This window comes from Filicampus tigris, chromosome 6, assembly GCF_054856515.1.
Source record: "Filicampus tigris isolate MCC_2025a chromosome 6, RoL_Ftig_1.0, whole genome shotgun sequence".
In the NCBI taxonomy this organism is placed as follows: Eukaryota; Metazoa; Chordata; class Actinopteri; order Syngnathiformes; family Syngnathidae; genus Filicampus; species Filicampus tigris.
The window spans coordinates 11628984-12203994 of record NC_141222.1 but is presented as its reverse complement, the minus strand read 5'-3'; the positions used below and the strand labels follow the sequence as shown (position 1 = coordinate 12203994).

Genomic DNA, 575011 nt, shown 5'->3' with positions numbered 1-575011 from the left:
TGGTTAGACGGTCTTCAGTTGCCTGTTTGAAAATATCCTGAGTGGAAGACAAAAAGCACAAGTAATTTAGTATGTGTTCTGTTAAAATCTACGTAAACAAAAACAAAAAAAAATGCAAATGGTGACGCAGTGGGAAACTTGCCATCAAACTTTAGATGTTCTTAAGGTATAGGAACCACACCCTGCCGCAAATAGTGGGAAAACTAAGTTAAAGTAATTGGGACCCCCCATAATTATTTAGAATTGTCAATAATAGCTTAAACTATAACTTTGACCCCAAAACAGTTAAATATTCTTTCAAACTCATCTTACAACACCACCCTTAAACATAAATGGCTTACAGATTTGAGTTTGGAACAAATGCACCCTAAGTGTTCATATACATGCACATGTGACAAGGAGCCTCCTTAAGTCACACTAACAACACAAACTAAGCTTTGCCCCTCCTCAACATACAAAAATTGACAGCGGGTTAATTTAACATCCTTCCTTGTTCCAATTGCATTACTGCTTTGGCAACCTCTTGAGGACCCAGAGTCCACCAGTTTCCCTCTCGATAAAACACAGGTGCTAATGCATGCTTTTATCTCCAGTGGCACTGATTACTGTTAACGCTCTGCTTTCTAGCATTCCCATACAAACTGTTAGTAACTTACTGCAAACTTCAGCAGCCTGTCTGCTAACGAGGACCAAAAAGACAGAGCATATTACACCATTTTGAGAGGCCCTGCATTGGCTTCTTGCGTGTTTAAGGACTCATTATAAGGTTCTTTTTTTTAATCTAGAAAAGCTTTCATAATCTTGGTTAGTCTTATCTTTTGCCATATCAACCTTTGCAGACCCTTTGGTCCTCTGGTAGTGGCCTTTTAATAATACCCAGGGTGAACTCTAAGACCCACGGCGAGGCGTCGTTCCAGGTCTACAGCCCTCGTCGGTGGAATAGCTTGCCGGACAGCGTCAGGGCCGCAGAGTGAGTGCATTGATATTTTTAAAAGGAGGCTCAAGACCCAGCTTTTTCGTCTCGCGTTTAACTGATTATGACTCCTTTGCTTCATGACAAATATTTATCTGTTTTCTTCTTCAATTACCATTTAACACATACAACATTTAATTTATTTTTAGGTAGTCTGATTTTAACTTAATACTATATATACTGTTTATAGGTTGTTGACTCTTATTTATTTTACTGTTTTATGTTGTTATTTAGTGTTCCAGTCATTATGCTTACCTTGTAGTCGTGCAAGATTCTTTCTCCGAAAGCCTTGTCCAGCATCTTCCGATACCAGTCCTGAAGCCTCTTAGGTTTGGGGATCTTCTGCTCGGGTGGATGACAGTGGAAGATGTAGTCATCCCCCTCACTTGGTGGACACGCCCAAATGTGGCCTTGAGCATAGCTTTACACAAGCACAGACCAAAAAGGTTAGACTTGAGAATTGCCGGTAAAGTGAACAAAAACATGTAGTGTGACAATTACCCGAGTTTCTTGGCATATTCTAGATAGCCAATCAGGATCTCATGGTACACTGCTGTTCTTAAGACCCGAGGTTTGAAGAAGTGAATACTGTCAAGATACGATATGTAGACTCGCCTGTGAAGATAATGAATCAGAGATTTAAATCACTTAATCCACCAAAGCAGCCCCCCTGCCACTGTAGATGTGCTGTACTACATATGCTGAAAAATTACATGTACCGACCTAGTGTTGGGGAACGGGCATTCAGAGCCGTACTCCTGAACATGCATGCCAAAGAAGCACACATCCACGCCATCAATCTCTTCAAAGGCGAAAAGTGCTTTGGTTCTGTAGGGAAAGGTCTCTGGCATCTCACCTGTATCCACAAACCTAAAGTCGTCAAGGGAAAACAATTGTTTGAATAAGTGAGATGAAAGTTGTTGTTTTTTTTATTAGAAAATAATTTTTGTCAAAACAATTGATATTGGATGATCTCTCATGGCATACTGGTTGAGAAACACTGTCATAAACAATTGTTGCTGTGGTTAGGTTGAGCACTACTTTTTGGCAGTGTACACATAAATAAGATACTCGAGGCAGGAAAAATGCCTTTAGCATTTATTATATTTTTTTTTTACATCAAGGTACCTGAATTACTCAAGGACTCGTTTCAGCCCTAATTTATGCTCAATGTAACTGTTACACACAGACTTGTACATAAGTCCGTGCCATTACACTAAAGTTTGGTTATTCTTAAGCAGTGTCATTAAGAGAAGTATCAATTAAATCTTATCGACGCCCCTCCCTTGTGTGCACACGGCAGACGGGTTTTAGATTCATGCTGAGTAGGTATAACAGATTGAAAAGAGGGCCTTAACGTTACTTTCTTCATCAGTGCTCGAGACTGTAAACAAAATGGGCTTGTCTGAGTAAGAATTTCATCTGGTCACGTTCGTGCGAGGGGGTACATTTTGAAGCTCCACCCAACGCAGGCACTGTGGCTAAAAGTCCCCCTCTTTTTCTTCTAGTTACCACATTGTGCGTGCGTCGGCAGCTGTGCACTTGCACACGGACCGCAGATGTGCAACTTGTTCAATTCATAAAACATTTCAGGACGTTATGCGTTCCACTCATGCTCATTGGTCCACGCATCCTTGTCAATAAACACGGCGCACATATTTATTATACAAATGGCGACCACGCGATAACAAAAAACGAAATCCCTGTATTTGTTGTAATGTTACAGTCAGATCTTTTCATATGAGCTCTCTAAGTGTCCATTGTTGTTGGCTGAAAACATTTTTGTCCTCCTATAAAAGGAATTGCCGGTTTTGTCAGCCATTGCTTGTTGCAAACAAATTTCTTATTCACAATACAACATTTTATGAATATCGTTACTCCAGTCACTGTCGATTAATTTTTACTTCATACGAAACTACGATAGGCCATTTAAGACAGCTATTCATCAGTTAGCATAGTTTTGCTGTTTTGTTGGCAAAAAGGGGGTGTGTTCACATCAGGGGTGCTAATAATTGTGCCACGTGATTTGATGTAAAGTGATTATTTCTTAATGTGTGATTTTTTCCCCCCCACTGAATAAATGCGCTTGAAATAAAAGATGTTCCTCTTCTTTAAACAATGTTGGCCTATATTATTTAGAAAAAAAAGGGAATTTATTAGAAGCTGAAGAACACGTCTTACCCAGGGATGCCAATTACATATGGAGGGCAGTGTAAATGAAAGAAATGTGGTGCTCTCACCTTGTTTTCATGCCTTGTTTAACCTCCACCGTTTTGTCAGAGCTTGCAACCACCCGCACAAACACTTCTCCGGCTTCCGGGTGGTTCTGTCTCTTCAAGAATTTATTCACACGATCCTCTATATACATTCCCAGTCGTGTTGACTGTAGCCCTACAGTACAAACACACAAGGAAAATACTTCTGAGAATTTGAAAGGGAAATGGTGCCGCTCGGGTGCTGACGAGAACCAGAGGGCGGGAGCACATTACGCCAGTTTTGAAATTGCTGCATTGGCTCCCTGTGTGTTTCAGGATCGATTTTAAAGTACTTTTATTAGTTTATAAATGTGTTAATGGTCTTGGGCCATCTTATTTATCTGATTTGCTTTTATCATACCAGCCCTCGCGGATCCTGAGGTCCTCTGGCGCCGGCCTTTTATTTATTCCAAGGGTGAGGACCAAAATGCATGGCGAGGCTGCATTCAGCCATTTTGGTCCTCACCTTTGGAACAGCCTGCCAGAGGATGTCAGGTCTGCAGAGACTGTTGATATTTTTAAGAGGAAGCTCAAGACACACCTTTTTAGTTTGGCTTTCAACAACTTTTAAATAATTTATCTTTTCTTTTGATTGAAGATAATTCTATGTTTTGCTTTGAATGTTTTAAAGCACTTTGAGTTGCATTTTTATGTATGAAAAGTGCTATATAAATAAAATGTGATTGATTGATTGATTGATTATTTTCAACAATTTGTAGAAAGTACTCTGCACACAACTCACTCACACGAACAAATATATGACACAAAAAGTGGTTCCCATCATGCCTTGATAAAAACCATAACGCAACAAGACGGGTGATTATGAGAAAACGGGACCAACTTTTTGCTGAGAACTTGTTGTCCTTCCGTGTTTTTCCACTCTTCTTCAAGCAGTTGTCACAGATGAATCTGTGGATGGTGAGGGTTCGATACAATACTCATTCATTGTGAAGAAGAGACATTCACAACCATGTTAACTTTGGACAGGACTGATTTCTCACCCAGATGGCCAAATAACCTCGTAGTGCAAGACACAGATCTGGTGCATCTTCCGTCCACAATCTTTACATTCAACAAACCTAAAGAGAAGCAAACATACGACAGATTTACAATGACAACATCATCTGTGAACGCTGAAAACTGCGACGGTAGCTATTGTAACAAACACCACTTGTTACATAGGTGAACTTGTAAGAAGAAAAATCTAAGTTTGGAAGGTTTTTAAGACCTTTGAAACAATAAGACTCTTTGTTTCACTGGACAGGAGGATGTTTTTTTTTTTTTATTACAAAAACGGGGTTTTGAGAGTTCCATCATAGGGTGCTCAATGCTGCTCCAATGTCACTTGGCGAGCCATGGGCAAGGGAGTGATACGCTTACAAAAAAGGCAATGCTACAGAGTTGAGGCTAATAAGTTAAAGGAAACTGAAAGTAAAATAGCAATATCACCATAAAAAAGGTTCCCTCACTCAAAGTGTGAGAGTTTGTGTCTACTTACGGCTCAGGTTCCAGTACATCGTTCTTTTTCTTTTCAAACTGGTCTTTTGATATCATCCTGATGGGGAATGTACAGGAAACAGGAGAGAAGAAAAGAGGCGAGAAAATAATGAATAGACATGAATTCTATGCTATGCTCTTCATCCACCATGCATGCCTTGCAGAGGCAGACTGCCTGAAAACATTAACCGAGTACGATAAAAGTACAAGTTAGCACCATAATTAATTACAGGCATGAATGCCTGAGAAGAACTCAATTCTATGACCGTGACAATATCAAGGACAAAAATTCAGACATTGTAAGCAATACATTGCTCTGTGAGCTACACGTACTTTCATAATGTACATAACTGGGAAATGACCTTTATGTTTGTTATTAGTCTGTTTACTTACGTCTGTGGCTGTGCAGGATCATCTCCCAACGTCACACTCTCTCCCTGAATCTCATTGAAGCACTTCTCACAAAAATGGTACCTGGGTGAAGGAACATTTCGCATTGAGCGCACTGTTTCATATATTGCTGAAATTTAAACAGCACAAGTTCCTAAACGAACAACACCATTTAAGATTACGTCCAGTTGTGGGCATGTAAAACTGCAATGTGAGAAAAGGTTTTCTGGAATGCAGCATATTATCCTGTGATCAACGCGCAGATGACTGTCATTGCAGGGTTGATACTGCAGGGGGTGCAATGGAACATAGCGCAAACAACCATACAGTGCATGAGCTGGATAAGATAAAAGGCAATGGAAGTTATTTTGGTGTTTTTGCTATTATTTGCCACTGATGTTGCAGCGTTCTGTGAGTTGTTCCCAGTTGTACAATGTGTTTAGAAATGTGACGAGCCTTTTGGGATGCTCTGATCACTGTGGTTGTCTGATTTGAAACCGTATGGTGTCACAGAATGCAGAGGTGTGATTCAAATGATTGTATTTTTAGTTTGTCACAACACAGAAATGATCTGATGAGTACCTGTTCTGGTAACTGTAGTACGTGCCTCCAGTTGGGATGGTACAGAGCTGTTTACCGTAACAACAGAGGGTTTGGGGGGAAAACTCAAACTGCACAAAACATGACAAAAAAAAAAAAAAAAAAGTCAAAACTTCTCAAAAGGAAAAAAAAAGTTTGCGATTTAATGTAACTGACATACAATAATGCTAATCTTTGACAAGTAAATGCGTCTCATTCATAGTATGTGTCAGAATAATATCATACATTATTTCTTGGACATCATACCTTCCTCCCACAGCAGTAGCCCAGGCTTTGCATGACTGGGTCGATCTCTGCCTCGAAAACCTCAGCCAGCTTGGAGCAACATTTGTACACACGGGATGTCTTGCGGTTGTACAGCCACGCGTTGTTGAACATCAGCCAGACATCATCAACGTATTGCCATGGGTCCTGGTACTGGCCTGTGTCCAGTTTGCGCTTTATTGTGGACAGATCTATTGGGTTCTTAACTATGTCAAAGTAGTCCTACAGAGAGAAAAGGACAAGTCTTGGGTTACACAGCAGAGCAGTGATACAAGCTAACGTGCAAGAAAAGTAAGATTATACCTGCTTCTGACATAACATTTTCTGATTTTAAAATCCGCTAAGTGCCAGCAGCCATTACAAGCGGCGGCGCCGCCGACTCATCAAAAAAATGAGGAACAACGTTTCATCTGTCTTCAGTTTCATTCATGCAAACAGATGACGCAACATCTGGCCACATACAGACCTACAGAGTTATCTTCTTAATATGTGACCGCTGACAACTTTTCACCGCGTTTCCCTTTTCAAATCATTTGAAAAGAGGATTCCGGTTTGATTTGTCACCGCTCTAGTCGCACGCACACGTCATGTATCAGAGCGCTGCAGTCTCTGCCTGCTCTGAACCTCGCCCCTTCGCTCTAGACGACCAATCAAATCGCAGCCAATAAGCAAACCACATTTTATTAAATCATAACTATTATATTGTAAATGGTTAATTGTTCAGCCCCGGTTCAAGGTTTACTCTACTGCAGGCGTGCCCAAATCCGGCCCTCAAGAGCCCCTATCTAGCCTGTTTTAGATGTCTCCCGCTTCAAACACACCTGACGGGGAATGACAGTCACTGATACCATCAGGAACATAATGTCTAATATGTACATAAAGATGCAAAAAGTATAGTCTGTATATGTATGCTTAAAGACTTATATTTACGCTTAGAATGCATTATTAGTGTGTTACTACAAAAATTTCGTCAAACAAATGCAAAAAATGCTTACTCAATTTGTGCATGGCTGACAGGAACTTTTTTTTTTATTCATTTTTGTTAATTTTTTTCAAACGTTGGGGTAAAAGAGGGTCTAAAAATGTCTGGCAGTGAATGAGTTAAGTATACAGTACAAGTATACAGTATGTATGTTTATAAGGTTCATATTAATGCTTAGTGAATTATTAGTGTGTTGCTATCAACATTATACATTCATATTCGCTAACTTAATTTGAGTCGTATGCGGCCTTTCACTTATTTCACACATTTACCTGCTTTCATTGATGCACAAAAATAGAATTTTGTTATTTAGTGCTGGATGGTCTGTTTTCCCTGCAGTATAGCCAACAACACTTTTACTTACTTGTGTGTAATATTCAGAGTGCTACACTCACCTGTTTATACTTGTATACACCTATATATTTTGTTTTATGAATGTAGCATGATAAATTCCACATGACGGACAACATTGTTTGATTAAAAAATGATTAATTCCCCTTATTATGCCCATCCCTAAAACATTTCATGACAGTGAGCACACATTTTCAAAGGTGTATGTTCATTGTGTGATGCATGTTTTCATGTGCTACCTACTGGAATACACAGAAGCATCGGGTCGACTGGCTGTCTGAAGGGCAGTGACTCTGAATCCTGTCGGTAGAGGGATTCCAAAGTCGGCATCAGGGCCTGCCGCAACTCCTCGGGCTTAAAGACTGAAAGATGAGAAGTTGAAACGAAAAATTATTGTTGAGTTACTTGCAAGAGAAAAGCATAACATCTGTTCAGAAAAACAAATACCGTGGGACAATATATTGAAGTACAAGCGGCTGGTATGTTTACAGCCACTGGATTTACACAAAATGGCTCAATGTTGCGGTTAATTTGCAGTTCTGTTTTGCTCCGAAGCGACAGTCTTGGTCCTATTCATGGCTTGGTTTCACCGACTGACCTTTTTTCCGAGAGGGCGAAGAGGAGGATGTTCTGTTTGTTCCTTCCACTTCCTCTTCTTTGGGTTCTGTCTTCAGTTCCATCTTTTTCTCCTCTACCTCCATTGGCTCCTGCTTTTCCTCTGGCTCCTCCTTCTTCACCAATGAGGAACTCGAGTCTTCATCAGTCTACACGGAAGAAGTTATTATGCGCTCCTTTTAATCCAAAATACTCAGAGATAAAAGAAGCATCTCTAACAGCCTGATACTTGGGGGCGGGGAAATATAGCTTCAACCCACCTCCATTTTAGGTTCAGTTTTGCCGCCAGCGGCCTCAAACTCAAGTTTGACATGGTGTGCCTCTGTTTTGACCTCCTTGACAGGCAGGTCGGCTGCAACGTGCTGTGAGTGCAGGTCAGCGCTAGCAGCTGAGGCTGGCGTGGGCACCCGGTTATCCAGACTAGGCCCTGGCTGAGACAGCTGTAAGGCAAAGAAAGAAAACTAAAGCTGTGATGCACACACAGGAGATCAACTGAGTAGTTGCATGCGTAGCTGAATGTAGAGCACAGATAAACGCCTCCCATATGAATTTCACGGTTCCCCTAAAAATGCAGCAATCCAGGTGTCATGGGTGCTACAGAGACTGGTGAAATGCAATTATCAGACAGCGAGGTGAAGATGATGGGACGGGTTGGCACATGACAGCGAGTTTGCAGGGCTCAGAGTGGAGGGCATGCGGAGGAGCTCGGGCTCACCGGTGTGGTAGGGGGCTGAGGCAAGGGCTGAGGCAGGGGTTGCGTCTGTGCTGATGAGGGGATCTCCACTTGTGTTTGGGGCTGACTTGGGCAGGGTGGGGTGGCACCTTGGACAGACGCAAGGCCAGACAAGGTGGGAGTGGCACTACGGCTGGAGGACTGGGGGAGGGGCAGGTTAGTGCCCGCCCCGGCCGTGGAGGCGGAGGAGGCCGCAGGCGGAGGAGTTGAGTGCAAAGGGGTTTGGGAAGAGGCTAGCTGAGGGCCCAGCGAGGGACCAAGTGCATTCAGGGGGAGGTTAGCACTCTGCTGCTGTTGCTGCTGGAGAAGACACACACACAAACGGAAGGCGGACAGGCACACACGAGAAGCACACAAACCAAGTTAGCAGATCAGACAAACAATCACCACACCGCACACCAGCACCAGCTTTTGGCAACCTTGGAATGGGAACAAATCAAATATAATTAATGAATTAGTGAGAAGTATGATTGGTTAAAGAGAAAATACTGAAGCCCAACTATAAAATAAATGCAGTGATGTGAAAACCAACTGTAACTTTCAGCTTCAACACAACAATACATACAACATTGGACACGAACGGGTTCAGCTTTATAAATGCTCGATGCTGTGACAGTAAAATAATTATAAAATCAGGATCTCAAAAGCAAAATTCCACACTTCATAATGTGACGTGCATGAAGACTCTCAGGAGAGGAATGCAGGCAAGACAATTACTGCCACAATCTCTTCCAATGAATAGTGCAGAAATACATGGACAATGACACTTGGAAACAGGGCTGAACGATTTGGAAAATAATCTGCTATTTTTCTCTGACTATACATCTATACATTTTTTTTTTAAGTTTGGCTGGTCCTCTGACTTAAGACTCAGGTGTGACTTGTATATCATCTCTGTCCTGTGAAAAACACAAGTCCAATTTTTGAAAAAAAATAAATGTTCACGTTAATGCGATGTCTGTAACGCGGAAACACCATTCACATAAAAATAAAAAAGATGAAAAAAAAATGGACATAAGTATTTTTCACATGACAGCGACTATATGCTAAATGTAGAGAGAGAGATGAAAGGAGAGGTGGTGACATTTATCTTATAGCATGGTCACGTCTGTGTTTTGTTGTCCCCCCCGCCCCCACCCCCAAATCGAAGGATTTGCAATTTGCATTCCACTACATCGCAATGCCGGTTTCCTTTGGATTAATCGTTCAGCCCTACTTGAACAAGGTAAAATGTAAACAATATAAAACATGAAAAAAAAAAAAGTGATCGGGGGCTCTATCTAAATGTTTAGTGTCAATGCCTTCTCAATTGCGTCAACTATGTTGGGGAAATCGTGTGAATAATAATGAACATTGTATTCAATGTCAAACAGCTAAAACACATTCCAACTCTCTCATGAGAGACTGTTGGAATTTGAACTGGAATTTGCAATGCTTAGGCACAACACTCATTTAGGCCTCACCTGAGTAACAGCAGCCTGTGCTGGTGGCTGACCCATCCCAGCTGCCAATGTGACATTCATTGCCCCTGTTGCAGAGACAGCAGTAGATCCTGGCGGGAACTGAGTCTGAGCCATAAACTGTCCCTGGCTGGCTGTCTGGCCCACCATGTTGCCACTGCTGTGACTGGCTATCATGCCCTGGGCTTGAGGCATCCGGGAGGGTGACATTCCCACCTAGAAAGCAAAAGCAAGCAAACGACACGATTAAGACACTAAGAAGATTTTTTTTTTTCCGGGTAAAGATCATTTGCATTACAAACATAGTAGTTGAATAACAATAAACCAAGGATAATGGTGAAATGCAAAACACTATGCAAGGATGTGTGCGTAATACTGTATCCTAGTCCCTTCAGGAATTCTACTTCTACTTTTGTGATTGTTGTTAAGAATAATGCTGCAGCTTTTCCAAAACCTCATTGGTAGAACGTTACAAGGGGCAATTTTTTAAAAACGAAAATAAGTAAAAATGTTAATATATTAAAATATTCATATACTATCATACACAATCAATGAGGCCTTAAACAGGAAGTCAACCAGAACTTTATTTTCAAGAATATGTTCTAAACAAGCTCACTAGTCCAAACACGGCATTCTTATTCAATTTTGCATTTGTGGAATATGATTTAAATAGCAAAATCCACCTGTTTTTAGCCATTTTCAGTTGACAGAAGTGGCAAAATGGCCGGCCCCTGAGAAGGCTAAAAGCGAATGGATTTTGCTGTGTAACTCATATTCCACAAATGCCACATTAATCAGAATGCCATGTTTCAACTAATGGGCCTGCATAGAACATACAGTGGGTACGGAAAGTATTCAGACTAGAGATAGACCGAATATCGGCCGGGCCGATTATCGGGGCCGATATTTGGCATTTTGGCGATTATCGGCATCTGCCTTTTTTTTTCCATTTCAAAAGCCGATAAATTAAAAGCTGGTTTATTGCAGCTTGCTGCGGCATGTTTCTCTCTCTTTCTCGCTCTGTGCTGCGCAACTGGTTCTGCCTCCAAAGCAGATTGGCCCGCCCACAGCACCAACTGATTGGTTCCTTGTGCAGTGGGTAACAGTCAATCAGCATAAAGCTGCCTGTGTCTCTCGCTACTAGAGCAGCACGGCACAGGAGAAATTCAAGCTATTAAACAGACTTTGAGGAAATGTTGATAAATGTCAGTCTACTTTAACTGATAACCACTTGCAACATTACTATGAGCCCTTCTATGTCTTATAAACTCAAGGGGCAGTTCTGCTTGCCACGGTAAGATGTCTAATTGCCTTGAAGCTAACCGCGCCATTGTTGTCACAATGCAGAGTTGAATGCTTTGCGAACGACATGGCTCCGGAGAGCAGTGAAGTTGCTGGTAGGGAAATGTTGATAAAAGTAAGAAGTGAGTGAGTGAGTGCGTGTCTGTGTGTAACCCACGTTATTGAAAAGCTAAAAACGACTCAAATTTAAAGAGCACTTTAAAACAACCACCGCTCCGCTCCATACAAAGTAGTGCTGTACATGGTGCAAAAATTGATGGCAGAGTACTGGATGTAAAAGTCCGGTCACATGCATTTAGAGCATAAAGTGTCACTTTTTCTGCTTCCACAGAAAGTCAGAACACCCACAAAAGGCAATGGAGAGAAGACACAGCCGTGTTGATGAGATTATTTTTCTGGCTAGTAGCTGTGTTGAGGATGCACTTTTCTGTTTTTGAACTTTAAAACAAAGATGTGTGAAAGATAAACATTTCAGTTATAGTGGATTTTTAGAAAACTATTTACTGTGGTAAACTTTAAGGAGATGTTTATTTTCATTGAAGTATCAGACATCTGAGCCTGGGAGCTCACGACACTTTGTTAGACAAAGTTGTCTATTTTCTAAGATCTAAAAAAAGCTTTAAAATGTTGTAATGTAATGTTATAATGTAAAAAGTTGTAAAGTTTTTTAATATACAGGGGCTTCAAGGCCTTTAAACTAAGTCAAGTGCTGGAGTTTTTATTTTTCAAAATTTTGACACCATTTCAACTCTTTTTTCTACAAATGAATATCGGCTTTAAATATCGGTTATCGAAATTTTTCACTGTCATTGCAGCCATTTGCCAAAATCAAAAACGTTCATTTTATATCTCATTAATGTACACTTGGCACCCCATCTTGACAGAAAAAAAAAACCCAGAAATGTAGAAATCTGCAAATTTATGAAAAAATAAAAACAGAAATATCATATGGTCCTAAGTATTCAGACCCTTTGCAGCGACCTTCATATTTAACTCACATGCTGGCCATTTCTTCTCATCCTCCTTGAGAAGGTCCTGCTCCTTTATTGGTGTCCAGATGTATTTAATTAAACTGATTGAAAAGGTCTATATAATACCTTATAGTTCACAGTGCATGTCAGAGAAAATGAGAATCATGAGGTCGAAGGAACTGCCCAAGGTGATAGGAGTCAGATATTGTGGCAAGGCACAGATCTGGCCAAGGCTACAAAAGATTTTCTGCAGCACTCAAGGTTACTAAGAGCACAGTGCCCTCCATAATCCTCAAATGGAAGAAGTTTGGGAAAAACTTGGAAAAAATGAGTTTGCTTTTTTGAATCTTTTTTTTTTTTTGTGGTTGTTGGTTTGTAGATTGACAGTGCAAAGAAGAATGTTGTTTTACAGCTCCTCTGGTTTAAATAATCATCAACTAACTTGATTTGAAAATGTTGCATCGATTCAAACACACATGAACAAAATCACTATGAACCACTAAGGTTCACTAGCGACGGATGTGTCTTCAAACTCAAAGGTGTCCGTCCCGCTTTTGTCGGCCCTCCTTACCGCTGGAACAGAGCTCATGTTCATTTGTTGTGGGTGGTTCATTGGAGAGACAGCACGAGCCCCCATCGTCGTCTGCGACATCTGAGCGTTGGGCATAGCCATGTGATTAAATTGATTGATTCCTGGAGGATGCAGAACAAACAATACTCAGCAATCGACACCCTGAAGCAGTGTAAAAACAAGCACATTGACTTTAGCAACCAGTTTATTGTTTGAAATAGTTTAATTGACTTCGGAATTAAATGCAATTACATCAGGTCTAAATTGCGAGACGTACCTTGTGAAACCTGCATGCGGTTCATGATTTGATTTGGCATGTTGGGCAGAGGATTAGGTCCATCTAAACACCAAAAAACACACAATCCACATATCTGAAATCGCTAACTATGCAAGTGACACATCATATTACAAGACACAGAATAGTGCAACGCAGTGCTCATCAAACTTTTACGCCAATAGCAACCTAAAAAATACAGTACTTTCCTATCCAAGCACCAACATAACAGAGGCTCGAGACTAAGGCCCGTGTCACGCGCTTGTACCGCCGTCAGGGATGCGGAACACAAAGAAACAACATGCTTTCTATGCAGATTAGAGCGTCACATTTTACATATTGATTCACTACCTAATGCCGCATTGCATATTGACATATTTTCTACTGAGGTGGTGCTACAAGACGAGTTCAGGCAATTTTCGTTGGTCAGTCTTCTCGATTACGCAGTGCTCGCTCCCAATAAAAGTACTCGAGAGCCGACATATAACCATCAGATTTCTGTAAATTACTACTTGTCGTCCTTTCGTGTCAACGATACTTGTCAGAAGTATTGCGTATTCTCCGGTGGAGGTGAGACTGTTAGAGGAGAGAATGCTGTTTTGCCACTACGCTGGTCGAGGCCTAACCTTATGTCAGCCAATCACAAGCCACTGTATTTGCACACTCACTTGCAAACCCCAATTTAATCTACCGAGCATGTCATATCGTAAATACAAGAACATTTTCAACCTCCACGGAACAGCAGATGGGAACTGCTCGTAACAAAATACGGCCAAATAGGAACACTTGGCATCCCTGCATTAATACCGTAACATTTTATACTCACTCTGTGGCCTGGGCTGTGGGAGACCAGGTTGCTGGGCACCCTGAGCAGCCATGGGTGCCTGATTGATGATCTGTTTCTGTAGTCGTGAGCGCCTCTTCTCTTCCAGTTCTTTTTGGATCTTATAGATTTTTTCCGCAAGGAAGTGATAGTATTCATCCTATGCAAAAGTTGACATTAATATCATATCAGTAGGGAATTCAACGATTAATCGAAAATGGATTAAAAATGGATTCAACCGATTAATCAATTCGAATCGAGACAAATCAAACTCTGACATCTCAGCACTCACAAGCCCTAGACAGCAACACCTAACAAAAGACAACCTACCTAGGTCATTAGAAAATACTAATTTAGAGTGCAAAAAAAATACGTCTTTAAATTTTTTTTCACTCTAGATGCATACCACACTTGTGTTGATCAAATTATGCGCTTGCGCCAAATATCATTGCGTAATGCATTTGAGGATAGCTAGATGGCTCGAATTGAATATCGGGAACTGAAAATCGAATCGGGGCTTCAGTGAATCGTTACATCCCTACATAGACTAACTTTGGTGATTTTGAGGCAGAATAAATCAGTAATAATTGTTTTTGGATTGATAAGTGGTCAATTTAGGCACCTACCCGACTATTCGCTGACTCGTACATGTCCCCCTCCACCTTTCTGGCATAAGCAACCAGGTTCTCCATCCGTCTGTCCTTCAACGCTGCTGGGTCTGGGGTGGGAAATATGGCTTGCACTCTGCAGTGGAACATTGGAATTGAGAGTAATGAATCTAAAATGCATCCAAGAAATAGTCAAGAAATGTATGGTTACAGTTTACCACTGGGGTTGGGCGGCATTACGATTATTTGGTATCCCACGGTGTCTAAAAAATAGCAATGGTGTCACATTGAACAGAGTCCTCCCAAAAAAACATGCAGCGCATAAGGACCTAATACAATATTAAATACATTTTTTGATAGCACCTAAATCTGTAGTTGTGTACTCAATTTAATATTACAATAACTATTCAAAACTAATAGTAAGTTGTAATGTTTGTTGTAACAGCGTTTTATTAGTCACATGACAGCCCATGGCGCGGCTCGCACATCAAGTGCACTGGTTGACCCAAAAATGCAACTGCTACAATTTGGCCTCTTTTTTTCGGTTCAAATGCCTACAGCGCAACAAGTTGCCAATCTGTGCAAGACATTTTGAAATGCTACAGAGGCTGACAATCGTTACGAAAAAGGAAACAAAATATACATCTCGGGCACTTCATTTACTCATTACTATTGTGATTAAATTGGATGTGTAATTTTTTGGGACTCTGATATGTTTTCGGCAAAAGTACAAGTAGTAGCCAATTCAAACTTGCTTAAAAGGTCAACGAACATCGATCGCGGACCATCTAACCAATGGACATAACACGATGTACAGGTAGCACAATTATTCTGTAAATTCAAATGAATTCAAATATGACTTAATGACTGCTGGACATCTACAAAGGCCTTATGCAGAGATTCAACAGCCTATAAAAGAGTCGATCCATATCAGTAAATAACAGTGTCATGTCGTCAGCATAGAAATGCACATTTGCATTGGACAAATTTAGACCCAAGCCATTGAGAGAAATGACAAATAGGAGGGGGCACAAAACAGAACCCTGCGGCACTCCCTTATGGACAGTAATTGCCACCCACGGGTAAGGTTATACACTTACAATTTGTGTACGAGGTGATTACGCAAGTCCTGGGTGACATGCTCATGCCAGGCTTTCCTGGTGCCTGTGGCGGATATGGGTGCTGCTGTGGGTAGGTTGCCCAATGAGCCTACAGCTGACCCATCTGACAACAGCTGACTAAAGATGGAAGAAACCAGGTGAGAAATTGCATGGAATATTGTGATTTTTTTTTTTTTAACAAGCGTTCAAAATCATGATTATGTCAAGCAGCTGCAGACAACACGCAAATCTACTGACTTGTTAGTGTTGAGTGTGTTGGGAAGAGAGTCCGGATGCAGACTGGTCTGTTCTGAAGTGGTCACACCCATTGCAGCACCTGTAAGGGCCATCTGATTACCTGTAATGACAATGTTTTGAGTACACGCCGGTGCCTTGATTTCGTAATCCAAGTTTAACTTCACCATGTACACATTTCAGTACTAAATTATCAAGTTAGCACAACTGGGAAAGACTGCCACTATCAAATCAGGACAAGACAACACTCTGACTTTACCAAGTGCATTGATGGATCTCATCTGTTGGGGAAGCTGTTGCTGGGCCTGAACATTCGGTGCACCTGGAGGCTGCCCGGGACCTGAGGCCTGCTGGGACTGGGCCTGCCCAGTGGCTTGGCTACCATAAGGCAGCCCAAGTGCTGCGTATGCTCTCTGCATGGAGCTGGGGTCGATGGGGGTTGAGGTATTGATGGTAGGGGCACTAGACTGGCCCACACCACCTGTCGACATGGGATTCTGGAGACTGGTATTGGGGGAACTCAGCATGGCTAGAGAGAAGGATCAAAGCAGCATTTAGTGAAGAATAGAGTATAAGTACGTAGTGAGCATTTTGCATGCTGCTATTTAGAAAAACAGTGATAAAAAGTCTACACACCCATTAAATACCAGGTTTTGTGATATACATAAAAAATTACAAAGTAAAAAATGGTTACACAAGTGTACCCACCATCTTACGACTAGAGATGTGGGTTCAGAATTAACCAATAGCATTCAAACTCATTAAGTGGGAGTCAGCGCACAACTGCAACCATTTAAAATACTTTCAACTGTTCTAGTAGGCTTTTCCTGGCAGTTTATTGCTTTCCAGTAAAAACTTGCATGTTTTGTGCCAACACTTGACTGGTATTTTGAACTTGAAGAACAACAGCTAAAAAGCATGCTGTATACTGATGAGCAGTGTTCTTGGCGCCAAACATAGCCTTTGGAATTATGGCCAAAAAGTTTCCAGTATGAAGTTTCCAACATGCGTTGTGTGGATTTCAAGTGTGTTTTTGCTAAATGAAGCCAGGTTATGTTTTTCTTTGTAAGATAAGGTTTTGCCACCCTGACCCTGCCCCTGCGCCAAAACCCATACAGTAAGAAGATGTTGTCACATGTACTAATAGCCAATACTTGCCACAAATTCCTGCAGTTACTTCAATGTTGCTGTCAGCCTTTCAGCAGACTCCCTGACCAGTTTTCTTGTCATCTTTTTATCAATTTCAAAGGAACACAGTTATTGGTAATGTCGCCGGCGGTGCGTCAGTTTCTGCGCTTGCTGATGACTGTCTTCCATGATAAATTTTATGCCTTTGAATTATTTTTTACTCTTCTCCTAACTGAGACCTTTGAACAATAAGATCCCTCTGATGCTGTGGAAGCCATTGTCAAGCCGAGCAAGACAATGGCTTGTGCCAAGATGTGACTGCAAAAATGTCTGGAAACGCCTTCTAGAATAGATGAACTTTAGGGGTTAATAAAAGGCGCTTAAAATCGGTCGCAATTGATGGCAAATGTTTGCCGACTCATTTAAAGCAAGTTTGAATGTAATTTATTAATTCTGAACACCGACACATATCCAGTCATAAAATAGTGTGCATACTTTTGCAACATTACATTACACCTAAATTGCTGTACAGGTTACAGCAACTCGGCCGAATCTGGCCAGCAACATCCTTTTAGGTGGCCCGCGAAGGCAAACCACGTCTCGACTTCATGTTTCTTTCAAATTGTCTTAACTTTTAACAACACTGAGATATAAGATAATGTAAGATTTTTTTGTTACCAATCGCCCGTTTAATTAAAATAAGTAAAAAAACTGTTGAGCAAAAAATTTACTGGCTTCTGATTTCAAAACAGGTATCTATGAATTTGCTGTATATATGTGATTATAAGGCGGTTATATTTATATGGGTTCGCAGTCATAACGGCCCTCCGAGAGCAACGATAATTACGATGTGGCCCGTGACAAAAATGAGTTTGACGCCCCAGGGTTATGGATAACATCAATGATGGAAGAAAGGTTTGAAATGATTGATCTTGGTCTAATTCTTTGATATGGTAAGAAAGAACACCCGGGCATTGTAATAGGGTTTGGTTGACATTGTACATCTCTTGTAAAAACTGTTGTAAATAAAAAAACAAAATGCCGATATTTGAATAGATTAATATATATATATATATATATATATATATATATATATATAAATATAAATGAACATGTTCAAAATTTCTCAGCAAAAAGAAAACCCAATAGATTTAACAATCTGAAAAATCTCAATGACCACGGAGCCTATTACTTGTACTTACGCTGCTGTGTGCGCTTGTCACTGGCGTTTTTCAGCGGCAGACAGACCGGACAGTCATGCCGTGTGCAATTTTTCCAGTGGGAGATTATCTGTCTGGACGATGCACAGTGAGCCACTGTAGAGAAACGATACAAGGAACAGGGTTCACACTCAAATAATGATTTACATATTTAAATGTTCAGATATTAAGATTTTTTCTCTCAAATATATTGTTATAATCATTTGTTTCAGTTGTACTGTGATTATTTTCTGTATAAAAATTAATTTGGTGTTCAAAAAAAACCTTTTTCAAACTTGAGTCTTGAAAGTCTTGAGTGACACCAAAGCTACACAATTATTTGAACAAAGTATTTTAATTGTGTTTGTTCGTTATTGATCCCACAGTGGGGAAATTTTCATTGTTAAAGTTTGCTGGATTACATTGGGTTGTCTAATATGGATCGATGAGATGCTTCGTTGCAAAAAGACCCCCAGAAAGCCAGTGATGAGCTGCAAAACTGCTTTGAAACTATGGACTGGAACGTGTTGTGTGATCCATATGGGAACAACACTAATGACCTCACAGAATGTGCAGTATAGCTGAATACATAATTCTCTCTGAGGACTCCATCAGTCCAACCAGCAAAGTGTGCTTCTTCCCCAACAACAAACTCTGGATCACCGGTGACCTGAAGGTTCTCCTCAATCAACAAAAAAGGGCTTCAGATCTGGGACGGGAGCGTTCAAGAGGATCCAGCATAAACTCAAGAGGAGCCTGAGGGAGGCCAAGTATTCTTACATTCGGAAACCGGAGCTCAAACTACAGCAGAATGACATCAAAGTGTGGTGTGAAAATATCCCTTGTACGAACTCTAAACGACATCAACAGAAAGGCACCCCGGAGAGTGCTAATCAGCAGAACTGCTTTTTCAACAGACTCAGCTCTGGACCCCTGTCGTGTCTGTGCACTGCAGCATCAAAGTGATAACACCCCCACACCCCCACACCCCTCCCTACCAACAGGTGAGAAGACAGGTGGAGAAAATACAACAAGGCTGCAGGACCTGATCGCACCCAGTAGTGGACTTTAACTCATTCACTGCCATTGACGCATCTATTTGTCTTTTCACAGTCCAGCCATTCAATCCCAGGATTTGTATTTATTTTTTTCAAACGTTAGGGTAAAAGAGGGTCTGAAAATGTCAGGCAGTGAATGATTTAATAGGATCAGGACCACCACTAAACCTCTCATCATCATAGGGGAGGAGATATGTGATGCAATACTGCAAATACTTGGGAGTATTTGAACAACGGGATGGATTCAACACCAGCATGGGTGGTGTTTACAAGAAGGGAATGACAAGAATATGTCCTGAGGAAGCTCAGATCCTTCAATGTGTGCAGCAGGATGTTCGAGATGTTTTACAAGTCCGCGGTAACAAATTCCATTTATTTTGCTGTTTTCTACTGGGTGAGCAGCATCAGTGCCAGCGATGGGGAAAAAAAAGGATCGATAAACTCATCAAGAAGGCTGGTCACACCAAAGGACTAAAGTTAGAGATGGATTTTTTTTTGAGTCAGTGAGGGACTAGAGATCAGTGAACAAACTTTACTCCATCTTGGATGGCAAGTAACTCACGTTAGCAATGATCTTATTTCCTGTACAGTGGAGGGAATAGAGGAATTTACCCTGGTAATGATTTGGAGTCCTAAGAATGGCTACTAGTGGTTTGTGCAAATATACAGAAACCAAATTATGGACACTGTAAACATATTTTGTGTGTGTGTGTGTGTGTGGGGGGGGGGGGGGGGGGGGGGGGGGTTGAAAATGTTGATTAAATAGTGATTTAATGTTATTATGTCGAGATACTTCATTTTGATGTAACTGACTACAATTTTTTTCACCAGTTTTTATTTTAATTGTAATTTTCTTATTACAACAAGCTATACAAGGTCTACTACACATGCGACAATATAATTTATCGCTAAAAAAATAAATTCTAAGGATGGGACGAGAAAAAAATCCCACAAGACGAGATCTCACGAGATTGAGTCCGCGAGAACGAGACAAGACTTTTGCTAAATTTCGAATATAAAAAAAATACCTAATGTAATTTTTTCAGTTTTCAAAATGTTTTTTATCGAACAGACTGCAAGAAAATTCATCATATAGCTCTAAAGTGCAAATGCAAACAGGAGTCACTTTCGTTACATGCTCTCAAATATTGCTGCAATAACAGCTAAAGCTGAGATCTTTCCTCTTACTGAATACTTCAATACTACAAAATCCAACTGTGCTCGTGGGGCAGTAACTCAATTGTATATAGTGTTTTATGTTAATTTATTGGCTTTATTTATTTATATTTTATATATTTGTTAATATTTATTGATATATTTATTAATAGATGTATCGCTGCCTCTTATTGTTTTTTTTATGTATTGTATTGTTTTTAAAGTGCTTTGTTATAGCTCTAGCTGTTATGAAATGCGCTAAAATTTTATTGTATTGTAGGGTTCAACTTGTTTCTCAGTCGATCTTCAACAAGAGGAATGTCACTGCGTCTGTGTCAAGATTTCTGCAACTCGTCGTAGTTCTGGGCTCCTCAGAACTGCAGATACGGCACCCCGCTGCTCTAGATCGCGAGCCATCATGTCCAAAGAGTTGTTCTAGCGCGTGATTACGTCCATAATTAGTTTGTGCACGGGCAGCTCGAGCTGTCTTTACTTGGACGTCAAAAGTGCTGCTGCTGTTGCGCATCAGTGAAAAAAAAAATATACGCTTGACAGGTCCAAACATGATACGCTGCCAACTTTGGACCAGCTGCATTAGCGTTGCGTTCATTGCCTGCGCGATAAGCACTTAATTAGTGGCTCAAAGCCAGCCTCACGTATCGCCACATCCATGTTGCAAGCGTTGTCGGTCACAACAGCGACTCCGTGATTTGGCCTCGGAAGTTCCCATTCGGTGACAGCTCCTTTTAGGACATCTGCTATATTCTGATAAGTAACGGCAGTGATATATAGGCGACGCGCACGGCCAGTGGAACCAGTCGAACGTGATATGATATGGTTTGTAGACAATGACGATATTGACATCTTTGTAATAGAATAGAGTATGGTAATTAACACTCTTTTTTTTTTTTTTATTAAAATGGTGCTTCTCTTGCACTAACATTATTTTTACATCATCGATTGAAACAGTAAATAATAATAAATTCGTCTTGTGTGGGCCACATGTCTATGCACTTTAATTCTTTTGGAATTATGTTTCTGTCTGCTATATTAATCAGTTTATAAATGAAAAGTGAAAAGAAAAAAAGAAGAAACATGTCCATACAAACAAAGCAAGAGACAATAGACAAAAAAGTATGAAAGGGGGATGCGTTTGGTTGATCTCGCCAAAGACTATGACCGTAATGTATCGACAGTCGCCACGTTATTAAATCAGTTCTTTCCAAAACACCAGGCAAAAACCACTTCTGAGAGAGAACATGAACCAAAGAGGGCAAAACGCGATGAGGACAGCAATTAAAAGGTAAACGGCCATCATTTTTATTCCTTACTCTATTCTTTGTTTTTTTACATTATGTACAACTCTCATTTATTGTGCAATAATCTAATTGTAACATGTATTTGTCACATGTTTTCATGCTTTATAATACATTTATGACTGAATATTGAGGGGCTTGGAACGGATTAGGCCATTTATATGGAAAACACGTCTCTACTTACAAAATTTTCTACTTAAATTGCTTCCAGAACCAATTAATTTCGTAAGTAGAGGTACCACTGTATTGCATTGTATGTGCACTGCTTATGTGCACCCCTGATTACCATATGTAATTTAATGAAAACTGCTTAATAATATACATCGCCAATCCTAAATACTCCAAACGTACCCTGGCATGACTTCCCAGCTTGGCAGTGGGTCATGTGATTGAGGACGTTCTTCATGGTGCGACAGTGAGGTAGGGCACAGGCCCGCACCTCCCCATTGGCCTGCTCCCTTCGCTGGCACTTGTGTGCATGCAGTAGCAGGACCAGCTGCTGCTGGATCAACTTGCGCTTCTCTGGGTCGGCTGTCGGGCCTGCTGAAGGCACTGCCACACCTCCACCGCCGGCCAGTGGCAACATGGCTGCCTGTTGCTGTGGCTGCTGCATCGGTGAAAACGACAAGGTACACATAACAGAGATGTGAATGATTGAAATTAAGTCTTTAATATATTGATGTAGTTTCAAAAAAAAAGTGCAGACACCAAGTCCAAACTTGAGATAAATGCAGTTATATATTGTAGTTCAGCTGCTTTGGGGTTTGCGTGACAACATAATGCTGTTGATGGACTTAGACACAGTGTTGCAAAAGCCACATTGGAAAAGTAACTGCTGTTTACTGATTACTGGATTTTAAAAGTAACTTTACTGCATGAATTAAGAGTTAATTCGAATAATCCATTTGAATATAATTATATTGAAGATGAATTTTCATCCTATTTTTGGCACACCCAAAAGTCAACAGTGCCCTTAGTATCTGTTCGTCCCCAGCACACATAGGGACTAAGCATTAGTATAAATTTGTGAAAAAAAATCATCACATTTGCCAAATTGTGACCAGCGATATGCTTAATAATTTGGAACACAATGTAAAATACTTTTCAATATATAAACTACAGCACAGTCAATTTCATAAGATTAAATTAAATGTATTAATTGATTTCAAATAGTTTATTCCTACATCGCAATGCAGCTAACAATCAATTATTTCTCCCACTCCTTGTTTATAGAAAAGTTATGGCGCAATATGTGACAGGCACAAACCATGTTTGGCACACTGTTGACAGCTGCACCCTTGAGTTCATTCGGGAAAGGTGGTAGATTGTTGGCAAGGGCGGACTTGTTCTGGAGCTGCTGCTGAGGGTTGAGCTGCTGGCCAGGGCCTGCAGCACTTTGTCCATAGGTCTGAGTCACAAACGGACCCCCGTTGCTACACAGGCCCATCTGAAAAGACATGCAAGATGAGACATTCATATGACTAATTTTGCAGCAATAGCTTCACAAACACCAAGAATGTGGTTAACCCTTCAAAATCTTAAAACTACGATGGATGCATTGGCAGCACAATAGCTCAGCATTATTGGCGGGCAGGACTTGCACTCATGCTGAATTTTCCAAAAGCATCCCGGTGCAAGAAAAAAATAAAACAAATTGAAAAAATAAATAAATAAAAATCAGCATATTTGCATCGCAATTTGCAAGTCAAAGTTCCTATTTTGCACCTCATAGAAAGACATTGAAATTAAAACTGCGAATAACTGTTTATATAGTACAAAGTGATTACATCACCTGCACGCAGGAAGTAGGAGGGGGAAACGAAGCCATTTGGTTGAAATGGGAGGCTTAAATATTCTGCCCCTGGCTGCTGGCTACATTTGAGTATAATGTGGTTTAAAGAAAAAGAAAAACTGGAAGTCAAGTGAAAAATGTTCTTTTCAAAATAGTCTAGTTGTGGTATTCTGATTAATATTCCCTTCGTGGGATAAAAATTAATCAGATTAATCCAGACATTCTCATCAATGAAGCGCACAGCTATTTCAACATTGTACTGCCACCTGCTGCCAACAAAAATTGACATCAAAGAGTCTTCAGTCCGCATTGCCAAAGTCAGGGCTTGCGAACAGCAGGTGGCAGTAGAATGACAAAATGGCGGTTCGCTTTGATGGATGAAAGCGGGTGGATTAATCTAACTAATTCTTATTCCACCAAGACAATTTTAATGACAATCGTGTTTAGACTAGTGAGGGCACATAGAACATATTATTGAAAAGACATTTTTGACTTGACTTTCTCTTTAATTCTTTCATTCGCAACCTTGTGTTAATTTTTTTTTTTTTTCTAATAATCCAACCGTTTAGTGCCATCTATGGGTTACTCAAATATTCCGTTTTTTTAATGCAGTGGACGCAGTACAACCTCATTCAATTCCCCACCAAGAATCAAGCTTGGAAAGGATTGTAATGAGGTATCCTTGCCAGCAGATGTCAACAGTGCCTTGGATCAGAGCATAAACAGTACAGTTTATAGAGTAGAATAAGACCACGCGGCCTAGCAAAGACTAAGTTAAGAGGAAGTAGGCTATGCAGAGCGATCAAAAAATGCAGAAATATAGTCAGCTGACACTCAAAGACACTCTCTTCAGAGTTAAAAACTACAAAGTCGTCATCAGTTGATCAAAATAACAATGACACTGAGAGCATGCGTGTACCCTACAGTAACCACCTCCTGAGCCTCCCTTTGTCATCGGATAATAGGCCAAGCGGCATCTAGGGGAACGAAGCGGCAAGTGTCCGAATACCTCATCGTGATTTTCAACCACGGCTGCAAAAGATAGGGACTTGGATTGGTTTTGCGACAATGATCCTGACTCTAAATGAGGAATTTCCCCTCTGGACAGGCTGAAAGCAGCGGAAAAACTTGTCTCCTGAGCGCCCAGAAAAAGACAAGAGGTAAGAGCGAACTTGCTCCGATACAAACTTTTTGTAGCTTCATGATTACTACTTTCACCCTCCATCAGCACATGTCCCATGCATATACTATGCTGTCTATACTATAACAACGATGTGTGTACTGTACAAATGAACGATGTAAATGTGGAGTTATAGATAGCAGTGCACACCACTGAAGATAAGTGTGCCAGTATACACACACGTTCTTGCTTTTTAAATACTCATTAGTCAATATTTTGAGTTTGATCAACCTATATTGATCAATCATCATTGATTGTCTTACTGTGCGGGAACCTTTTTTTTTTGCTCGCCAAAAATATGCACACACAAAAAAAAAAAAAGTAACTACACCGAAATAATATTTTCTTAAAGGCTTCCTTATACTCCCGCGGGTGACGAACGTCACCGCCGCACACAGTTTGCCTTTGTAGTCGCGCTCAACCCACACGCAATGTTTTGAAAATGTGTTGCAGTTTCACTCCAAGTCAGAGGATGTCGCTACGGCTGATATTAGCTGGGAAACCACAGGGTGGAATTTCCTCTGACTTTTATAGCCGATTCTGGCCGGCGTTTTTATTGCCAAGCAACGTACAAAGTGACAGCGACAACAATGGATATCGTGCCTGACAACAAAGGGACCAAGATGACTAGACGATGCATTTAATTGTATTGCGAAATCAATCAGGAAGGTGCTGGCTAAGGTGGTACGTGCATGTGCACGCGGGAGTATGAAGAGGCCTTACTACAGTACAAAAACGCCGAATATTAAATCATTGAAACTTGTCGTATTATATCATGAATATACAGGGCCAGTGGCAGTTCTGGCAGGGTCACCACAACATGGCTCATGGTGGCCTGACACAGCCACCACCCAAAAAGGATTCATGTAAGACCCGGAATGTTCCGCTGTTCCCTGTCTCATGCCAATCGCGAGTGACGTCAAAGTTTTCTCCCGTTATGATCCTCTCCATTTAAACCACAAAGGTTGAGTGTATTACAACTGATTATAGAAAAATTCAATTACAAGCATCTGCCTGTTACATGGCACGGGTTTTCCAGGCGTTATGCACCCACTTTCGCTTGACAAACAATAAATACCTTTCCAGGGTTTGAGCTTGTAATCTCTTGATAATTCAACACCCAACCGGCCATATACTGTAAATACTAGAGGTGTAACGGTACACGTGGGTGCATTAATACGTTTCGGTACGGCATGTTCGGTTCGGTCCACTTATTAGAGCGAGCTTACGCATGGACGCTATTGACTGCTGCTCGTGGGAGAGGAGGGTGGTGGCGCAAAAGAGAGAGCCAAAAAAGAGCCAGAGCTCGAAGGTCCCCGCATACATTGTGGTCTCCTGTTTGGGAACATTATTCTGGCTTTCCTGTTCCCCATCGCCGGTGGGGAAAGGTGCGTGGATAAGTCCGTAAGTTGTGTGCCGACATTGCTACATGAAATCGGCCACTATGTTGCAGCTAGGACATCTAACGTGCACGGCATCATCCGACTGTGAATGTTTCTTAGACGAGGAATCAAGCAGTCTTTTTATCCCAAATAGCAAGATTTATCATATTGTAGCGTCTTCCAGAAACACGCCGTCAGACGTAGTTTAATTATCACGTTTTTATGAATCCAAGTACAACAGCTCGCGCTCTTCTTTCGCCGCTGCGCCACTCGCTTGCCGTACAATGCATTCATGAACCTCGGAAACATCACAACTCGGCAACACACAAATTCGACCACAACACAGATAACCCAATTCGTTGCAATATGCTGTTGAACATTCAAAGATTTCAATGAATAAAAAGTGTATATAATTTCATAAAGACTTTTTAAAGTTATTGTATTTTTTTCATTATAAAAACGAGTTTTAATATAGTTAGCAATAATTGTAACTGTTATTGTATGTATTTTTTTTTAATCACAAAAAGTGTATACATGTACTGTAATGACAACTTGTCTTAGGTGTGTCATAGGCTTTTGCTGCTGAGTGTTTAAAGATTTCAGTGTCTTAATAATTTACTAAATTAAGAGATCTTTATTGTTAGTGTATTTTTTTATTCTGGTGTAATTTCTTGAAATATCACCCGATTGGTTCGCTTTTATTTATTTTTTCAAAAAAATGTACCATCTACTTTTCATCTTCTCAAAATAATTTTTTTTTTTTTTTTTTAAATCTGTTTTTTTTTCTGACCGAAATTATACCGAACCGAAGAAACCGAACCGAACTATGATTTACATTTTGAAGGCCGGCAAGTGTGAAGGACGGGAAGTGTGGAAAATAAGTAACTTGTTGAATGCTTGCAGACTTGTCATCTGTTGGACCCAAATAATTATACAATATGACAAAACCAACCCCAGGGCTCGCAATGGAAGTAAGTACAGTACATGCAGCTGGGTAAGTACGTGAGTAAGGCTATAAAAATATAAAATAAAAAAATTGTGTAAGCGTTTATAATACAGTATTTGGGGGAAATTGTGAGGCGAGGCTTTAATATCTCATTTCATGGAGACATCACTAACGATGACGTCACGTCTTAACCGTGCGTAAAAAATGAATCTATCTGAGCCGTGGCTGAATTACTACGATCGCCATGAATGTCCACTTTATGCTTAATTTTTCAAGTGGGATTAAATTAAACTAAAATATAAAGTGAATAGTGTTACTCAAAACAACTTTGTAGATTTGATCCCCTGCTGGCAGCAGTTTCCCTCTGCTTGCGCAGAGCACATTTTGGGCTCCGGATGACGTCAATATCGGATATCTGCGACCTGGCCGTTCAGACCACGAACGCGTTGGAAAAGATCGGATACGTATCCGATCTAGGGCCACATATGAAAGCGACCCAGGACGCATTTGAAAAAACTCGGAATTGAGGCGTTCAGACTCTCAAAAATAAATCTGATACAGGTCACATATGGGCAAAAAAAATCTGATCTGTGTTGCATTTGCCTGCGGTGTGAAGTCTAGGGATGGGAATTTTGACTAATTTGCCCGCCGACTGGTCTCAAATTTTATTCGCGACTAGTCGACTAGTCTATAAGCAGGAAAACTTGAAATTAATACATATGGAATTTAAAGTTTAAAATGCAAATGTTTTTGTTTTTTAATTAATTATATTGATGTAACAACAACTGACTGAATTAAAGTGAACAATTGAAAGAAAAATATATTTCTGATACATTTGCCAATGCAATGCATGGCATTTATTATGAATAATGTAATGAGTAATGGTACCGACTCCCAGTCCAGCAGGGTCTCATTCGCCATATGTTAGGTGCATTATCATGCACACAAACGACAGCTTTATTTTCTAGTGTCACGTACCCATCACACTCCGCAGGAGAGCAGCCAGGTTTTGGCGGGGGTCGGAACATGGCGGCGGCCGACAATGTTTATGATATGGCCGGGGGGGTCGCGGCCAGAAGGGTACCCAGGTCAAGGGTCGCGGCCGGACGGGCAAAAAAGGGTCATGTGCTCTGGTGATTTAGCGTACCGTTACACCCCTAGTAAATACTGTGTCTTAGAACAGTACCAAACAGTATTCATTACTACATATATAACAAAGGATGAAATGGAAAAGCACGCAGTCTCTGTTGCCAAAATGCACTAAGTGGGTTGCGCCATGCTATTGTGGATGAAGGCAATCGAGGAAACCGGCTCAAAATGTGAACACAGTCCTTCATAAAAGAGTAACTGTGCTTGTTAAGTTAGCCGTGAACGTGGCAAAGTAGACATCCAGACATTTATTTATTATTTATGTATACTGGAACGATTTAACCTGATGCGTGTCACAGACTGACTTCGCCTTCTGTGCGATGGTTGAAGGTGCTGCGCGCCAGCCCCCAGACGCAGAGATGGAGCACTTTCACTGCATTTCCCCCCTCCACTCCCAAGTACTGGTATTTGGAAATAATGGTGTCATGTTATTTTTGCCCTCTACAATTCACAATACGGTACTGGTAGTGCTACTTGGTGCAATACTAGCTGCAGCCCTACATTAAACTTCCCCGTTATATTGCCATGATTTTTTCGTTTAGTAAAACCCTTGTTTCAGGTCCCTGGCATTAACCTGCAAAAACCCAAAAACAAAAGCGAGTCAAAAAGAGAAAGTCACTCCTCAGATGAAATGATTGATTACAAAAACTGCTCCTCAAAGAAAAAATGTTATTTCTTGCCTTGCGAAACGAGTTACATGACCACAACACACTACGTTGTCGAGCGTTAAAGCTTTTGTGTGTGTGAAATAAAAGCTAGGTCAATGTCAACACTGGATGATTTCTATAGAAAATGTATTAACACTCCCAGAAAGCCATTCAAATGCTTATGAAGTAGGTAGGAGCACAACTTCAACTTACCTTGTTAATGTTGCCTGCTTGCTGTGCTGCACTGAGCGTAGCATGTGCACCCATCTGCTGTCCTCCCTGGTTGAGAGTGTCTGCCAAAGCACTGCTTGCTCCCGATGCAGCTCCTTGCATCGATTGCCCCTGGTACTGCATGCCAACCACCGCTGCTCCTCGCCCTCTTCCAGCACCAGGCCCGAGTCCCCCGTTCATGACCTGCCCAGGCTGGGGCTGCCCACTCTGCGCCAACAGCCCAGAATGACCCTGGCTATTATTCATCAAGGCCTGATTGAAGCCTGTGTTGTTCAGACTCATTGTTGAAGCATTGTTGTTGTTCTGCCCTGCTACTCCTGTTGGTGTTCCTGCTTTCTGGGCTTGAGGTGATGGGTGATTGTTGGGTGAGCCTTGGCCTAGGGGGCTCTTACCCAAAGGTGTGCCAAGCTGAGGGCCCATGCTTCCAGGTTGAGGGCTGCCGGAGCTCAGCCCTACACCGGTCATCGTGGAGGTGCTAGTAGCTCGTAGAAGCTCCGAGAGCTGCTTGTGTTTCGCGGCGGCATCTGGGACCACAGTACCGCCAGGCCCACCAGAACCAGGTGCTGTCCCTCCATTTGTAGGCATTCCACCCATTAGGCCACCATTGGGAATTAACTCATCTGGAAGGTCGTTCTCTAAATCGTCCCACGACAGTGATCCAAGATCTTGAATAAAAATAGACAAAAACTTTATTAGAATTATCTGTTATTTAGTTGTACAGTTCAATAAGAAAAATACATTCTTAAATTCCAACCTATCAATGTAAAATTCTTCAAAATCTGTGTATTTTGCAACTGTTTCAATCTAGGATTGGAAAACAATTGCACGAGTGGAGAACGGGTAATTTATTCAAAGTACAATACATTATAAATGTAAATCTCCTACTCGATACTAATAATCACCACACCTAAAGTAGACGATAAAAATGTGGAGTATTTATAGGCAAGGCAAGACAAGGCAGTTTTATTTATGTAGCTCATTTCATACACAAGGCAACTCAATGTGCTTCACACAAGCAAAAAAAACTTATGGGTTGAAATATGTGCCACTAGAAACTGAATCTGTATCATTTATATTTGAATTACTCAACTTGAATAGGTGCATTGAAAAACTGAATCTGAATTACATAAATTGAATTTGCGTAGTTTAATTTGAATCTTTACTTCGAAAAACTGAATCTGAATTGTAGAATTTGAATTCCTCACTGAAAATTCAAATCTGTATATTTTTCACATTCAATTTTACAAATATAACTCTTTTCCACACAGATTCAGTTCGCTTGACTTTTCACATTTTCATTTTGACAGGTAAAAACTCAAACTTTCAATGCATAAATTCAGTTCGTGTGACAAACATCCTCTTTGTCCAATCAGCATCTCCATTTTGAGCATGTCACACAAGCTCTCCGGAAAAAAATGAAAACTTAGTGGTACGAGCCATCGGGTCAGGGAGTGATGAAAAGGTGCTTCCTTTCCAATCAATCAATCAATCAAAACACTATTTGTCCCCGAGGGGCAATTTAAAAGGTGTAACGAGCAGCATTGTAGGACAACACAACACAACAAATTTAGGAAAGGGCAGTGTATATTTAGCAACCGATCAAAACGAAGCCCCTTAGTCAGTACGTCTCGATTTCCGTTTCTTTTTTTACCAAACAATAACGTCATGGCCGCATTGAACTCCAAGCCTTAGCCATTACGGTCACCTAGGGGTAGAAACAGCACAGCACGTATCACGCTCATCCCAGGTCTCTCAATTCAACACAGGACTTCAAAATGAATAGCCAATCCTCTAATGCTTATATCGTGATACACTTTTTAACCATATCACCCAGCCCTACGTTGCAATCTATGGGCACCGAGAGGTAGGGTTGTTCCGATCACGTTTTTTCAGGTTCGAGTCCGAATCCTTTGATTTTGAGATCTGTGATCTGCCGATACCCCGATCCGATACCGATTCGAGTCCCGATCTGATACGTCAATGCATTAAGAAAAAAAAGTGTGCATCCGATTTTTCTGAATATAGAAATATACATACATCAATGTGTATGTTAAGTGTTGTTATATTTATATTTTATGCACCATTCCACAATTTTTGTAATACTCAAAATAAACTCAAAGTTTGATTTTTTTTTAAGTACAAAATTTTGTGATACACATATTGAACAACTCAATGTGCATCGCTTCATCTCAAAACTTGTTTTATCATGTCAGTTTTTTGTGCTGAAACTCAGTGGGTTTTAGCCATGACATTTACACTAATTGAATGCTAACTTTAAACATAATACATATCGATGTGCTGGACGCTTTGTAAGAATGTATTTTCATGTTATTGCCTGGACATGCAAATGGCACCAATTTGGTTGAATTGACCTTATAAGCATTACCATAGAATGACGGATTTCTCAGTTTGACACATTTGATTAAATGGTAAACAATACATTTATATCGTTATTTAAAGGCTAGTGCAGGCTAAAATGAGTGGCCCATGCAACTGCGTACATGCGTGACTTCCACGCTATTGATTTATAACCTAGTTAAATGCAACCAATGGAGAACAGGCTTGATTGTCAGTAAATAATTTACAGTCGTTAAACATCTATTTGAAGTTACGTCATTTGGGCGTGTCACAATTGCTAACTTAACTTACGCTTCTCAGCTTTCTCAACTCGATGCCGTTTAGCTGGCTTAATTCTTTATATCAGGCAAGGTGGACTTATTTAAGGAGTATCCTTTTGGTTTGCCTCTCACTTCAAACAAGCTATGAAGACAAACTCAATGCTCCATCACTGCTATCCGCAGCGAAGGAAAAGTGACATGCGCTGTCTGCAGAGGAGGAGAGTGACATGTCTGTGTGTGTGTGGCATATTGGCAATATATTTGCGCATTTGGATTATTTAGTAGCTTTGTGACCTTTTAAATGTTCAGAAAATAATAAAAAACTATCTTTCTCACCCGATACCGGATCAGCTGAAAATCACGTGATCGGCCCTGATTTCAGATCACGTGATCGGATCGGAAGAGCCCTACCCAAATAATCAAAAAGCAGCAGGCTTGGAAGATTGCGAGCGGGGAAGTTGTCCTATCTCAAGCGCAAGCGCACGTGAGACATGCGGGGCGATGTGATGTTTCATGTTTGGTCTGAACCTAGCATTGCACTGTAAAGGCCCTTTTACACCAAACCGATGTCGGAGGTCGTTAAGCGTCGTGGCGACTTTAAGCGCCGTCTGATTGGTGTAGTGGCCACCGTCGTAGTGTCGTAACCTGTCTGTAAGCGACTAGGTGGCTTTTACGTTTGTTGAATCGGCGTCGCCAGTCATGACATTTGGTCACTCTGATTGGCTGTTAGCTAGCAAATCTGTGCTTGGAGCACCAACAGGATGTGACAAATGCTGATAAACGGTGAGCACGCTTCCGCTGCCTTAATCTTCTTACAAGTACAAGAGCGAGGGTTGACAATGTAAGTATTTCACAATACCGTGTCAAGAACGTGATGGTTTACTTCGCGTGGGAGTTGATCGTGAGCGAAGAATAGAGCCGAATGCATTGTTTACGTTGTTATAATCACCCCTCGGCCAACATCTTTCAGGTTGGAGTTTTCTAGCCATGAGAAATGGTGACTACCGCCACAGATGGTATGGAAGGGTATTACAACTCACGCATGCGCAGAAGGTACTTTAATGGTCGTCACTGTCGGTCGTTGCGGTGTATTTTTCCAGCGTAACGTACCGGCCCGACGCCACAGGGAGTAAGCGTCTGTCACAGTTGGCCAAAGTCGGATTGGTCTATCTAGGCCTTAACAGTATAAAACCGCGAACAGAACATTTCTTAATGACCCTCCTATCTGGCACTACTAGCTGTGTTTATCGATAGTCTAAGAAGAGTCCAAAATTTCATGAGGACACTTACCCTAACAACTTCTCGAAATAAACAGTCTTCCTGATTTCAGGCTTCTGGGACTATCAGTCTTTTTGCTCACTCATTCATCTCAGCCCCTCCTTCCAAACCAGCAGACACATGGATGCCTGGCACAGCATTCATTTCTGAACAGAGATACACACTCTCTGAAAGCTTGCCTGCAGGCTGTTTGGCTGTGAACCAAAAATGCAAAGCAATGTTTTGGTTGGGTAGCACCACACGCAGCTCGAGGAGAAGGGGTACAGCAGTCTCACTAGGAGCCACTATTGCTATTTTTGTTCGATTTCACTTATTTCCAATGCAAATTTGCACATTTGTCATTATTACACTTGCCATGTTACAAATATGATGATTGAAATTTCAGTTTTGAATTTCACAATTGATATACAGTAGCTAACACGCAGTGGTACAGGCATTTATAATAAAAAAGAAACTGAAGATTTTTTACCCATCATAATTTAGTGCTCTGTGACAGTTTAATTTACAAATTAATTGCAAAAATGTTATAATTTAATTATCTATGAGTGGGTTATATGTTCTCTTAAGCCAAATTAAATTGATAAAAAAAAAATTTTTAAATCACACAATAGGGCTGGGTGATAATTAAATATCAATATGTATCGCATTAGAAAAGTGAACGTTATCAAAAGAAAATAACTTCAATAAAATGTTCGATAGAAAAAATTAGGAAGCAAACCCCAACCCTGGTATTGTGCGTGTTGTAGACAGCGCCCAGCCGACTCCTAACACAAAGAAGTAGCTAAACCAATGATGAGGAGGCAGCTAAACCAACAAAGAAGTGCGCATACTCACGTGGAATGAGAGTGCGGTAACTTCATTCAAATAAATAACCAGACGACTGAGTACAACTCTTGCAATAAGATTATATAGTGCATACTAACCCGATTAAACACCTACGGATAGATACGTGGTATAGGATTAGTATAGGATTTTCTTGTCTTTGACCTGCTATAGCCCCAGTGTTGCCATTTCTCCACCCTCAGCATCGCAATCAAGTCACTATCAGGCAAGTATAATATGATTGAACATATATGACAATAATGAGCCCACTAAAAAGGTAAAGTAGTCCGAAGATGTTGGTCACTGGTAATGCATTCACTGAAAATCAGTGTTAGTTCACTACACTTACATTGTTTGAACATTGAAGATTAACATATCATCGCTGTCATGTGAAAAACACTTATCTCCATTTTTTTTCATTTTCTTATTTTTACATGAAACATGTTTCCGCGTTACAGACATCGCATTAAAGTGAAGATTAAAAAAGTTTCCAAAATTGGAGGTAGGGTTTTTCACAGGACAACGACGATATCTAACTATCACAGGGATTTTCCTGCGTTCAAAATTGCGAGGCAACTGTCCTCCAGCTAATTTTGTGCCTGCTCCAGCCAGAACGATTGATATTGCTCTGCGGCGTTTTGGAGAAACCAGGTGAAATAAATTGGCAGAACTATTCGCCAGAAATCTGTTTAAACACCTTTTCTCATTCTGATAGCTGGAGTAGTTGGCAGTAAAGCTGGACGATTAATCGAAATTTAATCATGATTTCCATTTTAGCCTCTCTCGACCTTAAAAGTGTTATAGTCGAAGAAAAATGATTAACGTGCAGAATGGTGGAACGCAATTACAAGTTCTTGACATTGTGAAAGTACCCTGAATGCAGCATGTTGCTTGCATAGCAAGCGTGTAGCGGATTCTGCCGTCCCTAGGTGTTCTTTAAGCTGTTTAATGACATCCCAGTTGGATTTTACTGTAAAACTAAACACAACAAAAAAAAGTTTTAAAAATATTGGTAGCCACTAACACTTAAATCAATGTAATGTCCCATTGAAATGCTAATGGTAATTAGCATAGAGTGATATTCCTTCAAATTACGAATATTCGCACACAAACGCTGTAGAAACACATACAGACAGGTAAGCTAACACTACTAAAATGCACAAACTCTTCCCAATCTGTGAAAAATGTAGAGCTGTCCCGACTAGTCGGCATAGTCGATGTGGCCGATGACGTAAATACGTCGGGACGCATAACATACCGTCGGCATCAAGTATCGATGACATAAAATACGTCGGCACGTGATTACGCTCGAGGGTCGATGACATAAATACGTCAACACGTGCAGTGCGTCAGTTGTAAACAAGGGCGCACAGTAGGAATGGCGGAGGCGCCGGATACCAGCGTCCCCGCAAAAAAAGCGGACAAAAACGTCCAAAGTATGGACATACTTCAAAGAAAGGTAGAGTGAGTTGGTCGTCTGCAACCTCTGTAAAGCTGATTTGGCGTACCACACATCATGGCACATCAGCCATGAACGAACACTTTAAGCGACGTCACTCGGGAGTAGTACTGGAAGACGAGAGAAAGCAGAAAGCTGGAGTATCGTAAATCCATCTATCTAATGAACTAATATCCCCCGGTTTTACTGAAATTGCTGTTACGTCCGACGTATTAACGTGCATCGTCAAGTTTCATTTCTCGAAGCAGCGGGTTGCAGTCAAAGTTACGCCGTGTTGTGTTTCAACTTTGTGCATTATGTAGCTAACGTTCGCGGAGCTATTTCACTCCAGTCAAAGTGCTTGGTGCTTGTAGGTAATGTTACGTTGGTTCCGCTGCTTTACTATAAACAATAACACAGAAATAAACATCAGTTTATACATCTGCTCCAGAAAGATCTCTGTGGGCACAGCACAGCATGCAGATCGTATTTAGGATGATGTCCTGCTCCCGCTGCTTTAAAAAAAAACCTAGAGGAAACACTGGCCTGCTAACCATAGTCCGTGACTGTATTAATATATAATGTGTGCTTTTTCATTGTTATAATATTTAAGTATGCACTGCTTTATCTGTTTAGGGTTTAAGCAAACTGGTGTTATTTTTTTTGTTAATTCTTTTACTTGGCCTGCTGCACATGCACGCACACATTGTTTCACCGTTGTGTATTGATAAATATCTCATTCATGTTCACACGTCATGACGCCTTCCTAAAAGAGATGTGACTGTTCATTCAATTTCAAAAGTTTTTTTTACTTTAATAAACAAGTGTTTTTTGGAATTAATAATCGTCAAGTCAAAAATAATCGCTAGATTAGTCGAAAAACTTAATTGTTGGACTAATCGTAAAAATAGTTGATAGATTAATCGGGAGAAAAATAATCGTTCGGGACAGCCCTAGAAAAATGAGTTATATTAAGAGTTCACTCACAACTTTACCAGAACAAAGAGATCGGATCATATTACTCTCGTCCTAAATCCTTAGTCCTAGTCCTTGTTTTCAATTGTTGCTGCATGTACGTTCTAGTAATTTTTGCAAGCTATTTTTGTTTTCTCTGCTTTGCTTTTGAATGTTGTTAACTGTTGTGCTTATAAATGCTTGTAGCTGTCGTGTCTTTGCTTGTGTGAAGAACACTTAGTTGCCTTGTGTATGAAATGTGCTATATAAATAAAGCTGCCTTGCCTTGGTTGAGCATGGTGGGTGGATTGCTGGTGATGTCCCCGGATCCCCGCAGTGGGTGCGGGGCGGAAAGGCGGGACGCCGCCGGGAATCCCGGCGGCGTCGCTCACCTCCGCCCAGCGACTACACCGAGAGGTCCTTCTTCTGTACCCCACTGAATCGAATCATTCTGGAAGGTGCGCAGCTTTACCGTCGATACAATATACAGCATACAGATTGTGTTTTAGAACATCACTTTTACAATAATACACGTACAAGTATTGACCTGTTACATGGCACAAGCAATCCAACAGATTTACATGCACCATAAATCTGTCTCAGTGTTTTTGGCCAGCGTTCACTTTATAGTTGGACACTCAACCGGCCGTATGTATTGTTTTATAACAACAGTAATAATAATTTTAAATTGGATAGGCCTGCATTCCGTCGCCAAAATGCACAGGGTGGGTACGTATAGCGCTTATAGTGAATGGAGGCGATCAGAGAAGCTGCCTCAAATGTGCACACAGAATCCTTTTTAAAAAGCCAAATAGTCAGACTCAAATATTTATTTACACGAGAAAGATTAACTGGCTGATGTGAATCACAGACGGGTTTCCACCTTCCGTGCAACGGTGGACATGCTACGCGCCACACTGTCAAACACAAAGTTGGAGCGCTTTTGCAGATTTATTTATCTTTTTGTCCCTGAAGTACCAGTAATTGGGAATTATGGTAGCGTGTCATTTTTTCCCCGACTAAAATTCATGGTACAATGCAGGTACTTGGTGCAACACTATTCTCTATGCGCTTATTAATTTGCCTTTGCTGTACTGACAAGTGATGCGCATAACACCGACCGTATTTTCTGGGCTATAAGCCGCACCGCTGTATAAGCCGCACCCACTCTATTTTTAGGAAATGTTGCGAAACAAATTATACAAGCCACACCTATCTATGTTGAAAACTTTTAAATTTACTGCATTTACAGAACGATTATGAACTGCAAATGTACAACCTGAGCAGATTCTTTCCTAACAGTGCCTTTTAACACTGCAAGAACGATGCTGATTAAAACAGAACCAAGAGAAAATAAACAGTACTTATGGTCATTTCACTGCCGGCTGCCGCTCCACTTTGTCAGCTAATATCCACCAGACTCCACCATCTACTGTTCTTCTACATTCTACATATGCACCTGTCTTGTTTTATGTTAATAAAGTCAGCCAATCTAACACACGACGTGCTGCCAACTGTACTAAATCAACAATAGCATTTCACATCGAAATAACAAAAGTAACATGAGCCAATCGCATTCATGTGCACTTCAGGGACCTCTCGGAAAACATAATAATGCACCTAATGCAATAACCTAGTGCATCGCGCCCTCGCCTGTTGAACTCCTCCACCTGCAGTCACATCCAGCAAATGTATTGTATTGAATTGTACTGTAATTCCTGTTAGAGCGCCCCGAGAGGTGGAAGAAAAATCCACAGAATAGCCGCACCGGACTATAAACCGCATGGCTCAAAACCTAGGAAAAAAGTTGCGGCTTATAGTCCGGAAAATACGGTACTTGCTCAATCCTCTCCAGAACTTGTTTAAACGTATTAGTTACAACAGAACACATGGCATTGCCCGTAACAAAATACAGACAAATCTGAACACTTGGCATCTCTCTATACAGTGACAGTATAGGGATTCGATTTATACCGTGACAGGAATTTTAGGCCATATCATCCAGCCCCATCACTTGATTGACGTAGACACTATGGCTTTCAAAATTAGTCCTGGCCTCCAAACGGCTCTAAATTGCCATACTGTTCCTCTCTACCCTTTCTCTCCTTTGAATGTAAATCATCTTTCTCCTCATGTTTTTTTTTTGTTTTTTTTAAATATAGCCATCAATTGGCATCACCACCTTGATTTGCCACTATTCCAAATTGCAAATGATGACCATAAAATGACAGAGCATCTGGTAAACCTCTGGATCAGGCCAATGGACATTTTGGGAAATAAGGCATAAGCACAAACTTGCTTCCTTTTTTTAAAAATGATCGGGCATGCCCATCGTGCTGCCATGAAAGGCAGGTTTGCATTGTATTGAGTATATTTGGTGAAATGCGCCGTAACTTTCGGGACTCTGTTGCCAACACGAATTAGCCCTTACAGTGTAAGGCTTACACTACTTTACCCACAGTGCTTCTGTTCACATCACCCGGATTACAACCACTGCGCAAGTGCGTTGCAGATAGGAAACCAGCCAGCGGGAGAAGGGCGAGACGTGGCAGTCTCGAGAGAAAAATAATGTGCCAAATAAATAAATATATAAATAAACGATGTGTCGCCGATTAAAATTAATTGTCGACGATTTTGGTCGTCGACGTCGTCGTGATTAGTGGACTAATCAGGGTAGCCCTATTTGGCACACTTTTTCCTCTCGCTTCTTACACTTCACTTAATATTCTCTCACTCGCCCCTATCCTCTCTCATCCACACCAGCGCACACGCACCTTCACTTTCTTATGCCCTCTTCCACATGCATGCGCACACTGTGGTGTCGGGATGCCAATTACAAGGCCAGGGTGTTGCCAAATTATTTATATTTACTCAAAAGGCTATCGACAGTACAACAGTAGCTTGTTAGCAAACCCTTCACGCAAGTTTCACTTCAGTCGCCATTATAGAACTCCGTTTCTTCGCTTCTCTCATCTCAATGATATCTTCATATCAACAGTGCCATCTTGTGTTACAACCAGAGATCACAACACACACCGCACAAGCCGTCACAATACCCGAAACTACTTGGATAGATGAAGTGCTTTGTTACAGCTGTAGCTGTTATGAAATGCACTATATAAATAAAGTTGTATTGTATTGTATTGTATTGTTGTGGAGAATGAGTGCTTTCGGGATATGATACACATTTTCTAGTCTATGATTAATCTCTCTGCAGGAAATGCTGCATTTACAGTACTGACAAGCTAATGCATCCCGTCGCCATCCGGTGAAAAACACTTATGTCCAATTTTTGAATTTTTTCAACATTTTCACAATGCGAGGTCCGTAATGTGGAAACACCATTCACTTAAAAATAAGAAAATGGAAAAAAAAAAATGGAGATAAGTGGTTTTCACATGACAGTGACACATGACAGTGTCTACATTCAACAAGAATCTCATTGCATCATACCTGTGCAATATGGAATCGATTTGTAATGCCACTGAATTAGAGCTGCAACTAACGATGAATAATGGATTCATCGTATCAAAACGTGTTTATTTCCAATGCTTTCAAATTGTCAGTGCAGATAATACACAAAAGAATATTATTCGGTTCCTGGTTAGGTCTGTAACATGAAAAAAATGCAAAAATATTTCAACCGCTTATCGTCACTAGTGGGCGTGCAGTACACCCTCAATTGGTCACCAGCCAATCGCACTTGATCACGCTTTCCAAAGTAAAAGCAAATGTTTGCAAATGTGTAAATTGCAAGAATTTGGATCATTTTAAATTAAGGTTGGTAATTTTTCTTGCTCTTTCTGAGTTTGGTGGAAGAGTTGCTAGAGCACTTGGCAGAGGCATTCAGTTGTTTATCATCTCCGACAGGTCCGCCTTTCGCCGCACTCAACTCTGGGTGGTAGTGTGTCATGTGTTTTAGGTTCCCAAAATATTTTGATCCTCATCTCACACTTCATAAAGAAACTAAATGTCTCCAAACCAATTCTTTAACGAGGATTGCGCCACTCGTGAGGTTTTGTTTGTTCCGCCATCTTGTCACGTAAGCCTTGACACAGACATCTGACGTACAAATGCACATAATCATTTGCACATCTTTTTAGTTTTTTAAATTTATACGTATACACACACATATGTATACACATACATATATACATACATACATATATATATATATATATATATTAGGGATGTTAAGATTCACTCAAGCCCTGATTCGATCCGATTTTCGGCTTCCGATTTTTGATGCAATTTTTCATTTATTTATATCTTTTTTTTAATTGCTACCATGCTTGTCTCTGTACACTAGTGTTTTTCTTGTTTCTAGGTTTTGTGTGAGAGAAGTGATCTACATGTTCTGGTGTTATTGTGCTTTGCGACGGGAATTTTATATCGTGGACATAGTGTCACTGTCTGCATCATGCCGCGAAAGCCCCTTCGTTCCACAACTGATTAAGGACGCAAATCTGATGCAATGTACTCTGCAATGGATTTGGTCATTTTTCTTGCTCTTTTGGAGTTTGGTGGAAGAGTTAGTTGCTAGAGCAGCTGGCAGAGCCGGTCGGTTCTTTGTCATCTTCGACGGGTCCGGCTTTTGCCACACTCAACTCTGAGTGGTAGCGTGTCATGTTTGTTGGGTTCCCGAAATATTTTTATCCTTGTCTCAGACTTCATAAAGAAACTAAATGTCTCCAAACCGATGCTTTAAACGAGGATTGCGCCGCTCGTGTGAGGTTTTGCTTGTTCCGCCATCTTGTCACGTAAGCCTTGACACAGACGTTTGACGTACAAACGCACGTAATCGCTTGCCATCTTTTTAGTTTTTAATCTATACTTTAAACATTGATTATTAATAACTTTGAATAGATGCATGATCTTTTTAATAAAACGAACGATGCATCAAAAAACGATTATCGTTCACACCCCTAATATACATACATATGGTTGGGCTTCATGATATTGGATGGAAAAACATGCAATATGTGATATGGATGTTGACAATAGCGATAGATGATACTGCGATATTTAATATGTACCTAAAGAATTTAACATTTTTATTATCTAATGAAAGATGTCATTTTTTTTCATCCGGCAAAATAAGCAAGCGCAGTGTATTCTCGCTTCCTAATTAATTGTAATTCCCCTAGATAATGTCCAACTTTTGGGTGGCGATGTGCATTTAAGTTTGCATCTGACCGGTCAAATTCAGATAAAAGCATACAATTCCGTAAGAAAATTATTGCATGTCTTTGTGATATGTATATAGCATGAACCATTATTGCAATATCTATATTTTTTCGATATTTTGTGCAGCTCTAACATACAGACACATACACACACACATGCACGCACACACTCGCACACTAATTAAAGTCCATGCCACATTCTCTGTTGTCATCATTTTTCAGCAATTCAGAATTCTTCTAAATTACATTGGAAATTACTAAACACACACACACCTTTTGTTTGGCCTCCATTTTTCATGATCTTAACTCAAAGACTCAAGACTTTTGTACACACAGAAATGCGAGAGGCCTATTTCTCTCAAATAAACAAAAACCTACAACATTTTAGAGTGACTTTCTATAATGGGCATTTTAAATATATATATAAATATATATATAAATATATATATCTTATAAATGTGTGTGTGTGTGTAAACTGTGCAGTTTACACAGTTTAGCTGTGAGCATTTCTCCTCTGGGAAAAAAAATATATATATATATATTTATATATATATATACATACACACACATACATACATATATACATATATATATATATATATATACATACATACATATATACATATACATACATACATACATATACGGTTTTTTTTCTAGAGGAGAAATGCTCACAGCTACGAGACATTAAACTGTGTCAACTGCATGTGGTTATGCACGAACAGCACTCATACTAAACATCTTCAATTAAACTGTCGACAGGTATTCATTCGTTAATGCTGTAAACGCCAGGCGTGCGCGTTACTACCATGCATTCCAGTACACATTCACGGCCTGTCAACATTTAACCCAAGCCGCAAGCGTGCCGACAGTGTGATCAAAAGGCAGTCGTTCCAAACACTTAATAACGGTCATGGTATTTCAACAGGAACGTTTGCGAGGCCTTTACCTGGTCCATCAGACGCTGACAGTGCAGGTGAATTCAGTTTCGGCCGCTTCGAGCTCGGAGGTCCGACGTCCAGCAGGTTTTCAGCCATGGTTATCTTCTCCCAATGGACAGTTTCGACGAGAAGCACAATTTTTGTGTGACGGACAAGTTGGTCGCTCAAGCCCAAAGCTTTCCGGCTAGCACATTAGCGAGTTGACAGCCTGCTAACGTTAGCTAACCGACTAACAGCTAGCGTGGACGCCAGCTATCAGCTAAGTTAACAGCTAGCGTTAGTTAGCTCCTCTGTGCTATGCGAGTCAGTGTCTTCAAAAGAGATGCAATAGCGCCCCGCTCCGCCACCGCCATTCACCCCATGATAATCCAACACCCAACACCCACATTATTAGCATTAAATAACCCCAATTAAAAAATTCCCCATGAAAAGATCGAACTTAAAGACGTCGATCCAATAAAATCAGGTGAACCGCTGCATTCCGATGAAAAGGTCGTAAATTCTAAATGTTCAAAGTACCCATTTTGCGTGACGTCAAATTTCTTCATGCAAAAAAAGACAGAAGCTCCACAAAAATGCACGGCTGCACAAAAATGGGGGGGATTTTGCAATTCACTTCGAAAGCCTCGGTCCGATCCAAGCTTGCGAACGATAAACAATGCTGCTCCCGAACGGCGACAGGCTCAATCGCCGCACTCTGAAGGGGAAATCGGATATACCGAGCGTTTCTGTCCGACGACCACCGATCCAATTTCCCCTTTTTTTCCGCACAAAATGTCTCCGAGTCGATGTTAAGATTTCATTTTCGGGGGGAGGATGCTGTCATACCGCGGCAAGCATGCCCGATTTCAACGTTAAACCCAGTGTTGGAACGAAATCCCTATTCCGACCCACAACAAGATGGCGGCTGTTGATTCCTTCGATACAAAAAAGTTTTTTTTCTTTTCCAGATCGGCTGTGAAGGGGGAGGGGCCGCGCAATCACGCCCTACGTGAAAACACTACACGGCTTGTCCGCGGGCGGCGCTACAGTACCGTCCAAAAGTAAATAAAAATTAAAAAAAAAAAAAAAAAAAGTATGTACAAGTCACCTGGGATCCTTAATTGGTCGAAAACATTTTAAAACACTGGTGCCCAACTCTTGCCGCTCGTCTGTGTCTCGCATTTAATATTTTGGCTAAGCTTAAGTTATTGTTAAGTGTATTGTCAAAAATGATCCTTTGAAAACATTAATATTACTCACAAAAAGTTTGGCTATTCAGCTTTCAGGTGAAATTGCAGGATGAAACTGCACAATCCACTATAAAATTTAGAGGAGGACTTGATTTGACCTCGTTTTGCACTACCAAATTCAGAACAGGCACTTGATCCAGTACAAGGACCAATCAACGTTTATGGTTTAATTATCAGTGGTATTTAAACAATTCTTGTCATAATGCTGTTTACATTTTTACATCACCGGACCAAGACGACACCTAACAACTGATCAACGAATTGGATTTGTAATGGCGAGGTATTGTTGACAATAACACCTCGCCATTGAGAGGCTTAAAACAGGATGTTCTCAGCAGTTCAGGATGTCATCAGCAGTTTGCAACAGAGAGAGAATGGGAGAGTCACAGAAAGGCAGTAAAGTAAAGTGCACATCCTTAGAAAGTTTCATAGATTAAACACCTGCGTGAATTTTGCCATTCAACTTAAGAGATGCAAAAGATACCGCAACATTCAGCAGTTGCACATGTCAAAAGTGTTGGGATCAAATTATGTTCACCTCTAAAGATTATCCAGCATTTTAGGTCCATCTTGAAATTTCACCTGAAAGCATAATATTCGTAACGTTTTGTGAGTCATGCATTTGATGTTTTTAAACATAATTACACAATCAAAGTTCCTTTCAGAGTACCTTACTGATGATGAACATGACAACCACATGCAAAAAAACAAAAGAAACTAGTAAAATGAGGTCTTTACTGTTGCAGAAAATATGGCTACTATTTACAGTATGCTGCATCTTGGCACAGATCTCTTTTCTAATATGTTCCTCATGAGAACCCTGTATAGTACAGATGCATACTGATTTTGGACACATTTACTGAAATAATGTTTCAGGCGCATGAAAATGTTACTTTCCAAATAAAAGCCTGTCTGACTGGAATGCAGATCCTCAGTTTACAACAGAGTTCTACTCCTGCGGCAAGGACATTACACACATTTACTTAATGACGTTCATGTTGTCTTTTGTGTAAACAATGATTTGTTGTTGTTTTTTCTCCTTTTTTAAGACATCATGTTTACCTTTACTAGCTTGTATGCAAGTTGGAACATGCCACAGTTTATCAATAACCTACACTAACACAGTAGTAAAGTCATAATGATAAAAAAAATAAAAACACTTCTAGGCCATGAACATAATCAAACGAAAACCAGTAAGTATGGTGTTAACCGTGTGTCTTATTGGACCGCGTGACCGTGTCATTCATAACCTCAAAACGTCCGGTTCAAGAGGAAGTCAATCCAAACATATTTTTTTTCCGAATATGTTCTATGCAGACCCACTAGTCTAAACACGGCATTCTGATTAATAATATTGCATTTGTGGAATATGAGAAATCCACCCATTTTTAGATAGCTCAGGGGGCGGCCATTTTGTCACTTCTGTTGACTGAAGATGACATCGAAGTGGCTCAGGGCTCAGATAACGACCAATCATGGCTCAGCTTCAGAAAACAGCCGTGATTGGTCGTTATCTTAGCCCTGTGCAACTTCGATGTCATCATCAGTCGACAGAAGTGACAAAATGGCCATCCCCCACCTGAGATGAATAAAAAGGGGTGGATTTTGCTGCTGAACTCATATTCCACAAACGCAATATTAATCACAATAAGATCTTTAAACGAATGGGAGCGCATGGAACACATTAATGTAAAGAGTTTTTACGGAGAAATTTAGAGGTTGACCTCCCCTTAAATGATCATATAACACTTATAAACAAAGCTGCAATGCTCATAATTGATGAAAAAAACATCTTTATACAGTGTTCACAACAATTTAGTCTGCTTGCAGGTTTATTTCGATCATACTGAAAAATGAGGAGTAATGAAAATCATGACATTCACACTCAAATAGGCACACATTACATCAGGTGTGAGAATAGGTGTCTCTTTTTCATAATTTTATGGCAAAATCGAACACATGCTCATGTATAAAAACAATTACGTGACAAACTGATTGCATATGTACAAACATTGAGTGCTTTGTGCAAAATGTGTACAGATAATGATCATGTGTTGATATAGAATGGATAATGTGCACAAAACATACATAATACATCTCATGAGCATTAAACCAACGCATAAAGGAAAAAGCATCGTTGTCAAACAGCTCTCATTTTTACCCCAGTGTACTAAAAAAAAAAAAAAAAAACAATACACAGAATTTAAGGGTTAATTATTCACATCCATTTGACAGATTGAGATTGTGTTTTTTGCATTGGTTTTAACAAGTGCTGGCAAAATGCTGATTTTGCTTGTTCCTTATTTTGCTGGCCTAAGAAAATGTGATGCCTTATTTATATGTTCAATGCAACAAGCGTTTTTTTGTTTATTTGTTTTTTGGGAGGGAGGAGGAGGATTGAACAAAGGCTACTTTACTTGTTCTGCAAAACAGCTCTTGCACTACACACTATCAATCAATAGTGTCCTTTAAATGAACAAAACTGAGGGACTTGAAGAATCCTCTGTGTTGCAATGTTTGCAGAGTTATCTAATAACTTACATTCTCTCATTCAAAACAACTGTCAAACAAATGACGCTTGAAATGAACGGTGAGGTGCAAAAATCCAATTAAACATACTGTGTATCAAACAAGGTGTCAAGATACTGCCATGTCTCCATAACACCCACCAGACATGTTCAAAATTTAGCTCTGTTATTATCCAGGCACATATTAGCTCGTTACCTAATCGTAACACCTTTACAGCCATAAAATAACAAAACAGAAAAATTAGGGGAAAAAAGACAGGAGCTGCTTTTGAGGGTTCATTCCAAGTCGGGCTCTGTGAAACATGTTTGTCTTCTATCCCGAAAGATTTGGTGACGTATATTATACTTTAATTCATATAACAAATTTAGCAAATATATGAAAATATTTGAAAATCAATTTTTGACACACAGCTGTGCAATTTCCTCATTCAAGAGACTTGACACAACACTCACTGCAGCTTTAATTAAATTGAGGCAGAATGATCCTGTAACCTGATATTCTCATTCTGCTTGATCGTAATTGTATTGAGAGGCTAAAAGTTGATGAAAAGTGACAGTGAGAAAATAAGCAAAGTAGACAAGGCTTCCAAACCATAAAGCACTTTGTGTGATTGCATCTCCAAAGTTTTTATACCGCAAAGAAATTTACTTGCATTGTAATGATGTGATGTGTAACCGCGGGCTACACACTGATGTAGCCTATACAGTATTTTGTTCAGAAGGCACTAGTAGTAGTTTGGAGTGCACAAGGGAAAATGTACTAATTTCGAACAGTTTGCTTAATTCTGCATTTTTAATTACTGTATATTGACGACCAGCAGTGACTTAAATGAATATTTTCAGATTAACTGGTTCCACTCAATTGTATTATGTAAATTAAATACACAAAATGGATTTCAAAATGTATTTTTTAAAGATACAAATGTATGGAATTAAAAGGCAACCTTTTTTTGGAGTGTGTATTTGTGTTAAAGTGACTGTCAGACACCATGGATGCAGTGACCCTCTTATCAATGCATGTTACTAGTTATATCAGTTCAGCAGTGGCCCTGTGGCAGAATGATTTCCATTTGTGCCTCATTGCTGCGATTATATCTGCATTATTGACTTCAAAGAAAAGTCTCTCACGCATCAAAGAAAGCAAGTGCTTCATTTGATGCAGGCGCCGCCCCGATAACCGAGGCGGGCAGTTGATGCAGGGTGGAAAAATTGTAAAACCCTCATTTATCAAAAGCAACGTAGATAAATTTGCACAAAAGCAGGTTTCCCCTCTGAACATATAACCACCTATTCTCAGCATTCTAGCATACATTCAGAAGAGCAAACTCCTCACAAATACACTCATACCTTTAGGCACAACAAAACAATCAACTAATTTAGGCTATGACGCACCTAAAGATCACACAATTAAAGTGGCACAATATGAAGTCTAATGATACAGTAGAAGCCCCCCTCAATTAAGAGGCTGTGTCCCACACGTTTAACAACAATCACACAGAATAATGGAGAAAACACTGAAATATTGAATAAATATAACAGGCGAACTGACCAAAGTGTCATTTCCCCCTTCTGACTAAGGCAATAAATGACTGTTCTGTGCTTTGATTCTCCAATGTGAACAATCGTTGTCTACGCAGTGATTGTCCCTCACTTAATGTACTGACTACTCCACTCCACTCAAAATCTTTTCAATCCCATGCACTTGCGTAGGCACGAGCAGATGACGGTTTAGAGTTTTTCCCCGCATACGCTGGTGTAATTTGTTCGAATTCTGACTTTTTGCTGATTTAGCCAGACTGCAAATAAGTGGATTTTTTTGTGTGTGTTACCTTTGAACTTCAATGAGTTCAAGTTTAAATCAACCATTTTACAGGCCAAAACGAGTGAGTATTTCATGCCCATATGAAAGATCTTGGGTCACAGTATCAAGTCTAGTTAAAGTGCCTTCTTGCCATTTGCCCTTTTTGCCCTAATTGAAATGTTTTTGCCCTAATTGAAAAAAAAAATTGTGCTTCTGATTTTACTTTGTGAGAGAAAATACATTTTGTTTGAACTATTTCACTCCTAAAAACAAGTGGTCGAGGAAAAAAAATTGTGCAAGACCTGTGCTTAAATGTGCATTTCCAACAAAATCAAATCTATGCAGCTTGCTTTGTAGCATATTCTCTTAAAACGTGACCGCAAGTGAATACTGTATTATAGCCCTCATGTCAAAGTAGAATACATCTAAAAAGTTAACACTGCTTCATGTAATTCCCTCATTCTTCCCATAGTTCCCTGCTTAACCTGTAATGCTGCATTGGCACCTATTATTAGGAATCTAAAATTAATTTCCCTTAAAGCAGAAGTCAAAACAAACCTATTTTTTTCAAGAATATTTTCTATGCAAGCCCACTAGTTGAAACAAGGCATTCTGATAAATATTGCGTTGGTGGAATAAGAGTTAATCCACCCGTTTTTAGCCATCTCGGGGGGGGCGGCCATTTTGTCACTTTTGTCGACTGAAGATGACATCGAAGTTCCTCAGGGCTCAGATAACGACTAATCACGGCGGACCTGTTTTCTGAAGCTGAGCCGTGATTGGTTGTTACCTGAGCCCCAAGTAGTTGTGATGTCATTTTCAGTCGACAGAAGTGACAAAATGGCCGCCCACTGAGATGGCTAAAAACAGGTGGATTTTACTGCTTAAAGTAGAAGTCAACCCAAACATATTTTTTTTCAAGAATATGTTCCCAGCAGGCCCAAGAGTTGAAACACGGCGTTCTGATTAATATTGCGTTTGTGGAATATGAGTTAAGCAGCAAAATCTACCCCTTTTGAACCATTTCAGGGGGCGGCCATTTTGGCACTTCTGTCGACTGAAAATGACATCACAACTGCTCAGGGCTCAGATAACAACCAATCACGGCTCAGCTTCAGAATACAGGTCAGCAGTGATTGGTCCTTACCTGAGCCCTGAGCAGTTGTGATGTCATTTTCAGTCGGCAGAAGTGACAAAATGGCCGCCCACAGAGATGGCTAAATAGAGGTGGATTTTGCTGCTCAACTCATATTCCACAAACGCAATACTAATCAGAATGCCGTGTTTCAACTGGTGGGCATGCTGGGAACATATTGTTTGGGTTGATTTCCACTTTAAGAAAGATCAAGTTCAAGTTAGGATGATATGGCACAACTATCGTTAATTTTTTGCACTGAAAATAAAAGTGTCGTGTAAGAAACCACAGAGTGTTCGGCAGTCTACATGTTATGGGCTAAACACGCGCACACACACGCGCACACACTCACACTCACAAAGATTGTTAAAACTTTGTTCGGTATTCATATTTGTTCTGTTCTAGTCCTGAAGGCACTTAATAACAATGTGACAAAAAAAAACAAAAAAAAAACAATAACAACCATCTATGGTTTTGCCCCTTTTGCCCGTCATCCTTCTTCTCTACTGTGCTCAACACAGGTTCAGTCTACTGCAACATTAAATTTCATTCAACATGTAACTAGCAATTTTTCCTCTTTTACCTCAACCATTTTCCTCTTCTTCATGACTTGTCAAGAGGGAGGGACATATTGTCTGGACCAGCAACCAGCCCTGGAGTGATAGCAGCTCGGGGCAGCAGCGGGACAAAAAAAAAAAAAAAACCTAAACAAAATGGGATGGGGGATTAGGAGGATCAGAGGCGGGCATAAAACTCCTCATTGAGTCTTGTTAGCTCATCTGCCCCCTCGCCAATATGCTCTCCATTCGACTGCACTTGAGGGGGCACTTGTGCACTTTCTGAGGCTACAGGGTCAGAGGTGCTGCAAAGGAAGTGATGGTCTTTGGTGGATGATTCCGCAGCTTGGCGTGAAGGGTCCCTGTAGCCTTCCTTCCCCGCTTCTGCGGACGAAGCCGAGATGGTCTTGGGCCTCACTGCACATGGTAAGTGTGGTGAAAGTGTGGACGGAGAGGAGCGAGGCTGGGGGGCCGCTGCCCGGGCAACAGCTGACATAGTCAATGATGTCGCTGGCGAGGGTCCTACCCTGACACTGAGCTCCTGCTGATCTGGGCACATACACTCCCCATTTTTCGGGAACAGAAAGGTCCTCATTTGGCCTTTTCCCTTCACATTCACAGTACCTCTGTAATCAAACTCCAAGCCCATGGCGCTGAGCACTGCGTGGCTTTCTTCGCTCACCTGCACCCGACACGCCACGCCAGTGGAGTCCATGCGGCTGGCAATGTTGACCGTGTCCCCCCAGATGTCGTACAGCAGCTTAGTGGTGCCGATCACTCCCGCCGTCAGCGGCCCGTGGTTGAATCCGATGCGGAGCTTGAAACCGAAGCCCAGCATGTTCTCGTTGAAGTCGTCCAGTACGCCCATCATCTCCAGGGCAAAGTTGAAGAGCGCTCTCAGGTGAGCGTGCGGAGAGACCTCTTCATTCTCCGCCAGTTGCTGGACATTCAGTCCAGATGCCGCCATGTATGTGGCGCCGATTGTCTTGATTTTTTCCACGCTCTTGAATTCGGGTTTTCGAAGGAGCTCATCAAAATCTCCAATGAGCTCATTGAGGACACGGTAGCACTCTTTCCCACCCTCGTAGCTTTCCTCATAGAACTCACTGAAGTTTACAATACTGGCAAAGATCACGCCCACACTGTCATGGTTTTTGGAGTAGCTCTGTGTTACCTAGGGACAATTAAACAAAGTATCAGAAGTTTGTCCTTAGAAGTGTTACTGCACGAACATTTCATTTCTTAAAATATAACTAATAACCACTGATGAAAAGTGATATTATGGTTAAAAAGTCTTGGACTTTAAAGAGGACGTCAACCCAAACATATTTTTTTTCAAGAATATGTTCTATGCAAGCCCACTAGTTGAAACAAGGGATTCTGATAAATAGTGCGTTTGTGGAATAAGAGTTAACCCTAACCCTAACTCTGTCGATTGAAAATGTCATCACAACTGCTCAGGCTCAGATAACGACCAATCACGCCTGACCTGTTTTCTGAAGCTGAGCCATGATTGGTTGTTACCTGCGCCCTAAGTAGTTGTAATGTCATTTTCAGTCGACAGAAATGACAAAATGGTCGCCCCCTGAGATGGCTAAAAACGTGTGGATTTTGCTGGTTAACTCATATTCCACAAACGCAGTATTGATCCGAATGCCGTGTTTCAACTAGTGGGCCTGCTGGGAACATATTCTTGAAAAAAATATGTTTGGGTTAATTTCCGCTTTAAGGAAGAACTATAAAACAATAAGATGATGTCTGAACATATTTGTGTGACATTTTTGACAAAAACCTTGAGCTGGTCAGCAACATGGATGGGGATTATGTTGCCAAGTAACCACTCTGCCTGGTCCCGCATCGTCTGAATCTTAGAGCGGTGCTTGTCAGCCTCCACGTTGCCATGGTAATGCAAACGGTAGCTGACCTCAAACTCCCGGTTTAGGAACCACACAAGGAGAAGAAGCAGGAAGAAGGCAAGAACCGCTTCTGGCACCAGAAGATCATGAGGTCTTAGAGAAGGGTCACGGTCTGATTGTGAACTTGACCCAACATTTCGTAATATGGAGATGTTCGATCTGAGTGACAAAATACATGGAAATCATAAACAAGTCATAAATGACTACTTCAAACTCAACAATTACAACATGGATAAAGCTTGTCGAGAAGACTTGAGAGGACTAAAGGAAGAATTCAATATCACGCCGCAAAGTATAATTTTGAGAAGGCTATAAAAATACAATCCAATTTAATATCAAGCCTCGCAGATGTAGCTTGAATCCATCTTCTCACACATCTTTCTCTTTGCTCTCACTGAACACCTCAAAAAAACTCATTCACCAACATTGTTAACTTAATCACTTTATGGTTTTCCACTGTCAGAAAGGTACCAACATGGGTAACAACATAACTGCGTACCATTTTTGGGCATCTTTTTTGGGGGTACCTAGCCTGGAAAGAGACAGATTAATATGTGAATCACTCAAACGAGTTCTCCACAGTATCAATCTGGGACTAATCCAATGTGATCTGCTCGGGAAAGGCGGGACATCCATACAATACTTTGTGTTGTTTGGGCGATGCGGCAACTTGGGCATGCCTACTAAACTTTTGTTTTGAACAATCCCGGCAACGGATGAAAATGTCGTGACCGGCATGCGCCTTGTTTTGACCAGCTGAGTCCTGTTATCTCGGTGATGGGCGCAGATGGCATCATGCCGTTGGGTGATAGTTGTCGTTTTTGCAATGTAAATATGCGAATAACTGGTGTCTTAAATCACACAAGGTTGATTTTTTTAATCAAGCCAATTGTCAACCGATAAAAGTTTTCAGGTTCCTGGGGTTGTGTGAACTCTTGCAGGCAAAGTTAGGGAGTACCAACAGTGGACCTAAACCCAAATTGATCAATCAACAGAGAATCCACACTTCTGAGCAACTTCAGCTCTGGATTAATTTGTTTGAACATTGACAAAGCTATCACAATGGTGTTCACACAACCTGCTATGAAAATTCAAGCCAGGTTTGAGGTTACTGTTTCAAATCGTACCCTAGCAAACTGAATTCATTTTATGGACATATATTTTTATGTGCATGTTTAACAACAAGCTTCCTCTGAGTCCCTGAGAAACCCATAAGTGGTCGGTGAGTAACTAAGTAATGAGTCAGTACAGTTCAGTGAGTTGTGACACTACTTCAAACTTGTAAATGCTAAACGGTACTGTTTTAGGGAGTGTTTTATCATAGTTAATTGTCACCAAATTGTGAAAAGTTATTTTTGTAATACATTCAATACAAAGACCTATTAACATTGAGGTGGTTTTTTTGTCATATCATCTTCATGACTATTTTATAAATTATCATCACGTACACCATACTCTTGAATAGTCACTGATAGTGTAGCGGTACACGCGCCCGAGTTGTGTGCGGGCAACGTGGGATCGATTCCCGCTCAGTGATGGTGTCTGTGTGTGTGCCATGCTAATAGGGTTGCGTCAGGAAGGGCATCGGGCGTAAAATGCTTTGCCAAATCGATGATGCGAATCGAGCGTGCACTTGATTCGCTGTGGCGACCCCTGAGGGGAAAAGCCGAAAGGATAACAACAACAATACCATACTCTTGAAAAGATAAAGACAAACACAAAAATCTGTGAAAATGGCCAGGAACCTCAGCTGTCTCAAGTGTACCACACTATACCAATAGGGATGTGTTGGATAGATCAACAGCGCAGTCGTTACCAACACAAGTGACATTTAGCAGCCATTACTGTTGGTGCACAGGGAGAGTGATAAGGGCAGAGGGCTTGGGCGGAATAATAAGACTGAGTAAAAGCCAGCTGAAAGCCGCAGTTATGAAAACTGTAAAAAGCAAGCATTGCGCCTGTTGACCCTGGAAATGTCACTCGTCCATCATATAACTCTGTTACCATGGAGACACTCACCCATGAACTGGTAAGTTGTTATTACTGGAGCTGAAAGAGACAAAGTGTTGTCAATCAGAACTGCAGTCACGTAACTCTCTCTCACACACACACACACACACCCACGCACCCCGCCCCACACACATTTGTTTGTCCAAACAAACTAGGACACTAATACAATATGGAATTATACATGTTACAAACAACAAAGATTTTGACTTTGAGATAAACTGATAAGACTTCCAAAAAGAAACATTCCATGCTTTTAAATCAAAACTTTACACAATTTAGCTGAGCAGAAGTGGTAGCTTGACTGAAACATTTAGCTGGACTACTTTCATAATTACAGCCTACATGCACAAGGGAAAAGTTGATTTCTTTCATCCATGTCCTCCTCTACGACCACGACAGCGCAATCCCCTCTTTAAACTTCTTAGTCTTTGGCTTTTACACGCAATGCCCTCTTTAAACTTCTTAGTCTTTGGCTTTTACAGTAGGCATGATACAACTGTCACAAGCATACAGTATGCACCTGTACCTGTGCAAGGGGCTATAAAGCAACAGCAACATGGCGATCCCAGAAGCAGTGGCCAGGACCGAACGCATCCAAAAACTGAGTTGACAGAAGTTGCAGTACTGAATGATGGCGATGATCGTGGCACAGCACAGGAACATTGTCAGCTAGAGGGGGACAATAAAGGAATTCAACTTCAACAACTGGTAACCTCTTAAAGACCCTGTAAAGTGAATTCAGAGATGTGTTACTAAGTACATTATACATGTTTGAAGATATTTTGCTAGTCCTGACTGAGTACCCCCACTCCCTCACTATACTGTATAAGAAACTGAGCGTCTTCGTTTGTATAAATGGCTATCCAGCAACTATGTTGCTTAGTTATATTACTCTGTCTATTTATTACCACTACAGCATGCAGATAGCTAACCAGCTATGTCTACACCCCAGAAAATGCCTCTTCCCATTATAGAATTCATGTCATTATTTAAATTATGCTGTGTTACGTATTTTGTGTTATTCAGGCTACCATAAAATGTTGGAACGGAAAGCCTTGGGGGTATATTTACCAAGAAGTAAGAAGAAATATCTGACATGCAGTGTGAGCCAAAGGCTGAATGATGCATGCCTTTAGTGCCTGTGTTCAGTGGACCTACACACCAACACAACACCCAAGCGAGGAGGTGACACCGCGGATGAGCCTGTTAGCTCGTGAGCTAGCTGTTGTCTAGCGCCTCTCGCCGGGGCGTGGAAAGTCTTGCGGTGACTCCGTGGCATACATTCCAGCAACCTTACCTGAGGCCCTAAGCCACAGGCCCAAGGGCCAGATAATTTTATGTGGCCGGCGAAAGCAAATTATGTGCATCGGCTTTATCTTTCTTGCTAAAATACCAAAATTGAAAACTGTCTTTACTTTTAAAAACATTGAGATATTACAAGCATTTGTTGGATACTAATCCTCCTTTTAAAATAAATGTAATAACATTTGACCAAACACATTTTACTGGCCTCCAATTTCAAACCTAGTTATCCATCAATTTGTTGTTTATGTAATATGGCGATCATCAGAGGTGGACATTCTGTCGCTGGGACATCCGTTGGTCTGCCCCGGACGGGGGGTGGGTGTGGGGGGCGGAATGTACGAACGGAACCGCTTTAAAAGGACGAGCATGGACGGAGTCGGAGGACGATTTCATGAATAAGGACAGAGGGACGAGGACGGAAGGGTACCCAGGTCGCGGACGGAGAGCGGACAGGCAAAAAAGGGCCTCTGGCGATCATACATTTATTTGGGTTCACAGTCATAACAGCCCTCCAAAGGAAACTATGATGTTGCACATGACAAAAATGAGTTTGACACCCCTTCTCTACATGGATATATTTCCACGGCCCAAACATGTACTGTATGTGACAGCATAGGAAAGATGCTAGAAGTACAGTAGTGGTATTTGATTGACAGATAAGCGGGTCATGGTTTCAGCGCATACAGAGGACATGCTCACACTGAGCACTTTGAGTTGCATTTTCGTGTATGAAAAGTGCTATATAAATACACGTGATTGATTGAGAGCAGAAAGAACAGATTCTGAGCCCTCATATATACTTGCCAATATTATAATCATTTAAATTTGACAGGATTGTTCACAACTCTTTCATCTGAGACATTTACTTTCACTTTACAAGCCTTTAATGGGTTAGGGTTAGTTACCATCCTTTGAAAAAATACATTTATACTACAAACTATAGGTAGGCATTTGCAATATGATTGTATTTTGATAAACCGCGATGTTTCTGTCTCACAAGATAGGATAGGATAAAAGGATAATAAAAACCTCCCCGTGTGAAAAAAATAAACCCTGACTATATACAGTACATGTGTTGTGTATTTTGTGATGCTTTGGCTGCTGTCGTATGTTGGAGCGGGTATGTGGAAGTGTCTGTCTGTAAGCTGTGAGATGTGTACAGCCCGTGTACAAGAAAAGGGTTGACCTCGATTTACATGCCTCTGATGTTTGAGCACACACACGGAGACGATAGTTTGCGGCGTTTGACCCATGACTAACACGCATCCATGCAAAGTTATCAAGTGTTCAAATATTAAGAGGATAAATTCAGCCGTATGATTTATGCATGGACCCAAAGACCAATGAAAAGATGTTTCTCCACATTTAATCAATGAGACGCCAAAGAGTTGTAATGCCTGTGATCGCTTATCCATTGTTGAAATAGAAACATGTTTCGTCATAAGGAGGCATTACCTTACTTTTCCTACCCTCTTAGCGTGTGTGATGTCACTAACTGGAGATTGGTAAGCTTTCATTTTTATACATGTATCTTTTACATGTATTTATTTAGATGTCTATATGATAAGTTGAGAAGCAATAAGAAGTGCATTCCACATTTACATGTCATATTTCATGAAACAAAGTGATTTGTTGGAAGGGGAAAAGCTACTGATTTGTTTGTATTATTGTTGTAATTTGCACTTTAGTTTGTGCTTAGTATGGCAGCATTATGTAAAGTTTGTCACAACATCTACAAATGCAAGTTACTAAGTTCTACCATACAAAGCAAAAGCCATATATCAACAACACCCATACATGCCGCCGGCTTCTCTGGGCCCGAGCTCATCTGAGATGGACTGACGCAAAGTGGAAAAGTGTGTTGTGGTCTGACGAGTCCACATTTAAACTGTTTTTAGAAATCATGCGCGTTGTGCTCTGCGGGTTAAAGAGGAAAAAGACAGTCTGGTTTCTTATTAGCGCAATTCAAAAGTGTACAATCTGTGATTGTATGTGGGTGTGTTAGTGCCCATGGCATTGGGTCATTTGAAGATTTGTGAAGGCACTATTAATGCTTAACGGTACATACAAGTTTTGGAGCAACATATCGTCGCTGTTCTGTGAAAAAACTGAATGTCCAATTTCGTCATTTTTTAAAAATGCTCACGTTAATGGGATGTCTGTAACACATACACTCCATTAACGTAAATAATAGGGCAGAAAAAAATATATAAATAAACATAAGTGTTTTACACAGGACAGTGATGATATGCTGAAATCTACGCAATGTCATTTTTAGAAATATCACTGCTTATTTCAGCTCAACAACGCCAAGCCACAATTAGCATGTGTTACAACAGCGTGGCTTTGTACTAATTTAGTACTACTAAAAGAGCGTGAATACTAATGTATGTGATGTAACACAGTGGTAAACATGCCCTTGTTCCAGTTTTTATGAAACGTATTGCAGGTATCAAATATAAAATAAGTAAATATTTGTAAAAAAAAAAAAAAAAATGTAATGTATCAGTTTCAACACTAAATATCTTGTCTTTGTATTGTACTCAAGTGAATAGAGGTTGAAAAGGATTTGAAAATTATTGTATTCTGTTTATTTACATTTTAAACATTGTTCAGACTTCATTGGAATTGGGTTTGTACAATATTAATAAAGTTGAATATGTTGAGAAATGTGAATTGTAGAGAAAGTGATAATCTATCTATACACCTACCTAACCACCAAAAAATAAAATCTCCCAAAGATGAAGGTACCATTCATAAAAGCATATATATTGCATATCTCTGTAACTTCACTCTCTAGTCCCACATGTTCAAGTCTAGTTCTGAGTAGTCATTTGGCACGCATATTGTCGTTTAGATCACCATGGTTTACCTGAAGAGGTAGCTGAACACCGCAGGTCAGGTGGGACAAGACCGAAACAGCTGGTAGGGAGACCAACACGGCCCCAATCATGTGACGAGCAGCCCAGCCAGATACCACCAGCAGCAGGGAGCGGGTACAGTTCATCACTTCCTCCAAATAGAAGGCCATGCTACAGGGGAGGAAATGTCATTCACAGAAAAGGTATGTTTGTTATAAAAACATTTTAAAAATTACATTTCGTTTTGTTTTTGGTCACTTTTTGGATAAGACTGGTTTAAGCCAAGGTTTTTTTTTAACATTTTGCAGGGTTGTCATGTGGAGGGGAAAAATCTTTTTGCTCTTTGTTTTGTGTGATGTCAAAGACACAATTTTTCTACATTAACCAATTTTTATTTTGCTGTGATCATTCACACTTCAGAACATATACTGTACCGGTAATTCCCCTTTTCCACAATCCATTTAAATTATTATTGCACCTTCTTATCCTGAGATTACATTCTAGATTTCTGACTAACCTAAACATTGTTTTCACTGCGTTTAATATTATTGCTTTGAGTCAAGACTTATAATCAAGCCTACACCGTGAATACACCTAAAAGAACATTTAGTAATTTTTGCCATCCACTGAAACGCAGGCAGAATCGTGGTTGGGCACTTGTCATCCACTTCATAGCTTTGAAGTTGGGGGTTTGAAAGCAGGCCCCGAGCCTTCCTGTGTGGAGTTTGGTGTTCTCTGAGTACTCCAGTTTCCTACCACATTCCAAAACATGCATGTTAGGTTCTTTGCAGGTTAAACTGTGTGAGTATGTATGGTTGTTCGTCTATATGTGCCCTGAAATTGACTGGTTAGCAGCAGCAGATGGTACAGTATTCTCAAATGGGATGAACTTTCCTCACGGACATGACCTTTTATTAACTGTATTTGTGTTGCTTACACTAAGAAAGGTTCCTAAAATTCATAAAAATACTGTAGCACTGCAATACAGAAGATGTCTAGCACATATGATGATGATCTAGCATGCAAGTGTGTATAACAGTGATTCACCTCGTTACTCACAAATGCTGTACGTTGATGGTGGAGGCTGGTGTTAAGCAAATAACTGTCTTACTAAAATATCAAACTGGACCTGAGGAAGTGCCTTAATTGTCAACCCAAGATATCACAACAATCAAACAGAAAGTGAAAGAACATACCAACATGCATGGGCCACCAATCTTTTTAGCAGTGAGAGCTACTTCTTGGGTACTGATTAACGCAAAGGGCTACCAGTTTGATATACACTTCTGAAATAACACATTTGCTCAAATGACCTTTAATAATATTATCCATCCATCCATTATCTATACCGCTTATCCTCACAAGGGTCGCGGGGCGTGCTGGAGCCTATCCCAGCTGTCTTTGGGCAGTAGGCGGGGGACACCCTGAATTGGTTGCCAGCCAATCGCAGGGCACACAGAGACAAACATTCGCACTCACAATCACACCTAGGGGCAATTTAGAGCATCCAATCAACTTGCCATGCATGTTTTTGGAATGTGGGAGGAAACCGGAGCACCCGGAGAAAACCCACGCAGGCACGGGGAGAACATGCAAACTCCATAAAGGGAGGCCGGGGCCGGGATCGAACCCACGACCTCTGAACTGTCAGGTGGACGTGCTAACCAGTCGACCAACGTGCCGCCCTAATAATATTATCATTTTGTTAATATTCATATTTAAATATATTCATTTATGTGAAGACACCAATCATGTTAATGATTTCTCACAATAATTAGGAAACAGATAAATGGCAATATGCAACAACTGATAACCATATCTGTAAATCTCTGGCAGTCTTTATATTTTGTACAACATTCTACAACATTCTATAAAAAGCACAATATCCCGTCACAAGTAACTTATTTTTAGAATAGGCTACTCATATGTTCCTTGGGGGCAACCTGGTGCCTGCGGGCAACATGTTGGTGACCCCTGAACTACTGTATTTAAGGGGGCTCACCGTATTGAGAGCACCAAGGAGGCCAGCTCCAACAGGCCAGCCAAGGGGGCCACAGCAAGTGATGCAGAAGATGGGGGGCCGACAGTGTCTGAGCTCACCAGTGGGGGAAGGAAACATGCCAGGGTGAGGGCCAAGAAGACAAAACAGCTCAGTAGGACGTCAAGGAAAGAGCTGAACGTGCAGCTTGCAAAGGTCTGTTCTTGGACCTGGTTTTTCACCTAATGGAGAAGAGTGAGAGAAGTGAGTAGTTTGACTCTCTCTGAAAGCTTCACCGCGTCAAACATCAAACTTTCTTCCTCGCTGTATATCAATGACCTTTATGAATACCGAAATATATAAAACATATCTAACAGTATTCAAGTATGTTGACTGAAAAACGCATGCAGGTATATCATACTGTATGTACACTACTCGTAATTCAAAACACTCGGATGTCAAATCATCTTTTCCCATTGACATGAATGCAAATGTCATTAACTCATTCTATCCCAATGACATATTTGTGTCATTTCACAATTGGGTCTGAAAAGGTATTGTACTGAATGAGTTCATCTGTACCAGCCCCCTCAAAAACAAAAAACGTGTTTGTGCTTTTAGAAAGCAAAAAATGTTCTATAATACTATAATTTATTAAAATACAGTGTACCAATATAATTAAATATAATTTAAACCATTAAACAGTTTGTGCATAATGATTTAATGCTGCAATCCAATAGAATGTACTGTGCCTGCCTTGGCCTCCGGGAGGCTGTACAGTATAAAACACTAAATACAGTGTTTATGTGGCCATAAACAAAGGAGAACATTCTCCTACCACTACTGTGAGTGACCCAGTAGAATACTGTAATATTTGTTTATTATTTTCACAGAGTACAAAGAATATATGCCTATAATATAATATCACATATCCATTGCTCAAAGGTTTCTAAAACAACAACAGTCGATGCTAACTGCTAGCAATTAATTAAATTGAGTTTTCCATATATGTTAGCATTAAGCTAAACTTACTGTCATGTGGCTGATCTAATGCTAATAATAAATGAATGATGAACTATTTTTTGTTGAGTATGACAGTAAACTTCAACTGGGAGGAGTGACATTAAGCTGCTTGAAGCGTCTTTTTGATGAATTTGCTAAACTGCCACTTATTGTGAAGTGAGTAAAATTGGGCTGTCTGCCACCATACAGTGCATGTCTCTCAAGTTTGAGCTCCCAAGTCGAAGCAGAAAAATCTTCCAACTGATGACTCCTATCTCGAAAAACCCGTAATTCAGGTCACTTGTATAACAAGACACCACTGTACATTTTAAAAATAAAAATTAGGAACTTAAAAATAGGCCATTCAACCGCTGTGTTCAGTGATACTTTCAAGGTTGCTTGGAAATAGGACACCTAAAGAGGTCAAACCTCCAAATGTTTAAAACCAAAAAAAAAAAAAAACATGGCATCTGTGATACGCTTGCATTCGCTTTGTTAAGAGACAAAAGAGATAATCTGACTGAAATAAACAATGATCTGTCTAATAAACAATGCTAAACAAGATACATGTTAAGTGCAGATATCTAGTACAGTATAACCATTACAGATATATATACATACATTTATATTGTCTTTCAGTTCACACCACCAGTTTGTCAGATGTCAGACTAGGGGTGGCCATAAGGACAGCTTAATCAATTAATGAATCTTTTACAAGCGAGCAGCAGCAGTCTTTCTTCATTCTCACTTGATGTGGTCTGAAGACGAACAACATCAACTCAGCTATGGGAAGCTGAGCTGCATTAATGCATTAACTTCCGCTTTGGCAGCTCTCTCTGGCAGCATAATCGTCTCAATACAAGACTATCATGAAACAGTTTGTAACATCCTAATAATTATATTTTTTTGGAAAACAACAATTGATCATTTTCTCCGTGTTGTATTAGGGATCTTTCTGTCAAAAGGCATTATTTTGCCCTCATGTCCTGAATTCTAAATATGAAACTCTCACAGAACATTGGACTTTTTCTAAATAGAGGTGTAAGAAAGACTGCACATATTATTTAGTAACACTGGCGAAACAGCACACTTGATGTCTTGCAAGCTACTTGGAGGATCATGGCCTCTTTCTACTGGGCCTTCTACTTGGAAATACATGAAAACAACCACAAAACTCTCTTGCATGAGGAGATGATCTGTAATACTGACACATTTTCATAGCTTTTCTCCATGTCTTGGAAAATGATGTGTGTATAGCGATGTGTGATGTGATGGCTTTGCACCTCGTCCTTGTAGCTGCTGCGATAGGCTGTCTCCAGGGGTCGGTCTAGAAAGTTAAGGCTGATCTTGTTGATGGGTGGTTTGAAAAAATAATCCTTCATCAAACTGGAAACAGGAGAGAAATACCAACTACAGTACATATACAACCAAGAGAAAATAGAACACCATGAATAATATTTAAAACACGAAACTTAACATGAAGATCCATGATTTTGGTAATTATCACTATGTAGTTTACAGTATGTAGAAAGTAGTTAGCACAGTGTATAATGTTAAAATCAGTGGTAATATGTTTGCGGCCTGCAATTGGACATTTCTTTCACGGAAAGTGTGCCTACTACTGGGTAGCACGACCTATAATGGTTAGCAGTTCCGCCTCACAGTTGAGATCTTGAATCATTTGTTCGCATGTTGTTCTGATGATTGCATGGGTTTTCTACGGTTACTCCAACTTTCTCCCACACTCCAAAAACATGTTAGGGTCATCTAAGATACTAAATTGTCTATAAGCGTAGTTGTTTGTGTATATGTGCCCTGTGATTACTGGTGACCAGTCCAGCCACCTGTGACCCCTAAAGAGGACAAGGGCCATAGAAAATGGATGGATGGGGTACACTCCAACGCTAGAAAAATAAGATCACTCCTACTAAGACTGACCTTATTTTCTGAAGTGAAAATATTAAAAGCGGAGAATAATGACATTGATTTAGAATATTTCACCATTGCTATGCAAATTAAGTCATGCCTCACTGGCATCGGTAGTTGAGAAATTCCACTTGCTCACCTGTCCTCTCTGATAACATCGACAAAGTGGGCGTCGCTCTTTTCTCGAAAGTTCTTGGCACGCAGCTGAATAAGAGCAGAGTGCTCCATGCCTGTACCCGGTGGTCCAGCGCCAACTGCCATGGCAACACTGGCGCCGGTCATCGTGCTTGTGCTCGTCTTCTTCTCTTTCTCCTGGAGCATGTCGCACAAAGAGCTCTGACTTGCCCTCACTGCATCATCCAGTGGGGGGCTTAGGAGGCCGTTGGCCGTCCTGAGGCTGTTACCAGGAAGGAACTGTAGACAGACGACAAAGAGAATACGGATGCAAAGACATGGGCATGATGGATGTAGTCTTGAAGGAATGACAGATACATTCACCGTTGCAGATATAGCGCGTTTGTGCGCGTGCGGCACCTTAGCACTGCTAATCTTGCGCTCATCCTGGCAGCCGTTTAGCACAGTCACTTCATCACGCTGTTCTGCCACTGAAGACATGACGTCAAGGCGGGAAGCACACGGCTGCTGGAGAACAGAACAAGTTAACTTCACATGTAAATAATTTGGTTTCAGGACTTTATTTACTTTTGGTCAGTGTGGGTCATAAAACATGTTGTGTTGTATTGAGATGAAGCTTCAGGTTATAATTTTCAACAACAACTGTGTGTGATGTAGACGAATATGGTAACTGAACTATGTTTGGGAACATTTTAGGTTTAGGAAATAGGCTAAGTAACATTAGGTCTATTGACCACACTAGTATATAAGAATTAAATACAGTAAATGTTTTTCACACATAAGGCCCCATACAACACAGACAAATACCACAGGAAAAAAATACAAGCTACTGTAATTATAGGAAATAAACGAGGTGAAACAATACAAAGTAAAACATCAAATGTATTAAATGCAACAACAAAATTATGTACAAAAAAAACAGTCCAAAATGATTACATGAATTCAACATCCTCCTGCTCACTTTTTAAATTTTCAGGTATATTGCCTTCAATTTGAAGGTTGCAACATAGGCATTATGACACGTTTCTGGCATGATAAGGGTGTGTGCTTGAGGAGAACAGATCTCAACACCGAAAAAAAATGGTTCAATGTGGGCTGATTCTATTTCAAAATGTGAACATTTAACCTTTCAGAATGGGAACGATACTTGTCAGAAGTGTAGCTTATTTGCCGCGACGGAGCCAATGATTGCTGACAATTTAGCCGCCGCTAGTCAGTTAAAGCTCGTTGCTAGCGAGCTGGTGTGAGGTAAGTAGCACCGAGCTTGCCTCAACCTCCTGACAACCCGCGGTAGGTGACGTTAGCGCGAGTGTGTCCAGATCAGCGAAGCTTTTTGGGACCGTCTACCATCGGAGCGGAAAAACTTTAAAATTTGCTAATGAGGCATAAAGTGTTAATTTGGACTCACAAGCTATGATGCGAAATTGAAAAGTGCGTAAACGGTAACTGTTCCTGGTACATAGGAGTGCAATAAACAAAACTCCCTTCACAAAGCTCAACTTTAAAGACCTAAAATGTTTCAAAAGTATGTTATAGAACGTGCAAAACATAACTTAACGTAAGGTATCAAAAGTATCGTGATACCTCATCAACATATCGCAACTTGGTATCACGTTATCACGAAACATCACGATACAATATGTTTTCCCAGCCCTACGGTTTGCCGATCATTTGTTGTTTCTTTGATTTTAATTGATTTGGATAGTTTGGGCTTTGCAGAACTTTTACATGTTGTTGCACACAAAAGCTACAGCCGTACCATATTGAATCAAAACGTAACCCACTCAATCGAACATAACATAATGTATCGAAAGTATCGATACTTCATCAGCGTATAGATACTTAGTATCAGCATAAAAAGTACCACGATACGATATTTTTTCCCAGCCCTAATGAGAATGGTATTGATGATAGAACTACAATGGGAACATATGGCCAAATTTGTACTCGTTTTTTATTGGGACCTACCCCAGTCTTGTCAGGCGGTTGGTTGGGCAGCAAGGGTTCAGCATCTTGGACTCCCCCATGGATGATTTCAGGAGCATGGCACTGTGTACAGGTGGGCAGGCTCATCCCAACAAAGTCATTTCCCAGCTGAGAATAGCCGCACTGCACATCTTGTCCTAACTTCCTTCCTGAGATCAGGTAAGTTTTCAACCCTGAGAAGCAGCAAGAAAAAAAATATTTTATCACCACTTTAATTTTACTCAATTTGACAAGAAAGAAAAATCAAAACAAGCCACAAAGATGTGACTACATGAGAGTGTATTGGAGTCCTTTGATGTAACATTTGTGGTACTACTGTATACTTAAACACTCAAACCAGCCGTGGCAAGCAGGTGGTAATGCAACACTGCTTGTTTCCCTAAGTCTGTTTACACATCATCCCAGAGCTCACATTCACACCACTGTAGGACCAACAAGGAAATACGCAAACAGTGGATTAGTGCGGTATCAGCCTGTCCAAATACACACTACTAACCCAAAATAGACGGCCTTTGTGCTCATACACCAAAATTGCTGCATGTTGGCATACGTGGATTCATATGATTTCCAGCTGATCTGTATCAGCTGAAAAATTTTGGGTTTGCTTAATTTCTGAAATTTTTAAAGGTAACAAAGTGACAAATTAATCCTGAAGTGCAAAGATCTTGACAAATTGATCAGCTAGAGCTTAGTTTTATATTACACAATGTAACCTTTCTGGGTTTTTAGTGCCAGTATTGTAAGAGTAACAGTAACAGAGCCACACACATTTTGTCCCCAAAACAAGAAATTAGATTTTGTGCGCATTAAGAAAAAACACACCATGGACTGAGATGTGTAAACATGTTGGCAGAGCTGGGCATACCGCCTATGTGACGGAGTGCTCCGCCTATCCGCCTATGACGGACACCCATTTTGTTGGTGATAAACGATGGATCGGAAATAGTCGGACTAAGCATAGTAGAACATCTATTTTTTTCCGTGTATGTAATCGCTTATTTTCGCGGTGAGGGTAGATAGTCGGACCGGCCGAGAGGCGATTACTTATTTGGTCCGGCCGACCAAAATGGCGGACAAACAGAAGGGTACCCCAGCTGTAGGTGTAAGCCGATAAATGGACCGCAATTTTTCGGTAAAATGCCCAGCTCTGCATGTTGGTTAAATGGCCAATAGCATAGGTGGGAGACTTGAGTCATATGACTTGGAGTTGCCGATTTTGACTTGCGACTTGCTTGGCAAACATTTCTAAAAGACTCGACTTCACTTTGACTTGAAGTCATGTGTACATTTGTACATTTTTTTTAATATAGCGTGCGTTTTGACATTTGAAAAATATTTAGTGTACTCACTTGCTTCATTTTTACTTTTTAACCCTAACAAAAAAGATAAAGCCATTTCCCAATTGTAAATCTAATAAATGTAGTCAAATGAAACATATTTGATGAAGGGTCGGCCTGTTTTAGATGTGACAAACATTCTGTGGATCCACATGTGGTAGCATGTGCGTCAGTCAGATGCTGAGTGGGTGTGCTCATGAAATGGTTTGTGTACTCGAGTATATTTGCTACATTTTTACTAAAACAAACAAAGTGAAACGAAATGTGTTTGCACATGTGTGTTTGTGTGTGTGGTTAGCCGCTACCTATTACATTCTCTGGAGAGCATCACTACCATTTAGAAAATCATTAAAGTCATTTGTCTTGCTAATTTCCAAATCAAGTTAACACACTCATCTACCCAATTCAACCACACACATCTTAACACATCTCATTGATTTTGTGGTAATTGGTACTATTTTGCAAAAACACACACACGACAGCATAAATTGTTGATTGTGGAACCAATGAGCATGACTGAGTGTTCCCACACATTGTCCCGCTTGTTTGTCCTCCTAAATAAAATAAGTCCTGATGCGTGACTAAAGTCAATTTTATCTTAGTCAGAAAGCAGTCGACTGGGCAGAAATTCTCATCTTTTGTACCAGCAGCAGGTCATACTTTGGCTTTAAGGACTTTTCTCACAATTGAAACCTCTCCTTTCATAAGACAGACATACACTTAAAACTCATAAAAGTGTTGTGATCACTGTCAGATGTTCAGAGGTACGTAATAACGCACTACATTTAATCCGCTGCATTTACTCAAGTAACTTTTGGGATGAATTGTATTTGCCAGAGTAGTTTTGATGCAACATTCTTTTTACTTTTACTTGAGTATATCTGTTGAGAAGAAACCGTTTTTACCCCTTGTGTCTGCCAGACTTCCTGTTCCGGTGCTCTTCACCCTTCAAATTTTGTCACTATTGATGTTTGACTCCATTTCACCCATCAAACAGAGCCTGACAGTCACATGTGGGGGTGAGTGAAAGTTTAGTCGGACTTGGCAACAGACGCCCGTTTAAAAATAGAGGCGGACCGGCCTATAGACGGGTACTATTTTTACCCCCCGGAAAAAAAGGCGTATAGCGGACGGCGAAAGGATACTCATGTTGCAGACGGATGACGAATAACGGACGCTCAATTTATTGTAAAATGCCCAGCTCTGGTAGATTCGTGCAGGACAGCCAACTGACCTCCAAGTACTGTTGTTATAGTTACGGTTGAAGTTTTGGGTTTGCCAGCCAAACTCAATATGCAGCTTTGTTAGAGGTTGCAGATGTGCACGGGTGTTGTATTATTCATCATATCAAGGTTCTGTAGTACCAGTACAAAAAAAAGGTCAATAATTCTTAACTATACATTGGACTGAATGTGGCCTGCTGGCTGGATGGAGGAGACAGGACTACTACTACAACTACACCTACAGTACACAGACAGACGCAATGTAACCACAGTTGAACTTGTTATCGGGGTCAATCAAAAGCACCTTTGTTTAAACTGGGTAGGTAGGAGGGGTAAAACTATATAAAATATGTGATTAAATGGTCTCTCTTACTCAATATTGTGGATTTTTATGTACTGCAGGTGGGGATAAAAATGATCACAAATGGGGGTTCATTATTTTCCATAATTTTTAAGGGTTTTTGTCATATGATATTGTTTTGACAATGTTTGTATGCAAACTTTTCAAAGAGTCAAAATTGCTGTCATTCTAACATTCCGTGCCCTTAGAAATGACTCATTTAAATGCGCATATCAAAATACCACAACCTCAGGACAGCAATTGGCTCGTGATCACACGCAAGGAGTCCATCTGGTGAAACGAGGTGCTCATTCTAAAAATAAAATAAAAATACAAATATTCTAAACAACCAACCGTGCATTTTCCAAATCGCTATCCTCATTACTGCAAAAATCCTCTATAGTAAGCATAATGCAAAAATGTTTGTAAAAAGCATTACTTAAACTGCTTTGTTGTGTACTGATATGTAAAGTGGGACAGCTCACATGCACCAAGATGACATGACTGTTGGCAAAAGACACCCATCTACAGGAAATATGCATCATCTGCTTGTCTCACTGAATGAATGCCATGTTCTGACCCACACGTGCATGCACATACACACGGACAGACCGACAGACAAAACTGACGTTTCCTTTTATGACTCACTTAAAGTAATGCAATGTTGCACCATTATATTTGCCCCACATATCTTATTCGAAAACAAGCCAACAATGTTCTTTCATCCACACACAAGTTAAGTCACACTGACGTTCATAAAATGCTATCACTTGAATGAATGAAGAAAAGAATGAATGAAAAAAAAGAATGAATGGAGAGGAAGCATAACTGTGCCGTGAAATTCCACATGCACACCACAAGATCATAAACACCATGGACACGCACCTCAGAAAAACACTATTCTATCGCACACTCTCTAACTTCTGACTACCACGCATGCACATATCGCACTTGCACTGAAACAAATTACAAATGAGAAATGTTTTGTTGTCTGAGTTCATAATAAATAAATAAATAATTTTCCAAATGATTACCGTATTTTCTGTTGCCAAGGCACATTTTAAACTGAGGTCTAGAGGCGTGAATAGAGATGGTTTTAATGATTTCTCCTGAGAGACTTTCATAAAAATATAGAAAGGAATAACTTTTAAAGAGGAAATCTACCCAAAGATATATTTTTTTCAAAAATATGTTCCCAGCATGAGTTAAAGCAGCAAAATCCACCTTTTTTTTAGCCATCTGTGGGGGCGGCCATTTTGTCACTTCTGTTGACTGAAAATGACATCACAACTGCTCAGGGCTCAGATAACGACCAATTACGGCTGACCTGTTTTCTGAAGTTGAGCTGTGAGCCCTGAGCAGTTGTGATGCCATTTTCACTCGACAGAAGTGACGAAATGGCCGTCCCCTGAGATGGCTAAAAACGGGTGGATTAACTCTTATTCCACACATGCAATATTTAACAGAATGCCATGTTTCAACTTGTGGACTTGCATGGAACATATTCTTGGAAAAAAAAATGTTTGTGTTGACTTCTCCTTTAAACAGAAAACAAGTCAAATATTTTCACTCATCTGTTGTACACCAAGCCATCATGTTGACATTACTGTTACCTATTTTTGTGATCAGTATTGGGATAATTATGATAACTGTGATTATATTGGTCACTAAATTCCTGAAATCTCTTGTGCTGGCTGCATAGGTGGTATACAGGATGTTACTAAGCCGAATGTCACAAGAGAACGACGACTCACGATTGACAGGACGCGAGTGACAGGTGAAACAATGATCTTATTACTGGGAACTCAGTCAGTACATTTACATTCACAAAGGAAACAGAAAAGTGGTCTCATCCGAAGACGACAGTTGGTGATATTGGATCTAGAACAGACATGTCTAGCTCCGGTCCTCAGAGGACGATTTCCTGCCTGTTTTCCATCTGTCCCTGCTGCAACACACCTGATTCAAATGATCTGCTCATCAGCAAGCTCTGAAAAGGCTCGATAACAACCATGAGCTTTTGAATCAGGTGTGTTGCAACGGGAATAGATGGATAACAGTCGAAACACCGGCCGTTGAGGACCGAGTTCTGGACACATCTGATCTAGAAGGAAAACACGTTACACCAGCTTCAAGAAATCACAGATGGAAAGACATTTCTATTCTAAATTTTAGCTCTTCGAATAATTTGTATTTTGCAACAGGTCATATGCAGCATTTAATAATTACGAGGACTTTCGTGGTAGAGTCAAAAGCAAATACACTCCACCAGCATTTGGCATTTTTTCTCTGCTTTTGTGTGCCATCATCACCACAACAATATGGACGTAGGATACCAGCTTTTTTTCAGACCAATGCCAGTATGAGTACTCAACTCCTGAGTACTCGCCAAGTAACCGATACCACTAGCACTTTTGATCAAAGTAAGACCTTTGTCTTATTTCTGACAGAAGGCAGAACAGTCACTCACCAATATAGATTTAACATCCAAAATAAAACACAAACAACTCTCTCTGTATTTAGAATTAATTTGTAACAAATTAGCCAAGTGCAAAATAAAACTAAAAACTCCCTGAGTTTGACAATATGTCAAATGAAACTTAAGTGCAAAATAAATAAGTGTAAATTAACTGTTAAGCACGACACTATGATGTTGGAAAATACGGTTGGTTGATATGGCTGGAAAATGTAACACTATGGAAGTATTGCATAACAGTTAATAGCGATAAATATTTCATTTTTAACCTATTCTGAATTTAAAAAAACTATAGATTAAAGATGAAATACAATAAAATACAGCTATCCAGTGGCAGTTGCAGGTACTTGATACATTGAAGTAAGGCCAGCATCAGCCCGATACAATACCTGGTATTGATACTCGCACATTGCTACACAAGAGTTAAAGCAGATTTCCTTTGTGCAAAAATTCAAACGTTCCTGCATTAACACGAGTTGTACAGAGCGATAAAGTTACTCCTTTTACCGATAGGCTCGCATGCGCTAGCAATTAGCAACAAGCTAAAAGGAGCGTCATTACTTGATGGTCTGAGGCTGACAAATTGGTCAAAGTTCAAATTGCATTCCATTGAGTATGGAAAAGTGGAGAGAACTCCTTCAGCAACCTAATTGAGTTGTAAATATCCTGCATAGGTAGTCAGTGACTCGTCACTTGAATAAGACCGTTTTGGGGCCACCGTGTTCCTCGTTTGAGTCGGCCGGTGTGTAAAAGTAGAAAATGACTGTAAAAATGTGTGATCTTTTTGATCTTTGATCTTTTATTGAGATCAATAAAATCTCAATGTAACTTGCAGTCTGTGGACTAGTACTTCAACTGTTTGTCCCACATTGTATGTTTCATACCATTTACATATAATATCTCTTTATCCATCCACATACAACAAAAGAAAAACAACTTTCTGTCCATTAAAATGACTTTGACCTGTAATACTGACTAAGGATGAAAAAACGAACTTAATTCAGATCGTTCTTCCTTGAGGAAGATGAATGCTTATCCCCTGATTTAAAAATGTAATTGGGAAAGATTCCAGCAACAAAGTGTACTAAAAAGCAACTGTTGTTGCAAGTTAAACAGCACAAAATGTATGGTTTAACTCTCTTACTGTATTCACCAAACTTTTTTGTCATTTTTCACTTTCCGCTTGCTGCCTGGAACCGAGAGTAAACTGCACCAAGACTAAAAATAGATTTCAACTTGCTGTCTTTCTTCACAGACTCGGCGGCCTTACAATCGTCCAACTTTACTTATCTACTGTAAATCGCTCTAACCTTCATCCCCAGAAACCTCTCTGTTGTCTTGCCAAGCCTACATCCATCACCTCCTCACATTGCCAATCTTTATATTTGTGCCTGAGCTGGACTCTCATTTTTCATGTCTTCCTTTAAACTTAACCCTTCTCCCTTAGGTCTTGTTTTTTCGACTCCCCTCCCTTTCCTACCCTCCGGTTTTCTGCCCAGTCGGTGGCAGGTCTTGAGAACAGGCGCTTGTGCAATACCAGATCCATATTTGGACACGCCGATGGAACCGTGGGATGAGACTCTCACATGATACTCCTTCAAATACCCTTCCATTCCTCTTCCCTTTCCTCTTTTTGAATTTCTTCTAGTGCAGATGGTTCAATGAGATCTCCCTTTCCTTCGGATGGCGGATGATACGAGTTTAAGGATGTAACGATTGAAATTTAAAAAAGATGCTTTAGAATGTAATGAATCAGTTTGACTTGGTTCGATTGAGTGGGTTACGTTTTGATTCAATACGGTACGGCTGTAGCTTTTGTGTGCAACAACATGCAAAAGTTCTGCAGAGCCCAAACTATCCAAATTAATTAAAATCAAAGAAATAACAAATGATCGGCAATGCCAAACCAAAGGGCTGGTAAAAAATATCGTATCGCGATGTCTTTTATGCCAATACCAAGTAGCAATATGTTGATGAGGCATCGCGATACTTTTGATACCTTACGTTAAGTTATGTTTTGCGCGTTCTACAACATACTTTTGGAACATTTGAGGTCCTTAAAGTTGAGCTTTGTGAATGGAGTTTTATTTATGGCACTCCTGTGTATCAGGAACAGTTACTGGAACAGTTTCTGCACTTTTCAATCGTGACACTTGAATAAATGGTAAATGGCACTTAAGTTAAAACACGCTTCGGTTTTTTTAAAATATATATTTTTATAATATTTAAAGCGGAAGTCAACCCAAACATATTTTTTTCAAGAATATGTTCCCAGCAGGCCCACTAGTTGAAACACGGCATTCTGATAAATATTGCGTTTGTGGAATAAGTGTTAATCCACTTGTTTTTAGCCATCTCTGAGGGCGGCCATTTTGTCTTCTGTCGACTGAAAATGACATCACAACTGCTCAAAACGACCAATCACGGCTCAGATTCAGAAAACAGATCAGCCTTGATTGGTCGTTGTGAGCAGTTGTGATGTCATTTTCAGTCGACAGAAGACAAAATGGCCACCCCCAGAGATGGCTAAAAACAAGTGCATTTTGCTGCTTAATTTATATTCCACAAAGGCGAAATGAATCAGAATGCCGTGTTTCAAGTAGTGGGCCTGCTGGGAACATATTCTTTAAAAAAATATGTTTGGGTTGACTTCCGCTTTAAGTATCACAATACGTATCGGATCACAACCCAAGTATCGGGATCCGTATCAGATCAGTCGAAATGGCCCCAGGAATGGTCCTGGGCCAATCCGTTACCCTGGTAAATTTTTTGGGTGGAAACAAAATGCGGAACCACTTTACCAGGGTAAAGTGAAAGGTTCCTCCAGAGGTTCCTGCAGTGGACAAGGGGCTAAAGGTGTATTGTCCCAGCCCGACCAAACCGTTTTACATCTGGTGTACATCATAATAAGACAATTCGATCCCTTGTGCTTCATGGGGGATATTTGTCATACCACTGCCACACACAGTCAGTTTTTTTTTTCCCGTTTTCCCCCTCGATATTTTTAAAGATTTTTTTTTATGTCAAGGTTCCTTCAGTAGCTTATACAGATTATCTATTGAAAAACAATTCCCGGAATCAGATTTCAAAATAGTCTTTGGTTGGACGTGCAATCGAACACAACAAACTCTCACTTGTTGATGTTTATATCCACAGCCGTACAGCGATCCATAACATCAAAATATCCAAAGAATAGCAAGAGTCGGACGTAGTGTGGTGTCTTGAGGGATGTGATGACACACGCCATCTATGTCATGCTCATAAACACACACATACACACAGCTGTTCAATGCACGTAAGCGATGCACTTCCCCCTAAGTACCGCTCATGTCCTGTAGTAGAAAGACAGTGCTTGAGTAAGAAATGACCGACCTTGCCTCTACTGCAAAGGAACCCATGTCTCCTGAGGTACTTCTGCGCTTTACAGGAAAGGTCTAGTAATCCTGCAAACGCGTATGAGAACTCTCTGAAATTATGGCAACTCCTAGTGAACTTTTAATGCACTGTCTCAGATGAGACATAAAGCGTCCTCTTAAGACACAAGGATAAAAAAACTCCCCGAGCAACCCTAACATAGACTGTGGGAACTCCATGGGAAAAGGTCATGACCAGAAGATATGCGACTTGTTCTCCCTTCTTCCTCCCTCTTCGTCTTTCTAATGACTCAGTAGTCTGTCTTTCCAAAGAACACAGTAGTTTACTAGCACCCCTCTTTGACTAATGCTCTTCAGAATCCCTTCCCTGACATTTTTTGATCTGCCGGTAGTGAATTTAAAGACCAGGTGATCTTGAATCAACTTTTTACAGAAACACCCAAAAACGATTTAAGATGTTATTACAAGGATACTGAAAAACGCTTGTATAAATTTGATTTGTTTAAAGTTGAAGTCAATCCAAACATATTCTTTTCAACAGTATGTTCCATGCAAGCCCAATAGTTGAAACAAGGCATTCTGATAAATATTGCGTTTGTGGAAGAGTTAATCCACCTTATTTTAGCCATCTATGGGGGCGGCCATTTTGTCACTTCTGTCGACTGATAATGACATCACAACTGCTGAGGGCTCAGGTAACGACCAATCACAGCTGACCTGTTTTCTGAAGCTGAGCCATGATTGGTCGTTAACTGAGCTCTGAGCAGTTGTGATGTCATTTTCAGTCAACAGGAGTAACAAAATGGCCGCACCCTGAGATGGCTAAAAACGGGTGGATTTTGCTGCTTTGCTGGAACTCATATTCCACAAACACAATATAAATCAGAATGCCGTGTTTCAACTAGTAGGCCTGCTGGGAACATATTCTTGAAAAAAATGTGTTGGGTTGATTTCCCTTTGAAGTACTTGAAGCACAATTCACTTTTGTGTACGTTTCAAGGCAGTTGCAGTGATCGAAACCCATTTAGACAAACCCTACAGACTGTGGTTCCTCATAAAATTCACTCAGAGCATTAAAAAGCCTGTTGTTATGGCATGAGTATAAAGGTGAATTGTGACACTCCACTCATTATCAAAAAACTGAGCATATGTCTGTCTTTATTATCATATGCACGTCCTGTGAAAATGTTGACATTTTACAACCTTTGAAATGGACCATAGCTCACAAATGTGAACTGATCTCACGGAGACTGTTTACAACTGTGATTACATCAATGAGATGCAACATCTTGCCTTGATTCAGTCAAAAATCAAATGAAAATTTAAGCAAAAAAAATCTCTAGTCTAGTGCAACTTAATTGTTTCATTCTATTGTGCCTATAGCTAATTCCAGAGCACAACCTCATCGTTTACCAGTTTGTGTGGTATTGAAAGCAGAATAAGGGCAATTTTAAACACAACCACATGGATTTTTCCCAATACAAATGATAGAACCATTATAATATTATTTTATTTGTCTTACAAGGACTGAAAAGGAAACTCATCAAATAATAATCAATCTAGTGGTGACTCTCAATATGTATTATTCAGAATGAACATTTAACACGGCGTCACTCAAGTATAATGCAGTTTGTGCATTCAGTGTACAGGATATACCAGCCATTCCCAATTAGTGGCACGTGGGTCAAATCCGGCTCCCGATAGCAAAGCGTCCGACTCATGCCAACTCAGTGACACTATGTCATAAGCGGGCTTAGAGTCAATCATTTTGATCTAATTATTTTGGATGACTTTATTGTGATTTTTGTAATGTCTTAACATTTTGTTTCTCTTTCTGTCATGCTTTTAATGTTTTATGGAAACTTTGAATTGTCTTGTATATGAAATGTGCGATACAAATAAACTTGCCTTGGATTTGACGGTCCCTATAAGATAATAAGACTATACGTGATGCATAATTATGTTGAACAGCCAAAGCAGAAGTTTTTTAAAATTTTTTATACAAATTGCTGCCATTTATTTTGGTACAACATTTTTTTTGTCAGTTATGGGCTATACTGATTACTTTATTGCACAAATTTTGTAACTTTCCAGTTTGCACACATTCTCATTAATTTTATAAAATATAATGGAAATGAATTCAACGCTTGTTTCTTACTACAAATTCACAGTTTTTAAAAATTGCAAGTGATGAATGCTTGCTGAGACAAGTTTCAGAACTGAATGAATGGAAAAAGGAAAAAGGTGTTTTCACTATGTTGTGTAACTAATAATATCAACAAAAGCTCCATTCTATGTATGAACAAGCCAGAGTGCTTACTACCAACAGTGCCAAGACTATGAAACCTGAAGCGGCTTAATTATTTTTTTTTACTAATGCGAAACGGTATTTACAAGCATGCTCCTAAAAATGAATGGTTAATAAAATACAATAATATAAAGTATTAAGGAAAACCTGCCCAGAAAACCCTCCAAAGAAACTGGTTGTTGAGGATTGAAAGTATTGTGTCATAAATGTGCTGCAAGTTCAAGACAAAGCACACAGTCATGGAAAAAATTATTAGACGACCTTGTTTTCTTCAATTTCTTATTCATTTTAATGCTTTGTAACCACTGAATTTGCCTCAAGTGACTAACGGGCAAAAAGAAAACATGGCATGGCTAAAAGCACAGTTTTGGCAGTACAGCTCCATCGCTATTGAATAAGAAGAAAAGTGATTTAGGTTACTGTCAAGAAAACCATGGAAAACGGCTAGATACTGAGCTGCGGCACTTAAAGCGGAAGTCAACCCAAACACATTTTTTTCAAGAATATGTTCCCAGCAGGCCCACAAGTTGAAACACGGCATTCTGATTAATTTTGCCTTTGTGGAAAACAAATTAAGCAGAAAAATGCACTCGTTTTTAGCCATCTCTGGGGGCGACCATTTTGTCATCTGTCGACTGAAAATGACATCACAACTGCTCACAACGACCAATCAAGGCTGACTTGTTTTCTGAATCTGAGCCGTGATTGGTCGTTGTGAGCAGTTGTGATGTCATTTTCAGTCGACAGAAGACAAAATGGTCACCCCCCGAGCTAAAAACGAGTGGATTAACACTTATTCCACAAATGCAATATTTATCAGAATGCCCTGTTTCAAGTAGTGGGCTTGCATAGGACATATATTTGAAAACAATTTTTGCGTTGACATCCGCTTTAAATCAAACTCTCATGAGCCATTTTTGTTGTCATGTCATTATTCACCATTTGTATAGCGAATGTAACATTTTTTTCCATGACAGTTGTCCACTTTTGAGCTAAAATTGAAAAGAAATGAATTGGAAGGTAAGCAATTTTAGAAGTGAAAGAGTTAACGGGAAGGAAATATCAAAGCAGAGGGGGACTGGCCTGGTTACAGTTAAGGCTCTATCCATCCATCTACTGTATCTTTTCACTTGCTATTGCATGTTTAGGTGACACGTTTGAGTTAGCACAGACTAACCGGCTGGAGGGCATGGACTTCCCACTGCAACGCACTGTACAGAAAAATGGGCCTGTGTAGGCACTAAAGCATATGCGAGCATGCACCTGTTTACACAAGCAAATAAATGCAAAACGCTTTCTGTGTGTGTGTTGATAGCTCAAGATTCAGGCCTTGAATATGGAAAAACTACAATACAATGCATTTACTGTATCAATAGTCTAGCATTGTGCACACACAAATTTAGCTGAAACAGCAGCATTCAACCAAATAAGCCTAAAAAGCTCAAATTAAAATAAAAAAATAAAAAAACTTCAACAAGGATGAAAAAAAAAACCACTTAAAAAATAGTCTCTCAGCACATCACATAAAGGTTTCGTCCTATTTTTATTGTTGTTCCGGTTACTTCCATAGTCACATTTGTTATCATACGCATACGGTACTTCCTTTAAGTCTGCTAATACTATTGATTAAAATGAACTGGCTGATATAGATTAGAGGAATAAGAAACAAGATTAAGAATATATAGTTAACAATGTATAGCACCACTTTATGTGCTTAACTGTGCATCCATTGAAGCATGGTCATCCTGGAAGGGGGATTTCCCCCCCATCTGTGGTCCCTTCTCAAGGGTTCTTCTTTTTTTTCCTTGCCCTCTTGGGAGGTTTAGATGATGGGATGTCGTTAATATTTGTCAACTGTGGGTCTGTGAAGCCCTTGGACTCTTTTATGATTTAGGGCTGTATAAGTAAATTTGACTTGACTTGACCATACTATTACCCATCTCATCTAAAAACAGATATATTTTGAAGTATTTACATGTAAATATTTCATTTTCATTACTGGCGAATCTGGGGAGGCGCGGAGCGTCCTAGTGCCCTCAATTGATGAGTCGGCACTGAAGATGATTTTGGAAAAGTGGCAAGTTACACCCTGGACTGATCACCAGCCAATCACAGGACACAGACAAGTTGCCACATAGCTGTAGAATAGTCCAATCATAATCAGCTCTTCATACTACAGTTTTTCAGTGAATTTTTCCTTATCTGGAGGGTAAGCAGTGGAGAAAAAAAACCTTTGAAATCTGCATGCCAATTTTACTTTAAATCGGCATAAAAATCTAACTCAACAGATTTTTTTTCAAATTGTCCCCCAGTGTAATCGGTATTGATATCGGCCCTGAAAAAAATACATATCGGTCTATCTCTAGACATTAGCTTAGCATCGCCTTGCATTCAGCTCAAAAGCTGCATTTGGTATCTACTTATTCAGAACTACGGCTGCTGTTTAATGGAGCACACTCTCATATCTATTCATGTAATACAGGGTGCGTGAATATGTCTCTCGAACAGTTTTTTTTTTTTTTTATCAAACCCTTATCTATGGCATTGAATCGCAACAGAGGTGAAACAAGGAAGCACACCAACATCGCATCTTATGAACGCAATCAGCCGCATCCCATTACAACCCTCCAATGACCAGCGAGGTAAGTTTGAATAAACTAAAAAACTTTTCCAACATATTCAGGCTTATTTATATTTATTTCCAATAATTGTGTACTCTACTGAGGGTTTTTAGACCACAAAAACAATACAAAACAATTTTGTACTGTATTAGGTTGTTGGGACTTCAATTTAACGGACAATCTGCGTTTAAAGATGACGCCTCCTCTCAATACATTAAATCAAGGTTCTCACTGTTGCTGCAATTGTGTGTGAGCTCCGTGTAAAGCAGTCTACTTAAAGAGATACAAGAGACAGAAACAGCAATTACACATTCCACCGTTAGTTATTGTATCCCACCAGGAGAGCACAGGGAATGGACTCCAATTTTCCATTTGTCACAGCACAGAATCAAACATGGGCCAAAAATTATAGCTTCTCATTCAATTTAGAAATTATTAATTTTTTTTCATTTGATTTTGATGTATTCCCTCTCGTTACCAGAGATAAATACATGTATCGCGATACCATAGATGATATCATGAGATAGTTTGACCTCTCACAAATGGAAAGAGGTTGGACACTTTCCTTACGCACACAGTATACTTCTGTCTCTCAGGGAAATTAGATGGCATTCACAACAAAAGCTCCATGTCATCAGTTTGCTGTTGTTATTCACTCCGTAAATACAGAGTGATCCCACAGTTTAGAGTCAAGTGTGAATACTGTCTGACACAAGGTCTTTGTTCACAAAGCACCCAAGATCACACAGCTCACAGCTCTGAACTTCTCCGTTCTGGCTCCCGACTACTGTTTTCCATAGATTATGGAAAGTTTTCAATATAATATAAGATATATAAAACTCAAAGCTACAAAACAGTCGCTAAGAACAGTGTAAAGCTATCAAAGTCAACATTAGTGAGGACAATCAATGTAATTACTAATTTAATTACTAAGAATGTTGACAAATAAGACCTACAGTATGTCTCAAGGTACAACAAGCTTCTTATAACATATTTTTGTCAAAAATAACTGGGGTCTTCCATGTGCCAATAAGCCGACAAACTTTAGGAAGCTCAGCAAGGAATTGTAAAGCGCTGACAAGCACACAACAAACCAAAGCCTATGGAACTTTCTTTCCATACTTTCTCATTAATCTGTTGACTAACTTCTGTGGCTTACCACTCTTTCAAGGTAACGTGTGATTGCAAAAGAAATAAAAGTCACATAGAAATTCAACTTTCCGTAGATCTTGATTTCATTACAACAATCAAAGACAATAAAGATAAAGTTCATCCATCCATCCATTATCGATACCGCTTATCCTCACAATGGTCGCGGGGCGTGCTGGAGCCTATCCCAGCTGGCAGTAGGCTGGGGACACCCTGAATTGGTTACCAGCCAATCGCAGGGCACACAGAGACAAACATCCGCACTCACTATCACACCTAGGGGCAATTTAAAGAGTCCAATCAACTTACCATGCATGTTTTTGGAAAGTGGGAGGAAACCGGAGTACCCGGAGAAAACCCACGCAGGCACGGGGAGAACATGCAAACTCCACACAGGGAGGCCGGAGCCGGGATCGAAGCCACGACCTCTGAACTGTGAGGCGGACGTGCTAACCAGTCGACCGCCGTGCCGCCAGATAAAGTTCATACAGTTAAAAATGTAACTTTTGAAAAGCGTTTTTTTTCAAATATGCCGTGTTGCCCTGTGTATGCAGCTTATCTGCATTGCCAAATATATCATGTACTGTGGCTAAAATATACATCACCAGACTTTTTATTTACAAATCAATGTTTATTGGGTGCCTGATTCTATTCTCAATGGGAATGCATTTGCCATAAAAATTGGGTCCCGTCCCAGCTGTACATAAAGCTTTTCTTGACTGTTTTAGCCACTCAACACTTTCCACCAACGTAATGCAACGTAAGTGCCTGTTACAGCTACTCCAATCTCTTGATCTCATCATCGTGATGGCTTGCTGATCTGGTGGACTGTTTCAACAAGGCAAACTAGTCAGATAACATACTTGAGTGCTGTAAAGGCAAGTAGTGATACGACTCAACCCTTGGTCACCAAGGGCCAAGGTTCACATCAGACAATTGGTTGTTAAACCCTCACCCTTTGAAAGTGCATTCCAAATACATGAGAGGTAAACATTTACTCACCCTTCAGTTTCTCCACCACGCTCTCTCCGGCTCGCTCCACCACTCGGCCGTCCTCCCTCTGGTAACGGTCATCCAGGAACTCAGCGGTGGCTTCAGACAGATGGACCTTGCCTGCCACACCAAGCTGCTCCATCAAGTTGGCCAGATTGACATCATTTGACCATACGTCAAACTTGAAGCGCTTCATTCCAAGAATCCCGCAGAGAACAGTGCCGGTATGGACGCCAACACGCATGCTGACAGTCTCACATGTCTCCTGGCAAAATTGTTCGATGGCCTGGATCATACCTAGACCCATCTCCACACAGCAGTAGGCATGATCAGGTCTAGGGTCAGGGCAACCTGCGACGCAGTAATAACAATCACCCAGTGTGCTGATCTTCTCACAACAGGTTAGTTCACAGAGACTGTCAAAGCGTCCGAAGAGATCGTTGAGAAGACCGACCAAGGCTGGTGCAGACTTATTGGCAGACATTTTCGTGAAGCCCACAATATCTGCAAAAAGGATGCTCACGGGTTCCATACGTTTCATGTTGAAAGGTCGAAAGATTATCTGCCCCCGCGGGATGGAGGTCTTCTTGCGTTTGTGGTTGTTATGTGGGTAGTTCTTGGGACTCGTGGAATTTTGGGACGGCGAAGCGCCGCCAACACCTCCTCCGGTGCCCACCGAGACAGCTGAGGCAGAGCAAGTGCCGGAGGAATAACGCTTGCTACAGTTCTCACTCCCGCCGCCCTCGTCGTCACCCTGCTTCATTAGCTCGTCCGCGACGCGTCGAGGCATGACCGAGTGGATCATACGCTCCTTCAAGGCCTTCTCCACCCCGAGGTCCTTGCCGTGCATGATGGCCTGGCCCACTTTGAGAAAGGTGCTGCGAGAGCGCACCTCTGACATGATGAACAAGTGGATACCGATGACGTGGACGCACAAGTGAAGCAGAGCTTTGGCTGGACCTAGCCATTGGAGAGTGTCTGTTTCCCAATTGGAGCTGGAACTCCCCAACCGTGTCCCACTTTCAGTAGAATCATAGTTTCTGTGGAGCAATGGTAGCCACCCTAAAGCCTCAAATAATATCGAGTATAAGAACCCCAGCAATACTGAGGCATACAGACGCACGTGGAGAACACTGTATAACAACAAGAGGACCTCTATACACAAAGAAAAGGTAGCCACTGGGGAGATACAAGGGGAGAGATGCAAGTCTGGAAAACGGTATGAAGCATTTGCACGGTGAACCCACTCCAGCTCAGTGTAGCCGGCTGTTTGTATCTGCGGGGCCAAAGTGATGGCGAAGGTGACTGCAATCAGGAGCAACGACGTTTGGTTGTACAGTTGAGTGTAGTAATGGGTTAAGGTGAACAAAAAGAGGAGTGCGAGCAGGACCAAAAAGGAGGCGGTGGGGGCCAGGAAGGTCATGGGGTGGCAGCGGTCACTATTGACGCTAAAGTAAACGGCCCAGAGCACAGCTGCCACCGCCAGGTAGAACAGGACATATCGAAAACGCCGCTGAGTCTGAGGAAAGCACCTCTCTTGGCACGCCTCCTCCAGGATGGGGGAGTCAAACTTGGGGTCCCAGCATTGGGCAGCGGAGCGCTCAAACAGCGGCGGTGCCTTCCTGTGCACCCTAGTGGAGGTCGTAGCCACTCTGGAGTCTGCCGAGCTGCAGCTGGAGGAGATGCTGTATTTGTGGAGGTTAGGGTTCATTTTACTTCTATCCTCGCGGCCTCGGACTCCTCCGACACTGGCGGCAGGCCTAACCGGCTCATGCTGTTGCACGTGTGGCCTCAGCGTACTGTTAGTAATCCGTACGGTCACATCGCCGTCTCTGTTGGAATTGCAGCTCACTTCTGTGGCGTGCATGAGGAGCTGTCGGTGTTGTTGCAGCGTGGCCATATTGAGGCGGGAGTTGAGTTAAATATTAATAGCTTGGGATGGTGCTCAGGCAATTAGATGTGTTGCGTGGGCGCTGCGTGTTCACATGTGGCACTGTGGGGAGGGAAGGATGCGGGGCGGGCGGGGGGGTATTGGGGGTAGCGGCGCAAAGGTGTTTTCACTGGAATAATCACACTTACAGTGCTAAGCATGAGGCGCGGACGTCTTTGCTCCACACACCGAACCTGAAACACTCACTCGCACCGTTCCAGTTGATTGAGCTGCTCATGATGAGACCCTGGATTTGCGTCACCACTCACGTTACAAGCATCACTCTGCAAAGAGCATCTGTTTCGCACCGAGTTTCCCCACAGCAAAACAACAGTCACTAATCAGTCCGTTTCCAGCATTGATCATCCATGGCTGCGTTGCAAAAGCACATCCAGATGTAGGCTGTCAACAGTTGGTGATGTGTACAAAACTTAAAAACGGCGCAGAGTAACTCTGCAACAAATGGCACCTTCACTCTGTCCAGTAGCCTCTAAAAAAATCCACCTCTGCTGCAACGAAAAGTTAGAAAACGGTGACTGTAAAGATTCCAAAGTAAATGTAAGAATAATTAGTCCAACCTTCAAAAGATTAAAAAAAAAAAAAATGGGCTTGGTTTCTGAATCAGGCAACTTTACCTTCTGCATTCCTTCTCAAGCAGCGTGTTGAACAATTGGATTTCCGTGCATTCATTCCGTCCATCTTTAGTCTTATAAATCTTCCTGACAGCAAGATTTCGGAGCCCGATCCATGACCAGAATCCAGCTCGTATATGAGGCCTGGCAGACAGGCAGGCCTATTCCCACAGATCCAGCCCCGTCCTTTCCTGAACTCCCGCTCCGGATCTCCTCCGTGTATCCCCCCCTCTACCTTCCAAAGAGGGTTGGGAGAGGTATGTGCTATTCCGAGAGCGTAATCCGAAAAGAGAAGCACAGAAAATACCAACCACTGGCCCGAATTAGCGTCGCTTTGCCTCAGCTGGGAGTGACTGCAACTTGTTGCGCGCAGTTGGCAAAACATACAAGATACGAGGAACAGCCTGGGTCGAGGCTGCTCTATAAATAGTGATGATCAAAGCTCTTTGCAATAGTAACAACACAACGCGGGATTTAATAACATTTGAACACTTTTCTCCGTATGCGGAGTTGAATTCCAGAGAGGTGTGGTTAGGGGAAAAATTTACTACTTTAAATTCAAGTCGTGCAAAACGTCAGCCACTGAGCCCATGTGAAAAAAAAAGTTTTTCCCCAGGCCGTATTTCCTGCGTTTGGAGAGGGGACCCAGTGAGAACTGCGGTTATTTGGAGCTCGATTTCCTCCCTTCACATCCCCCTGGGCGAAGAAGAAGTGAAAAATCCCCAGAGCAAACAAGAGGAACCCCTCGGGCGTATCCTTGTGAAAAGGGTCCAAAAGCAGCCAACAACAGAGAGCAGACTTCTTATCGGAACCAACTCCTCGGGGTCTGGATGGCACTAGTTGTGTGTATGTGTGTGTCCAACGCACACGCACGCACACACGAGTGCTCGCTCAGGCGTTTGTGCGTGTATGTGTCCTCTTCAGTGAGCTGCTTGTCGCCTCCCTTTTTACAACCCTCTCGCTGGGGCTAAAACGAAAACGCGGGTTTTATCTAGACGCTCTCGTGGCTGCTTTGCGTGTTATCCGGGCGCACAGAACATCCACACGCCTGGAGCTGCCACCATCTTCGCTGTGACGGGCTCGGAAATCCTCCCCCAGCTGTTGTGGCGGTGTGGGATGGTGGGACCAGCCTGTCAAGCTAGACGCCATAACTAAACAATACCACTTCCGGTAACAACAACGCGCCTAAAATGCAGCCACCCAAAATGTTCTGTCACTCTTTTTGATATACCACTTTTTTTTCCAGGACGAATACGAGTACAAGTACTCACATATGACTACTTGCTGGTACAAAGAAATACTCCTCCATGACACCCTGTAGTTGCGATGAGAATGTTTGTCATTTTAATCAAATATTGTTCAAAAACACAAACCTTTCTAAAACGTGGCTTACGTTTCACACAAAACACTACTTTGAGTAACAACTTATCGTTACTGACATTTTAACACCCAAATGCAAGTTTTTCTAAAGGTCCTAAATTCCTAAGCAAAAACAATAATCTGAGGAGACTCTGTGTTTTGCTTTGGATCTTTCCTTTTCCTTACCAGCTGAGAGAGATGACTCAGAAGTAATTGCAGCAAAGGTCGTTTGAATTGTAAAAATGTTTTGGAAAGGTACCTATGCAACCTTTAACCCACCTCTAGCATAGGTTACTTTTACGAACAAACGGATCTTACTCACATTCCTTTACGACAGGGGTGTGCCACATATGTACAGTTTCGCTCGGAGGGTCATTATAACTCTGAAACTATTTCAAAGTTTAATCACCTCCTTATATTATTGCATATACAGTACATGACAAAATGATGGATAACTAGTTTTGAAATCAGAATAATAGTTCAACGCTTGTTCAAGAATATTCTAATAACGCACCAATAAAATGCTTGCAACATCTCAACCTTGTTATTTATTACATATGACAATTTGACATTTTTATTCAGATTTTAGAAAGTTTCATGTAAGTTGACATGCTTGATTTGCTTTCACGGGCTACATAAAATGATGTGGCGGGCCAGATATGACCCTCAGGCATTGAGTTTGACACCTGCGCTTTACAATCTTAATAATTGGGCAATATAATAATAGTTATTTTCCAAACTCTGAATTTCTGCATTGAGAAAATAAAAAAAAAATCACATTTAATAAAGATTACTGATTACTTGTTTGTTTGTTTTTAACATGTTGACTTTTTGTGTCATTCCAAAAAGTAAACTTTGTATAATTCAGTATCTCACAATTGGCATACAGTAGCTACACTGAAAAAAAAATGGTGTGTTGAACGTACTCAATTTTATTTCATCAAGTGGTTACACTAAATAGTGTCTGGATATTTTTGTGTAGTAGTCTACTTATAAAAATGTAACCGGGTCCAGATGATACTTGACAAAATAAGCTCTGACATTATTTCACACAAGTTTATATAAAGACATGTATGGCTAGAAGTGTTCACGCCAATACTGGAAAGGAAATCGTTCCTTTTGTTTTGAAAATCAAGCTTTGACTTTCCGTTTTGTCCTTATTGGCCTCCATGTGTCTTGACACAGCTGGAGCTGGGTGGGTTTCCACAATGGGTGTCCGTTCAGGTCACATGTCACTGACTGCCTTAACTTACTTGAAGGAGGAGCAACCACCACTCAACTTTTTCTCTTTTACTTTGTTTTTCACAATTAGCAGAGGTGTTCAGACAGCATGTTCATGTACAGTTTACGCTATATTTACATTCACTCATTACATATGTATTACTTTTTACAATTTCTGAAACAGAACATTTACATTTTTTTAGTTAATGCAGATATTTTCTCTCCATTGTTTGCATGAACCTCATAACATATAGAAACACTTCCAGGTTCGAAATTTCTATGTGCTGCATAATTAGAGCATAAGAGTGTTGTGACACCTTTACGATAATCAACAGAAACATTCCAAATCAAGGCGTTTATTACCAGAAGACGGTAAAGTGATGAAATTGTGAACAGAAGGCTTGCGCAGCTTGACAATAAACACCCTAACCCACTGATTCATTACGGATGTGTTCGTGTGTGTGAGCTTGTTCTTTACTGGCCATAACAATGAAATATGATTCCAATAAACCATAACCCCTGTGTGCATTGTTGAAGTGTGTTTACCAGTGGCATGTGGGCGGCGTGTGCACGCGTGTGTGTACTTGTGTTTGAGAGCTTCCACAAGAGGCCTTTTCATAGAGCTGATAACGCTGTGCTGATAAAGTCTGCATTAGCACTTTGGCCAAAAGGCTTGATAAACACATTTTACACACACATACACATGCACATGAGGTCACGTATGTACATATGGAACTTTAATTGCAAGCATGCAAGTGCTTGTGAGTTTTTTTTGTGTGTTGGGTCATCCTGGAGTTTTCAGACTGACCTCTGCGGGGTGCTGGATGACTCCTCAGCTCTAACGTAGTACATCACCATGTCCCCTTGTGGGTCAAATAAAAAAATGTTTCCTCTTCCTCTAAAGAGTGTTTTATAGATCTTATGTGTTTATAATAATAGCAGGTAACTTCTTTTTTATATTTGTGTGGGAGTTAAGGACTTTGGGCAAGAGGAATAGACTTGTCGTCAGCCACTCGCAAGGCACATGAAGATAAACAACCATGTACACTCACAGTCACACCTATGGACACTTTCAAGTCGTCAGTTAACCCAACATGCATGTTTTTGGAATGTGGGAGGCAGCCGGACACGCGGAGAAAAGAAAACATCCAAACCCACCTCATAACCGTGAGGCAAACGTACTGCTAATCATTATTCCACTGGGCTTTTTGGTAATTATTGTATAACAGCGATGGGTGAACAGAAAAGTACTACATTTTGAAACTCTGTGGATGTTAGACCATTAGTAAAGGTTTGCTTGAAATATGAATATAAGATGTACGCTGGCAATCATTGAAGTTTTCCTGATGAGTCTTAAGTGAACTTTACACTCGGCATGACTCACAAATTAAAGTTTAACAAAATGATTGAAGGCGTCTTCTGGTGGATGCTCTGCGGGTCTATTTATATTTTTATCAGCATATTGTGTTCTGATATTCACCTACTTGTATTCACTTAACATCAATCTTAAAACAAGCTCCAGAAAAAAAGTACGGGTGAATTTCCCAAGTGAATAAAATACCTAACCAATATTCACTGTGGATGCAAAGATATAATATGAACTATTTTTTTAAAAGGAAAGTATGAGCACTTGTCTTGTTATCAGAAGTCCTTCAATAATTTTAAGGACATGACAACGGTGGATAAAAACACCACAAGAGATTTGACTTAGTCTTCAGTCTTTGCAGCGGCAGTTTTAAGCATATCGACAGTATGTCTCTGAGGATGAGAACAAATAAGGTGCAAAAAGAAAATAAGAACAACAAACTCCTTTAGTTTTATTCACTTCATATTTAATAAGTGACTGTTTAGAAATGTATCTATTTTTGTTTCATCTGAAGACAAAGTAGCGGAGGTCTTCACCAATAGTGGTTATCAGGTAACCTTTTTTGGTTAGACTTTATCATCATGATGTAACATGCTAAGACTATCTAATTATGGGGGAATTATGATTGGGAAATTCCCTTTCACTTGTTATTTCGTTAAGAATAAATAAGGTCTAAGATATATTTTTAGGGGTTACATGATCCAGGTTGACATTGGTGATCCTTACAAATGTTCCTTTTCATTCTGTTTTGCTCCCCAGGTTCAGTTTTGAGTATCACAGCAGTGAGGATTCCTGCAGAATAGCCTTAAGGCTACCGCCAATGTGATTCATCCGTCCGCACCATTCCCATCCGTCTCACTGCTTCCTCCAACGATTTTTGGGTTTCTCCTCACACTCAGGGCCCTCGCAGGTGTCGGAACGTAGTGCGGCAGATGCAGGGGCAGGTTTTTCCAGAGCGGACGTCTTCTTGCTGACACTCATGAGCAGAGCGGGGAGCTCATACGAAACGGCCTTCTCTATACGGTCCAGCATGCAACCACCCGTCCAGCTGCAGTGGTAGGAGAGCTGCTGGAAGTTGGACACTGGATTCACTCCAAAGAAATCCTGATAGGCCTCCTTACTGGGAAGGTCAAACTTGCTGACGTTTGTCTTGGCCAGAATGGACTTGAAGATGTAGTACTTGTCTGGGTCAGTGACAATGTCGTGAAACACCTCATAGGGATCACTAAACCAGCCCAGCTTTTCATGGTAGGTCTGGAGGTAACGGTCAACAAGGAGGGCGTGAATGCGCACGCGGATGCCATGCTGCCGGATGAAGGCAATCTTATTTTCAATCTGGTTCTCGATCACCTGCAGGAAGAGAAACATGGGAAGAATGAGTGAGAGTAAGAATAACAATCCAACATTTTAAACTTGAATGACACAAATACAGGGCTTCGCCAGGGTTGAACTGCTGCGAAAAGTGTTTTGTTTTTCGTTAGCTGGACAGTTGTTCATGAACTTGAAGTGGAAGTCAAACCAAAATGTTTTTTTCAAGAATATGTTCTATGCAGGACCACTAGTTGAAACGAGGCATTCTAATAAATGTTGCGTTTGTGGAATAAGAGTTAATCCAGCCGTTTTTAGCAATCTATGTGGGCGGCCATTTTGTCACTTGACCTGTTTTCTGAAGCTCAGCCGTGATTGGTCGTTACCTGAGCCTTGAGCAGTTGTGATGTCATTTTGAGTCGACAGAAGTGACAAAATGGCCACCCCCTGAGATGGCTAAAATGAGGGTGCATTTTGCTGCTTAACTCATATTCCACAAACACAACCAGTGGGCCTTCTGGAAACACGTTCTTGAACAAAATGTGTTTGGGTTGATTTCCCCCTTTAAGACACTGGAACCATACTATTTCGACAATCTGAGTCAGAGATAACAGTTCCGTTGTGATTCCAATGTCAAAAACTGAAAAATTACATATGCTCAACTATCATAATGGCAGTCTGCGTGGCTGTAATATACGCCTATTCCCTAGACCGTTTATCCTGTTCAGAGTGACAGGAAATGGATTCCAGATGATTACAGGGTGAAAGGTTCCCTGAATTGATCAATCCTGTCAAACAGAGGGTTGACACACAGACAAGGATTCACACGGTCACACCTATGGACAATTTAGAGCAGGGTTTTTCCATCCCTCCTTGCTGCAACAACACCTGAATCAAATGATCAGGATCATTATCCAGCTTCTGCAGACCTTGCTGATTATCTGATCATTTGAATCAGGTGTGTTGCAGCAAGGAGGGATGGAAAACATTCAGGAAACCGGACCTGGAGGAATAGGATTGAAGACCGCTGGTTTAGAGTCTACAGTAACTTAACGTACAGTATATGACTGCCACAATGAGGCTTCTAAAATGTAATGCTTATATTGTCGGACTTTCTCATAGGTTTCCTAACAAAACTTGTTAAACCACATGACACCATGCAAAGAAAAGACATACCTGGTTCAGGTCTTCCAACAGAGAGGTCTCCTCCTTCATAAAGAGCTCCCGGCTGGTGTCTTCTGCGTATTCCTGAGTCCAGAAAGAGCTCACGTACACCCGAGGAGGTTCTGTGGCATTGATGAGAGGTGCCATGCTCCAGAAGAGGGCTCCGTAGACCCTCATCAGGTCCTGGGTGCTGAGACTGTCGGCCTTGTTGAGGATGATGCGGATTTGGGACTCACGGCCCTTCATCTGCCTGAAGAGCATTTCCAGCTCCCCTCCCACGTCAAGTTTGGTGGGGTCAAAAACCAGGAAGATGAGATCAGCTCGGTCAATGAACCACTGGCACACCTCGTTGTAAGGGTACCCTGATGGGGGCGAAGACACACTGTAAGTTTTCAGATGCATTATGAACATAACTAGTCTGCATGTATAAAAATGAATACAGTAAAATTATAGTAAAGTGGAAGTCAACCCCCAAAAATTCTTAGTAATAATATGTTCTATGCGCCTTTATTAGTCTAAACATGCCATTCTCATTAATATTGCGTTTGTGGAATATGAGTTAAGCAGCAAAATTCACCCGTTTTTAGCCATCTGATGGGGCGGCCACTTTGTCACTTCTGTCGACTGAAAACGACATCACAGTTGCTCAGCGGTCAGGTAACAACCAATCATTACGTGTTTTCTGAAGCTGAGCCATCATTGGTTGTTACCTGAATCCTGAGCAACTGTGATGTCTCGATAGCAAGAGGCAAAATGGCCGCCCCTGAGATGGACAAAAATGGGTGGATTTTACTGCTTCGTTCATATTCCACAAACGCAATATTAATCAGCCAGGTTTCGACTAGTAGGCCTGCATAGAGCATATTCATGTCAAGAAAAAATCTTCCCTTTAAAATGTCACTGATACCTCAACACTGCTCTTTTCTTTGTAGGACAGTGCAATGTATACAATTTATTTTCTTTTTTAGGAAATGAACAATACAGACGATGGCAGCAGTGAAAGTTTTGTCAGTCTGAATTGTATATGCCCCGCGACCCTTGTGAGGATAAGCGGTAGGGATAATGAATGAATGAATGAATGAATGAATTGTATATGCTATAAAACAGTACAGTAGCCTAATGCTTTTTGTTATTGCTTGGGCTCAATCAGTTGAGCCCAAACCCCCCTTTCAAATGAGTTTGATGTATCACCAAAATCATATCACGAGCCATGACATCCACTAGCCGGAGGCTGAACTGCACTGTATTTGTTGGTGGCCAAAGTGTGAGGCAGTCACACTTCCTGTCGCTTAACCATTGTATGTTCCGGGTGGGAAGTGATATGTCCAAGTGTGAATACATTTGCCGTTACACCCACAGTAATAACATTTGTGATGCTTGTCAAAATAGTGTTGTTGTTGTTGTTCTCTGGCAAATCTGTCCTGTTTGTTTACACTCTTAAAACCGCTGGGTCTAAAATAACCCAATTTCATTTCACTCATTAGAATCATTAAAATTTGAATAATTAAAATAGGTTACCTCTCTCCTGCTGCTTGCGGTTCTCAATGATGCCGGGGGTATCAACAATTGTGACCCTCTCCAGCAGCTTGTGAGGCATCTCAAAGCCCACCAGCCTTTCCAGGAAACCCTGGCCGAACTTCTCCAAGGGCGAGAACGAACGCGAGCTGTCCGCTGCCATAACAATGCCCTCTATGGTGCGATACTTCTCGCCGTGCATTATTACGGTATACTCGGAGGTTGTGGGTTCAGCACCTGGTGGATGGGGAAGTAGAGCATGTACAGTATCCGTCAGCTTTGACATATTAGTTCTAGTGCTTCGTTTTATTTATAAAATGAAAGTATACAAGTAGTAGTGTTCCAAGTAACGCAATTAATTCCATGTAATGCTGTGGGAAAGCAAGCAAGGCATTTAACCCTCACCTCCTCATTGTTGCATGTGTGAATTGCAAAAGCTTACATGCATAAAGAAAGAAAAAAAGGATAAACTAAGACTAATTTAGTAAAAGAGTGCAATAATAGGGTTACACAATACAGTATTCTATGAATGCATTAATTACACCGGTCAACAAATGTTTTAAAAAGTATCATGAAGACAACTATTTTTTTTTTAAATCAGGGATGCAAATGCAAGCAAACTTTTCTCTACAATTTTTTCGCAAATCTGCCCTTGATTTTCTCTATCATATCAGATTTCCATAATGATAATAATAATAATGATAATGATAATGATAATGATAATGATAATGATAATGATAATGATAATAATAATAATATAATAACAATAATAATAATAACAATAATATGTACTATAGTAATATATTCACTAATATTTGTGATTCAAAGGGAAAATCAATCCAAACATTTTTTTTCTTCAAGAAAATGTTCCCAGCATGCCCACTAGGTGAAAAAGCATGGCATTCTGATGAATATTGCGTTTGTGGAATATGAGTTAAGCAGCAAAATCCACCCTTTTTTAGCCATCAGGGAGCGGCCATTTTATCACTTCTGTCGACTGAAAATGACATCACAACTGCTCAGGGTTCAGGTAACGACCAATCACGGCTCAGCTTCAGAAAACAGGTCAGCCGTGATTGGTCGTTACCTGAGCGCTGAGCAATTGTGTCGTCATTTTCAGTCGACAGTAGTGACAAAATGGCCGCCCCCAGAGATGGCTAAAAACAGGTGGATTAACTGTCATCCCACAATTGCAGTATTTATCAGAATGCCTTGTTTTAACATATTCTTGAAAAAAATATGTTTGGGTTGACTTCCCCGTCAAAAACAAAAAAAATCTAAATATCTCATTTAGTTACACATAAAGCCATCTCTGATTCGAATTTGCTGTTGACCAGTGTTAATTTCTAAAATTTGTTATGCATTGTGAATCTTTAACATTTTCCCTCTTAGCTAATGCTTGCATCATCCGTGTTCACTACAATACAGTCAATCAACGTAATCAAGATACATCCACGACTATTTCTACTTTTTGGAAAATATATTGAATCAAATTCACTTACCTGTGTATAGTTCTTGAGAGGTGTCCTGAAGACCCAGCAGGTAGTTGATCATGGAGGACTTGCCCACACTCCAGGGTCCAAGGAACAAAACCATGGGTTTAGAAGTGATTTCCCCATCTAAAATGTCAAAGGAAGGAGAACAAGACCAGATATTGATTAACTGACAGGTAGCACATGGCTCATGAATAAAATTTCCATATTCCCTTTCTAAAAAGAAAAATCATGAAGCTCCCGAGTTTTCAGGACTTCCCTGACCCGATTTCTTGTGCCATCTTGTGGCCGTAATCTATGATCAGTGAAAATAAAAGGTGTAGTGCTACCTAGCTTGGCTCAGATATTAATTACTTCCTCTTTGAGATACGAAGCAATAATACGACACAATCAAAGTGATTTCACCTGTGACTTCATGCTGTCTGAGTTCATTGTACTTGAAGGCTTGCTCCACTGGTTTGATGGCTGTGTGGTAGATGTTCAGTAGCTTCTTCATTGAAGCTGGACACAAACACAGTTGAGATTGACAACATGTCAGGTCAAAAATGGTCCGGAGACATTTTGGCTAATGTGCTGCAGTGCGTACTGGGTGTATGTTACTCTCTTTTTACTGCGTTTTCGGTTGAAAGTTTGATTCAGTTTCTTACCTGACAACTGGGCTGAGGGTTCAGCAGCAGCCAGTCGTAGTGTGTCCTCAATATGGGAGCGGTCCCTCAATGCTGGACCCTCATTAGTTTTTCCTGATTGGCAGAGTAGACTATCAGTCGGAAGTTTGGACACTATCAAACCTACACGTGTATGTGCACAGCTGATATAAATGTGTTCATTATGGCATTATAGTGAATTGTGGGTATCCATGTTTTAAACCTTTTTTCTTCAACAAAACATTCATAACCCATGTCAAATGCTCCCAAGTGAGTGCACACCTGTGCTCAAAACAGGATTGACTATTATATCATCCATCGGTCTATTCGCTTGCTTTGCTATTTTGGTCTGTTTATTTCTGTACCAGAGGTTGTCGCTAATTCCTCTTTAGCCACACACAGTATCATATTCAGTGGGATTCAAGTGTCTGGGAAAGAAAGACTGGAAGCTGAGAATGATCTTGTAAGTGCCATGACCCTTTACACTTAAATGTTCGTTGCATTGATTGCAGTTGCAAAGAAGCGTTTTAAAATGTCTGATGTGGTCTGCGCATACACACGGAATATCTGCCAATTTTCTACAACCCTCATTAGCTTTGCTGGAGCCCATTTCAGATGATTTTGGGGAAGAGGCAGGACATCCATCTGTGCTGCCAGACAAATATTGTGCTTGAATATGAATATATCTAAATTCAGTTGCTAATTTCTAAGTCTGTAACTATACAGTACAAATGATTGTGTATGACTGGAACTATAGATGTGCATTGATTGGATTTCATTGTGTATGTCCATTTATTTTTGGTTTCTACTATTCATGTTGTAGTGCAGTTGAAGTCTGAGTCTATTCACATTTGCACTTGTTGCATGGTGTTAAGATATGCTTGATGTTCAGTATACACTATATTGTTTGCTGTACAAGTTGTATATGCCATCCATTATTTTTCTTGGGGTACCTTTGGCCTGTGCAGACTCCTCGACCTCCACAGGAGTGTCCTCCACCTCATGAGCCTCTTCAGATGTTTCTTCTCCAAGATCTCCCACTGGTGTTCCGTCAACAGACTCTGCTGTGACTTCTTCATCGACCTGTACTTTAGGAATAACTTCTTGCTCCGCTTCAGGCTTTGAAATTGCTTCTGGCTCAGAATTAAGTGTAACTTCTGGTGCATCTACATTGATGTCGTTTTTTGTCATTTGAGGTGTTTCTTCTTCAGGTTCTGACAACACTTCTGGTTCAGATTCATATACTGCTTCATGTTCTGATATCACTTTGGGTTCAACTTTATATTCTGCTTCAGGTTCTGATATCATTTCTGCTTCAGCTTCATATTCAGTTTCAGGTGCTAATATCACTTCCAGTTCAACTTCTAATTGTGATTCAGGTTCTGATACAATTTCTTCTTCAGCTTCAGATTCTTCTTCAGGTGCTAATATCACTTCTGTTTCAGCTTCAAATTGTGATTCAGGTTCTGATATCATTGCTCCTTCAGCTTCAGATTCTGCTTCAGGAGCTAATAACACTTCTGGTTCAGCTTCAAATTGTGATTCAGGTTCTGATATCATTTCTTCTTCAGCTTCAGATTCTGATTCATGTTCCGATATGACTTCAGGTTTGACTTCATATTCTGCTTCATGTTTTAATGTCTCTTCTGGATCAGCTTCATGTTCCGTTTCAGGCTCTGATATCATTTCTGGGTCAAGTTCATATTCTACTCCAGGTTCTGGTATCACCTCTGTTTCAGTATCATATATTGCTTCAGGTTCTGATGTCACTTCTTGGTCGGCATCATGTTCTTCTTCATTTTCTGACAAGACTTCTACTTCACCGTCATAATCAGTTACCTGTGCTTCATGTTCAGATGTCGCTTTTGGCTCTGCAGGCTCGGCACTCATTTCAAGAATGTCCTCTGGCTCTGATTCAGCACCTTCAAAGGCTTCCTCCTCCACAACATCTTCTAGCACAATTTCCTCCTCTGCTACTTCTCCCTCTTGTGTCTCCTCCTCTGTTCCCTGAAACAGTTCCTCCTCTTCTGAATCAGCACCGTGAGGGATAACTACTTCATCTTTTGGCAATTCATCTTCTGTGTCTTCCCTTTTGTCTTCCTCATCCATAAACTCTCCTGCAGAAGATACACCCTCGCCAAGTGCTTCATTCTCATTTATTTCCTCCACTATGGATGCCTCATGTTCATCAGATGCCACCTCCTCTTGGTTCTCCACGTTTCGGAGAGCAGCTTCTTCTTGTTGTTTTACGTTGCTAGATTCCTCAATGGTGGAATCCTCAGTTTGCGCCATCTTAGTTGGTTCGTCCTCATGCCGTGAGAGTGAGGCTGACTCTTCCTTAGACGCAGCTGGTGTTGGAGTACAAGATTGACACAGGGGCCTCTCTGGGGCTGGAGTGTCGTTGGACGAACTCTGGCTGGGATGCTCCTTTGCTGTGCCACATCCACAGGAGAAGAGATTTCTCTCGGGCTCCTGGAGCCGTACAGGCAACAGTGACTCTTCATCAGGGATGGATGACCCTGGCACCAAGCCACAGAAAAAAAGAAGAAATGAGAGAATGTTATCTGTATATGCTTACATCGTGTTGAGGTGAAATTTTTCACAACCCTTTCCTGACCCTAACACATAACACATGCTATTTTACATCCTCATTTATAAGAGATTGTCATACAGTAAATTATTCATGAGCTGGTATTTTACATTGTGTAGGAGATATTATTCATTTGAAAAAAAATAAATAACTATGCTTTTTATGAACCATGAGTTTGGAATTAACTGCTGAATAAAAGTGAATAATGCAAACAATAGTAGTCGTTATACAATTGAGCAATCTCATCATTTAGCTGAATGCAACACTTATTTTCATATTGGAAAATAACGTGCTAGTCCGTATGAACGGGTGTAAAAAGGTCCAGTTTAGTGCATTAGGAATAAATACATTTTGGCTATTCATATACAGTATTTGCATCATGTCTTATTCACGATGCTTGAGGAAACTTGGGTTGGACTGACGCATACACTCAATATTTGGTACTCCTGCACCTAATATAAGATCCAATATAAGAGCTGCATTGAAACTTCCTCCATTATTAAGTTTTGATTGATACTTCCAGAGAACTTCATTTACTTCATTTCATTGAAATGAACTCAAAGTAAACAACATTTTTTTTTTAAAGTTAGACTGACTTCCAAAGAATCCGAACAGCAGGGAATCACTCTCCCCACTCACAGTGTACAAACACCACAAGGTTACAACCTCTATTTAATTTTAACTGCCTGCTCGTGTGAACACACGCTAGAGATCCTTCTGATGCAAGGTAGCGAATATAGTATGTGAACAGTTCACATTACAAGGTGGGGTCAGTGAAAAATGACAACGGGCATAAGCGCTGGCACAGCTTTTTAAATTTTTTTATAACGCATTTGTCAGTCTTTGAGTTTCTCTTTCAAAGTTAAAGAAGTATCGGCCTTAGTAAATATACAATGCATTTGTGAGCGAGCTGCTATGTATTTCTGTCTGACTGTTTTGTAACAGAGGGGCTAATTGACAAAGGTAACACCCACACTGAGTGTCCTTGCTAGTGAAATGGTCAGTTAGACTGGGTGAAGATCCAGAGACACTTTCAAGTGATGGCCGGAGTCCCTTGCACATTTGGTGATGTAAATATGTGTCCCTATGTAGTGTAGGAACTGCTGCGTCTGCAAGTTAAAATGCTTTTTTTGTCTTTGCAAGTGCTCACTTTTTTCCCCAAAAAGAGTGAAGCAATCATCTGACTGCAGTGCACTCACACCGGTGACGAGAGCCAGCACGTAGAGTGACGTGCAAGAGGAGACAAACAAAAACAGCTGCCTGAACGCGCACACAAATGCACTCGCCGGTGAGCCCCAGCCTGCTGTTGTGTGAGATGACAAGAGGCAGCCTGCAAAGCCTCTTTAGATACATGAGAAAGGAAATGAACTGATTTCAGCAAGACAAGGAAAAGGGTGTGCATTAATTTTTGATCCCTGGTGTATTTTGACAATAGCATATCACAAACATTTTGAAAGAAAAATCCTAATGTGTCTCCTTAAAGAAGAAGTCAACCCAAAGAAGTTCTTTAAAATAATATGTGCTATGCAGCCCCACTGGTCTAAACATGGCATTCTGATTAATATTGTGTTTGTGGAGATAAGCAGTGAAATCCACACGTTGTTGTCCATCTCAGGGGGCGGCCATTTTGCCATCACAGTTGCTCAGGGCTCAGGCAACGACCAATCATGGCTCAGCTTCAGAAAACAGGTGAGCTGTGATTGGTCATTACCTGAGCCCTGAGCAACTGTGATGTAATTTTCAGTTGACTGAAGTGACAAAATGGCCACCCCCAGAGATGGCTAAAAATTGGTGTATTTTATTGTTTGATGACTAAGAAATTCTCATTGAACAAAATTTCCTTGCATTTCCCGGTTATTAGGGGGGAAAAAACAAAAACATGTTTTGTGCATAGGTACACCAAGCATAGGAGAAGGTTTAATGTGTTGAAGATCATTTCCAAGTAAATATAACATTTAAAACATTCTAAAGTTAGTGTGCCAACAAACAATGGCCATTAAAAAGTTAACTCATCTTCCACAAAGACAATGTTAATCAGAATGCTGTTTTGACTTGGAGAGGCTCATAGAACAAAATTTTGTAAAGATTTTTTGGGGGTTGACTTCCTCTTTAAAGATTGTTACATCACACAAAAGTAGCTTGACTGGAAAATATTGTGAAACAGATATGAGGTCTGTCTGCTGGAGATTGCTTAAACTTTTAATTAATTATGAAATATTTGTTTGTTACAGTCTCACTTTTGTTCATGTTGGATCAGCTAGCTCATTTGCCTTGCTTTGAAGGTATTAAAATCTTGATTTAAAAAGAAAACACATGTACTTACATTCTAGTTTGGGGACTGTACATGGGTTTGGTTTATGAGATTGGGTTTATCTGTACTATGATGCAAGGCAGTAGCCTCACTCTTGCAATAAGCCCCTATTCTCTTCCTCTATTTCAAGGTACTGAATCTCATATTAAGCTATTTATTGCAGATGATGTGCTTTGTTAGCTTATCGCTCTCTGTTGAGGTTGTCATCATTCAAGTTAATACGTCAAATGTCACATGTTCTTGTGCCACCATATTGCCACCGTGTTGCCACAAATGTTAGCAAATAAGTTTCTGTTTACGGGCTCCTTGGTCATCTCCTTCACCACGTTGATGCTGCTTGGAAGTCTGGGAAGAGTGTGCAGTGTAGTGAGATGTGGCTTGGTGCTGAATGTCACCTTTCTGATGCAGAAATAGGCCCACAATGAGTCATCGGGTGAAAAGAAGGAATGATATTTGTGCTTCTATTTTTTTCGGGGTGTGTGTGTGTGTGTGTGTGTGAGACTGTTCACGGTTTGCAACAGCTTCAGTGGGTATGCAAGAATGTTTCTTGCAAAACCTCCAGCATCATATATATCAGTAGGTGTGGTAGTTTGTCAAAGTTGGTAGTCGGAAACGCTAACGGAAGCCTGTTTAAAATGATAGGCGGACTGGCCTATAGACGATAACTATTTGCTCCAGCCGGACAATATGGCAGATAAACGGACGGCAGGAGGGTACCGCGGCTGTAGGCGGAAGGCAATAAATGGACCGCAAATTTTTCGTAAAATGCAGCATTACATTTTGCTGATTTCCAGTTTATTTGATTGAAAAGTGCATAAACTGTTCCAGTAACTGTTCCTGATACACAGGTGTGCAATAAATAAAACTCCACTCACAAAGCTCAACTTTAAGGACCTCAAATGTTCCAAAAGTATGTTATAGAACATATAAAACATAACATAAGTTATAGAAAATATCAATACTTCATCAACATATTGATACTTGGTATCGGCATAAAAAGTATCATGATACATCGTGATACGATATTTTTTCCCAGCCCTAATTCATATAGTACGGTTAATACCTAAATCCACAGAAATTTGCAACAACTTCAGACCTCACCACACAACTATTACATTTTGGCCAGTTCCATTTATTTTATTTAGTTATTTATTTTTAAATTTATGCACTCAATAGACACAACATTAGGTACATCTACACACTCAAATGAGAGCCAACAATAGAGCTGTATTAACAATACACAAATCGTTTTCAGTTTTGAATGACGCTGACATTGACGCTGACAAGTATTTAACTAGTGACATGCTTATTGTTGTGATTGTAGTTTTCAGTTGTCTAAAGTGATGGTTTTGCCTTTATCTATCTTAATCAGGTGACAAAAATATTTTAAAATCCTCTCAGTGTGATAGTATGCAATTCTACCATACAGCAACTACAATAAAACATACAATGAATAAATCTCTGACAGTGTCACACAAAACTGAGATTTACTCTATTCAATTGTGATATAGTACAGTATTATATAAAGTATACTTGAACCAACCTATTTATGTTTGTTAACTAAGTATGTTGTGTGGGGTTCATGTTTGTATATTTCATGATTCTATTAACTGTAACACATGGTAACACATTGACACAACATTTCCAGAATCTCTCTTATCACATTTAATTACTCTTTAATGATACACCCATGTATATTCTTGCTTTGGATTTGACACACATATTACTGTAAGCAAATCCAAACATCCATCCATCCATTATCCAATCCGTTTATCATTCTCAGTATATTCTTGTCCTGTAAGTGCTTTAGCATGTCTCTTTTAGCCACTGTGGTGCCGGAATGACGAATGAACAACCTCACATCAGAGACAATGATCTTGATCTAAAACTTCACAATAAGGAAATGCTGATCGTCGAATAATCTCAAGTTAATGTATCTGCGTGTGCATATTTGTTTAAAAAAAGACATCTATGGATTCTGGAAAGTCACAAAGAGATCAGTGAGCCGAGTATCTGGTGACGATTCAGCTTGACAAATGCCTGACGTGTGACTACAGCTGTTTGCTGGGTCGAAAATGAAGCTATTCAAGGACACACAAGGGTATACTTATGAAGTTTATAATACCAACTAATTGTACATAAACCTCTTTACAGATAGTTCAGATGAATAGTACTTAATGGAATTACTGTCATTATCATATTGTAAGAGCTGAAAAGATTAAATTAAAACAAAAGAAAACAGATTCAGTGGCAAAATAACTTATTTCACAGTGATTAATTGGTGTTTTAAGTGAGCGTATTTGGGTGTGCGTATGTAGTGAGCCCAAGTCAACCTGTCAGCGCTGTCTTTCCGGGGCAATGAGAATGAGCAGCAGGCAGAACATTTTCCATCAGCTGGTGTCCAACCTCAGACTGACATTTCCATTTTATGCCCTCAAAGCTCCAAAGTGCAAGTCATCAGTATTCTCCAAAGTTTTTCTGCAGGACCCATATTGTTCATTAATTGGATCCCTATATAATTTTTTTCAATTTAGTGTCCACACTAAAAGCACACACCTATCATGTAGTCATTCCGCTCATTCCGAAAGCTGCACTTCACAAACATAAAGCACAGCTGCACTCACATGTTGCAGCACAAACACTAAAACTTCTTAGCCATACCTGCAGCAGACAAAGCCAGCAGAGCCAGAACGCAGCACACATGGACCAGAGACTTCATTTTGGCTGCCAGGGGCCTCCCCCTCCTCTTCCCAGGATATATATACCCCTCAGACAGAGTTGGGGGGGCACAGCAACTGTTTCCTTACCCTGATTGGTTATTTCAGCAGCCTTCATTCCTACTTTGGATTTCAGCACTAAAAAGCTAATAGAATTGTGAATATAGTATAGTACAGTATACTCGACTGTACTATAGCATTTTAGTATACTGTGAAATACTGATGACTTCAAAGTAGTAACATTTTATTTTAAACTTACAAAGGAGCATCTTTCGAGTCCATATACTTTTGTGAATGTATTATTTCGCAGAAATCAAATGAATTATGAATGTTTCAGCAGCATAGTAAGCTACAGTTTCCCAACCAGGGTGTTGTGGCACAGTCATGTGCCATGAGGGATTCCTTGTGAAATGACCCAGTTTCACTAAATTTGTCAGAGAAGTATTACCTATTTACAACTGTAGAATGTATCTGGTCATCTTTCTATGCCAGGTACCTGTGTCTCCACCTGTTGCCATTCATACAACAGAAGGCTTCCTGTTAGTATGTCAGGTTTGTGTTCAAACATATTGGCCCACATTACACACTGAGTAGGTACATTTGAGTAAATTGAAACATGGTACTTATTTCAGTATTTATACTTATTGTGACATTTTTCAAATTTCAAGTGGAAGGATCGGCTCTTTTAAAATGGGGACAATCTGATCTAGTAGATAGATCACCTCACTTGAGATCACAGGAAATAGGAAACAAAAATCAGCCCACATGCGGCTGAGTGAATAGTTTAGCTAAATAGCCCTAAATCGAAACCCGTTAAATTTCAATGGCACTGCTAAACCTCTAGCGATGCGATATGGTAACTCTGGTGGTGGTGGTGGGGGTAATTACTAGTTTAGTTTAGAGTCTGTAACCACACTGACAGGCACAGGCATAATGGGAGTTTGTTGAGTCCCGACGAAGAAAATTTGTCGTAAAAAGTATTTTCTCAATGCAGTATTTCAACATTTTTTTATACATCTAATCAGTTCGTTCCTGTTCCTAGTCGGAACATGAGACTGGAGAAATTCCCTCAACTCAGATATCCGGTTTATAAACCGGAAGCGATTTTAGGAAGCTGTTGATTGGCTAAGCGCTGTTGCTATGACTTCTGTTCAAGACGCTTCGGCGTCTGCAAATTCTCACATACGTCTTCCACAAACCTATTCTTTTATCATGTGTCTGCCTTGTACCGCGATTAACTTGTTTTCAAATTTAGATTGAAAATAATTTCTAACAAGGCGAAGCATTGTAGCATCAAAGCGCTGCACGCATCGGACAGAATAGATCGAATGAATCTCAATTCTCATCAAGATGAAGGTTGGTATTACATACAATAAATGTAAGTTTTATTTGTTGTTAGCTGAACATCATTGAGTTAAATGGAATTAATATGTCTTCACTTAGCTAAAAACTTGCTAAAGGCCGTGCTAATTAGCTTACGAAACTTAAAAAAAACATTTTGACAAGTTTATAGCAGAACTGCTTTTACATCTCATCTTCTTATTAAATGAATTAAGTGTATATTACATTACACTGCTACTGGATTATTCCAATTCTCGTTATTAATAGAGTTTGCTTGTGATCACCAATAAGTATTTACTATTGGACACTTGTTGCACATGATGAAGAGTAAAAACTAGATAAGGTTGTTATCTGCCTACCTTTCCTGAGTGTAATTATGTGTGATGTGTTGTGTCAGTTGAAATCTATTTATTTTTGACTAAATTTGTTCGAAAATGGTCTTATCTTTTTGTGTCCACAGAGCATTTTTACTCTCATAGACAATGCTTGGATGGGCTCAAAGTTATTGTACAAGTGGCAAAAATCCCTTGGAAATTATATAGCTGTTGCAGGGTAAGTGAAAATGGCTGCTATTTTAAATATAAAATTTGACCTGACTAAACGCATGCACAATGTGATGTGTTGTATCCAACCCAACAGACAAGACAGCTCAGTGAAAATATTTGATCGCCATGGACATAAGTGGACTGAAATCAGCCTTCCGGGGTATGTGTCGGGGAAAAGCTAAACAATTGATGCCAAAGATGTTTTTGTTGTTGAAATAATCATGTTCCCTTTCTTTTTACTGCTACCCAAGACGCTGTGTGGGGATGGACTGGGATAAGGATGGGGACATTTTGGCAGTGATAGCAGCAAAATCCAGCTCCATATACCTATGGGATGCCAGTGTCAATAAAACATCCAAGATAGACAGTGGAATGAGGTATACTTGCATTCAGTGCCATAATGCAAAAGTATTGTGTAATTTAGATTCGCTGTTTTAGCAATGTTATAATGACAGTAGTGTACTTAAGTACAGTAACTAGAATGTTATTCGGTAGTGAAACTAATTTCTATTTTCTGGAAATTTATCCGGATTATCACCAAAAGTAACGGTTCTTCCTTGGTACACACTCCAACCATTTACAAAGCTTTGTGGACATCGATTTTGTATTGGTGCAATCCTTCTTTTTTCCCCCCCACTGTTCACGGGTTATTGTCAATTTGACTGCTATAAAAATGGCAAATAGATCAACAAAACTAGTGGCGGAGATTGAGATTTTTTACCGTATATTTAACACTAATTAAACATTTTTTAGTCGTATTTTCCATGTTGCCCAGACAAACTGACCAATTTCGGAAGTGGAATGATTAAACTTTTTTTTTCCCCTGACAGAGATCACATTTCTCTCATTGTGTGGTCAAAAACGGGTCCCCTGCTGGCAGCTGGGACTGCCAAAGGAAACCTTTTAATCTACAATCAGCAGACCTCACACAAGATCCCAATATTAGGTAAATGACATAACAAGCATGATCTTTTTCAGCATTTGAACTCATTTTTTGTCCTTTTCCTCTCAACTCTGTTGCCGTGGTATGGCAGGCAAACATACCAAGAAAATCACCTGTGGCTGCTGGAACGCTCAGAATCTGCTGGCCCTTGGCTGCGACGACAACAATCTGAGCATCAGCAATCAAGAGGGGGACACGATCCGAGAGGTAGTCACACGGAATACAGAAAACACATTGTCAGCATGCAGCTGCACACCGTTCCTGATTTGAGGGGCACTCATATTTACGTAACAGGAGTATGGGAAATATAAGTAACTGTAAACAAGTATCATGAGATCCTAACCACATGCACATACAATGTACTGAGCAGACATGTTTTTATTTTGTTGCAGATAAAACTGCGTGGTGCACCTGCCGACATTTACTTTTCCATGATGAAGACTAGCGAAAGGACTTCACAAGGAGAGAACACTGTGAGTTTCTGTGCGTCGTTTTTCAGCGACACTTTCAACACCGGGTTTACTCTGGTCATTCTGGCTTCCTGCCACATTCCAAAAGCTTCTTAGGTAGACTGACAATTTTAAATTGTCTTAAGGTGTGAATGTGAGTGCGAATGTCCAGGATGTATCTTGCCTCTCTCGCTCAAAGTCAGCTGGGATTGGCTTCAACTCACCCCCGGCACACGAGAGGTTTAACAGTACAGAAAATGTATGGATGGACAACTCATTAGTTCTACATCCCAACAAACTACGACCACAACAACAAACATACAGTTTAACGAATAACTCTCTGATTTCAATAAAATGCATTTAATATTATCTTAGTTTAGAAAGACTTGCTGACATCACTTGCATTGTGTTTCATCAAAGTGTGCTGTGTTTTTATAGAATTGCATTGCATATACTTACATGGCATTTTACTGTCTAGGTGAGTGTCTGCGTGGAAAAGAAAATTTTAGTCCTTTTCAGCGTCACCAACACAGACGACTGGTATGAGCTGGCGTTTGAAGCCAGTTACGGGCGCATCGTCTCTTATCGCTGGTACACCACAGACGCACACACGCACAACATAACATAGTGTCTTTATGTATTGAAAAAAGCACTATGATGTTGTTTTATGATTATTATTTTTATTATTATGGCAAAATACACATGATTAATATTCTCAGGGATTTTTTTCCCCTACTTTTAACAGGTTTGGTGATGGTTATATACTCATTGGCTTCTCCCATGGTTACTTTGTGGTCATTTCCACTCACGTGAAAGAAATTGGACATGAGCTCTGCCAGGCTCGGAACCATAAAGACAGTCTTAACAGCGTAGCCATCTCATCTGCATTAAACAAGGCTGCTTCTTGTGGTGACAACAGGTATGTCCAACCTCTGAATGGAGGTAACACTAATGTGATGTACGATGAAACCAACTAAATCCCTGTGTACATTGCAGCATAAAGATCCACGATCTCTCGGATCTGAAATACATTAGCAACGTGATTCACCTGGAGGATGAGACTAAAGGTGAGGAAGTTTCCCGCTATGCAATAGTTTTAAAATGTACCAACCATGTCTCTCTCTGACTTGACTCCCACTCTGTCTGCTCAGGTCTGGACCAGCTGAGTTGGACAGACGATGGCCAGCTGCTGGCAGTATCCACACAGAAAGGCACTCTTCATGTCTTCCTCACAAAGCTTCCTATTCTGGGCGACAGCTATGGAACCAGACTGGCTTACCTCACGTCTTTGCTGGAGGTCACAGTGTCAAACTACGGGGTGAGCACTCGCATTGTTGGAATCCGAAAGACAGCTCACTACAGTCAATTGTGCGCCTTAGTAACTGGGTTGTTTTGCAGATCCCTCCTGTGGCCATACAAGTGGAAGTAGAACCAACTTTCATTGCTGTGGGACCCTACCATGTTGCTGTTGGAATGAACAACAAAGCCTGGTTCTATGCACCACTTGAACAAGAATCTGGTGTGTGTCATGTTAAACAATCATGCAAGTCATATCACTTCATGCAATTTGTTTAACTGGACTATTTCTGTTCAGCTTTTACCAAACTGAAGGAGATTGAGTACTTTGGAACGGTCGCCAACATGTGTCTTAATGCAAAATATGCTGCAGCATTGTTTGATGGTAAAGTGCAACTGCACATGGTAAGTCAGATTTATTTAGATGTTAGTGAGTTACAAACAACGTATCCATGCTTGTTACCTTGTTTGTCTTCTAGATCGATGGCAGCGAGCAGGAGGAGAGGAAGCAGATGAAGTTGTTCCCAGACGATGACCGAAAAGGTCGTATCCTTTGCCACGCTCTCACCGCTGACTTCCTCTACTACGGCACCGATGTAAGGCTCGGCAAATGACAAAACACTCGCTCCTTCATCCAAGTTTTAATTATCTCTATTTCCAAATGAACACATGTATAATTCCTATATCACCGTTTGTTCACTGTATTCCTTCTGTTGCTCTTCCAGTTAGGTAACGTTGTGTGTGTCCTGGTGGAGGATTGGGAAACTGTGAGCACTTATAGCCACACCGTGGCAGTGAGTAAAGTTTTCCCAGATGTAAATGGCACCCGGTTGGTCTTTATTGATGACAAGAAGAGCGGCTTCCTGCTCACCCTTTCAAGTGTGAGTACATACAACGTGCACTTGAGCAGCTCAAAACACAGCCAGTTGTAGACCAAATCGTTTTCGAGTGTATCTGTGGCAGCTAAATAAAGAGTCTGGCATCATTGCAGAACACCACAATCAAACAAACAAATATATTACATTAAAAATAGTAAGACGACTAAGGATATTCTTCCTTGACATGTGGCCGTTGATAACAAGGGGAAGACAAACTATGTTTTAGAAATGATGTTCCTCCCATTCAGGGCTCCACTGCACCGAAATGGTCGCATTTTGCCCCTAAAATTCGAGATAGTGCGAGTACTTTTTTCATCTATTCGTGCTTTTGCGACTTGTAAAATTTGCCCTGTTTAAAATTAGTGTTATTAAATATTTCTTTTGCTGACGAGCTGTCTTGACCACCGTTAACACTCCCGCTAAGAAACAGACCACACAGGCAGAATTATTTCACATATGACCAGCAACCCAACAATAAAGAGGTCGATGACCCTAAACATTGTCAAAGATGGCCGTTGATACATTGCAAACGCAGTTATATAGCCACTTGCTGTCGCTGAGCTACTTGGATGGTGTGTGCGGCTATAAACTCATCCATACGAATAACACATTCACTGGGTGTTCTGTTTAATGTTTTATTAGTACTCGGCAGTACACTCCGTATGTTTTATTCGTCAAGTGACGGTGTATCACTTATTATATGACTACTTCCGGTGATGTAAGTGTGATGGCAAAATAGGCATGAAATTCTGTTTAGGGATGAGTTGCTGCGTATGATCAGAAATACAATGAATAAGTAAGAGGAAACGTGAATATTTACTTTGCAAGACGATTTACAATGCATGAGTGCCCTTAAATGTTCTGCTTGTGCCCCTAAAATTTCAAGTGAGGGGCAACTGTGCTCCTAGTAAAAAAAATTGGTAGTCTGGAGTTAGTTTTGTTGTTGCAAGTGAAAATTCGATGTCGGCCAATGTTTTAGGTCCCGTCCCACTTCGTTGGTATATCAAGTCATGGGTGCCGAAAGTGGTTCAATAATACACCATTTTAATAAAAACTATGACAGTTAGGGCTAATATGTACCATTTTGATTTAGAGGTTGGTTTTTTTTTTCAGACTCATTCAATCCCAAAGGCATATTTATATGTCCTTTCTTAGTCCAGCCTTTCAATCTCAAGAATTCATTTACCGGTGTATTTTATTCAATTTTGATCAAACGTTAGTGTAAAAGAGGGTCTGAAAATGTCTGGTACTGAATGAGTTAAAAATCATTCAGTAGCTATAGTTTGGTCAGCATGGTGGGTGTAGTAGGTAGGACTTCTGCCCCACAGTTCTGAGGTTTGGGGTTCGTTGAAAATCCTGCCGAACAAAGATTGGATGTTGGAATGGAAGCAAGGTAGTTGACATGAGGCACAAGTGTGCCTGCTTTTCAAAGTAAAATGTCTTTGACTCAGCTCTCTCAGAAGGAGATCTCTGCTCAAATGCTCATGTTCTGTCATTCCAGGCAGCAGACTTGTGCCTTGAGCTTCCAGACTTCTCCCCCACCATCACTGGAGTGCTGTGGGACAACTGGCACGCTGACAGGGCAGTGTTTGTCGCTTTCGACGATGACAAAGTCTACACCTACGCTGTGCATAAAACCACCATATATGGTAGGGAATGCCAAAGGTGTCATTTTCAATGTTATTTTCTTGTAAATGTTAGCATCGGTAGTGTAGTGCCATTCACCGTCATCCTGTTATTGAGCGGCGACCAGAGCAACAGGACTGTTCTTTTCATCTGTATTTCCACATCACCTGGTCACCTAGGCCCGCGAGTGGTGTTAGTGGGGAGCACTCCACTTCTCTCCTCCCAGAAGCCTTTGCTGCTCTACAACGGGGTGCTGACGTGCCAGACGGCGAGCGGCAAGATCAGTGAAGTGGCTCTGAGCACACACTCGTTCCTCGAACACTCAACAAACACACCGTCTGGGTCACAGCCAGAACTTGGCAACCAGCTCACGCAGGCCCTCCAGCTTAAGAGGTCAGCTCCACTGCTTTTCATTGGAGAGCCTTGATTTATTGGCACTGCTAATTAGCATTCATTAATTTAGAAAATAATTGGAGGCTTAAAATCTTGTCTCCAGCAGTCGCCAATTGACCAGTCACAAGTTTCCATAATTTTCTTTCACACTCTCTCTGGCAACTCAGCTAACCAGTTTTATATTTTCCATATTTTGCAGTTGGTGGTACTGTTAAATCATAAAATATTTTTTTTGTTTTTAACCCTTTGGTACTGTAAACGGTTAGAATTTAGAATTTTAATCAGTGCACAGGGTCCAAAACATTGCAGTCTGTTGCTATTCTACTCCTTCAATGAGCATTTACTGTGAGTATGACATGGTCCCTAATTTTTCCTTGTGAATTAAAAAAAACAAAAACATCCTGCACGGGGACATGATTAACTTTTCTATGGTTAACTTGTATGTATTTGTCAAGTCTTTTTAGCCTCTTCTTCTTACAAGGACAGTGGTGAATAGTGTTCCATTTATGAAGGGGAGAGAATTCTGACCTGAGTGCACGTGTGTCACAAGGTTTTATGACGCCTGGGATCTGTGCTTGAACGAGGGCAGCGAGGCCGACAAGGCGGAGATCGGCAAAGCCTGTCTGGTCCACATGGAGGTCGAGCTGGCCATCCACTTCTACCGCATGAGTGGCAACGTGGGCATGGTGATGTCACTGCAGGCCATCCAGGTATAACTATCTAACAAATGGAACATGAAGTTGGTGAATTCACGAAGGTACACTAAACATTTTTTTCATTCATAGGGCATCGAGGATAATAACTTACTTGCAGGCCATCTGGCCATGTTCCTGGAGGACTTCTGTCTTGCTCAGGATCTCTATCTGGCCTCAAGCTGCCCCATAGCTGCCTTGGAGGTCAGATACATAGATGTACATACATAGTCGATGCGTCGTTTTTTGCTGCAGCATTCCAAACTGGCCGGGGGTTGTAAGTTTAATTGTCTTTATTGTTTAGATGAGGAGAGACCTTCTGCATTGGGACAGCGCTCTGAAGTTAGCTAAGGGGTTAGCAGAAGACCAGATTCCGTTTCTCTCCAAAGAATATGCCGTTCATCTGGAATTTATGTACATATACACACTCAGACCAATGCTAATCCTGCTATGATCTGAAATGTTAGATCTGATGCATTATCTCTCGCTCTCTCTTTCCTCTTTCCCCTCTCTCTCTCTCTTTCCTTAGTGGAGACTACATGAATGCTCTGGCACACTATGAGAAAGGGATGACTCATAATAATAAAGTAAGTGCAATAGATAATACATTGTCACAAAATATGGAAATAAGTACAACTTACTTCAGTTTTTGTAAAAAAAACAAAACAAATAAATGTTTTCCCTGTATGTACATACACACACATACATACATACTGAGGTTGTGGGTTCAAATCTGGCTCCGGTTTCCTCCCACCTTTCACAAACATGCATGGTAGGTTAAGTGAAGACTCTTAAATTGTCCGTAGGTGTGAATGTGAATATGAACGGTTGTTTGTACTGTCTGTGTCTATGTGACTGACTGGCGGCGACCAGTTCAGGGTGTAGTCTACCTTTTATCCCGAGTCAACTTGGATAGGCTCCAGCACATTGTCCAATTTGAATTAAGGTGATACAGCTGTAATGTTGTTTTTTTTTTTTTTTTTTAAATGAATGTTGTCTATTTTTTTTGTTTTTACTCTACTGTTTTCTTACTATGTTTCTCTTGGGATGCAGTTCCAGGAGCATGATGAGGTGTGCCAGGCAGGCGTAGCCAGGATGTCCATTCGGATGGGTGACATAAGGAGAGGAGTGGCACAGGCTATTCAGCACCCAAGTAGAGTCCTTAAGAAAGAATGCGCAGCCATATTGGAAAGCATGAAAGTAAGAGTTGGCTTTTAGCGCCTGTTATGTATCGAAACAACTATTATTTTTGTGCGTCTGTTCGATTGTTTTTCGTTTGTTTCACAGCAATTCTCCGAAGCTGCTCAGCTCTATGAAAAAGGACAGTGCTATGACAAGGCAGCATCGGTTTACATTCGCTGCAAAAACTGGTGAGAAAAGGGCCGAATACTGCAACACTCACATCCTGAATGTGGTCCCAAGTTCTCGACAATGAAACAACTCCTTTTTCAGGGCAAAGGTGGGCGAATTACTGCCTAATGTCACCTCCTCCAAGATCCACCTGCAGTATGCTAAAGCCAAAGAGGCGGATGGAAAGTAGGTTCCACTTGGCGTCTCCACTGAGATAAAAAAAAAAAGAAAAAAAAATGATTGGGAATGATTCTGTGTTAATCAGTTATAAGGAGGCAGCACAAGCCTATGGGAGCGCTAAAGACTGGGACAATGTGACTCGCGTGCTGCTGGATCACCTGAAAAACCCAGAAGGTGCTGTTCGCATTGTACGAGAGACGCAGAGCATTGAAGGAGCAAAGATGGTGGCCAGGTGAGACTAAAGAGTGTGTAGGTTTATACACAAACATTATGCAAAAATGAATGTGGCTGTAGTTGGTGTACAACTGCATTGTAAAATACGGAGAGATATTCAGCCAATTATTAGATAAATGATTGGTTTTCTGAAATATTAGAAACACTCACAGACCCTCAAACTGACAGTTCTTGTGTCTGAGCTCATTTGATTGGGACATGCAAACGACCACACACAACCACATTTGTTATGTTACAAAAATACTTCCAAGATATGCTTTTCATACATTCACTTTGCTGTTTTGTGTCACGGGAACAGCTCTTATGATGGGTTTGTGTCTTTGCAGATTCTTCTTGTCGTTGAATGACTACGGTTCGGCCATCCACTTCCTGGTGCTGTCTCAGTGCAACGATGAAGCCTTCCAGCTAGCTCAGCAGCACAGACAGATGGAAGTCTACGCAGACATCATCGGTCTGTGACAGTCAACCCTTGCAAGTTCAAATACTGCGTCATTGGCGTCATTGCTTTGCACCATTTGTTGTCTTTAATGCAAAGTGAAACATGCACTCGACCTCTTTTGTGTGATCACCAGGCTCTGATGCAACACTGGAGGATTATCAGAGCATCGCTCTCTACTTTGAGGCGGAGAAGAACCACCTGCAAGCTGGCAAATTCTTTCAAAAATGTGGACAATACAGCAGAGTAAGAGCTTTCTTTCATCAATATCACTGTCGCTATCTTTTCACTTAAACGCTGAGGTAACCATACATTTTAAAAGCCTGGAATAATTTGCTCACAATTACACTGACCTATTGTGAAATCTGGGCCCGCTTAGTTGAAGACAAATCTGATGATATATTTGCAGATGCCGTGATGTATTATTCTGTTGAATGAATGGCGACAGGTGGTTGCCGAGTAAATTGTATCTCCTGCCCTCTAGTGGTAGAGTGTTGAGTGTCACTGCCTGGCATAGATAGATGAACAAACATACATTGTTTGTCGTAAATAAATGATAGGGATAGACCAATTATTGGCCAGGCCAATTTTCGGTGCAGATATTTGGCATTTTGACAAATATGTTGGCATGGGCCTTTTTTACAAATCTGAGTGAGGTACTGCTTAAAGATTTTAAAACAGGGTTAACTTCAGGGTAGTTTTTAATTTTCACCTTAACTTTATAAGATATGCTACTGATTCTGGGAACTCCATTCACTTTTTACTTTTGTTAGAAATTAAAACTAAAATAAGTGTGAAAGTTGAACATTTTCAGTTCTTTTGAAATTTTGGAAAACTATTTACTGTAACTGTAGAAAACTTTGCAGAGTTATTAGGTTTGTTTTTCATTTCACTTAAGACATGCTGTTGAAAGCTCCCTGAACCTTTTGTTGGAATTAAAAGGCATCTATTCTCTATATGTTTAAAACAAAAAAAAAACAAAACCTTCAACATGTTGAAAATTGAAATGTTGTTTTAACAAACATGTTTAATGGCATTTCAACAAGGTTACGTTTTTTAAATTTTCACCCTAATATTTTCACTTTTACACCACACGAATATCGGCTACGAATATCAGTTGTCGGCACAATTGGCTACAAATAATCGGCATCGGCCCTGAAAAAGACATATCGATCTATCACTAATATATAGTGATTGAAAATGATTTCTGACCAATGAAATAAATTTGGATACTTTCCCCACGGTAATCACTGGAACACAGCATCAACCTTTCTTTTTCTCTCCCTCAGGCATTGAAGCACTTTCTGAAGTGTCCTAATACGGAAGACAGCCTGGCTCTGGACATGGCCATTGAGACAGTGAGAGATCAACGTGTCCAGTGCAAAATCACTCTTATCAACATTTAAAATTCATGTATTTTATATGTTTACTAACAGGTGGGCCAAGCCAAAGACACCTCCCTGACTAATCTACTAATAGAATACCTTATGGGGGAAAGCGATGGCATCCCGAAGGTGATGATGACACAGTGTTATATGAAGCCCTTTTTATATTTTATTGTGACAGTTCCAGCCTAAACTCGTTACATATAACCGTCTCCGTCAAGTGAGATACAACACAACAATGCCTTTGCAAAGATAATAATGCTCATCTTTAAATTACTGCAATTATACAGCAATGATCCTGCAGTTAAGAATAACTACTGGTATAATTGTTTGCTGTTTCACATCGAAACAACTATTAGAAAATCATCTCTACCTCAGCAATGTATGAATGTGGGATTGTAATGAAAGTTTTAAGCACGTTTTAAGTTTTTCTGCTTAGGATGCCAAGTACCTGTTCCGACTCTACATGGCACTGCAGCATTACAGGGAGGCTGCTCGCACTGCCATCATCATCGCTCGGGAAGAGCAGAATGCAGGTATGATTCCCTCCATCCCAAAAGCCGTTTACCTTCCATTGCATCATATAATACATGTGATACAACAGCTATGCTACTAATTGATTTTCTGCTGTGTTTCTTGTGTGTCTCTACCAGGTAACTACCGTAGCTCCCACAACGTGCTGTTCAGCATGTACACACAACTGCAGGCCCACAAGATAAAGATTCCTGCAGAAATGGCCACTAACCTGATGATCCTGCACTCTTACCTGCTGGGAAAAGTGAGTGCTGATACAACAAATGCCTTTGGTAGTCATGCATTTGTAAAGTTGACAGTCAGAAAAAAACAAAGCAAAACTTTTGTAGGGTAGGTTTATTGTAAACTTAACTGACTCAGAGTTCTTCTTGCCACTTTTTGCCTTTGCCTTTGATGTAAAAATCCTGTTTCTGGAATGAGGAAAAAAAAGTCATTCTGAATATTAAAAGTATGGATTTTTTTTAAGCCAATGCCTAAGCCAATTTTTTGCAGGGTAACCGACTAATCGGCTGATTAACTAAAAAATTATTATACGTGTGAATTATATGAGGATTTTCACTATTTGCAGGCCGCCCTGGTCCCTATTCACAGCGAATAGCGGTATTCAAGCGTAAATGTATGGTTCAAAAAATAACTTTCCTTGCACAACTTCCTTGCATTGCTCACCTCAGCATTGCATGCACAAATTAAGATTTGCTTTGTTTTGAATGACAGGTCCATAAAATGACCTGTGACCTAACCCTTACAAAAGGTTAGGGTTAGGGACATTTGGCTTTTGGGTGAAATTTCAGGACAAGCCCAAAATGCATTCAAACCTTTACAGGTGAACTTAATGTGACCTTATCTTAGCTTTTGAATGAACATGTCCAACTGTTAAATGTTTCAGTACTTTTTGCACAAGTAACGACCAATCACGGCTGAACTGCTTTCTGAAGCTGAGCCGTCATTGGTCAATACCTAAGCCCTGAGCAGTTGTGATGTCTTTTTCAGTTGACAGAAGTGACAAAATGGCCGCCCCCATAGATGGCTAAAAAGGGGTGGATTATGCTGCTTAACGCGTATTCCACAAATGCAATATTAATCAGAAATCCATTTTTCACCTGGTGGCCCTGCTGGGAATATATTCTTGAAAAAAATGTGTTCGGGTTGATTTCCCATTTAAGATAGCTTTGAGAGTAATGAATACATTATAGAGAGTACTTGTATCACACAGTTGACACAGTGGATGTGATTTCAATACACTATAGCAAATTAAATACTGTTAAATAGAGACATCCCAGCCTCGATAAAGATGAGTCAAATTCTGTTTCACACTGTGCAATGACAATAAAGATTGTAGTAAAAAAAAAATGTGTTTCCATCCAGATCCATATCAAGAGAAAAGACCACCTTAAAGGGGCCCGTATGCTCATTCGTGTCAGCAAAAATATCAGCAAGTTTCCTGCACGTAAGTCATAACACACAATGCATTCAATGTCAGCCTGTATAGTGTTGTGGGTGAGCTGGAGCCTATTCCAGCTACTTTGGGCTGGACTGGTCGCCAGCATACAAACAACCAAACAACCATTCACACTCACTGTAACTCCTATAGACAATTTAGAATCTTCAATGAGACTAATAAGCATTTTTTTGGAATTTGGAAGGAATCCGGAATGTTCCGAGAAAATTCAGCATTCAAGCCCAGAACTACTGACATGCTAACCACATGTTCTACCGTACCGCCACATAGCTTTCCCATTTGTCCCAGAGAAATGCTTTCAACAAGGTTTCACTCGTGTGCTGTGTTGCTGCAGATGTTGTGCCCATTCTGACATCGGCGGTCATTGAATGTCACCGAGCCGGGTTGAAGAACTCTGCCTTTGGCTTTGCTGCCATGCTCATGCGCCCCGAGTACCGAAACGAGATACACCAGAACTACAGGAAGAAGATCGAGGCTATGGTTCGGTGAGCGACCAGCATGAGCAACTCTCCGGACGTCAACTAACTTCACATACCACACACAAACACACGCTTACGTGCTTATTCGTGTGCTCAAAACAAAGGTTACTGTTTTATTTGCAACACGTTTACAAGGATGACAAAATGTTGATCTCTTTTTGAAAAATGATTTACCTTTTATCAAAGGGATGATCAAATTTACTGTCGTTACTGCTGTAATGTACTAACTTTACCACTAGATGGAGCAGACACGCGGTAAACTCAGGTGTCACCAAGTTGGTGCATGAGTAGCGCCAAGGACCACTTGAGGAGTCAGTGAGCCTGTTCTAAAAATAGCTCATCAGTGACATGCGTTGAATTGTGAAGAAAAAAAAATCTTCACGTTTTTCGTTGCTATTATTTTTAAATCATACTTGCATTGGTGTAATTTGGGGAATGACAATGACTATTAAAAAAGTAGTATAGGTCAAAGGTCACTACTGTAACTCATGACCAAATCATAGCGTTCTTGGGGAAAATCCGGGGGTCGCAACTATGTTGAGATGATTTATCCCCTGAAAATTTGAGTAAATTTGTGTGAAGTGTGTAAAACTGCAGACCTTTGCCTTTAATCAATAGCCAAGAAGTAGCACAAAAAGGTTGGTGACCCCTGCTGTATCTCAAGGGTGGGCACATACAGTTCACTACAATCCGACCCACATCAAAATCTTCTCAAATGCTGTAATATTGTTGCATTAATTTAACCTCTTTCTAAAATTGGTGGATTCAATTGATTTATTGTGTATAATGACATTTTTAATATTAGTAATACAAACAGTTTCATTTAATACATTTAAAATGTTAAATGAACATAATTAAATATATTATGAATAATAACCTTAAAAATGACTGAGTCATTTCATTATCCAAATGAACTATTTCATATATATTTTACGTAAGCAAGTTAACTATTTTTACCTCATCTATGTCATCTGGCCCATCTGGCTGTTTTTGGAATCAAATGCATCCCTTGAGCACAAACGTTCATTTTTACTCTCGCCCCCTGACAATCCTCAAGAAAATCAAAATGTTCAGTGGCATGCATCATGTGGTCATCTATCATTGACCTATCTATTCATTTCATACACGACTTTAATTTTGTTAGGCGTCCAGATACGTCCGAGTTGGAAGAGGAAACTACTCCGTGTCCTTACTGTGGCTTCCAGCTTCCGCAGAACGAACTGCTTTGCATCTCGTGCAAGAACAACCTGCCCTATTGCATCGCCACAGTGAGTGTGCTCTACCACTCATTAGGCTGATTAAACACTTGACAATTTCCTCCCAGAAAATCACATCTTGTTTCTTTTCATCTTGCTTATCATCATGATAGGGTCGTCATATGCTGAAAGAAGACTGGTCTGTGTGCCCTCATTGTGAATTTCCTGCACTCTACTCGCAGTTCATCCTGTAAGTAAGAAAAAAATGCACATGCTGTTATTTGGAGCTATCGTTGTTGCTATAAATAATTTGACACAGCCAAACTTTAGTGAGACAAAATGAATCCATCATTTATTATTACTCCTGGTTTTACAAAATTGATTGAAAGATGGAGCTTTGAATGAGTGTATTTCAAAAAGGTGACTCTTCTGTCCTTGATGAATTTCAGGTTGCTGGAGACTGAGACAGTGTGTCCTATGTGCTCCGAGACTCTGAGCGCTCAGCAGGTGAAGAAGATAACGGATTGTTCCAAACATTTGCAGACTGATCAAGTGGATCAGTGAAGGTGACAGTGAAAGTTGAACATGGAAATTTGCTCTCCTCTCGTCGGAATGTTAATAGATTTCAAATCAACTTTTGCAAAAGTGAAAGCCCTTCCGAAGCCAGTCTTTTCCCTCAGATGTAGAGTACACTGTTTACATTCTTATAACTTTAATACGAATGGGCAACATTGAGATGAATTTGAAACTTTGTAAAATAAACAAACCCCGGATATCAACAAAGATGCTTTGAAGCCCACTAATGGACATGTACAGTATGCCATGTACAACATATTGTAGGTAATTGTGGTTCACCGTGTAGCACACAATTTGATTCCTTTTCAATGCGAAGTTTGTAGCAACTAGACTCTCACCCCTAAAAGACTCCTTACCCTTTTGCTGTTGAACAAATCAAACGTTTCATGGACAATTAATGATCAGAAACATTGTCATAGAAAAGTACAAATTTTATTTTTTATTCTTTATACAAAGGACTGTTTACCCAGGTTTTTTTTTTTTAAACAAAAATATAACAGCTTCTCATTGACATGGACTGAAAAAAATGAGACAAAAATATAAAATACCAACAAATGTAAAATAAAATTGGAAAGGCAGAAAAGCAGATCACATTGAACAAAAATTGTCATAATAAAGAGCGTACTTTAAAAAAATAATCATAATGGAACTTCCTCATCATTGTTTCAGGCAGTAGAGGACAGCAAGTGCTTTAACCAAATAGCTCAAAATTCACTGAAAGGCATCAATGCTGAAACAATGTGTACTGTACAGACCGTATTGTTGAAGAGTGTTTTTTCTTAGTTCCACTCACCCAAAGTCCACTTTTGACTTTTAGGCTGCGGCCTCATATTTGACAGAATTCCACCCATCCCTCTTTGACACTATGAACAACCCCTTTTTAACTTCCCACATTGCATGGAACAAACTAGTCTAACCAGATGGAACACTGATGTCAGATTGTGAGCAGCAGCGTCCACATACATATGCAACCCTTTTCACGTTCAACATGTTTGTCAAAACAGAAAGAAAATGCCTGTTACACAATACACAACACATCAGTAACATGCATTCATTCGGCAACAGAACTAGCGAGATGAAAAGACAAGTCCAAACATATGGAATGATTACAGCATCAAGCTGTGTTTGGAAATCGAAACACAGCGTTCCAGTTTAAAAAGAAAACGTCCAGACAACAAGGTGAACATCACAACATGAAGCGATTCAGACAACTGGCCAGCGCTCATTTTGGACTATTGTGGAATTTCAATTTGACAGTGACCGATCTTGATGTCTTTTACAACACTAACCACTTTTGAATTATTTCCGGCACAACCACACAAAACGAATTCCATCATGTGTAAACGACTTTTGCCACATTTTCAAATGTTCAGCTCAGCACTAGTCAGCAGAGCACCGTGTCGGCAAACAGCACCTCGTGAGAACGATAATGATATTCTTTGATACAAGCGCGTCAGAATTATACTGTTGGTGTGACATACGCACACCTATTAGCGGTGCATAGTAATCTTCACCTCGTGTATAAATTGACTCAAGATGCAATTGCATAAATAGCAAACGCTCAAGTGCATAGTCACCGAAAACAACAAACCGAGATCAGAAGTTGCGACTGGAAGTCTTTGGTGGAAACCATGAAATCGTCACGCAGGCTAATGTTGCCTGTGTTTTAAGACTACATCACATTTTCGTCTTTTACTGACAAAATACGACCGTTTCAATCAGTCAAGTTGAGATTGATTGCGAAAGCCCACCAGTCGTTACCAGAACACTGGTGAGCCGACATTAAGTTCATGCTTTAAGTCAGCAGGTGCACTTTGGGCGGCTCAAATTTGAGATCTCAAGGCAACCTGCTACTTGTCAAACCAAATAAACATCTCATCTTTAAGTTAATTTCATAAGAGAATGCAGTTCAGTAACCCTGTCAGGGTGCATTTCCAAAAACACAGACTGTCAATCGTTCAATAGCTTATATGTTTTTTTAAGGGCTTAAGCTGATAATTATATTTATTCAAGTAAAATTTCCTTTTCCTTTAGTATCAATCCTGTAATTAAGTCTGTGTGACCTGCCTTTTTGAGCAAAGCACAAGACGGGGGGAAAAAAATCATTGCAACTTTTAAGTCCCCCGTTCTTAATCAAAAAGTCACAAGCTGCTGCTTACCGCATTACATTCATTTCTTCGTTATAGTAAAAATGTCAATTTGCAGCACAAATAATATCATCAGCGCCTGGCAATGGAAAACAACTGGGAGGACGGACCGATGAGTAGCAGCCTCAAGAAGCCCCACTTGGCCTCCTCTGCACGCTCAACACGCCTAGGTTTCAGTCGGACAATTTACACTACGAGAGCAACAAAGAAAAGCGCTTCACTACAGGAAGTCGGAGCTTGGAGAGATTTTTTTTTTTTTTTTTTTTTTAAGTAGTCAAGCTTCTGGATGGAATCTTACAGTGAGATGGTGTTAAGTGTTTGTGAGCTCATGGCACGATCAGTTCATTGAGCAATCTTCTCCCTCTGTGTCCGTGTCTGTGTCTGAGCAGGCGGTGTCCATGGCGACGTGGGCGGGGCTTACTATGACAGCTCGTCTCTGCTCCTCCTCTGCGCTCGCTCTCCTCTCCTGAGTGCGCTCGATGTGATGGATAGCCTGCAAGGAGCAAACGGCGGATGCAGCAAATATTCCATTAGCCCCAATGTTAAGTACACCTCCACTATCTAATGGGATCCGATACTTTTTTTTTTTAAATGGGATCCGATATGAGTGCTGTGATCGAAAGTGTTTACAACAGGTTTATTGTTGTGATTGTAGTTCATTATACTCTTTTTAAAATTTTAGTAGCAGTATGATACTGTACACTAGGAGTATCAACACCGTATGTCATGGACCGCAATGTAGTTATTCTTTCCCTCCGAGGGCTGTGATGACTGTCAAAATATAAATAATTAGGGGCCGACCAATAGCGATTTTTTTTTTACACTTATGCTTATAGATATATGGCTGATTCAATCATTTAAAAAAATGTATATAATGAATAAAATACATTATTTTTGGTCCCTTAAGGCTTATAACAATAAAAATATTTATTGGCAGAAAATTTGTTTTACAATGCGTTGTACTTTAGTATTTGTTTCAGTTTGCACCAGAGAGAAAATTTATTCTAAAGGGGGTTTGGTAAAAAAAAAAAAAAAATTGCGAGTAGAAGTTTTCGTTGACGATTTGCTTTAGTGGGCCACATGAAATGATGAGTCTGGCCGGATCGGGTAACTGGGCCTTGAGTTGAGTTATCGGTCTGTGTACTGTAGGTATGATGCAGTACAGTTATACACCGCTGCAAACTACAACCATTATGACATGGTAAAGGAATAGGTCTTTGACAGGAAACTGAACAATTATTGTTTTCATCAAGGCAGAATATTTCGATAGAACTCGTGTATTGGATGCCATTCGATTGTGCACGTGTTGTGTATAATTTGAAATATGCAACAAAGGAAATACCTGCACAATGGTGTCCAGGTTTTGTCTCGACGTGGACACTGTGCTGTTGTGGAGAGACGAACTCATGGTGACCACGGTGACGTGGTGAGGGTGTTGCTGGGTTAGTGTCGGCGCTGGCACGATGACTGTTGGGTGGTGAGTTGAAGCGATGGGAGTGGGAGGGGCCACCACCTGAGGTCACATACAAATCAACTTTGTTCCATTGTAGGCGAAAAACCGGTCACTTCAACAGTGTAAATACACAACAATAAATGGATTCAGTTGTGCCTGATTACTTTAGAGCAAGAATTTTAATCATTTGTGGTACGAAATAAAACCATTTGCATTTTTCATCACTCGAGTCTTTTGGAATGCAGGTGGACTTTTAATGTATGAATGTGTGTGTGACCAACCTTTGGACTGTGAGGTGGTCTGTCTGCCGCTTGGATTTGCTGTAGCCGCAACAGCGTCTGGCTCTGGAGCTGTGCGTGTTCCTCCTCCACCTGCTGGGTGATCACCTTGAGACGATCCGGGTGCCCTTGGGTGTCCAGAGAGCGCACCTGCATCCAAACATACGGAAGCAACCCGTATTCCACCAACTGTGCCAACTCAACTTCACATGTAAAAGACGTCAGTTACTTATACATAGAAATGTAAGTGCGACAAAAATTGATAGAAAGAAATCTAAATGGCATGATTTAGAATTATATTCCCTATCCACTATTTGTGAGTTGGCGATTGTGTAGTGTTGTTGGAATGTGTAGTGAGTATAGGTTAGGTTGGCCCTTTTCGTTCCTCGCCGTTTCTAACGGGACCTGAAATATGCGGGGAATACAAACGACTTAGTTCAACGGTGTGTTCACCTGCTCCTCCAGCTGCAGGCGAGCGGAGCGTTCTCGGTCCAGCTGTTGGCGCAACTCCAACATTTCCCTCCTCAGCTCCTCCACCTTCTCCTCATCTAGAGTGTCCGGAGACCCAATGCCTTCATCTTTCTCCTCCGCTCGTCGCCTCTTGGGTGAGGAACCACTGAACTCCTGCAGTCACATTGGGGGAACAGAGTGAGACAATAGTCACACACCTTGCATGACTTAACCCATTAAGGACTAAAGCGCCTGTCTCAACAGCTCCCCAAAACCTAAGGTTGCCTTTGGAATTACCCTTGAAAACCTGAACATTTCCCAGAAATTCAACACTTACAAAATTATTAATATATCAGCCCCTGTAGCAGACAAACATGATTCCAAAAGAATTAAAGAGCTAAGACGTGTGGCTTTCACACAGGCAGAATTTATTATTGCAGTGGTACATCTACTTACGAACGTCTCTTCATACAAAATTTTCAAGCTACGAAACGCTCAACAGGAAAATATTGCCTCTTGTTACGAAAGAAATTTCAGGATACGAAAGGTAAAAGTATGGGCTGCTACTCGCAGTTTTTTACCTATGCTATTACTTAGCATCTTCCTGGCGCCCCATTGGCTAAGAGGGACCTCTTCCGTATGTGTCTATGTGTGTAGATAGACAGCGTAGATATGTCTGCAGCGTCCTCGTCATTTGCCCCTTGGGCCATGAGGTGTTCGGATAGTTTTATGTGAATTATAAATGAGGAAAAGAAAAAAAAAGGAGAAAAACATTTTTTTTGTCCATACAAACAAAGCAAGAGATAATAAAAAAGTATGAAAGGGGGATGCGTTTGGTTGATCTCGCCAAAGAATAGGACCGTAATGTATCGACAATCGCCACGTTATTAAATCAGTTCTTTACAAAACGTCAGGCAAAAACCACTTTGGAGAGAGAACATGAAGCAAAGAGGACAAAAAGCGATGAGGACAGCAATTAAAAGGTAAACGACCATCATTTTTATGCTTTATAAAACATTTATGTCTGAATATTGAGGGGCTTGGAACGGATTAGGCCATTCACATGGAAACCACGTCTCTACTTACAAAATTTTCTACTTAAGAAATTCCTTCCAGAACCAATTAATTTCGTAAGCAGAGGTACCACTGTATTTACTGTTTCAATCGATGATGTAAAAACGCGTCAGTGCAAGAGAAGCACCATTTTAATTTTTTTTAATTGAGTGGTAATTACCATCCTCTATTCTGTTACAAACACGTCTATATCATCATTGTCTACAAACCATATAGTATCACGTTCGACTGGTTCCGCTGGTCATGCGTGTCGTCTATATATCACTGCCGTTACTTATCAGAGCTCCGGGCGATCGACGGCGTCCGCCATTAGGCTACCTACGGCTCTAAAAAATTCCACGACATCCTCCGCGGTCTCGCGCCACCCTCACATGTATATGTTGATGCATTAAATTGGCTAAGAGATCGAGAATTGGATTGAAAAATGAAAAAGACGTATCCGCTCTCCCGGCTTTAAGTTTGAAATGACGCAACAGCGCTCCCGGCTCTAGTGGTAGAAACGCGGTTATGCGCTCCCGTTCTTATTCTTCGAACAAGAACACAAAGGTTACTTGCATGAGAGATGCAGGATTTTATCCGGGGCAGGATAAAAGCACTTGGGCGTACCTGTATGAAGCGTTTGAGCTGGTTGTTCTGTGACAGGAGCTGCGTCTTTTCCTGCTCCAGGGTGAAGATGTAGTCTGCTGTCTGTTGCAAGATGGCCGCCTGCAGAGAGACCCAAAAGTTCACACCAAATACAACAGATTAGATCAGCATGCTTCGTATTTTTGTTGCATTTTCAACGATTGTCAAGTGTTTCTGGCAACTGAGCCATTACATAACACTTAGAAAAGGGTCAACAACATGTCTTCAAAAGTTACATGAAAACTTCAACAATTGTTCCCTATAGTTTTCGACAGTAAATAAAGTTCTCCAAAATTTCAAAATGACAGAAATGGTAAAATTTCACTTATCTTTGTTTTGATATCAAACTAAACCAAAAGGTGCAGAGTGTTACCAGGGACAGTTAGAATCTCTAATAAAGTTAACTGAAAATTTAAACAAATAGTTCCTTGAAGTTAACACAGTTTTAAGTTCATTTATTATCGGCCATCAGATTTTTAAAAAAGGCCGATACCGATATTCAACAAAATGACGAATATTGGCGCCGATAATCGGCCCACCCGGCCGATAATCGGTCTATCCCTAGTCTTTATATAGTGGATTTTCACCCAACATGTGTAGGGCGTTCAATTCTATGACCATGTACCTTGCTGAGTTTCTCCCCATCTGTGTGAGGCAGGAGTGTTTTCAGGGACTGGAAGCCCGCATTGATGCTCTGCATGCGTCGCCGCTCGTTGCTGTTGGCGATTTCGCGTCGGATTCGCCTCTCTTGGTCCTGTGCCGTCTCTGGACTGAACGGGATGTTGGCCAGACTAAAGAACAGTCACAGGACATAAGTGATCTTTTATATGAGACTGGTAGAAGCTGCCTGTAGCAACATCACAGGAAATGTAACTGCTCGAAAGTGGGACAGAAGCGATACTTCATCTGACAAGATGTGCTATTGACTCAACACACAAAGCATCCATATGCTGGACAAATTTACAGCCACACTAAAATATAATACAGGCTCAGACAGACGCTAAAAATAGGAGACTTGGCCTAACTTTACGAGGACTTAATCTTGACCTCTTCACATTCCTTGGCCTGAACTGCCAATGGGTCCCAGAGTTGAAATTAACTCTGAGTTGTAACCCACCTCAACCTCAAGGTTGTCGCTGAACATGTTAACCATTAAAACGAGATTAAGGCGCAGAGAGAACGACTAACCCGAGGAAACAAACCAGCAGAACTTGATTTGAGATGTTCATGAAACACTCAAGGTCAGATAGGATCATTGTGGGTGGGAAAAAACAACAGATAGTGAAAGGGAATTTTCTACTGACTAGCCAGTAACACTGGCAGGAAAAACAAAACAAAGTCTAAAATGATTGTTAAATGCATTTGTTTCACAGGATTTCCAATCCATAATACAAAAAAAACAAGCTCTTCAAAGAAACTTGGGTTTCAACAGCGCTGTCAGAGAGGCCCTAATTTAACATGTTTATGTGTATTGTGTTTGTTATGGTATTATACAATACAATTTTATTTATAGAGCACATTTCACAACAGCTACAGCTGTAACAAAGCACTTTACAGAACAACAAAATAGCCATACTGCAACAAGTGAAATCAACAATTTAACACAAAACACTATACAGTGTACAATGGACACCGGAAGCACAGCCGAAAATTTGTCAGTCTCAGGTCAGACCAAAAGCCAACGAATCGAAATATGTCTTCAAACGGGTTTTAAAAATGGGCAGAGAGGAGGTTAACTTAGCTGTAAATATGCTCATGCATCCAGGCCATTGAATCAATCACATCTGGACAATTCAGGTTGTCGTTTCACCCTCCTCCGAGTAGGCTTCATGCTCCAAGGCAAGATGGGGACCTTTAAAGAGTTCATGATCAAAGGCAAGATGGGGACTTTTAAAGGGCCCTTGAGCATGAGCTGGTGAAATCTGCTCGGATCAGAGGAGAAACGTCTTCAAAGACAACCTGAACAATCCAGTTATGGATTTAATGCCCCCATAAGTGTAAACGCAAGAATATTAAACTTTACGGTTCGGGTTTTAGGTTTCTCGCCTGGGTTAGGGGTTTGTAGTTAGGGCTTCAAGCGAGTGTTAGGGTTTAAAGGGTTTTAAATTAGGGTTTCAAGGCTAGTTGTTAGAAATTCAAGTGGGGTTGTGTGTTGACCTAGTGAAGACCCCAAAAGCGTCCCCTCAATAGTTTTTTTTTTACCTCTTTTTCATTTGGTTAATTGAAATTGTGTATTAAATGTAATTTTGGAAATATAATCTTTGTGTTATAGATGTCAAGATCATAGTATCTGTGTATGTAGTATATGTAACACGCTTGAAATACGTCTTTAAAATTTTCTCGTTTGTAATTTTTTTCTGGACAGTATGCCGAAAATAGCCCTCTGCTAGCCTGTCCAGGTGTGCCTAATGAAGTGTCTGGGCTCGTTCCTGAGCTATCATCAGTTGTTTCAAATTATATGTTGACTAGTGCACGCTTACTACAATGTAGTTATTCCTAAACTGCCCATTATTATTGTTTATTTTTTTGGGGGGGGGGCGGCGCTGTGGGGCTTCGGCGTGGCAAAGTTAGAAACGAGCTCGGCTGTTGTTTGCTTCTGCTTTGGCCGCTATGAACTGCGCAACCTCCAACATGGCCGCCGGAGGGCGCGTTGGCCAGCTGGTAGCAACGCACCGAATGTGACTCCGCTCCTCTCTTCCAGTCCACCACACTCACTGAGCACAGCAGCAGTAGACAGGCACGCAGGCAGCACAAGGCCCCCGGGCACCGAGGAGAACAATGCTTTCGAACGTTAGCGCCGTGCTAGCTGCCAACGTTCACTTCCGCCACGCCACAAAAAAATAATACCCATTAACGGCCGCGCGGATGGCCCGACGGGTGTGTCAGTTGAACCGACAAAGCTCAGCCGAGGCTTTGAGCGAGCAGTGAGCGTGGTTGGAAAAAATCGTCACGCTGTTAGCTTGGAGAGTTAGCAGCACAAGCGCTGCTACTGCTTTGCCTCCTAAACGCAAAATCCACAACGCGAGCATTAATGTTCCGAACGTGTCTACATTGGTCCAACGCGAAATGTTAGCAATATTGAGTGGGTCACAAATACGTGTTTGATGAACCGAATTTGGTTCCAAATCGCGAGACTGTGGCGAACACGTTAACCACCACGTGCTCGACTGCAAATGCCATGTATCGATTTCATGTGGTTGATTTACATATTTTGGGAGCGAATGCTCCCTTACATGTCTCGCGGGGCAAAGCTTGACCCTCCCGCTGACGAATGTCATGATAAAGGACGACTCCATTGAGCGTCCGCTCGCACGGAAGGGCTGCAGCTCAGGTAGTAATCCGCCACTTTGTACAACCTTGCAGCCAAACTATCGCATGCTAGCAGCTAACGGCTAGCGAGCTACGCGAAGTCGAGCCCGCAACGCACCGCCACATCCACACAACGTGCTTCTTCTGAACGTACCTGCACAGTCCCCCAATAACATCCTTCTCCGTCTTCTTGAACTGCTGGAGGTTCGGAATCTTCTCTGTCGGCATCATGAAATATTCCATGCTTTCAAAGCCACCCCCTGAAACGCGTGTTTTGCCCTCTCTCCCTCCCACTTCTCTCCTTCGGGAAAAAAAGACTGTAGCTCGAAACGCACAGTCGCTGTAGTATATTCTAGCAGTCGCTCACACGCCAGACGCGCGGTGATGTGAAGAAAGGGGTTCAGAAAAACAAAAGTTGTAGCTGTCCACAGCTGATGGGGTTCCCTCCAATGTGTGCGCGCGCGTGTGTGTGTGGCATCTTGCCTCCGCCTACTACGTGTTTGTGTGTATGTCTGTTGCCTCCGCCTACCGTGCGTGTGTGTGCGTGCGCGCAGCTGATCTCCGTGAGGCGGGAAACAGCTGGTTGGAATCAGCCTCCTTCCGGCAGGACAAACAAGCCAGCAAAGGCGAGGCGAGCAGCGAGTGCCTGTGCAAGACAAGAGCCGCTCCTGGATTTCATGGAGCGCTCAAGGGGCGCGGCAAACTTTCAAACCTTGATGAGGTGGAGAAAAAAAAAGCGAATGCGTATGTAAAATTGTTTATTTCTAAAAATAATTCATTTTCATGCATTCCTTTTAAACATCTATTTGTAATTCCGTTACAATGCTAATTAACCAAGTAGCAATAAGCAAAACCAGTTTATTTCACTTACTTAAGATTTTTGAAATCGTGTCATTCACAGTAAAGAAATGTACCAACTATTAAATGGGATAAATAGATACAACAACAAAAATGTAAAACCTATATACCTCGAGGTAGGAGTTTAATTTGTTCCCTGATCAAGGTTCTAACTTAAAAACACTACGTATTTAGTTGTATATCAAATCAGTTTTTGAGGAAAACTGATTAGATAATCCGTTTTCGAGGAAAACTGATTAGATGGAGAAAACAAATTCTCCATCTAAATCAGCTGTGTATTTTTGTCGCGGGTGACATGGTATAATCAGGGGCGCATCCATACAAATTTAATAGAGGTGGCCATGGTGGGACAGAATGTTGGGATGGCACACCAAAACTAAAAGCCATAATTTCAGGAGATCGTTATACTGTTGTAGTAAACCGGCCAGTAAAAGACTATCAGAGAGCCTTAAATAGGAAGTCAACCCAAACATATTTTTTTCCACAATATCTTCTGTGCAGGCCCACTGGTTGAGACAAGTCATTCTGATTAATATTGCGGTTGTGGAATATTAGTTAAGCAGCAAACTCCACCCACTTTTATCCATTTCAGACATGACATCACAGTGTCAAAGGGCTCAGATAACGACTAATCATGGGCCAGCTAAAGAAAACAGGTGAGCTGTGATTGGTCCTTACCTGAGCCATGAGACACTGTGATATCATTTTCAGTTGACAGTAGTGACAAAATGGCCACCCCCAGAGATGGCTTAAAAACGTGTGGTTTAACTCTTGCATTGTTTGCAAGGCATTGTTTGAACTAGTGGGCTTGCATAGAACATCCATCCATCGATTATCGATACCGCTTATCCTCACAAGGGTCGCGGGGCGTGCTGGAGCCTATCCCAGCTGTCTTCGGGCAGTAGGCGGGGGACACCCTGAATTGGTTGCCAGCCAATCGCAGGGCACACAGAGACAAACAAACATCCGCACTCACAATCACACCTAGGGGCAATTTAGAGTGTCCAATCAACCTACCATATATCAATCCATCGATTATCGATACCGCTTATCCTCACAAGGGTCGCGAGTACGTGCTGGAGCCTATCCCAGCTGTCTTCGGGCAGTATAGGCGGGGGACACCCTGAATTGGTTGCCAGCCAATCGCAGGGCACACAAAGACAAACATCCGCACTCACATTCACACCTAGGGGCAATTTAGAGAGTCCAATCAACTTACCATGCATGTTTTTGGAATGTGGGAGGAAACCCACGCAGGCACGGGGAGAACATGCAAACTCCACACGGGAGGCCGGAGGTGGGATCGAACCCACGACCTCTGAACTGTGAGGCGGACGTGCTAATCAGTCGACCACCGTGCCGCCCCCTACCGTATGTGTTTTTGGAATGTGGGAGGAAACCGGAGTACCCGGAGAAAACCCATGCAGGCACGGGGAGAACAATACAATACAATTTTATTCATAAACATTTCACAAGTACTTTTGTATTGAATTTGTCTTGCTTTTATATAATATTATCGTATGTGAGATTAAAATGATATTTTTTACTTAAGCTATCAATGTCACAATTTACACCAGTGATTTCTGACTAATGGCACAATTTACCGCGCACTCGGGGCGAGTTGTGCCACAAAACCACATTTTTTTCTCAAGCTATTTCTCAAACAGTTTATTTAAGATGCAAAGTGATTTCTCCCTGGGATGAATACATCCTAAACTATATGTGCATATTTTAGTTGGAGGCATTCGTGATCCCCTTGCGTAAAAGGCACTTTAAGTAAAAATTGGCACTACTTACCTCACTCTACCCTACTGATACAAGCTACTTTGGTTTATTGTGTTATTTTTAGTTACCAATAATCTAATGTGCACAGATTAATAACGGCACAGTAGTTAGTAGTTAATCATAGTTAACATTTGGAGTTCCACAACAATTTTGTTTTATTGTCTAACGAATATATAAGGCGTAAGGTGTACATTTATTGTAAACAAAGAAACTACCGGGGAAAAGCCCTTGATAGGTTTGAGGGAAGATTTTATAGTGGTGGCTGCTTGGGTTGCTTTGCTCATGACTGGGAGGTATCGATGATAAACCAGATGCAAAATCAGATATTCTGACATTAAAATGATAGTAATAGTGGTAATAATACTAATAATATCCAGCCCCTCTCCATAGCAATTCTCAATTATAGCTGAGATAACAGCCTGCAGGCATTTCTATTCAGACAAATGAAAGTCGACTACCAATAAACATGAATCATAAAGCTTTTAATGACTGTCATTATTTGTAATTTAATGGGAGAATGCTAAATACAACATATATTTCTCCAGATGACCTTACTATCTAGGCTAGCAATCTGTTTCATTATTAAGGCCACACAGTCATTTTAATTTCACCTGTTGGTCCAGGAACAGGTCAAACAGCTGCTTTTGTTGCGTCTTGCCTGGCTTCTGGCTCTGTTGTTGATGCTGGATGTGTGTCTTCCTCTGCCTGCATCCTCCTCCTTCTCGTCTTCCTCACTAAAGTCTCTGTTGCTCCCGTCATCTCTTTCTCTCCGGTTCTTATATTCTTGTTAAAATAAGAGATATCTGTGGATTTTCTCTTCATTGTCCGAAAAGGACTGACATCATATACAATCAGCAGCTAACGTTAGTTACGTAACTAACTTATACATAAAAAGCTGCTGTAAATGACTCACTATTTAGCACTTAAAAAACACACATTATGACAAATCCTCCCCCTCTTCCTTTGACTTCTAAGAATATTTTGACTTTACTTACTGGTAGTCTCACAGTCTTTTAACCCTCTCAGGCTCAAATTAAGTTTCAGTAATCGTTTATTAGTACTTGTGAGTAAAAAAAGGCTCCTATAATATGAATGTGTATTAATTAGGCGGCACGGTGGTCGACTGGTTAGCACGTCCGCCTCACAGTTCAGAGGTCGTGGGTTCGATCCCGGCCCCGGCCTCCCTGTGTGGAGTTTGCATGTTCTCCCCGTGCCTGCGTGGGTTTTCTCCGGGCACTCCGGTTTCCTCCCACATTCCAAAAACATGCATGGTAAGTTGATTGGATACTCTAAATTGCCCCTAGGTGTGATTGTGAGTGCGGATGTTTGTCTCTGTGTGCCCTGCGATTGGCTGGCAACCAGTTCAGGGTGTCCCCCGCCTACTGCCCAAAGACAGCTGGGATAGGCTCCAGCACGCCCCGCGACCCTTGTGAGGAGAAGCGGTACAGATAATGGATGGATGGATGTATTAATTAGGGGATTAGCAATTAGTTGTTGCGAATCTGCAACACCTGCCTGGAGAGGGTTAGCTCCTTTTGAGTATAAACGGGCGGTCACGCGCACACATTGACTGGAGCGTGCAACAGTGGCTGGGGGGAGGTGTGGGCTGCTCTGAGTGAGGGAAGAGCAAGAGCGGCCTGCTTGGCTGGCTTTGTATTCGGGATGAAATGCATAACTGACGCTACTACAATCCATACTGGCCATTGGGATGGTATGATAAACAATGAATCCAAATTGCCCACGTGTGTGAATGTGAGTATGAGTTGTATGTGTCCTGCAACTGACTGGCGGCCGTTTCAGCCTGTACCCCACGTCTCGCCCCAAAGTCACACCAGTGACCTTAGAGGAAAAGCTGTCGAGAAGATGGATTGGGTCAAGGCAGCAACTTAAGCCCAGTGGTTACAACATCTGCATCAAAGTTCTGAGATTCAAACCCTTTTTTAAATTTTAAATTTGGGAGAAGGCCAGAATACATGGAGGAAACCCACATGGTCATACAAACGCCACACTCCATGCATATAAAGTCAATGAAATTAACACCTAAAACGTCTTCATTATTTATTAGTATTTCCTCAAACATTATGCAGTTACTTTTGAGGGCATAAAAAAAAAGAACATTTACACATTGTACATTACAATAACAACCTGTAAATACCTGTATCCCATGCCACCATAAGGTATATACTGTATATAATAATTTTATATATATATATAATAATTTTATATATATATATATATAAAATTATTATTATTATTTATTTTTTTACACACATGACTAGCCCAGTAACAGGTCTTTCCTCTGCTAATCTCAAAATAAGAAAATCAACATGTGGCCTGTGTGTGTGTGTGCGTGTGTGTATGTGTGTGTGTTTTTTTTTTTTTTTTTTTGCTGTAATCTGATATCTGAATTAACACATTACCACTCTAGACCAGGGGTGGGCAATTCAGATCCTCGAGGATCGGTATCCTGGATTTTTTTCACGTCTCCCTGCTCCAACACACCTGATTCAAATGATGAGCTCATCAGCAAGCTTTGCAGAAGATGGACAACCATCCTGAGCATTTCAATCAGGTGTGTTGGAGGAGGGAGACATAAAACATCCAGTATACCGCCCCTCGAGGACCCGATTTGCCCACCACTGCTCTCGACTGTAAGGTAGCCAAGAGCACACAGCATTTGCACATCCTTGAGCCTTGCACTGTAAATGAAGCATGTAAAAGCAATCATGATGGACTATCACTGTAGATGATTGATCCCAAACAACAAATCTGCTAAATATTCATATATTCACTACATTGTTCACCCTGTTATTCCCGCAAAGAATATATTGCTTCAAATGGAAGAGTTAACTGGAATGTTGGTATGATTAAGAACATTTTAAAGAGATGGTTAATGCGTGACTTTTAAATAACACCTTCCCTTCAAATGTTTCATGTTCTAAAGCTGCACAAAGATGTGACATTCCTTCATTTGTACCATGTTGACATTCTAAGGGAGGAGGTCGGATGTTGTTGCTATGGAAAAGAACCAAGATCACTGAGCTGATGAGGACGTTGAAACTAGTGGTCTGGTCCTCTTGGCAGCCAACTCCTCCACTGCAAATGTGTAGTTATACTGAAAAATGAATACAAAGTCATGACATTTACACTATGTGTGGAAGGGTAATGTACTCGGTAATAAAAAAAAAGTGGTGCAGTCAAGTGGTCTTACCTCATTTTCTATGTCTTGCAGGGATTTTATACGAATGTTGTTGAGCTGAGGAGTCTGAGAGAGAGACAGAGGGATAACTTAACATGTTTCTGCAAGACCTTTGTAGTGTGAGATATTGGGACATAAAAATATTTGGCTGGGAGTGGATTTGATCAATTAAAAAAATTAATAAAATTGTTAAATACCGTAGCATTTGGTTGGATATTAAACTTTGGGTGAAGGCTGAAGGGCACTCCATCTAGCGCTGCAGATAATTGAAACCGAGAACATATTGTATTGAACCAAAAAACAACTATACTTGGCAGCAATAGTGTGGTTACCTGTGATTCCCTGGATGCTGCTGTCAGCTGGTTTGTCCACGGACTCCTTGACATGGAGGGAGTGGCGCCTCTGGCTTAGTTTACCTTGAGGCACTTGAGGAGGGTTGCTGCAGAAACAGAATTCCCCGCCAAAAACTTGAAATCTCCCAAACGCATGTAAGAAAACTTGTTGGGGTCCGATGAAACTTAAGTTGAACTTGGTATGAGCGTACAGAGAGAAACATCCAAATTACGTGATGACCAATGTGAGTGGAGCATACTTTAATGTTAATGGACACATTTGTACACTGTATATATAAGTTGCATGCATTCATTTAAACCTTTGACCGTTGAGTCACCGAGTCAATTTTACCTAGACTGAGCCGCATACGTTCTACCTTACATCACAGTTTGATCATAGAACTAACCCATTACCTAAACCACAGTTGTACTTACAGTTTAGTGACCCAAAATTGACGTCTACAAGCATTTGTCTGCTACACTAAGGAACTCATGAATTCTTCTCTTCATGCACGAAGGCCTTAAAGCGGAAGTCAACCCAAACATATTTTTTTCAAGAATATGTTCGATGCAAGCCCACTAGTTGAAACAAGGCATTCTGATAAATACTGCGTTTGTGGAATAAGAGTTAATCCACCCCTTTTGTCCATCTCTAGGGGCGGCCATTTTGTCACTTCTGTCGACTGAAAATGACATCACAACTGCTCAGGGCTCAGGTAACGACCAATCACGGCTCAGCTCCAGAAAACAGGTCAGCAGTGACAAAATGGCCGCCCCCTGAGATGACTAAAAATTGGTGGAATTTGCTTATATTCCACAAACGAAATATGAATCAGAATGCCGTGTTTCAACTAGTGGGCCTGCTGGGAACATATTCTTGAAAAAAAATTGTTTGGTTTGATTTTCACTTTAAAGACAAAAACAAAAGTAAATAAATAAATAAATAAATAAGTGTACCTGGGTCTCAAAGGCTGGGGAGTAGATGGGAGCTCCAATGAGAGTCTGCAGAGGTCCAGACTGACATTGCGAGGCTTGGCTTGGGGTTTGCTGCTGGTAAAATGACCCTTTCTACACCACAATACATAGCCATTTATGTCTCTGTGAACAACACGTAGAACAACACACAGTATTTACTGTAAAAGTGCATTGCGATGAAGAGCTGGATGAAGTAACGGAGCAGTTGAATGTAGCGGATAGTATGGCGCATACCCAACATATGTGTAGTGCTGTAGCATCATTTTGCTTCTGGCTGTCAGTTTGATCTCCAAGACAGCTGTGTCCACACTACCGACCGGGACGACACGCACACATATGCGTTTCTTCTTCCAAATGGTGGCCTCTGGAGACAGAAACTCACTACATATTAGCAAAAGGAATCAACTGGAAAAAAAGATTGACTTTGAAGGATGTGGACACCAAGCCTAGTTGCAAAATCCAAAATCCAACTTTGAGTTTTCAGTGTTGTTTATCATACACATTCAGCTGGCAGAACATTAAGTACACTTGCACAATATAATGAGATCCAGTACAAGAGCGGCAATAAAAATTCCATCCATGTCAAGATAATGATGAATAACTTGATGTGTTTATTATTGAACCTAATGGTTGAAAGTCTTAGTGAACTGCATTGTAATAAATGTTTTTTTTGAAGTTATGCAAATACTGCACAGTATTTGACTTACAGGCCAGGCTAAGCATGAGTGCTTTTTCCATTGCTGTTTTTTTTTGTTTGTTTTTTTTTTTACCACTAGTCGAAGTGGGTTTCTACTGTGCTGCACTCAAATCTGCTGTTCATGCTTAGAGCAGTCAAATTTTTAACCCACTCACCGCTGGTCTGATCTGTGTGACTTTTGACCCGCTGTGCGTTCTCTAAAGCTTCACTTCTGTAAACACAGAGGAGCTCTGCTCCTTGCTTGTCTCCTCCTACCGAACCATAATGGACTTTGTAGCTCCATTAAAAACTGTACAGCCCAAAACTAAACCTGAGCCCTGGTTCAACGAGACAACTCGCACAGCTGCAGGAATCCTACCAAAATTTGAAAATTATGAAATAGAGAAAAGACTATTGGGGCTGCCACTGTTCTATTGGCCCCAAAACTCCACTTGTTGAACATCATTCAGTCCGATTGTCACAACCCAAATGTGTTATTTAAAAGCACTGACTTTGTCATTAACTCCCTCAGCCTGCTTGCACAGAGTGATCCCCTGAAATGTGCAAGAGCTTCCTCTACTTTTTCATTGATCATTTTACTATTGCGAAGGCTTTCATTTCTACCACAATATCTGACCCCTCTGAACCTGTTCCTTGTTGGGCTGTGTTCAATTCATTTTAGTTTTTAGTAGATGTAGCTGGCCAAATTTTGCCATCCGATTGTCTTTATGACTCTGCCCCTCCTCACTTTAAAAAGAGGTCTTCCTGAGTGCAAGAGCTGTTGGTTCTGGCCAATATTAACAGCAAGTCTGTCCTCTGGTGTTATGCCCCAAAGTTTGTGGTGCTGTGGTGAAGCCACCACTGAATAAAACAGGCCTCAATTGTAGTGTGCTATCCAATTTAAACCCATCTCCAAGCCACTTCAAAAATGTTGGATAAACTTGTACACACTCACTTAAAGTCATTTTTGGGTGAGCTTGATGTCCTGATGATCTTTCAATCTGGTTTAAAAATGCTGCATAGCACAAAGTCAGCCTTCTGAAGAGTTGTTAATGGCATCTTCCTGGCAAGCGGCTCTGTGGACTGTGTGTGTCTTTTCCTGCTGGACCTAACAGCAGCATTGATATGGTGGACCACAATATACTAGTGACTCGGTTACAGCACCTTGTGGGCATTAGTGGTAGCACTCTGGGGTGGTTTAGATCCTATCTGGCAAACGGAACTCAGCCATTGCAGTTCTGAGTCCTGTTCAGTGCTGCTTATGGGATTCCACAGGATTCAATTTGAGAGCCACTGCTTTTCTCTTGATATATGCTGTCCCTGGGTTCCATCGTGAGAAAGCATGGGTTGCTTATAACAGTCACATTTATTTCCAGATAAAGAATAAAGTAGCTTTCTCATTAAAACCTTTATTTTGCCTTGAAGACAGTAAAGCCTGGATGGCATTGAACAAAACTAACAGTTTTGAACTCAGGGTTTAAAATGGACAGGGATTTTTAATTGGATTGGCAAATTGGTGCAGTAGTGAAGTCCAGTTTTTTTTTAAATCTTTGGCAGCTGGCAAAGATGAAGCCCTTTATTGCATAAGAAGACTTAAAAATAGTAATCCATGCCTCTTTCACATCTTGGGTGGATCCACACTATATATATTTTTTTAATTGTTTTAACTGTATTATGTTAAATTGTCTCACATTTTCTGTTTGATGTTTGAGCTGTGCTGTTTTAAAAGTGTTTATAAATTAAGTTGAGTTGAACTGAGGTAGCAGGAATCCTCTTGAGCACAAGCGTGAAGGAAGATGCCATTCACTTAGTGAAAATGTGGATAAAATTGATGTACTTGATTAATGTTTTTTTTTTCTTTTTTCAGCTTTGGAATCACAATGGAAACTATTCCCACTTTCCTGGAATGCAATGCTCCCCCACCCCGGAATAGAAAATACAGTAGTATGGTCCTTACAGCGTCTTGTGTAAATCAAGAAGTGGATAAACAGACAGATGCACGCACACAAAAATGGTGCCCCACAATTTGTAATCGGGCAGAGGCCTGCTCTCCACAGAGCGACATTCTACTTACTAAAAATAAACTTCTAGTTTCAACTATATCTTAAGGCATTTTTGATACAGCTCTTGTATCGGATCTTCTTTGATTGTACACATATAACTAATGCATTTAAGGCAGTGCAACTACATTTTTCACCTACTCCCGCATGTGACCAAAACATTTGTTTAATTATTCATTTTTTCAAAAACGTTTGTGAATTTTTTTTTTGTTACTCGACACACTTCTGCTCCACACTTCCGCCGATGCAAGTCAGTTAGTGCCCCTAAACGTTCTACTTGTGCCCCTAAAATCTCAGGTTAGGGTCCACTGTGCTCCTAGTAAAAAAGAAAAAAGTTAGTCTGGATCAATTTATATGCTTTTTAGGCTTATTGGAATACTCTCTGAATAGTTTGGTGAATGTGTTTTTTAAATCATACTATTTTACATCATCATCAATAAAACAAGGATATAAGTTGTTGTATAGTTTGTGAGGGGGTATTTTACACTAGGATATTTTACCATGAGTTTTAAATCAACAACTGACTAAAGATTTTAGAAAAGCCTAACAGAAAACCTTGAAAATCGTTTTGCTTTCCACACCAAATTGCATGAATAAATGGGTGTACTCACTTGGTTCCAAGTGCTCCGCAATGAAGCAGTAGCCATGAGGAATGGCGTCCTTCTCAGTAATGAGCTGAATGTCCGACACAACCATACCACCTGAAGTGGCCTACAGAGAAACATGTTTGATGTATTGTGGTGATGTACAGATGTAAAAAGAGGATTACTGAAATAGTGGACGTGTCTCTCCGTTACCTTACTGTAACAAAGGTAATAAACAGATCTTGCAAAGCCGCGTGTGAAGTTTGCGTTTGCTCCATCTTCAGTGATGTTGATCTGCAGACAGAAAGAGGGAATGGTAATTTTAGATCGACAACCATTCCCATTCGACACATTCAGGTCAGATCTTCAATGAACGTAAGGCGAGAATTCAAAGAGGCACATGAAGAGCAGGATCAAAACAGAGAAGCATGACATGATTGCATGACTGTGCTGCCTCATTACCACAGCCACATACCAAAGTCATTCTGAGCAAATAAGACAAAGTTATCTTGACGCTCATTTTAATAAGAGCCTAACCGGTATAAGCGATCAAACCGCTAGATGCCAAAGTCAGGTGTCATGGCGAAGTGTCTTTAATACAACGTGTGGTGATGCTTGTACTTTACCAATCTGTTGCATCAGCGCACCATGTTTTTTGAGGTATGCTAATCCTTTAAAAAAACATTAATAGAGGGTTTTCTTTTTTAATGAGACAATCTCTTGTGATCTGGAGCCAATCCCAGCTGACTTTAGGTGAGCGGAGACCAACGGAACCGGTAGTCGCCAATTGCAAGAAATGTGTTTTTAATATCCTGACCTATAATTACATGTTTGGTTTTCTCCCCAAAACCATCCATATTTTTATCTGTAAAGTATTGTATGAGCATGACTGATAAGAGTATCACAGAAAAAGTTAATCAAATCAATGCTATTGGTATACTAGTATTTCATATTTAATCAGAAAACGTATAGTACAACTTCATTTCTTCTTTGTTTTTGCCCTTGGAACAGTTCATTCAATCAGGGTAGATTTTCCATTAGATTATTATTTCAAGTGTATATCTTTTTTTGTACTATGGTGAAGTACTATTTTTCAACAATAACTTCTTTGTTGTTAATCTGATGAGCTATTTGCTTTTAAGGGTCTATGAATGAATAAAAACACAACCACGTGCAGTAAAAAAGAAAGTATAATCTCTATCTCTGCCGGAGTACCAAGGTGAAGTCTTTGGGGCAGGTAGAAGTGTTGGATGTCCACGCCACTGCTGTCAGTGGCTGGACTGGCCCATGATCCATGGTGGCCATCTGAGGAGAAGAGAAAAAAAGACAGAGAAGTATATGAAGATGCCACTTTACCCTTTTGAAATACAGGTACACTCCCATTCAATAGTTTGAGGTCACCACTTAGAAATGGCTTTGTTTTTTAAAGAATAGCACTTCTTTTTTTAAACCACAATAACATTGTGTAAACTAAACATTTTTTGTTGATGATTGAGTTGTACATGGAAAGCAAAATATTAAAAACAGCTCTCAGTATGATGGTCTACACTGAAAACTACGGATAAAATGACGATAATGCAGTTTTATTTTTTAATTTAATGTCATTAGTTGGTGGAGGTGTTGGCGCCAGTGAGTGTAGAAGACTTCACATTTGTTATTTTGTATGTATCTTTTTTTAATTCACATGGAATTCCATCCATCCTAGTGCGTCCAGTCAAGGTATTTTGGTGGATTAAAACAACATATTGTTGTTGACCATGTGTCAAATCAGCAGTAAAATAGGCTCTGTTTAAAAGGCGGTGAAAGGATGTTATTCACGAGCCACAGAATGTTGTTCAAGACACAGTGCTCCTATTCACCCTGAATAGGTGTGTTATGACTCTATGAAGCCAGACAAGGAACTGCTGAGTCCATTCACGACGAGTCAATAATGAAGTCACGATTCAAACCCCACAGCAGTGCATGGCACTGCTATGATTGTGGTTTAGGATTCATTAAAGAGCTCACAATATGTATATAGTACAATACACAAGATATAAACAAGACATATGTGAATATTAAACTTAGGCCTTTTCATTGTGGCAGTAAAAACAGGAAATTTGTGTTAAATGTATCCTTAATTGGGTCATCTTTACTTGGATTATTAGAGAGAGACCTAATAATCCAACTAAAACCAACTTCATTACAAGTCCAAGTAAAACTAAACTAATTATAGGTTGATATAAAAACGCTGCCAGTGTTTACTATCAAAGAGAAAAGGGCATGTGTTCGACATTGACGCGCATACCTTGTATGAAATACAGACAGTACTGTACTGTATACACATTTGGTGCTTTTTCAGATAGTTCAATTAAGACCAACAATAACATCTTTATCAACATTTACTTAAAATCGTTTTCGATAACAACTTGTCTGGTTTGTGTTAAGGCAGAGTTATTCCCAAACAAACAAGTAAGTAGGCAAGCTGTAAAAGGTGTTTGGTGTCGTTTTCAATACAAACACGACCAGCCGGTCTCAACTCACAGCAGCTGCGATTATTCGTCAAAACTTATTTGCTCAAAATAAGTTAAACAAACTGATCATCTCGCCAAAACTGGCTTACCTGTAGAAGTCTTCACTTCTCCTAAATTTGAAGGTTAGTTGTTAAACGCAGGAAACAACACTGGAGTGAAACGTCCCTGCGTGTTAGGTGATTTTCCTGGAAAAAGCAGGAAGTCCTGATACCAGTTGAACTACAACTCCCAGAAAACATCACGCCCAAAAGTCAGTGTTTAGTTGCTGCCTCTTGACGCTAGATGACAGTATATCCAAAACACATGACAGTACAGTAAATTCATTCTTTGACAATCGTTTCCCCAAGAATTGTCTCAAAGATGACCATTAATCATCACGGTTCACAACAATGACATGACTAGCTATAGAACTTTTCCCCAAGAAGACAGATTTATTTTCTTTCTTTCTTTTAAATCAATAATTAAACAACAGCACCGCAAGTAGAGTCACGTTGAAATTCTAGTTCATCGGTGGCAACTCATGGTTATGTCAGTCAGTTAATTAGTAGTAATTCTTGTCATCGTTCTTAGAATAAAATCGACAACATAACACACTTTTGAATGCCACTACCTCACAAAGCTTTTCACAAGGATAACACGAATGCATACAGCAGATAAAACATGTACAATGCTTAACAAGCATAATGTAAGGTTTATGATAGATTCAGCATAAAAAAATATTCTCCAATGAACTCGGTCGCTGAATGATGATGTAGTGGTTAACTTGCCTGACTTTTGCGCAGGCAGCAGGGTTATGTTTCCACTGGAGACCAGTCCAGGGTGTAGTCTGCTATTAATACAGTCAGCCAACTCATCCTAACCTTTGAACAGGATAACTGACATAGATAATGGATAGATGTATGGATACTGGTTAACACACCAGTAAGCTCACGAGAAAAAAAAAAAAAAAGACGATACTAATACAATTTTAAAATATTGAAACACTTGATGATGCTGGATGGTCTCTAGCTTTTATAATTAGGTTGTGGTGTTCCAGTAAATTTGTTAAGCACAGCATGTTGAAATCCATCCATCCATTATAATTTTGCATAATCCTTCTTTTGTTGAGGAGCGCTTTGATCTTTTTTGTTAATGATTGTGCAAGAAAGTCAATATCGTTGGAAAAGCAGAACTGCATCAGTGTGCATGTATGACATGTCCACCCCCACCCCTGTCATACACTTGAATGAAGGTGATCTGAACTCTGCCTGAACTCTGACTTGTGCCTTGCTACGCGTACTATAAGTTATCTCATTAACACCCAGTTGAAGTCCTGGGCTGTGCATTTGGTACCCGGGGTTTCAGTAGGTGCTTACTGCTTACTTGACTTTATCACCTATAAATTGCAACTATACAAAAACGCAATACATAATCACAAAAATGAATACATAATCACAAAATTTGGTATGTTTTGGACAGCGACTATTCCTCTTCCCATTGTCTCTTAACAATAAACAATATTGAAATGATCAGATCTTCAGAAAGGTCTGCAGAAGCTGGATAGTGATCCTGATCATTTGAAATTCAGTGTAAAATTAAATTTGGATCATTTATTGTCCTGCTGCAGAACTCAAGTACACTTCAGCTTGAGGTCACAACCTGATGGCCAAACATTCTTCAGGATTTTTCGGTAAAGAGCACGATTCATGGTTCCGTCAATCGTAGCAAGTCGTCCTGGTCCTGAAGTATATAAGCTGCCCCAGACTATCACACGACCACCACGTTTGACTGTTGATCCGATGTTCTTTTTCTGAAATGCTGTGTTACATTTACACCAGATGTAACTGGACACACACCTTCCAAAAAGTTCAACTTTCATCTTATCTGTCCATATTCTCCCAAAGGTCTCGGGAATCATTTGGATGTTTTTGGCAAGGGAGGACAGCAGCTCTTTAGAAGTTGTCATGGGTTCCTTTTTTGACCTCCCGAATGAGTCGTCACCGTGATCTCAGGGTGAATTCTGTAGGGTAAGGGTTACGCCTGTTAAGGTTCACCACTGTTCAGTGTTTAACAACATTTGTGGATAGTGGCTATCACCGTAGTTCACTGGAGTCCTAAAGCTTTAGGGAGACCGTTGTAACCCTTTCCAGATTGATAGATGCAAATTATTTTATTTCTCATCTGTTTTTGAGTTTCTTTGAATCAAGCCTTTTTTTGCAGCCTTTTAAAATATTTTGGCTGGCTTAATTTTGTCGGAAAGGCTCTATTTAAATGGTTTCTTGACTGAACATGTCAGGTGGTATTCAAGATTGGGTGTGGTCAGTGAAAATGAATTCAGCTTTTTAAAAAATGTGATTACCCCCCATCAATTCATGATTTAATAAGAGGGGCAAATGCTTTTCACACAAGGCCATGTCGCCTTGAATAGTTGTTTCCCTCTTAATAAATAAAATCACCATTTGAAAACTGTATTTTGCTGGCGTCAAGCTGGAACCTTGTACCTCCCCAAAACGGCATGTTTGCTCAACCATTAACATTGTGTCATCAAAGACAGCAAGCCATTTTCAGCACTTAATAATCCCCCAAACGTGAATATTGACCAGAAGTACACAATTTTGAAAAAATTACCAAATTGTGACTTATGAGGTTTTGGCCTGATGCCAGCAATTTTGTTTATGTTTTTTTATGTTTACGTATGTTTTGTTTTCGTTTCGTATTTACATTTTTTGATGCTTTAAAATTTTTCACATGAGGAAACTGCCAAAAAATAAGAATTTGAGAAGAGGGCAAATACTTCACGGCACAGTACCTAACCAATATTCATAACGGTGTAAAGGTTATTGACTTTATGAGTTGAACAAACTCAAAGAAAACCCCTAAAAACAAATTAGTAGTAATGATGTGCAAAGACATTTCTTATTTTTTTCATAAAATCAGCACTTTTAAAGACCTCTCCTCTCAATAGGTGTAGGGAGGAGGTGAGTGCCAAGTGTGGGGTGAAAGGTCGGCAGTGATTGGAACAGAAAAAGACTGTCTGACAGCACAGAAAGTGATTGAACTCTCTCTGTGCTCATCATGGACTCATTCCCCTGTGCTCTGCTCCTCTTCTCTCTGCTATGTTCAGGTATTTGGGATCATTTCTATTCATCGTCTTTAACACAAGAGAAACTGTTTCTCTTGGGTTTACCTTGAGTTGTGTGTTTTAATAGAAAGTGGTAGATATACTGTAGATTTAAGAAATGTAAAAAAAAAAAAAAAAAAAAAACTGAGCAGGATATTTTGTTTGATTTTTGAAACACAGACCTCAGCCACAACTTTCATAATTGGTACAACTTATTCCTTTTGGGGGGGAAAAAAAAAGGTACCTGTTAGTGGCCCACACGGGGATTACTGAGGCGTAAGTTAATTATTTCTCTTAATAATGTGAGCACCTTAAAGCAACAATAAAAATATGATTTTAGTTAACTGTGCCTAATTAGGAAACACATCAAAATGTTTTTCTTGTTTTTGCTGAGTCATTATAGTCACTTCTGTTTAGTCTGTGTATTTACTCAGACTGTTTGCTTTTGGCTGCCGTTAGTTTACACTGTATTTTACTTCAGCCTGTTTGAAGGTTCACAGAGTTGCATATGGCACATACCTGTGTTCTGTGTTTGTGTGTGTGTGTGTGTGTGTGTGTGTGTGTGCGTGCGTGAATGCATGCTCTTCCTCCCTGTGCAGCCACTGGTCAAGGTCCTGTGGTCTCAGTGGAGCCCGAGACGACTACTGTGCGTGAAGGGGAGTCGGTCAGCCTCAGGTGCCAAGTGGCAAGCGGTGCTCTTCCTACCCAGCTGCAGTGGAGGAGAGCAAATAATCAAGCCTTAGCAGGTGTGGAGTGTCAGCTTGTATTCTTATGTTTCGCTCAATCTATGGCACAGAATGATATGCTTCTCTCCCCTAGACAATGTCAAGATTGGCCCCAATGGTGCGGTGCTGACGGTTGCTAATGCTCGACCCAGTAACCACGGCGAGTACCAATGTGCGGCGTCCAGCTCTGCAGGTTCCAGCGTTGCTTCAGCACAGATCAACATCAAATGTGAGCTAATATATTGCTTACATGCACCAACAATTTAATTTGAAAAAGTAATAAAGGGACACTCCTACCATAAATACCAGGTTTTTGTGATAAGAGACCAAGACCAATGATTTCAAAACATTTCCTAATTACTGGTTACAGGTCACATTAATGTTGCAAATAGTTTTGAATATTATTTAGCTTGGTCTCATTTTTTATGTCATGAACACCTGGCATTTGAAAAGGGGCGTGCTGACTTTTTATAGTCACTATTTGTCTCATGATGCATAAGGAACATGGTGATAAGTGTTGTTTTATATGAAATTCTTAATAAAGGTCAATCTATTGTTTCATCAGCCATATTGTACCGAGCAACCTGGACAGACGTTTTTGTCAAACAACTGTTTGCATTCTGCTGCCTTTCTTAACGACAAGTTAGACATAACTGGTGCATATATGTGAGGGTCCATCTTTGTGTAAAATGCTGCCCACTCTTCTGTGTGTACGTCCTCTTCATCTGCTATTGTTGAAAATAGCACACACAGAAAAAGCAACAACAAAAAAAAGTTCAATACACTTGTGAAGTTAAAACCTAAATGGTCTCATGATATGCAGAAGCCTCATGTGGCTTCTTTTTTTTTTATTGCACTTTTCATCTTATCCCATCAGTGGTTGCCATAGAGAGTCAGTTGCATAATTTATTTGGCACATTTTTTAATGCCGGTTGCCCTTAGTGATGCAACCCAGACATTTATTTCTTGGGTTGGGACCAGCCTTGGCTAGAGTTTTAGATGCATATTTTTCTTGAAAATGTGCAGTTCCAAGTCCACTCTACGACATTTTGCTTTCATGATGACCTCATATGTGTGTCCTTCCCTCAGATCCTCCCAAAGTGCGGCTGTCACAAACTGGGCCACTGAGGGTCAAAACTGGTGACCGGGTATCAATGCAGTGTCGTGCTACAGGCAGGCCACGGCCCAAGCTGAGCTGGAGACGCCAAGGCTCCTCTCTGCAGCTGCTTTCTGAGGAGATCGATGGTGTCAGCACCATACAAGTAATACCTGAACCAAAACAATGCTTTTATTTAAGTTTCCATATTTTGAAATAACAGCACCTTTTCTTTTCTAGTGGATTATAGTGCGTCCAGAGGATGCAGGTGTGTATATTTGCCAAGGTGAGAACAACGTGGGTGTGACAGAGGTCAAAGTGGAGGTCATCTTTGGAGGGGGACCCGGTGCTCCCATGGCATCAGTGAGTCATAAGGAAATGACAGTTGTGGAGGGTCATACTGTCACTATCAGATGTCAAGCTACTGGTAAGATGTTTACATATTTATGATACAGTTCAACCCTATTAGGTTTGTCATTTTGCCAATGTTAGAATGACCAAAAATATGGTAACTAAAATGTCGGTCACCGGAGTGCAGACGTCCTACGATGCCAAATTGTAACTGAAAGCAAACTGATTACAAAAACAAACAAAAAAACATGCGGAGAATCATTTTTGTTTGTTTGTTGGCTACTTCCTGGTTCATGAAGCATGACAGAGAGCCTTATGATTCTACCATGAATACAGATTGGCAACTTTTTGCACCAGATTCTCACCAAAATGTAATGGGTTTTTCCTTGGACCTCGGAGGGTGCATGTAGATCAAAGGTAATGATGATGAAAGTCTTTCTGACAAAGAGGAAAAGAAATATTGAGCAGACAATTTCATACGATTAATTTGAGAAATTTGAGGACTTGGTAAGGTAAGGTAGGTAAGGTAAGGTCATTTCAAATTACTTTGCCTTGTCAAGGTAATTTTAAATGACTTTACCTTATAGAGCAATGAAATACTCCTGAAATGCCGGAATTCAGTTTAAACAAATTTGTTGCAAAACAACTCTACTATATTTGCTAACAATTTTTAAAACACAGAAAATACATACTGTAACATCAGAACATAACATTTTGTACGATAGTATTGTGTCATTTTTTTGTCCACTTCTTTCAGGGTCTCCCACTCCTGTTATCACATGGTCGAAGCTGAGAGCCCCGTTGCCATGGAAACACACCCTAGCTGGTGGTGTCCTGACACTGACCAGTGTGGGGCGCCAGGACTCGGGCCAATACATCTGTAATGCTACCAACATAAACGGCTTCAGCGAGGCATACACGCAAATGGAGGTGGAGAGTGAGTGGACCAAGCATGGCAACACATATATGATACTTTTAACGATTATTTGTCAGGAACCATCTATACACCAAAGATTCCACTCGAGAGTAGAGATGAATGTACCAGCAGAGCTGGGCATTTTACTAAAAATTGAGCGTCTGTTATTTGTCATCTATCTGCAGCGTGGGTACCATTCCGTCGTCCGTCATTGGCCTTTTTTTATGAGAGGAAAAAAAATAGTATATACTATAGGCCGGTCTGCCTCTAATTTTAAATGGGCGTCCGCCGAAGATTCCGACTAAACTTTAACTAGCACCCGCCCCCCCCGAAATAGTGACTCAGCCCTTTGGAAGCCTCTATACAGCCTGGTACCTCACTAAAGTGTGTCCCCCAAGCAACAACAACTCACTATTTTCCTTCCCACGCTCACCGTGGCCACTGAAGCCTCGCCGTGAAAAATGGACTAACGACATTCGCCTTTCGGCTCAGCTCATTCTTTACCATGACAGACCGATAGAGAGTTCGCATCACAGCAGACGCTGCACCGATCCGCCTGTTGATCTCACGCCCCATCCTGCCCTCAGTGGTGAACAAAAGTCCAAGATACTTGAACGCTTTCACTTGGGGCAGGATCTCATACCCGACCTGGAGAGGGCATTCCACCCTTTTCAATAAATAGGTTGTTTGTTTTTCATGTCAGTGGAGAGAGTTCGTCCTATTCTTTTATGCACTTATACAGTATGAGAAGGCTTATTGTCTGCAGTTTTATGTACTGGCATACTACACCACAATCTTGCAGCCATGTTTGTTGTTCTGTTCATCTGTTCAGAGGTCAGGTGCACAAAGGGCTTAAAGAAGGAAGTCAACCCAACATATTTTTTTCAAGAATATGTTCGATGCAAGCCCACTAGTTGAAACAAGGCATTCTGATAAATATTGTGCTTGCGCAATAAGAATTAATCCACCCGTTTTTAGCCATAGCTGGGAGCGGCCATTTTGTCACTTCTGTCGACTGAAAATGACATCACAACTGCTCTGGGCTCAGGTAATGACCAATCATAGCTGACTTGTTTTCTGAAGCTGAGGCGTGATTGGTCGTTACCTGAGCCCTGAGCAGTTGTGATGTCATTTTCAGTCGATAGAAGTGACAAAATGGCCGCCCCGTGAGACGTTCGGTCCCAGTGGCTCGTCTCCATCCCACCCTGTTGACCTGGGCCCCCTGTCTTCAGATCTAAAGCCAACAGTCTCAAACCTGGGTTTTATAATGGACAGTGATCTTAAATTGGACCAGCAAATTAGCGCTGTTGTAAAGTCGAGCTTCTTTCACCTTAGGCAGCTGGCTAAGGTAAAGCCCCTCCTTTCCCATTAGCACTTAGAAACAGTCATCCATGCCATGTCTCCAGTTGGTCCAAAATGCTGCTGCCCGCCTACTAACTGGAGCTCGCAAGATCGAGCACATAACCAATTCTGGCCTCCCTTCACTGGCTCCCACGGCATTTCAGGGTTCAATTTAAGGTTCTCCTATTTGTCTTTAAATCATTAAATGGCCTGGCCCCGGCGTACCTCTCCGAGCTCCTCCACTCCTACGCACCTTCCTGCAGCCTCAGGTTTGCGGACCAGGCCTTGCTTGAGGTCGCCGAGGACTAAGTGGAGCCTCGGAGGGGATCGAGCCTTTTCTGTCGCTGGTCCTTCCCTCTGGAATGACCTCCCATTGGTTGTTAAGCAACCCCCTCTGTGTCCATTTTCGAAACCCGGTTGAAGACACATTTCTTTTGTCAGGCTTTTGATGAGACCTGAAATTTTCGGCTCTTTTCCGGTGTCAATTGTATATAGTGTTTTATGTTAATTTATTGGGTTTGTTTATTTATATTTTTATTGATATTTTATATTATTTATAGCTATATTTATTAATACGTGTATCACAGCCTTTTATTTTTTTATTGTATTGTTTGTAAAGTGCTTTGTTACAGCACTAGCTGTTATGAAATGCGCTATAGGAATAAAATGGTATGATATTGTATTAAGTAAATGACAATGGGGATTCTGCTGTATCATCTTGTCCAACATTTTCAGAGCGCGTTTGCATCTTGATTGATGCTGATTCTCGTCTCTTATCTCTTCTCGTCTCTTCTTTTTCTTTATGCCCAAGGCCCTCCTTATGCCACCTCCTTGCCTGAGCAGGTGAAGCTCCAACCCGGTGACGCTCTTACTCTGCGCTGTCTGGCCCATGGCTCCCATCCCATTCAATTTCATTGGAGCCGGGTTGGCAGAGGCAACATGCCCGCTGGAAGTCAGACCACCAACGACGGAGAGCTTGTCATAAATCACGTTAAAGCGAGTGACGGCGGAACATACAAGTGTGTGGCCACCAACCACATTGGCTCCAGTGAGGCACTCGCCAAAGTCGTTGTTAAAGGTGAGGCATGACATCAGTATGGGGCAGCAGTAGCTCATCACTGGAGGTTAACGATTTGAGTCCTACTGAGGGCCCAAAAAATGGCAACTAGATGACTATCGTCAAGATGCCCTTGCGCAAGGCATTGACACCCCCAACCCCTGCTCCTGAAGTGCAGCACTATTTATGCGCCACTTCACATTGACATCCCTCCTTGCGTACATGTGTGTGATCGGATTCTCCGTGTGGTGTACAACACATTTCATTTAAATTGAATTTAGTGATGAATGATTTATAACATCAATAATTGAACACTCAGAATTGTCACAAAGAGTGAATGTGACCGTGAATGGTTGTTTGTAAGTACAGCATGTGCCCTGCGAGTGGCTGGTAACTAGTCGAGGGTGTAAGCCGCCCTTTGCCCAAAGTCAGCTGGGATAGGCTCCAAGTCATTCGAAAACCTAACGGGGATAAATCTGTATAGAAAATGGATGGATGGATTAAAAGAAATGAAATCTGATGTGAAGTCCACCTCGTCACTTCTTCTCTTTGTGTGTTCTCCAACCTAGGCCACTGAAATGTCTGCAGTGTTCCCACAAGCCTGAATTGTGACATCAAATGGAAAGTATCAAGTTGTTACTGCGCACATGGAGCAAAATTCAAACCTTTCAATTAGTGGATTATTAAAGGATTAGGGGATCTATGGAAAAGTATGTATCACTTTTCTTGCTGAGGAGATGACAAACTTCTATCTTAATGTTTTTCCTATCCCTGATTTGAATAGTGATTCCAAAACACAAATGGAAAAAGTTGTGTAATTTGGTACTCCATCAGCTACAAGTAATTTTCCAACTATTAACACTGGAAGACTCTTTTTACAATTCGGGAATGAGCCATAATCCATAATGGTTAGTTTTTGTTCATCGTGGTAAGCATTTATTATGCAAGGAACCACATTTGGTCAGTTTAAAAGGTATTTAAAGTGTGTCCCTCATAAGATGAGGCCATACTGTAAGATATTGAATTAAAATATCTTGTTTAAAAAAAGTAGATAATTAAATCTATTCTTACAAAAATGACAATGCCATTTTTTTTACAGTCTTAAAAGTGCCTGTATGCATCATAATTGGTTTTTAATGAGGGTTTAAGTTATTCCAACCAACAAACAAACAAGCTCTCAAGAACTAATGTGGTAAAGAAAGATGAATGTGCCCTACATATGTTGCAACACACTCTGATTTCCTTGAATGTTGTCATTTGGGGCTGATAGATTTGTGTAAAACATGCACATTTATTTGACAATGATTAATAAAGTCCCCTAATAGATTAAATGGTGTATTACTTTGGTGTGCCACAACTTTAAATCTAAACTATTTGGCTCATCGTCTACACGTTTTATGTTAGCTTTTCAACCACAGAGGGGCGACATGCACATTTGCTGTGAGGCGTTCACAGGCTCAACCACAACGAGGACAAATAGGTTGAGATTTTCTGTATGTGATTATCGTCCACTCTGCAATGCAGGAAGTCAGAAATGCTTAGAAAACCATTTCACTAGGGGTGTTAATATGACCAATTAAACACATTTCAGCTACCAACGTTCTGATTGAGCACATTGTTGCGAAACTTAGACCCCAGAGAGCTGCGCTGTTACATAAGATTCAAATCATTTCGTTCTTAATGAAGTGTTAGCTTGCCATGTAAGATGGCGGTTGTGGCAGTAAAATGGAAAGAAAGCTGACATTTCCAGTACTCCAGCCAGAGTCCTGCCTGTAGCGGGCCTCCCTCGTAAAATCCCTCCCGTCTGTTCGAACAGGGAGCCTTTACCATTCTCCTCTTCCTCCCTCCATCTTTACAAGCATCTTCAAAGCTCAAGGGAGAAACGTTTGCAACCTGCCCACCCCCTCACTTCACAGACACCCACCAAAAAGGCCAGTGGGAAAGACTAAATATTTGAAATTAAATCAGGAAGAGTGGAAATTCTGCATTTCTATGTTGTGAATATGTGCAGACAATATTCCTAATGGAGTTTGAAGAAACAAAAAAGGTTGCAGCAGTCCAAACAATCTTACAATATCAGCTACAGTACATTCCTTCAAGTGAATTACAATTACAAAAAGTCTGCATTCGATATTCATTCAGGACAGCTCTGTTTACATTGTTAGCCTTGATGGGTGAGCAGAGAAAAAAAGGCAGTCAGGCTTTTTGCTGTATAGCAATGTGTATTTCAGATAATAATCAAACAATTCATGTGAAACAGTCACTGTGCAATCATATTGTGGGAAAAACATAATTCAGGAAGGAACAAATGATGTGAGCGCTTCCTTCAACAGGAAGTGATAGGTGGCGTGGGGTGGGGGGGACTGGGGGGCAGGTTGTGTTTCTTTTTCTCGCTAATTTAATTTTACATCCACAATGGTGGTGCACGAGTTGGTGCACTATGAAGAGGCAGACAGGAAGAAAACGTACATACTGAGCCATGGGAACTAGCTTTTGAAGAGGTTATTTCAGAAAATGACCTACATTATTTTCGTGTGAAATACAGACTCTCACGTGGCCCTGCAAATCTACCCTAACTGGTCTGAAACATTGTATTGACGTCAAAAGATCCCAATAAATCCTGCAATAGGTCATAAATGAGGTCGCATAAATAATTGACATGCCACTAAATTCTGTGAAGTGTTTTTTTTTTTTTTTTTTAAGGGAAGTCAACCCAATATATTTTTTTCAAGAATACGGTATGTTAATAAGAATATGTTAATATGTTAGAGTTAATCCACTCGTTTTTAGCCACCTCTGGGGGTGGCCATTTTGTCACAACTGCTCAGGTAACGACCAATCACGGCTGACCTGTTTTTTGAAGCTGAGCTTCATGGATTAGACCATTTGGACTTTACCATTTACTTTCTGGAGTCAAGGAGATGTAAAATAAATTCTTCAAGCTGCATTTTTTTTCCCAGATTTAGGGAACATACAGGAAAATTTTCTTTTTGATTGTTTGTATAGAAATAGGGAAGCATGGTGGGGAGTGGTTAGCACAGCACGCCTCACAGATCTGAGTTTCAGGGTTTGAATAGTGGTGCTAGCATTTCTGTGTGGACTAGGTTAACTGAAGACTGAATTGCCCGAATGTGAGTGTAAATGGTTGTTAGTCTCCAATAACGCCACAAAAAGTGGCTTGATTTTTTTTGGTCACCGCTTAAGTATAGCGGCAAAGTTGCTCGGTTGGCAACCGTGACTATCCCTGGCTTTGTTGCATGCCATGGCTCCACCCCTGGTCGTCATGGTTACAAAAGCAGTTCTCACCATTTGCAATAGACAGAACCTCTCCCCTGAAAACCAGAGTGTGACAAGTGGACATTAAGTGCACTGCAATACCACCCATTGCTGTTCTTCACGAAGAATCAGAGCATTTTAACACACACATACTGCATTAGTCATTAAGAAATTACCTTACTGACAAAAAGTAACCATACTCAGGTGGAATGTATCAGTGAATGATTGAATGTACAATTTTGCACTGACATAAATTAGGATTGCTGGGTCTGCACCGTACCCGACTTAGTGCAGTTCTGTCTTTGTTTTTGTTGTCAGATGGCGAAATGAAAAGAATAGATTCTATAGTTTTTGTAAAAACAGCGGAAAGTTAATTTTTCCTTTCTTTGCTTGTATCTGATGTTTTTCTGTCCGCGGAACTGACAGGATATAAACAGCAACTGCAGCTGTATGATTATCAGCCATTGACTGTGTTTCCATATGGCTAGATCCTGTGTGTGCGTGCGTGCATGTGTGTGCACAAGTGTACACGTGTTTGAGCTTGTGGTCATGCAGGAGCCAGTGAAAATCAGTCCCACATGCACATCTAACCAGTGTGACCATCACTCATATAAAAAGGGAAAACTGCAGGAAGCGAGTGGGAGACCACCTAATTTTTTTCATCTCAATGTTGATTGACAAAGTTGAACACATCCATTCACGTTTGTGTGTCAGAAATTAAAACACACATCGAACAGTTAAAAAGGCGGACTATGTGCAACACTATAATAAAACAATTAGAAAATGTTGTAATACAAGTTGAAATATTGCGAGAATAAGGTTATAATGTCACAAAAAATGATACCAATTGTTACTATCCTAGTATTGCTTTATTGTCAAAAAATGTTTTTATTCGGAACATGGAGGTGTTTGCAGAGCAATGCAGTCCATGTCGTTTTGGAGGTATTGCTGGAATGAATGTATGTTGAGAAGTGTAAAGTAATCGACTCCTACTGGGAATAGGACTAAAACGTGTTTATAGCCTATATTAGTAATTTTAACTGTAAATTTATCACAAAGTATGATGCCAAAACACTCTAATATATATATATTTTTACAATTCATTTTACAATATTAATGTTAATGGTTTGATTTTTAAAGAAACACACAAACACATAGAGAACTGCGAACAGCCGTATTTTTCAGCAAATAACGGAGAATAAGTTGACTATCGTTGGCTAGTGAACCATAACCTCACAAATGCTAACAAGGGTTAAATCGGCAGCTGCCACATGGACTGAAAACCAGATCACTCTCCCCCGCTACGTACTAATTGAATGAACTTTGGACACTGTTAAAATAAAGCTGTGGTCTTTTTAAACGGGTGTTCGCCAATTTTACCCCAGTTCTTATGATGCACATGAGATGGAATGATCAAAGCGAAACTTTGCTTGCATTAAAATGTTTATTCACTGAAGTGAAAAAGCTGTTAGCCTGTGTAAGGGTCACGGGAATGTTTGAGTAAGTCTCCAATGCATCATTTGTATGTGAAAATTAATCATCTGCTGTCAGCTGCAGGCTTACTGCTATAATGTTTCGATGTTGAAAAAAAAAAAAGGTTTCTCAGACTTCAGTCTGCAACAAAAGTGCATTTTCATATCAGCGCAAATGAAAAGAAAGTTGAAACCCAACCACAATTTTGCGCACATCTGGCGTCCTCTTATCCTCTTCCTGCAGACATGAAGAGAGTTATTTGTCTCATTCATTCATCCCCCAGTCGCCGCATGTCTGGCCTTCAATCAACAGAAATATGATTATGATGATTATGCTACAGGCACAGAGATGGACAGATGAAAGAGGGCTAGCTTATTTTTCTCTCACTGGATGGAGAGAAAGGCTGAGAGTATTTAAGTCACTTGATAAGAAAACTTGTTACTTGGTTCTGTGTAACAAGGACAGATAAGATACCAGCGATTCACATCATTTAGAGGTCAAATTGTTTCTGCATGCTGACACTCTTACTGTTCCAGAATTCAGAATTCAGAATTCAACTCCTTCTTTTCCCCCCACTTTTTGTTTTTTACTTTTGGTTTTCAGTTCTCTCCCTCACAGGTGCTGCACATCTTTGTGTTTATGCACTTTGTCTTGCATCATGTGGAGAAACTGCATATACTTGAAAAACACCCTTTTTTTTTTTATTGAGCAAGAGCGCTTAAGTGTAGTCCCAAGACTTAGCAAAACAGTCAAGATAAAAACTCATGGACTGATTGTTGTTCATTAGAATTAAGCAGACAAGACTCAGGTGGGAGCCTATTGGTTAGAATTGTGAACAGCCGAGGGCAGCTTGATTACACATGCTGGATTTACACTACAGGTTCAAATGCCCAATTCTGATAAAATAGAAATAAACATACATTATTAATATGAGTATTACATCTTACATTAATATAGTTGACTTGGATTTATTCTTTTGACCGTTGGTTTAAGGTTTACTTGGCTTGGTTTACTTCCTCCACTGGCCACTGTATGCAATATTTTTCCTTATTTAAAGGGGAAGTCAACCCAAACATATTTTTTTCAAGAATGTGTTCTATGCAGGCTCACTAGTTGAAACAAGGCATTCTGATAAATATTGCGTTTGTGGAATAAGAGTTAATCCACACGTTTTTAGCCATCTCTGGGGGGGCGACCATTTTGTCACTACTGGTAACGACCAATCACGGCTGACCTGTTTTCTGAAGCTGAGCCGTGATTGGCAGTTACCTGGTTATTGGTCATTTACCTGATATCCCCATTTTGAGGATGGTTGGCAGATGCATACCTTGGAAAGTTTTGCAGTAGTTTAGATTGGGTGTTTTTTTCTTCTTCGTGTTTATTTGTTTTTCTTGGCAGAAGTGCGTTAAGTCACTGATTAGCTCATATTTCTCTTCATTTACACCACCGTTGCATTTGCAGATACCTGGTATGTATGTATCAGATGTTTTATTCACATTTAGAAGAGGTCTGGGAAAAAAACAAGCAAATAAAACAAATCTGTATTGTGTCACTTGAACCATGTTAAGGAAATCCAGCCTCAGTGTTAAGTTTGTGGGAGAATGGGCTTATAGACAAGTCGACACTCAATGCATTCGTACCAAAGTAGATGGAACATTTCTCTCTGTTTGAATGTTTTGGATAAGTACTTTGACCCAGGAATGACAATATTCCTCAAGTTAATGAAAGCAAAAGTACATAGAGTCAAGACGGAACCCACTGACAAACAAAATCAGCACCAGCATGAGATGACAACAGCCAATACCACACAGGAAGTATAACACATACAAACACATTTGTTTTTAAAACAACAAAAATGCTGGTTCAGTGAAGGACTGTGGCAGAATACAAATATGTATACTATTTAACCCCCATTAATTCCTTCACATTATGGAGGAAATGAAAATACACAATGACTGTATATGTATGCACTAAAAAAAAAAAAAAAAAGGAATGGAAATATTGCATAATGTGATGTTGTTGCTGTGAAGGCCTTACTGGCTTCGGTATGCTATCCAACCAAATATTCAGCCCAAGAATAAACTGAACAAAATTAAAGTACCCATGATGCATTTCAAGTTTCATTTCCATTTCATGTGAAGGAAAACACAGCACTCTGTAGTTCTCCATTGCTATTATTGAACAAGACTAATACTGAGTCACATATTAGCCTGAGGCTTGGCATTTGACCATTATATTGAAGCCTCGTGGCAACTGACTATAGGTTTACTCACTATCTTGACTGGTTCAAGTCCTGCCTGTCCGAGCACACTCACATCATTCAATTTAAATCATGCAAATCCCATCCACCATTTTCACTTGTATGCCCCAAGGCTCTATCTTAGTCCAATTCGCTTTGTTATTGCCACCCTCCCTCCAAGTAAAACTTTCCTTGAAAATCATATCTTCAGTAAAACTCTGATTACACCCGGACTACTGTGTGGTACGCCATGGACTAGGTCACCAGTCAGTTGAGGCATGAAATCAGAAAATAGTTGTCCGATTTTCTCAATTTCAATTGAACTCATCCAAAATCCTGTTCATTGGATCTGTGTCCACCTTAGCTAAAATGGATAATTTTGTGGTGATTTTTGACCAGTTAGAACTAAAGGCAGACTAAAAACGTTACGTGAATACCAGTCTAATAAAAAGTGCTACTTATGAGTTTGAGAATGAGTATGTACACAATTCTGAATACAAGGAAAGAAACAGGAAAGTGGAGCACGAAGGGAAAGCAAAAAGAGAAGGCTAGAAAAAAAGACTATGTGACTTCAAGCAAGTGAAGAGGAGGTCAAGGGAAGGGAAGGGAGGCAGATGCCAAAACAAAGAGAAATCAACAAAGAAATGACACAAGTGACAAGTAATGCACATGGAACCTTTTAAAACAGGAGTGAGGCAGAATGCAATACGATGAATTCATGGGGGAAAAGGTTTCAGACCCAGCACAACAGTTGACAATCCACGATACAGAGAAACAATAGTGGAAAAAAAATATTACCTCACCCACAAGCTTGAAACATTTTAAAAACAGCACATTTAACCCATTATGGCCGGGAGCGCATTTCCGCGTTTCTACCACTAAAGTAAGGAGTGCTGTTGCGTGTTTCTACCTTTAAAGCCAGGACACCGTATACATCATTTTCTATTTTAAATCCAATTCTCGGACTGCTAGCCAATAAAATGCATCGGAATTAGAGGATGACACGGGAGTGAATTTTCACTCCTGTCCCATCCCACTCCCACAGCAAAGGCATAATGCCACAACACAACAACATTCAAACACAACACAATGAAAGTAACCTACAACAAAAGTGACCTGTACAATTTGAAGTTGAAAAAAAGTATGTGAAAATGAAAAAAAAAATTATTTACTTTTTTTCCAACTTCGTTCATTAAGACTTCCTGTCTCAGTCAAACAAACTCGCAAATGCACTCTTAAAGTGGAAATTAACCCAAACATATGTTTTTCAAGAATACGTTCCCAGCAGGCCCACGGGTTGAAACACGGCATTCTGATTAATACTATGTTTGTGGAATATGGGTTAAGCAGCAAAATCCACCCCTTTTTAGGCATCTCAGGGGGCGGCCGTTTTGTCATTCCTGTCGACTGAAAATGACATCAGAACTGCTCAGGGCTCAAGTAACGACCAATCACGGCTCAGCTTCAGAAAACAGGTCAGCCGTGAATGGTCGTTACCTGAGCCCTGAGCAGTTGTGATGTCATTTTCAGTCCACAGAAGTGACAAAATGGCCACCCCCGGAGATGGCTAAAAATGGGTGGATTAACTCTTATTCCACAAACGCAATATTCATCAGAAAGCCTTGTTTCAACTAGTGGGCTTGCATTGACTAGTTTGGGCTGACTTCCGCTTTAAGGTTTTGCAAGGGAGGTTCACTAACTTACTATTGTATCTGTTATATCTTTTTCACACTAATCAATCACACAGAGAAAGACATTACTGACATTTTAATCACATTTGCAACATTTTGTAATTACCGAGGAAACACACACACACACGCGCAACCCCCCCCACCCCCCGCACGTACAAACACACGCATACACACACACACAGAAACACTTGTCTGTATTAAGTAACAGCATGATAACAAGCTAGCAACCAGTGTTCGCAACCCACCATCAAAATTGCAGGTATACGGTGGGATTAATTAGCAACACCAGTAGACAGCGAGTGATCAATGATGATCTCGACGCAGCCGTAAATTGACATGCCAACACAGAATGTGGAAGTGGTGTGTCTGCCGCAGTTGTGATGTCCTCTGCTGGAATGTAGCGCCCCACCATGGTCCTACCTATTCCATTAAAGGATCCAACTTTTACAGAGAGTCACTGGGTAATGATTTGTGTGCGCCAGAGTGTAGGTGCATCACTAAATCAGACAACCGAGATGAACAAAACAATGTTACCCATCCAAAAGTATACACTATGAACCCTGCTTATTTAAAAACAGCGATACATTTCAAAACATTTCAATATTTGGATCTTATTTTTGACTTATAGGAAAGTAATGTGATGATCACCATGCGTGGTGGGGCGACGCCCTACTACCCTCTATAGACCGGCGGCCACTGTGTCATACATACTTAAAGTGACCTCCCAGAAGAACGGCCACTCTTTTTTAAGCGAAACCACCACTTTTTGGTGACCTTTTCAAGTGGTCCGACTTTAGCCGAGGCCATTCTGTCTGCGTTTTTGAATTTCTGCTTCTTGTGTGTGGGGTCCGGGAAAACATGCCGGATCTTCATAGGCACTGGGTGAAAACACAAATGTTTAGGGGCAAGGAGGCGGAGATGGAGGATGGGGGGGTTTGGGAAGGGACGTAAGATTGTTTACTGGGAAGTCAAGAAGCAGCTGTTTAGCATGAGCGTGAGTCATCATCCGCTTCAGACTCAGCTAGCCGCCTCCTCTGTCCTATGAGAGCGAGGCCAGTAGGATCCTGAAATAGAGCACACAGAGTTGTGTGTAGGCAGGGGGGGACACAGAAGCGGTCTATGCAGGCAACGTGATACGATGCCAGTGTGAGAATTGCTCTCGTGTGGATAAGGTGGAGAGAAAGGGAAAAAGTGACAAGGGAAAGACTGCGTGTGTGCGAAAGGAGACAGAAGGAGGGAGAAAAGGAGGGTTGGGGGAGGCCCAGAGGAGGCGTGCTCAGATTGAGAGGGAAAAAGCTGGTGGTGTTTCTCATGCGCACACAGACACACTCGCACCCACGCACACTCACGCGCACTCACACTAGTCTCCGGAGTTTCTCTTTGTGCCGCCTCTTTTGTGGAGTCTAAACACTCTAAATTCCAGTGAACCTCTGCGAGGACTTCAGTTCATTCTTATCAAACAGTTTGCAGCTTTATTGTTTGGACATGGGCCGAGGAAAAGAGCTTCTGCTTTTTCTTGGTAAGTCATTCATAATTCTTCTGTGTGTGACTGTTTGACAGTGTGAAGACATGAAAAGGAATAAAAAAAAAAAAAAAAGCACAACGGGCTTATTAAATGTTCTCCCTTTAACAGCATTTACTTCATGAACAATTAATTCGATTTAATTGAGTCAGTGTTTCATTTCCAGCCAGACAATCCCGTGTTAATGCGCTCACTGCTATGACAAAGTGTCACACTGGTCACACCTTGTAAGACTGAGCCGCTAGAAGCTACGGCAATGGAGTCAGACCTAAATACATGTTGACTGTGTGTTGTTGTACTGTATGTACGTATTTATATATTTATAAATAATCCTGAAAAAGATCACCATTGCATTAATATTGTGATACTACATCATACTGAAGTGTGTCAACCAATATGTAACTCCAAAATTAGAAACTTCTCTCAGTATGATGCTGCAGAGTTTCGTACCACCGCAAACCCAAAACCACACTGTTAAATTAATGCCTCTCTGACAGTCTCGATAAAAACTAATCTTAGTGAAGGAATAGGCAAAGCAAGGCCACTTTACTTCTATAGCATTTCTATTTCATACACAGGTCAACTCAATGTGCCTCACACAACCAAAAGCGCAACATCGAAAAGCATTACAAACAGAACGAACGAAGACATCATCAGCGCAGAAAGTACAAAAGTGGCTTAATGAAATGACTAAGACAATATATATTGACAACATTTAAACGCATTTGCAACCAAAAGATTTAAAGTGGAAATCAACCCATACATATTTTTTTCAAGAATATGTTCCCAGCAGGCCCACGAGTTGAAACACGGCATTCTGATTAATATTGCGTTTGTGGAATAAGAGTTTTTAATCAGTTTTTAGCCGTCTCAGGGGCGGCCATTTTGTCACTTCTGTCGACTGAAAATTACATTACAACTGCTCAGGGCTCAGATAACGACCAATCGCGGCTCAGCTTCGGAAAACAGGTCAGCCGTATTAGCCGTTACCTGAGCCCTGAGCAGTTGTGATGTCATTTTTCAGTATTTCAGTATTTCAGTATCCAATATTTATCAGAATGCCTTGTTTCAAATAGTGCATAGAACATATTGTTGAAAAAAATATGTTTGGGTTGACTTCCCCTTGAAAGACATGTAAAAGCAAAGGAAAGAAACGAAAAGTAGCTTTCTGAAATGACCAAAAGACCGTTGAGTGAAATTGATTTTAAAAACTCTTAAAAGACCTTAATCAAAGGAATGGAAAAAAAAAGAAGCTATGTTTATAATCTGGATTTAAAAGCATTTATACTTGATGCTGACTTCACTTCCACTGGCAATTTATACAATTTGTGTGCAGCAATAAGAGCTAAATGCCATGTTTGCTTTGAAACCTGGGCTCCACTTATTGACCTGTGTCTGCAGAGCTCAGAGCCCTACTGGGTTTATATTCAATTGGCATTTCCTTCCTGTATTCAGGACGCAAACCATTCAGTGATTTATAGACCGGTAGCTGAATTTGAAAATCTGTTCTTATAGAATAGCTTTTCTACTGCGTGGTTGTAAAGACAAAATATGTCATTTGGATTAATATACACGATTATATTTTGTCCTGCAATTCTCATGAGTATGAAATGTTGAACAAAGTCAAGCACTATCCTGCATTATGTTGGGTCGCAACAAGCTTCACGCGGACAAACAAACCAGTCCTGCAACCATACATTCGCAGTCATGTGCTATATGCTGATTGTCCATCCGTCCATCCGTCCAGCCAAAGCACTTATCCCTCACAAAGGTTGCGGGGTACACCCCGAACTGGTTGCCAGCCAATTGCAGGGCACATAGAGACCAACAAACAACAAACAGCCATTCACACTCACAATCAATCACACCTATAGGTACAATTTAGAGAGCACATTTAAGATACCGTGCATGTTTTTGGAATGTGGGAGGAAACCGGAGTACCGGGAGAAAACCCACACAGGCACGGGGAGAACATGCAAACTCCACACAGGGAGGCCGGGGCCCGCCCGGATTCGAACCCTAGACCTCTGTACTGTAAGGCACATGTACTAACCCATCATCCGCCGTGCCGCCTATATGCTGATCGTGCAAGATATATTTTTTGCCACGAGACCACGACCATACCCATAATTTCCAAGTGGTTTGGAATAGAGGGTTTGGGCACTTTTTGGTTTTTATAACATTAAAAAGAGCCACTTATTGCATGTCCATGTGATGTGCACGCGTATATACAGTTAAGGCCAAAATTATTTATATCCAAGAGAAGTAAAACAGTATATTCATTATTTCAATTTGTTTTTAACTTTAGAAAATTATTAATTCGGCTGACAATTTCGAGGAGGTGCAACTATTTGCGTTCAAAAGGATCCTGCCAACTTATAACATTGTATAATCGTAGGCAAAACATTTAGGCCAATTGGTGCCTGCATGGAGAAAGTGCATTGATTATTTTTGATATGGAACATTTTGACAAATGGTTACTTTGAACGTTTTTTTAAAAAATTAATACCAGTGTTTTGCCATTTTCATGAATGATACAGGAGCGTAAATAGGATTTCCCTTCTTGCAAAAAAATAAATGGTTTGCTTCTTTTATGAAATAATCTGGTAATAAATAATTTTTAAAAAACCCAGTATTTTACTGTTTGTATAATAGTTGTCATGACAACTCATGGCACAGCTATTTATTTGTAAAATATGATGACAATAGAAATGTAACATGAGGTCACCAATGCAATTCCTTTTGGTTTCCCGTCCTTCACACTGTCTCTCATTTTAAGAAGCCGCCATTAAAAAGTGGAAGTGTGTCTGTCTGCGATGTCTTGTATAAACACAAATACGTTCACATGGATCAGACAATGCCTAAAAATTCTGTGTACGCGGGAGCTTGTTCATGTTTTATAGTGATTGTTATTGTAATTGTGATTGTAAAAAAAATAATTGTAATTGTGTAAAATTCAAGTTATGGACAAAAAAAGAAGCACTTGTGTGTGGGAGGAACATCGGTGTGGCTTGGTCAGCATGTGACTGACGGGGACTATTTATCATATGACTTTTTCTCAAAGTGAAAGTTTTAGTCTTGGGATTAGGACTATGAGTCACACAATCATACACGCGATTAATAGGTGAACTTTTGGCACTACGTGCGGTTGCAAGAGTAACAGAACTGAAATCCAATACAATCAAGTGTGAAGAAATGAGAAATGCGGGGACTACCTAGTTCATCTTAATCCATACATTGTTCTGATTGGTGAATGAACGTCAACTGCAGACACGACACAAAGTCACGCAGTTTGCTCTCGGGCCTGGATTTGGAGGCGGGCACGCCGTTTGGCACACTTACTTTCAAATTCGTTCTGGTTTTATCTTCACTGGGGCACTGGGAGCTTCAGCCCTGCCGCAAACAGGGGGCTCATTGTGGATGAGGGGTGGGGGGGGGAGCTGTGTGTGCAACAAACATATTCTGTGTTATATGCCCGTCGTGTGGCTAATCTAGTGTATGAGGGCTGGGGGAGGTTGTCATGGTTGCAAGCATTCTAAGTAACACAAAACATGCACCATAATTACAATTCTCAACTTAACCATGACATCAGTAGGCCCCTCCTCATAAAATAGGCTTTGTTTGTGAACGTATTGCACGTCGTTGTGAAAGCGAGGGTGAAACTAACTTTAACAACAACTGCGCTAGCGTCTGAGAGGAACAGGACATTACACATTGTATGCAAGTAGTTTCACAAGAAAGACTCCCGCGTTGATGCCACATGATAACTGTCGTTCACGTCCATGACAATGACGGCTAACATGTCTCCACTTCCACTTATTGGAAAGGAAAACCCCAGAACCTCAAAATCACACATTTTCAAAATCTCTCGTGACAGCGCTGGTGTAATTAGCTGCGAGCAATTGTTGCAATCTTTTGTTTTCAACATTGTTTTGTTTACATCGACTTGTAAGTACACACAGTATCTGTTCAAACTGAAGTTTCAATAGAGTCCAGCTTTCTAGTCCTGCATTGATTGATTATTGCATGCCATACAACTTTAGCGCGTACATAATGAAGCTGAACAAAACTAAATTGCAGCATTATGAGGTCCTACATTATGTGGGGTGTTATCTGCTCTTCTCTCACGCACGGAAGCAGTGATCACCATAACAACCAGTAAATAAGTCAAATGACACAACACAGGGTCAATTTGACACAGCTGAAAGGACTTAAGACGAGGAAGGAGGAAGGAAGATCAATAAAACTGCTTTGCTATCCAGAAACTAAATCCCACCTTGAAGTGAACACGAATTATTTCCCCAGTTTTGTTTTCCATTGGGGAGCGGGTTGCACATCTGCCTCACAGTCGAAAGTTCTGTGTTTGAATCTTAACTCATGCTCTCCTGTGTGGAGTTTTCCATGTTCTCCCCTTAATTGTATTTTTTTTTTTTCTGGGTACATACTTCTCGCCCAATGTCAGATGGGATTGTCACTAGCTCACTTGTCACCCAAACGGGACGGAGGAGATGCGATAGAAAATTGTTTTGTTTTTACAAACTAACAGTTCTCATGCTTTCCCTGCAGGTTTAATGTGCACACTCAAGAGATGCATGCCTCTGTGTGACAGTGGCAAGAACAAGGAAGGAAGCACATGTGTTGGTAATGAATATGACTCTGATTAATTCGTATACATTTGCCTAAGGTTGCTAATATCTTATGAAACTCCAGAGTGGTGTGGAAAAGCTCAATGGCGTTGTTTTAGGATAAGCGATGCATCAACATAAATTACAAACATAGTCATTGTCATCGTAAATTATTTATTAACTTTAGGAGACATTTTTGAAGTGACTTTTTTATCTTTCACTTTAACTCATACAAGTGTAAATACTGTAGAGGTTAACTGTGGTAAATGTAAAAATGCGACACTTTCTGGATCATAACTGAATTTGAGATTACACTGGTCACCAAATATTTAATTTTCTTTTTAAATCAGACATGCAAGTGAACAAAAAAAGATTTTCTTTCACTCTGATTCTGAATCTGCCATTCTATTTCCCTATCACAGGGGTGGCCAAGTCCAGTCCTCAAGAGCCACAATCCAGCCAGTTTTAGGTTTATACCTACGGCAAAACACCTGATTCAAATCATCAGGCTCATTATCAGGCTTTTGCAAATCTTGCTGATGAGCTGATCATTTGAAACAGGTGTGTTTCCGTAGGGATAAACCTAAAACAGGCTGGATTGTGGCTCTTGAGGACCGGACTTGGCCACCCCTGCTCTATCACATCAGGTTTTCATAATGATAATGATATAATAACAATAGAATCATATTTAATATACTAATATATTTAGTAGGGATGTAACGATGAATCAAAAATCGATTAAAATCGATTTGAACCGATTAATCGAATAATCGTTTTGAATCGAGACCACTCGAACTTGAACATCTCAGCACTCACAAACCATATACAGCAACACCTAACAAAAGACAACATACCTAGATCATTAGACTATGTTAATTTAGAGTGCTAAAAAAATATCTGTAATTTTTTTTTCCATTCCAGATGCATAGCACATTTTAAATATGTAGATCAAATTATGCGCTTGCACCAAACATCATTGTGTATTGCGTTTGTGGATGGCTGCAGCACCGCACTAGCGCACAGAGACAATCATGGTAGTGATTTTTTGAAAATCGAATCGAATCGAAAATCGGGAACTGAAAATAAAAATCGAATCGAATCTGGGCTTCAGTGAATCGTTACATCCCCAATATTTAGTAATATTTATGAATTAAGAGTTAGGTTCAGCAACAAATTGATTTTTTTCCCCTGAAAGTCAAAAAGGTCAAATCCATACTGCGCAAGCTTTCATATATCAAACTAAAACACAAAAAATGAAAGTGTGTCCAAACCCTGATCTGCTAGTAAAAAAGTCAAGACATTTTTAAATTGCCATCAAAAATACATTTAGCGAGACATAAAGCCATCTCTGATTACAATTTTCTATTGACCAGCAAATTATTAAAGGTCTTCAAAACATGAATGCCAGAAGCGGCTTTTTGCAGTACAACTCTGCCAACACCACATGGTACATTTATAATTAACCCCAATCCAACTTTCCTCCAAATGTCCAGATGTGAATGAGTGTCAGGATACTCCAGGACTATGTGGTAAGCACACACAGTGCTTCAACACAAATGGCAGCTACTACTGTCAGTGCCTTCCTGGCTTCAGGAACATTAACGGAAACATTAACTTCACCGGGGTTGATGGACAGTGTCAAGGTGAGCGAACCCGACAGGGCCGACTAGTGATGTGTTTCTCTGTCTCACCCCGCTCACGTCTTATTTGTGTTCCTCCATTAGACAAAAACGAGTGTGGCTCTGACATCCAGGTCTGTGGTCGCATGGCTGATTGTATCAACCTGATTGGAAGCTTTCGGTGTATCTGTCAATTTGGTTACACCAAAACCAGCACAAAAAGAGACTGCATAGGTAATCGCCGTGTCATTTTAAGGGTTCACCTCTTATGTCAGAGCAAAGCTTTCATGACCACACAGGATTGATGCTGGGATTGGTGGATGGAAGTTGGAGAATTGACTCAATTACACAAGATGATTTAGAATAGCAAGCGCAAGTCTTTAATCCTAGATGGAGGAAGCTCAGGCTTACTAGCTGATATTTGCTGACCAACTGCTTTTTTTAACCTCGTTTAGTAGAAAAACAACCAGAAGAACATGAGCAGGATGGTCGGCAGACTGGGTGGTGTTCAATTGCACACGTTGATGTACGATTGAGAGTCCCGATCAAAACATTACAATCTGTAAGAAGGAAGACTGTTTGATACATTTGATATTCTCATATTCAATCTTATTTGATTGTGCACACGAAAAAGTAAATTTTATGTTTATACATAATACCTGTTTTGAAAAAAAAAAAAAGAAGAGAGATAAAACATAGTTTCTCTGTTTTAGTTTTATAGTGCTCGTACTGAAAAGGAAAAAAAGAACATTGGACGCAGCTTTTCTCCAAGCTAAATTCTGACAGTCCTGAAGAGCAACGTCACATGTAGCATCTCTGTGTTGTTTTTATAAAGAGATGAAGTAACCCTCACCTCACCTAACCTAACCTAACCTAACCAGGTTGTGCAGTGATTGTGGGATTGGTAACTGTATGTCTCTTTCTGTTCCCCTCAGACATCGATGAATGTAAGGAAGCTGAGAATCGACAAGAAGACATCTGCGGAAGTAAAGGGAGTTGTAAAAATGTAAATGGGAGTTACTGGTGCAAGTGTGCGAAAGGATACACTAATTATGGCAATGAAAGGACTCCATGCTCGAGTGAGTGTTTGCATCTGTATTTTTTGGCCGGGCCGGGAGATCTGCACGCTTGAATTGAAAGATGTCACCTTTTTCCTCTAGAACTGGATTGCGAAAACTTTGATGTCAGAAGTGTACCTGCGCAGGTAAAGCACTGGCTCATTTTCATTACAGTTCAGTGACATTTTGCTATGTACTGTTACTGTGCCATTTCTGTTGAAAAGAATGGAAAACAAGTCCTCTGCTGTTGTTCGCTTACTATGTTATATTGCCTTTTTATGTTGATGGGTGTGTTGGCATGAGGTCACAGTAGGTACATGAAAACAGAAACAGGTATAAAAATCAGGTTATACATTTTAAACCATACCACCGCGGAAACGTGCGTCCATTCACTTTCTATACAGCTTGCGTCCTCCCGCCATGTTCGGGTGAAGTGAAGTCAATCCCAGCTGACCGAGGGACAGAAACACCCTGGACTGGTCACCAGTCAATCAGAGGGCACATTCTGACGACCAATCGTTGGCACAAATGTACAATTCAAAGCGAAAATCAGACCCGGACGGACGGCGGCCACTGCAGCGCCACCAAGCTGCACCTTCTTCCTGTACGATTGCAATTTGTCGTTCAATAACAAATAATACAAGATGGTGGATTGTATATACAAGACGGAGCCTCACAACTCAAAACAGGGTCGCAGTTTTTCCTTTGCATTGCGCCGGTAGATGTGCAGTCGGTGTGAAAAGTCAGCAACTCTATTTTTCCGGTCTCATTCAGCCGCACTGCTTGGTGTGTGCCCGGTCCTATTTTTCGGCTAACCTAACCTTTATGTTTTTGGAATGTGGGAGAAAGCCAGAGTACCCCCCCCCCCCCCCCAAAAAAAAAAAACAAGCACAGGGAAAACATGTGAACTCCACACAGGAAGACTGCAGCTGAGATTGGAACTCCAGACCTGTGAGGCACCGTGGTGGTCTTGTCCAGGGACATTGATGGCGGGGGATAAAAAAGGAAGGCTTTCTGGGGGGCCCCCCCGAGTATGTTGGGGGTCACTGTGAGCACAGTAGTTATACACTTTTTTGTCCGCAACAAATGAGCAATAACGGTAATGTTGTTCCATATATAATTTGTTTGTGAGAATATGTGTCATCAGGAAAATATTGAAAAAAACCTGCCCTTGTCTACAAACATAAACCCAATCTTTCTATTGTTTCTCTTATCATGTTAACAGCGCAGATCAGTGTAGTGTAACATTTAAGAGGGAAGGGGGACTTTCTTTATTTACACATTGGACCCCTGGTGTTATTTTAGGTATAAATCCAAGTGCATATTTTGAAAGCTGAAAAGAGTTATTATTGTGTCCTTTCTCAGCATTACAGTGGCTTGGCAGATCTGCTGTCCATAATGAGAAACAGCTGCATGGCTCTGTCGAACCCAAATACGAGCAATGGAGGCAAGGCTGATGGAGATGCGCTACTGGAGGTCAGAAAGCAAACACAAAGCACATGTAGACACATGCCGGTCTCCAAAAACACACTCTCAGTCCCTCATCCTTGGTGGTACAACACGCGCAGAGACTTTTGACAGCATCGGAGACCGTCTTGTCATCAGTCCATGTGGACGCAAATGAAGACATGTATGGCTTGCTAAGCACAATGGAAAACTCCATCAGGCTTATTGGCCCGCAGCTCAGCGGCAACCGCACCTCAATGGGCTCCAACGAGACAGGTAACACTCAGTTTGCCGGTGCGATACAACGGCAGGACCGTCCAATTGAACAGAACTGTTTTTTTGAGTAGCTGTGGAGATTGCAGTACAGAGGGGAAGGTCTCCGCCCACTGGTCCGATTCATCTGGGGACTGAAAACTCAGCGCTTGACACCGACTGGACAACGGCAGCCGGAACAGGAACATATCCCGGTAAGCTTTTTTTTTCCTTACCATTTGCCGTAAATACAAATAATCACCACAACATATCTCTGCCAAGGGCAAATTGTTTGCAAGTAAAAAAACAACATTTGTGGCACACATTTCTTATTTCCATTGATGGCATATTGTCGAAAAAAAAATATCGAGACTATCACTAAAATGCAAAGGTGTTTTCTTTGGTTCATGTGCCATCTCTTTAACATCGTTTCTTGGAACTCATGAAAAAATGAAAATGATGTCCTTCACTAACTTTGCTACTTTGATGCACAAGTTTATTTCTTGTACATAAGTCCCCATTTGTTATTTCTTGTTTTGGAACGTGCCCGAGATTGATCGGTGACCAGTCCAAGGGGGGGGGGGGGGGTCCCGCCACTCATCTAAAGTCGGCTTGGATAGGCTTCAGATCCTGGGTGGTCCTCATGAGGACACGTGCTACAGACAATTATTGTTAATGTTCCCTTAATGCTATGCTTCAACATCCATCTGCATCTACTTTGTAAATGCAACAATACTGAAGCCATATAAATCACAAACATGAAAACTGAAGTAGAAAATGAAGATATATATATACATATGTGTATATGTAAATATAAGTAACGAACATATCTAATTTGATTGCATCTTCTTCTAGGATTCGCTATGGCTGCCTTGTTGAGTTACCATAACCTGGAGAGATCTGTTAACCACTCATTTGACAAGCTCCAAGGCTTTGAAAAAGATGGCATTGAACCGACTTTCAAAATCTTCTCCCGGGTTGTGTCTGTCGTGGTGTCTAACCCATCCACTCACAACCTGAGCCAGCCGGTCATCGTCACACTCAAACATCTCCAGGTTTGTCTTCTTAACACCGGTGCTTCAAGTGAGTTTCAAGCAGAGAACCTTCTGAGCGTGGCAGAAATTGGCACATGTTAGGTCTCGCTCGCCCCGCTTTAGTCAATGCAATCACGAGCTGTGCCGATGTGGTAAAGTGAGAGATCTTATGGTTTTGCTTGTGTGGTTTAGAACAAATTGGAAGCGAGCTACATCTGTGCTTACTGGAACGACGGAGGTGCCTGGGCCACAGATGGTTGCCGTCAACAGAAATCCAATGCCACGCACACAGTGTGTCGATGTGAACATCTCAGCAGTTTCGCCGTGCTGATGGCTCACTATCCCGTCGATGTAAGAAACAACACACCCTATATGAGCCATTCTACCCAATTGGTTGAAATTGCTGTCCCGCAATGAAAATCAAATTTTAAAAAACAATGAAGTGTTAATTGGGCATTAAGCATTAATTGAGATACTATTAAATTGAATGTATAAAAAGTCATCTTTTCTATGTCACTTCCTATTGGGAGGTGGTTCCCAATCTCTAACTAAATTTCAACTCATGAAAAAAAAATGTAGAAGATTTTTGCCAATTTACAAAATACTTTACTTTAATAGAACATTTTGGTTGCTTTTAAATGTATGGTGAAAGATTTAAATTGATTTTGTAGATTTTTTCAAATGAGAAGTTTTTATGAAAAAAAAACCTGTCCCAACTTTTCATGTCACTACCAAAACGCAAAGAGTATTTGTCTGTAGGCAGGGCTTGGTTTTAGCCACACCCCCCAGAAATTTCACCAGTAAGAGACATTACCTTCATGTTCATCACTGGCCACATGGCGAGTAATTAGTTGACAGCATTATTAAGTTCTGTGCCCTCCAAAGTCTGAAAATCAGCATGTGGTTTTTAGGACCGTCACTACCGAACACCTCATTTCGGCAATAAAATGAGCACTTTTGATTTTAATGCTAAATGTACTGTTTTCTATCGCTGTACACATGCTCAAAGCTGTCTGTGGTAGCCACATTGTGCCTAGCATTGTTGAGCATTGTCAACAACTATCATAAAACGTCGCTACCGAATGGCATAATGGTTTCGGTAGTGACAATATGATGTTTCTTTTTGAATAAAGTAAGTTTTAAATAATATAATACATAGATACACATGTCATACATAGATCTCTCTGATTTTAACAATATTCTGTTTCATATTTTATCTTAATTTGAAGGGAAAAACACCAAAATGCCAAAAAGCCTAGCAGAGACAGAGTACAGGCGAAGGGTTACAATGACCCAGTGAAATCCAAAGAATATTTAATCAAGGGAAGAGAAAGAAATGAGAGATGGAAGGAAGAAGGAAAGCAGGAAACATATTCTTGAAACAAAAATGTTTGCGTTGACTTCCCCTTTAAGGAAATGAGGCCATCATACCCGTGATTGGTGTGAACGCTATGTGCTATACTACAGTATACAAAATAGATCACCAGTACGAATTTACATTTCCCACGGTGGCAAAAAATATTAAACAACACGCAGATGTATAATGATGTGAAATGGTTTTGAAATTTTGGATTTCCCCCTCGCCCCCAGCAATCCTTTGCGATCAGGCTGATAACAAAGATCGGATTGATCCTCTCCCTGCTGTGTCTGAGTGTTTGCATCCTGACATTCAAGTTCTGCCGCTCCATACACGGGACACGCACAACCATCCACTTGCATCTTTGTATCTGCCTCTTCATCGCTGACCTCATCTTCCTGGCCGGCATTTTCCAAACAAAACCTGAGGTATGTTTGCCCAAGTGGACAGTGACAATGTTTCCATGGACGGCAATGACCTGATTGAGGTCTTAGCTTGATGAATTTGTGGAGCGGCTGCTCTCATCGTTTACTTACTGCATAGCAGAACTCAGCTACGTGTTAACATTACCGACACTTGTGTCGTCACGGTGCAAAATTAGAGGAGCTCATGGCGTTCAAAGGGGCTCTCCACTGACTTGAAGCATAAAATTGTTGGCTCAATATGATGTTCTCAACAGTGGCATTCAAACAGGAAGACTGACGAAAGATATGTAAGATGCGGACTGGAAATGTAAGCTTGAAGATTGAGTGTTGGATAACTGTAGTGTTCTTTTTTTTTTCCTCCGTATCAAAATTGACAGACAAAATGATACTACAACTCACTGATTTTCAAATGGCCAATGACATGGACACATACAAATGACCCTAACCCTAAAAACTAAAGAAATCAAAAAATGTGTGGACATGAACATGAAAGCTTAATGTCTACAAATAAACAAACAATGGGTTCATTTTGCATTCAATGCAAGAAGTCACAGAACAATGCCAGCAATTTACTAGAGGTCCAGTCAGATTGCGACGATCTCGTTTCCTATACTTCTAAGTATCTGGCAATTGCTTTGTTGCAGTGGTTCCTGGAATTTACCACCTAAGTAGCACCTAACAAAGTACTCTGCTCCCCAAGTATCTCCATAATGACCAACAATAAAATACAGTAACACTACAGAATGTGTATGATGGACATGTTCATAAAAAGCAAGGCAGACGGTTCATTCCTTCCATTAAGTAGACCTGTATTGGATATTGCAAGTTATTGTAATATTGTGCCTGGTGTGTGTATATATATATATATATATATATATATATATATATATATATATATATATATATATATATATATATATATATAGCTATGGCAGTCGTTAACACTGTGGTGTCATTTTCAGTCGACAGCAAGTGACAAAATGGCGGCCCCCTGAGATGGATAAAAACGGCTCGATTTCTTTGCTTAATTCATATTACACTGCCGCAATGCTAATCAAAATGCTGTGTTGAGAATAGTGGAGGCACATAGAAAATAATATTGTAAAGAAAAAATTTGACTTCCACTTTAATTCACTCTTGTATACTACTAGTGATATTTGTACTACACTGCTATCAATGTATTATACACTGTTATGGTGTATTAAACAGCAAAATACTCCTTAATTTCTTTATCTGTAGCTACAACATAGTTGAACACTACAACAAACAAATAATAACGGGTCTCAATTGCAAGTTTTTGATCAGGGTGCTGCGTCATTTTTTTGTTTGTTTGTGTCATTACAGTTGAAGTTTATGTGCATGCATATGTCACAAGCAAAATAGGTAGTCAAAGTTGTTGGGAAATGTTTTGGGGATACCGCCCGGGATATTTTTTCATATTGACACTGGCCTGGCTATTACAGTATTTTTAGTTGCTTTTGCAGGCCCATGTGAATGGGGATTGTTTATGAAAATCTGTAAGTGAAACCTTTAAAGGACACAAAGAACCCAGAATACGTTACCGCTTTCATCCTCAACGCTCTCATTCTTGTGCTGAAGTAGTTTTGTGGTTATCTTTTTGCAAAATTTCAAACAAGATTCGTCCATCCATCCATTTTCAAAGTCTACTTCAAACGAGTGTCTTTATAAGGTTAGCGCTGCTCGTATAAACACAGCAGGAGTCATTTCATTCCTCTGCTCTCCATGCAACTTCCGCTCTTAATTTGTTTATATTGCATTACAGGGTGGCTGCAGGTTTATTGCTGCCATGCTCCATCTTTTCTTCCTGGGAGTGTTTGCATGGATGCTGCTTGAGGGGGTGCAGCTGTATCGTATGGTGGTCCGGGTTTTCAATGCCACCATTCGGCCCCTCTACTTATTCCTCTTCGGCTACGGCGCGCCCTTGGTTGTTGTCATTATATCAGCCATCATCAGACCCAAAGGATATGGAACTGAGGAGCAGTAAGTGTGTTTGGAAAAGGATCAAAAGTTAAGTACGCAGCAGAGATCTGCTTTTACTTAAGACTGTGATTCTCCTATCTGCACTGCAGCTGTTGGCTGTCCCTCAAAGACGGACTCATCTGGAGCTTCTACGGCCCTGTGTGCGTCATCATCTTTCTCAACGTCTTCTTCTTCATCGTCACCGTCTGGAAGCTGGCCCAGAAGTTCAGCAGCCTCAACCCGGACCTGTCCAAGCTCAACAAATTAAAGTCAGTGAGCGCAACTTCTTTGTTTTTGCGCTTGCCTTTGTGTTTGCATTCCACATATACTGTGTATACAGTGTGGTGAAAGTATTTGCCCCCTTCCTGAGTTCTAATTTTTTTGCACATTTTTCACACGTAAATGTTTTGAATCATCAAGCCAATTTTGAGATCTCAAAATGACAACCCAAGTAAATGCAGAATTTAGTATCTAAATGAAAGTAGTATTTACTCAAATGAGCGAACAAAGTCATGTCAAATCATGAGTTCATTATTATTAATATGGTTTCTGGACAGCTAAGTTCAGTTCTAAAACACAAGCACTCTTGGGATAGCAAGTCACCTCTGAATAGCACAACAACAACAACAACAACGGCCGAAGGTATTTGATTGGCCATGTCCAACTTTGGACTCATAGTGATTGTTTGCATTTTTTAAAAATTTCTTGGCAAAACCACCACGCCCAAGGAAGAACAATATAGACAGAGGGCGTGAGCGACATTGATCGTGGGTATACTCACAGTCGGTCACCCGCACACCCCTGCTGCCTTGCTCTGATCTGTGACCTGGGGTTTCAGGAATGTTGCTAAGACTATTTTGGAATATCCACCTCTGGAATAAAAATGTCCATCCCTTGTTTGCTAACAACTGGGCATAAGATTAGCAATCAGAAGTAGAGCGAAGGGACCACAGGCAAGATGTGAGGATTCAGAAGCGATGAGAAATTAGCAACATTTCTGCTTGACAGGTGTGTTTATCACCTCTTTTCATTGTTAACTGATTGTACATTCCAAAAAAGGTCAACTTCAAACTGATTACATTTAGTATTATATAGTAACAGTCTGTAACAAAACCAAACCATGCTAGCAACGAAGTAGCCGTGGCGAATGTTGGCATGATTACAGTGCTGATGCGAGCGCTGCTATTTAGTGGCGTATTGTATTTTATCAGAACTATGAACTTGCGTGCCGTTATGAACGGCCACATCTGAGAATCTTGCTTGCGCACATCAGTGAAGCGTGTGGCTTTGGTCAGACTCGAGGTAGGGAGAGATTAGTGAAGGGAGGCTACATTCAAATATTGATAGCGGTTTTAAAACTGAAAACACCCGCTTTAAATCCCATTGAGATGCTCTGGTATGACCATAACTGTAGTTCATACTCTTAAATCTTTCAATATGACTGCGTTAAAACAATTATGCAAAGAAGAGTGGGCCGAAATTCCTCCACAACGATGCAAACTACTCATTACTGGTTATCACAAACGCTTGAGTTATTGCTGTTCAGGGGGTAATTACATTTTTAACCGGGGGTCTGCTAGTTTTGGATTTCCCACCCTTACTGAATAAAATCATCATTTAGAAAGTGTTTTTAATATTTACTTGGATTATCTTTAGGAGATATTAAAATTGGTGTGATAATATGAAACATTTTAAAGGGGGCAATATTAGCAAGACTTGAATAACATTCATAATGGCATGCAATTATGAAAGTGAGTAGTCTTTACAAGCTGACATTAGCATTGCTACTAAATTGGGAGCATTAATTATTTATAATTGAGTTTTTCTATAACACTATATGCTATCGGTTTGAAGTTTTATTTTTATTTTTCAATGTACAATCGATTGAAAAATTAACAAAGGAGTGTAAATGTATGAGAAAGCGAGTTAAGATGTCCCTTCACTGTTCCTCTGATTGCTGGTCTTAGATGCAGTTGTCAGCAAATTTCAAACACGCCCCTTTTAAGTGTGATAAATACTTTTTCACATCACGACACATGATCTATGCATGTGTTGAGGTCAAGCTTTGAAAACAGAAATGAATAATGTTAAAACTTGGCAAGAGTTTCTTTTATTTTCAAACAAGGCCCTGCTGAATGGTTAATTAGAAGAAGAAGAAGTCATTTCTGTAACTTGTATTTGCCGGTCAAGATTTACTACAGTGCTGTAATGTAGGGTTTTATGTTCTTTGATATTTACATCTGGTCTTGTTTTGATGTAAGCAAATTACTAACTAGTCGGACTACTGCAATGATCCCAATCTATTTTTCAGTATCATTCATTTGAATATTTCAAAGCCAGCTGTAAACAAGTGTGAAACTTTCTCCACCAATCTATTCAATAATGCTCTCTTATCCGACATTAACGAGCAAATGATCAGCTACTGTTGCAGTTGCATTCATGTCAACCTCCATGCCAACTCTGATTTCCTTTGCAGAGCTTTCACAGTGACAGCCATTGCTCAGATGTGCATTCTGGGACTTATGTGGGTGTTTGGAGCGTTCCTGTTTGGCAAGGGCAACATAGTGGTCGAGTACATATTCACCATCTTAAACAGCTTGCAGGGAGCATTGGTCTTTATCATGCACTGCCTCTTATCTAAACAGGTAGGATTCATATCGTGTTGTATATGTATATGTGTATATATATATATATATATATATATATATATATATATATATATATATATATATATATATATATATGTGTGTATGTGTATGTGTACGTATGTATGTATGTATACAGTATATGTATAATATTTATCCCCATTGATTTCTGCTGCCCTCTGCAGGTTAGAGAGGAATACTACAACTTTTTCTCCTGCATCTGCGCGCCAAAGAAAAGATACTCTGACTTCAGTAGTACAAATCCATCCAATAGCCAGTCACAAGTAAGAGTCGTGTGACCTCTACACGCAAGCACGCAAGCACACACACATTAACCCATCATCATTTGCTTGTAAAAATATTTTGTTTCTATTCTTTCAGGGTTCTCGGAGTGGGCAGAACACTGGAGAATCCCACATTTGAATCACTCTCTGTTTGTAGTCGTCCTTACAAAATACATGTAGCTAATATTAGATTTCAAATCCTCAAAATGAACCTTTACTTCAGTTAAAACCAATGAGCCAAGCCATCTTGATGATGCTTTCAGGTGCTTAGGACAAAGCATGTGTTCTATGAGAATAGAAAAGATGAAACGTAATTCCTATTACAGAGAGATATGGTTGTCATGTCATACATTTTGTACTGATAGTGATTATGCTTTTAAATATTGTATTATGGCCTCAACAGCCATGAAGTCGCCTGTGGTTAATAGCGGATATGGAGAAATCCTCTGAAAGTTGTTTCTTCTTGCTTGATTTTGAACATATCTTTATCATTATATAAGCTGTATTCCCTTTGGATTGTTTGGGTTTATTTATGATGAGAAAAGACATTATGGAATTTTGGATGCATTTTAGAAGAATTTTCCAAGTAAAATGTTTAAAGACAATGGGCCATTCAGAGAGAACCATGCACTGTATTTCACCGTCTGGGGTTTGTTTTATGGGAGAAAAAACAATGACTAATATTGAACATAACTCATGTAGTGCCTCGAGGCATGTTCATGCAAACCTCATGTGGACTGTCAGTGTGATGAAATACAGAACCAAACAAGTGTGTTAAGATACAATTGTTAAACAAAATAAGTATTTGAATTGCTTATGGCTATTTAGAACACTCTATTTAGGTTTGCATTTGCCTTTAGACACTGGTTGATGGGACATTTTTCCAAAATGATTTCTTAAGCGGTACCGAACTTCGATCCACTCATTTGATGACTGTGCAGCTTCCTGTTATTGAAATTGTTTGTGGGATTATATTCCACATTGTCATGTCATTGTCGCTGCTCCCTGCTTTGCTTCATGGTTACTGTACAGATTCAAGCTAGGGAGTCGTACGCCTTCAAACATTTCAGCGCACTTTTTTCTTCATTGAACATGCTTTATGACTTGAAAACCTTCCCTTCTTCTAGAACTGTTGACTTGATGTGAAGTTATTATAATTTATAGAAATGTATCCTATCATGTCAGTTAAAAGAAGAGTTGGACACGGTTGTTGTGTAAATGGTGTTGGCCTGTACCTTTGTTTACATTCAAATGTTGTCGTGTGAACACCTTTCATGGTTTATTTGACAACTTATCTGCTCTTTAGTTCAATGTTTGGCTGTATTTTTTGTGACCACTTTTTATTCATGTACTGCTTTGCGTTTTCTGCCACCTGTTGAATGTAAGATTTTGGCGGTTGACTATGATGTATATAAACCTATTTTTCTACATTGTTGTTTTGGTACTGTTACATTCAAAAGAATACACGCCGGATATTTTATTAAAATTTCTACTTCATCAAGAGTGTACATCATTGCAACTGAACTCTACTCTTCTGCTTCAGATGATCTGCAGGATATAATGCACTGTTTCGGGAACTGTTTTGGAATTTCTGAGCAAAAGAAAATAACTTATTTATTAACAGCAGGGTGTACACACCACAGTGCAGTATATATTTCTTGCACACTCCACAGAGATCACACAAATGCAAGCGTGCATGAGATATGGCAGAATGATCGGGTGCGCAAACAGTGAATGCATTCCTGAGCTGACGGTTGTGCCTTGCTCAAGGGAACCTTAATAGTAATAATTTCTCATACAATTATTTCCAATAACTTTTCCCTGCAATCAGACTCTTGTGACCTGTGACCCTCTGGTGCCCGAGTCCAAATCCTTATTAATGTGATGATAATAATAATAATAATAATAATAATAATAATAATAATAATAATAATAATAATAATTAAAACAATGTAAATGTTTTAAATTCTTCTGTAGAATTAATGAGCTGATTAGAGGAAAAAATATTAGACAATCTATCGCAAAACACGAGTTTGTTAGAGGATTTTTTTACTATTATCACTGCTTTTCAAGTCGCATGTCTTTTATTTCCAGTTTTAGCAAACATATCCATATTTTGACCACAATTATTTATCAGTATTTTTTTAAATCAAAATACACAATAAAATAGAAGGATATACTAAAAACAAAAGGATTGATTTTTGACCTACATTACACTTTAATTCGTCACATACAGATCACATTTATACTAAATATTCTGTACAGTACTTCAGAACCACTCCCGAGACAAAGATAACTATTTAGAAAGAACACAATTATGTCAAAACCACAAATAATGCAAAACAACAATGGAAGATATCAATCTCAAAAACATAAATGGAATGGTTCCCTATCTCATGTCCTCTACCTTCCCTCCTTTACTGAATTTCTACGTCACAATGACTACTGTAAAAAGGGTCATTAAGGCCTCACAAGCTGTGAAAGACAGTACAGGTATTGCACAGTACAGCTACTGTAAGAAATGACAAATGGGAATGACTGACGTGGTTCTGCTCTGAAGACAATGAATCACACTGAGGGCAGAACTGCAGTGACGTAGGGCTCATTGCTCCAACCTGCTCTTCTGTCTCGACGCTTATTGGACATTTTACTTCACGCAAGTGAACTGCAAACATTCAACCGCAAAACTTCTCTTTCGAGCCCTTCAGAGTCGTTTGGTCTCTTTGCCTAGCACTACTTTGGCAGGTAGGCATCTTTATACCACTTAATAAATTGTGTGTGTGGACGGGGTGTGTGTGTGTATTGCTGTGTAAGTGATGTTTGATTATGTCCTAGCAGAAACCACCATGCACCCTCTCAGTGCTGTCATTGGCTGTCTCACTGTGTCGGGGGCTCTACTGTTGCTGCCCTTGAAATGTCTCAGCATCATGTTGGTTGTGATTGGAATCTTCATCGCCTTTAGGGGCCCTTGGAAGTTCATGCATGTGGCTCTACACACTTTCAAAAGAGATGTCATGTAATACACTTGAATCGCAATGATTTTCCCCTCGCTCATCTGCCACCCTCTTGTTGTCCAATCTGCTCACATTCCTCATTTCCTGATAGATGTCTGATTGTTATACTGCGAGTGAGGTTTGCGATGTACCAAAATGCCAGAAAAAGGAGAACCATACCAGCCTTGTTTGCCAAGACGGTCGCAAAGCACCCGGACAAACCAGCGCTTATCTTTGAACCCACTGAAGAGGTGAGCACTGTAACAATTCAATTTCAAATGCTTTGTCGACAACTACATCAACATAGTGAGCGTGTTTGGGGCTTCACCGTCAGCCCCTAGTCTGCCATTCAGATCCGTGGCTGTGACTGCGCCAACTTTCTCATTTTCCTATGGGCCATGCATTAGATATCATACCAATACTTTTTCTTGCAATATAATCGATACCGATACATTCTTCTTGGCAATTTTTTCAGTCAAATTTTTTTCACACAGGCAATTAATATGACAAATACTGGACGTTTATAAAACATTTATTTTGTGCATATGATGTGAAATACATAATAAAACTAAAGTAAAATAAACAAGATATGAATGCCGCACGACTCTCTAAATTGGCCCTAGGTGTGATTGTGAGTGCGGATGTTTGTCTCTGTGTGCCCTGCGATTGGCTGGCAACCAATTCAGGGTGTCCCCCGCCTCCTGCCCAAAGACAGCTGGGATAGGCTCCAGCACGCCCCGCGACCCTTGTGAGGAGAAGCGGTACAGATAATGGATGGATGGATGGATGAATGCCGCAGTACGAAACATGTTTATCACACCCTACTTCGCCTCGTCGCTGCCATGCCTTATGTGTCTCGAAACCATGCGTGTTTGACTCCACGTCACGTCCCGTTTCCTGGTCATGTGACACGTACCGTGTCACCGTACCCGGGGTTTCTGCGCAAATGCGTAGTGAAGTAAACTACCAAAAACAGTTGAAAATGGTGCGTGCGCTCCCATTTTTTTTTTTAAAGTTGGTATCAATATTTCTTTTAACAAATCGATACCAAATGAGTAGCATGTGAGTATCGATATATCGATACCAAAGAATCGATATGCAAATCCCTAGAGTGAACCTTCTCTGGGTACTTCTGCTTTTCACCACATTCTAAAATCATGCATGCTAGGTTAATTTAAGGTCCATAGGAGTGAATGTGAATGTGAATGGTTGTTTGTCTACAGGTGTATGTGTCCTGGGAATTGACTGGTGGCAAGTCTAGTGGTGAACATGATAAGCAATATGTTTCATAATTAGGCAGAATTTTTTTTTGTTATCTGTCTGATTCATAAAATGGCGTGAGTAGAGGTCATAAGAAAAGTGGATAGTGCACTAGTTGTCCTACAATAGCAGTGGCCACCAACATGCTCCCCGCAGGCACCAGCACGCCCCCCCACATTGTGGACATTGGGATTTCCTAGGAATGTTGTATAAGTGATCATAAGAAAATGTAGGCACTTGCAGAGATTTATATAAATAAAGTGTTTCATTACATGTTGATCGGTGTCACTTGTTGGATATCATTACTCATAATATATCATTTATGGTAATTTGTTAATTCAAAAGTATGTATCAAACTGGTAGCCCTTTGCATTAATTAGTACCCAAGAAGAAGCTCAACTTCCAAAAGCTTGATGATCCCTGACCAAAAGTATTTTCCATATATAAAAATTACCATACAAAAACCTACTGCATCTTCAACAGTACTTCCACTAATTAAAATCTGGCCAAATTTGATAACAACGTTTTCCGTGTCATATGATTGATTGCTTATTTTTTATGTCTACAGGTCTGGACTTTCAGGGAACTGCAGGAGCAGTGCCATGCCGTGGCTCACTGGGCGTTGTCACAAAGATGGGCGGAGGGGGACGTAGTGGCATTGTACATGGAAAGCCGTCTTTTACTGGTGGCCCTGTGGTTGGGTCTCGCTATGGTGGGAGTGGAGGCTGCTTTCATCAACTACAACTTGCGGCTGAAATCACTGCAGCACTGTCTTAGTTTATCCGGGGCCCGTGCGCTGGTGTTTGGGAGCGAGCTCACTGAAGGTGGGAATGTTGAGGATACACTCACAGGCCTCTTCATTTGGTACGTCACATGCACAATCTAATGCAATCCAACACACGAGCTGTATGAATACGTCTTTTTTACTGACACTTCCAAAGAGAAATTCATTTAAACGTGGAGTTTGCTGTTAAAAACAATGCCTCCGCCCACCCTTTGCATACCCTCGACTCCCCCAATTGCTGCTGCCCAGTGGGATGATTTAAAAAATACAATGGAAAAGAAAACAATAATTCAGAAGGTTTAAACTGTGTGAATAAAATACGCATGTCAGAGCCATTGACAGCCATCCTTGTGCTAATACGAAAATCAGGATCCGCCCACATCAACAAGTCAGGCTAGCAAAGTTGCTACGGTCACTTTGTTTGCATATACACGTAAAGTGAGGGGCCTGATTTTGGTCAAGGGTGTGTGTGTGTTTGTGTGTGTGTGTGTGTGTGTGTTGGGTGCTGAGTGAAATAAGGCTACATTCAAATCTTGCTAGCAGTTTGAAAACTGCAAACTCCCCCTTTATATGGATTATCGTTGCCAACTTAAAGTCGCTCAATTAGCTATTAAATGGACCAACATTTTACAAACACCTCGCAATTAGATGCAGTGCAGTTCTTCACGGCTACAAATCCTACTTATCAACTCTTTGACGCTGACAATCAAAACTCACCTCTGTAAAGGCAGACTTTGTGAGACAGTTTTGGTACTGGATCTCATTAGATTGTGAAGGTGTACCTAATGCTATGGCCAGAAAGTCATGATCATGGAAAGACAACTATAATGACCTTTGCTTTACTTTCAGCTGTGTTTGCGGTGAGACGCTCTCTGCATTGCGATATGGTCATGTTTTGCTGCGGGAAGCAGAAAGATGAGACGAAGCTCCGTTGTCTCAAAGCTGGGAATCTGGAAGATCTGCTGGCACGTTCACACAAGCACCCACCCAGCTGCACACTAACCAAGACATTCAACGGTGAGCCATTGCAGTGTGTGAGTGGGTGTGTGTGTGTGTGTCAAGTTAAGGGTGTGATTATGTTGCCATATCTTGCTATTACATATCATACATGTCACAAAGTTGGAATTGCAACGCCTCCATTTTGTAAAGCAAGTTTTTGCACGCAGAGCAAACATGCCCACACATATACGCACGCATGCATGAATGCATGTACGGGCACACACAGCAAACAATTTTTTTTTCATTACCAAAGACCTTGAAAGCGCAATTTTTTTTCCTGCATTTTCATATTGGTAATGAATGTTTGTCTTTTATTTTGACACTTTTCTCACACAACATTCCAAACTCAATGCTTGTCAAGTCTTTGCCTGTATGGCCTGTCAGAAACATTTGGGGTATTGACAGAGAGGCAAACCTGAATGATGGGGGAGGTCCGCTTGCACACCACTCAAAAGTTTCAAGAGTGTTGAAATGCTCCCCCCCCCCTTTACAGCTATAATATCTTCTACTCTTCTGGCAAGAATCTCAACAAGAATGCCTGTGGGAATTTTTGTCTGTTCATCCAGGAGAACATCTGTGAGGTCACCCGAAAGAGGGCACACCAACACTGTTGTAGTTGATCCCACAGGTGTATGATGGGATTGAGGTCAGGGCTTCCTTTGTACTTTCACACCTTCTACTGCCTTACCCAAAATGCTTCCTCAAAGTGGGAAGCACCGTTGTCCAAAATGTCTTTGGTAATATGAATAATTGCGCTTTACAACTGAACAAACTGTGACTGGTTGATTGTTTGATTTACGGATTGAAAAGGTTTGCATGTTGAAATTGTTTTCATTTGAAAGGTTTATGGTGGGCTCATTTATATTTCTCTCCCTCTATATATTTCTCTCACTGCATGTAGACAGACTTTTCTACATTTACACCTCTGGTACAACAGGAATGCCAAAAGCAGCCGTGGTGGTGCACAGTCGGTGAGTTGACGTGGATGGATGGATGGATGAATGTTTAGGAATGCACATAAACACATGCAAAGGTAAACAAACAATTTCAATGCGTAATGATTCCCGTGCGAAACGAACTTTAGCTTCTGTAAAAATTGTTGACAAGTATTTGTATAGGTCATTATGTAGTGTGCAGTGTTTCATTTTCCATAGGAAATAAGAAATAACACCCAATAAGTTCCGTATCATATTTCCAGTCATTTTTGGTAGTATGAATAAACATTTGATGCTAGGAAAAGCAAATGTTGGTGCTTGGGTTCTAATCTGATTCATCAGTGACACATCAATCAATATTTTTCCTTCTTCCATTAGGTATTACCGCATTGCTGCGTTTGGTTTTTATGCTTTTGGTTTACAACGTGATGATGTCATTTACAACTGTCTTCCTCTGTATCACTCTGCAGGTCAGTCCATTTTGCACATTATCTGCTTAAAGTTAATTGCTGTTCATTTCAGTTGAACGTTATTTCTTTGTATGAGACAATGGCCCAAATGTAGTTTTGCCTACACAATAAAGAAGGATGCTGAACTGTAGTTTGAAATAATCGTCATTCACAATAGCAAAAAGTTATAGACCAATGTGTGTGCTTGCAGGAACTATCATGGGCGCAGGTCAATGTTTGCTCTTTGGCTTGACTATTGTCATCAGAAATAAGTTCTCAGCCAGCAGGTTCTGGGACGATTGTGTTAAACACAACATTACAGTGAGTACATTATGCCATTTCTAATACCTGTTAAAATAATGACAGAAAATCTTTGACTCTATGGAGTTGCTACTCTTGTATTCGCAGGTAATCCAATATATAGGAGAGATCTGTCGATACCTTTTAGCCCAGCCGGTTCACTCATCTGAGGGACGTCACCGGGTTCGTGTCGCCATTGGCAACGGCCTCCGTCCATCGGTGTGGGAGGACTTTGTTCGGAGATTCAGAATAAAACGTGTTGGGGAATTTTATGGTGCCACAGAGTGCAACTGCAGCCTCATCAACACTGACGGAAAGGTGCACTTCTGTGCATTTCTCTCTCTTTGCTTGATCTCCCTTCACATCTCATATCATTTATCGTGTTTCTAAATCAGGTGGGCGCATGTGGTTTCAACAGTCGCATCCTGCCAAGCTTTTACCCCATCAGACTGGTCAGGGTGCAGGAAGACAGCAGAGAATTGCTCAGAGATGCACAGGGACTCTGTATACCCTGCCAGCCTGGTACCTTGACTACAATCACGCTATTTGCATGCAAAACAAGCTATGACAAGCTTAAAAATAGACTCCCGTCCTTCACACACAGCAGAAGTACTGCCTTCACAAGGATACTGTGCCCTACTCTTGATTGACACAGTCAGTGGGGTATTACATGCGTTAGTGTTTATTCTTTATATCTGGAGGTTTGTCAAAGTAAAGGATTGTCTTCCTGACTTGCCTTTGCTATATTGTTGTTAAGTTCTAAATCGTTATACATTTTCATTGGCTTCTATTTCCAAAATTTGCAGATGTACTTCATGTTATGGCCAGTATGTGTATGTTGTAAAAATCAATAAACGTCTCTCGTCTTTTGTCTGTCCGACCCCAGGTGAACCGGGGATGTTAGTGGGCCGCATCAATGATAAGGACCCACTCAGGAGATTTGATGGCTACGCTGATCAGGATTCCACCAATCAGAAAATAGCACACAACGTCTTCAAGACGGGGGACTCGGCCTACGTCTCAGGCATGATGTAGTTTGTCATTTGCTGGAGTCACATAAATAACATGTCCAGAGACAAGTGTGATAACAGAGTGAAAACAAGTCAAAAGTGTTTCCCATCTTCCTCCCACTGTGCTATTAGAGCTCAGCATCTTGTGAATTCAACCATAATTAATGACAAAGATCATTTACACAAAACTAGCAAAAACACAAGGACAACAAAATGTACAAGAATACTGTAACGTAAGGGAATAAACTATAGGGGCGAAGTTATTGGTAGTATTGAAGTCTCCTGAGTATAGCCCACAGGGAGCAGAGATGTTTGCCCAATGTCAACTGAGATAGGCTCCTTTCATCAAAAATCATTGATGTTGGCTGGTTGCCAATATCTGTTCTTGTTTGTCCCATGGTGTTAAAGTTCCCCCACTCTGAGCATGCTTTTGTGGACCTTGCTTTGTGTACCCGGAACAGAAAGGAAAACTATTGGAATCACGCAATTCTCCGATATGGGTTCAGCCAACCCCTAATAGGTCATCCAATTAGTAACTGGTTTGTCATAATGATTTTGATTTTATAGTGCACATCAAGACATGACCACAAGGTTTGTCTGTGTTCATGAGTGAATGCCACTTGGAGGACTCAACCTGACATGACATGCCAACTAATTACCGGTACTTGGTACTCACAATAGATGTAGCAATGAGTCCACTTTTTTTCAAAGTCCATACTTACTTTTGGTTTTGTGCTGTGTTGTCGGAAAGAAAAGACAACCTTCATATGTTGTTTTTCCTTTTGAAGGATCTATTGGTAATAATCGTGTACTCTTGTCTTCTCTCAGGTGACATACTGGTGATGGACGATTACGGCTACATGTTCTTCAGGGACCGCTGCGGTGACACGTTTCGCTGGAGAGGGGAGAATGTTTCCACCACAGAGGTGGAGGGAGTCCTCAGTGGCCTGCTGGGACACACTGATGTCGCCGTCTATGGCGTTTGTGTGCCAGGTGGAGTGGCGTGGTTTTATGATACGATTTGTATTATCAAAATGCAATGACTGTGCAATGATATATTGGAAGAAATCCACCGATGATATGTCATGATATGTATGCATCCGAAGAAGAATAACTGAACAGTAACTGCTGTCCAAACTTCACTGCATACATTTGTGAAGACTTTAGATTTGAAAATTGACAGTGTGTCTATAATTTGCTTACCCTATTCCTTGAAGAATAAGTCAATCAAAAAACATTTTTTTCAAGAATATGTTCTATGCAGGCCCACTTGTTGAAACAAGGCACTCTGATAAGTATTGCGTTTGTGGAATAAGAGCTAACGCACCTGTTTTTAGCCATCTCAGGAGGCGGCCATTTTGTCACTTCTGTCAACTGAGATTGACATCACAGTGTCTCAGGGCTCAGGTAACGACCAATCACAGCTCACCCGTTTTCTGAAGCTGAGCCATGATTGGTCGTGACCTGAGCCCTGAGCAGTTGTGACGACATTTCCAGTCGACAGGAGTGATAAAATGGCCGCCCCAGAGATGGCTAAAAAGGGGGGGATTTTGCTGCTTAACTCATATTCCACAAACACAATATTAATCAGAATGCCGTGTTTCAACTAGTGGGCCTGCTGGGAACATATTATTGAAAAAAATGTGTTTGGGTTGATTTCCGCTTAAGCTATGTACGTCCTAATTGAGGTGGTACATTCGTTGGAAACCAAATCCACATAGTCTGAAAGTCTTTGGGTAACTTCCAGGTGTTAACCCCTGTAAAATGGGGCACTCAAACCTTGGGGAGAGTTCACGTTTTGTTCACATACAGTACATTCCCACCCTTGTAATGCTATGTGGCTAAATGTTAGCATTACTCACATCACATATTATTCCAATAGTATTTAAGTAGAATTCTAAGGTCCCCTGAAAATGTTATGTGCTGAGCTTGCATTGCATTAGCAAGGTGGTTAGTACAACTCAGTTGCAAGCTTTTGGTTTGACTTTCGGCTCTGCCTCCTGTGTGGGGTTTGCATTCTCTCCGTGGTTGTCTGGGTTTTATCTACTTAGGTTAAATGTAGAGATGGGAAAATGAAGCTTCAAATTTGCTTCATGAACCAGTTGTACTTTTTTGACTCCTCTAGATGGCATGGTTGGTTTAAAGAAAGCGGTTTATGAAATGGCAAGTCAGTGTGCTTTCAGCCCTATGTTGAACAGAGAGTGCCATCTAGAGGACTAAATAAACACAACAACTGGTTCATAAATCATCTTGAAGCCTCATTTTCCCATCACTAGTTAAAGGAAGAGTCTTAATTGTCCTTGGGTGTCAATGTGAGTGCTTTTATTCTGCCCCGTGATTGGCTGGCAACCAGCCGGTGTGTACTACGCCTCTCGTCCAAAGTCAGCTGGGATAGGCTTCAGGTTGCCACCGACCTGAGTGAAGATAAAAGTGAAAGAAAATGAATGGATTGCATAGATAGCTATGATAGTAAAGGAAATACAACCAAAATATACAATGGAGTCTTGAGCAAACGCTTAATATGCTCGCAACAAGAATTAGAGTACAGAATGAGATTTTTTTGGTCTAGGCTTAGAGCATAAATATAATGCAGGGATAAACCAAAGGAAAACACTGCATGGTTTATTAGCGGGCTGCAATAGTTTAATACAACAAAACACTGTACTTTTACAAAGCCTGAGCTAGCATCAATTCCATAAATTGTATCACAGGAGATATTAAAAAAACAGTTGGGTCAAAAAGTGACTAGCCTGCTTCTTGGGTCAACCTGCTACTGTCTAAAAACAGTTTGGTCAAAAATAACAATAATTTGTGTCAAGAAGGGACCTTGGATCAATTTGACCCAACTGTCCGGGTTGTTTGGGGGAAAAACCCCAAAACAAAACATTTTCTGGCGTTGTTTTGTATAAAACGACGCAGATAGTTGGGTCGAACTGAGCCCTGTAGTGGATCGTTCCCTATTTGATACAAATTGGGACATAAATTCTTGACCCAACTTAAATATTGTACTAGCTACTTTATCAATTTTATTTGTAAGGTCTTAAATTAAGTGCTTGTTTCTACGTTTTTGTTACAACTTGTAAATGTGTGTATACAGGTGTGGAGGGAAGGGCTTGTATGGCAGCAATAGCACATGCAGGAGGCCAGTTTGATCTTGATGCCTTCTTGTCTTCTGTCCAAAAAGCGCTTGCCCCTTACGCTCGTCCGGTCTTCTTGCGACTCATGCCAGCTCTAGACACTACAGGTCAGATGCCAGTATTAACTTATACAGTGCAATCACTCACACACGCACACACACACTAACACATACACTTGGGGGAAATCTCCTAACCTTGTTTTTCTGCTTCACCATTAGGCACCTTTAAGATTCAGAAGATGCGATTGCAGAAGGAAGGTTACAAGTCACAAAATTCCAGAGAAAAGATCTACTTCCTGAACAGCTCTGTTAGGTGTTATGAGGTTGTCACCGATGAACTATATGACTCCATCATGGAGGGAACTGTGCGTCTATGAGACGGAAGACACAGATGTTGTTAACCATGGCAAAGGAGTTTTTATATCCTCGCAGGAGAGCAATAACAATTGAAATAAGAGGAATACGATTTTGCATTAATGTAGTTTTAGAGAGGAACTTTACACCCTTAACCAAAAATCCAGTCCTTTTATAAGATATGTAAACACAATGACACATTTTAAAACAATATTGACAATAAAAGATAAAGTATACATTAAACAATATTTGTGTGGTTATTCGTAACTTTTTCACTGTGTAAGCAGTTCTGTGGACACTGGACGGTATTGTACCCGAGTCATTGTAACATCCTTCCTATTTGTCACCATCTAGTGGGCAGAAAGAGAACTACTGCAAAATGACACAATGGAATTACACAATATGGCAAAAGTATTGGGACGCAAACAACATGTGGAGTTACCTTCAATTAGCTGCTATAACAGCTTTCTCTCTTTCAGTATGTTTTTTTTTTAATGTGGTGGACTACAAAAGCGTTACAAGGGGTAAGGTTCTCTTGTCTACCAAGGTCACCAAATCAGGCTTCAATGGACTTTGTTTCATGAGCTCGTCATAGTAATGCTGAAACAAAAAAAAAGAGCCATCCCCACTCCGTTCCTAAAAAAGCTGCGATAATCCATTGCAATTATGGTTTATATTTGTGAGGAATGTGTGTGTGCAGGTTCAGCCCCTCCTTAATACTGTATTAATGAATTGATTTGTGCAAAGCTGTACAATATGTATTCACAAAGGGTAAGAAAACGGACAAGTTGTGGTCACTGTGGAAAACTTTCTGATGAAATGCTATGCAACAACCACGAGAGGACTCCCTTTGCGTGCTCCTTGGAGATGTCTGCTCTCATTTGATGTCTTTGTACAACTGCATGGCTTCGTGGCAAATTTGTAACCCAAAGACACAGTTCTAGTCAGGCACATTGTGTACACTCGCTCTCTGACAGTGGCTTTGTACATCCCTATTATTAAAGTCACAATATGTTCTGAAATTATTCTTTTTTTCATATATGATGTGGATGGTGAGTGGGACTTTCAAAAAAGGGTTGTGGTGAGTGCTTGCAACTGTTAGAATTTAAATCAAAGAAGCCAACCGAGGTTGATGAGAGTGTTATTACTGTCAGCTATTTACTTTTGCAGTGAAATAAACATTTTTTACATTTTACAACAGTATGTTTTCATAGCAGACAATATCCGCAAAGATTGATTTGAAGGAATTTTTCTTGGTTCTCCTCAACAACCATGAAGTGTCCTGTTGTATCAGTTCAACTTTTGCGGATATTGTTTGTGATGAAAATACGCATTACCATGACCTGGATGCCAGAGACTCTGTGAGGACATAACAGACAAAACATAACACATGGATAACTGATTTCTTCTTGCAGTCAGCTGCGTCCACAGACGTAAACTGTGTCCTGCATGTCTGCTTGTTGTTTACGTGAAGATTTCTCATTTTGCTTTGATGCTCAAGGGACTATGCAGGCTCTGACTCATCATCAGGAAATGAAACCGGGAGCATTGGAGAGGGCAGCTGGTGGTGGTGGGCGATTCACATATGGAGCTACTTTGGTTTGGTTCAGATGGAATGTACTGGATGAAAGCAAGGGACGCTGGGTTGTGTATTTGGTGTGACAGCTGTTACATGTACTGTAGTCTAAATGGTAGGCCAAATGAAAGTTTGCAAGATGTGTGCTAGTCACTGATTGCAAGATGAAATGTTTTATGTTCAAAGTCTGTGTACACATACACTGAAAGAAATGGTGAGTTATTAAATGGACTCAATTCTATTTCCTTAAGTGGTTTGAATGGAATAAAAGCACCTGCAATACAAATATTTGTGCAAGTGGCGTAGTAGTTTATTATAAAATAGCCCAGCACCATGGATGACCTGCAAAAGCTCATATCTCTCCCAAAACAGTTTACATGTGTCAAAACTGAATAGCTTTCTCAGATAGTCATTGCCCACACAATGCATGTTTTGCCACTATGAAAGAGGTCTTACTAACAGAATAAAATGATTTCCCTGCTAAATTAAAAAAAAACAAAAAAAAACAGCACAGACTCGCATGGTGTTGTTGTTTTTTCATGCTGGTCTTGTTGGTATCGCCAGTGAGAGCAAAACTGCAGTAGCAGCAAAATCAAAACAAAACAGTCAAGATATTAGCAGCCAAACCTTGTGTCATTGGGCAACCCGCTCAATGAACAGAACCACAGCCACCTAACAGGGTGGCCCAGCCAGGAGCTGGTGATAGATGCTGACCAGCTGGTATTGCTGATGTCACCAGCTACCAGCAGGGCAACAACAGCATGATGGGCTTGCTGGGTGGCTTTGGCTCAGTTGGTGGAGCAAGTTACCCAAGGTTCAACTCTTTGAATCTTGGCTGTTTTGTTTTGCTGCTGCTGTTTTGTTCTTACTGGGGACACCAGCAAGACCAGGACAAAAACACAAAACCTTGCTGATCTGTTTTTTTAATAGCAGGGTTCACAGTAAGAGCAGCCTCAAAAGTTTGACTTCCCACACACTGCACTCATACTAACAAAGAAATGATAAACATATACAGCGGCCGAACGGAACCCAACAAACCCGGCCAACTGACCGTTTCTAAGGGAACTGGAGTGGTTTGCGACTGAGACAAACGAGAAGTGTACAATATTTTTCCTACAGTGCTGTAAATAAAGTTTCACAACTACATCATATACTATAAGAAACAATTTATAGAGAACAAGGAGTATGACTAGATAAGTATAGATAAGTATTTTTTACTTCCTCTTTTCAACATGCAAACTGCACTGAACTGAGATGCCGACAGATAACTTTATTTTTATGTGCGTATATGTTCAATAAACCAATCAATAAAAATCAAATCCACTTCACTTCATCAGGTTAGGTTGTCCGTGTGCTGGTTTTCAAAGGGAGGTGATTTTTTTTGTTAATTCATTGCAAAGATAATAGTTTCTTTCATTTAAATATGCCTGAGGCAACGTTAATTATTTGACTGTCAGAAATAATCTCAAGGAATGTGTGGGTTAAATTAAACCTTAAAGCTATACACATTTTTATAGAGCATGTTATATTTAATTAACAATTTCAGTTCAAATTAATTTTTGCATTATTCCCATCAAATGCTATAACTACTTTGCATGGGACTTAAAGAAACAAGCTGAGTGGTCGCAGTACATGCAATTCAAGGATGACTTAACGATTTCCAACGACAACTCACACATGATGACGCTTCACCTGCCCTTGGGCCCTCTTGGTTATTTTTATAAATGTTCGCATCTGTCCATCATGTCTACCCACTCTTCTCCCACTCTCAGAAGCCTGACATTTGAGCGAGATTTCTTCTTCAGGCTCCACTGAAAGAGTGTGGTATGGAGGACTTGCACAGACCTCAACCCCATTAAATACATGTGCAATGAATAGAGCAGATCTTGTCAAGTCCTTTTCCAGAGCCAACACTGATGATATCTGATTTTGTTCTTCTGAGAGAATGGACAACAAAAACAGACGCACTGTGGCATCTTGTACAAAAGCTTGTCTTGACCGGCTTCTGATCTTCAACAATTATTATTAAAGATATGTAAATTGGCTACATCTCCCATTGTGTCGCACGGTTCTCTGTCAGTTTTCAATAAGCTATAGGGGGGGCCAATATGGAACAAATACATCCAAATATCAACTCAGTGAACCTCACTAAGTCATTTTAAAACCAAGCTTAAAACATGTTTGAAAAGTTATGTTATTTGCTATGTATAGATAAATAAATACAAAGACAAATAAAAATAAAATACCTGACGAAAAAGTGACGTTGACGGTGCGTTGGCGGTCATGAAGTCATCCGCGTAGGACACGTTACAAATGTTTACCCTTGACATGCTATGAGAGCTGTCAAGTTCCTTCTCTTTTATTTACATATTCATTTTTTTGCTAACCATAGTTAAATAATCCACCCAAGAAAAGTGTAAACACACGGGTCCCCCTTTATGCACGGACTTATGTATGATTTATCATCATAATTATGCAAGTCCGTGGCCGTGTGTAGAAGACTGACTGACTGACGGCTATGACGGCTATGACACAACACTCTGATGGACTATTTTTGTTGTGGTATGGCAAGTTTTAAAATAATTAAAAACAAACTTAGAGGCATTAGATGGGGCCGGAGAACAATGCTTTCTCAAAATATCACTTCAATAATATTATACTGTCAGGTCATACAGTTTTAACATAAGTCGGGCCGAAACCTGTCCTAATTTGGGCAATTTTGCTACGATTCCCCCAAAGGACAGCGATATATGACACGTTTTTTTGTTTTCTTTTTACCGCATACTTGCCTTTTAAACAACATTTGACAGGCATTTTTAAAATTCTTCTCGGTACTGTATGAGCACAGTGCGCAGTCATAAAAGGGGAAAACATTTTTCTGTGCCAATAAGTTTTATGTCGTTGTGCCAAGTGATCAAAACTGATATACAGATATTTTTTTGTTTTTACTGTCGTACTGAGGTAGATTTCATTCTGTACTTTTATTTTACTATTTACATTTAATGAAGTACAAGAGCTGAATCAATCAGTACTTATACTTATACCAGATTCATTTGCGCATCTGTAGTGCAGAGTGTGAGCGATCCTTCTTTTGCCATCTCCCTGGGGTCCAGTAATAAATGAAGTGTTGTGGATGAACATCAGGACACGCCCACACTGCGTTCCCACATTTGTTCCCTCTACTTCCTGAAAGACTCCCAATTGGCTATTTTTAAAGGGGAAGAAACACATGTGCGTGTCAGAAAGCGATGAGTCATAACCGTCGTTTGCACAGAGGAAATAATGTTCGCTAAAATATTCTTATGAATATGATATTGAAAATATAGTGTGGGTTTTGTTTTGTTATAAAAGGCACAACGGCACATTATCGGGGAAGCGCAGCACCACTGGGACAGCCTGAATCTTCCCCTTTAACTCAGCCAGTTCCTCCGCCATGTCGCTACTATCGGCATAACACAACAGCAGGACTCACCTAACTTCTAACCTCACGCCCGTCTCCCGATCTGTCTGCTGCAACACTTTAAACGCGTCTTTCCCTGCCATGCCCCGCATCGCCTCGCTGCTACCCGCCCTGCTGTTCGTCCACTTTTCGGGCCTGAGCCGGGGCTACTTCCCCGAGGAGCGCTGGAGCCCCGAGTCCCCTCTCCTCGCCCCACGGGTGGTTGTCGCGCTCATCTGCCGCAACTCTGCGCACTCGTTGCCGCTCTTCCTCGGAGCCTTGGAGCGCCTCCGCTACCCCAAGGACCGCATTGCTTTGTGGTAAGTGTCGCTACTGCAAAGTCACCGTTATAACATTTGCACCGAATAACAGACGTATTTAAACAGGTAAGTGATCATGAAGTCTAACGAAGAGTTTCCAACATGAAATAACATCTGTTTTAGTAAACATCCTTATTTTAGTCTCATTCTATCTAGTATACTCTGACAATAACTGCCGGTATGTTACATATTTACATCGTTGGTGCTTTAATTTATGCATGTATTGGCTAACAAGAAGTGAGAATCATCTCGGGAGTGATGCAAGGGAAAGGAGTAGGTAGGCAGGGCCCGTTGCGCTAGTCGAGTCGTGTCTGTGAAAAGTTCCATTCAGTTCGGGATCTTCTCTCATTCCCCCTCGCAGCCCCCCCCCTCCGCCCTCTGTCCCAGCCCCTCTTTTCCTGCCACATCTTTAGACTCGACTGGAAACACCGCCTCACTCTTCTGCACTCCACAGTCATGGCACAAAAGCTGTAAAAGATTTAGTACCTTGTATCTCAGTCAGAGGTGGCAAAAGTTCCCACACTCTATACGCAAGTAGAAGTACAGATACTTGTATCATACGAAAGAAAGACCATGGTAAAGGTTTTATTGATTGAACTCCTGTACTCAAGTAAAACATTGCAGACGGTAATGTACTTCAGAACAAAGTTAAAAAAAACAACAAAAAAAAACCCCAACACGTTTATACTGAGGGTCACTGATGGTGTAGTGGTAAAATTCCCTCTTTTATTCAGATTCGGAATTAGCGCAAAACAATAATCTAGAAAAGATTTGTTGACCATTGTTATTATTGTAGTTGACAACACCAAACAATTCTTGTAATTAAGGACATAGATGGGGACTATTGTGCTTCTCCGAATCTGTTGCCTTTGTCATTAATGTTCCCCGGTCCCTGTTTTTTATCTGTCTTACAAACCCCAAGACCTCAATCAGTCAAGATCCCAACCGCGTCAACTTTACTTCTCTATATTCACATCTTTTTTACTTCATACATACCTGTCAACTCTGGGCTGAGCTGAATCTTACAAAAATTGTCATTTGCCCGTACATTTCTGTATATAATCTTACACAGTATCTATTTTTAATCTTACACAGTAGTTATCGCTCAGCGGGAGAGGTGGGGGAAACGGAACGGATATTTCTATATAGAATCTTACACAGTGTTTATCGCTCAACGATGGGGGCAGGGGGGCGGGGACTTTGCTCGTGAAAGTCGGCCGAAGTTTGCAGTCGGAATCGCTAACGGACGCTCCGGATTAGAGCCGAAATGGGCAAGATGAGATCGGTCTAACAAAAAACGATTTTTTTTTTCCCATAAAAAAATTGTTATACGGCGTACACAATTTGAAATGATCAAAAAACGTATAAAATACGGGGAAAACGTACATGCTGACAGGTATGTTCATATCATAATCTACAGAGTTTGAAAAAAAGTAATTCGCCTTTTTGACAAAGTAAGGAGTAAAGTACAGTAAGTAAGTAAGTATTCAAACGTAGGGAGTAAAAAATAAATAAATATTGATATAAAATACAGATACTTCCTCCATACTTTGCTACTTCACACCACTGATCCCAGTAAGTTCCCTCAATTTTATCCATTCTCAGTTTTACAGACTTGTATTATATCTGCAGCTTACTTCCTCTTGTTTTGATCATGTGCCAGTAGACCTGCTTTTTGGAGATTAAAGTAATCTTTTCATCTGCATTCACATTTGACAGGTTAGATTATATTTTGGCACCCATGTGGTTTAGCAAAGCAACGGTGCGTCAACAGCGTCAAGCAGACTAGAGTGTGGTTAGAATAACGGAGTGTTTTTGAACTAAATTTAGGCACAAGTAAATATATTGTTCAATCAAGTGGGAGGGAGGGCTGTCTCCTTTGAATGTTGAATTTAGGATAAAACCAGCATGCATTCATCTGTTTCCTTGGGTTCTGGCCAAACGTTTAGGATTTATATTTCCATGTGGCAGTTTGAGCACAGCTCTTTGTCTGTGTTCTCTGTTAAAGACCTTCTAGAAAGTTTCAAAACATGAACTCAGTGGCCCTAGCCACCTGTCAATACCTGCAGCTATCAACCTGACAGTGAAAGATGAAGCACCCTGGCAAGCAGCCTCATATAAACATGCATGTCAATTTGGTGTTCTGTATGGACTTGCAGGATAGAGAGTAACCTTCCATAAAGCTTACAGTCTCGCCTACCTCGGGTCTCTGCTTTTGTTTAGGTCTGCTTTTGTTGCTATTTCAACAATGCCACATACACTGGCGAGAAGCTTGATATCAGTTCAGTGGCGCATCCAACTTTTAATTGTCCTATAATAGTTCAGATTCCGAATTCCTACAGCCTACATTCTTGGGAAAATGTGTCTCTAAAGTCACATAAAGACAATATCAAATGCCCTTTTTTTTATTGTGTGTGTTTTTTAATTTTAGCTTTGCACTTTCTTGGACTTTTTGTGGCTTTTTTGTTCGCACATTTTCCAAAAGAAGGACTGGGGACGTTCACATTGTACAGTGGATAACTTCTTTTGGCATTTTTTAAAAAGAATGATAAAGTGAGACACATGAGGCGCATCTGCTTCTGACTCACCTTTATGTGATTTATTTAATTGTACTTCAAGTCCTTGTAAAAGGAAAATTGACATTTCAGTCTAACACAGCACGCAGAAGAGTGTTTAACCGTCCTACAGCTGAAAGGTGAGCTCTATTTTTCATGACTTTGGAACCTGATTTTGTGTACTAGGCCATTTTTAAAAATTTATTCAAGTTTGGCAGGCTTGTTAACAATACTCTTCTGTATTGTGTCAAATTTGCATTCAAAGGCATTTTTCTCTACAACATCTCTGAGGTGATTTGTTTGTTTGGTTGTGTGTTGGCTGGATTATGCATAATGTACCTCAAATTTTCCAACCATCCATTCATTTTCTCTTCTGCATATCCTCACTAGGGACTGACTTTGGGCAAGAGCAGACCTGTCCCCAGACCTCAGACTTCAGGGGGGCGCCTGAAATGCATGGGGGGCGGTCAATTCTTTTTATTACCCTCCAAACAACTGCGTGAATACGTGCCTCGAATGCAACTGTGCAACTTTTACAGATTCTTTGAGAGACACACTAGCTTTTTAATCATGTCTGACTTCAGACAGGACCTCTCACAAACAATGTTGTGTCATGTTTGTTTCATGCACTGAGCACGACAAGCGCAAAACCTCGCTCTCGTTAGGAGTCTCCCTCTTCTTTTTCTTTCTTTGGGAAATAAAATACCTCCAATTAATGGTGGATGATTTCTTTTTTTTTTTAAACATTAAATCCGTTGAATATTGTCTTGCTGCCCTCCTGCGGATGATTTTCGTCGACTGGCTTGAGTTGGCGTATCACAGCCAACATGAAATGAGGTTTGTCATTGGCTGGGCTTAGTGTTGCATTCACAGGCAGGTGCAAGTGAGTTGTACATGGAGTCTTGAGAAGGGAAAATGTATATTAATGATTTTGAGATATTAGTATCATGAAAACCTTCATTGTCATAATGTGGTAAATGTCATAATTTTTTCCACAAATCTATTCTATATTATTTGCCGGTCCAATGTGTGGGTGTTCTTTATACAACCAGATAAGCGGTTTGGATAATGGATGGATATCCAGTATAAGGTGTTGAAAATGCTTTGCTCTCTTTGATGACGTAATGTTAATGACTGAACAAACATGCCGTTTTTTAGGGCAACTTGGTGGGTGGGCAAGGCCCCCTATGGCTTGCCCGTTGGTACGGGTGTGTGCCAGAGGCACCTGTGGTGCAATCAACAGACAGACTGGTACACATATTTCCAGGTTGTGTCCCTGTTGTCATGGATATACAGTAGACTAGAGCAGGCTTACATACGTGCCTGCATGGCAATCATGTTGGCAGGGCGACGTTCCCATCAAAGGTTATGGAAAGCATTAGTTTAGCATCACAGTAGGCATGCAGGTTTTTAAAATATATTTATTTACAATAGTTATGTACTGTGGTATTTTTTTTGTTTTGTTTGATTGTAGAGTAGTGCATCGAGAGTTTGTTTTTCGGTCAAAAAATCAGGCTGACATGTCTTACAATGTATGCAGAAGGCTTCGCTTGAATGATTGTCATTCTAGTGTTCCAAATACAGACATGTATTGTACTGGATCTCATTAGACTGTGCAGTTGTGCTCCACTTGATCTGATCCACTGCTGTTTGGATGGTTCCAGGTTCAAGGGAAAGACACGTAGACATTAGTGAGCGCATGAGAACACGAAAATGGCAGTGCTCTGAAGTGGTCGCATGCAAGTGCTAAGACAGCACTTGAATGTGAGAACACAACACATAGATGGCAAAGTAACCACCTGCGGCATGCTGTCCGTCAAGAGCTACATGATGCCGTAGGGTGTAAATCCATTTTCTCTCATACCGACACATGCCATGTGTCGCTCTTTGCCTTTGCCATCATGCTCAAAGATTAGTTTTGATAACGCAGACAGCATGCAAGCCGCTTCCCCTCCTCCTCCTCCTCAGTCTTTGTCTGTGCACCAAAGCTCACTTTGATGATACATAGCTATGCCTTAGTCAACAAAGCTACAGAGCCTGAGGAAACTCATCATGTGATGACAACATTATCAATCTGATCTGTTTTGTCGGAGTAGGCTTTTAATGTTAGTGAAAAACAATTACTGCACTTGTAATTAAGTATCTTGTACTTAAAAGTCCTTGTGATGATATCCAGTATGTATGTAATTCATGCTGTAAAGCCGCATTGTTGAATACGCTTTAATTTTGCATTCTGAATCTCTTTGATTTTCATAGAAAATTCAATTCTGCTTGTGCAATTTGAATTTCAATTGCAATTCTGCTTCATGTTTGCCACCAATTCAAAAATTGATGTGTAATTTAAGGCTCATTCTCAATTAATTCTGAATTACATACTGCCCTGCTCTCCTCTTTATGTATTGCAAATTGAGCTTTGAGTGGGATTGCACGAGTACAGTAGTGACCGGTAAGCAAAGGTGTTTTCTCTTAATATTGATATTCGTACGGACATTCACTTTGAGATACTGTATTAATGTGCATCACTGACATGAGAGTCTTTTGTTCTTTTACACTTTTTGCAACTGGTTGTGTCCAATCCTCAAGTTATTGTAATACATATAGATGGAGCAGGACAGCAAACAATAGAGGCGCCCCGGGCATTTGTGTGCCAGACTAATGAGGTGATTATTTTGCACTACTGTGATTGATACGGTGCTCCAGATTCAGTCATTGAACCATTGCAGCCAAATTATATCACCGTAGAATCCTTTTTATGAAGACCATATTTTATAAGGAGACATTTTAATTAGGCATCTACACCTCTGCTGTTCCAATATATTTAATCAATGTAACCCATCAAAGTGCTTGGTGTTATGTGCGCCCTTCATTGAAAAGAGTGTCTCTGTCCCTCATCCTGCCACAGGGTGGCGACAGATCACAACATAGATAACACCACCGCGGTCCTTCGAGAGTGGCTCATCAAGGTGCAGAATGACTATCACTATGTGGAGTGGAGACCAGATGAGGGATCCAGGTAATTGTGCGTGTGTGTGTGTGAGCGTGTGTGTGTGTGTGTGCGCATGTGAATGTGGGTATGTGAGCGAGCGACCCAGACACTGTGTTTCAGCTCTTAACACCAGTGCCATCTGTGCTCCTCTTAGTGCCTTTGAGGACGAGGTGGGGCCCAAACACTGGAATAATCTTCGTTATGAACACGTAATGAAGCTTCGTCAGGGGGCTTTGGACACAGCCCGTGAGGTCTGGGCTGACTACCTCCTGGTATGTTTTAATCAATCAGCATCCTGATCGAGCTGCTTCTGTTATGTACTATCACGAGGGCATTTAAATGAAGTGATGATACGAACATGTATGAAAAAAAACTAAGTCGAACTGAAACGGTTTCAATTTTAATGGCGAGTTAAAGCTTTCTGTTAATTGCAAAATCGACCGAAATGGTCAAACACCCGCGATATGTCCCTGTGAAACATGAGCCACAGTGCATTTAGACATATTTTATTCACCCACTTTGCGTTTGGACATTTCAATGGAGGAGGTGGAGGTAACAGAGATGTTTGGCAGCGCATGATAAAGCTTACATCCTGTTGCTATGGTTACCTGTGTCGAAATGCACATTTGTTTTCCCTGGGAGAGCTCCTTGCATATTCGACATGGTTCCCAGCCAGACACACTTGCAGCCAGCTCGGTTGTTTAAGAACTCACAGAAGATCCAAGAGCAAAGCATTGTGTTGAGCCGTAGCATCGTGCTCTTTTCTTTGCTGACAGCTGGCCGACTGTGACAACCTGCTCACCAACCCAGATGTGTTGTGGAAACTAATGACAGAAAACAAGACCATTGTTGCCCCAATGTTGGAGTCCAGAGCTGCATACTCCAACTTCTGGTGCGGCATGACCTCACAGGTAATGTTGATGGTCCTTTGTGAGCCATTCACACTGTACAGGTATATGACATCCACTTGACATGTTCTTTAAAATGTGAAAGATTGCTCTCATATACCCTACCTCTGTAAAATATATAATTTCACTAATATTCTCCAGTGAAATACAATTGAAATAGATTATTTCAAATAATAAAACATTCAAAGTTACATACCATTTAGGTGGCTATCGTCAGTAATCATTTTACTTGTTTGATAATCGACAAGTTAATAATTTAGCACATTTAGATTGTATTTAATTGTCTACTGCTTTCTGTGTAGCAGGTGCTTAAAAAGTGTTTTTGGTAAGAGGCGTGTGTGTATGTGTCACCGATCGGTGTATTTTGATTACGTCAAGCTGTGCTTTTATGCTGCAATCGGTTACCCACATTTGGAGGAGACATTAATATGAACTATGGCTGTCCGATCGGATTTATTTGTATATTTATTTTTTTAAGATTTACACTGCCATGACGCATACCCAAATTGTGCCCTTTCAGGGCACAATGTAGGAATCGTGTCAGTGTAGTTTCAGCATTAGTGGACAGTCTACACCCCCCAGATATTTGTGATATAAAAAGTAGACTTAAAAAAACACTTTCCCACATGTGTTTGAAATATTTTGTTGTGATCCAATGTAACCAAGGTTAAAGTTTTTGGCAAGTACATTTAGTGCACAGAGAACAATACTCATCACCCAAAAAACGCCATAACTACAGTGACAACATGGTGATGGCCACAAAATGTTTTCAGGCGTTTTTTCTTCAGCTGAATGTGTCCTTTGACAAGGTAGAATAAATTAGGAATTGTTGGAAATACCAGTCAGTGTTAGCAGAAAACCTTCAATCATTTGCTTAGGAGCAAACACAATGTCAGTTAAAGCATATTAGAGCATCTGAAATTAGTTTGTGGTTCATTAGAGACACTTAGTGGGGAAGTCAACTCAAACATTTTTTTTCAAGAATATGCGACCCTTGTGAGGATAAGCGGTACAGATAATGGATGGATGGATGTTCTATGCAGGCCCACTAGTTGAAAGACGGCATTCTGCTTAGTATTGCGTTTGTGGAATATGAGTTAAGCAGCAAAATCCACCCATTTTTGTCCATCTCAGGGGCGGCCATTTTGTCACTTTCTGTAAAGGACATCACAGTTGCTCAGGGCTCATGTAACAACCAGTCATGGCTCAGCTTCAGAAAACAGGTGAACGGTGATTAGTCATTGGCTGAGCCCTGAGCCCTGAGCAGTTGTGTCATTTTCACTTGACAGCAAGTGACAAAATGGCCACCCCCTGAGATGTCTAAAAAGGGGTGGATTTTGCTGCTTAACTCATATTCCACAAACGCAATATTAATCAGAATGCCGTGTTTAAACGAGTTGAGGCACATAGAACATATTATTGTAAAGTAATTTTTTGGTTGACCTCCTTTTAAAATGGTGGCAGGTACAAAGTATGTGCTGACTTCATTTAACCTGACTGGTCAATTCTGAACACAGCTGCATTCCAGTTATAAGAGAATGTGCACACTTTTGCAACCGCATTTTCTCAGTTTCTCAAAAATCAATTGACTTGAACAGGTTGTTGGTCACATGACTGTTGGAAAACGTTTTGAAATGATTTATCTTGGTCCAGTTTTTTGATGTCACAAAAACATGAACACGGGTGTGCAGACATTTGCAATCAACTGTTATAAGCACTGTTCCTCCACTCTTTGTGGTGGACAGCGGAAAGAATATGGAACATCCTATCTCCATTCCCAGATGATGACAAGTGAGCATTAAAACGTTTGTCAAGGCATGCTTTAAGATTCAGCTCTTGTATGGAATGGGATTGGATTTTCTAAGTGTATCAAAATGTATCATATGTTGCATGCAAATGCTGTATGTTTATTGCCGGTTTCTTGCGAGGTGATTTCACACGATACTTGCCAGCGTTTTTGTACAGTATGCATGTGAGACTTGAGGCTCGTCTGCACATAAATAAATTATGCGCGCTAGCAATAAGAGGAGTCAGGAAGGAGAAATGCTTCGACACTGGGCGTGAGTCTGAATTCCAAACATAGGAATCTCCTCGGTAGTTCCGAAGCAGATGTTGGGCTGGAGCAAAGGAAATTATGGTGACAGTCTACAAAAACGTATGAATTGTAATTCTGATGGTGTACTTTCCTCCATACAGTACAAGTGCTTCGCAGCATTCACACCAATAACAGAATCTTGATTATTTAATCTGTGTAATCATATGTGGTTTTAGAACCAAAACCAGTTTGTTTGGCATGCTTGGTGAATGAGTGCAACCATTTTGGCAGGGCTACTACAAGCGAACGCCAGCCTACATACCGATCAGGAAACATGAGCGTCTTGGCTGTTTTGCCGTACCGATGGTCCACTCGACGTACTTGGTGGACTTGCGCAAGGAAGCCTCTCGTCAGTTGGCTTTTTACCCGCCGCACTCGGAGTACTCCTGGGCCCTTGATGATGTCATCGTCTTTGCTTACTCTGCTCGCATGGCAGGTGAGATGAATTGGGGGGGGGGGGGGTGTTGTACTGTTGTGTGATTTTGCATCGACTGTGATCTTCTGCCATTGTCAGATGTTCAGATGTACGTGTGCAACAAAGAAACCTATGGATACTTTCCCGTGCCTATGCGTTCCCACGCTACTTTGTTGGATGAGGCAGAGAGCTTCTTGCACACTCATCTTGAGATCATGGGTGAGTTCATTGTCAAATTGTAAAACAAGAAGGCGCGTATATGAAAAGGCAACACAACATATTGTATAGCGGGTTTGATTTTGCTAGTAAAATAGTTCTAGTCAGTCTTTTTCTCCAGTTTGAAACATTGGCTGACACTTATAGAAAATAATAAATTATGCATTATGTACAACAGAAAGTATGTCTACTCTGTAGCGATGGGATTCAACTGAGAATCCAGTGAGTCTTTTTGATTGAGTTTTTACTCCTACTGAAAAAACATTTGGTAACCACAGCGCAGTGTAGTCATTATCTTTCATATGCCACACAATATGAAGTCATCCATAGAGGAAGGAACACAAACACGCCATGAAAAATGATTGCTTAGTTTGTCTGGGCACGACATTTGGCGCTGTGGGCAGCATTTTGGGAGCCTCTGATTCATTGCACATTCTCTTTGTAAACCTATGCCATCTTCTTTCAAAGTGAAAAATCCTCCGCTGGAATATTCCAGCTTCCTCACGCTTCCTCCCAAGCAGCCAAACAAGATTGGCTTTGATGAGGTACAGTCTTGTCTCTCTCACGCTCTCTTCTAAACACACAGGGCTGAGCGCAAATGTGAGGTTTTGCAATTGTGTGCACGCAGGTGTTCATGATAAATCTGGTGCGGAGAACTGACCGGCGCGAGCGCATGCTAAGAACATTGCACGAGATGGAACTCAGCTGTAAAATTATTGCCGCTGTGGATGGCAAGTACGTTTCGTCTCCTGTGTCGTCGTTTGACGTGCAGAATGCGTACTCTATTGTTTCAAGGAGGCGGGGCTAAGCGTGTACCAGTCAAATTACTAAATGATCATGACATGAATTTAACACTTGAAAAGACCTGCGCATACAACATTAGTGTGTATGACCTTGTAACTTTATTATGTGCACCTGCTGTCAAATAAGTTATGCAGATAAGAGATATTATTTACCATATGGCTTATTGCCACCATAATTGGAGTCATAGCTTACAGTATACTGTATTATGCCCCTCTCTAAATAATACAGGAAATGTTAATGTGATGTATTATGCATCGCATTTCTACACCCCTGCAATAATAAACCTTTAAATGAATACTTTAAGTATCAATCGGAAAGCTAGAGATTGCTTATATTGGCTCTTATTAGATATTGCAGTTCTATCTATCTGTTTGTGTCAGCAACAATTCCCTATGCAACAATCTCATCGATGTATTGTTCCTATTGCTAATCTCCTTGGTTATCTCTTCTTCATTCGTCAGGGCTCTGAACAAGAGTGACATCGAGTCCATGGGGATTAAAATGCTGCCCGGGTACAAAGACCCATATCATGGCCGACCTCTCACCAAGGGTGAACTGGGTTGTTTCCTCTCTCATTACAACATCTGGAAGGAGGTGAGTGAGAGTTCCGTAGTTACATTCATTTAACAGTTATTACAGCACCTTGCATCAGCAGGCGTGAAAAATGTGGTTTTGTGTTTAGGAATGCCGTCAATGTTGAGTAGCTTTATTTCCCCACCAATTTAGTCAAAACCTACGCAGTTTTCAGGTACACCAAATAAAAAAACAAATCACCAAAGTTTGAAGCGATTTCAATGTCTGGAAAATGTAACAATTTTTTTCACATCTGTCTTGCTGCTCCCGATACGTTTTTTTAGCTGGAGAACAAGACATTTTGATAAATATTGCGTTTGTGGAATAAGAGTTAATCCAATTGTTTTTAGCCATCTCAGGGGGCGGCCATTTTGTCACTTCTATCGACTGAAAATGACATCAAAACTACTCAGGGCTCAGGTAACGACAAATCATGGCTGACCTGTTTTCTGAAGCTGAGCCATGATTGGTCGTTATCTGAGCCTTGAGCATCTGTGGCGTCATTTTCAGTTGACAGAAGTGACAAAATGGCTGCCCCTTGTGATGTCTAAAAAGGGGTGGATTGCGCTGCTTAACTCATATTTCTTAAACACAATATTAATCAGAATGCCATGTTTCAACTAGTGGGCCTGCTGGGAGCATATTCTTGAAAAAATATTTGGGTTGATTTCCCTATAAGTATATATTTTGTGTTTAAAATGCCAATGATGCTATGCATAATTTTGCTTGTTTGTAGCAAACCACAATCCCGCCTAGTTCAATTCATATAAACACATCATTTACAAAGTCTGCAAGGTGCTGGTAAAATAGTCTCACAACTGAGAATATTTATTATGTGTGTATTTTTCAATGTTAAAAATCCCTACCTGACTGTTACATCTAGCTTTGAAATAAAAATACAAGAGAAGCGTCTACCATTGAGCGTGTGCGTGCGTGCAGATAGTGGATCGCGGCCTGAACACTTCCTTGGTCATTGAGGACGACCTGCGCTTTGAGGTGTTCTTTAAACGTCGTCTCCAGGCGTTGCTGCAGGAGGTGACAACACATAATCTTGACTGGGATCTCATGTGAGTCACTGCAATGAAAACTCAGTGTTAACAATAGAGAGGATTATTTCTCCCTTATACAAAGAAATCCTTCCATCTGTCATCCGCTGTTTCCTCGACATCCGCGACCAGACATTAAAGTCGCATTCGTAGGCAGCACAATAATAATCGAAGGAATTATTTTCTATCTGAATGAAACTCGCTGGTGTGAAGAGCTTCTCTGATATGCTGTATAATTGTCTTCCTTACCTTGCTCCCGCAGTTATATTGGACGCAAGCGAATGCAGGTGGATCATCCAGAGAAGTCAGTACCAAATGTTCACAATCTGGTGGAGGCTGACTACTCATACTGGACTTTAGGCTACATGCTGTCCTTGCAAGGAGCCCAAAAGCTCCTCAAGGCTGAGCCTCTGAAAAAGATGCTTCCTGTTGATGAGTTCCTTCCTGTCATGTTTGACAAACATCCTGTGTGAGTACAATCCTTCTCTCTCCTGTTTTTTTGTGTTTAGCCTCTGCCAAAGATGGAGTCGCCCTTTTTGAGGGCCGCCATGAGCCAATTTGCGGTGGCCCTGTCAGAGCCGATGCTTGCCACATATATTCGTGATATAATATGCTAGATTTCAATGGTTATTTAATATTTAGCATCTTTTTTTTACCGTATTATTTGACCATTTGAGAAAATATGACTTCTATGTAGCGCTCTTTTTTGGCTCCAATGGTGGGAGAACATGCCGGTCTAACCTGGCAGACCCAAATGTATTATAAGATTCTGCTTGGAACATCTGACCCTTGTCAGAAGGAGTTTTGATTCTCACCTCCAGCAGGACTTCGCCCACGTCCTGAAGGCGGCGTGGTACATAGTCCGAGTGGACCATATTCTCCCCCCTCCTCATTTTTTTTCCATTGTATACTGACATTTGAGTTTCAGATCAAAAGATAAATATGAGACAAACATTCAGAATTCCAGCTTTTATCTCATGATATTTTCATTTAGATATGTTAACTCAGGATAGGGCACTTTTTCTTTGATGCAATCCACTGAGCAAAAGTATTGGAATAGACACTATTAACTTAACCTCAAATGAATACCATTTAATATTTGGTGGCATAACCCTTACTTGCAACACCTGCATCAAGCCTGCGACCCATTGACCCCTCTTTCACTTGAAATGCTTTTCCAGGCCTTTACTGCAGCCTCTCTCACTTCTTTGTTTCTGGAAGATTATCCGTTCAGGCTCCTCCTCAGGAGGTGAAATGCATGCTCTTTTGGGTTGAGGTCTGGTGATTGACTTGGCCAGTCTAAGACCTTCCACTTTTTAAGTCCTTTGTCGTGTTGGCACTTTGTTTTGGGTCAGTGTCTTATGCATGATGAAGCTTCTTCTGATTAGCTTGGATTCATTTTTCTGTAAATTGCCCAACAATATTGTTTTCGAGACTTTAGCATTCATTTTGCTGCTACCATCATGAGTTGCATCATCAAATAACAATTGGACCCTTGGCGCTGAAGCCAGAGGGCTGCAATCTTACGATCCCACTGTTACTGACAACTTCTGTTCGTTTTTTATTGAAAACACTGTTGTCAGTGCGTGTACGCTAGGATCCTTTATTGGAGTAATGAAAGCCCTTGTTAGACTGGGTCTCTTTGGCATATATGATTAAACTTCCCTTCTCTGACACTCTTGGCACACTTATTAGTTGACATCAGTTAAGACCATGAAGTCGCACATAGTCACACGAGCGGGGCAGAGTCGGCCCCTTGTGGGTGAGCGGCCAAGAGTAGGGATCCTGGGGGAGGGGGTGAGACCTTCTCCCGCTATGTCGGCATCAGTAAATAAGGCCGTGAGGGGGACTGAAGGATTTGTCCTATATTGGAATTAGGCTGGTAATTACAGACTCTAGATGGGTGACTTAATATTAGCCAATATGTTAGCCATATGTTGATCACACGGTAAAATGCATTACACATTTATGGCCATCACACACAAACAGCAAAATGTCTTCACACATGAGCATGCATATAACAATCAATAGTAAGGGACGTCACGGTATCCGGAGGATTCAGTCACTACTAATCATGAACGGTCGGCTCGTGTGTTTCAAAATCCTCTCATTCCAAAACATTGCTCGCCATTGAACGGTACTGTGTTTGTAGCGCATGGAAATTTTACAGTCTATGGTGTAGCGAGCGGTTAAGCTATATCTACGTCACGTCCGGTGGCTAGAGCCACAATTCCTTGAGCTTGCATGAGGTTCGGAAACACTCGGAATGAGTAATTAAAACCTATTTTCTAATGGATCTGTGGTTGACAACTTGCAGGAAGTGACTTAATAATAAAACATATTACCAATGAGAATATGAATTTTAACAGACTCTGAAAAATGTTTGCACCATGACCTTTAATAGAGGTTGATCTTTCTCACCACATCCATAACATTTTATTCCAAACCTTTTGTGGCTCATTACTTTGCAAAATCCAATCTGGCTTTCCGATTTTTTGGTTTTTTTGTTTTTGCTGATGAGTGCTTTGCATCTTGTGGTATGGCCTGTATATTTCTTAACTGGAAATCTGATTGCGATACCTTCATCCCTGACCTGTGGAGGTTGGCGATGATGGCGTTTTATTTTTCTAGTGCTGCCTCCTTTTGTGTAGAAGTGTCCCTTGGAAACTTTTCAAATCTGCTTTTGTTGTCATCTTTTCCCTCTTTAGTTTAGACTACATGGAGCACTTTGAAGATCGGAACCTCCGTGCGTTCTCTGCAGAGCCGCTTCTGGTGTATCCGACCCACTACACAGGAGACGCAGGCTACATCAGTGACACGGAGACCTCAGTAGTCTGGAACAATGAAACAACAAAGACTGATTGGGACAGAGCCAAGTCCAGGAAAACTCAGGAGCAGGTGGAGCTAAGTCTCGAGGCACAGAACTCTGATGTACTACAATCTGAGCTGGAGAACTGGAGTGCGCGGGATGAATTATGATGCCATCGGAGAACACTCTGTTACACACACTGAGCAGGTTGACATAATGTACAGCAGAACAAAGCTGTGATAGTGGGAAGAATGTAGAAGAGGCTAGATAGATAGACACAGGTCCAGTGAGATTTTTACCATCACTTAAGATTTCTTTTAAAGGAGGAGGTTAGATTTACATTTCAAACAACTCTTGAAGAGTCACTTAGAATCAGTGTATCGTTCGTTCTCTCCATTTTCAAATAGAAATCAAAAGTCAAAGAATGAAAAAGTGACTGATTATTTTGTTATTTGTTAATTGTATTGCAATACAAAAAAACACAAACAATTCCTAATGTTCAATTTTAGGCTCAAATCTAAAATATGAAATGTAAACATGTTCCACATGACTTCATTTGAAATTGTTATTTGATTGGTGCGTCTTACGTGAGCCAGAATCAGGTGTGGTGGTATCAGGCACTAATAGGGTAGCTAGTTTGCCGCCATTATCAGCCTGGACCAAGACACCATCCATTATATTATTCATCAGCCATGTCATGTCTAGAATGAATGTATAATTTGTTGTTTTCACTTTTATACAAAAGGTTTATTTAAAAAATGGGTAACCTAAATACTTTGTATATCATTAAAAACATCCATCCATTCGTCTTCTACTGCTTTTCCGTAGTCGGGGGCAGAGGCTGCTGCTTAAACCGGGAAGCCCAGACTCCCCTCTGCCCGGCCACTTCGTCCAGCTCTTTAGGGATCAAAAACATCCATCCATTCGTCTTCTACTGCTTTTCCGTAGTCGGGGGCAGAGGCTGCAGCTTAAACCGGGAAGCCCATACTCCCCTCTGCCCGGCCACTTCGTCCAGCTCTTTAGGAATCCCATGACGTCCTCAGGCCAACCGAGAGACATAGACAATCCAGCATGTCCTGGGTCGTCCCCGGGGCCTCCTCCCAATGGGACAGGCCCTAAACACCTCACCACGGAGGCGTCCAACAGGCATCCTTATGAGATGCCCGAGCCACCTCATCTGGTTCCTCTCAATGCGGAGGAGCAGCGGCTCGACTCCGAGTCCCTCCCGAATGACCGAGCTTCACACCCTATCGCTCAGGGAGAGCCCGGGCACCCTGCGGAGGAAACTCACCTCAGCCGCCTGTATGTTTGGGGTCAGGTACCCCATAGTCCTGGATCAGCCCACACAAGTCCCCCCAGGGGACACTGTCAAATGCTCTAAGTCCACAATAATAGACTAGTGAGCGGATTCCCATGCACCCTCGATTACCATGCTGAGGGTGTCGAGCTGGTCCACTGTTCCACAGACAGGAGGAAAATCACACTGCTCCTCCTGAATCTGAGATTCGACCTCCCTGCAGACACTCGTCTTCAGCACCCCTGAATAGAAATGTGGCGAGGAGTGTAATTCCCCCCCGTAGGTGGAACATACCCTGTCCATGCGATGTTGCAGAGGAGTGTCAAGCAGGACAGCCCCACAACATCCAGAGCCTTGAGAAACTCCGAGCGCCTCTCATCCAGTCCCCAGGGCCCAGCCACCAATGTTCCCTCTAAGCTGCACGCATGAGCAATTGCTCATTGCTCTCACTCTCTCAGTGCACAGCAAATGTGTGCAGCGCATAAGGAAAAAACAAACAAAAAAAAAACATGAGCTGTATTTAATTAAAATGTTTTAGTTGGCACGTGATTGAAGGCACGGAAAAGAAAAATGCAACAAGCAAAAAAAAAAAAAGACTGAAATGCAAGGTGAGCACCTGTCGTGTAGTCATTGTCACATGAACCTTGCTCTCCGGAGAAACCACCCCATGTTAATTTTAACCGCACAGGGCTGGGTCTCTGACAGGCTGAAAACAAGCAAAATGAATTGTGATGCGCTTGACAACATGGCAACAGCAGGCACCACGGCGGTGTCCAGCGTTTGCGTTGTCCAGTCGTCTAGCAATCCGCTCATAACCCATCAAGGGCAAGGGCCTCGATGCTGAGTGAATGTCTCTGCACAATTGAAGCATGCGATGCACATTATGTGTCAATGGTCAATACCTTGTGCAATTCAGTTCTGGCAGCTTTGAGCTGCCTTTGTCGCCAGCACACGAGCTGATCGAATGATCACACTTTTCAGTCCAGGGCCGTAGCTAGTCATTTGGAGGACCAAAGCAGACATAGCCACAGCCCCCCACCCCCCTGTATTTCAGTTCAATTTTTACAAAAGGTGAGCTCTACAATTTGGCCACTTTGTTCTGCTTTTTAAATCTGTTGCAATGATCTGACATCCAAAGTTAGTCTAGCATTACCACCAAAGATTTTGAATATTAATCTTTAGCATATTTTGAAAAGTATAATTTTAACAATCTTCTCTTATTTCCCGAGCTAGGAAAAGTCCTTAAAGTCAACCCCCAAATTTTCTCGACTATAATATGTGCCTCCACTAGTCTAAACACGGCATTCTGATTAATATTGCATTTGTGGAATATGAGTTAAGCAGCAAAATCCACCGGGAGCACCCACAGCCGGAGCACGCTGGAGGCTGCCTGCCGCTGTTAAAGGGACAGTATGAAAAGTGTTTTGATTTTTCAATGCTCATCCATTTTAAAAACACACTATTAATTTCAATAATATGCAAAAAAAAAAGTATGTTCTATCACATCAACGTACATTTGTAAAACATAATCGTAGGTCTAGTAATTGCGATTTATATGACATAGCCTCCCCTACAGGAGGCTGCCATGTCCGCTGCCATCTTTGTGCTACGGATTCCCGAAGGAGACAAACTTAGCAAATGTAGTTCCTCAGCATCTTCATACACATCAGGATTCGCCCCATCCCCATTTTTAAAACGTTTGATTGGATTGAAAATAGAAATATCCAAATAGTCGGTCACTTTTGAATGTTTTTGTAATTTTCCAATTACAATTGAAAATGAAAAGGAGGAATGATACATGGCTTTTCAAGCAGCTTTTGTTTTATTTATTGCATCCCCCGTCGGTCCAGATGGAATCAGACTGAAAGATGTTAAATCAGCCTTCTTTCAAATATACAGGTAGTATGTGTTTCTCTGTAACTGAGTGAAGATTACCTTGAAATGGCAAACAACAACTTCATACTAATAAACTGTAGCATACTTTGAGACAGGAGTTGGTACAAAAAAGGTTCCTTGGTTGATGTCAATCACATTCAAGTTGTCTGCAGTGTTTTGTCCTATGTGTTTCCTCCATCACCACCTTGCTTGCCTCAGCTGTGTGGAGTTCAAAGACCAATGACTGTAAAATTGGCCCATAAAAATAATCATTGATTATATTGACACTTGGTGCTCGTTTTGACAGCTTAGTTGGGAGCCACTAGTTCTTCTTCTCTTGGCACCAACTAATCATTGTTTTATTTATTATGCATTTATAACGTCACTTATCATACTTATTTTGTCACTAGTGAATGTACGTCTGTTCTTTTGTATTAAATATACAACACAACTGTACTTTTGTTTTGTTTTTCCCCTCACCAGCGTTTTAATGACGTGAATTGTTGCACATTGTTTGAAAATGGAAACAAACTCATCAATGCGTTTCTTAATGTGTCAGTTGTTTGCAAATTGTGCTCTTCTTCGATCCGAAAATATTTGATATACTCTCGTTGTGTTGATATTTTCTTTGTTGTTTTGGAAGGCGGGCCTACCTAGACAGAGAACCACTCCATCAAACCGCCTCGGTTGTGATGATGTCAAAATGATCTGCACCCAGTAGAGGAATCTCTTTTAATTAGTGCCTGCTGGTGCATGGCTGCGAGCACACAGGTGACTGCATGCTGCAGTCGGCCTCCATTACTTCTCGTCCTCCACTGTGCTTCGGGCCAGGGTCTCCTATAGTCACTGTTCACTTGTGATGTATGACTGTGCAAGATCCTGTACACTTTCACAATATTTTGAGTTTTGCAGTGAACAAAATGGATGTGTAGTCCACAACCTATCGGGGGAGTTTGTGTTCACTGTGTGTGTTTATGCATCCACGTGCAACTGCAGAGGTTTGTGTGAGCCAGACTAATCCTATTAGATCGCTCTCTCCTCACCTCTATATTTAACTCACCCCTTTCTCTGAGATTAACGCAGGTTATTTTTCTGCAAAAGGCTCCACAGATCAATAGTGGCTTTTCAGCAGTGGCACTCGCTGAGGTTTAATAGAACTGCGCCCCAATCAAGCTATCGACTCACTCAGTTCATTTACGCGACGCTCCGCATCTTGCCTGTCACATCATCTTGATACCAGGATGCATAAAGAATCGTTGTTATGCTTGGAGGGATAAATGACTGACATTGGTAATTAGTGAAACGGCGCATAGCACTGTGGCAATGCGAGGGGATTGTGTCTCACTTTCCGTTAAAATGTCTATTTTGCCCTTAGTTTTGTCCTCACTCTGCCACCCAGTTCATCCCCTTCCTTCATCCTTGTCGTCCTCTCTTCTTCTGTCGAAGTAACAAGATTGCCACTCCTGAGCCGGCATTTTTAGGGCCTACACAATGACCTCTGCTCTGCTTAATAAATGACAGCATGGACACACCCACTGTAACACACTTGTAAGCTCCATCTGTAAATCCTGCTGTCGCTTGAATTCAAAGCACCAAGTGAAGAGACGAAGCAGCGACGGTGCCACTGAAAGGGAAAAATGATAATGAACTGAAGTGAAAGGGAACAAGGCCGAGGAGGAGAGTCAACAAATCAAAGATGAATACAAAGGCTTGGAGGAGAAAGTTGGCATACATTTGAGACGAGGAGTTTCAAGGTGAGGTAAATTACTTGTGCTGTATTCAGCTGCCACCACACGTACAAAGATTGATTGCCTATTAAATTAGCTATTAACCAAACAAGGCAGTGGCGCTAGTATATCAGAGCAGGATCAATGAGCTTCAAAAAGTGAACCGGATGATTGCGAAATTACTTTTCCAAATGTAGGATTTAAGCTTTGACCTCTCTGAGTCTTACTGTAAATCCCCTTTTCCAGGCAACGTCCAGCTTCCAACATATTTCTCCTCTATCAGCCTCGGATGTTTCAGCGTGCAGTTGTAGTCCCGAATAGATCAGCTGAAAGCAGGAGAGCCAAATCTAAATTGTGAGGTTATCGCTGTCAATTCACAGCCTGCAGTGACTCCTGCGACACTCAAAGAGAGGCTGGCCGAGATAGATAAAGTACATTTCGGAGACGTCGGACCCAACTTTATTTCAACATCAGAGGAGTATTTCTTGTTTCATCCGTCCACGCCAAAATCCCAATTCCAAAAGGCTACCTGGGCCATGGCCCGCTATATACTGAAGACCGTTATGTATTATGCATCAACAATACAATTACAACGTGCTATATGCTGTCGCGCAAATAGTAAGTATAGCATTTCATTCGATTCTTCTTCTTTGGGGTGTGGGTCTTTATTGAAGAAGCAATTTTACCTGTAAGTTTTCTTACCTACTGATACTGAGATGTATTGTGGGATTTATATTACGTCTGTATGTTAATATTCTGGTTTGCTATATAAGCAACATGAAAGGAAAAAAATATTTCTCACCCACAATGATGTGGTGCATTTCCACACTACTGCAATGTACCATTTTAAGAATTTACAATTGTTTATTAAATACTTACTATTGATGTTAATACTTCAAACATACTAAATTAGTAATAAGGAGTTACAAAGCCCTTGTTCACAATGTGGCAAGTTCAACCTATACTATTGACAACTGCAATCTACATAGTCGAAACTGAAAGTGGCCCACTATATGGCAAATATTATTTTATATTCTTTTGTTGTGTATTTTAATGTACTTTTCTTAGTTTATAAATGTGTTAAAGGTCTTGGGCCATCTTATTTATCTGACTTGCTTTTATCATACCAACCCTCGCGGATCCTGATGTCCTCTGGCGCCGGTCTTTTAATTATTCCAAGGGCGCGTATCAAAACGTATGGCGAGGCTGAATTCGGCCATTTTGGTCCTCAACTTTGGAATAGCCTGCCAGAGGACGTCAGGTCCGCAGAGACTGTTGATATTTTTAAGAGGAAGCTCAAGACACACCTTTTTAGTTTGGCTTTTAACTAATTTTAACTAATTTATCTTTTCTTTTGATTGAGGATTATTCTTATCTTATCTTACTGATTTTAGTTCTTAGACTATACTACTGTTTTGTCTTTTAGTTTTGTTGTTCTCTGTTGTTGTTAGCTTTTAGCTCCAGTGTTTCCTCATGGATGGGCTTCCGAGTTGGGGCGGTGGCTGCCCTTCCCGCGGGGGCCGTCATCGCAGGGGCTCCTTGGGTGACCGGGGGCCTCTACACTTTGTGTGGGGTCCGCCTGTCTAATCCGGGCCGGGATCTCTGTGGTGGTGGCGCCCCTGTGGCCGTGGGCTGTCATTCCCATCAGCGTGGATGAGCTCCCCTTGGGTAGCCTTTCCTCATATGGTTTCTCTGTGCCTTGTCATGTCTTTCTAACACAGCTTATCAGGTTGTGTGCGTGTGTGTGTGTGTGTGTGCGGGTGTGTGTGTATATGTGAGTGCTGATGTACTGGTGGATATATGTCCTTTGGTTTGTTGGGAGGCAGGGCGCGAATGGGTCTTCTTTTTATGTTGTGTTTCGGATGTTTTACAGCACTTTGAGTTGCATTTTTATGTATGAAAAGTGCTATATAAATAAAATGTGATTGATTGATTGATTGATTGATATTGTTGCTGTTCATTGAAGCTTTATATAGGGGTAGCAAATGAATTAATTAGTAACCAATAAAGCAAGGTTAGAGGCCATTACAAGGTACCAATTTGTGTTTTTATCCTCATTCGGTGTGTACCAGTGTCCAGTACGTGTATGCTGCTGCAGGTGTTATGGGAATCCTGTACCTGGACTCAAATCTGAAATGATATTATATCACATGACACATACTGTATGTATCTGACTTTGGATATTCCCATGATAACAGCCAACATTACTGAATGCTGTATACCGCAATTGTAACAAGACATTTGCTCTCTCCGCAGGGGGATATTCTATCCTTCATTCCACCCTTTCTCTGCTTGTGTTCCATCATGGTGGACTTTTTCCTCAACCGAGTTCTGGTAGAGAACAACTGGGACCAGGATGAGCTCAACACTGAGCGGGAAATTGTTGGCATTCTGGAAAACCGCATCCTCATGCTGCTCTTTGCATGCGCCGAGTGCGACAAGTGCTGGGAGTTTGTGCCTGTTCTCAACGACTTTTTTAAACGACTGAAAGACCCAGCTTACATTGAATATCCGAGGCTGCTGGCGCTCATTTACATCAGGTCCCTGCCAACATCTTTGCTTGTTTATATGTCTTCAAACAAGATGAGCTCATGTGTATTCACTTGGTCATTTCCATCTCTCTTCAGCATGGACCAATCAGAGGAGCAGCAGGGAAGATTTCTCAAAGAGATGCACAAAAAGGTTCTGTTTTTGGCCTTTGAGGACCCATACAGGAAGTAAGCGGATGGGGGGTGGGAGACGAGGAATCATCTTTTTGAATTTTTACACTACATGGCGAACTAGTGTAGGTCTTTGGCTGTATACAGAATCATTTGCTCATTCCTTGCTCCCTTATTATTATGCAGTATAGATTTTGTTTGTATAGTGGACTTTATAATTCACTCATCAATCAAATGAAAAGTAGATTTAAAACACCACGTGCCTCTAATTACGTTGTTGTTGTTGTTGCACAATCACAACGCACCAGAACAACTGGTTGCTAACAACATTATTTTCAGCTGTGTGTATTTAAAAAATTCAAAGCACTTCAGGTGTCACCCACTATTTTGAAACTGTGAGCTACTTCTTTGTTACTGATTAATGTGTAATGCATGTTTGATACACACTTGTGAAATTACCTTTAAAGTGGAAGTCAAGGCAATTTTTTTTTTTCAAGAATATGTTCTCTGCAGGGCGGCACGGTGGTCGACTGGTTAGCTAGTCCGCCTCACAGTTCAGAGGCCGTGGGTTCGATCTCGGCTCCGGCCTCCCTGTGTGGAGTTTGCATGTTCTCCCCGTGCTTGCGTGGGTTTCCTCCGGGTACTCCGGTTTCCTCCCACATTCCAAAAACATGCATGGTAAGTTGATTGGACACTCTAAATTGCCCCTAGGTGTGATTGTGAGTGCGGATGTTTGTCTCTGTGTGCCCTGCGATTGGCTGGCAACCAATTCAGGGTGTCCCCTGCCTACTGCCCGAAGACAGCTGGGATAGGCTCCAGCACGCCCGCGACCCTTGTGAGGATAAGCGGTATGGATAATGAATGAATGAATGAATGTTCTCTGCAAGCCCACTAGTTGAAACAGGGCATTCTGATAAATATTGCGTTTGTGGAATATGAGTTAGGACGCAAATTTTTTTTAGCCATCTCAGGGTCGACCATTTTATCACTTGTTGTTGTGTCAATTTCAGTCGACAAAAGACAAAATGGCCACCCCCAGAGATGGCTAAAAACGACTGGATTTTGCTGCTTAACTTATATTCCACAAACGCAAAATTTATCAGAATGCCGTGTTTCAACTAATGGGCCTGCTAGGAACATATTCTTGAAAGAAATATGTTTGGGTTGTCGTCCGCTTTAAAAATGTTATGTTATTATCAAATATTACTGGTAATGACATTCCTTTGTATGAAATCATAGATAATGTTATTGATTTCTCACCATAAATTAAACAGATATACATCAATATCCAACACTTTCTTCGTCATCGGTTGGTCACTGCTTTTCAAGATGTATTGTAGGATTCATTGAGGGCACGGGCAAGGGAAAACGTATACCCAATACACATTCGAACAGCACAACAAAACGTCGAACTTATAGGACACTGTGTATTGGATAGGAGGTGAACGATTGTGATGTTGATTGTGATTAACTGTGACGATCGCAATTGTGATGTTAAAATTACACGCATGTTTAGGGAACTCCAGGCCAAGTTCAAGGTGAAAGATGTCCCCACCGTGGTGGTCCTTCGTCCAGATGGCTCCGTCCTGTCTCCAAATGCTGTACAGGACATTTATCGTTTCGGTTCCGAGTGTTTCCTCAACTGGCAAGAATCGTCTGAGCTGATTGAAAGAAGCTTCATGCTCAACGAGGAGTTTGACAACCTGAATATGCGCAGCGCCACCGATCCCGTGAGGAGGCTCAAATACAAGACAGAGGACGACAAGAGGAAAAAACGATGGTGGAGGTTGTGGGGTAGAGGGAAAGCTGACAATGAAGAAGGTGAAGGTGTGGGATACAAAGAGAAAGGAGGGCTGTAAAGGAACATGGAGATGACAAAAGAAAACACAAAAGAGGACTATAAATTCTCTCTAGAAAAGGCAAAGCTTATCCAGCTTTGTCCTTTTTATTTGTAGTTCTTTAAAAACAATACAAATCCACACGATTAATTGAGAAATATCCAACAGAAGATGGTTGCAGTATTTGAAATGAGCTTCTTTTGCATGGTACAATTCTATACTTTAAAGCAATGACTCCCAACCAGTGTACTGTGGCATATTAATGTACTGTAATTATCCAGTTTCATCTAACTGGAAAATGTTTTATTTACTATAAATAATGTATCTTTGTTCATCTCGCTATGCCAGTGACATACTAGCTAGATAGCAGAAGATACATAATTAACCTATGTATCCATTTATTGTTTAGTGCTGTGCTGTGAAATTACTTTCTAATATGTGCCTTGGTCCAATAAAGGTTGAAAAACACTACTTGTACTGAAAGTACAAAGTACTTACATAGCATTACCTTCTAATAAAGGTCTTATCCACAGTCTGGATCAGGAGTTAGTGGAGGTTACCTGACAATCTTAAACACACTTCAACCTGGGCCTGAGAGGAAACCAGGAGTTCAACCGACAAATACAATAGTTCACCCAGTCATAATATTTGAATACCCTGCGGTCCCCACTGTTGTGTACTCAGATGCATACTGCTTCCATTAAATGTTTCTTACTGCTGCAGTGCTGCTTGTGTGTATCATGACACTGGAATTTGGTGTTTCTGAGCCCCTCTACTGATTTTTGTTCCCTTCTTCACGTTCAATTAGATTTTTTGGCCTGATAACTGACCACTGACAATATGTGCTCGCTGGTATAAGGATATGTTTATTTCAGCTTGATCTGGTGTTCCTTGAAAAGTCGGCTCAAGCCTTATAGTCTACAAGGCTTGTAAGTTATAGATTGGGCAGGAAAGCGCTGATGTCCGGGGTACGAACGGAGGCTTGACTCCATCACACACTAAAAAGGACTCACTGTTGTTATTGTTGGTAGAGAGCAGTGTTCCAAGATGAGTCAAATATACAAAGTGCCCCTTCTACAATGTATTTCAGGAACTGGCACCTGCCCCTAAGAAAAAAAAGGTTAAACTTGAATATGAACAGAGCTGGCCCAAGCCTATGCAGCGTCCTAAGCGAAAGTTGATTTTGTGGCCCTATACTCCCTTATATCTAACCTTAAAAAGTGTACTAGGGTTGATTTATACAATATTCCAAATGATCAAACACAAGGTGGGATATAATCATGTCGGTCTAAAAAACTACAAAGGTAAGAACAACAATAAATTGTAACAACTTATTTAAGAAAAAAAAACAAAAAAACGTTATTATTTGATATTTTATGTGACTCTGTGGCGGCACGGTGGTCGACTGATTAGCATGCCCACATCACAGTGCAGAGGTTGTGGGTTTGAATCCGGACCTGGCCTTCCTGTGCGGAGTTTGCATGTATGCCGCGTGGGTTTTCTCCTGGTACTCGGGTTTCCTCCCACATTCCAAAAACATGCATGATAAGTTAATTGGATGCTCTAAAATTACCCCTAGGTGTGATTGTGAGTGCGAATGTTTGTCTGTCTCTGTGTACCCTGGCGAATTGGACAGCACCAACGCTAGTCTTCGAGCCAGCTAGCTCACTAGGCTAGAGGGAGCCCGCAGCTAGCTCGAAGACCAGGGTTGGAGCCGTCCAATTGGCCACCCCCTTGCTCCATGCGCTGTGTATGGGTCCATACAACAGAGACACTTCAGGAAAAGCTAACTGCGTTTGCTTCACCGCTAGTTAGCAAATCCATTAGCCCACTAGCTCAGTAGCTAGGGAGCAGACTAGCATTTGGATCGTCCAAACATGTTGCCTCAAACATGTTGGTGTGTGGGTCCACATATCAGAGACACTTCAGGGCCAGGCATGTATTTGATTTACAGGTGAAGCTCAAGCAGGGCCTAGCTGTTTTCAGAGCATTTAAGTGTTGGGCAACCTGGATGAGATCTCAGTTCTGCACAATTTTAGAGCCTCATTTTATAGACATTTAAAAAACAACACAGGTGTGTTGTAGCAAGGAGAGATCGAAAACAGGCAGGACAGCAGCCCTTGAGGAAGAGAATTGAAGACGCCTGCTTTTGAACCACTTTAAGTTCAGCTGAATGTATACTCTTGATGTTATTTTTTGTATGAGTTAGTACTAAAGGCGGATGATACGAAACAACGAATTACACTTGGTGAACGGTATTCATGTTGTGTGGGGATATTAGTTAGGTATTCACTTCCCATTCTCTTCTTTTTGGGGGGGGGGCACACATTTGGGGCTTCCTGCTTTGCATTCAGTGCTTGTGTGTAGAGACCCCCCCCCCACCCCCACACATACACACAATCGTCCACACTCATATCCCCACCACGCTTGTGCGCACACGATATGCCCCTCTGTCACCTTGTCTCACCCCACCCTCCCAGACACAAGAGAGGAGGTGCAGCGCAGACAGACACGCAAAAAGGAAATAGGAGTGAACAGCAATCAAGGTGAGGAGACACAGTTGGTGAGAGAAGGTGATTTGAAGAGACAGATTTGATAATGATTCAAGTACAACTCGAAAGGGGAGATAAGGGGTGGGGGAGGTTGTTCTCTTTTTGAATTTGCTAGTGTGAGATAGAGGTAAGCAAGAATGAGGATTATCAGATTTAACGGCTAGCGAGATGTGCTCGTGTGATTAATGGGAGCTGTATGAGAATGACAGCGAGGAGACTCATTAGCTCATTTCAAAGACTGGCATTGAACTATACAACAAAGCCATCCGTCTCTGCATTTGCCCTTTGCCATGTGCTATGCTGCATTCTTCTCATGTTACTAATAAAGTAAACACCCATATATTTTCTGTAGCTTCAACACACCGTCCCGAGACAGTTCATGATGGTGGACCTGTTTGTCGATCGGGTCCTGGTGAAGAATAACAGGGACCAGGATGAGTTGGACACTGAACATGAGATTTCCATTCGCCTGCAGAACCGCATCCTGATGCTTTTCTTTGCTTCTGCTACATGTGACAGATGTCGACAGTTTGCACCCAAACTCGGTGACTTCTTCACACGCTTGACAGATGAGTTCTATGTGGATCGCTCCGCTCAGCTGGTCCTCCTGTACATCAGGTACAGCAGACACAGATTGTAAAACATTACAAACCCCGATGAACATGGACAACAGTTACCATAAGCTATATTTGAACTCAGGTAAATAATACCACCACACCGTCAGTGACTTACATCCATCCACCACGTCACCCATCTTTTGTTTCATTTATTTATTTAATTTATTTATTTTATTTATCTCTCATCCATAATTTCATTCCTGCATACACTTATTAATGTATTTAGACGATTTAATTAACAAAAGTGTTCTGTTTAACGTGAGTTTGGACCATTCGGAAGAACATCAATGTGACTTCCTGAAACAGCTACCCAAAAAGTGCCTGTTCCTCGCTTATGAGGACCCCTACAGGAGGTGAGTGGTACAAGCCAAAGGGCTGAGTACACATCCTGCTGGTTAAGATGATTGCAATATTAAATATACTCAGCTGGCTAAATCTATTCAAGCTTTGCGTGTCCACAGGGAGCTGGAGGACATGTTTAACATCAAGGAGCTTCCCACAGTAGTGGTCCTACGTCCCGACTGCTCTGTCCTCACCCCAAACGCAGTAGACGAGATCATCCGCCTCGGTCCGGAATGCTACTGCAACTGGCAGGAAGCGGCAGAGCTCATTGACAGGAATTTCATGATCACTGAGGACTTTCAAGAGAAGTCCATGCGCAGTTTCACTGACCCTATGAGAAGACTCAAGTACAAGGTGGAGGATGAGAAGAAAAGGAACAAGAAAAGAGGGCGCGGTGGAGTTGGCGATCATGTAGAGGTGGATGGAAAAGGAGAAGGATCACCATGGTGATAAGAAAAGTACCAACACAATATTGACTGAGATGTTTTTAAAAAGTTGCCACGTACATTTGTCACATTGTGATGTTCTTTAAAGCGTAAGTCAACCCAAACTGAAAATGACATCACAACTGCTCACCAACGACCAATCACGGCTCAGGTTCATAAAACAGGTCGGTCGTGATGGGTCGTTGTGAGCAGTTGTGATGTCATTTCCAGTCCACAGAAGACAAAATGGACGCCCCCGGGGATGGCAAAAAACGAGTGCATTTTGCTGCTTAACTCATATTCCACAAACGCAAAATTAATCAGAATGCAGTATTTCAACTAGTGGGCCTGCTGCGAACATATTCTTGAAAAAAATATGTTTGGGTTGACTTCCGCTTTAAGCAGGATTACAGAAAAAAAAAATAACAGAATGAATCATTCTACAATTCATTATTAATTTGGGTCGAAGCCAAGCTCACATTTTGGGCAATAACTTCTGTGTATGCATTAATGCATAATTGGCTACAGGTCAACACCAAACTGCATCATGTGCAGTGTGTAATTTGATCTAAAATTGCATTGAATTGTTTCACTGGTGAAATGGATTGTTTCCAGGGTACTGTAATTGAAAAATAAGACATTCTGGCTGCATTGCTGTGAAATGTGCCGGTATTTTGTGTCATCATTTCTATTCATGATTATTTTGTGCTCTGCTGCAATTCAAATCACCTCTCTGCAGTCAGCGTAGCAACCAAACCGCGGGTAACATTGGAGTCTCTAGAAATGCTTTATAACAATGTTTCCCGATCCTTATTTACATTAGAGAAAAAAAAACGGCACACCACCAAAAAGAAACGTCACAAAAAGTATGGAGATTAAAATAATGATGATCTTGTCTCACTTTATTCAAAAATGTACTTTGTCAAAGAGAAATGTGGGCCTGTTTAGTTGAACACAAAGCTGATGTAGCTCACAAGAAGAAACAACCTATTCTGTTGTAGGATGGACTACAGGTGGATAACGGTTCATGGAGTAACCCTTTTTTCCTACCTGTCACTATACATATAGGGGAATAAGAGATATATTTGCAAATGAGAAATAATAGCTTTCAGACAAATCATATAAAATTGGATAATTTCCACCCGTGATGATGCCAACCACCTCTCAAATCAAATAAGATGTAGTAGAAAAAAAAAAAGAAGCTACGCAAAAAAATGAAGTGGCATTTACTTGGAAAAAAAATAGAAGCTACACAAAAAAATGGAGTGGCATTTACTTGGAAAAAAACAGTCAATTTTTTTCTGTCAGAAATTCAAAGTAAATTGTACAAGGACAGTTTTTAAGTAAATTTTACGTCCATAGTATTAGTTATTTAAAAAAAAAGTCCTTAAAGTGGTCACAAAGCAACGAAGCAACTCCTACCACTCTTGCTGCCATTTCTGTTTGGCATCGCTACTGGGTGCTCTTGTTCGTGATTGAATGCTTTCTGTCAGAAGTTAAGCCTGGCACCGCCCACAACAATTTCCCCCCCATACAAACAAATCCTTATTTGTTCAAAGGTACAGACTTCTATTGATATAGTTGGAATGCCAGTCTGATGAGCATGATTACATTCCTTTCTTATTACAGAAATGGCTCTTCTGACAAGAGTGAGTATTGATTTGCTTGCCACCAATTAAAAGTAACTTAAAAGGCCCCAAACAATAACACGAACCAACACTAATTTGGCTTTGGCTGCCTTGTTGCTTGTGAGCAAAGTCTCCACGTTGCAGGTTGTGTAGCCGTAAATGGAGAAGTGGTAAGAAGAATCACGGTGAAGTATGAAGCGAGCCATTCCCATCATCCAATCAAAACATGTCATGTTTATTCTGAGATCTGAGACGCCGATGAATTATTCAACGCCATTAGGATAATTTTGTCAGTGAATGTTGCGCTTGTATGTTTATCCGATGAAGTCTGGCTCCTCTTTTGGGGCTGCACAAGAGGCAATCAGGCTTACTCTGAGTCTCTTGTCTATGACTTTCACATAATTAGGGATTTCCTTTGACTGTGACACGTCTTCCTTCATGTTCAGGACCTTATGTTTCCACACTGATGATGTTGATGATGATGGTGGTGGTGCTTTTATGGGATCAGGCAGGATCTTCAAATTGCTGTGCAACATTTCCTGATCTCTCAGTTCTGAAAGGCTTTTCACCTTCCCCTCACTTCTGAGCATTGCAGTAGTGATTACAGGAAACTCAATGAATAAAATACGTGTGCAAAGGCAAGAGTCACAGGGTGAATTGGCCTGATTTCCATACTTGAAACCATCTGTGATTGTTGCCTTTACACCTTTGATGAGTGCAAACACAAACACAATCTCTCTCACCTCTTAGCAACCAGAAGGAGGTTATGTTTCCATCTGAGGGGGTGTTGTTTATTGTTTTTATCATTGATTTATTGATTGAAATAAAGGCAGCGTAGTGATTTATGGAGTAAGGTCGCTGTCAAAAAGGCATATGCGTGATTAACGATTCGTATCCGTAATAGTAATAATTTGTGAGTACAAATTGTGTAAAATTGTGAGGGTTTGACTTATTTTCTTGTGAGTACGAATAAAAACTGTGAGTGCATTGTTTGGTGAATACGACTCTTGCTTCTACGACTACGTATCTTCACTACGCACTAATTGCCAGCTGGGGATACGAATCACTTTGTGAGAGGACGAATCTGCACAACATGCAAATTAGGATTACGTCACACAGAACACAGGCAGGTACCAGGGGGAGCTAATCGATCCGCGATTCAACTCCCCGCGCATGCGTAGATAAGAAAACAAAGATGGCGAACGCGAGCGGATCGGACGGCTCAGGGGAGGCATCTTCACAGCGGGTAAAGTCAGCAACGTGTATATCCAATTTATTGATGTGTATTTCATAAGGTCGTTCTATCTCAAATAATAGCTTTGGACTCACAGTCTTATGGCGAATTACCATTCTGTTTCAAAGATGTCAATATCGTCATTGTCTACAAATATATCTTAACCATATATCACGTTCGACTGGTTCAAAGTCCACAAGCGCGTCATCACTATCACTGCCGTTACTTTTTTCAGCGCTCCCGTGATCGACGGCGTCCGCCATTACGGTTTGAAAAAATTCCAGGACCTCCTCCGCGGTCTCGCAACACCGTCATGTGTATATTCTGATGCATTAAATTGGCTAAAAGACAGAGAATTTGATTAAAAAAATAAATAAATGACTTACCCGCTCTCCTGGTTTTAAAGGTAAAAAGACTCAACAGCGCTCTAGTGGTAGAAACGTGGTTATGCGTAATGCTCGTGGTTATGGTAAATGCTCACCTGTGTATATCGCTGGAGTCAGGTGGAATCCTCGTGCCTCCAAAGTAATTCATTTTCAGAAGACCCCAAAAACGTCATGTTTGTTCAACCATTAACATTGCATCAACGAAGGGACTATGCCATTATCAGCACTTTAGACTGATTTGTAAAAGAAATATCATTCACATGCGTGGACTGACCAACAGAATAGATTTGTGAAAAAATATGAAATTCACCTAATTGTGACATAGAAGGTTTCGGCTCATCTCCAGCGATATGTAAAATCAATCTCATTGGTAGTCACCCTTTGGGGCAGGGAGGCAGTTCCCCATCAGCTCCATTTGATGGTGCATTATTTCTTTCACTCCAATGTATTGTTTATATTTAATACAAAAAAAAAAAGCCAAAGCACGACATTTTAAATTAATGTGCATATATTTACAGCTATGAATGGAGGCGTTTCTTTATGCTTATAGATTGAAGCTAATCCATTCCAGGATGCTAGCCAACCTCTGATTTGTTTGCATTTCAAACAAGAAATATGAGCTGGGTGAAAACTGTCATCTTCAGAAAACACTTTTTAATACTTATTTAATAATACCAATGTTAGACCATTTTTGCTGGATGTGCATTGGTGCATTTTGAATTTCCAATTTGTGCCTGCCTAACTTCCTATTTGTTTACCCTGCACACACTGCCCTCAGCCTCTTGGTTGCATATTGGGTGAGGGTGGCATGGATAGGCACAGATGGCAGAGGGGTTGGGGGGGGGCATGTCCCCCCAGCCTTCCTATGACCACCTTCACTATATAAACGTAGTTATTCACAGGAACTAATCAATTGTAAATATGGTTAAGTATTGTTGTAAACAGAGGTAGATATTGTCAGTGCGTTAGTCCATCTGTGAGCACTCGTCAGTATTTCTGGCCCGCCCAGTTGGTCAGCCAACAGTGTCGAGAACGGACTTACCAGTACCACGTCACATGCAGGTGCGGCACAATTTTGGGGGGTTGTTTTATACAAAACGCCGCATTTTGGGGGAAAGTTGAGTCAAATTTCAAACAATCCATTTGACCCAAATCTCGTTGTTTTTAAACCAGCTTTTTTTTTTTAGAGTGTAGTGAAAAAAACATTAAAACGGTTGGCAGAATATGGAGAACATTTGGTGAATGTTTGCAACCTTGAATGAACCCTGACGAGAACGAAACGTCAGCCGGTCAGATTTCAGTGGTGTCACGGCCCTCCTCTGCCTGCGTTCTAGAACCAGGTTGGAAGAGGTTTTGAGGAACGGTTCTATTGTCACCACATGGCCTCGAAAAAGTGTCATGGAAAAGCGACCACGCATAGCTGTACCGGTACAGTGGTAAAGGGCCATAGGCCTATTATGCTCCTGTATTTTGTTGTTATTCATAATAGTGCATGCTACTTGGAGAGCTGATTACTATTTGGTGTAACATACAAGTTCAAAAACCACTACATCACTTGTAGATATTGAAAATGTTCAATGATGAAGAAATACATCTTTCCTCATATGGTTTCTCTGTGCCCTGCCATGTCTCTTTTTAAGGTTATATGTGTGTGCTTTTGTGTACGTGTGTGTGAGTGAGTGCAAGTGTGCTTGTGGTTGTCTGTCTTTGTGTATACTGCGAGGGAGGGAGGGTAGGTGGGAGCGGGTTCTCTTTTTATGCTGTATTTTGATGTTTTTAATGTACAGCACTTTGAGTTGCATCTTGTGTGTGAAAAGTGCTATATAAATAAAATTTGATTTGATTTGACATGTAGTATTACCTCTGAAATAGCAACAAGTCTGTACATAAAGCAGGTGCTTTTAATGACGATTTCTTGTCTACACAGCTTCGTGTTGCTCAGTCAAACGCTCCTTAGAACATAGTCGAAGCATCCATTCCCCAAGCTCACACACGCGCGCGCACATCACACACAAACACATGCGCACGATCCGCCCCCCCCCCCCCCCCCCCCAGCCCCCGCCACCCCACACACAGGCAGACGTTGCGCGCTCCCGAGCACAGAACGCGCAACAAGCGGACCAGCGGATGAAGCGTGAGCGCGCACTCGGAGAACAGAGGACGGACGCAAGGCGATGCCAGGAGCGGGAAACCAAACCCTGTGACGGTCCAGTTGTTTATGTATGTGTGTGTTTTAGAAAACCAGTATCTTTGAATTTAACTTAATTGTCACATTTTGTTTGTAAAATAGAAAGCATTTGGCATCCGCCCTTGCCGTTGCGACTGAGCACAATTCGTCAAGAGGATGCATTTTCACCTCGACGCTATTTGGCGCTAAGTGCAAAGAAGGATGTGTTGGAACAATGTCGGAAGAAGATGCGCAGTCATGACAACAACAACAACGGGGTTCGGTGACGTGTAGTTAACGACAGAGGACCGCGCGGGGTCTGCGGCTCACGTTTATCTTTGGCCGTATATTTTTTCCCGCAAAAACGGACGGAGCTGTATACAACAAGGCCAACAGCCCGTGGCGTCCGTGGCCATGAACGCCGTGGGAATGAGAGTACAAACGTGACGCACAGTGCAGCGGGGACGTCATCGAGTGGACGGAGGTCCAGCAGAGAGCCCTCATCACTGGAGGAGGCTTAGGGAGGAAGAGGAGGAGGAGTCGGGGGGCCAGTTGTTGTTGGACCCCTAATGACTGCTTCACTGTTTGCTGTATCACCCGCCATCACCGCTGCCTAGAGACGATTGCATTGGTTTTCATGTAACGGGCAGTGGAGTGGAGGGAGCAGAGAAACGGGAGGATGGAGACGCAGTGAGCGAGGAGCAGGAGAAGAAGGAGGAGGAGGAGGATTGACGGTAAGATATGGACATAAGCTATCAGGGTGCACCCCGCCCCTCTCCATGTCCCTCTCTCTCTCTCTCTCTCTCTCTCTCTCACACACTCACGCCATCTCTCTTTTTCTCGGAATCTATACATGCACATATACGGCGATCGATGCAATGGCATGGCAGCAGAGGGTTATCTTCTCCTTCACTCCAAAAAATACACCATTGCTCTTTCAGGGCTTGTCACAATGGCGTGACACTCTCAAAGGTATACCACCCTTGACCGTCATGCACAGACTGATATTTTTATTATGCAGGCTCCCTAACAGCCCTTAATAAGATTCACGCAAGCAGACGAAACACCTCAATATCAACAATTAAAAAAAAAAAGTTGATTATGTAGGCACAGTGCATCAATTTTAGGGTCCCCACAGAAATGTAGCCTATAGGGAAGCCCGGAAGCATATCGCCTTACAATCCAAAAATGATGTGTATTATATTAGTGTAGACTCCACAGTACCCCCATTTGTGACCCCTTTTTGAGAAAGGCAAGCCATTAGATGAGTATGATGTGATGCCTGGCTTGGCTGCCATTAATCTCCATGGGTCAGTACTAGTGTGCAAGTGTGAGGTAAGCTGTGAAATATTCATGTGCACGTGATAAGCGTCCTCGGGGCTTTGCCAGATAGAGAGGTCTCAGCGTGTCCCACCAAAGGGGCATATCGCGAGGACCATCCAAATGCAGCTTCTCAGGATCGTCTGGCGGCCTCATTGCACGTGCACAGTTCGATCTGTGAGGACTGGTTTGGCCAATTCACTGTAAATTTGAACACACGAAAAAAAGATTAGCATCGAGTGAGAGAGTGTTCAGACTGAATGAGAGCTCACGTCCATTTCAGAGAAGTGTGGGTCAGCAGGGGAGGCTGCATGGCAGTGGCTGGGGGGAGGCAGACGAGTAAAGGATGAAAGGATGGAGGAGAGAGGAGACAAGAAGGAGGGATGTCAGGACGTCTGCTCTTGTGTCAGCCTCAATTTTAGCTGCATGTGTAACCTTCAGTGGGTGCATGTGAAGGTAATGAAGTAGAGCATTGTATATTTACCAGCTGGCCACAACATCATGATCACTTGCACCTAATTAGATTCAATACAAGCGCTGTATCAAATAGTCTGTCTTTGCATAGATAATGCTCCATTTTGATGGACGGTCTCAAGGAGGTATTTATATAAGATTATTTGTATTTGTGTGATCTCTCACATCACCATTTAGTAAATGTGTGTGCGTGTTGCGTGATTCATGTGGAAGAGAAAACAAAATGTAATCAGGTGTGCTTTCAAGTACAGGTAACTTATATCGACACCCAAGGGGCAAAAGAAAGAGAATTGATTTGTTTAAATCCACGCACACATGCAACCCCATTTGGGATGGATTTGTTTTTGCTGTAGTCAATTCCAAAAACGTACCATATTTGTTCCAAGTCTCTTTGGGGATATTTCTCTTAGTCTTATCTAAAGACTGCATCACAGTGAGAGATGTGTCTAATATTTTGACTCTCTTGAAGCTAAATGATCACCAGAAGGTCCTGCACACACCATGTAAACCGAAATAAACCGTGCAGTCCTTCAAACAGCATGCTTTTAATAAAATGTGAGGACATAGCAGCTAGTTAATGGCTAATGCTGGCAATTTACTGGTTCTTGTTATTCTTTTCTCATGTTTTTCAACCTATGTTTTGGAAAAAATGCCCCAAAACAGAGAAAAAGGAAAAGACAAGAGTTAATCATGAATATAAAGTATAAAACAGCAATACGATAGAAAACGCAATACAACAGCATGCACCAGTGCCACGTATATCATCTGAATCAGTTCGGAATCCATATTTACCTATTAGCCTGACACGCACATGAACAGTACATCATAATCAATAGAGATGCTGTCTCTTCAAAATATTCATGTGTGCAGGTTGCTACAGACGTGTTTTGCTACATAGTATATATAGTTGCCTATAACAAGTTATGCTCGACCCACCAATCAGAGGGTGGAAAAACGCTGAGGTCATTGTTTGGTTAAAGAAACACTCGTATCGCTCATAAAGTGAAAGTTACATTTGCCAGCCGTAGTGATTCAGAAGGCTCTGTGCAGATAACATTGACATTGCAGCACATTTAGGGGGCTGAAATCTGATTGGATGAAAACAAATATGGTAGCTACTGTACAGATAGCAGAAAAAAAACACTATGAACTCAAGGGAACGCTGTTGGGAATACAAATATTACAAATAGTTTGAAGTCTGACCGTCAAGGTGAAGAATGTCTGGCAAGAGTGCAACGTTTGAGTATCTCCTCCCACTGCCGTCATTCAGACAATCTGCTACTGTCACTTTAATTGTGAACATGTCAAACTAGTGTCCAGTAAATGCTCTGGTGAACATGTGAAATCAAATGATTTCAAAGAGAGAAGTACATCATTCACAGTGTGACCGTTCTTGCTCCTACGGTTAAAAATAACACTGGTGGGCTTGTAATGATGTTTATAAATGACAGTGTTAATTACGAAGGCTTAAGAGCATGATTTATGGCTGGATAAATAGAGATGAGTTGACTCCAGGGCTCAAACGCAGGTCTTGTGTCTGTCATAATATGTTCTATGCAGGCCCACTAGTTGAAACAAGGCATTCTGATTAATATAGCGTTTGTGGAATATGAGTTAATCCAGCCGTTTTTAGCTAACTGAGGGGGCGGTCGTTTTTTCACTTCTGTCATCTGAAGAAGACATGAAGGACCAATCATGGCTCAGATTCAGAAAACAGGTGAGCTGTGATTAGTCGTTAACTGATCCCTGAGCAACTTCGATGTTACCTTCAGTCGACAGAAGTGACAAAATGGCCGCCCCCGGAGATGGACAAATACAGGTGGAATTTGCTGCTTAACTCATATTTCATATTAATCATGTTGCCTTGTTTCAACTAGTGGGCCTGCATAGAACATATCCTTGAAAAAAATATGTTTGGGTTGACTTCCTATTTAAGCATTGGTGGTTTTCAAGACACTGCCTCCATTCGATAGGAGGCACTTTCTTTTTCCGTCCTCACTATATATGCCTCCCCTTGATATTTTCTAGCCGCAGCCTACTCAGTTCAGCTCTGATTTGTCACACGTTGGCTTCGAAAACCATGTTGCAGGGACACTTTTTTTATTTTTTTTTATTACAATGACATTTTGCTCTAGTATTCTGCTCTTTGTGCAATATTCCATACTGTGACATTTTCAGGAGCTTCACTGCAACAACATACATCGATGCGCAAACCATAAACTGAACCTTTAAAGAATATACAGAAAGTTATATTTAAACCTCACCCTGTGGTCATCAGCAAAATGTTCCTTAACAATTTCCTACATGCATATTAGGCCTCATTTTTATGTGCCCTGTTTTTCATAGAAAATAAATAATCAACTAAGCCTGAGATATTTGGCTTCCTTGGTGTGCTGTATACTTTTTCCTTTTCCAGAAGGTTCTGAGCTAATATTTCCGATGGGTTTCATTTTGAATCCAGGCAGGATACAGTTGTTTGTATTTTTGTAATGGGATATTATTGTCCTGCAGGCCTATTGCAAATTCATAAATCAAATTGATTACATTAGAATAAGTGGCAAAACAGCCAACGCTCTCTCACTCAAAATTAAACCAAAAAGGATTATGGAAACGTAAAGGGGGAAACCTAGAAGAGCAATTTATTTTAGTTAAAACTATGCACATCACTGCATCTTCTCATTTGATGCTTATTAATTTCTGCTACTGTGCTTTATACATTTACAGATAAAAGTTCAAATAAAAAATGGATAAACTCAGGCACAATATTGTAAATCCTGGAGATGTTCAGATACTGAGAAAGAGCTATGAGTCACTGGAACGCGGTGTGCCGTTATCTAAGAGGATGCGTGCCGGGGGTAGGATTACAAGCTTGATGAATATGTGAGGAACCTTATCAACATTTAATCAACTTTCAAGCTGCCTTGAGACGGTATGTTATTCTTCAGGTGAAAGAAAATCTACCTCAGTTTTCTTTTCCCAAAGCATCTGTCTGGTCCGTTGGCACATGTAGTACAAATAAACTATGACGGTTTTCATGACTGGTTCATCATTACTGTACACTCTAAAAACAGTTGGGTTAAAAATAACACCAATTTGGGTCAAATATGGACCGACCCACTACCTGGGTCAGTCTGACCCAACTTTCTGGTTTGTTTTCTGCAAGAACAACTCCAAAAATGGGTAGCCCCATTTTTTAGGTTGTTTTGTACAAAACAATGCAAGAAAGTGGGTCAAATTGACCCAATTTGTGGTTCGGTCCATTTTTGCCCCCAAATTGTTTTATTTTTTTTAACCCAACTGGTTTTAGAGTGTTTCATTCTATTTGTTTAATCGGGTTGCACACATACTGATAGTCAGGTCTTATTTGAGCCTGATTTCCACCTTCCGATCAAAATCCTCAAAGGCCCAATTATTGGATGTCGAATAGATTCTCGAATTTCAAGTGATTATCCTGTGGTAGGTGTTTTTAGTGATTGAGTGGGAGTGATTTTTTCCTCCGTGATCTAAAAATGTTTGGTGCCGTCAATCATTGTTGTTAAACCTGTTTAATTTGTACAAACACAAATCCTTAAAGTTGAAGTCAACCCAAACATATTTCTTTCAAGAATATTTTCAATGCAGGCCCACTAGTTGAAACAAGGCATTCAGATAAATATTGCATTTGTGGAATAAGAGTTAATCTACTTGTTTTTAGCCATCTCTGGCGGCGGCCATTTTGACACTTCTGTCAACTGAAAATGACATCACAACTACTGCGGGCTCAGGTAACGACCAAATCACGGCTGACCTGTTTTCTGAAGCTGAGCCGTGATTTGTCGTTACCTGATCCTTAGTTGTGATGTCATTTTCAGTCTGAGGTGGCTCAAAAAGGGGTGGATCTTGCTGCTTAACATATTCCAGAAACGCAATATTAATCACAATGCCGTGTTTCAACTAGTGGGCCTGCTGGGAACATATTCTTGAAAAAGATACGTTTGGGTTGATTTCCTCTTTAAATGTGTGGTCAACGCAAAGTTAAATCATGGGTCAAATTTGACCCGTAAACACTAAAAATGTGGGCAGCTTTCTAACACATTACAAAGATTAAGATGAACCACGGCTTTCATTATTGTGATGTGAAACTGTTCGTTTCTCAATCAGGAAGGACTCTAATAGAGGAGCAACTTGTTGTGTTGAGTGCTTCTGCGACGGGTCTCCCAAGTCATTTGCCTCAGTAAAAACAAGACAAGAGTTTGCAACCACAAAATATTTACTAGACCCTATATGCTAACGGCGGCACGGTGGTCGACTGGCTAGCACGTCTGGCTCACAGGTCAGAGGTCGTAGGTTCGATCCTGGCTCCGTCCTCCCTGTGTGGAGTTTTCATGTTGTCCCTGTGCCTGCGTGGGTTTTCTCCTGGTACTCCGGTTTGTGAGTATGTGTGATTATTTGTCTCTGTGTGCCCTGCGATTGGCTGGCAACCGGTTTGGGGTGTCCCCCGCCTACTGCCCGAAGACAGCTGGGATAGGCTCCAGCACATCCGCGACCCTTGTGAGCGGTATAGATAATGGATGGATGGACTATATGCTAACAGTTAGCCTAGCTTTGACTAGTTCTACTTTTACTGGTGTACTCTATCTTCTTCACATATCGTCGCTGTTCTGTGAAAAACATTTATGTCCATTTTTTTCAATTTTCTTATTTTTACGTGAATGGTGTTTCCCCGTTATGATCATCGCATTAATGTGAAAATTAAAAATGTTTGTAAAATTGGACATCAATGTTTTTCACAGGACAGCGACAATATGATATAAATACTTAACTACATTTACATGTAAATGCACTTAAGTTCATGTTCATATGTACAATGAATAGGGCTATCATTGCTAGCGGTCTTTTTTCTTCTTGCCCGTTTTCTCCCTTCAAATTTCCCACCGTCTGAGAAGTCTATCTGCAACTAGAGAATGCAATTTTTGGAGAAATTGTGTGTGAAGGCGAAGGAAGCTGAAAAGAAACTGTGGAATGCGTTGGAAAGAAGTTGAATAAAGTGGAATAAAGTTGAATGATACTGAATATGGTTGAATGATACCGAATGAAGTTGAATAAAGTGGAATGAAGTTGAATAAAATTGAATGAAGTTGAATAAAGTGTAATAAAGTTGAATGATACTGAATAAAGTGGAATGAAGTTGAATGAACTCTATGAAAAATTGTGGAATGTTTTGGAATGAGCGAGAATGGATCCAACGCTGCCTGCACACAACTCAGCGTGTGTACCACTGGACCATCAGGGACCTAACTGGAATGCTGTAAAATCAAATAACTAATAATGTGAGTTGAATGAGCTGAATTAAGTGTAATGAACTCTATGAAAAATTTTGGAATTAGAGGGAATCGATTCAGCGCTGTCAGCTCACAACTCGGCGTGTGTACCACTAAGCAGGCAGGGACCTAACTTCAAGGATGTAAAAAATGAAATATAAATGTGCAAGTGGGACTGAATGGCGAATTTAATGTTTTTTTTAAGGTTGAATAATTTGCATTTTTGGGAAGTAGGAATTGTGGTGTTACGGCCCACGTTGTGTCGTGGCCATTTAAGTTGTGTGTGTGGGTGCTCTCCCCTGCTCTGCCCTGATTGGTGGCCTTTGTCACCGGTACAGCCACCCAATCAGAGCAGGGGAGGATAACCAAATTAGTCAATTACTTTGAGGTGTGTTCACCAGCAAGCAGTTAAGAGGGACTTGGTTTCTTGAATGTGCAAGTGGGACTGAATGGCGAATTTAATGGTGTTTTTAAGGTTGTATAATTTGAATTTTTGGGAAGTATGAATTGCGGATGTGTTGAAAAGGTTAACCAATGTGAGTTGAATGAGCTGAATCTTTTGAATTTGAAATTGGAATGGTTTAAATGTGAAGTGTTGATTGTGCCATTGGGAATGAATTGTGAATTTTTGAATGGGTTTTTAAGGTTGAATAATTTGAATTTTTGGGAAGTAGGAACTGTGCATGATGTGGAATGTGAGTTGAATGAGCTGAATGAAGTAGAATGAAGTTGAATGACCTCTATGACATATTGTGGAATGAGCGGGAATCGATCCAACGCAGCAAATGGAGAAGTGTTGAATGTGCCATTGGAAATTAATGGGGTTTTTTTGCGTGAAAAATGGTGAATTTTCGGGTAACCGTTAATGTTGGGGGCAGAAAAATGGAAGTTCCGATGGCATGAATTTTTCGAATAATTTGAAATTCGAACGGAGTGAATCTGATGAAGTATGTGGAAGTAGTAGAACTTTGAATTTGCCATTGGAAATGAATGGGGTTTTTTTGGGGTGAAAAAAGTTGAATTTTGGGGGAACCATAAATGTTAGGGGGAAAACAAAAAGGAGCCTCAATTGCATGAATTTTTTGAATAATTTAAAATTTGAACGGGGTGAATAGGATGAAGTATGTGGAAGTAGCGGCGCGCAAAATAAGTGCAAGGAATAAAATATAATATTAAAGATAAAGTTGAAAGTGTAGAATAACATATGTGTGAAGGCCTTCGCCTTCACACAACTAGCAGGGAAATCCTGGTTGTCTGTGGTTAAATACGGTTATGTACAATAAGTGACACTTCAAAATGTTATTTTCCAATAAGAACAAGAGGTGTCACATTTTTTGCTTTTGTCGCAGGCGGTGATTCGTTTACAAATTTATTTGAGATTTTCCAGTTCCGTGCATCTAATTTCTGTCCGGTCTTTTTTGAGTTGAGTTGAGTCTTTAAATTCCTTGTGCTCCTAGCTGAGTATGGGTTATCATGTCAAATAAGTCACATTGTTAGTGACTGTTTTTGACCGATGATTGTTTTTTTTTATTTGCAACCGATCACGTGGAGAAGTATTGGTGCATAGCAGCATATCATACACTGTTGTGACTATTTTAGCGTTATACTGCAAACTGCAAAGAAGAAACAGCTTTTTTTGTCAGCAATGCATCTCTAGTTTTCCTCAGAATTTCACATTTTTTTGGGTGAAACTCAATCTTGTTTTTTCTGAGAGAGTAATGAACTATAGCACATTTTCGTTTTCTTCTTGCAGCATTCCCCAGCAGATTTTTGAACATTCAAAAAAACGAGTCCATCACAATCTTGCACGGAACAGCAGAACAAACACCGGCAGACAGAAAGCCAAACTGTTCCCATGATTCAGGGATTCCCAACAACCAGATGTCCTTTCAGAGAATATGAACAATTGTATTTTATGATTTTCAAAATTTGAATATATATATTTTTTCCTCTCAAAGACAAATTTATAGTGCTATTTAAGGATGGTGATCACTATTTCATATGGGAAAGATTGAATGATTATGTAAAGTAGAATTGTTATTTAAGTTTGCATGCGGTGAGCAGGTGGTGTTTGAGGAGGTTCTTAAAAATGTGTACAAAAGATGTTGTGATAGCAAATACACTTCTGTTTGCCCTTCTGGCACAGAGCACAATGTGCAGGCTCGCAGCTAAGGTCTTAAAAAGCAGTCCACTTTGAAAATATACAGTGGTACCTCTACTTATGAAATTAATTGGTTCTGGTAGAAATTTCCTAAGTAGAACACTTTGTAAGTAGAGACATGTTTTCCATGTAAATGCCCTAATCCGTTCCAAGCCCCCCAATATCCAGACATAAATGTTTTATAAAGCATAAAAATGCATCAAAACATGTAACAAATACATGTTACAATTAGATTGCACAATAAATGAGAGTTGTGCATAAAAAAACAAAGAATAGAGAAAGGAATAAAAATGATGGCCGTTTACCTTTTAATTGCTGTCCTCATTGCTTTTTGCCCTCTTTGGTTCATGTTGTCTCTCAGAAGTGTTTTTTGCCTGGCGTTTTGTAAACAACTGATTTAAAAACGTGGCGACTGTCGATACATTACGGTCATATTCTTTGGCGAGATCAACCAAACTCATCCCCTTTTCATACTTTTCTATTATCTCTTGCTTTGTTTTTTTGTCCTTTTTTTCTTTTCCTCATTTCTAATTCAAGTAAAACTATCGGAACACCTCATGGCCTGAGGGGCGAATGACGAGGACGCCGCATAGACATATTTTCTCACATATATACCTATCTACCTGTCTATCTACACACATAGACACATACGCTAGAGGTCCCTCTTAACCAATGGGATGCCAGGAAGATGCTGGGCTAGCCAATGGCAGCGCAGCCATGAGTATGTTGCATTCAGGAAACTCTGGAGCTGCGAGCAGCCCATACCTTTACCTTTCGTATCCTGAAATTTCTTTCGTAACAAGAGGCAATATTTTCCTGTTGAGGCGTTTCGTAACTTGAACATTTCGTATGAAGAGACGTTCGTAAGTAGAGGTACCACTGTATCTGCAAGCAATTTGCTCAATTTTTTGTGTGTGTGTGCATTGTGCTTGCCTCTGCATCCAGCAACAAATGCTGAAGGTTTGAACAGTGGCCTGCATTACGTGCAACGTTGGTCCTAATGCTTCCGACTTGGCCCTGAGCGTCGCCTTTGTTTCCTGCGCACAACAAACAAATGATTGACATGTGGCGACACCTCTATTCCCCCGAGTCACGCATCGACCAGACAAACACACGGACTCTAAAGCCCCGTAAGTGGTCGGACTGCAGCGTGTAGGCAGGCCTCGGCCCCTGTGGGAGCTGTGGAGGTCAACTGTCTGAAACTACACTTTACTATGTATCACACACAAGGCACAGTGGAGTGATTTAAAATCCACTTCTAATCTCTAAATATTATGGAGGACACATTTTGCGCCACATTGGGTAGGGTTTTTGCCTGGTGTCAAACTTGTGATGTTGAGGTCCCTCCCTCATCTTTGACTCCCCTTCACACACTCACGCATTCACTCGTCCATTAGCAGCACAGCACCACATGCCCGTTTTGTCACTTGGTGCTTTATAGCAAATTACCCTCAGGCTATGCTGCACTCCGCAGCCAAATGAGGAGGCAGTTACTCTCTGTTGATTTTATAGTTGCTTTTATTACGGTGCGAATCTTTGTACCTGTGTGATTGACATCAATTTTACTCGTCTCCAGCAGTCTAACTTTATTGGCTTTGACGTATCACTTGAGTAAAACAGCTTTTTAAAATTTATTTATTTATTTATTTACTACCTCTACCAAGTGCAACTTGTTTAAGCTAAGATGTGATAGCTGTTTGTTAGCTCATCAAGGACTTTATTTTGGTTGTTACAGTGCACTTGCATCAGGGCAAAATGGCAGACGGGGGTAGGTGGTGGTGAGAAAACTTGCGAGGATGGTACTCCATTGTTTTCATCACTGTCTGTTGGTTTATTAGCTATTTTTTGGTGAGTCTCTGCACTAAAGCACCAGGTACAATAATTGTTGACTTTTCGCTGTCACACTCTACTTGCATTGAGACCAAGGGAGACTGTAACCAATCGGATCCAGTAAAAGGAGACGAAAGAGGGCCACTCTAGTCAACAGCATGGCACTGCACCAAATACTTTTCAATCAAAACATGTCAGACAAACATGTTTGCTCAGCCTTTGCTGAGGACTGTGCTCGACTGAGTGACATTTTAGTTTTGCTAATTATTTATGTTTTCTAGAACATGTAAAATACTGAAAAGAGCACCTCAAGTGGACAGACCTCCTCACAGACTAACAATTATGAGGTAAATCAAAGATTGAACAGCTATGAACTAGGCTCTTATTAACTAATCGGAGGTAAACATACATCCACTGTAGCCGCAAGAAATGATAATAAGATACTACAAGGCCATAGAATTACAACCTGATATTTGAGCATTTCAACGTGTCAGTATAATTTTCTTGAATTTAAATTTCAAAATACGAAAATACGGTACTCTTTATTATGCTAATTTGCTGATCATAGCTGATTGCTCTCCACTCTAAAGTGGTTCCAGTCAGACTTCTTCGAAAAGTGTTCCGTACACCTAAGAACTTATCATGATCTTTCACTTTAACTTAGCGATCGGATTAGCATTGGATTCTTGATCTTCTATTCTCTCTTCTTGATCGGTGTGTCGCATGCTTAGTTACTCCTTGTCTGCCTTTAATGGTAACAATTATGTTAGAAGTCTAGCTTATTTGCCGCCAGAGAGGCGAGGATTAGTTACCTGATGGGGAGGATCTACACCACAGTAGGATAATGTTTAGCAAGGCCAGCCAGCAAGCACAGCTCATATCTGCTGAGCAAGTTAGCTTAGCGCCTTGCCTTCCACTGACTTTGCAAGCAGCTGTGAAAGCTTTGGGGCTTTGGTTTGCGTGACTTATCCACGAGTAGCATGCTTGTTCTGATTGGCGAGCTCAGGAGGAAGAGTGCTGAAGTAGGAGCAGGGGCGGGGTTGCCATCGGGAATGTCGGGAAAATATGTACATTTTCCCGAACGGTCGGTGTATTTCCGGGCTAGGCCCGGCCATCATGGCCACCTCGCTGTCAATGATTACGTTTCAGAGCGTGATGGCCGTACCCCGTCGCCGACTACGTTCCGGCACATGACGGCCCGTCAATGACAACTTTTCAGTGCATGATGGTAGCACGCCAAACCCCGTGGGGCCCGCTGATCCACAAATGCACATTCAACGCTTCACAAGCAGAATTGAATATTTATAAAAATGCTAAGTCATGATGAAGACTCACACATTATTAAGAAACATGTGAAAATTGCGCATATATTTTCAAATCTGAAAACCACGTGACACTGCAAATATACTTGTGGATCTAAAAACACATGAAAATCGTGGATGTATTTGTGTGATTAATTTTGAGACAAATCTGTTCTCGATAGAGAGGCGACAGTTCCAAATGGCACACAGACGAGGGTTAGAGATGAGAGAGAAACAGAGCAAGGGGCCATTCTTCGCGACAATGCCGGTAAGCAATAGGAAAATGAATGACAACGTGAAAGTAGAAACTGGACACATCTAAACCTGATTGACAATTCAAAGTGTAGAGTCTACAAGGAAAAAAAAATACAAATATATATCAATCAAGGTGCCAGTGTGCCAATGCAACTGTTGCTGCTGATGCTGGAGACTTAAGTGCAGTAATGTGACATCAGTCCCTCCTGAGAGATTCTTCTCCAAAACAAGGCAGATCATTTCTAGACAGAAGAAACCGGATTAGCTCCTGAAAGCATTTTGTTGTGTTGTGGGTTTTTGAGAGTGATTCTGTTTTGTTTCGCTTTAAATTACTTTAGTAGAAAAAAGTTAGAAGATTACTGCAAGTTCAACTGTCAATAGATCATGTTTTTTATTGAATATATTTGGAGGACTATGTAGAATAATAAAGGCATACTGTAAATTAAGTAAGCAACCCAAAAATTCAGAAGGGCTGCTTGGGAGCCGAAAGAGTCTGCTTTTCTTTGAGTTAGCTGAACCAAAGGAGCCACTTCTCTAAAAAGCGCCAGAATTCCCACCACTACAAAGTACTTTTGAAAAGAGGATAATCGTCAACAGAGGATCAGCCTAATCCAAATTCTTGCAATTGTCAAAGAATATATTCCAATCGTTATGTTGATAACCTCACTTGATATACACGTTTGCATATTTCTGATTTAAAGAACTGTGAAGACGAGGAAAGGGGGTTGGAGAATTTTGCTATATTTTTGTTATATTTTGCCAACTGCTAGGATGTTTTACAGTAATGTAAGCAGCAGAATGCCACAGTGTGTTTTGGGTGTGATCACCTTTGCACATGCATTCCTGTCTGTTTGTGATAATTTCACTCCAGGCCCACTCACACACACTTTCATTGAGATTGCTGCTCCTTCAAGTAGGCCGGCCGGTGGCCCGGGGCTGCATCCTGGTTGCAGGCAGGGAGCGCGGTGCTGTGAACAGGGGGACCGGGTGTGTGGCTTTGTCAAGGCCCATCAGTGTCCTTGCTCTACTTACTCTGCACCAACACTTAAGGATGTGTGTGTGTGTGTGTGTCCGTGTGTACATGGGTGTGTGCGGGGGTGTGTTTGCCCATGTGCACGAGTGTGAGAGTGTAAGAGAGAGAGAGAGAGAAATGGGGAATGCAAGCAAAAGAACATGCTGCCATAAGGCTTTTTGGCTGAGATGAGACATTTATGTGCACTCATATTCTTAGTGTGTGGCCAGTATGTGCGCGTGTGATAACACCGGAGAGGGTCTCATTCGAGGGAGTCTTTTTATGTACTGTTATTACTGTGTGGGGGGTGAGCATGTGTGTGTGTCACTGTGGTCCTTAGGCCTTTATTGCAGTTGTGTTGGTTCAGTGGACTTCAGTGGAAAGGCAAGTATCTCACTTTCTATTCTTTTGGCTATGTACCATGATTTTCTTATGGTGCGCATACGTGCAACTATGTCAGCACATGTTGTGGGCTAAGAACGTGCTCATCGTGGGAATCAGTATCATTTAAATTGAATACATGGTGTGGATATGGTTTTACTTTTGCATGGTTGAACTTGGAAATCGGATGTAATCTGTCTAATATTCCCTCAAGGGTTGGAAATACTGTGTGTGTCTGTGTGTGTGCGTTAGGTACACTTACTTGCTGTAGTCTGTGCATGTTGGACGTTTGTTAAGGAATGACCTAAATCTGTCTCCGGTCATTATCAAACAAGAGGTTGCAGAGGAGCACAAGTCACAAGTGAGCGCACACAACATGAGTACAGTCGTAACCTCCAGTATGTAGCCTCATCCCACAAACACATCTAACATGCTTTTGATTATTTTTTTTTCACACTGTAAATGTAAGACCAAATATAACCTTCCCCTGAAGCCAGTTCAACTTAAAGCAGATATAACCCCTAATCCTTCAAAAAACTTTTTTACACGAAAAACACAAACATTTTACACGATTGTCAGAAACACACACATACACTAGGAGTGGGCAATATGGCCCAAAAAATAGAATAAAATACTCAATTATATAAAAAAAAAAAATTCTACAAAAAAATACTGTAAATCTGCACTTGCTTCACAGAACAATTTTGGATGGACAGTGTTTCCGAACAACAGCTCTTTTTATTTTTTAAATGGTGTCATGCATTGTCTACAATATTCTACGTCAATATTTAACAACAAAGAATTTGAAATTATGTCCAGCCTGTATAAGGTGTCTCATTGACTTTTGGTGAATATTTTGTCCGCTAAATGTCTCCTTTTACTCCGTAGTGACAGGTATCATCACATTTTGAGGTGCAGTAAGTGCTGGTGTGCCGCTGCCAACTACAAGAGCAATCACAATGAGAAAAAGTGTTTAAGTAGAGTCCCTGTGAATATTTCTGACAATTTATTTCATCCAGTTTCTTCATAATGACAGATAGCAATAAAGTCTGATGTGGAGTATGCAAAGTTCTCCCATTTCTAGCTACTATAGTAGTCAGAATAAAATGATATATATACTGTGTACTGTATATATTTCATCGATGGTGATTTGTGCCACACTCTGGAATTTGTGGACGGTCATTAACACAGAGACACAGCATCTAGCATTGTTACAGCATATACATTGGAAGTGACACCAATGCAGCTGCGATCTTCGTCAGAACGTTTTCGAAATCGTCCAACACATACTACACATGAGATATAGTCGCAAACGTTGCAATGATGTGGAGTACGAGCACGGGAGGACTGAATGATAGACGACGAATATCGAATAACAGGCCAAGTTTTAGCCACTCTCATAAAGCAATCTAGGTGATAGCGCTAGTGATGTCACGCCAATATTTACTTGTTTTGTCAGTAGTACTGTGTCTGGTACCAGTTTTCTCATTTTTTTCGGAATTTATTGCACAGCTTTATGTTGTCTTGAGCGGTATGTGTTCTTTTGGAGTTGCCAGAGATGGGAAGTAATGAAGTACAAATACTTCATTACTGTGCTTTAGTAGTTTTTTTTTCCAGTACTTTGTAATTCACTGAGTATTTATTTTTTTAGAATACTATTTACTTTTATCCGTTATATTTTATCACTATTATCTGTACTTTTTACTCAATATATTTTCACGACAGGGTTGTTCCATTTGTTTTACATGATGCATGGCGATAAAAAAATAAATTACACCAATGTTTGTGGCTCCGCCAATCATATGAAGGGTTGCACCCGGTATTCTGCCAAAATGTCCTACCGGTGCGAAATTTCCTACCGGAGGCTGATTTCCTACCGGAGGCTGATTTGACAGCCTGTTCTGCCAAAACGTCCTAGCCAATTCGAAAATTCCTACCAGAGGATAATTTGACAGACAAAATACTGCTGTGCGCTTTCAGCTTGTTTTGTTTGGACGCATACTGGTAGAACTTAAAAAAATCCTTCAGAAAATACGCAAACAAGTAGGATGGCCTGACAATCGAATGAGACAATTGAGTGTGGTGTACATACACTGCGTGATGAATGCGGTCAACAGATCAACATGCTCAAAAGCTTCTACAAGAAAACACACAATTCTTAAAAGCTATGATGAAAAACACACGCCAACAGTATTTTTTAGGCAATGAAAAAGTCAAAATAGACTCAATAAAAACAAAATTAGTAAGTACTCACCATTTTTAACCGCACATATGACAAGTAGGACAAAAGTTACAAAATTCCCATGAAAGCACGTATTGGTTTTGTGTGCATGCCTGCGCAAGCACACTTGGCATTGGTAGGACGTCTCGACGGGTAGAAAGGAATTTCAGAACACCTGTCCCGGTCTTCCCAGCTCCTAGCCCTATCTCAAGCTATGATATCACCCGAGAAGATCTATGCTACCGCTACAGAAGATTATTTAATTGGAAGGTGAGAAGAAGTAAAATAATCAATGACGTGGAGTGTCTCGACGTTAAAAGTGTCAACAATATGGGCTCGACTCAGAACGAGCCAGCGCCAGCAAGTCAGTAGCTGGCTGATGCCCAGCCATGGCCTTATCTGAGAAAACATATCGAGGTAAAGCTAAATGATTACCCTTTCATTAGCTTGGCTCGGGTTAATGACGTTCGTTTCATACTGTTTGAATGAAACAGCAGTTCATTAATAAAAAGTTGATTTAATGAGGTGGGTCTACCTGCATAATATGTTCAGTGACGACCATTCGAATTTAATAGCCTTCAAATTATATAACAGGAGGAGGAAACATCCTGTAAAAATACGTTTTACTTTTACTCACAAAGTACATTTCAGAGCCTGTACTTTTTTACTTAATACATGAGTAATTCATTGAATCTGTACCGGTACTTTTACTTTTACCAAAGTCATTTTTTTTCTACGAGTAATTGTACTTTTACTCAAGTACAGAATGTCAATACTTTTCCCATCTCTGGGAGATGCAAAGTTTTCCTCATAATCCTTCATATGATTCATGGTCGAACAGATTTCCCGGTGATTCGCTCTTCACGGCGGCCGTTTTAGCACATCTTACATCATATTTCGACCGACATCAGTCTAGTCAACCCCGAATCATTTCCAGGCTAGGCGCATGGACTTACAACTTGTTATTAAATGACTCGCTCAGACGGGAGACTCCTCCATTTCCTCAGTTTGAAACAACGCCGTCTTCCACTCGGCTAGGCCCACCGAGTCACATGACTGAATCATGCCCGCTGATTGGTCGAATATAGACTTATCGTGTCCTCCTACTTTGCTGCCAATCAAAGGACCTGTTGTTTTTTTTCTTTTCGAGCCAGTGTTAATACTCCATCATTTAAAATGGCACACCAAGAAAGCAATGTTGACGATAATATCAATGACAGTAAATATCGCCCATACCTAACACACAGACACACACACATGCACACACAGAGTATATTATAGCAGCAGGCTGCACGATGCAGTTCAGCCTCAGTCTTCCTTCCATCAAGGTCTTGTGTTCAATTACTTTATGTTCAGTTCCTATTGAGCAGCCATCTTAGTCTTGTTCCTCATGCTCTACTGTGCATGCATCATGTGTGTTCTGTGCACTGTAACAGTCCACTGCAGCGCATCGCGCATTCACCTACATTCGGCTCCATTCAGCTGTGTAGGCCGCCACTCCTTTTTGGGGGGTGGGGGAGATTGTCTCTGCTGCATCATTTATGTAGGATTACTGAAAAGTGGCCTAATGTCTGGGTGTGTGTGTGTGTTTGTGAGTGATTTCAACAAGCCGCGTGTGGCTAGAAAGATTACGATTGTTTTGTGGGTCAGCGGCCAGTGTTGCTGCGAGGCTAACTACGGACTTTCAACACACATTCACACATATTTACTCTTAAAAATGCAGACGTACACAAACCCAGCATGTCTCTTTGCTCTCTCTCTCTCTCTCTCTCGCTCTCTCCCACCATCGCTCCCTCCTTCCCCAGACTGCACTGGGCTGTCACCATGGTAACAGCAGATTGAGAGACTTTGCTGCTCGATTGCTCAATTGTTATCTCGGTTTCTCTCGTGCTCTCCTCTCTGTCTGTCTGTTATTCCGCCTCCTCCCATCTGCTGCATTTCACACATGTGTCCAACTGTGTCATTCAACATCCATCCAGCAAGTGCAAAGATGCCAGCGCACACACATGATTATTATGCACAGAGGGAGCGGGTGCAGCGCTTCACTCCGCATGGCTCACCTTTACCTCTGCTTCCTCCCCAGGCTCTCCTAACGCGGCTGGTGGTGTGACGACCGAACTCTTCCTTCCCGGCATGGCGGTGTCATTGTGCTTCTTGGGCGTGTGCGTGCTCACTTTGACTCATGTCACCCCCTCCAGTCAAGGTAAGCCTCACACCCGCCCCAAGCAAGTATTATGTCAAGATGTTGACACCTGGGAAAACTGAGAAGTGTAGCAAAAAATACCAATGGACCCAGCGCACAGTGTATGTCAGAGGTTGTAAATCATCATGGCGAGCGCCCCAAAACCAAGGAAAAGCCGTCTTTGCAAAGTTTTTGAAAGACAGTGACCTACATAAACACAAAACTATGAACACATTTGAAGCATGGCCAAAGGGAGTGTTTTAAAACCGCCTGGAGCTGCGCCTTAATAAGGCATCAGTCATTCAGCACCATGGAGAGTTACGACACACGGGCAGCATACTGATCACTCCGCCATCGTGTGCTCGCTTTAATCCTCGTTCGGCGACGACCTTTTCATGTGTACACGCCACTCTGTTTGATGTGAACAGCAGATTTAGGTAATACTAATGGGATTTTCTCCAATAACCCGGGTTTAGATGGGTTAATATGCCTCTTCGTATGTAATGAGGTCAGAAACTGAAAATCGTACTGCTGGCGTTCATATTTTCTTTTCTGCATGAAGTTTCGAGTGATTGCATTAATTATAATTCTGAAACTTAGTATACGGGGCAGTTTTTTTTAAAAATAAATACGGTATATATTTTGATAATTTATTTAGTGTTTGTTCTTAAATGTATGATGTTTTAAACAATGGTGTTCTGTTGGATGACTTCGGACAAGCTACCATGAATGGCGAATGGTACCTTACCATAATGCAGGATGAAATTTAGCCAATTAGAAGTGCTTGAGACAATGCTGACGATTTGATTTTCATGCAAGAAGGGGCCCTTCTACATTCGCTATTGGTCTTCATGAATGGCTGAATGCCCCCCCAGGAGATGGATGGGTCATCACGCCCATATAAGAATGGCCAGCCTGGAGTCCCAATTTAATACCTTATTGTGTTATTATGTGCCCTGTGATTGGCTGGCGACCAGTCAAGGGTGTACACTATTTCCCGACCAAAGTTAGCAGGCATAGGTTTCCAGATCATCCTAACGAAGAAAATAGATGGCTGGATGGACTTTTTATTTGCAGACTTTTTTTCTTTCTGGTTAAAGCGCCAACTGGACCAAACCAAACACTTTGGAAGAAGCTGAAGGGTGACTATGGGATGTACACACTGTATACGTGTGTTTGTCTGTGTATTTATACACAGTATATTATTTATGCCATACAAAACATTCTAAACTTGTCTTTTATAATATATTTTGGCAAAATATTGATGTTCTAAATTTATGGTTATTTGTAATAGTTATTTTTTAGAATAAGCCCCAAAAGGTCAGTTTTTTGCAATATCACCCCACCCAAATGCAAAGCATCTCTATTTTTTTTTTTTTTTTAGGTTTTTACTTTTGTCCAAAACATGAAGAAAATTCACTTGTCTTTTGTTTATCATTTTTATGAAGCCAAAACAATGCACAAATCGGGGCTTATCCTTTCTTTACTTTTCTGTAAAGCCAAATGTCCCAATCGGAAGTAGAACAATTTAAAAGCGGGATAGCACTTGCAATGTGTGTAAATGTAAATGTGATAGTAACCACATTCGATCAACGGGTATCTTTTCCAATGAAGTGCCTTGTTAAAATAATTGTATTTTCTTCTCCTTTCCACCCTCACTGTTACATCTCCAATCATCCCCCCTTGGTCAGCCATGTCCCGGGCCGCCATGCCATTCGGATTGTTGCGCAGGGAACTGGCGTGTGAGGGCTACCCCATTGAACTGCGCTGCCCAGGAAGCGATGTGGTGATGGTGGAGACCGCCAACTATGGACGCACCGATGACAAGATTTGTGACGCCGAGCCTTTCCAGATGGAGAACACGCAGTGTTACCTTCCAGATGCACTGAAGATTATGGCTCAGAGGTGTGTGTGTGTGTGTGCGTGTGTGTGCTTAGTCCACTAGTTTGTGTCTTTCATAAAAGATGCAAATCGCTTTGTCGCTATGAGTGGATACAGATAAATCAATGGGAGCATCTGCTGTTTGCAACATACTCCTGACCAAACCTGTCTTAGACGAAACATTACACCGGGCAAATGTTTTTGTTGTGCGATTGTGTGCGTGCAAGTGCAATAATCACTCCGGCTAAATCTGGCTGCACCATTAGCTGTGTACTCAGCAGCGTTTTCCTCGAAGAACAAATCAATATTCGGGGTGAGGAGACAAACGGACAGCCCTTTGCTTCCCCTTTCCTGTAAATTAATCACGCTCGTTCTTTCTCTTCCCACTTTGTCCATCACTGCGTTGTGCAGGTGTAACAACAGGACGCAGTGTGTGGTGGTGGCAGGTGTGGACGTTTTCCCAGACCCTTGTCCTGGAACATACAAATACCTGGAGATCCAGTACGAGTGTGTCCCCTACAGTGAGTATGCATTTGTATATATGTATGTGTCAATATATATATATATATATATATATATATATATATATATATATATATATATGTATGTATATGTATATGTATGTTTATATTTATATGTATGTTTATATTTATATATGTATATATATGAAAAAAAAAAAAAATAAATATATATATATATATATATATATATATATATATATATATATATATATATATATATATATATATATACTATCAAACTATCATACACAATGCCCATAAACAAAGAGTAGCATGACTATATTAACATGTTTTTGATGATATATGGCACACAAAGATTCACCATATGTGCAAAAGTATTGGAACACCTGTCCATTACACATATTAAAAGGAAAAATGTAACAAAGTTTGGGGAGTTTGGTACTCCCCATTGGAGCGAAAACCTCAAAGATGGCTCACAATTTCTATTAGAGTTCGGCACAGAAGTGTTTTTTTTTCAGTCCAGTCAACTGGAACTGGACGCATAGCAATGTCCAAAATGTCTTGGTGAGATGAATGAATATTCGGGAAAAATTGATGAGTGGCTCCCAAGCCCTAATTGTGTAGTTAATTGATTAAGATATGTGTCTGAATACTTTTCGTTCATGTGGTGTAATACTTTTTGATCAAGACATATTTCACAGATTTTTATAACCTCTTGTATCCCTGAGACGCTTTCTCTCCTCAGAGAGGGTGTGTGCGTGCTTGAAATACAAACAGAAAGTTGAAGGAACAAACTAGAGAACTGTATTTGCATACTGTATTGTCTCCTGTGTGTGTGTGTGTGTGTGTGGGTGTGCGTGCGCGAATGTGTGTGTGCGCGCGGGAGGGGGGCACATGTGCATCTGCGTGTGCATGTGTGCGTGTGTTTTCTTTTCCAGAGTCACACTAAGCCCAGGAGTTGCTCTCTTTTCTCCACAGGAGTTGAACTAAGGGATTGAGCGAAGGGGAGGAGGAGGAGGAGGAGGAGGAGGTGGTGGGGGCGGGGTGGGTGGCGAGGGAGGGGAAAAGTGGTGATGAAGAGATGTGGAGCGAAGGGGCTGGTTTTGGGTATGAAAATGTTTGTGAGAATGGCACTCATAATCTGTGCAATTCTTTCTTTACTTTCTTTTTTCTTCTCTGTCTTTCTCTCTTGCTTGCATTCTTGCTTCTTTCATTTCTTCTTTTCTTTCCCCCTCTGATTTCTCTTTCTTTCTCTCCCTCTTTTTTTTCCCTATGCTTGAGTAGAAGTGGACCAAAAAGGTAAAGACAATACATTGTAGCATCTTGATCTCCTTACCCACCCACGCCCCGATTTCTCTCTTCCTTCTCTCTTACCATTTCTCTCTCTTCCTCCTACCCTAGGACGTTGTTTGTAGTCATGCTGGATGTTGCCTCCCCCCTCTTTTTTCATTTTCTCCTCTGTTCTTTTTTTCCCCCATCCCTCGTTGTATGGAAATCTGTGCTTTTATCCAATTTGATACAGGTTCTGCACAAATACTCGATCCTTTTTCTCTCTTTTCTACTCTTTTTGCTCTTTCTGTCCTGGTTGATCTCATTGCACACATAGACAGCTCAACACCTGCCCTCTTTCTTTCTTTCTTTCTTTCTTTTTTCTTTCTTTCTTTCTTTTTTCCTTTCTTTCTTCCTTTCTTTTTTCTTTCTTTTTTCTTTCTTTCTCTCTTTCTTTCTTTCTTTCTTTCTTTCTTTTTTTCTTTAATTCTTTCTTTCTCTCTTTTCCTTCTTTCTTTCATTCTTTCTTTCTTTCTTTCTTTGATACTGTCCTTCCTCCCGTTCTTTCTTCATACCTGCCTTCCTTCTATCCATTATTTGCACTTTTCCTTAATTTATTCCCTTCTACCCATCTTCTTTCCTCCCCCTCTTTCTTTCTTTGACTCCTCTCTTCCTTCCAATCTTCCTTCCTTCCTTCTTTCTTTCTTTCCTCCCGCACGTCCTTCCTTCCTTTCTTCCTCCCATCCCTCCTTGCTTCCACTCTTCCTTAATTTGTTCCTTTGTGGACCTATCTTCTTTCCTCCCTTCCTTCCTTCTATCTTTCTTTCCTTCCTTACTTCCTTCCTTCCATCCTCTTTATGCTTACTTTCCCTTTTCTTCCCCTAGGCAGAGCCCCTTATTTATCTTCATAGGAAAAATAAGACCAAATGTGTGTGATAGGTCTGGATGTGTGCTTATCAAGCACAGCTAATATATTTGTGCGTGTGCGTGTGTGTGTGTGTGTGCGCGCGTGTGTGTATGTGTGTATGCATGCCTTCTTGCATGCCAGCGTGAGACTGTACAGTAAACCTATGTGTCCATATATTTATTTTTTCACATGTGGGTGGACCAATCTTTGTGTTCGCTGTAAACTAACCTGCCCTCTCATTCACTTCAAGGCAAAATGTAGCCCCGCCCTGTGCGCCCCTGATTCTACCTCACACTGCACTAATCGACACACCCACGCACCTATAACATATTCACACAACTTTCATTGCAGTGTCCCCTGTTATATTACTCACCATACAAATATGCACACACACACATACAGCACACGGACGCACCACACACACAGACGCACGCACGCACGCACGCACGCACGCACGCACGCACACGCCCAAACAAACATGCTCACTTTTACGTCTCGTCTCTTGCTTGCCTTTTGACATCAGCACAGGTGTTTTAAAGCCCTCTGTGTCTCCTCTTCTTTTTCTTTCTTGAATCTCATTGCATCAACTGCATCTGGCTCAATCCAATTTTCATGCATTGATCCATTTCCGCCCACAATCTTTCCTCTCCCTCTCTCTCTCTTTGTCTCTCTGTCGCGCTCTCTTTCTCTCTATCTGTCTGTCTCTCTCTCTCACCATCATCCATCCGTATCTTCTGTCCTCTCTCTCACATCCTTCTTTCTGACAACTCCCATCTCACAGTTTTCGTCTGTCCCGGATCACTGCTCAGCATCCAGCCACCTTCCTCTCAGCTGGAGGCAGAACATCAGTCAGGGGCATGGTGTAAGGATCCTTTGCAGGCTGGCGACAGACTATACGTCATGCCATGGACACCATACAGGACCGAGGTGCTTTATGAATATGCTTCCTGGGACGACTACCGGCAGAACCGCGTCACCACTACCTATAAGTGAGTGTGCAGCTCTTGCATTTAAGTGAATATTTGCTTTTCTTCCTCTAATGTTCTTACCCAGATGCTTGTGTTACAGTCAATTTAAAGTTGTGGCTTGGAGACCCACTTTTATGATTTGTCTTTAATTATAAATACAATGTAACTCTGTCTGTAGTCTATTTAAAAGTAGACATGGAATTTGAGGCTGAAATAATGCCACGTTTTTGGCGGGGTAAAAGTACATATAATAAAATATCCATGTAAAAATAAAGTCAAAGTAGTTTTTGAGTCTTTTAACCTGCAAACTAAAATCAATCAAATCGTCTTTTATTGGAGGGATGCGCGCCCCTTATTGTTGTGTAAAAGAACAACATGTGTTTTTCTCCCCAACCGTAGACTGCCAAGTCGTGTAGACGGTACTGGTTTTGTGGTGTATGACGGCGCCGTGTTCTATAACAAGGAGCGAACGCGCAACTTGGTCAAGTACGACCTGCGGACACGCATCAAGAGTGGCGAGGCGGTGGTGGTCAATGCCAACTACCACGACACGTCACCTTACCGCTGGGGAGGGAAGTCAGACATCGATCTGGCGGTGGATGAGAACGGCCTCTGGGTGATCTACTCCACCGAAGCCAATAACGGACGCATTGTGGTCAGCCAGGTAACACAGATCACATGGGCAAATTTGACAAGATGCAGCAACGTGCAGAGTTTTCCCTCACCTTTCCGACTCTTCCCTGTTCTCCAGGTGAACCCGTACACCCTGCGCTTCGAGGGCACGTGGGCCACAGGCTTTGACAAACGTGGGGCGAGCAACGCCTTCATGGCCTGTGGTGTGCTCTATGCGGTGCGCTCAGTCTTCCAGGATGACGAGGGCCAGGCGGATGGCCGTGCGGGCAATGACATGGTGGTTTACGCCTATGACACCAGCCGCGGGCAGGAGCTGCCCATTCAGATACCCTTTCCCAATCCCTACCAGTACATCTCGTCCATCGACTACAACCCGAGAGACAACCAGCTGTACGTGTGGAATAACTATTATGTTCTAAGATACCCACTTCAGTTCACGCCGCCACCGCCAACGAAAGGTCTGTTGATGTCGAACCTGGCTTGGTGTAACTTTGAGGAGTCTACAGACCTGAAGGAAAGTTTTGTGTCTCGACAGGTCCCCTTTCCTCCCTGATGACAACCGTCCGCTCTTACACAGCTACAGTTGCGCTGACTCCCGTACGGCCATCAGCCTCCCACCCAGTAGGCGTCATCAACCGAGGCCCCTTCGACCAGAGGCCAATAACGGCCATGGTCCCCCTAACGCCCCGCCCCCCTTTGCGTGTCCCCTTGGCCCCAGGGGGCCCTGGTCAAGTGGGTGGATGTGAAGGAAGAGTGGCCAGAGGGGTACAGTGGCCGCCCACTCTGAAAGGGGAGACGGTGGAGAGGCCCTGCCCCAAAGGCTCACTCGGTAAGCCAGACGTGTGTATGTGTGTGTTTGTTCAATCCTGTCAGCCTTTTCTTACGTGTGTGTGTGTGTGTGTGTGTGTGTGTGTGTGTATCTTGTTTCGCTTTGAAATGTAGTCACATGCCCTCTCTTTGAACCCCCCTTCACATGACAGAGAAGAAACCGTAGTTATACTTTTTACAGTCACGGTCCGTCAACTCTTCCTCTCGATGTGCATCTGTCTTCCTCGGTGCTGCTCTGCCCCAGAGGAAATGAGGACATTTTGTCTGTTGCACATTGTGCCTCCTAATCCTGTTTCATAGCTAGATTTAGGAGCCGAATTAAATTGAGGAATAATTTCCCATCATAAATGAGGTGACCTAGTTGCATCTCATTTGCAGACCTGTAAACCAATAAGATGGACTTTAATTATTCGGTCATGTGACTCACCCTTCTTGAACGTCTGTATCTGTGTCTTGTCTTGTTCTGCAGGTATCGCGTCCTATGAGTGCATGATGTCGCCAGTTAGCTGGAGCTCCCGAGGTCCTGACCTCTCTAACTGTACCTCTCCCTGGGTCAGCCAGATTGCACAAAAGGTCAGTTACATATGCACACACCTCGCACAAATGGCCCGAATCCCCCTAAGACGCAACTTCCACTTTAAATGTCGAAAATAAATCGTGATTCTGAACACTGCTACCTTCCTCCAGATTAAAAGTGGAGAGAATGCAGCAAACATCGCTGGGGAACTGGTCAACCTAACCCGGGGACGGATCTATGCTGGCGATGTCAGCATGTCTGTAAAATTAATTGAACAGTTACTGGACATCTTGGACTCCCAGCTTCAAGCCTTGAGACCAGCCAATAAAGAGTCTGCGGCACGCAATTACAATAAGGTGAATTGCTCCTCAAATTCATGCTTGTGTGTACTTGACCTTCTACAGAAAAGGGGAACCAAATGTCAGTGCTGATATTTGGATATTTCTAACACAGATGTTTGTTTTCTGTCTTTGTAGCTGCAGAAAAGGGAACGCACATGCAGGGCTTATGTGCAGGTAAGCAACGCACGGAGGGATAGACGATTGATGGACGGACAAATGGATGGATGATTATTGGACGGATGAACCGACGACTCACAGATGGACAGACAGCTGGGTAGATGGATGAGGAAAAGGGGATAATGAATGGACAGACGGAAGGACGTAAGATGGACAGATGATAGATGGATGTATGACAGAACTAGAAACAGATGGACGGGTGACACAGGCAAGACAGATGATGGACAGAGGGAATGAGAATGGACTGACTGGTGGTGGATAATGCACAGATGGACAGATGATTGAAGGTCATAATGATTGATGATATATCGATGGATTGACAGTTACTGAAGATGAACAGGAGGATGGCGTCAGGAATGATTGAGAGATGATGGATAGGCAGATGAATAGATGAACGATGGCTAAATAAAAAATAATTGGAGGATAGTTGCTAATTGATATACGAATGGATGAACGTCTAGAATGGATCGACGTAGGGCGGTCGGATGATAGGCTGCAAGATGGAAGAATGGATGGATGGACAGGCAATGGATTGACGGATAAAAAGATGAGAAACAGAAATGCCAGACAGTCAGTGGATGGAATGCGGCATGGTGGAAGAATGGATGGATGGACGGACAGATGGATTCGTGGATAAAAGGACAGAGGGAAGGATGAACAGGTGAATGGACACACAAACAGAATGTAATGTACCTTTCTCCTTGTCAGGCTGTGGTTCAAACAGTCGATAACTTGTTGGGTCCGGAGGCTCTGGTGTCTTGGGCTGACATGAGCGGCCCTGACCAGTCTCGCTCTGCCTCACTCCTGCTGGATGCGGTAGAGAAAGGAGCGTTCTTATTGGCTAACAACCTCTATGAAGGTCGATTCAGTGACAGAGCCCCCAACGTTGGTACGGTGTCGCTCTCTTTCCGAGCACTTAATATCGCGCAATTTTAAAACGAGCTTCTCACCCGGACCTTTCTGTATGTGTGCAATTAGATCTGGAGGTGTACGTGCTAAACACAGAGGCGGACATACAGGACCTAACGTTCCCGCACTCCTACGACAGCGACAGCATCCTGCAGATCTCAGCTGTGGCCCTGCAGCAGTACAGCAATAATGGTATGTAGCACACTCATCTCAATATTTAAATCTGCGGATAAACCGCAATTACAACTGTTAATGGATTGTGGACTTAATGGTTTGATAACTGGAATACACAATCAATTATAACCTATACAGATAGGCCTATAAATAGCTTCCTTCCTCCACTGTACAGGCCAAGTGAAGTTGGTCCTCTCCCTGTATAAGAACTTGGGTACCTTCCTGACCACCCAGAACTCCACCTTGCGGCTCGGACTTGGACTTGGACAGGGGTCAGAGGTCAGGCGCAGGAGCCTGGTGGTCAACTCTCACGTCATCTCTGCTTCTGTGCACAGAGGCTCCAACAGAGTGTTCCTCTCTGAGCCCGTGGTCTTCACTCTCAGGCACCTGCAGGTCTGCTGGGAAATGCGACTTCCACAAGAAAGGTTCCTGATGATATTCATCGACACTTACGAGGCGGTTTTGTGTCGTGTCCGCAGCTGGACGACCACTTCGGTCCCAACTGCTCTTTCTGGAACGCCTCAGGGGTCTCTGGGAGCGGCAGGTGGTCCACACAGGGATGCCGCCTGTTACATACCAACAATACGCACACAACTTGCGCCTGTAACCACCTGTCCAGCTATGCTGTACTCATGACGTACCAGCAACCAGCTGTAAGTAAACATTCGAGTCCAGAAACTTGCATTCGCTGTGTTCGTTTGTACAAAACATGACATTGAAAGGCTGACAAAAAAAACCCACGTGTCTTCACACTTCCACAATTGTGTACAAGGCTTCCGATGTTCCGGCCTCTTTGTTCTGCACTGAATACATGCTAATCTTGCCGCAGGATGATTGGCTGGTAGATGTTGTCCCGTTGCTGCCTGTGTATGACGGTGTTTTTGCTTTAGTATTTGCAAGTTGTAGTCAACAAAACCCAACCAAAAAATGTTGTGAAATAATCATCAGTCATTTCTAGAAGTCTTGAATGCTATTCTCTTGATTAATTATGGCAATGCTGCTGCGTCTCAAACTCCAAGATAAGCTTCAGTTCCCAAATTAGAAAGACTGATAAAATGTTGTTATCCCTGGTGTGTCTTCAACCATCAGATCCCATTTTCGCACTAATTTGTAAGATAAAGACATTTATTCATGGATCATTCAATTATCTTGAGTTGAAGCCGTGAGAGCGATATTTCTGGAGACTGTTGCGGTCTCCTATGAAACGCAATTCAAGTGTTCTAGGTACAGTAATGTTTTGTCTTCTTTCTAGCATATCTAACATGCAGGTTTTTCTTTTTCTTTTTGGTCTTCACAGTCTGGTGTGGGAGTCGAGGAGCTTCTGGTCTATATCGTCTCCTGGGTGGGCATCTCTGTTGCTCTGGTGTGTTTGGCCACCTGCCTTACGACCCTATGCTGCCAGGCGGCACCCTGGCACACTGACCACAGCACCATCCACTGCAACCTGTGGGCCAACCTGCTCATAACTGAGCTGCTCTTCCTTGTCGAATCCAATAAGACGCAATACACAGTGAGTTCTTATTTTACTTAAAACATTAGGGCTGCTCGTAAAACGTTTTTTTTCTCTCTCTCTTGTTGCATTATGCTTTTCTGGCTTTTCTTATAGGTTGTGTGCTCCATCATTGCCGGCCTGCTGCACTTCTCATTGCTCTCAGTGTTCTGCTGGCTGTGTCTGGAAGCAGTGGAATTGTACATTTTGCAACGTGAGGTGTTTGAGGGTCGTAACTCCAGGAGGAAGTATTTGTACCTGAGTGGCTACTCTGTACCCGGGCTGGTGGTGGCTGTGTCTGCAGCCATTGACTTCAGAGGCTACGGATCAAAAACTTCGTAAGTTCATCACAATACAATTGTGCAGTGTGTGTGTGTCTGTGCGTGGACTGGGGTTCAAATCTCGGTCAGGGCAAATGGTAACATCCAGGTGGGTCCTTAGTCAAGACCCGCCAATACCTCAGATGAGTGATAAGAAATAATGATAGAGTCATACCAGCTCTGATGTCACCCGGTCAACAAGGTCCGTGTCAGCTATTGAGGAACCAAGACACTGGTGGAAAATGGGCGCCTGGAACGAGCAAGGCATTCATAGAGCAGGGTGGAAAACAAGATGCTGAGGGATACATTCGGGTCACCGTATTTTGATTTCCAAAAAAGAGGACTCTCGGCCCGGCCTTGAGACTCAAAGATACCCGACCTTATAACTGTAATATATTTAAAGTAGGGCTGTGCGATATTGGAAAAACATACAATATGCAATGTGGGTGTTGGATATTGCGATATTGATATTATTGCGATATTTAACATATAGCTAAAGAAATGACATCTTTATTATCTGATGAAAGATATACATTTTTTCATGTGGTTAAACATGAATATAATCTCATCTAATTAAGTTCTTTAGTGTGAGATCAGGGCTGTCCAAACTGGGTCCTGCCTGTTTTCCATCTATCCCTGCTGCAACACACCTGATTCTAAAGCTCATGATCGTTATCAATCTTCTTCAGAGTTTGCTGATGAGCTGATCATTTCAATCAGGTGTGTTGCAGCAGGGACAGATGGGAAAACAGACAGGAAAGCGGCCCTTGTGGACCGGAGCTGGACATCTCTGCCCGAGATACTGCTCTCCTATTGAGTTGCGAAGCGCATTTAAGGTTGCATTTGACATGTCTAAATTAGATTAAATACAATTCCATATTCATTTATTGCACGTCTTTTGCATTCTGCATTGCATGTGCCATTATCACAATGACAATGTTTTTTCAATATGTCGTGCAGCCCTAATTTTGTCTCCACTGTATGGGTAGAAAATAAAACAAAAAAGCAGAATAGTACTTACTTAAATATCACAATGCTCTAAATAATATGTCTTCTGTGGAAAATACAACTTTAACAAAATATTTCTTCCTATCTTTTTAACGCAATAGCATAAATAATAGAACAGTAGACTCTCACGGACATTAATAGAACAAAGAAAAAAAACGTCACTTCAGTCTTTAGTGTTCTTTCTCCTAATTGATTTCCTCTCCGTTCCGTGTTCCCAGGTCTAAGAATTAAGGTACTCGGTCAACTTTCCAGATTAACTTTCTCCTCAAACATTATTTTTGCTTTTTCTGTGGCCCAATGAGCTCTGAGATCTCCGACCGGCACATTTATTAGACATTGAAATATATACTGTATGTGCAAGCTTTGCACACTGTTACCTTTTACGTTACCTTTCTTCAGCTTCAGCTCCGAACCATAATCGTAACGCACCTCTCGGTCCACTGATTTTAACCACAGTGGTGAAAAGGATGTCGTATTGCTTGCTTATTCAACTGGGGCTTCATTCTATCCCATTTCAGCAGCAAACAGTTTTCTATTGCACTCATGCTTGTAACTGAGCGCACACACACACTTGTCCTAACTGTACAAAGATGCTACGGCAAGAGGGAGTCACATCATGAGTAGGTTCCAAGCCCTACGAACAGATCGTATATATATTTATATATATTTTAGACAGTAGTACTTTTAACTTTAACATATGTACAATATCAGCAATGTTATTTTATTGTTTTTACAATAGTGTGTGTCCATTTTGAATTTTGAGGTCTGCGCGATAAATATTCTACAAAATGCCATTACAGCGTTTTTTGTTTGTTTGTTTTTTTTAAATCAATTTAGCTTTTCTTCTAGACAAGAAAGCAGCTTGCTAGCATACACAATGTGAATTCAAGAAATCAAAACTGTGGATTTAAAAAAGAAATTGTTCATTGTTATATTGTCATGTTTTTATTGTTTTTTATTTTTACTATTAAAACCCTTGCTTCAGATGCCTGGGATTAACCTGCAAAAAAAAAAAAAAATTGCTCCACAAAATTAGAAATTTGCTCCTCAAATTAAGTCATTAATTTGCAAATGTCAATCAAATGTCAGACTTAACTGAACATTATTATTTTTGTAAAGGCACATTTTCTGATGCCACTCTCAAATTGCCAAACATTAAGGACTGTGATTGTAAAAACAGATATTGATCTTGTTTGTGTTCCTCCTCTAATATGTTTGTGTCTCTCTATGCACAGCTGCTGGCTGCGAACTGACAATTACTTCATTTGGAGTTTCCTTGGACCGGTGGCTGTTATTATCACTGTAAGACTTTCGTTCCTGCTCTCCATTTATGTGGTCTACAATTATATACGTGTGAAAGTAGAGCGTTGACAGTTTGTGTTATTGTCTACAGCTTAACCTTGTAATCTTAGTGATGACCTTACATAAGATGCACAGCACTGCTGCTCTGAAGCCAGACTCCAGTCGCCATGACAACCTGAGGTTTGTAATTATCTGTGGATCTGTGGGCAACATGTTAAACGTTGAGGTGATCCATGTTCCTGGTGTGTCATTTTGTTTAGTTTGGTTCACAAATTTAATTTAAAATGACAATTTTGCATGCTTTGTGTGACAAGGGGTCAAGCCTTCAAAATGATTACAGAAACTGTGCTGGTATCACTTCTACACGCTACTACTGGGTTTCAAAAAGCACTTAGTACCTGTGCTAAACACAATTCCTATCCTGAACGAATACAATTGAGAGTGAAGTTTGTCATGGTAATCAAAGGAATGAAAATTATGACTGCGATGCTGCTTCTTTCTCTGCTCATCATAAACTATGCTCAGCATGAAGTGGCAGGTAGATGTGAAGGCCATAAAATGGCACAATGTATTCTTAATAAGTAACATGGTCAATACATGTAGCCTACTTTTTCTTAATTACATTAATCCCGCACATATCAAAGGTTTTGCTTAAAAGCGTATTTTAAACGATGATTTGAAACTGTATATTCTGTTAACAACATAACATAACAATATTTATTATAAGACCACTCCATCTCCCGGTACCGTGCATCTTCATACAGGACTTAACATTTGGATAGAATCATTATCATCCTAAGCGGCCAAGTTAATAAATATGTTACTACGCTGATAAACTGCGACCAATTAAATGCTGCTTTAAGAATCTTGATGATGTTGTGATTTTTGCATTGTCCATTTTGTAAACAATTATACAATTCGATTTGGCAAATTTGCAGTGGTTGGATTTTCCCCCACTTCATCTTCCTCCTAACATCCAGCTCATCTTCATCTCCATTAATTGAAAACTGAACGTTTTCAGATTTTCTTTTGCTGCTCTACAAAGGCCATTGCAGCTTTTAATTCATCAGGGTGTTGTGAATGTTCACTGAAAGTGGCTTTTTGTTATTATGAATGATAGGAGAATTCCTCAAAGCAAAGAGGACATAAGATATTACTCTCACACCAGGGAAATTCGTGTCAGTGTTACAGCAGTGTTACAGCGCTGTAGATGGCTTCTGTTTGCAGATCGGTGTACATTTGGAGTATTGTGTCCTCTTTTATCTTCTTCCTGAGCTTGACAAGGTACTGGAGCAGATAGTATCTTGTCCATTCCGACAACACCTAAGTCAAAGACGTCTAGACATCGAGCATGTGATATAATTTAAAACCAGACTTTTATTTTCCTCTTCGGCAGTTTGATAATTTATGCCAAAATAGTGCATCTATAGTGTCCACAGATTTGTGCAATTTTGGGGTCAAAATCAGCCCTGATTCTGAAAAACAAAGATTTGAAGTTCACCTTGCGATGCTAGCTTCAGGAACGCAGGATGCAGCAATTTTAACACCAGCCTACCAGACTGATGAATTAAAAATTATAAATGGTTGAGTGTGATAGTAGGTAAGTGTCAAAACTACACTGAAAAAAATGTCTACTTAGAAAATGTAAGGCAACTAATTGCATCAATTTATCAAATAGTTAGAACAAACATATTCTTTGTTCAGACAACGTAAGTTTTTAAATGTATAAAATATAAATTTGCAAGTAAATCTTACTTGAGTTTTTCTTTTAGTGTTTGGTTGCTTATTTGAGTTTTAAAATACTTTTTTTTTATGAGTAGATGCTACTTACTTTTTAACAAATATCTTTACAAATCTTTATAAGTTGTATCTACAGTACTTCCTATTTCACATTTGATTGGCTAAAGTGTCATTCATGTAAAAAAACAGTTACAAATCAAAGCAAGCGAAATGTTCAACATCACTTCTTTTCAAGTTCATTGAATCCAATTAATATATGTGCTCATGTATACATGTCCTGAGCATTCGACTTTGACACTTGCTCTTCTCCAGTAGTAACTGAAGGGCATCAAAATGCTTCCAAGCACCTACCTCCTAACAATGTGACGAATGGCTCAGTATTTTCACTCCCCCGAGAACATTGTTTAATGACGGATTTAAATAAGCAGAAATGGACAGAATTCTCCTGGCTGAATTACTACCTGGACTAAAATAGTTACTAATTAGGTGGACTGAGAAAACCAACAAAGGTATAACATGGCGCACATGAAGACAGAATGAGGCAAGAAATACACAAATCACACAAATGATCTGTGGCCCGTCCAACTTTGCAATTGAGTAAATACAACAAATGTTTTTTTATGGCTGTATTTTACATGACTCCTTGAAATTACATAAGTAGCTCTTATATTACAGAGACAATTCACAATGACTTGTTTTTAACAAAGAAAAAATAATTCTAAATTCTAATAATTGTGTAAGACACCAAAATGTTTTTATTGTTGACAATACAACCTCACACGGCGTAACCATTACAAATGCACAAGATGACTTTTTTCAGTGTAAGCTCCAAAAAACTGTAATATCGTCTGTTACAAATGTGCCAGTGCGAAAAAGGCGAAAAAACACACAACCATGAGGGTAAGAATGTATTGAATTGGTCCAATGAGAGGAGTACTTAATTACCGCAGCCGGGAGCAGAGACCCATCAGGACTGCTCCTACTGCTACTGTGGTGTTGCAGTCTGTTACTTAGTTAAAGATCAAGCCTCTGCTGTGTTGGATTATGACATGAGGAATGAGGGCTTGGTTGCCATCCAGGTCTCACAACGTGGCCTCGGTCAAATCAGTTTATGACATGCTTGTGTTCTCCTTTGGACTGGCCACAGGTTTTTTTTAGAATTAGGGAAAAAAAAAGGATTTTCTCATGATATTGATATGTGGTCCTGTGTGTCCAGGGCGTGGGCGGTGGGCTCGTTGACGCTGCTCTTCCTGCAATGTGTCAACTGGTCCTCAGGCCTGATGTTCTTGATTGCGCCCTCTCTCCTCCTGGCTTACCTCTTCGCCTCCCTTAATACAGCGCAGGGCTTCCTCATCACCATCCTGCACTGCACCCTCACCAGGAAGGTCAGCCAGCCTCAGAGCCGAGCATCATTATCTTGGCGGTCATGTTATTGTACACCGCCGACGGTTTATGATGTGTGCTTTGTGTTAAGGGTCAGAAAGACTACGGCCGATGTCTCCGTCTCTCCCAGTGCTGCGCAACCTCTTCGTCTAGCTCTCCGGACTCGGTCAAGGGTGCTGCACTGCGCTCCAACAGCCGCTACAGCAGCAGCCAGGGGCGGAGAGCCACAGCGAACAGACAGGTGCCTCACTCCATTTCACATACGTCCCCCATGTCTTACGGACCTTTTCTTGACACGGGCCTAATTTAACTGTCTGCCAAATATTCCGTGCTCCAGAGTCGTATTAGGAGGATGTGGAATGACACGGTGCGAAGACAGACTGAGTCGTCTTTCATCGCCGCTGATATTAACAGCACCCCAACTCTTAACAGAGGTGAGCATCTGCTTTATTATTTTCGTACACCTTCTGTTTTTATGTATTCATCTCTTTTCTGCACATAGCTGCATTGGGGAATCATTTCCTGACCAATCCAGTGCTGCAGACTCACGCAGGAGCCTCTCCTTATGACACCATGTTGGCACAGGGATACAATCAACCCTTCACTTCCACAGGTATACCTTATCACAATCTCAGTGGCCTTTCCTCTGTACAATAATGACTCAGTTGGTGGTTCCCTTAACCACACTTCTATTTGTGAGAGTCCTCAAGAAGTCTGCAAGAGTGATAGTGTTTATTTGTCCAGTCATTAAGTCAGAGCAGTAGACAGTACTGTGCAAGAGCCACATCTAGTTTGTGGTTTTAATTACCTTTTACCACCGCAACCATTTTTGCATCGTCGAACAACTAATTGTACGGACACAACATGATACAGATTATAGCAATGACATTAATCACATTTCCATTAAGTTAAGGTTTCAGAGTCATCTTCCTTTGATTTTACATTGTTGTGCAATATGCTGCTCAGTTTTTCACTTGAATTGAGAGCACAAAATATTTTACGGAAAATATTATACGGATAAGGCTCAAAATAACTTTTTTTTCCTTTTTAGGAGCAGTTTTGCTAATCAATGACATCATTTAAGGAGCAACTTTCTCATTTTGAGGAGATGAAACGTTGCGTAATTCTTAATTCGTAATTATTTGTTTCCAGTTCTGTGTAGCCGTGTAGTATGAATAATTTTCTCTCTACACTCTTATTAAATTGCCTGCTATTTTGCTGTTCAAAGTCATATACGCTCCGCTTTAATGCGGTTCCAGCCTGACATCTTAAAAAAGTGTATTAAATCACCCACGCAATTAATTCCAGAGTTTCACTATTACATGTCAATATTAGGTTAGCTTGGTGATTAGTATGGCTTCTCTGTCTTTTACCCGGGCCCCTTCATAAGACTGACACTTGTCAGAAGTGTAGCTTATTCGCCACCATGAAAGCGGTGATTACTGACGTAGGAGCGACTCCAGAACGTAACTAGCCAGCCAAAGCTCGTTGCTAGCTATCTGATATGGTGTAGCACTGAGCTTGCCTCGACCACCTACTTCCCGTCTGCATGTGACACAAACACGTTAACGCGTCTTGTTAACATGCGTGTTTCTAGCCCTGCGAAGCTTTTTGGGATCATCTCTGTGGAAAGTCATTAAAACGCTTATTTTGAGCCTTGTGAGTAGTTAGCTTTGGTATGCAGTCTGATATACTATACAAGTACAAATATGGATGTGAACGATAGTCTAGAGGAGTTTGCGGGTAGGTCCCCTATGTAAAGACACCAGGAAATAATCAGTGGTGGGCACGTCTGTCTGTCAGTCATTATTCCATCATTATATCAGTCCGGCCTAGTCCGGAGGCAACAGCCCATCGGAGTTGAACGTACTTACTATGTCATACATAAAAAAATTTTTAAAAAACAGACGCACAGTGTGATTGGTGAAATAAAAACAATATGGGATAGTGTCATTACAGTCTGTGGAACCGAAACGTATACAACATTGTTTGTTTTATATTTTTTAACTCGAGTCTGGTTGTGCTACGCTTGTGTATGACATAGTAGGTATGACATAGTCGATTGGCTGTGGCCACCGCCGATGGACGGACTGGGCCGGCCTGAAATAATAACGGTATGATGGCTGACGGACTGACGTGCCCACCACTGGAAATAAGTATATACACAGTATACCACAACAAATACAATGGTACTCCAACTGGAAATAAAGTTCAAATATAGGAGTTAGAAGTGTTCCCCCATGACTTTATGTGTTTTCTTCGGATACTGGTTTCCTCCCACATTCCAAAACCATTCATGTTAGTATCGCTGAAGACTTTAAATTGTCCATTGTTGTGAATGTGAGTGTGAATGGCTGTGTGTCTAAATGTGGCCTGTTATTGGCTGGTGACCAGTCAAGGGTGTACCACTGACGATAAGTGTAAAAAAAAAAAATGGATGGATTGATGTTTATTGTTTGCGTCGTGAGTTTGTAGTGTTCTTTGAGAAAGAAATTTCCATAATACTTTTTTCCCCATAATTCTTAATTCACTTTTAATCCATTTTGCTGGTGACACATACAAACAAAGATTTTGGCTTTGGTGGATATATGTTTGTTACTTTTTGTTTCAACAGATAATTGCTGTATACTTTAGGGCTGCTGTGCTTTTGTTTTTATATTTGTGCTGGAATGTTTTTGACACTTTTCCTCTCTGTCTCTCTCTTATGTGGACCAGTTGGAACCTTCCGTAACAAGAGTATGAGCTCTTCTTTATTGTGCTCACCCAAATCATTTAGCACTATGGTTGTCTTCATAGACCACCCTTTCATATTTGTACACATTAATCATACATGGTAGATCAGAATGACATGAAGTACTTTTTCTCTTTAACAACCACATTAACATGTTCCTGTACAACTTAAAATGCCTCAATCTTTGGGAAGAAGCTCAACTCATTTGCTCATACATCTATTCATGCAACTTCTTTCACAACACTATTTGGTTATCCTGTTTTGCCTTTTGTAACTGGTCATTTCTTGTTTTGGTTTGTTCCTGTAGAAGTTGGTGTGTCCCAGAGTCAGGAGTCCTGTGGGTTGGACAGTGTGTGTCTCAATGGAGGCTACACTCCCAATACCTTCACCCTACATGGACTGGGGGCCATGCCTGGATCCCGAGCTGGAGTGGTGGGCAGCACTGACCTTCTGAAGGAGGGAGGTGTTGGGATGGGAGGCGATGACATCTCCCCTGCCCTGCTGACCCCGCATGGAGCTGCAGATCTGGACACCGGTGCCGGAATGCGTCGTAACCTGTCTGACGCGGCTGCACTGGAGAAAATGATCATCTCTGAGCTGGTGCAGAGCAACCTGAGGCCTTCGGGCGACATGCCTGTTCCTCCCGAGCGCTACGGAAGCCTGGCGAGGCCTCATCATCTGGACAGGGCGCCCCTGACTCACACTTCCACGCTGACTCGGCACGCACAGCAACCCCAGGAGGGCTGGGCGGCCACCATGCAGCCCGCCACTCGACACAACGCACAAGAGGGTTGGCCACATTTGAGGCACCACCTACAAGGTGCTGAGACACATTCCACATCACATGAACAAGATCATGGCACAACATCACGCTCGCAAGATGGCTGGTCACACGCACACACTCCAGCAGATGCCGAGTCCCGCGAGTTGCTTAAAGATGGCGAGAGGCTGCAGCTGCAGGGCACTCTGGGTCGTCGCGGGCTTCAGGAAAGGCAACAAGCACGCCCCCCCGATGTTCAGGCTCGGCCATACTCCACCCTCAGCCGCACCCCTGGCACCCTGTCCCGTCACCGCAGCACTGCCGAGTCGGGTGTAGGGACCGACAAAGAAAGGGAGCGGGATCGGGATCGTTATCGAGACAGACCCTTGCCGCCACCTCCTCCCCCACCCCCGCAGGAATCAGAGCCCTTGTACAAAGCTCTGGAGGAGCCACTTCTGACGAAACAGAGGGAGACCGGTGTAGACACTTGGCGCGGAGGGCAGGACAGGGAGAAGGGTGAGACATTTCTCCTAAAAAGAGATGGACTTATGGATGAGTGGAGGGGAGGTAACAGAGCAAGGGAGGAGTGTTTTAGCTCTCAAAAGAGAAATGGAGACATGGCTGAGTGGAGAGGTGGAATAGAGAGAGGAAGGCAGGAACCTCATCTCCTGGAGAAGAGAGATGGAAGGATGGATGCATGGCGAGGAGCAGCAGATACGGACCGGGAAGAAACGTTCATCACTCAGCGAAAAGATTTTGGGATTGATGGTTGGAGAGCTGGGATGGAAAGGGAGAAGGACAGAGACGGATGGAGAGTGGGATTTGAACGAGAGAATGAAAAGCAGAAAGACAGAGCACTAGATGTGTGGCGTGGAGGGGTCGATGTAGACAGAGAGGAATCTTTCTTGTTTGATAGTAATGATGGCGGTCTTGATGGGAGAAAAAGAGGAAAAGATAGAGGATCTCTCAGGTACCATGGCGACCGAGAGGATTCTGATGGCTTTACTTTGCCCTTGACCCCCGATCTTGACCTTGACCCCGACACCTCACCAATTTACGCCCAGGATTCAAACCCATCACCACTGTACCCCGGAGACCGTCGATCACCGCCTCTCGGTCTCTTCCCGCGAAGCTCACCCCCAACTAACATCTTTGCTCCCCGAGACACTAATTCTCCTCCCAACAATCTTTACTCCCGCCACTCACCCCAAGTGTACAGCCGCAGTAGTTCGCCTCCTCGCTTCTACAGCCGCACCTCTCCCCCGACACTCTCCTACCCTGACAGTAGCCCCGAAGGTCCAGAAGAGCTCAGCCCCACCAGTCCGCCCCAACAGCCTGCCCTGGAGCTGCCCTACAGCCTCGGGAGACCACCTCTCGGCCCTCGGCCCAATCACCTGCAGACCTTTTATCAGCCGCCACCACCGACCACTAACGGAGAGGCTATGTACACATCTGAGCCGTCTTCGGAAGGAGACGATGGTCAGATGCAGCGGGTGACGAGCCTGTGACTAGGGCGGTGGTGATCGGGGCATAGAAACCAGGGAGAAGGAGAAAAGCACAACCGACAGTGTTAAACTAACAGTTTCTGATAATGATGATGATGCATCTCAATTGGCCAATGAAGGTAATGATGATGTCAGAGATGGCTCCTCCCTGCTTCTATCTCCCGATCACCACGAGACTCCCCCTGCCCCCTTCTCATTTTTTTATGTTATTTTTCTAGAAGTGTGACTCATTGGTCGTAACTCTTCCTCGGCTCTCCTTCCCTCAACCCCTGCTGTGTCTTCCTGCTTCATCAGTGCTTTAATTCTTACTGGCCCATTATCTGACTTTCTGTTGATCAACAGGCTGGTTTCTCCCCTCCTCGTAGCAAGAGAAAAGCGTTGTGATGGATCAAAGCACTTGTGTGTTGCCAAAAAAATCCTTTGAAAGAACACATGCATGACTTTCTAGTGGCTCTTACAAGGCCATGCGTTCTGTAAGAAGGAAGTGTTCAAGTGCAAGTGAACGAATGTGTGTGTAGCTTGATGAGCATGCGTGTGAGCAAAGTGTGTGTGAGTGAAAGAGAGTGTGTATATATACAAATCTTTTATGATTATGATTTATGATTAATGTATCACAGATTAATGTATCACAGAGGAGCATTTTAGCAATGTCAATGGAGGTGGGCCTTACACGTGTGCCCTCCTTCTGATTTTCAACATGTTCCATCACATCAAGACCAAAACTTGTACTCTAGACGCCAACTGTTGGCAATGGAACAGTTTTCAGCTGAGTTGTCATAGCAACAGAACTATTGTGTCCGGAACGGATCATGTGAAACCTCAAAACTTTTTCTGCAACCCCTGATATCTTTGTACATATTACCCTCAAGTGTTCTAATTGTCTTGTATTGCTATTGAAGTTCGAGTAAACGTGAAATTAATCTTTCTTGTCCTGTCTTTGACTATAGAAGATAAGGCTTAGACAGTCAGGAGGTATAAAAAAATGAAGTCAAAATGTACTAATGTAGCCTTAGTAGCCCATATAGCCAGCCAATCCAACGTTTTATACTTCAGTACTCAGTTACACATATATTTGTGGACTATTGATCCATTTTCTTCCGCTTATCCAGGATCAGGCTGCGGGGGCAGCAGCTTTAGCTGGAAAGCCCAAACTTCCTTCTTCCCAGTCCATTCATGCAGTTATTCCTGCGGATTCTGAGGCATTCCCAGACCAATTTGGGAGGCATAGTCTCGTAGTAGCGTGTCCTGGGCCTCCTCCCGGTGGGACATGCCTGCAACACCTCTCATCGAGGAGCCATCCTGATTAGATGTACGAGCTACCTCATTTGGCTCCTCTTGATGCGGTGGAGCAGCGTCTCTACTCCAAGACCATCCCAAATGACCAAGCTTCTCACTTTATCTTTAAGGGAGAGCCCTGACACCATGGGGAGGAAACTCATTTTGGCCACTTGCATCCCGGATCTTGTTTTTTTGGTCACGACCCAGAGCTCATGGCCATAGGCAGGGGTCACCAACCTTTTTGAGACTGAGAGCTACTTATTGTGTACTGATTGTGCGAAGTGCTGCCAAATTTATACACGTTGGAAATAGCTTATTTGCTCAAATTACCTTGAATAATATTAGTACGTATGTGTTATTATTAATACTTAATGAAATTCATTTTCAGACTGATCATTTTAACGATGTCTCACAATACTGCTCATGTTTTCATTATTAAATCATTTCTACACCATTCCTAGAAAATCACAATGGTCTATCACTGGTGAGCTATTTTAACTTTAACTTGTGAACAAGACCTAAAGACACTTGAACTCCTCCACTTAGGGCAGGATCTCATCCCCAACCTGGAGAGGTCACTCCACCCTTTTCCAAATGAGGTCCACGGTCTCAGATGTGGTGATGCTGATTTTCATCCCAACCACTTCAAACTCGGCTGTGATGTGCTCCATTGAGCGATCGCGGCTTGATGCTGACAACGAGACCACGCCATCTTCAAAAAGCAAAGAGGTAATACTGGGGCCACCAAAGCAGACCTACTCAAGACCTAGAAATTCTGTCCATAAAGATTATGAACAGAATCGATGACAGAGGGTAGTCTTGGGAGAGTCCAACCCTCATTGGAAACGAATCTGACTTACTGCCGGCAATATGGACCAAGCTCTCACACCAGTGACAGACTGAACAGCCCCTATCAGGGAGTTCGGTCCTCCATACTCCTGAAGCACCCCCACCAGAACACCCTGAGGGACACGGTCCATCACCTTCTCCAAGTCCACAAAACACATGTACATTGGTTGGGCGAACCTCCATGCACGCTCAAGGACCTGGTCCACTGTTCCACGGCCAGAACGAAAACCACACTGCTCCTCCTGAATCTGAGATTCGACTTCCCAATGGCCGCTTTTCTCCAGCAACCCTGAATAGAGCTTACCAACGAGGCAGAAGAGTGCGATCCCACTTGCAGTCCCCCTTCTCGAATAGGGGGGCCACCACTGTGGTTTGCCAATCCAGAGGCACGGCCCCCAATGTCCCGAGGTGTGTCAACCAGGGTAGCCTCTTAACATCCAGAGCCTTTGGGAACTCAGAGCGGATGTCATCCACCCCTGGAGCCCTGCCACTGAGGAGCTTTTTAACCACTTCGGTGACCTCAACCACAGCGATAGGAGGTCCCTGCTCAGAGACCCCAGACAGTGCTTCGTCATGGGAGGGCATGTCGGTGAAATTGAGGAGGTCTTCGTAGTGCTCTCCTTACTGATTTTACAATGTCCTGTGTCAAGGTCAGCAGTGTTAATGATGCACTGCTTCCGCCTCCTGTGATGCCGAATGGTGAACCAAAATTTCCGCAAAGCTAACCAGATGTCGTTCTTCATGGCTTCACCGAACTCCTCCCATCTGAGTTTTTGCCTCAGTGACCACCAAAGCTGCGTTGCTTGGCCAGCTGGTGCCCGACAGCTGTCTCCGCAGTCCCACAGGCCAGAAAGAACCAATACCTCACCGCTGGTGTCTACCAATGGGTTTGAGGCACTGAACACCTTATGTATACAACTCCACTTGGTGACCTTAACAATGGAGGCACGGAACATGGCACAGTCAGCCTCAACGTCCTCTCCCTCCCCCGGGACATGTGTGAAGTTCTGCCACAGGTGAGTTTTAAAGTCCTTCTGACAGGGGAGTCTGCTAAATGTTCCCATCAGACGCTCACACTATGTTTGGGTCATCTTCCCCGCCATCTGAGCCAACGTACCACCAGGTGGTGACCAGTTGACGTCCCTCTCTTCACCTCAATGTCCAACATATATGGCCACAATTCCAGTGACACTGCCATTGAGCAAGTCCCCCAGCAGTACTAGGGAGTCTCCAGGTGGGGCGCTCTCCAGCACATCCTCCATGGACTCCAAAAAAATGGGTACTCTTAACTGCTGTTTGGTGAATAGGCACAAACAACAGTGATGATTTGCAAATCATTTTCAACCTATATTCAGTTGAATACACTACAAAGACAAGACATTTCATAGTCAAATTGATCAATTTGATTGTTTTTGTGATTTTTTTTTTTTTTTTTTTTTTTTTTAATATTCTCTCGTTTTCAATTTACAACTGCAACACGTTCCAAAACAGCTTGGACAGAGACAATGAATCACCGGGAATGTTTAGAAAAGCTCAAAAACCTGTTTGGAACATTCCACAGATGGACCGGTTAATTGAAAACTGGTGAGTGTCAAGTTTGGGAAACAAAAGAGCATCCCTGAAAGGCTGTTTTTTCACAAGCAAGGATGTTGCGAGGTTCACCACTTTGTGAACAGCTGCTTCAGCAGTTTAAGAACATTTTTCAACATACAATTGCAAGGAATTTAGGGACTTCATCATCTACGGTCCATAAGATCTACTCAGTAGAAGTTCAGTCATGGTGACAGAAAGTAGTCTGCGCTTGTGCAGGGACAATTGTTTAGTTCAGCATGTTTGTGAATTTGGCAGATGCGCTACGCCTAACTGGGCGTGTCTACCTTGGCTCCCAGTGCATTTACAAATTTAGTTGAAGGGGCATTTTGCTGGACTAGAGCGGTCCTGTACGGCGGTTAGTGCTTTGCGCTTCCAAGACGGGGGCCTGGGTACGATCCCCAAGTTGGGTGAAGTCTCAGGCATGACGCATTCAAGTTTGCGCTTCGACTGCCGTGATTTTGATGCAGATGAGGGACACCGTGTGGGACAGCGCACAAAGGCGAAAATACCATGATCACGCCCAATACTCAGGGCAAAGTCTAGCAAAATATCAAGTGCATTAATATAAAAGCCTTTAATGATTTGTGAACTCTCAATCTGTTATGTATTCTGGGACCAGAGATAGCATATCATAAACCACATTGAACTCACTATTTTTAAAACGCACTGAATTCTATTTTTTCGGATAACAGTCATTCTAATTCTTGGTAAGCTCAATAAAAATACTAGCACAAAGTTGAGCACATTTGCTTGACATATTTTTAATAGTACCATTTTCATGGTGGTCACACTGTGCTTTTTCAGATCAAGAATTTGCATATCGCTGCTGTCCTGTGAAAAACACTTATGTCCAATTTTTGAATTTTTTTTTCACGTTAATGCGATGTCTGTAACGTGGAAACACTATTCACGTAAAAATAAGAAAACTGAAGTGTTTTTCACATGACAGCGATGATATACTACATGTAATATTTGGTCACTGACCCAATCATCCCAACTGAGACACAATTGGGTGAACATAAAAGAATGACAAGGAATGTTTTAGTGCAGCTGTGACGTGTGCTTTCTTTTTAATCCAATGTGATAAACGGGAACTGGTCGCATGATGAAAACATCGGAAGCTAAAGGCAGCAAGCTAATGAATGCACCGGCTAAACACTAAAAAAACTTGAGTTATAACACGGTGTCTTCAATTGATCATTTTAATGAACAGCAGCATTTTTATGAGCATTGCAGATTGCTCTGAAGTGGGTTAACGTTAACAGACCACATGGGGTGTCCTGGCTGGTCCACCGGTACAAAATCAACAATGGTAGATCTGTTATTGCCATGTCAACAATGGACACGATTCTTCTTAACACACACCGATGCTCTGTCACAATAATTTTCAAACGGCTATTGTAGGGCAAAATTACTCACTTTTGCGGTGTACTCTGTTCTGTCACATTATATATATGTCCCCGCTACAACCGCTTACTGACACACTTTAGTCCAAAATACTGAGGTATGTGGTCTAACTTCACAGGAAACAATCTCGCGCTTTTCAGATTCTCTCAGGCTCCTTGCTGGTGGATGCAGCAGCATGCTGGGAGACATGGTGGAGGTGAGCTTTAGCAGATGCTGTGGTGCGCTGATAGGTGGTCGTTCTGGGTGGTCTCAATGTGAGACTGATTCAAGTTGGGTCTCTTAAACATGGGAGAGATGTAGAAGGCCTGATAAAACGCAATACATTTGAATGAATATGGGAACAAGCACAACAGCCAAGCAAATGGGGAAAACTCACCACCCAGAATGCAGAGAGTGCTCCAAGTATGTAGCCGACAAGGACGTCCGACGGGTGGTGTCTGTTGTCAGTGATACGAGTCAGACCTGTGTAAATGGCCAGCAGAAATAGAAAGAACTGCACCACGGGCCTCAGCAGGCGAGCTTTGCGCCACGTCAACCGCGCCTCCAGATAAAACTACACAAAAAACAAACAAAAAAACAGTCAGTGTGCTGCCTCATCAACAGCAAGCTAACTATTGGGCAGGGCTCTACCCCAACTTTTGCACTGATAGCTCTGGTGCTACCGACCATTTCAGTTGGTCGCATCCTTTTTTGGGGCGGTACAGCATGACCTATATTTACTGATGTATAGTCGTCTCATTTGGCAGTACTGTAGTTTCATATGATGCACAAGATTGAGTGATTCAAGATATATTTGCAAAATAGTTTGCTGTAACAACAAAAAACAGGTAAATTATTTCAAATAACTTCAAAAGACAAAAAAAAAAAAAAAAAAGGAAACAATACCACGGCAAACACTTCATCAGTAAAAAGCAGTGAAATAGTAGCTGACAGCTAAACAACTTCAAATTTGGTTTTATTTGTGTGTAAATACTATTGGCATACTAATTAGAATGCTTTTGCCAACATAAAAACAGATTTGGAACACTTTTAAACACTTTAGACGGAGGCCGTGGCTCAGAGGTTGAAGGGGTCGTTCAGTAACCGGAGGGTCGGCTGTTCGACTCCCGCTATGTCTGAGTTATGTGTCGTTGCGTGTCCTTGGGCAAGACACTTCCCACATAGCTCCAGCGCCACTCACACTGGTGTACGGCCAGGTGTGAATGTTTGGTGGCGGTTGGAGGGGACGTAGGCGCACATTGATCACACACTGATCCACACTTCGGTCAGCCTGCCCAAGGGCAGCTGTAGCTACAGGATGTAGTATACCACCACCAGTGTGTGAATGTCTGAGTGAATAATGAATAATTCATCCACTGTGAAGTGTCTGAGTATACAGAAAAGCGCTATATAAATCTGATGCTTGCCATGTGTGTGTCATCTTCCAAAGAGCTTATCCTGTACAGGGTCGCGGGGAGGTGCTGGAGCTTATCCCAGCTGAGTATGGGCAAAATGCAGACTATGTCCAGAACTGGTCGCCAGCCAGTCACAGGGCGCGCACAGACACCGTCACTGAGCGGGAAACAATCCCACGCTGCCCACACACAACTCAGGCAAGTGTACCACTACACCATCAGTGACTTATATCTTATTATTATTTTAGAACATTTGAACACAAAAAACATTTCACATTTTTTACACACTACTGATATGTCTACTTATATGCAGGACTTTACAAAAGTCTATGGACACCCAAAGATTTGTTTATTATTTAAGCCTCTGAGAGTATAAAATATCATTGAATATTTAACATTTGACATCCCAACCACTGGACTAAAGGATGGAAGCCTCACAGTATTTTAGCGCACCGTAAGTGACTATATGGTCCATTGGTTTTAATTAAGTAAAATACCAAAGTGGTTTCACTCCCATCAATCTTCTTGATATGTCTGCTTGAATAAATTGATAAAAAATACACATTATTTAGAGATTTGTAGCTATTAATGTTAACTGCATTGAGGGACTTTTTTCTGTTTGAGTTTAAAATGTCCAACTGTATATTTGAAGCACCTCGAGTTTCGCCCATAGCGAGTAATGTCAATGTTTAAAGGGACATTGTGTAGAATTTTGTGCCATCTAGTGGTGAACTAATAGAATGCAACATTCTAAATTCGAAGCGTGTGTGCTCTACGGTGCCAGAGAGACACCTTGCAAGCCTACCACCAATTTCTTCAGCTGCAAGCCAAATGTCATTATAAACGACTTCCAGTATTCCCTCAATTAATGAAATGCCTTGCATTTGTTTTCACATGCTGTAGTCATGGTGTTGAGGAACTGCATTCGCTAAATTTGTCTCCTTTGGGTATCCATAGCAGAGAGATGGCAGCGAAACATGGCAGACTCCTGTAGGGGAGGTGCGCCCTGTGTAATATAATTGGCAATTACTAGACCTACGATTACGTTACAAAAAATGTACGTTTATGAGATAGAACATTTTTTTGGCATATTATTGAAATTTCCAATCTTTGAACATTAATGCAAATTGCAAAATCAAAAAATTCTACAAACTGTAGTCTTAAAGGGGAAGTCAATCCCAAATTTTACTTTACAATATTATGTTCTATGTGGCCCCACTAGTCTAAACACGGCATTCTGATTAACATTGCGTTTGTTGAATATGAGTTGAGCAATAAAATCCACCCGTTTTTTCTCTCAGGGGGCGCCATTTTGCCACTTGCTGTCGACTGAAAATTACATCACAGTTGCTCAGGGCTCAGGTAACGACCAATCATGGCTCAGCTTCAGGATTTTGCTGCTTAACTCATATCCACGAATGCAATATTAATCAGAATGCCGTGTTTAGACTAGTGGAGACGCATAGGACATATTATTGGAAACCAATTATGACCCTATCCGTTTGAACCACAAAGGTTGAGTGTATTACAAACGATAATACAAATATTCAGTCACAAGCATCTGCTGGTTATATAGCACACAATACAAATAATACATCAGTGCACGCATTTTAAGATAGCTACCGATTATTTTTCCCCCACGTAGCGCCGGTTGGAGCATTAAAACACGCACTCCTGCTAGGGTGACTGGGTTCAATTTTTACCTGCACACACTGTAAAGTTAGCCGCATTTGCAAGTACTGTAATTAATGGATTATTTTGTTGATGATGTTGACAAAAACTAGGATGGTGAAACGCCATTGTTTGCACCTCATGTGGTGAAGACATAACATACATAACTGTGTATGTCAAACTTCATTCGTCATTTCAAAACCCACCGACAAGTAAGCTAACTTCACAGTTTAGCTAGCAATACGAACACTGGTTTGGGACCAGTAAAAAAATGTCATGTCATGTCATGTCATGTCATGTCATCTTCCAAACCGCTTATCCTATATAGGGTCGCGGGGAGTTGCTGGAGCCTATCCCAGCCGTCAATGGGCGAAGGCAGACTACACCCTGAACTGGTCGCCAGCCAGTCGCAGGGCACAGTAAAAAAATGTCATTGTGAAAATTTAAGTACAGCTAAGTAACGTAACTAGGGGCGGGATAGTTTGTAAAAACTGTCTGAACCGTTTGTTTCGACTGTGGTGTTTCAATTCGCATGGTCATGCAAAACACCCCCACCAAACAGACGCCAACAGCTGAATCCAAAACAAATGAAGCGGTGTGTTGCTCGCTGTCAATTGCGGGGAAAAAAAAATGGTGTAGGACAGTTTTTGGGTTCAAGGATGATAGTTTTGATGAAACCGTGAAAAACACAAAAGCAACATGCATGTTTGAAAATAGCTACGTTTCCTTTCATCTGACGCATGATAGCTCTGTGAACCTAAGACAGCTAGGTTAGCTCAATAGTTTAGCTCACCAATCACTGCTCTAATCTTCCATGTCGGTTATACATTTAATTGAGAAGCCATGAACTTGCAGTCATCATTTGTCTTTATATTCAGCCCACAATGTTATTGTGTTGGCAGGGGAATGTGTGTTAATGGGTTCCAACCAGTTAATGTGAAAATTAGCTGATGCAGACGAAAAAAGAGATAAATCCAACGAACCATCCCAATTAAAATCAACAGTCACCATGAGGCTAGTACAAAAGCTCCGTCGTAGTCAACATTTATAAATATGTAGTATGGATTCTCATAGTTCTCCATCAACACATAAAAATGCAGCTCATCTCATACGAACACACCCAGACAATGGAGGGGAGCAGTGAGGCAGGGAACCGAGGTCATACCCCTCCCACAGCAAAACAAAGCGACCTCTGTGTTTCTCATTTCTCCTTCCAGTATTTCCCCTCCTCTATTTTCTCATGCGTTCACACAGTGCTGCTCACTGGGCTGGTGGTGGCTCAGAGTCTCGTTCCTTTTCGGCATAAAGCACCGGTAATTGGAAAATGGAGGGGCCGCACGGTAATAAAGACAAAGTAATAGTTATACAGTATACTTACGGCTAAATACAGCATTGTGTACATCGCAAAGGAGGCATGACCAGAGAAGAAGGACTTCCTAAATGCAGACAACAAAATAGAATTAGAGTAGCTACAACAAATAAGAAAAATGTTACACGGTGTCAAGTGTCTGAAAAAAATGTGTCAATTAGGTAAATGGACGTATGGATTGGGTGGTGTGTAACATCAGCGTGTCTGCGTGTGAGTGTTTGGGAGTGAGCTGTGGCTGACAGCAGCTTGTGTGAGGGTGCTAATTGTGTTTTACAGTTTTGCCGGTGAGCGTGGCTATCCTTTAACAACAACTGTACAAAGATTGCTTTAAAAAAGGCAATTTAGTGGGGCGCGAACAATGAACTGCGCTACACTCGACGGTAGACGGAAAGGAGGAGGGTTGGGCAAGCAGATGAACGAACGGGCGTAGCGGCAGGTAGTCGACGGATACATAGCACACACACCTGGCCTCCTCTACAGAGCGGTGGTCAGTATTGTGGCATCTGACAGACTCCAAATAGACTCCTTGCGTGCAGTTGAGTGACACGTAGGTGACACCACACACCGACAAGAAGTGCGGCCGCAGTCGGCCAATGCTCAGCTTGGCCACGTTTGTCAGGGATTGGCCGACGCAGCAGCCAAACAGGAAGGAGCCCAACTCCTTATAGAGACAGGACGCATACTTGTTCCTGACAAAGGCCTTGGAGTTGATGACTAAGAAGCGCACGCGGTAACATTCCCCTACAGCGATCTGCGGGTGGACATGTAGTCACAGCCATTGCGTTAAGATGATTGGAATTGTTCATTCAATGAAGTGCATGCTCAATTCAGAGCAGTACTCACACCGAGGCCCGTGATAAGGATGCCGCCAGCAATGAGCACTTCGTCTGGTATGGCCTCCGACTGCAGGTACGGGTAGGCGATGCTGGCGTCTCCACAAATGAAACCTCTTGTGTATGGTCTGACCGCCTTTAGCTCACTTAAAAAGAAAGGGATGGAAACTGAGGGGGGAGATGAGTGTGATTATGATTATTGCTGATATACTCAAAACACTGATGCGTTCACAGTTTCATTCTGCAAAAAAACACAACATTTGTTCACGTGCAGCGCTTGAGTCCAGATTGCTCTGATGTCTCCCTAAAGCAGTGGTCCCCTACGGCCAAGTGCAGTAATAAGGCAACACAAGAGCCAATGACCAAGAAGATGCATTTCATGGGACAATAGCAGACCTACTTGAAATATGGATTCACGGTGACAGGTGATTCCCACACATGAAGCCCGCTCTGCTCTTGATTTCACATCATGATGAGTTATTCATGGACTTTATATTTGCTCTGTGGTGCATTGTTATATGGCGCGTTTCAGGACGACGCTGCTAATATACGGTAGTTACATAAAAATGTGGCTTCACATTTATTGTTAAATCTACAAATACTACAGTTTTTGTGTTGCTCATATCATTCATGATAAGCGTTACCATAGTGATCATATTAAAGTGTTGTTCTTCCCTTGTTTTGGTGCGGGTACATAAAGATACACAGTGGATTTTCATTGTTGTAGAATTTTATTAACCAGTTATTAGTCATCGGTTGCCGGGCCGCGAAAGTTATGGACTTGTATGAACCGGTTCACGGCAGAAAAAACGTTGGGGACCAATGCTCTGCTACTATTTTACTTCATGCATTTGCTAAATAGTTTATTGATTAAAAATATATCAATGTTCATCTACTATATCTTTAACCTTGACACACATTGACAAGCAGAACTAAATGCTCTTCCATTAGGTAGCAGAAGGCACAATTAATCTGTGTATCCCCCTTTCGCTTTTCATACAACAGGCCCGATTCCCCATTAAGTATGTTTGTGAGTAAAATGAGACAGATCATCATTATTTCACTGTTAACAGTTTTTGTTACATTTATGTTTGGGGGTGTGCTGTGACATTTTACTTTTTTAAAATGGATGCCTTGGCGCAGTAAAGGTTAGCAAACACTCTGGAGAACTTCAGTCATTCGACCATTAAGAGGAATGTGAAGGTCACTACATGATTCCGGAGGGATTGAAGGAACTTGCCGAATGTTGCTAGTTCCTGACTAACTATATGCACATTTTTAAACGGTTCAGCTAGAATGATGTTACAGTCTGAGAACAGGACAGTAGAGGAAGAAAAGTGGGTTGTTTTTGACTTCAGTTCAACTCTTCCCTGGAAAACAAAAGAGTGAATTCTGAAACAAACCAGAGCAAGAAGCAGCCTGACACTGCCTATACCCAACGCCAACCATCCATCCGGCACTCCCCCCCCCCCATACCCTTCTCTGCCTCACAGCTCACACTCCTGCATGCTCACAGAGGAGGCAACTGGACAGAAAAATGCACAACACATTGTACAGTACACGTCAGAGGTTAAAACACACTCTCTCTCCAGCCAGCAAATGTGTGCTGATTAACCATCATTACATAACCTCTTCCTGTCACTGTGAGGGACAGTGACACACACATGCACACAGGAATCATACATATATTTATTTATAGCAAATACAATTCCCCGATTCCCCACCGACTCTGCTCTACCCTGAGAACAAGTGGTTGCTATAGAAACAGTCGAATTCCCTGGGCAATGCACGAAGCAGCTGGCACCAGAGAGCCTGAGTGTGTGCATGGGTGGGAAACAAGAGTCTTACATGCGCATAGAGGGAGTGAAGAAAAAAAAAAAAAAAAAGTTTGGGGGTGATATTCTTTTTTGGATTACAGTGTGTTCGAGTGAAATCACCACACTAAAAACAACAGCTGCGGAACAATTTCATGACAAAATGTGGAACGATAACTGAACCTCCAAACACCCAACCAGTGGACCACCGTGCCGCCCCAAATGTATTTCTTTTTCTTTTTTCAAACAGATACCGTGGTTTTTAAAATCTCTCTCTCCTCTCTCATAGATATATGTATTTATATACTTGTTTGGTGAGGCCATGGAAAATGACTTCCGGACGGCTTCGGGGAAATTCTTGTCCACCATCCGTCATCTCAGAAGAGGAAAGTAGTACACCATCAACACTGTAACACTGAAAACCCACGCAGGCACAGGGAGAACATGCAAACTCCACAAAGGGAGGCCAGCCCCATGATCGAACCCCCGACCTCTGAACTGTGAGGCGGATGTGCTAACCTGTCGACCACCGTGCAGCCTACAGAGGAATCGCACTCCTTATCCAAGGTCGGGTTGCGGAGGAAGCAGCTTCAGCACGGAAGCCCAGACTTCCCTCTCCCCAGCCACGTCTTCCAGCTCTTCCGGAGGGATCCCAGGGCGTTCCCAGGCAAGCCGGGAGACATATTCTCTCCGGCGTGTCCTGGGTAATTTTCGGGGCCTCCTGCCAGTGGGACACGCCTGGAACACCACACCAGGGAGGCGTCCAGGAGGCATCCTAATCAGATGCCCGAGCCACCTCCGCTGGCTCCTTTCAACGTGAAGGAGCAGCGGCTCGTCTCTGAGGCCCTCCAGGATGACACAGTTTTGACCCTATCTCTAGGGGAGAGCCTGGACACCCTGTTGAGAAAACCCATTTTGGCCGCTTGTATCCGAGATCTTGTTCTTTCGGTCATGAGCCACAGCTCATGACCATAGGTGGGGGCAGGAACGTAGATCGACCGGTAACTCGAGTAACCCTTCTTCACCACGACAGGCCGATACAGAGTGCGCATCACAGCTGCTGCTGCACCGACCAGCCTGTCGATCTCCCATTCCATCCTACCCTCACTCGCGAACAAGACCCTAAGATACTTGAACTCCTCCACTTGGGGCAGGATCTCATCCCCGACCTGGAGAGGGCATGCCTCCCTTTTCCGACTGAAGACCATGGTCTCAGATTTGGAGGTGCCGATTCTCATTCCAACTGATTCACACTCAGCTGTGAACCGCTCCAGCGAGAGTTAGAGATCGCAGCCAACAGTACCACATGATCTGCAAAAAGCAGCGATACAATACTGAGGTCCACCAAACCGGACTCCCTTGACACCTCGGCTGCGCCTAGAAATTCTCTCCATAAAAGTTCTGAGCAGAATCGGTGACAAAGGACAGCCTTGGTGGAGTCCAACCCTCACTGGGAATGAATCCGACTTACTGCCAGCAATGCGGACCAAACTCTGACATCGGCGGTACAGGGACCGAACAGCCCTTATCAGGGGGCTCGGTAAACCCGTACTCCTGAAGCACCCCCCACAGAACTCCCCAAGGGACACGGTTGAACGCCTTCTTCAAGTCCACAGAACACATGTAGACTCGTTGGGCGAACTCCCAGGCACCCTTGAGGACCCTGCTGAGGGTGTAGAGCTGGTCCACTGTTCCATGATCGGGACGAAATAATTATCCCCCATATTCATTCTACACGTAAAGCATATTTGCTAGTATAAATTTAGAAAGTGAGGGATTATTTCCTCATATTCATGATGTAATAAAATGTCATTTTTATTTACACTAATGGAGCAAAATTTGGGATCTTATACAGAAGGCAATTTTATAACTTATTTAGCAAACCTTACCATCATTGCTTTAAGTGGAAAAACAAATTAGGTGCCGGAACTCCCCTTATTCGACTGTTGCCTGGTAAATTGCGGTGGGTAACCGATCATTGAATTAATTAAGTAAACAGATGTTAGATGACTAAAAGAATTAAATAAATTAAGTGCACTCGTTTTTAGCCATCTCTGGGGGCAGCCATTTTGTCTTCTGTCGACTGAAAATGACATCACAACTGCTCACAACGACCAATCACGGCTGACCTGTTTTCTGAATCTGAGCCGTGATTGGTCGTTGTGAGCAGTTATGATGTCATTTTCAGTCGACAGAAGACAAAATGGCCAGCCCCAGAGATGGCTAAAACGAGTGGATTAACACTTATTCCACAAACACAATTATTTATCGGAATGCCCCGTTTCATCTAGTGGGCCTGCATAGAACATATTCTTGAAAAAAATGTGTTTACGTTGACTTCCTCTTTAAGTAAGGTAGCAAAGTGATACCTTATTATGGTTTGACGAATACAACATTTTTGAGTGTATCTCACGTTTGCATTGAAAAATATAAAAGAAAATGTGTATATTTCATGTTGAGTGTTGTACATACTGTGGGTTGAGCAAAACAAAAATAAAACTATTTCGTAGACTGAGTCGAGAAATGTAAAAATTGAGTGTACATTTCACATACTATGAGCCCAGAAATTATGAATGTATATTTCAGATACTATGAGTTGAAAAATAAAACATTTGAAGTTAATATTGAGATTTTTGCTGGAAATGTAATTTTATTTGACGTAAAGTTAAAAAAAATTAAGAGCGTCACTCAAAATGTTGTGCAATCTGTTACAAAAAAAAAGTTCTGTGAACTTGTTACTGTTTGTAGTGTGTTTGTAGTGTTAGGGATTATTCCTTGGGTCACAGGAGTGGGAAGACATTCATTATTAATACATTCTACAAAAACTAAAACAATTAGTCTTTCTTAAAAGCACATAAGCACTTTTAAATTAACAGTGGACAGCATTTGAATCTTAAACAAGGTTTAGTTCACTCTAATTGTTCCGCAGAAAAATAGACTTTGAGAGAGACTTTAAAAAAGTAGAAAAGATGGATATTATATTCACCTAGGAAAAGGCACAGAACGTCTGAGACCACCAGAAGCTTCTTTGTGAATAAAGCTTGCCCATTGTGCGTCGGTTTATTGGCGGTGCTGTTCTCCATCCTCGCCGCTGCTGTTGCCGGTAGCGAGCCGCTCTTGCTGTGAATCCCTTTGGATCGGATCTCGGCGCTCACACGGGAGCCCTGTGGCCCCAACTGGTCCAGCATAACAAAACACGAGGTGAACAACTTCTCATCAGAAATTTAGAGAGCCTTTACTTTTAACACAAACGTGAGTAAATCATTGACGCGTCACAGTGTTGCCTCTTGACGCCTTTAAGATGTGACTGCACACCGCTTGCAAGACCCGTTCGAACGGGCAACGAGGACCTGATGAGCATACGTCACGTTCAAACTATGCACTGCGCGTGCCCTTGCGAAATCTCTCCTTGCTCCCTTGCTTTGCCTCGCTGCCATTTTAGTGCTTAACTTTTGAATGTTCGGGCGCTATCCCAGTCGGCGAAAGGCGCGGACAACGCCCTGGATTGGTCGCCAGTCAGGCGCGGTGCCAACAGAGGCAGACAACCGTTCTGGCTACTCACACCGTCATAAAATGGGAACTGAACTGCCTGCAAGGAAGTCAGGCGAATATACCACTACATCAGAGACACGTGAGGAGAGCCATGAAGTTAAATTACCGCGACGTAGAGAGTCCTTTAGGGGCAGGTGGTCACAGTTAAAAGGAGGCACATGGCAGAAATTTTTTTACAGATTCTTCTTTACTACATAAGAGATACTGTAAAAAAAAAATCTTTCATCCATTATTGTAACTTATTGGTGTAATGTGAGGTCCCACTATAGTTGAAACAAGGCATTCTAGTTCATTTGAAACAAGGCATTCTATGAGATAAGAGTTAAGCAGCAAAATCCACCCGTTTTTAGCCATCGGCCATTTTCTGAAGATGACATCACAGACACTCAGGGCTCAGATAACGAGCAATCATGGCTCACCATTTTTTCTGAAGCTTTTATTTTTTATTTTTTGAAATACTTACTTGAAATACCTATGACTGCCCAATAAATCAGTTTAATTTTTGGGGAACCAATCGTGCTTTTGGGTTCTATTTGCCGCCTTGAAATATGTAGATATGCAGTATGCATGTTATGATCTGTTATGATGTCCAGTATAGATTCCAAGACAAAGAAGTAATCATTGCAGGTCAAAGGGTGGCGGTAATCCATGATTACATTTTGAAAACAGCTGTTAAATGCAAAGAAGAAAAAGGCACTTGAAGCTTGTTTATGTTTGGGAAAAAAATGTTTTACTTTGCTGTCTGCTGCCAGGTCATCATTGCAAATGATTTTAATTGTCCTCAATGTCCTTAAGGTTAAATAAAATAAAGATGCGCCTGTAGAGTCACTTGCACTGGAGTGGACACTGTTACTTAAAACATTGTGCAATTATGTTTGTGGAACCCATTCAATATCTTTGATTTGTTTTTAAATTCAACATCCCAGAAAAGGGATTGTCGTAGACTTACTGTATTTGAAGACTGTAATAAATTCATGAGTTCACTGGTTGCCCTGCGATTGGCTGGCAAGCAATTCAGGGTGTCCCCCGCCTACTGCCCGAAGACAGCTGGGATAGGCTCCAGCACACCCCGCGACCCTTGTGAGGAGAAGCGGTATAGATAATGGATGGATGGATGGATGGATGGAGTTCACTGGTTTTGTCCTGTAGTTTTCGTGGTTTAACAGCTAGGTGGCAGTAAAGCCATCTTTTCTCTTCGGCCGAGTGTCAGCATGGGTTGCCTCATTGCCAATTGGTCAGCAGTTTGGTTATGGTAAAAAGTGTCAGTGAAAAGAGACTGAATAACCAATAATGAATAATTTACATTTTTATTTCCCCACCATCCCAAATGTATGATAGCTACAAAATGACCTTACCACAACATGTCATTTGACAAACTTTATCAACAGCTGTAGTTAAAAAAAGGTCAACCTGAATTTGATCAATATGAAATAAAGATAACTTCAAAACTAATCTAAAAATCTGTAGTGCACTGGCAAGTGTGTCTTTTACATGGGGCCCATTCTGCATGTCTTGGACGCAAAGTCATCAATGAGGTCATTGTATGACAAATGCTGTGCAATGTCATAATTGGTACTTATGATCACCAAGCCACTGAAGTGCTCTTGTTCCATTGGAACATGACTCCCTGTCTACAAAGCCTCAACACAATGACATCTTAAGATCAACTCATCTTGGCCCACGGTGTAATTCAACATGTAAGCCATAAGTACCAAAAATGAAAAGTAAAATATCTGGAACTTAACTACAGCTCATTGATAGAGTAATAATCTCATTGTTTGTTCAAAAAAAAAAATTGAACTGAACAGGGTATTTTGCTTGTTTCAGACTTCGAAATTCCACCTCTCACATCATTGTTTTTTTTAAATGCAGCACCATATAAAAAGCTACTATTTGTCTTTCAACATTTTCAGGTGCTGTGCTCCAAACCTATAGAAAGGGAACAGAGAATGGATGCTGTTTGCAAACATGCTGGGGAACTCCTCAAACATACCCCATCAAGATGAGGGAATACTCGAAAGCGGCCTCAACCAAATTTTCACATTATTATTGAGAGTGTTGTAATGTTTTAATATCTGCTGGGTTCATTAACTGCTTGCAAATAAAAGTTTTTAGCCTCTGCTCTACATCCAGTTGTAGTTCGGGAACATTTAAAAATAAAAAAAATAAAAAAGCTCCTTTTTAATAAATTGCCCCTTAATTAAGCAAAATTTATACATACAAAATCATTTCAAATGTTGACCCCATTACATGTCCTGTGAAAGTATGTATGAAAACATTTAAAACAGCATTCAAAATACTTTTGGATGGTTGTCTTGCACTATGAAGGCTTACAAACACTGAACCAACCTTTTTGGTGTATTGTAATGTTCAACATGGCATCAACCACAGACACTTGATTCAACACACAAAAAGTAAAGGCGCATGCAGTATTTGTACGCCTTTACAGTGACAGAAACGTATTCAAATGATTTTTTTGGAATGCTGTATTAAAAAATTCCATGCATACTTTCATGGGACCAGTAATCGAGTCAATGTTTTAAATAATTCTGTGTATATAAATGAGGTTTCTATTTGGTCCATTTAAGACAAACATGTCCAAAGTGCGGCCCAGGGGCCAAATGCTGCTCGTGTTAAAATTTTTAAAAAATCACAATGTGTGGCTCATCAGTACCGTTGACCACAGTAGAAAATACAAATGTAAGAAAAGCTATTATATATTTCACCAGAAGATTGCAGCAGAAAGATGGCTGCACTCTTTGGTGCTTTCGGAAATGCGCTCTGCCTCTCTGAACAAACCACTTTCAGTCATGTTAGGTGACAGAGTAAACCCCTTGCTGCATGACCTTTGTGTGACCCTTAACAGTGTATTTCTAAAATAGAGATTGTAGCGAAGAAAAAGAACGTTGACAGAGAGGGCCACTGCTTCCAGGACAAGTTGAAATTGGCATATATTTTCACTGAAATGTAAAACAATTGTGTCTGTCGAGTTCGCTAAGACACTGTGTTTTGTTTTCAAGAAATTCACGATCAAGAGTCACTACCAGACGGAAACATGAAAACTTTGACAAGATGACGTCGTAAACAAAATGAAAGCAACTGGAAGCTTTATGGTCAGCCCCCACACATTTTCACATCACCTAATCCCGCCCACTTTGCAAAAAGTATGGACACCCCTGATTTAAGGCATGGAATGGATGTCCACAGCGACCCATTTTAACCGGATTTCAACTGTGCACATATGTGTTATAGATGCTGCTAATCTGCGGTACGTTGAAGTGACATTGACAAAATTAGGTCATATAAAGTTGCAGTCTGCATCCTAATGTGACATATTTTTGATGTCAGACTTATACATAGGAAAAACATGGTTTCTATCGCGGCATGCTTGCTGGGATTCTGCCGGGTATAATAAAATCTCAGGATAATCAAGGAATTGTGGAGCAAGATGTTTTGCTGAGTGTCATAAAGCTTCGTTGCTAATGGGTCCCCCAACAGGATAAGGCCAAACAACCCACAACCAAAACACTGCTAAAATCCCAAGAAGGGCTAAAAATAAAACATCTGCCTATTTGGAAGAGCCTTGAGTTAAATATTATTAGACATCTGTGGACGGAGCTGAAACACACACTTTGTATGGACATGGGAGACAACTGGATCCCTTTTTGACGAGCAGGAGCCCCTCCCCCGCTCCACTAGAAGCAACCCCAGTGTCGTCACTCCTGGGAACAAACACACGCAGTTTGCGTTTCTTTCAGTTGTCAGCGAAAAGGGAGTCGGGAGTCCATCAGTGACGGTGCTGAGGAATGCCCACCTCTGGAAAATATTCAACAGGTGCACAATTCTCACCAAGACTTCCAGTAATTCATTGGTTGCAGAGGTTGTGCAAGCTAGAGGCCCAGTTATTGTTTTTTTCTTTTTTATATACGTAATTATGTTGGACTGCAATTTTGTGTGTATCTTTGTGTACATGCGTCTGCGCGCTTGAGCAGGCCAAATGAAAACATATTATGAAAACTGACAGGTAAGTTTAAGTTTGTATTTGCATGCATACTGTACTTAGATATACTGTATACAGGTGGGCGAATAGTTAGCATATTAGCACAGTTCTGAAGTCAAAGCTTGAGTGGATTTTCCTCCCAAATTTCAAAAGTCTGCAAGATTCTTTCAAGATTCAAGATTCTAAATTGTAGGTGTGAAACTGATTACGTCTTTGTGGTTGGATTAGGGAACAAAGGCTTGGGGTTTTTTTTTGGCTCGCAGGGATCACATGACGTTTGCTGACTGTAATTCTGCAATTTCAATGGTGGGTGAAACAAGTTAGACACAGTGGCATGGCAGTAGGTGACAGGAAAACCAACTTCTTCTTTGCTGACTGTCAAAAAGTTTTGCAGCATTGTGAAAGAGATACAGCCAGAGTGACTTGTGCTATTGTAAGGGTGAAAGTGAAAACAGTGGAAAATCCATTCCCCTTAAGGTGGTGTCTTCTTTATAGGATTAACACAAAATAATGCACACAAAATATTTTCAAAATACTTTTAATGGGGCAAACATTTTTTTTTTCAAGAATATGTTCTATGCAAGCCCACTAGTTGAAACAGGGCATTCTGATAAATATTGCGTTTGTGGAATAAGTGTTAATCCACTTGTTTTAGCCATCTCCGGGGGCAGCCATTTTGTATTCTGTCGACTGAAAATGACATCACAACTGCTCACAACGACCAACCACGGCTCAGATTCAGAAAACAGGTCAACCGTGATTGGAACTTATATTCCACAAATGCAAAATTAATCAGAATGCCGTGTTTCAAGTAGAGGGCCTACTGGGAACATATTCGTGAAAAAAATATGTTTGGGTTGTATATATATATATACACACACACATTTACGGACATAATCAGTTAAAAGTGTTAGAGTCAGTGTGCCCTAATCTGACCAAGCTGGAGAGGGTCAGCCCTACAGACAGGGTCAGCCAGAGAGGAGACCAGCCCCCACATTATGTTTAGATTTTGAGGACAGTATAAATGTGAGGGCTGCATGTTAGACCCTGCTCCTTTTCTGCCCTCGGTCTCAGTTGAGACGTCTGAGGATGGAAAAGCTGCCCAGCTCTGACGATTGTATGATTCCTGTACGTCAGAGCAGGAAAAGAAAACAGACGAGAAAATTCAATCGTGTGAGTCTTTATTTACATTGGATACCTTCTTGAAAGTTAAAACAAACACGCATTGAGTAAGTAGTTGTTTTGTAAATTGCTAATTGGGCTTATGCCCTCGACACCTGCAAAGCATTCCAAAAGAACATTAAAATCTCTCTGTCTACAAGTAGGTATACATCAATGGCAGCAATTGTTATTACTATTATTATTGTTATTATTATTTGGAGAATGGATCATTATTAGTATTTCCTGAGCCTCCTCAATTTTCCACCCTGTTAGTTGAGTGTTTTTCACCTTAAAACCAAAAAGCCTGCAGCTGCCATGATGTCACAATCAGGAAGTGCAATCACTCTTTTGATTGGAATTTCAAAGAACAAAGAGAGATAAGCATCAACTTCCTCGCTGCCTTTTTTCCCCTCCAAGTTTTGTGATGCTAACCTGTATTTCCTATTCTTAACTTTCCACCCTGTCACGCTGAACTGTGAGGAAAGTATGGATTGTAATGATACATCTATTTAACGGATGTATCGATAATGAACTACATCATCGCGCTGGACTAGATTACATCGATGAGGGCCACGCATCCTTTTTAAGTTATTGATCGATTGAATCAGTATAATTAATGAAATAATTTTACATTCCAAATTCCCAATGCCCTTTTTTTTATTCAAGTTTGAATGTTATATTTATCAACTTTTATTAGTTTTTCGCTTATGTCGTTGCGTACGTCAATCATGTAACATGGATCATGGTGGCGAGGAAGAGGACATTTTAAAGACAAAGCAATGCTTTCGTTTGTGTGGAAGCAATTTGGATTTTGCAAGAAAAGACACGGTCTTGACAAGATGGTTGCCGTGTACAGCCAGCTCGACCAGCACCACGGCATTACAAATAGCAATAAACCTGAAGCGCTGGCTGACGTGAAGGTGTTGTGACAGACCAAAATGTTGTTGCTGCCTCATTTATTGAAAAACTCGATTATCAATCTCCTCCTGCTCAACGAATTACTTATAATTGTGGAGCACGCAGAAAAGTGTCTTGCTCCCAGACAGCATGCTGGTAGTTGATATTTTTAAAAAAGAATATTGTCGCTGTCCTGTGAAAAACACTTATGTCCGATTTTGGAAAGATTTTAAATTTTCACATTAATGCGATGTCCGTCACACGGAATCACCAGTCACATAAAAATAAGAAAATTGAAAAAAAAATATACAAAAGTGTTTTTCACAGGACAGCGACGATATGTAAGACTTTAGCAAAATTGTCTACTGTTACATGCAGTTCTATACAGAACAATGACAGCAGCAGGTTACTCTCTATGTGAAAATATACAAGCATAAGACTTATATTTTGCATGTTAATTTGCAGATTTTAACAGCATTCATATGTTTTTTGAACAAATCTGCTATTATTTACCCTTTTCGATAAATTAGGTACAAAATTGTGATGGTCCTAAACACTGAACACACGTTCTACTTAAATCAACACTAAGCCTCTTTTCAACTGTCATAAAATATTTTCAAAACTATTGTGAAGAAATGTCGACTTAAAACTAGTTGAATGGTACTTTTGTCATGGCCTGAAGGGGCCTGTGTGCTTTTAGTGGCATTAAGCAATTTTGAGGAAGGAGGAAGGTACCCTGCCACACAATGAAATACAAATGTGCTGAGTGCTTTGCAACATGTCACTTCCCCCTTTCTCCATTCGTTACAAAGTCGATTTGAACATCTACGTGCAATCATTGCTATCGTGGTAGAAGCTGCAAAACAACCGAAGAAACAAAGTTTTGCCTGAGTAGTCCCGTAAAAAGAAAAGAAAAAGGGAGGCCACCTGGATAAAAGGAGAGTCAAGTACGATCAACGATGGCCCAGCTTCCACTTGGCTGGCGCGAGCTCAGAGATGAGGACGGATTTCCATTCAACGCTGCCTTGACTCTGTGCCTTCTGGACTAATCAGCATGCCAGGCGCTGACAAGTCAGGTGAGGTGGGAGGAGTGCGGTGGGGAATAAGCTCCAAAACCATTGTTAAATGTTTATTTTCAACATCGTGATTTGATATTGTTTAGAGTAGACACAATTACATTCATTACCTCATCACCATTCATCCTTCATTTAGCCACTGGGAACAGAAATGTCATTCAGTCCAACTGCAGGCGACCTGGAGATTTGATGATGCTCTGCACGTGGCCTCATGGGAAATGTAGTCTTCTTTCAGGCAAAACACTACTGCTTTTGTCCATAAGGCCCAGCCATAATCAATGAGTGTTGCTTTAACATTTCTCATTTCATTATTATTCAAAAAAGGGAAAAAAACACTTCAATCATAGAATAAGGAACATATAAGGTATTATAAATACTAAGTATTATTTACATAATCAACACTTTGCATTACGTACAAATATGTCTCTAACAGGGTGGAACTCTCTCAGTCCAAGTCTGAACAATCCACCCATAACTGAAATTATTTAAATGCTTAAGCTCTATCAATAAAGGTTTCTGAAGCTTTAACATGTCATTTACTTACTTACATATACATATATATATAATTATAAAAACCTGAAAAATGTATTGTTTTTTTCATAAAGGTTAGGGCATTGAAAAGTTAGGAATTAATGACCCACATGACTTTTACTGACTCGTTGTCATACTGTCATGGGTGTGACATGCTGACTTCAACATAGCTGTCTGTCACTCCTCCACAGAAAGAATCCCCACATTTTCCCATCAAGCCTATTATATATTCTCTAGTGTCGTCGTTTCTCATGATGCTCGAATTGCCTGAGTGATGACTTCAAAGTCAACATGTTATGTGTGATTACATCATCTGGGGAGACAATGCCATTTCCACTTTTTCGGTGCAAAATGTCTCAGTGGACTCTCACACGTCTGAAAAAAAAAGGTAGTCCAAGCACATCAGGAAATAAAAAAAAATACACTTTCAATGTCGCATTGTGATGAGTGTCAAGAAATTCTTTCGACAATAGCTCTTTTATATCTATGCCCCCTCCCAAAATGTTATCTTTGGTTTTCAAGTTTTCGATGACAAGAACAAATACAAAATTAGAAAAAAAAAATGCTAAAAAAATTGACATTTTATCATCAACTTTTCTGACCACAGTGCAAAAGAGTTCAAAGAATTATACTTAAAACATAAGACTACAAAAATGGCACCACACAATCATTGTATCCTTGTTTGATTTTTTTCTTCTATTTTATCTTGATTGTTTACTCTATCTCTTGCTAACATATGACATAAAAACATGACATGACATCGTCATGTTATGCATTACAATTAAGAGTCGCACTGTGATGCGTTGAGTACAAATACCTCACTGCCAAAGGTTCAGATCTTGTCTCAGGCCTTTTGATTATGTGGTGTTTCTCTGAGTACATCAACGTTAGAAGTTGTTAGAGCCATAAGAAAAAATTATACATTTAACTATTTGTGCTTCATTTGAATAATTTTAGTTGACCAAGTGCATTTTTATTCTATTTTTTTACTTAAAGGGGGGAAATCAACCTAAATATATATTTTTTCAGTAATGTGTTCCCAGCAGGCCCACTAGTTGAAACACGGCATTCTGATTAACATTGCATTTGTGGAATATGAGTTAAGCAGCAAAATCCACCCCTTTTTAGCCATCTCAGGGGGCAGCCATTTTGTCACTTCTGTCGACTGAAAATGACATTCCGACTTCTCAACGACCAATCACAGCTCAAAAAAAAAACCAATCACGGCTCAGCTTCAGAAAACAGGTCAGCCATCTTGGCAACAATAGCAAAAATAATTCCCATCCTGTAGCTGCTCCTGCAGCCTGCTCAATATAGAAAACATCAGTGCAACACAAACAAATTCTCAAAATCAAACAGACACCAACCTATTAAAAAAATAAGATAAAATAGAACGCACAATCCAAGAACTGGAACCTGCACAGTCTTTCCTGTGAAATACTGTAAAAGAAAATAAATGTCTGTAATCCAAACATTTCCTCATTAAATCTTATTAATCAAGTAATCCTTTATTAATCACTGATTATTGACCTAATTTTATCCCTAATTCACAGGTATCAACCATCCATCCATCCATTATCTGGAGCGCACATCCTCACTAGGGTCGGAAGTGTGCTGGAACCTATTCCAGTTGTCTTCGGGCGGCAGGCGGAGTACACCCTAAACTGGTCACCAGCCAATCTCAGGGTACACAGACGAACAATCATTCACACTCAAAAAGGGATCATTTTAGGGTGTTCAATTAACCTACCGTGCATGTTTTTTGAATGGAGGCGGAAAACTGAGGACCCGGAGAAACCCCACACAGACACAGGGAAGAATGCCAACTCCACACAGGAAGGCCAAAGCCCTGATTCAAACTCTTGACGTCCGCACAGTGGGGCGGATGTGCAAGACAAAGGCAATCCTGTTGAATCATTTTCACACGTAACAACCAAGTGACAATATGGAAAGGATGAAAATGTAAGTGGCGTTTGCACAGCCTGCCCACGTAAGCATTATCAGTTTGGCCACTGGACCAAAGCAGGAGTAAAAATGTGCCACCTTTTTATCATGCACATTAAGGAGCAATGATATTAGCGCCATATGTAGGATGTATATAACTTGAAAATTTAAATGTTTATATTTTAAAGCACATTTCATAATTCATCTTGGGCTAATTTTATTAGGTGACTGTTAGTAAACCTACCTTTTCTGTTCAACTTTTTAATTGTATTTTAAAATTTAAATTCATATGTTGATTACAGAACAACTCCTAGTTATGTCAGGGATTTGACATGGAGGAGGACTAAGACGCAGGGAAGCGAGGCAAGAGTGCAGATAAGGAATAGATTAAAAGAAAAACAAAAAGGCAAACAAGGTACTGGGATTTAAAAAAAAAAAAACACAAGTCCAAACCAGCACACGGATTAAAGAAACAAAAACAATAAGAAAAAGGACTGACTGCAGACAAACCAAAAGAAACTTGGAATGCATGCGGACAAAGGACCAACAAGGGCTGAACTAAAACAGGGAACTAAGTAGACAAAAAAATAAGACGAGCAACTCCATGACAAGACATAAAGGGACCGTGATGACAAGCACAGGTGGACCCAATAACCTAACGAGACAGACATAGACAAAGGAACAAAAGAAAAACATGAAACCAATTCTAAACTAAAATCAAAATCAACCAATACAGATCATGACAAAATACCTTATTCGTCAGTAGGGCTGAAACGAGCCCTCGAGTGATTTGGTTGCATCGATTCCGAAAATTGCTCAAAGCATTTTTTCTGCCTTGAGTACCCGCCTATTTACATGTACATTGACTATCTTTACATGCGGTCAATATTTGGGTTAAGGTCAAAATTCAGATTTCTGAGTCATTCGGACTGACCCGTTTACATGTCTTGAGCGGACAGAGGTACCCCTCACATTTAAATAACCCGACTGAAACAGAGACGCACGGACGTCATGATGCAATTGTACGTCAGCTCCGCTTGCTACTTGCTTCCGTCAATAAAACACATGAAGCGTGGCTGTACTGTTCATTTCCAGGAGGCGTTTTTAAAGTCATTAGTTTAATATTGATATCTCCAAAACATCCATCCATCCATTATCGATACAGCTTATCCTCACAAGGGTCGCGGGGCGTGCTGGAGCCTATCCCAGCAGTCTTCGGGGGACACCCTGAATTGGTTGCCAGCCAATCGCAGGGCACACAGAGACAAACATCCGCACTCACAATCACACCTAGGGGCAATTTAGAGAGTCCAATCAACTTACCATGCATGTTTTTGGAATGTGGGAGGAAACCGGAGTACCCGGAGAAAACCCACGCAGGCACGGGGAGAACATGCAAACTCCACACAGGGAGGCCGGGATCGAACCCACGACCTCTGAACTGTGAGGCGGACGTGCTAACCAGTCGACCACCGTGTCGCCTCTCTTTGTACATACAGTATCTTATTCTTTTTATATGTATTTATTTTTATGTTATTTATCTTTTTTTCAGTTGATGTCTGCACTGAAACAGTAGAGGCTCTCCAAACTATATAAATTTTGTATTACAATAAAGGCATTCTATTCTATTCTATTCTATTCTATTCTATTCTATTCTATTCAAACGCTCTCAATAACTGATTTGCTCTGACCCAAATAGATGACTGACAATTTTTTTAAATACACTTTGTAGTTCATGTCTTCCTCAAACAAAAACAGACTTTGAAATACTTGCCTGTGCAACTTTTTGAACCAAAGTATCTGATCTGATCTGATCTGCAAATTTCTGTTCCAATCATTGTTCTTTAAGAGTTATGAAATAAAAATTTACACTTTGTGTCAAATTTCATTTGTACTTTCATTTTCACTCAAGTTTAGCACAGGGATGGGCAACTGGCGGCACCACTTTGAGTTGCCCCTTTGATAATTTTCGGGGGAAAAAAAGATACAAACTTGGGGTTTCACAAAACACATTCTGCCACCACATCTTAATCAACTGAAGGGGGGAATAATGATTTTCCAAACGTTTTCACAGTATGCAGCAGCAATTTTAAAAATTGACCTAATTTTTTAGTCATGGTTATTTTTATAAAGCATTTGATAAAAGTTTACACTCGGTATGAATATACTTTCTTTTAATATTTCACTCTTGCCAACTGTTCAGATTTGAGCAATCATACAATAACAATTATTGAATTGGCAATACAATACAATTACAATAGAAACAAACAATAGGAACCGCTGCTCGGACCGTAAATACGTCAGGAAAGCGAATGTGTCTTACGTTCCCAATCGCCCACATGATGGGGAATTCCTGACGTCACATGAATGCTTTAATATGATTGGCTGCATGAGAGGCGAAACCGTTTTCGTGGATGTGCCAAAATTGCACCAGAAAACTGTTTTTTTTGGCTAGATGATGTAACTCAAGCGTTACACTCCATCTTTATACACTGCACAGGCGACGAAACCCCCCCCCCCCTCCCCCCACGCACACATTTTTTGTGTGGTGTGTTTACAGATTTGATAGGGTTTGTTGCTGTTATTTTGTTAATTTATTCGTATAATGTATATGCCTGGTTTGAATTTTTGTTGTTGTTTATTTTATTCCTGATTTTTCTACATTTGTTTTATTGACGGTTATAAAATATTTATTAAAATGTGAGTGTGGCCTTTTTTATTTATTTATTTATTTATTTTTTATTTATTTATTAGTTTTAGATTTGACAGCTGGTTTACCGGCGTGATGTTTTGTTTTCTACTCAGTTTTTTTTTTCTTTTTGATAGGTTGAGTGGAACCGGTTTCACTTCCTCTGTCTCTAAATAAAGTATGTATGTGGCGCTTGAGGCTGTAGGAGGTTGCGAAACATCAGGGAGTCTCGGAAAGTTTTCACGCCCCCGGACAGTGCATCGCGGAGGAGGAGGCGGCGGCGTGAGAATAAGGCGAGGAGGGAAACCCATGACTTCCGTGATTTTTCCTTTCTAGTGCGAAACCGAACTCTCACCTTTCGGCTATAAAAGGGCCGGCTCGACGACACTCTGTTCAATCCTGTGGATTGGACCAGACTGTGGAGCAGATAGAGCCGCCATCCTGTGGAAGTTACCCGCGACAATTAGACGTCTTGTCCCCTCAGCTGTCCTCATGTGCGCATTGTTGGGAGATAGACCTAAAGACATGGACATTGAGTGTCCGGAGAAGAGAAGCCGCGATCGTGGTCGCTGTCTGGACGTGTGCGTGGTCGTGTCCATCCTCGTCCTGTTTGCAGCGCTCAGTGCCATGGCTGTAGTGGGCGTCCAGGTCCTGATGGATCTGCGCTCTAAGGTGGACTCACTGCGGCCCTCCTTTCAATCTGCAACGGGAGAACTAAGAGGACCCACACCAAGCCCGGCATACAAGGTATTTTGGAATTTTTAATCAGACATTTCGCTTAAATGCTATCCTCTTTTGCACAATATGATCTAGTATCTCATTGTTTTTTGTATGTTGACAGATGCAGAACTTTGCTTTCTTGGAAGCAGTCTCAAGTAAGTCTTTTTATTTTCGTTGAAATGTATTACACCACCATCCGTCCGTTTTCTATAGCGCTTATTCTGATTAGAGTCGAGCTGTAGTCAGCTGACTTTGGTCGAGAGGTGACGTAGGTACTGTACACTAGTCTGCACCCATTTAACCATTAACACCTGAGGACAAATTCGAGTCTTCAGTGAACGTGCATGGTTTTGGAATGTAGGAGGAAGGCGCTTACCCGGATGCAAACTCCGCGCTGGAAGCAATAAAATATTCTATAGTAAATATTTTACATATTTTACTTTTTTTCCTGACTGTCGAATTTTGCAAAATCATCCAATTTTTACTGATTCTTTTTTTTTCTTCTTTTTTTCTTTTTGAGGTGTTGCATGTTTAGAATAAAGTTTATTTATGTAAAAAAAAAACCAGAAATTAGTTTGAAATGTCAAATATAAGTCGTCTCATCTAATTTGAAGTGAATTTGATGGGCGCGCAATGTCTATTAATTCCATCCCGATATAATCCAGGTTGATTTAAAATGAATAATGAACATGTAACATGTGCAGACTGAATTTCATTATTGACCAAAGGGGAAAGAGGCTATTGAGCCCCCCCACACACACACACACCCAAAAAAAAAGCAATAAGCAAAGATACCTTGTTATTAAATAACTTAACGTATTAAATGAACAACTATTTACCAACATAGAAAGCAAACTTCATATACATTACAACAACCAATTTGTTGATTTGTTATGCTTGTTGTTTGCATGTACATAATTGGATGTGTTTGTCTCCTTTTGTAGGCAAGTTGGGGAACTCAATAGTTCAGTGGGATCAAGTCCTTTACGGCTCTGTGAAGTCTATTGGAAGCAATTTCCATTTTGACTCCAAGCAACACTGGCTGAGGCCCCGACATGCTGGGTTTTACTTCATCTACCTGAACCTCAACCTGACCTGCACCTACAATTGCAGCGCTGGCCTCCTCAGCGTGCGTGTGGGGGACAAGCTGAGCTGCCAAGTGAAACTTCTGGCAGAGCCCCTATCACAGAGCAAGAAGTGTTGGACAGTCGGCTGGTTGGATGGCAACACGCGGCTGCTCACTCACATGAATATACCAAAAGAGGGACTGCAGGACTGGAAGCTGGAGCTTACTGGTTCTAATTTGGGTATGTTCCTCTTGGACTAATATCTGACATCAGAACCGCCTCCATGTGACCTGCAAGTTACCCAACTAAAGAACTCAACAAGAGCATCACATGGAAGACTTTGCGGAGCTCACAGAACAAAACAAAAAAGAAGCAAATTCACGATCAGCAAGTGGACTAGACGCTGACTGCCTCTTTGTAATAATGTGCGTATTTATTTGACAAGACGGAACTTTTTAGTATTTATGTTGCAAGTTGTTGTATAACAAATATGATGTTATTTTATGTTGAGAACACTACATTAGTGTTAATGTGCAATCGACTTTGTTTTTATTTGAGTTGCTGGTTCTCTTTTTATTTTATAAATGGCTTCAAGGTTCTCTTCTGGATTCACTTCATAGCATGCTGGATAAACAGCAGTGAGAGCACAGTCCAGATAAGTTCACAGCACTGCAACACTCACTGTAAATCATTGCTTTGGTATTAACACAATAGAAAACCAAAGTTGTGATTTTTTATTGCAGACTAAATAACAAAATATTTACACAACAGTTGAGTTTTGCTAAATAAACACAAACCAACAGGTAAACACAGGCTTGTGTAAAAGCAAGTTTTACAACTTGAATCCCTGCAAAAATTTGACTCAAAAATGAGCTGATTGAATTGATACAGGTTTCCTCCCACATTCCAAAAAACATGCATGGTAAGTTGATTGGACACTCTAAATTGTCCCTAGGTGTGATTGTGAGTGTGGTTGTTTGTTTGTCTCTGTGTGCCCTGCGATTGGCTGGCAACCAGTTCAGGGTGTCCCCCGCCTACTGCCCAAAGACAGCTGGGAGAGGCTCCAGCACGCCCCGTGACCCTTGTGAGGATAAGCGGTATAGATAATGGATGGATGGATGAATTGATACAGCTTTTTTTGTCATCCATCCAATCATCCATTCTCTTCATCGCTTATCCTGTTCAGGGTTAAAGCGTGCTGCAGTCTATCCCAGTTTTCTTAGGCCGGAAGCTGAACTACTCCCCTAAACTGGTCGCCAGTATGGTACACATATAGAATCACAACAATTCAGACTCACATTCACACCATCTCTGAGTGGAAAATCCATGATGCATGCACCGGTGTCAGACGAAAACCATCAGTGGCTCGTTTCAATCAATTCCATGCATTTGTAGTTTGCTAGTTAACATACATATCTGAAGAATCTAACAGAAGTAAGGGGAACAGAATGACAGGAACATGCGTGTTTCATTGAAAGTGTAAAATACAGAAATCTACAATTCAGCTAGCTCTAGATTTGGGCATTGTTAATTATAAAGTCCGACCAAAAGATCTCAGATGTATTGTTTGATGCTCAAAATGTGGACTTGCCAAATGTGACGAAACAATGTAAGTCCAATGGACGAACTGCACCGTGCTGATTGTATCCATATTAACATGGAAATAAACATATAAGATCATATGTGTGTGAGTGTGAAAGGGAGAAAATGACGTCTGTGAAAGTGATTGCGACAAAGTTATAAGTGGAATATTTGAAAAGTGTCTAGCGAAGGGGAAAGTTCTTTGTTGTTGCCTAAGCGGGAAGTAACAGCGCATCACTTCCTGTTTATTTATTTTAAAGTGCGGCTTCGGAAAAAAAATGGTCCAATCGCACTTTGAGGTGGCGATGACAGAAAATTAATAGAAATTTGTCTCTCGGCATTGTGACTCATGAGTGATATTTCATAAAAAGCAAAATACAGAAGTCTAGATATGAACCATTGTTTGTCATTCTGTTTATTTGCATCTTTAATGTAGTGCACAGACATTTACAATAAACTAAAGGTTAAGCATGCTCAACACAAATTTTGTTGGTAATGCGAGAGCAGTTTAGTGTTTATTATTGTGATTATAGTTTGCATTGCAGTTGCATCACATGGAATATATTATTATTATCATTATCATTATCGTTATTATTATTATTATTATTATTATTATTATTATTATTATTATTATTATTATTATTATTATTATTATTATTATTATTATTATCGTAGGGTTCTACACCACTACAAACTACAACCACAATACTACATGTATTGTTAAGTTAGAGTATCTTAAAAAGTTTCAACCCCTCTTTGATGCAACTCATGCACCGGATCTCATTCAGGCAAAATCTTTTGGCAAAACATCTAGCTAACAACTGGCAGGATGAAAAATCTAGATTTGTTTTATGTTGATGGATGTGTAATAGCTAGACAGGCACTGTATAAATTGTATAAAATTGTATTCTTAGCAGAAAATATAGTATTATAAAAGAACAGATGTACATTCGGAGCAAATAAGTTTTTGAATAGGTTTTACATTACCACCAACCACATACTGGCCAACTTTCTGTTCTAAGGTGTGCACAGGAGATGCGTATGTGTTGATTTGGGGCTTATAACAGGAAATAACCCAATTATTTCAAGAGTTTCTCTAAACATGGTCTCTCCACTCTCCACGTTGTTTATATATCTTGAAGACTCTTTTTGTCAACTTTCCTTGCTGAAGTTTGTGCTCTTTTGTCTGAAGAATGGTGCTTTTATAAAGAGCCCTATACCTACATTCATTCAGGTCATATGCAAACATATTTGGACAATGAGTTTTATTTGTTTTACCTCCATACTTCATCACAATCCTTTGTAAATAACAGTCAAGGTGTAATTAAAGTGTGGAATTTCAACTCCAATTAAAGATGTTTTTCAAATAAATGGCATTTAGAAATTTAAGATTTCAAATGTTTGGATAAAATTATATAATGGTGATGATAACCATAAGCGAATTTACTTTAGTTAGATGGAAATGTTTTTTGGTTAATTACTGCCTTAAGTGTGGTGTACATTCTGAGTTTCTGGCATGGAGATACTTTGCCAGGTGTTAAACGTAGTTACCTTAAACTTAACTTCATGTTTCTTGGTCGTTCTCCCTTTACTTTTGTTTCCAATAAATACAAATCATCCGCTATTGGCCTGAGATCAAGCAAGCAAGCCGTTGGCATGTCAAAGTAACGACCAGCGTGACGAAGAGAGATTAACCAAATCAACCTGACTTGCACCTGCTCGAAAATCAAGATGCTCCGGTTTTTATGCTTGAGGGCAGTTGTGCCGTCTATGAATAGAGCCCTCAATCACTAAAGATGACATTTCACATATTTCCAACAGCTCCGATCAATGGGAACACTTGTAAACAAACCTCAGTAATTTGACCAAGGCAGAGGACTGGTTAGCACGTCCGCCTCACAGTTCAGAGGTCGTGGGTTCGATCCCGGCCCCGGCCTCCCTGTGTGGAGTTTGCATGTTCTCCCCGTGCCTGCGTGGGTTTTCTCCGGGCACTCCGGTTTCCTCCCACATTCCAAAAACATGCATGGTAAGTTGATTGGATACTCTAAATTGGCCCTAGGTGTGATTGTGAGTGCGGATGTTTGTCTTTGTGTGCCCTGCGATTGGCTGGCAACCAATTCAGGGTGTCCCCCGCCTACTGCCCAAAGACAGCTGGGATAGGCTCCAGCACGCCCCGCGACCCTTGTGAGGAGAAGCGGTACAGATAATGGATGGATGGATATATATATATATATATATATATATATATATATATATATATATATATATATATATATATATATATATATATATATATATATATATATATATATATATATATATATATATATATATATATATATATATATATATATATATATATATATATATATATACTGCATGTGCTTACTTACATTGCGAGCCCTGGGGTTGGTTTTGTCGTATTGTATAATTATTTGGGTCCAACAGCCGCCCAGAAGTCACAGTCAACAAGTTACTTATTTATTATACATAATGGACTGATCAGAGCAGTAACAATTCCTCATGTGTGTCGCAGACCTGTCGCCAACATCACAATGCATCGGTCATGTGAATCAATGCAGCAGTTGCCGCTCGCGCCGAAGCGGGAGTAGACAGAAGCCTGAAAAGAAGCCTTCACCGAGTAGGCTGAGATCAAATTTGGCCGGACTAAAATCCACTTCCGACCATGTTTAGTCCAGCCAGCCATTTTTTAAAATGTGTTAGTCCCCACCCCCCGCCCCAAAAATGGCCATCCAGCCAGGCCAGGGACGGACTGCCCTTCTCTGATATATATATATATATATATATATATATATATATATATATATATATATATATATATATATATATATATATATATATATATTTATATATATATATATATATATATATATATATATATATATATATATATGTATATATATATATATATATATATATATATATATATATATATATATATATATATATATATATATATATATATCCATCCATCCTTTATCCAATATATTAGTGCTGTCAAACGTTTTTTAACTAATTAATCTCAAATATTTCCATAATTAATCATGATTAATTGTATTTTTCAACTACAATTTTTTACAAAGCTTGGAACCGATATTTACCATCCATCCACCCATCCATTATCTATACCGCTTCTCCTCACAAGAGTCGTGGGGCGTGCTGGAGCCTATCCCAGCTGTCTTCGGGCAGTGGGCGGGGGACACCCTGAATTGGTTGCCAGCCAAGTACATTTTGATTCAAAGACGGTTCTAATACCTTATATATATATCATCATCTTCAAAACAGCTTATCCTGTCCAGGGTCACGGGGAGGTGCTGGAGCCTATCCCAGCTGACCATGGGCGAAAGGTGGTCTACACCCTGAACTGGTCGCCAGCCAGTATATGTGTGTGTGTGTTTGTACATACATGAAGCAGTATACGTTGGAAAAAGCTGAGTCAACCACACCGGTCTCTGCGTCTTTTTTCTGGTCGACCTTCTATCCTCTCCTTTGTGCATCTATACCTCGCCACATCCTGCTCTTAACACACACGCACATTGCTTTGCAGGCGTGTGTTTTAAAACACATCAATAAATTTGCGAATGTGCAATGTGACCTGTAGATCGGTGGCTTGTCTACAGTATATGTGTTTTGGGCACTTAATTGCCTTGCAAAGAAACTTGGGAGAATGATTTAACAATCCGGAATAACGTTCCATTCGTCACATACTGTGTTAATACACAGAACTTTTATTCATGCAACAAATAATGTAGTCTGAATATCAGACACGGTTTTATGGGATCACAATGATTTGCTGCTTTTTAATGAGTACTTTTAATACATTCAGAGAGACAAGAAGAAGTTTATCACAATGAGACAGATGTGCAATTAGTTGTCATTTTTTAAACATGTTTCTATGGAGATATCATAAAGGCTCCCATAAAATTTTCAGTAGGTCCGGGACGCAACTTCTGTATCTTATCCAATGTAACAAAAATTTGATCTCCAGACTGCAGGTGGAAGACCCCCGCCAGAAAACTGTCCCATATATCCTCCCCACCTGATGACTTGACACTTGAAGGTCTTGGGGTCCAGCAGCGGGACCTGGAGGAAAAAGTCAAAGTGGCGCCAGCAATTGAATGACCCTGTCCAGACTGAGAACAGTTTAAAATGGTGCAAATCTAGTAAGTTTGCAACAGAGGAAGGAAACAAGGTGCCCACTAACCTCTTTGATTTCATAAGTTCAATCGATTGGTCGTATGCCTCGGTGTCTTTCATCACCTTGTGCTGCATGAGAGAACACACCTCTGCCGCATTTATCTGCACTTTGGAGTAGAGGTAGTAATAACCGTCCTTCTCCACCAACAGGCGGCCATTGTTGTAGCCCATCTGGTGGGTGATGGCGTCACCATCTTTGTCAACCCACTGCACCACATTTTTCTCCCCGACCGGATTGCTGCTGCCTGATATGAAGTTGAGAGAGCGTTCTACCAATACAGTCAAGCAGTAGATATAAATGTCTATCTACAATAGCAATTCCGATATTCATTCTGTGTAATACTTAAGGCGCTGTATTAAGGGGACTCTTACACATCAGGTGAGCAAAGGGCTTAGTTCCGAGCAGAGTTTGCACTGGGTGAACCTCAATGGAGCTTCCTGTTTCCAGAGGGGAGAAAATCCATCGGTATAAGGATACAATTAAGTATTGTAATCAGTTTTAAATCTTATCTATCATCCATCTATTAAGGATGGGCATCATTATAAATTTGTTTGTGGTTCAGAGTTGTCATTTGTGTACAAAGGATATTTGAGTGATTGTGTCATGATCATTTGCGGAATGTTTGTACTACTTGCATGGCTGCCACCAGAGGCATACTCGACTTAGTCTCAAGTAGTTTGTGGTCTAAAGAAGACTCGGCTATCATCCACTCAGACTTAAAGTGGAAGTCAACCCAAACATATTTTTTTCAAGGAAATGTTCTATGCAAGCCCACTAGTTGAAACAAGGCATCCTGATAAATATTGCGTAACGACCAATCACAGCTGACCTGTTTCCTGAAGCTGAGCCGTGATTGGTCGTTACCTGAGCCCTGAGCGCTTGTGAATATCATTTTCAGTCGACAGAAGTGACAAAATGGCCGCCCCCTGAGATGGCTAAAAACGGGTGGATTAACTCTTATTCCACAAACGCAATTAATATTCATCAGAATGCTGTGTTTCAACTTTTGGGCCTGATGGGAACATCTTCTTGAAAGAAATATGTTTGGGTTGATTTCCACTTTAAGCATTAGATACTCGTCTGTGGACAGACTTCAGTGTATAAAAAGAGCCTGTTTAAGTTATGCAATTGTTGTTTTCCCCATCAGATCATTTTCTTTTTTGTATTCACGTTTTATCATTATAATCATACCTTCAGATGCCACTTGGCCGTTTAAGGAGCCAACCTGCAAGAGACAAAAAGACCTACAGTAAACACTGAGCAATTCAGAAGCCGAATGTGACTTATTAATCATTGACACATTCACCATTCAATCTTACCTGCTGGGCAAATGTTTTAGTGTTGGACATGTTTCGACAGAGAGGATCTGACACACAGATGGAAAATGCCTGCCGGGGGAAAGTGTGAAGACAAGAGAAAGTCAGACAAGCAAAGATGTCACAAGTTCAAGAGCAGGAAGTGTTGTTGTTGTTGAGGTCTACACAGCAAAAGAGGCCTCTTGTGTGGCAATTTGAAAGATGTCAACATGCACATGCAGAAGGATCTTTAGTTGGAAATAGAATGAGGAAATCACAAGATCAAAACTATATAATGTGCTGACAGTGAGTCAATTGGTGGATATTAAACTTGTCACTTACAATACTGTGCATAAGTATTAGGCAACGGTTAAATTTGCCCCTATAGTAAACTATCCATCCATCCATTATCGATACCGCTTCTCCTCACAAGGGTCGCGGGGCGTGCTGGAGCCTATCCCAGCTGTCTTCGGGCAGTAGGCGGGGGACACCCTGAATTGGTTGCCAGCCAATCGCAGGGCACACAGAGACAAACATCCGCACTCACAATTCCACCTAGGGGCAATTTAGGGAGTCCAACCAACTTACCATGCATGTTTTTGGAATGTGGGAGGAAACCGGAGTACCCGGAGAAAACCCACGCAGGCACGGGGAGAACATGCAAGCTCCACACAGGGAGGCCGGAGCCGGGATCGAACCCACGACCTCTGAACTGTGAGGCGGATGTGCTAACCAGTCAACCACCGTGCCTATAGTAAACTAATATAAAAATATTTCTATAAATACATTTTATAAAAATAGATTTATTTTTTTTTTAACTGAAAATAACTACAGAATAACAAAATGTTAACATCATTGCGCAAAAAAGCTATTTTTGAAGCTATTATTATTCTATTGTTCAGCAAATGACTGCAAAGGTTTTCACGCCATACTGTATTTAACAAATTACAACATGCAAAATCTAATGTAAGACATTTATTTTGGGAACGTGAGAGACAGTATCCTCCCCTTGACACATTTGCCACAATGTGACTAAAACATTGATTGGCAAGCCCAATATAATGGGGATGTTCAGTTGTATTACAGCCTGTGAGTGTGTGCGTGTGTGGCGTATGTGCGTGGGGGTGTGAAAGAGACACAATGAGAGAGTTCATGATGTAAGGAAAGGGAAATTTTCAATGGAGAAATGCAATCAAAACATTGTTGACTTTAGTCGGAAAGACCAAGATTTGTAGACATCAACCTCACCTCTGTTTTCATGTAAAGTTTATAGACAAAACATCCCTCAACAACAAGTCCCAGCATGGCCAGCGCCACCACCAGCAGAAGAAACTTGTTCCCTGTCGGAGTCCCTCGTGTTTTTTTCACAGGTCTGGGAGGGGGGCAGAAGCCGGCTTGGCTGTCCACCACAAAGACTTGGGGGTGGCTAGCCGCGCCGCTCTCTGCCATCTCCTGTCTCCCACTCCACCTGTGATCCAAGGAGGCACAAGGTCACAAGGCCCATCTGGGCAAGGAGGCAGCAGGCAGACTCTGAGACAAGTCCAGACACAAAATGAAAGATAATGAAAGGAAGACAGAAAGATGGACCGGTATAAATGCCATCCAAAATAAATAGCGGCTCCTCCTTGCGTGTACATGTGATGCAACCTGACTTCTCGGAAGTGATTACTCCATAGTCTGACTATTGCAAGCAAATGAGTATATAGTATGAAAACAGACAGTACTACATGCTACAAGTAAAAGGTTTTTTTTTAAATAAAGACAATACCTTGGATTCTGATGCTCCAGATGTTTCTTCTGAACTCAGCCACACGTACAGCAGACAAATTTCCCTAGTTTGGATTCTGTAAATACAACTAAAGAAAAACAAATGAAACACAATGATTAAAACAACCACATCAATGGTAGATAATCACTCAAAATAAATACATAAATAAATAAATAGTGTGAGCTTTGAAAATGCCTAACCTTAGAGCCAAGACTTTAGATGAACACTTAGTTCAGCTGACTGTGCTGCCTCGCGCATATCCTGCACACTGTCACCAATATTGCTCTTTTTAACAAGCTCGTGTAAGGAGGAAATGAAGATGATACAGGGAAGAAACAACCCAAGAGCAAGAGAAGGCTGTGTGTGTGGGACACTCCCTACGATGAGCACTGAATATAGCAGTTATCGTCCCTTAGCTGACACTTCCTTTTCTCTCTTTCTCTCTTTTTGAGTCTCTATTGGCTCTTGCGGTATTTTCCTGAATTCATACATTGACATGCTTGCATTTGATACAACTGAATCAAAGTCGAGACGTTACCCCTGGATAAATGGCTTGGTATTGCTTATGCTTGTAAAGTAACATTTTCTCACCAATGGAAACGATACTGTAGAAGAAGAATTGATTCAATAGTGTGCAGCTGCGTGTGTTACTGTTTGAAGGTGACAAATGTGTTGCACAGACATGAAGATGTAGTCATGTTCTTTTTTTAACTATTAATTGTCCTCATTTAGATGACAGCGAGGATTCCCTTGTAGTAAGTATGACAAATAGTGGAATTTGTGAGTGTGACTTACACCCATTCTCCATGAACTTGTATTTTCTTCTTGGCTGTTAGTACATGGTTTTAAATTACTCAGTAGCAGCAGCAGATTTTCTTGCTCTTGGGCTCCTCCTTCAGCTGTGAAGTGGTAAATTGTGGCAAATATAAATTGCAGTGTAGCGGGCTAGCAGTAGCAACCGCGTGCTTGTTTCCGGGCAAACAATCTACTCTAAACTTAAGATAAGCACTCATCTGATTTGTGTGGGACCTTTACAGTCAATTACAGTTGTCAAGTTAAAATACCCGTCAATATTTGCATCCAATTTATTAAAAAGTTTTTTTTTTTCACAATATGTCCCATTAATTCATTTAATTTGGCCAGCTATTTCTGTTTGTACAGTTTTCCAAATTACTTCTTAACATCAGCAACAGTAGGAGGTGTATAAATGTTGTATGTATTCAACACAAGTGTGATCGTGATGGACTTTGCACCCAATCTGTTGTCGTTGTAGCGAGAGGGAATTGTTTAACATGATTCCCTCCATATGGTGAAGCCAAGTACACGGCACGCATATGCACACGTTATTGTGTTTATTGGAGATAAAGATGTAGCGAGGACAGATGGAAGTGTGGAGCTGCGGTGGGCTTGAATGAGTGCTGTTCAATTCACAGCTATGTTGTGTTTGTATGGTGTCGCGGGGGTAACGCTTAAAGTGCAGGAATTTCATGTTTACCTCTGTGCTACATCACTTTTTCTTTTAACTACATTCAATAAATATTCGTGAACTGAAGACACTAATTGCTGAAGCTTTGTAGGTGGAATTCTTTCCCATTCTTGCTTGATGTAAAGCTTCAGCTGTTCAATAATGCGCCACGAACTTTCAATGGGAGACAGGTCAATCTTTTACTACGAAGCCACGCTGTTGTAACACGTGCAGCATGTGGTTTGGCATTGTCTTACTGAAATAAGCAGGGGCGTCCATGAAAAAGATGTTTCTTGGATGGCATCATATGTTTTTCCAAAACCTGTATGTAACTTTCAGCATTAATGGTGCCTTCACAGACGTGCAAGTTACCCATGCCATTGGCAGTAACACAGTCCCATATCATCACAGATGCTGGCTTTTGAACTTTGCGTCAATACCAGTCCGGAGAGTTCTTTTCCTCTTTGGCCTGAAGGACATGACGTCCACGATTTCCCAAAACAGTTTGAAATGTGAACTCGCCAGACCACAGAACACTTTGCCACTTTGGGTCATTCCATCTTAGATGAGCTCGGGCCCAGAGAAGCCGGTGGTCTTTCGTTGTTGATAAATGTCTTTCGCGTTGCATAGTACATTTTTTTGTTGAATTTACTGCTTGTAACACAGGACTGTATTTACTGACATTGGTTTTGTGAAGTGGCGGCACGGTGGTTGACTGGTTAGCACGTCCGCCTCACAGTTCAGAGGTGGTGGGTTCGATCCCGGCCCCGGCCTCCCTGTGTGGAATTTACATGTTCTCCCCTTACCTGCGTCGGTTTGCTCTGGGTATTGTGGTTTCCTCCCACATTCCAAAAACATGCTTGGTAGGTTCATTTGACACTCTAAATTGCCCTTAGGTGTGATTGTGTGTGCGGATATTTGTTTGTCTCTGTGTGCCCTGCGATTGGCTGGCAACCAATTCAGGGTGTCCCCCGCCCACTGCCCGAAGACTGCTGGGATAGGCTCCTGCACGACCCTTGTGAGGATAAGCGGTATAGATAATGGATGGATGGGTTTTGTGAAGTGTTCCTGAGCCCATGTGGTGATATCCTTTACACATTGATGTCGGTTTTTGATGCAGTGCTGCCTGAGGGCTCGAAGGTCATGGGCATTCAATGTTGGTTTTTGGCCTTGCCGCTTACATGCAGTGATTTTTCCAGATTCTCTGAACCTTGTGATGAAATTATGGACTGTAGATGATGAAATCCAAATCCCCAAATCCCTTGCCATTTTACATTGTGTAACATTGTCCTTAAACTGTTCGACTATTTTCTCACGCAGTTGTTCACAAAACGGTTAACCTTGCCCCATCTTTGGTTGTAAACGACTGAGCAATTCAGGGAAGCTCTTTTTTTTAAATACACAATCATATCACCTGTTCCCACTTATCCTTGATTAACATTCCTCAACTTTCTCAGTCTTTTTTTTTACCACCTGTCCCATCTTTTTTGGAACATGTTGCAGCTATAAAATTTTAAGTTAAAGATTTTATCTGCAAAAATGTTCATCAGTTTGAAAGTTAATATCTTGACTTTGTAGTGTTCAATTACATATAGGTTTAACATGATTTGCAAATCGTATTCTGTTTTTCTTTGTTTAACACAATGTCCCACCTTAATTGGAATTGGGGTTGTACTGTGTGAGTGTGCATGTGTGTGCGTGCGTGTGTGAGTGTTATCAATGGTTAAATGAGAGGCACTGACGTTGTGCACTTTGTTGGTTGTCCCTTTACGACGTTTAGTGGATTGATTTCATTTACTAGTTTACTGGCAGTTCCTACACATTCAATATGGCGGACACGCTTACGTATCCCAGCCAATGGCTCGAAAAACATATTTTGGTCATTCACGACTGGTGGATCTTTCTCTTCAGTGATTGGTCGACAAGTGATACGCTCAACTCTCTAATTGGTCATTGATGTAACGTGACGCGACGTTCGCTATCTAACCAATCACAGTACGAAAAAGTTCTCCTGCGGAAGAACGATATCAAGGAATGTCTGAGTGTGACCTGTAACCGTAATTTAGCTAATATTCTCGGTATGGATCCTCTCCTTGTGAGCAAAACGCAACTGCTGCTCCTTGTAGTGTTCGGTTGGAGTTTGGGGGAGGTGTTCGGTTTTGGGGAGGAAAGCAACGAGTTCACTTTTCTTTTGCAAGCCGGGAAATCCGATTGTTTCTTTCAACGGGCAATACAGAATGGGACGATGGAGGTCGAATATCAGGTAACATAGGCTTAATGCTGACTATTTCAATATTCTATCTTGAGGGTTTTTTTTCCTAATGTTTTTATTTAGTGTTTACGTGCTGTGCTTGAAGTTAACTACGCATATTTTAACTAATGCTGCTTTAGCAATCAACAGTTAGGTGTGTGGAATATCAGAATGCCAGTTCCAGTTCAGTGTAATATTGAGGGGAGAAAAAAAGATGAAAATTTAACTTAATTCAAAATGTATTATTTTTTCTTTGTTCATCTATCTATTGCAGCGACCTACAACGGCAGGCAGAATTAATGACGTTTTCCTTTTATCAGATGAAATACACTTGACCTGTGTCTCGTGTATCCACTTTTTGTCACATTTTCGTTCAGTGTGCCGTGAATTTTTCTCGTTAAATATGTGGTTCAATAAAGGTTCAGAATCACAGCATTAAAATGTGCAGGTGAACCTAATGTTGTGTCCAAGAAATGTCTAAATGCACACATGCATTCCAATATAAATATGTTAATGATTGTTTAGTAGGGAGCCAACATAATGTAAAAAATGTATGACAATATTGTAGCATCCAAATGTATTTATTAGTTTGAATTGAAAAATGTTGCAAATTTTCATTAAACAGTTTCTTTACAGTAAAGCAATAAAAAAATAAAATGACGACAGCTTTTAAATTAAACTATTCTGGGCATTTTTCTTTTTAATAAAAAAAAATAGTCAACAATTTTACTTTTCATCATAACCTTGTGATTCAGGCATTTTATTTTATTACTAGAATATGTGGCGGACCACAAATGGACTTTGGACATCCCTGCACTATCGCACTGTCAATATTGTTTGCTTGCGGGTCCATCTGTTCGGAAAATAAAAAGTGTAGGTGTGTGTTTTTTAATACTAGGTAATTGGAGGAGCCGGCATGGATGTGGACTTCACCATCCTTAATCCAGAGGGCGTCCCGATGGTCGCAGAGACTCGTCGCTCTGATGGAGTTCATGTGTTAGTTGTGCCACCTCAAATCACACCCACATTCTGATCCTGGACCCATCCCAGCTGGCTTTACTTCCTGTTTTTGCTCTGTACTCAGGGTGGAGCCCACAGTGGAGGGAGACTATCAAGTCTGCTTTGATAACAGCTTCAGCCACTTCGCAGAGAAAATGGTGTTCTTCGAGCTTTACGTCGAGGGACAAAGAGGAGATGTGGGTGGCGATGAAGAGTGGACTGGTTTAGAGGAGGTGGATGAAAACATGTTGCAGTACAAGCTGCAGGATATGAGGGTGAGCTGCAGTGTTTCTAAGGAAATATCAAATATTCTGCATTTTTGCATTATTGTGGTTGCAGTTTCTAGTGGTGTAGAACTGTACTGCGTCATACTGATAACCGTTTCTAATATTTGGGACTCCAGTGTAACTCATTGATGTAAGCAAAATTTTAGGCACAACTCTCATGATGACAGTTGTACCACTGCCAACCTCTACAACGTACGCAAACACACTAAATAAATACCAATTCCTTAGCCAGTTTCAGTCAAAAGTGAACATAATTGTTTTTGTACAGGCATAATATTCAAATGTATTACACAGCTCTTATATTTCAGATAATATACTGTGCAATTGGTCATTGTGTTGTGGCAGCCTCCTCTGCCACTGTAAACTGACACATTTGTCATTTGAAATGTTTTGTTAACTGCTTTCAAAGTTACTCAGAATGTGACATATCAGTTCTCTCGCCAGTATACTTGCACAATCCAGTGAAATCCAATTCAAGAGCTGCATCAAAATTCTGCCTTTGCACAAGTAATAAGATTGACAGTGTCGGAGTTTTTAATTTACAAAAAAATAATTATTGAATAGTGTTGCGTGTTGCGTTGCTACTCTGCTGTTCGGTTATTGCGGCTTCACTCGATCATGGGGTTTTCATTTGTCACCACTTAATACATTGTGGGTTTATCTTGCCATTTCACAGATTGTCTTGCTATTTTTCCTTCCTTCTAAGTTGGACCAGACAAAAAATGTCTTTTTTCTTTTAGGGGATTTTTTTTTTTTTTTCCGTAACCGAGACCATGAACATTAGAGCTCGTCTGCCCCAAAATCCCCATTCCCTCATCATGGTGCATTCGGAAATACCCTCCGAGCGCACTGCTTCACTCAGACCATTTGGAAACTCAGAACGTTGTTCAATGTTCCGATATTCATATTGCTCCCAACAAACGGCGTACCGGAGCCCAGTGCGTCAGGCAATGCAAGAAAAGTAAACAACTGAAGCATGAACTGCTTATTATGGGCTATGTTCAGAAATGAATGTGAGCGGAGCTCGTTTTGCCTCCGGCACCACATGAGGACTATGAAATGTCGGCTTAATAACTAGTGGTACATTGAAGTTTTTCTTCGTAATTTAAAATGGCTTACCTTGAGCAGACTCCTGGGTCGGATTGTAGCCAAAGGTACAATCCTAGTGGGTTAAATCAGCCTTTTGGCACTGTAAATCGTTGTTGTTGAAATGTAAGCTAATTTCCATGACTACCGCTCTTCTGTCTAAATGGAAGACGAAGAAGAACTTCCGCCGGAAGTACAGAAGTAGAAGGACGGTAGTCATGGCAACTAGTTTACATTTCCACAAGAAAGATTCACTGTAGTGATATTATATATTATTATATATATTATTCTTCATTTTTCATTTCAAAAGTTAAATTTATTGAGTGTAACAAGTGTTTAGAAAGGTGTGAATTGTGTGTGTGTGTTGGGGGGGGGGTGTCGTAAACGGATTAAACCAATTAGCTTATTGGCCTTTTCCCCTTTCATCTCTCAGGAGTACATGGACTCTGTACACAAACGTCTTGAGCGTAGTCGACAGATGCAAACGTTGTTGCGAGCTTTCGAGGCGAGGGACCGAAACCTCCTGGAAGACAACCTGTGGAGAGTCTCGTTTTGGTCGTGTGCCAGCGTGCTGGTGATGCTGTGCGTGGCCTTCACCCAGGTAAACTGCTGTTCATTACTAAATTTTAGGGCTTCATATGGTTGGTGCTGACAAGATTGTCACCTCCTCCCCTTCAGGTCTATACTGTGCGGAAACTGTTTGACGATAAGCGCAGGGTGTGCACATAGAAGGAACTCTGCGGTGTGACAGGACAAGCTGGGCGGGGCTCACAATCCACTACAAGGGTGGAGATATTTAATTGTACTTAACACCAGCTGTCGGCACCAAGTGATGTGGTTCACAGCTGAAAGCTTGTCACACCAATCTGAGCAATAACAGTTCACATTGAAGAACAGTTCCTACGTTGGTGGCCCTTTTTGTTTCCTTTAGTGCCTTTTTAATGTGAAAACCACAAACTGATGCAAACATATGTTTTAAAGGGCACTGCAGTATATTTTGCAGTTAAACAATGGTGAGTGTTGCTGAATGTGCTTATATTATTATTATTATTTTTTTTTGCTAAAGGTGAAAGGTCAGTGACTTGTAGAACCTTCCAGCCTTTGCAGTTTACATGTGATAACAATGTGCAATAGTCTTGAATTTGCTCCACAATTTTTTTCTTCTTCAAGATGTACCCATTTTTATATGGCTTCCAAAAATTAATTAGGAACATAATGGTACTGTGCCTTTGTGCTTAAGGCCTCTAATCTCTAATTTTTCTATCATATCCAGTGGGTTATACTGCCACAGTAAACGTTCAATGCAAGGTCTTCGTGGGAGCCTTTGCATTGATTTTAATGTTTGTAGACGTTTTGTGTCGATAAGACAGATGTCAATATTGAGTTGAATAATAGTTACAAAAATCTAAATTGTACACTTATGGCAATTTGCTGTTCACAAATAAACATTGTTTTCTATTGCAGTGGTATGTGGCATATTTTTCCTTATGTGGTGAGATGTGATTGAAGTTGTTTTGATGAGCACAACTGGTGCAGATGAAGAAGAGTATGCGTCCATTCATCCATTCTCTGCACCGCTTAGTGCTGGAGCGTATCCCAGCTGTCTTTGGGCAAAAGGCGGACTACACAATGACCTGGTTGTCAGTCAGTCACAGGGCATGGATAGAGACAGACAATCATTCAGACTTGCATTCACACTGTCACTGAGTGGGAAGTGAAGCCACGCTACCTGCACCAAAGTCAGTGGCTGACAGTATGTCTAGTTGTCTACAAATATTTAATGCTATGTGGATTCATAAATAAATGAATGTCTGGTCCCTGCATTTTCTCACATTCTCATTCGATGAGAAATACACTGTATATAGTATCTTATTTTTTTAATATACATAGTACAGGTACATCGCAATAAATCAATATACTGTATTACTGAAGACTTTTCAGTGGTTTAATTGGGAAAAAGTGAAAAATATAGATTCACCACTTGTTTTTCTGATTTTGACGACCCAAAATCCACCATCTCAAGAAACCATTACAAAAGCAAAGACAATTATGTTTAGTGTAGAAATTAGGAAGTAATCTTCTGAAAATGTTCCTGTTTAATGAATCTGTAAAATATGACAACTTTTTGAATTAATAGCTACTGACTGAATTAAATGAATCTCCCTACAATATCTAGTTTGAGATGCACCTGTGCATACGTACTTTCCCCCACAGACGTGAACTGAGGTCCCCATCCACTGTGTCCCGCCACAAATAACACTTTACTGAACTAGAAATAACGCATCATGCATTTATTTTAGCGGTCATCCTCTCTTGTGGGAAACACAAATTCCTGGTGTGTCACAAGCCGAGTGGGCATCCACCCTTGCTTGCTGAGCCAGTTTGAGCCCTGTGTTCACGCATCCATCACCTTTGGTTGCCACGAGAGGAATGTGGAGGAGGACGCCTGTGGAAAAAGGCAGATGCTGTTTTTTTTTTTTTTTTTTTTTAATTCAAGTGCCAAATGGCAGACACAATGGAGAAGCAAATACAATACAGAATAACCAGTATAATTGCATGCATACCTTTTAGTTAGTCATTCCAGCTTTATGAATAGCCTCATGCTGTCTTTATTCTGTTGCTCCTAGAAACTGTACTTAACCATAGCAACACATTCCAAATGAATAAATTCAACCTTAGCTAGCGGCACAGATGTTTTGACTTGACTCATGTAAATCATGCTACCTGAGCTGACCTGTGCAAATACAGCAGACAGTACATCAGCGTGCATGCTATCCATCACACTGCACGCAAGACTAAATAATTAGCATGCAAACCCAGGAAAGGTATGGCTGAAAAGTGAAGCAAGAGCACATCCTCATTTTTTTAAAATTAATGGCATCATTTAATAAACATTCGGAAAAGCAGGCACATTTACTCATATAACGATATGTATGGCTTTTGATGTGATAAACATAATACACAAAAACTCAAGGCCGGATTAAAATTCACCATAGGTTGAGCACCGGTGGGAGATAAAACAAAACCTATAAAACTCACATCATACTTACAATGCTGAATTAGGTTATGGGAGTCATTTTGCAAAAATATTAAGAGACAATTACTAAAATTAGTCATTGTAGGGTGACCTAAAATATAATTTTGTAGATCTGCCACACATGCAGAGAAACGACTTATCAAAAAGTGCTACTTACATCATGAGGTGCTTAGTGTGTAAGATTTTTGACTCAACATTAGCCTGTAGAAATCTCTTGATTACCTTGAAAATAAATCTTTGACCATTACAAAAATGAATTGAACATTAAAACACTACAAATGTGATTCGTAAGACTCATTAGAATTATCCCTTTGCGTCATGTCAAAGGTTATTGTGCACGTTCTTCAAGAATCAACAACACTGAGTCAAAATGTCATACCAGTATGCCTCTGAACTGCAGATAAAAAGTAACTGGAAATATAAAAATGTAAACCAAATGAATGAATGTTTGCATATTGAGTGAGTGCTTCTAGTCAAGCAGGGAGGGTTCTGAAGGACGTATGATGGTGGGTCTGTTGGGAGCAGCCGGGGGTCGTCTGCTGCAGGAAGACAGAAAAGTGGGGTAGAATGGGAGGGAGAGAAACATGCAAGGAAAAACGTCATCAGCTAGTCATGCACCATGATCCCCAAAGCACCACAAGCACCACCACCAGTGACTTCCCCCATCACTATACCACACCGTTTAAAAAAAATAAATTAAAGAAAAGCATTGCTAGCTCCACCAAGAAATATGGTTTAGCACAATTATGAGTGCTTCCACTGTCCATAAGTTTGGAGACGTAAAAGAACAGCCACTTCCATGCTCAAATGCGAAGAATACAGAACAAGGTGCCTCTTCTCAAACTTCAATTAATCCATCCATAGTTGTTTGAAATTGAAACTTTGGTGTTCCCCTTTTTTGTTTTGTTGTTGTGGTTTATTTGTTTATTTTGCTATGATTCATGTTATCTCAATTCAGTATTGTTACTGTGTAATACGGACAACTTCCATGTTAAAGTGGAAGTCAGCCCAAACATATTTTTTTCAATTATATGGTCTATGCAAGCCCACTAGGTGAAACAAGGCATTCTGATAAATATTACGTTTGTGGAAATCGAGTTAATCGACCCGTTTATAGCCATCTCTGGGGTGGGGCGGGTAGGTGGCGCAGTTTTGTCAGTTCTGTCGACTGAAAATGACATCATAACTGCTCAGGGCTCAGCTAATGACCAATCACGGCTCACCTGTTTTATGAAGCTGAGTCGTGATTGGTCGTGACCTGAACCCTGAGTAGGGCTGCTCGATTATGAAAAAAATATTAATCACGATTATTTTGGTAATAATGGAAATCACGATTATTCAAACGATTATTTAGTTTTTGCTACAAAACAAGAACAGGTTTAAACATGTACAAAATATTAAGACAAAATTCTTTGAAACGCTATAATAATTTAAGTTCGTTTTAGACCCAACAACATTTATTAAAGTAATTATTTGAAAATGCATAAATTAAAGTATGGTTTCCTTCTATATAAAAAAAAAAAGAGTTAACTTGCTATGCACTTATAAATTGCCAAAATAGTAAACTGCTTGGAGTAAAATGCCAATTCTGACAGACATGCTATTCATCTATACATTTAGACCTTTGTCTGGAGCCTTTTTTGTTTTGTTTTTAAAGTAATATTTACACATAGTAAACAAAGTTAAAGTAATTTGCTTCTGATAAATTATCAATTTAATATGCTGATTGGGTCAAACTAATTTAAATGTTGACTGTTACATCCTAGTACGTAATCCATACAATACTTTTAAATTACAGTAGGCCATATATAAACTGTATTACAATATAATGACCAATAATATGTTTGCAAATTGCATTTGAAGCAACACAAAAACACAAAAAATTTGACTTCATATTATAGACTACACAAGGAATTTAACTTCAGTCACAGTAATAATGTTTAGCATGGTTTCTATTTTTGTGCTAGTAAAAGTAGTGTATATTTGCATAAGATATGTTATTTAAAATAAATCTCTCCTGCCGATTGCGAAGTGGAATCTGTGCCCTAAACATTTGGAAGCCTTGTCCGGGCAATAGATTCTGTTATCTTTTTGTGTCTCTTCGATATTGATGGATGGGGGTTGCTGCGTTCAGTGTTTCAACGACTGAGATTTGCGTTGCGGACAACGCCAAATCTAACTCCGTGTTTTCTTGCTTTGGTGTATCATAACATCATCGGAAACCAAACGATGGTTAAATAGATTTGTTGTGTTGCCGGTGGATGCAGAGACAACTTGCACTTTATACGTCTTTGCTCGCGAATCTTCCACGGCAAACCCAAAATGTCACCAAATAAGCGATTTCGACTTGCCTTGCTTGTTTACTGTGGCGGGTCTTGTGCCATTTTTCAGTCTGTTACTCTGTTAAAACGTTGAATTGAAACGTGTGCAGTGTGACTTGCGGGGTGCGGGCTGGCTGGCTGGCTGGCTAGCTAGCCAGCTAGCTAGCTTGGAGAGGGCGGCGCGGCGTGTGCGGTGTGCGCATACCTCAAAACAACTCCAAATTAGTATTAATAATCTTTTTTTTTTACAATTATGACAATTTTGTAATCGTGGAGTGTAATAATCGAAATCGTAATTGAATTTCGATAAATTGCACAGCCATAACCCTGAGCATCTGTGATGTCATTTTCAGTGACAAAATGGCCGCCCCCTGAGATGGCTAAAAAGGGGTGGATTTTGCTGCTTAACTCATATTCCACAAACGCAATATTAATCAGAATGCCGTGTTTCAACTAGTGGGCCTGCTGGGAAAATATTCTTGAGAAAAAATAAGGATTTCTTTAAGGGTAGTTTCTTTCTTGCTAGCACGATGTTGCCTTACTTTGCTTTTGATTTTTTTAGATGGACCTTTTAGTTTGGACTCAGTCCACTATCCGCACAGAATCACATAAAACAGTCTCTTGTGTGTGTGTCTTTTATTGATGACTGTCTTCTCATAATAAAGAGCTATTTAACCAATCGATATCTTGGACTACACTGTACTATTGGTAGAAATCCAGCTGTTACTGTTGCTTACCTTGGGATGCCCGGCGGCAGCGCAGGAGGCACACGTGCCGGTCTGGAGGGAATCAGCGGAACGTTTGGATCAAAACCAGACTGGGCAGGCGGTGGGCCAGGTCGAGTAGGGACCGGTGGAGCCCCGAATGCCGGTGAAGGGTTCAGCGGTGGGGCTGGACCGGGCGTGGGTCCCCTGACTGCCGGGGGTCGGTTTGGAGGCGGCGCTGTTGCAGAGGCAGGACGGGTTCCTACAGGAGGACTGAGATAGACAAACATCTCAGTACAGTTGGGAAACGTGAAAGAATAACAGTCATTTTTGCAAAGGTAATGGGCATAGAGGAAACAGTTGTCTTTTGAGTTAATTTTGAATTATGAATTAATTTCCTCAAATAGGGTGAGCATTCTAAAAAATGACAGGCCTCACTGATGTGAGTAATGCCTTACTAAGTAACACCATCCATCCATCCATCCATTATCTATACGCTTCTCCTTACAAGGGTCGCGGGCGTGCTGGAGTCTATCCCAGCCGTCTTCGGGCAGTAGGCGGGCGACACCCTGAATTGGTTGCCAGCCAATCGCAGGGCACACAGAGACAAACAAACAAACACACTCACAATCACACCTAAGGGCAATTTAGAGGGTCCAATTAACCTACCATGCGTGTTTTTGAAATGTGGGAGGAAACCGGAGTACCTGAAGTCAAACCCACGCAGGCACGGGGAGAACATGCAAACTCCACACAGGGAGGCCAGAGCCGGGATCGAACCCACGACCTCTGAACTGTGAGGCGGACGTGCTAACCAGTAGGCCACCGTGCCGCCCAATAAGCAACACGTAACTCCAAAATGTGGCCGCTTTAAAGTAAAGACTTTTTCCAGTCAAGTAATCAGACTATAGTTACTCTTCTAAGATTATAAAACTTTATTTTGTAGAATATATTTGCTTCTACATGAAAGCAACATGAGTATTAGCGATAGTGGCACACTTACTAATGCTAACCTTCAAGCTAGTAAAGCTACATATTCTATTCACACTCGTTACCTAGGCTCTTTGATCCAGGTGTCATCTACCGGTGGAGGCACAGGCGTTGAAACAGTGGTGGTGCTGATGTCACCAATAATGACCAGAGATTCCTTCAGGGCATGGTACATCCTGAGCATCTCATCTCTCCTCTGAGCCTGCTCAGCCGACTCTTCCATCAGACTGCTCTGGTCCCCAGCTGAGTACAGGTAGGCCAGCAGCTCAGAGTGAATGAAGTCCTTTGCCTGGAAGTCAAATAGCACAATAGTTCATCCATCCGTCCATCCATCCATTTTGCGTGCGTGTGTGAATATCATCTGCATCATCCGGCCCGTCCGCAGTCTCTGACTGACCCGCGCAGCCTTTCTGAAGTCAAAATAAAACAAAGCGTAAGTGCTGCTTCTATTTTGATGTGCATGTGTGTCGGGAGCGCAAGCGATTGTGAATAAGATGTCCCGCTTTATAAAAAGACATTCAATTCATATTCGACACTATTGAGGTTAGCGTGTTGGTGGGACCCTCGACAACCGTTTCAGTTTCTCACATGGCCCTTTGAAAAATTAAATACCCACCGCTGACTTACAGCATGGGACCATGCAATCAGCTGATTTGGCAACTATTTCTAAGGCAGCCGCCCCCAACCTGTTTTGGACAGACCATCAATCAATTTGGACAGACCATTGCAGCACATGCGCAGCGAGACTGAGATGTCCATGAAGCCCACAACCACGGCGGTGGCCCCCATGCTCAGCCCCTGTCGCCGCACCACAAGTGTTGTCGTTTGCGGGGTAGTTTCTTCTGGCACAGATCCTGAAATGCTTTATTGGCAGGAGCCAATAAAAAAAGGGAAACCTACGTTGTTGATCATGAGGTGCATAATGGTCTTGGGCATGAGGTCTCTGATGGACTTGTTGACAATGCTGATGTACGAGTCCACCAGGTTGCGGATGGTCTCCACCTGCCGCTCCAACTGTGGGTCCATAGACACGGTGTCGCCTGGAATCATCGCATCTTCATTCTCAGGCTAGAGGGAGAGAGGCAAGCCAGGTGAAGAGAGACAATGGGCTCAACTTTTTTAGATGGCTAATGCTGGCATAGCCTACCGTATATTTATATATGTGTATATATAGGGCTGGGCCGATAATTCGATATCGATATGTATCGCGATTGACACGTGATCGATACCAATAGAAAATGTCTCCGATAAAACGTTCAATAGAAAAAGAAAAAGAAAAACAAACCCGATCGCAGCATGGTGCGTGATGTAGGCAGCGCGCTTCCGCCTCCAAACATGCAGAAGAAGCGTTTGAACTAGTGTTGTCAAAAGATTAATCGTGATTAATCACATTTTTCAACTACATTTTTTTACGAAGATTTGAACCTTTATTGACTTGAGTAAAATCTAGAAATGAATGTGGAAAAAAGTATATTTCAATTCAAAGATTGTTCTAATAGCTTTCTTTGATCCTTGAATACGATTCTTTTCTTGTAAAATACAACAGTTGAACGATACGGCAAAGATGTACAACAAATATGGTATTTGAATCTGACTGTGCAAAGTGTGCAAATTATTTTGGATTTCTCCAATGAGCCCTCAAGTAACTTTTGAAGTAAAACTACATAAAAGTCTGTATTTACGATTAATCGCGGTTAATCTTTTGACAGCCCTAGTTTAAACCACAGAAGAAGCAGCTTTTAAACCAACAAGAAGAAGCTGTTAACTCAATGGAGCATGCTCGTGGGTCCGGCGGCCGTGCGCTATGCTCGCGTCCATCGAGCGAGCGCCGTATCTTTGCTCAAATAAATGACCACTCGACTCAGTACAACTCTTACATTCATCCATTATCTATATTGCTTCTCCTCGCGGGCGTGCTGGAGCCTATCCCAGCTGTCTTCGGCCAGTAGGCGGGGGACACCCTGAATTGGTTGCCAGCCAATCGCAGGGCACACAGAGACAAACATCCGCACTCACACTCACACCTAGGGGCAATTCAGAGTGTCCAATCAACCTACCATGCATGTTTTTGGAATGTGGGAGGAAACCGGAGTACCCGGAGAAAACCCACGCAGGCACGGGGAGAACATGCAAACTCCACACAGGGAGGCCGGAGCCGGGATCGAACACACGACCTCTGAACTGTGAGGCGGACGTGCTAACCAGTTGACCACAACTCTTACAATTAAATTATATTATGCATGATAACCCTATTAAAAATCCGTCGATGGAGCCATGGTGTACAAGTAGAGGAGTTCTTGTCTTTGACATGCTAGCAGTAGTTAGCTTTATCCGACACCGGCATCGCACTCAATGTAAAATCAAGTAAAATATGCATGGACTATGGCAATAATGAGTCAGCTAAAAAGATAAAGTAGTCCCAAGACGGTTGGTCAACGATGATGTATGCACCGCAAGAGTGTATTAGTTCACTTACATTGGATGAACATTGAATGAAGGCTTTTATATATATATATATATATGTGTGTGTGTCAACAACTGCTTTGGGGTAGACCTAATGCAAATACGCATTTACAATGCACAAACTGCACATTACACTACATAACGATGTGCAAAAAAACAGTTAACTGTTATTTAAAGAAAAGGTTTAAAACTAAATCAATAATTATCAATATTGACTTTTTTAAACATTTCTCAGTCCTTTAATCTTTATATCGACCAGTTTATTTCACTCTTTCATAGTTACATTGAACTCTTATTAAAGGTTAAGTATTATGTTAAAATAAAATAACCTAAATGTATTTTTCTTCGGGTCATTATTTTCAATAGTTTAAAAAAAGAAAAAAAAAATCAATGTATATCGACATCGACCAATATGAAACACTTTTCATTGACTTGACACTTTTCAGTGATATCGCCCAGCCCTATCCAAACATCAGCCGTTTAAAATGTTAATACCTGGTCTTTCTCAGGGTAAACGCCAGCTCTGAGAAACGAGGCTTTCCAGCTGTCGACGTCCTCCTGAGTGTCACACGCCAGCTCGATCTGCCGCAGGTCTTTGTACACGTTTCTGTGCGACACACACGCACAACAACGACAGGACAGGTATAGATGTTCAAAAGGTCTAAAGGTGCAGTCGATGGCAGCATTGCACTCACCTCTGCTCAGTGTTGAATATGGCAAAGACATGTTTGCTGGACATGAATCCCTTCTCCACATCTCTTAGCTTCAGGTTGTCAAGAGGCAACATGTACTTCTTCTCCTTCTCCTGATTAATTATCACAACATGCGAGCAGCCACTTTAGTGTGTAAAATCACTGGTGGGAACTTAGTAAGTAAGTGCTGATCAAAACTGAGTGTTATTGTCATTGGAAAGTCTTAATTTCTGACACCTCTCTTTTATTAGTCCACCAATCACGGCTCACCTGTTTTCTGAAGCTGAGCCATGATTGGTCGTTATCTGAACCCTGAGCAACTTCAATGTCATCTTCAGTTGACAGAAGTGACAAAATGGCCGCCCCCTGAGCTAGCTAAAAACGGTTGGATTTCTCATATTCCACAAACGTAATATTAATCAGAATGCCGTGTTTAGACTAGCGGGCCTGCATAGAACATATTCTGGAAAAAAATATATTTGGGTTGGCCCCCCCCTTTACAAAACAAAACAGAACTGGAGCATTGTCCCTTCCTTACCTCCTCATCTTTGTACCAGGAAAGGGACTCTGCAGTGAGGACAAACCAGTAGTCCTTGGAGCCTCCCTTCATGATGCTAATGTTAATTGTCAACCAGCCTCGACGGATAACCTGTGCATGAGACAAAAACACTTTATGAATATACCCAAACGACAAGAAAATACAAAAAAAACCCAAAAACAAAGAAAACACCCAACTGTCCCCCAAAAATCCTGAGAAATTCCAAAAACCAAGCATGCAAGTTAAGCCCCTAAAAAAAACCTAAAAACCAAACACAAACACTCATAATACAAACTCGACACGCTTGAAAGTGAGTCACCTTCTCTACATCCTTCTCTCTGCCAAACTTAGGCACGAGTAGACACAAGGGAACAGGCGCGTGAGGAAAAACGGACATTTGTAGTGCATCGGTGTGTGTAAAAGTATTATACAACTGGAGAGTCACTGTTGCAACCAATTTGTCTAAAATTATATATTTGTGCCCTTGCGTGAGTGGGACAAAGTTAGGGGAAAAAAACATCACTTTTGAGCAGACCACCTCCTAAACTGATGAGAGGGATTTCATGAGAAAAGACCCATTTCTCAAGAGTCATCCATGAATGATCTCTTTCACTCCTCCCCACTGCCACAAAGTTCCAATAAGTGCTTAAAAGGATGTTTGAAACAGAGACCCAGCCAGGAGAAAGGGAACAACAGATCGAGGAGGATAGTAAGATACTTACAAGAATCTCTCCCTGGACCATGAAATGTAGGAACAATATGGGGGGGGGGGGGTTAAAAAAAAAAAAAAGTTCAAAAGGGCAGAGACATGTGTTAATGGGAATGAACAAACAACAGCTATGTCATGACATGCAAGCACACACTGACCAAGACATGAAAACACAAAACATAGGCTAAGCAAACAAGGTTAAGCAATTACCTGGTTAGGCATGACTCTCTTCTTGGTTGCATTTGCAGCCGTCCTCTGCTGGGCACTGAAAGATCAAGTGTTTTGCTTAACACAAAAATGGACTACTGTATTTACAGTAAGATGCATTTTCTTTATGTGGGTAATTACAAAACAATTAAATTGTTTTTTGGGGAGGGGCAAATTCATTTTCTTCATGCTGACTTTATTTATCCTTATTGCAATCATGAATGTGTACAGTTGGTGTACAATAGTGTTTTGCGCCGGCACTATGGCCGGCCATCTCTCTTTCTGATGGGGATGTATTACAGTGAGCATACGAGGATTATAGTCATTGTGCATGCTATTTATTTATTCATCACTATTATGTATTTATTCAAGGCAATCACAAAAACAGAACTAGAGTGAGGCAGAAAAAGGGTAAGCATTTGTTAATCCTATTGAACCAGAAATAATCTCTCACTTGGCAAACCCAATGAAGTCCTCATGATTAGTGTTGATGTAGGAAAGTTCGATGTCAATTAACAGGAGCACCTGATGGGCCAAACATGACAAATGTTTGCTTAAGACCTTTTCATTAAAAAGCGGCAACATGCTCGCACACTGACCTGGTCTTTAGTTTTGCTGTCCCTCTCTCTGATGTAAGTGGTGACGATTCGCTCAGTTTCTTCTCTAAGGCGAGGATATGATCCAAGCTAGAGACAGCAAAAAGAACAAACACTGCTGCAGGTACCGCAATGATACTATGTACACAAAACTGTAAGCACACCACACTTCAGCATAGAAAAACGGTAATACACACTAGCACTGACATTCAGTGTCCATTATTAACAAACGCCCGAAGCAAGAGTAAGACATGCAAAGTGCCTGGTGGTACCTCCAAGTTCGACCAATTCATATCAAATATAATGGGAATTGCTTACAATTTTTTTCCCCAAATGGAAATGGAATGGATACTGTAAGTGTTTGACCTTCGAGGTTCCACAGTTTTAGAATAGCATAACCGCAAACTGCACCAGAACATCAGTGAGAAAAGATGAGTGCAAGGAACTGTATAGTGAGAATGGAAAAATGGTTGGTGAGGAACAGGGAATAGAATACTTTGGATCAAAATACTCTGCTGCCAAGACAGGTTCCCTTTTCTTAGTTGTGATATTTCTTAGTGTGTCATTGGAAATGAGTTGAATCAGTGAGAGGGCTGCTCTTAGTGCTGATGGGGTGAAGAGGGCTGGTCAAGGTCCAGGATCAGGGGGGCTCTTAAATTTAAAGAGGGAATCACAGGATGAGGTGGGTGCTGAGTGAAGCCTGGAATCATTAACAGCAATAGACAGCAACACGTTAGTTCTTTTCTCCTGTGCATTACTATATCCCGGATTGCCTTCTATCATCCTGTCACACCACCTCTCCACCTCTCCCGTTTACCTTTTCAGTGCACTTCCTGATCAGGGTGACAAGCTCGGTGACGACGAGGTCAACGCATTTCAGACAGGGGTCTTTCAGCTTAATGATCTGCTTTTTCACTATAGCTTCAAACGCCAAGTCAGGAGTGAACAGGCCTGTCCTGTGGTGATGCATTATGGGAGTTGGACAATTAATGGAAGATGAGGTAGTGTAGCATTGTGTAGAAAGGTGGTAGAGAAGGGTGGCAGAGAAAGGAAAGCCAATGTTTGAGGAGTAAACTGCGATGCCATTGAGGAAAATGATAACAAAAAGGGGGGGGGGGTTAGTTCTACTTCATGTTCTGGCTAATTAAACAAGCTGCAGGTTTGCACATGAAGAAATAAAGTCACACCTTGATTCACTATTTATATACAGTCCACTTAATTGCCACTGGTTCTTAATTCTTTATCTAACCACGAAGTTTTGACCAAATATAAAGAAAATGCATGACAAATTTCCTTCAGTCTTACAGAGCATACCAGTAACTGTGCATAGTTTATAACAGGAAACGCTGAAAAAAACATTACCTGCCACGAAACCGCAAACAAAACTGACACTGAGAAAGAAACGATGGAACAAAAACAAGTGACAGGTGATTATATTCACCGAGAAGACAAAAACTAGTAATGCATGGTCACAGATTGTATCCCTCCTGTTCATGATAGTGTATATATGGAGTAGGCATATATACAATACTATTTTTGGCTGGTGTATGTTATGCAACAACTTATGTGAGCATGTTCCAGACAAAAACACTCAGCGGTGGTGACAAATGACTGTAAAACCAATATATATACTCAGGTGAGATACAATAAGGTATTGCATGCTCTTTCTAGATCTGTCAGGCCGAGTTTGCACAAAACATAGTGGTATTGCTTCAGTTTTCTATTGGAGCACAAAGCAAACCTTGACACAGTTTAAATAAAGCCGCAAAGTTTTTCAATTTGAAAAAAAAAAAAAAGAGAGAAAGAAAAAACCTGCAGCTTGTTTTGTTCGGAACCTGCGCAGGAACATGTATAGATCTGTTTCTGACCACACAGCTCAGAGACACCACTGCGGAGAACTTAGTGCAGCTCGGACGTGCAAAAGCAAAATCAACTTCAGCGTTTTAAGGGAGACATATTATGATCCCCGCACCCCCCAACCACAATTTAGAAAATGTGGCGGGTAAACCCCCACTACCGCGAAACCAATGTCGAAGTATGCCTTTTGTTAACATGATGACCGGGTTCAAAGTGGAAAGTGGCGAATGCGGAGAGTGTGGAGGAAAAAAAAAGTGAGCTTTTTTTTTTTTTTTTTTAATTACAGTGGTACCTCTACTTACGAACGTCTCTAAATACGAAATTTTCAAGTTACGAAACTCCTCAACAGGAAAATATTGCCTCTTGTTGCGAAAGAAATTTCAAGATATGAAAGGTAAAACTACAGTATGGGCTGCCATTCGCAGCACCAGAGTTTCCTGAACGCAACATACTCATAGCTGCTCTGCCATTGGCTAGCCTAGCATCCTCCTGGCATCCCATTGGCTAAGGGGATCTCTACCGTATGTGTCTATGTGTGTAGATAGACAGGTAGATATATATGTGATAGATATGTCTATGCAGCGTCCTCGTCATCCGCCCCTCGGGCCATGAGGTGTTCCGATAGTTTTACGTGAATTAGAAACAAGGAAAAGAAAAAAAAAGGAGAAAATCGTTTTTTTTGTCCATACAAACAAAGCAAGAGACAATAGAAAAGTATGAAAAGGGGATGCGTTTGGTTGATCTCGCCAAAGAATATGACTGTAATGTATTGACGGTCGCCACGTTATTAAATCAGTTGTTTACAAAACGCCAGGCAAAAACCACTTCTGAGAGACAACATGAACCAAAGAGGGCAAAAAGCGATGAGGACAGCAATTAAAAGGTAAACGACCATCATTTTTATTCTTTACTCTATTCTTTGTTTTTTTTACATTACGCACAACTCTCATTTATTGTGCAATAATCTAATTGTAACAAGTATTTGTTGCATGTTTTGATGCGTTTTTACGCTTTATAAAACATTTATGTCTGACTATTGGGGGGCTTGGAATGGATTATGGCATTTACATGGAAAACGCATCTCTGCTTACAAAATTTTCTACTTAAGATATTTCTTCCAGAACCAATTAATTTCGTAAGTAGAGGTACCACTGTACTTGGTTGTTTAATTTCATACTTGGTGGGTCGGCAGGCCCTTCAGAGACCCAATTATTTCTCATCAATGAAAATGCCACATTTCTATATGTCCCCTTTAATGCTAACGTGAAGTGCAAAAACGTGTGAGTGCATTAAAATATTGGCAAATCTGAAAAAAAAAAAAAAAAAAAAAGATGCTCCTGGCAGTACTGCAGTTGACCACGCTTTCCGGTGTACAAGCATGGCAGAGACCATGCGGTGATACCTTATTAGTGCACTGCCTGACTGTGTTGATGAGCTCCTGGATGACCATGTCGATGCATTTCAGACACGGTTCTTTCAGCTTAATGATCTGCTTTTTCACTATGGCCTCAAACGCCATGTCTGGGGTGAACAGGCCTGTCCTGAAGGACATACAGATGGGACAGACATGGAGCGAAGACAGGAGGTGCACACGGGGGACACTTAACCGGAAAATAAGACCCGCGCACTAAAAGAGATCAAATTAAAACAACACGAGGAGGAACATGAAGACCTGGATGGGTGGATGTTATAAGGCCGACAAACAAGGGAGAGAACTCAGATGCAAGCTAACAGAAGGAGGCAAAGTGTTTTTGTGCAGTATGTTTACAGGCTGTTCCAACTTGCCTGACTCCATGGATGTTTTTGATAGCGTAACTGATCTCTTTCCTCAGCTCCTTCTCATCAAACTCCATCTAAGACACAAGGGAGCAAAGGCTTAAATATTTCATCGAAAGAAGGGATGTTTTATACATCCTTGCAAGCTGCATGCCTGTTGCCACATGCCTTGTTAACAATAATGAGCCCTTATCAGTCAAGTTACTATTTTAATGACAGTGAACACTGCAACGATAGTTACCTTCACCAGCTCAAAAGGAAAACGCTCATGAAAAATGCGGTTGATCTTTGCTCCACCAGATAAGTTGGAGGTGTCCACTTGATCCCCTGAGCCTTCGATGCACTTCTCAAAGTCGACACCAAACTGCTGCACCATCCTGCGTGTGAAGCAGTGCTGTAGTTTTCATGTATATTAGTGTGTGTGCGTGTGTGTGTGTGCGGGTGTGTGTGTGTGTACTGACTGAAGCAAAGCCTTAGTTTTGCGTGCAGGATCATCAGGACGAAAGTTTTTGTATTCTTCCACCTCTTTCTCCAGGGAGAGTAGCTGGCTTTGCAGCTTGCTGCGTAACCCTGGCAGGGTGTCACGGATGTGGTTGGTAAGTTGCTGGAAGGAAAGAAAAAAAAAATCACATTTAAATTCAACTTCAATACTGTAGGTATGGAGGAATGCACAGAAACTTTGAGCGGGCAGAAGAGTGTGCGGTGTGCCGACAAGTTGCGTTTGATCGCGGCGATTTGGACCGATATAAACTTCAACAAATAGACTGGATTTCTGACCCGCAAGCACTGCCCGTCGTGACGTACATTGATCTTGTTCACTAGCTCATTTTCCACAAAAGCCCATTCTGTGAATTGAAGGACGTCCAGAATTATAAAAGTATGAAGGCATGTGACAAGTTTGTGTCCGGCTGCGTTCGTGAGGTTTGAAGTGTTTACAGAAAATGGATCGTTTGTATGGATGTATCAAACACCTATGTCAGTAGATTTGTTGTTCAAATGTCATAGGACAGTAATTCATGGGAGCTGGTAGCACTGACTAGGTGTGCGTCAGACCTGATTCAGTGTCTTCTGCAGGTGTGGTGTGCCCATGCGCTCTGCAAAATGTCTGTACGCAGGATGGGACAAGAAGAACTTGCGTTCAGCAGCCAAAGCAGCACGGATGTCTTTCTTCCCATCAATGTCCTTCTGACTGCGGTTCACCACCCCAATGTAACCTGTAGACAAGAAAGACAGAAAATTCTATACTGTTTTGATGTCAAACCAGTGTTTAACTTTAATGACAATGACAGTGATGGGAGGCTCTGAATCGGTGGTTCTTAACCTTGTTGGACATACTGAACTCGGCGGTTTTAAAAAAGTAAACCATAATTCAATTAATATTTGCTGTTAATAAATGTACCTCTACAGTTAAAGGTGTCAAGGTGAATCAATTATTCAATTATCAAATTCCTCTACAACTAATTTAATAATCGACTAATCGTTTAAGGCCATATCAGACTGAGCGGCGAGGGGGTGGTCACACATGGCCGCATGATCGGGAGGGGATGACGGTGTCCAAGTGCACATCCAGAGAGGCCAACCTAAGATCTTCTTGTAATTCCTTTTAAAAGTACTTTGCTCACGCCGATCTCCTGCATCTACATGACATGCAGACCGTGCGCTGCACCTCTCCCGGCGCTGAAATTAAAGGGAATGACGACGACGCACAACAGCGCAAAGTTGCTGATTACCCTCTCATGTGATATTGCTTAATTGTTGTGTAGTTGTTTTTTGCCCACTAAACAATTCTAAATAAACATCAATTATTGTCTGATCAAAAGTAATCAGTTAAAAAAAAATGGTTTTGTAATTCACTTTAATGCAAAATAAAATTTGATCTGATTAGTCGATTAACCGATGGCATAACCAATAGAATCCCTGGGGTTTGATTCAACCCAACTTAAAACGAAGTAAACACAATTTTTTTTTCAAGAATATGTTCTGTGCAGGCCCACTAGTTGAGACAAGACATTCTGATGAATATTGCGTTTGTGAAGTATGAGTTAAGCAGCAAAATCCACCCCTTTTTATCCATCTCAGGGGGCGGCCATTTTGTCATTTTCTGTTGACTGAAAATGACATCACAGTTGCTCAGGGCTCAGGTAACAACCAATCATGGTTCAGCTTCAGAAGACAGGTGAGCCGTGATTGGTCATTATCTGAGCATTGAGCAACTGTGATGTCATTTTCGGTCGACAGAAGTGACAAAATGGCCGCCCCCAGAGATGGCTAAAAATGGGTGGAATAACTCTTATGCCACAAACGCAATATTTATCAGAATGAATTGTTTCAACGAGTGGGCCTGCATCAAACATATTTTTGAAAATATTATGTTCGGGTTGACTTCCACTTTAAAAACCAATGCTCTAAAGGCACCAAACTGGCAAAAAATACATTTTTTAGGCTCTCTCTGCTTCAAAAATGGGTGCGACATATAGAGTGATAGTAAAAGTGTGTATTTGTTAAGTGTGTGTGGTCCCACCCCTGCGGAGAGGAAGCAGTTTGTTTTCCAGAATGTCTCGAGCATCAGTTCCCTCATCCATCAAGTCCAGCTTGGTAATCACTCCAATAGTCCGCAGACCTGAATAAAAACATGTCACAACCAAAAATGGCACCCCAATATTTTTTTCTAATTCTATAGGATTTTAACGTAATAGCACCATTCTTCTCTGTCAGAAATGAATGAAATCAATTACATCTGTCAGTCCATGCCAACAATGTGAATGGATAAGGCGATGAGTGACGCCGAGCTACATGCTAATATCAACATACACAATGGAAATTACACCTATTATTATTCATCCCCTGCTAAATGTCGCTTCTGTTGATCAACTAACATGACGACAACACGTCCTACCCTGAGGATCGACCTCCTTGGCAATCTTGAGGGCATCAGAGTTGGCCAGGTCAGTGTTAGCGGGAGTGACAGCCAGAATGAGGCAGCTCTCCTTGGTGATGAACTGGAGCAGCATGTCTCTGATCTGGTGCTCGATGTCTACGGGCTGGTCTCCAACAGCCACTTTTGTCATTCCCGGCAGGTCAATCAAGGTCAGGTTTAACACTGAGAGGCATTGACAGAGGAGAAAAGAAACTTGAAGAAATATGGCACGGAAACATTTGTGTCTTTTAACTGTTAGTGTGTGCATTCCTCACCGTTAGGGGAGTAGACTCGAAGGTTGATTGGGATGGGTGAAATGCCCTTGTTGGATCCGGTGAGTCGGTCGGTTTCTGCTTCAATTTCCTGACGGACTTCATCAAAGTCCACAAATTTACGGCCCTTACAGTGTAGGAACTCTGCATACTCTGCATGGAGAAAATATGAAAATGTGATGATGCAGAGAATAGAAAAGACCAATTGGGAGCATCACTCCTGGAGGTAACTAAAAATAAGACTCTAAGTAGCTATGGCAGCCATATTAACTCATTGGGCCCTATTGAGTGCAGGTCTAGCGCAAAGTGCAGTTTAACTGTGAGCATGGGTGGAGTTTTCTTTATTTTGACATTTTCGTAAGCCTAACCTATAAAACCAAAACATTTACTGTACCACTTGTTTTACTCCTGAGGGGAAAAGTGATGTATGTTTTGACTGAGGCACTAATTCAGACATCCTCTATTAGGTGGAGGTAGAGAAGAAAAGAGAAGATAACATTTATTTGTTCCACAATGGTTGAAATTTGCAGGGATGCATACATGTGTTTATGCCTACGCTGTACATATTCCACTTGCCTGCTTTGTTGTTAACGAGTTGCAGGATAAGAGGACGACGGGTGACGATACCAGAACCTCTGGGCAAGAAGTCTCTGTGGGGGAGTCACAAGTGACGTTTAACAAACACAATATAACAGACCTAACAAAACAGTATCTGGTACTGTATCTTGAAACGGATGGATGGATGGATGGATGGATGGATGGATGCATGGATAGATGGATGGATGGATGCATGGATAGATAGATAGATAGATAGATAGATAGATAGATAGATAGATAGATAGATAGATAGATAGATAAAAACTAAACACACAACTAAAAATTGAAATACAAAACAAGCTTTGTTTTTAAAACAATTCTAGCGCTAATCCTAAAGTCAATGGAGGATCCTATTCAAATGCACACGGAATATTAGCATCTACTTCAGGAGTGATCGTCCTTCAAATAACGAAAATTCACACATAAACGCTGTGGAAACAGACACACACATAAAGATAACACTATTCAAAGGCACAAATTCTTTCCAATCTGTGAAAAACGAGTTATATTAATTAATGTAGTTCAATCGCAACTTCTGTTCTCATTCTAAGTGTGTACTACATCCATGCACGACACCACGTTGCCCAGGATTCAAGAAATGTTATTTCTTTAATCAAAATTCAAGGATTTTTGTCATACCAATACACATTTCTGCATGACATGGTACGAAATACAAGGTCATTTGAAATGTACTCATTTTGTTCTTGACAAAATCAATAGTGTTTAAGAATAACGTATTCAACGTGCAGGAATGAATCGGCACGACGCTATGGTGATAGCTTTGAGTAGGTGAATGCTTGTAGTTGAGTAAATACTAAGTTTTGAAATCAATGAAAAATGGTTTTAATAATGGTGATTTAAATCTCAATCAAAATATTCGTGATTATTAAGAATTTCATCTGGTCGCATTGGTACCAGTGCAATAGTGCATACCTTTAAATGCTCCCACAAACACAGGCACAGTATTAGAGATTGTGGTTAAAAGTCATCCTCTTTTGCAGTCTTCGATAGCTTCCACATTATGCTTATGCCGACCATTCCGAAGATATTTCAGAACATCTGTATATTAAGCGGCCAAAATCAGCTTCCTCCACAGGTTGTCCGAGGGCTCCCTTTGAGATAGGGTGAGTGGGTCGGATAGCCGGGAGCGGCTCAGAGTAGAGCCGCTGCTCCTCTACCCCAAGAGTAGCCAGATGAGATGGGTTGGGCATCTGGACAGGAAGGTAAGGTGTCCCATGCATGTCCCACTACAAAGAGGTCTGGGAACAAAACAGGACATAATGGAGAGACTATTATGTCTCCCAGCTGGCCTGGGAACACCTCAGGATACCTCCGGAAGAGCTGAATGAGGTCTCTGGGGAGAGAAAAGTCTGGGCTTTCCTAATTAAGCTTGTGTCCCCACGATCCGACCTCAGATAAGCGGAAGAAAATGGATAAATGGAAAAGTTTGACTTTTCACTTTAATGGCCAGTGTGAAAAAGAGAAGGGCAGACATTTCTATTTCCTTTTGTGCACATACAGTATAAGTTCATCACAATGGAAACCCCTGTTCAATAGAATTGTCATTATTTCCAGGTCAGTGATGACACATCACTCACGGCAATAACGTGTCTGTCGTTATAAGAGCCACATTGATTCAATAGTCTCAGTAAAATACACACAAAGTATCAAATGGAAAAATACGCAACGTTAATGAAGCAATGACACCACAGCAATAATCATAAAAATGTTAATGTAATGTAATATCTTCTAATTTACATAATTTTGTTTCGGGCTAGTTATTGAAGTTGTTACATGTGATGGTTGGATTTCCAGAACGACTGACCCCTATGTTACTGTCACTTCTCATATCATTGAGAGTAAAAACATTAAATTTACATTTATTCGTACTTTGGGCTCCATAAGCACAAAGAAGTTATGTGCAAATTTTTATTAAAAGATATTTTATTGCTATAAAATGTGACATGACATACTACATTGGTAGGGTTTATTTATGGAAGTGCAACAATTAATCGGTTAATCGACTACTAATCAATTGTCAAATTAATTGAGACTTATTTTAATATTTGTTTAAGTACCAAGCTAGTAACTGAATCATAATTATGTCTTCTGCCTTGTTAATTTAAATTAATGTCCCGTTTTTGAATGAAGCGATGAAAATGAATTAAAAAAAAATATGATTCATTGATTAATCAAAAAAATGATCAATAGATTAATCGATCATTAAAATAATTGTTTGTTGCAGCCCTACTTATTTGTGTATTCATACTTCTTACTGAATCAATATTGGAGCATTTAGATGGATATCAGGAGTGTGCATCGCTCCACAAAAGACGATTCGATACGGTTTTCAGTATGTTGTGGGGTGCAAAATAATTCAATGATGATTCGTTTTGAAAGTGGAACAATTTGATTCAGTTTGACTCAGTGGGATTACAATTCAATTCGATATGGTAGGACTTTTTTGTTGTCCTTTTATCTACTTTGTAGTTTGCGGGTTTCGCGCCTTTGCATGAGGCCACCTTGACTGCAGTCAGGAGGCTGGCTACCATCGCTACAACAACCAGTTGCCATGTTACATTTATTGTCCGCAGCGGAAGCAAAATTCAAAGCTTGATTTCTTACTGATGACCTATTTGCGCCCCAATTTGGAATACACATCAGAAATTCAATACAGTATATCGGTCAAGTGTGTTACACAGCATCTTATTAGCAAGCAGGTCTGACACAGACACTAACAACTAATCACACCCACTATGCCTGTTATCCAATGCTGACGGAGCATTCAGGAAGTTACACAACAATCCCATCCTCCTTCCTCAGTACTTCCTATCACTTGCGAAAGCACCAAACAGAATTCTGTGACTGGATATGAATGTTGAAACCGTAACTTTACATGACTGAAAGATCTGTTAAAAATGGATACAACTAGAATCGTATGAAAATAGAAATATTGAATGGGAAAATTCATGAGAGAGTCATCATACAGTACACTGAACACTGACAGTAAGTCAACAAATACTGCAACTAAAAGAATTACTAGTTAGAACATTATAACATTATGACAGTTGATACACATGCAGCCACAAAAGGAACAATCATACAGAAAATGATGTAATATGAGAAATTCTAGACTAGCCTTTAATTATCTATCCAGTGATGCACAAATAAAAGAATACTATGCATTAACCTTCATAGATTCACAATGTACTGTAGTAGTATGACTTCACTGATGTCAGCTCGTCAATAAATGCATGATATCTGTATCTATCACTGGTTAATTAAAATCTTGCAAGTCTTATGAAATATTCAAGCATTGCGTGTAGCACACACAATGATATGGCATGAGTCCATCTAAGTCCCCCTTACCTCTGATTGGTCTCACCAATTGCCACTGTGGGGCCACTGGCCTTAAATACTTGAACTTGGAGCAAATAGATTAGTTAATTGCAAGTGTTTGACACTTAAAAAGTCACAGTCAACAGCTTTATTAGTGGGCTCATTAACAGAAATGAAATAGCTCAGGGACCCTTTGTGAGAATCTGCAAGAGAAATGTGTCATGTACAAATGACAGTGCAGCTGGTGATATCACTGATGACCCCACACATCAGCGCATCAATGGCCCTACTGTCTCCCCCAGGGACCGCTTGGGACCCAGACAAAAGGGGAAAGGAAGACATGGCCGCGCGAGCCACATTCCCCAACTCAACCAGACAACATCTTGAAACGTCGACACGTCAGATGTTCCTTTTCTGAGCTCGCATTAATAAGAACTTCTTGAGAAATGTCTGAGCGCCTGCATGACCAATGATGTTCTAACAGTCGGTTTCTTGTTATTTGTCTGGAGGGGGACCTCATTGAGATTCTGTCAGTCTCACGCGAAAAGCTCACAAATTCAGCAGTGCTGGCATCCTAAAAGACTCCAACCGGTTCTGCCCATTTATATTCATCAATCTATTTATTCAGAAAACAAAACACTCCAGGCCACAGGTGTCAAATTTAAGCCCAGCCCACCCAATCATTTTATGTAGTGGCGCTCCAATTTCAAAAACAGTTATCCATCCAATTTGTTGTCTATATGTAATACTGTAATATGATTAGGTGATTACACTTCTGTATGGTTTTGGAGTCATCATAGTCGTCTGAGGGAAACCATAACTACAATGAGGCACGTGACAAATGTGAGTTTGACACCCCTGTACGAGGCCTGTATACATACATTTTCTTAACCACTTTTTAAGTCAGACATTGACCTGGCCTATGTTGTGCATGGCCAATAAAAGGTGCATTTACAGCCTTGGGGTAGTGTTCTTAAGGAACTATGACTTGGTTAATGTTTGACCGAATAACTGAAGCTGAGAGATCAGACAAAAAATACTTTTTATGTATGAGTGCGTGTTGGGAGTGTGCGTGCGTTGTGTTTGTCTTCAATATGAACACAAATTTACTTGCGTAAAAAACGTAACTGTTGATGGTGAATAGCTCATCTTCCAAAAAGCAAAGGATCCACTGAGAGAGCGCCCAGTTGGGAGACTTTTACACGAGTTACAAGTAGCGAACGAGATATGAACCTAAAACATTTGACTTCATAAGCGTCACACTGACATCGGAAAGTTCACATAAACTGTACAACCTGCCAACGAAATTCTCCAGAACCGAGCTCTTCCCCGCGCTCTGGCCACCGACGACCGCTATTTGGGGCAGCTCCAAGTTGCAGCTCTGGCCGATGGAGCTGAAAGCGTCCTGAAGCTTGTTGATGAGGGGAATGAGGTCTTCCATCCCCCGGTTTCCCATGGTGGCAACCCCGGTCCGCTCAGCGGGCTCCAAGTGCTTGTCGACACTGTCAAGAAGAAGGCCGACGTACGGGTCGCTGATCCAAAGTTCCAGATGGGACCGCGCGGTCAGTCTAATATCTAGGACCTATTTCGCCCCCCCCCCCCTTAAAAAGGAGGATAAATAATTGTTGACACGTCTGGGATTCAATACAATAAGAAGCAGGCTTAATAACGAAGTACTGTAGCCACATTGACTGAAAACTTCTGTCATTATCCGGTCAGGCGACACACACACGCGCACACGCACACGCACACATACCCAGCCTCCTCAGGGAACCAAAGGCCCGCCTCCATCAGTACTCACCTCTCTCATTGGTCGTCTGAACCGTCAGTCAAAATCATACATATTCCAAGATGTGTTTTAATGGCAATATATGATGGTCAATTGGTAAACTCGTAATGTCACGCGATTTTAAATTGGTCTCGAAAGACACAGGGTTGTTCCAAAAAATAAAAACACAAAACAAATACAGCAGCAGCTGTCCATTACTCTGTAGATGACGTTGACTGAGTAAAAGGAAAGACGTCACACAAGCTCACGTTTTATCATTCGATCAAATTTCTCACAGATGTTCACAGTTCAGCCACCAGAGGGCGGAAAATAACTATTTAGAAAAAAGTCACTACACACCACCTAACAAAAATGGTACACAAAAGTACTCACAGATTTACTTATTCAGTCAAATCTGGGCTTGTTTTACTGAACACAAATTATTATTATTATCATTATCATTATTATTATTATTATTATTATTATTATTATTATTATTATTATTATTATTATTATTATAACAAATTTGACAAATTTAAAAAAATGTCTGGACTAAGCATGGCCAGAAGTGGATTTTAGTCCGGCCCACTAATCGGCCCTCATGCGTTTGACGAGGTCGCGAGGCGGACAAATTTCATCTCAGTTTACTCAGTGAAAGGCTCCTTTTTAGACTTCTTTCTATTCCCGCAACGGCGCGAGCGACAACTGCCGCATTGATTCACGTGACCGACGCATTATTTCAGTATTAAAGTACTTTTATTAGTTTATAAATGTGTTAATGGTCTTGGGCCATCTTATTTATCTGATTTGCTTTTATCATACCAGCCCTCGCGGATCCTGAGGTCCTCTGGCGCCGGCCTTTTATTTATTCCAAGGGTGAGGACCAAAATGCATGGCGAGGCTGCATTCAGCCGTTTTGGTCCTCACCTTTGGAATAGCCTGCCAGAGGACGTCAGGTCTGCAGAGACTGTTGATATTTTTAAGAGGAAGCTCAAGACACACCTTTTTAGTCTGGCTTTCAACAACTTTTAAATAATTTATCTTTTCTTTTGATTGAAGATAATTCTATGTTTTGCTTTGAATGTTTTAAAGCACTTTGAGTTGCATTTTTATGTATGAAAAGTGCTATATAAATAAAATGTGATTGATTGATTGATAGTCATGCTTCTTGTGACATTTTTATCCGGAGGTTTGCTGCGATTTTTTTTTTGCAATGCAATATTGGTGCCTTGACTTAATGAATGTTGGGAAACACTGATCAACTACAGTACATTGTAGACATACTGTATTATTGCGCACGTAGAAAAAAAATCCTAAAAAGAGCAGACAAAAACAGTAATTGCTTGTGTGTTTGTTTCAAAATTAAATCATACAATATCTCCGATTTTGCTAATGTCACATGTAATTCACTGTAGATGTGATGTGATTAGGATATGCCAGTAAAACTTTCAACATACACTATCACTCTATCCTGTTTGTACAAGTGTATTCACTTTACTATCCAAATCACTCTTTATGGAAGTAGTAAAGACAAACTTGAAATATCACCAAATGTTTATTCCCCAACCAAAAGCGATGCCTTTTGTGCTATTTCATGGCCACCATTTTATGAGCCATCCATTTCATACAACTCCTCATTTGGGTCGCAGGAGAGCTGGAGCCTATCCCAGCTGTGAGTGAGAGGTGGGGTAAATACGCTAAACTGGTTGCCAGCCAATCTCAGGGCTCATGTAAACAAACAACAATTCACTCTCATATTCACAGCTATGGACAGTTTAGACTAGAGTCTCCAATTAACATAACATGCATGTTTTTTTTAGAAGGCGTGAAGAAGCCAGAAGTATGCAGAAAACACACATGTACAGGGAGATATGTAAACTACACAACAGGTAGATCCGAAGTAATATTAAAACCCAGAGCCTAGACTGCTATAACAACTGGAGGTATTGCAGATGTGCTAACTACAAGGCCATGTGCTATCCTGCAAAAAAATATTATTGGATGTTAGTTCAACGCAAACTGAAAGTATTACAAACTGAAAGGTCGGTGATGTCACAGCCCTCTGGGTTTTGTTACAGTGGAGTAGATTTAGATAGAGTATTTGTCACTGGAGGGGTGCTAAGATGAATCTCACTGATCGAGGAGTGGGAGCTATTTTCTTCGGTCTTAAGGTGGGAGTTATGCACAGTTGAGATGCTGCTTAAGTCATGCTGGAAACTAACACTGGAATAGTGCACCGGGTCTGCTGGAGGGCTGGCCATGGCATGTCCTGAGAGGGACTGCATCTGTAACTCCTCATACAGGTGATCAGGAGGATCTACCTGTAGTGGACAAGAAAAGTGGGTGATGGATAGAGCTGTAGAATCAAGATGAAGACAGTCAGAAATTCACCCAACAAACCTCACTCTTTGGTCCACCGTCTGTCCCCTGCACTGATGATACTCCTGCAGCACATCATAGATAATACAATAGATGCCAATGACTTAATAAAGGGTAAACACAAAAAGGATTTAAATGCATAAAATATATAGCCAAAGATTTTTTATAAAGACGTAACTACAAGCACGGCCAATGTTATTTTTGACAATAGAGTGGAGAATGTATAAAATGTGCTTATATAAACCGAATGCTGTCCTCACCTTGTTTCTTAGTGAGTTTGCATCTAAACACTTCAAGTATGAGCACAGGTACCGCCAACAATATGGGACACAGCAGAACAAGTACAGCCACATTGATATCTGGAATTAGACGCAGGAATGGGAGAAGACCATATCGGTGTGTGTATGCGTGTGCGTGTGTGCACCTTTAAAACCAATACACTCACCTTTGACCACACTGTGTGTTGATGGTGTTGTCAATGAAGAAGACGTAGATGATTTTGGTCTCATCACCGGTGTTATTGTCGCATGCACAGTGGGACGCATTGATTTTTTACTCTTGTTTCTTTCATCTAAATCAAAAGTAAAGTACACACATACCCTCATCATTGGGGTGTCAGTGACTCAACTTACTTCACAATAAGCAGCAGTTTGGCAGATAAGTGAGCTGTTATTGTCAGAAGAGGTTTCAAGCAGTCTTTTACTGCTGCCAGTGGTCTGAATACTTTGAAGTTTACTGTCAAACTTAAAGATGGCTCACCTGTTTTCTAAAGCTGAGCCATGATTGGTCATTATCGGAGCCCTGAGCAACTTTGATGTCATCTTCATTCGACCGAAGGGACAAAATAGCCACACCCTGAGCTAGCTAAAATGGGTGGATTTATCATATTCCACAAACGCAATATTAATCAGAATGCTGTGTTTAGACTGGTGGGCCTGCTGGGAACATATTCTGGGGAAAAAATATGTTTGGGTTGACTTCCCTTTAACTGACAAATTGACTGACAAATTGTATTGAATTACAAATTGTATATTTCAAACAACCACATAACTTGATGAATTCTAACACATAATGGGACACTCCATTGACAGGCTAATGAAAAGCATCTATGTTGCAGTGTTATAACCTTTTAAACCTATGTAATTCTTGATGATGCTATTGATTGTGTAAAAGTACAATATTGCACATTACACAAATTGTTGTTGTTTTTTTGGGGGGGCTGGAATGGATTAATGGCATTTCCATTCGTTTCAGTTGGGAAAGATGATTTGCGATGTGAGTCTCTGAGTTGTGAGCATGGTCACGGAATGAATTCATCTCAACACACTACTGTATTGTTAAATAAGTTAATGTCGGATCAAAATTAAGATGTTGTCTTACTTTGTATATGCAGATTTTTCAAAATAAGTTTAATTGTGCTTTAATTCTGTTGTAAAGTTTAGAAGAAAACTACTGTAATGTTGAACAACTTTTATGGTCATCTGTGATCGTGCATTTTTAGTTTGGGCAATGTTTTTTTTTTTTTATAGAATACTTCTTAGCACAACGGCCCCCGATTTTGGTAGATTTTTACGCCCGTGTGCCAGGCGTAAAAATTGGCCGCGACTTCATTTAGGGACCAGGGCAAGTCTAGTCTAATTGAATGGCCATGATGTGCATTCCCTGAAGGGTCAGTTCTCGTGGTTCGGTGTTGCCACAGTTACCTTGAAAAAGTAACTTAGTTACTTTACTGATTACTTGATTTAAAAGGTAACTTAGTTACTTTACTGATTGTTAAAAGTAACTAATTTACATTATAAATTACTTTATTAGTTTCAAAGTACTTTCAACAGACATGAAAATTCCGCTTAACATGAAAATGACAACTCTTTTTTTTGCCAGTACTTCATTGGAAGTGTGTTCATTGGAAGTTTTAACAGTAATGTTTAAGAATAATGTTTTTATTTAACATTTAAAATCAAGACTCCTTTTTTACTTAACACAAATAATAGTTTTTCTATTTAAAAAAAATGTTATTCTGGATTTCGCTGAACATAAAAGGCCTACTTGTTTTTATTATTTTCTTAAATGTGTTTCTAGACTTCCATAACCATAAATAAATGTTTATGTATATAATATAAAATAAAATAAATATTTTTATCTTGAAAATGGGAACTTCTCTACTTCTTTTAACGCCAACTTGCTGAAAACGTGACTCGCACGAGTGACGTCACGTCCCCAGACGATTGGGCGTAGATGACCTCATCCCTTAATGCTTCATGGTTTAAGATGAAATATTTTCCTTTCATTCATGTTCCAAAATGTAGTGTTGTTTATTGTGTGCATCTTGGTCAGTAAAAGGGTGTGTTTTACCTCTTTTTGAAAATGTTTTATTTGTTACCAAATAGTTTTTTTTAACGTGCAATTATGCAAAGTAAACAGAGTAGACCATGGCTAAAATTGACAGAGCTGGGCATCGCCTAACCACCACCAAGTTCCCATCTGCATATTTAAACGACCTTGAAATGTAAACGACGTTAACATAGCAGACGTAATATTGCTTCCATTTACATTATCGGCCAGACATATCGATCGTTGAGAAAACTGTAATAGGACGCAAAGTAACGCAGTTAATTTTCAAATACTGACTTTAATTAGACTACTTAAAGAGAAAATCAACCCAAACATATTTTTTTTAACATTATGATCCCAGCAGGCCCACTAGTTGAAATAAGGCATTCTGATAAATATTGTGTCAAACAGCAAAATCCACCCCTTTTTAGCCATCTCAAGGGTCAATCATGGCTCAGCTTTAGAAAACAGGCGAGCTGTGATTGGGTGTTTCCCGAGCCCTTGGTAGTTGTGATGTCATTTTCAGTCGACAGAAGTGACAAAATGGCCGCCCCCAGAGATGGCTAAAACGAGTGGATTAACTCTTATTCCATAAACACAATATTTATCAGAATGCCTTGTATCAACTAGTGGGCTTGCATAGAACATATTCTTGAAAAAAATACGTTACGGTTGACTTCCACTTTAATAACAGTTTCCGTTACAATATTAGTTACTAGAAATGGCCACCATTTTAGAGTAACCTGCATCACTAATCTTAATTTTGGCAATCTCAGAGATGATGTGACCAAAACTAACAAGTGTTTCTGCCACAGATTCATGGCACTAATAATTGTTAAAAATTGGATAAAGATTGTTTGAGAAATGTTGCACATGGAGAAGTGGCCACAGTAGAAGTAAAGGAAAAGGTCTACACTGTTTCTCATCCTATTGCTTTGTGAGGACATATTAAACAACATGATTGAGGATGTGTCACTGATACTCACCAACGTTAAGTGTCACTTTGGTGTATTCACTTTGTTTCCAGGTGGTATTAGAGCGACACCAATATGTTCCAGAGTCTGCTTTGCTCAGGTCACTGATGTACACCGAAAAATGTTTTTTTCTTTCATTTACTCTCAACACTTTTGTTTTGTCTGTCATCCTCTTGCAATTGACGGGATTATCTCCTTTGCACAAGAATTGATCATCCTTGCCATGGCTGCTTGGGTAGGGGCACTGGATGTGGACAGGTTCTCCAACATGTTTGGATATTACTCTTGCTTTTATGTCTTCCCAGTCTGAAAAGAAGAAATCCACATCAATGCTGCCCATCTGCCACAAAGATACAGATTATACGCAGCCAAGAAAACCAAAACTCTGTTTAGTCTGTCACTGCGCATATTTAGACGCCACCTCATGCCAGACTTGGACCGAGAATGAAAATAGATCCCATGGTATTTGATCCCTGATAGGACCTCACCTTCTATGCCTTTCTGTGACACTTCCAGTCTCTCTGTTTCTCTTTTGCAACCTGCTGATGAGACTCTGCCAGACTCACTTACCTGACGCCACTTACCTGGCAGCACCCAGTTTGAAAAGTTGCATTGGCGAAGCAATGTTGATCAATTGTTACTCGTCGTCTTGGTGTTACGATATGTGAAACATTTCAACACCATGATAAAAAAGGACTGTTTAAATGCTTATTTGAATTGAACCATGAAATTCGTTGGTCCATTTGTGGATAAAGCATTTGTGAATTTTGCTATTCAGCTCCTGGTTAGAGTGCAGCACGATGCGCAAAACGTTCTGAAACATTGAACAGTTGGATGTGCATTCAGAGGTTTAGACAACAATTATTGACAGGTTAAAAAAGAAATTTAGGTCAAAAAGTATTAACTTCTGCACATGTCCAAAGGCAGGGGTGAAGTAATAAAAAATAGAAATGGATAAATACCCATCCATCACATTTGCATGCTTTTCTAGGGAGCTGAAGCTTATCCTGTAGTTTACATTGGGGAAGAAGCAGACAACACCCTGTACCGGTTTCCAGTCAGTAACAGGGCATATATAGAGATAGACAATCATTCAAACTCACTTTCACACCATCACCGAGTGGGAACTAAACCCACCTGCATGGAAGACAGGCGAGTGAACCACTACAATATCATTGAAAAAAGCATATTTTGGGTGTCATTTTATGTTTAAAATCATCAAAAATCTGTCCTATACAGTCTTGAACCAATTCATACTGGATTTTTCATGATGCTTTATATTGTTTAATTGTACTCACATGGATTGCTGATTGATTGAGAACCACTTTGGCCTCCTGCCACTGTCAATAAAAGCACTGTGGCTGAGAAAACATATTTAAACATACTTGATGGTGTCATTGTAAAAATAGACATTTGAATGTATCAACAACAAAACCATCTTGGTGAACTAACGATAAAATAAATACAATATTACCTGTCATGATGTAGACGGAAACGTTTAATGTTGTTGCCATTCCTTTACGATTTGGTTGATATATTTCTTCTTTTTCAGTTAATAAATAGCTATACATTCTGTCATAGGTGACACTACATATATTGCATTACTGATCTATTATATTCTCTATCGTTATGACTGTGTTTGAAAACGTGTACAGCCAGCCTCTTTAAAGCATCTAACTTCAAACATTTGCATGGCATTTTAAAATGAGGATGTGGCCCCTGTTGTGAATCAGAAGTTAAAGTCGAAAGTAAGAGATGGGTTAAAAATAACAGCAAAAGCACACCAGGCAAAATACGTTTTTTGTTGTTGTTATATATTAAAGTATGTTGTTGCATGATCATTTATTAAACAATCACCCATTCCATGGAATACAATCGTAACTTTGTCATAAGACCGAATCAGACTGTTGATGTGCACTGACATGATGTGTTCAGACATTGCCGTATACTGCTGATTCATCTGTGAAGGTAATAATGGAGTATGTCACGTTTGTAGACTGATTTGAGACGTGGCTGCTGTCGATGTGGTTGTTGTGGCTGACTGTGGAATAGTGGAGACTGTCTGGGGGAATCAGGGAGTCGCCATAGCTGATGGTATCCTGGCTCTGAGCAGCAGATGACGGAAGGGCACCAAATGATGAGACCATTTCTTTGGAAACTGTTGCATGGTTGAGGGTTTCGTCCTTTTCCTTTCCTGTGAAAAAAACCAACACATTCACACTATATCGAACTGTACTTACCGTGAAATATGATCTCCTAATTGTGTTACAATTGAAGATTAGAAAATGTGTAATATAGTAGAGTATGGGCGGCACGGTGGTCGACTGGTTAGCACGTCCGCCTCACAGTTCAGAGGTCGTGGGTTCGATCCCGGCTCCGGCCTCCCTGTGTGGAGTTTGCATGTTCTCCCCGTGCCTGCGTGGGTTTCCTCCGGGTACTCCGGTTTCCTCCCACATTCCAAAAACATGCATGGTAAGTTGATTGGACTGTCTAAATTGCCCCTACGTGTGATTGTGAGTGGGGATGTTTGTCTCTGTGTGCCCTGCGATTGGCTGGCAACCAATTCAGGGTGTCCCCCGCCTACTGCCCAAAGACAGCTGGAATAGGCTCCATCACGCCCGCGACCCTTGTGAGGATAAGCGGTATGGATAATGAATGAAAGAATAATAGAGTATGAATTTATAAATATGTCATGTCATGTCATCTTCCAAACCGCTTATCCTATACAGGGTCGCGGGGAGTTGCTGGAGCCTATCCCAGCCGATTTATTAATATATTTACGCATATTTATATTTCTTTAGTGTGGTTGTAGTATTTAGGACTATCAGAAGTGTTAGAGTTGTACAATTGCTAAAATTTGCTTCTCTGAACCAAATTCATCGTGCCCTAAATCCATTTATCAATCAAACACTCTTCTGAGCAAACCTTAAACACTTAGCAGGGGTGGAAGCACACCCAGGCCCATCCAGGCTGATCTGCACTTCATATTTTTCAGTTTGTCATTTTATTTGACTATACGATGTGTCGGAACAGGAGGATTGTGCATGCTCAGTGAGGGAAATATTCAAGCCCACCCTGATTTTTCCAGGCCCACCCATTCGCCACGTCCTGGCTCCGCCCCTGGTACTTAGACTCAAGTTGGAAAAACTTATCAGCTCTTTTCTGCAAAACTTTAAACATCCTCATTCGGCTATCACATTTTTCACACTGTGGCACACTTGTGTTGCAAAATGGTAAACTCTGGCAGCGAAATGTGAACACAACTCCAACACAGCTGTCATCTTTCACACATGCACAACAACTCGAAATTTAACGCACACGTTTCCAATAATCCGATCAAACTATCTGGGCGGGATAAAATCTATTTCAGGTGGCAATCGAAAGATGCACGGACACAAGGTCGGGGACGGGAAGTCTCCGATTGCCCACGTCACATGCACAGCTGACTACATCATCTGCAAGGGGAGATCTTGCAGTTTACCTACCAATGTCATACAAGTCTATTTCTATTTTCGCAATATAAAGCCCGGCGTGCTCTCCGACCACTCAGATTTTTATGCAAATGAGGGATGCTGCGATGATTGGCTGGTAAGCAGCTAGGTTCCACCCCACGACGGCACAAACGCCCCATTAAGCCCAATTCTACCTGTGCAAAATACTAAAAGAAAACTCCACTGATGAGCACTGTTGGACTGTGCTTTGCGTTACAATTGTGCTGGGAACGAAAATAGGGCCTCTGTGAGTTCTTCATACCAAAATATGTGCTAATCTTCCCTTTTTGCTGTGTGAAGTAAATGAGAAGAACTAATGCCAGTACTAGTGTGGTTACTCCAAGGCTTGCTCCAATGTACAATGGCTTCACTGCAAAGAAAGACAAAATCAGTTCTCAGAACTGTGTGTTTTACACATACAGTCCTTACATGTTTGAGACGGTGTTTGATGGCCAACTAATAATAACTTACTAGAGGATGAAGTACTTGGATGAATTTGCTCAGGTGACCTTGTTGTTGGCTTGTCTTCCTTGGGCTTCTCTGTTGTTCCTTAAAAAATACAGGAAAGAAAATGGGAAACGAGCAAAAAAAAAAAAAAAAAGATCCAACGAATTAATGCATTCAGCTGTTTTTCACTTTATCAGTCCCTTTCTCTTTTCTTGAATATCTCTAACACATACAATGGCAATTTGAGACAAATGGTGCTGTGGGAGGGAAATGGATTTATGATCTTCATTTATTCTCTGAGCTCCATTTTAATGTGCAATGCAAGTCGGGTGCATGGCACGGCCTAAATCTGCATTTGAAAAGGGCGTCTTGGCTCCTTGTGGGTGTAAACACAGGTGACTTGTTTCAATGATTCAAAATGTAACAGTGACTGAGAAAAACTGTAAATGTGGCATCGAGAGATGCGCTGATCGTGGTCCACATGGTAGAAGAATGAACTGATTTGCTCGTGACCTGCGGCAGTTCGAGGTGCGCAAATACGTTTATTAGGAACTGCAAGTGGACTTCCACGGGCGGATGATATAAAGTTGGCTAGGGTGGTCACAAATCTGTGCAGTGGGCACTTGGAGACCACCCTGATGAAACATGTGCTCGTTTTTTTGTTTTTTTTTTATCTCAAGAATAACCATTGTTAATTGAATAGTTTTCTAACAATTGTCATTAAAAACTGTAAAGAAGCTCACTAAGGTGTGTACAACACGCGTCTCCAAAACCGGATCCGGAAAACCCCTGGGGTCTTTCAACTTGGGTGTCAGGGACTGACGGAACGACTGACGGACTGACGATTACAACTCAGTTCGTCATGAAAAATGGCAGACTGATGAATGACGGGCGGGTACCCAAGCTGCTGACGGATGACGAATGACAGACCAGCAAAATTTTGTAAAATGCCCACCTCTGTGTAATAGTTGGAAAGAAGTATTGGTATTTTGAAAATAAAATCCTTTACCCCAAATAGACATACTGTATTTAAAACGCTCAGTCTTCGGAGTCCATACAATACACGAATACTGCTTTGGGGGTCGTATAATATTTGAGAGTGTGTTATTCTTGAGAAATTACAGTAACTATACTGTATATTTAACTTGAAACGTTATCAAATAAAAACTTGATATAGCATTTAGGGGTACATATGGTGGTTATCGTTTGTTTAGTTGGCATTAGGATTATGTGGGGGTCCTTTAGGTCCCCAGACCCCCAAAAAATCCCCTGGTGTAAAGCTACCAAATAAAGAGGTCGTGAGTGTTGACTTCTTTATCCACTCACCTTCTTTGACAGTGAGGACAACTTTTTGGTATATATCCAGACCATATGTCTCCCATCCACACCAGTAGGTACCGGCATCCTCCTTTGTCAGGTGAAAGATTGTAACATTCAATATGTTTCTTGCATCAACTATGCTGTATTTTCCATTTGAGGATCGTTTTTCCTCCCTACTTTCTATTAGGACATCTTTATTTCTACAGGGTTTCTTGCAGAAGTATTTGACATTATCCAATGCGCTATTGTGAGAGCATGTTATTGTAATGTTCTCCCCAGATACTCCTGTTACTTTAACCTCCATGTTTGCTCTCCCTGCACGAAACACAGAAAAGAAACCACTTATATAACTATTTTGTAGCTTGCATTTCAATCAACAAAAAAGACAATTGAAAGACAATTGAAGTGAATTCTTTCTTACCTTGCAGAAGAAACGCCATGACAAGGAAAAGTATCGCCATTCTGTCATAGGTTCGTTTTTTTTTTACTTTTGGTGTCTAGTACTGCTTTTTAAAATGTTTTTGGCTGTCCTTGCTTGGTTCCTCATTGTTATTGCTGCACTTCCTCTATCAACATCTGCCTCCGAAAACTGTGAGAAGGAATGTCAAAGAGCTGTCTTTTAGTATACAGCGCCACATCCTGATGTACATGCAGGCCCCAGGCTCACTGCATCTGTTTGCCAATTTGTCAGACCGCTCTGCACCATACTGGGCTTTCCGGCGTCTTGAGGGTGTATCAAGCCGACATTTAATACCATCTTGGGTTGTCTGTTGCCGCGCCTGCCTAGCGCATTGACAATGCTCCGGTCACACATCGAATCACGCAGGTCTTCATGCATGGGGGAAAGGGAATGAATTGATTGGCAACATATGACATCGGCTGTGTTCACCTAAAATGCCCTTTTTAAAATACACCCTTTTACACTCGTCGGTGAAATTGCCAAGGGATGTCTCCCTCCTGCCTTAAAGTCTGCGCTGACCAACTTGGCTCCGGTCTTCACACAGATTGTCAACAGGAGCTGCGTGAGGTCCCATCCTGCTTCAAACAGTCCATCATCATCCCAGTCTCCCAGAAACCTGCAACATCAGGAATGTAGTCGAATGACTACAGGCCTATTGCTCTGTGACATCTGACATCTGTGGTCATGAAGTCCTTCGAATGCCTCGTGCCGGACCACCTAAAGCACATCACTGGACCCCTGCTGGACCCCCTGCAGTTTGCATACTGGGCAAACAGGTCGGTGGATGACGCAGTCAACATGGGGCTGCACTACATCCTGGAGCGCCTCGACGGCATAGGGACCTACGTGAGGATCCTGTTTGTGGACTTCAGCTCTGCATTCAATACCATCATCCCGGTACGGCTCTCCTCCAAGCTTCTCCAGCTCAGTGTGTCTCCCGCCACCTGCCAGTGGATCCGCAGCTTCCTGACAGGCAGGACACAACAGGTGAAGCGTGGGGGGGCGACAACATCATCAACACGCACAATCAACACAGGGGCTACATCCTCTCTACACTGCTCTTCTCCCTCTACACGAACGACTGCACCTCAACGCACCCAGCTGCCAAACTGCTGAAGTTTGCAGACGACGCCACAGTCATCGGCCTCATCAAGGACGGTGGTGAGTCTGCGTACAGACAGAAGTGGAGCAGCTGGCGCTCTGGTGCTACCAACACAACCTGGAGCTGAACACGCTCAAGACTGTAGAGATGATTGTGGACTTTGGGAAACATCCTGCGCCACAGCTGCCACTCACATTGTCCAACTGCCCTGTTTCAACTGTCGAGACCTTCGAGTTCCTGGGAATCACAGTCTCTCAGGACCTGAAATGGGAGGCCAAGATCAACCCAGGCCCAGCAGAGGATTTTCTTCCTGAGGCTGCTGAGGAAACACAGCCTGCCACGGAAGCTGCTGAGACATTTCTACACGGCAGTCATCGAATCAGTCCTGTGTCCCTCCATCATAGTCTGTTTTGGTGCCGCCACAAAAAAGGACACAATTCAATTTCAACGGACAGTTAGGACTGCGGAAAAAATCATCGCTATCCGGCCCTACCAGCTCTTGAGGACTTGCACACTTCAAGAACCAAGACATGCATGTAAAATTCTCCTGGACCCCCCACAGCCTGGCCACCGCCTCTTCCAGCTCCTCCCTTCAGGTAGGCGCTATCCAACCATGCACACCAAAACCAGCAGACATTCAAACAGCTTCTTCCCTCTCGCCATTAGCTCCCTAAATAGTTGACTGAAACTCTATAGTGGCACTTTGCAAACGTTTGCCGATTTTTGCACACTCCTTTAAGTGACCAAAGAAGGGAAGCCATCCGAGCCATAACAAACAAAGTAAAGTACAAAAGTAAAAGGACCACAACTCCCAGACGACTGTGCGACCTGACTTTTTCCGGCAAACGGCCGTGCTGTAATACATAATACAATACATGAATACATTGAAAAATCAACCACCAAAATCTCATTTATTAAATTCATTAACAAAGATGACAACAAAAGATCATTTTTGCTATAAGTGGAGTTAGTTTCCGTAAGTTTTGTGAATGTAAAATGTAGTGTCGGTTAGTTGTTGTTTTCATTTTTATTTAATTTCATTACTCAAATCTGTTTTACACTTTTAGTTATAGTTATTTCATTAGTTTTCGTTAACTAAAATAACTGTGGTCTGGTGATAATGTTGTATCCAGATTATCTCCAAAATGGAATGGTTTCTACAATGTGTCAGCCACTGTGTAGAGTTACAAATACATATATAATATTGAAGAGACCTGCGTAAGAATAAAAAAATGTTTAATATTCTTGCAAGAAGGAACAACAACGTACAGCAAAAAATAGCCTAAACAGTGGTTGTTTGAAGAATACAGTATAATTTTCTGAGCTTCTCTTGTTATACCTGTGTAAGTCACGCTCCATTACCTTCACTAAAAATGGGACTATGCAGTCTGACTATCACTGTATACTTTTAGCCAGCAAAGTCGTCCTGTGACTTAATCAAACAGGAACTAACAATCCACCTACAAACATTCTCAACTGTCTAATCAGTCATTGGTTGTTATGAAGCAATTCACAAATGTGACACTAAGAGTTACGAATGTAGAGAAATCAACCTATGATTGTATACAATTTTCCATCACAGCAGTCAAATGTGCTGTGTAGTGTATACCAACCATCAAACAAGCAGAAAAACGGAAAATAAAACAATACAGTCGTCATTATGTCATCAAAGAAACCCTCCACAAAGTCCACCAAGATGGAGGACCTAATGGGAAGTCAACCCAAACATATTTTATTCAAGAATATGTTCCTAGCAGGCCCATTAGTTGAAACACGGCATTCTGATTAATTAGTGAGTTAAGCAGTAAAATCCACCCGTTTTTCAGCATCTTGGGGGGCAGCCATTTTGTCACTTCTGTCGACTGAAAATGACACCACAAATGCTCAGGGCTCAGGTAACGACCAATCCCGGCTCAGCTTCAGAAAACAGGTGAGCTGTTTTCAGTCGACAGAACAGTGGAACAGTTGCGATGTCATTTTCAGTCGACAGAAATGACAAAATGGCCGCCGCCTGAGCTGGCTAAAAACGGGTAGATTAACGCTTATTCCTCAAATGCAATATTTATCAGAATGCCTTGTTTCAACTAGTGGGCCTGCATTGAAAATATTCTTGAAAAATATATTTTTGGGTTGACTTCCTTCTTTAAGAGAGGAATTTGGACTTGAATTTTCTTATAAAATCACTAACAATGGGAGACTGAGCAGTCTTCAGTGCCCAGGTGTTTCTGTTTGGGGATTTTCTTTCCATGGAGGTCATAATAGACGTGATCCTCCACTTGGCTAAGATCTAAGTCGAGGTATTCACTGAGGCCAGGGCAGCTTTCAGACTCTTGATTCTCTGCTGTGAGGTCTTTTGGTGCTTCTGAATGAGCGATACATTCCGGACTTGAGCCGCCACAGTGACCCTCACTTATAACAGCGGGCATCATGGTCTCATAGTCAGATGACATCTGTAGAATGGCCACATATTTTAGAGCAGGGATGTCAAAACTTTTCAACTGAGAGCCACATAGAAAAAAATGGAAAGAATAGGGGGGCCCGCTTGAGCTTGTGTTTATCAAACATGCTAAAATTCATTATACTTCAAGTTAACATATGATATGCCAAGCAGTTACACATACTGTATTTAAAGAAAGAAAAAAAGCGTAATCTTAGGTTGGTGTTAAAGATGACAAAGCAAAGCAACTTCTTACTATTAGTGTGATATATTGTAAACAGAAAGAAAATTGCCTGATTTTTTGTGACATTAGGATATTTTTAACATGACAAATAGCGCATATCTTGCAGCATTACATTTATTTACAATTTAAATTAGGGATAGACCAATTATCGGCCGGGCCGATTATCGGCGCCATTGGCTGTTTTTAAAAATTTGATGGCCGATAATAAATCAATGTAAAACTGTTAACTTCAAGGAAGTATTTATTTGAATTGTCAGTGAACTTTATAAGAGATTCTACTGACCCTGGGAACACTATGCACCTTTTGTTTTTAGTTGAAATCAATACAATATAATATCTCGTTTTGTTAGAATTTTACAACAAAGATGGCCACACTGGCAAACTTTTATAATCATTAAAAAAAAAATCAATATTGTGCAAATCTGAATTTTTTTTCAATAAACATATACTCCAAGGCTAAGCAAAGTTCAGTGTTTTTTTATTTTGTTTATTTTGACGCCAATATTTTCCTTTTTAGTGAAAATTAATATCGGCTCCAAATATCGGTTATCGGCCTCCTTGACTACTAATAACTGGTATCGGTATCGGCCCTGAAAAAAACATACCGGTCTATCTCTAATTTAAATGGAAAAATGTCCTGAAAAGTGGTAATAAAATTGTTTTAGCTTTAAAAACACAACCAAAAAATGCATAATATCTTCTAGCATTCAGTATTTGGTACATTTGTGTATTTTTAACTTAATCAGAATATGCAGCAGGTCTATAAGAAACATGCAATGAATTCAAGATAATACCAAGTGTATTTCACTGAAAACAAACCTCTCTATTCTGTTGTGGGATGGCCCGCTGGGGTTTCATAGTGACAAGAAAAATGAGTGTATAAAGACACACACACATGGCAACTGTACATATCACTGCAGCCACAAACAGCATTGGGTTAGGCTCTGTAAGAAAGAACAACAACTCATGTTTCGCCAGGACTCATTCCAAATCTGAAAATGTCTTTTTGCTTTGAGAAGCATTTTTGTCAATCAGTGATGTCATTTGAGGAGCAACCCTGTAATATTGAGGAGCAATTTCTTCTTGCGGGTTAAGCCCATAGAGCTGAATCAAAGGTTTAATTAAAGGATAAAAATACGACATAAATGGTGGTGGTGGTGGGGGGGGGGATTTAGGCATGCAGCTATTGGACATTTTAGTATTTGAGTATCCTACTGATCGAATAATCAAATATTTGGATGAATATATTTTTTACTGGATTAAAAAGCAATTATAAATACAAAAGACAAAATAAAAATGTGTACTAAATAACAAACAGCCGATTAGTTTCATTTTGAGAAAAAAAACAAAACAACTACAGTTCTTATTTCTTAAATTCACATTGTCCATAGCAGCAAATTATTCTCTTGTGTAGAAACAGTTGCTGTGGGGATTGCCCCATTCAAACACAAATATACATTTCAGTTTAAATTTTGTTATTCTTGTATCAAAAACAAAGCATTCATTAAAAAAGGTATTAACACTAACTTTATGCAACTTCACTTGAGTAGGGAGCAAATTAGTAAGTAGTAAGTAGTAAGTAAATTATCATACTGTATTAGAGTAGGTTCATGGCTGTGCGTTTATGAGCATAACCCATCTGACTAGAAATAAGACAAATATTCTTTATGCTACTACAGGTGTTGGAGTGCTCAAACTAATGAAACAATTTAAATAACTAAATAACTAACAAAATAAATAATAAAACTAAAATATCTTGAGAGGAAACAAACATTTCTTTTATTTGAGTTCAGCAAAACCCTACAAAATATCACTTGGAGTACTATAGTGGTAGTGCCTACACTGTGCAAAACTTACGCGCGCACTGCATGATGTAATTATGGCCGCAGGCATATTCTGTACCTTTAACCTTGGTAATAAACAAGCCACAAATTTGCCAGAAGTCATAATTAATGCAGAGCTCATATTACCAGACATGGTGTCATAAAATTATTTTGTGTCTTTTTGGACTGGGAGAGTGGCCACACTACAACAAGTCTGACACCGGATGAGCGGACCCCGCCCGATCATCGCGTGCTGCCGCCAAGAGCCCTGCCTGACGCACAGTTCATCGGTGAGGCGGGACAAAAATGAAAAGAGTCCAGGCAGCAGGGGAAACAGTTTGTGGGCATGCAGGACTGCAGGACACAAGTTCGGGTCGGCGCACTCCCAGCGAATGCTGATGCCGAATGCGGTAGCCTGATATTTTGGGCAGAAATTGGAGATACAGCGTACTGGTCCGTCACACTATTGGTCAATGTCCGAACAAATATTGGGGCCATGTAGGACATGCCACAACATGTGAAAAAAAAAAAAAAAAATTCTGACCCGCTAGACTTTCTGTCGTGGGTGTGAGGCCTCCTGGACGTCAAATCGGCACAGGGCTAATGTTATGCTAGTAAGTAAGGTACATTAACATACATCTCACTCATTTGCTTTTCAATGTTTCTAATTAAGACACAAAAGCGACATTTTGACACACAAACTGCGATGCGAGACCACTTATTTCGAGCCTTGCATTCACACATTTTACATTTCAGCTGTGCTAATTGGACTGTCTGCTCAACTCAAACCTCCGTGTATTGTAATGAATTTCAACATCGTGATTCTTGGTTCCAAACAAAATAAATAATAAAGAGATAAATAACAATTTAAAAAAAATAATCATTTACTTGTCAGTGCAAACTCTTATCTTTTTGAACACATTTACATGCAATGTATACCTTGAAAGTGAATACTATTCAACATCAATAATAGCACTAACTATTTTATGTATCTTACTTACTGTCCAAGATGATGTTTTCGGGAGTGACCAGTGTTCCATTTACTAGAAAAGAAAAATATGCCAAACATGAAATGTTAAAACAGAAGAACAATGACAATACAGTTAAGTGGCACATACTGTATGAATAGAGATCACTGTCATACGTGTGTGGCTTCAAATTGATGGTATCTACTACCTCGTTCTTGTAAGAGCTAACTCTGCTTGCTGCTGAAACTGACATATTCCACATTGTGGCCAGAGAAACAAGCCCACGTATGTTCAAAATTGTTGGAGATCCATTCATTGTCTATTGCCTGATTTTCACACTTTTTCCCCACCAGGAACTGGGACATAACATGGGTCTATGCTGTGTATTTTACCTATGGAACTATTTAGTTGTATGAAATTGCCATGATTTGAGCTGAGGTAACCATCCACCCCACATGTGCACGCCACTGTCGTTTGAGAGGAGTTTTTCCAACCTGACAACTTCAGGAGACTTCCTTCTCCCACCAAATTATTCTGTTCTTCTGTCCATATCAGGTGACTGGAAAGCATGTTGTCATCAATAGGGTTGAATAACTTGGCTTCATTTTGCCTGCCATTTGGATAGTGTCATCTAAGTACAAGGCTTTGACTTTCCCAACCAGCTAGAGCAGAGGTCCTCAAGGGTCCCTATCTAGCATGTTTTAGATGGCTCTGAAGCCTGATAACAATTCTGATCATTTGAATCAGGCGTGTTGGAGGAGGGAGACATCTAAAACATGCTGAATAGGGGCCCTTGAGGACCCTAGTTGGACACCCCTGAACTATCCATCCATCCATCATCGATACTGCTTATCCTCACAAGGGTCGCGGGTACGTGCTGGAGCCTATCCCAGCTGTCTTCGGGCAGTAGGCGGGGGACACCCTGAATTGGTTGCCAGCCAATCGCAGGGCACACAGAGACAAACATCCGCACTCACAATCACACCTAGGGGCAATTTAGAGTGCCCAATCAACTTACCATGCATGTTTTTTGGAATGTGGGAGGAAACCGAAGTACCCGGAGAAAACCCAGGCAGGCAAGGGGAGAACATGCAAACCCCTCACAGGGAGGCCGGTGCCGGGATCGAACCCGCGACTTCTGAACTGTGAGGTGGACATGCTAACCAGTCGACCACCGTGCCGCCACCCCTGAACTAGAGTTTTGATTTTCAGAATAATCACAGCTGTCCATCAAAAGAAATAGTGTAATTGTTGGGTTATTGTGTTTTGATAAAGAATTTAACCAATGTACAGTACTGTACTTTAACAATAAGCAGAGCCTACCTTGAATATGTAGCATTATGATTATTGAAGATGTTCCCATCACTTTCAGGCCTCTCCGAGTCTACTGACATTATCTCATGCAGGACTGAGGAAGCATGTTCTTATATGTCCATGTGCTACCCCGCTTCCTCTTTCAGGGGCCACCTTGTCCACATCTAAAGCTCAGCACCTGAAAGTGCAACCAAGTCTTCCTGGTGGACTCATAAAGTGTTGTGTCAAAAACCCTTTTGCATACCAAGAAAGTTGTATACAGGGAGCGAAGGGAAAGTCACAACTAGTTATGTTGTTAATGAAAATTAAGTCACTGACTGAAGTCCTCAAATCTATACAGTGTATGCGTGTACATATGTGTGTGCGCATATATGTTTGTATGTTATATATACCGTATATGTACACATATATGTGTGTGTGTGTATGTACTAAAAATCTTCTTCATTCGGTATTCATGAGGCTCGACTGAATTATATGATTTAACGGGTCTTTCTCTTTTACATTTGATATTTTGTATTTTTAAGGTACTGCACCATTTGTTTTGTTTTTGAAAGATATTTTTGTTATTGTGTTGTCAGCGTCAACCCGCCAATAGGCTATGATGTGCAGTACACAGGCAACTGTGTAGCAACTATCATGGAGGGAGAGAGTTGAAGATTATTTCATTTGGATTTACGGATTATGTTTTTGATCAAATAAGGAAAAGAGCCTGGCAAAACGTAAGATTTACAAGGTACAAATCAATATTAGAGACAACTACTAAGACATTTGACTTCATCAGCAGAGAAAGTAAAAAGCCACCGGTGCTTCTAATAAACTGAGCAAAGTGGAATTGGGGTGTATGCCATTGGAAATTCATAGGGAACTGTTGTCACTCGGTTATTGGGCCATCTTGAGGGGACGATCCCAGGATCACCCCATTAAAAAGTTGTTGGAACCTTGTTCAGAGAAAGAAAAGAAGACATTGAGGTGCTTCGGGTGGATTGCGAACCAGGAAGCTAAGGATATAGGCTTAGAGCGATGTATTATAAGTCCGGCAGTTCCACATTCAGTGATTCCACCATGGATACTTCCTGAGCCAGGAGTGGACTTAACTTTATTAAATAGGAGAGTGGAAAATGGGGAGGGGTATTGTGATGCAGGTAGAGTAGATAATTCTATATGCAGTTATGCTAATTATCTAAAAATATATACTGATGCTTCTAAGGACAAACAAGATAGAGTAGGAGTGGCGGTGTATATACCGGAATTCCGAATAGAATTGGGTAAAAGTATTAGCGGTGAGGTTTCATTTTTTACGGGGGAGATGGTAGCTATATTGATGGCAGTACAATGGGTGGAGGAGAACAGGCCATTACGTACACTTTTATGCTCGAATTCTAGTCCAGTGGTAAAGAATTTACAGCTTGGTCACTCGGAATGCCGACCAGATCTGGTACTGGAAATTCAACAATTATTGTATAGGTTACAGTATTCAGTGTATTGGAAAATAGGAAAATGAAACTGGATTTGGTTAAAATGCTGAATAATAGGGAAGGTTGCCAGCTTCTATATAGTTATTTAAAGGCTACGGGATTGGTTAGTAGAATTTGAGAAAATATAATTGGGATTGTTAAGTTTGTTGGTAATTATTTTATTTACTGTTGATGTTATTGTTATTGGTTAGGTACGTATTAATATTTTCACTCTCCTTAAGGGGCATAACTGGTTCACACTCCTTACCAGTAGGTGGCGGTAATGCACATGTAAGTTTCTTGCCAACCGCCAAAAAAACCATTAGAAGAAGAAGAAGAAAAAGAATCAACTGAGCATGTTTACCTGTTGGTTGAGTAGAAGCACCTGTGGCTAAAGCCAAACCTTTCTCTGCTCCTCAGTCCCTAAAACCCACCAAGACTGGTAAGCTAACCTTATCTTCACAGTTTTGCTAACTAATAGCCAATCAAACATGATATAAACCATTGATTCTCAATCAGTGTGCCGTGAGAGATCTTCAGGTGTGTCGCGGAAAATGACCCAATGTCAATTATTTTAAAAAATGAATAAATAAATTTTTGTTAGGTTAATTTATCAATGCCAACCACACAGTAACAGGCGGAACAAGGAAATGCTCTTCCACTAAATGGCTGAAGTTACATAATAGTATGTAAACCTTTTTACATACTTTTTGTGAATCATTTTGCTAAGTGGTACGTGGTGAAAGATGTGCTTGGGCTCAATAAAGGTTGAGAAACACTGATATAAGCATGTCGGTTTCATGTTTAATTGAGAAGACAATGAACTACCATACAAAGGCTGGTTTGGGACCATTCAATGCAAGTACAGCGTGTGCAAAGTGGTTAATGTGTCGTATGTTGTGGCTGAGCAAGATTGACTAAAATCTTGCTGAGTTGACGTAATGACATGACTCGACTTACTTGATTATTTCTACAACAGGGGTTTTCAATCCTGCTCCTCGAGGTCCGCTGCCCTGCCTGTTTTCCATCTCTCACTGCTGCAACACATCTGATTCAAATAATCAGATAATCAGCAAGGTCTGCAGAAGCTGGATAACAATCCTAGTCATTGAATCAGGTGTGTCAGGCAGAGATGGAAAACAGGTTGGACAGCGACCCTCAAGGAACAGGATTGAAAACCTTTGTTCTACAGTAACTTTGGGCTTGTTTGACGCTCTGTTTTAAACCAATCAGCATCTCGTGCTTGAACTGTTTCCATCTGGACTCCCTCGCACACTGGCACACTGTCTCTCCCAGTTGGAGCGCCTATAACGCGCACCGGCTCTCCATTTGGTGCACTCGCAATCTACCGAACGGAACAGTTGAACAACGCTCTTGAGTTTCTGACCCGTCAAAGTAAATGGGCTGTCACTTATATAGCGCTTTTCTACCTTGGGTACTCAAAGCGCTTTACACTTTACCTCATCCACCTACTGATGACGCAGCTTCAGGAGCAACTGGCTGGGGGTTCAGTATCTTGCTCAAGGATACTTCGACATGGTCACCATGGCCGGCGATGGAACCCACAAATCCCGGTTGGGAAACGATCATTCTACCACTGAGCCATGCCACCCCAAAGTGAAGCAGTGCACGCTCGGAGCATATTTCCGAACGCAGCACTGAGCTCCTCGCCCAGTAAAAAAAAAAACTGTTCCCTCACCGTGAGTGCTCAGAGCGCGGTGCTTCACTCACACTGTTCAGAAACTGTGCAGTTATTCAGAGTGCAGGCAATACATGGCTGTAACAAGGAAAGGCTTTGTTCATAAATTGATGTGAACAGAGAGTGCTCTGCACCCCGGCTAATAACTATGTTATTATCTTTATCTTAAAATGGCTTACCTTAACTCAACTTAAACAATTTTTTTGCAGAGTATGTTCTCAGCAAGCCCACTAATTGAAAAAGGCATTCTAATAAATATTGTGTTTGTGGAATAAGAGTTAATCCACCCGTTTTTAGCTATCTCTGGGGGCGGCCATTTTGTCATTTCTGTCGACTGAAAATGACATCACAACTGTTCAGGGCTCAGGTAATAACCAATTTCGGCTGACCTATTTTCTGAAGCTGATCCGTGATTGGTTGCTGCTTGAGCCCTGAGCAGTTTTGATGTCATTTTCAGTCGACAGAAGTGACAAAATGTCATGGCTAAAAAGGGGTGGATTTTGCTGCTTAACTCATATTCCACAAACGCAATATTAATCAGAATGCCGTGTTACAACTAGTGGGCGTGTTGGGAACATATTCTTGAAAAAAATCTTTGGGTTGATTTCCCCCTTTAACTAGAATCCCACATTGCATTGTAGCCAAAGATACGTAAGGGCTTGATAGAGGCATGAATTCCCCCACCCAAAAAAGTCAACCTCTGCGTCGTAACCCCCGCGATAAACAAGGGATCACTGTACTCTCTTTTATTGTCTGATGCTTTTAAAGTACACTTTTTTTCCAACCATGTTACAAATCACAGACACACACAACACTAACATAATATGTTAAAAGTGTTACTTTTTAGCAGTCACAGACAGTTGTTATTATATACAGTGGATAAAAGGAATTGTTTGGATTCTTCTTCTTGGTCAGATCATATGGTTGCTGGGCCCAGGCACAAAACAGCATTATAAGGACTTTGAGGCTAATTAATTCATTAATTATAAATTACATATCAGAAAGAAGAAAGAGTGCCGGACTTGAGGTGTTTTGCTGGTTGTCATGTATCGGTTCACTATAGTTCACTCATTGTTTGTTGTAATAACGTATCCATAGTTTATTAGCCCGTGGACTGTGAACCAGTCAGGGTAAAAAGTCCTGTTTCAAGTTAATCAACAGCAAGTCACCTGCAATGTACTTGCAGAAGTGAAAGTACTCTGTTCTGTTTCCTGATGTCTGTTGTTATAGTCAAAAGGCTGGTTTGACATGTAAAAAAGTATCGTCATTGAGAAACATTTTTAGCATTTACTATAAATGAACAACATGTACAATAAGTGATCAGATGAAAGTGACTCACCAACAAAGCAAAAAGAAAACATTTATCATTGCATAAAAAGTCTGAGCATTGAAACATCTATCAAATAACAGGACTTTGAAAATTATTGAAGTAAACACAACAGAACCTAGATCAGCCTATTGTTGTGTTATGAGGAAAGTGTATTTTAAAGTTTAAGCTAAATTTTATGCAGGTAGTGCAACATGGCTATGAGTATCTTTCCCTTTCCTACTAGGTTTCCGATATATCGACACCAAAGCAATATGATCTTGCTTGTGAAATCATGGCACAATTTATCCGGATTGGCTGACACTTTGCACTTTTCCATGCATTGTCTTGTCATTTTTGTAGGTGTGTTTGTGTGTTTTCTCAAAAATCCGTCTGTTTTTCTATTTTCATGTGACAACTTTGTGATAGGCGGCACGGTGGGGGACTGGTTAGCTAGTCCGCCTCACAGTTCAGAGGTCGTGGGTTCGATCCCGGCTCCGGCCTCCCTGTGTGGAGTTTGCATGTTCTCCCCGTGCCTGCGTGGGTTTCCTCCGGGTACTCCGATTTCCTCCCATGTTCCAAAAACATGCATGGTAAGTTGATTGGACACTCTAAATTGCCCCTAGGTGTGATTGTGAGTGCGGATGTTTGTCTCTGTGTGCCCTGCGATCGGCTGGCAACCAATTCAGGGTGTCCCCCGCCTACTGCCCGAAGACAGCTGGGATAGGCTCCGGCACGCCCGCGACCCTTGTGAGGATAAGCGGTATGGATAATGAATGAATGAATGAATGAACTTTGTGATACATCCTTGTTAGCATTTGCAGTTGACAAGCTAGAACCTGGAGAAGAACTTCTGCAGTTGATATTTTCATAGATGGGAAGACTTTTGTGGCACAGGGCTGCTGTTGATGTTGGATCCACTTTTGATTGGTGACCATAGGAGGACTTCGGGGTTACCCTTGTAATGTTCTCCTTCAATGTTAACATAAACTTCATCCTGTTTGACATTAAGGGGAAATCTGAATCTTACCTTTTTTTTTTTTTTTTGACTTCATGAAAAGAATCTACTCTATGCAGTTAAAAATGCATGATTCGTTGTCAGAGGTGTTGTACACAGGCAATTGATTTTAAATGATCTATGAAATATTTAAAAACAGTTGGCATCAGAGTAGCGGAAGGGTACCCAGGTCGCGGTTGGAGGACGGTGGACGGACCGGCAAAAAATTGTCAGGTGCCCAGCTCTGTTTAATAGTCATGAGAAAACCGACTGTCTAACATGCCAACATACAAAGAACTAAAATAGGTTGAAAAAGGACTTCACGGACAACTCAAATGATCTTGCAAACCCTATTCAAGGTTGTCCAAGATGAAAATAAATTTTAAAAAATTGTGGCATGGGCCTTTAAGAATGATTTGTAAAGCCCACTTAGAATGGAATCATCATTTAATCGATCTCTTATAGAAATTTGGCACGGAACACAATATTTATACTCAAATCATTAAGATTTTATCATTAGTTTGTTCTCTAAAATTTCCCAAAGTGAGGTTGTTGTAGTATTCTTGAAAATTGATTACGGTACTTCCACTGAGTTCCTTATTCTTATTAAATAACAAGTGGTGCTGGGGACAACAGCAAACAGTTCAAACTATCATTTTTGACGTGACACTGCTCTGAATATAAAGTCTCCTCTGAATATAAAGTCTCCTGTCATAATTGTACTGATTATCAAATGTCTAAAGTCAAATACACACTCCAAGCGGTAACATTTGGAGTTTAAAGGGAAATCAACCCGAACATTTTTTTTCAACAATATGTTCCCAGCAGGCCTACTAGTTGAAAAACAGCATTCTGATTAATATTGCATTTGTGGAATATGAGTTAAGGAGCAAAATCCACCCCTTTTTAGCCATCTCAGGGGGTGGCCATTTTGTCACTTCTGTCACCTGAAAATGGCATCATCACGGCTCAGGGCTCAGGTAACGACCAATCATGGCTCAGCTCCAGAAAAAAGGTCAGCCGTGATTGGTCGTACATATTCTTAAAAAGATATGTTTGGGTTGACTTTCCTCTTTAAGCAATCAAAAAAAAAATATGGCTCAAAAATCTATCCATCCATTAGCTATACCGCTTCTCCTCACAAGGGTCGCGGGTGTGCCGCAGCCTATCCCAGCTGTCTTCGGGCAGTAGGCAGGAGACACCCCGAACCGGTTGCCAGCCATCCCAGTGCCTCAAAAATGTAAAAAAATTGGAGGTCAACAATTCATCATGGGTGGGTAGGACATGAGTAAATTTAGTGAGACTTCTGCTGAGGGAGCATCTATACCTATAAAAACACCAGTGAGTTATAGCATTAATACTTCAGCTATTTTCTTAGTTTCTTCTTCATCACATATCGGTCAGGTGTATTTGAATTATATGTAATTTTACTCCATTTCAGTTCATTTTACTGTGGTTAGCTTCTCTTATTATGAAAGTTAAGAATGTTAAAATGCTACTGTACAGTTAATAATCAAGGTTTAATGGTGGTGATAATGGTGTTACAAATTAATGAACTTTAAGTGTAATGTAAAAATTGTTTTGAAATTTGAACAACCTGAAAGTCAACCAACATCTCACAGGACACAATTAGGGGTCCACTGTAAAGGCAAACGTGGACTGACACTTGTGTTTCCATTTCACTTTATGTTCTGTGGCTTTCCCTGAAACGTTCTGCTGAGAACACTGAAGAGTCGCTTTCGGATGCATGCGCATCACCAGCAAAATATGCACATTTGCAACTAACTTTTTGTGGTTTCTGGGTTTTTTTTCTGCACTCCCTGAAGCTTATTCCCACCACTATGACAACGAACACAGCGCCAGCACCAGAAATACCGTACCAAAGAGCACCTACATTGAAAAGGGTGGGTTGACAATTGTTCCAAAACTTCTGCCCATTGTAATAACATCATGCAGGAGGCTATCTTCACCTCCACTATCCGTCTAATGTGATAATGCTAAGGAGCATCTATACTTTGGGTTGCACACACACATACAGGCAGACATGTATGGAGAGATGTCGGAGTGGTTTCACTCTTCACACTTTCACATCATTTAACTACATGAGAGTACTGCATCAGAAACAAATCTCACTTGCTTTGCACTTGTTTATGATTTCATGACATCAGGATGGTTTACCTAATCCATGTCCATAAGTGATAAAAAAAGAATAATACTATAACTCCAGGGAAGTGATTGTCTCCTCCATCAATGTGTTTTAAACCTGTCCAGTAAGGCACAACATTGGAAATCCACCTGTCTGTGAATTATTGATGTTAAAACATGGACTACCTCTCGATGACCAGTTTGCATGGAGGTCTATTTCAGGTTTTGATTTCGTGGAGTTGGAAACGTTCCAGTATACCAGTGTGGTAGAACTGAAAGGTGCAAATGTTGTGGGGACCACAACAGCTGTATGGCAACATTTAATAATGAGCAATGACTAATCAGATAGAAATGAAGAGATGAGAGTTAACAACAAAAATGATTATGTAACCTTTTTTGACATGAAGTTGCACTTCAATGAAGGTATCAAAACCTGTACCTGTACACCAGTACCTCCCAGAGTCTGACAACTGGAGTTGTTTGACGGTCACATTGAAGACTCCGTTCCCTGTGTCTTTCAAACATAGCTTACCTGATTTGGCTCTTTCACCAGATTCCACTCGAGCAAGCATATGAGCCTCGTTCTTACATGGATGCTTGCAAAAATATTTACTCCACCGATATGCAAATTTGTGTAAACACAGGAAGGAGACCTCTTGCCCCTCAAAACCCTCCATATGGATATCCACCGCATCCTTCAAGGCACCTGCCAAAAATTAGTAACCTCATCTAAGGGTTGACTCCATTTTGGTAAAAGGTTTGATAAACCCAAACACACTTACAGTGAAGAAAAATGCAAAGGACATGTGCATGCCACATTCTTTATTTCTTAATATTAGAAGGCCCTCCAGGTAGTGCCCTGTGAAATCAAAATCAGTATGCACAGACACACACAAATCAACGCTGCGTGGGTGGAAGCACAGGCTGCTTTGCGTTGCCACCCTCTCTTATGAGGAGGATTGCATTGACACCTAATCAGAAACAAAATGAAAACAAAATATATAATTAAAGTGTGATAGGTCAGCTTTTGACTTCACAACAGAAATACGATTAACTACAGCAGTCTTAATTATTATGACATTTTACACAATTCTTGTCCTGGATCTCTCATGTTTGGTCTGTGTTGTTGTTTTTTTTGGTTTTTTTCATAATTTTCTCAGTTTTTCTGTATCTGTCCGTCTCATCAGTGATTATTGTGTCCACCTGTGTGCATTCCACTCCCTAGTGTTAGCCAATCAGCTCCCTCCTACTCAATGTGTCTTGTCCAGGTGTTTCTCGTTGTCTCGTCAGTATGCTTGTATTTAAGTTCCTAGTTTTCATTCAATCCTTGTCGGGTCGTTGTTGATGAATGTGCCTTTGCCTGATTGGTATATATGATGATTTGTTTAGTTCACGTCAAGTTTAACTTCCCAGCTCACGCCGAGTCCTGCTTTCCCGCTCATGTCGATCTTCGCTACCCCTGTCACGTCCAGCCCTGCGTCTCCATTGCGCAAATGGGGCATAACATTGCCACATGCAGGCTGTGGCACCGTACACCAGATTCCACTGTGCACTTTAAGTCACTTTTTTCATCTTAAAGCGGAAGTCGAACCCAAAGACTTTCCAATTTTCCAATAATATGTTCTACGCAGCGGCCCGCTAGTCTAAATACAGCATTCTGATTAATATTGTGTTTGTGGAATATGAGTCGGCAGCAAAATCCACCCAGATTTGACCATCTCGATCGGAGGGCAGCCATTTTGTCACTTGCTGCCAACTGAAAATCATAACACAGATTTTCAGGGCTCAGATAACGATTAATCGTGGCTGGGCTTCAGAAAACAGGTGAACCATGATTGGGCGTTAGTGGTGTCATTTTCAGTCGGCAAAAAGTGGCAAAATGGCTGCCCCGGTGATGGCTAAAATGAGTGGATTTTGCTGTATAACTCCATTTTCCACAAATGCAATATTAAACACAATGCCGTGGTTAGATGCGCACAGAACATGTTATTGGAAAGAAAATTTTGGGGTTGACTTCCACTTTACGAATGATTAAATATGTCACACACGTACATGAACATTTTCCACAGACAGTTGAATGTCAGTGTGTGTGTCAGTACATGTGTGATAAAACATGTTTATTGACGAAAAAAGACAAACAGCAACATCTCTTGTGTAAGTGCATAAACCGACTGTCTGAGTGGGCAATATGGTAAGCATGGCTACAAGCCTGCAGACTGCAGTGTGCTTCGCTTCACTTCCTGCTCATCCTGCATAGGAAATACACACATCCCGCAATTTTAATGGGAAAACAATTGACAATTATTGGATTAAAAAAGAATATCAACGGAAAGCATGAAACCATTTAACTAAAATGCAACATTATTTACTATAATGGTTGATTTTAAGTTTTTATTTCCTTTTTTTTTTAACTCTTCACGTGCAGAAAACGTCCAACAGATGGCGCTAGTGAGGCTCCACCTCACTTGCTTCCCCTGATTGCATTGTACTCCCCTGATATATTTGATAGGGAGCAGTGGAAATATGTTTTACCTGATGGGGTATGCTGAACAGTTTCTGTTGAGGGGATTTGTGGCGAGATTGCTGATGATGATGTTGTTGGAACAGGTATGTTTTGTGGACTGCCACACTCAATAGGTGAACACAATGTTACCACCGACGTTTTGTGTCCAGACAGATGACATACTTTCTGTACAACTCTCTGATGCCATGCTCTCTGACGTATATGGCTGGGTGAAAAATCAAGAACGCCCCTACCTTAGACAGGTTAAGGGTTGGGTTCAGAGGAAGCTTTGGTGGCAGGTCCCTCTGTTAGTACTGTGTGATGATATACTTTGTCGTAAAGGTCGTAGTGTTCCAGGGAAACCTGAGTGCTTTCAGGTGGTGATGCCAGCTTCACTGGTTACAGAGACCATGCATTTTCTTCATGGCAATCCTTGTTCTGCTCATTACAGTACAGAGCGCACTATTAAGCCAGCACAAACAAATTTGTTATCTTAAGTTCTTTTTGGAGAATAGACAGTCCATACTGCCCTCTCCCCACCATCCAGTAACAGGTCCATAGTCTCTTTTTTTTTTTTTTTTTGCCTTTTCAGAACAGAGAACAAACGTACATGCACATAATGCCACCATCGACACGACAACACAGCTGCTTGTCCCGCCTCCCCGACGGACCCGTGTCAATGGAGAGAATTTTGCCAGGAGTATGAAATGATTGGACGGGTCGAGTCGGTTAAGGACTTGTAGTGTGACGCCTCACTCCAAGACACAGAACGATATTATTTGGTAGTCTGACCATCGTGAACAACAAAAATGTCATCTAGTCTGAGAAGGCCATAAGAGCGCCTTTGCATTCTGTCCAGTATGACCGACCATTTGTGTATACAGACATCATTGAGCTTCCGGTCACTACAGCGGGCAACAGATATGTACTGGTAATACAAGATAATTTTACTAAGTATGTCAAATGCGTATGCTTTGCATGACCAAAAAGCTGCGATAGTTGCACAGTTAATCTGTAAAGCGATACATTCCGGACGATGGTGTTCCTGAAGAACTGTTTTCGGATCAGGGCCGACAATCTGAATCAGAAGTCGTTCAAACTATATGTTAACGTCTAAACATTAAAAAGAAAAGAACATCGCCATATCACCTGCGAGGGAATGGTGGCTAAATTGGATACATTTATTCAAGATTATGGGGGCAAATAGGATTACTATTTACCTGCTATGGTCCTGTTCTTTAATGCCACCCCTCATTCGAGCATGGGGTATTCGCCCTATTTTCTTGCTCATGGCAGAGAGTCAAGGCTAGCCGCAGAGTGGCTGCACCCAGAGAATCTTCCAGCCCACAAAACTATGGTTCAGAACTGGTTTGGCGCGTGGGCTCTGCTTTTGACATGGTTCGTTTGTATCGAGAAGAGCAAAACCTCAAACGTGAACATTACTATAACAAACAGGTTAATTTCAAGCCTTACGGGTTAGGGTTAGGGGAGAGGAAGATAAAGTCTGACACACAGTAATGACTCCTTAAAAACAAAATGAGGGTTAGGTGACTCCGTTTTTTTATCCACATTGAACTGACAAATCAATCAACACTAAAATATCATACTAACTATCCAACAGCTGACATCTTATTCGGCTACAGCACCAATTGGTGGATATGTTTGGGCATTGCCATGTTTGAACTTCATGCAAAAATGACCACAGTGCACTTATGCATCTCTTAATTTCTTTGCACTTTGTATTACATCCAATCAAATAATTATTTATAGTTATAGAGGAAGTCAACCCTAACATATTTTTTTCAAGAACATGTTCTATGCAGGCTCACTATTTGAAACAGAGCATTCTGATTAATATTGCATTTGTGGAGTATGAGTTAAGCAGCAAAATCTACTCGTTTTTAGTCATCTCAGGGGGCGGCCATTTTGTCACTTCTGTTGACTGAAAATAACACCACAGTTGCTCAGGGCTCAGGTAACGACCAATCATGGCGCAGCTTCAGAAAACAGGTGAGCTGTGATTGGTCGTTACCTGAGCCCTGAGCAACTGTGATGTCATTTTCAGTTGACAGAAGTGACAAAATGGCTGCCCCCTGAGATGGCTAAAAATGTGTGGATTTTTGCTATATTGCATGGATGCAATATTAATCTGAATGTCCTACATATTCTTGAAAAAAAATATGTTTGGGTTGACTTACACTTTAGTCATTTCACATAGTCATTTCATAGTCACTGCTGAGGAAAAACAAACCAACAAAATCCCATCCAGGCAAGATTTGTCAGATCTGGCTGGCTGAGTGGAAAATGTGGCAAACAAGAAAGGATTTTGCTCGTTGCTCTATGGGCCACCACCTGGTGGAATGCGGTGCAGCCTTACTGGTGAATTTCCCTGAACCTGTGTACAAACAAGTAAGAAACATCTTTGAGTAACAATTATGTAAACATCAGCAAACTGGTTTTGTTTGTGATCCACACTCACATCCTCTTTGTTTGCCCCTGGTCTGTTCTGAGCTTCTGAAAGAATAAAGTGGTAAGGCTGAGCATGGGTGTGATGCCGTTGTGTGACATGACATGTGTTAAACTTGTGTGTGTGTCTCACCTGCACTATTCCTCCAGGTCCCATAGAACATCAGCGGAATGACCGCACAAACCAGAAGAGCCAGGCTAACTGACACAATGATGACCACAGTAGTGTCTGTGAACATTACAGAAGTCAACAAGAGTACAGTTTGTAACAAACCGAAAATGTAGTTGCAAGTCGTGCAAATCATTTCTTAAACATCCCTATGGCTGCATAAATTCTGCTCACATGAACAACCCTCAAGAAAACATTCATCCATGTATTTTCTATACCACGTGCCCTCATCAAGGTCTTGGGTGAGCGGGAGCCTAACCCAGCGGTTGACCTGTTTTCTGAAGCGGAGCCGTGTTTGGTCGTTACCTGAGCCCTGAGCATTTGTGATTTTGTCATTTTCAGTCGACAGAAGTGACAAAATGGCCGCCACCTGAAATGGCTAAAAAAGGGGTGGATTTTGCTGCTTAACTCATATTCCACAAACGCAATATTCATCAGAATGCCGTGTTTTTTCACCTAGTGGGCATGCTGGGAACATATTCTTGAAAAAAATATATGTTTGGGTTGATTTTCACTTTAAAACAAAATTTGACAAAATACTGTAATATAAAAAAAGTACAAATATAGCCATCAGTAATTTTGTAATGTGATTTTAGATAAAATTGCATTATTTTACATTCCTTTGCTCTAAGACAACTTTGTTTTCTCTGTCAATATTGCACAGTACACTCATGGAATGGACATATCACAAGCCAGCTAAAATTAATTCTCAAAAGTTTTATTGCTGCACCCGATCTTATTTTAGTGACCATTTTGACCTTCTTCAGTTACAAGTGAGAGACATGATGCTGTTGAATGTTCGAATGACTTGCTCGGGAATTGCAGATAATCTATCCATTTTGGACGGCTTATTCTATTTAGGTTCATGGGTGAGCTCGAGCCTGTTCCACAGGGGTGTTACCGTTATCTCAATTAAGGAGAAAACAAAACACATTTTAAGGTGCAGTAGCCCTTCGCTGGATATCGACCTACTTGAGCACTGTAGCACTTTTTTGTACTACACCGTTCACCTGCATTGGATGTAAATAGAGTGTGTACTGCCTCTTAAAGTGGGTTGTTCCACTGCCCGAAAGTGGACGGTCATTGGTTAAATGTTAGCCTTTATCCCACCCATCGCTCAGCATCTCCAGGTGTCTACGGGGCAGTGACGCTCAGTTTCTGCATGATGATTGGATGATCTGTTTGAGGCAGTGCTGAGCTTTCCCCTCATTTGAATGACTAGCAGCCGCCACTGAACTTAAACCATGTCATAGATGCACGGTCATTTTGACCTATATCATATATTAAACATTGGGAAAAAAATGGAATCCAGGAGTAATTCTCATCTCATTTGTTCTCCATCCATCATACTTAATTCATAGATTGGTGCCAAATAGCCAAGTGTTACCTAAATAGTAAAAAAATTGATTTGTTATTTCTAAATAAAGTTAAATACCTCAAGGAATGGAACTTGCATAAAAGGTAATATTCTTAACCCATCTATCCATTACAACATGTACATTATTGTGAGAGGAACTTATGATCGGAACCTGAGAGTTTGGTTGCTGCTCTCTGGTCAGTCTGCTCCTCGGTGGTCGGCATTGTTGATGCTGCCGGCATTGTCACAGTTGTAGTTGGAATGTTTTCTGTAAGTGTCTGCAGGCTTGCAGGAGTGGGCGATCCCGGAGGAACTGCTGACACTTTAAGACAACAAATACACGCTTTCACTGTGTGCTTATTGTATTATAGGCTGTTAGGGAAAAAAAGCCATTGAAGGATTTGTCCAATATTAGCATCAGGCTGGTAATTCCTGACTCTAGATGGGTGGCTGAACATTAGCCATATGTTGGTCAGACTATAATTGCATTACACATTTATGGTCATAATACACAATTAGCTAAATATCTTTACACATAAGCAGTTATAAAAATCAATAGAAAGAAGAAATAAAAAAAATGGTGTCTTGTATAACACACACACCAACAGGCCTTCACATCACTGCACGCATACAGCTTTGTCTAATGTAATGGAATGTGGTTTTGAGAGATATCTGATGGAGCTAGAAGTCCTTGTGACCAAGGATGTCTCCAGGCCAGACGACCTGGTCCTTGAAATGATTAACCATAGATGGAGAAGATCAACGTTTTTGATTAGACTTCTCTGACAGCACAAACACCACATATGTGGGGGTTTGGTCTTAGACAGCGCCCTTTTCTCACGTCGCCCCCATGGGTGTGAGTGTTCGCGAGGTAAGAAAAGAAGCCCAGATCTGACTTTGTCTGATTCCTGCATTTCAGAGATTGAAAGAAATGGACGAGCAAATGCAATCAATTTGTGTGAGTCTTGATTTACATTGGATGCTTTCTTGAAAGATTAAACGAACACGCATTGGAAAATGGTTGTTGTTTGTGAACTAACAATTGAGTTTACATCCCAAGTGTAATGGACCTGATGAAATTTTTCAACACCATATATCATTTAACAAGTCATAATTATAATAAGCATAATTACAAAGGGTCTTGATTTAGGTCATTTGAGGACATTCAACTTAGTAGAAAGTATTTTTGATTCCATTATTCTGTCAGAGGTCTTCAACAAGTATCTCCACCTGGGGTCCGTTACACGAAGCAGGTTTAGTGAAAACTCAGAGTCTGCTAAGGCTGAAATGAAGGAAACGCTGCCCTCCCGCTTCTTTTTCAATAACTATTCAATATGTGCATTGTGTTGGGTTTTTTCGAATCATTGACTACCACCATGCCTCTTTTTATGACAATTACAATAATTGCGGTAATGGCATAAAAATATTAAAATGTTTTGTTTTTTTGTTGTCTGTTCAATAAAATACAAGTATAATGTTACTATTGCGTAAATAAAGCACCAGTAGCTTGCTGCTGCTTTCAATTTGTCAGCGTAGCTTTCATTGATTAAATGGTGAGAGAATCCTAATATATCAAAACACATATTAGACATTCCGTGTGTGCATATTTGGTAAATACAGCTCTTATAAGTGAAAGCTAGCTACTTTGACCACCTGTATTAAATTAGACAGAACCAATTTTCAGCTTTTGTTTACACTCGTGATCTTACTATTTACTCACTCTCGTAAATGTTGAAGAGATTCTCCCTGGGAGGTCTCATAATTTTAATACATTCTTACAGTTTATCACTCAAGACTAGATAAAAGAAATCAGAAGAGCAATTACATTGAAAATGTCTATGTATTGAATGATCTCACATTTTTATCTAATAACACAAAACTAACTTACGTCCTTCATTTGTGACAAAAAGGTTCATATAAAATTAAATTCAAAACTCACCTGTGAAGAAGCAAAATATGACAACATGAAGAATGTCCATCCTTTATCAAACAAGAATGGTAAAACAAGGATGGAGACCAAAAACTCAAGTGATCACATACGTCTGCTGCTTAAGTATTACCATAAAACATGAGTGCCTTACAGAAAACCTACAACAATTTCATTTTGATATGTAGTGGATCTTAAGACGAAAAATATACAGTAGAAGCAGTCAGATTGTCTCTTCCCCTCCCTTATATGTTGCTCGGACTGCCAGCGACTATCTTCCAGCCTTAACATGAGTGTTTGCAGCTATTGTTTCTGCAGGAGGATGTGTGTCTTGGTGCATCACCAACACAAGAGGCTGGGAGGCTTGTAACAGCGGTCTGCTGACTGTCACGGGTATCTGTAGTTATTCTTAGAAAACGTTATTACACGTTCCTTGTGACTATCCAAATAAAGTCACTTTCAGACTTATTTTATCACGCTTGTACACAAGCAACAGCTTTTATTGGTTAAGTTCCCACCTGCTACTGGCTATTGCATTGTTGACTAAAGTCCGATTTAGAGCACAGTGACAGTAGAGGACAGATCCTTGTATTGGAAACCCTTAAACATTCAGTCTCTAAAGCAGGATTGATACTAGGTTTAAAGTGGAAGTCAACCCAAACATATTTTTTTCAAGAATATGTTCCCAGCAGGGCGGCACGGTGGGCGACTGGTTAGCACGTCCGCCTCACAGTTCAGAGGTCGTGGGTTCGGTCTCGGCTCCGGCCTCCCTGTGTGGAGTTTGCATGTTCTCCCCGTGCCTGCGTGGGTTTTCTCCGGGTACTCCGGTTTCCTCCCACATTCCAAAAAACATGCATGGTAAGTTGAATGGATACTCTAAATTGCCCCTAGGTGTGATTGTGAGTGCGGATGTTTGTCTTTGTGTGCCCTGCGATTGGCTGGCAACCAATTCAGGGTGTCCCCCGCCTACTGCCCAAAGACAGCTGGGATAGGCTCCAGCACGCCCCGCGACCCTTGTGAGGATAAGCGGTACAGATAATGGATGGATGGATGTTCCCAGCAGGCCCACTAGTTGAAACACGGCATTCTGATTAATTTTGCGTTTGTGGAATACAAGTTAAGCAGCAAAATGCACTCGTTTTTAGCCAGGTGCGGGGGCGGCCATTTTGTCTTCTGTCGACTAAAAGTGGCATCACACCTGCTCACGACGACCAATTGCGGCTGACCTGTTTTCTGAATCTGAGCTGTGATTGGTTGTTGTGAGCAGTTGTGATGTCCTTTTCAGTCGACAGAAGCCAAAATGGCCGCCCCGGAGATGGCTAAAAACGAGTGGATTAACTCTTATTCCACAAATGCAATATTTATCAGTATGCCCTGTTTTAACTAGTGGGCTTGCATAGAACATATTCTCAAAAAAAAGATGTTTGCATTGACTTCCGCTTTAAGTGACGCCTTAATTTATTTGGCTTTATTCTGTCAAGATTTTAAGACCAAGTGAACACACCGGTCTTTCCTCATCTTCCATTGTAGTCACAGTGAAGCAAAGTAGTACATATGCTTTGTAATATGTTCTCGTCTTAGCTTTCGGGAGACTTTTTGTCTCATTACCGCTGTCTCTCTCAGCCTGTTTTCATCCATGTTAGGTATTCTTCCATTGTGTCTCTTCAGGGTTGATGACTACACTTAATGTTTCCTGCCTGATGCTATGTGTGCATGTTCGGTGCAAAGAAAAAAAACTGCTGCAAAAAATTATATATAAAAGGGCTCTGAAGGTTTGTGGGTGCTTGGATTCCGTTTGGTGGTGCTTCAGCACCCCTTCGCCTATGCTGTAAATTTATAGTTTAATGATGGGATCATAAAGGTGGACTACCTACTCCAAAAGAGGGATAGGGAACCCTTCTTATAACTGGTATTCAACAAAGCGTAGCCAAGGTATTGCATCTAAACTAAAATAGCAAATGGCCATGTCCAAATTGTCAAACAGGTTTCAAAAAGTTCAGGGATTACAGAAAATGTCAAAGCCATTTAAAAAACTATGTGCAAAACATTTGTTGATTGTCATATTTATAAGTAATATTGAATAACTACTCAACATATCCCATCTTGAATGAGAAAAGCACCTGATGAACTGTGTTGTTTTCACTGTTTTTGTAGAAGTTGCAGTGTTACCATTTTCTTCTATGCCTGTTTAAAACAACTAACTGACTTCATTTTATCGTCAGGTGGGTAAAGCCTCAGTCATTATCAGACAATGGTGCAGATGGTTCTCTTATCTCTTAAGGTACAGTATCTTGTTTGAGATCATGCATGTGTATTTCTGACGGCACTGCAAAGGCTGAAAGGGCTCACATTTGAGTCCAAGATCACATCTCGCAGCTCATTTGACTTGTCAACAAATCAGTAAACATCATAAGCAATCAAATCCTCTCACTTTTTATTGCTGTTAACACAATGCCTTAGCTCCAGTCCCCTTATACACAAATATTTCATCAAAATATAATCTCTTTCATAAAATTTAACATTGACAATATAGGCTATATTTACAATCTAGCCTGTAATATCTTACAGTTTCCAATGAGGCATTTACAATATGGGTGACCTGGTGTCACATCCCATCTGGATGGTGTGACAACAGTACAAAACTTTGTCTCCCACGTGGTGCTATACAAAAAATAAAATACAATTGGCAGCTAAAGGAAGGGTGGGGTGAGGTGGCTTGGTGTGTGCGGGGCTGTGGGGCTTGAGTCCAGTTTGGCACGTTTACGACCGAGGCAGAACCTGGGCGATGGTGTCCCGGGCGCTTTGACTGAGCCGCTCGGGAAACTTGACCTCATATTCCACAATCAGGTCACCTCGACGATCTGGGCGCTTGGGATATGGCAGCCCCTCGCCGCTGATGCGCCTCTTCATCCCGGGCTGCACCACATCTGTTGATGTCACTGTGACGACTCGGCCTTCCAGTGTAGGTGCGTTGACCGTGCAGCCACATAAGGCCTGATGGCATAAGGAACATCCAAGTGAGTTACACATAACAGGGGGGAAGAAAAAAAAAAAAAAAACATGCCTCATTTTGGTATATCTAACACATTGAAAAGGTGCATTGATATCGAACTTACATCTCTGAGTGAGATCTTGGCTGTGTAAATAATGTCAGAGTTGTCACGCTTGAACACAGCATGCGGCTTGTCCTTTAATACGAAGACCACGTCAGCTGGAATGTTTGTTGGGGTTTCATCCCCCTCTTTGGGAAATGTGATTTTAGTGCCTTCCTTCCATCCCTTCTTTATCTGCACTTCCAGGATTTTATCCTCTCTTCTCAGCGTTCGCCCATCAGGATTCACCCTTTTGCGAGAGATCTTCATTTTCTTTGTGCAACCAGACAACACTTCTTCCAAGGTCACCCGCAGCTCATGGACCAAAGGGGGGTCTTGTTGTTTCTTCACAACACTGCTGTGACCGCCAAACCCTCCCATACCGGAGCTGAAGGAGCGGGGGAAGCCGCCGCCACCACCCATTCCAAAGCGGAAGGCATCATCAGTGTCCATATCCTCATCCATGCCACCGTTGCGCCCACCAAACAATTGCTCAAAAGGATTTCGTCCTCCGAAAAATTCTGAAAAGATGACATGTGGGTCACCCTGGAAGGTGTAGCTAAAGTTGCCTGGACCACCGCCACCAGCCGAAGGACCGCCTCCTTTCAGACCTGAATAAAGCAGGGGGAAAAAACAAATATGAATGGGAAAATCATGAAAGTCATACATCTAGTGCCTGTAAACGGGCTGATTGCAGACAACGTGTAAGTCACAAGATGGAAAAAAAAACCACTTTACTACAGTAAAATATTTGCTTTGCTATACTAAAAATACAAATACCTGTTGTATTCCAGAATTGCATTACGTGACCATAAAGTATAACCTCTCAATCTGAAGAAACCAAATAAGTCTGATGACACATTTTTGTGTTATGTCCCTCAGGATAAAAATCCTAATATATTGCTTTTGCAAAAGAACAAACACCTGGAAAAAAACGTTTAGTGGAGCTTTGACTGTCCTCAAACTCAAGTCCACTGTGTAAACACCCTACCAGTGGTATTATAAACAATATCATTCTTCAACAAGAAATTCCCTTGCATGCGAGTTTATACGTTGACCCCAGCTAATTTGTTAAAAAAGAAAATACTAGAATTGTTCCTACCCTATCTGATCGACATGATCGGAAATCGGGGCTAGACCACGTGATTTTCAGCTGACTGGTAAAAAGTCTGATTTTTAAATGTTCCTCTTATCATTTTTAAAGTGAAGAATAATATATTTTAGTTAATAGTTTAGTTTAGTACTTGTTTGTTTTTCAAACAGATTAAAAAAAGTTGGTGATAGCTTTATAATAATAATAATAATAATAATAATAATAATGATAATAATGATAATAATGATAATAATAATAATAAAAATGTAATTGAGACAATTTGGATGTGGTCTTTTTCTTCTTTGCAATTCATTACAGAGGTATTGATCGGGACTCAAATGACTTGGACTCTGTCTTTGGTGCAAAAAAAAGTTATCGGGACATCCGTAGAAAAAAGCGTATTTTTCAGACAATAAGTCCAAGTTCTTTCATACTTTGTCTGGTTCTGTGACATACTCAGGTGTGACTTTTATATAAATTAGAGCTCACACTGGCACCCAAAATCCCCACCCCACAACAGTGTTGACTTTGTTTTAGCAGTTGGTAAATACTTTTTGGTGCATCACCACCAGTGGCCGGAAGGTTGCAGCGATGCATCAAAAGCACCCACCAAACGAAAAGTAAAAGAAATGGGAGAAGGAGGAGAAGGATAAGTTTCAGTAGTACATTAACAACGCTGGACCCTGTCTTTAGCATAATTATGCAGCAAAAGTATTTACTGTTCATGGTCTCCGTTTTGGAAAAAAAAAAAAAAAATCCCCACCAAAATAGGATTTGTAATCCAGGGCGATTTATAGACCGAAAAATACGGACGGTGCTTTGTCAATCTCTGCTACTAGTACAAAAATTAAAGGGCCTTCAAATATTATTTTTTTTCTCCACCAAAAAATATTTCTAATTTTAATCGGTTTCACTTTCACGAAAAGCAAATGAAATGACATTATTCAAACCAAGTGTTGTTTTTTACTTCTTTTTCCCCAGCAAAGTTTCTTTCCAAGAATTGACATGCAACTTCCGCAGAAATAGCAAAGACATGCTTTCTTAACAAATGATGATAATGTAAAAATAAGACTAAATACAGAAAATGTGTCCCTTTAGTCCAAACATTTACCATAACTAAACACAATCATGTGTTCAATGCGCAAACATTTTACGAAATACATTGAGCTGTCAGACTGCAAGGCTTGGCTGGTCCATTTGTTTGCTTTCTAATATAACGCCATACCCATTCCAGCACTCTCAGGTACAGCTGTACAGGTGAGGCAAACAAACTCAGAAAAATATTTGTGGCTTGAAAGCACATACCTGGCATCAAAGGTTTCCAACAGGTAAATAAAATCACTGCTTTTTAAATGTGTAAATGGACCCTAACCGTCAGCACGATTCCCTTGCATTGGATTACTTTCTTACACATAAGGAAAACCATAGGAAAATGATTCGTTGCTAATCGATTTGGCAACACCGACTGCTTTTGTAAACTAGCACTGCTGTTTGCAGCCATATTGTTAGTGCTTTGATCTCAAGAAGTTGAGTTTTAAAAAAATAGATGAAAAAAAATGTTTTTGACAAATAAATTCCACTCATTAATTAATTAGCGCTATTTTATCGCCTAGCAGTGTGATCTGGGTTTGACTGTGATTGAGTCAGTTAAGACTTTTTGTTAAAAGAGCAGAGGGTGGAAGGTTCAAATTCCGGTGTGACATTGGATGTTTTGTATGTTTCCTGGCCTGAGCACAGGACACTACTGAGCAAGGCTAAAAAGCCTGCTTGAGATTTTAAAAAATAAATTAAAATATTTTTTAAAGTATATTACGCAGTAAAAGTGTATTATGATAAGATAAGAGAAATTGTGTGATATTTTACATTGGGAGAAAGTTGGACCCACTCCACTGGGACCTTGCTGTGTATCTCGTTGCCATAGTAACAATACATTGTCCAGCGGATACGTTTCTCCAGTCATGCATTAAGAATGAAAAAAAATATAATGACTGTACTGACGTATTCTACTATGTATATTTGTGGCCCACATTTTTATTCAATCTTGTAGGCTCGATTTGATATCCCAAGTATTAATCAGCATGACGCTTGAGTTAAATTAGGGAGACACGTCATTTCCTTATTGCGAATATGCATATTATTTGCACCATCTGCTAATTCGTAGAATTCTGACAAGACACGGACTGCCAACAAAGTTGCTGCTCTAAGAGGCTGTCTTTCATTTCCAGGCCCAGACTCAAAACTTTTTAACGGCGTCGGTGTGCTGCTACAGTCAAAAGTGGACCAACAAACAAAACAGCCTCGCTATTTGGAATGTAGATCTAAATGAAAAGGGGCTTACCTTCTTCCCCAAAGCGGTCATAAATATCCTTTTTCTTAGGGTCGCTCAGCACATCGTAGGCTTCAGCAATTTCTTTAAATTTATCCTCAGCTCCCGGCGACTTGTTCTTGTCAGGGTGGTAACGCAGAGCTTGCTTACGATAAGCTTTCTTGATGTCGTCCTCAGAGGCGTCTTTCTTAATTCCCAAAATGTCGTAGTAGTCTTTCCCCATCCTGCCCGCCCGGCCGGCAGCCAGTCAGTCGATTGAATACAAAACTTTAGGAAGAGCCTTGAGTCCTCGTTCAATGCCCGGTTTCAAATCTGCGACACGCCCGAGACAGTGTCAATATAAACCGTATGGAAACTTCCAGAGATTTCCATAACAAGCCAGTACAATCTACACTGAGGCGAGTCGCCTCACTGAAATAAGCCACGCCCCACTGACGTCACCCAGTGATGCCTTCATGTACAGCCAGAAATATTTTTGTACAGTAAAGCGCCATCCCCTTTTTAGTCTCTCCATAAAACAAACTATTTTTAAAGTAGGCCTACCGTGTGCTTGTTCTTATTGCACAACCAATATAGAACATTATGACTTCAATAAGCTGTGGAAAAACACATAGCGGTTGTTCTTTCTCAACCAAACGTCAAAGTAAAGTGCTCACTTGAACATTTGCTTCAGTAAGGTGTGTCCCAGATTTTTGCACACTAGTGAGGTATGTAAATAGTTGTTACTCGAGTTATGAAGCGAGAAAGTCCAGTCCATGAACTGGTCACCAGCCGGCCTACCCTATTATAAATGAAACTTAATAATCACTGCCACCATACCTACAGTTAAATTTTTCTAAGGACAACTTAAATTTACTCAAGTGCATGTTTTTGTATTTTGTGCACACGTTATTTGAAATGCCATTGCAATGTCGGTACAGATTTTCTCTCAAAATGAACAGAACAAATCCCTTTAGCAAGAAAGATGAAGGACACACTTTATTTGCTTTAGGGAGTCATCCCCAAAAAATGATGTGGCAGGCCAGATCTGGTTCCCGGGCCTTTAGGTTGATGTGCTCTACACTCTTTTCACAGTTGGTGAAAAAAAATGGACTGTTTAATGCAAGATACATTTGATGATAATGGCAATTTAATGGTAGATAAGTTAAAATGTAAATACAATATGAGGATTATGTTAGCAGTAGTACACTATTCATGCACTGAATGTGCAGTCATAAATATATGTATATGTTCCTATTCAACTGAAAAAGAGAGGTGAAATACTGTGTAGTTGACCCCCACTATTTGTGGGAGATTGGAACGGGGCCGGCCCGCGAATAGAATTTGTGTACGTGACAGTCATTAAAATGCATTTGTGAAAAAAAAAAATATATACCATTCAATATAATGTTTACACACAAAAAAACACTGTTGTTGTAGCTGAACGTGCTACCTTTACAGATTAGTACCAGCAGTATATTACCACAGCAATCGTGCAATAATCACCATTATTCGAAGAAATAGAGGGCCTCATCATTAAAATTTGCTTAAGCCCTAAAGAGGTGTGCAGTGAGTGTATGTGTGTATTTTGACATCAACACGCTGTACCATTGGGCTAATGAGTTTCTATACACTGGAAGAAATGAAAGCGTGTACCATTCTGTAAAAAAAAAAAAAAAATCAAAAACACGATATGTGATCACACGGATTTTATTTTTAATACAATACAATAGAATACAATATATATTTTTCAAATTTATGACACATAGCAATAGAGAAAATTATTAGATGGTTTTATTGGTATTTTGAATATTTCCCTAAAAATGCCTGAATTTGACAACTTCTGCCAGTTTCTGTTAAAAACGACCTCTCAATTCACGAAAGTCCTATTTGCGTGGAAGCAGATGCTGTGGGCGTATTCTTCCGGCAAACACTAACGCTGATTGGCCAATAGGTGTAAATTAGCCCGCCCATATCCTGTTAGCGTTTGTGATACTAGTTCTCTGATTGGAGGTTGCTGTGTCGATCATTAGGGATACCAAGGAAAGGACTGACAAGATGAAGCACTACGAAGTGAGTACTAGTGAACATTAGTCATTGAAATGATTATGGGTTTTACATAGATTTGACCGGTTTATTGAGTTGCGAATATTTTGTGTGAACGTATCGCAGCGAACACCCTGTCAAATCTTTGGCAATGCAAGTGTTAGCATTGTACAGCACGCGGCAATTTTCACCGCTTGGCTGCTGTGCCTTGAAGCTTTGTGGATTAGCGTCTACGGACATCAGCAGTTTTATTGTTGAATGTACCCTGATTAGCAAATTAGTCGTAATTTGAATTCTAGTGTTCCACGTTTCTTCAATACGCAATTGAACTAAACAGATCTGTAATCTGAAGACATACGTATATTTATGATTAGCGTTACGCGCTACTCACTGGCAGGAATGGCTCATGGCTCTCCTGTCATGTTATTACTCAATAATCCAGTTGATAAAACAGTCCAGTTTCAACGGTTCCTAGTCTTGGCCCTGTGAAAATGACTCATGTTTCTGCAAATCCAGATGCGATTCACGTATTTGATCGTGTGGAAAACACAACCAAAAACAATGCAAGCACCTAAAGAGGGAAAGAAATGTATCCTGCAGTTCAAAGAGCCCTCAAACCCTTCAGACAGGATTGAAGCAGAATGACAGAAACCGACCCAACCAGTGTCTCCTGTCATTGATGGCTTTGTGAACCTGAAGGGGGAATGTAACAACAGCACATGAATGATACAAATCAAGGTAACATGTGTGCACATCGTAAATATGGATGCCCAGGATAAATGTAATCCCCACAGATGCAGCACATTTGATAAAGTCTGATGAGCAGAGATACGCATTGTTTTTTTTTGTTTTTTTTAACCTTTCAGGTGAATTTATATATACATTCATCTTGAATTCAACTTTAGATACAACAGTATAAACGAATGAAATCCAATGCAAGAGTTATGTTATAAAGATAATGCTGATTGACACTGTATTCGTTTAACAATATATTATTGTGGTCGTCGTTAGCAGTAGTGTAGAAGGGAATTGCATTTTATTCAAATATTTAGCAGCAAGGGCGGTTAGCACGTCCGCCTCACAGTTCAGAGGTCGTGGGTTCGATCCCGGCTCCGGCCTAGCTGTGTGGAGTTTGCATGTTCTCCCCGTGCCCGCGTGGGTTTTCTCCGGTTTCCTCCCACATTCCAAAAATATGCATGGTAGGTTGTTTGGACATGCTAAATTGCCCCTAGGGGTGAATGTGAGTGCGGATGTTTATTTGTCTCTGTGTGCCCTGCGATTGGCTGGCAACCAATTCAGGGTGTACCCAGCCCACTGCCCAAAGACAGCTGGGATAGGCACATAATATAGCACGCTCGCGATTTCATTGTTGTGAATGGAATGGTGGATAATCTGAAGTTCAAGTAAAGTTAAATTGTGCATTCGGCGGTTTACACTTACATATACTTCATAAAGGTTTAAGGGGAAGTCAAATCAAAGATTTTCTTTACAACAATATGGTCTATGCGCCCCCATTAGTCTAAACAAGGCATTCTGATTGATATTGTGTTTGGGTAATATGAATTAAGCAGCAAAATCCACCCGTTTTATCCACTTCAGGCGGCAGACATTTTGCCACTTGCAGTTGACTGAAAATGACATCACAGTCGCTCAGGTAATGGCCAATCACTTTTTTTTTCAGAGCAAACATATTATTGGATGAACATTTTTTTGTTGACTTCCCCTATAAGTACCGGTAATATAGTTTGTTATCACTAATATGTTATGAACAAAACATACAAAAAGTGTTAAATGGTCAGTTGTTTTCATGTGCTTTTTTTGGGAACAAAGAAAATTGCCTCACAAGTAATCGGTATCGTATCAGATCAAAATTGTCTGGTACCATCTGTCCCTGCTTCCTTGAAAAAAGCTGTATAAACTTTTCTTGAACGTCTGTGGAGGAAAATAACTAATTGTTATTTTTTTCAAATATTGTTTTATTGTGAATCTTTCTCTTTCCTGTTTCGATCCCGTTTTGATATTGAGCGAATCTTTAGCACGTCTGCTGGTGGATACACTCCATTTCGACCTAGTTGCTTAGACAAACAACAATCAATTACACACATTCTATACAATATTTGACGATTATCATGCCAATCCCCTTTTTTTTTTTCAAAAATTTCATGTATTCTTATTTTGTAAAATGTACCCCGGACTGCGCTAAAGGGCTATATAATCTGTACTTCTCTCTCTTACACTATAGATCAACTGTGCCTAGTGGTTGCCTAAACTCCAAAATCGGCTACCAACATTCAAACAATAATAATTTGACAATCAGGATCTTACCTTGCAGAGGGTTCTGGCAAGTGAGTCAATCTTTGCTTGTGTTCACCATACCAAGAGCTGTTGAAATCAATTCTCCTCGCTTCACCCTCAGCTCATCGTGCTTTAGGCTGACAGGCTGTTGCTATTAGCTTGAGCCTTTATATAGACAAGGATGAGAGGGCGTGAGGGGTATAAAGTGGCCATGGGTATGCTTGGATGCTTGGCTTGGAGGACAGTATCATGGGGCCATTAAATGGCCCTCACGCAGTCGTTTTAAATGCTTTTCTTCAATATGCAATTATCGATCCTATCGACTGTAGTTGGTCAAATGAGCAATCTTAGAAAAATGACAATCTGTCAAAATGACGAGCCTGTTTGGAATGGCAATTTAAACCTGAGTAAAACGCACTAAGAATTTGGAAAATTTGTTAGTGTCTTCTGAAGAAATTGGGTTTTGTGCCTGAAAAGACAGACTCTTTTGGTGGAGTTTGCGTGTGACATCGTCTATGGAAAACATAGTCAAAGTTGTCTTCAAATTTTAATAAAACAGTAAAAGACTTTGGTTTCCTCTGGTGCTCGGAGAGCCCTTTCTCCAATTGGCTGTCAGGTTTTAGTTGAAAATATCCACCAATAAGCTCGTATGGGCCAAAATTCTCATGGGTTCACTAAGTCCAAATGCGTCAAAATTGCTGTGACTTTTCACACGGTGTAACTTGTCCTAAAACTCGACTTTAGCAGCAAGATGAAACATTTTTCATGGGAAGAGCAATGTGGGCATGTACACTAGTAAATGTTTTTTTTTTCATGAATTTATTTGTTATGGAAGATTCTCGAGGCATTTGAAGTACTTTTTTTTTTAACTTATTTTTTAAACAACACTCTATAAAGATCACAGTCATATTGCTACTTTTATCTATGCAGACAAACACTATGCAATTCTCCCCATTTTATTTCTCCTTGTAGCCATGAGAAAAACCACAATGGAATCGCTCACCCATGCCTTAGAATGTAAATATAATCTAGCCTGTATATTCCAAACAATTGACAAGATTCTCCATTAGACAGAAAGTAGCCTGCTAACTAACAAACAGAAAAATATGGCGCTTCACGATTCACTTTTGTCAGGTCAGCCATGCCAAATAGCTGCAGTCTACCGAGTACCGTTCTAGTTTTTATTATTAACCCTGGCTTGTGAGCTTGCCAGTGATGTGAAAATACGTTCGCACATTAAAATCCGACATTCATTGACAAGTTTATGTCCAGCGGTAAACACGTCTGAGCTGAAGTGCCATGTTGCAAGGTGAAACTGTATGTCTTTCATTGAGTACATGTAATGGCAACTGTTGGTCATCGGAGGGTGGAGAAGCATGGGTGGGCTACACCAAGGGGAATGCCCTAACTTAGCTAGGAGAATTTGTGGTATTATCACCCTTGGGTGGCAGTAAAGCGCAACTCTCTCTGCGTGTGACTGAAAGATGGCAAACAAGTGTTTGAAGCTACCAGTTAACCAACTGAACCTGTTGGAAGACGAGTGTTTTTTAGACACAAATGGAAGCGCCAATCTAATGACATCACCCCATAGACATATGGGGGCTGGGGGGTGTAGGGTCAGTGACAAGAGGGTTGTGCAGAGTTAGCAGTAGATTTTATATTTAGCTGCAGTGAGAGGAGGAGATGGGGTCAAACGGTATTGGTTGTCATAACACCTCTCTCCCTTCTGACAACTTAGCTGTAGACTAAGCAGTGTCAAAAGTGTTTTTGATGGGAAGATTGGGGGAGGCGGGTTGGTGAACATTGTATAATCAAACCAACTGCAATACCATTCTGAAACTACAACTTTGCGCACACATGTGTCCACTCTCCAGGGGTTGGCTGGCACTTAAAATAAGCAATTGGCCAGAAGTGAAGGAATGAGACAGGGGCAGCCAGTAAGGGAGGTACCCAGTGTTTGGATGAGGTAGAGGAGAAAGAGGGAGGGGCTGTCAAAGCACCGAGCATGGGGGAGACAGATTTATTTCCACAGCTGAGTGCAGCAACTCTCCTCTTGGTCTCACAGTGGTTCTGTGCTTGACACTTGGGTGGTGGGGAGAAGGGAATAAAGTGAGTCCGGAAGGTGGACCGTTGACATGGATGCCCTCGCGCTTGAGGCTACCATTGGTAAAAAGCCAGCTAACGGGGCAGCGGCTGCACCTGTACTGGCCCCCGCACCGGTCAAACGTAAACCTGCTAAAAAAGCTAAAAAGGCTGTTGTTTTCTTTGAGGTGGAGATACTTGATGCCAAGACCAAGGACAAGCTCTGCTTCCTGGACAAGGTGAGCAACAACATATTTAACTATTTTCACTAACACTCATGTTACACTTTGCATTTATAATTGTTTGCATAGCTTTGGCGATTGAATGCTTTTTGCGCACAAATGGTACAACTGAGGTGGTTGTCTGTAATGTAAAAATACCTCACTGTATCAGTGAGAGTCGAACCTTTTCTAGAACATAGTGAAGCTGCCTCAGTTGTCGTCAAAGAGGGTGCAACTGTAAACCCACACTTTCACACGTGACCCAACTCTGCCTGCTTGGTGGTCTGGACACAATGTTGAAAGGTACACTGTACAGTCAATATAGAGTGGATCTTCAGTACCAACATAATCCAAATTTGTACGCTATTGTCGATCACTTCCTAACGCAGTAGCGAAGTCAGAATTCCAGTCATTATTTGTTTGAAAATCCCTTTTTGGACGTAGGTATTATACAAGACGATACAATACAATTTTATTTATATAGCGCATTTCATAACAGCTAGATCTGTAACATTAAAATGGTGCTCAGACCAGTTTGGTGTCAGTTAAGATTGCTCCTCTTTAACATGAATAAGTGTTTCCACTCAGCCAATGACATCAGAAGAATCTAAATTGTAACTGGGTAGAGGGTTCGGGTTAGGGTTACCCCCCCAACCCTCTCAATTATTTTTTTCCCATTTGATTCTACTCCTCATTCTGAAGACTTTGGGCAGATTGGATTGACGTAGCAGCAAATTGGACAAAAAAAAAAAATCTAACACAAACATACACAAACTAGAATCAGTGCATTTTAGGGAAACATGACGGAATAAAGAGATATTCGAGTAAATGCATACAATTTCATGAAACAAATATTTGAATTTAGGTTGTGAATGTAGGTCAGTGCTTCTGTTAGTATTTCGACCAGCATAGAAGTATTTGTGGGTGTCAACACTTGAGCAGGACATTAATCCTCATTGGAAGCATCACTACATATGTGATGTAACAGAACAACACATTTTGATCTACGGTGCTCCACAGACAGACCATCGCCTAGAGCAGGGGTCTTCAATCCTGTTCCTCGAGGGCCGGTGTCCTGCCTGTTTTCCATTTGTCCCTGCTGTAACACACCTGATTCAAATGATCAGGATCGTTATCCAGCTTCTGCAGAACCTTTGGTGAATATCTGTAGCAGGGAGAGATGGAAAACAGGCAGAACACCGGCCCTCGAGGAACAGGATTGAAGAATCCTTCCCTAGAGACTGTGGTTCATTTGAATTGGGAAGCATGTCTGTAGATTATTTATCACTCATATATATATATATAACCGCTTCTTATCCTTGTCTCATTTTAGTTAGAGATGTGAGGTTTGTAAATCAGTCCTCTGTGTGTGTGTGTTTGTATTTGTGTGTGTGGCCTGCTGGTGTGTACGGTTACATTATCTGTTTACAACTGGCTTCCCTGTCACTTGGGGCTAGCTGGCTTTATGCAAGGTTTCTCTGCTTTCCCTAATCAAACTACAGTGCTGTGCACTTCTTAGTAAAATTACCAAACGTCTTTTGAAAGGCAACTTGATGAATATTATACCTCTTTATAGGCTGATTCCGTTAGGGGTTGGACTTCCAAATGTGCTTTCCACAATCTACCATCTTGGAGGCACTTTATGGCCATTTTCACTTGCTGCAGTTTGATGGCCAGGTGTCCCAATACCTTTTCTCCATCAAGTATATGCCAGATATAGAACGGATGGGGTTGCAGAGTTTGGGGATTGTTTTTTTTTAAATGGTTTATCATGTCTAGTCAGGGTTTATAGTACAAAGCCGTGGTCTGACTACCTAATGAGGGCCAGATAGTTGTGAGATTTGTTTGCACGTTCGTAATCCTAAAGGGCAGGTTGTTGAAGTGATGTCATCCTGCTGAAAATGTCGCAAGGTCTTCAGAATGTTGTGGAATGAACTGAATCTTGTCAGTCTTTCGAAAGTGGGCGACAGTCTATTAATGAGATGGCTCTGCAAGTTCAGCATGCATGGAAAAACAAACACATCTTGTCACTGCTGAGAGGTTTAATGCTCAAACAAGCTCTACTTTCCATAGATGAGCAATTTAATCTCTTTTTTTAATTGTACACACAGTACATTTAATTGCATTATACACAATGAATTCAGTTCACTTAATTGATATAGGATCATCTGGGCCCATGCCAGTGTTAGAATAATTATTCAAATTAATTAGTTATTTTTTGGGATAGAAGGGAAGAATGTGACAGTAAGGATAGAGAGAATCCTGATTAAACTTCACGGAGCGTCCCCAGGAACATCTTTAGTAGTTGTAATGATGGGAATGCGATAGTTTCTTCACAAGGTTGGAGACATATGATGGTTTAAAAGGTAAAACCAAGGTTATAATATAGTTATGGATTTTTCATTATAGTTCATTTTTATTTCGTTTTGAGTTTTTTTTTAAATTTTGTTTGTTTTAATCATTTTTAAGAGAAGGTTTGTTTGTTTGTATTTGTTTTATTTCCCCTCAAATCCTTTGTTTTAGTTTAGTTTTAGTTTTACTTTTTTTTTCAATTTGGTGTATTTCTTGTATGCAAGATAAAAAAAAACAGTAAGTATTTTGTAGACCTGAACACACAACAAAAAATATTATTTTAAAGACCTGAAGAACAAACATCCACAACTTAAATATGGGTACTGTATAACAGTCCACAGACAAGAGGAAGTCAACCCCAAAAATGCCTTTGCAATAATATAGAATAGAATAATGTTCTATGCACCTTCACTAGTCTAAACATGGCATTCTGATTAATATTGTTTTTTTTAATATGAGTTAAGCAGCAAAATCCACTTGTTTTTATCCATCTCAGGGGGCGGCCATTTTGTCACTTTTGTCAACTGAAATTGACATCACAGTTGCTCAGGCAGGGCTCGGGTAACAACCAATCACGGCTCATCTGTTTTCTTAAGCTGAGCCATGATTGGTCGTTACCTGAGCCCGAGCAACTGTGATGCCATTTTTAGTCGACAGAAAGTGACAAAATGGACACTCCCCAAGATGGATAAAAACGGGAAGATTCTCGTATTTTACAAACACAGTATTAATCAGAATGCCGTGTTTAGACTAGTGTGAAGGCGCATAGAACATATACAGTAATTGCAAATAATTTTTTTGGGTTGACTTCCGCTTTAACCCAAACATATTCTTTTCCAGAATATGTTCTATGAAGGCCCACTATTTGAAATAAGGCATTCTGATTAATATTAGTTTGTGGAATATGAGTTAAGCAGCAAAATACACCCATTTTTAGCCATCTCAGGGGGCTTTTGTCATCTGAAAATTACCTCAAAGTTGCTCAGGTAACGACCAATCACAGCTCACCTGTTTTCTGAAACTGAGCCGTGATTGGTTGTTACCTGAGCCATGATCAACTGTGATGTCATTTTCAGTCGACAGATGTGACAAAATGGCCGCCCCCTGAGATGGCTAAAAACGGGTGACTTTCTCATATTCCACTAACACAATATTAATCAGAATGCTTTGTTTCAACTAGTGGGCCTGCATAGAACATATTCTGGAAAAAAATGTTTGGGTTGACTCCCCCCCTTTAAGCACAATAAGTGCAGTGCATAATACAGCTTTTCAAGCAAGATGCATCACAACTCTAATGTCTTAAATCAAGCTAGGATGTCTTGTTTTCCATACCTTATTTGCCAAGTTGCCATTCTAGCTTGAATTTTCATTGAAAAGTCTTCCACCCTACACGCTACAAGTCACTTGCTTTTATCTGTCAGTTATAGTCTAATTGGACGGATGGATAGATAACTACATAGATAAAAAAGTACGTATGGCTTATTTGACTGAAATTGAAACCTGGTTGTACTCTGCACGATTTTTTTGATACAGTATATGATCCATAAAAACGGAGCACTTGTTATCTACACTGGGCTGAGTTAAGTCACAAAATCAGGACAGCCATGACAAATACAACAACTCTCCGCGTTCAGGCTCGTCACCAAGGAGCGACGTCATCCGGTGGCACTTGTTTATTGGCTGCCGCCAGATGACGTCGGTTCTAGGCGACACACAGTACAAGGACCTTTTGTTTTGCGGCGAATGGCTGAGCAGTAAAACAAAACACAATCAACCCCAATTAGTTATTGTTTTTAAAAACACTCTCGATTTTATTTTATTTAGTTTAACAAAATGTTTGTTCAATTTAAGTATTCGTTATTATTTTTTTCGTTAACTATAATAACCTTGCTAACTAACTGATTAATTATCATGAAGTGCGTCTGGATATAATATATTGCTGGCGTCGGGCCAAAACCTTGTGTTACATTTTGGTGAATATCACATTTTTTCAATAATCTATACTATTGGTCACTCCACACGTGTGGGTGTTATTTTTACACATTATTGACCAATCTAAAGTGTTGAAAAAGACTTGCTCTCTTTCACGATGCAAAGCTAATGGTTGAACAAACTTGCCATTTTTGGGGTCTCCTTAAAAGTTTGGCCCGACACCAGCGATATACAGTACAGCATGTTGTGTAGTTAGATTTCTTGCTTGCTTGATTTGTTTTTTTTCCTCTGGAGTATGCCAACATCAGTTCACTTTATGGCAGTTAGTTTGTGTTCTATATAGTCATCAATATTTTTTTGTATGCGTGTGTGTGCTATGATTTTGGGTTCATATTTCGTCTGGCTGGTTGCTGTCAGCCTGGCACGATGCCGTGTGCTTTGGCTGTGGCCGTAGGATCCTTGAAACCCGAATACCAGCTGTTGGATTGCTCGCATCCACGGGGTGTGTTTGGGCACAGCCAGAGCTAAATTTACCGCTAATCACTGTCATGAATGGAAAACTCTGTTGTTTATTCGTCTGTATGTTCACGTCAATTTATTTGTCATGTTGTTATTTGTAGGTGGAACCAAATGCCACCATTGGGGAGATCAAGTCTATGTTCCACAAGAGCCGTGAGTGCTATCACTATTGCCTCATACATCCTAATTAATAGCAAGCAAATGTTCACACTGTCTGTCTGTTTTAGATCCTCAGTGGTATCCAGCCAGACAGTCCATTCGCCTTGACCCCAGTAAGTCATTTGTGGCATCATCAAAGTAATCTCAGACAATGAAGTCTACAGTGAACCCCCCATTTGTCATCTAGATGCATTCCAGATCCACCCGCAGCTGGTGAAAATCCACAAAATGGAGAGACCATATAAAACATGAACAAAATACTGTAGTTGTACTTCTCCTTAGCACCTGTTCTCACTCTCGCTCGCGCAGCTCTCCAAGTAAAATGCAAGGCGTGCTCGCTTCAGGCTGTTTATTTGTAACTCTTTGTTGAAGTTGAATGTAAAACCAACATCCAAAATAAAAGAGAATCAAACATTGTATACTGGTAATTAAATACCAAAATGTTAAACCAAACCATATACAGTGCACCGCCACTATTTGCGGGGGCCCGGCAAATTTCTGCAAATAATTGACATTCCGCTATAACAGTTAAAGAGATGCTTCAATACAATAAATGTCAAACATACAGTAGTATAGAAAGTATTTCTTCACGGAAATAAAATCATATATATATATATATATATATATATATATATATATATTTTTTTATGTTAGGTTATGAACTAAAATCTGGAAATAGGTGAATTTGCAAGTAACTTGCCGTGACTATGCGGGGGCCCACCATAGCTTAATTAGCTTAATGCTAACACACGGTATAAGATGATAGGTTTTGTAGTCAATATAAACCCTCAAACAATGGTGATTTTAACACGCCAGGCCTTGTAACTCTAAATTCAGACTTGCCTGTATAATGTAAAAACCCCATAAATGATCCGTTAAAAACCATCTACCGGTGGATGGGCCATGAACGATGAACCACGATATAGCGGGGGATTCTCTCTATAGTACAGTTGGCCTCACTGAGTGTGTGTGTGTGTGTGTGTGTGTGTGTGTGTGTTTCAGAGGGAAAATCTCTAAAGGATGAGGATGTTCTGCAGCAGCTTCCCGTGGGAACCACAGCAACGTTTTACTTCCGAGACCTGGGGGCTCAAATCAGCTGGGTCACGGTAAGTACAGGTTCTGCCACACACACATACAGTAACCACTAGTCAAGATTCCTAAAATACATTCAACCTGAGGAACACTACCTAATTTCAACATCAGTTAATGTTCCAGTGGCATTGACCCATGATATTACAGTTTACGTTTTGCCTCTCCTGGGAGTTGGAGGAGAGTCTGTTCCGTGTTATTTGCAAAGATACAAAGATTGCTGAGATTAGCCACTTAAAGAGGAAGTAATAGCACATAAGAACAGCACTGTGAAGGCGGGCTGACTTTACACTGAACATTGAGCAAGCCACATGGTAAAAGACCAACCGGAGCTGGAGTCAGAGTCACTATGGCACGCCCTTTAAAGGCACACATCAGCATACGAATACTCCAATGCGTGTGTGACTTTCAAGCTAAATTAGACTTTATTTAACCAGTTTATTGCTTTATATTCTCTTTTATTATGTTTTTATATTTATATTTTAAAATGCAGTGCTATTTTTCCGAATGAAAAGGGCTCAGGTATTGACCAATCATGGCTCAGCTTCAGAAAATAGGTGAGCCGTGATTGGTCATTTCCTCAGCCCTGAGCAACTATGATGTCATTTTCAGTCGACAGAAGTGACAAAATAGCCGCCCCTTGAGATGGCTAAAAGTGGGTGTATTTTGCTGCTTAACTCATATTCCACAAATGCAATATTAATCTGAAATCCTTGTTTCAACCAGTGGGCCTGCATAGAACATATTGTTGAAAGAAAATGTTTGGGTTAATTTCCCCGTTAAAAAGAAAAAAAAGAAAAAATATATTTTCGTGCTGCGATCGGTATTGTTTTTTTTTTTTTTGGGTGGGGGGGGGGGGGGAATTTAAGGTAAATTGAATTGAAAACAAGTTTTCATAAATCTGTGTGACCACTTTTTTTTCAAATATCCCAGGTTATAACGTGGGGACTCACGGTTGATAATACAAAGCAGCCAATTTTGTGGCTAAATTTGACTGTTGCGGCTTCTCATAAGGTGCGCTTTTTAGTCTGTAAATTATGGAATTCAGTTTCAAATGCCTCATTCCTCTTCAAAATTCTACAATGTTGCAAGCTCACTGAACATGAACGAGTCCAGATTAACGTACTTTTTGATGCTGGATGGTTTCTTCGTGACAGGTCCTCAAAATACATTTGTTAAGCAGTATACACTATCTAGTCATTAAATCAATATAATGGCAAAATAGCAGAGCTGGACATTTTACTAAAATTGAGCGGCCATTATTTGTCATCCATCTGCAGCATGGGTACTCTTCCATCATCCGTCGTTTGCCTTTTTTTTACAGGGGGGAAAAATAGTACCCGTCTATAGGCCGGTCCGCTTCTTATTTTAAACATTCGTCTGTCTACAAGTCGGACTGAACTTTCACTTTTGGCGCATGAAAATGTTTTACTTCTTTCATTACACAATGAAAATGTCCTTTCTGCAGATACTTGTAATACAGTATATCACAATAATATCGATATTGCTGTATTCAACACATTGCATGTTTTTCCAATATGGTGCAGACTTACTTTGTAGTTTATTATACATGCTTGGTTGGTACTGAATTCATTGTGACTTCTTGTGACTTTCAGGTCTTCCTGACAGAGTACACCGGACCTCTTGTCATTTACCTGATGTTCTACTTCAGGGTCCCCTTTATCTACGCTCCCAAATATGATTTCACCACCAGTAAACATTGGGTCGTACAGTAAGTGTCTCAGAAAATATCGCTCACAGTGACGCGGTTTGCTAATCTGTTCCATCAAACAAATACACTTGGTTATAAAATAAATCCTATGACAAGATGTTATGAATGAGTTAGGCTTTATGTTTTTCATGATACAAATAAGCAGCTAATCCAGATCTTTTGCTTGTCCAGTCTGGCCTGTATGTGTCACTCTTTCCACTACGTGAAGAGGCTGCTGGAGACACTGTTTGTCCATCGGTTCTCTCACGGTACCATGCCACTACGCAACATCTTCAAGGTGAGACTGATGACTATTTGAGCACAGTCATCTTAGCATGTGATGTTTATGCACACTCAGTGTTGAGGCATATGCTTTGGCGGTACTTTTAAAGAAGTGTATATTTTCAGAATTGTACATACTACTGGGGCTTTGCAGCATGGATGGCTTATTACATCAATCACCCTCTATATACACCACCAAGTGAGTGTGCACACAATGTACAAACATATTCCAATACTCTCTTGTACAAAAATGTCTCCTTGGAACTTAATTCCCTGTGTTTGTGTGAAATATTGTTACAGTTTATGGCGAGCAACAGATCAGACTAGCCCTCATCTTATTCCTGGTAAGAGTCCTTCCACTGAACTTATGACGTCCGCATTGATCAACATGTTTCTGATCAACGATGTTCTCTTTCTTAGTTCTGTCAAATTGGCAACTTTTCCATCCACATCGCACTCCGCAACCTCCGTCCGCCAGGTACACGCACTGTTGACCCACTTAAAAATCCAGTGGAAAAGTTAACAACAATTTTAGTGTGAAGTATTGGCTGGCCTTTACTAATATTTTGTAGGTCAGCTTGTTTTAAGGGATGCCGGCTTTGTAAACTAAATGTCCGTGGACGTTTAACAGGCAAAATTGTGGCTAAATGTAAATAAATTCATACGCAGATCAATTATAAAACTATAGTATATCTTTAATATACTAATATATCACTAATGACATTGCGATCAACATGGGTTGAGTGCACATCCCTGTCTACAAGTTTAGATTTTTTTTCGAATTATTTCTGAGTAAGAATCTAAACATTAAAGAAATGTATGTTTTACATATATTAAATTGGAAACAAACATTTTTTTTATTAAGTCTGTATAATATAGAATAATTGAAAAGTAAAATGTCTGTTTTGAAAAAGGAAAAGAATATATTAATTCATTTCATACACCTTTTAACTTGTAAAATCACATTCAACAAGTGTTATTATAATATTACAGTATAATAAAATACTATATGTATATATGTATATGTGTATATATATGTGTATATATATGTGTATATATATATGTATATGTATATATATATGTGTGTATATATATATATATATATGTATATATATATGTGTATATATATATATATATATGTGTGTGTATATATATATATATATATATATTTTATATATATATATATATATTTTATATATATATTATATTATATATATTTATATATATATATATTATATTATATATATTTATATGGTTCTACTAAAAAAAAAAAAGATCCTCTCACTACTTTCTTATTCAGGCTCCAAGACCAGGAAGATACCCTACCCAACAAAGAACCCCTTTACCTGGATCTTCCTACTGGTCTCCTGCCCAAACTACACTTACGAGGTTGTTTTATTTTTTTCTTGTTGTTGTGCTAAATTCAAGTCTGAGTCGACAATATTCTACAATGCTTAGCTCAGCTGTTTATTAATTTCCACATTCCTCCTCTTGTTGCAGTTGGGCTCTTGGCTCGGCTTTACGCTGATGACTCAGTGTCTGCCCGTGGCCTTCTTCACCTTGGTGGGTTTCATTCAGATGACCGTGTGGGCCAAGGGAAAGCATCGCAGCTACCTGAAGGAATTCCGGGATTACCCTCCTCTCCGATCACCCATCCTGCCTTTTGTCCTGTAGACGAGCACTACTTCGTCTACTGTAAATCAGCTTCCATTGATGGGAGCAACCTCCCCCTCGCTACCCAAACCTGAATAGCGTCATCTGCCTATGTTTCGCCCCCACTTCCACACTGGAACTACACTGACTGAAAACAGGCTTGCTTGCTATAATGCTAAATGTATAACACATCACTGACTTTGTTTCATTTTACACAGTCAACAAACCAACCAATATTGCCTGGTTCTGTGAATTATTTTCACCCTCCTGAGATGTTCTGACCTCCAAACGTGCTTGTGTGCACTGACATACACAATACAGCTCATACAAGTCTGGTTATGTTTTGATGTTCAGGAATGTATAAATTGTTGTTCACATCCATTCATCTGAAAAAGTAATTTATTAATAAAAAAGGAAATCTGTGGCTGGTTTTGTTGATTCTGTTTCTGTCTGGAATAAAGTTGTGCTAGAAGTATTTGAGACAATTAAGGATGTCCTTGTCATGAGACAAAAAAGAGCTGCACAATATTTTGCTACAAAGGACTATTGGGCCCCCCACACTGAAGAAAGAAAAAAAATTAAATTATGAGAATGTTGTAATTTTATAAATAAAGTCACAATTTCACAGGTACAGACATTAGATCAAAGGTGTAACACAACAATAAAATACATTCCGCACGACAAAGAAGCCTAGTCAAAGGTAATCATGTAGTGAATTGCGCGTAATACATGATGCCCGTTTATGCGTTGTAAACTGTGACTCACGTTGAAAACTTTGACTTGACCTAGGTGCTTTCAATGACGCAAATATTTTGCAGAAGTCGCCTTGCCTAACCCATATGACTCCACAAGAAAAGACATGAGCAAGCTGGAGGGTGTATCATGTCATTACATGGACCAGCTGAGCTATGTAATATGACGGTTCACTTTATGAACTTCTAAAATGTGAATTTACTCAGGAATGTTTTGACAAAAGATTTAACATGATCTTTAACTACATCTTAAGTTTAAACTGTGATTTTGGGGGGGCTTTTAAAACTATTTCTAAATGACCACAAAAATCGTAATTTAAAAAACGTGTGCATTTGAATCATAGGGAACTGGGTAGAGCTACAGTATTCGTGTGTGAAATCCCAGATGCTTGACATTGGCACCTGCGCCCCCCACTCTTCGGCACAAAAAAAAAAAAAAAAACCACAAAGACTGATTTAATGTGATTAAGCAACACTGTTTAATGTGAACAGTGTAAGTTATATACAGAGAGGAGGGAACAGATGTGCTTCCTTATGCAGCTTCAGCCTGGGCCTCAATTCTCTTCTTCCTCAGCTGGAGCCTCCTCTCCCTCTCATACTCCTTCATCCGCATCACATAGCTAGAGACAAAAACAAATACATTAAGTACACTTTTTTTTTTGAAGATACAATGTTTAAGCATTGACAATTACAGAACGCTAAAGTATGTGTGTCATTAGAACTGGTGATGTTTTTGGAACATTAGCTTTGGCAATTGGCAAACTGCAAGGTATCAAACCTTTCCCTATTTGGTCAAATATATTCTATCAAGCAAGAGCGACCACTGACAATACACTAACTTTTAATGGGAATACTCACTCCTGGTGTTCACAGTAGTCCCAGTCATGTCTCTCATGTTTGCAGGCAAGGAAGTTCGGCCAGTTGTCTCTTTTGCACTTCATGAGCTTCAGGAGGTGATGAGCACAATAGTCCCTTTGCTCCAAAGGCAGTTGGGCCAAATTCATCTGGTCCTGGGTCGCAACCATCTCTGCAAGAGACACACACACACCATCAGTGCTTTTTTATGCAGAAGTGATGTACAAACCAGAGGATAAACAGTTCATGCTGAGAAATGTTTTGTTGTGATGACTTCATTCAGGATTATAATGCTGGTTAACACTGCATGTGTAGTAACTATTTACTATTAGTTGCCATGCTTTGTAAATGTGTTAGTTATCTGAGAACTGCGATGTGATGTGAGCATAATAGTCCTTTGTTTTGCGTTACAGAATAATTTCTCAGCAATGACACACTTAAAACAATTAAAATTAATTAGATCCATCCAGGCGGCACGGTGGTCGACTGGTTAGCACGTCCGCCTCACAGTTCAGAGGTCATGGGTTCGATCCCGGGTCCGGCCTCCCTGTGTGGAGTTTGCATGTTCTCCCCGTGCCTGCGTGGGTTTTCTCCGGGTACTCCGGTTTCCTCCCACATTCCAAAAACAGGCATGGTAAGTTGATTGGACTCTCTAAATTGCCCCTAGGTGTGATTGTGAGTGCGGATGTTTGTCTTTGTGTGCCCTGCGATTGGCTGGCAGCCAATTCAGGGTGTCCCCCGCCTACTGTCCGAAGGCTCCAGCACACCCCGCGACCTTTGAGGCGCTGTCCTCAAAGGTACCAGATGAGCTGGATTTGGGGCAAGAGTCGGGTTACACAATAAACTAATCGGCATGCCAATCGTAGAAAATATAACTCGAATTCAAAACTTTAGTCAATTCGAGTCATAAATAAAAATGAACATGCATATTTTTGTGGTGTGGAAGGAAGTCGGGACATGCAAACTCGAGGAACGCCATTCGAACCCAGAACATCACAACTGTGAGGTAAACGTGCTGACGTTTTTGTTGCTAAAAATATGACATCACACCTATGTTCAAAATGTAAAATGCACAACAGTCCTAATTCAACAGCCCAGATATGATCACTCTTAAATTCAGTCTTTATTTTTTATTAAGTCTCTTTTTCTAGAAAAGATTGGAACCAGAGTTAAAATGCAGCTTCTACTACATTACGATAAATGCCGATTTATTTCTTGAAGCAGCACCAAAATGCACAGGCCTAACTGTAGTTATCGCGAGATTACGTCTCGACTATACAAGATCAAATAGATCAAATAGATCAAATAGACGCGCTTCAGACACCAAGCGAAATATACAATTGCAATCATCCGATGCACTAATGTCGCACAAGATCTTACTACAAACCTCGCGCTTTCCTTTCAGGAAAGCCAAACTGGGGGTCGAACTCGAATTTCCTCGCCGGGTCTGGTTCGGTGTCGGTCTCGGTGATGTACCGTCTGGCCAGGTGGGCCCCCATTGTATCCTTTATAGAGTAAACACTTTAAAATTGTTCAGTAGATTTGCCTTTACTCAATGCTGGACGAAAATGATCAAAAATGCTTCAGCTATCCGCCATTCGGTCACCTACACAAGCCCCTTGTATCTACTTCCGTTTGTACCGGAAATAAACATCTGAAAAATACAGTCCTTGAGCAATATCTTCCCCTGTAAACAAAACAACGATGTTCCGCTACGAGTTTTCAGGTATATCCGACAATTTTGATGCTGCTCTAAATCTGTCAAGTTGTTGGTTTTTGCGCACAACTTTATGGTGTTTTAAGAAAGCCACATGTGAACAATTGAAGAGTTGCATACACTTTTTGTTTGGGAAAATATTTAACTTGCCGAGTTATTTTTGTAATTTTTATTTTTCATGGTTTGGTTAAATTTTACATTAAAAAAATGACAGTTACGTGTGGTTCACCAGGAACCTCTACCACTAGAACGCCCAGGGGGTTTTACAACTTATTTTGCAACAACTATTGAACGACAAATCTGGGTGATATTTGACAAACAACTCTGATGGCTACAAGTATAAGACTTTAATTTGTAAATTGACCATTCCCTGCCAAAATAGCAGGTGATGTGGCGTTGTGACGTCAAATGTAAAGCATAAGTAGTCAAATGACCGCCTTCTGGGCGTTAAAGGGACGTGACTGGATTCAAGGGATGCTAATTTTGAATGGGTTGAAGGAGTTTTTTTTTTTTTTTAATTATTATTTTGGGGGTGGGGGGGTTGGCTTGGGGTGTTGAATCAGAGTAGCTTGTTGCTTGCTCAGTAAAAAGTTTTGTGCGGCGAGTAAAGACACACACAATTCGCGTTCGTCTACTTGTCTCATTTACGGCATCTCCACATGTTTTTCTCCACAATTGAAATTGGTATAGTCTGCCGAATGTGTTTTTTGTCATATTATTTTAATTGCCCTTTTTAATGACACCGTATTAGATGGTGTACTGTATATCTTTAAATTATTTCCGACTGTCCAACTACATTAATTTTAGCCCAGCATGTTATACGACCCTTTTGAACTTGAAATAATCAATGCCTGAAACCGGTTTGCGGCGGCACGGTGGTCGACTGGTTAGCACGTCCTCCTCACAGTTCAGAGGTCGTGGGTTCGATCCTGGCCTCCCTGTGTGGAGTTTGCATGTTCTCCCCGTGCCTGCGTGGGTTTTCTCCAGGTACTCCGGTTTCCTCCCACATTCCCAAAACATGCATGGTAAGTTGATTGGACACTCTAAATTGCCCCGAGGTGTGATTGTGAGTGCGGATGTTTGCCTCTGTGTGCCCTGCGATGGCAACCAATTCAGGGTGTCCCCCGCCTACTGCCCGAAGACAGCTGGGATAGCGTCCAGCACGCCCCGCGACCCTTGTGAGGATAAGCGGTATCGATAATGGATGGATGAAACCGGTTTGTTACAATATTAAGTATAGTCCCCAAAAGGTCCACAAAAGTTTAATATAGAAAACAGGATTTTCTTGGTTAGATGTGTTGTTCCCTCATGTCAAATAACCACTTGAAACTAACTAACTAACTAACTAACTACCATTGTTAATGGGTACAGATTTACACTTTTAGTGTACAGATTTACACAAATGTAAAAACAAGGTCTGAATATATCACTATTAATATCTTTATATACAGTACTTTGATTGTGTTCCCACTCCAAAGGCTGAAGTTGCAAAACACACAGCCGCCCTTTAGGGAACTTTTTATTTTGTTTTTAATCTTCCACTGACTCAGTCTGTATTTTGTACCAGGCACACAAAGCCTGACTCTGTTTTGAGTAGTGGACTGGGTGGATTTCAGCTGATAGCAGATACCAATCAGAATCAAAGTTTAAACGCATGATAGTACAAGGCGTGACTGCAAAATAAGCAACTCGACAATCCCACTCCATGAGATACCCGGTCTCGTCTCCTCTATTTTTTATTCAGCCTCCATGGCCACAGATCAGCACCTTAGGCCCTACGCACTCAGCAATGTGACTGAATGCCACTAAACTGTCACCCAGTCTGTGGGGTTTTGCTGCTAATTTTCAAGAGTGGCCAGTCATCGGCTATTACTTCTGCCACAATTTGAAATTTGAATCATGGGTAAATGGCAATGCGACATTGCCAATGTAATGGCCAATCAAAAAAAGTCACGTGTTCTCACGGGAGCTTTCACTAACAAAGTTAAACAAACGTTCATGGGTATGAAGAGAGATCCAGCTGGCCGCTATCAAGCTGTATTAAGTTAACCCAGTATAAGCAGTATATATATGATGTCTTACAATAATCCCGAACTATTTCTATAATTGTGGTGTGCATAATTCGAGGTGTACAATATAATACAGTAGTATATTTTGCAAAAACGTTTTACTGTTTCAGCGATATCAGTCATGTGTGCAAGGGTCAATCGCTTGGTATGCAGACCTGAGTAGCCAACTGTATTTTTTCGTGATTGATTGCGTTCGGCTGCGTAGCTCTGCGTGCGGCAGGCGCTTGCGATGCCATTCACATGTGATTATATACTTTACGTTTTACATATATAACAGCAAAAGTACCAGTAGTATAAGGGTCGGTCACTCATGAAAACTATTTGTTGACCCCCGCGCACTGCGTGACGGTTCAGTCCCCTTCAACCACATCTCCCGATGTGCGCAGGGCCTTAAGCCTGCTGGCAGACGTGTCGCTCTGGAGAAAGCTTCTGTGACAGGCAGGTAGACAGACAGGTGCACTGGTGTGATAGCAACTATGAGAAAGAGAGATACCGAGCAGTGAGTAAAATGTTCCATTGCATAGATAGAATACAGAATATATGACGGAGAAGCGTCCACCTGTCGCCTGTCATGTCTGCAATAGTTTGGTTGATGACTCATTCGGTGTGTATTTTGGCAATGAGGCGTCCTGAGGGTTGTCGTCTTTTTTTTTTTTTTTTTTAACCTGCCCTTTTCGGCTGATAGGTCATGCAGAATGAAGGATTTGTATCTCTTTATGTCAAAACTGTTTTTTTCTATGCAACTCTGGAGTGTGGATAATCTTCTTGAACAAACACAAAGAGGTCTGTGCAACACCTTGATTACCCTCACTTAAATGGTGCATGTTATCCTTTGATAGTAAATAATAAATTCAGACCTTCATATTACTGTATGCCGTGATTGCATTTACAGTAGCAGCAAGCACCTACTGTATGTTATAGAAAAGAGTTCTAACATCATGAAGACAATGCTATTTATTCTCTTGCTCACCTAAACAAAAATGGTGCTTCATTATAAATAATGCTATCGTCTAAGTTAGTGATTCTCAAATGTTGGGTTGGGGCCCAAAAGAAAGTAGAAAATTCCAAAGGGGTCCTCGGTTTACAATGATACCAACATACAGCATTTCGAGGTTATGAATGGTGCAAAATTGACTAGTTTGGCAGCAGTGTACAAATTTGTGGACACGTGGCACAAGAAAGCATGCTCAGTTACTGCCACATTTACTGTTTTTCATTGGTTTGTTTTGCATTTATTGCCTAGAAATGGTCATCAGCTACATATTTGCTGTAATCGTGTGCAAATGCGGAATGGAACTCCCCTGTACCAAATGTATTTGATCATGTACATTATTTGCACATGATCAAAATATGGAAAACTGACATAGTTTTACCCTCTTACGTAATCATGTAACCGGTGTTCAAATGAAGTAAATCGAAAGGGCTTTTATTTTCAGTCAAGAGTGAAATATTTCATATGCTTCCAACATTGGACTTGTTTGGAGAGTCATTGGAGAGTCTTGTCTCCGGCTCTTTTTCTGTTGGGGAAAAAAAAAATATATTTTGACTGACATGCATCAGAAACTTTGGGGTATAACGATTTGAACAATTTACTGTCATCTTCCACTGACAAACTTGTCATGATTGCGTTTTTCCAGTTTTGTTTTCTCAGTATATCTGTCTCGTTAATGATTGTGTCCAACTGTGTACATTCCCCCCTCTAGTGTTAGCCAATCAGCTCCTTCCTACCTTGTGTGTCTCGCCCAGGTGTTTCTCATTGTCTCGTCAGTATACCTGTATTTAAGTTCCTAGTTTTCGTTCAGTCGTTGTTGGATCGTTGTCGCTGTCATGTTTTTGTTTCTCCTGGTGTTGTTCTGTTTCTTTGAGTTTTGAATTTTTCAGGACCTTGTTTTATGCTGGTTTTTATGCTGGTATATTGTAAATACTGCTTTGGTGCCAAGATTTAACATATTGTGGATAAGGAACAATGTTGATATGAGGGGAGGAGTCACAGGCATTAGTCTTGTCTAATAGAAAAAAAGTATTTTGCTGCCATCTTGTGGCATTTATGGGCAATTAAAAACCTTTTTGGGTGAGCGTCACATACTCGCAGAAAAGCAAAACTTTTCTTGGCATGGCATGGCTCAGTCCAACATTTTACAGTATTCTTTTTTTTTTTTACATACATTTGCCATGTTTATCTCAGTTACTTGATAAGGGGCTCTGGAAGAGCTTTGAACATGAAAGCATATTTAGTTATTGTTGAAAGTACATGCTTTTAAAGGCTATTTTGACCAATACTTTGTTTTCTTTAACGTTCTTCACTTCTAAATATATACATCCATCCATCCATTATCGATACCGCTTATCCTCACAAGGGTCGCGGGCGTGCTGGAGCCTATCCCAGCTGTCTTTGGGCAGTAGGCGGGGGACACCCTGAATTGGTTGCCAGCCAATCGCAGGGCACAGAAAGACAAACATCCGCACTCACAATCACACCTAGGGGCAATTTAGAGAGTCCAATCAACTTACCATGCATGTTTTTGGAATGCGGGAGGAAACTGGAGTACCCGGAGAAAACCCACGCAGGCACGGGGAGAACATGCAAACTCCACACAGGGAGGCCAGAGATCAAACCCACGACCTCTGAACTGTGAGGCGGACGTGCTAACCAGTCGACCACCGTGCCGCCCTGAAAAAATACAATTAAATTTAACAGACGTGTGTCGCACTGTCCCGACAATAGGAATATGTGGGTCCCAGTGTGACAACAGTTGAGAACCAAGTTCCATAAGATGAACAGTTGATCGTTTGTGTCAGTCATTTTCTGCATGTCTAACCCACACGCTTTCAGTCCTGAGTAAAGATAAAGGGTCATTGTTGCAACAGGTTGGACAAGAGCATATGAAATAGAATATAACACTTGGAGTGACAATGTGTGGTATGGTTGTAAATACTTTTAAGAGCTTGGGTATTAAATTATGCAAATGAGAATGATTGAGAACTTCCATCTGCCAAATGACATATGGCATAGGTGCAAATAAATCTACCAGATTTTGTTCCACATCAGCAGAGTGGCAAATACCCGATGAGATTATTCAGTAAATTTCTTAGTACGAGACAAATTCAGATGAAACTGAACTCACTGTTCTCCCACAGAAGCTTGTTCTGCTTTGTCCGCTCTCATTTCCTTCAGTTGTCCTTCTGGGTCCAGTCAGACTATATTAGTCGGTATGATCTGCCTTCCCCTCGAATCAGTGCCAACAGTGTCATGTTCTTGTTCCTGCATGTGCGCTTCTCCTCCTATTCCGGGTCCGGTGAACATTTTTTTCCCTCCCCCTCTCTTTGTAATTGCCCATGGCTAAGGTTTCCACGGTACTGCATGTACCTGCTTGGGCGCCTTTATTACCTCAGCGTATGCACACAACTATGCACAAACATACACTCAAAGTCTCACACATGGACATGTCAGTTATAACTTACTGTGCTTTCACAATGTCAGAGCAGAGCATCACTATTCACACAAAGAGGAGACATATGAGGGACTTCTTTTGTTCACGGTTTATTATGAAGGCTTTGCAAATAACAAGCAAGTAGGACAAAACATGACTCCATGACTGTATGTGAAAACCAAAAGAAAGATGTTTAACACCCATACTGCTGTAAAACGTTTATCAAACACCTCGACGTGAAGTGAAAATGTGCTCTTGGACATTGAAGAGACAGTGGAAATTGGGCAAAAGAAAGAGGTAGTCATGCAGCATTTCTAAAATGGAACCAAACTTAGATATTTTAATAACAAAATAAGCACTTCTGTGCTGTAAAACTGTAGAAGCTTGAATGTTTGTCACGAGTTTTGTCTTCAAGGCTGCTTGCGTGACAGCAGCTGATTGACTTGAACCTGTGTGATTCAGTTGCAGCACTGCTTGTATGTTATTTACAAATTCTTGTCAAACAGGCCAGAATACATTTACATATTTACATATTGTTAAGTTATTTGCTCTGTTGACTTAGCTGGTGTGTCTGTTTACAAGTATATGTTATATATTTAACTTACAAAATCAATTGTTTGTTTGAGGGAAGAATTATGTTGTATTTTGCTGAGCCTAGTACGAGATTGCTTTGGGATATACTGTTAGAATCTCGCTCTCCATGGGCATCGGCCACAGTATTAGGTACGCTTGGGCAACAGAGGTTCTATGATCATTTTGTTAACAATGTTTTTGTTTGATGATGATAGTCTCTGCTTCTTCGTATTCTTATTATTAGCACAAAAACACTGCATTATTTGGCTTCATGCTGTTTTACAAGTTCCAAAATGGAAACCAACAAAAATCCTCAATTCTATCATAGTTTTGTTTGGATTGTCTCAAAACTCCTGTTGCATATAACAGGTGAAGATTAATAGCCACTCTGATTAGTTTTTGATAAAAACTGAACTTCAGGGGTGGTACTATTAATGTCCCTTACAATCATACCTAATATTAATCTCAGTCATCCTTTATGATTATTATTGTCTGTCTACATATCATCTGTGACAATAAAATGCATATGAAAACAGCAAGTGACTTTTGTGGGCAAAATAATCTACTTGTTAGTGAACACCCGCACCTCTACAAAAGGAATCACCCATGTCATCATTGCGCACACAATGCAGATAACATGAGCTTTTTCCTTGTGTGACATAAACAAGAAACTGTATCCAAAAGTGGTTAGCACATCACTTAGGAGGTTCGGGCTTCGAATCTTGACTCAGGACAAATAAACTGTACAGTATAAGCAATAAATGGGGTAATTCTAATTGTTTAGAAAGAGTCTTGTCAATAACTAAAGAGACATTATTAGATTGTGCACAGAGTGATAGAAAATGTGTTTTTTTTTTTTTTTTTAATCCTGGAAGTTAAGTGTGTGTATATATACACAGAGCCGGGCACTTTACTCTTTTGGCCGTGACGGACGACGTAAGGGAACCCACCCTGCTGACGAATAGTGTGTGTGGGTGTGTGTGAGTGTGTGTATGGGTTACATTCTATATGTGTTATGTGTTTCATGTACAGTCTTCATCGTCAAAGTGTGTTTTTTGCAAAACTTTCACGTGACGCTCGTAGATCTTCAGGGCGGGGCCAAGCCTGATTGAAAGGCCAGTCAAAACGTCATTACGCTGCATGAGGAGAAGAGACTTTCCATCGATTTCCTGAAAGAGTACAGCCAGATGAAGTAGTTGGAAAGGGAGAAATGTACAAAACTGTAAGAAAAATGTGCAATTGTTGAGTTGGTCTGTGCTGCCCCCTGGTGGTAAAAAGCGAGCTGCATCCTCACCTGTGTCCCAAAAGCAGCGGCCTGCTCAGGGAAACCAGCTATGGTAAAATAAGCGACCACATCAGACACAGTCCAGTCCACCGGGCTCCCCCTGGCCCCTTCCATGTTTAGAAACCTACAAATTTAAAGAACTGAATTAATTGATTTACATCAGTTAATTAGTGTCCCCTCGCTATATTGAGGTTCATTGTTCAAGCCCCTGCTATACCGTTGATTTCTAAGCCATAATTTTTATAGGTTTACAGTAGTACTTGCTTACTGTAATTCACTCACGTGTGGGAAATGAAAGTCACAATAATCGATACACTTAACAGCCATTTATAGATTGGCGGAAGGTAAAACAAATGAACACAATGACCTCTCATGCAGGAGCTCCTGTCGGCCACAGCTCACGTCCAGACAATCACACGCATACTCGAAAAAGGCACTTCTATGTGTTTAACACACAGACACTACAATATGTACTTTTCTATACATTTTAAGGTGCTTAGGCTCTGCACTTAATTTACACTGTGCCCACCAGTTCATAGGGTAGGGCACAGGATGGTGCATGGTCGAGGGTGGCATGGTGCAAGGTTGCCCATATTTTGCGCTGGTTGATCAACAACTGAACCGCAAGTGGCCCGGTGCCCTTTTCTGCTACTTTGGATGTAAAGTAGACTGCAGCTCGGTAATATGGATTTGTCAGTGTCACAACGGTAAGCCCTGGCTTTGCTTTCACCAGAGATGTCAAATTCAAGGCCCGGGGGCCAGATCCGGCCCGCCACAACATTTGATGTGGCCCGTGAAGGCAAATCACGTGAATTACCTTCAATTTCTTTCCTAAATATATGCAAATTGTCTTCACTTTTAATAATTCGGAGATATTACAAGCACTTTTGGTACCAATCCCCCTCTTAAACATGTATCACAAGCAAAGGTCTCGTTTTCATTGTTATGACAGGTTCATTTGTTCTGACATTACATCTTGACTACTTTACTGATGTATTAACCTGTATTTTGGGGGGGATGAGTAATAGTCTGTATATCGATGTCATATAAAATAATCTAAACATCACTTTAGTCACCCATCCATGCATTTTTTTTACAGCGCTTGTCCTCATTAGGATCATGAGCAGACTTGTTATTTAAGTGTGGTAGCCCTTGCACTACTCACTAACCAAGAAGTCTCAGTTTATATTAGGCTGGTGACCCCTGCTGGAGGCAAACAACATTACAACATTCCAAAACCTGTTTCTAATTAATTGAAGACTCAAAATTGTCCTTAGATGTAAACATGAGTGTGAATGGTTGTGCACCCTGTTATCAACTGGTGACCTGTCTGCCCGTGACCCTAAATAGGATAAGCGGTAGAAAATGGATGGATGGTTGGATGGATGGATGAGAAATGTCTGTGCTCACCCTCCATTATTGACTCCATCGTTCATCCCTTGTTCTTCAGACAGGCCAGTATCTCTCGGGGACGCAGTGGGTGTGAGCAGGCATGAAGACACGCCTGCTTCTGGCTTACATTCAACACCTACCCCGCAAAAAAAGAGTTTTATTCCCTGCTCTCGTTGCTAACATCAATGTGAACAGACGCACGCGCACATGTACACACCCACACACACGCACATGCACGCACACACTGAGAAAGAGAGAGGAACTCACCGTTAAAACCTGACTGGGTGTGGATGTGACTCTGCATGCAAAGAAAAGTTTTTCATTATTATTGACGAAACCAGTAATGTTCAGTTAACACATGGACAAAGTGCGTAACAGATGAAATCATGCTAAGCCGCCTGAGCGTAACTTCCTTATAATAAACTAAAGCAGGTGTAACCAAGCTACTTCTTGGGTAAGCCAAGGGCTACCAAATTGATGCACATACTTCTGAAATAATCAATTTGATCAAATTACCTTTTATAATGTTATTATCAATAATTAATCAATGTGAAGACAGTCATCACGTTAATGATTTCTCACAATGCTTAGGAAACAGAAAAATATCAATATAATGTCCGCCAAGGTTTACATTTGCAAATAATCACTTCAACCACATTCCTACAAAATCAATCACAATGTCCCAACACTGGTGAGCTCCTTTTTGGAACAGGCCCGCAGGCCACTCGTGTGGTCTTGCAGGCACCACATTGCTGACCTCTGAAATAAAGTATATTAAGAAGAATGATGTTGCATTGTGACAAATTATGTAACGTAATGTGCACATCTGGATATGCTGCATACAGCACAAGTAAGCTTTTGAAAAGCAACAACTAAGAAAAAAAAATCAGATGAAATGAATTTCTGAATAATGTACATTCACCTTCTTGTCACAGGTTAGTGTCGTGCAGGCATGGGCAACTGGTGGCAGCCCGCGACCACACTCTTAGTGGCCCCTTGATTATGTTATTATGTAACCAGATGTATGTAAAAAACGTCAATGTTATTGCTGCGTCGGAAGAAATTATGATATTGAATTAATTTAGTTATGTTTTGTAAAATTGTTGTTTGAAATGTGCCTTAACTGTAGCCGTCATTTATTTGTGTTGATTTGGGGTAGATCTAAGTTTTACTCTTTTTTTTTGCCCCCTTTCATTTCTTATCTTTGAAAGAATTAAATGAATAAATAAATTAATATATGAAATGAAAATAATGTGCCATATAAAAATAAAAATAACAAATAACATTTACCGCACATTTGCCCCAAAAACCTGACACACACACCTAAAAAAACCCAACAAACAGCCCAAAAAAAAAAAAAAGCAAAAAACTCTCAAATGCACCAGAGCAAAATCAACATGAACACAGCTCTAAGTCATGGGCCCCAAAAAACTCTTACCCACACCAAAAAGTATTTTCTCCATCCAATGTTTTAATAACCTGGGTTCAGTTTGACCCGATTCAATTCAATGTTTAACATCTCTGAAAATATCCATACCTTTTCTACAACTGTTGTCCGATTTTGGGTACACCCAGGGCTGGTCACCAGCCAATCACAGGGCACGTATAAATATTAGACATCCATCCATTATCGATACTATTCGAAATATTAGACAAACACAGTCAAATTCACACAGCTATGGACATTTTAGAGTCTTCAATGAACAAAAGGCTCATGTTCTTGAATGTGGGAGGAAGCTGGAATACGCAGAGAAAATCCATGCAAGAATGAAGAAAACATCCATACTTGACATACAGTAGCTGATACTCAAACCCTCAACCTCAAGTGTGTGGGGCAGATGTGCTAACCACCCTACCAACGTGTTGCCTTGCCTCCATAACTTTGCCGCAGCCCAGTGGGATGATTTTAAAAACATACAACACATACAGCCTTTCCGCAGATCTTTGAATCTGTCTGCGCACACCTCAATCAAATTCACCAAAATTGAGTTACACTAGCTGCGCCACTACTTAGGCTTGCTACCAGCTGATCTAATGTGTAGTCTACTTTCTGCCACCAGATTGTCAAGTGCTGTGGAGGCATGTAAAAGAAAATGCCCTCGGTCTGCCAGAACGCTCAGCATGGCACAGCGTGGTCTGCCAAATTCCCAAACACACGAAATTAGACTTGCCCAGGCAATAAAATCAAGCTGCACCAGCTTTTAAGCCTGAGCGCTGTCTATGAAAATAGAGCCCAATAAGTGAAGTTACTGGCAAAACATTATTTGTGCATGATGCCCTTTAACATTAAGTCAAATTTCTTGTACTTCCTTATTGTCTTTGCCGTGAAGTGATGATTACAAAAGAAAAACAGACACCTTTCTCAGATGTCAAAAAATGGCATCTTGGAGAGAGTTGCATTTGAAATATAACATACAGAGAGACAGAGTGTCCACTATCATGCAAATGCTGAAACTTAAAAAGGAAAATCAACCCAAACATATTTTTTTCAAGAATGTGTTTTATGCAAGCCCACTAGTTGAAAGAAGGCATTGTGATAAAATTGCATTTGTGGAATAAGAGTTAATCCACCTGTTCTTAGCCATCTCTGGGGGCTGACCTGTTTTCTGAAGCTGAGCCGTGATTGGTCGTTACCTGAGCCCTGGGCAGTTCTGATGTCATTTTCAGTCAACAGAAGTGAGAAAATGGCCGGCCCCTGACGTGGCTAAAAACAAGTGGATTAACTCTTACTCCACAAACATAATTTTATCACAATGACTTCTTTCAACTAGTGGGCTTGCATAAAACATATTCTTGAAAAAAATGTGTTTGGCTTGATTTCCTCACGTCACGTTTCTGGAAAAGATGCTCATTGGATTGAATGCAGTCACTCAGAGCTTCATCGAGTGCAAAATGGTACCAGGACATCATTCTATCATTCTGAGTGACTCCGACGCCAAACATTTACTGTTTTACGAGAAAGTAAGAATATTGTATATCCGGCCAACTATGACTACTTTGAGAAGAAATAATATCGACCAATAAAATCAGCCGACTGATTAATCGATCTGTATGTCCTTGTATATTGTCCATCCATCCATGTTCCATACTGTTAACATGTTCAGCGTTGTGGGGAGCTGCAGCAGTGACAACCATTCACACGGGCATTCACAAAGTCACCAAATGGAGACATTCTCGAATGTAATAACTAGATTTCTAGCGGTTTTACCTGCATATCCATAAGTGGCTGATCAGGTGTGCCAGGTCTTTCTTCCACATATGCTGTGAAGCTCATAGATGGAGGAGGTGAACATCCAGTCCCACTGAGGGGATCCATGACTGGGAAAGGCATCAGACATATGGGGAGGATTAGGAAGTTAACATTTTCCACAAAATAGAGATTTAACGGTTATTCACCGGCCACAATATTAGGTACACCCGCACAATCGAATGAGACCCAATCTACAGTATAATCTCATCCCTGACTGCCATTTGTTATACTGTAGAGGTATTAATTGAAAATACCTGCATTAGAGTAAAACTAAACTAAATCACACCGAGAGGTGTAACTAATCGTTTGCTAACTTTAGCTAACCACAAATACCTGTAATAGTAACACCTGTAACCTCTCCATGCGATGCAGTACGGTTCCACATCACCACAGTACTAAACATATTTTTGAAATGAGTACTTGTCTGACAGTTTCAATCAAATCAAGCAATATTATCTTCGGAGAGGGAGCAATTGTTATTAATCTTTTATCAGGGATCTCATTCGATTGTGCAGGAGGGCCAGGATATGCAACATACTAAAATTGTGAGAAAAAGCCTTTATTAAACGATGAAATTAATCCTTCCTGAACTCTGACAAAGAGGCACCTTGGTCACCATGCGGATGATGACAGAGGCTCTCTTCCGTCGCTTTCCGGATCTTACTATCTCCACTGACTTTCCCAACCGGGGCTGCTGCGGTTGTCATGGCGACCAGGGATTGTCCTCCTTCCTCATTAGAACTCCTAGGATCCTCCTCTTCTTCACTGTCCTCCTGCACACCATCATCTTCACTGGTTTCTTCTATCGGCTCAATCTCCTGACGAGACGGCAAGTGCAGCAACGACAGAGTGTTTTGAAAGACGTAAAAACAAACCAAAAAAAAAGAAGACTTGTTTGGACTTCACCATGTTGCTTCAGTTTGGACCAGAACGTGCAGATAACACAGATTATAGAACCAGTCCAGTCTCATACAATTAAAAAAAAAAAGTATTTTTAAGGTATGGACACTGTTGCCACCATCTTATTGTACATTCTATTTTATATTTTCAAGTGCCCCTCTAGTAGATTTCTTCTTTTTGTTCTCTCATGTATGGCATATGATAGGTCACATTATTGTTTTGAATATGAACGATAAGGTTATTTAATATGAACGATGATTTATGCTCACTTACAACTATTTTTCTTTTATTTATTTATGTTTATTATGATTTGGTCTTGTGTAGCACTGCTGGGTTAAGAAATCCGCCTCACAGTTCTGATGTTGAGGATTTGAATCTCATATCAGGCGTTATGGGAGGAGTTTGCACGTTCTCTTGCTTCGCTCTTAAATTCCCAAAACATGCATGTTAGGCTAAGTGAAGACTCTAAATTGCCCTTATGTGCCCTACGATTGTCTGCACGACCTATATGAGGATGAGAGCTATCGATGGAGCAATTCCCATTATTATTATTAGTAGTAGTAGTAATGGTAGTACTATAGTGCCATGAAATCAGACTGGAAATATGAATTAAAGATGGGGCTGATATTTCCTTTTTTTTTTTTTTTTTTTTTCCTGGGAGCCGCTCCTGAGCTGTAACCTGCAGCTTTTGTGCTTGAAGCACACGCAAAAACGGGCAAATCCACGCCTGTCCCACAGACACGTCCCACTATAATAAATGACAAACAAAGATTTACATTATGCAGCAGTATCTTTTTTGTTTGATTGTTTTTTTTCAATTTGATTCGGTGAAGTGGAGCGCGTAACGTTGCAACGTGCACGATCTCGACCAGCTTTCATTAATTTAACAGCAGACAGCGCTTCGCCGCGCCGCGCCGCGCGGGCCCGGACGTGTTGCAAATATTAAGTTCACGTCGCCCACCTTTATCGCGGGCTGCAGAGCGCTCTTTGCAAGACTCCCGGCGGACGCCTCGGTCGTCGTCATACCCCTGAGAGGAAGAGTAATGTTCCCGCAGCGGGTCCTGCGCAGCCTGCCCCTGGCCACCTCTCTCTCCATGACCACTTTGACTTTGCCCCTGGTCAGCTTCTCCTCGAAGAGACGCTCCTCCTGGTTGCTCAGACAGCCCAAAATCTCCTTGAGCCCCAGCGGCTTCACGGGGCCTATGCCGGCAGCGGCAGGGACGGCGGCGGTCCCTCGGTGGCTCCCCCCCGACAGGCTGCGAACTGAAGCCACGAGCCGGTCGCCCAGGTCCGAGTTGGATCCCGTGCCCCCTCCCTCCACTGGAAGTTTGGTCTGCGGGGCCACTGTATGCTTGTGTATGCTGGCGCCTCCTGCGCAAGTTTGGTTGCGGGCGTCATCCCCGGACGGACCCGGCTGCTTGTCTCGCCCAAGTGCATCGTCGCGACCGGTACCGGGACGCACTTCCTGTGCTCCCGTGGCTGCACTTGCTTTCTCTTGCTCTTCAAGGCGGGCCGCCACCGGCCCATCGCCGCCGATGCTCCCGTTAATTCCGCTCCTCGGGCTGGAGGGAGCGCCGCGCTTCTTGCTGGCCGCTGTCTGCTGAGACGGGCTGGGCTCCGAGTCGTCCTCCTGGTCGGTGAAGCTGAGCGCGCTGTCGCCGTTGTTGTTGTTGTTCACAGGGTCTTCACTCTTTTTTCTGCTTTTCCTCTGCACCTTGGCCGCGTTCCGGTACGAGATGGAACCCTTGTAGCTAACTTTAAGCACAGTCTGCTCTTGGATCAGTTTTTCCAGTTCTGCCCTGGTTCGGTCCGGGTCTGACCCGTGTCGTCTCCGGACCATTCGACAAATCCTTTCCAGATCTGGACGCGCTTTCCGCGAGCGGAGAGAGTCGATTGTTTCCAGGATCCACTCTCGGTACTTGTTAGGTCCGGACATGTTCTCCTAGGGCTTCGGCCCGGATAACGTGTGTATTTGTTGTTCCTCAAGTGGCGCTGCAGTGTCAAAGCTGGAAGCGGAGTGCGACTCCCCGGCTGGAGGACCGCTACGGAAGCCCGCAAAGCACTTCGTTGTTCGTCGGCCACAATGTGCGCTTAAGGTGGACCGAAGATGGCGCTCGCGACGGCATTTAAGGTGGAATTGTCTCGCTTTTGGCGCATCACAGCCGCGTTCTTTGTTCAGCGTGTCATCGTGTTCAGTCCACGGTGGGTACACAAAGACTGACGCACGCTACGCGCAGTGGGCTGCGTGTGCGCCGCGTGGTGGTGGGGAAAGACGCTCAAGAGATGGGCGGGGGACCCCCGCTTGGTTCTGCAGGCGGCTATACTGTCGGAGATGAGGAGGATGACTGACCTTTATGCTACAACACCATTATCAGAGGTGGCCAAAGTAAGCCAATATGTGCTTATAAGCTCAACTACTGACTACAGATACTTGTGTAAAACTCTGGTGAAAGGGCAAAGTTATATGAGTGTTTGGTTCAACTGAAAGTTAAAAAAGAAGCCTCCAAAATTAAGTAGGCTACAAATGCGGCAACAGGCCTACATTATGATGATGGTGATGACGATGATGATGAATATTGTTATTATTACTGTTAATTAAACATCATACTCATTTCTATAACTTGGCAAATAATATGAAAAAAAATGTGAATCATTTTTGAAAAAAAATTGAATTACAGTATACATTATCAGTAGTTTCCAGCTTTTATACTGTTAACTTCAAAAATTTCAAAAATGCTAAATGCTAGCTAGCGTTGGCTCAGCCTTATAAACCAATGTGCTCCCGATAGCTTGGCTGACATTGAGAAATGACAAACAAAACATCCATCCATCCATCCATTATCGATACCGCTTATCCTCACAAGGGTCGCGGGGCGTGCTGTCTTAGGGCAGTAGGCAGGGGGCACCCTGAATTGGTTGCCAACCAATCGCAGGGCACACAGAGACAAACATCCGCACTCACAATCACACCTAGGGGCAATTTACAGAGTCCAATCAACTTACCATGCATGTTTTTGGAATGTGGGAGGAAACCGGAGTACCCGGAGAAAACCCACGCAAGCACGGGGAGAACATGCAAACCCCACACAGGGGGGCCGGAGTTGGGATCGAACCCACGACCTCTGAACTGTGAGGCGGACGTGCTAACCAGTCGACCACCGTGCCGCACAAACAAAACGATGGTCCGCTGAATTAGCTAATGACAACAGAAAAAAAAAATCACCTCAACTGTATGCGTTTTCCATATAAGACAGAAAATTCTGTTGGCTGCAGGCACGAGTCAATTAACGCTTCCACAGCGAAATATTCCTTAAGACAACAACATCAAACATCCATCCATCCATCCATTATCTATACCGCTTATCCTCACAAGGGTCGCGTGGCGTGCTGGAGCCTATCCCAGCTGTCTTTGGGCAGTAGGCGGGGGACACCCTGAACTGGTTGCCAGCCAATCGCAGGGCACAGAAAGACAAACATCCGCACTCACAATCACACCTAGGGGCAATTTAGAGAGTCCAATCAACTTACCATGCATGTTTTTGGAATGTGTGAGGAAACCGGAGTACCCAGAGAAAACCCACGCAGGCACGGGGAGAACATGCAAACTCCACACAGGGAGGCCGGGGCCGGGATCGAATCCACGACCTCTGAACTGTGAGGCGGACGTGCTGACCAGTCGCCCACCGTGCCGCCCAACATCAAACAGTTATCTTAAATATGACAATGGGTGGGGAATATTTTGCTTCTCCAAATCTGTAGCATCATCAGTGTCAAAGCGTCTTAGTTCAGGTTTTATCTCATAAAAAGTGGTGCATGAGTGGTGCGCGGGTGCGCACATGCACTAAATTCAATTGTGTCACTGTGCATTTGCATACCAAGCACATTGCAGCTCAGCCTCCAGCGTGACTGTGGTCAAGCTAGCCTATTCTCACATTCACACAAGCGCACACATGAGTGTAGTACATAGGCTGATATAAAAGTGTAATACAGCTTAATGCTATTATCATCACGAAAACACAGTTAAGTAGCTTTTTTTAAACTGGTAATAATACATTTCATACTATTGATTAGCTAATAGGTTGATATGTTGGATCAGGGATAGGCCACTTAAATGCTGGAGTGGGCCATGATTTTTCATCAGTTTTACAGGGGGGCCACATAGTATCACCCACTTCCTAACCAGATGTACACTCTTAAAACAGTTGGGTCAAAAATAATTATTTTGAGGTTAAATTTGACCCAACTGTTGTGTTAAAAAAGGACTGAACCAGACTTGGGTCAATTTGAATAAAAAAAATTGAGTTATTCAGTTTTTACCCAACTTTTAGGGTTAAACTAACACAACAAATTGGGTTATTCCATTTTGACCCAAAATTAAGGGTTAAATGAACACAAGAAATTGAGTCAAAACAATATAAATAATTGAGTTATTCCACTATTTTATTCATTTATTTATTATTATTTTTATTCATTTTATTTATAATGCTAAGGATACTGCCCCTTCCCCAAAAATGTATTAATAACAAGTGAAAGTTAAAAAAAAAGTCTTTATCTTCGGGCACATCACTCTTGATGTTGACATAATTTCAGCAACAGTAACAGTAGGGGATGATGGGCAAAAAAAAAAAAAAAGGGCTCAATTAAGCGAGGGAAGAAGTGGATTTTAGTATGGCCCACTAATCAATCCTCATGCATGTGCCTTTGTCACAAGGCAGCCAAATTTCATGTCAGCCTACTTGGTGATATCTGAATGTTAACATGACAGGAAGGTCATTGTTTGTTGTGCGGTCTCAGTCATGGTTTCATAAAGTAGAATGCATACGTATTCAGAATTTTGTTCAGCACATTCATGGTGGGAGTGATAACAAATCTAAATTAAAAAGTAGTGTTTAGAATTATGCTTTTAGAATTATATTTTTAGACATGAATTGAATGAATAAGACACCAACAGCAGTCTGCAAAGCGGTGTCAGTAACAATCACTCTGATTGTCTGTCAGCCAGGAATGCATATCAGTCCATTAAATAGATTAATTTGTAAAATGGTATTAATTTGAACCAACAATTGGGTTAATTTCTAAGAAATAACCCAGAATTTTGACCCAACACAAACAATCCAAAAATTGCATTAATGAAATAACCCAACTGTTTTTAGAGTGATATGTCAAAGAAAAATGCTATTGTAAATTTGGATAAAATACATGCACACAAGCAAAATACGAGCCCCTAATATATTTCATTTTTATAAATAAATTTTTCAATGCATGTATATATTATCCACTATCCTAACCCAACGACAAAGGGTTTAAAGCAAACGACAAAATAACTGCATGTACCGGAGTTATTTTTTTCCAGTGCAAAGGAATCTCTTCCATAAGAATTACCATTCAAGGACGGCACAAAACTGCGGAACAATAAACCACCATTAACGACAGGAACTCTTTTTTTTTTTTTTTCTCAAAAAATCGACTCAAACTTCTCATATTATTGGGGTTCTATCTATGCCTGCATATTATTCCAAATCCGCCCCAACATTATTTGGCCTACTCAAATTGTAGGACTGAAAATAAGACCCGGTGTTAGCACAACTATGCCATTTTCTGACATCTAATGGTGAATGGTAATATTACATCTTGAAAACATTACATCTTACAAAACTTCAGTCGACCCCTGCATATTCACAATTCAGCACCCGCAGATTCGTATATTTGGACTCTTTTTGAATATTCCTGTTTTTTCTGGGGTTTCAGCCCGCATTCCCCCCATTTTTCGGGGGAACTGTATATTGAATGCAAATGAGTTTTTTGAAGAATTCTATGAGTTTAAAAAGTCACTAAATACAGCTACAAGATCTCACTGAAGACAAGTCGCTGCTCTTATTGGCTTTCCATACTTTGCCTGGATGTTCTGCAAATATTAAGTTCATCCAAGTTCATGAGGTGCTAGGTCAATAAAAAACTGAGCACCAAACAAGAACCTCTGCTGCTCATTTGTGAACCACACCAACATATATGGCTATGCGCACCCTTGCTTATAAGTGCCCTAAAGATCTCAATCAATCAACCAAAATCTCAACTACGGTTGACTTAACCCCGCTATATATTTCTTCTTGTCTTTTTCATGTTAATAAGTAATAAGTAACCAGCCTTTTTTGGGGTTGAGGGACAAAACAAGTGGAAAGCAAAGATATCTGTTATCGGAGGAGTAAAAGTAAAAAGTTGTCAGAAAAATAAATACAATATGAGAAACTAGCAGTAGTAGTATAAAGATAGCTGAAAAATCTATTTAAGTACAGTAGCAGTATTTGTTTATTAACTTTGAAGGCGCAACAAATCCACTTTGGGAAAGACAGGCAACTTCAGGATAATTGTACAAGTAAAACTTTATTGGAATGATATTTATGTTGCAAAATAGTACACTCACGTTTTTAGTCACTGCTGCTGTGACTTCCCCTTGTTCTGTGTGTGTGCGTGTATGTGTGTGTGTGTGTGTGCGTTTTAAACTGTATGTGTGGCGAGGGCTAACATGGTTCACACCAGAGTCTCTCGTTTCCCTAAAAATGTGACAACATATACCAGCATTGTGCCTGCTTTGAGGGGAAGTGTCACTGCAGAAACATCGATGGGCGCACAATATTGTTCAGTCATACGTAACTTCAAACTTTGTTTTGTCCATGATTTTAGACAACATTGAATCGGACGTGGATGGGATACAAGTGTGAAGTCTTAACAAGTGGGATACAACAGTATTAAAAATAGGAATGACCAGGATCGATCTAATGACAAAGTGAATTTGACATCAGATTGATTAGTCAATATGTCCTCTTCTCTTCATGACAGAAAATGCACTGCCCAGTAAGTGAACAATTGTCGTTTTAGTGTTTTGTTAGATAAGCATCAGTTAAGGTACATTTCATTTGGATAAACCGATTTACTGTATCTACTGTATCTATCTATGTGTGATTTCATTTTCAAGGCGGTCCCAAGTTAGTATTTAGAACGCAAAAGCTCAACAATCTCTTATGTGTTGTCTATTGTTATGTCTTAGCTTGGGTATGGAGCCCGCTATTGAAAAAAACAATAAATGAATTTGAGTCACATTCATAAAAATGTTTTGCAGCTTGACCTGTGCTGTCAGGGATATATAAACAAATAAATGAATGCAGAAAACATTGCATACTTCATGTAAGTTGTTGAAATGAATTAAAAAGAGTAGTGTACTAAATTAGAGCAGTTCAATTTGAGGTTAGGCATTTCTTCAATAAATGTGTTGAATTAGAATATCCTGCGCTAAACCTGTAGCCACTGCATTTGTGTCACCATGAAGAGACAACGAAATGAAGCCTGGGGTCAAGACTTGAAATGAAGTCATCTCAGGGCAATGAATGGCCCCTTTAATTTTTCCTCCACATTCATTGTTAAATTCATAGAAACATGCAACTTTATACAACTGCAGCTGAAGTGTGTTTTGTACTACTTAAAGTGCACAACATTTTGTATGAAATTCTCCTAAAATATTGGGAACAAGTGAATGGCGGTGCATCAAAATGTAGTTATAAAATGAAAGTAAAAGACTTTGCTGTTTGTTTTGTTTTAGGATTTTTCACATTTGTTGTCAGAACACACTTGCCGTCATAGCTAACTGACATAGTTACTGACCACATGTCTCATGTAAGTTAAAGAGTATTCAGTCCACTAAGAACCATGTTAGCCTCTCCAATGACGAGCTGCAGATGCCCTCCCTTTTCCTGGCTAATTCAATGATATGATGATTTTTTTCCCCCCCAACATCATTACCACATGGAATAAAACACATTCAAAAAAAGAGGTGAGCATTGGGATATTTAAAAACAATTAGAAAAAAAATGGACACAAATAAGACCAGCATCAATGACAGATCAAAGTGCTCTGGTCATCCAGAAGCAGTTTGAGGTAGTCTGCCTCAGATGGTCCCTTTTAGGGCAAAAACATGCAGAGTAGGTGAGATCTGAGCATAGACAACACAGGCTTTTGTCCAGTCACAAAACCAAATGGAAGGGTAACAATGTGGAAGACACTAATCAAATATCTAAAAATTCCCTTTTGTTCCTTTGAATTCTGACCAGAACTTGAAATTTCCACATTAGCTATGTTCATCCAATGTCCCCACTGAGTGATATGTTCAAACCTGAGATACCATTATGTAACGTTATGGGTTTCTTCACAAAACTGAATTGTCCATTCGCTTCTCCACGTCTTTGTATTAGATAGCGTGACATGAGATCACCGAGACACATTGAAACATTTAAAAGTGGGTGCTGTGGAGATGGACAAAGTTGCCGAGTTGCGATGAGAGTAAATACTGGCACACGCAGTCATCAAGAGTGACTTCTGTCTACAATGCAGCATATCTTAGAAGATATGATACTGGGGACTTTGACATAGGCTGTCGACAACATGGAGGACGGAATTGCTCGAGAAAAAAATTTACGTTGCAAAACCAAAGTCTTCCAAGCCAAATGTGTACCTGTGTGTGTCTGATTTGAGCGTTCACTTTGAAACTTCTGTTGCTCACCAAATCGATCAATTATCAATGTGAATTTTAAAAAAATCAGTCCATATTTCGGCTGATCCAGTGCCGGTGGTCCTCACGTATGACAAACAGATGAAACAGTTGATTGTGACAAATGGACTTGCCCCTCTTGGGCTGCAAACGTGAAGGATGAAACCATACCAGCAGGGAAGAAACCTTAGAGGCGACTCTAAACAAGAGGGGTTCCCCGACTCATGAATCTGAAGCGCACCTTCATTACAAAGGGATCCAAACATGAGCCGGACTCATAAAGAAAGTAGAACAGAAAAAGGCAACACTGCTGGTTATCATTCTCCTCGCTCCATCTCTTTTCCCTCATTTTGCAGCTGGTGCTTGCGATTGTGAAGGAGGCGGTAACGCTCCTCCTGACATCTCCCACTTGACCAGCCTAGCTCAGACTCCTCCAGCTTCCTTTTCGACTCCCTCCCTCAATCGCTCACTCACACACTCTCTAGAACTCAGCAAACTCCTTGGCACATTTCTCATTGAAAGAAATGCGGATCTCTTCCTCTTCGTAGTCGTCAAAGTTGCTGGTGTCGCCTGGCCCTTTAAACTTGGGGACGAACGGAGCTTCCACCTGTTGACGGACGGGAAATGAGAAATGGCCTTCGTCTGCACACAAAAACTACAAACCGCACGAACACAGAAAGCACACATACTTTTTTCTGGTAAATGGCAATCCAGTCCGTAGTTGAAAACCACTTGTGTCCCTTAATGTCATTGACCCCATTCTTGAGGTTCCCATAGCGTTTAGTGAGATCAACCTGAGAATCAGACCGACGCATTTCCTCCATTACGATTCATTGAAGACACTTGGCAAACAAACGCAAATGGGACGTTATCATTAAAAATAGTTGCATGATTTTACCTGCAGCAGGTTCCTCAGGAGATCCTTCAGGTCGGAGCTGAAGTGAGATGGGAAACGCACCTAAGGCAGATAACAAAGCTGCATGTTATCTGTAATTACAGACATTGTATCTTAATATACATATGCATATGAGAGGATTGTGAAGGATGTAATTCATACACACACACAAAAAAAAACCTCAGCTATGCATGTCAGTATCGGTGGCTGGTATCAGCTGCCTTCACGAGTACACGATATGCTGAAATAAAGCCAGTAACAATACCAATACGCGTGTTGGTACTTGCCCATCCCTACCTTAAAGACAATTTGTAGCTACATCGCCTCAAACAAACACGCTACAGCCGCTTGCTTAGCTTTTGGTTTTGACATGCTGGTGCTCAGGAGCCACCTAACTGATCATGTCATTGGCTGAGAAAGTCAATATGGGGTGATTATGTTTATGCCCAAATGTTTTATAAGAGTGGGACAAAAGTGCAGAAGAGCTTGCTCACAGACAACATTTAAGAAATAGGCCGATAACAAATGTATTTGCCTGTTAAATGTCACCTGAGGGGTTGGCGGGTACTTCACACACAACTATGAAACGCTCAAAAGTAACATTTTCATAATGTGCCTTTAAAGTATAATAATAACCAAGCACTCAGCTGCTTCTGCATTTGAATTTGTTGACAGCGAAATGATGAATCCAATAATAATAATGAAAAATATGAGTAGAAATTGAAGGTCAAATAAATATTTAAGTATATCTACTCAAATGTCATCAGCATACTGTGAATTCCAGGCCGGTGCTGATTTAAGTTAAATCATGATGAGATGATTAAACCAACGACTGCATTAAATATGGCTGGCAGCTTGTAAAGACTCTTTTTATGATTGAAGTCACCTCATAAAAATGACCAACATGCACCACTGTAGCTGAAAATATACTGTAGCAGCCCTCTCTAAGGATTTACTCCTTTTCTGTCTTTTGTCCAGTAAAAGGCATTGATGTCAATACATATTGTAAATGGCTGTGAAAATCTATATTTAGATTTCTGGCGTTTAATCTATCAGCTGTCTTTGGTGTATTTGAAAAATGTTGTTGTAAACCGTTTGGTTTTTTTTTCCTGAGGAGCTAAAATTGCAATTTCATGTATACAGTTGTCAACGTACGGTGATCAATATATAAGTGTCAGTCAGAGAGTGAATCATACCTTCCCCGATACAATCTTCTCATAGATCTGAATGGGCTGGTCAGCAAAGAAAGGAGGGTACCCGGCTGCCATCTCATAGACCAGTACGCCCAGCGCCCACCAGTCCACTGCCTTGTTATATCCCTTATTAAGATGAGAACATGGTCATGAGGCATCTCATAAACACGTTAAGTGCAGTCACAGAGCAACATGTTACAGTAAAAGGAAGAATCCCTGTATTGTTAATATTTCCTTGCAAATCTGGAAAACAACTCCCTAAATAAATGTAAAAAAAAAAAGAAGAAATATGGGTAAAATGATAATATATATGAAGTACACTATGTATGCATAGTACGATATCAGTAATAAAAAGAAAATAACTGCGTTATTTGGCGATGCAGTTACACTACTATATGACACGTGTCAAACCCAAGTCCCGCGAGCTTGATTCATCATTTTATGCGGCCTATGAAAGATTCCCACTATTGTTTTGTGACTGATGATGACAATGAAATGCAGGGACACTAACGTAATAACGTATTCATGTGATGGGGTTATTATTAGGGCTAGGAGTGTAACAATTCAGACTTTTAAACTCATTTGAAACATCACCGCAGTATCAGTGCAGCATGAAAAAGGCCATGAGTGTTTTTGTTGAGCATAAAAATTCAGCCTTATCAAACAATTATTGTATCATTCATTTAAGGCAAATTGTCAATGTTGTACTTTCCTAAAAAGAAAAAAAATATTCAGTTAATATTATTACATATTTTTATTTTTTTTTTTTAATTTGATCTTAAACATTTCTCTTTTTTATTATTTGGGAATCTTTCATTTATTGGAACATTTACTGCGAGCATTTTAATTTTTAACAGCAACAAATCTGGCCCAAAAGATAAGCAGTTTTATATTTTGCATTTTGTTCTCTTACTGTATGAAATATAAGCCGAAGCGTCACCTTACAACGAAGGTACTAATTAAACTGTGATTTTTAACCTACCGTTACGCCCATATAAAGATTATACATTTGCAGTACGTACGTGATTACACACTTATAAGCAACCCTCTAAGGGAAACCAAAACTACGACGTGGTCTGTAAAGAAAACAAGTTTGGCACACCTTTCAAAAGACAACTCTTTCTTAGCTTAGCTTTTATCGCTCACCAATTGTTACAGTCAACTGTTGTAAAAAAAGGATTTTAAAGTGTTACTTTTGCTGTTGTTGCTATATGGCTGTGTCCAGTAAGAAAAATTATATATTAAAATATTTTCAAAATATCTTCAGTTTTTACAAAAATGCATTTTAAAAAACACCAATAATCACTGCGAAATGTTCTTTACAATAATATGTTCTATATATTATCTATATGTTCTATAGAACATATTATATATAAATATAAATACAGTATTCTGATTAGTGTGGATGGATTTTAATCCATCTCAGGGGGCGGCCATTTTGTTACTTGCTGGAGCGACTGAGAATGACATCACAGTTACTCAGGGCTCGGGTAACCCCCAGTCACAGCTCAGTTCGCGTACTTCACATGAACATACTCAGAAAACAGGTAAGCCGTGATTGGACATTACCTGAGACCTGAGCAACTGTGATGTCATTTTGCCACCCTCGAGCTAAACTTGAGTCTTGATGAATAAACAGTAACCCTTTATCACTTTAATTCACAGCCTCAAAAGATGGTTTCATGTCATGCTGAACTGAACTGGCTAACACCACTGAACAAGGTTTTTTTGTTTTGTTTGTATTTTTAAAAAATAATAATAGCTTTATACTATACCGCCATTTGAGTGACTCAAGGACACATTTTTTTAATGTATTCAAACACGAACAGTTTATGACATTGATTGAAAGAAAAAAGTAGTGAATGCTATATAAGATGTAAAAAGAGGAAAACCGTGTTTTACCTTGCTAAGGATGATTTCAGGGGCCAGGTATTCTGGGGTGCCGCACAGTGTCCAGGTTCTGCCCTTTACACGTTTGGCAAAGCCAAAATCTGTCACCTGTGAGAGGAAAAGTCCAATGATTTAACTCTGGGTAAGAGTATCTATCTATGAATTTTTACTGACGAGCTTCAAGCCGCCAAAGGATTTACCCATAGTCTCATCACATCAGACCAATGAAATTACCGAACACGTCACAGTGGACCAATAAAAATTTGCGAATCCACCCTCATACTGAATATTCATCAGCCATTTGCGGTTGGAGTTCAAACGCGGGAGGAACGGGGCTGCCTGGGAGAATAATGCAGAAGTTTGTGTGCGTAGTGGTGCACAGCTGTGTACTGTAGGAGAACTTGAGAGCTAACAAAATAATCTTGAGTTGTGTTTAATGAGCATAGGGAACGAGTGCCATAAATACAGCCATCTTTGCTGTGCTACGCTCGTTGCTCTGTTATATGGCTAACGACTCCCACCATCACTGGCAACAGACGACAGGCGGTATCGCCGGAGAACGGCAACTCCGGCTCCCATCCATGCACCCATCCACCCATCCACCCATCCATCCACCCATCCATCCACCCATCCATCCACCCATCCTCTTAATTTACTCCAAAATTGACTTACTCAGTGTGAAATCTGTGCCTGCTTAATTGAACACAAAACTTATATACTCGCAATTAGCTTTGACTTACTATGTTGTATGAATGGCAACAGATAGACTATCTAGTACTAGTACTATCTGCATTTCAATGGAATAATACAATTAAACAGCTTCAAACAACATTATGCAACAAGGGGTGATCGATCCCTTCACCTCCTGTAGTGTAGGAGTCTATAGTGTATTTTGATTTGGATAAGATTTTGATACAGTACACAGTACCGTATACAAGATTTGGTTACAGTATATATGATTGTATTATTGTTATTATTTCATTCATTCATTAATTCATTATCCATACCGCTTATCCTCACAAGGGTCGCGGGCGTGCTGGAGCCTATCCCAGCTGTCTTCGGGCAGTAGGCGGGGGACACCCTGAATTGGTTGCCAGCCAATCGCAGGGCACACAGAGACAAACATCCGCACTCACAATCACACCTAGGGGCAATTTAGACAGTCCAATCAACTTACCATGCATGTTTTTGGAATGTGGGAGGAAACCGGAGTACCCGGAGGAAACCCACGCAGGCACGGGGAGAACATGCAAACTCCACACAGGGTGGCCGGAGCAGGGATCGAACCCACGACCTCTGAACTGTGAGGCGGACGTGCTAACCAGTCGACCACCGTGCCGCCGTTATTATTTCATGTTTTTAATAAAGTGCTTTGGCACAACTGCGTACATTTAAAAAAAGCTGTGACGGGGCAACAAAAGACTGGGAAAGTTGAGGGATAAAAAAAATATATAGATTTGGAACATTCCACAGGTGATCAGGTTAATTGGAAACAGTTACGTGTCATGATTGGGTATAAAAGGAGCGTCCCCAAAAGACTCAGGTGCTCACAAGCAAGGATGGGGTGAGCAACAGTTTAAGAACAAAGTTTCTCAACTTACAATTGCAAGGAACTCTGGTATTTCATCATCTACACTCCATAATAGCATCAAAAGATTCCAAGAATCTTGAGACATCTTTGCACGGAAGCGGCAAGGCCGACACTGACTGCCCATGACCTTTGATCCCTCGAGCGACATTGCATTAAAAAGCGGCTTCATTGTGCAAAGGATATTGCCAGGTGTTCTCAGGAACACCTCCGAAAAACTGTCAGTAAACACAGTTCGTCACTACATCTATACATATACATACACACACAAACACACACATTCAGGGTAGCTTAGAGCTACGTAGAGCTTTAGCATCTATATTTTCTTGTATTTCTTTATTAGGGGCTAAATTTACCTGTATGTAGCCCTGTTGGTCTATGAGAAGGTTTTCCGGTTTCAGATCTCTGTAGATCAGGTCCAAAGCATGCAGGTACTCGAAGGTCAGAACAATTTGAGCAGCGTAGAACCGAGCATGAGGCTCACTGCAAACGTAGGCACACATACATGTACGCAGGAGTACAAATGTGCAGAACCACAATTATCATGATGCCCCTCAAAAATGCTTCATGTCAACTACATACTAACCTAAATCTGCCAATTCTCCGTAGATGGGAGAACATCTCTCCACCTGGCACATACTCCATCACCATGTAAAGGTTAGTGTTGTCCTGTTGAGAAGGGAGTGTTACAAATGTCTGCATACAAGAAGTGCATATTTTTGGGCTAATACAAATAACTCCATAGCTACTTTTTATATCATAATGAAAAAGGGCCTAAAATTGTGGCTAACCAACAATACAGTCACAACATTTTCATTCAGAGAACAGAATGATTTTATGTTCTATCGCTGCAACCTGCTGCTACCAACTTTCTTCGAACAATATGGTGGTTTGGGAAGTTTTCCGTAAACATTTGTATTCTTCCATTAATGTTTCATTTTCAGCACGGCTCTCTTTCATCTTTACAGTATCAATTGACATGACAGTGAAGGCATGTCTGTGATATTGCATTCAGGAGTAAATGCTTTTAATTCGAGGTTTAAAACTATGCATTTTTTTTTTTAACCATACCTATGATTGAGGTCTTTTAAAGCATTTGAAAAAACACATTTCCCTAATCTTTTTCTTCCACTGCATTCTTTGTCATTTTAGTAAGCTACCTTTTATTTTAGTCTTTAGTTCTTTCATTTGAAAATACTTTTCAGTGTTGTACTTTTAATTATGTAAACCACATTGAGTTAGAATCCATCCATCCATTATCCAATCCGCTTCTCAATGTGTACGAAATGTTCTGCATAAAGCTGCCTTGCCTTACTGTATATAATACCGTACAAAACACCTGAACCACGTTAAAATACACTCCAGTATTAAGGCGCAACAGGAAGAAAATGAACGATTTTAAGGTTAAGTGACATGGCAAGATAATGATATAACCTACTATATATGTTTTGATAAATGAAAAACAGTGTTTCTGTGTGTAACAAATGAGGCCAGATGAGTTGAAGAGTTTGACTCTTCCCTCATCTTTTCCTTATGTTTACTGGGCTTGGCAGTAATGGACTATTGCATTAATAATATTTTCTATTAAAATTCAGAAGGCATTCTTTTGCCACCAAAATACTGACCGTCACCTTTGATGAAACAGAGCTCCTATAATCTAGTCTAAAAAATGTGCCACTAGAGGCCGCCCTCCACAAAAAGCATCTAAAATGAAATGGGATTGCAGTAGTCCTGTATCAAATACTGTAAATATGGCCTCACGTGGACCATGGATTGATTCAACTGCAGATCATTGTTGCTATCCTTGGAAGATACAAACCGGCTCGTTCCATAAACCAAATAATTCAGCAAAATGTCAAGGAGGTATAAAAACCAGACACTGGGCAAGCCTGCTGTTAATAGGTTTATCTGAGGCATCAAAGTATTCAGTCCTGGGGCATTTAAGGTTCATCCAAACATCTTAAATAGATAAAGCCTTAAGTGGAGAATGGCCAGCTGGGGACCAGGTCCAGTGTCAAACAGGGCTGCTGTCGAGGTGTTCCCACATGGCATCAGCATACAACAATACACAATTGTGGAGAGACAATCAAGATCATCTTACCTTGAACGAGTACTCTAACCGCACAAGAAAAGGAAAGTTGACGGCCTGAAGAATTCTCTTTTCATTCAGAGTGTGCTCTATCTGCTTGAGCTTCACCACCTAAAATTGGGAGAAAGTGAGAAGTTAAATGGCTTAATTGTGAAACACAAGTGTTTTCTCAATTTTTAACAATGAATACATGTATATCTGCTTCACAGTTATGAATCTGAGGCTCGAATCTTAGCTTTAGCCTTCCTGTGTCGAATTTTCTCAATATGAAAATGCATATTAGAGGTTTATTAGCATTTTTGACAATTTTTGGGGGTTAAAATAAATAAATACAATAAATAAAATAAAATTATATATACATATATATATACATATATATATATATATATATATATACATATATATATAGTGCTGTCAACCAATTACAATTTTTTATCGTAGTTAATCGCATTTTCCATAGTTAACGTAGTTAATCGCATATTTTATTTATTGTAAACAAAATCCCTTGATTTTTCTGTCCCATTATTTTCTTGAATTTTAATACCCTTAACATGGAGAAGAGGAGATTTTCTGATGCAAATACTTTATTAAAGCAAAGTCAACCCAAACATTTTATTTTTTAAGAATATGCTCCATGCAAGCCCACTAGTTGAAACAAGGCATTCTGATAAATATTGCGTTTGTGGAATAAGAGTTAATCCACCTGTTTTTAGTCATCACTGGGGGCGGCCATTTTGTCATGTCTTTCAACTGAAAATGATATCACAGTTGCTCGGGGCTCACGTAACGACCAATCACAGCGCACCTGTTTTCTGAAACTGAGCCATGATTGGTCGTTATTTGAGCCCTCAGCGCAATCACAGTTTGATGGAGCCAACAGAACCACATCAAAAGCAAAAAGCAGAGACGCATTACTGTGGACTCTAAAGTGGACCCCTTCAATACCTTGGCTGCACTTGTTCTTAGTTTTTATAAAAGTTTTGAACAGAATCACTCACAAAGGGCAGCCTTGGTCGAGTCCAACCCTCATTCGAAACGAATACGACTTGCTGCCGGCGACACGGTCCAAACTCTCGCACAGGTCGTACAAGGACCGAACAGCCTGTATCAGGTGGGCCAGTACCCCATACTCCTACAGTACCCTTCACTGGACTCCCACTGGGCACGGTCAAATGCCTTCTCCAAGTCCACAAAACACATGTAGACTGGTTGCCCGAACTCCTATGTTCGCTCTAGGACCCTGCTGAGGCGTAGAGTTGGTCCACTGCTCCATGTCCAGGACAAAAACCGTATTGCTCCTCCTGAATCTCAGATAACACTTGATGATGTACCCTCCTCTCTAGCGCCCCCGGATAAACCTTACCTGCTGGGGGCTTGCTTCCCCCTCCTGAGACGCTTGATGGTGGACCAGAATTTCGTCAAAGCCATCCAGAAATTGTTCTTCATTGCCACAAGAAAGTCCTCCCACGCCTTGTCACAGCGGCGACCACCAATAATCAACAAGCATACCCACACCTCCTCGGTGTCTTTCACCGGGGGCAACTCCAGAGTGAAATAGAGTCCAACACGTCTCAAAAGGACTGGTACCAGAGCCCAAGCTGTGTGTGAAGGCGAGCCCGACTATATCTAGTCAAAACTTCTCAACCTTTTACAATTACATTGCAATGTTTTCTGTGAGCATCCAAACACAACATCACCGCTTTCAAAATTGGTATTGTGCCTGATAGTGCACTCTGACCTCTGGCCCGGACTGACCTTCTGCTTGTTGAGTATCTTCATGGCGTAATGTTGTCCCGTTTCTCTGTGCCTCACCAGCATAACACGACCAAATGAGCCCGTGCCCAGAGTTTTCAACCTCTCAAACTGCTCCAGGCAAGCAGTGTTCTGAAAGAAGGAAAACACAAAGTGTCAGTTTGGTTTGTTTTCTTTGACAAAAGTATTTCAAGTTTTAGGATTTGTCAGGCAACTTTCATTATCTGATCTATCTGATAAAGACTACACTTTTAGAAGACAGTAACAACTTTAAGAAAATATGAATTCGAAAATGTGTCATGCCACAATTTGAAATAATTTAGCATCATAAATTTAGATCTATGGCACCATGTTCAGCTGTTTTTATTTTATTCAACCATTTCAATGCACGAGAATTAAAATCATAAAGTACCGGATTTTTCGGGCTATAAGCCGCACCGTTATATAAGCCGCACCCACTCTATTTTTAGAACATTTTGGAAAAAGACTTAAATAAGCCGCACCTTTATACAAGCCACACCTATCTATGTCGAAAACTTTTATATTTACTGCATTTACAGAACGGTTATGAACTATAAATGTACATGTATGTACCTGAGCACATTCTTTCCTAACAGTGACTTTTAACACTGCCGCAACGTTGCTGATTAAAACAGAAGAGAACCAAGAGAAAATAAACAGTAGTACATATCTTCATTTCACTGCCGACTGCCGCTCCAGTTTGTCAGCTAATGTCCACCAGACTCCACCATCTATTGTTCTACTACATTCTACATATGCACCTGTCTTGTTTTATGTTAATAAAGTCAGCCAATCTAACACACGACGTGCTAAATCAACAATAGAATTTCACATCGAAACAACAGAGCAAACGTAACATCAGCCAATCGCATTCATGTGCACTTCAGGGACCTCTAGGAAAAAATAAAATCGAAGCATTACAGCACCTAATGCAATAACCTAGTCTATGGCGCCCTCGCCTGTTGAACCCCTCCACCTGCAGTCACATCCAGTTAATGGGAAATGTACTGTATTGAATTGTACTGTCATTCCAGTTAGACCGCCCCGAGCGGTGGAAGAAAAATCCACAGAATAGCCGCACCGGACTATAAGCCGCATAGCTCAAAATCTAGGAAAAAAGTCGCGGCTTATAGTCCGTAAAATACGGTATTGCATATCGTCAGAAATGGACATTCCGTCCTAGTGCCGCTTTTCCGTTAGTCCCAAACAGCCCTACACTGCACACCACTCCGCTTGGCACCATACCGCACGACAAAAATACTGTGTTTCAGTCCACATATTTTGTGTTTTACAACAACATTGAACCAGGGGAACCATATTTACAGTTTCATATGTACTATGGAGGAAGCAGTGCGATTTTGTGAGCAGCACGCAAAGCTCACCGTCATTCATTCATGAATGCTCACTGTCATTCATTTGGGCACCCCTCTGATTCAACGGTTCATCATCTTCACTCTGTGGTGTCGAAGCCAGTCTGTGGCTGTACAAAGCCGTCATCCCTGACACAGGAGGAACAACCGTTGGACCAGGGAAGTGGTGATGCTCCACTCTGGCGGCTGGAGACCTCTCATTCAAGTGAATGGGACCCAGTGTGTGAAAGGAGCCACTTCTCCTCAATCCTGGTGTGTTTAACTGGTAGCTGCTCTCAGGAATTTGGCATGTATTTAGTCTGTAGGGGCGGTACGGAGGTGGCTCCTCACTTTGTGAAGGAGAAAAGTGAGGAGCCAGTCAATTTCTTGGATTGGGCGGGGCTGGTGTATAGAGAGGAGGAATGAGCAGGAATGCTCAAGGATGGGTCAATGGAGGAAAACACCACTTTGGGGGTGTTTCTGGTGCAGAATCAGCATTTTAAGCATTAGCATGGCTACTAATTAGCATGGCTAGAGCTAAAAAGTTCATTTGGCCGCTTTAATATTTAGGAGAATCAAGTAATATTTGTGTTCTTTAATTGCACATACAGCATAGCTGTGCATATTTCTATACTGTGCTAAGATGTCCCTTTTAACCTTTTGTCCTAAACATGCTTCGAACAACTAAATATCTAAGCATAAATGCACTCTTCCCACATGTGGTTTCTTGTATCTACCCTAAGCTTAATATTATTAATAAATAGGCCAAATTTTGTGTGAGCAGTTCAACGGCATAGTTTTAATTTGAGAAATGGTGATCTTTTAAAGGTACAAATGACAAAAGTATGTACCAAAAGATGTATGTTATCCATCCATCCATTATCCATACCGCTTATCCTCACAAGTGTCGCGCGGCGTGCTGGAGCCTATCCAAGCTGTCTTTGGGCAGTAGGCGGGGGACACCCTGAATTGGTTGCCAGCCAATCGCAGGGCACACAGAGACAAACATCCGCACTCACAATCACACCTAGGGACAATTTAGACAGTCCAATCGACTTACCATGCATGTTTTTGGAATGTGGAAGGAAACCGGAGTACCCGGAGAAAACCCAGGCAGGCACGGTGAGAACATGCAAACTCCACACAGGGAGGCCGGAGCCGGGATCGAACCCACGACCTATGAACTGTGAGGCGGACGTGCTAACTAATCGACTACCGTGCCGCTCGATGTATGTTATATTTCTTATTATTATTAATGTTAATTAATATTATTATGAACAATTATTACTACTATCTACATTTATTTACATTAGAAATATAATAAAATATATCAATTTTCATGGTAATTATTCATAGCTTTTCTCAATACAGTCATATCCAATGTTCTGAATTTACTGGTGATTACAATTCTATTGGTTGTGCAAGAACAGGGATCACCAATGTGGTGCCCATGGGCACCAGGTAGTCCCCAAGGACCATGTGAGTAGCCCGCAGGCCTGTTCTAAAAATAACTCACTGGTGATCTGCTTGTTTTGTGTTGCTAATCTAAAAAATGAAAGTTTAAAAAAAGACGTGGGCTGCTGTAAGTTTTTTTGGGGTGCTATTCTTTTTAAATTATACTTTCAGCAGTGTAAATTTGGAATTGACAATATTAAAACAAACAAAAAAAAATAGTATACTTCTAAGGTCAGCATTGTGTGCATGGCCAAACCATAGCATTTGTGAAGATAAGATATGGAATGATGGTGAGTTGATTTACCAGTCATTTCAGAAAATGTTACTGGTAGCCCTTTGTGTGAATCAGTACCCAAGAAGTAGCTCTCAGTTTAAAAAAAACGTTCTGACCCCTGTTCTAGACATTGTCAGAATCGTTTAGAATGGTGCAAAGATGTTTTCTCCTTCAAAATTACTTTCTTACCACTTTATTGTCTCATTTCTAGCCAGAAGGTACCCATTAAACAAACACAAATTCACAGCTGGAGTGGGAATGAATAATTTGTTTTTGGTTCTTGATACGGAACTTTACATTATTTTAAAATAAAGCAAAGGTTTAAGCATATGACACTGAGATATTTGATAAGACAGCATTTGACATGTTTGAACAGAATGAAATGGAAAAAAAATAAAATTACATCTTCCATCCAGGACCACTTGTACAGTAGATGTACTTACTGTATGGCGGTTTTGCTCACCTGTTCAGGGCTCTCCCACTTCTTTAGGAAGTCCTCTTTGGCTTTAGCAAGGAACTCCTTGACTGTAGAAGACAAGACCAACAATGCTTGATTTTTTTTTCTTACCAAGAGGAAAAAAGCAGTCTTTTCTTAACTACATAATACTACATTTTATATATATATATATATACCCACGACCTCGGCTCCGGCCTCCCTGTGTGGAGTTTGCATGTTCTCCCCGTGCCTGCGTGGGTTTTCTCCGGGCACTCCGGTTTCCTCCCACATTCCAAAAACATGCATGGTAAGTTGATTGGATACTCTAAATTGCCCCTAGGTGTGATTGTGAGTGCGGATGTTTGTCTCTGTGTGCCCTGCGATTGGCTGGCAACCAGTTCAGGGTGTCCCCCGCCTACTGCCTATATATATATATATATATATATATATACACATATACACATATATATATACATATACATTATATATATATATATATATATATATATATATATATATATATATATATATATATATATATATATATATATGCCTTACTAGGGCACGTGTAGACAAGCGACCACTGGACAATTTAGAGTCTTCGAGTAACCTATAGCAAGCATGTTTTGGAATGTGGGAGGAAACCGCAGTACAGGGAGAAAACTTGAGGGCACAGCCAAGTTTCAAAACAATAGAAATGTATGTAAACACCTCAACAAGTAACCTAATTATGGATCACTTGTTTAAATCATAAATCAAAAATGTAGTTTAAATATTGGTCAATTTATTTACTTAAGAGATTTGGTGACAAAAAAAAAATGCTCGAAAAACCTCAGTATTATTAAAAGTGATGACACGAAACACAGACCCATAATTTGATTTTTGGGGACACATACAATGATTATGGCCCACGCGCCTTGACTTAGAATTCTGTGATTTCAAAGGATGTTTACTATTGTGGTTGACACTAAGTACTGTGCATCACACACAGCCGTTTCTGATGTTTCGTTGGATCGTTGCTTAATTTGACTTCACGAGAGGTGCAAAACATTAGCAGGGGCTGATGTAATGCAGTTGTACACCGTGGCACACACAAACCACGCTACTACTTACATAATGTATAGCTCAGATTGTACAACCGCCAGTGTGTACTATTTGGATTGCATATACAGAAAAGTCCAATGTGTCTCTTAATAAATGAATCGTAAGGCCTCCGAGGAGGCTGGCGCCGGCCAGGTGATGCTCAGGTGTGAAGCGTGCTACTTTGCTCTACTCACCGCTTTCCATCTCGCTGCCCTTCCTAGCCGTGGGCGCGTTGCCCATGATGGCTACCTGTCAACGGGCGATCAGTCGCTCTCGGGCTCCGCCAAGCAGGTCGATTAGGACTAGACTGTATTCCCTAAATCCAAACAAGGTGTTGATCTTGAACAGGTTGTCCGCTGCTGATGTCGCGAGGGTGCAGCCGCTCGCTCACCGAGCCGATATCGAGCGACACCCCGGGTCGCGGAGGAGTCAGTCTTCTCCTCTGCTTCCTTGCAGCACCCTCCGAGCGAGGCCCCCTGGCTTCCCACCGTCACCCCAGCCTCCCCAAAAACATAAATAAATAAAATGAAATAAAAACAGCAACGGGAGAACGGGGGTGCGTTGTTATCAGTCGAAAGCCTTCGTGCTAGCAACCTGAGATTTTTGAAAACCTACTGTCCATCTATATCGACGGGAATTCGCCCAAATCAACATTGGCCCCCTGTAGCCCCGGAGATGAGCTGGATGACGGAACTACAGCCCAGTGAACGTCCCGCCCACTCACCGAATCCGACTTGATTGACAGCTTGGTCTCGGCTCCCTATTGGCCAACAATCTACAGCGACGTCCGGCTCCGCGCTGTGATTGGTCTTCAGCAATCAACGGCAGCATCCCACCCCCCTTAAACTAAGGTGGGGTGGAGGTTGGGATGGGGGTAACGTCACCGATTTATTCCTCCGCCGCTGACCTCGCGTGGCAGGACCGTGATAATGTTTGCGAGTGCGAGGCTGCCGTTTGACTGCTGATGGTATCGCACTCTTAAATCCCTCCAAATACAGACACAAGCTCTTAGACTCCTCTGTGGTCTCCACCCCCCTACCTTACCGCCGCTAAGCGACTCACACGTTTCGCCGAGTGACGTCAACCACGAGCTATTTTTAGAAATGTTGGTCAGAATGGAACGCACGCGCGGCGCGGTCTGGCCGGCTTGGCAGGACGCGGTATGGCAGACGGACGCGGGAGGAACTAGAGAACGCAGCTTTTCTGCTGCACCAACCAAAGACCGAAATGAAAGCATCTCATCATCGACTGTAACGTATCTCTATTCTTCTCTTGGACGAACGTGCCCCAAAATCAAAAGCCCCATCTATATTTAAATGTTATCATGTCACACATGCTACAGCACCAGAAGAAAAACACTGGAGCCATTTGGATAGTTAGATTTTTTTTATCTGCAAATATTTGTATTTGGTATTTATGCTCTCATTACAGAATCAAGAACATTTTACGCAATGAAACACAAACAACCTGCAGCTATGAATAACAAAATCAACGGATAATTTTGCAGTGTCTGTCCTCTTCCAAAGTTGTGTATACACTCACATGTCACCAGGGAGCATATGTGATCAAATTGACAAAGTGCAAATTTAGAATTTATAAATAAAATTAAAACATTATGAGAGGATCTGTCAGCTTTTTTAGGAGTGTGAAACTAATTTTCATTGTGAGCTATATCATAGTTTGAGGTTGTTATGACTGTGAAAATCAGGGGTCAACAACCTTTTGAAACTGAGAGCCAATTCAGTACTAACAATTCAAAGGGCTCATAGTTTGATACAAACTACTGATATAACAAATGTGTTTAAATGACCTTGAATTATATATTATTACCAACAATGGCTATTTATATAGGTGAAGACTCTAATCATGTTAACGATTGCCCACAAAAAATATCAACACAGATTTTATAAGGTCTGATCTGATAAATATCAATATGACTGTATTTCTATAAATCTCTGCAAGGATTTATAGACATTACATTTTTGGGATGATTCCTTCGACAACAATCCTACGAAATCATGTCCCATCACTGGTGAGCTATTTTTAGAAAAGGCCTGCAGTAGCCTGTAGTTCATGGGGGGAACCTGTTGCCCACGGGGCACCATGTTGGTAACCCCTGGTGTACAGCATATGTCCAGTAATCACTTCATCATATGCCACCACCCTTCTATTTCATGATTTTTTATGAATACATATAATACCTATACATATTTTTCAAACAAATTAAATTTGAAATAAGATATGGAAAATAGTGGTAATGTGAGTATCCAGTGACCTGGCACCAACTGTTTAGCCCTTTCAATTTAGAGATTACATGGGTGAAAGCAAGTTTCCCTCTTCCCAATTCACCTTCTTTTTTTCTTGCTGCTGTTGCCTAGCAACTTTAGGCTAGAGCGAAAATGGAGTGACGAGTGATGCTGCATTTTATGAATGAAATATAGAAAGCAAGGAGGTAGGGGAGGGGAAGAGTGAGCTGACTCTCATTGCTTATGTCACTGCACTTCTTTCTGGCCTCACTAGTTAGTAATCCGGAGACCAGCTTTGTCAACAAACCTATGATGTCCAGCGAGCACAGAGCATCAAGTGGAAAATATAAATTCAATTATAACAAATGAAATTATTTTTCATTGCTCTCTATGGACCTGCGTAAGCAGTAATGTCCTAAGAAACCTGTTTTGTGAGGATTTCTCCAGGATTCTTGCAGTCTCTGACTTACTGTCGTCAAACAGCCGTGCATTAGAGGCAAGGCTAGGTGCCAAATTGACCTGGAAGTGTGTGTGTGTATATATATATATATATATATATATATGCGCATGTAAAAAAAAATGCATTCCCTCACAAAAAAACGTATCCGTTATCACTCAATCTTTGCGAAGGAACGCAAATCTTTGCGAGCGAATGCATTCTCTGCGAGGGAACGCAAAGTTTTTTTGTGAGGGAACGCAAAGTTGATTTTTTAACTTCCATGTCAGCGGAAATGACGTCAATTTGCATCATGACGTCCGGGCGTCACCATTTCAACCGGGTTATTCAAATGCGGGAGTACCTCTGTCCACTCACAAATGTAAACGGGCTTTTCCGAACGTTTCGGAAATCTGAATTTTGACTTCAACCCGAATATTGACTGCACGTAAACGTAGTCAGTGAATGAATGAACAACAATTTATTTCGAACGGTCATTTAAAAGACAGACTGCAAAAAAGGCACAGTCTCAAGCTCACGCTTATTTTCGCCTACCCTTTTTACATGATCAACTGAGCTTATATTGTGCAATACTCAACATTCCCCACTGCTGTATTTTTATTTTTATCCAATGCTGTTACTTATATTTCACTGCAGCACTGCAGCACTGTTACTTAGTATTTTTCCTCTGTACTATGTACAGGCTAAAATGAGTGTTTCTTCATATTTAATATGTAGATGTATGTTAGTGCGTATATACATGTGTATATACACATGGTTTGCATAGGTTTGATTCTGAATGTTTGCTGTTAATGTTATACATTAACGGCTACATTATGCCGCCGTCTCTGTGTAACCTATATCTTTGCTGCTGTAACGCTGAAAATTTCCCCACTGTGGGATCAATAAAGGCCTTATCTTATCTTATCTTATCTTATCTTAACTCATTCATAAAAATTAACTCAAACATCACACAATAATAAGATCAAAGTACCACAAAGTAACAGCTAGACATCTACTTTCATACTCATATTTTTCACTAACCTTACATTTGAATAAACATTTCAATTCAAATATTGTCTTTCAGCTCATCAACATTATTTCATTGTTACTTTTACTCTGCTAACCACAGAGCTGTAGCTGTCCGTCTATTCATCCACTATGAATAAGTGAATTTTTACTATACAATACCGTATGTCCATCCATCCATTATCTGTACCGCTTATCCTCACAAGGGTCACGGGGCGCGCTGGAGCCTATCCCAGCTGTCTTTGGGCAGTAGGCAGGGGATACCCTGAATTGGTTGCCAGCCAATCGCAGGGCACACAAAGACAAACATCCGCACTCACAATCACACCTAGGAGCAATTTTAGAGAGTCCAATCAACTTACCATGCATGTTTTTGGAATGTGGGAGGAAACCGGAGTACCCGGAGAAAACCCACGCAGGCACGGGGAGAACATGCAGACTCCACACAGGGAGGCCGGGGCCGGGATTGAACCCACGACCTCTGAACTGTGAGGCGGACGTGCTAACCAGTCGACCACCGTGCCGCCAATACCGTATGTTTAGTTTTAAAATCATCTTCTGAGTTCATGCACCATTTACCACTTGTCATGCCCTGTGTTGTGGCCTCTTCAGCTGTTCTCTCAGTCTACAATAGTTGAGCATGGGCGGGGTCTCTCCGCCTCAGCACCTGCAATCAGCCCGACCACCTGTCTCCAATCATCAGTGGTAGTATTTAGGCTTGGCTCCAAACAAGGCAACGTGCCGGAGTATTGTTTTGTGTGCTGTTTTGCTGCTTGCTGTCCCCACATTGACTCGATTGCAAACTAGGTCGTCATCCAGTAGAATTTGAGGTTTGTGTAGTTAAGTTCTACTGTGATTTGGGGTTTCTGTTTTTTCTTCTAGATAGCTCTGCTCGACTTGTGTTAGAGAACTAGCCTCATTTGTTTTTGCCTTCGCGTTAACGTTCCGTGATTGTAGCTTTTCTTTACTGTTATTTTCGTGTTCTGGAATAAAGCCTGTGTCACTGCTCTCAAACCTTCTTGTCTGCGTAGTGATACATTCCTGGCTGTTAGGCCAACCATAACACCACTCATCAACTGACTTTCTCATTCTTATTCACTCACTTCAAAGTAAAACAGAGGCAGTGAGATGAGTAACCCTTTAATTTTCAATTAGCACAGTGTAGCATTTAATGACATAAAAGGAGAAGATTTACATGAGAATAGTGAAAACATATTTTCATTGTCTGTGCTTGACTTTGACTATTGTTCGCATGCAAATCCTTCATATTTCTTTTGCAGGAGATCCATGCCTAAGCAAGTAGGTCTGTGTTGTGGGGTTTGACACTCCGCGTCTGTAGGCCAGTATTCGATCCACATTTTCTCTCCAAGAATATAGTTGAACCTGAAGAGAAGAGGGTGAAAACAAGTTCATCTTTCAAGTACAGTGCACCAAACAAAACCAGCCTTGATGCAAGCAAAAAAAAAAACAACCCAAAACAACTCTCCAGAGCTGGGCACTTGACCATTTTTTGCCGGTCCGGCCGCAACCCTCCGGCCATATTCATAAACATTGTCGGGACCCCGCCCCATTCCGCCCCCCATCAAAAAATACCACAATCCCTATAACAGCAGTTGTCTCTCGCGCCAACGCGGGAGTAGAAAGAAGCCTTTCACCGAGTAGGCTGAGATGATTTTTTTTTTTTGGCCGCCTTGCGAGCACGTCATACGCACCAGGGCCGATAGTGGGCTGGACTAAAATCAACTTCCGGCCATGCTTGGTCCAGCCATTTTTTAAAAATTTGTCACCCCCCACCCCAAAAATGGGCATCCGGCCGGGCCGGAGTGTCCGACCGATCTGGCCCAGGGACGGACTGCCCAGTTCTGCAACTCTCGCACACAAAGTACACATCCAGAGACTTACGTTTGACCCTGGTCATCTCTGTGAATGTCTTTTGATGCGCCCATGATTAAATAGGCTTTGCCTGCGCCCAAATCTAAAGCATCCCTGCAGTGTGGAAAACTGAGGAATGTGCGCAGTTTGCCTTGGGCACCCATATCTTTATTTCCTGTAATGGCAACATGGGAGAAGAAAAAAAATGTTTATGAAAGAAGTAAGATGAGAGCATCAATATTCTTTGAAAAAAAATGTCAGGTTGAAACCTATGTCCAAATCTTTTCAATTTCATATTTTTTCACAAATCTATGCAGTTGGTCAGTTTGGGTCTGGTATTTTTAGAATTTGACCAATTTAAAGTGCTGAAACTGACTTGCTTTCTTTGAGGATGCAACATTAATGGCTCAACAAATACACCATTTTACATTCTGCCCAACACCAATGATATGTAAGACAGCAAATGTGAATATTTGCTAGGTCAGTTGAAATCAAAACCCACCTTCTTTGATGACTGTGGTCACCCGTGCTGTATACAGGTCAATTGACGCGCTGTCTTCCATTTTTTCTATATGTATGCGGTACACTGAGGACAGACACGTTACACATTATCCTCTTACTTACTCATTCTCACCATCATCTAATATGACAAATGAAATCAATATCGTGTATTGTACATTCTCTTACCAAAGTCTATCTTGCTGGTCTGGGTACTCTCACAGGACTTTTCTGCACGCAAATCGTTACTGATTTGACCCTTCTTTTGTAGACTGCAGTTCTCTGGGTGAGGGAAAAAAGGGAGCGATTATTTAAGTGGATGTAATGATGTGTTAGTGCTGCTAGAGGTCAGGGTTTCTTTTTGTCCTGTCCAGCAGGATCTTACAGCAGCTAGGTGACATAACATACTTTACCATATAGTGCTGGAAATTTAAAGGAGAAGTCAACTCAAAAATGTTCTTTACAATCATATGTTCTATGCACTATAGACTAGTGGGGCGGCATAGAACATATGGTTCTATTTCTTGGAGAATACCCGAAGTAAAAATTTAATAGATCACTGTTGCTATTGTGATAAGCAATTTAGCTAGACATTTCATTTTGGTGGAAATTTAAAGTGGAAGTCAACTCAAAAATGTTCTTTACAATCATACGTTCTATGCACTATAGACTAGTGGGGCTGCATAGAACATATGATTCTATTTCTTCAAGAATACCTGAAGAAAAACATTAATAGATCACTGTTGCTAGTGTGGCTCATGGGCAGTGTGAGAAATGCTCTACAAAAATGTTAAATGCGACAACTTTACCAGAATTCTATATCAAACGTGTATCTGTACAGACAACAGGAGCTGTTTTTTTTCTCCGGGTATTTCTCAGAAAATACACTTGGTACAGTCTTGAGTGAACTGGAGGTTGTCTTCCATCTTACCTTCAGCACAGGTACATTCATCCTTTGTGCATAGTCTCAGCAGATGACCAGATTTCCTCTCAGGGTGGTAGAATTTCACACAATGCCTCTCTACAAATAGACATGTAGTTTTTGTTGAGCCAAGAGTATTTACTGTCTTGTTTATGTCTGCAATGTGCTTTAAGAAAGTTGGTCTTTATGTACCAAAGTACTACGACTCACTTTTTACTTAATTGCTAAACCACATTTGACAAGACCAATTAGCTGCCCTTGACTTTTCTTCATCTTATCAAGACATTTAGGACACACATATGCTTCCAACTTTATGGAAACAGATTGGGGTAGGGCCATTTTGTGTTTCTAACGCACATTGCAAAGTTCACAAACGCATTCTTGAATTTGGTGCAGAAGAACTTGAGAGCCCGGACCTCAATACCATCAAACATGTGAGATGAGCGAGAACAGTGAGTGTAACTTATAAGTGACCTTTGACCTCACAAATTCTCAAGTTTATCTGGATCTCTAGATTATCTATCTAATCTATCTAACCTATTTTATCTATCTATCTAATCCATCTACCTTTTTGTAGAAAAATACATCTTCACTTTTTCTGCACCAGAGTTTGAATCAGAAGTGTCTTTGTGACTCACGATCATAGTATTCATAAACAGACACAGCAGCCGGTTGCAAGATGCCGACTTTCAGGGTCTGGATGATCCTGAAGCTGATTTCCTCACGACGTTTATGGGAGACCTGCGGAGGTGGTATAAACAAAAGTGAAGCAGCTCTGCGTGATCAAAAGGGAAAGAAGTGTCAGAGGCAAGGTGAAGAGATGTCTGTCTTACTTTGTCCAGGTAGATGATGAGAGAGCCCTTCTCTGACAAGGCTGTGTTCATCTCATACTTTGAAATGGTGCGTGCATGTCCTTTGGACAGCTATATGGAAACATACTATCAGAAACAGTTCTAAGCTCTATTAACAATGTAAGCTTTGTCCATAAGGACTCGTACCAAGCCCAAGTCATTGTGGTCAACACGAAAGCCAGTCAATAAGCCAATGTCCAAGATTGACATGGATGCATCATGCTCTTTGTTTTTGTACCTGCTCAGACACCAGACATCACATTATTTCAAGATTTAAAAAAGAAAAAAAATCATATTTTATTCGTCATATTTTCAATGGAACTCAGGGAGGGGGACAAAAATCTTTGTATCATTTGTTAATTCTTTTTCAAAACCAAACAGAGAGTTAAAAAAAAATGAAATAATGACTTGTTTTGTCAATATTCATTCCAAATACCCAAATGAAACACGGATAACCACTCTTTTCCGATTTCTGATTTTATGCAAAGATGCAAAATGGAAAAAACAGATGACGGGCGATTTGGACATTTCATGTACTGTACTTCGGATTTTCATTGAAGTTTGCGGTCGGAATCGTTGACGGAAGCCCATTTAAAATCAGAGGCGGACCGGCCTATAGGTGAGTACTATTTCTTTAACCCCTTAAAAAAATTGATTTACGGACGACGGAAGGGTACCCACGCTGCAGACGGATGACAAATAACGGACGCTCAATTTTTAGTCAAATGCCCAGCTCTGCATAAGTATAGATAGCCACATGAATGGGGGGGACGATTGTTCACAGTTTTCTGACATTACACATCGTTTTAGACTGTCCCGTCTTGTCTTCCCTGTCGAGATAATGATAAATAATCACTAGTGGTAACTGCATGTCTGATGTTTCAAATTTAAAAAAAAAAATGTTTTCTTTTTATCATAGCCACATGTCTGATGTTTGCAATAAAACAACCCGCCAAAAAATCGCTTAAAAATTCAGTGGGTTATGATTTTTTTTAAAGTATGCTCATGCCTAAGTCTCAATAGAAATAAGTGACATTTCCGCGAGTTAGGTGAAAGCTCTCTTCCAGTTCAAGTCTCATTTTGGTTCACAGATGAAAATATCTGGAGTACATGAAAAATTGAAATGCCCGTTACTTTGTTTTTATTTTGTTTGTTTATTTATTTTGGGGTTTTTTCCATTTTTCTTTTGGGCACAAAATCGTAAATTGGAAAACAAAGTGTTTTTCAATATTTATCAACAAATATTGAGAAAACAAGTCTTTTTTCGTTTCTTTTTAGCTTTGCTTTTGTTTTAGAATATACACTTATTGACAAGGATGTAATGTTACAATAAATTGCTAGTCTTCTTTTTGTTATTGTACTTACATAACCTCTATTTTTAGCTTATAGATCTTCTCGTCCTGGTCAATTTTTTCTAGAAACACATATCAGATAATCAGATTCATGTTTTCATGCAAACAATAAAACATTCAGGCAAATGAGCACATTATCAAGTGCATTTGTAAAAATGACAAAATATGAACATTACCTGGAATAAGTTGCACCGACAAGTCAAAATTCTGACAGTCACTTTCTTTTTCGGAAGGCAGGGCATAATACAACGACACCATCTGTCAGATGGATAACAGCAAATTATACGATGGAAATCATTTTAGAGGAATGGGCATATGTATGGGCGGCACGGTGGTCGACTGGTTAGCACGTCCGCCTCACAGTTCAGAGGTCGTGGGTTCCCTGTGTGGAGTTTGCATGTTCTCCCCGTGCCTGCGTGGGTTTTCTCCGGGTGCTCCGGTTTCCTCCCACATTCCAAAAACATGCACGGTAGGTTGATTGGACTCTCTGAATTGCCCCTAGGTGTGATTGTGAGTGCGGATGTTTGTCTCTGTGTGCCCTGCGATTGGCTGGCAACCAATTCAGGGGGTCCCCCGCCTACTGCCCAAAGACAGCTGGGATAGGCTCCAGCATGCCCCACGACCCTTGTGAGGATAAGCGGTATCGATAATGGCTGGATGGAGGGACATATGTATATTATTCATATGTCTGAGCTTCTGGATTAATTGGAACGATAAGATACATATTTTTTTGTGTGTCATTTCCAGCCAGACGCATTCCCCACCTAAAACCGTCCTTAAACTAAACAACAAATGGTCAGAGTATGAATAATTTGGGAAATATACTGTAGCCGTTAACAACAGCTGAGCACAGCATAGATTAAGAGTTGACTTACTGTAAACGTTGCTTCTCCACTACCTTCGGCTGTCACTTTGACATCTTGGTTAATACTCTTCATCTGTGGGTTAAAAATGCACACAAAGGCTTATTTATATAATAATACATTTGGACAGTAGCAGTGAATGAGATGTGAGGAACTCTCACTTCAGATGTTCTTGTGGCATGCTGGTTTTGCCTGTTAAAGTTAAATTTGAGAGGTCTCGATCTGCCCGGCACATCAACGTCCACTTTCAGATCATATTCTGGCTCTTTGGCACTGATCCAGTATTCCGATATTGCTTGATACACCATGATTGTAGCCTAAACAGAGGAAAGGGGGGGGGGGGGATGAAGATGATCCCAGATGACATGAATATTGCTGTAAAATCTTCTCTCACCTGAGTCGATCCATAGCCTCCGCCCACCTTCCTCTGTTTGTTGAACCATCGCACCACAGGTCTGGCTTCCTCAAAGGCCTTTTTGAAGATTAAAAAGAAAGGTTTTGCACTGGATGTGCGGTATACATGGGAACTATCGATTACTGTTGAAAGTGGTTTCCAGTAAACAATAGTAAAGAACAATGTGGTAAACCTTTGCTCAATTATGAAGTGAAAAGTTTTACGTTGATTTTGATGTATCCGTTGTGACAAGTTCAATCTTGAACACAGTTTCTTTTGAGAAAATGTCCCTATATTTTTGCAGCCCTTATTAATCAAATTGACTTACCCCAGCCTTAGTCAAAGCCAGAAGAGCATAGGCTGTAGCCTCCATTGTATAAATATGTCCCTTCGGCACGGGCCAATGGGAAAACTCTGCAAAGGAGACATGCAATTTGTTCTTTTCAATTAAGATTTTATAATTCATCATCATTTACAATACAATCAAAAAAAATCACTAAAGTCATTAATTATTGTTTTTATTGTAACTTAGCCACTTTTGTTTTCCAATAAATCCTTATTCTGGTAATCACAATACTATGCCTACAGTGTGTCAATTTACATAATCCTGTATTTTTTTGTTTCTTGCTTTCGTAAAAATACTGTACCTATTATTTACCTTTGACAATATAATACCGAAGAGTAAAATGAACGCTGTTTTAGAATTCACCTGGGGAAGCGAACTTGAAGAGGATATCCTTGTTTAGCTTGTTCTTATTCGCTAAAGCATATGATGTCATGGCTACAGCATAAGGGTTGGTGAGGCTGGGCAGACGCTTTTCCAGGTAAGCAAGAGCTTTGGCTTCGCTATCTTCCAAACTCTGGAGAGGAGAGGAAAGTAAGAAGGGGGGGTCATGATGATACCAAGGGTCAGTCCTTGGACACCTGTTGTTCAGTACGAGTCAATGTTGCGGCAAGATCCTTCTATGGTGCCCCCCTCTGTCGCTGATTATACATACACTTACTCCCCCCCACAAAGATCTTATTACAAAATATATATATATATATATATATATATATATATATATATATATGCATATTAGATTGATACTTGAATGTCAGTGTAATGTTAATTAGCAATTTACTGCACTTTAAAATGGCATGTGGTAATAATACTAAAGTTTAGGATATTTATACTACTAATACTAATAACAGTTATATTAGTCAAGTCATTTTTTTTATATAGCCCCTTAAACACAAGTAAGTCTCAAAGGGCTTCACATGCCCATAGCTGACAACATATTCATGACATCCCCAGATCTTAAGCTCCTGGAGGACAAGGAAAAACTCCCAAAAGAAAACATCTGGGGAAAAGAAAAGAGAAATCTTGAGAAAGGACCACAGATGGGGGAATCTCCCTTCCAGGATGATGGGCTGCAATGGATGACTTGTATTGACTAACAGTTATATTAACAATTAGATTCAAGGTGATTCCCCCCTACCGAAACACTCCACCCACACCCTCCCGTTGCCCTTGGATGACCTGGGGACAGATATCACCTAAATGTTGGCGTCCCCACAGGTTAGTTTCCTACACAATCTTCTCATGTGAACACAAGGATTCCGAGTGACAGAACGTTCTGGAAATCATCCGGGCTTCATAGAACTGTAGTTACATTTGTAACGTTTGTTTCGCTGAGCTTGGCACAGCAATATAGTGTATGGTTTGAACTAGATATGTATCACACAAAACAGCAAAAACTAGCAATGGCATTGCTCAGGGATAGAGACTTGTGCCTGAAGCTGCACCATCAATCACATCAGTTTCCCGACACTGGGACCATACAGGATTATCCTTAAAAACATGATGGGGATAAAACAACAACAACAACAACAACAAAAAGGGTGGCCTGATCAGTCATACGAATGCAGCGTTTTTGCATCCAGCACTTTTTGGCACTCACTTTCTCAGGCCAGTAATTTAAAAAAATGTCGGCGAATAAATGGAGCCAAGTACTCACATTAACAGTGGCAGAGCAAAGTGCGCTGGACTCCTGCATTGCAATGAGATTGAAGGCTGTCATGGAGGCATCTGAGTCTCCACCCTTCACGTCACCCTATACACGCACACAATACATAGATAAAGTCATATTATTATCAGAATCGCTTGAAAAAGATCAATTGACAACAATGAAAAAGGATTGCCCTTACAATCATCTCGCCGTGAGCCACACTGCCTACTTCTCTAAACATGCCGTCAGGTTGCTGTGCATTGAGAATAAGGAACCTGACAGCATCACAGATCACATTTCTTTGCACTGCCACCAGCTGGTTGGACATAGAGAACACTTTGGCAACATAGGCTGTCAGCCTGAAAGACAAGAGGGCACACCGCTTTTGTTGTAATCATTTGCACACCCCAAATTCTTACTTTGTAATTGAAAAAAATGACAGGTACATTGCTTTTGTTTGTGTGTTTGTTTGACTCACCAGCTGCTACCAGTACCCTTGCCCCACACAGCAAAAGAACCATCGTTCTTCCGGAAAGAAAGCTGATTTCTGTAGCCTGTGCCCAAAGCAGAATTTTTAACCATCGTGATATCATATGTCAGTGTCTTTCATCTTTGACAGTTTGAGGAATCCTCAGTGTATAGTATTACATAGTTTTCATTTATTCATTCAACGCCTGTTCTTTGAATAATATAACATGGACCTACCAGTCTTTATGTGTTGCAGGGCTTCATTACGTTTATTAAAGCCCACAGTTTCCCACTGGTTGGTTTTGTCCAAATATGTGGTTGCAATTACAGGCAGGGTCATGTGGATCATGTTCTGCTCTCCACAGCCACCAGGCTGATAAATCAGACTACCCATTGATGTCCCAGCAACGGCATTCTCAACCAGTACACTAACTTGTTCTCGACCTGCATGCACACAGATACACAGTTACAACAAAAACATACTGTAATGTTGTTGCATATATTTTCTTCATGTGTGAGCACATGTTTTTGTCTACCTATAGAAATGTAAATCGTTGGATCCACTAAAATATCTCACCCATCACAGAGATGTGTGTGACAGACTCCGTGCCTGGTACCACATCTTTCTTGGGAATTTGACTGTTGATAATGACTTCTTGTTTACCATCTACAGTGGAGACACACAAGTTTGAAGATCAAGTGCTAAATTATAAAAACATTACACAGTTACAATGTTCTTGTCACAGAGCGTGGTGGAATGAGGCAACTCACTTATTCCGTTTTTAGCAGGGTCAAGGATTATTATCTGAGGAGACTTAACCAGGACACCTTCAGGCTGGAAAAGCAAATAAATAAATAAATAAACAAACAAATACACATTTACATGTAGGGCTGTCAAAGTTAAAGCATGAACTATGGAGATTAATTTACATTTTATAACGCACAAAAAAAAAATGAATACAGTTAACTCAGTGTTATTTACTTCCTGTAGCAGCTGACCTCTGCTCACTGTGCAGACAAACTGAGAGGAGAGTCATGCTACGTTCACACGGAGAGTCATGCTACGTTCACAGCAATCGCGGATCAGCGTTCCGATTCGCTAGCGTTTCACCGTGGGAAATTTGAAACCTGAATGCCGCAGCCAAATCCGTTAAAACGCCCCGTACCAGCCGCCCTTGGAAGGTACCTTGACTATGGATGCCTAAGAACAAATGTGCCTAAATCCATTCCTCGAGATCCTCGATCCAGCCTGTTTCACATGTCTCCCTCCTCCAACACATCTGATTCAAATGATCATCTTATCAGCAAGCTTAGCAGAAGCCTGCTAATGATGCTGATCCTTTGAATCAGGTGTGTTGGAGGAGGGAGACTTCTAAAACGGGCTGGATAGGGCCTCTCGAGGACGGTCTTGGGCACCGTTGCCCTAGATGTGAAGTGGTGAATTTATCGTGTCGGTAGTGAGATGTGTATTTGGCGGGTTGTGTTGGTCTGGGCTCTGTCAAATGTATACTTTTCTTTTAACTTTACACGGTTTTTAAAGCGCCTGAAAAGAACACTCTTACACACTTTTTCACAAGCATCTGTAAACACTAAATAACAGTGAATTATTTGATATTTTTTTTCATGAACAGTCTAAGCTGTACAGAAAATAAATAAATCTTGAGATTGAACATTTCAATAGCCACTCTTAAATGTTCATTTACCACCACTTTCAGCTCCTTCATTATTCCATCAGAGAGATGTGAACCTCTCACAGCTCCTTTGACTTCGATACCAAACTTTCCTTGCTCCATAGGGATGATGATATAGGGTACAGCTAGTGTAGTTTGGGGCCCAATGTCAACCTCCTGGCTGAACTTTGAGCGCTTGGAGGCTGCACTGCACACATGTGCCGTCTCAAACAGATCCAGACGCACCTCGAACACAAAGTTGGAGAAGGGAACTGAGGAATGATCTAGTTTTATGGTGTCCACACATCGCAGCCAAGAACTGAATGTCTGTAGTGTTCTTTTAAATATGGGTTCATTTTCTAAAGCAGCAGAGTGAACACACACAGACTTACTGTGATTTCATCAGGGGTGTAGTTGTGCAGGATTGCCTTGATTTCAATCTGCTCTCCGCGCACAGCCGAGTAAGGAAGCTTGAGGTCAATGAAGAAATCCTTCTGTACTATGACATCTAAAGGTTCACTGACGCAGATTCCTAAAAGATAGGAAAAAAATGAAAAAAAAGTTTCCATGGAAAGGAGCATACAGAGCCAGCAGGACAGTATACAGAATAACCGCCTTTCAGCTTTAAGCAGAATTTGAAATGAGAGGATCCTCACCATGAGTTTTGGATAGACTAATACCCATGAACTGCCATGTTGTTATGGAGTCTTGCATGGGGACATAATTCACATGTGATGTGGTGTCACTGAAAGAAAAAAAAATATTTGATCATTTTGCACAGGGTATGTATATATAAGTGCTATAGGAAAAAATGTGTCACTAATTTACTGTATAAACAATTAGTTAAATGTTAAAAGAGCACCTCTCTGATAGTGTTGATTAAAACTGAGCTAACTAATGTTTTTTTTGTACACATCTCTTGTGTAGGATCTTTTTCGGTGTGCAGGTGTACCTACCTACAGTACCTACCTAGCATGTGTTAAGTGTATACACATACATTATAGACCAATTTCCTTACCAGTTAGGCGTTTGTCGAGGGCAAGCAGGCAATTTGATATCAGACCAAAGCCAGCTTTCAGGAAAATTCGTGCGGGTAACAATGTCAATGTTGTCCATATAAATGTCATCAGTCGTCTCACCTTAAAAAGTGATTTTAAAAAGATTCATGAGGGACAATAATTTCAGTGGACTATGGATAGTGTCCCATATGTCCATTTCTTACTCCGAGCTATTTGAAGGGTGTCTTGCTTCATCTCAGATCTCTGGCCTTCCAGCTGCTTGCAGCAATACAAGAAGGCCTCGACACACGCCGCTCCATCAGTAATGTACTCGCTGCGTATTTCACATGTGTATGAGAGAAGACTTTCCTTCATGGCATCCAAACAACACTCCTTCTGTTGCCCTTCATATTTACTTGCTGAAAACAAAGGAAATGTAAAAGACACAGGCGCCATGATCAGTATCTTGATGTCTAATGTCAATTGTTTTTTTCAGTTGGTGGGCATACAATGATAGAGAATTGTAGAGAGATCCTTACCTAAGGTTGTAGTAACGTGTAACAGAGTTGAAGCTCGTTTACTCCTGCTGCTGGCTGATGGACATTTCAGCTCTGGAAATGTAGCGCAGTTTGATTATGAAAATGACCCAGATACAGATAAGCTACTGTTGGGCATCTGATGCAACAAGCCAGTCAATCAATTAGAGACAGTATTCCACATTTGTGAAAAAATAAACTAAAATAATTGCAAATGTCCATGAGACCAATTTGATCAGCCGTGAGAAAGCCGACTCAAGAGTCAGAAGCATCCTGATTTTTCTTTTTTAAACCAGCTTCTGCCGTGAAGCTGGGAGTTTTTTTTTTTTTTTTTTCAAATTTCTTGCATTTTGCAAGACTTCATTTGGCTGTTTTTAACCACAGCTGATGAGAAACTAGCATTTTCAAAGTCATTATACTGTCTATTCTACAGACAGACTGACTCATAGTAGTGCTTAAGCACTTACCCTGGATAAGAATAATGCCCTTTCTGCTGGGGCCCATTTTTTTTCAATTCATCATTTAAAAAAAAAAAACATTAACATATCTGTCATAACAAATGGTTTGATATCTAACAAGCATTTATTTGCATTATTGTTTGCCCTGAGCTGTATCACATATACTCATTTTGCTAATTTGGACCCGAAAGAGTTTGTAACTCCGCTTTAAGTGACTACGTAAAGTAATAGACAGAAAAACAACCAAATCTGTCACCTTGTCGGTAAGGTGTCCCTTGTCCACTGTTGGTCTCAAACACCAGCCCAGCATCGTAGAACACACTCATTCCATCCTTGCCCCCACCTGATGTGCAGCCTGTGTCGTGCTTCTCCACAGTTTCCCACACCTATTAAGCAATAACAAGTACAATTATATATAGCCCTAAAATTACCGAACAAATCACCAACTACATTTTGCAGCCTGAGGTTTTTCTACTTTGCTCCGTATTTGTGTGGTCTTTGTCTCAATGATTATTTCCCTAACATTATGCACATTTTCAGTTACTTGTGCAAAAGTATTTTTCATCTGGCAGCACTGATCTAAAGAGCACCAAACAAAGAAGTCAAAAGTGGTTGCCTTTTTCTGGGTCAGACGATGCATCTTGCTCAGAACAAAAACACCTTTGTCAACTGCCACCAGGCCCACAGTGGCCTCTGGGTCTCCAGTGACCTTTAGTCCAAACAGCTTGAGAGGTTGATAGGATGGTGCCGCTCTTGTCGATTCCAGTTTGAGCTAAATAAATGAGGGAAATGAATGTGACACAGATCTGTTTTTTTTCTTTTCTTCGAAAATCATTGAATCAATCATTTATACTAGGAATGACAATTCAGCACCACCTTCACCATACGGGTGACCACTAGGGATAGCTTAACTGTCATTTTACCGAGCCCATGCAGGAGTCCTTGACATCCACCCACACAGAGTCTGACACCACCTCGCTGTTATCTGGACGGTAGTAAGCTACGATACGGAATGATGGGAGCATTTCTTTGGTGATGGGAATGATGACAGAGATCAGAACTTGGCCTATCGTCCTGTGACGGCCAAATTTCACCAGCTGTCCTCTGCCAATGACCTTAAGAGACAAACGTCAGCGTTCATGTATAAAAATGCCTATCAAACACATAGACAGTCGGGTATAAAACAACTCTCACCAAGTATGTGATGTCAGTATCTTGAGTTGGTGGCCTGTTTAAATTGAGGTTGATTTTCAGGTTATCTCCCAAATCCAGCTGAGATGTGTCCACACCTGCAAAAGTCACACTTTTAAGATGACATACTGAAATTGCTACTGCACTGTAGTACTTGTGCATGGGATGAGAATAGCATCCTTTTACCTATGTGGATGTAATTATTGCTTTTGGTATTATACGGGAGGGCTTCCATTGTAGCAGTTGCTTGCCTCTCTCTGAGAATTTTAGGATCATTGGTACGTGCCTGTCGTAAAACAACAGAGATAAGCAGAGTATGGTAAGTCTTTTTAAAGTTGACAAACTATGTGAGATTTAAAACATGCCATGATACCACGAAGAAAAGCCAACATTCACTGTTTGTCCATGGCCTTAGTTACTTTCACCCGAACATAAAAACAGGAAAGAGACTTACATCGATGGTCAATTTTGGGTCCCTTGCAACTGTATTGATAGTGAGCTTGGCAATGCCGTTGTCTGAGGTGAAGCCATGCACCTCACCTGGGTTCACCACCACACGAACATTTCGTGCTGGAGTTTCGTCACTATTCATAACCTTAAGCTGCCTCCCAAGACACAAAAAATGACTTTGTCAGCAAACATTGAACAGTTGTTTGTCACTCCATGTTGTTATTATAAGCCAAGTTGTATATGTTTGCTGTTGGAAGAAAAGGAGAAATATTTTCGTCCATTTTAAATTTGACAAACTACAACGACATAATGTTATTCCATGACCATTTAACATTAGTGGGTCACGGTATCAGTCGCAACATCAAAATGTAATGAAAGCCAATACAAGCGTGGCACCGCATCACAATTGGAATACTGTATTTTACTATAATACAAAGCTGACCATTAGTATCTTATTTAAGTCAGATATTTTCTATATGGCTCTTGTACTGGATCTAATTACAATACTAGTACATTTTTGAATAAATCTTTACTGGCGCTGTCATTGCTGCGCTGTCAAAAGTTGTAATACTAAAGTGTATTTTTTGGTTTTCTTAGGTAGTTTATAGTGTTTATTTTCGTGCCTCTGTGAAATGCAGAAATTCCTGTGGGACAATGCCTGATCTAGAATTAAAATGAACATTGCTTGGTCGTTTAAGTGTACAAACACTTCACACAACACTAACGAGAAGCTCTGATGTTGGTACAAGGTGTCTCGGCAGTTAGGAGTTACTAGGAGGTTCTTGAAACAAGTTTTTTCAGCTAAACGTTCTCTGAAAACATCAACGACAGCAGCAAACTGAGAATTTGACAGTAATTTATCTTATTGTGCATGTAAACGAACCAATTTTAGGATCTACAAACTAAGTAAGAAATAAAAGATAAATAATCTTAAAACGATATTAATAATCTTACAAATTATGCTCTTGTATTAGTATATCATTCTCAAAACAAGATCAAAAAGAGCCGATTTTTGTTGGCTTGTTTACTAAAATGATAAGTTCCCCTTTGTAGAAGCCATCAAAATGATTTGGAATTTTCTTTCTTATTGTTGTTTTACTGCAAGCAATATATGCACTTTACCGTGACATCAAAGGACATTCCAGGTTTAAAATATTTGGGTGTCTTCGTGAATTGGATGGAGTATGGCGATGTGACAATATGGATGCCTCTCAACTCTGCTTCTACCATTTCACTACCTATGAACACAAAAAGGACACACACACACGCACACACCCCCACACACCCCCACCCCCACACACAAACACACACACACGGCAGTGCACTTTTACACCTACGTAACTGTAATTCATTGTTACCCGTTTCAGATGAACTGGTGTAATTCATTCATGAGAAATCATTCTGAACACTTCCTTACCACTCAACGTCATTACGCTGACAGACACAAATATGTGACTTCCCACCAAATCATCCAGGTTTGGGACAGTTTGTATCATCTGTGCTCTCTTCAGTGTGACCACTCCATGGCCTACCTCGATCTAAGAGTCCAAAACACAGATACATTTAAAAAAAAAAGAGAGAGACAGAGAGAGAGTTAAACATTGGTGAGCTTCAGTTGTCGAGCTCAGTCAAAGAGTATGATTTTGTTGTCAGTACTACGGCATTACTTTGACTTTTTGCATTTGCAGCACTAACGTCCTCTACTGTATTCATGTGGGCATGTTTGTATTCCTCAACCAGTAAGCTGTAGCTGCTCTATCGTGTTTTAGGTGCTAAACACATTTTCTACGACGAAAATTTAACTGGGCCTTTGGTTCCATTCATTGTTCTGTTTTGTTGCTCGTTCTTTGCCGTTTATCACAAAATATGTAATGTTTAATTGTTAAAGTGGAAGTCAACCCCCAAATTTTCTCCACAATATTATGTTCTGTGTAGCCCCACTAGTCTAAACACAGCATTCTGATTAATATTGCATTTGTGGAATGCGAATGAAGCAGTAAAATCCACAAGTTTTTGTCCATTTCAGGGGGCGGCCATTTTGCCACTTGCTGTCGCCTGAAAATGACATCACAGCTGCTCAGGGCTCAGGTAACAACCAATCATGGCTCAGCTTAAAAAAACAGGTGAGCGGTGTTTTGTCGCTACCTGAGCTCTGGGCAACTGTGATGTCATTTTTAGTTGACAGAAAGTGACAAAATGGCCGACCCCTGAGATGGTTAAAAACCCGTGGATTTTGCTGCTTAACTTATATTCCATAAACACAACATTAATAAGAATGCAGTGTTTAGGCTAGTGGAGGCACATAGAACATAGTATTGTCAAGTCAATTTTTGGGTTGACTTCCCCTTAACAACGATTGTTGTAAAAAGGTTTTAATAAAGATGAATACATCTGTCAAACAGCATCACCCTTAGTATTTTCAGTCATGTACAAATGTATATCGACAATATGATTGACCCCATTGAAGAAAATGAATACTGTACATCATGGTGTGCCATCTTGCAGATGCTATATTAGTCAAATATAATGCAGTATGAGTTACAATTTTCTGTAGTATGCACTTACAGGCACTCTCTGAAGAGATTCAGGAAAGCTCCTCTTTTCGCCATCCTTTAGAAACCCAAATACCACAAAGGCTGTCCCATCGACCTCTTTCCCAAATAGATACCTAAATCGCAATGGGAAAAAAGTGGAGTTCACATAAAGATCAACAAGGTATGTAAAACACAGAGAGAGGCTTTTATGCACCCAAATGACTTCCACTCACGTAACTCTGATGTCAACGGTGAACTCTTCGCTATCCTTATAGAAGAAGGGGACCAAAGGTATTAATTTGACTTCAAAACTGGGGAGCACTGAAAGTAATGAAAACATTTGATCGTTACAAATTGGATGAAAAGTAAAACACTTTGCCGTGAAACAGTTCACAATGTAGTAGGCTCTCACCATACTCTTTGACCTCAAACTGTGCGTAGAAGCTCTGCTGTGGGTGACTTTGGAACTTGGCAACTATTTTCCACAGTCCAGGACTGCACACAGAAATTCAAACAAGTTTGGAAAATGTCTGAAAGACCATGTATTTATGTATTCAGTCTCTATCATACATTTTAATTTCATATTTACATTAGAAAAATACTGTGGGGAGCGTTCACACATTTATCTTTTTATAGAATTAGCCTTGTATACATAAACTATAATGAATTTCTGTAAATGTATTGTGAATTTACAACATTCATGTGTCGTTGTGATTAACACGTAGTTTGCTGCTACCACACTGTGAATGTAAAAGTACTTGAATATCCAATGTGGGCGCTTTGAGACTGTGACAGACAAGCATCATATTAATCGGATACATTATTATTTTTATAAAAACTGGCACATAATGTAAAAATACAATAACACAGTTATCCTACTGTCATGCACTGTAAAACAAAATACAGTCGTATACAGTACTGTTGAAATAAATAAGAGGGGATGCGATGTAAAACTCCCACACCACCCACTCTTATCCTATGGTAATATATACTCTGATCCAAAATATAGTACTGTAGAGGTATAATGAATTACAGTAGGTGCATTGTAAAATAGTAATAAATTACTGGCACCCCTGCTGCCAGTAATATACTGTTATTTTGCAGAGAAATTCTTTACAGTGTAGATTTTTTTTAAAAATCCTCCATTTTTGAAAGATATGTGAAAAACAGAATTTTAAAAAAATCACCTGACAATCTCAGCAAGTTTGAAGTTTCCAGAGTAGATACCTGACTTCAGAAAGACTGACTCAAGAGGTAAAATGATGTCTTCAGGGGTCTAAGGACAAAGGACATTGAACAAACTATCATCAGTGTCACACGTTTCTTTTTGATCATGTATTTGAGCCACTCCATAATGACAGGATGCAGTGATGGCACTACAGGGCAGGCAACAGAGACATAATATATCGCCGGTGTCGGGACAAAACCTCATTAGTCACATTTTGGCGAACTTCATATTTTTTCAAAAATCTATGGTATTGGTGATTCCACACGCGTATGTGTTGGTTTTACACATTATTGACCCAATCTAAAGTGTTGAAAATGGCTTGCTCTCTTTCACGATGCTAATGAGCAAATTGACATTTTTGGGGTCTTCTGAAAAGTCACTATTTTGGAGGTACCAGGTTTTGGTCCAATGCCAGCGATATATCAGTTGAATTTGTTTACCCAGAACAGAACAGGTATATGCCATTAATCATGTTGCAATTTCACCTATTGGCCGAACAACAAATTTGTTGTTGAACGACATCAACCTCGACTCTGCTGTCAGCTTTTTCTATCCAAACTCGTACTGATTAGTGTTTGGAATAAAAAGACATTATTTGTCAACTTGAATGTTCTGCTATAGGCTACATGTTGCACTAAGCAAAATGTTAACTTGAAGAATTTAAGATATTGCTGCAAATGACTGTTCATTGAAACAGATCTCATCCGTTGAGTGTTTGTGACACAAACTTTTGCATTAACATAGTAAGGCAGGCTAACCAAATACTGTACTAAATATTATACTCTTTCTTTTGTTTGCTTTCAGTGTTTGTATTAAGTTGTGTGTTATTTGATACATCAGCTATTTCATAAATGATATCTTTACTTATTCATTGTCAAGGCTTTTGTGTTTTATGTTGGCCTCCATGGTTGGCATTAAAATCCTCTGACCGCACCTATGAATAGTTTTCTATGTTCCCTGCGTAACTGATGACCAGTCCGGCAACCAGTCCAGTCATGGTCTGAATCTCCCACACAATCAGGAAGAGTATAGACTGAAGCGATCCTGTGAACTTGAATAGGATAGCAATATATATTATATAATATATATTTCCTGTAGCTACCAACAGCCTCACTTCATCATCAGCTTTCTTCAAAAGTGATTTTCTCTTCCAGTGATACGTTATACCTTTGGAGGGAGGCTGTTGAGCTGCTGGGAACAATTTAGATAAAAGTGCTAACCATCATCTCAATGATTATGGCGGCAGCGTCCTCTTCATTTTGCTGATCCCTCTCGATAGGTTCCATGCTCGGCGACACTCCAAACATCCTGTAGTTCACTGGAAGAAAGCAAGACAGGTTTATTTGAACTAAAAGTGGTTTTGAGACATATGGCTGATATTGACTCCACGCTTTGCGCACCCATGCTGTCGGGGGTGTAGAGGTTCTTGTCTGTCTGGATGAAGATATATCCAGACTGGAAGGAGAGTAACACAACTTTCTCCAACAGACGGTCAGGGAATTGAGCTTGCAGGTACACATACTGCTTCATGTTGGAGTCCGTATTAAAGTCCGCTGTCGGTATCTAATGCATGAGAAGCACAATGTAGCAAGGACAGATATGTTGTATTAAAATGCTCAGGGACATCAAAAATATATTCGTAGTGTCTGTCTTTTACCGTAATTTGTCCAAAGCCTTGGAAGTTGTTAGCGGTATTAAGGGTCACAGACGCACCCAACCCAAGCTTTTTGGTTTTGGTTGGATGGTTCATCACATTTATGTCCACCTTTATGTCACCCCCAGTGCAGTCTTGACACTCCACAAAAATGTTTTCTGCTGTTCCTACTCGCAACAAGTTGGGGGAAGACATCACCTTCCTACAGCACATTAGAGGGAGAATCATTAGATGCTACTGACCTACACTCTTGGTCACAACATTAGGTACATCGGCACGATATAATGACACTCAGTAGCAGAGCTGTATCAAAAATGTTGCTTCTAGAACGTTTATTGTAAAATTCCACTAAGTATTGGAAACAACATATTGTTACTGTTGTTTTTCGTTTGATATTTTAATATTTTGTGGGGTTTTTTTATAAGTGTTTTTTAAGGACAGCTTTACTGCATTTGCTTATCTGTACTACGTTTTTCATTCTGTAACAAGATTTTTCTGTGAACATTAACAAATGCAGTGTTTGCAATTGTTTTATCTCCCCGTCTTACCATTTTGATCACGCCGCAACCCTATTCTGAACGGCCCATCATGTTGTGTCTAAGTATAACCTCACTTGCTCCCGCCCCTACATGAACTCTGTAAACAATGAATCATTGAGTGTAAGGGCATTTGATAAAAATAATATTTCACCACTACACTGTTTACCATGTTTGATGTAATAAAACAAATAATACTGTCTGGCCATATTTGACCAAACTACCTTGACTTGTGGAACTGCAAACTAGTGGTCTGCTAATCATTATGCAAGTGGGCTAAGCAAATGTTTATAGTTCTTAAACGTTATCAATTCATTACAAATACAGTGCGTAATACTAACAGTTGTGAAGAATAGATAGATAGATAGATAGATAGATAGATAGATAGATAGATAGATAGATAGATAGATAGATAGATAGATAGATAGATAGATAGATAGATGGATAGATAGATAGATAGATAGATAGATAGATAGATAGATAGATAGATAGATAGATAGATAGATAGATAGATAGATAGATAGATAGATAGATAGATGGATAGATAGATAGATAGATAGATAGATAGATAGATAGATAGATAGATAGATAGATAGATAGATAGATAGATAGATAGATAGATAGATAGATAGATAGATAGATAGATAGATAGATAGATAGACAGATAAAATACACCTTCACATTGGCACTTCACTACAGGAGGTGTAGGGATATATCACCCCTTGTTGCATAATTGACGCGGTTTAATTATATGATTCCATTCAATGGCAGGTAGTGCATCTACCTGTTGCCAATCATACAACATAATATGTCAAGGCTAATTGCGAGTATATAAATTTTGTGTTCAATTAAGCATGCCCAGATTACATACTGATAAGTCCATTTTGGAGGAAAGAAGGATGGATGGATGGACAGATAGATAGATAGATAGATAGATAGATAGATAGATAGATAGATAGATAGATAGATAGATAGATAGATAGATAGATAGATAGATAGATAGATAGATAGATAGATAGATAGATAGATAGATAGATAGATAGATAGATAGATAGATTTCTGTTAGTCACATGACACACATAGTGTAATGAACAAGGAATCACAGGAAACAGTAATATTTTTTTCCCATGACTGTAGATGGTGCAAGCAGATCCTGTTAGGTGTTAGGTATCTACTTACAATGGAACACCATCAGCCACCGAAGCCAAAGAGGCAAAGGCCAGTGAGGCCAGCAGCCACAGAGGAGATGCACACATGGTCTCCTCCCGTCCTGAAATACAGTCAACGTAGAATTCAGTGCGAAAACGCTCCCCTTTTATATCCCTCTCAACCAGTCTCCTCCCAACGAGTCCACATAGGTAACGCAACATCATTTCCCAGCAGCGGTTACCAAATTAGTGCTGGGATTGGAAAAGGTCTACGAAAAGATACATTCAAAAATCAATGGCTTTTAACTGACTTTCGTTTTGATGAAAATAATAAATGAATACACAAATCTCTGTAACAACACGCAAATAAAACAAATGTAATTATGTTCAGATGAGTTGATGAACCTCAAATGTAAAAGTACATTCGGTTTCACATTATTTCTATTTAATGACCAACAGTTCAGATGGGACATATACAGTTCGTGTGGAGCTAACGCATTTGTTGTGGTTTTCTCCAAGTATTCTGACTTTCTCTCACCTCCCCAAAACTTGCTTCTGAGGTTAGTCTAAATCCGATCCACACAATGAACTCTTTCTGATAACGCTTTTATTATTATGTTTTGGTAGAGACATTTAAGTCGATGATAATTTTCTGAGCCTGCTGGGTCGATATATCTTTTGACCATGCCAAAGCACACAAGGTTAAAGTTGTGTAATCCCTGACAAACATTTAAGCAACATGGAACTTTCTCTGTTGACAAACTTGTGCTGGGCAAAGAGAGAAGGCCATCAACTGTTTCCCCATAAATCCTTTTGGGTCTTTTAATTATTGTTATTAAATTACAAATTATTGAAATGATCATTCTGGAATATATATAATTAAGTGATTGTGATTACTGATTTATTTAAGAAGTCATAACTTGGGCATCTTTACAAAAACAATGTATAATACATGGTCAAACATTTCAGAGAAATTATGCAAATAAGCTTTTCACATGGATGTAATTCAACTTTGTATGTATTTGATGAGCCTTCTGTTTCAACTTGAAAGGAACAAATGACAACTATGCGAATTAAAGGAACACACAACACAGTATGCCACTCCTAGAGACAGCAAAAAAACGTGTTTTTTTTTGGTTTACTTTTGAATGATTGTTTTTAACTTTTAAATAAGCTTTATTTGCTGGTCTTTACATTAACAAAAACAAATGAATCATAACTTATATATTTAATGCACTTACATGCTCAATAAATAAATAAATAAATAAATCATCCATTCACATGGGCACAACAAAGACCAAACCTGCTAAAATGTTTCCAGATTTCCAGTTGTTTTGTCTGGAGTCTGGATTTAATAATGTTAACACTGTGACAGGATCAACAATGAAACCATCCTCCATCTCCTTTGTCTGGCTTAAACACACTGCCATTTCGGTTTGCCCTTAAAACAAAGTTTAAAAGCTGGCATTTGTTTTGGTGTAGACGCGTATTTACTACACAGAAGGAAAAACCTGCCTGTTAAAAAACCCTTCTCCACACTTAGTAAAAACAATGTGTTAAAAAAATGGAAAAAGATGCTGATCTTTAGTCACAGTAGGAATACTTGTCTTCTACCATCCAGATGATTGCTGTTACAGCACTCAGTGCTGTACTTCATGAATTACTATCTAGTAATTCATGTCTATTTGATATCAGAGGCTTGTAGAGAAAGACCTCCACTTAGGTCTGACTGCACTGCACAACTGAGATTCAGGTGTTCCTTCGTGGCATGTCAAGTCCTGAATTTTCCTGTTGCTTGTTTTTACCTCAAGGCTCTTTCCCGATTTGCCCTCGAGTGCAGTGTTTCTCAACCTTTATTGAGCGAAGGCAAATATTTCTCATGGGAAAGAAATTTGCGGCATACCACATAGCAAAACAATACACAAGTGGATAAACAGTAATAATTACAGTATTCCCCTTCAGTTGTCTAGTGGAAGAGCATTTAATTATTTTTCCTGTTGCTATGCGTGCTTGGTATACATAAATTTACAAATTAACAAAAAAATATTACAAAACATATTTTTGTCTAAATTGGATCATTTTCCATGGCACACCTGATGATCTCTCACGGCACACTGGTTGAGAATCACTGCTCTATTGGCACCAGCTTTACGTTGTCCAATAGGGACCCAGAAAAGACTTTAAGGAAGGCAGGAATGGGCAATTCAAACCATGCAGAGGGCCACAATTTTTCATCAGCACTACTGAGGGGGCAGCATAGGACTGCACACTTCCAAACCAAATATATGACAAAAATGCTATTGTTTTTTATAAGGACAAAATATGTGTATGTCTGTTTTTATCAAACCTATGTGCGGAAGAGTATCATGATATGTTTTCATTCAATTGCATATTGTTGCTGTCCTGTGAAAAACACGTATCTCCAATTTTGGAAACCTTTTTAATTTTCACTTTAATGCGATGTCTGTAACACGGAAACATGATTGATGTAAAAATAAGAAAATGAAAAAAAAATGGAGATACGTGTTTTTCACATGAGAGCGACGATATACAAAAGATCTACTGCTAAACTAAAACTTTAAGAAAGAACCATACATTGCATTTCGGAAATGGAATTGTTCATTGGTCATTATATATTAAATTTTAATCTATAAGCGTTAGCTTGGATTACTTTTTTTTCCAAGTCCTACACCCACACCACTCATCCGAAAATGACACGCCGAAAGCAGCCACACTCGACTAGAGGATCAGTCTCCTCAGCAGCCAACCATTGCTGGGCCATCAGTGGCAGTGGCCAGTTAGCTGCTAATTAGTTTGTTAGCTGTGGGAGCCAGCATACAGGTCTACTCTTGTCCACTTCAACCTGTAAAAATTCAATAATAATCACAATATGTTTTATTTTCCAAATTACCTTGAATCATTGCAGTTTTTCATGGGGTAAATTTTAGTAGTGTTGACATCATTTTTTACATTCAGACCTATTATGTAAGTGCCAATGTTCAGCCCAATCAAATATCCCTTTACGTTCAAGAATTCCTTTTATGGATGTTTTTACAAGGTGTAGTGGTACACACGCCTGAGTTGTATGTGGGCAGCATGGGATCGGTTCCCGCTCAGTGTCGGCAGCTGTGTGTCCCCCATGATTGGCTGGTGACCAGTTCAGGGTGAAGTCTGCCTTTCGCCCATTGTCAGCTGGGATAGGCTCCAGCACCTGCCTGCGACCCTGTACAGCAGGGCTGTCCAGCTCCGGTCCTCAAGGGCGGCTTTCCTGCCCGTTTTCCAATTCTCCTTTTGGCAACACACCTGATTTAAATGATCAGCTCATCTGCAAGCTCTGAAGAAGCTTGATAACAATCATGATCTCTTGAAACAGGTGCGTTGCAACTGGGATAGATGGAAAACAGGCAGGACACCGGCCCTTGAGGACCAAGTTTGGACACCCCTGCTGTACAGGATAAGCGGTTTGGATGATGATGATGATGTTTTCACAAATATCACCTTTCTCTTAGTAACTTACTCTAAATATTATACAGTACTACCACGTGTTTGTCATGTCATTCAAATCCCCAAGTTAGTAGGCTTGCTCAGTCACTTTTGTGAACACAGAGCACTGAGAGCAGTATAGGGCAGTTCAGGAAAGTTGGTCTTGGATGCATCACTTCTTGTCCAAGTAAGACCCCATACGTATTTAAAACACTATTAAGTGTTGAATATATGCATGTTTTTGGAGGGCACACATTTTCTAACTCCTCGTGCACTTTCAACAAACTGTCAATGCTGTGGGAAAAAAAAATCACTGTAGTTAGTGTGCTTTTGAGATCATACATGACATGCTCTTCTTTTATGATGCACAATTACAGCCTCTCGGTTATAGGCGCAAATGAGCGATGTGTGCCATCCAGTGGTTAATGCTGTTATTGGATCTTACAATGACTCAGCACCAGAATACATTTTTATTTTCAAAAATTAATCGAGGGCCATGCTGAGTGTGGGTGGGGGCCACATGCCGCCCACTGACCGCCAGTTGCCTATCACTGCTTTAAGGTATGGTGTAAGGAAAATTGCAGGAAAAGGAACATATGTCAGTCTAGTTTAAAAGCAGGTGGTCATGTCTTGTGACTTTTCCTTTACAGAGACAGAAAATCATCTGTATGTTTCTTGTGGAGATGAGTCCCAGACAGGCAGCTAGTCCAGTGCGGCCAGTGCTCTAGTCCATCTGAGAGCCAGTCAGTGCCAAAACCTGGCCCAGTCATCCCTTGGCACTTAAGTCTTATTCTTGTTACTGCCATGTCAAGCCCGGTACCCCAGACAGGCTCTTTTTAGATACCGGTACTGAGTATACTGAGTCAATCTGTCCCATCCTCTCTTCTCACAGCAGATTACAAATATTAAAAACACTCTTTTGAAAAAAAAAAAAAAAAAAGGAAGAGCTAGCTAGCTCATGTTAGTTGTGTTCATTACAAACAAAAACAAAAAAGTAAATGTGAGTCATTCTTGACCCATACTGTTAAACGCTGTAAAATACCATGGCACCGGGTCGCCACACACTGTCCCTTGAATCCTTTAAAAAGTCTTTGTAAGAAAGCAGCTCCCCTGCTGACCAGGTGGACCAAGAGCTGCCCTCCTAATTCCTTAGGAAGAAAAAAGACACTATGAGAAACAATAAAGTCAGTTTAAAAAAGAAATACTAAATTCATTTGAAGTTGAGGTTGCAGGGGAGCTGGAGTATCAACACAGGCTAGCCGATGCCACGGGGTGGATGAGACAGGTTATTATTTTCATCCTGGGACAAAGGCAGTTCCATTTCTCTTTCATCCAGCAACTTTTTTTCCAATGAGGTCCCAGAATTATTTGAAGAATTGTGCAACACATTAGAGTGCCGTGAGAGCTCTTAAAGTGACAGTGTGTAGAATGTCTTGATCTTTAAAAGTTCAGTTTGAAAGCCCACTACTATTAATTTCAGCAATATGCAAAAAAAAAGTATCACATCAACGTACATGCACATTTTTATCGTAGGACTAGTAATTACAAGTTATATTACTCCCCTACAAGAGGCGGCCATGTTTCGTCGCCATCTTTCTGCTACGAGTAACCGAAGGAGGCAAACTGAGTGAACGTAGTTCCTCTGTCTACATCATGACTACAACATGTTTAACAAGTGCAATGTAATTATTGTGTCACTTGAGAAAAACTAGAAGTCGTTTGTAATAATCTGTTGCTTGTACCTCTGCTGAAGAAATTGGGGATTTGCGACGTCTGGTCTCTTTGAGGCACCATAGTGCACGTGCTTGAAAATGCACGCACTTCGAGTTGAAGTCGTTGTATTCCATTAGTTCACCACTAGATGACACTAAATATACTATATATTTGAAAATATGTGCCTCGACTCATCCCAGCCTAATACAGGTTGCGAATCACTGCCTTAAAGCACTGTCACTCTGCAGTCTCATGGTGGCAGCATGGAGCTTTTGCTGGGTCAGATGTTGCCAGTTTCCTCCTATCAGTTGAACTCACCAAAGGGAAGCCTCTGCGGAAGCTGCTGTGTACATCTGGATTATTTGTCCACTCACTCTTAAAACGTCTCTAAAGTAACCAGCATCATATTTCTTAATCTCAAATGAGTCACAGACTTTGTAGCCAACGCCATTCACTTCTAAGGACATTTTTTTTTTTTTAATGAAAAAATAAAAAACTTCTAAGGACATTTGAGTCTTCAATGAACCGGGCATGCATGTTTTTAGAATGTAGGAGGAAGCCACAGTACTTAGACAAAATCCAAACAGGCACGGGGGGAACAGGCAAATTCCACACAGAAATCAACTGAACAAACGTAAAAATAGGTAAATTAGTTAGTAGGTGCTTTTTAGAGAATAAAAGTTTGCTGGTGGTGTGAAAAGTTCCTAAAACTAGCTCGTTTGCCAATTGAATACTCGCAATTATTATTTGTTACACTTTTTTAGAGGCAGTCGGTGTGTTTTTTAAATTCGTAATACAGTAATGGAAAATTGCCCAAAACAACAAACCATTTATTGAACGTCTCACAAACCTAGAATGAGAGACGTTTCTGATTGGCCAGTGAGATTCACGTGACCTGCTTTATTTCCATATGGATAGTCAGGTAGTGTGGTACCAAATAGTTTCGGTTGTGCTGAGGGCACGCTGCTGTCCCGCTGACGTTTTTGTAGCGTCTTTAAAGTGGGACTTCCACAAGCGACCAGCTTCATTTCACGTGGACACGTTCCCGGCTCTTGGCCAGGTAATTTTCTCTCAAGTAACGTCTTAGGTCTTAATGTTGACTGCTGCTTTAGTGTTGGCGAGGGCTCTTCGGTTCCTCCTACTGCTGGTGGCGGCTCCCAGCAGTCAGCTGAGCAAACAGGTGGAGCAGGACGGGCTGCATTCCATCCTGACCTGCAGAGCCGCAGAACCGCATCTCGATCGGCCCGTCAGCACTTGAGTTAACTTTAAATTTGTTATTTTTTTGCACGCGCTTTTTACTTTTACCCTACATTTCAAAACTGATGTCAAACGGCGTTGCTAATTTCTGAAGTAGGGGCTACAAATTGCTCAGGAGTAATTGATTTTAATGAGCAAATGATATTCCTCTCGCATTCAACCTTTCTCTGCAGTGAACAGGAGTACTGCATACGTATAATTGAATAGTAAATTTTCAGTAAAACATCATCTTTGCCAGCAAGCTTATGCTCACAAAATGTTTGTTTTCTGACATGCTTTAAATAAAAAAAACAAACAGGCATTTCAAATGGAAAGAGTCCATATGGCCCACTGTGAAATCTGAAAATCCTCTGAAGCCCACCCAAACCTCACTTCGTGAGACGAGGAACTGTAATTCCCAAACAGTATATACTTTCCATAATCAGAATACGTGTATGCGAACATAGGGATGTAAGAATGCCAATTTATAATTAGTCAAAGACACATTCGTGGAAATTCAAGCAAACGGTGCAAAAAGTACTAAAACACTGAAAAGTTGGAATGTGCATTCAAAGGTTTAGAGAAGGTTAATTTACGCCAAATTTCCTTAACTTTTCTTTATTATTTACTGCTATAGGATGTAGAAATACTTCACAATTTTATTGTTAAATTAATACTACTCTCGTAGTGCCTGAGCATCATATTTGTAAAGGCAGACATCGCTCTAGCTATCGCTCTGGTATTGTATTGTATTGTACTGGATTAGACTGTGTTGGTGTACCTAATATTGTGGCCAGTGGATTTTAGAGTGAACAAGACATTTTCATATACTTTTATCAATGACTGTAAAGTCACACATGAAAAAAAACAATAACAAAAATCCAATTTAGCCATTATGCCACCTTAGTTCTATATGTGTAAAAGTCCTATTTTCAAAAATGTTATTGATAATTTAACATTGTAGACACTGACAGAGTAAATGGTGGGCACCAACTGAAATACACTTCTTGCATAATGCCATAGCGGTAAAGACAAAAGTGCATAACAGTAAGGACAAAGCTTCAGGGAAACCTTGTAAGTTGTGCAGTTTACATGTGTTGCCCTTCAAACTCTGCGGATACAAGTGAATGAATGATCCCAACCGCTCATCAAACCCATTTTTGTCTTGTCTTTATGCAATTGTATAATGGTCACGACGTGCATTAGTTCTGACCTTTTTACAAATTCATGCATATCTCAGAAATCTTACAGATCCCTCTGGTGTATTGCAGCAACATTATGAGTGTGACATTAACGCTGAAGACAGCTTGAGTGACATAGATGGACCATTTCTAAAATAACCCCAAACAAGGAACTTTTACGATACAAAGATGCATTTGCGTTAGTTTTCATGGAAAATGGATATTATGCAATAGCAGAAAAATGCTATATATCTAAAAATAGAATTGGCATCTTCAGAACACATGTTGCGAATCATGAAACTTGATTTGGGACACTGCATAGTGAAGACATGTTGGCATTAAAAGTTTGACGTTTTTTTCTTAGAAACAATTATCATTTGAACAACTGCCAATAATTCAAATACTCATATCAGTAAAACTGATTTCCAAAAGGAAATTCGGTGGGGTACCTTTGCTATTAATCACATTATATGATGAAACATCTATTCTGATGTATATGAAATGACACATTTGTTCTAGTCCTTTTGGCATTCACATATTGTATATGTGTATTCACATTTGTCTACTATACTCTGAAATTTTCCCAGACATTTAACTAAGTACACTAATTCTCTGCCTATATCTTTTGAGTTTAATCCAATGATTTGAGGGTAGTAGGAAAAGGCAATTTAGAAAAAAAAATACTATTTTTTTGTGAATGAGTCAGTGAACATGTAGATGTAGACATCCGCAGATCTTCTCTTGAATTTGTCTGTGGTGTGGTGTCCATGGCAATTTGGCAGCTTACATTCCCAAAGTCTGTAATGCATGACTGAAAATGAGGTGAACCTTTGCGATTCCCTGGGTTGGGGATCAAGATCAGATGCAAATATAAAAAATGAGCAGATGCCCCCTTGGAAAATGTTTATAATTGCCAATATTAATAGTTTAACCCATTAGTATACCCGCAATCACGGCTCAGATTCAGAAAACAGGTCAGCCGTGATCGGTCGTTGTGAGCAGTTGTGATGTCAATTTCAGTCCACAGAAAACAAAATGGCCTCCCCCAGAGATGGCTAAAAATGAGTGCATTTTGCTGCTTAACTTATATTCCACAAACGCAAAATCAATCAGAATGTCGTGTTTCAACAAGTGGGCTTGCTGGGAACGTATTATTGAAAAAAATATGTTTGGATTGCCTTTTCGGTGAAACATCATATAGCACATTTTGAATCATTTCACAGCCGCTGACGGCAGGGGATGACTGTCACCGGCTGACTTGGCTGATGTGTGGACGGGCTCAGGGGGTGCGCACCTGACCCATATACACTCACAGACTGCCCACCGGCTGTATATGTGTCCCTATTACATTTCATTGACTACCGAACACCAACATTATATCAAATTATTTGGAAAGGATCAGCGCCAGTGGACTTTTTTTCTTCACATTTGAGCTTTTCCACATGTTGATAGGGATGGAGTTGAAGGACCGATCACAAACAATACCGTCATCGTAATGATGTGACATGAGTTATACTGTAGATTTTCTATTTGATGCCCCACATGCGCATAATTGAGTTGCTTGGCAACCATGGTCAACTTTCAATTTGCACCATCTTCTGAATGTTCAGTTCCGAGGAGAGTATTCTGATTAAATTGCTTGTAGTGTATTTTTTTTTTGTTTAAAAACAAAAAAAAAACACTTTTTCAAAGCAGCCTGTAGGTGAGCTGTGCTTATGTCACTAGCAAAGATCAATGTAACTTCCGGATCCACTACACAAGTTTATTTCACAATCAAAGTGTGACATATTTTGTCTTTGGGTAGTAGGCGGGGCACACTCTGAACTGATTAACAGCCAATCGCAGGCATATTATATGTTAAAATAAAATTACCAAAATTCAGCCTCTCCTGGTCCTCAGTTTGAATAGTTAAAGCGTAAGTCAACCCAAACATATTTTTTTCAAGAATCTGTTCCCAGCAGGCCCACTATTTGAAACACGGCATTGTGATTAGTTTTGCATTTGTGGAAGATAAGTTAAGCAGCAAAATGCACTCATTTTTAGCCATCTCGGGGGGCGGCCATTTTGTCTTCTGTCGACTGAAAATGACATCACAACTGCTCATAACAACCAATCACAGCTGACCTGTTTTCTGAATCTGAGCCGTGATTGGTCATTGTGAGCAGTTGTGATGGCATTTTCAGTTGACAGAAGACAAAATGGCCGCCCCCCGAGATGGCTAAAAACGAGTCGATTAACACTTATTCCACAAACGCAATATTTATCAGAATGCCCTGTTTTCATCCAGTGGGCTTGCAAAGAACATATTCTTGAAAAAAAATGTTTGTGTTGACTTCCACTTTAAAGAGAAAGTCAACCCCTAAAGAAAAAAGTCAACCCCAAAAATGTATTTGCAATACAGTAATATGTTCTATGCAGCCCCACTGGTCTAAACGTGGCATTCTGATTAATATTGTGTTTGTGAAATATGAATGAAGCAGCGAAATCCAGCCGTTTTGATCCATCTCTGGGGGCAGCCATTTTGCCACGTACTGTCAACTGAAAATCACATTGAAGTTGGAAAAAAAAAAAAATCTGTATCAAATGATATGAAAAACTTAAATACAATTTTCAGCGATATCGCCCAGCTCTATCTCAGACTCATTTTGACATGTTATGCATGAAACAGTGGTAAAAATGGATTGTCATGTAAAGGGACTTTTTAACAATTACTACTTACAAAATAAATACAGAAAATTAGATACCGGTAATCATCATCTAACTAATTGTGGTGGTTTTGTCGTTGTTTTTCCAGATGCTGCATGATTACAATTTTGGCTTGTTTGCTCCAATGTAAGGTTCAAGGCCACCCCAGACCTCAAAGCTTCTTTCCTTTCTTTTAGGAGGTAAAATATTGTCACATTGTCTAAAACGTGTGTGTTTCTTTCTTATCTTGCAGTTACTCATAATTACCCAATGAAGTTTCTTGGAACATGCACTAGTGTGATGTGATGCTATGGTATTAATAAGTAACAAGTCATGAAAATGAAAAGAAAAAAAATCACCCATTTAAACATGGAATTATGTTGTTTTCTACACAGAGACGTTACCCTTGTCAAGTCCAACTAAGTATTTCAGAAACCGTTAATTTGTTCCAGCCTTAAACTGTCACCCCAACAAAATCTTTACTAACTATAGTAATTTTTGTGTAATATTTTAACATTCTTCAATTGTCGTACCTGTATAAACAAAATTGTATTGTTTATTAAAAAAAAAAGAAAAAAAAACATTCATCCATCTTTTTTCTATATTATTTGCTCTCATCAGGTTTGGGGGTAAGCTGGAGTCTCTCCCAGCTGACGTCAGGCACGAGGCGAGGTGCATCCTGACTACTCACCAGTCATTCACTGCGACATATAAACAAGCAACCATTGTATGGATTTGATATTTAATAATTGCGTAATTATGCTTAATATTTAATAATTGTACAGTTTTGCACATATGTATAGTGCAGCCAGAACTTTTCCTACGTCACAGTCATTTTCATTCAGTCATCATTGCCCGTACTCTTTGCCAGCTGTCACCTCAAAAAGCCAAAGAAAAAGAAAAATGCAAGTCTAATGAGATTACCTTACACGTGTTATTGGTTTTGATGCCACTAGACACATTTTTCAGAAACTGAATCATCTCTGAATTATATGACTTTTTGGGGGTTCAACTTTGGAAATAATGTACTCCTATAATCCTTACCAGGGTCAAACTGTCACATCGTAAAATCTTTGGATATGGGTCACACACGTGTAAGAATAAGTGAACCGCTTTATAACACACAAAAAAAGTTCAACATTGTCTTTGATAAAAACTAAAAAAAAAACTAAGGAGGCATAATGTCACCCTTGATTGAGACTGGTCCTTCTTTTGGAATGTTTTTTAATTTCTCTAAATAGATAGCTTATAACATGCTGAATTGCTTCTCGTTAAAATGACTGCTTCAAATCCTACATTATGGATGGTATCATTATATAATGTAGACTGTACACCAGCTTCAAAAACTGATCCACAAGCTATAAGTGATGTCACATTGTAGTTTGCTGTCCTATGTAGTTGTACTGTATTTTGCTGACGTCAGGCAGTGTCCTTGCGTCTCCAAAACCATGACTTTTCAGGAAACCACTCTCCACAAAAAAAGTGTTGAGTCATTAACATGATATAGTTAAAGAAAGAAAGCCATTTTCAACACTTAAGATTGGTCAATAATGTGTCAAAATAAATAACACTGACCAACACTATACATTTGTGAAAACATCACACCAGCTATTTGCTTTTATTTTATTTTATTTTACTCTGCTGCGAGGTTAGCGTTGCAAATGATTATCTGCTCTCAATTGCCTCACCTGGATAAATAAAGGTTAAATCAATAAATAAATTAAATTGAGTTGAATACGAGAATATGAGATGGGTGCATATGTATATAAAGTAAGTTTTGGTTGAAAATGTTTGTGTGTTTGAGGTGTGTTTTTTTTTTTTTTTTCCCCCCTGAATTTTTTTCCTAATCTTTTCATAGCGGCGTATCACCATGAAAATGCAGTCACCCTTCCCACCCACGACGTCGGCACTCATCTCCACTGTGCTTCTGCTCCTTGGCTTGACTCTGCTACTTCTGCTGTGCGTCCTAAAGAAGAAGCGGAGATTGGAGGGAACCTACCGTCCCAGCGCAGAAGAGAGGAAACAGGTCGGAGCAGCTGGATCCGAAAAGAATGGCCTGCCTTTCCCTTTGCCCAAAGAAGAACGCCTCATATGATTACACCACATTATGTTGGAACTCCACCACTAAGCCCTTATCAGCTCTTTGGATTATTACGTCCACTCACTTCTGGTGATTATCCATTTTTATGTTTTTCACCGCAAATCTTTTGACATGCCATACTCTTCTTTTTTCTTTGGATTTACTTATTGGACTAAATAGACCATCAAATCTGTTACCAATTTCACTGCATGAGGGAAAATGTGTCATGTGGCTGCAGTGGTTTTGCTCCATGCTTAAGTCCATCATCCAAAGTTGTCCTCAGTCTACACATGACGGACTTGAACCAAACTTTGCTTTCTATTTGAACAGAGGTTTGTTGGTTTTTACTTACTGCACTCTGCATTCTTTTGTCTATTTATACATATATAAATATATCTGCAGATGAACTTTGTATTACACTCATGAAGGATACTGATTGACACTGGCAATCACTGTGATGCACTTTTATTATGTTCACTTTTGTAAGTAAAAATAATGTGTACATGAATAAAGAATATATGAACACCATAGCTTACTTTCTTGGGCACGATCCAAATTTTGCCAAAAGATACGTTGACATAGTTTTTGGGGGGTTGAGCGGAACCAAAGTGTCTCTCCCAGTCAGCCAGTTTGGCTGCTCCATTGAGATTCAAACATTTTTTTGAGATCTGACACCTTGACAGGAGTTGGGCCTACCTGCTCATGCTTGATGGTGCTATTAGAATCTGAATGGGTCCTTGAATTATACGACTCACCTGTTTGAATAATGTCACTGCTGTTTCCTGCTCTGTCAGTCTCGGCCAAGTTCTTATTTATTGACTTCTCAAGGAAGCCTTCGCTGGACACATGAGACTGAAGGCTCACCTCTTGACTTTTCTCCAGCAGCTTTCCACTCCTCTCTTCTGTTGCAGCCTTCTGTATTTCAGCTGCTCTGTTTTCATCACGTTGCTTCTCATTCGTTTTCAGATTTGGACCATATTCCGTCTTTTTCAACTCTTTGTCCTCATGTCGCTGAGCTGTTTCCTCCGCAGGACCTTGTTTTGAAGTCACTTTCCTTTCTGGTTCATTCCCCCATTTTTCTGCCTCAAACTTCACTTCCTTTGAACTATTTCTGTTAGGGATTTCTACTCCATGGTCCATATTTATTGCTGACTTCAATTTCTCCTGTTGATCTCCAACGGCAATCAACACCTCCTCTTCTTCTCTTACAAATGGTGATGCATCCCTAACAGTCTTGTATGGGTCAAGGCTCAGCCAATCCGAGTTGTCAGTCAGTGTTTGCACCTCCTCTGACTGTTCCAGATTGCAGCTGTGAAGGCTGCCACTGCCACTTGTGATCGGAGAGAGGCTCTCCTGGCTGGGATTGACTCGACCAAGCTAAACACAACAGTAGCAGTTCATCAAATTTACGCCAGGTAGACCTGCGCGACTGAATAATACGGAGATATAATGAGATGCATAACGAGAGCTTTGTCAAAAATTTCACTTCAACCCAAATAACCGCAATGTTGTCTGCAGATATCTCCTAAATGTTTTCATGCGTTCTGATCAAGATTACCCCCCCCCCCCCCCGCCCCCAAATGAAATAGTAGCTCTATTTAGTGGGAAAGTAAATTACAATTTCACCCACCTTTAAATGTTACAAAATTGACACTGAAACATTGAAAGGGGAGATTTTCTGCAAGAAAAAAAAAAACGGATCTAAAAATTGCAACAACTAGAAAATACTGACACTGACAGACTACAAATAATTTAATGTTCATAAGTGCATCAGTGGCCCACATCATGCTGAGAATGTCATTATTTTACCAAAATGGTTGTATTTGAAAAGCCTCTCAGCATTGACATTTAGCGCAGTAATACCTCCCTCAGAGTCCATTAAAATAAAGCATTGTGATGCAGCTCTCACTCATTAATTTCTGCAGTGTGGCATTATGTATGCGTCAGTTTTATGTTCTTACCTTTGTAATATAGTCATGGCTGTCTGGTCCAAACAGATCCAGGCTGCGTGTGCCATAGAGCAGGCCCCGCTCATGTGAGCTGCGGGTGCTGAGCGTGTCAAAGATCTCGCTTAGAAGATCCATTTCCTCTAGATCACACAGCGACTCTTCCTCCGTCACTTCATCCTTTTCAAGCTGAGAGTCAGGCTCGACTCCTTGCCCAGACATGGTCCTTGATACACAGCAAACAAACAAGAATATACACATCCAATGAATGTACAGGAGGTGAAAACGAAAGAAAGTGAGTGAAGTTCTAGTGAACTTCAAATAGTGAACTTCAAATCATTTGGGAATACTTTTTACACAATTTGGGACTGTGTCTGTGGAATTTTGGTCCATTTATCCAGAAGAACTGTGTGATATCAGAGTCACTGATGTTGGACCTTTGAAAGGGTCTGATGGCTTAGGCTCACCTTCTTTGTTTTAGTTCAGCCCAAAGGTGTTTGATAGAATTAAAGTCAGGACTTTACCCAAGCTATTCCCCCAAAGCAAAACTATGTCCAATATGTCTTGGTAAGATAAACGGTTTATGAATTGGTAAACAGGCAACAGGTCTCCACACTTGTCCACAGGTTTATCCCTCTCACCCGTTCCATGCATCTCCAGCTGCCTCGGTGCCCTGGCCTCGGATGACGCCAAGTTTGTAACCGGGCCGCCGAGGACGTGACTGACATGCAACGTGGAAGAGAAATAATCACCGGCACCAAACAAAAACAAAACGGATTGACAGACAACACAAAAAAGTGCAAGACACATTAGTGGAAGGCATCGGATGTTGTGCTTTACTTTTCTTTCACGTGTGGAAAGCCGTTCGAGCATTTATTCAATATCCTTGATATCCTGTTTCTTACTGGTAACGTTTCTTCCACTACTAGTATGCAATTAAAGCTGACTAGTAAAGTATTGTGCTGCACTAGGAAAAATGGTGCACTAGTTGGCAACTGCATGCTACTAGTACTATTATATAATTCCACGGGTTAAAGCTTCGGAAGTAGGCCTAATAGCATTCAGATACGGGCCTCTTTGCCCTCCAAGTCTCTGATCCGTACATCATGGTCAGCATCACAACTGCTTTATATGCGGGTATTGTCGTTTCTTTTCGAAGATTGTAATATTGGAAGACGTGAGTGCTGAGTCCGCCATACCCCATTCTGGCACATCAGTGATGTCTGCATTGAATGAGACATGACTTCCATGTAAAAATAAAGTAAATGACTTATTAAGTTTTTGAGAGATTGTCCATTGAGTGATATGTCCCATGGAGAGAGATTGGTGGCATGGGGTGGACCTGTATTCTATGTGACAGACGGTGTTAATTTCATGTTTGGGCCTACTAATGATATGCCTGGATCAGCGCAAAAAACACATTTGGTCTCTCACGATGGCATTATTCTCAGACTACAGCCACAAATTTATGCCATGTCTCAGTCAGAACACTGGCAACAGGACACGACATGTATTACGATATCCCGTATCCCGTCTTATATTATCGCAGACATAATCTTGTCAAATCAAGGTGGACCAGAAACCCTGTCAACGCTACCAGCTATTACCCATTACCATAGTGACAACAACAGCAATCATGGATGAAGAGACACTAGTTTTGATTGCAGCAATACTTTGAGTTTGGTGTCCCTGGGTGCTCTGGAGAGGGCAGTTTGGGCTGTCCATTCTTCGGGGAGGTCTTGAAGTAATGTTCAAGTTCTTTTAACACTGCTGGCAAGCAGGAAACATAATGTTCTATAGCTAGCTACACATCAAGCTGCTTAATATTATGAGGGCATGATAATAGTCACACCTGACATCAAACGTGCAGGGGTGTTGCTGCCAGATCCACCAGCTTTCTACAATATCGTTATTCCACCCTCCCTTCTCCATGGTGAATAAATGTTTACAACCACAACCAAGGGAGGCGTCATTGTAAGATGCAATCCTCTTGGTTGACATAAAGATGCTCTGCTGCAGGGTTCTTATTGATCAGGTTAGGCTACGTGGAAGATATCCATAAAAATCGAATTCATTTTGGCATTATAGTGGTTCGCCGACACCAAATCGTTAAATATGGATTATGTCACACTACCAGGAGTTCTATTTTTCCCAACAAAATATGTTTGTGATAGTAAATCGGGCCAATAATGGGACTAAAGTCTGGTAGTCTGATCCAGACGTTACTAGTGCAGAAGAGTAGTTTACTAATGAAGTTTAATTGTGTGCTCGTAGAGGCCTACTACTAAAGTGGCACTCGTAGTGGAAAAACATTACGAGTCAGACCCAATCGTTCTACACTAGTGAGCCCTAGTCATTCTACTAGTGCACCGGATTGTCATACAGTTGAGCAAACAGCATACTAGTACAAGATGGACATCAAAGATTTGGAGCAAATGCTCAAACGACTTTCCACTGAAAGGCGTTGATATATACGAAATGTTTTGGTGTTTACCATTCCAAAGTGGTGTGTGATTGGCAGACGATTCTGCAGGCAGTCAGACTGAGCACGATGGTGTGACAAAGATCCAACTCTCTGAATGGCCTGTGTTTGACTGTAGGCCTGCATTACACACATGCGTATATACATACTTGTTGGTGGAGCCACAAATGTATCACACTGTATGTAAGTAATACTGCAACCATTACACTAACTCACCTTATGTTTCAACCTGCTTTTCAAACCTGAACTTGTGATGCCTTTTGCCTGTTGAAGACAAAGAACATGATTGTTTATATACAATAATATAGTATAAATAAGTATAGCAGACGCTACTCTCACTTAACACTCCTCAGCTTACACTCACCCGTATGTTATTTGTTTTGGACTTCATGTTGAGTATGAGCGCTTCTCCTCCTCTCTGTCAAAGGAACAACGGCATCCTGAATTGTGCAACAATATGGGAAGATGCTTTTTTACTAGTGCTGACTCATAACTTACCTTTAAATTACCAACTAGCTGTAGGTAAGATTTACTCTTCCCTGGAAAAAAAAAGACCAAGAATGAGATAAGTGACAAAGTCCTCCATCCAAAATGTCTCTACACTACAACACACTGTACATACCTGTTGTTTCACACTCAAGGATTTCCTCTTCAAAGAGATCCTGTGGTACTTTCCCTTTGTTCAGAATATCCAGGCGTCCATCAATAAACTGAAAACATTTCACAAAATAGCCTACTAATTGACACTAATATCATATAAATGATCTCAGGGCTAACTATTTCTTCAAATCAGATTCATATGGGGACATGTTGTTCAGCCTCAGCAGAATAAGTCAGTAGTACACTCTACTTGTATACTGCACGTAGTACACATACAAGGCCAGATGTCGGCCTGCACCTGTTCACTAGAATAAACATGTACGCTATTACCTTACTGATGTTCAATATTTACTGATACAGATGAGGTGCATATATTGTCTTGGTTAGTAAAGCACTCAAATGTACAGTCAGGTAAGGCAATACATTTAGTGTATGGCAAGTAGTAGTAGCAAACATGAGCTAACAGTAACATTAGCTAACAGTACTAAACTTTATACTGCATGAAATAGCTAACCATCCATCTGTTTTCTAGAATGCTTATCCTCATTAGGATCACTGTTCACATCTAAGCACCCTGAACTGGTCGGCGATCAACCACAGGGGGCAAATCAATCATTCACACTCACATTCACACAATTTGGAGACTTCAATTAACTGACATGCATGGTGTTGCAATGTCGTAGAAGGATGTCAGAGTACCCGTAGAAAACACTAGGAGGGCATGCAAACCCCACACATAAATAAGGCCAGAGCCATACCTCTCGTCTGTGAGGCAGAAGTACAAACAATTGGCTTATCGTGCTGCCCATAAATGAAATATAACAAAACCTAGTGGCTACTTACATTATAAACAACAATGGTAGCTAAATAAAAGAACACAAGTCACAAAAAAATAGTCTTGCATTGTGCAGTTATTTTGTACGTGAGGATTCCCCCAGTTTTTCAATGAGTCCAGGGTTAAATATTTTTGTCCAGTAGAGAGCAGCAGACGCTTAGAGAAGCCATGTACTGTACCTGTTTGAAAAACTGTAAGTGAATGGCACTCTGAAGAAACTGCCGCATACTGGCTGATTTGTGGTCAAGAAACAAATCATTACTGAAGCATATCTCACCCCCCTGAAAAATTACAAAAAGCATTACTAAATATCAATATTAAAAAAGAAACAATAATAATAATAATAATAATAAGAAGAAGAAGAAGAAGAAGAAGAAGAAGAATAGTAATAATAATAATAATAATAATGATAATAATAATAATAATAATAATAAATATTATTATTATTGTAGTTGTTTTATAATAATAATAATGATTATTATTATTATTAGTGTTATTGTTATTTTTGTTCATATTATTATTAATATTATTATGATTATTATTTTAATGTAATGTATGCAACAAAAATATACACTTTGAGGATTCAAATGAATTTAAAAAATAAAAAATAAAAATACAAACTGCAACATTGTACAGAAACATAAAGAAAATGATAAATTATGAAGACACTTGCATCCACTGCAAGCCACATGTCAATAAGAATCTGACCTGATGATTCTGCAGAGCATCCTTGTATCCTCCAAACAGGACAGACTGGGCCTTGAGAAAGGCCCGTGAGACCCCACAACCAGCAGAAACCACCTGACACTTCAAACATACTTTCAGCCCAGACATCTGGGGACAGATATACAGTCAGTTAAACACTCATGCTTCTGGTGGGTTAATGAGATGCACTTTAAATAGTGGCAGGTGTGTGCCGACTCTCGTTTAACATAAGTGTGAATGTTACTGATTAATTCTGGCCACAGCCGCATCATAATTGTAAGATGTGCACACTTGTGCAACCACATTAGCGCAATTGTTTATCTTTACTTCCACTCTCAAAAGGATTATTTCTCAATTGTTTTGTGCAAGTTATAGGTCACATTAAGGTGGAAAAGGTTTTCAAATGTTTTTGACGATACAGTACTGAAGGATTTGTCCAAAATTAGAATCAGGTTGGTAATTACTGATTCTAGATGGATGGCTTCATATTAGCCAGTATGTTAGCCATATGTTGATCAGACGGTAAAGGGCATTGTGTAGCAAGCATTGAGTGTGATGAGTGGGAAACGATCCCACAGCATTTTAAGGACAGCTGTGTGAACCACTAGACAAGTAATGGTGGACGCAGACACGCACACACGCGCACACACACCCATATGCACGCGCGCACTCGCACGCACACAAAGGATCTATTACCACATCTGAAGGTATCTTCTTCAGGTCATTGAAGGGAGTCTCCAATGTGTTTGTATCCACATTCAAAATGACAACTTCTTCCAACCCTCGACTCCTCACCTTCTGCCAAACACACACTGCTATTAAGGGCGTGTTTATAAATGTGTTGATTTAAAACAATTTCTTACCTCGGCTAGACTGCTGTGAACGCCTATAAGGTACGGCATAGGTGCACTGTAACAGGTAATACCAGATGTGACGCATTGAAATACAGATGACAGCCCGATAGGCTTACCAGCAATAGTCCAGAAGGTGAGGTGGCAGGACTGGGATGAAGATGTGTTGCCAGTGCATTGGGTATAACAGAGCTCCAAGTGCGTGGACACAGGATGTCAGCTACAAACAACACAGTAACACACAATATGTGTGTAAAGATGATATAAAATGTAATGCAAAAGGATGAAAGAAATACATACAGTGCTGAGTTTGCAAGCAAATATGAGGATGCGTCTCTCAAACAACATGCTGGCGTAGAGCTGCAGAAGGTTCGTCACATCTACTGCCACTACCAGCTCTGTCAAGTTCCTCTGACACACAGACACACACATAAATACAAACACGGCAGAGTTGTTAGCAAGTAAAACGTGGGAAGCGAGGTTCGATCCAAAATACTCACATTTTCAGGAATAGATGGCAGACCTCTAGGATCAGGAGCAATAAAGTATGGAACCTTATCAGAAGGATTCAACATGAGTCATTTGGAAAATGATAAAACAGACCAAAAGCAAATTTTAATCAGAGGTGGCTTTGTATTGTAAAAGTATTTTTGACACTGATTTCAAAAAACGCCTCCACTCTTTTTCTAGGATATCAGTTCTTTTTTTTTTTTTTTTTTTGAAATATTTTCATTTTTTTATTTTTAAGTTTGACCTATAAAAGCTTGTGCAGTACGTATTTTACCATGTGTTGTAATTTATAGCTATAATATTTCGGCAAAAAAATCCACCTGTTGCTGAACCTAACCCTTATTCATAGATTTCTGAATATTATTAAAATAAGATGTCAACCCCCAAATTGTCTTTACAATATTATGTTCTATGTAGGCCCACTGGTCTAAACACGACATTCTAATTAATATTACCTTTGTGGAATATGAGTTAAGCAGTAAGATCCACCCGTTTTTGTGCATCTCAGGGGGCGGCCATTTTGCCACTTTCAGTGGACTGAAAATGACATCACAGTTGCTCAAGGCACAGCTAACAACCAATCATGGCTCAGCTTCAGCGAAAAGGTGAGCTGCATACATATAGGGCCCGATTTTTGTTCCCAGCACAATTCTGGCGCAAAGCACAGTCCAACTGTGAACATAGGTGGAGCTTTATTTCTTGTTGTATTTTGCTAGACTTTGTACAGGTCGAATTGGGCGTAATTGGGAGTTTGCGCCATTGTGGGGTGGAACCTATCCAAGTCCCGGCCAATCATGGCGGCCTTCCTCATTTGCATTAAAATCAGGACGGTCGGAGCGCATGCCGACATTGTGGAAACAGAAATAGACTCGCTGCGGTTCGTGCATAACATTGGCAGGTAAACTGCGAGCTCTCACCTTGCAGATGATGCAGTGGGCTGTGGACAATTGGATACCGCCTTGCACCCACGATTGTGTGTCAATATATAAATCATTCATTCGATTTCTACAATGATTCAGAGGGATTGTGTCCCACGTTGTTGTTATTCTTATGAATGAAATACGATGACGCGAAGCACACACGTCCGCGGAGCGCCGAATCTAGGGTTAGGGTTTGCCTGCTCCTTGATGTAATCCGCCCAAAGGGCGTTATACCACCTACACCAAACTTTAGCCCTGCTTTCATGTCATCTAAAATTTAGTTTACTTTTGGTCACCCCATTGCAGGATATGGTGCTGCAGTTGTGTCTCCTCAAACACTAGGCGAGGCAGAGGGCGTCTACCAAATTCACAAACATGTTAAACTAGATTTGCCCTGCCACGAAAATGGAGATGCGCCAGTTTTTACGCTGAGCGCAGGCCATTTTCTGTTACCAATTTATCAGGTGTGTCGGGAGCATGGCAGCTCCTCAACGCCCAGTGAGGCACATCGCAGTCCCAAACAGGCTAGATTAGACTTGTCCCAGACCCCAAATGAAGTTGTGCCCGTTCTTACGTAACAGACTAACACAGTGCCACCCACACCTGTGGCTCACACTTCAAAATCTGAGCACAGTGTTAGGAACATATTTGAGCTTGTTACTAACACTCTGCTGAGTGGTGTGTGAAATGTATTATTTTAACTTTTACAGGGACTGTAATAGTTACTCTCGGCTATTATTCCAGGTCAGGTCAATGTCACTGGGCTCACCACCTTTCGTTACTCTGGGTGTCTAACTAAACTGACAGGGCTAATCAAAGCAGAAAATATTTATTGACACTGGATATAAGTTTGACTTAAAGTAAATATAATTAGACATTTACCATTTGCAGTGTGATAGATCCAGCTGCCAGTGGTAAGGGTTGCTTGTAGAGCGCAGCGAGCATCACTTTCATGTCATTGGTCTTTCAAGCAGAAGGAATTTGTCAGTGTAATTATGTTAATTCGGAACATATGGTCGCTGTCATGTGAAAAACACTTATCTCCATTTTTTTCAATTTTATTATTTTTTCGTGAATAGTGTTTCCGCTTTACAGAAATTGCATTAAAAAATTAAAAAATTGGACATAAGTGTTTTTCACAGGACAGAGACGATATGAGACTTGACTTAATTAAAAACTCACCTGGCCCTTAGTGATGTAGTCAGCTAGGGTATTGAGAAATTTATAAAAGACCTCAAACCAGGGAAAGTAACTGTGAAAACAATCACAGTGTCATACACTATGGAGTGATTTAACTCGGCATGAGCGTTTGGCCTGACATACTCATACCTGAGGATGCAAAGGCACATCTGAGCGTTGTTGCTGAGGCGACAGAAGCCAAAGCGTTGGCATCCCTCAATATCAGTGAGAACAAAAGTAAAGTGTTGTACAGCCACTTCCTCCCTCACCCTGAATAAAAGAGTGGAAAAAAGAGTGCAGTCCTCGGCCAAGCTTAAAAAACAAAACTGCAGACAGATATCATCATTTGTTTGCCTTATCAGAATGTGATGTGTTGCAGCTTCTGCTTTTACTGTGCAGTCTGACAAGAACAGGGTAGTAGATGACAATGTAGGGAGTTTTATTGTATGAGGCGCTGCACAGGCCAAAAAAAACAAAACAGTTACTGCTTAAGTGCATCCCAAAAACTTTTACACTCACCCAAAGGCCTCTCACCTCAGCAAAAAACACTCACACTTACAAAAAAAGACTCTCAACACTCAGCAAAAACCTCTTACTAAAACCCCAAAAATTCACACACACCAAAAAAATCCTTCTCACATTAAAAAAAACAAACAAACTCACATACACCCAAAAAGTCACACTCACCCAAAAACTCAAAACATACAAAAAACAGTCTCACTCATATATGAAAAAAAACGTTGTTTGTCCGGAATGCCAAATCACCACAGCTGGGCATTCCGCCTAGCCGACGGACCGGTCCGTCTATCCGCATATGATGGACGCCCGTCTTGCCGGCAAAAAACGATAAACGGGAAATTAAAAAAAAAAAGACAAATCAAGCATAAGTAGAAGTGCATTTACATTTTTTATGTAAACGTCTATAACCTGACATTGATTATTTTTTCGTTTGATGCAGGTAAGTTTGCTGCTTGGTTCATGTATTTACATCAGGCATGTTTTTGGTCACAATTGCAATAGAATGTTTTTGGCAGTGAATGAGTTTAATGTGGGAGTTTGCTGTGTTATTGAGATATTGGGGATATGTGAGAGAGTTGTTTTTTTTCTTGGTGGTATGAGTGTTTCTTTGGAATATTACTGCTAACCGCTAGTGAACACTGGGGTGCAAACAAACAAATCTATATAAAACAGAAATTTAAACAGTAACAAGGCACGCCTTTTGACTGAAGTAATGATAGAAAACTCACCTTTCTTTGTCGTATGGGAAGCAGAACCTGGATAATGTTTGAGAAGACTCCTACAAAGCAGATCATTATTTGTGTGCAATTGATCCAATTTGTCATTCAAAGTCGACAGTAGATAGACTCATGCAGTACATTATGTGATGGATGCAAGCAGATTCAAACAAGGGTGTACCTCATCTCTGAAGTCATCTGGAAACTGAAGACATACAACTGGATCTGTAGGACGCAAATACATACTTTTATAGGACTGTAGAGCTTCCCAAACATTATAGAGCCAAGGCAACCCTTTGTAACATGTAATCTTACAGGAAGTCCTGCAATAAGTTGTTGGAGCCTGTCTGTGGATTTGTGTGTTCTATGCAGGTCCACTAATTGAAATGTATGCCAGTCAATCTCAGAGCACAGTAGATAGAGACGGCATTAAGGAACAGATAACAGATTCCACTGATAATGTTTGTAAGTCAAGAAAGAGGGTGACAAGGTGAGTGACCACTTGTCCTCAAAACGTTCAGATTCTGAATAAATAAGTGAAGGCCATTAAAGTGGGGAGTCAACCCAAACATAATTTTTTTTCAAGAATGTGTTCTAGTCAAGCCCACTAGTTGAAACATGGCATTATGATGAATATTGCGTTTGTTGAATAAAAGTTAATGCACCCGTTTTAAGCCATTTATGGGGGCGGCCATTTTGTCACTTCTTGTCAGCTGAAAATGACATCACAACTGCTCAGGACTCAGGTAACAACCAATCACGGCTGACCTGTTTTCTGAAGGTGAGCCGTGATTGGTCGTTGCCTGAGCAGTTGTGATGTCATTTTCAGACGACAGAAGTGACAAAATGGCCATCCCCTGAGATGGCTAAAAAGTGGTGGATTTTGCTGCTTAACTCATATTCCACAAACGCTATATTAATCAGAATGCCTTGTTTCAACTAGTGGGCCTACATATGGGACATATTCTTGAAAAAAATATGTTTGGCTTGACTTCCCCTAAACAGTATAAAATTAAATTAAACATTTAACTAACCTAACCAGTGGTAGGAACCTTGCAAATAAATGTTGCCTGTTATTAAAGAAAACATTTAGTGGCCTAATAGGAGACGGATCACATTCATGTTGCTTACTGGTTCAAAGCAACAGGACAAGCGGTGTGGTTTTCAAACCACAGAACAGGAAATACCCATTGTTGCAGATTGTGCTTTTATCATCTATTTCAGGCAGTTGTTCATCTTAGGTAGCATTGCTTTACTTTTACCGCCATGTACATAGTCACTGTCCTCTATCTTGTAGAAAATGAGAATGAGTGTTGGAGTCAAAGGAACATTTATCTGAAGAACGGTTTCTGGGGCTGAACAGTTCCACTAGTAAATTTGTGAGTGTATTGGATAATTGTATGAAGTTGTGCTGATATATACATTAATGGAAACTCAAATGCTCGCAGGCCTTGTTGTAAGGTGGCGAAAAGGGACTGACCTTTGTCTCTGGCTGCAGGGCATGTAGCCTCAAAGAATACATTGAACGCTCGCTCAGGATTTTGTCTGTGGAAATAAAGACAGATGAGAACCCATCACACAAAATATGGCCTCATATGGACATTCTTGAGAGCGCAATGTCATTTCTCTCAGGATGTGAGCAAATGTAATCTGTCAAATGGACTACTGGAAATATTTACATTTGGTTTGAATGGAATTGCAATGCAAACGTTCAAAATGATGTACGGCTGTGAGAAATATTGTTTTCCTTTCCGTTAACTTGAAAGTTCGCGTCACTTGTTGAGTGTAGTCACTGCAGGAAACTTCACATAAGAGAGGAAGTGACAAAAAACGACAAGGACAGAGGTTTTCACATCACGATTTGCAGGGTGGAGTAGTGACGTGATCAACTTACCTGACTCTAGAGCCCATGCTGTCTGAATGCCACCGCGTCCATGTGTCGGTACAGAGGGGCGAGAACTTAATTCAGCAGGTGATCTCTGTTGGGTTTCAGGAAGACAGAGAGAAGTAGCGGCTGTCTGCACAATCAGCGCTGTCTGCGTGTGACTGAACACTTCCTGCTTCATCTCAGTCTTGTGTCATCGTGTGTGCATGAGCATATGACACCACACCACAAATTCAAAAAATTGGTATTCACTTCACCACCGAATGCAAAGCCCTAATAGTTAGTTTGTCATGATGTGCAGACTGTTGACATAGATAAACCGGCGCAATCCTACTTCGTAGATATAATGCTCACTCTAAAGATGTTATCAATTCTCATTTATTGTCATGTAGAACTGCATTGAAATATAAAGGCGGGAGATGTCTGAACATTAGTAACAAGAACGACACCTGCTTTTCAGGATTGTCTGCAGATATTATAGTAGTATAGTGATTTAAGCTTCTAGCTATCTATCTATTTATCTATCTATCTATCTATCTATCTATCTATCTATCTATCTATCTATCTATCTATCTATCTATCTATCTATCTATCTATCTATCTATCTATCTATCTATCTATCTATCTAAGTTTTATAATAGTTAACACGACAAAACCTGAAACTTTCTGCTGCAAGGCCCTCCTCACATTCTCAAATTTGTGTTGAGGTGACCCTATTGATTTTGACCTTTGAGTTGTGGTGTCCACCCTATTGACTAGACCAGGAGTCGACAACCCGTGGCTTGGGTTTGAAGTGTTATTTGTTGTAATGTGTTTGTAATATGTTATTTGGCTAAAAAAACATGCATCATATCTTCTTAGTTAAGTCTGGAGCCCAAAATGCACTCTGCGCGGGCAAAGTGATCAGTGCTGACAGCGGGGAGATCGACTCTGCAATTGTTTTGAGTTTAGCATACAAACATTCATTCAACATCAACAGTTTTAGTCTAAGTAACAAATAATAGTCATCACATATCACATAGCATATCGTTGCTGTCCTGTGAAAACATGTATGTCAAATTTGGGATTTAAAAAAAAAAAATCATGTCTGTAACACGGAAATGCCATTCATGTAAAAATAATAAAAATGAAAATAAAAATGGACATAAGTGTTTTTCACAGCAGTGACGATATTCTTCCCTTGGGCTCTAATCATCCAAGTAGTGCTCAGCGTTTATAACACAACACTGGGAGCGCTACTGTATTTCAAGTGTTCTATCCTGAATTGTCATCAATACAAAGCTTAGTGACATCTGTTTGTATTCATCTTATGATAAAAATATCATGACATCGTTTGCAATGTGACTTTGTCATAAACAACAAGCTTTGTCACATTATTGTTCAACCGTCACAGACATTTGCCAACGAAAATGTTGTTTTTGACTCCATAATAATTCTGACAAATACGAAAATAAAAGAATAGTCTAGATCTACTGCAGACAATAATGAATAAATATAGTATAGTAAAGGATAACTGAATAAAATAGCAAATTATTGATGTCTAATTGTGCTTACCGAGTCTCAGTGGTCCATAGTCCCCTTGCAGGTATTGTCATCCAGGCTCTTCGAGGATTTTGCTTTTCCTGCCGTTCATCACAACTCATTGCAACACATACAGTATCTTAATCCCTGGATTGAGCATCTTGCATCTTGAGAGGAGTTTGCTCCCTCTGAGTGCACGGCCTCATCATGCGTCGCACATGGGAGAGCACAGGATCTTCCCAACCTTTACTTCCATGCAGTGACCACCTGTTGCTTCTCTTCATTCTCATCTTCTGAAAGCACGCTCAAGGTCCCTGTGTGACTACAGTGAACTCTTCCTCTCATCTCTCATGCCTGTTTTGAGGACTCAGCACTTGTGAGAGCCCCAACCTCATTCAAGAATGAAGTATGACTGCTTCACTTGCTTCTTGTAAAGGAGGCCCGGGGACCAAATGTGGCCTGCGGTCAAATGATATCCGGTCCGCACCCTCTGTCATAAAATTAATCATGTTTGGCCCGTAGTCCTGTAGACAAGTGTATAAAATACACTCTCAACAACTGTGTCTGCCTCATTTGCAAGGAGACTGTTACCTATTTCCCTGTTTTTAAATCTAAAATTCACTGAACATTTATTTTCAACAATATGCCATGTTTGAAATTGACCCTGGCCTGTACTGGTGAATATGATATATATGTATATTTTACATATTTCCCTGTCGTATGATTAAAATCTTAAGAGCACATTTAATTGCCAGTTGTTATTTACTTTGAAATGTAATTTGCACTGGTGAATACTTTTACTTATTTCCTTATTTTAAATCAAAATGTTCAGTGAGCATTTATTTGCCAGTGATGTCAAGTTTCAAATAGATCAAGATGTTTAATAATCTTGAAATTTAAATTAAAAAGTCAAAAAAAAACAAAAGGCAGACTGGTTTGCTAAAATGTGCTTGGATTTATTGGTATTCCATGTAACAAAGAATGTCAGGCTAAATGGTCGCACCCCCCGCATTTTCGCCTCAGCAAATCTGTCCCTTTGCAAAAGGTTAAAACGTTTGGACACACCTGTTGTAAAGTCAAGCCTTGCTTTGTGGCTGTTGGCTTGAAAACGAGCAGCGACACTTGAGTGCAAACGTCTCTTACAGACTTGAAACATGCATGTGAATAAACTTGCTCAGCCACGTGGATGTCCAATGCTAAAATACAAGAGATGAAAATGTGCTTTCATATTGGCTCTGCGGCAGAGCATGTGTCTGCACATGCAGGAGGCCATCCTTTGATCAACAGAAACAACCAATACAAACAACAGGGGCCATTACTAGCCGTAAATCTTCTCCTTCTTCTTTTCCTTTCGGCTTTTCCCATCAGGGGTCGCCACAGCGAATCAATTGCCTCCATCTAGCCGTAAATATTTAGTGCATTTTAAAATGGAAGCAACAACTCCTGTATACAATATGCATACTTGCACTATGAATACTATGAAATTATGTATAAAGTACACAAAATGAAATACAGTACTAACTTGTAACACATGGTTCCTGCTGTTATAAAATACAGCTGCTTTGGAGCAAACGGCATATTGTTTTGTATTTATTATTTTTCTAAAATGCTTCGATATTGTTTTTGTGAGTATATATTTCTTTATGTAGATTGTGCTTAAGTATTTATTCCTTTTTTATTTGGTTTGGTATGGCGCTAAGAGGAAACTAGAGAGAGAGGTGAATTAGAGCGAAAACTGTTCACGTCTGACTCACAAGACTCAACAAAACACTGTCCTACCGTGTTGGTTCTCTTTTGCAAGGAAGACGCCAGAACAAATACATAAAGTCAAACCTATACTGTTACCCGCCATACTAAGGCCTCCGAAGATAAGGAAGAGCAACTTTTAAGCGTCACACTACCAACGCGTACGTCGCGTCTATCACCGCGGGGCAGGAGGACTCAGCCGTGCATGTGTCAGCTGAGCAATTCATCCTCATTGTCAATATTTTGAAGCAGATGTAACGCCTCCTCTACTCTAAAGCTTTTTTAAAAATAGTATAGATAATGGATGGATGGATGTATAGAGCATGGTGACCAGCAGCCTTTATCAAGCCGCTGGTTGCTATGGAAACCTTAATCACGCGATCGAAAAAAAAGATGACGTCAAAAGGGGGTTGGATTAACGCAGAGAATAACGCGCTAAATTGACAGCCCATAGTTTTGATAGATTCATTGCCAACAGGATTGCCAAGTCATTTGGTAAAGGTGGCCGCTGCCACCCCTTGCCACCCTGTAAAACTGCCTATGGCTCACTTTTTTTTTTTTTTTGCTGTGTTTATTTACCTGGAATAATGTTTGTATCATTCCTTTAATTTTTCTCAAGTAAACAAAAGCAAGAGGAGTGTCTGGTGTTTTTGTTACTCTGACAAAGCTGTGGTTGATAAGGGAATGACTGGAGTGTCCTGCTCAGGCTAAATTAGGAACCAAAAAAAAATTGTTTCCCAATACATTTATTGAAGTCAAATACCAAATGAAACAAATGATTTCAAATACAATGTATTGCATTTGACCCAGATATAGAATTGTGTAGTGAAAAGACAGCCGATGATAGACCTCTGTGTGTCCACTGGGGTAAGGAAGAGAATCCAGTGAACTCAACTTTGGCTGGAAGACGAGGGCAAAGATCTATAGGCAGTAAAACAGAGAAGAGGCAGGAGTGATAGTGCAGATAAAGCAGCCCCGGGGCAGAGGTTACAATAACCGCATGGAGGCAGTGAATTGTAAAAGAGAAATAGGTCTTAGGCAGCCTCCTCCTCTTCCTCTTCCTCTTCAAAATCTCCCTCCTCAGCGCTGGCATCCTGGTACTGCTGGTACTCTGACACCAAATCGTTCATGTTGCTCTCCGCCTCAGTGAACTCCATCTCATCCATGCCCTCGCCCGTGTACCAATGGAGGAAAGCTTTGCGGCGGAACATAGCGGTGAACTGCTCAGAGATGCGCTTGAACAGCTCCTGGATGGCAGTGCTGTTGCCGATGAAGGTGGCGGCCATCTTGAGGCCGCGCGGCGGGATGTCACATACGGCCGTTTTGACGTTGTTGGGGATCCACTCGACGAAGTAGCTGCTGTTCTTGTTTTGCACATTCAGCATTTGCTCGTCCACCTCCTTCATGGACATGCGGCCACGAAATATGGCAGCCACGGTGAGGTAGCGCCCGTGGCGGGGGTCACAGGCGGCCATCATATTTTTGGAATCAAACATCTGCAGAGTGAGCTCAGGTACGGTGAGGGCTCTGTACTGTGTGCTCCCCCTGCTCGTGAGCGGAGCAAAGCCCGGCATGAAGAAGTGCAAACGAGGGAACGGGACCATGTTGACGGCCAGTTTGCGGAGGTCCGCGTTCAGCTGCCCGGGAAAACGCAAGCAGGTTGTCACACCACTCATGGTGGCAGAAACCAGGTGGTTGAGGTCTCCGTAAGTGGGCGTGGTCAGCTTGAGGGTACGGAAGCAGATGTCGTACAATGCTTCGTTATCAATGCAATAGGTCTCGTCTGTGTTCTCAACAAGCTGGTGGACGGACAGGGTGGCATTGTAGGGCTCCACTACTGTGTCGGACACCTGCAGGCGAAACGTTGCAATTAAAAAATGAAATTTCACTCAGCAGAGTGTAAAATGCCACCTAGGCTTAACTGTCATGGGTCATTCCAGAAATGGAGAACATATTCTGTCCTCTTCCCCAATAACAATCCAGGCACAAATTATAGAAGAAATACTTGCTGTGGACTTCCTGAAACAAAATGCAACTTTATCTGTGGTCTAAAAGTGATTCCTAAATATTATCTAAAACACCAAATATTTCATGAGCAGTCCCTAAAATGACTTTTTTCTATTGCCCCTCCCTCTGGTGACCAACTTACCTACCAAACATAGCATATAAAATAAGTTTTGAATCATCTTTTTTTGGATATGATTATGTAGATATGTCTTCCTTGTAATTTTGAAAACATTTTCTCTTATCATAGACATTTTAAATTGTATCAATTATGCTTCCATGTTCTGTAGACACAACGGTGTTACGGAAACCTTAGTCGTCTTGAGGAAAAAAGTGAGCTACATGATTCAGCAGAAATTACATTATCAAATACTCTTCTAGCCACAATGCGGTGTGTCTTTCAAACTAACAGAACCCTGCTATTATCAGAAGGAGAAACATTTTAATTCAAGTTTGTTCTTTATGGTATAGCTAAATTTAATCTTGACCGGTAATCTTAGCAGCTAGCACAGCTAGCATGTATAATTGAGGAAAAATTCTAACATTAGCACTGGTTTGCAACCTTGAAACTTGCAACCGTTACTATAAATAGAGTAATATTAACATTCAATTAGCATTGAAATAAAGTTTTACTTTTCTAATATATGTTCTTCAGGGCGTGTTCCTGTCTGTAAAATATGTAAAAATAAAACGTCTCATAAAAAGTGTATTGTGTATGATTGAGCTGAATGAATCAAATTATACTGCATCATAATTACATGTTCTTCTTAAAAATAGAATGAAAAAATATCAACTAAATGGTACAATCATGAAAATTTTCAGTGCTTAAATTGTCATCCAATCCTGGAATGACCATTAAATGTGAGAGCAACATGCGTTGTACCTTCGGCGAGGGTACCACACTAAAGGTGTTCATGATACGGTCCGGGTATTCCTCACGGATCTTGCTGATGAGCAGAGTTCCCATCCCAGAGCCGGTGCCACCACCCAAAGAATGTGTAAGCTGGAACCCCTGTAGGCAGTCACATCCCTCCGCCTCCTTCCTCACCACATCCAGAACTGAGTCCACCAGCTCGGCTCCCTCTGTGTAGTGACCCTTGGCCCAATTATTTCCAGCTCCACTCTGGCCTGGAAAGAAAGACCTCATTTTGATCTACTATGCCACAATTGAATTTCATACCACCATGTCTTGTCTTATATTATTTGCAATTATAGAGAAGGAGCATGGAAAGGTGTAGTTTACCAAAGACAAAATTGTCAGGTCTAAATATCCTGCCAAATGGGCCGGACCGGACAGAGTCCATGGTGCCTGGCTCCAAATCCACCAAGACCGCCCTTGGGACATACTTTCCTCCTGTGAATCAAATAGTTCAATTGAATCTTAGATTTGAATTCCCTAAAACACAGAAGTCATTGCAGTTGTGTTTAGGGATTCCTGACCTGTAGCTTCGTTGTAATAGACATTGATTCTCTCCAGCTGGAGTTCATCATCTCCATGGTAGGATCCAGTTGGGTCAATACCATGCTCGTCACTGATCACCTCCCAAAACTGATGAAAAATTCAAACACAGCAAACATTATAAAACACTGCATCAATGTACTGCTAGGCCAAGAAGGATTTGAACAACATAGTTTTAAACTACACCTCCATAATAATTTGAAATAAGATCATCAATATGTTATTGAAGAGTACATATTTGCAAAATGAAGTTTCACGTTTGCCATTTAGAAGTTACAACAATTTAAGACATACTACCCACATTTGCATCGGCTCAAACTATTTGATTAATTGGAAAAACAACAATTTCTTTGAGATTTTGTCAGATTTTCACTAGTCTGCAGCAGAGGTGGGTAATCCAGGTCCAGAAAGTAAAAACCCTGCCACAGTTTGGCTTTAGCCACAGGTGCTTCTACTAAACCGGCAGGTAAATGAGCTCAGTTGATTAGAAGCACCTGTGGCTAGAGCCAAACTGTGGCAGGGTTTTTACTTTCTGGACCTGGATTACCCACCAGTGAAAAGCCGGTAGTATTCAGTGTTTACACAAATTAGTTGATGTCCACAGGAAAACGCTTTTAGTTGTTTTTTTTTCCTAGTTAGACAGTCACAAATGTCTTGACAAAATTGCTTTTGTAGCAAAAGCGGAATAGAGGGCAGCCGTACTGGTTTTGTGACACTCCCCGCACCAGTGGCAATCGGGTAGTTCACAAACCTGCCTGCCTGTTGAAGTGAACAATGGGACTGAGAGCCATTTCCTATCTCCTTTTCTCTCCCAAATTTGCAAATGAATGCAAAACAGAATGATAAGACGTACGTTTTGTTACGTATTATGGTGGTGTTGCTATAGAGAAGCAGCTGGAAACAGGGCAGCATTTGGCTGCATTTTAACAGAGGTGGGCATGTCAATAAATTTTCGCGGTCCATCATTCGTCGTTCGTCAGCAACTGGGCCACCCATCCAACATAGTCAGTCTTTCATTATTTCAAGATGAACCCAAACTGTGACGTCTGTGTCACTCTGGCATTGTTATTTGAACTTCGCTTCCATCATTGCTGCATTACAGTTTGTCAATGCTATTTTAGGACCGTCAACCAGTCCATCATCGTTATTTTAACCCCACTGCTATCATCCCTACATTACAGTTTGTCACCACTATTTTAGGACCTCAGATCTTCTTCTTATTCAGCGCCGTCACGAAAGCCAATCAGTGTCAAGAACGTACGGTACTACTTACTACGTCACACGCATTTGCTGCACAATAAATTCGTACTTATGTCCACAATCGTTTTATTGCTGGTCCATTATGGAACATTGTCAAAATTACAATAACAATATTCCATATATAGTATTTACAGTCAATAATTATGATAATCTCTGACTCAAACATTCAATAAATAAACACAATATAACACATTGTTTGTGCCTTGTAAACACGCAGTAGATAAATCAAAGATAATAAAAGTCCATCACGCGACATTACATGACCAAAACCGGAACTAATTATTTACAAAATATTCTTGAAATAAATCATCTCACCAGGATTGAACAGACAACCATAGCTATAAAAGTTCCAATGCAAATAAATACAAATATATGAAATATTAGACTCAAACGGAAATTTCTGTTGTCCTTGCAAACAATTGAATGTAATACGTTAATAAAAATCACCTGTTTTCTGAAGCTGAGTCATGATTGGTCATTATCTGAGCCTTGAGCAACTTCACTCTCATCTTTAGTTGACAGAAGGGACAAAATGGCTGCCCTTCTGAGCTGGCTAAAAACGGGTGTATTTCTCATATCCCACAAACGCAATATTATAGACGCAAAAATAGACGATTACTTAGATGGAAAAAATTATGAAAAAATTATAAATAATTCCTGGGATTGAATGCTGGACTGTGAAAAGACATATAAACATGTATTTGGGACTGAATGAGTTTTAAGTTTCCCGTCTATCGTTTATCGCCTACAAAATGGGCGTCCGTCATAGGCGTACAGATGGACCGGTCGCGTCAAATAGGCGGAATGCCCAGCTCTGGTTTTTACAGTGACAAAGACATGATCAAAAGATCAATGAGGCAATCAAGTACACCATATACAGTTGTCTGGGTTATAAAATTATGCATCAGTATCGTGTGACAAAGTTTGCAGAAGGTGTTGCCATTGTAAATAGAGGCAATCTCCTTTGAACAAGACATTGTACCAGCCAAATGATTCTGAGGCTAATATTTTAAATCTTAATGGATACATAATACGTTAAAAGGGGTCCAGTGTGAAACGCCCATAACGAAACACATGGGAAACACTCCTTAACGGCTGCAAGAAAGGAAGCTCAGTGCATTAACCACCATGCAACAATTACGCCCTGCAAAAGAATCCAAACAGACCGGTGTGGAACACATGACGTGTGACGGCTTGCAAATTTAACCAAATATTATACAAACATTACTAAATCTTATTTGAACAGGTAGGGTCCATTCAAACAATTGACAGGGAGGCAGATCATCTTCAGAGCAACCTGTCAAAGCACCCAAGGATGTGACACTGCCACCACACAAAAGACAAACAAACAAACCAGCAAAGAAGAAAAAAAAAAAAACTCTCTTAACAGGGTTATAAAAGTTAAACTCTGTTCATTTGAATTATTTTTCAAAGCTGTTTTGTTTCGTTGTAGTTTCATTTTTATTAGTTTTATTTTTTTTTAATGTATGGAGCGTTTGTTGAGTGCAAAATTTAAAAAAAAAAAAAAAAAGTCACGAAGAATGGTGTTTGAAAGTACAGTAAAAAACAATTCTCAAACAACTGTTTGACCTTACCTCATCCCATCCAAAATGAACTCCGGAAGCGCTTGTATGTTCATTGACAAAGAAACAAAGGACATTTTCACTATAGTCACAATTAGTTTTAGTTAGTATTATAAGCGTAAGATTTAGTTTCAGTTCAAAGTTTAAGAGTTTTCGTTATTTCATTTTGTTAACGAAAATGTTTTTTCAATTTTAACGGTATCATTAGTTTTTGTTAACCATAACAACCTTGTCTCTCAATCAGCAGATGTGAAATGTAGAGTGACGTACTCCACTGTTGATTGCTACATTGCTACGATTTTTAGATCCTGTAAAGGATATTAAAAATGATCTTCGATGAGAGTTAAACACATCTCGTCACATAGTTTTAAACCTACCTAGCATATTTAGGAGGCCTTCTTAAGAAGACAGCCATGAAATTCTCTTAACCAGCTGCCAGTGATTTAGAAACACATATACAATTACACAAATAAACTGTGTACTAACAGTAATTTAATCTATTATTAATTTAGACAGGCAAGAATCAGACATGTCTGTCTGTTAATCTTTGACAGGTTTCAAACTGTCAGAGTGTGTTATTATGCTTACGCAGCAGTTGACCCAACGTTGACCTATTTAGAATTCATTATCCACAAATTGGAAAACATCAGACAGAAGATTGCTAATTATTAGTGTACCTTTGCTCCAATCTGATTCCCACATTGTCCGGCCTGGAGGTGAACAATCTCACGCATGTTTCTGTGTTGTGTGCCGCGTCTACCAGGAGCTGCTGTTAAGTTCTGAATGTGTACAGAGTGTGCTGGAGTAGGTGGTGCACTGTGGAGTAGTTCTCAGCTTTAGCCCGCCCTTCCCTCAGTGGCCTACTTTACTACTTCCTGGAATGTGATGTCATCTTTCTCCTTTGAAACAACAAACTGGCATGACTAGATAAGGTACCTGGGAAGGCTTGGACCGAATGCAGGGGAAAAACTAATCCTTCCGAGATCATCAGGTGTGCCACGGGACATTGTCCAACTTCACTTCATTGGTCCAAAAATGCTGTATTTACTACAAATAATGCATCTATGTAGAGATGTCAAAATTCATCACTTAATTGACAACTATTTTGATAACCAATTAATCGTTTAGAGCCACTGTCCAACTTGTGGATACAGCACCGTGCCCATTTTTTAAAATCCCAAATACCTGGCTGGCTGCAGGTGACGTACCAACATGTAATGAGGGTTGTGATGTGTGTTCATTGGAAGGTAAACGTAAAAATGAGTAGTACAGTACAGTTTCGAGCAGCAAACCTATATTGTTGAGATACTTATGTCTTCAATGTTCATATCCAGATATAGTATAACTCATTAAGCCTTACAGCAAATAAGACCAGCTATAAGCGAGTGCACACACAGGTGTGGGTGTATGAATGATCAATAATTATTTGAAGAAATAGAGAGCCCCCAAATATAATTTTGCTTAGGGTACCTGAGGGGTGTGGGTGAGCTCTGTTGTTAATAATGCATATTATATTTTGACAGAAGTCATTTTTGCAGCCAAAACATTGGTTCATCTATCACAATATGTAAGTGTTTCATAATGAAATAATATGTTGTTGTTTTTGTCTCAACGAAACAAAGTAGTGCAAATAATTTCTTGTGCTTTAAAGCTTGTGTTTTCAAGCCAACATCATTTTAGTAACCATTGTGACCACACAGAGGCGATAGAGATCCAAGTTGCAAGAACCATAGCTTCTATAGGGTTTAAAGGCTCTTCAATTTTAAAATAAATTTAGGAAATGCAATGACCACCAGTTGAATGTATTACTATTTGAACTAAAAACTGAGCATAGTCGGTAAGTAAATTTAAATGTACCAGTAAGTACAGCTTTGCAAAGAAAACTAAGCTAAACATGAAACAGGAAAATGTTGTGAACGGGGTGACAAGAAATGCCAAATTTACTCAAGATCCAAAATCCACCTTATTTGTATGTTTTCAGATTTGACAGAAACATTTTGACTATCAGAAGTTTGTTGTTTTTCGGACAGGTACAAGACTCCAAGTATTCACCACAAATCATTCTTGGAGGCAAAAACATTTCAAACAAGCATACAAACAAAAAAATACAGCCATGACTTGGTAGCTACAACAATTTCTGTTTTCAAGTGGAAGGAGTGAAAGTAAAAAGTCATAAAAATAAATATAGGCTATTTAAGTAAATAGCTGAAATTTTTACTTAAGTACTGTGACAAAGTTTTAGTACTTTTAAGTATTTGTACTTTATTAATTCCCTCCACTGGTGTTTATATACTAGTTATCAGGGGCTAACACTGTTTACTAACATTAATCTATGCATTCAGCTGCACTTCAACTCTGCCTAGTGTTTGGCTTTGACATGATAGCGGTTCCTGATGGTCCTCTTCACTTGCAAAAAAAAAGAAAATGTGAATGCTCGCAGCTGTCAAGTCTTGGGTGGAGAAATGCTCATTTAAACTATCCAGATTGTGTCCGAACAATAGGTCCCAAATTTGAACAGCTTGCTCAAAGACACATTTTCTTACATAGGCAGAACACAAAAAATGTACCAGGTATGCTGTAGCTGCGGCAGCATTAGCTTAGGTTCAGTAAATCTCCCTCCCTCCTTCGCTGTCAATAAAGTAATGACCATTTAAACCACAGCCTTCGCGATTACATAATCGCTTTTTCTCGACTCCTGATTATATTGCAAATTCACTAAATCGCGTTAGCAGAGCTGGGCACTTGACCCTTTTTTGCCTCGACCCTCCACCCTTGACCTGGGTACACTTCCGGCCGCGACCCTCCGGCCAAATTCATAAACATCGTCGTCCCCCGACCCGTTCCGGCGGCTCAGGGGGAACGTGGGTGAGTAGCTTCTTTTTACACATACGCCACTGCCAAACTAGTTTGCTTTGCAGCAGCAACGAGCTGCGTGGTGCATTCTGTCCTCCGTGTGGGAAACTGTATGTCATCGCAACATGTGACATAATGGACCGATCAGGGCAGCAACAATTCCTGATGTGTGTGTGGCATGTGTCGCAGACCTGTCACCAACAGCAGCAGTTGTCGCTCGCGCCGACGCGGGAGTAGAAAGAAGCCTAAAAAGAAGCATTTCACCGAGTAGGCTGAGATGAAATTTGGCCGCCTCGCGACCACATCAAACGCATGAGGGCCGATTAGTGGGCTGGACTAATATCCACTTCCGGCCATGCTTAGTCCAGCCCTTTTTTAAAATGTGTCAGCCCCCACCACCAGCCCCAAAAGGGGGCATCCGGCTGGGCCGTAAGGTGCGACCGGTCTGGCCCAGGGACGGATTGCCCAGTTCTGCGTGTTAGCATGTTGGCTTGGCCCTTGGCAAGCGTTCCAGTTTCTTATATGGCCTTTTTGCTAAATTAATTGCCCACACCTGGCTTACATACTAGGTATGTGGCTATAGTGCAAGGCAGATACACTTCTTGTCCCTTACCTAATGTTTTGTGCAAAAACCCAAATAATCATCATGTTACATCATTTTCCAGAAGTCAAGAAAAATTGCGGCGGGCTTTCACAAGCATCATCAAATGACGAGGAGGGCCTTGAGTTTGACACGCGTGAAATAAAGAATGACAAGGTTTTATGCAACCTCTAAATACTAATTTCAACAACTTTTAAAAAAAGCTAACAGAAACAAACTGAATGCAAGTGAAAATGACGTACAGGAGCCAGGCGCCAGAAGCCAACTTTGTATGCACCCAAATCTAGTGCATTGATTTGCGTAACTAAAGTAATTTAGAAAACAATGTTGTCAAAACTTTGATTACAAAAAACACAGGGAGTTGACTTTCACATGAGCAGCGGGAGTTAAATGGAGAAAGACTCATGACAAACTGATGCTAACTAGCCTCGTGTGACAGCCAATCAGCCAACCAATCAGCCAACCAAAAATTGTGTTCTCGTCTCCATTTGGTCTAATCAGCTCTGCTCCTTTCTGACAAGAACTGTACAAACACAGGGGTCTGAGGAAAATCTACCAAAACGATAAAGATATCTGTAAGGCGGGGAGCAGGATTTGGTCCCCCTTTGCCATTCTTAGCGCGTTTTTCAGTGATATGCCTCAGTGCTGTGTGGCAATGCATTGTTTACATTCAGGCCACCAGTTGTTTCAGTGGCTAAAAGATAAGAATACGGCACATACCCTAAATCAGGGGTGCTCAAGTCCGGTCCTCAGGAGCCGCAATCCAGCCTGTTTTCCATCTCTCCCTGCCTGCAACACACCTGATTCAAATGATCCGCTCATCACCAAGTTTTGCACAAGCCTGATAACGATTGTGATCATTCGTATCAAGTGTGTTCAGGTAGGGAGAGATGGAAAACAGTCTGGATAGGGGCTCTTAAGGACCGGACCCCACCTCTGACCTAAATGGACCAGCTTGGGTGACAGTTCAACTGGCTTCCACATTAACTGGCCCTCGATTCCAGCTGCGACTGTTCGGGCAATGTCAGTCCAGTAATTTTGTTTTTCCTTTCTGCAAACTTGTTACAAGCAACATCAAAACTGTTGAACTGCATAACTGTTCTGCAATTCTGCAATAAACACTTGAAACAAAATGTCTCATTTACAACTCCCGACTGGCTGCAAGAAATTGTAAACATAGTCCAAAATAAAAGCATAAAGGGTAGAGACCGCTATTTCAATCTGTGACACAATTGGGGGGAAAAGACAAAAAAAGCAGCAGCACACCGGAGCCAATGCTCTACGCATGTGACATGACTTGACAAGTTTGAAAGATCGTTTTCTGAGTCTGTCATTGAGTGGCTTTGTACATTTTCCCCATTGACGCTGCTATGGTTGTTCATCTAATGACGTCGCACTTCCGGTTTCGAGCTCGTCAGCCTCTCACTTGGGAAAAACTCTGATTTTGTCAAATATATTATAAGCCAGGCCGTTATCTTTTCTCTTGGCTTTCCTTCTCCATAACACCTTAGGCACGGATAAGTGGATTTCAGTTAAGACTGTGAGATCATACATTGTCACATGGGCTAGGTGTCCTTGTTGGCAGGTGAACAAGGCAAGATAAGTGTAGGGACAATGTTGGATAGATTAGACCTTCTTCCACAATATATCAGAAAATGCTCCACAGCTGTGTCTCAATCTTTCTGGCATCCTTTAAATAGTTCAAGTGAGAATATGCAGTCTTCCAGAAGTTACTATTAGCATAGCGAGCATTAAAGACAAGAGAACCAGGCGGAGGTTTTCACCACAGCAAGCCCCCTTTTGAGCTGTTCGCAGTTTACGAAAACAGGTTCGACCACACTAACGGCGCCCGCTTCCCCGCCTCATGTGGGTTCTCCTACTTTTTCATCATGATGGCCGGACGATCCACTGGCCCGAGGCCGTTCTTCTTTCCTCAACTGCATCCTCTGAGGTGGCTCATTCGTTGGCACGTGGGTTGCATGTTTTGGCACCCGTCAGAGCTCTCCTCTGACAGGGGGTCTCAGTTCTGTTCTGAGCTGTGGATTGCTGTCACAGACACTCTGGCCATCAAGCTACACCCCGCCGCCACCTATATCACCCCTAGACAGTTTGCGTGAGCGCTTCTACCGCTCAATGAAGGCAGCCCTGCGTGCGCGACTGACAGATGGCAAGTGGGTGGACAAACTCCCTTAGATCATGCTCGGGCTCAGATGCGCCTACAAGGAGTACCCGCAAGACTCTTCTGCTGAACGTGTTTAATAAGGCCAAGTCCTCCACATGACTTGTGAGTTCATCCCGGACATCACGATGCCCTGGTCGGAGGCCATGCAACGCTGGTGAGTGAAGTTGACGTAGATTACTTTACGGGGGCGCTACCAGGACAAATATGACTCACACAATCATGACCAGATAGATACACTCGCCCCCTCCCCCGCCTCCCACTGGCTGATATTTGAACAGAAAGAGTATCTCACAGTGACTCGCTGCGCCATGCAAGCCTGTTCACAGCCTGGTCCCTCACTCAAATCTGTCAGCAAAACGGACGTCCGTCATAGGCGGATAAACGGACTGGTCCGTCACAAATGGAATGCCCAGCAAGATTTTTGTCACACATTTGTAACTTCAGTCACACATTTGTAGATTCTCCTTACGCATTTGTGACTTCATCACCCATGTGTAGATTCCTGTTACACGTTTGTGACTTCAGTCACGCATTTGTACATTCATGTCACACATTTGTGACTGTGGTTACGGATACAGATTCTTTTTTCATGTTTGTGGATTGAAATACACATTTGTAAATGGTTTTACTGCAATGATTGCCCCATAAAAGTTCCCCTTAAAAGCTGGAGGACTCACATGCTGTGGATGTAGACCAAGACTTATTTGTTTTGCAGCCAACTCCATATACTTTAGGTGGAAAAAGGCTACCCGCTAGCTGTCTCAATGCCCCAACTTCAACTGTAGGAAGACATAGATGTCAAGAAGTTATGAAATGGCATACCTAGGCTGTGATTCTGTCATTCTGTATCCAACTAAAATAAAACTTAAAACCCACAGCGAGGGTGCCCAGATGGCACCAAATTCTAGCAAGCTAACTGGCTGGCAAATTGACCAGTTGTCATTAGTCAAACCAAACCAGCCAGCTTGCTGGCAAGCTCGAACATAAACATGAGCATTGTGAACAAGTTTCATTGACTGATTCAGTGAATGGCCGATAAAAAAAACGGAAAATCTATTTCAGTGTTTGAATGATAACAGCTAAATGGCTAGCTGGTTGTTGGTCAAACTTATCAAGGAGCATTGACAATGTAAGATACCGTTTCAATGGGTAACGAAACACAGACAATGTGGCTTTATACCTTGTGTGGACAAAATCATTTACCTTGCCAAAGAGGATACGTTTTCCCAGTTTTAATTTGTGCCCTCACTGAGCCTGGACTGGCCAGCTGTGGAGATTTAAGTTGATTGGTTGGATGGAAGTCTGTTGATGTGATTCAAAGCAAAATAACCCCTTCTGCTGTGTCAGTTCCAGATATAAATAAGACATATTGGGTAAAACATTTCAAAACCCCGCACTCGGGTAGATGAAACCCCCCCAGAATTGTTCATTATCTTGGCTGGCTATGTCAAGCTATGAAAAATGTATTTCAAAAATCAATAATCTCCTTGTTTTGATGTATAAAAGTATTCTCCAACTGTTCAGAGCTTTGACGAATGCGGCCAACCAAGCCCTAATATTATTATTCAGGAATTGTTCAATAACATTTTCCTAAAGCCATTCCTTACAATGATTTTTTTAATCCTTGATTCTTTGTTTCCATTTTGCATGCAACAACCAATCGCATTGTGGAGGAGAAATAATTCACCACATAATAAAAACACTTCACAACATTTTTTTAAAATTTGCAGCACCCTTCTTCCTGCAGGCTGGAAAGCCTGTCGTCACTAATAATGATGGGAACTGCTTGGGAAGAGAATGCGGGCAGAAGAAAATATTGTAGGCTACATACTGGAGCGTATAAATGTGAACAGACTATGTTATTTCATTAGGACCCCTAATATGATAAAACAGAATCCAACGTGAACAAACAACTGATTTAAAAGACATGTTCTTTCTTCTCTTTGCTTTCCTGGGTCTGTGGGGGGGGGGAGTGGAGTTCATTATAGATTCAGCATGTCTTTATTAAAGGCCTATCTGCAATCGCAATTGCAAGGGTGTCCTTTGGCCATATTTTTGAGCATGTGGGTAGTGTGCTTTTCAGTGGGTAGTTTTAGCAGATCGTTAAGAACAACAAAACCACAGAAGAAGCACGACTCTTCAATGGTATGTTGTGTGCATGTCACATCATTCATCCTGTCGAAGGTCTGTAAGACGCCTCCATTGTTACAAATGGATGAGTGTCTCTCTCTCTCTCCCATTGCCGCCTCCACGCGCAACCAACACAACACTGGGTTCTTCTGAGCTTTTTCTGATTCTATTTGTTAGTGTGCAGGGCATAGTTGTAGCAATAGACTTATACAGTATGATATTTCGCTTTCAGTACCTTTAATTCAATTTGTGGAAATAGAGGAACATACTTTTGAATTCCGGAATATAACAGGTTTATTTAAAAATATATATATATTACTCTTAAACTGCTGGCTAATTAAATATACACTCTGAAAACAGTTGGGTTAGAAATAACACAATTTTGGGTCAAAAATAAACTGATGCATAACTTGGGTCAGTTTGACCCAACTTTCTTGGTTGTTTTTGCAGATAACAACCCAAAAAATGGGTAGTTTTGTACAAAACAATGAAGAAAGTGGGTCAAATTGACCCACTTTGTGTATCGGTCCATTTTTTACCCATAATTGTGTTATTTTTAACCCAAATGTTTTTAGAGTTTGTGAGGAATAGTAAGGTGTAGACAAACTAATTGGACTTAAAATTAAGTTAAACCCCAGGAATGACAATATTTCATGACATTTTTTTTTTTAGCTCTGGACATCACACTCACAAGCAGAGCTGGACATTTTACTAAAAAGTTTATCTCCTTCCGCCTACAGCCAAGGTACCCGTTTATCCGTCATTTTGTCGCCTATCTGTCGGTCCGTCCATCATTTTAAGCGCACTTCTGTTCCCTACTCCTGCACTACACCATCACTGACTCAACAATGTGATAGCAAGAAAAAGAAAATTATATTTAATATAAGGTCAAGTCAGTTGTTGCTGTTTTCTTTTTTTTTTTTTTTTTTAATTTAAAAGCATTTAGTGTCACCATGGTATTTTATGTTGTAAAAACCCAGATTATAAAATTACCCACATGTCTGGAATCATAACTACGTCTTATGTTTACAACAAATGAATCTGTGTCAACATCGGTAAAGAATTTGTCGAGTTATGATTTATTTATTGGAGCCAAACACAGCTACCTCAGTACAAGTGAATGGAAGAGATCGCCGGGGACTCCCAGTTCAAGATGGCGACTAGGTATGCACCTACTCAACACATAGACTTACAGGATACAGTATATTAAAATGGACTAACAATGCCTCTTACTCACCATAGCGAGAAGTGAGTCCAGTGGCGGCCATTTTACATTGCCACTCACTAACTTGAATACCTTGATTTCTCAGCGGCGTTTTCAAGTTTTTCACATATTTTCTGTCACTACGGCAAAAATCCCATAGTGTGTGGTGTACGATTGTACCAAGAAGTCTGGGAGAAACGCTAGATTCACATTTTATCATTAAGAATGTGATTATACAATTTAGGTATATTTCTGAGTTCTACTCAAAGATTCCACTGTATCATGTTCTCAGAACCATAATCAATTAAATGAAAGCAAAGCCCATCAGGAGTAAATTTGCTGCGAAACGTAAACCTAACCTCCGTAAATCACAATTCATGACACTCAGAGCTGGGGACCGAACAGTCCGTACGTCCGCCCCGGACGGTTTCCCATTTTGTGTCAGAGGATGAGAAGGACAAAGCAAGGACGGAAGTGGGTTTTCGTCCGCCCTCTATTCGTCCCTAACAGGGTCACGTACCGACTGAACGTGTTGTGTTGAGTTCTTTCAAAAAGCAAGACCACTGCATGTTCTGTTCTACCATGCCGCCTTCATTAATTGCCTGCACAACGCTTTTCATGCGTTTCCCAGTAGAGAAATGCATATTCTGCCCTCTAGTGGTTCAACACATGTAATACGATGGATAATGCCACAGGAGTCAGGATGCCATATAGAAACACGCCTAGCCTGTCTTGTGTGTATAATCCGGGATAGCAATTTTGTTTTGTTAACAACTGTTAACATTTAGTACCTTATCCCTTTGCATACGAAGTATGTCCTTGTGTGGGACACCTTTAGACCGTAAAAAGCTCTGCCAGCGTATACATTTAAACGACCCGGAAGTTGATGTCTTACCTTCCGTTATTTTGCTATATTATTTTATAAAAACTGAAAATCTCTTGCATTAAAACGCAAAAGTTTGGCAATAAAACGCAATAGTATTGCGGTATTACTCAATCTTAAAGCGGAAGTCAACCCAAACTTATTTTTTTCAAGAATTTGTTCTATGCAAGCTTACTAGTTGAAACAAGGCATTCTGATAAATATTGCGTTTGTGGAATAAGAGTTAATCCACCCGTTTTTAACCATCTCTAGTGGTGGCCATTTTGTCTTCTGTCGACTGAAAATCACATCACAACTGCTCACAATGTCCAATCGCGGCTCAGATTCAGGAAACAGGTCAGCCTGTTTTTCATGACCTTGAAGTCAATGACATTTCTTGAAGCTTGTTAGCAAGCGAGTCTGCTCTCATTAAATTGTCATTTTTCTTAAAGAAATGGAGTGCTTTTTTTAAATCTAGCATTTGTGAGTTTATTATTGTTTTATAGCACACACCCTGTCTCAGTCTGCCTGCGGTTGACCAGAGTCTAAAGGCTTCTCCTCAGCCTCAAACGAACTGGTCGCCAGTCGCAGGGCACACACACACAGACACCGTCACTGAGCGGGAACCGATCCCACGCTGCCCGCACACAAGTCAGGCGTGTGTACCACTACACCATAAGTGACCCTGCGTGATTAAATCATTAATATATATTAATATATTTCCTAATTTGATCAATTACAGAAAAATTACCTTTCATTAAATGTAGAGCAAAATACCTCATACTTCATATTTTAGGGAATGCAATAAATGTTTTTGTAAACAACTCACCTAATGTTAAAAGCTATTGCATGAGTACTATGTAAGCAAGCACATGTTGCGATCGGTGGCCACAATTTAGCCTTTTGTGCGCACCTTATCTCTATATTGTGGCCACAATTTTAAAACATAAATAAATCCAGTGCCATCCCTGGCCTCCGTAGTTCTCACAATAATTAAAAAAAATAAACAACCAACCAGCAGCTATAAAATAGGAAATATAATCCATCAGGTGAAACTTTTTTCTTTTGAATGATCCGTTTGTCCGGGTGTCTGGTTTCTGTGAATCAGCTCCTTATTGATTTTTTGGTGAATAATTGATGTCATGGAAAAAAAAATAGCTGTCAAATGCTATATTTATGCATGAGTAATGCACATACTCTACCACGACTGGCTATATGTGCACCCTCTAATGTTTGCTTCCACTTGTTCAAGCCAGTTTGACTCACTTTTGGGGCCTCGAAGTTACGCATCGTTTGTCTTAGACTTGCCAGAGTGCAGGTATAATTTTTATATGACTCACTGTGAGAAACAATGTTATATCTTACATGTATAGTACAGTACATTTCAGTTGTGTGCCCCATACGGCTCAGTGAAGTCACACCTGGTCCATCTATATTACAAGGAGGTGACTTGGAAAAAATGTTGGACTACAACCATACAGCAACTGGTGAAGTGTGCAAATCTCCACAAATTGCAATAAGAAGACTCCATTTGGTGTTTACACCTCAGCTGGTGTTTGTGTATTCCCGTGCTGTGTGTCTTGGTTCATTATGTTGTCCTTGCACGTCTCGCTCTGCACAACAGTCTGTTATCTGCTGTAAACGTCCTCCTATTCTTCTTTGAGATTCAAAAGTCTCTCATCTAATTCAGAGATTACTTCCAGTAAAGGAGGTCTTCCTTAATTTCTCTTATTCCGAATGAATGTTTTGAGGGTTTTTAATGCAGAGAACGTTCTCTCCAAAGACACGGTTAAAGCCACAATGATTCAAGCTGAAATAACTGTCGTTTCTGGTACAGTCTGGAAAAAATCTTTTCAACCAAAAAGCTGTGAAGCCGTCTAGGTGGTTTGCATTCATTCCACGCAGTTTGAGATCTATACGGTCAGATGAGATCAGCCTTTTGTCTTACAAACTCAAAGAATCTAGGCTAGCTTGGTGTCTGCGTAGAACAGCGGTCTCCAATTCCCGTCCTCGTGAGACCCTATCCAGCCTGTTTTATATGGAACTCTGTTCCAACACACATGATTCAAATGATCAGCTCATCAGCAAGCTCTACAAGCCTGATAACGATCCTGAGCCCACACAAGGTCAATGAGCGTGATGTAAACTCCACACAAAAAAGTACTTGAAACTAATTGGAATCTCTTTGCTGTGAGGAGGCTTGGGGAGTAACGGAATTCATGTACCGGTATTACGTATTCAGGATACAAAAAAAATGTACGGTAACTTTAGGGTTTCGTCCTGCTCCAGTTACAGAAATAATACATACTTATATTACAGGTATGTTTATTAAAAATGTGATTTATCTTACAGAATAAAATTTTCAATGCAGGGAGAGAGACGGCACAGTCGAGTCCTCGCCCAATGTCAAACCTGTTGGCCAAACAAGCAGTTTAAGAAGATAACTTGTTGCAATATATTGAGTGGAATGCCGGTGGCCGCACACTTTGAGAATCCCTGGCATGGAGACAGAGAAATAACCAAACTAAAAAGGACAAAGTTGAACAATACATCAACATTTTCAGAAGTTGCACACATTCATTTTTACCATATGATAACTCTCTACTTTATGTTATTGGTCCCTGGCCAGACAAAGCTTTTCGAGTAAATAGAGTTTAGTTTCCAGCCATTTGAAATTCACCTCCCACCTTCTCTAAAATGTCTTTGCATTTTAAATTTGCTCCTTGATTGGAACGTGCTGTGATAAGGGGCTAGCTCTGTGGTATGAAGTGTGCACGCACAAACACACACTTATGTTTACATTTGCTCTCCCTGAGCTGAACTATGATCAGCATCTCACAATTCAACTCCAAACACATGCAAATGCACCATAATGATAAAAGGTGAATGGCCACCACAAACTGTTTGTTCAAGTAATCTTTAAACAAACACTACACCGAATCTATTTATACAGTCCACAGCATGGGAGAAGAGATTACAGCAGTAATTTCTCACCAACAGCCAGAAGCAGAAAAAAAAACATTTGTGTACTTATTTATTTATTAGGATTTTTACATAATCTCCCGTATACTGGTAGTATTATTCACTTGTTTGTATTTTCCAAGTCTTTGCACCTACAAAAAAAGCCCTTTATCGATGATTTTTCTTCTAATCATGATAATTGGGACAATTCAAAGTTTATGCAGTAGGCAGGGGCTAAGCTAACTACTTTTAGCCGTCTAGCCCATGTTTTGATACAGATTCGGTTTAGATGACGGAATGTTTGTTTCTAATGCAAATTCTGAACCACTGAGTACAGCAAGCTCATTTAAACTTGGAAGCACAACATTTTGGGACTTGTAGCATTTACTTGTAGCAACTCTGAAATGTGGGCATTCCTCTATGAATAGCCGTTGATTTTGGAATGCCCAAAATGCCTGAGCAACATTAAAACTGTTCTCCAACGTCTGGAGAACATTTGGCGAATGCTTTGGTGAACCCTGACGTGAACGCGCATTTTGCTACTTTCGCCAACACTCACAAATGTTCGACCCTGTGGTATAGTGGCTTAATAATAGAGATGTTCACATCAAAACAAAGATCCCATTTCAAATGTGATCAAATGGAAGCTCAAATAACCTCCTGGACTAAATTTTATTTGAGATCTGAAGGTTCACTCTTCTGTAACATCATATCTCATTGCAGTAGAGCTACATGAGGACAGCATTCATTCAAGGGTTATTAAAATTTGCACTCCAATCTTTCCCTTCCTCTACTACAAACACACAACCACTTCTCGCTCTCTCTCTCTTACACAGACACATGCACACACACGCACAAACACACACACACCAACAAACGTGAAGTGTTTTTTTCCCCATCTTTTTAAAGTGTAAAGCCACCACTGTGATGGATGTCTTCCCAGGGTGGCTTCAGTGTCGTTATGTCATTTGTTCTTCATGGTCCCCAAAATACTCATCCTGACTCCATCCAGCAAATGTTCACGGTTCTTTTTCGACTTTGTTACAACCGACGTCAACCAGTGCACACGGTGATGGATGGATATGGGCATTCAGAGCAAACTAAAATGTCAGCTGTTTAAGATGAGAGACCCATTGTGAGAAAACTGGATTGAACCATCCTATTACTATTCATGAATCTTTAATATATATTCAGTCATGCATTCATTAATTATAGAGAAGAGGCATTTTGTTGAAGGCGGAGCCTCATCATTTTATCATTCCTGTCATTTCTCAATTGCACAGACCTAAAGTATGTAATGCATTTCTTTAGTTCACTATGAATGCCTGTCACGGGATTATCTGTAGAGTGATATTCACCATAAGTTAAAAGAAATAAAGAACACATACAGTGAGCTCCTTTGTCACATTTGTGAACAACACTGAAAGTAATGCAATCCAGTGGTATTTTTATGCATGAGCCATTAAGCAGACCAAAATACAGTGTATAAATGACCCAACACCAAATGGATCAATTCACTTGGCTCAGCTCCTATCGGCTGCCACAAAATATGAATCCTCTTTGATCCACATATCGGGAAGCAAAAATTCCAACCTTCTTATGTCAGTTCTCTTGGTATTGACAAGTGTGCTCCAAGTTGTTCGCTATACATACAGTACACATGTTCACACCGAGCATGAACAAGTTCAAGTTGCCATTTGTAATAGGATCTGACTTCTCGCTTGAGATGTAAATAAACATGGAAGGTAGGTAACAATGGTTTCAAATGAAAAGAGTACACAATCCAAATGGAACTGGGGGGGCAGCAGGGACGTGGTGGCCATCGGGAATTTCGGGAAAATGTCTGGATTTTTCCGAATGGCCGGTCTGTATCGTGACTGGTCGAAGCGCGTGACGGCCGCCCTCTGCCTCTGTCGCCGATCAACTTTCACAGCCTCACGGCCCTTGTCGCAAATGAAGCAATCTCTCATTCAAGTGAACGGGCCCCAGCAAGCGGTTCGTGCGATCGCGAAAGTATACTGACAGAATGCCCACCTCTGGTAACAAGTAAGTTTATTTTTATACAACAAAATACAACTGGCAAAGTGCTTGACAACAAAGTTTACATTTGCGCATTAATGCAAATGTTATGAATGTCAAGGTGGCCAAGGTTCACCGGGCAGTACTCTGAGAAATGACTATCACATCAAACAGCTGCTGGATAATCTGTCGCCAGGGAGGCTGGCACCTCGGCCGGGGATTCCGCTCATAGCGCCTCTTTCCTGGATACGCTTATTGGGTGTCACGCTGGCTCCTCAGAAAAAGTGGGCGTGTCTCTAATCTGCAGGGGCTGGTTTACCCAATTTTACACGTGGAAGATTGAGGATCCGATCATTGTCTTGGATTGGGCAGAGCTGGTGTTTAGAGAGCAGGAATGTTCCGAGATTGATGAATCGAGGAAATCACCACTTTTTTGTGTGAGTAATTAGCATTTTAACATGGCTGCAAAAAAAGTTGATTTTGCATGGTTTAGGACCAAGGCTTACATGGCTGTTGTGAATATAATTATATTTGTTACAATTATAGAAGCTTGTTATTTAGAAAAGACATACACCTGTTTTATGGACCACAACACCTTTAATTGAATACACAGAGACACAATGCGACACAAAAATTGGCTTTCATGTACTTGCTGCCTCTGCTGACATTATTAGTTTTCAGCTCATCTGACCTTTAAATAATACATATTTCTAGATTTGAGTCGGCTGTCCTGTACTATAATCGTTTATTTTTCCTACCGTTTATTTACAATTTAAATTCCATTCTGACATACTTCTGTGAAAAAAAATAATCTTAGCCATACAATGTGAAGAAAAAAAAAAGAAAAGTGAAATACTTTTTTACTCTCACATTTTAATGATAATATAAGAACAAATTGGCTACATGTGGCACATTCTGCTTCAGTGGAAGGAGAAAATATACTGCATATGACTGTGCTACTCTTTCAAAAGAACTGCTAATACAGCTGCAACTAAATGTATCACCTTCCCCTTACAATGGAAAGTCATTGTGCAAAGACGTTTGAGTACACACTCTGCATACAATTATGTGCATGCATGCACCCTTCCCATAAAATATAGAGCTGAAAATGTGAGTGATGACAGAATAGCATGATGACGGTGATCCAAAGCAGCATCATGTATTTCAACACAAGAGAGCAATTTGTGTTGCATTGCTTTTCAGCTTTTAAAAAGCCAGTATGTGAATATATAATTGAGCGAAAATTAGATCATCGCAAAACATCCAAATATAGAAGCCAGTACACTTCATTATAACTTAAGTCAAACATTACACACATATTTCACCATTATACACCCACCCAAATATAGAATTAACATTGAAAAATGAATTTTATTTTAATAATAAAGACACTAAGACGCTAGTTTAAATCCATACATAATTCTTCACTTATTTGGCTTTGGTCACTATATATATATATATATATATATATATATATATATATATATATATATATATATATATATATATATATATATATATGCTTAAACAATGCAACATACAAGCTGTGGTCATTCTGCTGTAATACTTTAAGGGACTGTCCTTGGTGATGATACTTTCAAGTGATGCATGCTGTAGTTCACATTCAGTTACCGGATTTTATATATACTTTGTATATTTTTTTTAAAGGCATTGATGCGGAGAGAGTCGTCTTGAAGAGTACCACAAATGTGATTCCATGGCAGCAACAGCAACAAAGACACACACATTAGAAGCATCTTTCCTACATTAAAAGTACAAAGTCATGAACACAGTCACACTTTACAATATATGACTTTAGCTGGATTCAACTGTCATCAATTTGTTCTGTATATCTGAAGTCACCAAGGTTCTGCTTATTTTTCTCAAGCCCACAACCAAACCCACCCACCGCCCGCCCACCAAAACCATTACATGTTCCTTTAATCTTGTTCATTGTTTTTTTTCCCGTTCATGTATTGCATCAGCATCAGTCTTGCTTAACAGTGCACATTCATGACAGACTCAGACATCAGTTTCGTTTCCATCCATTGGGTAAGAGTGGCACTGCGCCCTCTCTTTCAGACACATGTCCTCCGAGGTGGTACTGGCGTGGCTGGTGGTGCCTCGCTGGGACGGGAAGGAAAGGTGAAAGGTATGTTTGTTGACTTTCCCCATTTCGTCACTGTAGGACACGACCAACTGGCGGTTTTCATCGGGTGCGGCGGAGCCGGATGAGCCTCTGTCAGCTCTTTTGTGTTGTGGTGTACCCACTGAGCCCCCACTGGGGTCACTGGTGTTGTTGTCAAGGAGATCAGGCAGGTTTCCTGTGGCGATGCTGCCGCTTTTGATGTGTGGCGTCTGGCTATGGGTGTGTCGATATTCCTCGTCAATGTCCTTACCAAGCTTCCACCGCTTCCACTTTTTCAGCATCTCTGACTGCACCTGGGGGATAATGGGATTGCGGATAGCCGTCGGCAGTGAGCCATAGAAAGATGATGGGGCGGATTAAATATGACACTCAAGTGAATGGATGTGTCCAGCCAAAGGATACATCTCAAAGTTTAGTCATCAGTAGAATGCCAATATGCTTGTCCCATTTAGTAGAGAATGCGGAAGTAGAACAAAGCTTTCAGAGATCAAAAAACAACAAGGACAGTGATAACTTGTCATTCATCTGCACCTCAGGCCCTCCGATATAAAATGACCCCCTCACCTCTTTGTTGACAAAGCAGTACAAGATGGCAACGAGCAGCCCCTGCAGGGAAAAGAAGAAATGGAGAGAGTGGGGAAAAATGTTCTTTCCATGTTCTAAAAATAAGTTCAGCAAGCGAAATGGTGAATGCAATATTTTTGTGAATCCTCTTAACATAAAGCTACACTTTCATGTAGACCTTCACTTACCATCTCTATTGGCAAAACCATAGAATATCCTTGTTCAAATGTAATCCTGTATATTGGAGCAACGTATTTACTTTGCAGCACAAGAAGCAAGCCATGAAGCATGTATACTACTTCCCACCTGGAAAGAGTTGAACAGGAGGTCACAGAAGAGCCGTATCAGACGCAGCATGGAACCTTTTGGGACGGACTCGTCAATGACAAAGGTGAAGAGAATGGCGTGAATCCCAAGGAGAGGGATAAGAGTCAGAGTGGACTTTGCTAATCTGGACCAAAAAACAAACATAGAAATTGGTGGATGGACTAATCATAATGGATTACTAGCAGTGCATTGTCGGTTCTGGCCTCCCGGGTTCACGGTCCCACTATTTCACAGCTTTGTTTTAGTACAGTTATAGCTATTTTGTTGTTGGGTGTGTTCATTTTGGGTGTAATTCCACTGTTGGCCACGAGATGGCGGCGTACTATTGTGTTACGCTGTGTAAATTTCAAAGAAGACTGAACACAAGAAGTAGCCCAACAGTTTCAAGATTAGCATAGTGTGTGCTGAAAATTATTCAATGGTAAATCCTCTGTAATACTGCATTGTACAACTACAGAAAGCGACAGATGTACAAAGTACAATTTGTTTTTAAATGTGTTTGTATTATTTTAAATATGTTTTGAAAGCTCATTTAAAAATAAGTGCTGTTAATGCGATAAAGTTAGTTATGAATAGTAGGTGTTTCATCATTCTCCTTTATTTTATTATTCATTAAGTTGCATGTAGTGTGTGCGAACGTTTTGTTTTTTTCATTGACCCGCCTCATGTTGCTCACTGTTTGCGAGCTAGTGGTGGTTGTCTGCCATTGCCTGTGCTGAAAGTAAAGTGGAAGTGAAGCCTCTCTTTCAGTCATATGACTCACCATTGTAACAGGCAAATACCAAACATATTTTTTTTTCAAGAATATGTTCTATGCAAGACCACTAGTTGAAACAAGGCATTCTGATAAATATTATGTTTGTGTAATAAGAGTTAATCCACCCGTTTTTAGCTATCTCCGGGGGCGGCCATTTTGTCTTCTGTCAACTGAAACTGACATCACAACAGCTCACAATGACTAATCACGGCTCAGATTCAGAAAACAGGTCAGCTGTGATTGGTCGTTGTGAGCTGTTGTGATGTCATTTTCAGTCGACACAAGACAAAATGGCCGCCCCCCAGAAATGGCTAAAAACAAGTGCATTTTGCTGCTTAACTTATATTCCACAAGCAAAATATTAATCAGAATTCAGTGTTTCAAATAGTGGGCCTGCTGGGAACATAATAAAAATATAAAAATAAAAATATGTTTAGGTTGATTTCTGCTTTAAGGAGGTGTCAATAATTTGCTAAAATTCACAATTGTTACTCAGTCTTACTCAGTCCCTTTCCCCCACAAAGAGCTGGCCCTTTTAAGTAGGCTGAAAGTGTATGATTGAATGCATGAAACAAAACTTAAAAAAAAAAAAGATCTAACCTGAACTTGTAGTCTGTGTATCTCATCTGATGAGCTCTGAGTTTAGACATCAAGATTTTGATGATTCGTATAAATATGAAAAAATTGATCTGTAATGAGAGGAGACAGTGACTGTAACTGGGTTACTTTGATTTTATAACACTTACTCCCAGTACTTCCTGCCAGACTTTGTCCAGCCCCACACACATGCAAGAAATGAAGTAAACACGCGCGCATGCACACGTACACAGACGTACACACACTTTTTATAGATAAAAATAAAAATAAGGGTAAGCACACATTTACTCAAATGCTTATTAACATCAATCTATGAAACCTCAAGTGAACCCGTGCGCGCATGACAACACCACATTAAGTTAATACTCGCAAATATGTTTGTAGGGGTGAGTGTGTGTATGTGTGTGTGAATCCTGTGCATTTCATGGGAAATGTTTTTTGGATGCACTTCCTAGAAATATTGTAGTTGTGATTAGGTCTTGTTCAAATGTAGTAAAAAAAAAAAACACATCTAATCAGCATGATTTGTGTGCATACTGTGACTTACACAAACTGCAATTAACACACCAACATAAACGCTTGAGACAAGTGGAAAGGTAATAACATGAGTGTTCTATCAATTGATGTGCTGTGTCATCAGAGAGGGTTCTGGACTAGATCTCTGAGTGTGTTTGTGTGCGTATGCATGCGTGTGTGTGTAGATTTATTTTTCTTCCATTTCTTTATGTAAAGTATACTGTTTACACTATAATTTTATGTTTACCTATTGGATATTGTATCATTACAACGTGGCTTGATTTGCAAAACTCTTCTAATATATTGTATTGCCACATGGCAGTAATCATGTAAAAGTGTCATTTACACCTTTTGTTCTACTCGCAAATTAGTGAGAACTCATAATATCAAAGGTTAGGAAATATATTACACAACACCATTTTAAAGTTAATATCTGCAACCTGATTCTTAATTAACGGTGTAGATAAAGCTGGACTTTTTTCACCTGACAGCTCTACTTGATCCACATCAAGAACAAGTCCCTTACAAACAGAGATGCACATCGAGGATATACTTACCAGGTAAGCAACCAATATTGGGGAACGGATGATCCACCAGTATCCCATGTTAATATTTCTCTCCCAGCACCTACACACAGATAGACACACACACGCACACACGCAACCCCCCGCCCCCCACACACACAGTACCCAGTGTCTCAATATGAGGAGCCGTGTATATATGAAATGAACGTGTCTCCTTCAAGGTCATAGATACAAAAGAGTACGATCACAGTGAAAAAGATCACTCACTCTTCATTCTCATAGAGGTACTTCACTGTGATCCAGGGTGAGACAAATACGAGTGGTGCACCTGAAAATGAAGGAGAAATGTGAGGGCTGAGGGTAACACCCCATGAAGAAAAACATTTCAAAAGGTAGACATGTTGGCATATTAAGGGAGATATCATCACTTTGCCCCATGTGTCAACATAAAGAGCTTTGTCCTTACTGTTCCGACTTGCAATTTGCAATAAAAAAAAAACCTATTTACTCCAGTATCATCATGCCAGTTAATGATGACTCTAAGTGTAAGTCTTTATTATTTGACAATGCCAGAAACTCCTATTTACCCCAACCGATGGCCATGTAAATGTAAAAGTACTTCTTCTCACTGAACACAGTGATGACGAGCAGACTGTGCAAGTAGATGCCTTCCACCAGCAGCCAATAGTTGTTGGCCATCACGGTGTATTGCATCATCACCATAGCGCCCCGACACCACATCACAGCCTGCACAGCAGTGGGGGACAAAGTGAAGACCTGCACCAAGTTCATGACGTGCATACTCTCTTATTGTGTTCTTAATTATTTATTGGAGTTATTTGCCTCATGTTCATTGTCATTCAACTGTGGTCTCAAAGGTACAGTGTGTGTGCGTGTGTGTGTGGAGGAAGAGTGTTGGAGTGCGTGTGGGGGTGGGTGGGTGTGTGTGTGTGGGTGTGTGTGGGTGTGTGTGTGTGTGTGTGTGTGTATGTCCATTATTACGCTGCTCATTTGATTAAATACTGAAAGCAACAATATGTAATACATTCACGTGGAAATAAACTTGCTGATTGCTATGGCAACCCCTGTCCCCCTACTTCAGTGGTCTAGAGTATTAGCGGACAAACCAGGGTTGCTATCATTACTAATAATAACTTGATAATAAATCAAAACTAATATGCAATTTAAACATGCAATAGAAACCCTTTGAACCAATGGTCAAAGTGTATCTTTTTTTAGCCATTTGAAAGTCTTTTTCTTTTCCAATGCAGCCTTAAATTAAGATGGTCAACAATCAGGCAGCAGTTTATTGCCTAGAGGTTTTCTTTTCTGTTTTTAATTGATGCTTGTTGTTATAAATTCACGTCCGTTGCAGTGTTTGACCTTATTGAGCACATTGGCTTCAGTGAATTTCATGTCCTTGTAATCTCATGAAATTAGCTCAACTGCCGAGACACCAAATTCTTTTACAGCTGTTGTGATGCGTGTTCTCGAACCGGTATGTTGATCCAGGTTTGAACCCGAGCTTCACCGCTGCTCGTGGGATCCAGTGTGAGTGTCAGCAGGGCATCTTTGACCAGAATGGACACGGCTCTCAGGATGAAGGAGCCAAACAAGTTCATGTGGATGTTGTTCCTCATGCAGTGCAGCTTCCTGGTACAGAGTTGAGTGTGTGAAAGTCTGCCGGACCCCGGTCCTGTCCTGTCCTGTCCTGTCCTGTCACTTTTGTTCTCAATGCAACCATGGGGTATGGCGAAACTTTTCCATTCTTCATAATACACATACTGATATAACCCGATGTAACACTGTTGTAGTCATATAAAGTTTCATACTGCTGTCATTCTGACTATACTTGTTTTTCTTCCCTCTGATACCGCTTTTCTCTATGCCTGTTCCCTCTCAAGCCCCGTTCTGTTCGACTGCATTTTCCCTAAATGTCCATCACAACATAAATAACCACAGATGGAGTTGATCAAATTCCCCTGTTGCACAGAAAAACATGCCCTCCATTCTGCATGGCCAAGCAGCCAAACAGGGCAGTTTAAAAAAAAAAAAAAGGATTGAAATTTTGTATGCTCGGATCCAGTATGCAGCAATATGAGATATTTCTTTCAAGTGTTTTCCATTCACATTTGTATACTATCATCCTTGGTTTTCCTTCCGTAGTATATTCTTGTTTCCTATCTTTATTGCAGACTTTTATATGAAACTATCCAATATCGCTTTGTTGCCTTTATGATTTACATTATTCCGCCCTGTTCATTTCTTGACTGTTTCTTCCTTCTACACTATTTTTTATTCCAGCGGATGATTTACCTGAAGCTGATGAGGATTCCCAGGGCCAGTAGCAGAGCTCCCAGAGACAGTGAGTATCCCACCGTATACATAATCCGAAACTGACTGAGGATGTGGCCGTACTGCTGCTGCAGACATAGCAGAGATGGCGTTTTACCTTCATGCAAAGTTTTTACACCGCATACATACTGGAGATATGCGAGATGGAGAACTATATGACCAGATGAGAGATAATTCACACAACAACTTTATATTAAGTGTGTTGAGCCAGTCCTAACATGAGCTACCCGTCTACTGTTTAAAGATGCCTTTAAGTGGAAGTCAACCCAACCCAAACATTGTGGAATAAGAGTTAATCCACTCGTTTTTAGCCATCTCTGGGGGCGGCCATTTTGTCACTTCTGTCGACTGAATATGACATCACAACTACCCAGGGCTCAGGTAACAACCAATCCCGGCTCAGCTTTAGAAAACAGGCGAGCTGTGATTGGTCTTTCCCTGAGCCCTGGGTAGTTGTGATGTTATTTTCAGTCGACAGAAATGACAAAATGGCCGACCCGTGAGATGGCTAAAAACGAGTGGATCAACTCTTAAACCCTTAACTCTAAAAACGGGTGTATTTTGCTGCTGAACTCATATTCCACAAACGCAATATTAACCAGAATGCCGTGTTTCAACTAGTGGGCCTGCTGTGAACATATTCTTGAAAAAAATATGTTTAGGTTGATTTCCACTTTAAACATGAAAAGAGAAGTCACACACTACACTAGCATGCATATTTTGTAACACCGATGCATACACGCACACACACGCGTGCACGCTCACCTGGCCAGGGTCATCCTCACATTCACTGGTATTCTTCTGAGCCCATCTACCATCTTTGCCACAGAATCTGTAGACCAAACCGTGCTGGACTGTTCAAATAGGCACACACATAGGAGGACATACCATTATAGCCAAAGAAAACTATTCAGCTCAAGACAAATCTTGCTGTGGTAGAGCGGTTGACTCATTGGAGAAGATATCCATAAGCACGATATGCAACTTTGAATTTGATCATTACTTTGTATGAGAGTTCTTTTGAATGGAACAGTGAACTGAGAAAGAAATGAAAAACGGCATAATTTTGTGGGAAAAAAAGCATGTATTCAACAACTACATTTGGCCATGCCCATGAAAAAGTGATTACCTTTTTTTTTTTTGGATGGCGAATTATCCATCTGTCCATAGCACTTATCAAGCTCCTAACCTATCAGTGACTTTTGGGAGTACAGCCTGGGCTGTATGCCAGTCAATCTCAGAGCACAGTAGATAGAGGCGGCATTAAGGAACAGATAACAGATTCCACTGATAATGTTTGTAAGTCAAGAAAGAGGGTGACAAGGTGAGTGACCACTTGTCCTCAAAACGTTCAGATTCTGAATAAATAAGTGAAGGCCATTAAAGTGGGGAGTCAACCCAAACATAATTTTTTTTCAAGAATATGTTCTAGTCAAGCCCACTAGTTGAAACAAGGCATTCTGATAAATATTGCGTCTATGGAATAAGATTTAATCCACTCATTTTTAGCCATCTCTGGGGGCGGTCATTTTGTCACTTCTGTCGACTGAAAATGACATCATAACTGCTCAAGGCTCAATCATGACCAATCATGGCTGACCTGTTTTCTGAAGCTGAGCCGTGATTAGTCGTTACCTGAGCCCTGAGTAGTTGTGATGTCATTTTCAGTTCAGAGAAATGACAAAATGGCCGCCCCCTGAGATTACTAAAAAGGTGTGGATTTTGCTGTTTGAAGCAGAAGTCAAGCCAAACATAGTTTTTCAAAAAATATGTTCCCAGCAGGCCCACTAGTTGAAACACGGCATTCTGATTAATTAATAGGTGCAAGCCTCCTTTAATGCGTTTGGGAATCTGGCAGACCACGCTGCACCGTGCTGGGCCACACCAGACAATTTAGTGGCAGACAGACTAATGTTAAATGCTAAAAGCAGGTCTCAATTATGGCGTAGGTGGTGTAATGCAAATTTGGTGGATCGAGGTGCAGGTAGTCAAAATCTAAGTTCGTGTTTGGTGGATGTCATCATAGGTGATGTCATTCACAAATATGACAACAGCGCGTCAATCTCCTGTACGGACTCCAGCGAGTCAGTTTATGCTTCCACCATGTAGACCATGCAACTCTCCTACGCTGAATTTAAAAGCGAATGAGAGGACTTCCTTTCATTGGCCGGGAAGCAAATTGGCTGTGTTTATTCCCACAATGGCGCAAATGCCCATTTCTACCTGCGCACGTCTATGAAAATAACAAAAGAATGAAAACTCCACCCATGCGCAAAGTTAGACTGCACTTTGATCCAGACTTACGCTGACCATGAAAATAGGGCCCTTAATTCTCCCGGCTGGCCTTTCAATGCCTTGGGATCCTCCCATAAGAGCTGAACGAAACTGGGGAAAGGGAAGTCGGTGCTTCCTAGCTAAAGCTGCCAATCCCATAACCTGACCCGGGGTAAATGGAAGACAATGGCTGGATGAATAATATTATTTGATCCAAATGAATTATCCAAAGGTGTAAAATGAAATGAATTAAAAACAAATGTGTGTGTGTGTGTGTGTGTGCGTGTGTGTGTGTGGGTGTGTGGGGGTGTGTGTGTGTGTGTGTGTGTGTGTGTGTGTGTGTAAGGAAAAAAACACCATAATTTTGTTTGAAAGTGCTCAGCTTTCAAATACTGGCTGGAAGTATATTTGAAAGATTATCCTGAATGTAATCAGTTTATTTAGTCACTTGTGACTTTCGTGGATCTATTGTATGCTTTAAAATCCTTTTTAAACCTAGGTTAATTGTAAGTACATGGGTCACGTTTATGCAAATCAAGAGCAATTGTTTTGATTCTTTCACTGTTTTCTACATTATTATCCAGCTTCACCCTTGACACAAACTCGCACACTTCTTTTGATGCCATGCGGGAACACAATCATCTAAACTGACCTTTATTATGCCATGGCAAGAACTGAGGGCAAGGGACAGTGACTGTGGTTCCAGGGAGTCCATCAGGCCAGCAGGCATACTGGTCAAAAGTCCTGTTACACACCGCCCCTGCTGGGACAGCAGCATGTTGGATTCACCAGAGCAGTTGTTGCATTCGTCTGCATACTTCTCAAAACAGTGGGAGAGGAGGACTCACCTGTTGTCGAGGGTACAGCGTTCAAAAAGTGTAAACACTCATTCTTGTAGCTGCTCCACTGCTCCTTCAGACGCGCCAGGGATGTGGTCGAAGACACCTGCGGCAGGAGCTCATGTCCTGATGCTCGCTCGATTGTGGAGATAAGGGTCAAGATGGAGGGCGTACCTTTGTGCAGCTGCAGAGCACGAGCAAGGCCAAGAGGAGACCCCCCTGGGACATCCCACTGAAGCTGGGAGAATGAGGGAAGGTGGGGACCAGAACGCAGAGGAGGAAGCCCCACACATGAGGCGCTCCAGGCCCGATGTCACTATGGGGCCTGCACATATGTTGGGGAGGGAGTTGTGAGAGAGGAGGGATGGATATTTTTGAACATGTTCAAAATTTTGCTGCGGCAAGAAAAACCGTTGAAAAAACTGATGGAAAAAATAACGTGTACACACTCTCAAACCTTCACCGCTCAGTGAGATACGGCCAGAGCTGGGAAATCCGTCCCAAGGACGGAACCTTCCGTCCCGGACATACGTCCATTTTGTGGACGGACGGACGGAGGATGAGAAGTTTTTTAAAAAGGACGGACTAAGCATGGACGGATGTGGGTTTTCGTCCATCCCTCTATGCGTCCCTAAACGCGTCGAATACCGACTGAATGTGTTGTGTTGGATTCTTTTCAAAAGCAAGACCACTGCATGTTCTCTTCTACGGAGCCGCCTTCATTAATTGTCTGCACGCTTTTCATGTGTTTACCAGTAGTCACATTCCACATGCATATTCTACCCTCTAGTGGTTCAACACATGTAATACCATGGATAATGCCACAGGAAACAGGACACCATTTCACTGACTGACAGAAACATGCCCAGCCTCTCTTGTGTGTGTAATCCAAGATAGACATTTTGTTTTATTCACTAACTGTTAACATTTAGTACCTTATCCCTTCGAATGCGAAGTATGTCCTTGTATGGAACATCTTTGGATCGTAAAAATCTCTACCAGCATATACATTTAAACGACTCGGAAGTAGAAGTCTTTATTTCCTCTTAAAATAACCTTGTGTTGCTTTGCAGTAATTATTTTATAAAAAATGAAAACGTCTCGCATTAAAACATAAAGGTTTTGCAATAAAACACAATAGTATTGCGTAATTACTCAATCTTAAATATTCTATGATGTCCCCTGGTTCGCGGCAATGTGCATCATCATCATCATCTTTGATGGGCTTGTGTTGCAGCTAAATGCCATCTTGGTTAAACAATTGTAAACAATTAAATCCACTCACGATACTCCCAGCCGGTAAGTGGATGTGCACAGGAAATTAGCCAGATATTCAAATAATGTTTCTTAGTGCATGGCCTTAAAAAATTGTGCGGTGTAATTTATAGCCATGACATTTCAGACAAATAATCCACCTGTTGCTGAACCTAACCATAAATATATTACATAATACTGTATGTGCTACATTACATATTGTTATTGTATAATAATAATTCTAAAAAATGTTAATAATAATTACTATTATTATTATTATTATTATTACTATTATTATTACAGGAGTTCTCATTTTACGAACGAGTTCTGTCCCTACACTGGCGATGTAAAACGAATTTCCGCGTATGTCGGATTTCACCGATACAGGCGAAATTTAAGTCAAAATGCTTTGTATAAAAAACGAAAATACATTAAAATTAAAATAAATATCATATAAAATATAAAAATAAAAAGCATAAGATGCTGTACTTAGCACTACTGCTGAGAAGTGAATGGAGAAGGACGAGGGGAGGGCGAAAGGCAAAGATACTGCCGGCGCGCAGACACGATTGAGACACTATGCGCATGCTCATTGCTCAATTGTTTTTATAGTAAAGGAAGTGCTTGTAGGCGTAAGTGCGTTGTATGGCGCGAAACCCATCGCAAATACACAAACAGAGATAAACAAGCTCAGAGACGCAGCACAAAAGCACACTTTTGGAGCAAGGAGGCTGCTTCATTCTTGTGGTGAGCGATATGAATATCAAGTGTTTTATTGACAGTTGAAAGTAACAAGCGGAAATGACGTCCATTTGAATCATAACGAGATGTGTCGCCGTACACAGTGTCTTGTTCAAATGCCGGATCAACTCTGTCCGCTCAATCATGTAAACGGGATGGTTCAGAATGTTTCAGAAATCGTAATTTTGACTTTATCCCGAATATTGATTGCATGTAAACGTAGTCACTATGGTGCTGGGGACAAAATGGAGGAGGAGGCACGGGTGTCGTAAAGTCCAAACGTCATAGGTCACGTACGTCGTAATTCAAGGACTGCCTGTATTATTATTAATATTATTATGGAAACATGATCTGCTAGAGAAAAAACAAGGTCAGATTTAGAATCAATACAAACTATTCATCTGGAAAAGGTAACTTCTATCTCTGATTAAAAAATGTATAAAAGAACTGTTTGATTGGTTGGCTCCAAGAGTGATTCATGGCAAATACATTGTTGTCATGTACCAGACTAATATGTACCTTTCCTACAGCCACAGTTTCACCAAGTGGTACAGTTTGATTTGTATCGCTGCACCTCAGTTCAATTAGCGCTTCCACCGCAAGGGTGATGATAAATCGTCAGCTAATTACTCACCATTGATTTCAATGGAAAAGACAAATATGACACAAAATAGTAGGGACATTATCTATAAGCAGGAATCACAAACGTATTTCCTCAGTTACAACCACTTTCATTCTTAATGTTTTGGGGTTTTTTTTCAGTTGCATTCGGTAACATCCCCTAGTAGCACACAAGTTGATGGCACAGGGTCAAAAACACTTTATTCTTTTGACAAAACAACCCATGAGAAATTGATCAAAAGTGGACAACATCCAATAATCAAGAAAAATACACAGCTTGGTCTCACGGACATGCAGCAAGTGAAAACTTAAATTGACAACGCTTGGTTTGACCTCCAACTGCAGTGCACTGATTAAAATGTATAAAGTAAAATAAAGTGCTAATGTGAGGCAGGTACACATTCCATCCCCCCTGTAACGTTGAAGAAAGAATTCTCTGTCAACTAATCAGCAGACAGTGTGTCTAATGCCACCCAAACACAAGCATTAAATACTGTATATACTTTATGTGGACTCGCTGCACATGTCACTATTTGAGGAAATACAGAACTTGATGTAAGTTATCTACTAGTTGAACTGCGCAGACTTTCTCAGTAGAGCAGAGTTCAAAGCGAACATGATGAAGCAGCATTTAGCAGGCTATGCTGCACACAAACTTAATAAGCTGCCAACAGAAGTGAAGTCAGCAACAAGTATAAATGCTTTTAAATCCAGGTTAAAAACTATGCACAACTATGATTTAGGTCTTTCAAATCAGGTTCTACATAATCATATTCTTGCACTCTACGTTCTGTTGGAAATTGCTGTAAGCTACTTTATTTACTTTTCTTTTAAATGTATTTAGCTCTTTTGTTTGTAAATTATTTTAAGTGCTATACTTTTAACTACGTGAAGCACATTGTGTATGAAATGTGCTATATAAATAAAGTGGCCTTGCCTTGCCTATTACAACTAAGGTGACCCTCAGATTTTTGTCCACTTTTTCCTTTACTAACTCAAGCAATCACTTCATAACTTCATTTGACTTTCTGTCCTCTTAGAAATGTGTTTTAAAAGGTTTATTTTTTTCCTTATGCTGGTATGCAACTGGCCATAGTCCATATTTGGTTATGCTGCTGCATCTAGTTGAGTCACTACTTTCTACTTTACAAGACCTGCTTGACACCACATGTCTTTCCAAGTGCAATTAATCTTTCAGTGCTACCAAGGATGGCTACCAGTACTCATTATGTACAAACGGATCAACAAAAGAATGTTCAAGAATCACCCCTAACATATTTTTTTCAATAATATTTTCCAAGCAGGCCCACTAGCTGAAACACGGCATTCGGATTAATATTGCGTTTGTGGAATATGAGTTAAGCAGAAAATTCCACCCCTTTTTAGCCATCTCAGGGGCTCAGCTTCAGAAAACAGGTCAGCCGTGATTGGTCATTACCTGAGTCCTGAGCAGCTGCGATGTCATTTTCAGTCAGTTTTTCAGCTAAAAACAAGTAGATTAACTCTTATTACACAAATGCCATATTTATCAGAATGCCTTGTTTCAATTAGTGGGCTTGCATACAACATATTCTTGAAAAAAATGTTTGTGTTGACTTCCCTTTAAAGTTAAGATTTTACATTAGACAACTTTCGAGAACCGGACTTGGGCACCCCTGCTCTATATTGTACATAGTTGTGAATGTGAATGGTTATTCGTCTTCTGCGTCCTGCGATTGGGTGACGACCAGTTCCAGAGTGTACCCCACCTCTTACCTCAAGTTAGTTGGGATAGGCCCTAGCTCACCAGTGACCCAAATGAGAACAGACAGTACAAAATACAAAACACTGGCCTTGAACCTCAATGAGACCTTGTCTACACATGCCCGGGGATTTTGCAAAAGGCGGATATTAGCCTGCGGTTAGCCCTATCCTCCACACATCCCTGGAGGTTTTTTCATTGAAAACGTAAAACTTCGGCCTGAGTGGAAGTTTGCGGATATGTCCGGGTCCGTTTGGCTGTGGACATTTAGACCTGGAGATTTACGTCGTCATTATGCGACAAAAATGCTCTGACGTCACTTGCGCGACTTGTGTTTTCGAGAGAGTCAACATGGATGCGTGCGCAGCTGCGTTGGTTATAGCCATTCTCCAGGCGCTTTTTGCTTACTTATTTGTTTGCAACCAACTACTACTTCTCGTTGATACGTTTAAAAGCTGTTCTGACTCCTTGTCGATCCTCACGAACGAGCCTGGTGCCGTTTTTGGTTTTATTTGGCTAACTACTGCCGCCTAGAGGCTTGACATGCTAGTAAATGCATTTGAAAACGCACTCCGTGGTGTAGTGTAGCGTTTTTAACAAACGAGGATGTGTATTCCAATACGGAGTGGTGGAGGAATATTCGGTTGTTTAAAAAAAGCCTGGCTATGTGTAGACAAGGCCTGAGTTAAAATCAAGGATTAGGCCATGGGGACCTTCAACGCCACTAAAGTTTTTTATTAGAGCTATGCCTCTGAGGACTTGAGCATCTTCAGATATGAAGTTGGAGAACAAAACAGAATCTGAAACGTTTCTGCAAAAAACACCTTATGTGTGGAAACATTTTTGGCTAAAACGTTTCAAATTCCATTCCGTTCCAGTCTGTCTTCAGCTTTTTTTTGCCCAGGTACACATTGATATCCTGATACATTTGCGTCACAACATAAACTGTAGTTGTCACCTTCACTTTAAAATGTCTTGAAGGCAACCGTTGCTGTGGTATCATCATCATCTATAAAATTCTCTCTTCTTTCAAAAGACATGCAGCTCTTAGTGTGACAAATGATAATGACAGATTTTTACAGTTTTCTTGAAGACAGTACATAATTTGTTTTCAGACTGAAAAGGACCACAAAAGCATAAAATAGAGAATGGAGCCAGGAGGAAGGTATTAACAAAGGTAACAAAAATAGTCATTTTGCTACGGTGACAAATGACCCTGGCTTTTCGATCACCATTTTAAAACCAAAATGAAACATTACCCAAATATTATCTTTCCAAATGGCAAACAATAATGTTACATTAGATGTCTCCTTTTCCCAAAAGTAATTTAAGAAAGTCATCATATTCATTCAGGGTATTGCTTCTCTTTCAACCTGGGGCATGCAACATCTTTCCAAAAACAGCACAAACTGCGTAATGATCAAATCTTTATTTTATGTGCTACAGTTTGTGATACCGGAATATAATTTGAGGAGGGCATAGATGTATGGTGTTGCAGAAGTTCACCAACTGTGTATACAAGCACATGAAATAAATGAATTAAATATGTGCATATAACAGTCCGTACAACAATGATCACAAGCATTTACATGCAGATTTTTGTTTCTGTGCATATCGGTGTGTACGTGAATGAAGCGGAGTTGTTGTAAGCTGTATGATCAATTAACCCTTGAGGAGAAGCATGAAAACCATTCAGCAGAGCTTCAGGCACGTGTACTGTATGTATGCACGTACAGTATGAGTATTTCTCAATATTTACAAATTCATGTCATCTATTTGCATTACCACCAAGAGGGCACTGATTAAAATACCGGAGATTTTTATGAAAAAAAGCATGTCAGATTTCATTTTGCTAAATATTTCTGGATTGTGTGAATTGTTCTCAGGTGTGAATGTGAGTGAAAATGGTTTGTATTATGTATGTGCCGTGCGACTGGTCGGCAACCATTGTTTACCCCTTCTTTCTTTTAATGTCAGCACACCCGTAACCCTATTTAAGAAAAGCAGTGTAGAAAATAGCTGGATGGATTGATTTTTGGACTGGCAGAAATCACATTTTTCTGCTGCCAATCTCTGCTGCATTCCCCAGAACAGATTTCCTTGCCCGATAAATAGTTAAATCCACTCAAAAACACTATTTAGCCAGTCAAAAGCCCTCAAAAGTGGGAGAATAGATGTTACTTTACACAAACACATTCTTCATATGAAAATCTTTGCATGAAATAAAGTCCATCCATTATCTATACCGCTTATCCTCACAAGGGCCGCGGGCTTGCTTGAGCCTATCCCAGCAGTATTCGGGCAGTCGGCAGGGGACACCCAAGACCTCTGAACTGTGAGTCGGACGTACTAACCAGTCAATCACCGTGCCGCCCATGAAATAAAGTCGTCATGTGTCATCTTCCAAACCGCTTATCCTGTACAGGGTCGCAGGGAGGTGCTGGAGCCTATCCCAGCTGACAATGGGCGAAAGGCAGACTACACCCCGAACTGGTCGCCAGCCAGTCGCAGGGCACACACACACAGACACCGTCACTGAGCGGGAACCGAACCCACGCTGCCCGCACCCAACTCAGGCGTGTGTACCACTACACTATCAGTGACCCTGAAATAAAGTCATTAATGTAAAGCGAAGCACATGGAGTACAAGGTACAACAAGGCACATAACTGTGATGAGGACCAGACTAAAGAAAACCTGACAACTAAATACACAGAAAAAATAAGTCATTAAAAACACATAGGGCAGGCTTGGACAGGATTCTACGTTTTTGGGATCCACAAACCATCTGGTCCGGTTTCCTGACGTGTTACCCGGAAGTGGAAGTCTTTCATTTCCTCCTAAAATGACCTTGCGTTATTTAGCAATAATTATTTTATTGCGAAATAACACAATAACAAACGGAAACCTTGTCGCGTTATAATTCAAAGGTTTGGCAATAAAATGCAGTAGTATTTCATTATAAAGAAGGGTGCCCAGGTCGTGGACGGAGGACGGACTGGTAAAAAGGGTAAGTTACCCATATCTCTCTCTCTCTCTCTCTCTCTCTCTCTCTCTCTCTCTCTCTCTCTCTCTCTCTCTCTCTCTCTCTCTCTCTCTCTCTCTCTCTCTCTCTCTCTCTCTCTCTCTCTCTCTCTCTCTCTCTCTATATATATATATATATATATATATGTGTGTGTGTGTACGTATGTGTGTGTATGGAGAAATGTCATAAGAGTGTGTGTCCCGTCTGTCATTCACTGCTGAATGCAGAGTCACACGTGTGACGACTGAAAACATGTGGGACACAACAGCACTTGTTATTATGCTGTTATTATAAATTCCTAGGCTTGAATGGCTGGACTGTGAAAAAACGAATAAATATGTCCATGGCAGTGGATGAGTTAATAATCATGGTAGCAAGATGTTGGACACAAACTCAAAACAGTGTAGATGACATTGCACAAATAGTTCACTGGAAAATGCTATTTTTTGCGCACATTTTCAGATTTGTTGATTGGGTGCCGGTTTGGATGTAAAATAAAAATAAATAGACATAGAGACAACCTAACATTAAAACAAGCAGGTTCATCACAAGCAATATTCAGCCTGAATCAAATGCTGCTTTTTGGCAAATGTCATATTTTTGTACTTATTGCTCTTATTTATTGTAGCACTGTGGGCCCTTGAGGAATGAAAGTTCAATGCTCTGTATGATTCATACATGCAGTAAAAAAAAAGAATTGACAGTAAAAAAGCTTTATTTAAAAGCACGACCCACAAACCAAGCGTGAGCACCTCCAGTGGAAAAGTCAGACATCGCCAAGGCCGAAGAAAGCAAGGCAGTTGAAATCCATTGTCAAAATCAAGTCGATCACCTTTTTCAATGTGAGGGGCATCATTCTCTACAAGTTCTTGCCATAGAGCCCGAAGATCAACAAACCCGTCAACAAAGAGATTCTGCTTCATTGAGTGCCCCGAAGAGGCGAGAATTGTGGCAAGCCAACTTATCTCTGCTTCACCATGACAACGAGTGTGATCACAATGCCCTGAGCATTTGACCGTTCCTGGCCGAGGAGAACCCCGCCGTGCGGGATTAACCTCCCTACTCCCGGCTCTATGTGATTTTTTTCCCCCCCTTTTTCCTAATCTCAAGGGGTCATCAAGGGGACCCGTGTTGAAGATCGTGGACGACATCAAGATTGCTGTGACAACTTAGTTGCGGAGGATTCCGGAGGAATCCTTCAGGAGTGCGCGAAAGAATGGCAGAGATGGCTGGGAAGGCGTGTTAGACTCCACGGGTATGACTTTCAAGGGGAAAGCTTGTAAGGCTTTGAAATACATCTTTTGTGACACAAGTCCCAGAACTTTCCTCATAAACCTTTTATACACAACTCAGCATTTGCCATTATTTGGGCTCTTATCGTTTCATTCAATCATCTTTTTGGTTGAAAAATCAATAGACATGCAAACATAAATATCCAAATTCAATCACATGTGTTCCACTACATACACAAATAGCTTAATACCATTTTAATGATATGATTTCATGTGGCATTTTTAGCTGACAACTCACAAATCAAAATTGGATATAGTCAAAATTTTTAAAACGTTTTTGTGAACTACAGCACTGTACCCATGCAACAGATTACACCAAACGGTGTCCAAATATCCATACATCCATCAATTTTCCATACTGCTTATACTCACTACGGTCGCAGGTGTGCTGTAGTCTATCCCCAATGAGTTCGGGTGAGAGGTGGGGTACACTAGACTGGTGGCCAGCCAATTGCAGGGCATATATTATCGACAAACAACCATTCACACTGTGGACAATTTAGTCTTCAATCAACATGGCATGCATAGTTTTGGAATGTAGGAGGAAACAAAAGTAAAAGAACCCACACAAGCAAAGCGGGAACATGTAAACTCCACAATTCTGAAGCCTGCATGGTTTCAAACATCACCTAGAGCTTTCAGGAGGATGTGCTAACCACTGAACTACCATGTAACCTGTAGTGGCAATAATTAAAATTATATATTAATGGTGATGGTAACCATTTGAAATTGCGCCTGCGTGTGCACATATTCAACACTGTGAAAACAAATTATTTTGTGGACTCCCGGGGATCCTCGGACCACAGTTTGAGAACCACTGGTCTAAACAGTTTAATTTGAACTGCCACCGTTGATCCTGATAACATGTTGGCCTCAAGGGACCAATGGCATTGAGGAAGGTGTGTGCACCTGCCAATGTCAAAATGTAAGCATGCATGGTTTGGAGTACCCTGCAGCTGTACATTTGTAATCATGACCACTGCTTCACCTGCAAGCTGCAGGAGGAGAGGAGCAGCTTTACTCTAGGCTACCCAACTGCGGCAACCATTACTTTTAGTTGAGCAAGCACACTCACTAAAAGCAATAACCTATATGAAACATGACAGAAATGCAAATGTCTTCCCATTGCAAATTACTCAAGTAAATTAGTCATCTGTGACATTGAAATACAATTGTATTGTCGGAGAAAGTGTTACCATGGCAGCAGGCAGTGAGAATTTTCATGCTCACTATGCAGTAGTTAAAAATCTTAAACTGACCATTTTATGACCATTTGTAATTCGCAAATGCTATCAAGGGTTCATTCAAGTCATTTTCTTCACTTTTTCTCGACTCAGCCAGTCATTTTATGATCACACTCCACCGTTTGCATATAGTTCTATTCCTTTCAAAATTATTCTTGTCTTTTTCATTCTTTTCAAAATTATTTTCTGAGAAAAACTTCAGTTGTTTATTTCTCCTTGAATATCTTGCAGTAGTCGGAAACGCTAATGGAAGCCTGTTTAAAACCATAGGCGGACCGGACTATAGGCAAGAAAAAGGCGGATAGGCGGACGGCGGAAGGGTACACCGGCTGTAGGCGGTAGGCGATAAACAGCCCGCATATTTTTGTAAAACGCCTTATAGGTCCAGGAAAATATAGGTCTTTCCTATATTTTCATGGTGAGGCTTCAATCCGGTTGCGTGAGGCTTCCATGCAACAGTGAGTCTTTCGTTTCAAATTTCGCTCAGCGATGAGAGTGGAAGTTGGTCATAGTTTGAAGACGGAAACGCAAACGGAAGCCCGTTGAAAATGATAGGCGGACCGGCCTATAGGCGATTACTATTTGTTCTGGCTGGACAAAAAGGCGGAAAGACGGAAGGGTACCCGGCTGCAGGCGATAAACGCATGCATCTTAGAGGGAACATTGGTGATGGCCCCAAAGAGGGCATGTGTGTGACGCACAGTTAATGTAGACTTAACAATCCACCTAATCAGTCGTAATAAAGTGGGCACCTACTGACTGCCCCCACCCCCACTCCACACACATATACAAATACCCACCTGGGGAGCCCTCCCATAATTTTCAAACAGATATATATCCATGCATCCAATGCATAAACAATCCTTCACACATAGACCCACACAGAGCTGTGCATATGTGACAGACCAGTCCCCGTATCCACCTATGACAGACGCCCATTTTGTAGGTAATAAACAATAGACGCCCAATCAGAGGCCAGCATTTTGCAGTTAGGAATTCTAGCATAGCAACAGTTGAACACAGTATATATAAATCAATTCGATCTCTCCGCTGATGTACCGTGCATTCCTGCTTCCATAAATCTTACCGCTTCTCTACAAACTCCCACAATTCCTCAGTACTACCTCAACCGACTCGGGTCATGTGATCATACGCTTTCAAAATAAAATGTGTACACATCCAGGTTTTAAATATCACAAATCAAATTATTTAGTGCACCACATTTCACAACAATAATATACTTGCACAATCTGTTTAAGTCTCGTATCATATTCTCTTGTATTTACATTCCTCTATCTTGAACTTTTAGCTAATTGAACTTATATCTATTTTGTATGAAATCTATTTCGTATTCACAAAAATATTAAACAAATTTACATAACAGTGAAATTGGTCACGTTGACAGTTACAAAGAGAGTGAAGTATATTAGTAAGGTAATGTAAATATTACTGGTATTCTGTTCACCATGCATACCACAACCCGCACTTTCCGTTCCAGCAGTTTTATTAGCCTCTTTGTTGCCAAAGTCCCCAAACATTTGGTCGATCTGCTTTTCAATCAGATGATGATGTAATGTATTATGTATTAATGGAACTACATTACATTCTATAAATATGCAATTATAGCACATTGAACAGTTTGTGGTATTTGAATTTGCATTTTGCTTTGTTTCACTCTGCTGTCTGTAACCAGGTTGGCATTGAAAATGAATCTGTTCACAGCTGCCTTACCTAGATGAGGTTAAATAAATGAAAAATAAATACATCAAATTTCACCAGCAGACATGCCATAGCATTCTAACTTCTTGCACAGTTGGATATGCGCATTATGCGGACGGAGGTTATACTAAATGTATGCCCATTGGCAGGCACAGCGCCAGGATTTTTTCTCTCCCGGGGCTAAATTGGGGCTTGACCGATATGTGGGGTCTGAGAAAAAAAATGATTTTCATGACTTCACTTGAGAGATTCTCTCTTTTTTTCAGTAAAAGTAATGATACACACCACACACATGTTCAACATAAAACTAAATGTTCCTGTATTTGGCCAAAGAATATTTAAAAAAATAGTTAAGCCTAATACAAGTGACTATTAAGCAATGGTAAATATTTTCCAATAGCAATGGTGACAGACAGCACCTGACACCAGCCATGCACCTGACAGTAATCAGACAACAGACCCGAATTGGGGCAATAAATAAATAAATTGCTGGGGGTGCTCAAGGGGGGCTATAGCACCACCCAGCCCCGGTGTAGCGCGGTGCATGCCCATCGATCACAGCAGGATGCCCTTTAATCTACAACACGTGACTGCCAAGCCCCGAAAAATTTGCGACATGGTGGTTGGGTGACATTATTTTCGCATTCTTCAATTATTTAGAAGCTGCCCAAAAATCAAAATATTTATTGATACAATATTTGAGAATAATGTTCTGCATTCCACTTCCCTGTCTTTTTCTCTCTGAGGTGTTGTAAATTCTAGAAAAATGTCACTCATCTGTCTGAATTCACCATTCACTCAGCACAGCCAGCATTTTTTTCATTCAGCTCACAGCGATCTGGCCGGAATTTAAAAGTGCCCATTGTGCCACAGAGATAATGGTTTTTAGAACAACAGGAGCTATGACAACAGACAGGCAGCATGACTAAAACATTAACTGGGAGTCTTTGAAAGACATGAAGGGGTAAGTGATATCCCAGAAGCTCTGTCTACCTGTCAAATCCTGTCCATGCGCACTTGTTGATGTACAGTTTGCACGTACATATTTGCGCACAGTAGATTATCCATTTTCAAATCTGACAAATTGGTCGGATGGGAGAAAAGGTCAGTGCCTGAGGAAATGTTAATGGTGTCAAAATGTCCTACATGACCCGTCCACACGAACCGCATTTGACACCTGTCTCTTGTCATCCTCCCGCTTATTCACCTGTCTTTTGCTGTCACTGGCTGGCTGTCAGCTATGCACAGCATAGAATACCGGAAGTCCTTTGCAAATAATTAATATTGCATTTGTGGAATATAAATCAAGAAGGCAAAATCCACCCGTTTTAGCCATCTCAGGGGGTGGCCATTTTGTCACTTCTGTCGACAGAAAATCACAGTTACTCGGGGCTCAGGTAACGACCAATCACACCTCACCTGTTTTCTGAAGCTGAGCCATGATTGTTTGTTATCTGAGCCCTGAGCAACTCATTTCCAGTGGTCCCAATAAGTTCCAGATCAAGTGGTGCTCTTTTGGTCAAAGTTGCACAGTGCTTCTATATGGCTTAGCTTACATGGCATGAAATAACAGAATTTGACTATATTCTAAACCACAAATGGTACTGGGACAGGTTGTTAACATAAGCAGAATATTTCCATTAATGTTTAGTTTAGCTGTTGCTGGAAAGCCCGAGTATGAATCCAGGTCCACTTGTGCATTCAGTTGGAACTATTGCTTCCTCTACAGCCCAGAAGTGCTCACTCTTTACTTTCATAGTCTTGAATTTACATATAGTGGTGCCTCGAAATACAACCTTATGAGTTTATTGAGAGTGCGATAGAGACAGTGAACTCAACTTTACTCACTTCAAAACGAGAGGGTTAACAAACTAAAAACATCCAACGCTTTAAACTGTGGATATTTGTACACAAACAGTGCAGCAACATGTGAAGACAGACAATATAACAATACTCACAGGCATGTGAAAACAACTAATGTTACTGCACCTTACTGAGTCACTTACAGTAACTGTGAAAGACTTCTTCATTTGTGTCTATATGACTGTATAATACTGCCCCCCGTGGATAACTTATGCACAACACAATGAATTAATCATGATTGTAAATTCTTTTAATTCTGGTTGTTATTACTACTGTATATGTTTTATTACAGTCAAATATTGTAGCGTGCTCTTTGCATGATTAAAAAGCACATTACAAAAAAATGGGCTTTTCCATTCATTTCAATAGGGAAAGATGATTTAAGATCTCAAAGAGAAAGTCAACCCAAACACATTTTTTTCAAGAATATGTTCTATGCGAGCCCTCTATTTGAAACAAGGCATTCTGATAAATATTGCGTTTGTGGACTAAAAGTTAATCCACCCGTTTTTAGCCATCTCTGGGGTCGGCCATTTTGTCACTTCTGTCGACTGAAAATTACATTAAAACTGCTCAGGGCTCAGGTAACAACCAATCACGGCTGACCAGTTTTCTGAAGCTGAGCCATGAACCCATATTCCACAAACGCAATATTAATCAGAATGCCATGTTTCAACTAGTGGGCCTGCTGGGAACATATTCTTGAAAAGAAATCTGTTTGGGTTGATTTTTACTTTAAGGCCCCACCAGAGGTATGTTTTGCCAAATTTATGCTTCAAGTGCGTGAGGGCATGTTGATGTGAATGAGGTGATTTGAGAAGCAACTGTCAGTTGATAGATGTAGTGGAGAATAGAGAGATGGTTCATTTAGAGCAAAGGGAAATATTGAATAATGCCATTCCTCATCAGGTACTGAGCATTATCACCATAATCGAGTGAGCAGGAGAGATGAGAGATTTGGATGCGGGAGAGGTGAAGCGAGAGATGATGCAGGTACATCATGAATGTGACAGAGCTATTCCAGCGTTTCCATTTCACTGGCAGGCAGAGAAGTTGGCTAGCAGCGTGACGATTAGATTTGTCTGGATTAGTGACAAACAAACACGTAACATGTGCACTAACATCATAACACATTAGCATGCACGGCTTTGGCTCCAATATAAAAGAATGTGTATTTATGGGCTTGCGCTGCAGTATATTAGAGGACTGTATTACTTTGCATTTTACAGAGGGCCAACGGAGTAGTGGTTAAGAGCAAAATTTGACTGTCTGTCGTTAAGACACGTTCAAAAGAAAGTACAACTACTCTATATAAACAGGCAGCGTGTGTCTGTGTGCAAGCACACGTGTGTTCGTGTGTCTGCTTACATGCATGCACGTGCGTGTGAGAGACACACAGTTTACGTCAGAGGCCAGTCTCAGTCTGTGTTGATTAAATAAACAATTGTGTTTGTAGCGCAGACCTTCTCTCACCATGCATGCATAGGATACACACACAAGCAGGGCACACCTCTTTATTGTACGTTGCTTTCAAGCGTCGCTCATCATTTTCACTAAAAAGTCATTTTTCTAAATGAAAATATTGGGGGAAAGGAAGGAATTGAACCTATAATATAGCATTGGAAACAAATAATGTATTCACCCATCCATTCATTAATTCTCTGCGCTGTTTATCCTGTAAAGCAAAGACAGCTTCTGTACGGAGGAGAGATTGCTCCGTAACCCGTCTTAATGTGATGCTTTCTCTTGCTACACTATAAGTGCGTTATGACTTGTTGTTAATCCAATGTTCTCTGTTGCATATAACATTTTGTAAATATGGTAGTAGTAAAGCAAAATCGACTTTTTTTTTACCCTCACAAACCTTGGTTGAGAGGTTTATATATTTTTGGGGGGGCTTCAAAATGTGAAACCAACTGTGAAACAGTGACTGATTTTATTTGAAATTCTTTGTATTTCCCCAGTGATATTTCTTTTATTACGACAGCACTGTGTATTTCATATTATTGGTCTTTTTATATGTTTTGTTTTGCTGTTTTTGGTATATAATTCTCTTTGTAACCCGTGTTAATGTGAGATGCTTTCTCTTGCTACACTACAGAATAAAAATGTGATTGTCCTGACGCCTGTCTGAGTGTTCGCCTTCATGAGTACCGGCGTCCAACTTAAGTCCGTTACACGCGGCATCCTCGCCGTAACGAGCCTAACTTGAATACAATGATTCCTTTGCGACGTTTTCACCGTATTTTCTGTCTCTACGGCAAAAATGACAATGTGTATATAGACACATATATACGTGTGTATAAGTCCGTATGTCTGAAGTACACAATCCGAGAGGTCAATAATCATGGCGAAACTCAGAGGCGTAACACGGCGGCACACCTTTGGAACGCGAAGGAAACCAACTGCTTTATTCCTGTGGGGAGTTACGTGAATACAATATATTTTATTGACGGTAGAAAGTAACAAGCGGAAATTACGTCTATTTGCGTCACGAAGTCCGTGCGTCGCTGTTTGAAACGGTTTATTCAAATGCGGGCGTACCTCTGTCCACTCACGAATGTAAATAGGGTTTTCTATATGCTTCAAAAATCGGAATTTTGACCTTAACTCAAATATTGGCTGCATGTAAACGTACAGTAGTCAATGATGTACTGGCTTTGCATGAGAGGCATGATAAGACTGCCCATGCTTCATTAGTTAACCAGAACCGGACCCGCTAATGAATAAAGAACAGAGGCAGATCAAATGGAAGATCATACAAAGAAAAGAGATATGAAATATTCAGGACATGCTTTCACATAAACCGGTTTCGCATTCCAAACACGTTTGCAAGATTTAGAAGCTGCTGCTGCAAAAAAAATATATATATAAATCAGCATTCAATAATCAAGAACTACTATAGCATTTTCAGCAAGATGTGTGATTGTGTTTTTTTCCAAAATGACTGATTGGAGAAGTACAGTAGTTGCCTATTTTGTGTAATGCTTGAACAGTCAAATATATCAGAAGTGACCTGCATCTGCGAGAGCAGTCATCGTTGGACTGCTTATGTGATATATATGCTGTTGAGGGCAGATGTTGCAGCTTTCATGCACAAATTATATCATATCGCCTATCACATATCATGTCAGTGCTTTTGCAGTGGGAAGATAAAACTACAGCAGGAGGAGTGATTACTGACTGTTCAAGCATGGAAGTTGACATCATAATGTACGTGGAGCATGTGGTCTCAAGCATGAATAACCAAGAGTAATTATCAGAGAATATAAAGGGAGGAAAAAATAGAGTTGAACCACAAAAAGCGGAGCCACATCACCGGCTGCGCCGACCTTGGATATTCTTCCTTGGATTTTGAATATTCTCTTGTGTTTCGTTGGTAAAACATTCAGTTCAACATCATCACTGACAGCTCATGACATTGGTACCTAGACTTGACTTCAAAATCAACATTCCCCATTGAAATTGATTGAAATGCGATTAGTCTGTTCCATACAGTTTATTATTACCTTTTTTGATGAAGAAAAAATATCCCCACTTTAAATAGAACAATAAAAGAGACTTTGAAGGGAAATTTTGTTTTATAGAGTGTAATTACTGTACGGTGGGCAAGATGAGTCAAAACAACAATTGAAGCGTTGCATGTGTGCCTTTAAGAGGCGTGGCCGAGTGAGAGACATCAGGAATGTGGCTGTTTAGTCTGCATGTGAGCATCTGTTGTGAGTTGTAGCCTACTGTAGCAATTTTGTTGCGAACTGTGTCTTGTTGACTTTGTTTTGAGTAGATTTGACTTTTGTTTCATGTTTTTCCTGCGTCATTTTTCCATGTCTTGTCTCTGGTTTTTGGTTCCACCTCTCGTCAGTCTGTGTCAACCTTTCAGCTCTCTCCAGCTACTCGTGTCTTGCCCAGGTGTACCTCAGTGTCTCGTCAGTTTGTTTGTATTTAGTTCCCTAGTTGCCTTCTGTTTTTGTTGGCTTATTGTTTCTGTTAATGTCTTGTGAGTCACGTTTCATCGGGCCTGTCTTGTGTCCTTTTGGAGTGAGTTTATTCCCAGTTTTGATTCGTTACATTAAATCTTGTTTTGTTGGAATCTGTTGATTTAGTCATTTGATTCCTCAATGCACCTTCTTTTCCTTTTTTTGTGAATAAATACTTTTTGAGACTCCTGCACTTCATTCAGCCTTGCCTCCTTGCTTTCCTACACTTTGGTCCTCCATTTTTGCCACCACCACCACCACAAAAACCCTCAACCATGACTCCTTGGGAGGGAGGGCCGGAGCGGGTCTTCTTTTTTTATGTTGTGTTTTGGACATTTTTATTGGACAGCACTTTGAGTTGCATTTTTTTTGTATGAAAAGTGCTATATAAATAAACTTGATTTGATTTGATCTTTGCTGATGTTTTCATTTTTTATTTGTATTAAATGCTGAGTTACTGTCCTGTATAATAAACAGCAGAAAGTGCATCTACAACCGTGGCTGTCATTTTTTTTTCCCCCACTTCACTTGAGCGATGGCTTAACACGAGGGATTTGTAACTTACAAGTTGCAAGTTGGGGCACTCGCTAATCAAGGTACCACTGTAATTTTCACATGGCGTTGTAAATTACGTATAGCAGAATGTAGGAGTGAGTGTAAGTGACATGTACTCCATGTAACACACTCAAGGCGACGTCACTCTCTGACATTTCATACACGCCAAGTCATAAAGCTTCCGTAACAAATCTCCTCATAAAATGATGTCACATCGAATCAAGCTGTGAGGCTTTCCTCTATGCAACTTTGACGACAGAACCTTTAGGGCATAATACAAGGAAACAAAAGTCTGAAGTCTCAAGACAATGTACATGGCAGATCGAAGGTAAACATTCTTCACTTTCACCTAGTGTATGTACAGTAATTACATTTGTGTTCATCGTTATGTTGTTCCCGTTTCAATCTGTTAGCTACAGAAGCAATAAAGTTAAGATCCTGAATCTTAGGTAAGTGCCCTCGGCAAGCAGGCACAAATGTATAGAAAGGACAGGTGTATGCTTCGCTATAATTTATCTTGCTCATAGCTATATATTGTGTTCATTTGTACAGAGTTTTCACTGTGTTTGATGATTTCATACAGTATCAGATGATACTTGTCTGCAAATAAAATGAAGAAGCCATCTGGAAATGTCTCCCCTGGCATTTGAGCTGTGCTAAGGGCTATAGCTGCCTTTAACAAATTGAGCGCAATTATTGCTCCTAAAATTCATAGTGACTGCGACTGCAGGTATGGACTACAAGCTCTCAAATAATGGTGGCCCCTAAACAGATTTACATGGATGCTACCACAACAATAGCTTTATGTCTCTTAAGTCTACTGGCCTGCACGCTTACTGAGTGTGAAACCATCAATATGGTCATTCACATGCTTTTGTCACTTCAAGTTTGTGCACAAAACAAACTCAGCAGACCCTTTGCGTCTGTAAACGCTGAATGCCGAGCACTGGTAATGGACTAATGCAGCTTTTCCGCCTCACAGACTGGCTGTGCTTCACTCTTCTCGCTTTGGGTTGGTATCAGCAATGTATCAATTCGAACGGGACACGTTTAAAACAACAACAAATAATATTTACATATGGCCAATTAATGTTGGCCACAGTAATTTGATCAGAGAGGTGATGGAAAAGCAGCCCAAAAAACTTCCTCTGCCATGAAATGGATACTATGGAGTACAATACTGTAGCATTGAGAGCTCTGACACAACCACGGTGTTGAAAAGTGCTTCGTAAATTCGAGTACTAATTAATCATCATCATAAATCTGTGGTAGAACTGACACTGAAGTGTCCCACAGATGGTACCAGGCAGATAGATACTACAACTAAGATGATTCAATATAATAATGGACTCCGTGTACAGAGGAGCAATCACTCTCTTATCTTTTGTCACAACTCACTGCTTATTGATCAATAGAGTTCCCTTAAAAACATGACTTTTAACTACAGCAATTACAGCAATTAAGACATTAATGGACATTATGCTATTAGTGTACTTTGTGCCTATTTTAAGACTCAAATAACTCAATATATCCCCACTGTTTTTGTGTGTTTTCGTGTGTCTGCCAGACAAAAAATTCAGTGAGTGGAAAGCCACCGTTTTTGCATAATCCAGCTGACTGGCAGAAAGGCCGGTTATTGTGATGTGGGTCATAACAAAACGTCTTTGGATAAGGTTAGAAAGTTCTTTCCTCATGTGATGAGAAGCCACTCCGATTTAATGTGTCATGTGGTCACCACAACTAAAACAAATTGACAACCACTCTCCCTGAAAGGCATCTCACTCATTGCGACATGAGGAAAAGCAAATCAAAATAAGGGGAAGGAATTACATAATAGAATATGGTGCGTAACGATCACAAGATGATGGACAATGAACAAAGAGGTCTTTATTTCTGTACTGCACTTTAACTGTAATACGAGGTAAACCGCAATTGCACACTGCGGTGAGGCACTAAGCTTCATAATGTAGGCTATGGACTTGCAATTAGGACCACGTTTTAATCAGACCATAGAAAGTGGTCTATAAATTCCACATAGTTGCCTCCATTAGGTCCCACAAAAATATAACACAACATTGGAATAAAATTGAATGGATAATAACAATTTGGTTTTTTACCTAAGCTTGCAGATGTCCTCTTGCACCCCGGGGACACACACACCTCCGGAGGTCCACCATCACAATACGGACGCAGTCAGAGGCGCGCAACCAAGACGCATCAGTTGGAGTACCGAGTGCAGCGAAAGAAAGAAAGAAAGAAAGAAAGAAAGAAAGAAAGAAAGAAAGAAAGAAAGAAAGAAAGAAAGAAAGAAAGAAAGAAAGAAAGAAAGAAAGAAAGACAGACAGAAAGAAAGAAAGACAGACAGAAAGAAAGACAGAAAGACAGAAAGACAGAAAGGAAGGAAGGAAGGAAGCAAGGAAAAAAGAAAGGAAGCAAGGAAGCAAGGAAGCTGAACTGACTGACCTGTGTCGTTAATAAATTAACTCTTCTATGCTCTTTCTCAGTGTCAGAAATTACTTTTCTGTGAATGGACTCGCTATTGTTGCAGAGCGAAAGAAGATGGCTTGGCGCGTTGCACTCGAATACGACCTCTGTCACAGCACACAAGACATTTAAGGTGATTCCAGGCTACATCCTTCAAAATAAAAGGGACATTACCGTATTTGTCAAAGCAACCGGGACGTCCATAGCAATTTCTAGTTAGTTTTCAAAATAAAGGTCCTCCGGTCAGAACAACTTTGGTAATGAAAATAGTACTACTGTTCCGTTGATTTAGTAGTACTCCAGTATTGTTCGTTTTTTCTTATCTTAAGTTATTTTACACAAATAAACTCCAGTTAGGTCATCCAGTACAATTTAGTCAAATACTTTCATTTGAGTAAGATTTAGTGCAGCCAGTTCAACCCACAGAGTTAAAAAATATTATATTTTACACTTGGTTTGTTTCTAAATGTGAGTTATGCAAATGCTGCAGGTGGTAACACTACTTTATACGCTCTAAAGGAATATTGGAGGAGACGAAAGTATTGAAACAGTGAAGCCAGTGCCTTTACATTTGACGATAAATAAATAAATAAGAAACAACAGACAACAGATTACCATTTCAGCTTTTGTTTCAAGGTAAGGCAAGTCAGCTTTATACAGCACATTTCATACACAAGGTACTAACTCAATGTGCTTCACATAATTAAAAGCACAACATTTAGAAGAATTTCCCCCAAAATAACTTAGGGCATTTCAAAACAAAGTAAAGATATATCAAGTATCTTATTACATTTACAAAAAGAACATATAGTGCAAGAAAAAGATTTGATTTTCAAAATGCTTTCAAAGACCTCAATCATAGTTATGGGGAAAAAAAGGTTTTTGCCTGAATTTAATAGTATTTACACTTGGAGCTGACTTCACTTCTGTTTGCAGCTTATTCCATTTACATGCAGCATAACAGCTAAATAAATAAAATTATAGCCAGTCTTAAGTCAACGTTTTTGAACACACTGCATGAGAACACCACAGGATCGCATAGAACATTATTTTCTTGTAAAGAATATTTTGGGGTTGACTTCACCTTTAAGGCTTGTTTGTTTTTGTCAACTTCTAGTTTTACTGTTTTTATATCTATTGCATTCATGCATATTCCTTTAAATGATGTGACATTTATCAATAATAATAATAATAACAATAATAATAATAATTATTATTAATCTCATAAGAACAAATTCCTCAGCAAGGACAAGTCCCACTGCAACACACTTGTTGCAGTTTGATTTAATTTGAAAAGGTCTTACAAAAAGATAAAGACTACATTTTACGACTAGTTGCAGTGAAAACCTTCACTAGAAATTGTTTGTGGGTCTTGCTGCCTCCCACTCATTCATTTATTCATTCATTTTCTATCACTTATCCTGTTCAGAGTCATGGGTGACCTTGCCAGTCATTAGAAGCATCTTCTCTTTTGTGTTCAGTAAGCGAAAAGCATGCTCTGCTGGCTTGAAATCAGGCAACCAATCGTCACATTGGATAACTTGGCTTTTTTCCCCATCCAAAAAGTGTTATGTTGCTTTTATACAATACACTGAAAAAAAATATGGCTGAATTTAATCCATTTGATTTTGTCAAGTGGTTGCACAAAATAAAATCACCTGTATCTAAATACAATTTTAAGCTAGATACTGCTTCAAAAAATCTGGATTCGGATGATTTTATTTAGTGCAACCACTTGATGAAATAAAATTGACTAAATGATGCACATTTTTTTTCATTGTATCATAGTATGTATTGGATCATGAGCCATCTACACTGTGGAATGTGGTCTTACCAGTTTTGTAGCAATTGTCTGAATGTGAGCAGAGTATATATAGCTCTATACACCTCACAGACACTCATAACTTTTGGGAGCTGTAACATCATCAAGGAGCACCAGTATGCCAATTCAAATGGTAGTATATACTACCATAGTGTGGCTCCTTCATTTTTTTGTATAATAGTAAATTAGAAGATTCGTGGCTGGCGATAGTAATAGTTACATTTTTGCATAAAATTGCATTTTTGCTTGCCCCCTCAAATATGAGTGTATGAATGTTAGTGTATAGTATTTATTCATTTATTTATCTTGTTCTATTCATGGGCCGGTATAGGATAGGCAATAATAAGCCTGGTGTTTCCGCTTATTACTTTTTTTCGGTTGTCAATTGATATTTGAAATGATTTTTGTATTTTTCTTTTATGTATTATGCGTACAACCGAAAATAAACTATTCATTCATTCATTCAAATATAACATTTATCAAGTTGTTTTTCATGTCATGTTTGCTGACTCCACTCTGCATATTCCCTTTTCACTCCGCTCAGACCTCCGGCCTGCTGCCGGCTCGCTGTGAGGGATAGCTGTCTGCAGCGAGATGAGACCCAATTTCCAATCACCTTTCAGTATGCAAATGAGCCAGTGTTGTCACTTAGACATGGGAAAAGGTGCTGGAACACAATGCCCCCTCAAGAATTGTGGCTGCCCCCTCATACATGCCTGTCTAGACCCGGCCCCGTGTGGCACCAACCTACCTGAATGCTGAGCACACATCAAAAGCTAGCTGTGTAAACAGCAAATTCACCTTAAATATGTTTTCACAATGTACTGTAATGTTGCCGCGGTTCACAATCGCAGCGGCAGGTAGCACGGGATTTAACGTCAGACTGGGTCACTGCAATGTGTTGGTTGGATATGAGCGCATTACAGAGTGAAATACATTTTATTCCAATTCAATTCATCAATTCATCTTTTGTTTATAAACGCATCACTTGAGTGTTGCAATTGTTGCACCCACATAATGTCCTTCCATGTGCTTTAGAGGCTCAGGTGGCCCACCTCTCTACAATATATGAATATGAAGTAACATTAGACATTACATTTCATATTGGAATGAAAGTATACCTTTTTCCACAACCAATACCGGTAAATGTCTATGCAGTGTGACATGTTTTCTTAATTTCACTTGTACTCATGTAGCCTATTGTACTGGATGCACCCTCATTTTTTGTTTTTATAGAAAAAAAAAATTCACATTGTACCTAGGAAATTAAGGTAATTCCTACATACAGTACATCAATGGTCATCCTGATTAACAATGTGATGGATGCTGTATGTTCATCTGATCTCAGGAACAAAGCAGCTCCACTTCATTGCAATGTTGTGCTTAAAACATGTTGCTGGGCTCAGCAGCAGGTTCATAAAAAAAACCCTAAGATGTAGTCTTATTTAGAATACATAAATGCATTAACTTGAAGCCTAACTTGTAATTCACACACTGAGAAAGCAAACAGAATCACATGTATATTTTCATTAGTGTTTTAATTAAAAAAAAAAAAGTTGTTCCTTTATTGGCAATAAAAATGCATAAACAACACACATGGCAACAGGTGTGTGCGTTCATACAGTTGGGTTAGTAAGGCTGATCCGTAGGTCACATTATCGAGGACATGCAGCACAAGTCAAGCTGGTGGTTCTACAAAATTCTAACCTGGGATGAAGGCGCAAGGCTGATGATGGGACTGAACCCAAACTCCCCACTGCTATACTGCCCCCAAGAGGACACACAGAGTAAGGCAACATTCTCATCTGGGCCGAAGCATCACGACAGATCATCACTGATGGCACATACAACTCCTGCTCTCACACTTAAAATACCAAAACATGTTTAATTGCAGAGCAGTTTGTTAATGTTAGTTCAGGGTTTCAATAAAGTGCCATTCTCAAAAATTGTAGGTTCCTAAATCATCACATTGACATGTGTTGAACTGGGCAATAAATGCCACCTGTACCACTCACTGCTGTACAACTTTTGTATTAAATGGTTCTTCCATTTTTGTATTTAAGTCATTCTTAAAATTTAAAGAAGGTTGGGGGGGGGGGGGGGGGGGGTACCATTACTAGAATATCAGATTATGTTAATGAGACAATATGGTCCACTCCTCAACAATTAGACAACTATTAGCAGATTTGTGGAATAAGGCCACAGAGCTTGATAGACTTCTAATTGATTTCCAGTTCGAAAATAATGAGTACAATACCAACAATAGTGTACAGGAAGTCCTCAATTTACGAATGAGTTCCGTTCCTACACTGCCGTTGTAATCCGAATTTCCGTGTATGTCGGATTCACCGTTAAAGTTGAAATTTACGTCAAAATACTTAGTTTACTTATAAAAAAACGAAAATACATTGAAAACATAGGATGCTGTAATTTACATTACTGCTGGGAGGTGGATAGAGAAGAAGGAGAGTAGGGTAAAAAAAGGCAAAGCTACTGCTGGCGCGCAGACACGATCGAGACACTCTGCGCATGCTCAAACGCAAGGAATCCTGGTCTTTGTAGTGCAGGAAGTGCCTGTATGCGGAAGTGTGGTATTTGGAGCACAACACAACGTAAATACACAAGCAGAGGTAAACAAGCTCAAAGATGCAGCACAAAAGCACACTTTTGGAGCGAGGAGGATAACCGGCTGCTTCATTCCTGTGGTGACTGACATGAATATCAAGTGTTTGATTGACAGTTGAAAGTAACACGCAGAAATGACGTCCATTTGAGTCACAACGCCGTGCGTCGCCGTACACAGTGGCTCATTCAAATGCCGGAGCAACTCTGTCCGTTCACTCATTTCAACAGGTTATTCAGAATATTTCAGAAATCAGAATTTTGACCTTAAAGCGAATATTGACTGCATGTAAACGTAGTCACTATGGTGCTGGGGACAAAATGGCGGAAGAGGCACGGGCGTCGTAAAGTCGAAACATCGTAGGTCCCGTAAGTCGTAATTCCAGGACTTCCTGTAGTGTAAAATAAAGGACTGGACATTTGGTCAGTACAGATGGGAATGAATAATATGCAATCATATAACAGACTAGTCATATCAACTTGGGCTGTATTTGTTTACAATGCATTGCTATTTACGTGCAAATACTGTGGTGGCTGAAAATGTGTTTGTTTTCCTGGCATACACTATTTCAACAGCTGTCTATGATCGGCATATTTTTTCTCCACCTGCCCCCAAAAAGAAGTATTTCCAGTGCGCAAATAAATCAATACAATTAATCTAAATCTAAATGAAGGCATTAGGAATTAGTTTAAGTCACAATAAAATCGGTCATATTAATTCAGATGTTATCAATCCTGACACTTGAAATAATCAAATTAAAACATAATCACATACCTGAAATCATATAGGACATGTTTGTCTGTCTTAGGGTAGCAGGCTATTACAATAATCCTGACACCACACCTTAGAATTTTCATTTTTCAGAAAGATCTTGTTCCAGTATTTATCCCTCCGAATGTGCAAACACTCAGCTTCACGCCATGACAAAGTGGAGGTAGAGCAGGAGGAAGCAGCGTAACCAAGCCATCCGTGGCTTCCGCTCTTCCGCGATGATCACAGCAGAGTGGTTCAATACTGGCCAGTCGCACTTTGCCATCAGGAGACGATGCGAATCCCAAAGTTCTTTTTCAGTTGCTCCAGGAAGATGAATGTGAGCACTGTATGAGGAATCAAGCGGATCCCTGCAGGAACAAGGCCCTGAGACACAAAGTAAGCAGATCATTTTAAATGTCTAGTGCAGCTTGGAGGAAAAAAAAAGTCAATGACATTTGAGTCCTGTCATTTTGAAAGCAAAGTGTTGCTCACTACCTTATAAAATGCCAGAGGACCCAACTTGGCAGTTTCTTGTAAGCAATGTCGTACACCCTGAAAGTAAAATGACACCGGTTAGATCAATTCGAGATTAAGAGGTGACAATGAGGAGGAAAGAGGCACTCACAGTGTACTCTCCTTTTGAGTTCATGAGTCTAGTCTTTAGAACGTCAAGAGGCTGACAAAGGAACGTTGCACAACCTCCCTGCATAAGGTTCACATGAAAACACTGGTTCATTCCTAATAGCACACTCTCAGATGCACATCTAGCCCACGGTGATCAAACCATTTGATTAACATGACACTTACAGCGATGAAGCTGGAGAGGAAGTGTGTGAACATGTTATCGCCCAGCATCCCCGTTCCCAACACAAGCTGCTTGGCCTGGTCGTAACATGCCAACTGAAGGGTATAGAAAATGTGGGTTATGAAGGAACTCATCAGTTCTTTGTCACCACGGTGAAGCCTCACACCTTAGTTGCAATACAGACGGACAGCCGCATTCTGTAATTGTCTTAGGCCTCAAAAGTCAAAGAGACCGCCGCTTTTTTCATTTCCACGGTGGCATGAATAGAGTTTCTATCATTCTACACTACCTTACCATTTATTTCATAATCACATTTGCAATGGCATTGCAAATAACGGACTGAATGCTGAGACATTTGATTGGACAGTTAGTAAGTGCCATGGTCTTCGATGGCATCCATGGCCTTGCCTCTGATATTCTGCAGCAAATGTCGAATCATTGGAAGTCACAAGAGGTGTTCACTCATCCCAAACAACACATTTTATTTTTTTTTTGAATACTTGAATCCGCTTCAAAACGCTGATCCAATTTGTCACTATTACAACAGTTTGACTCTCATGTTCACAATTATAAGTGACATATAAATCTCGCATCTCATCGGACCTTGGTTGGCTTTAAGGTTAAACTACGAATAGCACTGTAAGCGTATATGTATGTATGTAAACGTCTGCTTGTAAGGTAGGTTGAAAGCCTTTCAAAATCATGTCGCTGCTTAAAGTGGAAGTCAACTCTAACTTTTTTTTTTTTTTTCAAGAATATGTTCTATGCAAGCCCACTAGTTGAAACACGGCATTGTGATTAATTTTGCGGCATTCTGATAAATACTGTGTTTGTGGAATAAGAGTTAATCCACTTGTTTTTAGCCATCTCTGGGGGCGGCCAGAGATTTTGTCACTTCTGTCAACTGACAATGACTAATCAATCAGATAACGACCAATCACTGCTCACCTGTTTTCTGAAGCTGAGCTGTGAGTGGCTGTTACCTGAGCCCTGAGCAGTTGTGATGTCATTTTCAGTCGACAGAAGTGACAAAAATGGCTGCACCCTGAGATGGCTGGAATGGTGGCTTTTGCTGCTTAACTCATTCATCAGAATGCTGTGTTTCAACTAGTGGGCCTGCTGGGAAAATATTCTTGGAAAATATTCTTGGAAAAAAATGTCATTTGGGTCGATTTTCCTCTTTAAGTAAAAGATCTGGTAGTTAGAGACTAATTTGTTGGGATAATGCAGATACAGATGTGTGTGTACACACCATACACAATAAGAATGATTATGCACACAAATGGAGACATAGACACGTAACTGCTTAAATACACCAACAGAGTCTTGCCCCCAGCAATCGTTTTGTTACAACTAAGTACCCAACACCCTTGAACGATCAAGTCATGGTTAATTTAGAGCCATCGCACTTTCATATGACCGTACACTATAATGCACACAAACGTGCGTGCGTGAGTGAAGCTCTTGCTTCATTGCCCCATTCATAACTAATTCATATTTAAATGCTCCCATTTCACCCACTTCCCAATTCATTTCAAATATCGAATGAACAATAATGCATTAATGTGCCATTAAATGACTTCAATTCAATTTAGTTACCGTATTGCAGACGAGTATTCATTTAGAATGTGCCTGACATAACATTTATGTTTTGTTTTGAGTTTGTTTTGTTTAACAAAACAAACATGTATTTAAAAGTCAAACATACATGCAAACATTTGAACATAATTAACTATACTTGCCTGTCCCACAGTGACTAAGGCCCCTCTGCTGGATGCCATGGTAGCTCCTGAGAACAGCTTCCTTACACCCTCTGTGGAAGAGCGCAGAGGTCAGAAATGACAATGTTTTATTTTGCAGTCACAGTACATGTTGCTGGCGTTACCTTCTCTGAAAACTCTGAAGAGCCCATCGATGGCATGTTTGTAGCTGAAAACACGTTTAGGTGCAGTTTTCATAGAGGTTTAATGTTGGGTGATTTCATTTTGCTGATGTTATGCACCACTTACTTTCTCCTCAGTTCTGCCGGTAGTTTCATGTCATTTTGCATTCTGGACACAAAAATACACATAAATAAATGAGCAAACATTACTTGAAAGCTAAGTGCATTCTTGGCATGTTACCTGACATTCACCATGTCTGCTGGCGTGCCAACAAAGCCCCCAGTGAAACCTATTTAAGTACAAATATTGTTAGGTTATTGTTGCATTGGTGCACGTCTCTGTGTGGGCGTGCGTGCACAGACCTCCAAAAGCTCCCAACAAGACTTTTTGGTAGAAAGGCATGGGGCCCTGGCTTTTGTTTCCAATCACGTCCCTTACAGTCTCATAGATGGCAAATCTGGTCAGCGAATACGACATCTGAGGAGGAGAGTATAAGAAACGAGACCTCTGAGCTACAAAAAGCCTTTTGTACTATTTTCAATTAAGGTATACAGTGGTCCCTCGCTACAACGCGGTCACCTTTCACGGACTCGCTACTTCGCAAATGTTTTCACAGCGCTATTTTGTATACGGCCAGCTATTTTGCCACAAGTGCCCGTTGCCATGGTGATAGAAAAATCACAAACTTGGTATTTTAACATCAGGAAGGTCTACAGATTCTTCTGAGAAATTATGAGGTAGATTTGGCTCACCTGCAAGGAGAAAAACATCAAAGAGAAAACATGTAGTTCCTTTAGCCAGTAGGTGGTGCTACCACTACGATGAAAAATAAGTTCGAAGATGTCTTCAGGCTTTGACTCTTATCAAATGTGAGTAATTTTTCATAAGAAATTATAGTGTGGGTCAAGTTCCAGCAGCTATTGTAATCGGAGCGATTTCATACTTTAAAGTTAATTTAAAATGGCCGACTTCCTGTTTGGTTTAGCATATGACTCCAAGAGACTTTTTTGTTAGGCCTTGAACTGTTACATATACCACCAAATTTTCGTAGATCTCGGTGAAACGTAGACCCAGAGCTGATTTTTTACAAATTTGTAGGGGGCGCTTGCGCGCCATTACTTACAAATTACAAAATAAAATAATAAAATATTGATGATTTCGCCAGGCCTGATGTGTGTGTAAAGTTTCGTGAGATTTCGTGCATGTTCAGACCCTCAAAATCAGCGTTGTTTTATTGACGAACTGCCCGTTGCCATGGCAACAGCTTTTCACAAAAAAATCACAAATTTCGTATGTTAATATCAGGAAGGCCTAAACACTCTTCCGAGCAAAGAGGAGATGGACCTTGTTAACCTGCTAGGATAAAAACATTGAAAAAGAAAAAACATGTATTTCCTTCAGCCACTAGGTGACGCTACCACTACGATGAAAAATAAGTTCGTAGATGTCTTCAGCCCTTGGCTATCATCAAATATGAAAAATTTCGAAAAGATTGGATGATCTGAGTCAAGTTAAAACTGCATTTATTGTCACAGTGAATAATCAGACTTTGCGGCACTATCATGGCCTTGCCCTTCGTCGAAAAGTCACAATATTCGGCGTACAGCAAGATCAACGTCTTGAGGCTTTTCTGACAAATTTTCATTCGGATTCCTTCAGCGGGCTCCGTGCAATAAATAGAATTGTAAAAAAATGACAATTTTGGTCGTCACTAGGTGGCGCTATATGCATAACAGAATATTAGCATATAGATGTCTTTAGGTCGCGAATCTTTAGGTACTGGTGAAGTTAGGAATTTGTTGGAGCATGTGCAGGGGAGTTATTAAGGTTTTTCTCCTGTATGGCGAAGGAAAAAATGTACACCAAATTTGATGCCCGAAAACTCAAAAAAAATGTTCCCAGTTGTTGCCCCAGGTCTTAAGATGACATATTCGAAGTTTGAAGTCAATCGGACGAATCCTACGGGATATGGGTGCAAAAGTAGGCACCCTGTAAATGTCCAAAAATGGACCAAAATTGGACATTCAAAAATTCATACCTCACTTCCTGCACACTTTAGACTAATGCTGTAATGGACTTTTTTGGACATCTCAGGGTGCTACACGTGCCTGCCAATTTTCGTAGGCCTAGGTCAAATGGGCCGGGATTGTTTTTTATTTTGCCACTCTAGGTGGCGCTACAGAGCCATTTAGTTTGCATTGTTTACAGCGACTTTAAAATATAAAGACTTTCGCCAGGCCCAATGAGACTGCAAAGTTTGGTGAGTTTTCGTGCATATATAGGGAGTCAAAAATGCGATCATGCAGAAAAATAATAATTTCTACAGAAACAATAGGGACCTCGCAGCGGTCACTGCTCGGGCCCTAACTATTTGGAAAAGGTACATGGGGACAAAGGAAGGTGATTGTATTTGTTCAGTTGCTTTTCTAATAATTTACGTTCAAGTTGTACAAAGTCGTTTTACAATATGAAGTAAAGCATTCACTGATTGGAGTTAAAATGAAATGTGTGATTTGCTGAACGAGTATCTTCTGCTTCATTTGCTTAATTTTCTTTATTTTACATTCCGAAAATGGTTATGTTGCTGAAATTATCAGACAACTTTGAGGAAACAAATCCTGGTAAGCTCTAGCAAATCTACTGATCAGTGATTCCCAACCAATGTACAGTTGCACATTAGTTTGCAATTAAAGACCATCAGGTATGCAGCGGGAAATTATTTATTTACTACAATAATGTCTCTTTGTTCATCAACTGGACCTATGCTATCTTCCATTAGATGGCATAAGGTACATAATCTACCCGTGTATCCATTTTTTTGTGAAATTTTTGTTTAATGATGTGCTTTTAAGCTTTTTCTAATGTAAAACATGTGCCTTAGCTTAGTGCAATAAAGGTGAGGAAACACTGATCTTGGCCATCCAAATCCACAAAAAACTTTCCAAATACGTCTGTTTATTTGACTCATTTGCTAGCTTGTACATTTTATATTAGCGTTATGCGACGGAGGCAACTTGACATGCGTTAAGAGAGTCATAGATGGATGTAACGAGGAAACCCTTCACTTTTCAAAATAAAATATTTTTCAGCTTCAGGTAATAAATAAACCGGATGCACTGTATGTTTTTTTTTTTCTTTCATCTGTGCAGTCCGCTGCGGCCAGGTCCAAAGTCGCCTGCGGCCCGGTAGAGGTCCGCGGCCCAGTGGTTGGGGACCACTGGTCTATAGGGCACATTCTAGTGCATACATATAGTTTAGCTCTATGAGGCCAATGCCACATACCCGACTAACCAATCGCAGCACACACAGTGATATTTTTGCCATATCGCCAACCACTAGGTCCAACCAAAGGATCAATCTCACATCCAATTACTGTATCACACATTGTTAATCAATATAATTGACATCAAAACAACATTGCTGTACAAAACTTGACACCAAATTGATATTGATTTGATATCTGGAAACAATTGATGTCATGTTGATTTACGTTTTCGACCAACTTAAGACAATTTGACATCAGTGTTTGATGTCTTGTTGATTTGGAATTGACATCAGATGCCGACTGGGAAGAGCTACCATACCTTACATCAAAATAAAAGGTAACTAAAATACTGTATATACTTCGAATGGGAAAAAAAGATTATATTTAATTGAATTAAAGGCAGAGGAATTCTGCCTTTGAGCAGGTGACAATTTGTTACGTTTGAGGTCACAGTGAAGGTTTCCCATGCGTTATCCTGAGTAGGTAAGCGGTTATATAGAGTAACAGAATTTATGGTCAAGTGGCTGCACTGGACCACTTCAGCTTGTGCAATTGGAGATAATGAAGTAGGTAGTAAGTCATTAAAACAGTTTGATTCAACATGACACTCAGGAAAGAGTTGACAATAACATGCACATACTGTACCTGTCTGCAAAGGGAAGCAGAAAGGCCATTGTAAAGAGCAAGCACCCCATTGTTCTTCACCACGTGAACTGCCATGCCAAACATCCTCTTCTTGACCTCCTGCTGTGTTTGTAGGTGCACCTGCAAACAACACTTAGACCATCATTGGGTTGAAATTGAATACTGCAGCTCTTTCACCTACAGTATGTGAGCTGTTGTCACCACCATGTCTTGACTTCCCTCTGAAAAATTCACCACCTTGATGACACTTCTTTATTTGTGTGAGGGCATTTGTAAAACTTGTGTCTTATTCCTGGTGGTGAATTTTGCTGAAACAAAGGGCATAATAATCAAATATTAAATTAAATGACCATTAAGAAGACTGTCCAGTGTGAATTGATTTTTTTTTCTTTACAAAGTATTGGTTAAAATTCGAAATAATTGTAAAAATATGTTTACTCTTGATATGAATATGTAAAACACATCCCATAGTATCAGTGTAATCTAAAATTGATAGAAACATTTTAAATTATTGTATTATTCTTTTTTTATTTAGTAATTATTTTCTCCTTTAAAATGTTATGAAATGCCCATCCCTAAAACTAACACACGTATTTAAATAGGTCAATGTAAATAAACGGTTCCCTGTTGAAGTATAGCCGTTTTTGTTGTTTGAGAGGAAGCTGACCAGTGACTTTTGCAAAATCCTGATTCTGCAAGTTTCACAGTATCCCTTAACAGTATCCTTTTTTTCTGCTCTATTGTCTGGTGAACTTTAGAACAAGTTTATGAAAAGCTTTAATCCATTAAAAAATATCATCTTCATTTTCTGAGACAGAGGAGCTTTCAAAACCCACAAGCCATTTGACACCATCATGTCATGAGAAAACTAGCTTTCCTAATAAAAAGAGAATGTTGCGACAGCTTCACTGTAACGTAACGGTTTTCTATAAAGCAGATGTCCTCAGAGGGGCAGCCATTTCAAAATGTGGCCTTTGTCCTCTGTTCTAACAGTTATTTTTGTTTGAAGGCCTCTCAGTCTTTAAAGCAGTATTGTTTACTAAAGCTGTATTCACCTCACCCATCTTACCATCATTTGATCTCCTCCATTCCTATACACATTTTTAATTTCAATATAAATTAAGTCAGATGGAAATAACAAAAAGCACTTAATATTTTGCACTCGAAGGTGCAGGTTTTGTATTTGTGGAGGGATAACAAAGAATGGATACAATAGGCTAGAAACTGAAAAATGACTCTTTTCTAAAACAGAGGACGTGTGCATGTGCCTGTACTGTATGTCACATTCATTTATAATGGAAGAACACAGCATGCGGTGTGTATTCCATTCGAGATAATTAGCTTGATAGTACTCCTCCCGTGAAATGTATATTTGCTTTGAGCAGCAGAGACACATTACTCCCAAGGGCTGTAACTCAAATTGTCAACCCAAATATATACCGAATGAAACGCAGTCCCTTAACTGCACCTCATTGTGTCACAAATTTAGTAACAGAAACACTTGCAGAACAGAGACACCAGAGAGGATTTCCTGTTAATTTTACCTGCAACTACCAATGTAATTTTCTAGGAAGAACCTTTTAACATACTGCATAAAGCCCTTGTCTCTTTAAATGCCCCCCTCCTCACTGCAAGCCCAGTGTCCTCTGATTGGTTTGCAGAAGTTGGCAAAGTGAAAAGAAACCTCCCTGTACTTTGGAGGAATGCCGGAAAAAGATGGCCATGGATTATACAAGTAACAGTTTACTAAGCAGATTTGGTTTAACTCTTTCACTTCTCTTTTGCCCAGTTTTAATGTGCAATGTGACTGCCTCCATAAAACTGTGTGAATAACAGTGTACACAATAGGTGACAATAAATAAATATATATTACTCTCACAAAGTTGTTGAATAAAATAATTAAATGCACAAAGCAGCTTTCACAATGTCTCTTCATGGTGTTCCAAAGTCAAAAACAGCTAAATCATGTCAAAAGACAAGTGATCAGACCGTGACTCTTGACTTAACGTTTGTGATTACTGGCCTCCAGTCAATAATTACACACAACATAATTCCCCCCAGAGGCCAGTTAGTGTTGTCAAGGTCATGTGATGCAACATTTACCATATCATTGAAGTGCTTGTGTTCTGTCTGATATGAGTCTATGCAGTAGTTTGCCCAGAAGCAATATGTAGAAGCAGCATAGACATACAGGAATTGGTAACCTGGAACAATTATTAAGGCACTAATGATAAAACTTCTATCTATCCATCCATCCATCTATCTATCTATCAGGGCTGCACAATATAATAAAAAAAATATTGACATACCGATAATGGCCAATGCAATATGCGTATCGCAAAGACATGCAATAATTTTCTTATGGAATTGTAAGCTTTTATCTGAATTTGACCAGATGCAAATTTGAATGTGCATCACCATCCAGTTGGACATTATCTAGAAGAATCACAATTAATTCGCTAAGAACGCATTGAGTTTGCTTATTTTGTCGCATGAAAAATTCTGTCATTAGATAAAAATGTAATTTCTTTAAATATATGCTAAATATCGCAATAATATCGATATTGCTATAGTCAACATCCATATCGCATGTTTTTCCATCATGCAGCCCTACTATGCATCTGTGTAGAGGTTGCATATTGAAAAGAATATAACACACACAAATTTGGCCTTGTTAAAACTTAAAATAAATAATGACTAAAATTCCCATACATTCCATGACAAAACCTCAAGTCTATCAACAGGATGCAGCAATTACAAAGATAAAAATGCCCAGTTTGACTGACAGAAGTATTCATTTTACAATATTTATTTTTGTGGTAGCAGTTTGCAGCAGTGAACAGCCACACCTATACTAAGCTGTTTCTAATTTTGCTCAGGTCATGTAACAAAAGGCAACTACCCCCATAATCACAAATTCCGTACTTATCTGACTGTGTCCATCAAACCTGGGCCTTATTATTGTGGTACTTTTGTTAGAGCTCTTGTGTTGAGTCTCACATACTGTAAGTATATGTTCTTATTTCCTTGCAGCTTTTACAGTGGAGTCATGTTTCAGTAGTACTATCCATCCATCCATTATCTGTACCGCTTCTCCTCACAAGGGTCGCGGGGCGTGCTGGAGCCTATCCCAGCTGTCTTTGGGCAGTAGGCGGGGGACACCCTGAACTGGTTGCCAGCCAATCGCAGGGCACACAGAGACAAACATCCGCACTCACAATCACACCTAGGGGCAATTTAGAGTATCCAATCAACTTACCATGCATGTTTTTGGAATGTGGGAGGAAACCGGAGTGCCCGGAGAAAACCCACGCAGGCACGGGGAGAACATGCAAACTCCACACAGGGAGGCCGGAGCCGGGATCGAACCCACGACCTCTGAACTGTGAGGCGGACGTGCTAACCAGTCGACCACCGTGCCGCCTCAGTAGTACTAATCAAATTAAATTCAAGTTTTACTTGTTCTTTTCAAATACGTGCAATTCGATTTGTTTTTAATTTTAATCTAGTCTGTCTGGTTTGTTTGATGTCATTTCACTGTTTAAAAATACAGATTCAAATCAATACATCTTCATGCATGAATTATTATTTGATTATATGATTTAGAATGTAAATATTTTTTTAGATTAATTAATATAGGCGTAAACAACTTTTAAATAGCTGTCCACTGTAGTGACCACTGTGCTTGAAAGGGTTAAATCAAACTCAAACTACTTTTACAATACATATTCCGACTCAGACTACAATAGGTTAGGAAGTACCAATTTGCCACACCATTAATAATGACACCGGGACCGTAATTATTTCCCAATTTATGGGAAAACAATATGCCTTGCATGTACGTATAGCAAATCTAGGCTTCTTTTCCTGTGCAATTTTGAAAATTGCAATCTGCCATCACCATTATTATTATTATTATAATCAATTATTATCAGTATTATTATTGTTATCAATACGACCACCTGGACCACTGAACGTTTGGCCTATATTTGCCACGTGCACGATGACAGAAACTACAGCAACAGTAAACAGCGAAAATTACACATCGAGCATCAAATGAGGCAACTACATATTGATCCGAGAGTGAATGTTGTAAATCATGAGTGTTGTTGAGAAAAGCTGCAGTTTGTGTTTAGGCCTGCACCCCCCGACACCCCACTGTGGAAAAAGGGTCACCTAGCGTCACAACCCCTCACCTTGAGGAGATCCAGAGGATGCGTGCAGCAGGCGGCTCCACAGGACGCCAAGCCGCCGAAATACCACCGCGACATCCGTTTCTCGGTCATGGATGCGTCCTGTACCGTCGAGCCGTGCAGCTACAGCGGTGGCCGCCTTCCTTGCTTCCCGGTCGGTCAGGCTGTATGGGCTCTGCGCTACCACTGGCAGCAGTAGTAGTAGTAGTAGTAGTTCTTGCACGTCCGCGAACCCGCAGATAACCTCGTTAATCTTCAGACATTCCGGTATAGGCGTGCACTTTGGCTCCAGATGTAACGAGAACACTACCGTCACATATTTATGGAGACCAAGACCGAGTGTGCGTGCGTGCGTGCGTGCGCGCGTGCACTGCAAGTTAACACAATGTGCAGCGATCCAGGAAGCAGCTGAAATCGAGAGAGGAGGAGCAGCCAATTGACGGCTTGGACGCCAGAGCTGCCTACCCGCCCCTTGACAGTAGTGCCAAAGACCTCGCTGAACAAGCGCGCGCACACTCGCCACTTTCCCCACACTGGATCCATGGCCTTGTGGCTCTTAAAGAAACATGTCCACAGCGCTGGCGTGGGCCTCCATTTGTGTGCAATGTCACTTTAACCGGACTCCGCAAAACATACATCCAGCAACATGTGTGGTGCTATATACCTAAGACCCTGTGCTCTGCATTGTTAGAGACGTTCCACCCATACTCACATGCCAGGCATCCTTAAATAGAGTGACTTTATGGGTTAGTGTAAAATGGGCCGGCCTTCGTGTAGTTAAAGGTTGTGCTTGTACATCATTAAAATGATGAAACTTCACAGCTGAGTTCCAATATATTTACACACCTGCCTGTACTTTTATTTTTATTTTGTTTTGGGGCGGGGGGTTGTTTTTTTTTTTTGTTTTGTTTTTTTTTTTACAACCAGGGGCGGAACTATTTGACGGCCAGAGATAGCCACAATTTAATGATCAGAAAGACCGCGACATCTCGCTAGCAACGCTTTTATCCAGCCTACTGTTGTCTACTTACTGTAGTCTCGACCCTCCACCAACAGGGGGTGCTAACACACTGTTAAACAGCCGTGAAAGCCCGATTCACAGTTAACTGTATGCAAACATCACAGTACCTCGCCACACTTTTTCGACACTCACACTTTTCACCGTGCACACACTAACACACACTGTTGTTGTTGTTGTTGTTGTTTTTAAATAGCATTGCGAGCCGTGTAAAATGTTACTTTTAGTGTATGCCGCTGGGCTGGCTAAGGGAGCGTATTGCATTCACTTGAAAAAAAATCCTGTTTTTCTGAGTAATTTTTGGGTCTCTTATCTCGTTTTTTATTATTTATATTTTTTTTTAGTTTAATTGAATTATTTTTTTCTCTTTTGGGGATTTTTTTTGTCATAAACAAAAATATTCTGGAAAAACAAAAAAAATATTCTGGAAAAATAGATTTTTAAAACAAAATATTTGATCACAGAAAAAAACAATTGCTCCAAAAAACGGGGGGAAAAAACCCACCAACGACTCACACAACTCTGTGTTTATTTGTGTAATCCTTGATATACAAATACCAAATGGGGAAAAAAACACAATAAGTCTTAACAATACACATGTTCAAATAAATAGAAAATAAATTGATTAAATTTGAAATTGGTAAATGCATATCTGAGGACTCTTGTGTATACAGGTCACAATGATAGTTAAACATTAGTGTGTAGTAATAAAAAGAAAAACATTTTCTTTGTTGAATGAAATACTAAACAATGCAACAGTTCATTCAGTATAACATTATTTTATGTTAGATTATTTTTGCAAACCAGAAATATTTATTAAACTTAATAGCAACCCTGAAAATAATCAAAACAGTTTCGGTTGAACGGATTTAGATTAGTAAAACTGCGGTTGTAAATAACACTTTCATTATATTTATAATGATTGTAAGCAACACATTTGAAATAGACAAAAAAGACATTCCAGAATTTAACAAAAGAAAAGTAAAAAAAACGACTGTATGAAATAATTTAAAATAATCTGGACAACTCAGCGGCTCTACCAGAATAAAAAAAAAAATCACAAATAAAAAACAACAGTACTCTGTGTCGCTCAATCGCTCACTCGCTCATTCTCTCGCTCTTTCACATATGCACAAGCACATTATCAAACACACACTTACACTGACAATATACACTAGCCCTCTGTGTGCTTACCACCCACTCAAGTCACCACACACACACAGAGGCTGAGTGAAATGTGACAAATGTATTCTACAAACATTAGTAAACTTCACAGCATTTAACACCCCCACTCGTTCAAATAAAACCATGCATTTATACGGTAAATCTAAGTTTCTTTTTCCTGATTTGATTTATTAGTTGCTTATGTAAAACAACACTTGTGTTTGACTTAAACACATGACTCGGAAAATTCAATGAGCTGATACACCCGATAAAATCCAACACATCTTACACAAAAGCTTTTTCTTGTGGCTTTGCTTCACCCACTGCCCCTGAATGTGGGTTGTCTTTTGCTGCTCTTCCAACAGGCAGTGTTCCCCCTCCTTTTGGAGAAGAACCAACGTGCAGGAGAGCGCCCCCCAACAGCAGCAGCACACTGGCCACCCAGCCCAGATAGAGCGCCGGTCCCAGCTCTCTCTTGAGAGGTGCTGCAACATTCAGATCATAAAAGTCCCTGATTACTGCATAGGCAGTCCAAGAGATGGGAATCAAGAAGGCCAAGCCAGCCACAACGAAAAGCACCGCTGCTAGCCTGCTCAGCCGAGCCTTGGAGGCTTGGTTGGTGTCACCCAGGCAGTGGGTGCACTTTGCCCCCATCACCCCAAGTAGGAGGGCCAGAATGCAGAGGAGCAGAGAGAGGACAGTGAGGCTCCGGGCGGCTTGAGTGGACGTGGGCAGGGCCAGTGTTGAGTCGTACGTCTTACACTGGATCTGACCTGTGGTCTGAGACAGGCAGTTCATCCACAGTCCTTCCCACATCACCTGAGCGATCACCAGCTCCCCACCCACGAAGGCGGACACGCGCCACAGAGGAGCGGCGCACACCAGTATCCCACACAACCAGCCGAGCACTGCTAACACCAAGCCCAGCAGCTGTAGACTCGTCGATGCCATGTTTGCTTGAAAAAGTCGAAGGGCTCACTTTGAAAGGACTGCCAGATAAAACTCCACAGGAAGCCTCAGTGTGAAGAAGTCCTGGGTAGATGTGTGATTGTAATAAGTCACACAGATGAGTCCACTTCTTCAACTCAGTGATCTGCAGAGATGACATGTTTTGCACATTTGAAATACAACTTGCCAACTTAGAAATTGCGCTTGTTCCAGAAATTACAAGTGAGTACTGAATAGATTATGTTGACAGGTGTAAGAAATGCCAAAATTATGAAATGCAACACAAAAGTCAATAACATAGCTGGCAAATACACCTCATAATTGCCAAAAAACAAGATCGGGACGTCATCAGGACATTGGGATTGATACCTTCTCTATGTTTTCCTGGCCAAGGCATTCGGAAGCTCTGCCAGGGATTTGAGGTCCTGTGAAAGTTGAACTATCTTCCTCTTCGAATTTCCGTCCCTTTTCTCCTCCTTCTGGCGCCCCTGAGGACGTTACAGTATTGCCCTATCATTTACTAGCTCAATCAATCCCTCCAATGAGACCAGTATGTTGGAAACAGTGTGAGGACAAATGAAAACAATAGCTCATCCAATCGAAAATGACCTTTTTTGTTTTGATTATGACTCTGTAGCGATAGGCTGCTCAATAAAAATTTGCAAAATGATCTTTTTTTTAATCTTAGGAATGCAGTAAATGCGAGAACTAAGACTCTTACCAGTTTTGATGGTGTGAAATGTCAGTGTCCTCACAGTCTTTCACTCCTCTCTTATGACTGCCCAACTTGTTTGTGCATTGGTCGTATAGAGGGAGTGTAGGAGGGCTGCAGTGTGTCATACTGCATACTTAAAACTCACACGCAGACAGTTATGCCACAAATGACAACACAAGGACACTTTGTTAGAGGCGCATGTTCCAGATGAAAATCACAACGATGGCTGCAAATGATGTCATTTCTTAAACAATTTCGATTTTATTTTCCTGAGTTTTATTTAACAGGCATTTTTAAACTAAGTACAGTCATAAAGTTGATGGGATTTCATCATAAAAAAAATAATCATGCAAATTATTTAAATTAATAATATCCCATAAGGGTTGTTTATCATTTTCGCCTGAAAGCATGAGACAAATATCTGCTTCTGACATTGTTAACGTAGTAAATTATCTAGCACACAACAAAACTACATAAAATAATAATAAGAATTAAAACAAGAGCAACCTAGCAGTAGTAGTACGGACTTCCTGTTAAAAGTCTGACTTGGATGTTCATCTCTTCAAGAAGTTAGAGTGTCAAAATGTAAGAACCTCGGGAAGATATAGTGCAGCTACACCACTATAAATTGCAACCACAAAAAAAAAACATGCCTTTCAAATAATACCCGTTTTGAAAGGCATATGTTGAACGTATTGTTGATGTCAATAACATCAACAATATTATCTTAGTCAAGCAGAATTCCTGTTCCAGGTTCTGTTGGTACTAAATAGATTGACAGGTTTACCAATAATATCGTGGCCAGTTAGTGTTCACTCATTGAAGTCATATACACAATACAGCACTCCGCAAGATCTGCAGTAGTCTCTCTCCCAGGAATATACTTTTCCCTTGCATTCTCGTGTTTTGTGTTTGAGTGAACTGTCACGTGAGGTTACTCCTCAGGATGTTTCCTCTCTTAAATACAAATGCTGGCGTACAGACATTACCCATTGTCTTCATTTCCTTAAGGGAAGAGCTTGTAATGTTTCTAACTATACAGCCAGCACATGACTGTTTAAATAAAGGACACAACAAATGTGATTACTTAGCACAGTTCTGACACTTAAGCTGCTGTAATGTGTTTCATTTATTAAGATTGACGCTCATACTTAAATTCCTCTATTCAAGTGTAATGTGGTTTTCAAATCCATTTTAAAGGGGAAATCTACCCAAGCATATTTTTTTCAAGAATATGTTCCCCAGCAGGCCCACTAGTTGAAACATGACATTCTGATGACTATTGCAGTTGTTTAATATTAATATTAGAGTTAAGCAGCAAAATCCATCCGTTATCCATCTCAAGGGGTGGCCATTTTGTCATTTATGCCGACTGAAAATGACATCACAACTACTTTGGGTTCAGGTGACAACCAATCACGGCTCAGCTTCAGAAACAGGTAAAACAGGTAAGCCGTGATTGGTCATTACCTGAGCCCTGAGCAGTTGTGATGTCATTTTCAGGCGACAGAAGTGACAAAATGGCCACCCCAGATATGGCTAAAAACGAGTGGATTAACTCCTATTCCACAAATAGAATATTTATCAGAATGCCTTGTTTCAACTAGTGGGCTTGCATAGAACATATTCTTGAAAAAAATATGTTTGAGTTGACTTCCCTTTAAAGGGGAAACAAATAAAAATAAAAAGGCAGCAAGTATCATCCCGTTCACTGTTTAAATGACTGTTCATAACCTGGGGTCGATGCATAGTTGTGTGAAAATTGTGATCTCTGTAAATGAAGAAGATGCCAAAATAACATAATTCACAGATTTACAGTCAAAACAAAAACTGCGTGCTGAATATAGTGCATCATGTCCTTGGCACTGACTTCCTTTCTATACTGGAAAATCAGATTTAGCTTTGCATCTAGTTCCTTTCCAAAACCAAAGAGCAACTAAGCCACAAAACACTCCCAAGAGGAGAGTCGGTGCTCCAAGCGCCAGCGCTACAGTGGTGTCGGCCCCCACCGCGATAACCATGCCAGCCAACACCAGCACCACAGCAGCCGCTGAGGCCACGTAGATGTTCTTTCTTTTGGACTTTTTCTTCTTTTCCCTCTCTTTCTCTTGCCTCTCCCTCTCCGCATCCCACATTTGTCTCTCCTCCTCCTTCTTCTCTTCCTCCTCTTGTTTCTTCCGTTCCTCTTCCTCTCTTAGCTTGCTCTGGGCTTTCTCATACATTTCATTTGTGTAGTGTTTCCCGCCGTTGTCTTGGATCATTTCCTTGATCATTGTGACAAGCTCTTTGACCTGGACGCGATCATCTGCGTCGTTGTTGTTGAAGGCGTGATATCTGCGTCCGAACGTGATGGAGAGCCTACGCAGCTCTTTGCACTCCTTTAGAGCATTGTCAGCTTTGGCCTGGTCTTTGCACGTGAATAGCATGATGGTGTACATGGATGCATCATCACCAAAGTTATCCTGGATCCACTTGACAGCATTTCTCTCCTCCTCGGTGAACCTCACTCCGAGCCTGATCACAAGTAGGAAGGCGTGAGGCCCAGGCACCGACATCTTGACACATTCCTCTATTCTTGACTTTAATTCTTCTTCGGTGATGGCAGTGTCAAACAGGCCTGGTGTGTCAATGACCTGCACTGCGGTCCCATCCACTTCGCCGCTCTGCGTCTCACAGTGTTTGGTCACCGACACTGGGCTCGGATCCTCCCGGAAGGCAGATCTGCCAAGTATGGTGTTGCCTGTTGCGCTCTTCCCTGATCCGGTCTTCCCCACTAGAACTATTCTCAGGCCACCAGACAGATCCACAGCTGAAAAGAAGATCTAGATTGATTAATCAAGCCTGGCCATATGTTGGAAGGGGAAGTCAACTCAAAAACATTTTTTCAAGAATATGTTCTATGCAGGGCCACTAATGGAAACAAGGCATTCTGATTAACATTGTGTTTGCGCAATATGAGTTAAGCAGCAAAATCCACCCATTTTTAGCCATCTCAGGGGGCGGCCATTTTGTCAATTCTGTCGACTATAGATGACATCGCAGTTGCTCAGGGCTCAGATAATGACCAATCATGGCTCAGCTGCAGAAAACAAGTGAGCTGTGATTGGTCGTTACCTGAGCTCTGAGCAACTGTGATGTCATTTTCAGTCGACAGAAATGACAAATGGCCACCCCCGGAGATGGCTAAAAACGGGTGGATTTTGCTATATTCCATGAACGCAATATTTATCAGAATGCCTTGTTTCAACTAGTGGGCCTGCTGGGAACATATTCTTCAAAAAAATATGTTTGGGTTGACTTCCCTTAAGTGTTGTTTTGTCATTGGGATCTGAATGTGATTTTTTTCCCCCCTTACTGTATATTACTTCATACTATCGAGATAAAAATGTACATAATGACCAACTTTAAAACAAGAGTAACATATTTATGTTATTACTTGAGAGTCAAAACACTATACACAGCTCAGTGTGATACAGAACAGTAAGACCACTGCAAACAAGCGCTACAATAACATATTGTTACTTTGATACCTCTCTGACTGTGACTCAAGTTATCATTGTAAAAAACTGATTATTTGACACAGCTTTGCATCAGGTCACATTCGATTGTGCAAGTGGTCATAATGTTGTGACTGGTAAGTATAGTTTTAATAAAATACTTGTCAATGTCAGAAAAGATCTTAGACTTAGATCTAAGATAGTGTGAAATTATGATGTTCGATTGCCTAAGATATGATTATTATATATTGTTACAGCCTGGAAAGCAACAAGCAATGCCATTATTTACTGAAAGTATTTCATAATAAAAGCAACATAAAGCCATTAGGTGATCACCTTGGGACTCACAATAATCATAATGAGGAGCGGTACAGATATAGACATGAGCATACCATCAAAGTTATTCAGACCACCCCCATCGCATCGAGGTAGAGTTTTCTGCTTCTTTTCTCGCAATGGTATTGCTGTAAAGTCAAATAATCATGCGGAAACACAAAGGGAAGGAGTTATTAGTCATTGACAACATTCACACTACCTGATGATGGAACATTCTGTTTCATTCTGTCTTGATTTTTACATTCAAAGCAACTTTTCGCACTCATCACACAACCAATCTGTTATTTGTGATCAAATCTTTGTCTTACCTTCAGCCATAACTTTAAGACTAATTTCCGATTAGCAAGTGACCAAATGTCTTTCTCCGGGTTTGAATTTAGATTTTATTTAGCTTCTCAACCCAGCTGTCCCGTTTGTTTGACTGGCAAACTTCTGGAAGTCAGGGATCTGCACAGGGCGCTTCCTATTTCCTTGTATTGTCTTTAAATTGAATTTGAGACTAAAATCCCCACATTGGCAGTCCAGCACGCTTGGTAGAACCTAAGAGGGTTGGAGTACCAACACAACTGCCATGTTTTGATCAAATAAAAGTAAATACAGCAACCCTGCTCTTCCACTGATTAATATTAGTTGATTTTACTGGTTCTTTTTCTCAGCCAGTTTGTTGAAAGGGGAGGGAGAAGACATCACATCCTTCCTTTGGTCACTTCACCTTCCCTCAAAAGCAAGACACTATAATGTCTACAGTCTGGCATCTCAAATTAATTAAGGTCATAGGCAAGTTCGTCTATGTGAAATGTACATTGTGTCCAGGACCGAAGACTTTGTCGTCATCAAAAGCCAAATATGCGTGCTGCGCGGGCGGGAGAGAGTAGAGAGAGGCTGACAATCATCCGTGAATCAGTCTGCATTGTTTGATAAACAATGTTGACTTTAAATAATCCCACTAGAAACATGAAGCATGAAGTGGACATTTGTGGTGATAGTAGTAATCCAGCCACGCAGACGGTTCATTTATTTATATGCGGCAGTGACGTGGAGAGATCGAGGAGCATCGAGAATGGGACTGTGCGGTGGGGGGAGGGATTGGGGCTTTTGAAAGATTCCATGAACGAATCTTTTGAACGATTCTTTTTGATTCAGTTGACTGAAAAGAACTGTTATGCCCATCACTACCGCCTTGCTAATTTGTCTATATGAGATGATCAGATGAGCCCCTACAAGTGGGACCATATTTCCATATTTGCTCATGTAAACACTGCGCCATGTGACATCTTATTATTTATTTTTTTTTGCACGTCACTTGACATTGTTTATACAAACAAACACAGCTGTAAAATAGTAGGCAGCTGTTTCTAGTTCAACCATGCAGTTTATAGTTGCAAACACCAATTACCCCTATTTATTTGTGCTACTATGTTTACAAGCAGCGCATAAAGGTCAACACTGCCTTGCTCAGTACCCCTATGTACTCTGCAGCATCACCAGCACCATTAATTTGACTTAGATGGCTAAAAATATATATTTGCACATAATAGTACAATAAACAAAAGCAACTGCGAAATAGTATTTCGAGTACAACAACCAGTATAGCAAACACATTGACCACAAGCGGTAATTAATATAATATGATTAGAAGAGTGGGTTGGGTACAGGTAGATGGCAGGCTTGTTTGTTTACACATATGTGCTTGTTCCCTGCTTCTGATTTGGCTACCTTTTCATATACTTGCGTGACTGGCTGTCTACATATCTCTGTTGAATGATATCTCACAGCTGCTGTGAACTACGGACTGAATGGGCTGTTGACAAACACAACCGCCCTCACAATGATCTGACATGCTAACATTTCCACCAGATGTCTGATGCCATAAACTGATGCAATGACTAAAGAGTGGTTAATGTTATGATCCATCTGGGCATTGGACATTGGGTGATATGAAGAGTTGTTGAAAAGGCAGTTACGTATTTAAATACTGTGCTATGATTACACACAGTAGCAGTCTGAACAATATTTATTTGAATCATTTCCTGCTTGTTCAAGCTCATACATGCATGGTGGTCAAAAAGTACTTTATTTGGAGACTGAGTTTTTATGACAAAATCTATTGATTTATAAGAATGATATCATAAACCTTAGGTGTGGATAATTTAGCAGTGTGGTACATTCTTAAACTGAAAGAACACACTGAAGACCTCAACAACATCAAAATGCTTAAAAAAAGACCAGAAAGGATGAATGAAGTGAATGATCAAAGAATCCATAAAATCCCTTCCACAAATATCAGAACTCAACGATATGTAACTCTGTCATAGGTAGGCATAGGTACAAACCAATCTAGTATGGAGAAGAAAAGGAACAGATTGTGACCAAATCATACCACATAGTGTGACAACCATGGTAGAGGAAACATTATGACATAAAACTTATGGCTACTAATGGAAAGGATTCAGTTGTGTTTAATGATGATCCAACAGCTCACAGAAGTAGGACAGTTAATTTTGAGGTGTATACGGATATATTTTCAACACTCACATTTCTTATCAAATCTGTGGTTGTTGTGCGTCCATGCATCCATTTTCTGGGTCCTCATTAGGGTCACAGGTGAGCTGTCACTTAATCCAACTATAACATTGGCAGGGTACACACAGGACTGGACGGCAGCCAATCGCAGGGCACATACAGACAAACAATCATTCACATCCACACTCCACATCTATGCACAATTTACAGTCTTCAATTAACCTAACATTCATGTTTTATTAATTTATTTATTTATGTATTTATTTATTTGCGTATGGACAACAATACAACATGACATAACCAGTAACATGCGAAGAGATTGTGCAGGTGAGATAAGAAAACCCATATAGGGTTAAAGGATTGACGATACTTCATTATTATACATCTCCATATAATACTGACAAAAAAAACTTAATAGATTCAGGTTATACGAGAACTCCTTTATAGGAATGTGATATCAGTTGAAATAAAAGGTGTACGTATGTATGTGTGTGTGTGCGGGGGTGTGCGTGTGTGTGCGTGTGTGCGTGCATGTGCATGTGCATGGGTGTGCGGGTGTGTGTGCGGGTGTGGGTGGGTGTGTGTGTGTGTGGGGGTGTGTGTGCGTGTGTGTGTGTGTGTATGTGTGTTACAGCATACAGGTACATGTTAATAAGAGAGGGTGTGTATGAGGTTTATAAGGTTAAACCTGTCAAACATGTTCTCAAGATTGGCTTTAAAATTACTTAATGAGGTTGACTGACCTGAGATTTGACTACAGTGTGAAGGGAAAGTATTCAGACCTCTGGAATTCTTTCACTGACTGCGTCATTTCAGCCATTTGTTTTTTCTGTCAAGATGAGGTGCTGAGTGCACATTAATGAGAAATGAAATTAACTTATTTGATTTTGGCAAATGGCTGCTATGACACAGAAAGTGAAAAATTGCAAGGGGTCTGAACACTTTCCGTACCCACTGTATATTTGATCCATATAAGAGCCCTCCATGCTTAATGGATAATTGACAGCAGTCAGTACAGTACAATGGAAGATGTAAGCGAATTACAAATCGTGTGAGGTTTTGAACATCACTGTTTAACTGGGGGGGAAAAAATCAAAGGGCAGCGAAAACTGACTCATAGAGGACTATGTCACTAAATATGCAGGTTCTGTCTGCCTTTATGTTAAAATAGTAGAAAAAACTCTTTGAAAAGGGTTGATGAAAAAGCAGCCAAGTCAAAGTAACCATACAAAACTTGATGAAGGGGATGAAGAGGAATGAAGGGGGGAAATCTTATCCTGTCAATAACTAACAAATCCATGGATAATTCAACATTGCCTGAGTTCTTGATTAGTAGTTTGCCATTTTCTATTGAGCTTGTCCTTATGAGGCTTGCGGGTAAGTGGAGTCCATATCCCAGCTGACTTTGGGTGTGGGGAAGGGTAGTGGTCAGATCACCAATCAATCACAGAGCAAGTGTAGTATACAAACGATCATTCACACTCATCTAGGGAGAGAAGGACAACATTACAGTAGCTCAAATGAAGTGTTGCAATTGATCTCAGTCCTTGATATAAGCTCCAGCGGTACAGGTATGCATGTGTGACAATAAAGTTTTTATTCTTATTTCATAATAAAAACTGCACACCTACGTTTGCCCTCCACCTGTGTATACAGTTCATTTTAATGAAGTTTCAGTGGTTTGATTCTGCATATGGCCAACTGTGTACCCTGTGCATTTCATACAACACAAAAGGAGCACACAGTGTGACTTCTCATTGTTTACAGATGACTGATCACCTGTTCAAATGTGTGTGTTTCTGTGTGTGTGCCTCTGTGAATGCGTTAATTTACACAAAAGGCTCCACTCCACCTTCCACGGACAACGCTAGCTTGGTGCCGTTTTTATAACATAAAAGGGGAAGTCAACTCAAACATATTGTATTCAAGAATATGTTCTATGCAAGCCCACTGGTTGAAATAAGGCATTCTGATAAATATTGCGTTTGTGGAATAAGAGTTAATCCACTCGTTTTTAGCCATCTCTGGAGGCGGCCATTTTGTCACTTCTGTCGACTGGAAATGACATCACAACTGCTCAGGGCTCAGGTAACAACCAATCACGGCTGACCTGTTTTGCCCTGAAGCTGAGCCATGATTGGTTGTTTGCTGAGCCCTGAGCAGTTGTGATGTCATTTTCAGTCAACAGAAGTGAGAAAATGGCCGCCCCCTGCGATGGCTGAAAAGGGCTGGATTTTGCTTCTTAACTCATATTCCACAAACGCAATATTAATCAGAATGCCGTGTTTCAACTAGTGGGCCTGCTGGGAACATATTCTTGAAAAAAATGTGTTTGGGTTGATTTCCCCGTTTAGGTAGCCTATACCACTAAAATGAATTACAGTACTTTTGAAACACAGTCTAAGATATACTTTATTGCTAACACATTTTAACACCTTCCATTTTGATTGTTACCATGTTAAAATTACTGTTCAGAATTCTGGGGAAAACACTTATAAAACTGCATTTCCATTACTGTAAGTAATGAAAGCAATGTTCAATTGTTCATTATCATCGATTCCTCAACTGCACAAAACGGTTGGTCCTCCAATCGAAATTTAAGGCCAAGATAGACCAAAAAGATGCTGGCCAACAGGGACAGACGCTTACCCCCTGTGGCGTCCGGCCGGCTGTCGGCACGTCGCGCTGGAGGAATACACCGCAACGACAGACAGTGACGCTGACCATTAAAGTACCTCCTGTGCATGCATAAGATGTAATACCCTTCCATACCATCTGTGGCGGTAGTCAACATTTCTCATGGTTAGAAAAATCCTACCGGAAAGCTGTTGGCCGGGGGCCAAGAAGATTAAGTCAGTGGAGACGTGCTCACTGTTTTTCCGCATTTGTCACTTCCCGTTGGTGCTCCGAGCGCTGATTTGCTAGCTAACAGCCAATCAGAGTGACCAAATGTCACGACTCGCGACGCCGATTCAACATGCGTAGCCGCCCCCAAGACGCTTACGACACTACGATGGTGGCCACTACATCAAACAGACGGGGCATTCAGACGCCACGGCGCTTCACGACCTCCGACGTCGGTTTGGTCTATCAGGGCCTTAAATCTTAAAATGTGTTTAATTTATCTTGTAGGATTTAAAACTGCGCAATTAATATATAAAGCCAGACATAATCTGTTTTCAGGTCATATGTTGTTTTGAAGGAAAGAGAGGTTCTAATTTCAGTGGAAGTAACATTAAAAGAAAATGTACTCAAGAACATCAATGAACAATTTTTGTATTCCCATCTGTCAGGTGAAAATACGGAGCAGACTACAGTAGATAGAGAACTTGAACAACGTCCAAACATTAGTCAGTTTAAAAATAAATATAAAATAAAACATGTGTTTTCCCAAGAGGTATAGTGAGAGGGAAGGGCTTGCTTAAACAGAGGGTTGAGAATTAGTTGTGGCATGACTGTATATATTATACTTAATTCAATCAAGGTGATGAACCAATTTCATTCAGCAGACTCATCTGTTGCTGCAAGCTGCTCTGCCTCCTCGTCAAGGCAAAACAACCTCACGTGATTAGCACCTAGTGGACGTCACGCCATAAAGATGATAGTGGAGTAGTAACGTCGACTAAGGTTTAATTGCATATTGGCATAAAGCAGAAGAAGAAAAAAATACTTTAAGTCGACACGACAGAATATTTGACTATTCTGTACAACCCCTAAAAGACACACAGACATACGGAATGAGTAGAAAGTCAATAATAGAATTCAAAATTGAGGAATATATCAAATTTATTCTAATTACATACAACGTGCAACAGAGAACACACTTTCTGGTGAATGTTGTCTCCATTATCAGCTTAATTCCTCCACCTGTTTTGCACATCAGACAATGATATGCTGCTGTATTTTTTACAGTGTTTTATGTTATTTGGTTATTCACTGTATCTGACATCTTTCTTTTGTTTTGCCGGTCTTGCGTGCATTTTGTGGTCCAGTGACTTGTCGTAGCTCAGCGCTGAAGCTCGGCCTACGGGCCAGAGGGTACAGCAGCCCGCAGGCATCATCATGTCCCATCAATTGGACTGGAAGGTGACCAGTGCGTATAGCCTGATATGAATGGAGGGACAGTTTGCGGTGCTGTGACGGTCCAGTTTCAGCCGGAAGGCCACCACGCTTTGCCAAAGCCTCGAATACTTTCTCCAGATTGGTGCTGTCTTTTGCCGAGGTTTCAAAGTAGGTGCAGTTGTCACCGAGAGCGTGGAGCACCTCAGCTCGGGAGACTTCCCTCTCACGTTCCTGGAGATCGACTTTATTAGCGCAGACTACCAAGGCGAGCTTCTGCTGTGTCAAATTCTGTGAAAATTTCGTCAGTTTGGATTTGGCTGCCAGGATCTCCCGTCTGAGAGCGCACACCTCTTCAAAAGAGCTCCTGTCATCCAGGCTGAAGACAAGCAAGAAAATGTCCCCTGCAGAAGCAACAATATCCATTTCATTATCGATTTCAAGGAGTCATTTACACTTTGAGTCACAGGTGTCAAACTCAAGGGTCCCATGTCATTTTATGAGGCCAATAATTTCCTTCAGTTTGGTTCTAAACTATAGTTTTACATTAGAAATGTGATAATAATCAAATGCAAGGGCAATTATAGGTTCCAAAACTGAACTTGTGAAATAAAGGACAATAGGTGTAATTGCCTCACGCTCTAGCCAGATGCCTCTAACTCTATCCACGAATTCCTAAAAAGACAATTGAATGATGTTACAATTTCCTAAAAAGAAAAGATTTAGGATGTTGCTTCATTTTAAATATCATAAATTCTTTGTATTTTTACACAAATGCCGAGCAGTTTGTTTTGCACTGTATTCCCTTAATGTACCGAACTAAAAAGATAACACCAAGTGCATACCCAATGTTTGGCATAGGTTACACCCTAGTAATTACATATTCATGTGGCCTTACTGTTACCAGTGCAACCATAACAGCCAGAGTATATGTGGCCTGTCAAGACAGTTTGACACCAACACACGCCCATGTCAGTGATGCCCAACCAGGCTGCCGTGTGAGATTATCACGGGTGCTATGGGAAATTATCACTTCATTTGTCTGAAAATGATTATTTATTTATTAGAAAAATACCGTATTTTGTTCATTTATCTATGCTAGCAACGCACAGCGACAGGCAGGACATTTTAATGCTATTCCAGATTACATACAAGAATACCTGTGAATCCACCTGTTGCCATTCATGCAACAGAATAGCCTCTTGCTTCCTCTTAGAGTCCAAGTTCAAACAGGCCCCCAAATTTCTGTGTCCGTTTGTGAGTAAAGTGGGATGATATTCACTTTTGGTGACATTTTGTGCCTGATATTGCTCGAATGTAATAAGTGCCTCATTGTCTTAATATCGGTTGGAAAACACTGCCCCATACAATAAATATAATAAATTATACGCACCAGTAAGGATAGACAATCGCCGCTTGGCTGGGAAGTCCCTCTCGCCGGATGCATCTAATATGTCAATTTGGTAAGTTTCCCCACGTATACGGAACAGTTTTCGGACAAAATCCTCGGACGTGGGCTGGTACTCCTCGACGAATCCATCTCGCAAGTACCGTCGCAGGATGGAGGTCTTGCCGACCCGCGGCGCGCCAAGAACCACAATACGTTTACAGTTCTGAGGCTTGGTGGAGAACGAGTGCTCCTGTCGTGGTTCTTGGCCTATTTCCCGTCGCCGCGTTTGGCAATGGAGAAGCAGGGCTGCCAGCTGGTCCAGCGGAGAACTCTTGCACCTGTTCACACAGTTCGTCGGCTCCCTGGTGGCTGCGCCTGTGTGCGTCTCCTTATCCTGCATCCACCGAGACGTGGCCACTTTAAGTATCCCCAAACCTACTTTGATCCCCGACAAGTTAAGGTTCTGCGATGCGTTTTTGTACGCCAGTAAGACTTTGGAAGACCCAGAGCTCTGCGAGTCTCTACTGCCAAGTAGCTGGGGACCATCCGAGGTGGAGCAGCAGCGAAATTGCCGTGGGATGGAGGACGTCTGTTCACCCGTAGATATGCTCCCAACTTCCATCGTTTTGTACAATCTTCTATCCGTGGTGTGAGATTATGAGAGTGATGTGTGTTTGACAACGGGACTCCTCCGTTCTGCGTATATATAGACTAGCTTCAACCACGTGATTCACCTGCGTCATGATGATCTCCAGAGTGTGTTGTTCATCGTGGACGTCAAGATCTTTTGATAGAATCTTCTGGAAAACCTGATTGATATCAGTTAAGTGACCAATTAGTAGGGCCTATTGGTGTTATAATAAAAACGGTATTCTACTGTTATTGTTATTGCTGCAGTAGTAATTTAATTTCATTCTCATAAATTAATAATCAACAGCACTCCGTTGCAGTGAGTGTGAGGGGAACTCACCATTCACTAAAAAATGTGTGCTGTACATATGATCAGTTTATGTGCAGAAAATATTGCCTCCTAGCATGCCTCATATTTTGCACATATGAATTTCTATGTTGACTTTTGACAACTGAGAGACTCTCAGAGTTTGTTTTGAGATGAAGATCCATCTTAGGTGTCTGATGCTGATTGTTTCGTCAGAGCAAAACTTGTTACAGCCAACCTTGACAAGCAAAACACATCTGTAGTGATCTGCACATATTAGTGCATTTAATAATCTGTATCTCTAGTGAGTATTGTATATTTTATGTTGTTGTTGTTTCAAAGTATTGGTGGTTTCTACACTGTAAAAAAAAAAAGTTGAGTGAACTCAATTTCAATATCAACAAACTTGTCAAAAATTGTAAATTGGACAGTTCAACAAAATATTTAAAGATTTGGTAATGTGAAAATTGATTTTCCCACATTTTCAACAAAGAAATAAGAATTTACAGAACTAATTATACCTTTTTTTATCATGCCTCCACGTAAAGATAGTAAGTAAGTAAGTAAAAACAACTCAGGAAATTGTTTTGGAGCAAACATCTTACTTGCTTTGTTGTGCTAACTAACATTGTTGCCATTAAAGTAAATGATTTTTAAAGTAATTCCAACTTATATTACTTTAGCCCAAATATAAGTTATATAAGTATAAGTATAATACATAAGTTGTGTTTTTTAACAGTGTATAACTGTAATGTGACAGTTAGCGATGGCTTAAGTTCCCATTGAAGACCCAGACCCATTAGCAAATGCACGGCCCCCTACAGTCTGAGTAGGCAAGATAACTTTAATTATTTCATACACAAGGTAACTCCGTGGACTTTGTATAGTTACAAAACATTTAAAGGCAAAAGAATTTAAGATATTTATATCTGTATCTTATAGTTGAAAAGTTGCTTCATGCATTAATTTCTAGTTGCCTAGATTGCTTTAATGCTCTTTTTTTCCTAATTAACAAATCAAGCACTTAAAACAACTTATTCAGAATGCTGCAGCTACAATTCTAACAAAAACAAACATGTACGAGCAAATCACTCCAGTTTTAAAGTCTCTCCATTGGCTTCCGCTGTCACGTACTACTCATTCCTCTCGTCACGCTCACTCTTGATGACGTTTTCAAATGTAGCTGTGCTGCAGCACTAAGCATTACGGTAAACACGTGTGCGCAGTTGCCAAGTGCATTTGAAGACAACAGCTTACTGCCTGACAACGGCAAGTTTGGGGGCGAAAGCTGAAGAAAAAGTAGGCATGTAACTCTGTTTTTTTGTGAATTTTGTTTATATGAGTGATATCTAGTGCTAATATGTGTAGCGACTGACATTTTAATTGACACCTGACACCGCTCATTGAGTTTGTTAACTTTTTCTTTTAACTTACCTTTTGAGGAAATTGTGTCTTGGCTCACGGCATAGTGTGTTAAGCTGTATAATTTTGTTTGTAAGAGGAGCATGTGGTTGAGTTACAGTAGTTAAAGCCAATTTTTCTTAAAGCAACTGTTGCGTGCGGCTAGTGAAAAGGCATCGCTAGAACGTCCACATCCCTGTAAATAGATAATTGAAACGAGCAGCGTGGCAGTTAAGAATAATGACGTAATGTCAATACTTCACTGCTAAACTTAAGAGTCATATAATAAGTATACGTTATCTTTATGTACATACAATACTGTATCCGTGGATGTCTCATTGAGCACTTTGGGCCGTTGCTGTGATATGTCAGTGTGTCCACCATCTTGGATGTGTCAGTTCTTCTAAACTATTGCGTATAGGCCTGGACTTTGTGAAGCACATTTTCACAAAGTAGTAAGTTAACACAATCAAAATGGCTACACGTTCAATAAATTGTTTAGCCCAAAAAGATATGAATAAATCTTTGCAATGACACTTTGATAACCTTAGTAGTTTAAAATCTGACAAAATTACTAATTATTGAATTTGGTAAATGAAGGGCAATTAATGTAAATAATTTGTTTAATAAACAACAGTAACAGTCACTACAGGATCAAAATCAGGCCTGCATTTGCAAATCCGATGCAGCTGCCATTCACGTTGACAACCAATTTTTACGGACGCACAAAAATCCTTAAGTACGCACAAAATTAGGTGACATTTTTCATACAGATACCTTATTACATAAAGTAACACTTATTCAAAGTATATGACAGACTCATACTCACCTCTGAATTCCAACAAACCAAAATGGAGGCTCATCTAGGGCTTTTCATGTCATCTTCCAAACCGCTTATCCTATACAGGGTCGCGGGGAGGTGCTGGAGCCTATCCCAGCCGTCAACGGGCAAAGGCAGACTACACCCCGAACTGGTCGCCAGCCAGTCGCAGGGCACATCTAGGGCTTTTCCCAATTACGTAATTTATGGAGATTACAGGAATTCCTTTTCACATTCCCAAAAATAACTATTTGCACGGGGTGTCCCTACCACTCGGTGAAAGATGTTATCCAGTGGTTGGAACCTAAGGCAATTGCCGACTTGACAGATGCTAACACATCTATACAAAGTGAACAAAGGTAATGCCTCTCATTCATTTGTATATTTGGGAATCTGAGAGACCTGGAAATAATACTAACACTCTGTATTTAAGTAAGTAAGTACTTTAAGCTGTATGTACGTAAGTAGAAAATGAGTAAAATAAACAGATGTATTTGGAAAATTTCTTTGCAATGGTGAAAAGGCGCAGTGAGAATTCAACACAAGAGCCTGTGCTCATGAAGAAAAAAAAGGGTACATTTCACAGACAATACCAGAAGACCTACTTGAAATATGAATTTACGGCGACAAGTGATTCCCATGCAGGAAGGAAGCCCGCTCTGCACAACAATATGTGCAGTCATTGCAGACTTCAAAACTGATTTGTCATCAAATGTAACTTGAGAGCATCATACATGGTGGCTAACTGCTTCGCTAAAGCTAAAAAGTTATTCAATATTGATGAAAAAAGTGGCTTTGCGAACACAACCCCTACACAACCACCCACCCCACCCCCAGACGGTGAATAGTTACAGGGCTGCGAAGGGTATGGACTTGAATGAACCGGTCCGTGGCTGACAAAAAGTTGGGGACCACTGGTCTACTACAGTATCTAATCAGAGTAGACTGTGCCTTCTGTTAAAGGACCTTATTCAGGGAGGGGATATACAACCCGATGGTCACTCTGTCAGAGCTTCAGCCTTAGAAAGAGCAGAAACTTCTTGAAGGACATCTTTGCAGCAATTCACCAATAAGGCCTGTTTGGTGGATGGAAACCACTCCTGAGTAAAAGGCACATGGTAACCTGCCTGGAATTTGCCCAAAGGCAGGTCAAGAAGCAAAATTTTGTTGTATATTCAGGCAGAGATGGAACTATTTGTGAATGCCAGAAGTCATGTTTGGAGGAAACCCAGCACCCGCCATCACCTGGACAATACCTTGGATGTTTTCATGGCAGGAAATCTGAGAGTAGTCAGGAATGACAGAAAGATGAATGCAGCAATGTACAGAGAGACATCCTGGATGAAAACCTGCCCCAGAGCTCTCCTGACCTCAGACTGAGGTGACAGTTCCTCTTTCAGCATGTCAGCAACTCTAAGCACTCTGCCAAAATACCAACGGAGTTGCTTCAGGACTACTCTGAATTTCCTTGAGTGGCCCAGCCAGAGCCCAAACAGTTTTTGACACACTGACATTTCTGAAAATGTCAAAATTTCATACCAACCTCATGTTTTCTCCTTCAAATATATATATTTTTAAAAATCATACAAATTATAATCTCTTTAGGGGAAAATCACTTTACCACCAGATGACACATGCTGGCATGCAAGTGGAGATGTCAGAGTGAAAGGGATGCAGAAATAAAATAGTGCTGCACAACTTTAGCTGGGGGTGGGAAATGTGTCTTGCTCAAGGGCACATCCGCAGTAGACAGCAAAGAGACAATATTTCTCCAACAAGCAGTTGCTATTTTCACATTTTTGTTCGCAGTGCGACTCGAACCTGAGACCCTCTGGCTCCACAGCCAAAGTCCCTTCAAATGTGCTACTGCG

General features: G+C 40.7%; 36 protein-coding genes and 4 long non-coding RNA genes across 76 annotated transcripts in view; 15 read left to right on the top strand and 25 right to left on the bottom strand.

The window, feature by feature from the left end:
- crebbpa (CREB binding lysine acetyltransferase a) overlaps positions 1-43417 on the bottom strand; it is a 49072-nt gene extending 5655 nt beyond the window's left edge. The window contains exons 1-28 of one of the 3 annotated variants that reach the window (XM_086034248.1): positions 42453-43417; positions 29190-29872; positions 23148-23327; positions 22232-22487; positions 18355-18468; positions 16284-16553; positions 16028-16127; positions 15770-15907; positions 14688-14805; positions 14065-14221; positions 13242-13304; positions 12965-13086; positions 10124-10336; positions 8643-8957; positions 8188-8367; positions 7911-8076; positions 7556-7674; positions 5962-6201; positions 5698-5786; positions 5119-5199; positions 4727-4783; positions 4230-4307; positions 4070-4137; positions 3214-3364; positions 1697-1843; positions 1475-1588; positions 1229-1394; positions 1-37 (exon numbers count right to left, since the gene is read on the bottom strand). The exon at positions 1-37 is cut by the window's left edge and continues 131 nt beyond it. In XM_086034248.1, the coding sequence (XP_085890374.1) occupies positions 1-37; positions 1229-1394; positions 1475-1588; positions 1697-1843; positions 3214-3364; positions 4070-4137; positions 4230-4307; positions 4727-4783; positions 5119-5199; positions 5698-5786; positions 5962-6201; positions 7556-7674; positions 7911-8076; positions 8188-8367; positions 8643-8957; positions 10124-10336; positions 12965-13086; positions 13242-13304; positions 14065-14221; positions 14688-14805; positions 15770-15907; positions 16028-16127; positions 16284-16553; positions 18355-18468; positions 22232-22487; positions 23148-23327; positions 29190-29872; positions 42453-42540 (4510 nt within the window). In that variant the 5' untranslated portion in view covers positions 42541-43417. Of the gene's footprint in view, positions 38-1228; positions 1395-1474; positions 1589-1696; positions 1844-3213; positions 3365-4069; positions 4138-4229; positions 4308-4726; positions 4784-5118; positions 5200-5697; positions 5787-5961; positions 6202-7555; positions 7675-7910; positions 8077-8187; positions 8368-8642; positions 8961-10123; positions 10337-12964; positions 13087-13241; positions 13305-14064; positions 14222-14687; positions 14806-15769; positions 15908-16027; positions 16128-16283; positions 16554-18354; positions 18469-22231; positions 22488-23147; positions 23328-29189; positions 29873-42452 lie in introns of all 3 variants that reach the window. The other 2 variants (XM_086034247.1, XM_086034249.1) reach the window with 2 other exon arrangements.
- A 5834-nt stretch (positions 43418-49251) lies between these two features.
- On the bottom strand, positions 49252-84292 carry adcy9a (adenylate cyclase 9a). 2 transcript variants are annotated; one of them, XM_086034216.1, is made up of 12 exons: positions 83203-84292; positions 80647-83073; positions 64799-64989; positions 63230-63337; positions 62835-63109; positions 62053-62155; positions 59792-60009; positions 57801-57960; positions 54150-54292; positions 53633-53662; positions 51490-51772; positions 49252-50871 (listed from the first exon to the last, which is right to left on the bottom strand). In XM_086034216.1, exons 2-12 carry the CDS (start codon positions 82535-82537, stop codon positions 49876-49878), a joined length of 4398 nt encoding a protein of 1465 aa, XP_085890342.1. In that variant the 5' UTR covers positions 82538-83073; positions 83203-84292; the 3' UTR covers positions 49252-49875. The 2 variants fall into 2 exon arrangements, with proteins under 2 accessions (XP_085890342.1, XP_085890343.1); XM_086034217.1 differs by having other exon boundaries at positions 63230-63334; positions 80647-84292.
- A 3338-nt stretch (positions 84293-87630) lies between these two features.
- srla (sarcalumenin a) lies at positions 87631-100889 on the bottom strand. The gene is made up of 8 exons (XM_086033556.1): positions 100832-100889; positions 94223-95788; positions 93273-93365; positions 93031-93126; positions 92635-92751; positions 91136-91369; positions 89630-89979; positions 87631-88495 (listed from the first exon to the last, which is right to left on the bottom strand). The coding sequence occupies exons 1-8, from the start codon at positions 100887-100889 to the stop codon at positions 88001-88003; spliced, it is 3009 nt and encodes a 1002-aa protein (XP_085889682.1). The 3' UTR covers positions 87631-88000.
- Positions 100890-101991: 1102 nt separating this feature from the next.
- wdr19 (WD repeat domain 19) lies at positions 101992-119967 on the top strand. The gene is made up of 37 exons (XM_086033359.1): positions 101992-102243; positions 102689-102780; positions 102868-102933; positions 103025-103150; positions 103604-103719; positions 103808-103923; positions 104109-104189; positions 104644-104756; positions 104911-105084; positions 105162-105232; positions 105317-105483; positions 105564-105684; positions 105760-105866; positions 105941-106057; positions 106187-106342; positions 107841-107988; positions 108145-108358; positions 108909-109068; positions 109144-109254; positions 109355-109464; positions 109580-109637; positions 110104-110250; positions 110338-110420; positions 110503-110586; positions 110666-110812; positions 111141-111265; positions 111387-111496; positions 112540-112608; positions 112687-112764; positions 113075-113171; positions 113289-113413; positions 114535-114616; positions 114963-115113; positions 116252-116375; positions 116477-116553; positions 116753-116869; positions 119416-119967. The coding sequence occupies exons 1-36, from the start codon at positions 102238-102240 to the stop codon at positions 116865-116867; spliced, it is 4044 nt and encodes a 1347-aa protein (XP_085889485.1). The 5' UTR covers positions 101992-102237; the 3' UTR covers positions 116868-116869; positions 119416-119967.
- On the bottom strand, positions 117290-126731 carry LOC147145840 (transcription factor AP-4-like). Its single transcript, XM_086033360.1, has 7 exons — positions 126369-126731; positions 123531-123696; positions 122888-122986; positions 121211-121381; positions 120761-120907; positions 120369-120539; positions 117290-119519 (listed from the first exon to the last, which is right to left on the bottom strand). The coding sequence occupies exons 1-7, from the start codon at positions 126455-126457 to the stop codon at positions 119364-119366; spliced, it is 999 nt and encodes a 332-aa protein (XP_085889486.1). The 5' UTR covers positions 126458-126731; the 3' UTR covers positions 117290-119363.
- Positions 126732-130901: 4170 nt separating this feature from the next.
- On the bottom strand, positions 130902-139443 carry mvb12a (multivesicular body subunit 12A). Its single transcript, XM_086034595.1, has 10 exons — positions 139286-139443; positions 137899-137988; positions 136897-136977; positions 136711-136810; positions 133598-133727; positions 133346-133486; positions 132389-132495; positions 132254-132312; positions 132069-132122; positions 130902-131972 (listed from the first exon to the last, which is right to left on the bottom strand). Exons 2-10 carry the CDS (start codon positions 137986-137988, stop codon positions 131892-131894), a joined length of 843 nt encoding a protein of 280 aa, XP_085890721.1. The 5' UTR covers positions 139286-139443; the 3' UTR covers positions 130902-131891.
- Positions 139444-142157: 2714 nt separating this feature from the next.
- Positions 142158-149113, top strand: sid4 (secreted immunoglobulin domain 4). The gene is made up of 8 exons (XM_086032580.1): positions 142158-142299; positions 142896-143042; positions 143116-143250; positions 144111-144283; positions 144358-144544; positions 145226-145405; positions 147537-147803; positions 148352-149113. The coding sequence occupies exons 1-8, from the start codon at positions 142251-142253 to the stop codon at positions 148357-148359; spliced, it is 1146 nt and encodes a 381-aa protein (XP_085888706.1). The 5' UTR covers positions 142158-142250; the 3' UTR covers positions 148360-149113.
- An 8480-nt stretch (positions 149114-157593) lies between these two features.
- On the top strand, positions 157594-176205 carry adgre5b.1 (adhesion G protein-coupled receptor E5b, duplicate 1). Its single transcript, XM_086034494.1, has 17 exons — positions 157594-157980; positions 162550-162624; positions 164102-164251; positions 164333-164461; positions 165163-165306; positions 165388-165431; positions 166651-166761; positions 166854-167007; positions 167079-167198; positions 167839-168038; positions 168210-168368; positions 169608-169802; positions 171583-171800; positions 171890-172048; positions 174256-174424; positions 174610-174708; positions 174806-176205. The coding sequence occupies exons 1-17, from the start codon at positions 157947-157949 to the stop codon at positions 174845-174847; spliced, it is 2202 nt and encodes a 733-aa protein (XP_085890620.1). The 5' UTR covers positions 157594-157946; the 3' UTR covers positions 174848-176205.
- Positions 176206-177554: 1349 nt separating this feature from the next.
- LOC147145836 (long-chain fatty acid transport protein 1-like) lies at positions 177555-187158 on the top strand. The gene is made up of 13 exons (XM_086032576.1): positions 177555-177724; positions 177814-177952; positions 179530-179785; positions 180595-180762; positions 181646-181715; positions 182058-182149; positions 182340-182449; positions 182537-182746; positions 182824-182950; positions 183315-183452; positions 184267-184431; positions 186536-186682; positions 186794-187158. Exons 1-13 carry the CDS (start codon positions 177555-177557, stop codon positions 186949-186951), a joined length of 1950 nt encoding a protein of 649 aa, XP_085888702.1. The 3' UTR covers positions 186952-187158.
- A 4546-nt stretch (positions 187159-191704) lies between these two features.
- Positions 191705-210298, top strand: LOC147145835 (procollagen galactosyltransferase 1-like). Of its 3 annotated transcripts, none has more exons than XM_086032577.1 (12): positions 191705-192263; positions 197721-197831; positions 197959-198076; positions 198581-198715; positions 201039-201243; positions 201322-201441; positions 201907-201983; positions 202067-202173; positions 202704-202836; positions 203755-203882; positions 204124-204330; positions 206570-210298. In XM_086032577.1, exons 1-12 carry the CDS (start codon positions 192046-192048, stop codon positions 206838-206840), a joined length of 1830 nt encoding a protein of 609 aa, XP_085888703.1. In that variant the 5' UTR covers positions 191705-192045; the 3' UTR covers positions 206841-210298. The 3 variants fall into 3 exon arrangements, with proteins under 3 accessions (XP_085888703.1, XP_085888705.1, XP_085888704.1); XM_086032579.1 differs by lacking the exon at positions 191705-192263 and adding an exon at positions 196801-196923; XM_086032578.1 differs by lacking the exon at positions 191705-192263 and adding an exon at positions 197289-197478.
- Positions 210299-210538: 240 nt separating this feature from the next.
- Positions 210539-216789, top strand: LOC147145834 (nucleoredoxin-like protein 1). Of its 3 annotated transcripts, XM_086032583.1 has the most exons (5): positions 210539-211596; positions 213021-213237; positions 213826-214109; positions 214197-214286; positions 215746-216789. In XM_086032583.1, exons 2-5 carry the CDS (start codon positions 213223-213225, stop codon positions 216086-216088), a joined length of 732 nt encoding a protein of 243 aa, XP_085888709.1. In that variant the 5' UTR covers positions 210539-211596; positions 213021-213222; the 3' UTR covers positions 216089-216789. The 3 variants fall into 3 exon arrangements, with proteins under 3 accessions (XP_085888709.1, XP_085888707.1, XP_085888708.1); XM_086032581.1 differs by having other exon boundaries at positions 213826-214286; XM_086032582.1 differs by lacking the exon at positions 213021-213237 and having other exon boundaries at positions 213826-214286.
- A 1698-nt stretch (positions 216790-218487) lies between these two features.
- On the top strand, positions 218488-222618 carry LOC147145833 (nucleoredoxin-like protein 1). 3 transcript variants are annotated; one of them, XM_086034771.1, is made up of 4 exons: positions 218488-218613; positions 218972-219237; positions 219500-219589; positions 219698-222618. In XM_086034771.1, exons 2-4 carry the CDS (start codon positions 218999-219001, stop codon positions 220026-220028), a joined length of 660 nt encoding a protein of 219 aa, XP_085890897.1. In that variant the 5' UTR covers positions 218488-218613; positions 218972-218998; the 3' UTR covers positions 220029-222618. The 3 variants fall into 3 exon arrangements, with proteins under 3 accessions (XP_085890897.1, XP_085890896.1, XP_085890894.1); XM_086034770.1 differs by having other exon boundaries at positions 218519-218640; XM_086034768.1 differs by lacking the exon at positions 218488-218613 and having other exon boundaries at positions 218953-219237.
- Positions 222619-225370: 2752 nt separating this feature from the next.
- adgrl1b (adhesion G protein-coupled receptor L1b) lies at positions 225371-266100 on the top strand. 3 transcript variants are annotated; one of them, XM_086033153.1, is made up of 26 exons: positions 225371-226152; positions 243757-243876; positions 245547-245760; positions 246148-246257; positions 247503-247517; positions 249176-249383; positions 249762-250026; positions 250114-250453; positions 250531-250824; positions 251293-251396; positions 251511-251696; positions 251817-251855; positions 252567-252747; positions 252837-252959; positions 253117-253334; positions 253421-253594; positions 254239-254451; positions 254548-254768; positions 256994-257060; positions 257152-257240; positions 260017-260185; positions 260275-260424; positions 260521-260617; positions 260686-260796; positions 262899-262919; positions 263222-266100. In XM_086033153.1, the coding sequence occupies exons 2-26, from the start codon at positions 243807-243809 to the stop codon at positions 265180-265182; spliced, it is 5640 nt and encodes a 1879-aa protein (XP_085889279.1). In that variant the 5' UTR covers positions 225371-226152; positions 243757-243806; the 3' UTR covers positions 265183-266100. The 3 variants fall into 3 exon arrangements, with proteins under 3 accessions (XP_085889279.1, XP_085889281.1, XP_085889282.1); XM_086033155.1 differs by lacking the exon at positions 247503-247517; XM_086033156.1 differs by lacking the exon at positions 262899-262919.
- Positions 266101-270087: 3987 nt separating this feature from the next.
- LOC147145831 (phospholipid phosphatase 3-like) lies at positions 270088-281021 on the bottom strand. 2 transcript variants are annotated; one of them, XM_086033562.1, is made up of 6 exons: positions 280374-281021; positions 275584-275741; positions 275205-275491; positions 274750-274807; positions 270683-270859; positions 270088-270584 (listed from the first exon to the last, which is right to left on the bottom strand). In XM_086033562.1, the coding sequence occupies exons 1-6, from the start codon at positions 280573-280575 to the stop codon at positions 270510-270512; spliced, it is 957 nt and encodes a 318-aa protein (XP_085889688.1). In that variant the 5' UTR covers positions 280576-281021; the 3' UTR covers positions 270088-270509. The 2 variants fall into 2 exon arrangements, with proteins under 2 accessions (XP_085889688.1, XP_085889687.1); XM_086033561.1 differs by having other exon boundaries at positions 270088-270611; positions 280374-281019.
- LOC147145830 (uncharacterized) lies at positions 280769-283065 on the top strand. The gene is made up of 2 exons (XR_015087137.1): positions 280769-281018; positions 282853-283065. It is a non-coding gene; the product is annotated as an uncharacterized LOC147145830 (long non-coding RNA).
- Positions 283066-287821: 4756 nt separating this feature from the next.
- Positions 287822-292424, top strand: LOC147145829 (uncharacterized). Its single transcript, XR_015087205.1, has 2 exons — positions 287822-288073; positions 290158-292424. It is a non-coding gene; the product is annotated as an uncharacterized LOC147145829 (long non-coding RNA).
- Positions 292425-293517: 1093 nt separating this feature from the next.
- Positions 293518-297001, top strand: LOC147145828 (uncharacterized). Its single transcript, XM_086033730.1, has 3 exons — positions 293518-293984; positions 294079-294112; positions 294902-297001. The coding sequence occupies exons 1-3, from the start codon at positions 293730-293732 to the stop codon at positions 295282-295284; spliced, it is 672 nt and encodes a 223-aa protein (XP_085889856.1). The 5' UTR covers positions 293518-293729; the 3' UTR covers positions 295285-297001.
- Positions 297002-300317: 3316 nt separating this feature from the next.
- On the bottom strand, positions 300318-304225 carry LOC147145827 (tumor necrosis factor ligand superfamily member 14-like). Of its 2 annotated transcripts, none has more exons than XM_086033676.1 (8): positions 304088-304225; positions 303888-303975; positions 303368-303649; positions 302144-302212; positions 302016-302049; positions 301196-301261; positions 300831-301068; positions 300318-300709 (listed from the first exon to the last, which is right to left on the bottom strand). In XM_086033676.1, the coding sequence occupies exons 3-8, from the start codon at positions 303566-303568 to the stop codon at positions 300520-300522; spliced, it is 798 nt and encodes a 265-aa protein (XP_085889802.1). In that variant the 5' UTR covers positions 303569-303649; positions 303888-303975; positions 304088-304225; the 3' UTR covers positions 300318-300519. The 2 variants fall into 2 exon arrangements, with proteins under 2 accessions (XP_085889802.1, XP_085889801.1); XM_086033675.1 differs by having other exon boundaries at positions 303368-303587.
- A 3062-nt stretch (positions 304226-307287) lies between these two features.
- On the top strand, positions 307288-311438 carry tmed1b (transmembrane p24 trafficking protein 1b). Its single transcript, XM_086034723.1, has 5 exons — positions 307288-307615; positions 308502-308599; positions 308688-308877; positions 310409-310576; positions 310654-311438. Exons 1-5 carry the CDS (start codon positions 307433-307435, stop codon positions 310702-310704), a joined length of 690 nt encoding a protein of 229 aa, XP_085890849.1. The 5' UTR covers positions 307288-307432; the 3' UTR covers positions 310705-311438.
- Positions 311439-312251: 813 nt separating this feature from the next.
- On the bottom strand, positions 312252-334736 carry dnm2b (dynamin 2b). 8 transcript variants are annotated; one of them, XM_086033078.1, is made up of 21 exons: positions 334286-334736; positions 329631-329704; positions 329058-329207; positions 328762-328965; positions 328387-328485; positions 326919-327079; positions 326327-326469; positions 326107-326242; positions 325875-325942; positions 325492-325630; positions 322236-322322; positions 322091-322161; positions 321640-321694; positions 321443-321454; positions 320721-320831; positions 320186-320295; positions 319986-320097; positions 317928-318095; positions 317093-317316; positions 316071-316310; positions 312252-312421 (listed from the first exon to the last, which is right to left on the bottom strand). In XM_086033078.1, exons 1-21 carry the CDS (start codon positions 334444-334446, stop codon positions 312382-312384), a joined length of 2565 nt encoding a protein of 854 aa, XP_085889204.1. In that variant the 5' UTR covers positions 334447-334736; the 3' UTR covers positions 312252-312381. The 8 variants fall into 8 exon arrangements, with proteins under 8 accessions (XP_085889204.1, XP_085889205.1, XP_085889199.1 ...); XM_086033079.1 differs by lacking the exons at positions 312252-312421; positions 325492-325630 and adding exons at positions 312446-313548; positions 323050-323188; XM_086033073.1 differs by lacking the exon at positions 312252-312421 and adding an exon at positions 312447-313548.
- Positions 334737-336294: 1558 nt separating this feature from the next.
- Positions 336295-342061, bottom strand: LOC147145824 (uncharacterized). The gene is made up of 7 exons (XM_086034714.1): positions 341917-342061; positions 341741-341803; positions 340455-340748; positions 337583-337708; positions 337398-337496; positions 337159-337202; positions 336295-337079 (listed from the first exon to the last, which is right to left on the bottom strand). The coding sequence occupies exons 1-7, from the start codon at positions 342011-342013 to the stop codon at positions 336831-336833; spliced, it is 972 nt and encodes a 323-aa protein (XP_085890840.1). The 5' UTR covers positions 342014-342061; the 3' UTR covers positions 336295-336830.
- LOC147145823 (CMRF35-like molecule 8) lies at positions 341923-346353 on the bottom strand. Its single transcript, XM_086034715.1, has 5 exons — positions 346122-346353; positions 345707-346015; positions 344405-344482; positions 344196-344303; positions 341923-342636 (listed from the first exon to the last, which is right to left on the bottom strand). Exons 1-5 carry the CDS (start codon positions 346159-346161, stop codon positions 342374-342376), a joined length of 798 nt encoding a protein of 265 aa, XP_085890841.1. The 5' UTR covers positions 346162-346353; the 3' UTR covers positions 341923-342373.
- A 4454-nt stretch (positions 346354-350807) lies between these two features.
- On the bottom strand, positions 350808-354126 carry LOC147145822 (uncharacterized). The gene is made up of 3 exons (XR_015087165.1): positions 354058-354126; positions 352768-352809; positions 350808-350887 (listed from the first exon to the last, which is right to left on the bottom strand). It is a non-coding gene; the product is annotated as an uncharacterized LOC147145822 (long non-coding RNA).
- A 6699-nt stretch (positions 354127-360825) lies between these two features.
- Positions 360826-364711, bottom strand: LOC147145821 (CMRF35-like molecule 1). The gene is made up of 4 exons (XM_086032795.1): positions 364693-364711; positions 362041-362355; positions 361291-361394; positions 360826-360831 (listed from the first exon to the last, which is right to left on the bottom strand). The coding sequence occupies exons 1-4, from the start codon at positions 364709-364711 to the stop codon at positions 360826-360828; spliced, it is 444 nt and encodes a 147-aa protein (XP_085888921.1).
- A 1779-nt stretch (positions 364712-366490) lies between these two features.
- LOC147145820 (uncharacterized) lies at positions 366491-370153 on the bottom strand. The gene is made up of 5 exons (XM_086032794.1): positions 370084-370153; positions 368317-368466; positions 366752-366847; positions 366632-366666; positions 366491-366547 (listed from the first exon to the last, which is right to left on the bottom strand). Exons 1-5 carry the CDS (start codon positions 370121-370123, stop codon positions 366491-366493), a joined length of 378 nt encoding a protein of 125 aa, XP_085888920.1. The 5' UTR covers positions 370124-370153.
- A 2330-nt stretch (positions 370154-372483) lies between these two features.
- On the bottom strand, positions 372484-377017 carry dnajb1b (DnaJ heat shock protein family (Hsp40) member B1b). Its single transcript, XM_086033429.1, has 3 exons — positions 376595-377017; positions 373188-373774; positions 372484-373065 (listed from the first exon to the last, which is right to left on the bottom strand). The coding sequence occupies exons 1-3, from the start codon at positions 376803-376805 to the stop codon at positions 372832-372834; spliced, it is 1032 nt and encodes a 343-aa protein (XP_085889555.1). The 5' UTR covers positions 376806-377017; the 3' UTR covers positions 372484-372831.
- Positions 377018-378537: 1520 nt separating this feature from the next.
- Positions 378538-393326, top strand: tecrb (trans-2,3-enoyl-CoA reductase b). 2 transcript variants are annotated; one of them, XM_086033428.1, is made up of 12 exons: positions 378538-378634; positions 383173-383223; positions 388110-388161; positions 388236-388280; positions 389170-389273; positions 390873-390988; positions 391160-391265; positions 391376-391448; positions 391550-391593; positions 391670-391727; positions 392550-392638; positions 392750-393326. In XM_086033428.1, the coding sequence occupies exons 1-12, from the start codon at positions 378620-378622 to the stop codon at positions 392921-392923; spliced, it is 927 nt and encodes a 308-aa protein (XP_085889554.1). In that variant the 5' UTR covers positions 378538-378619; the 3' UTR covers positions 392924-393326. The 2 variants fall into 2 exon arrangements, with proteins under 2 accessions (XP_085889554.1, XP_085889553.1); XM_086033427.1 differs by lacking the exon at positions 378538-378634 and having other exon boundaries at positions 382976-383223.
- A 783-nt stretch (positions 393327-394109) lies between these two features.
- On the bottom strand, positions 394110-396187 carry ndufb7 (NADH:ubiquinone oxidoreductase subunit B7). Its single transcript, XM_086034596.1, has 3 exons — positions 395897-396187; positions 394513-394681; positions 394110-394274 (listed from the first exon to the last, which is right to left on the bottom strand). The coding sequence occupies exons 1-3, from the start codon at positions 396006-396008 to the stop codon at positions 394187-394189; spliced, it is 369 nt and encodes a 122-aa protein (XP_085890722.1). The 5' UTR covers positions 396009-396187; the 3' UTR covers positions 394110-394186.
- A 5630-nt stretch (positions 396188-401817) lies between these two features.
- samd1b (sterile alpha motif domain containing 1b) lies at positions 401818-411187 on the bottom strand. Of its 2 annotated transcripts, none has more exons than XM_086034709.1 (7): positions 410088-411187; positions 408834-409044; positions 408185-408294; positions 405244-405274; positions 404995-405112; positions 403594-403708; positions 401818-403468 (listed from the first exon to the last, which is right to left on the bottom strand). In XM_086034709.1, the coding sequence occupies exons 1-7, from the start codon at positions 411060-411062 to the stop codon at positions 403322-403324; spliced, it is 1707 nt and encodes a 568-aa protein (XP_085890835.1). In that variant the 5' UTR covers positions 411063-411187; the 3' UTR covers positions 401818-403321. The 2 variants fall into 2 exon arrangements, with proteins under 2 accessions (XP_085890835.1, XP_085890836.1); XM_086034710.1 differs by having other exon boundaries at positions 408891-409044.
- Positions 411188-416952: 5765 nt separating this feature from the next.
- Positions 416953-432715, bottom strand: prkacab (protein kinase, cAMP-dependent, catalytic, alpha, genome duplicate b). Of its 3 annotated transcripts, XM_086033545.1 has the most exons (13): positions 432415-432715; positions 432082-432190; positions 431885-432006; positions 430635-430696; positions 427076-427204; positions 425333-425431; positions 423818-423900; positions 423588-423714; positions 421656-421751; positions 419757-419879; positions 418564-418623; positions 418355-418459; positions 416953-418272 (listed from the first exon to the last, which is right to left on the bottom strand). In XM_086033545.1, exons 3-13 carry the CDS (start codon positions 431928-431930, stop codon positions 418147-418149), a joined length of 1056 nt encoding a protein of 351 aa, XP_085889671.1. In that variant the 5' UTR covers positions 431931-432006; positions 432082-432190; positions 432415-432715; the 3' UTR covers positions 416953-418146. The 3 variants fall into 3 exon arrangements, with proteins under 3 accessions (XP_085889671.1, XP_085889669.1, XP_085889670.1); XM_086033543.1 differs by having other exon boundaries at positions 431885-432190; positions 432415-432713; XM_086033544.1 differs by lacking the exon at positions 432415-432715 and having other exon boundaries at positions 432082-432399.
- A 3810-nt stretch (positions 432716-436525) lies between these two features.
- Positions 436526-457198, bottom strand: LOC147145814 (complement C3-like). Its single transcript, XM_086034356.1, has 43 exons — positions 457047-457198; positions 455335-455533; positions 455078-455240; positions 454898-454995; positions 453637-453725; positions 452862-452944; positions 452683-452770; positions 452481-452583; positions 451333-451453; positions 451038-451153; positions 449920-450066; positions 449652-449751; positions 449469-449563; positions 449198-449389; positions 448891-449046; positions 448531-448660; positions 447820-447891; positions 447505-447699; positions 447301-447421; positions 446939-447027; positions 446675-446814; positions 446316-446528; positions 445384-445447; positions 445190-445279; positions 444850-445056; positions 444623-444698; positions 444344-444503; positions 444154-444249; positions 442863-443013; positions 442482-442567; positions 442154-442231; positions 441921-442076; positions 441772-441834; positions 441073-441154; positions 440910-440958; positions 439692-439782; positions 439527-439616; positions 439332-439434; positions 438703-438792; positions 437961-438053; positions 437776-437859; positions 437304-437448; positions 436526-436784 (listed from the first exon to the last, which is right to left on the bottom strand). The coding sequence occupies exons 1-43, from the start codon at positions 457121-457123 to the stop codon at positions 436643-436645; spliced, it is 4983 nt and encodes a 1660-aa protein (XP_085890482.1). The 5' UTR covers positions 457124-457198; the 3' UTR covers positions 436526-436642.
- Positions 457199-463088: 5890 nt separating this feature from the next.
- On the top strand, positions 463089-469187 carry LOC147145813 (uncharacterized). 2 transcript variants are annotated; one of them, XR_015087261.1, is made up of 4 exons: positions 463089-463271; positions 467423-467513; positions 467935-467985; positions 469172-469187. It is a non-coding gene; the product is annotated as an uncharacterized LOC147145813 (long non-coding RNA). The 2 variants fall into 2 exon arrangements; XR_015087260.1 differs by lacking the exon at positions 469172-469187 and having other exon boundaries at positions 463092-463271; positions 467935-468045.
- A 654-nt stretch (positions 469188-469841) lies between these two features.
- dennd1c (DENN domain containing 1C) lies at positions 469842-482697 on the bottom strand. 3 transcript variants are annotated; one of them, XM_086034328.1, is made up of 22 exons: positions 482551-482697; positions 482137-482201; positions 480838-480881; positions 480669-480718; positions 479572-479691; positions 479425-479494; positions 479125-479205; positions 477313-477366; positions 477113-477223; positions 476932-477032; positions 476825-476870; positions 476658-476756; positions 475965-476090; positions 475436-475537; positions 474444-474531; positions 474320-474360; positions 474186-474239; positions 474038-474085; positions 473834-473941; positions 471981-472060; positions 471355-471565; positions 469842-470770 (listed from the first exon to the last, which is right to left on the bottom strand). In XM_086034328.1, exons 1-22 carry the CDS (start codon positions 482565-482567, stop codon positions 470015-470017), a joined length of 2472 nt encoding a protein of 823 aa, XP_085890454.1. In that variant the 5' UTR covers positions 482568-482697; the 3' UTR covers positions 469842-470014. The 3 variants fall into 3 exon arrangements, with proteins under 3 accessions (XP_085890454.1, XP_085890455.1, XP_085890453.1); XM_086034329.1 differs by having other exon boundaries at positions 476658-476773; positions 476825-476847; XM_086034327.1 differs by having other exon boundaries at positions 476658-476759; positions 482551-482605.
- Positions 482698-486538: 3841 nt separating this feature from the next.
- Positions 486539-492934, bottom strand: LOC147145811 (tubulin beta-4A chain-like). Its single transcript, XM_086033410.1, has 5 exons — positions 492792-492934; positions 489253-489361; positions 489056-489166; positions 488696-488940; positions 486539-487658 (listed from the first exon to the last, which is right to left on the bottom strand). The coding sequence occupies exons 1-5, from the start codon at positions 492846-492848 to the stop codon at positions 486843-486845; spliced, it is 1338 nt and encodes a 445-aa protein (XP_085889536.1). The 5' UTR covers positions 492849-492934; the 3' UTR covers positions 486539-486842.
- A 14581-nt stretch (positions 492935-507515) lies between these two features.
- On the bottom strand, positions 507516-538447 carry gcgrb (glucagon receptor b). Of its 3 annotated transcripts, none has more exons than XM_086034192.1 (14): positions 537977-538447; positions 518003-518153; positions 517838-517934; positions 517642-517752; positions 515481-515569; positions 514677-514783; positions 513857-514013; positions 512948-513107; positions 512628-512688; positions 512394-512463; positions 511324-511412; positions 509946-510090; positions 509640-509681; positions 507516-509368 (listed from the first exon to the last, which is right to left on the bottom strand). In XM_086034192.1, exons 2-14 carry the CDS (start codon positions 518054-518056, stop codon positions 508949-508951), a joined length of 1602 nt encoding a protein of 533 aa, XP_085890318.1. In that variant the 5' UTR covers positions 518057-518153; positions 537977-538447; the 3' UTR covers positions 507516-508948. The 3 variants fall into 3 exon arrangements, with proteins under 3 accessions (XP_085890318.1, XP_085890319.1, XP_085890317.1); XM_086034193.1 differs by having other exon boundaries at positions 514677-514780; XM_086034191.1 differs by lacking the exon at positions 537977-538447 and having other exon boundaries at positions 517642-517749; positions 518003-518161.
- A 3237-nt stretch (positions 538448-541684) lies between these two features.
- On the bottom strand, positions 541685-554787 carry slc25a10b (solute carrier family 25 member 10b). The gene is made up of 11 exons (XM_086034425.1): positions 554336-554787; positions 550140-550259; positions 546592-546706; positions 546470-546518; positions 546356-546397; positions 546232-546275; positions 546089-546159; positions 544349-544441; positions 544167-544244; positions 544037-544093; positions 541685-543925 (listed from the first exon to the last, which is right to left on the bottom strand). Exons 1-11 carry the CDS (start codon positions 554423-554425, stop codon positions 543824-543826), a joined length of 861 nt encoding a protein of 286 aa, XP_085890551.1. The 5' UTR covers positions 554426-554787; the 3' UTR covers positions 541685-543823.
- A 1139-nt stretch (positions 554788-555926) lies between these two features.
- Positions 555927-558230, bottom strand: LOC147145808 (claudin-4-like). 2 transcript variants are annotated; one of them, XM_086033099.1, is made up of 3 exons: positions 558184-558225; positions 557832-557950; positions 555927-557607 (listed from the first exon to the last, which is right to left on the bottom strand). In XM_086033099.1, exon 3 carries the CDS (start codon positions 557463-557465, stop codon positions 556800-556802), a length of 666 nt encoding a protein of 221 aa, XP_085889225.1. In that variant the 5' UTR covers positions 557466-557607; positions 557832-557950; positions 558184-558225; the 3' UTR covers positions 555927-556799. The 2 variants fall into 2 exon arrangements, with proteins under 2 accessions (XP_085889225.1, XP_085889226.1); XM_086033100.1 differs by lacking the exon at positions 557832-557950 and having other exon boundaries at positions 558184-558230.
- Positions 558231-559684: 1454 nt separating this feature from the next.
- LOC147145807 (GTPase IMAP family member 9-like) lies at positions 559685-562465 on the bottom strand. Its single transcript, XM_086033505.1, has 3 exons — positions 562319-562465; positions 562067-562138; positions 559685-560986 (listed from the first exon to the last, which is right to left on the bottom strand). The coding sequence occupies exons 1-3, from the start codon at positions 562326-562328 to the stop codon at positions 560055-560057; spliced, it is 1014 nt and encodes a 337-aa protein (XP_085889631.1). The 5' UTR covers positions 562329-562465; the 3' UTR covers positions 559685-560054.
- A 5926-nt stretch (positions 562466-568391) lies between these two features.
- Positions 568392-570661, bottom strand: rasd2b (RASD family member 2b). Its single transcript, XM_086033503.1, has 2 exons — positions 569986-570661; positions 568392-568996 (listed from the first exon to the last, which is right to left on the bottom strand). Exons 1-2 carry the CDS (start codon positions 570602-570604, stop codon positions 568467-568469), a joined length of 1149 nt encoding a protein of 382 aa, XP_085889629.1. The 5' UTR covers positions 570605-570661; the 3' UTR covers positions 568392-568466.
- A 1476-nt stretch (positions 570662-572137) lies between these two features.
- The window catches only part of mycbpap (mycbp associated protein), an 18391-nt gene continuing 15517 nt past the window's right edge, over positions 572138-575011 (top strand). For 2 of the 7 annotated variants that reach the window (XM_086034544.1, XM_086034543.1), the window contains exon 1: positions 572153-572222. The gene's annotated coding sequence lies outside the window, so the exon portion shown is untranslated. Of the gene's footprint in view, positions 572223-574949 lie in introns of all 7 variants that reach the window. The other 5 variants (XM_086034541.1, XM_086034545.1, XM_086034542.1 and 2 more) reach the window with 5 other exon arrangements.

Coding starts and splice junctions, on each gene's coding strand:
- adcy9a (XM_086034216.1), bottom strand. CDS start 82,537: ATGGCCACGCTGCAACAACACCGACAGCTCCTCATGCACGCCACAGAA. Junction 60,010..62,052: donor GCAGCAGCTACAAGGACGAG/GTGCAAAGCCAT, acceptor CTTCTCCATTAG/GTGAAAAACCAGGTCCAAGA. Junction 57,961..59,791: donor TCCTTGGTGCTCTCAATACG/GTGAGCCCCCTT, acceptor CCTCCCCTGTAG/CATGGCCTTCTATTTGGAGG.
- srla (XM_086033556.1), bottom strand. CDS start 100,889: ATGAAGTCTCTGGTCCATGTGTGCTGCGTTCTGGCTCTGCTGGCTTTG. Junction 95,789..100,831: donor GCTGGCTTTGTCTGCTGCAG/GTATGGCTAAGA, acceptor GCTTGGTGCCAG/GGTCATCCATCCCTGATGAA. Junction 93,127..93,272: donor ACCCTCAGCCCAGTTGTCAG/GTAAGAAACTGA, acceptor GTTTGTGTCCAG/CTTCAATGAAGAAGCTACTG.
- wdr19 (XM_086033359.1), top strand. Junction 103,720..103,807: donor ACACAAGATCCCAATATTAG/GTAAATGACATA, acceptor GTGGTATGGCAG/GCAAACATACCAAGAAAATC. Junction 111,497..112,539: donor AATGTGGACAATACAGCAGA/GTAAGAGCTTTC, acceptor TCTCTCCCTCAG/GCATTGAAGCACTTTCTGAA.
- LOC147145840 (XM_086033360.1), bottom strand. CDS start 126,457: ATGGAATATTTCATGATGCCGACAGAGAAGATTCCGAACCTCCAGCAG. Junction 121,382..122,887: donor AGCTCAAACGCTTCATACAG/GTACGCCCAAGT, acceptor ATGTGACTGCAG/GAGTTCAGTGGTTCCTCACC. Junction 119,520..120,368: donor ACCTGGACACCATTGTGCAG/GTATTTCCTTTG, acceptor TGCTCCTTGCAG/GCTATCCATCACATCGAGCG.
- mvb12a (XM_086034595.1), bottom strand. CDS start 137,988: ATGGCCACCATGGATCATGGGCCAGTCCAGCCACTGACAGCAGTGGCG. Junction 136,978..137,898: donor GCCCCAAAGACTTCACCTTG/GTACTCCGGCAG, acceptor TTCTGTCTGCAG/ATCAACATCACTGAAGATGG. Junction 132,496..133,345: donor CCCCAGCCTTTGAGACCCAG/GTACACTTATTT, acceptor CTGTTTCTGCAG/CAACCCTCCTCAAGTGCCTC.
- sid4 (XM_086032580.1), top strand. CDS start 142,251: ATGGACTCATTCCCCTGTGCTCTGCTCCTCTTCTCTCTGCTATGTTCA. Junction 142,300..142,895: donor CTTCTCTCTGCTATGTTCAG/GTATTTGGGATC, acceptor CTCCCTGTGCAG/CCACTGGTCAAGGTCCTGTG. Junction 144,545..145,225: donor TATCAGATGTCAAGCTACTG/GTAAGATGTTTA, acceptor CACTTCTTTCAG/GGTCTCCCACTCCTGTTATC.
- adgre5b.1 (XM_086034494.1), top strand. CDS start 157,947: ATGGGCCGAGGAAAAGAGCTTCTGCTTTTTCTTG. Junction 157,981..162,549: donor AGAGCTTCTGCTTTTTCTTG/GTAAGTCATTCA, acceptor CTTTCCCTGCAG/GTTTAATGTGCACACTCAAG. Junction 162,625..164,101: donor GGAAGGAAGCACATGTGTTG/GTAATGAATATG, acceptor CCAAATGTCCAG/ATGTGAATGAGTGTCAGGAT.
- LOC147145836 (XM_086032576.1), top strand. CDS start 177,555: ATGCACCCTCTCAGTGCTGTCATTGGCTGTCTCACTGTGTCGGGGGCT. Junction 179,786..180,594: donor TGGGAGCGAGCTCACTGAAG/GTGGGAATGTTG, acceptor CTTTACTTTCAG/CTGTGTTTGCGGTGAGACGC. Junction 183,453..184,266: donor GGACTCGGCCTACGTCTCAG/GCATGATGTAGT, acceptor GTCTTCTCTCAG/GTGACATACTGGTGATGGAC.
- LOC147145835 (XM_086032577.1), top strand. CDS start 192,046: ATGCCCCGCATCGCCTCGCTGCTACCCGCCCTGCTGTTCGTCCACTTT. Junction 198,077..198,580: donor TCTGGGCTGACTACCTCCTG/GTATGTTTTAAT, acceptor CTTTGCTGACAG/CTGGCCGACTGTGACAACCT. Junction 202,837..203,754: donor ATTACAACATCTGGAAGGAG/GTGAGTGAGAGT, acceptor GCGTGCGTGCAG/ATAGTGGATCGCGGCCTGAA.
- LOC147145834 (XM_086032581.1), top strand. Junction 214,287..215,745: donor TTTGAGGACCCATACAGGAA/GTAAGCGGATGG, acceptor ACGCATGTTTAG/GGAACTCCAGGCCAAGTTCA.
- LOC147145833 (XM_086034771.1), top strand. CDS start 218,999: ATGATGGTGGACCTGTTTGTCGATCGGGTCCTGGTGAAGAATAACAGG. Junction 219,238..219,499: donor CTGGTCCTCCTGTACATCAG/GTACAGCAGACA, acceptor GTTTAACGTGAG/TTTGGACCATTCGGAAGAAC. Junction 219,590..219,697: donor TATGAGGACCCCTACAGGAG/GTGAGTGGTACA, acceptor GCGTGTCCACAG/GGAGCTGGAGGACATGTTTA.
- adgrl1b (XM_086033153.1), top strand. CDS start 243,807: ATGGCGGTGTCATTGTGCTTCTTGGGCGTGTGCGTGCTCACTTTGACT. Junction 251,397..251,510: donor TCAGCCAGATTGCACAAAAG/GTCAGTTACATA, acceptor ACCTTCCTCCAG/ATTAAAAGTGGAGAGAATGC. Junction 252,960..253,116: donor GCAGCAGTACAGCAATAATG/GTATGTAGCACA, acceptor TCCACTGTACAG/GCCAAGTGAAGTTGGTCCTC.
- LOC147145831 (XM_086033561.1), bottom strand. CDS start 280,575: ATGCTGGACCAGTTGGGGCCACAGGGCTCCCGTGTGAGCGCCGAGATC. Junction 275,742..280,373: donor CGTTCTGTGCCTTTTCCTAG/GTGAATATAATA, acceptor CTCCCCCCTCAG/TTTCCATCCCTTTCTTTTTA. Junction 270,860..274,749: donor ACACAATGCTGTATTTAGCC/GTAAGTATACTG, acceptor TTTTTTGTGTAG/TTTTATCTGGAGGCGCGGTT.
- LOC147145828 (XM_086033730.1), top strand. CDS start 293,730: ATGTGCGCATTGTTGGGAGATAGACCTAAAGACATGGACATTGAGTGT. Junction 293,985..294,078: donor CACCAAGCCCGGCATACAAG/GTATTTTGGAAT, acceptor GTATGTTGACAG/ATGCAGAACTTTGCTTTCTT. Junction 294,113..294,901: donor TTTCTTGGAAGCAGTCTCAA/GTAAGTCTTTTT, acceptor CTCCTTTTGTAG/GCAAGTTGGGGAACTCAATA.
- LOC147145827 (XM_086033676.1), bottom strand. CDS start 303,568: ATGGCAGAGAGCGGCGCGGCTAGCCACCCCCAAGTCTTTGTGGTGGAC. Junction 302,213..303,367: donor AACTTTACATGAAAACAGAG/GTGAGGTTGATG, acceptor TTCCCCCGGCAG/GCATTTTCCATCTGTGTGTC. Junction 301,069..301,195: donor GCCCTTTGCTCACCTGATGT/GTAAGAGTCCCC, acceptor ACTTCATATCAG/GCAGCAGCAATCCGGTCGGG.
- tmed1b (XM_086034723.1), top strand. CDS start 307,433: ATGGATCCTCTCCTTGTGAGCAAAACGCAACTGCTGCTCCTTGTAGTG. Junction 307,616..308,501: donor CGATGGAGGTCGAATATCAG/GTAACATAGGCT, acceptor TTTTAATACTAG/GTAATTGGAGGAGCCGGCAT. Junction 308,878..310,408: donor ACAAGCTGCAGGATATGAGG/GTGAGCTGCAGT, acceptor TTCATCTCTCAG/GAGTACATGGACTCTGTACA.
- dnm2b (XM_086033072.1), bottom strand. CDS start 334,446: ATGGGAAACCGGGGGATGGAAGACCTCATTCCCCTCATCAACAAGCTT. Junction 326,243..326,326: donor AAAACTAAGGCTTTGCTTCA/GTCAGTACACAC, acceptor CTTCACACGCAG/GATGGTGCAGCAGTTTGGTG. Junction 325,943..326,106: donor TTCCTTTTGAGCTGGTGAAG/GTAACTATCGTT, acceptor CTTGTGTCTTAG/ATGGAGTTTGATGAGAAGGA.
- LOC147145824 (XM_086034714.1), bottom strand. CDS start 342,013: ATGTATAGCTATTTATTAACTGAAAAAGAAGAAATATATCAACCAAAT. Junction 341,804..341,916: donor TTCCGTCTACATCATGACAG/GTAATATTGTAT, acceptor ATGTTTTCTCAG/CCACAGTGCTTTTATTGACA. Junction 337,203..337,397: donor CAAACTCACTAAGAAACAAG/GTGAGGACAGCA, acceptor GATGTGCTGCAG/GAGTATCATCAGTGCAGGGG.
- LOC147145823 (XM_086034715.1), bottom strand. CDS start 346,161: ATGGCGATACTTTTCCTTGTCATGGCGTTTCTTCTGCAAG. Junction 346,016..346,121: donor CATGGCGTTTCTTCTGCAAG/GTAAGAAAGAAT, acceptor TGTTTCGTGCAG/GGAGAGCAAACATGGAGGTT. Junction 344,304..344,404: donor TCCAAGTACTTCATCCTCTA/GTAAGTTATTAT, acceptor CTTTCTTTGCAG/TGAAGCCATTGTACATTGGA.
- LOC147145821 (XM_086032795.1), bottom strand. Junction 361,395..362,040: donor GCAACTTCATGTCAAAAAAG/GTTACATAATCA, acceptor TTTTCAATGTAG/GTGCTCTTTGGTACGGTATT.
- LOC147145820 (XM_086032794.1), bottom strand. CDS start 370,123: ATGGACATTCTTCATGTTGTCATATTTTGCTTCTTCACAG. Junction 368,467..370,083: donor CATATTTTGCTTCTTCACAG/GTGAGTTTTGAA, acceptor GTTGTCTTAAAG/TGTCAGCAGTTCCTCCGGGA. Junction 366,848..368,316: donor AGCAGCAACCAAACTCTCAG/GTTCCGATCATA, acceptor TAATGTTCACAG/ACACTACTGTGGTCATCATT.
- dnajb1b (XM_086033429.1), bottom strand. CDS start 376,805: ATGGGGAAAGACTACTACGACATTTTGGGAATTAAGAAAGACGCCTCT. Junction 373,775..376,594: donor TGACCGCTTTGGGGAAGAAG/GTAAGCCCCTTT, acceptor TGCTTTATTCAG/GTCTGAAAGGAGGCGGTCCT. Junction 373,066..373,187: donor CCAAGATCTCACTCAGAGAT/GTAAGTTCGATA, acceptor TTATGCCATCAG/GCCTTATGTGGCTGCACGGT.
- tecrb (XM_086033427.1), top strand. CDS start 383,038: ATGGATGCCCTCGCGCTTGAGGCTACCATTGGTAAAAAGCCAGCTAAC. Junction 383,224..388,109: donor AGCTCTGCTTCCTGGACAAG/GTGAGCAACAAC, acceptor TGTTATTTGTAG/GTGGAACCAAATGCCACCAT. Junction 392,639..392,749: donor GCCCAAACTACACTTACGAG/GTTGTTTTATTT, acceptor CTCTTGTTGCAG/TTGGGCTCTTGGCTCGGCTT.
- ndufb7 (XM_086034596.1), bottom strand. CDS start 396,008: ATGGGGGCCCACCTGGCCAGACGGTACATCACCGAGACCGACACCGAA. Junction 394,682..395,896: donor TCCTGAAAGGAAAGCGCGAG/GTTTGTAGTAAG, acceptor TGTCTCTTGCAG/AGATGGTTGCGACCCAGGAC. Junction 394,275..394,512: donor GACTACTGTGAACACCAGGA/GTGAGTATTCCC, acceptor TTTTGTCTCTAG/CTATGTGATGCGGATGAAGG.
- samd1b (XM_086034709.1), bottom strand. CDS start 411,062: ATGTCCGGACCTAACAAGTACCGAGAGTGGATCCTGGAAACAATCGAC. Junction 409,045..410,087: donor CTCTGCAGCCCGCGATAAAG/GTGGGCGACGTG, acceptor CCGTCTCGTCAG/GAGATTGAGCCGATAGAAGA. Junction 405,275..408,184: donor AGCCACTTATGGATATGCAG/GTAAAACCGCTA, acceptor CTTTGCATGCAG/AGTCACATCCACACCCAGTC.
- prkacab (XM_086033545.1), bottom strand. CDS start 431,930: ATGGGCAACGCGCCCACGGCTAGGAAGGGCAGCGAGATGGAAAGCG. Junction 430,697..431,884: donor GGGCAGCGAGATGGAAAGCG/GTGAGTAGAGCA, acceptor TGTCTTCTACAG/TCAAGGAGTTCCTTGCTAAA. Junction 418,273..418,354: donor TTGCCATTTACCAGAAAAAA/GTATGTGTGCTT, acceptor GTCCGTCAACAG/GTGGAAGCTCCGTTCGTCCC.
- LOC147145814 (XM_086034356.1), bottom strand. CDS start 457,123: ATGTGTGCATCTCCTCTGTGGCTGCTGGCCTCACTGGCCTTTGCCTCT. Junction 444,250..444,343: donor TGGCTCACGGCGAGATGATT/GTAAGGGCAATC, acceptor GTGCGTGTATAG/GGTGACGTGAAGGGTGGAGA. Junction 438,054..438,702: donor TGAATGTACCTGTGCTGAAG/GTAAGATGGAAG, acceptor TCCCTCACCCAG/AGAACTGCAGTCTACAAAAG.
- dennd1c (XM_086034327.1), bottom strand. Junction 477,224..477,312: donor TGCCATCTATTCCTGAAAAT/GTGAGTATTTTG, acceptor TCTGTGTGTCAG/AGGAACTTGACAGAGCTGGT. Junction 476,760..476,824: donor TTCACAGCAGTCTAGCCGAG/GTAAGAAATTGT, acceptor TGTGTTTGGCAG/AAGGTGAGGAGTCGAGGGTT.
- LOC147145811 (XM_086033410.1), bottom strand. CDS start 492,848: ATGCGTGAGATTGTTCACCTCCAGGCCGGACAATGTGGGAATCAGATT. Junction 489,362..492,791: donor GGAATCAGATTGGAGCAAAG/GTACACTAATAA, acceptor ATTTTTCATCAG/TTTTGGGAGGTGATCAGTGA. Junction 487,659..488,695: donor GTGTGGTACCCTCGCCGAAG/GTACAACGCATG, acceptor TTTCGCCTGCAG/GTGTCCGACACAGTAGTGGA.
- gcgrb (XM_086034191.1), bottom strand. CDS start 518,161: ATGTGCAGGCCCCATAGTGACATCGGGCCTGGAGCGCCTCATGTGTGG. Junction 511,413..512,393: donor CAATATTGGTTGCTTACCTG/GTAAGTATATCC, acceptor CTCTCATTACAG/ATCAATTTTTTCATATTTAT. Junction 509,369..509,639: donor ACTGCTTTGTCAACAAAGAG/GTGAGGGGGTCA, acceptor ATTATCCCCCAG/GTGCAGTCAGAGATGCTGAA.
- slc25a10b (XM_086034425.1), bottom strand. CDS start 554,425: ATGACCGAGAAACGGATGTCGCGGTGGTATTTCGGCGGCTTGGCGTCC. Junction 546,519..546,591: donor CTTGTTGGGAGCTTTTGGAG/GTCTGTGCACGC, acceptor GTACTTAAATAG/GTTTCACTGGGGGCTTTGTT. Junction 544,245..544,348: donor TCCTCTCCAGCTTCATCGCT/GTAAGTGTCATG, acceptor AACCTTATGCAG/GGAGGTTGTGCAACGTTCCT.
- LOC147145808 (XM_086033100.1), bottom strand. CDS start 557,465: ATGGCATCGACGAGTCTACAGCTGCTGGGCTTGGTGTTAGCAGTGCTC.
- LOC147145807 (XM_086033505.1), bottom strand. Junction 560,987..562,066: donor TGGTCTGAATAACTTTGATG/GTATGCTCATGT, acceptor TCTTCTTTTCAG/CTGTGGATCTGTCTGGTGGC.
- rasd2b (XM_086033503.1), bottom strand. CDS start 570,604: ATGGAAGTTGGGAGCATATCTACGGGTGAACAGACGTCCTCCATCCCA. Junction 568,997..569,985: donor GCGATTGTCTATCCTTACTG/GTGCGTATAATT, acceptor TTGCTTCTGCAG/GGGACATTTTCTTGCTTGTC.